We start from the raw sequence: 560000 nt of genomic DNA on the forward strand, positions 1-560000 counted from the left end.
TCTTATAAATCTTAAAAAACCTTACAATAAACACATAATATTGAACAGATCTTATAGTAGAACACTTGATCATTTGGCCAGATAAATAAATGTGTGATCGTCTAGTAATGTAGGACCCGTTGTGTGTAATAACCAAAAGGTTCTTTAATTGGTATATGATAGGAGTTAAATAATAAAGATAATTGATAAAGCTTTAAGGATTAAGAATAATTAATGAATTATACTCATTATTCGTGCAACTAGGAAGTTGTCAATTTAATATTAAATTACAGAATAATTGTAATAAAAAATGGGAGCGGTCGGGCCCCTCACACGCCCGGACCAGTGGAAGACTTTCCAACTATCTATAACTCTTCCTCCTAAAAGGTAGGGAAGGGTATTACTATTTATTAATGCACTCTGATGGTAATAAGGGAATGAGTATTCTCAGTTCCAAAACAAACATAAGTACATTTACTTCAACATTACAGTGGCTCCACCAGCCCCACGATGCTTCCAGTATAAATTAGTGTTTGCCAAGGCAAACGGATCGAACTGAAATCCCAGGATCACTCCGACACGAGAGCTTACTCATGGGCGATGACCCTTTCAGTCCTATATGGCGACATAGAGATCACCCACTAACAGTACGAAACTGTTTCCCAGCGTCACCCTGTTACGAGCTTACTCAATGGGGGTTTCCTTCGGCTCCACAAGAAGATCAGACCAAGGCAGTTGATCACCCAGACACCAGAACTTACTTTGTTGGGACATAACCCTTCGGCCCTATGATGTGACATTAGAGATCACCTGTGAAGACAGTCCGATAGAGATGAAGATTTGTGATAGATACCTTCCACACCTGGAATTGGCCAAGCCATATAATGTTGATAATTGCTATATCATAACATAGCATTGTCAATTTAATATTATTTACTTAATGCCAAGAATACTCAAGGTTCAAGTTAAATCTGTTGATTAGGCCGGAGCCTAAGATCGAGTAGTCCAACCCATAGGTCGAGAGCTACTAAAAGTAATGAGTGCTATTGAATGAACTATAAGTCCAGTCAATTATATATAATATTATTGTTGATTAACCACATTGTGAATTAACCAATTATTTATTCAGAGAGATATATCTAAAGGAACTATAAGTCCTTTAAAAGACACTGATTAATCACAAGTTAACAACGTCTCGTGAAATAACCAGTTGGGTTTTCTATAAGTTTGAGGACACTAAGTCCAACAAGCTATTATTGTGTTGAGAGTAATAGAGATCTTTTTGTAATATTTGTAGAGGTTTGATTAATCACATTGTGAAATAATCAGATTAAATAATTATGTAGCTTTATAGAGAGGACTATAAGTCCTAATTGGTTGTTGTCATAAGTGCTGATAAATTACACATTAAAGTGCCAGGTCAATTATTATATATAGGTATATAGGAAGGACAATAAGTCCTATTTGTGTATGTTGTAGTAGTAGAGGCAATATATTGCATAATTATAATGTGAAAGATATAGATTAAATATATATTTGTATAGAAAGGACAGTAAGTCCCATACAATTATTGTAGCTGTACTATAGTTATACTATATCTACTTCCTTTTAGTGTCTTAGTAAACCTATTTACTAAGAGGATTTCTCAGATAAACAAGTGTTTTAGTGTTTAAATCATCATAATTAAATCCCTAAGAAATTAGGTCTTTAAATAATTATCATATCATTTAAGTGAAATTTCTCATATAAATAATTCCAATATTTCCCTACAGTTATTATAAAATAACAGAAAATTATATATTTTCTATAGACTTAGATATAGAATCATAACGTGTATAATCTCCTTTTGTTTGACATCTGTCACATTAATGACGTATTGAATGACGTATTGATGTATTGAATTGAATTTTGATTATCTATCACAACTGTCAACGTAACAAATACTAGCAAGTTTGTTTATTTGTATTTGTTTAATATAATTAAATATAAAATCATCATATATCAACCGTAATATACAACTAAATTATCAGTGACATAAATAATCATGGTTTACACCAGAAATAATTAATAGTATCCAGTAATGCTGCAGTTTTATATTCATATCAGCAGCCAAGCTTACTTTCAAATTCAAGAATGAACAGAAGATTAGAAGTTTAACATTCTTATTGCAATTGTACTTGCAATAATATATACATACAGTACTAATTATCAAGAACATTCCTCAAATACATGAGTGGTGAAGATTTCCCAATATGCTATCTATTTGATTCCTAACCTCTAATGTAAATTTATTAAAGAAGTGAATAATCAGTGTTAATGTTTGCTTTATTAATATTTAAAGTAATTGTCCTAACTTGATATTAATAGGATAATATCTCCTTGGATACAGTCCGACATAAACATATAACTCAATAATTAAATTTATAAAATACTAATATTATATTTTACTACTTGTATATCTCCATACTCTTCCCATAAAATATTCAAAACATGTATATTAAATATAAATCCAGTAAATATTCACTAATATTAACCCTGTCCGAACTTGTCTAGTCAATATAACATGAACAAACAACATACATACAAACCCCATCGCCAGGACAACTTCCTTTCTAAATATGAGCAAAATACATAGCCTCACAAGTGTCATACAGTACCAATTCCATACTGAACCCCACACCTAGTCAAGAGCAACTATAGTCAGAGAATCTTTCAGTACTTTTATTACCATTAGGAAATAAATCCACACCTATAATATCAGCATAATTAAATATTATTAGTAATCAGTAATACACACAGAATTGTTATTATCAGCTTGCTTACTACAACAAAATCAATATTAAAGTTTATAATAAATCAAGACAAAATATCTATTTAAACAATACAGGCTTGTTTACCATAAACACCCCACAGTCACATGAATTTATCTAGTAACACAATTAATAATGTATTAAAAGTATTACATTCACATAATATCACTTGCAACAGTTAAGCTGTCTCTTTGTACATCTGGTGTAAAACAAATCCCCACATGTAGTCATGGATAATCAAATATAGACTAAGAATCATTAATCTGGTCGACCGAGTAATGGTATAAAAACATTTCACCATGAAGCGTTAAGTATGAACAGATATTCCAACCCAACACTGTAATAGTGTAATAAATACAAATATTTCATCATCATCATCGTCTCAACCATCACCAATCCACGACTGAACACAGGCAATTTCCACCGACTGACACAAGGAACGGCCCCACAATACACATAAAACAGTCACTCCAACCAATGGAGGTAGCCCACACCGCACTTGCACACACAGAGTCGCCACTCAATAACATCTCTGTCTCATCAATGGTTGTTTCCCCAGCAATGAGACCAGACCACAGCCACCTCAGTCTATTTATCCTCAATAAATAAATAATTTATAGTAACTAGATATGAATCTAGTTAGTATTATAATAGTTTAATAGCTGATTTAATAAATATTTTCCAAAACTGGACAATTAGAACATTGAATCAAATTGATGAAGTTCTATCAAACGACCATATAATTGGATTTTGTATATGAGTAGAATAACGTAAGTACGTAAATTATATTGATGTAAACTTTGTTCAAATGTGATTGCATTTAACGATATACGCATTACCTAAAGGTATATAGACTCGACTAAATACGTATTTTAATAGTTGTTGGGAAAAATATTAAGTATAGACTTTGCCTGTGATCACAGTCAAAAATCTAACTACGTAGTAATAAATGGAACAAGCTCACCGGATTCTCCAGTCTTCTATTGATTAATTTCACACACTTACTCCATAGTGATACACTAAGATCTCAAACCCCTTCATCGAACCAGTCCCTCCTAGATCTATATCCTAGTTATTTTTTTTATTTTATTGCGCAGTTCCTTAAAACACGACTCCTGCGCCATTTTTTTCTTTTTTTTCTTTCTGCGCAATTCCTCAAAAGCGACCCCCGCGCGCCCGCCGATCTGCCGTCCCTTTTTTTCTTTTTTTTTTCTATTCTTTCTCTAATAACGTCATAGATTATGTCACCGAAGGGTAGATATTTCAATAATCAGATTTAGCCTATTATTCGAACTGAACTTTTCTTTAAATTCAATTTAATTATATGTTAACGTATTTTGGTATTTTATATTAAATTGATTATCGAATTTATAAAACTTTAAAGGCTCTCATAAACCTTATTAAACTGTGTTGTATGTATCTTTTTTACACCTGATGATAAAAAGGTAAACTATAATTTGGTTAATATAAAATATAATATTTTTTGTTTAATTTATTTAATTTTCTTGTTACGTCCACTACACTCTGGAAACACATCAAAGGAGTTTCCCTTCTGTGTCAATATTTCATATATGGTAACGTCTTCTCTGTATACTATTGTGAACCTTGACTTTAAAGTTTGTTTATATTAAATAGCTCAGCTTTCGCAGCGGTCACCCAGAGGAACCCCTGTTTCTTTTCTATGTACTTATGGTATTAAACCTATTGTACTATAGTCGAACCGTCACATCCGGCCCACTAATTATCAAGGAGTTTACCGGATTGATAATTACAACAAGATAAGTTTATTGTTACAATTTTTTTTCCAACCCTAAAAATGTACTTCACATATGTGTATATAATTTAACTTTACAGAGCTTAAGATCATCATTTAAATTTTTCATTGATTCATCGATACTAGCCTAACACTCTGACATTCTTAAGACTCAAAACAATAAAAGTATTAAAAAGATCTTTAAACCCGAAGTTATGTGTTGTTGAATGTTATGTGTATGAATAGCCTTAAAATTTCTACTCAATATATTAATAATTAAGCATAATATTTATTTATGAATAGATTTGTAAATAATTATTTATAATTAATTTGCATACGCTGTAATGATAGAGTGAATCCATTAAATTTTATAATTAAAATTTTTATACTCGTTTATTTATATGTAATAAATTCAATGCATGTAATTACAATGTCATAAACAGCATAAATGAATACAATCCTAAATGTGTGTAAAGGAGTCTATAAAACCTAAATGTATGAAAAGCCTAAGTATGTGAGGAGTCTAAATGTATAAAACCTAAATATGTGAAGAGCTTCAAGTAAAGAACCTAATAGATACGTTATTTGTATCAGTAAATTTAGATAAAGTATCTATTTAAAAGATACGAGTTAAAACATCTAAATGGAAGTTCATAATTAAAAGCTTAAATGTATGAGTATAACATATCAACAAGCGAAAGAGCCTAAGTAAAAAACCTAAAGCGAAATGAAGTGAAATAATTTAAGCATTAAAATGTAATAAATGCAAAAAGGAATCCTAAAATAATTGTCTAAGTGTAAATAAATGATTAGATAAAATCCCAAGTTAATTAAATATTAAAATGAAGATGTTGAAATAAATTTAAACAATACGAATAAAACTTTATGAAGCGTCTAAGTAACCACAAATACATATTTCATCTAAGAAATAACCTAGTGTTCATTGAATAAAAAAAAATAGTAGTCCCTAACAAAATTCAAATAAATTTAATTTTTATTTATTAATTTTAATCATAGAAGTAAAGCTAATATAAATAATAATTTATCACCACCGGCCCCCCTGTCTGACAAATTTTGCACGGCCCCCCAATTTTAGGACTCCTATAAATATGTTGCATAAAATAATACAAACGGCCCCATAGTTTAAAACTCTTATCTGTCTGACAAATTTTGCACGGCCCCCCAATTTTAAGACTCCTATAAATATGTTGCATAAAATAATACAAACGGCCCCCATAGTTTAAAACTCTTATTATAAGAAATTCCTTTAATATACTTAAATTACCAATGACTATTTCTTAATACTCTCAGAAATAACATGATCAATAAGTTTTATAATAAAATATTATGTAACCACATTAGATAGGTAGATAGACACCCCCCATCGCCTCCCCCAAAAGATCACAATAGCAAACCTAACATAAATACAAACAACTACATTAGATACATCAATTAATTTATTTTGTACAATAAATTATTATTTCAAAAGATACAGATGTCTTGTGTTATGTGCAACTACAAAGAACTAAATAACTAAGTGTGCGCAAAATCTAAGTATGTAAAATACTTAGGCATGTAAAGAGTGTACTTGAATAAATAACCTACAAAATCTCCCTCTGATATAAGTATAAGGGTTTTTTTTTTTTATATAATAAAGTGTCTAAGTCAAAATAAGTAAATAATCAAATAAAATCTGAACTATAATTGTAAAGTGAAATAAAGAAATTATGTGAAGAAAACTAAATAAAATATTTATAATAGCATCCTAATAAATTGTTGGAATTAAATTTAACAATATGAAAATACCTAATTAAATTTTCAAATTTAGGTAATCAAATAAAGTAACTAAAGGCCCTAACTAACCTTAATGATCTTTTATGAAACGTCTAACTTTCAATTTGAAACCCCTATAAAACATTGTATAAGCTATTTAAACATCCTAAATTAAAATCAAATCATAATTATATAATATTTGATTTTTTTTATATATATATAAAATCAATGTCACTGCATCATAAAAGTTTATGAAATAAAAATCAATTGGATATTTCCTCAGAAATAAATAATGTCATTAATTCATCTTAATTTATTTCTTTAATAATAAAATGAGATTAATAAATTTTATGTATAAGTCATTATAGCATAATTATTGTTTATAAAATTAATATAATGTTAAATTAATAGTTCAGTAAGAATTGAGAATTAATGAAGCAAAAGAATAATAAATGTGTCCTATAGCATAAAATTAGATCAGTGTGAACTGAGTATAACGTAGCAAGCTATCTTTGCTGCTATTGTTATGTACCTATTAGTGTAGTTCTTAATATAATTTATTCAATTGATACAGAGTAAATAAGAAAAAAAAACCAAATTATGTAATTTGTTGTACAATTGGTAACGATAGGAACAATAGGTAATCAATAGGTAACGATTGAATGAATTTGATAAATTAAATCCTAATAACATAAAATAACAGTAAAATAGGCTATTTACCTATAGACATAGAGATCATGAAATTAGGTCCAAATCCTAGATCTATATTAAATATAAGAATAAATGAATGGACTCCCGTATACCTAACCTACATATATAATTAAAATAATTCAGAGTAAAAGAATTATTAATATGGGCTTATTTACCATAAGGTAAGCACTATAAAGCTCTGATTTTATAATAATTATGACAGTATAATTATTTAGTCATAATCTTCAAAGTTGGAGTTGAATTATATTATTAACAGATATTACTGTTTAACTTTATAACTCCTTCATATTTTAATGACCAATCCCTAAAGTCACATGCTCCAATTGTGACCAAGTGTTCTTATTGATCTGATATGTAAATAGCCATGAACCAATTATATCCTGGTCACGGCACCAATTGTGATGGTCCCCCCCTTTGCGTGTGTACCCCTTTATAATAACTACCCTCTAAACTAACCTACACGTGGAAAACCTACAAAGCCTAAGAAAAGCCTACGAAGGCTTTACCTAATGAAATCTATGAAAATATAATGAAAATCTACCCTAAAGAAAGGCCTAACACCCTCAATATAGCCCATACCTATATTACCTTATACACCCTAAACATCTTATAAATCTTAAAAAACCTTACAATAAACACATAATATTGAACAGATCTTATAGTAGAACACTTGATCATTTGGCCAGATAAATAAATGTGTGATCGTCTAGTAATGTAGGACCCGTTGTGTGTGTAATAACCAAAAGGTTCTTTAATTGGTATATGATAGGAGTTAAATAATAAAGATAATTGATAAAGCTTTAAGGATTAAGAATAATTAATGAATTATACTCATTATTCGTGCAACTAGGAAGTTGTCAATTTAATATTAAATTACAGAATAATTGTAATAAAAAAATGGGGGAGCGGTCGGGCCCCTCACACGCCCGGACCAGTGGAAGACTTTCCAACTATCTATAACTCTTCCTCCTAAAAGGTAGGGAAGGGTATTACTATTTATTAATGCACTCTGATGGTAATAAGGGAATGAGTATTCTCAGTTCCAAACCAAACATAAGTACATTTACTTCAACATTACAGTGGCTCCACCAGCCCCACGATGCTTCCAGTATAAATTAGTGTTTGCCAGAGGCAAACGGATCGGAACTGAAATCCCAGGATCACTCCGACACGAGAGCTTACTCATGGGCGATGACCCTTTCAGTCCTATATGGCGACATAGAGATCACCCACTAACAGTACGAAACTGTTTCCCAGCGTCACCCTGTTACGAGCTTACTCAATGGGGGTTTCCCTTCGGCTCCACAAGAGATCAGACCAAGAAGCGAGATCACCCAGACACCAGAACTTACTTTGTTGGGACATAACCCTTCGGCCCTATGATGTGACATTAGAGATCACCTGTGAAGACAGTCCGATAGAGATGAAGATTTGTGTGATAGGGGATACCTTCCACACCCTGGAATTGGCCAAGCCATATAATGTTGATAATTGCTATATCATAACATAGCATTGTCAATTTAATATTATTTACTTAATGCCAAGAATACTCAAGGTTCAAGTTAAATCTGTTGATTAGGCCGGAGCCTAAGATCGAGTAGTCCAACCCATAGGTCGAGAGCTACTAAAAGTAATGAGTGCTATTGAATGAACTATAAGTCCAGTCAATTATATATAATATTATTGTTGATTAACCACATTGTGAATTAACCAATTATTTATTCAGAGAGATATATCTAAAGGAACTATAAGTCCTTTAAAAGACACTGATTAATCACAAGTTAACAACGTCTCGTGAAATAACCAGTTGGGTTTTCTATAAGTTTGAGGACACTAAGTCCAACAAGCTATTATTGTGTTGAGAGTAATAGAGATCTTTTGTAATATTTGTAGAGGTTTGATTAATCACATTGTGAAATAATCAGATTAAATAATTATGTAGCTTTATAGAGAGGACTATAAGTCCTAATTGGTTGTTGTCATAAGTGCTGATAAATTACACATTAAAGTGCCAGGTCAATTATTATATATAGGTATATAGGAAGGACAATAAGTCCTATTTGTGTATGTTGTAGTAGTAGAGGCAATATATTGCATAATTATAATGTGAAAGATATAGATTAAATATATATTTGTATAGAAAGGACAGTAAGTCCCATACAATTATTGTAGCTGTACTATAGTTATACTATATCTACTTCCTTTTAGTGTCTTAGTAAACCTATTTACTAAGAGGATTTCTCAGATAAACAAGTGTTTTAGTGTTTAAATCATCATAATTAAATCCCTAAGAAATTAGGTCTTTAAATAATTATCATATCATTTAAGTGAAATTTCTCATATAAATAATTCCAATATTTCCCCTACAGTTATTATAAAATAACAGAAAATTATATAAATTTTCTATAGACTTAGATATAGAATCATAACGTGTATAATCTCCTTTTGTTTGACATCTGTCACATTAATGACGTATTGAATGACGTATTGATGTATTGAATTGAATTTTGATTATCTATCACAACTGTCAACGTAACAAATACTAGCAAGTTTGTTTATTTGTATTTGTTTAATATAATTAAATATAAAATCATCATATATCAACCGTAATATACAACTAAATTATCAGTGACATAAATAATCATGGTTTACACCAGAAATAATTAATAGTATCCAGTAATGCTGCAGTTTTATATTCATATCAGCAGCCAAGCTTACTTTCAAATTCAAGAATGAACAGAAGATTAGAAGTTTAACATTCTTATTGCAATTGTACTTGCAATAATATATACATACAGTACTAATTATCAAGAACATTCCTCAAATACATGAGTGGTGAAGATTTCCCAATATGCTATCTATTTGATTCCTAACCTCTAATGTAAATTTATTAAAGAAGTGAATAATCAGTGTTAATGTTTGCTTTATTAATATTTAAAGTAATTGTCCTAACTTGATATTAATAGGATAATATCTCCTTGGATACAGTCCGACATAAACATATAACTCAATAATTAAATTTATAAAATACTAATATTATATTTTACTACTTGTATATCTCCATACTATTCCCATAAAATATTCAAAACATGTATATTAAATATAAATCCAGTAAATATTCACTAATATTAACCCTGTCCGAACTTGTCTAGTCAATATAACATGAACAAACAACATACATACAAACCCCATCGCCAGGACAACTTCCTTTCTAAATATGAGCAAAATACATAGCCTCACAAGTGTCATACAGTACCAATTCCATACTGAACCCCACACCTAGTCAAGAGCAACTATAGTCAGAGAATCTTTCAGTACTTTTATTACCATTAGGAAATAAATCCACACCTATAATATCAGCATAATTAAATATTATTAGTAATCAGTAATACACACAGAATTGTTATTATCAGCTTGCTTACTACAACAAAATCAATATTAAAGTTTATAATAAATCAAGACAAAATATCTATTTAAACAATACAGGCTTGTTTACCATAAACACCCCACAGTCACATGAATTTATCTAGTAACACAATTAATAATGTATTAAAAGTATTACATTCACATAATATCACTTGCAACAGTTAAGCTGTCTCTTTGTACATCTGGTGTAAAACAAATCCCCACATGTAGTCATGGATAATCAAATATAGACTAAGAATCATTAATCTGGTCGACCGAGTAATGGTATAAAAACATTTCACCATGAAGCGTTAAGTATGAACAGATATTCCAACCCAACACTGTAATAGTGTAATAAATACAAATATTTCATCATCATCATCGTCTCAACCATCACCAATCCACGACTGAACACAGGCAATTTCCACCGACTGACACAAGGAACGGCCCCACAATACACATAAAACAGTCACTCCAACCAATGGAGGTAGCCCACACCGCACTTGCACACACAGAGTCGCCACTCAATAACATCTCTGTCTCATCAATGGTTGTTTCCCCAGCAATGAGACCAGACCACAGCCACCTCAGTCTATTTATCCTCAATAAATAAATAATTTATAGTAACTAGATATGAATCTAGTTAGTATTATAATAGTTTAATAGCTGATTTAATAAATATTTTCCAAAACTGGACAATTAGAACATTGAATCAAATTGATGAAGTTCTATCAAACGACCATATAATTGGATTTTGTATATGAGTAGAATAACGTAAGTACGTAAATTATATTGATGTAAACTTTGTTCAAATGTGATTGCATTTAACGATATACGCATTACCTAAAGGTATATAGACTCGACTAAATACGTATTTTAATAGTTGTTGGGAAAAATATTAAGTATAGACTTTGCCTGTGATCACAGTCAAAAATCTAACTACGTAGTAATAAATGGAACAAGCTCACCGGATTCTCCAGTCTTCTATTGATTAATTTCACACACTTACTCCATAGTGATACACTAAGATCTCAAACCCCTTCATCGAACCAGTCCCTCCTAGATCTATATCCTAGTTATTTTTTTTTTATTTTATTGCGCAGTTCCTTAAAACACGACTCCTGCGCCATTTTTTTCTTTTTTTTCTTTCTGCGCAATTCCTCAAAAGCGACCCCCGCGCGCCCGCCGATCTGCCGTCCCTTTTTTTCTTTTTTTTTTCTATTCTTTCTCTAATAACGTCATAGATTATGTCACCGAAGGGTAGATATTTCAATAATCAGATTTAGCCTATTATTCGAACTGAACTTTTCTTTAAATTCAATTTAATTATATGTTAACGTATTTTGGTATTTTATATTAAATTGATTATCGAATTTATAAAACTTTAAAGGCTCTCATAAACCTTATTAAACTGTGTTGTATGTATCTTTTTTACACCTGATGATAAAAAGGTAAACTATAATTTGGTTAATATAAAATATAATATTTTTTTGTTTAATTTATTTAATTTTCTTGTTACGTCCACTACACTCTGGAAACACATCAAAGGAGTTTCCCTTCTGTGTCAATATTTCATATATGGTAACGTCTTCTCTGTATACTATTGTGAACCTTGACTTTAAAGTTTGTTTATATTAAATAGCTCAGCTTTCGCAGCGGTCACCCAGAGGAACCCCTGTTTCTTTTCTATGTACTTATGGTATTAAACCTATTGTACTATAGTCGAACCGTCACAAGTGGATTGATAAATTGGTAATTATTTCATTGTTGTCGTGTTGGCAAAACTAATGTAACGAGGAATAATTATACCTACAGAGAAAAGATTTGGATTTTTTTGTTTGTCTATACTTTTATACTGATATTATAAAGATGAAAACATCTAATTGTTTGTTTGTTTGTCATGGGTAAACTCAAAAACTACTCAACCGTTTCTAATTTTCTTTCATCTATAGATAGCTAGATTATCAGCAAGTAACATATATAGCTATATACAGGGATGAACAGCAACGTTCCTCTTAAAACATCACTAAAACCTAACTGCAGTTGCCAACCTGCCTGCCAAGCATGGCAACTACTTCCAAACCCTCTCTTTATGGGGAAGACCAAGGTTCAGCAGTGGACAGCTTACTGCTGATAAAAAAGAACTTAAGCTATGTACTATTTTTTATATTTCTATCTACATGCGCAAATCTACTCTTGAATTTAATATATAATATAATCCAATCCCGAGTCACTGCAGTGTCCCCCTTTTCCTTTCCCACCTAAGTCCCTTATTCCTCTTATTTACCAATTTCCTTTACACATTTCTATCGTCTCCTTCCTTTTTTCCTCAATCCTTTCCTCTATACCGTAGGTGACGGAAACCACCAACAAATGCATTCCCAGAGGGTTGACATCAGGCAGGTGGGCGGTCGTAAAACTATATAAGTTAAGTCTTTTTGTAATATGGATAAAAAACATATTGCATCTATCCCAAATAAATTGGGATAAGGGTAGGATGATGATGATGATATGAATCTATAAACAATGACAATTTTGTGTTGCATTCATAAAATATTAATTAGAAATTAGGTTAGAACTGGGATCGGTTTATTAGCAAGTTACACTAATATGCATCTATCAGAACAATGTGGAACCATTATGTCGCTAGAGTTGCAATTTGAAAGTGCGTAATGTCTCAATTTTACTACCAACCTGTTGCAAATTATTTCAATAGTAACCCAAAGATTAAATAATTATTAATTAATTAATTTTATAATTAATTAATTAATAGATAAACTCAAAAAACACTTTACAAATTTTAAACTAATTCATTCACCTGTAAAAAAATTACATTATCATAAAGTTAATTTAACTTAAATTATCAGTACAATAAAGAGTAAATAAATAAATAAATACATACGTATCTGTTACGCCTGTTTCCCATAAGGGTAGGCAGAAACATTGGAACGCTAAATGTTTCAATTAAAACAAATCTTTTTCGCTTTTTCTACATTCATTATTCTTGCATTACAAATCTATTTGTTATTAAAAAAAAATGTAAAACGCGTCGAGTCGCTGATACTACATAATTGGACGAGAACCCAATTATAAAGAAGAATCAAAGCAATCAAGCAATCAATCACACCAATTTTCTTCCGAAATTGTGGTGTCCACGAAACATCCAATTTTATGTCAATCTCAACTTTTAATATAAAAAAATCCATTAAAAACTAAACAAAAGTTATTCCATTTCCTTCAAATACGTAAACGTTGAAAATCACAATATTTTCTTACTCAAATAACCGAATTAATTAGATTTAAATTAAAGTATTAATGAATTTACAGCGTACAGAGGTATGACATCTAAGTCCTCAGGAATGGCAACGCATGGGTGTTATCATGGGCGGAAAAGTATACTCTGTTATGTCCATGATATTGCTCATGTCTATAGGCAACGGTTACCACTTTCTATCAGGTGGGCCGTCAGCTTGTTTGTCATTCTAAGTTGCATAAAAAAATGTACAGGTTAGGAGGCATAGTCCTCAGAAATGGTAACGTGGGCAACACAGGGCAACATTTATTTATTTACGCTTAAATGCACCATTTGCAAAAATAACCATCTTATCAGCGGGCTGTTAACTGTCTATTGCTGAACATAGGCTTCCCCCATAAGGGGGGTTTTGCCAGTAGTCGCTGAGTTTGACAGACGGTTTGGCAACCGCAGTTAATTTTTTGTAATATTTTAAAAGGACACTGCTATCCATGGCCATTTAGTTTCCTTAGTCACCTCTTACAACACCCATGGGAAAAATAATACACACAGAAAATTTTAATGTGAAGCTACACTAAAGGCTTTATCGCCAAGGCTTAACCTTTTCCCGACAACCTTTAGATATAAGACATTAGGAAAAAGATAATCATGTTTTGTCCATGGTGCTGTTCATGTATTTAAGCAATAGTTACTATTTCCCATCAGGTGAGCCGTCAGTTTGTTTGCCATTCTAAATATAAACAAAATTATTATGCGTAGACTATGGTCTTGCACTTAGGATATTTTTGCTCTAATCACCATCATCATATCAGCCTTTAACTGTCCACAGCTGGGGGGAAAGGGATTGTTAGTAATGGAGACTGAGAATCCCATTGCTAGCAATATACCCAACCAGGTCGACCTCCTCGCGGTTACCCCTGGAAACTATCATGGTTAATTCCTAAGGAATTCATCATGATGGGCTAACGGGCCTGTTTACATTCTCATCTATCAATCACCCTTCATTGGTACTCCGTCAGCGTATTCCGTTAGCGCAGGCGGGGTAACCATTCCACTTTCACTCATCAAAAAAAAAAAAAACTGTCCACTGCTGAACATAAGCCATAGGGCTTTGCTAGTAGTTGCCACGTTTGGAATTGGCAACCGCAGTTAGGCTTTGAAGATGTTTTAAGAAGAACGCTGCTGTCCATTCATCGTCTTCACTTAGTCGCCTGTTACTACACCCACGGGAAAGGAAGGGCTGGTCTCTTCTATGCTGGGAATACACGGCTTATATGTTAATGCTTCGTGCAAAACCACGGGATATGACTAATGGTTCACAATACAAATCATAATGATTTGTAAACAAATAATGCCGGTGACAAGTGGCGACGGTGACAGATGATTTATTTGAAAGGTACCCATTTGAATAATGGGTTTGATAAAATATTAAAAGCTAGCATTTGTGTGATTTAGCCTAGCATTTAGTTCGTGAAACCGGGTTAGTTTTTTCTAATACAGGTGGCAAACGAGCATGCGGCTCAGCTGATGGTAAGTGACCACCGCCGCATATGAGCTCCTAAAAAGACGTAATTATGTTCATTGGCTAGATAGAGAATTAGTCTTCCCCCCCCCTCTTTCTCTCTCATGTAGATCAACATTTTATTGATTATTATTGTTATTTTACTTGATTAGTTTGGTAGTTAAAGCGCCAAAGTGTAACAAACAAACAACTAAAAGAGAAATCAAACAAACTCAATAAAAACTCATTTTGTATTCTTGTTTTTTTTTTATAAATATTACGCGTCATCATCAAATCAGCCTTTCCACTGCTGAACATAAGCCTCTTCCTTGGGGAGTTTTGCCAGTAATTGCCACGCTTGGCAGGCGAAATGGCAACTGCAGTTAGGCTTTGGAAATGTTTTAAGAGGGATGCTGCCCTCCACCTCTCGTCCTCTTTTAGTCGCCTTTTTTGGCACCCACGGGAAAGGAAGGGATAACCTATTCTTTGCCGGGATCACACAGCACCTACTGTCTATATTTAGTTAAACAAATTATAGTTTTTAATCGACTTTAAAAATTATAAGGTTATTCTGGTATTTTTTTTTCTACCAACAAATTAACGTATTGCGTTAGTATACATATAAATATTTAAACATTTTAAGATAAGAAACAGTCAGTTAACGTTAATTAGCAGAATTCAACTTCTTTATTGCATTGCCAACAATATATTTAATAAGAAGTCGCGACACAGTCCGTAACAAATTGGCTGTGTCAGCATTAAGGAACACAGCTTGTGGGTCAATATGCACGATCTATATCGGTTTTAATATTTCCGTATTTGAAATAATAATAATTTGTTACTTATAGTTTCATAGTTATAACTGTTGTTTCATATAGGCAAACTTTATTTGCATTTGTAAATTTATTTATATGCTCTTTGTATAACCACTTATATATATATATATATATATATATATATATATATATATATATATATATATATATATATATATATATATATATATATATATATATATAAAGTGGTTATACAAATACCTATTCCTTATATTTATTTTATATATTAATATCATTTGATTTATTACAAATTAAAAAAATAAATTGAAAGTTTGTAAACATGTTTTTATGTTTATTACTCAGACTGAAACGGCTGTATGGATTGGAATGAAATTTGATACATAGATAGATCATATTCTGTATTAATATATAGGATATATTTGATCTTAAACAACAAGAAGTACCGTCGAGTTAGTAACAAAAAAGTATAGGTTCAAATTATTCTAATCAAATCAATAATACTGGGGGAAAAAGGGATTGTTAGTAATGGAGTTTAGCAACCCTAACTAGCAATATACTCAGGTCGACCTCCTCGCGGTTCCCCCTGGAAACAATCGTGATTGATTCATTAGTGAATTTGTTACGATCGGCTAACTGACCTGCTTCATCATCACTTATCATCCCTGACTGGTGCCCCGCCGGTGTATACTGATAGCGCAGGCGGGGTAACCATTCCATGATCATTAATTAATAAAAAAAAAATCGAAATATATTCAAAAATTGAAAAATGCAAATTACAGTATGAATATTATTATTCATAGCAATTTGTATACTGTCTCTTTACGTTTATATAAATATACACTACACTGTATAAATAAATAATGTATTTTTTTTTTAAAGATAAGATAGCTGCTATCTGATTCCCACGGTTTGGTCCCATATCGTCCATTGTGAGAATTTCCAGAGTTTCCGTGTATGTATAGTAAGGAGTCTCTGTACAAAATTATTCCCTTCCATTCCCGTGGGTGTCGTAAGAGGCGACTATGGGAACTTAATACTCGAGGGATGGACAGCAGCGTCCCTCTTACTGATGTAGCAACTACAGCTATTTTTTTTTTTTTATAATACTCTATATAAATGTAGAAGTTTCATTATAAATAACTTCAACTTCTTCTTTTACAGATTATTATTCTTGTCTTTTTTTGTTATTTTATACAAAAATATTTATTAATAAATATAATAAACAATTTGTCATATTTTTTTTATCACAAACATTAGAGAATTTTAAAGAAATCCTAGTGTAGAAGTAAATTAAATGGTAAAATACAATTTTTCGTGTATCGTTAAGTATTGGAGGATATGAGAAAGATAGGACATGTAAATAATATGTGAATTCGGTTAAATAAATGTAAGCTGAACATATTTTATCCTTATTAAGCGACTAACCTAACGTTAAAATTATATATTTGCAAATAACAGAATAAATAAGTAACTTAAGAAATACTCAAAGATGATTCTCAATTCTGACATTGTACTCAATTATTTCTACAATCGATTGTATTTACACTCACGTCGGATCTATAAAAATATAATCACGATTGGAAGCTAAGGTTTTTTGATACATAGAAATCTTATTTATCTAATAGTAATTAAAATAAAATTAGAAAAATTAAGATTGGACTTCATAAATAAAAGAACACTTTAATTTTGGCAAAATCAATTAATTTCATTTAAATAATCTAGTTATAGATATTGGTTTGAAAACTACACCTCTGAACCGATTTTTTTCTATTCTGAACTATTTTTTATCTGATTAGATTGATCTTGCAATAAAGTGAAAAATTTCGAAATTGGTTTATAACTGATAAAATGGGATTATAAGGTGACAAACATAAAAAAAATACCATCGAATTGAGGACGTACTCTTTTTCTTGAAATCGCTTGAAAATACTAGCTGACCTGACAAACGTTACTTGCCTTTTACTGTCCCTTACTGGGGTCACTTTTACTTAACAAATTAAAGTAAATAATACATATTTACAAGATGTCATTAGAATCTGAGGGCCTACCATGAAATGTTTTCCGAAATTTCGGATCCGAACGAAACAATAATTTGATGCTAAAATTACAAGATACGTACCGTTTAAAAATATTGGAAATGCTAAAATATCGTTCCTTTGAACTTTGGTATGGTAGGATTTATGACAAACGAAATGTTAAGCTCCATTTACAGGGTCCATTTCAGTGCGAACAAAAACACTAAATTGAGTCCGAAAATTCGGAATTTAATTTCATAGTAGACCCCCTGTTGTGCAGTTTTGAGAATTAGGACGAGCATGAATTAAACATGAGATTTTTATATATAAAAATGTACTCACCTATGGCAACACCAATGATAACTCCGATCAAAGTGACCACCAGCATAGTATTGTCCACCAACCACTTCCTGACACCAGTGGGCTCCACGGGCGCCATGCGGTCCTCCGTGGTCTTCGGCCCTCCATCTCCTGGGCCCATCTTCGCGAATAGGTATTCTGAAAAGCGTTCACTTTTCTCCATTACAGGTGAAGTTGGACTCGGCAGCCCAGATCTTCGGATCTGGTTTTCTCTTGGGTCTTTTGCTCTTTTTGTTTGACTTTTGACGCAAGATATTAATAGTATACTATTAAATTTGGTTGACACTAAAGGAGATTTATGGTATCATTGTTTTTCCAATAGATTTTTCAAAGAACTCGTCGACTATTTGTAATGGAAACTCTGATCAATATTTTTCGTCTGTTTGATGTTTAATTTAGTTGGTTTCATTTATTAAAAAGATTAATGAATTTATGCACGCATTTTAATTGAATTCAATTCAACACGACCCGCTGCGTTCTTAGCCAGCTAATTGTTACGACTGACTAGCTGGCCCTACAGAGAATTGCGGCGGAATGTATGTACTCTGCGTCATATATATCACGATCGCTTTATCTCGATTGTTGACAAAAGATTCACTATCCATTGCGTTATTTCCTTTACTTTAAAACTTTCCTAAATTACAGTAACACAGCGATGTACGTGCATAACAACGATAATTGATATTGTCGCAGCCGCGTGGTACAGGGACGAAGCCATGCCTGAAGATGCGCGCGCAGCCATCGATTGAGTGCCCATTCACTTAGTTGTATTAAATTTCTATAAATACATAGTTTATTAAATTGTAGGATTTGTGTACTAAGAAGTTTTGCAGTTGCATAAAACGTATTATGTTTCCTTTTTTATTGCAAAATGTTATTTAACCTGTTTGACTAATATTATTTAGGTCGAATTTTGCAAGTTACTTTTGATCCAGTTAGCGATAACGGAACAGAGGTTGTCTTACAGATTGCGTTTACCTATACATTGCTATTTGCATTATACTATCTACCAACTTTGTGATATTTCTATTATGTATTATGGATACGAAATAGTTTTTTTTTTTTTTAAATAACCATCATTAACATTAATGGAATTAAACAAAACAATTCTAATCGACTAACCGATGATATGGAGAGAAAAGGGATTGTTAGCAATGGAGTTTGACAGCCCCATTGCTAGCAATATGCCCTATTAGGTCGATCTCCACGTGGTTCCCCCTGGGAACCATCGTGAACAATTCTCGTTGAATTCGTCACGATGGGCTAACTAACCTATTTCATTCTCACCTATCATCCTTCACTGGTGCCCCGCCGGTGTATACCGATAGTGCGGGTGGGGTTACCATTCCATTATCATCCATTTAAAAAAAACCGGATTGCCACAAAATAACACCTAGTTAAATATAAAATAATCATAAATAAAAAAAGACAAAAATATAATTTTATGACTTTGGAAATAGGGTCGGTTATTATTCTTTGGAAAAAAAGATCGGTCGGTTGGTCGGTTTATCTGATAAAGGATGCTAGTAATTTATATTTATTTATTTATTTATTCATTAGTACAAATATGTGTACATGGCGGACTTAATGCTAAAAGCATTCTCTCCCAGTCAACCATAGGGAAGTGTCACAATACTCGAATGCGGTACTATTAATTATTGATATACATACATACTAAAATTACATATATAAACGAATAAATATATATAAATAACAAATATACTTACACATATATGACATATACTATATTATACACGATTTATATTTTAGTTTTTATTTACAATAGATACTGAAAATAAATACAATATTGTAATTTTAATTGTAAAATTGATTTATAAAAAAACAATCAATTAATACATATAATAAAATCGTAACTGGTCACTTTTTTATACAATTTAGAATGGCAAACAAGCTGACGACCCACCTGATGGAAAGTGGTAACCGTCGCCTATAGACATGAGCAGTACCATGGACATAACAGAGTATACTGTTTCGCCCATGATACCCCCCATGCATTGCCATTTCTGAGGACTCAGGTTTTATTCCTCCGTACCCAGTAAATTCACGCCATATCCTTCCCTTCAAACCGAAACACAGCCATGCAAACACAACTGCTTCATGGTTGATACACGAATGGGACAGAGATACCCAAGCAATCGACTTTTGTACAAAGTCTCCCTCACAGTCTGTACATGGAAGATATATAAGAAAAAATATTATAGGTGGGTTTTATGAACGCAATAGAACGCAAAACAATTATTTTTAGAAATTTTGTCTGATTGTCTGTGCGTTTGTGCACGCAAATCTCAGAAACCGTTTAACCGATTTGAACACGGTATTCACCAATCCGTTGCGGTTTACTTCACTTAATATTCAGTGTTGGTTTCATTTCAATCGGTTCATAAATAAAAAAGTTATATCAATCTAAAGAATCACATATAAAATGCTATAAAATAACCGATCAGTTGAATTGGCTGAACCTTTATGAAGGTATTAGGTACGTAATTATCATTTAAGTATATAATACAATATAAGACCGGATTTGTGAAAGGTTCCAATGGGAATAACATACGGAAACTACATAGAAGCGGGCAACGCCGCGGAAAACGGCTAGTCTATACTTATAATAAATCTGTAGAGGGGTCAATTCTGTACATGAAATATATTTCCAATATAACAATCGGTGATTGGTGATTGGTGATCGATACTGATGCCAAAAATGCAATCAGTAAAATTTTTGTCTGTCTGTCTGTCTGTCTGTCTGTCTGTATGTTCGTTATAGAAACAAAAACTACTCGACGGATTTTAACGAAACTTGGTTAAATTATTCTTCATACTCCTGGGCAGGTTATAGTATACTTTTCATCACGCTACGATTGATAGGAGCAGAGCAGTGAAGGGAAATGTTAAAAATGTCCACCCGTGCGACGCCGGGACGGGCCGCTGGTATTTAATAAAATTATTAGTTGACGTAACATATAAACTCGTGGAGATGCCGTGTATGAAACGAAGTCACGTTTCCGATGCTTGAATATGTCGAACGTTTTATTAGGCATAGATAAAATCGTAGATAAATGCTTTTCTATGATTATAGATAATATTGGTAACTATTACGATAATGATAAATATAACATACGAAAAATATAATAACAAGCTTAAAAATAAAAAAAGCCGGTCAAGTGCGAGTCGGACTCGCGCAACGAGGGTTCCGTACAAAATCATAAAGTTAAAATATTTTTTTGTGATATACCTACAAATTTACAGTTTTCAGACTCACTGGTGCTCCGCCAACGTATCCCGTCAGCGCAGGCGGGGTTACCATACCATTTTCACCCATCAAAAAAAAAAAAAAACTATACGTAGTCTTTAGGGAAAACATCGTCAGGGAGCTCATTCCACAGCCTGAGCGTTTGTGGGAGAAAATTCCTTTGAAACTGCATGGTACGTGACCGTTTAGGTTCAATCTTAATTATTCACGCTACGTTTAAAGGATCCAAGGTTATGTGGGCAGGAGAGAAGGGACACGTCATGGGAAAGGTTATTTACCACAACGTTATAGTGTGGTTCGTAAGAGTAGTGTTGCTAGATTTTATTTATTTATTTATTTATATTTTATTATACACGCTGATAACATATACATTTTTAGAGTGATCGACATATACTACCACAGGGAGACTTTGTACAAAAGTCGATTGCTTGGGTACCTCTGTCCTATTCGTGTTTCTACCGTGAAGCAGTTGTGTTTACATGGCTGTGTTTCGGTTTGAAGGGTGGGATATGGCGTGAATTTACTGGGTACAGAGGAATAACATCCGAGTCCTTAGGAATAACAACGTATAGGGGGTATCATGGGCGAAACAGTATACTTCGTTATGTCCATAGTACTACTTATATTACTTATAGGCGAAAGTTACCACTTTCCATCAAGTAGGCCGTCAGTTTGTTTGCCATTCTAAGTTGTATTTTATTTTGTAAATTCATTAATTATTATGGAAATAAATAGATAATTTAAAAAATATATATAAAATTATTAAATACTAAAATATAATATTTATAACCTAATTTAGATTTATTAATTGATAAATATTTTTTTTAATATATTCAAAATAAACAGTGACGATGCAAAGGAATCACTGACAAAATGGCAGTTCATATTTGACATTAAATTAATATAATCTTCCATAAGAAACATGACAGTGGAATATACAAAGGCGAGCTTAACTCTGCAAGAATTCTCTTCCAGCATACTTGAAATTTATTTCGCTCTTTTGAGTAAAATAAATTCTGTTTGTAAAACTTTTGGAGAAATGAGATTATCGGATAAATATTTGGAGAAAAATAAAATTGGGTCTAAGGAATTTGAATATTTTTTATTACTTTTATCTACTTTAGTAATTATAAACCGATTAACAATATATATTTTTTTTATTACTATATCATCCATTAACTGTTCATAGCTAAACATAGGTCTTCCCCATAAAAGGACTTTTGCTTATAGTTGCCACGCTTGCAGGCGAGTTGGCAACCGCAATTAAACTTGGGCCATGTTTTAAGGGAACACTGCTCATACCTCGACCATTATGATGAAGTTATTTTAATTTTTTGTTCAATAAGTTTTAATATTTGCACGCCTACAGTGTGATAGAATAAGATTGGACAAATTTTCTTGTAAAGTAACACATATAAAAATGTACCTTAATCGAGCAAATAAATTATTTCAATTTCAATTTTATTTTAAAAAATTACGATACCCATGGGAAAAGAAGAGGCGCTTTTATTCTATGCCGGGACCACACGGTATATAAATACAATAAATGTATTAACAGAAGTAGCAAAACAAAAAAATAAGAGAAGTTAAACGTAGAAATATAGGGATGAGATTGAAATGTATCGCCGTTCGCTGTGTGCTTACATGGCAAAACAAATAAAAATCGACACAAGTTTATGATTGGGCGAAATAAAGGAAATATTGTCGGTTTAAAAAAGGTAATATTTGATATTTGATTAAAAATAAAAATTCGCATTTAGCAACCAAGCATAAGAATTCACAAACTTATGAGAATAGGAGCGCGGTCGGTCTATGGTTTAAGAATGCAGTCGCCCATCCTCTTTCGTGATGATGATCTTTCTCTAAGATGTTGCGCCTGACCAAATATATAGGCAATTTAGGTTATAAATAATGCAGCTATAGCTGTGTATAATGTTCTTTTAACGCTTTTTGTTTTAAATCTTTTAAAAAAATCTTTTAATATCGATTCATCTATTTCTCAAAGTTTTAAGGTATCTCTTGTGTTAAATATTTTAAATAATAATAAAATTGATATTGTATACTTAGATATTGTATTAAATATTCATCATCATCATCATCATCATCATCATCATCACCGTATAAGTCTTTAACTGTTTACTGTTGAACCAAACTATCTACGGTAAAAAGTCGTTACGAATTAAGTAAAAAAATTTAAATTGGCATTAATTGCAGCTTATTCAATCTCCATATGGATTTTTTCCGCATATAATATCTAAATAAAAATGTTATGGAAAAACTACACGATAAAAATTCTACGTGTTTTTTTTTAATGGGTGATAATGGAAAGGTAACCCCACCCGCGCTAACGGTATACACCGGCCGGGCACCAGTGAAGGATGATAGGTGAGGATGAAGCAGGTCAGTTAGCCCATCGTGACGAATTCAACAAGCGTTGTTCACGATGGTTTCCAGGGGGAAACCATTGTGAACAATTCTGGACATGGAGGTCAACCTAATAGGGCATATTGCTAGTAATGGCGATGACAAACTCCATTGCTAACAATCCCTTGCCTCCCAATTCTGCATGTTTGCCTTCTTTGGCCGTTACTTTCACAAGTTCGTAAAGCGTCCACAAATTTACATAGATAAAGATAGACACAGCAAAAAGTTTGAATAACAAAAACATTTATTTTCTGCGAGAAAAAAAAATAGTCACTTTACTAGTAAACATAAACCAATCATCAACACATTTGAACAAATCTATTTCATAGTCATAATAAATTGAATTATATTTTGCTTGGCAACAAATATTTTTTGCTCGGCAAAAAAATAAGCTTTTACATCTGACCAATACAGAAATAAGCTATCAACTATAAAAAAATATATCAAAATGGATTAAGAAATGTCCACGTAATCGCTTATATACGTAATTATTATACAAAAAAAGATCTGACTTGTTCAGAGTCTTACTTTTGAAAAGCCTTTATAAATACATATATACTACTTGTCTTTTTTTATGTTTCATTCATTCAGTACCATGGACATAACAGAGTATACTGTTTCGCTCATGATGTCCCCCATGCGTTGCCATTCCTGAGGACTCGGCTGTTATTCCTCTGTACCCGGTAAATTCACTGTCATATGCCAATACAATCAAACCAAAACACAGTCATGCAAACACAACTGTTTCACGGTAGAAATACGAATGGTACAGAGGTGCCCAAGCAAACAACTTTTGTACAAAGTCTCCATCTCTCTAAATAGAAAGTTATTTATAAATAGCAAACATCCTTCCGTGCTAAATTTCAAAAATACCATTTCTAAGCAGTAGCTACTGTAAATTATCTGAAGATTTTTCAATATAAAGTCTGTTTAAGGAAATCCGATTCCAAATTTAGTTGGAGTTAATTAGGCTATATCGAGCGTTATTTAAGATCAAAAATAACATATAGACTAAATTTTAAGACTCATTAAGAGACATTTACTGAGTAAATTTATTACTAACAAAACTATATATTTTTTTATACAACTTAGAATGGCAAACAAGCTGACGGCCCACCTGATGGAAAGTGGTAACCGTCGCCTATAGACATAAGCAGTACCATGGACATAACACATTACTTACTAATAAAACAAAAGTGCTGTTTTATCTGTGATTATAATTATAATACATTCCCTATATTAGACTTACATAAAATAAATATTTTGTTAATAATCAAAAGAAATAAAACAAACAAACACGAACAGTAGAGTTTGTTGCCAGTTATTCTTAGCTCAACCTGCTCAAACTACACAGTGGAAGTAAAAAAATCAAAGTGAATAAGTGACAAAAATTGTCCTAAATACGAGGTTAAATAGAATAGAAAATATTTACCAAAAATATTAATTAAGTTAACAGCAATATTATATGTACAAATAAACAGATCGACTTAATATTTTTTTACATATCTAATATTAATATTTTAAACTACACTCTTTTCTATGTAAATCAAATTTATTGCATGACAAATGTATATACAAACGAATAATTAATTGTAAATATCAATTAACACATCTTACGTTTAAAAATAACATTGATGTATGTAAATAAACTACCTATCTAATTATTTGTACTATAATCCAATACGAGTGCATGTACTTATTCTTCATAGGAACTTTATGAAAATTTAACCTTATGCTATGTACATACATAGATATATTAAATAAATAAATGTTATTGTTCATATATAAAACAATTTAACATGTGTAAACGAAAACAGAGTACGTAATGGAATTGACCAAAGGGCAGTCATAGAATGCTAGCAACAGTACTCGCATACTGCTAATAACTTTGGTATTCGAATGTCCCTTTTTAAATACCAACAAATGATTGTGACTTTATGATTGCATGCAGTAATGATGTATGTGATCACAGGGTCCGTATGTGCCCTATTTTTCTACAAATACAACTTACCTAATATTCCGGGCACGTGCCACTATAAATATAGAAGGGATAGTGTCTCTCTCGTGACGATTCCGATGTGATTTGTATGTGTATTAATAGAACATAGACATATGTACGGGTACACGGCAATAGGAAGACAATAAGGTCGATAATGAGGCGCCATTGTTTTAAAAATTTATAAATAAATAAATTATAATTATTTGTTTAAAAGAATTAATCTTTTTAAATATAAAACTTTGAATTTATACAAATCAAAATTTTAATGAAATAAATGAAATAGGTCGCCCATTGTTTTCTCATTGTGATTATTTCTTGTAATTATTTATATTTATAATTACTATTGTAATCTTTTGGAGGAAACGGTAAAGAGTATCTATCTATCTAAAGAAATTAATACAGTATACTCTGTTATGTGCATGGTACTGCTCATGTCTATAGGTGACGGTTACCACTTTCCATCAGATGGACCGTCAGCTTGTTTGCCATTCTAAGTAAATAAATAATTTCATATTATTTGTCCTCGACTCAAATGTCGTCTAGAAGAGATTGTTTAGCGATAAGGCCACCTTTTTATCACTTCTCATAAATATTTGCTATATTCATAATTTTTATAAATGGTGCAATAAAGTGCAAATAAATAAATAATATTAATCATTTATTTATTTATTTTTGATTATAAATTTTTGATATTTTAACGAAAAATCAGATAAATATTAATCCAACTACAGAAATTTTATGATTTTTATGATATTAATTACTAGTATATAATATAATATTACTATTATTATAACTGGTAATTTATTTTAATTAATAATTTAATTCATAATTTTATTTTTTTCTAGGGAAATAAATATTAAAGTTCATCATATCAGCCTTTAACTGTCCTCTGTTGTACATAAGCCTCCCCTTTGGAGAGTTTTACCAATAGTTGCCAAGCATGGCAGACGGATTGGCAACCGCAGTCAGTAAATATTATTCTGACTTAATTTGTAAAATCGTTCAAATATGAAACATAAGATTACAGTTAATAATTAATAAATAACAACAGAATTACTTAATTTTCAAATAAATACGTGAAAATATGGTAGTAAAATTGAGTATAGAAGTATCATAGTTATTAAAATATTCTGTGAAGTCCATGGTGCTGACCATATCCTATATATCCTAATATCTTACCAGAGGGAGACTTTGTACAAAAGTCGATTGCTTGGGTACCTCTGTCCCATTCGTGTTTCAACCGTGAAGCAGTTGTGTTTGCATGGCTGTGTTTCGGTTGGAAGGGTGGGATATGGCGTGAATTTACTGGGTACAGAGGAATAACACCTGAGTCCTCAGAAATGGCAACGCATGGGGGGTATCATGGGCGAAACAGTATACTCTGTTATGCCCATGGTACTGCTCATGTCTATAGGCGACGGTTACCACTTTCCATCAGGTGGGCCGTCAGCTTGTTTGCCATTCTAAGTTAAATAAAAAAAAATATGCATTATTAGTACTTTACATAAGATAGTCTATTATCTTGTTTGTCATTTTTAGTCCTAATCGTATTAACATGGTATACCATAAAAAAACTAACATCAATTGTCCCGAAACCAGTTATTTCAATTTAAAAACTAAACTATCGAATAAAATTTGATAAAATTTCTACGGGACCCACCTGTGAGTATATCCTTTCAGATAAAAAAAAAATTTCATATCGGTTCAAAACTGACAGAGTTATGAGGTAATAAACATAAAGAAGAAAATAACAATCGAATTGTGAACCTCATTTTTGAAGTCGGTTAAAAAACATAACAATGCAAAACGGATGTTTATGAAACAATATCCAGCACCTTACTGGCTATATCGCGAATTCTGCTGTCATTGAATTACATGTAATGTCAATTTACAGAAGGTAGTTGTAGTACCTATTACTCAGAACCTCGTAATCTGATGACGACATGATTAATACTGATGACCGCGATTTACGAAGAAATAATCTCACTTTTTTTTAATATTTTTTATTATGCAACCATAATCGTTATATTATTTACTAGCTTTTGCCCGTGACTTCGCTCGCGTGCGGTACTCGATATCTGGTAGGTTTAATTTTAAAGTATGATTCTCTAAATCTTAAATTTTACGTGTCTAACTTCTAAATTGAATTTTCAAAATTCTTTTTCTATTATTTACCTATGCTATATGCTATGTTTCGGTTTTTTCGATGTTTCATCCAAAAGTTTACTGTTGTAACCTTTTGGAGGGAACAATAAATAGCACTTATCTATCAGTCTATCTATCTATATCCTATTAAAAAACTATTCATACGACAACTTCATACAATATATATCGAAAATAGAAAAGGAAAATAAATCCATTAAACATCATTTTTAACAAGACCGGACCTACAACAAATCCAGATACAGGGGACACATCTGGGGGCACCACTCAGAACACCCAGACCCGGTCCTATACAAGAAAGATCGTTTCCTGCATTGCCCACCCAGGATTCGAACTCGGAGCCTCCTTATCACAAAGCCAAACAACAATTTAGAGAATTATATAAGAGAGCAAAAGAACAATTAAAAAAAAAAGGGTTATTTTTTTTTATTCAACTTAGAATGGCAAACAAGCTGACGGCCCACCTGATGGAAAGTGGTAACCGTCGCCTATAGACATGAGCAATACCATGGACATAACAGAGTATACTGTTTCACCCATGATACCCCCATGTGTTCCTATTCCTGAGGACTCAGGTGTTATTCCTCCATACCCGTTAAATTCACGCCATATCCCACCCTTCAAACGGAAACACAGCCATGCAAACACAACTGCTTTACGGTTGAAACACGAATGGGACAGAGGTACCCAAGCAATCGACTTTTGTACAAAGTCTCCCTCTGGTATAAATCGAATGATATAAAGTAGTATAGCAAATCTATGACACTATAAAACAGTTAATATCACAATTTTGTATTTTTAACATGTATTTTAGAGTATACCGTTATTGCCGTGTGCTCCCGGCACGGAATAGGCCACCCCTTCCTTTCCCCTGGGTGTCGTAAATGGCGACTAAGCGAGAGCGAGGGATAAGCAGTAGCGTCCCTCTTAAAACAACTCTAAAGCCTAACTGCGGTTGCCAGTCCGCCTCCCAAGCATTGCAACTACTGGCTAAAGGGTGGAAAGGGATTGTTAGTAATGGAGACTGAGAATCCCATTGCTAGCAATATACCCAACCAGGTCGACCTTCTCGCGGTTCTCCCTGGAAACTATTATGGTTAATTGCTAATGAATTCATCATGATGGGCTAACTGGGCTGTTTTCATTCTCATCTATCACCCTTCACTGGTGCTCCGCTAGCGTATCCCGTTAGCACAGGCGGGGTTACCATATCATTTTCACCCATAAAAAAAAAACTGGTTAAACCCCTTAAGGAGGATGCTTATGTTCAATAATGAACAGTTAAAGGCTGATATGATGATGATGATGATGATAGTATATACCGTTATTGCCTTGTGGTTTTGGCAGGAAACAGACCACCCTGTTCTTTCTCATAAGTGGTCGTAAGAGGCGACTAAAGGAAATTAATAGTCGATGCATGGACAGTAGCGTCCCTCTTACAACATCACCAAAGCCGGGGGAAAGGGATTGTTAGTAATGGAGACTGAGAATCCCATTGCTAGCAATATACCCAACCAGGTCGACCTCCTCGCGGTTCCCCCTGGAAACTATCATGGTTAATTCCTGATGAATTCATCATGATGGGCTAACTGGCCTGTTTTCTTTCTCATCTATCACCCTTCACTGGTGCTCCGCCAGCGTATCCCGTTAGCGCAGGCGGAATATCTATAATCTAAACTTTCTACATATAAAAGTACATTACAAACAAACAATCAAATCTTTCCACTTCATAATATTAATTTAGATATAGACAATGTAACAGTATAATTCCATAGTACTAGTAGCTACTAAAAATATCTATTAAGTAGAATTTATTTAAAGATATCCATAGAAGTCGTGACTAGAACATAGTATCTTTCCTATGGCTTCGTTCAGCCGTTTCGGATTATTTTACATCATTCACTTTCTGTTGGAAAGAGGTCAATATAAAAAAAAATATTATTGCTAAATAATTCTTTTTTTTTCAACGGTTAAAAATTTAAAAAAATAACATGTAATTCATACTTGTAAGTTATGCAATGATTTCACGTTTGCAAATGTTTATGTCATTATTAAATTTATATATTCATTGCAAGAAATTAAAATACTTTAAAATTCTTAATTATCTTTAAAATCTACTGTTACGAAAAAATAAATAATTAAATTACTCACCCTTTAGTTGTTTAATTTTGATTACTGTTTAAACTGGAGAAAATAAAATATATTTATTTTTTTAAACAATTTAAGGAATCACCACTAATTCGTTTACTGATATTTTTTTTTTTAAATCACCGTTCAAATTTTTAATTAAATTCACTAGAAAAGATTGAAAGTTGTTTTAAAAATGGAAACGAACCGCGTGTAAAATGTTATGACTAGTGTTATGTTATAATTTTACAAAAAAAAAATAATAATAATAAGACGTAGGAACTACTGTATGCAGCCAATATGTGACTTTCTAATTTAATTTTTTTTTTAATGGCGGCCAGATATCTCCGCCTGTATGTTGTTGGCAACTGTATGCATTTCTTGATGCATCGGCACCACCAAGGTTATTTTAATCACTGTTCACATTCGAATAGATGTCTTCTTTGTTTAATTATCGATTTATAATTTGTTGCATTCCTTTAAAATATTAAGAAATCACAAAAAATAAGATTTCATTGCGGACCCAATGTATTCCTTGTAGATGACAAAAAATATATAAAATAAATGAATTCTGAAAATTACATCAGTATTAACTAAATTAAATGCATATCGATGGAATTATATTGTTATATTTTTACGCCATAATATAAAGTAATATATATAATATAAATGTATATTTTTTTATCTGTAGATATTAAGATTTTAGTAGTTTTCCAAATGTTATTAAAATAAAATATGTACAGCGCCATCTATTCAAAATTTATAAAACTACATGTCCTTTGCACTACTTGCTTTAACATCTACATACGAATTGCTGATTCGCACGATTAGTTACATATAAGTTTAATAGATGCCGCTATTCAGCATAGAGTGATAAAATTTATTTATAGTGAAAAAAAATTATTCATAATGTTGACAACATTATGAATAAAGCAGTTTCAATACTTTGTTGCATAGTACGAATATTTTTAGAATCTAATAGTAAAATTGGCACTCCCATAAAGATGATAATAATATAGTAAAATGTATACATACACACAATATATATAAAGGTGGTTGAAAAAGATTGCTAAATTGAATTATGTCCGCCTTTTGTACTAAACATTTCTTTTGTCAAATGGTCAATAAAAATTAATTAATAAATATTTATTTTCTATAGTAATAGTGTATAGTAATCCTTATAAATTTTCGCATACTATTATTACAAAATGGATTGGAATGGTAACTACACGAATAGGTTGTATCCTTCACGCTAGCGAAACGATCTGACAGCGCTAATTAATTCATATAATAAAATCGTAACTGTTCGCTGTCTGTACATGGAAGATATATAAGAAAAACTATTATAGGTGGGCTTTATGAACACGCAATAAAACCCAATACAATCATTTTTAATTTTTTTTACTTTTCTGTTTTCTGTGTTCGGTTTCATCTCAGAAACAACTTTACTGATTTGAGTACGGTTACCAATAATGTGTTACGATTTGCTCCAATTAGCATTTGGTGTGTGTTTTATTTTAATCGATTCGTAATTAAAAAAAAAATATATCAATCTAAAGAATCACATATAAAATGCTATAAAATTACCAATCAGTTGAATTGGCTGCAACTTTTTAAATTAAAATATTCTTTACTCAAATACACTTGCTTACAAGTTCTTTTAAATCGTCAATTTTTTATAATTGTACTGCTGGGTTCGGAACTTCGTTATCTGCCGAGATGAACCACAAGAAATTCAACAGTTACTCTCTTCAAATTATTATGTACAAGATAATTTTACATTTACATTACAACATTTGCATGGGCACTCTGACTCAAATTAGCATTAAGTTCTATTTATATGTATTAATAGAAAATAAACAAACAAACATGACCAGACCAGTCTCCACAAGCAGCACCCGTTCACGAGTATGACGGATGAGCCAACCATCATTGCGCTCAACCATATTTTAGGGAATCCAACGACCCGGCTCATCACGTCGCCACATAATTATAGTTACACTTTTCACAATGAAATATCTGTTGTCATAAAAACACAGCTGTTTGCGACAGAAACAAGTGTATGAAAAAGGTAAAAGGGCGGATCCAGGGCAGGAAAGGAGGGGGGGGGGCATTGTGGTCATCAATCCCCTTGACTGGGTCTAGATATTATATTATTTTTTCTATACATTATTAGTATTATATTAATAGTTACCAGAGGGAGACTTTGTACAAAAATCGATTGCTTGAGTACCTCTGTTCCATTCGTGTGTCTACCGTAAAGCAGTTGTGTTTGCATGGGTGTGTTTCGGTTTGAAGGGTGGGATATGGCGTGAATTTACAAGGTACAGAGGAATAACATCTGAGTCCTCAGGAATGGCAACGCATGGGGGGTATCATGGGCGAAACAGTATACTCTGTTACGTCCATGGTACTGCTCATGTCTATAGGCGACGGTTACCACTTTCCATCAGGTGGGCCGTCAGCTTGTTTGCCATTCTGAGTTGTATAAAAAAAAATTATGCTGCAATGTGGAAGCTTCACTACCCTCGAGTGGTGATGAACATGATGGTTGAAGTTTACATGCTATCACCACAACAGTCTTTAACTGTCCACTGCTGCCCATCCTTCATCCTCCCTTAGTCGACTCTTACGTCACCCACGGGAAAGGAAGCGGTGGACTATTCTATGCCGGGACCACACTGTGATTACATGCTATATAACTGTATAATTAAGTTATATTTCTGAATACAAACAATTTTTATTGTCGGTAAACCGAATAAGCTTACAAGGGAAACCATCAATTGTGAAGTGAGCAGACGTCGTGGAAATACATTTTGACGTTGAAAAACGAGTCTGACACATTGACGCTGTGATATTATAATTCGTTTGTTCCACAAATAATTCCACAAAAGATCGATCGATCGATCGATTTCAAATGTGGCATAAATGGTTATTTTGATTAAAAAACTAAACTTCTGAATCTATTTGGATATAATTACTATGGGACCAAACTGAAAGTATGTATCCTTTTATATAAAATATAATTTTTCAAATCGGTTTGTAACTGGAAAAAAGGGATTGTTAATAATGGGTTCTAATGGTCCCATTACTAGCAATATATCCTATCAGGCCGACCACCACGCGGTTCCCCCTGGAAACCGTTGTGATTTAAGTCTTAAGAAATTCCTCAAAATGGGCCAACTGACCTTTTATCCTCACCTATCACCCCTCATTGGTACCTCGCCAATGCATACCGATAGCGCAGATGGGGTTATTATGCCGTTTTCACCCATAAAACAAAATATAAAAAAATAAACCAAACCTATTATAACTGTTATACTGTTTTGTCACTTTCTTTCAAACGAGAAATTTAGCAACAGAAAAGAATCAATGGTTAAAATACATAAGTTTATGAAAGATTAGATTAGCCGAGCGAAACCCGACCAGATTGCTTGTATATTATAAATTACATACATACATACATACATATCTGTCACGGCTGTCTCCCATAAAAAATATGTATAAATTAGTGTGATAATAAATTGATTCAGTAGGTATAATGAATTGAAACATCATTTTAAAAATATCCAGTAATTTCCCGTAAAGTAAAATAATAATTAATTATATGTAAATAGGTACTTATTAATTATAAAGTCAGACAAATACAATAAATTTAAGGAAAACGTTTATTATTATGTATTACGTTATGAAATTAAACTATATGATATTTAAAATATATTTTTTATACCATTTTAGGCGATTAGAAAACTTTAAAATTTTGTCTTATTGTGTGGCTTTTTTTGTGTTTTAGATTTGCGAAATGTTATTGTTCTTTTTTTTTATACAACTTAGAATGGCAAACAAGCTGACGGCCCACCTGATGGAAAGTGGTAGAATCGTCCGGTTCCCACCCCAAGACGCAGCTGAAACTTTGCGAAAACTTGTTTGAAAGTACATATACGCCTATTTTAACCGTGTGTGCCCCGGCATAGAATGGACCATCTCTTCCTTTCCCGTGGGTGTCGTAAGAGGCGACTAAGGAAGGGCGAGGGATGGGCAGCAGCGTCCCTCTTTAAACATCTCTAAAACTCTAACTGCGGTTGCCAACCCGCCTGCCTAGCGCGGCAACTACTAGCAAAACATCCCTTATGGGGAAAGCTTATGTCCAACAGTGGACAATTAAATTCTAATAATAATAAAAATTTTGTAAAATTTGAAAAATAATAATAATACGACTATTTTAAGAGCAGACATCACTGCAAATTAGATTCAAATATGCTTGTAAGCAAGCATATATATATATATATATATATATATATATATATATATATATATATATATATATATATATGTATATATGTATATATATGTATATATATATAATATATATATATATATATATATATATATATATATATAGTGTAGAATAAATAAATTTCTGACATTGTTAATAATAATAATTTGCACGCCGACATAGAGTCAGAATGTATATGGGAAATGTAAACCTCTTTCATCGAAAACTACCTACATTCTAGCAAAATAAATTCATTTCATTTCATTTCAAAGATGACTTATGTACAAAGTTCTCTCTGGTAGATTTATCCTGTTAGTCATCAATCTCTAACCGTTATTATCAAATCTACACTCATGGTAGTCACTCGCGTGCTACCGACCCTTTTGACATGGTGAACTTGAGCTATTTATTTCATTGCCCTATGTCACTGTTCAAGCCGGAATCATTTTATATATCTACGTCAGGACATAGGAAGTAACCTAGATGTATGGCAACAGTAATATGGATGGTATAAACAAGGACAATTTTACTCGTGTATAGAAAATTTCTTTATATATTTTTTTTATACAACTTAGAATGGCAAACAAGCTGATAGCCCACCTGATGGAAAGTGGTAACCGTCACCTATAGACATGAGCAGTGCCATGGACATAACAGAGTATACTGTTTCGCCCATGATACCCCCCATGCGTTGCCATTCCTGAGGACTCAGGTGTTATTTCCTTGTACCCTGTAAATTCACGCCATATCCCACCCTTCAAACTGAAACACAGCTATGCAAACACAACTGCTTCACGGTATAAACACGAATGGGACAGAGGTACCCAAGCAATCGACTTTTGTACAAAGTCTCCCTTACTTTTCTGTTCAGGAAATAAACTTGACAATAGGCAAGAGGTAAAAAAATCTAACAAGCAAACTTATTATTTTGTGCAAATAATTAAAATAAATATGATAGGGTTAAAATAAACTCCAAAAAGAAGCACATGACGGCGTATATATTAGTTCGGTTATAAAAACTCAAAATTGCCATGCAAATGCACACGTGGTGTGCAAGTAATGAGTTCCGTATACAAAATAATGCATCTTCTGTACAGGGCTTTAATAAAAGGGTGGCGGTAATCACTCACCATCAGGTGAGCCGCATGCTCGTTTGCCCCCTGTGTTGTAAAAAAATATATATATAGGGATTGGCATACTCTATTTACTAGCGGGTTATAAAGACTAAATTCTTACTCATTCTCCCTTTTTCTTTTCCAAATCCTTGCTTTTTGCTTCTTTTATAGCATTTACTCCCTACCTCTATACGTGCTCAATCTTTATTTCTAAGAGTTTAATCAAATCTCACTACCTATCCTTATAATCGCTTATTTCTCTTTCTTTCCTTCAGAATTATCTCTGTTATATATGTATATTAGTATTATATATGTACATATTTATGTTTGGATAATTGTGCTTATTTACATACGTTTAGCTTTACATTTATTTATCAATGCGACACCTACCTAATCTTCCTTTAATTCCTTCTATTCAAAGATTATCTGGAAAATATTGTTTAGCAATAAGACTGTCTTTTGCATTATACGTATACTTACTGAAAATCCTTCAAACTTCTGTAATATGGGTGCAATAAAGTGTTTAATAAAATTTATAACTACACCAACCGTGTTATACAAACACACCGCCTGTGTGCCTCCAACGTAATGGTTTTTGGATTTTCAGCGGTTTTCAGCGGTTTCAGTTTTGCCCGACTGATTCTCGCTGCTTCAGCAGCCTTTGCTCTTTGATGGTTACCCACGCTACGCCTGAGCACTCCCTGAATATTTCACCTGAAAACTTTGTAACGGCTTCAGGTGTTTTAATAAGAATATTATGGAACACCTGCTTCAGCCGGTACAAGCTTATAAGATCTACCTTAAAATTTAGATTAAATGCACCGACCGGTGAGGCTTAATATTTTTTATTACAGGCAGGTTTGGGACTCCGTGGATTGATGGAGTTACCGCGTGTTATACTGAAAGCTTTTTATGTATTTTTATATTTACTGCGGGACGTAATAAAGATGCTTCGTCAGCTAGACTCAGGACTTAGTAGTAAATGAAAGTGAATTACATAATTATCATAGTTTTATATATGACTATTTATAGTGTGCTCCGATATCGAATGGGCCACCCATTCCTTTCCCGTGGGTGTCGTAAGAGGCGACTAAGAGAACTAAATGGTCAAGTGAGCAGCAGGGTGCAAAAATTAAAAAAATTAAATAATCACTTTTTTTTATCCGACTTAGAATGGCAAACAAGCTGACGGCCCACCTGATGGAAAGTGGTAACCGTCGCCTATAGACATGAGCAGTACCATGAACATAACAGTACACACACATACTGTTTCGCCCATGATACCCCCCATGCGTTGCCATTTGTGAGATCTCAGGTGTTATTCCTCTGTACCCTGTAAATTCACGCCCACCCTTCAAACCGAAACACAGCCATGCAAACACAACTGCTTCACTGTAGAAATACGAATGGGACAGAGGTACCCAAGCAATCGACTTTTGTACAAAGTCTCCCTCTGGTATATATAAGCCTTTAACTGTCACGAGAAAGAAAGGGGAGGCCTATTCTACGCCGGGATCACACAGCTATATAATAATAAATATATAACTGTAAAAATCATCAATTACTATGAAACACTGTTAGTAACGCTTTTTTATGTTGAACGTTGTTTTATTGTACTTGAATGTATACTTACTTGCTATAAGTAAACAGTAATTGGATATCTTCTAAGAGAAGTTTGTTTTCTGCATAACTAGCTCCGATAAAATTTTGCCTTCGCATTTTAGTTTGAATTATAGAAAAAAAGAATTCTTTTTCATTGCCTGCAGACGTTCTATTTTGTAATGACGTCTATAGGCAAGGGTTACTAATTTTCATCAGACGGGCCGTCAGTTTGTTTACTATATATATATATATATATATATATATATATATATATATATATATATATATATATATATATATATATATATATATATTAAGAGATAATTAATCTCTGGATGTACTCTCTTGCAGAATTGCAAGAGTGATAGTTTATTTATTGGTAAATTTTATTATCAAACCTTTCGTAAGCACATAACGATACTAGAAAATTACTTTTTTTTTATACAACTTAGAATGGCAAATAAGCTGACGGCCCACCTGATGGAAAGTGGTAACCGTCGCCTATAGACATGAGTAGTACCATGGACATAACAGAGAATACTGTTTCGCCCATGATACCCCCCATGCGTTGCCATTCCTGAGGACTCAGGTGTTATTCCTCCGTACCCAGTAAATTCACGCCATATCCCCCCACCCTTCAAACCGAAACACAGCCATGCAAACACAACTGCTTCACGGTTGAACCACGAATGGGACAGAGGTACGCAAGCAATCCACTTTTGTAGAAAGTCTCCCTCAGGTAACACCTATCATGAACTCAACTAATATAATAATATATTAATTAAAATAATCACTCACGTATATCGTAGATCGAGGATCCCTTTATAAAATTGTTCTTTATAGAAACATGGATACTGTATGGACGGATAATATGACGAGCAATCGCGCACTGCTACCCGGTTATGTTTAACTGTATACTGATTGGAAATACAACGGTGCAAGAGACCTATTCTGAAACACCTATACCTATATAAAATGAATATTTTATCAAATAAATATACTCATATACAATAATTTACATCTAAACATGCGAACTGGGAATATGAGATTTCTCCTAGGAATCATGGTTTCGCAGTATTCTACTTAGCAAAACAATGAATCTGTAAATTTTGCTGATTAGAGACAACATCGGTATTTATGTATTGGATTTCAATAAATAGATATTGTTAATATATATTTAGGCTACATTTTATACCAGTCAGTATATATATATATATATATATGTGTGTGTGTGTGTGTGTGTGTGATATCGTACTCAATATATAAATAACTAATATATGATAATGGCAGTACAATATCTATATATTAGATATTGGGTATTTAGGTTTTTAGAGTCGTCACTACATAGTATAAAACAAAGTCGCTGTCGTTGTCTGTCCGTCCCTATATATGCTTAAATCTTTAAAATTACGCAACGGATTTTCAAGCGGTTTTTTTTTTTAATAGATATAGTGATTTAAGAGGAAGGTTTATATGTATAATACACGCATAATATTATAGAGAAACACTGATAAATTTAGAGGTTTGTAATGTGATGTCGTAAATAAACACATTTTTGTGCTTACATTGCAAACGCTGGCTGAACCTCACGAGATAAATCAAAATAATGTACTACAGTATTGTACACCTTAAAAAGGTCAACAAAAAAGTCCGCAATGGTGTATGTCTATCTCTTAACCAATAACATTTTTTATCCTTTACATTTTATGGGAAAAAATGGCTTATTTACGAAGTGATTTTAAGCAATACAGCATTAATTTTTATCCAATTAAGTATCTTAAGTGCATTGTCCATTATATGGACCAATATGCCCCTTTACAGCATGTAATTTAAATGAATATTTCCGAAGATATTACAGATTTAAAATGCAGGGACATAGCGGTGCGGCGGTACAGGCCCGGCCGGCGGCGCATGCCAATATAATAGCGTGTCGAAGACCGCACTTCGCCCTATAGCACTTTATCATGTTTATATTGTCTAATGACAAAAAAGCTGTAAACGTTGTTTATAAGGACATTCTGTAGTAGGTAGGTATATTTAGTATCAGCATTGCGCCCGTGCAAAGCCGGGCCGGGTCGCTAGTACATGTATATATAATGTAATGTATATAAATAACAACATTTTATATGTACAAAACCGAGGTAAATAGGTATCTTGTAACAAAAAGGCAGTCGATATTACAGAATACTCACGCCGCACAGGCCCCCTCATGACGTTTATGAAACTTTATGATCGAGCCTGGAATTGATCGTTCGTTTCCTCACGATTGCTTTGTAAATAAACAAAATGTTTCGTCACTTAGCGAAACACTAGCGCTCGCACACGGGTTAGTCTGGATTGTGAATCAATTTTCAACAGACATCAAAAAGAAGGAGGTTGTCAATTCGTTCGTATTTCTCTTTTATACTTGTTACCTCATAACTTCATCAATTGTAAACTGATTTAAAAAAAAAAAAATTTTTTTTCACCTTAAAAGATATATTTACAGGTTGGTTCCATAAAAACTTTAGTAAAAATTTGTTTAGTATTTTATAAATTAAAATAACTGGTTAAATAAAAAAAAAAACAAAAAACCATTTTAATTGAACCAATAATAAATATAGCAACAATGTGGATTGCAATCTTAACCCCTGACGGGTATAGTGGGTCGCAACGGTCCGGCCGGTAGTTCGGCGGATTTCAGGTACACTATGAAGGAACTGTGTACAGCTCTCAGCAGCATCTCCTACCACAATATTTTAGTTTGGACCTTCAAAAGACGAATGGAATTAGTTTCATCTTTATATTCATCTTAGTTTTCAAACTATAAGCATCGAAACATTTTACTTTGGGTCGCAGAGACCCTCAATACCTAGTGCGGTATATTTTATTAATTTGTAAATGTGAATTTGAATTTTTTGTGTATTATAATTAACATTATTGCTAAGTAAAACTTGAATTAATTTCCTCCTTTACCAAATGTAATTGTTTATTAAGCATATTAAAAAAATCAATTCTTGCTAAATTAGTCAGTAAGAAACGGAATTTTCGAGTTTTATGGCTTTTGAACATGACATAAATGATAGTTACGAATAAAAAAACGTTACAGAAATGTCAGCAAACGATTTTAACAATAATTTATTGGACGAGCCTGCCACGATCTGACGAAACCTCATCTCCAAAGACGTTACGAATGTCCTTAACTACATTTGCGGATAAAAAAGAGTATTCAAAGACTGTTAGGTAAAGTTGCGGACGAAGTAGCGTGCGAAGGAGTTATTGATTTAGAAAAAAGACATATTTTCATTCTTCATTAGGAATAAAAACCAAAATACAAGTAGTATGCAGTGAATGCAAAACATCCATGTGTAACCGACATCGAAGTACACGATGTTGTACGTAGTTCGTAAGTTGGTAGCCAAATAACCTTCAATGGGGAGTTACTTGTTATATCAGAAAATAAAAGTTTTTGAAAAAAATAAATTACTTATGTATTTTTTAAACATTCTTAAACCCTTTTTTGTCTATCCATCATTCATCATAATTTTCTACTTTCATTTTGAAAAATAATTATAGTTTTTGAAGAACTCAATAAAATGGCCGATATGTTCTTAAACAACACTCTTTCAGCTTTACAATGATATATAAATTTTTATTTCTAACGTTAAAAGTTAAAGTTATTGAATTTTTAATAAAATCTCGTGAAATACGCGTTTGCTAAGCTTTTTTTTTTATTAAATAGACTGTCATTTTTAACAAACCATACGTCAGAGTGTATTCAATGACAATGTCGAGCGTGCGAGCGTGCAGGAAGGAAATTATATATATATATATATATATATATATATATATATATATATATATATATATATATATATATATATATATATGATAAATAGATAATGGTATCGTCGTATGTTACCGATACATAGTTATTCACGGCGGTCTTCCACCGTGCGTTTTTCAAGGCACTCTCTTCCACGCACAACCATTCTTTGGAATCAACTTCCAGCAGCAGTATTTCCGAACCGATACGACAACATAACCTTCAAGAAAAGAGTATATTCCTTTTTAAAAGGCCGGCAGCACACCTGCAATGCCGCTGGTGTTGTGGGTGATCATGGGCGGCGGTAGTCACTTACCATCAGGTGAGCCGCATGCTCGTTTGCCCCTGTGTTGTAAAATAAAAAAAAAATTATATTATACTATAACTATTTTATTAAGAGTGTTCATACCGTAAAGTTAATTGATAAATTTATCATTCTATATCGGGACATACACTCCCGATATAGAATGGGCCACCCCTTCCATTCCCGTAGGTGTCGTAAGGGTTACTAACGGAGGGCTAGGGATGGGCAGCAGCGTCCCTCTTAAAACATCTCCAAAGCCTAACTGCAGTTGAGAACCACATTGGTTGTTGGTTCTTCAAGCTATGTAACCAGCCCATTGCCATGTTATCTTTTTATGATTTAATTAGTAAGTAAGAGTATGATAAGATTAAAAATGTGATTCTCACAATACTTATCAAAACGGGATATAACATCCGCGCAGTCCCAACAGTGGAATTTCCTTAAAAACAATCCCCGTTATTCTCATAAAAATTTCCAGAATAATGTGTGTTATTAAATGGACGTTGTTTATTTAATATGCAAAACTAAATATATATACAATGATGCATAAAACCTACACACCGAGTAATCAAATTATTAAAAAAATATATATTTATAATAAATTAAAGCAATTAAGTAGGTATTTTCGTAACAATACAATAATTATTATTATAAAGAATAATATTATAAATACTTATTATTATGTATTTTGCATTTTCTTCTTCTTTTCTTTAATAGCAATCGGTCGTTGTTTTTACGACCATTTCTGCCAGTGTCATGTATTGAAGATGTAAATTATATCGAAACGACTGGTCTAATTTTGGGCTTTTTGGTGTAAAACATAAACAAAATAATATAATCTATATTGAGGCCGATTTCATTTCTCTAAGTATATCGTTTGTCAGCTTGATAACAGAACCCTTCCTTTTATTTATTTATTTATTTGACCATTTTGCATTGTCGCGTAATGATAATATTGCATTATTTAAGATTCATCACTCCTTTTATACTGGCGAAACTAGAAAATGAACTATGTAACCATCTAGAAGTATCAACGCAATAAAATAAATGAACCCTTCGTCGTCAAACATGACTACTTCTAAAAATCACATCATATACAGTCTTTAGGAAATTCCTTCACAGTTATATCCATTCGATTATGGAATATTCTACCATTTTACATAAGAGAATCGCCAAGAATAGACTATATATATATATATATATATATATATATATATATATATATATATATATATATATATATATATATATATATATATATATATATATATACAATGTACACAAATCGTATGACTGCCTATTTTTATTGTTTGCTGTAAGAAATCCCTTATTAGTCATGAGCTCGTTTTTGTGCATTACTTTAAAATTAATTGTTTTTAACAGTATATTTTTGTACAATATAGAATAAAGAATATTCATACTGTCGTACAATGATATATAACAAGTTTTTGTCTAAAAATGTGATTATAATCCAAAATAACGACATCGATAGACGTAATGAAAAAATAACTATAATGCAAAATTTTCAAATTCAGTGAACTAGTTGCATAGATTTACATTGAACTTTTTTTTATTCAAAGTGCCTGATATAGTATGATTTAAATGTATAATTGTGTCCGAAAAAAAAACGAATGCTTTAGTCGTGATACTGTTATGCTATTTTTTTTTTATTATAAAATAGTGTGTTATTATTTCAAATCGGCGTTCAAGCGTCGATAGGATGAGAGATATAACAATATAAGTACAGTATCCGATAATATAAGTACAGTTTGCAGCGTTCTTGATAAGCGACAATTATTTTAAACTAATTACTTCCTGAGGTTTTATCTACTTCAACTCTGTTAAACTGCCAAATAGTAAATATAAAAATTCCTGTGGGTGTTCGGATAAATACCTTCTCACTACTCACTTTAAGTAACATATGGAACTCCTATATAAAATTTCATGTCTAGGTCTGGCTGTTCCATCTGCATTTTGAGGTGACAAACAAGCATACCGCCCACCTGATGGTAAGCAGTTACCGAAGCCTACGAACGCCTGCAATATCAGAGGTATTATACGCGCATTGCCGACCCTGAAGAAACCTCTTTACCTTTGAAGAACCCCATGCTGTAGTCTCTTGAGATAACCTCGACAGGGAGCTCAATTCATAACCTCAGTTCGTAGGAAAAAACGTCTTTGAAATCGCATTGTACGCGACCATCTAGGCTGTAGGTTATGAGTGTGGCTTCACTCACTCAGTCATTTGATTTTTGTATTTACTGAGTGAAATTCAAATCCTTTTAAAGTATTATATACCAATAAAACGGAATTTTTTTTTTTATTTCATAATAAATACTTATAATTATTTTTCTTAATTTTGTACACGGGTAACTTTCTTAATTCTACAATATTATCATACCTACTTATACAACAATGAGTCCATTGCCCTAAGGTTGCCTTGAAAAGATTTATTTTAGTCGTCGTTTGCTTGGGCACCTCTGTTCCATTCGTGTTTCTACCGTGAAGCAGTTATGTTTGCAAGGCTGTGTTTCGATTTGAAGGATGGAATATGGCAGTAAATTTTTAGGGTACAGAGGAATAACATCCGAGTCTTCAGGAATGGCAACGCATGGCGGGTATCATGAACGAAACAGTATACTCTGTTATGTCCATGGTAGTAGTTGCCAATAGTGGCAACTACTACCATGGACTATACTTCTACCGACATCTCCATTCATTCTTTCTTGATAAATCTCTTTCGTAATTCTTATTTCATCCATCCTCTCCAAATGACCAAACCAACGCGACATTCCTTTTTCGATTTTTATCACTACATCGTCTTTCAAACAACACTTCTCTCTAATCACACTGTTTCTTACCCTATCTTTTAATGTAATACCACACATACTTCTCAAAGCTCTCATCTCTACAGCATTTATCTTAATTTCATGCTTCTTCTGCCATACCCACGATTCGTTTCCATAATGGAATGAAAAATATTATAATTTACTGGTAGATCCAAAGCTAATGCCTACACAATGTTTTAACAGGAACAGTCTGCTTAATTAATTATTATTTTAACAATATTATAGTTAAAAGCGTTCATAATGTATTTTGCTTTGTCTAATTGCAACTGGGGACCTTTGTTTTTGTGAGTCACCGACAAATTCAAAATTACATACAATATGAATCACTTATCAGTCTGATAGTAGCTACGTACGTCCAGTTAGTTACAAAGTGTGCGTCGGGCATGACTGTTTGTTTTTATTGCTATATAGTTAATTAATTATAATAAAATTTGTTATAATCATTTTATAGGTTAATTGTACGATATTTTTATTTAATAGTATGGCGATATTTGTTATGTTTTTATTGATTTTTTACTGGTTAAATATCGTTTTTTGTGAGACAGTGACGTTTTATGAAGGTATTTTTAATGAAGAACAAAAAATTGTTTTTTATCCTGACAGTCAGTCGGAGTATTTCGGTTACTCGGTGCTTTTGAGTGAGTTAGGGTAAGCATTATTTAACCATATATATTATTTAACCATAGGTTTTTTTTTCTGTTGAGAGTTTTGCCAGTAGTTGCTTGGCAGGTGAGTTGGCAATCGCAGTTAGACTTTCGTGGTGTCTTAAGAGGGATGCTACCACCTTTGGCAGGCGGGTTACCTTAGTTAGGCGTTGGAGATGTTTTAAGACTGACAATCCTGTCTATCCCTCGAGAATAAAGTTCACTTAGTCGCATTCTTACAGCATCCACGGGAAAGGAAGGAGTAGCTAATAGGCTATCCCTTGTTACCACACCCTGGCATAGAACACTATACCAGGACCACACGGCATCATTTAACCATATAAATTTACTTAAATAGTTATTTTTTTTATTATTTATATTTCACAAATTTATACATGTATTAATTCTTGAAAACTTATAGGTAACAGCAGACTTTATAGTGTTATAAACGTAAAACCGTAGTATGTTTATTTATATTATTATTTTTTACTGTTTAACATTTGAACCAATCGTTATTATGAATGCATTATGGTTTGTTTATGGTAACCACTTTGCGCCTTCACGGGTTAGTCAATCATCATAAAGTTATGTGTCTACCTTCACATGGTATTTGAGACGGAAAATAATATATAGGTTACTTTTTATCCCACTCAGAAAGCAGTTTAGAAATGAATTTTCAATGCAAAACTGTTCACACTGTCTTTATAAGAATAAACAATAATAAAAAATAAAAAAAATATATATATATAAACGTAAAATACTAATAATAAAATTAAAAATTTTAACAAAACGCCTGAACAGATATTCATAGATGAATCATAAAAGGTAGCTAGAAACCATCTCGACACGTCAGCTTTCAAACAAAAAAACCGCATCACGATCGGTCCATTCGTTTAGTAGCTTCTATGCCACATACACACACGTAAAACTTTTAACTCCCCTCTTTTAACAAAAACAGGAATATTTAATATGTTATAATTAATTATTTAGACTTTAAATTATACCAGTATTTGGAAACGGTCTACGTCCCTGCTCTGCAAAGTGCGGGCCAGCCCCAACTACCTACATCCTGAAGTTGGGGGAAAGGAATCGTTAGTAATGGGGCCTAACAAACAGCCCCATTTCTAGCAATATACGCAATCAGGTCGATCTCCACGTAGTTCCCCTTGGAAACCATCGTGGTTAATTCTTGTGGAATTCATCACGGTTGGCTAACTGACTTGCTTTCATCCTCACCTATCATCTCTCCCTGTTGACCCGCCAGTGTAAATCGATAGCGTGCGCAGGATTACCATTACACTATCATCCATAAAATAAAAAAATAAAAAAACTGCGCCCTGGCCATGTTGGCAGGTTGGTAGGCTAGATTCTACGCGAACTATTGTGTTGTGTTGCATGTCGTAATCTGCAAAAAAATCTGTAAATACATATAATAATATGTAAAAAAAAAAGTATGGGTCCAAGTAATCCTAATGAAGAATTTATTCATAAGAACTCGATAGAAGAAAACGTGAGTAAAGCTAACATAAATAATTACAATACAGTATGACTCACGATAGTTATTATTCAACGTCAGTAAATAGAATAAATATAATTTAGATGCCACTATATTTATTATACAATTTATTTATTTATTTAGCGATGATCATCACTTACCATTACCTAATTTACCATCTCAAGTTGCATAAAGTTTTTGTTCCACAAAATACCACCGTTCGCTGTTTTAATATTAATATGAAATTAATACGGGAACCCTACAGACTGCAATATGGATCGTCGTAATGATATATTGTGTCCCACAAAAAAAAACGACTTTAATTGTGATAAAACCAGTTATTTTATTAAAAAAAAAACTACTTATCCGATTTTGATGAAATTTCTATGGGACCAAGAAGTTTCCAGATCAGTTAAGAATTGACCGAGTTACAAACAAACATAAAAAAAAACCTTCTTTTTGAAGTTCCTTAAAAATTTACAAGCTTTTTTTTGATAACGATTTTATGATAGGAGACTAGACGAAAATACAAATCAAGAACATCTATCTAGTCCATTATTTGTTATCGGGTTAGAATGTACCCTATTTCTCATAAACAAACAGTAAAATCTTTCCTCTTTACAATATTAATATAGTTACTAGTATAGTATTATATTATCTGTGGCTATAGACAACTTGGATGTATTTAAACTATATTTACAATGAGTCATAAAGCTACTCGACCTTGTTCGTGTAACGATTTGACATAACGCCTTACATTTCAATGGTCGCAGGTTCGATCGCTGTACAATATACAATGTACAATGTACAATACAATACACAAAGTACAATGTACAATATACAATATTATACACATATAAGTTTCTCATTCTCAATTGGTTTTGGTATTTTTTTATATACGATATGTATGTATTTATAAAAACAAGATACTTGTATATAAATCATTTGTCTGATAACTAGAGTACAAGCTCTACTTAGGGATTAACAGCTCCATTGCTAGCAATATTCTCTATCAGGTCGACCTCCACACGGTCCCCTTTGGAAACCATTGTAGTTAATTTCTGGCAAATTTGTCACGATGGGTTAACTGGTCTGACTTTGTCTCTTACCTGTCATCCTTCGTTGGTGCTCCGCCAGTGTATACCGATAGTGTATACTATTCTATCATTATCCATAAGAAATATCTAGTGGCCTTTATTTATTTATTTAATAAATTAATTAAGTAATATAGGTTATTCTAAAACTCATAATTTCCACTAAAGTCAAATTGCCAACGAGGCAATTAAGTATACGGCCTGTCTAAACGGTAGTAAACGGTTTCCGTAACTAATAACAGAACACCACACCGAAGCTTCAACACAACAACACATCGAGCATAATAACAATATACAGAGCATAACAACAACATACGGAGTACATAAAGAACATATATAGCATGACAACAACACGCAAAACTTAATAACAATACACAAAGTATAACAATAAGATACAGAACATAACAACAACATACAGATCATAACAAAGACATACACAGCATATAAGGACATATAGAGCCTGACTACGATACACAGAACGTAACAACAATACACAGAGCATAACAACAACACATAACAACAGTACATAACATAACAACACACGGAGCATAACAACAGCACACAGAGCATAACGATCACACACACACTACCTGCAACACCAGAGATTCTACAGACGCGTTGCCGATCGCTAAGAAATCTTACCAGCTAATACTTTATCGTTTCCAGCCTGCACGTCGGAGCGCCGAAAGCGAAGAATAGAAGTAACTCGTCAATAAGCACTGGATTAGTGTTTGTCTGTCCATTGAACGATTTGGATAGACATAACGTTACCTGCGCACCGTTAATCACAAGTTAGTTTAGACTTACTACTTACTATACTAGTTTTATTTTACTAATCTTACTAACATAATGGATTTTTTTTAATTGGTGATAATGGAATGGCAACCCCACTCGCGCTATCGGTATACACTGGCGGGGCACCAGTGAAGGATAATAGGTCAGGATGAAGCAAGTCAGTTCGCCCATTGTGACGAATTTAACAAGAATTTTTCCCGATGGTTTCTAGAGGTAACCATGTGGAGGTTGACCTAATATTGCTAGCAATGGGGTTGCCAAACTCCATTGCTAGCAATCCCTTTCCCCCCAACATAATAGAATTATAAATAAAAAATGTTTATTTATTTATTTATTTATTTATGCTTTATTGACCACATTACAAAAAAAAATGTCTGGTACAAAAGGCGGACTTAATACTATATAGCATTCTCTCCCAGTCAACCTTTAAAGTCAATAAAAAATCTTTGTACGTAGTAAAGATTTGAGAGAGAAATTGATATGAGGAGATTTAATAAGAGCAATAGGTTAGTGTAGTAAAACAATAAGTTTTAGGATTTTTATCTTCCTATCTGTCAGTCTGTATGTTTGTTCAATTTGAGTGCGGCTTTGACAATTGTATTTCTGAAGATCTAACTTATAATTTGTTGTGTATTTTTTCTTGATAAGTAATACAGTTTTTTTTTAATTTCAAATTTACCTCATGCTATTAAAGAAAGATTATTTTTATATTTGATGATTTTAATTCATATTTTTAAAGTTTTCGACAATTTGCTAACATGTTTTTTTATTTTTATATCATTTTGTTTTTATATACAATATATGTATATATATTATTATGAAGGATTATTATAGTTATGATATTTTTAAATTCTTATTAAAGAAAAAAAAACATAAATCTATTATTAATTATAAATATTTTGCATGTCAGCCTCTGCACTTTAATGGCAACACCAATTTAAAATATTTCCCTGCATATGAAGTTGCAAGCAGAAATGAATCCTTACTTAATATTATAAATGTGAAAGTGAGTTTGTTTATTTGTTTTTTTTTTGGTTACCTTATAGCGTCTTAACGGTATAACCAATAAGGAAGTTAGTAATGGACACTGAGAATCCCATTGCTAGCAACATACCCAATCAGGTCGACATCCTGGCGATTCTCTCTGGAAACTATCATGGTTAATTCCTGATGAATCCATCATGATGGGCTAACTGGCCTGTTTTCATTCTCATCTACTCGTATCACCATTCACTGGTGCTCCGGCAGCGTATTCTGTTAGCGCAGGCGGGGTTACCATACCATTTTTACCCATCAAAAAAAAACCAATAAGGAAGTAATTAACTTACTTTATGAAAATTAGTATGATAAAAATCTCTTTCTATATGTAAATTAATTACTAATTCATAAACTAATTATAATCTAAAAGTTTAACTGATATATATATATATAAGGTCCCGGGTCTGGGTGTTCTGAGCGGTGCCCCCAGATGTGTCCCCTGTATCTGGATTTGTTGTAGGTCCGGTCTTGTTAAAAATGATGTTTAATAGATTTATTTTCCTTTTCTATTTTCGATATATATTGTATGAAGTTGTCGTATGAATAGTTTTTTAATAGGATATAGATAGATAGACTGATATAGTGCTATTTATTGTTCCCTCCAAAAGGTTACAACAGTAAACTTTTGGATATCGAAAAAACCGAAATCGCTAAATCTATATATCTAATATATATATATATATATATATATATATATATATATATATATAATATTATTTATACATATAAAGTGTTGCCTGTTTCAGATATGCGTATTACAAGAAATTTCTATGTAGACGACATGTGGTTTGGCGCGACCATGGGAGTAGTAAAGAAAGGAAAGTTATGGGTAATAAATAATTTATTAATATTATTGATAAAAGAAAAAGTATACGTAAAATTTATTGTACATTTTGTTTATGTGAGAAGTAAACATTTATTGTGACATCGGAATGTTTTTTTTTTTATGCATGATTGGAATTTGATAACCGTCGCCTATAGACATGAACAGCACCATGGACATAATAGAGTATACTGTCTCGCCCATGATATCCTTTATGCGTTGCTATTCCTACGGGACTAAGCTATTATACCTCTGTACTCTGTAACTTCACTGCCATATTCAATCCTTCAAACCGAAACACAGCCATGCAAACAACTGCTTCACGGTAAAAACACGAATGGAACATAGGTACCCAAGCAATCGACTTTTGTACAAAGTCTCCCTCTGGTAATTTAATAGCAATTACCACATGGAGTGACAAACAAATAGATAAACTAGCTTTCATACTTATAATATTAGAAAAGGTTGACTTTATTGAAAGAAATATAACTCACCAATTTTTATATGTTGCCATGTTTGCGATCTTACAGTCACGCAGAAATATGCAGTATCTATAATCTCTAGTAATCTTTTTGTAATATGGATAAACTTAAATTAAATTAAAATTAAACTTAAATGAATTTTTTATACAACTTAGAATGGCAAACAAACTGACGGTCCACCTGATAAAAAGTGGTTACTGTCACCTATAGACATGAGCAGTACCATGAACATAACAGAGTATACTGTTTCGCCCATGATACCCCCGTACGTTGCTATTCCTGAGGACTAAGGTGTTATTTCTCTGTACTCTGTAAATTCACTTTATAAAATTTTGAAAATGCATTCATACCTGTTTATAAAAAAGATAATTTTATAGCCTTTCTGTAAGACATCCCGGAAAACTTATATTAGCAAAAATTTAAAGTTATTCATATTACATAAAAATATATAAGAAACTACCTAATCCAGTTACTTTTCTCTGTTTAAAATGGTTTCAGAGCAAATTATTCAAACGGCTGACTAATAAATGTTAGATTAAAAAAGTTAGACATGAATAGTACCATGTACAATTGACAACACCACGCGCAAAGTCTTGGGCAATAGAAAATATAATTTTCTCAAACATGCTTGGAAATGTGAGCATTATTTTGACAATCTTCTTCGAGATAAATCAAAATTGCCGTACTGGCCAGATACATGCGGGCAGCGGCCGGCAAAAGTTGTATGAAAATCCATATATGTCGTGTTTTGCGGCCAGATAAATTACTATGTAAACTCATATCTGTCCTGTAATTAAAAAATGGAATGATCTTTTACTTCGAAACACGGCTACCAAGGAGGTAACTAATAAAAGGTTTTATTTAAATTTCGATCTGGCTTGCAAATAGAAAGCTGTTTATTGAAAAAAAAACAAAGGAATATTATGGCGCGTGAAAAATTATTATTGTTTGTTATTCGTCATTGAACTTAAAAAGTGTTCTTGATTTCCGCGCATTGTTTGAGAAAAATACTATACAAGCCTTGGCCACAACTAGGCATTGATGGACTCACGTATGTGTGCCTCGGCTATGCCTCGGCCCACATTTGTACGTTCGTCCATCAATGCCTCAGTTGCTGGCCGCTGCAGTAATGTACTAATGATATTAATATAAGTAATTCCCTGCAGTAGCATTAAATACTTTTTAAAATTTTATATACAAATTACAGATTTGTGCGCCACGCTCTGCCAGACCGTATAAGCAGACACATTTGTTGTCAAACGGCGTTTGCTATGTACATTCCAGTACAAGGGAAGTGTTTTATCAACCCCTCAAAGATATGTGTAAGTAATATTTTTTTTAATAATACAGTGAATACTATATATAAGCAACTCATTTGGACTACTTTCAATAAAAAAAAAATATTGGGAAAAGTTATTTATAGGGGTATAAAAAAAGAATATAAAAATACTTTACCGTCTGGAAAATATTTTTACTTATTTACATATACGTACATAGTATAAGAAATAATCGTTAGTAATAAAGTCGCCCATTGTTTTCTTAGTGTAATATTTTCTTGTAATTGTTTGTATTTATAATAAGTTTGCTATTGTAATCTTATGGAAGAAACAATAAACGGTATCTATCTATTCATTAATATATTTTTTCTTCAATATATAGGTACATATTTTTCACTATATTTCAGACAAACAAGCTTTCAGCACACACAACATTAGACCTGAATATGATGCCACAGCGAATTACTATGCGTATGCGCAACTTGGCATGTCTCTGAAGGTGTCGGAGAACAACCATATTATTATGGGTGCGCCGGGTCTTTCACAGTGGACTGGCAAGTATTTATTTTGTTTATGGGGGATTTTTTAATTGGTAAAAATGGAGGGGATTAGGGTAGATTTTTTAATGGGTAAAAATAGAATGGGTGCCCCACCTGCGATGTAAGTATACACTGGTGAGGAATCAGTGATAGATGATAGGTCAAAATGAAAGCAGGTTAGTTAGCCCATCGTGTGGAACTCAACAAGAATTGTTCACAATGGTTTTCAGGGAGAACCACGTGGAGGTTGACCTGATAGGGCATATTGTTAGCAATGGGGCTGTCAAACTCCATTGCTAACAATCCCTTCTCCCCGCCAATATAAAGTTAGTGCCGACTTTTTAATAACGTAATGATTTACTCTATGATTGGCGGGAAAATAGAAACAGCGCCTCTAGCGGATAAAGTCGTAGATATTTTGACACTTATTTTATCTATTTTTTTTTTCAGGTGGAATAGTCGATTATAAAAGTGAAATAGACAATAGTGTGCTGTTTAAAAAACAACAAGTTACGAACCCATTCTACACTTATGACTTACAACCAGACGATTATTTCGGTGAGTATAATTATTTAGCTTTTGTAGATAATTTTAATTTAAGATTAGACTTTTTTATGCAACTTAGAGTGGCAAACAAGCTGTAACAAAAACATAGATATGAACAGTACCATGGACATAACAGAGTATATTGTCCCATGCATTACTAATCCTGAGGACTCAGGTGTTATTCCTCTGTACCCTGTAAATTCACTGCCATATTTCATCCTTCAAATCGAAACACAGTCATGCAAACACAACTGCTTCACGGTATAAACATGAATAGGACTGGTTGTCCAAACGACTTTTTTACAAAGTCTCCATCTGGCAAATTAATATAAAATATATATAAAAAATTATATATATTGAAAATTTTCAGGTTAAATTGAAAAAAAAAACGTCAAAATTTTGCGAATATATTTCAAAGAACAAGATAAACAGTGTATAATGATTCGTAATGATGTTTATCATTACTAGTTTGATTTATATCCAAGCATAGACTTATAATGTGTTTGCGTTTTAAAATGATTGAAAATGATCGCCATTTTAATTAATACATATATATTTCAAACTTAATATGACAATCTTTAATTAAAGATTATATCACAAAAACATAGACTTATAATATGCCAGTTTTTTTTTTTTTAAATTCACTGTAATGAACCAATTTTTTTTTAATTATTAATTAATATTTATTTTTTTATATTTATAAACAACGTGTGTCAAATTGAGTCAGTATGAATGAAAAGGTTTTGAATGTTAGATAGATAGATAGATAGATAATTTTTTCATAATTACTTGCACACAAACAAAAGACACAAAATTATTTAATTTTTAAAAAAGATGTGTACAAAAGATTAAAAAAAAAAAAAAACACGACACGTTTTTGAGATTTGGTACTCTATCTATATTATATATCTATATTATATATATATATATATATATATATATATATATATATACATATTACGCTTTACTACCATTTGGATAATTACAAACAATGGAAAAAAAGAACGTGAAAATGATTCTTTGCCTCCACATTCATAAATCTAATAATACAAGCTCGTTTTTTATAAGTACATGTGATAAATGTATTTTGTAAATACATGGCCAAAAATCAAATATATTTTTACTATTCAATTTAGTTATTCTAAATTAATATAAACGATCGTGAGCCAAGAGAGATTAAAGTACATATTTTTCCTTATAACTCGAGTAAGTACTAAATTCCCTTAAAATATGTTCAGTCGTTTAAGCATTTTCTTTACATACAATCACACTTAATAATAAAAAAATATCGATAGATAGATACTCTTTATTGTTTCCTCCAAAAGATTACAATAGTAAACTTATTATAAATATAAATAATTACAAGAAATAATCACAATGAGAAAACAATGGGCGACCTTATCGCTAAAAGCGATCTCTTTCAGGCAACCTTTGGATGGAGAGGAGTAAACAGTTTGATCGGAGGCACAATGAAATTCTATTATTTCTTAATATAGAGATATGATACATGTAATAATGTGAAATATATAATATTAATAAGATAGGAGAATAACTTACATTATATAGATAGTGGCTCCATACAAATGCTTCTAGAAAAGCGAGTCAACTTTTTTATACAATTTTGCTGAATAAATAGTTATGAGTGATTCCTTTATAACTTCTATATTTGTCTTATGAATTTTGTACCTTTTTAATGCACAAAAATTAATTTTATTTATTAAATAATTAAAAATAGATATATCGTGTGCGTGAGTAATATAGAATATAAATTAAAAAAAAACAAGTCAGCTAATTTGACAATTAGCTGACAAAAAGTTGGCCCGTTTTTTAAACTCGATGCTCTATCTATAAAATCTAAGGAGAATAATTATATATATATTTGTTTAGGATATAGCGTTGAAACAGGCGTATTTGAAGAGAATGATACAGTACTTTATGTGGGGGCGGCGCCGAGGTCCAAAAATGGACTGGGTCAGGTAAATGATTTTGATCAATAAATTCCTATGTAGCATAAATATATAAAAACAAATAATTATACTGTTCTATGCTCGTAATTTAATGTTTAATTAAGTCTTATTAAATTATAGATCAGGAGAGTTTTATTGAAAGCGCCATCTATTGTTAGCTTAAACAATATCTTTTGAAATCTGCTAATAAATGATAATAATGTTCTCATTGTGCATAAATATAGAAATAATATAATATTATGTATGTTATAGATATAATATTAGTAATAATTATTATTAATAATAACATTGATAAATTATAGTTGTATCTTTTAATAATAAACGTAGCGCCATCTAGTTATAATCACTTAATAAGTGGAAGGTGAAATGAAAAACTAAACTACAAGCTTTACCTGTTAAGATAATATTTTCTCATATATTTAAATTAATGAAGATCAATAGGAAGTTCTCGGAAAATTCATATAGACTAAATTTTTTGGTATGAACAATGATTTAAATAGTTACATAAATAAGTCATAAATGATGTTAAAAAGACTGTGATTTGGAATAATGTATATAATCTAAAGTTATCCATTATGTACATAATTGCTATCGTCAAATTTGAATCTTTTTTGATAATCCTCTCTTTTCCACTCTCTTGTTAGTCATTTTGTCAAATTTGAACAACTCAAGTAATTTTCAATATTTTTAACCGCATAATAACATTTCTATTTTTCCAAAGATTAACTAGAAATTAAACATTTCTATGTTTTTTCTTTTTATACAACTTAGATTGGCAAACAAGCTGACGGTCCACCTGATGGAAAGTGGTAAACGTCGCCTATAGACATGAGCAGTACCATGGACATAACAGAGTATACTGTTTCTCCCATGATACCCCCCATGCGTTGCCATTCCTGAGGACTCAGGTGTTATTCCTCTGTATTCAGTAAATTCAAACCGAAACACAGCCATGCAAACACAGCTGCTTCACGGTTGAAACGTATAGAACAGAGGTACCCAAGCAATCGACTTTTGTACAGTCTCCCTGTCTGTATCAATATATGCTATGTTTACCTATACAAATTGTTACAATTATTTCTAAGTATACAATCTTTATGATTGTATAAATACACTATCTTGTAGAAACAATTGTCGGTCAACCTAAATAAATAAAAAAAGAGTAAATTAATAAAAAAAAACACAGCTTTTTTTAGTTTTCTCATTTAATAGGGTTTTCATTCAATAATATGTATTCAACCAGGTTCTAATATTTGACCCTCCATCACAAGAAACACAACCATATAATATAAGACAGAAGATCATTGGACCCCAAATTGGTGCATACTTCGGGGCTTCTCTCTGCTGCGTGGATATTAATAATGATGGCAGACTGGACCTCTTAATAGGAGCTCCTACATTTGTCAAGAAAGATGGCGGATTGAACTTTGACCAGGGCGCAGTTTTCGTCTATTTAAACCATGCCAAGGTTAGTGAAAACTTTTGATATGAAAACAAATAGAAAAAAAAATTAACAAAAAGTGTTTAGTAATAAATGAATAAATGAAATGGTTACAAAAATTACAACTATTTAGTATGTAGTAACATAATAAGAGTATATTAAAAACTAGTTGCCTACCCGGTTTTGGTATCTACTAATTACTTTAGTACAGTTTTTAAAGGGTTTCCCCTTTTAAAATTAAACCAAATTTTTATTTTACAGTATTTACTTACTGCTTTTTTTTTAAGAGATTTTTGAACCCAAATTTTCCATATGATTTTAGAAACATTTTCTATTATACAAATTTTGTTGAATTACAAAAAACAAAAAAAGAATTAGTCAAATAAATGCAGTCGTTCTGAAGTAATCATGCTATTACACTACTAGTTCAGTAGAATAAAAATAAAAAAAAAAATTGAGAACAATTCTTCTAATGTTTTTATTTATTTACAGAATGGTACGTTTTCCTTAGAAGAGTCTGGTTCCGTGTTAGGATCAGAACACAGCGGGTCACGTTTTGGAATGTCCATAGCCAGCCTTGGTGACGTCGATGGAGATGGTTATGATGGTAAGACTTATGGTATCTATGTTAACAAATGATGAATGACATGGGGGCTTTATTTAATGGGTGATAATGGTATGGTAACCCCACCTGCGCTATCGGTATACAATGGCGGAACACCAGTGACAGATGACTAATGAGGATGAAAGCATTTCAGTTGCTTTTGTTTAGTTGAATTCGTCAGGATAGATCAGAGGATAGGCTACATCCTGACGAATTCAACTAGAATTAACCACGATGGTTTCCAGGGGGAGCCACGTGGAGGTCGACCTGACAGGGTATATTGCTAGTAATGAGGCTATTTGATCCTATTACTAACAATTCCTTTCCCCCTGTTATGGGGGTCATAGTGTATCCAGTGATACCCATAATAGTTTAAGTTTATTGGTGACGTTCCTACTTTCTGTCAGGTAGACCATTATCTGTGGGCTATCTCAAGTTACACACAAGACTACGGAAATCATATAATTCTCTCCCATGAGCGGTTATGCCAATAGTTGCCACAGTTGACAGGGGATTTGGCAACCGCAGTTAGGATTTGATGATGTTTTAAGAAGGACTGCTACTCATCCCTTGACTATTAAGTTCCTTTAGTTGCCTCTACAACACCCAAGAGAAAGGGAAGGGTGGCCCATTTTATGCTGGGACCACACAGCAACTGTTTCTATTTGTATATAATTAAATTATAACAATCCATCAGTTCCCCGTCATTTGTCAGTTAGTTCCCTTGGGCACCTTTTATGATATCCCAGAGTTGAAAACGATAAACTGACAGTAATTGTATTGTTACTTTGTTACCATTATTGGAATTAAACAAATAAATGGAGGGCCAAATAATTTGGCTTCCTACCCACCCATAATATTCGTGAATGAGTGCTGTTTTTTTTTGATGGATGAAAAATGGTATGGTAACCCCGCCTGCGCTAACGGGATACGCTGGCGGAGCACCAGTGAAGGGTGATAGATGAGAATGAAAACAGGCCAGTTACCCCATTTTTTTTGAATGGATGAAAAATGGTAGCAATGGATTCTCAGTCTCCATTATTAATAATTTTCCCCCCAAAATGGATGCTGTTCGTAAAGACTGATCAGCTTTACTTGTGACAAGTTTTTTAATTTTTTATAATTTGGTACTTTTTAGTAGTCTAATCAAATTTTATTCTTATTTGTATTTCTAGATATTGCAGTTGGTGCACCTTGGGAAAATGAGGGTTCTGGAGTTGTTTACATATATCAAGGTAGCGTTGAAGGATTGAAAACTCGATATGCACAAAGGATCCTTATGGAAAAAGCTCTTGGTTTTGGCATGTCTATTTCTGTAGGATATGACGTTGATAACAATTTTTGTAATGGTAAGTATTGCTTGTTCTTTTCAGTTTCTTAATTTTTCTGCAAGAGACTGCCGTCTTTTGGACCTTTATATATATTTATATCAATCTGTATTTTATGTTACTGTATTCCACTTGAATTATTCAATTGTCATTGTATATTTTTATGCTTCTTATGCAATAAAGAGATATAAATAAATAAAATCAACAATTAGGTAAAGATTATTTGATAATAAACAAATTCTGTTGTCTTAATATGTGTTTTTCTGATACTATATTATCTTGGGATAAAAGTGACCAGAAGCCGATTTCTATTTCTGTTGTTAATATAACTGTTATTATTATAATGGTAATAATAAAAACGTTAGTTACATCAACAACGGTTGACGTAACAACAACAACAGCAACGGTTCTATGTACTTTATTGTATTTGTGGTTACCATCACTTGTCAATGGATTACAGTTAAAAATTTGCATTGATTCAGCACACGTGTATTCTCTCAATATAAATCGAGCTAAAAACGATTAGAACACAGTTGAAACATTTGTATGTTGCTTATTATTAATTTATATTTATATTAATATATATATAATAAATATAAATTATATTATTAATTTATATTGTTATGATTAATGTATTTTATTTTATAATTTGCTATCGATAGAATACGATAGTTGCTCATCATTTGAGAATCAATTTTTTTTTATTATTTTAACCGTTAACTGTCCATTGTTGAACATAAACCTTCCCCATAAAGGGAGTTTTATTAGTAATTGCCATGCTTGGTAGGCAGATTGGCAACCGCAGTTAGGCTTTTAGAGATGTTTTAAAAGGAATGCTGCTGCCCATTTCTTGCCCTTTAAGGTTTAAATCAAAATTAAATTATTTTATTAGTATTTTTATTTATTCCATTAGATGTGGCTATAGGAGCTCATGCAAGTCAAACAACTTACCTGTTAAAGTGTGTTCCTACAATCAAAGTGGAGGCCTCAATTAAAGTACCCGATTTAATGGATTTGCCCGAAGATGCGACAAATTTTACTGCATATTTCTGCGTGACTGTAAGATCGCAAACGTGGCAACATATTAAAATTGGTGAGTTATGTTTCTTTCAATAAAGTCAATCTTTTCTAATATTATAAGTATGAAAGCTAGTTTATCTATTTGTTTGTCACTCCATGTGGTAATTGCTATTAAATTACCAAAGGAGACTTTGTACAAAAGTCGTTTGCTTAGGTATCTCTATCCCATTCGTATTTTAACCGTAAAGCAGTTGTGTTTGCAAGGCTGTGTTTCGGTTTGAAGGATGGGATATGGCGTGAATTTACAGGATACAGAGGAATAACATTTAAGTCCTCAGGAATGGCAACGCTAGGTGGGTATCATGGGCGAAACAGTATACTGTTATATCCATGTTACTGCTCATGTCTATAGGCGACGGTTACCACTTTCCATCGGGTGGGGCGTCAGGTTGTTTGCCATTCTAAGTTGTATAAAAAAAATTGTTAATGACAATTGTTTTAGTTAACGTTAAACATTATGTAAGTTATTCTAATTTACTCTTCTGTAATTTTTTTCCTAGATTTTAAAGCTACGAAACTGATTGATCCAGAATTGAATAGAGCGTCCATGGAAGATGAAACAGTCTCAGTTATAACAATAAAACCTGGTATAGATATGTGTGATGAACACATTCTAGAAGTTAATGTAAGTAATACATAAATGTAAAATTGTGTAGTAACAGTTAAAGAACGCAAACAAAATAACATCATTTTGTTTGCAGAGATCTGCAGATTTTTCAAAACCAATACTAGTACAGTACCTATTGGAACCTAGTAAAATGGAACGTAAGTTTTATCATTTTTATTATTATTGACAATTTTATAGATAAGAATATATAAAAGAAAATAACTCATTAATTTATAGTGCTGCATATGGTAGTACTTTTGAGGACTGTAATCCTAGAATTCTTAGATATAAGATTCTTTTCCTTCAAACCTAAATAAATTATAATAATAACAGAAATAGACAAGAACTTATTCAGTTTGTATATATTAAAATTAAAATATATCCATAATACTAACATTACCAGTAAAACTAATTTCTATTTTTAATATTTATAGATTTTAATTTAATACACTATCTCAGAATACTACGCCATGAATCTTACCATCTTAATTATAATCATATTTTAACTGTAACAAAAACTGGATCGATTTGTGATATGCATTTTTGACAATGTACGATTAGTTTCGAACCATTCGGGACCGAAATAAATATAAACAAAATTTTCTTAAAACTAATTTATCATTATTTTGTACATTTAGATCTAACGAGATTGTCAGAGGATTCAAAGTTGCAGGCCTCTTTTCTCGCCCAGATGATAGGAGATTGTGGTAAAGATCTGCTTTGTACACCATTATTGAAGATGACACTAGAACCATTAGATAGGTAAGTCTTGTATTCTATAATTATAAAAATTATAAACTTTCTATTATTCGAAAATTATTAATAAACAAATTATTTTTAAAAAATTTTAAGAGACGCTAGAGAGAGTAAAAAGTTAATCCAAAGATAATATTTTCGAATTTCGTTATAAAGAACTTTCATACTTTCCGTAAACAAGAAGAATTTGTAATATGAAATTATTTTCAGTCCATACATTCCTGGTGCAAATATGAAATTGGGAGCAAGAATAACAATTGTAAATATAGAGGAACCAGCATATGGTGGACAGCTACACCTGATGATGCCACTAATTCCAATAAGAGTACCACGTTCTTGTACATTAGAAAAACTGAACATGACATGCAACTTACCAACACCATTGCATAGGAATGAAACAGCAATATACGAAATAGAGTTGCAGTATGAATATGAAGAACAAAAAGAACTGAAATTCGTAGCTGAATTGAAAGAACCTTTATACATGAAAAATGTTACAGAAGGGGGTTTCAAGGAATTGGAATTAGTTGTAACACCAAAAGCCAAGTTCGCTGTCAATGGGTACGTATGAGGACATAATAGTTTTATATTAGCATTTATTTACGAGGAACTTGGACAGCTGACAACTTGAAAGCTACAAAGTTGCGAAAATAGATTGTGTTCTACAGTATAGTATTTTGAGTCAAAAAAAAATAAAACTAGAAAGTAAATATTTTGCTAAACTTGATAGAAGTAAAAGTTGCAGACTACGTTTTTGTGAGGTTTTTGAACAATGTAAAAAATAAATGGAAAAATATTGGCTTGTGGGGTGTGTAAGTCAATTTCGTATGTAAACAATATACTTAGATGATTTAGTAAATGTAAATTTTTTGGTTAAAGGAAAGAATTTATGTATGGATTTTTTTTATGCAAACTGGAATCGCAAATGAGCTGACGACCTACGTGATGCAAAGTAATAACTATATAGACATAAACAGTATCACGAACATAACAGAGTATACTCTGTGTAACCTAATAGATATTATTAATAAATATTTGAAATATAATATTAGAAATTTAAACTTTTCCCTTTTAATTTCAGAAAATCGTATACTAATGCGACAATAATCGTGTCAAGAGAAAAACTAGACGAAGCAAAGGACTTAACATTGATACATTTTTACGAGGTAAAATAATTTGTGATAACAAATTAACCCTTAAACTGTTTACTGTTGGACATAGACCTTCAAAGGCCAGGTCTATGTTCAGCAGTGGACAGTTAACAACTGATATGATAATGATGAAAGTCTTTCACCAGTGCGTGTGCCAGTGATGACTTACGGAACCGAAACATGGTCCATCCTACACGATTGCCTCTATGAAAAAGCTTCAAATTAGTCAATGCGCTATGGAAAGGACTATGCTCGAAGTTTTTTTGCATGATATAATCCAAAACGAAGATATCCGCAAAAGAACTAAAATAACCGACATAGCTCGAAGGATAAGCAAGCTGAAGTGATAATAGGCTAGTCGCATAGCTCGAAGAACCAACAACCGATGGGGAAGAAAGGTTCTTGAATGGCGAATCCGTACATGCAAGCGCAATACAGGACGACTCCCTAGATGGAGTAACGACCAGAAATGCATTGCAGGAAGTCAGTGGATGCAGGTGGCTCAGGACTGTTCCTTATGGTAGTCTATGGTGGAGGCCTATGTTCAGCAGTGGACGGATAATGGCTTATATGATGATGATGATGATGATGAAGATCATCTAGATTGATGTTTTTAAGAAACACTAGAGAATATAATTTTTGAAACTTTACAGGTAACGAATTTTGGACCTTCTGACTGGTACAACTTAAACGTTACGATATCATTATCAGAACAGGTAAGAACATCATCAGCATGTAAATGATAGTCATTAATGTTTATTTTTCTCATATGCAAACGCTTCAAATTACTTAGTAGGACGATGCCCCACTAGATGGAGGGACGACCTCAAATGCATTGCAGGAGTCAGTGGACGCAAGCGGCTTAGGACAGTTCTTCATGGCAGCATATTGGGTAGCCCTATGTTCAGCAGTGAACGAATAATGGCTGAGGTGATGATGATGATGATGAATATTTATTTTATATACTTATGTATACTTAAGTGTAAATGAAAATGTAATATCGTTGTAAAAATCGCCGCGTGGGTATGCTTCGGTAAGCAAAAGTTATGGACACTCGTAACATAATCTATACTTATAATAAATCTGTAGAGAGGTCAATTCTGTACATGAAATATATTTCCAAAATAACTATTCAGCGGGTGAGGGAGACTTTGTATAAAAGTCGATTGCTTGGGTACCTCTGTCCCATTCGTGTTTCAATACACAATACAATTTAACAATTTTAAAGTGTACAATTTAATATTCATACTCCTGGGCAGGTTATAGTATACGTTTCATCACACTACGATCAATAGGAGCAGAGCAGTGAATGGAAATGTGTCTGTCGCATCAAAACCACTGAACCGTGAGGAAGGACATAGGCTACTTGTTTTACAAAAAATGACGGAAACGCGGACAAAGTCGCGGGCAATAGCTAGTTAATTACAAAACACTATTATTTTTCAGATAAACGTAGCAGTTCCAATTGTTGGTTGTACTACAAAATATCACAAACTAAATTGCATTTGGACAATATTCGCTGGAAATACTAAATCACTCTATTTGCCCCTACATTACAATTTGAGTCGGTTTGGTAAGATTTTTTTTTTTATTATTTTCTCTTAATTATTTTTTATAAACTTCTATTTAATTTAGATGTTAGTATCATCGAACCTTAACCTAAGAATATGATAGAAATAAAATGTTTAAAATCCTATGTTTATAAAAAATAAGCTATGGAGGGCGAAAGTGTAAAAAATAATATTCTTTTTGGTAGTTTTCTAATGCTTTTTTTATCATCCAGCTCTACAAAGTCAGCTATAGTTTAAACAAGAACATCCTATTGTCATTCTATGAGTCAATTAAAAAATTACAACATTTCAGGAGAATTGTTACAACCAAATAATACAGTTAACTTGACTTCTCGCCTCGAATTATTAACAAAGGAACAATATGAGTAAGTTACATTTTTTTCAAAATTTTTTACACTAGTTTCCTAAGAAGGGTTGATGTCAGGCAGACGGCCAGTTGTAATACTAATAGCCAAAACCTTGGGTCATATGGATAAAAACATATTATGACGACTTCAAAACTTATATACTTGGGATAAGGGCAGGAAGGTGATGATGAAGATAAAATTACACTGTTTCCCGCAATTTTGCTCACGTGAGTCTGTAGGTACTAGGGCTGTGTTATACTCGTATACAGCAATATCTAAATATAATATATTTTAGTTACAATATCTGGATACCGGTCCAATAAGGAATATGTTAAAAGTCTGTTATTAAAAAAATAATATTAAATAACTGACTTTTAAGACATTCGAAAATAGATATCCGACCGATATGCGTGATATCGAAATGGGTGGTGACCTTTTTTCAGACATCAATGTCCAGAGAAATCCAATATATAAATATTGGATCAGTAACTGTATTACTCATGTCGAGTAGGCACATAAAATATCCTATATATGGAAGTGGAAGAGATGTTAAATTTTATATCTAGTAGCCTAGATCAGGGTAAAAAATGCCTGGGGATCTTCTTGGACATTGCTAAGGCTTTTGACACGGTCTCTGTTACTACACTTTTACATAAACTGGAGAAAAGTGGAATAAGGGGTACTCAGCTTGCACTATTTGAGAGTTATCTTTCAAATAGAACACAAATGGTTGCAATAGGCAAGTATAGGAGTAAACCTCTTCCCATAACCTATGGTGTCCCTCAGGGCAGTATTCTTGGCCCTACTTTATTTTTAATTTATATAAATAATCTATGTAAACTGAAACCCCTCCATGGTAATATCATATGTTATGCCGATGATACGGCTCTCCTTTTCACTGCAGATACTTGGGAGGAGGTATTTCGTGCTGCAAATGAGGGAATTAATGAAGTCACACAATGGCTTACTAATAATACTCTATCTCTAAATACAGAAAAAACTAAATATCTTGCATTTTCCATCCGGGAGTCTACTCAACCGTCTGTTAATTTATGTATTACTGCCCATACTTGTTTACCATTACATCTAAAAAACAATAGAACATGCTCATGTAAATCTTTGGAAAGAACACAGCTAATAAAATATTTAGGTGTATTTATTGATAATAATTTAACATTTAAACAGCATATAAATAAATTAACTTGTAGAATTAGGAAACTTATTTACATTTTCAAACGTCTGAGGCAAGTTGCAGATATGAAAATTCTAAAACTAACTTATACTACATTGTGTCAGTCCCTTTTGACCTACTGTATAGTTGCTTGGGGTGGTGCTCCTAAGACAGTTCTAATAAATCTTGAGATTGCACAGAGAGCTGTTTTAAAGGTTATTAATTTCTATGATTTTCAATATCCCACAAACTTGCTATACCAAAAATGTAATGTTCTTTCTGTCCGTAAATTATATATTCTTAATACTATAAGTAAACAACATTCTATATATCAGTTTGATGCAAATATTTCTGAGCATAAAAGAAGAGTTAATGATGTTCAAGCTTTAAAAAGTTATAATAAATTTCACACATCATTTATTCGGAAGTTTTTATTATTTTTGGGACCATATTTATATAAAAAGGCAAATAAGGAATTATCTATATATTCAAAAACTAAACATATATGCAAAAGAATTGTTAGTAATTGGCTATTAAGTAAGACATATGATGAAACTGAGGATTTGTTATTAGTAGTATGTTAGGTTATGAATGCCATTTTATCATCCATTCCATACATTCACAAATTACACAGTCAAGATTTCATTTACAAAATATTGTTTTGGGCAAATTAAATTATTTATTAGTACCTTAATTTGTATTGTTTATAAATTGTAAATTAAGTATTAGTACCTTAACTTGTATTGTTTCTTTATTTGTGTAATTTTGTGTCATTGTGCCATATAGGGAAGAGCACTGCTTATCCTAAAGTACAGGATTTACCTATTTAGGGAGCAGAGTTTTACCTATATTTAAAATGTAACATTTATTTTTGAAATAAATTATTATTATTATTATTATTATTATATTATATTTAAATACCCACCATCCAACTATTAACCAAATTTAACTCTAACACACATCTTTACAAACTGTATATATTATGTATATTATTTAACTTAATATTAGTAATATTTTGTTTACAATAGCGGTAACAGTTGATAAATACCTCTGACTACCCTATTTACAATTACAGTCATGTTCATACATACATTGTTTATTTTGTTTAGAACTGTGTCTGTGAAAACAACTTTGATACTGGAACCCCCGTCACCAATATGGCCGCTGATCGCAGCCGCAATTGGCGGGTTATTGATCCTGATTATATTGATACTTATTATGTACAAGGTGAGTGTATATACAACATTATAATTTTTAAATGGGTCAGAAGTAAAGTTTAAAACTTTAACAATACGATAATCCTATATTTTGTGTACAAAAAATACCGCGAAAACGATTGAGAGCAAAATATCGATAATAATAATCAATAGCATTCTTCTTCTTCTTTTTCTTTTCGTTAATGGCAATCGATTGCTATTTTTACGACCATTTCTGCCAGCGTCATGTATAAGAGGCTCGTACTGGAGATAGAAATTATAACTTAACCACTGGTCTAACTTTGAACTTTTTGGTATAAAGCTGAAAAAGACAACACAATATGCGTTAGTAATAAATATCAATACAAAAATCTTAAATGTATATTTTCTATGAATATATAAAATAATACATAATATAGAATTTATATTTTGATATTATTGTTTTTGATAAAATTTACTATAATCCATAAAATATACAATAGCGTTTCGATTGTCATCGAACTAATGACAGCTGTCAAAGCTGTCACTTATTTTACTGACATATTAAAAATATGGTTTGGCTTCCTGTTCCACACGTATTAAGTCATTTCAAGACACTAAGATGATCAAACTACTACATATGACATAAATGGAAGTGATGGAAGAGCGATAGGTGGCTCTATGCATCATTTCGAAAAATTTTACGTGTATATAAAAAAATATATATATTCGCCTCTTTATTTTACTGAAGTAAACATTAATGCACATACACTATACATAAACAAAACCACAATAATAAAAATGTTCAAATTACAGTTGGGATTTTTCAAAAGACAACAGAAAGAAGAATTAAAGAGGCTTCTAGAGGAAACAGCCCAAACAGAAGACAATAATGTTTCGGGAAACAAATCAGAAGAAAGTAGCGACTCGGAGAACCAGTCAAAGGAACCTAGCGTTTCAGGACACTCTGCAGCACAAGAAACAAAAAATATACTAGATTTAATTGAATTAGATTCAGATTAAGAGAAAAGATATTTATTGAAAGAACAAGATGATGACAGTGAAGATCAAGTTGACACGATGAACTTTGTATCACCTGCAACGCTATTAATTGAAAGTAGTCTGAAGTAGCCATTTCCATACCTAATTCTAGTTTTAACTTTAGGGTTATTAATTTACTTTTTTTTTTAAACAGGTAACCACATTTTAGACAAACTGAACAAAAAAGAAATATTCAAATCAGTCAAACCGTTATGAAGAAAAGACCATTTAGAAAAAATACGAATAATAATAAATTTTATTTGCTTTGAATACGTGATACCAGATTGTTCTTATTGGATAAGTAAACAGCTCCATATTCAGTTTGAAAAAAAAATGCAAATTATAATTTATACTTCTATAAATGACGAGAAAGAAAATATGAGAGATCCTAATAAAGACAACAAGATGGCAATACAATAATTTTTATTCTGTATGTTTGACCTGGTATCATGCAAAAACTACAGCACCAAATTGAATGCTAACTTACAAACTGGTGTATGTTTTATCATTATACTTCATCTAGTATTATTTTATTTAGTTTTCCTACTTTTAATATTCATGATATGGACATGTGACGCGCAGAAATGTGGAGGATGTATTAGAAAAGGTATTAAGTATGAATGTGGATGACTATAAGGGCAGAGAAATACCTAAAAAGACTTGGATAGAATGTGTGAAAGATGATACGGCCCGAATGGATATAAATACGGAAATTACTGCGAATAGTGAAGCTTTAAATAAAAGAGAAGAACATATTGCGCCGACACCAAATAAGAATTGGGACAAAGGTAGAAAGATAATGATGATGTCTTCTGATATCCACACGTACGAAGTAGCGAGCAAAAAGTTTGTACCTAATTTGAATAGCAAATTTGCATTATTACTTATTGTGTTTATTGAATTGAAATTATTTAGCAACTAAATAACTCGAAACGCATGTACTCGTAGTTTGTATGAAATAACTGATGAATGTGGAGAAAGCGAAAGAGGCTTGTTTGAATCGAAGCATTTGGCGTTCCATTATTTCCGCTAAGAGTACTTATGATAGACAAGCGTGAAAGATATAAGTTATTATATATTAATTTTTAAATACATGTATAGTTATACATTCATCTATTTTTAGCGCCATGTAGATCCCGGCATAGAATAGGCCACCCCTTCCTTTACCGTGGGTGTCGTGAGAGGTAATTAAGGTAACTTAATGGTCAAGGGCTCGTCTCTCGACTATTAAGTTTACTGTGACCTTGTATTTTGTTTTTTTTTCTCTTTTTGTGTTATAAATAGTACAAATGCTTGGTGCTAGTACAATTGCTGTGTGGCGATGGCGCCAGCATCCTGATGGTGGATGTTGTAAGAGACGACTAAGGGAGCTTGTGGTGTAGGGATGGACAGCAGTAGCCCTCTTAAAACATCTCCAAAAGCCAAACTGCGGTTGCCTGCCAAGTGTAGCAACTACTAACTTTATATTAATTTTTAAATAGTCATCTATAAGCCAAATATTTACATAAGCCTATGTAAATTTGAAGTTTAATTTAACTTTATTTAGTTTGAGAAGTTGAAAGGTTGGGTTTCTATTTATGACAATTTTTGGGTTCGTAACAAGCTGGTCGGGTGTGGAACCCAAAAACAGAATAGGAACTTTAATTATAAACATGTATTAGTGATGGAAGGTAGTTTATTAGTTAATTTACTTTACTAGAAATAATTTCCACATTATTTTAAATATTACATTTATTAATTTAAATAACTTTATTGACCAAAAAAAAAAGGATGGTACAAAAGGACTCAATGGTAGTAGCATTCTCTACTAGTCAACCTTTGGGATGAACACTGAGTCACGAACGCGGTACTTTATTATATATATATATATATATATATATATATATATATATATATTACATCGGGTAGATTAAAAAAATATAATTTACAATAACGGATTTATCCCACAGATGGATCTCTTACAGACAACCTTTGAGACGCTGAATAAAAACTTCGTTCGAGGTAAAAACTCTATAGCTAAAGATAAAACTCAAAAATAACTTTTTATTATTAAATTCCATATCTGTATTCCAATAATAAGAAATTATATACACCTTCCTAAATATATATACATATATATGACTGAATATTAGGAATATAAGAGTCTCTTATTTCTGACAATTATTTCAACTCCATACGGAATTCTTCTTCATGCTGAGTACAATTGCTTACGTTACAGCGTTACCTCGCATTGCGATTGCAAATATAGAAGAAATGATAAACATAACAAGTCAATTTAATTCCAATAATACAATTTTGTATAAATAATTGTAATATTTATTGTTAGATTTTTTTTACAAAAGTGCCAAATATTAATTGTTATAAATCTAGTTTAGTGTAAATATATTTAGAAGTTTATTTTAATTATAAAAGAAAGTATACTAAGCTAGAATTAAACATATTTTTATATAATCTCTTTTGTTTCTTTTATGTTCGTTACAAATTGAAAGTTAAACAAGCTGACCGAAAATAAATTGGTAATATTCAACTTAAAGAAACACTGTGTATACTTACTATATTATTAATATAAAAGTGAATGTTTTTTACCTTACCTTACCTTGACGGCTATCAATTTTATTATCATCCATTAAAAAAAAAACCGAGTTTTTTTTTTATACAACTTAATGAGTTCTCAAGAATGGCAACGCATGGGCAAGCATATTATGGGCGAAACAGTATACTCTATTATGTCCATGGTACTGCTTATATCTTTAGGCGACGGTTACCATTTTCCATCAGGTGGGCCGTCAGCTTGTTTGACATTCTAAGTTGTATAAAAAAAAGTCTTATGAATATAGCCAATAACGGATTTTATTTATACAAACGAAAATTACAATTCCAAAGCGAGGGTAGGCAAGTTAGAGTTGGTGTATGCAAGTAATATAAGCACATGTATGAAAGAAACCACATATAATAGTGAGTGTCTATAAAGTCAGGTTAATTGATATATAAAATAATTAAAATCCATGTTGCTAAAGTTCAGATATTGACAGCAATGAATACGTAATACAAATTCATCATTATACAACTAGTATAGACAGAGGGAGACTTTGTACAAAAGTCGATTGCTTAGGTACCTCTGTCACATTCGCGTTTCAACCGTGACGCAATTATGTTTGCATGGCTGTGTTTCGGTTTGAAGGCTGGGATATGGCGTGAATTTACAGGGTACAGAGAAATAAGATCTGAGTCCTCAAGAATGGCAATGCATGGGGGGTATCATGGGCGAAACAGTATACTCTGTTATGTCCATAGTACTGTTCATGTCTATAGGCGACAGTTACTACTTTCCATCAGGTAGGCCATCAGCTTGTTTGCCATTCTAAGTTGTATATAATATAGACATAAATAAAAGTAAATACTGGCATTGAGTTGTATTATTTTTGCGTATCAGAATTAATTGAACCGACCGGATTACATAAACCTACTAATTTAATCTGTTCCGGTCTGATCAAACTGTTTGACGGGGTCTAAATGCGACTAAAGCTTGCAACTTATGGTGAACCATCCATTACAAACTTGGATAAAACAATTGGAATATACACTTTAATGCCACACCTACGTTATTTCTGTTTACGTCTTTACGTCTGCTTGACATGTTTTGTATAATTTAATTGGAAATTCAATTTATTTCAAGGTATTACGATGTAGAAACAATTTAGTTGTAAAATCAAGAAATGGGGATATTATTACAGTATAAGTAATAGTACTAAAACAGAGGGAGACTTTGTACAAAAGTCGTTTGCTTAGGTACCTCTATCCCATTCGTATTTTTACCGTGGAGCAGTTGTGTTTGCATGGCTGTGTTTCGGTTTAAAGGGTGGGATATGGCAGTGAATTAACAGGGTACAGAGGAATAACACCTGAGTCCTCAGGAATGGCAACGCATGAGGAATATCAAGGGCGAAACAGTATACTCTGGTATGTCCATGGTAGTGCTCATATCTATAGGCGACAGTTACCACATTCCATCAGGTGGGCCGTCAGCTTGTTTGCCATTCTGAGTTGTATTAAAAAAAATATTGTAACTAGATGTCTGTACATGGATAATATTATAAAAAAAAATATGAGGGATCTTATTAAGACGAATAGAGTCCAAAACAATATATTTTTTTTAAATTTTTGCTTATCTGTCTGTACGTTTGTTTCAATAAAACACACAAACTTTACACTTATATTTCTGATGGTCTAGCTTAAAATCTAGTGTATGTATGTACTTATTTATAAAATTCTCGCATGCGAAATAGCGTGCAAATAGCTAGTTATCTAAGCTATAGGTACCTTAATTCCGAGAAAATATATAGTTCGCGTTTGGAGTTGCATGTTAATGCTTAAAATAATATACGGATTTAGATAAAAGTGGAGTGGGAGGCGGGCGATTCTTACACTTTCCGTTTTGGCACAAGTGTCATCCAGCGAGCGCTGAGATAAGAACTTGGCATCAGAATATACGACTCGGTACTTATTATTTAGTACAGATTATGAATTTAGATACGTGAAGTTGAAATATTTCTACATACATACTTATCTATTTACCAGAGGGAGACTTTGTACAAAAGTCGATTGCTTGGGTACCTCTGTCCCATTCGTGTTTGAACCGTGAAGCAGTTGTGTTTGCATGGCTGTTTCAGTTTGAAGGATGGGATATGGCGTGAATTTACTGGGTACAGAGGAATAACACCTGAGTCCTCAGGAATGGCAACGCATGGGGATATCAAGAGCGAAACAGTATACTCTGTTATTTCCATGGTACTGCTCATGTCTATAGGCGACGGTTACCACTTTCCATCAGGTGGGCCGTCAGCTTGTTTGCCATTCTATGTTGTATAAAAAAAAACTCAAATACGAGTACTATAATCATAACGATGTCAGCTGTTAATATTCACTGCTGAAAACAGGCTTCCTCCTATTGAATGGGATTTATCAGTAGTTACCACGCTTGGTAGACGTGACACGGTAGAAACACGAATGGGACAGAGGTACCCAAGCAATCGACTTTTGTACAAAGTCTCCTTCTGGTATATGAGATGAGTGGTGTGTATTATTTTTATTTCTGTTAATCAATATTACCTGAGGGTCTACCATGAAATGAAATTTCATTTTTTGGGACCCATTTTTATGTTTCTGTGGCCCAGTAAATGGAGCTTAACACTTGTATTTCGTTCGTCATAAATCCTATCATAAAAGTCCAAGTATTTTAACATTTTTTTTAATATATTTAAACGGTACATATAATTTTAACATCAAATTTGTGTTTCGTTCGCTTCCAAAATTTCAGAAAACGTTTAATGGTAGACCCTCTGACCACGCAGCCACTGTTATGTCTAAAAAATATGCTGTTAAAACAATATCCTGTTTTAATAGCGCTGGCCAGAATTACTAGGTCAACCATTGATGAGATCTGTCGTGCTTCAGTGCTGCATTGGATAGTCTTGTATCGTAACATCTACAAACATTTCCTCTCTCCGGATTTTGAAAAAACGGAAATTTAAAGCCTAGCTCTCGACACAGGGTAGCCAACACTCCATTGGAATCACAGGATAAATAAATTAATTAATTAATCAAATCTAAAAATTTTAAACATAACTGTTAAATGCCACAATCAAACACTTTGTAAGAATGTATGTTAAATAAATTTGTATTGTATTGAAATTAAATTAAAATTAAATATAAAAATTTGGATTATAGATTTAAATATAATGGTATGTCTACCTTTCTGCCCGCTTCTTCGAATGCGTTAATTTAAAATTTAATACATAGATAGATACTCTTTATCGTTTCCTCCAAAAGATTACAATAGTAAACTTATTAAAGATACAAACAATTACAAGAAATAATTACAATGATATTTTAAGCTATTTATTAAGATATATTTATTTAACAAAGTATGTTTGTATTGGCACAGAATTTATCATTGCTTCCTACACTTAGCTGAGCCTGTCCTGCAGGAAGCAGTACTCGTGTTATCTTATACATGCATATAGATATTAAACATAGGCTTTTTAGCAGTATTCACAATTGTGTAACTAATTTGTATAATGCAATTATTTCGTTTAGATCTCACCACCAATACACATGTATAAATAAGTATTATGAATGTGTGTGTGTGCATGCGTGGGTGTGTGGTGTATGTGGTGTGTGTGTGTGTGTGTGTGTGTGTGTGTGTGTGTGTGTGTGTGTGTTGTATGTGTTTTTATATGTACGTGAACAGTATTTTCATTCATATGATTAACAGGAGCATGTTTTCAGTATCGTCATAATTCATAGATTTCAGATGTTCGCTTACTTTTGATTTTGTTTCTTTTAGGGTACAGTTCTTTAGATTGTAAATTTTGCAAATTTTATTATATATGAATGGGATCATACAGGGAGAGAAGCGTCTGGCAAAACTAGTTTTAATAGTAGGTGTAGGGAGAGTGTAAAAACGCTTGTTTGAAGCCTTAGAGTTATTCAGTGACTTTTGGATTATGCTGTGACATGGATGAAACTTTAGTTTATGGCGGGTTGTACGGTGGTGAAAATCAGCAGCAGGTATCAATCCGAACAATTCCTCAGAACACACCCCATGATAAATTCGGTAAAAGATGCACAGAGATGCAACATCTCTGCGCAGTTTCAGTGAGTCAAGTCGGACAGTCGGACCTTCCTCTTGAATTACACTATCTATTAAAAGAAAAAAAACACATCAAAATCCGTTGCATAGTTTTAGAGAACTAAGCAAACATAAGGACAGATAGAGAGGAAGCGACTTTGTTTTATATTACGTAGTGATATAATTGCAAATAGATATTATGTTATAGAAAAGGAAGGAAAGATGAGTTATCAAATCACCATTAATAATAATAATATAATTTATTATTCAGACTACAATTTGGTCCATTTTGTTAGTAACAGTTTTCTTACAAACTATGTTAGTAAAAAAGAAAAGCAAATTAATTATAGCAGTTCATTCAGATGACCCAGCCTAGAACAGCATCTGAATGAAATGCCCAATTATAGGCGAGTTATATTTCTCGCCTATTACTTTTAGAATGCTGTTGGTGTTTGTCCTAATCCTGTGTAGCAGTAGGGAAAGGGATTGTTACCAATGGAGTTTGACAGCCCCATTGCTAGCAATATGCCCTATCAGGTCGACCTCCACGTGGTTCCCCTGGAAACCATCGTGTACAATTCTTGTTGAATTCGTCACGATGGGCCAACTGACCTACTTCATCCTCACCTATCATCTTTCACTGGTGTCCCGCCAGCGTATCCTGATACCGCAGGCGGGGTTACCGTTCCATTATCACCCATTAAAAAAAAACCCTGTGTAGCAATGATGCAGTTCTCTTTCTCCTTATAGCGTAGTAATCATCTACGCGAGATTGAGCAAACATGCTAAAAGCGCTACAAAAGCAAGGTAGCCCCAACAGCACTACATCATTGTGAATATCTTTTTTCTCTGTCAGTTATTGATTCTATACTGAATGATGTCAAAATCATTAGAATACTTTTAAGGAAGTGAACTTTTACCAAGGGATAGTATATCAAAAATTTGCGTCATCGTTAGTGTCTAAAATTTTCGTCGTTTCTTTTAATTAAACGTTCAAAATTATGACAAATATTACACGTATACCAAACATCAAGACAATTTATAGAGTCGTTAAGGCATCAAAATGTAAGAAGCAAATAGTATTTGTATTATATTAATTTTACGTAAATATTGGTCACACTAGTTTCATTGCAACTCAGACGAGGAAAGGTAAATTTCCTGTTAGAACTTTTTATAGCAAAAACTTCTAGACTTCATCTCGACATTCTCTTACTTAGTAATTACATTTAGATCTTTGTAACAATAATTGCCATCTGATTTCTGAGGCAATACAATTTTGTACACAATCAAACTTACCACAAAAATATTAAACTTGCGGTAGACAGGTATTCAATACGTCTCTAGTTTATATATTTTGTTTTTTATGTTTTTTTTTTGTTTCGTGCTTTTTTATTTTTATTCTTTTATCTCTTTTACTGTGTATTATGTGTATGTTTTTTTTTTTATTGTAATTTGTGTGCTGTAAGTAATGTAAATAAATTATCTATCTATCTATCCAGATGTCTTACTAAGAAAGCTTGTCTTACATTTGTTTATATGTAAAACAAATTAAAAAAAATACCGGAAAAGCATGTCTAACATTTTCTTTTTATGCAATTTAGAATGACAAACAAGCTGACGGCCCACTTGATGGAAAGTGGTAATCGTCGCCTATAGACATTAGCAGTACCATGGACATAACAGAGTATATATATATTATAGGTGTTATTCCTCTGTACCCAGTAAATTCACTGCCCTATCCCACCCTTCAAACCGAAACACAGCCATGCAAACACAACCGTTACACGATAGTAACACAAACGGGACAGAGATGCCCAAGCAAACAACTTTTATACAAAGTCTCCTTCTGGTTAACATCTTTTAAAACGAATCTTAAAAAAAAAACTTAAATAAAAGAAAAGGATTATATCTATTTTTGGATGCAATCTTATGACACAAATAGTATATAAATAATCCGGTTTTCCGGATAAGGGAACTGTACTAGCCTGAGTAAAGGAACCGGATGATGATGGCTTAAGTTTATTTAACCAATAACTAGCTTATTGGATATAATACAATCCTATTCAAAACGAAAAACCCTTTGTTATCCATTATACAACTTTATACGTATACATTCTATGTATTTGTATAAGCATTTTGTACGTTATATCTTATATTATTATTCATTTAATATTCCATTTCCTCTTTCCATTATTTTGCATATATCTATTCCATATTCTACTCCGTTACCCAAAGGTTGCTTTGAAAGATTCCTTTCAGCGATAAGACTGCCTTGTTTTATACCGAATTCTCCGTACGTGCGTTATACAGTTATTTTATAACCAAATGCATGTTTGTGGAATTCTCCACTTTTATACTAATATCAAAAATGTATCTTATATATAAAATTCTCGTGTCACAATTGTTTATTACCAAACTCCTCCGAAACGGCTTTACCGATTGTTATGAAATTTTGTGTGCACATCCGGTAGGTCTGAGAATCGGCCACGACTGCGACACGAGAATTTTATATTTAAAATATATTCTTACATTGTTAGAGAGTTACAGCTGTTTACGGATTCGTGGATAAAATCGGCCATAAAACTACTAATTGCTCGTAATACTGGGGAGCTGAACAAAGTCTTTCATTGCATTTTGCAGCATATCCGCTCCGGCTAACTTTCCAGATCGTTAACTGCGTACGTTTTAGTATATAGACAAAATTTGTAGAAACAGTACTTCTTTGTAACGTCAAAATTTGGGTTTGCTCCGCAAAAAACAATTGAAACGTAGCAAAATTAACAATGATCATTAATGTTTATTCGTTTATATATTATCTATACTTATAATAAATCTGTAGAGAGGTCAATTCTGTACATGAAATATATTTCCAAAATAACTATCAGCGGGTGAGGGAGACTTTGTATAAAAGTCGATTGCTTGGGTACCTCTGTCCCATTCGTGTTTCAACCGTGAAGCAGTTGTGTTTGCATGGCTGTGTTTCGGTTTGAAGGGTGAGATATGGCGTGAATTTACTGGGTACAGAGGAATAACACCTGAGTCCTCAGGAATGGCAACGCATGGGAGGTATCATGGACGAAACAGTATACTTTGTTATGTCCATGGTACTGCTCATGTCTATAGGCGACGGTTGTCACTTTCCATCAGGTGGACCGTCAGCTTGTTTGCTATTCTAAGTTGTATAAAATAAAAAAAATAAATACATTAGCCAATTACAGCAACCAAACCAATTTTTATATCAAATATGAGTAACTTATTTTTGAGGATTTTGACGAGGCTTTCTAGAGAACGGTTTAAGTACACTCAGAAGCTCATTACAAATAACAATCGTTTTATTGTAACACATGATATAAATTTAAAAATTCAAAAGTTTATACTGGAAATCTAAGCTATCCCTTCTAAAGCTTCCATTGTTTTTCTGCGAAGCAAAATTTTCTGCTCTAAATTTAAATATTTTCAATATAAATTCAAATCACCTTTATTCAGGCTCGTTTACAAGCATTTAAAGTCGTCAATCTCTACGAATCTACTACAACGTTCATAATATTGTTATCTGTTGAGAAGACCCTTCAAGAAACTCAACAGTTATTCTTTTAAATCTCTGTTAACATTATTTATATTAAAATGTACAATGTCTAAAATTACATTAAAAATCAGTACATAATCGAGTAACACCATAAACGTTTGTCAATCTAATGCGTTTATAAAACATAATATCAATAAAATTAATTCTAACATTTAAATTAAGAACGGTAATTTAAAATAGTACATTACTGCAGCGGCCAGCAACTAAGGCATTGATGGACGAACGTGCAAATGTGGGCCGAGGCGCAGCCGAGGCACACATACGTGAGTCCACAAATGCCTAGTTGCGGCCAAGGCTTGTATTGTACTTTTCTCAAACAATGCGCGAAAATCAAAAACACAATTTTACTTTTTAAGTTCAATGACGAATAACGAACAATAATAATTTTTCACGCGCCATAATGTTCCTTTGTTTTTTTTTCAATAAACAGCTTTCTATTTGCAAGCCAGTTCAAAATTTAAATAAAACCTTTTATTAGTTACCTCCTTGGTAGCCATGTTCCTAAGTAAAAGGTCATTGCATTTTTAAATTACAGGACAGATATGAGTTTACATAGTAATTTATCTGGCCGCAAAACACGACAGATATGGATTTTCATACAACTTTTGCCGGCCGCTGCCCGCATGTATCTGGACAGTACGGCAATTTTGATTTATCTCGACGAAGATTGTCAAAATAATGCTCACATTTCCAAGCATGTTTGAGAAAAGAATATTATAAATAAAACCTATAAGAATCCCAAAATTTAATAGAATCATAAAAAAAAAATACTATTTATAAACGCTTATAATTAAAATTACTCAAATAAAAAATATTCTTGTCCGTATTAAATCTGTAAAATTAAACAAAGGCGCGTGCTACGCCTTAAGGCTTAAGTATATGCCTATTAAAATTGTCTTAAAATCCCCCATTACATGTTCGCATTTTTCAAGAACAATTTGGGGTGAGAAAAAAAAACAACAGCATTTCAAAGAAATTATCCATACTGCCTATTAGAGCCCTCATTATCACGGCCTGGATGCGGGTCGTAAAAAAAAAAGAAAAAGATATTTCGCCAACAACCTTTTTACACGTAACGAGACTTAATTTATTACACTACAGAGAATTTACAAAAATTAGATCAACCTTTTTCTTATAATCTGGTGGGCAATGAAAATAAAATGCTTTATAAAACAAATGGATATGGCAGGGCACGAAAAAATGACTGTAAAATTTGTATATGACAGTTTGTGACAGCCATATTTGTTCAAATATTTTTGTTTGACTTTTTTATACAACTTAGAATGGTAAACAAGCTGTCGGCCCACCTAATGGAAAGTGGTAACCGTCGCCTATAGACATGAGCAGTACCATGGACATAACAAAGTATACTGTTTCGCCCATGATACCCCCCATGCGTTGCTACTCGTATTCCTGAGGATTCAGGTATTATTCCTCTGTACCCTGTAAATTCACGGTATAATTTATCCAGTAAAAATAATGAATGACGTGAATGTAGCTGCTGATTGGTAGGTCGTCGCAATCTGCTACACACTTCACGATCCTTGCGGCAACCATAGATTATGCAGTAACAATATTCGAATCTTGAGTTTTTTTTTTTTTATATATATCTATAAATAAGGATAATTTTTCATAACCTCTGTTTCTAGCGCAATTTAACATCAAAGTTACTTTAATATCCTTAGATCTCGAAATCTGGAATCAGTCGGGCACAAAATTCATGATAAACTAACCGCAGTGTCTGTATTGTCTTAACATCCGTATGCTAACCACTGAGATGATACTGTATACAATTATCTCTAAATTTCATTGACTTGCTAGTGTAGTAAGTAAATGAATTGAATTAAAATATATATAATAATAAAATATAATTTTTATTTTTCCACCACAACCAAATTACACATTAATTACATTGATGTATAAATAACCTAGATATATGATTAGAGATAAGTAAATAAAAACATCTAATCCATCTACTCTCTCTGATTATAGACCTATCTCGATTCTACCCACTTTATCAAAGTTATTAGAGCAAATAGTTCATAAACAATTGTCCGTTTATCTGTTTAGTAATAATCTGCTAAGTCCTTTGCAATCTGGTTTCCGCCCTGGTCACAGTACAGTCAGTGCTCTTGTTAAAGTCACTGACGACATACGTCGGGCTATGGACAACCACTCCCTCACACTCCTTGTTCTCCTTGACTTTAGCAGTGCCTTTAACTCTGTAGATTATGATATTCTTTTAAATATCCTTTCATCTCTTAACATATCTCCACCTGTAATCAATTGGTTTAACTCTTATCTTCGGGGTCGACTGCAGTGTGTTCGCCATGGTGAGGATACCTCGGATTGGTGTGCGGTTACTGCAGGAGTCCCTCAAGGCGGCGTATTATCTGCTCTTCTTTTCTCTACATTTATCAATGCTATAACTCATGTAATTTTTTCTTCCTACCATCTCTACGCAGACGATTTGCAATTATATTTTCATTTTAATCTTTGCGACATATCTGAAGCAATTGACGATATGAATTTTCAGCTCCTTAAAGTATCAGAATGGGCTAGATCCTTTGGGCTTCTAGTTAACCCGCGAAAATCCCAAGCTCTCATTATAGGTGGTCATCGTAATTATAAAATGCTTGATCATGATGCTTTGCCTCCTATTTACTATGAAAATGAGTTAATTGCATATGCCAAGAAAGCAAAAAACCTAGGTGTTATAATTGATTGCAATTTATCCTGGAATGAACATATTAATGGGGTGAGCAAAAAGTTGTGTTTTTCATTTCATTCTTTTAAACGACTGCAAAAATTCCTACCATTTAAGACAAGGCTTACTTTGGCTCAAGCTCTACTGTTACCTATCCATGATTATGCCGACATATCCTACCTTGATGCAACTGAAGAGCTTTTGAACAAATTAGAGAGATTGCAGAATTTGTGCATACGCTTTATATATGGTCTGCGTAAATATGATCATGTCTCCGCCTATAGAACAAAATTGAATTGGCTGCCAATTCGAAGGCGTCGAGACTTTCATATAATGTCGTTTTTGTATTCCATTCTTTGTAACCCTTCTTTTCCCACTTATCTTCGTGAACGTTTCGATTTTCTAGTTCCTCATGACGTGTCCTCCCGGTCGACGAAATCTCTTATCCTCAAACTCCCTTCACACTCATCTACGCGCTATAGTGGATCTTTTACCGTCCATGCTGCTAGATTATGGAATTCTCTTCCCATGTCTATCCGTGAGAGTCAATCCCTTAATATTTTTAAGAGTAGACTTAAAGAGCATCTTCTATCTCTATGAACATATATTTATTTATCTATATATGTAGGTATATTGTATGTATATGTTATTACCAGAGGGAGACTTTGTACAAAAGTCGATTGCTTGGGTACCTCTATCCCATTCGTGTTTCAACCGTGAAGCAGTTGTGTTTGCATGGCTGTGTTTCGGTTTGAAGGGTGGGATATGGCGTGAATTTACTGGGTACAGAGGAATAACACCTGAGTCCTCAGGAATGACAACGCATGGAAGGTATCATGGGCGAAACAGTATATTGTGTTATGTCCATGGTACTGCTCATGTCTATAGGCGACGGTTACCACTTTCCATCAGGTGGGCCGTCAGCTTGTTTGCCATTCTAAGTTGTATATAAAAAAAAAATGTATGTGTATGTATATGCATAGATGTAGGTATATATTTATGTATATGTATATGTGTATTTGTACGATAAAATATAATGTAATTCATTTAATGTAGCCTGTTTATAAATTGTACACTGCTGTATCCGCTGACATTGATGCTCCTTTCTACTTTGGGTTTGCTGGAAGAAAACTCTATCAGAGTTAAGCTCGCCTTTGTACTTTTGTTTACCTCTGTCATATTTATATAACTAATGTGTACAATAAAAAAAAAAATAAAGTCACTATTCGATTGTATCTTTTTTTTTGTTTGAGATCTTAGAACTCCATCATTTACGAAGCAATTTTTTTTTATCTGAAAGGATATACTATCTGATTAGTCCAATAGTAATTTTATCAAAGTCGATTTCGTAGTTTTATTTTTAAATTAAAATACCAGGTTTTTTCAAGATTTAAGTTAGTCTGTTTTATTTGTAGATTAACATCTACCTGTTTCGAGTTACTAGAAAGGTCGCTCTAAAAATACGACTCGGTGGTAACGTTTTATATTCGGTAGGATTTCACTCAAATTTGACTTAGTCAACCTGTTAAGTTCAGAATTAGTTCACGAGTTTGAAATTGGTTTTCACAATACTTGGAAGAGTTGGCATAATTATGCTGATGATATTGAACTGAATATTTTATGATGTAAATTTTAAATTTCCCATTACACGTGTAACAGTTATTTTGTTTAGGAGTTCATAGAATCTATACTTAACATTTACCATGGTAATTTTTTTTATACAACTTAGAATGGCAAACAAGCTGACGGCCCACCTGATGGAAAGTGGTAACCGTCGCCTATAGGCATGAGCAGTACCATGGACATAACAGAGTATACTGTTTCGCCCATGATACCCCTCAGCGTTGCCATTCCTGAGGACTCGGGCGTTATTCCTCCGTACCCAGTAAATTCACGCCATATCCCACCCTTCAAACCGAAACACAGCTATGCAAATACAACTGCTTTACGGTTGAAACACGAATGGGACAGAGGTACCCAAGTAATCGACTTTTGTACAAAGTCTCCCTACATCCACTAACTCCCTGCACTTATATATCTTACTTTAAAATAAGTCCTGTCTATCGCAAATTCAACTTTTTTGAGACAGTTCCTGTTTACCAACTTTCATCTCAGAATACTGATCTTCGGATTTAGATTTCACAGAGTTATATTTGCATTTATTTGAATTACCATAACGGTAATAATAAGTTAATGATCAGATAGGAAGGGTTCAAGCCATAAAACCATGTGGGCCGTGTGATGGAGCAATAATGTCGCATCATGGGACCAGTTTGTACTGCTTAGTATAAGGCCAGATGCCGCGGGCCACAAAAACAAACGAGCAATTTTCTTATCCTTGAAACAGCAACGAGGCGGAAAACTGAGAATTTGTCGGTAGTCAGATCATTTGAGCCTTTTTTGTTGATAAAAATATTTTATAGCTCGTAAGAAAAAAGGAAAATGTTTTCGATTCTTTTTCTAATAAATAAATTAATTCAACGTCATAGGAGGGGAAAGGATTGTTAGCAATGTTGTTTGACAGCCTCATTGCTAGCAATATGCATTATTAGGTCGACCTCCACGTGGTTCCCCCTGGAAACCATCGTGAACAATTCTTGTTGAATTTGTCACAATGGGCTAACTGACCTACTTCATCCTTACCTATCATCCTTCACTGGTGCTCTGCCGGTGTATACCGATAGCGCGGGTGGGGTTGCCATTCTTATCATTCATTAAAAAAAAAATTCGACGTCATCATCGTCACCATCACAGCAGCCATTATCTGTCGGGGAAGAAGGTATTGTTACTAATACGGTATAACTGTCTCATTGCTAACAATATACCCTATTGGGTCGACCTTCACGTAGTTCCCTCTGGAAACCATTGTGATTAAGTCTTTTGGAATTCATGACGATGGGCTAACTGACCTCTTTTCATCCTCACCTATCATCTCTCACTGGTGTCCCGTCAGCGTAAACCGAAAGCGCAGGCGAGGTTACCATTTCATTTTTACCCATTAAAACAAAACCATTATCTGTCCACTGCTTAACATAAGCTTCCCACATAGACTGCCATAAAAACGTTGTAATTTAAATTTTGCTCTTCTTCAGCATTTCACCTATTTGGGTGGCATACGCCCGTCTGGGGTGGCCCCTATCGACATCTTCATTTCTTCTTACTTGATCTCTTTCGCTCTTCTTTATTCTTTCATCCATCCTCTCTAAATGGTCTAAATCAAAGTAACATTCCCTTTTTATTCTTTTTTCCTACATAACATTTTAGTCGACACTTCTCTCTAATCACACTATTTCTTACAATGTTTCTCCATCCACACTATTTCTCTATGAACATCACTCTTATAACCTTGAAGGATAATCATGCTAAAGTGGTAATTGACTTATCACATAACTCGATGAACAGACAACCGCAATAAAAGAGAGATTCTTGAATTTCAACCCCGTACAGACGAACGCAGAATAGAACGACTTCCTAGCAGATGTAGTGACGACCTCTAATCAGATAAGGTGGATGCAGATAGTTCAGGATCGATTCTTATGGCAGTCTATGGGAGAGGCCTACGTTCAGTAGTCATCAGATGACGGCTTATATGATGATTTTGATCACTCATATTGAAATTACCGTGTAGGTCCCGGCATAGAATGGACTACTTTTCCTTTCCCGTGAGAAGCAGCAGCGTCCCTCTTAAAATATCTGTAAAAACCTAACAGCGGTTAAAACCTGCGTATAAAACTCCCATTATAGGGAAGACTTATGTTCAGCAGTGGACAGTTAACGGCTGAAAATAAAAAAAAAATTAAATAAATAATTGAAATTTAGAATACAGAAAGAGTTCCCTCTATTACGTTTCTACTAAAGCTGTACTCCTTGAAATTTCCAAAGCTAAGCCGAATCATGTATAAAATCCCTGTCTCTATTCTTTGTCTATGAAAAAAAAAAACAAAAGCAATGTAGTGCATTACTCAAGTCTATAACAAAAGCTTCTAAAAATACAATGGCCGTCCACAATGGAGGGCACTCCACGATGTTCCGCTCTTTGTTCCGCACATAGCGGAATACGCGGTTGTTCCGGCGGATTACTACAATTTAACAGTTGTGTGTCCAGTTTGGGTATAGTTTGGATGGTGGACATAACCATCCTTGTGTATTTTATTATACTAACATTTTTCCGTTACTTCGTACGGATAGACCATTTGTAGATGTCGTATCAACTAAAGCATGCATCAGATTTTAAGTTAGATCTTCAGAAATACAAAAATATAAACCGCATCCAATTAAATGCAGTAATTTTTGCATGGTATCGGAACAGACATACAGATAGACAAACAGAGGCTGGCAAGCCACCAGTGATAGATGATAGGTGAAGATGAAGGCAGGTCAGTCGGCCCATCGTGAAGAATTCAACAAGAATTAACCGAGATGATTTCCAAGGGTAGCCACGTGGCAGTCGACTTGATAGGGTTTATTGCTAGCAATGAGGCTGTTAGGACCTGTTACTAACAAACCCTTTCCCCCCCAAACAAACAGATACATAGACCGACTATTTTTTTAAACTTGTTTGTACTTAAAATGGTACTATTAAGACTTCTCATATAAATTTTTCTGAATATCTCCCATGTACAGATGTCGTCAAGTTACATTCATATCACATTAGTAAAATAATATTGTAGTAACATATATATATATATATATATATATATATATATATATATATATATATATATATATATATATATTCGCTATCTTAAATAAACATACGGTATATTTTTTTACTATTACTCTTTACCGTGCAATCCCAGCATAGAATAAGCCACCCATTCCTTTCCCGTAGGTGTCGTAAGAACCGACTAATGGAGAGCGAAAAATGGGCAGCAGCGTTTCTCTAAAATATTATAAAATATGTAATATATATAGCTGAACGCTGCTGAACATAGTCCATCCTTGAAGGGGGTTTTGCCAGTAATCGCCAGACTTGGCGAGCGGGTTGGCAAAAGTTAGGCTTTAGTGATGATTTAAGAAGAACGTTGGTGTCCAACCCTCGACAACTTAGTTCCCTTAGACGCCTCTTACAGTACCAAAAGAAGAGGGTGGCCCATTTTATGTCTGGACTACACGACAACAATTTCACATAGCTTGATACAAATTTATTTATTATTATAGTATAAAGTCACTATTACGGAAAGAGCCTTATTTATTTATTTATTTGAAAATTACTCACCACACTTACAGTCTCCCAAATCGCGTAGTGAGCCATAGGTTTATTTTACAAACTTACAAATTTTGTACAACATTTTAAAAATATATCTATTTTGTCATTAAATATATCAATGTCTGGCTGCTGAGCAATCAGAGAATTAAGCAGAAAAATAGCCTGATAAGTGGGAGCAAACTGAGCAGTACAGGTGCGAACCGGCGGTGCCGATAGTAGTCGACAAGCACGCAATCGCATGCAGCGTTGGGGTGCGTACAAGGAACAACGGCTAAGTGTTGTAGGATTGTCTATTCCGCCGTTGAGCAGTCTTGTGCCCATCAGTGAGATCTTCAGTAAATATTTGTATTGTTGTTCTCTCAGTATATATATGTGTCCTCAAGAAGAGAGAATATTCCTTTTTAAAAGGCTGGCAGTACAACCGCAATGCCTCTGGTGTTGCGGGTGCTCATGAGCGGCGGTAGTCACTTACCATCAGGTGAGTCGCATGCTCATTTGCTTCTTATGTTATAAAAAAGTAACAGTGGGAGGTATTACATTTGTGATACTAGGTTAAATCAATATTGTATCTATGTAAATATTTATCCTATGTATATATTTACATAGACAACATTACAATCTGGGCATGTTCATCAAACACATGATTCTGTTACGTCACGCTTAGTCTGTTTACTTCAGATAAATATGTATTGATCTGTTAAATAACATTCTATTATTATAGTATTACATATTACGTATAATTACTTCAGTATGTTATTATAATTATGTCACATATTTTTCACCACATCTGCCCTTCATACGCTTTCTGTTTTTACCCAATAGTTAACTGGTAGAGAATGCCATATGTCATTTTTTTAAATTATTTTAAGGGCTTTTACCTTTTTCAGGTATATCAGTCCTATCGTACTCTGAACTTATTAAATTCACCTTTTGTACAAATTTTTATTGAGATTGCAGATTAGACAGAAGATCGAAGAGTACTCCCAATATGTCTGGCGTTTGCAGACTGTGAGTAAGTCTTTGATTCGATAGAGACCTGGGCGGTACTACAGTCACCCAAATGGTGCCAGATTGATTATAGATATAACGAAGTGTTTTTTTTTATGTGTGAAAATGGTATGGTAACCCCGCCTGCGCTAACGGTATACGCTGGCGGAGCACTAGTGAAGAGTGATAGATGAGAATGAAAACAGGCCAGTTAGCCCATCATGATGAATTTATCAGGAATTAACCATGATAGTTTCCAGGGGGAACCGCGAGGATGCCGACCTGGTTGGGTATATTGCTAGCAATGGGATTCTCAGTCTCCATTTCTAACAATCCCTTTCCCCCCTATAACGAAGTGTTGAAGTGTATGTACAATAAGGCTACGACGTCTACCCGAGTACAGAACCCATCCTAGTGCAGAAAAGTGTAAGACAGGGTGACGTCATACCCCGAAACTCTTCACAGATGTATTGAAAAATGTTTTCCAAAATCTTGGAACGGATAGTCCTTTAATTTTATTATAGGTATCTATATTTTTTGAGAATGTTCAATGCAAATAAATTCATTTCGTTTCGTGCCATATCTGACCTTACGCAACTCCAAAGTTATTACCAGATAAAAATGCGTAGAATATCCATCCATACATTTGTTTATACGAGTGTTTCCAAAACATACACCACCTTAACGGAAAGGGAAGGTCATTGTACATTTCCATATCAGCATCAATGTTTTGTATTAATAATGCTTGTGTCACATTTTATCTTGGTTGCTACATAATATATTTAATAAGTATTTGTTTTTTAGGCTTACCAACGCGTTTCGTGATATTTCGTATACCATATGCCGCTGAAACGACCAGATAAAAGAGAAAGGATTTGTTTTCAAAAGCTTTAGGAAACAATCCTTTTATATGTTTGTGTCATCAGGAGGTTTTATATATTTTTTTATACAACTTAGAATGCCAATATACCAGTGGTTCTCAAATTTTTTCGCCGCAAGATTAATTATTTAAGATTGTATTGCACAAAAAAAACTGACTTCAATTTTAACAAAATCCGTTATTTTGATTTAAAAACTAAACTATTCAACCTTTTTGATAAAATATCAATGGATCTGATTTGTAAGTTATTTTATGCAACTTAGAATGGTAAACAAGCTGATGGCGCATCTGATGGAAAGTTGTAACCGTCGCCTATAGACATGTACAGTACCATGGACATAACAGAGTATATTGTGTCACACATGATACCCTTCATGCGTTGCTATTTCTGAGGACTAAGATGTTATGCCTCTGTACCTGAAATTACCTGTAAATATAAAAGTAAAATCCTACCATATGGAAGGTATCCTTATGTGTTTCCATTTTTTTACAACACAGGGGGCAAACGAGCATGCGGCTCACCTGATGGTAAGTGACTACCGCCGGCCATGATCACCTACAACAGCAACGGCATTGCAGGTGTGCTGCCGGCCTTTTAAAAAGGAATATGCTTTTTCTTGAAGGTTATGATGTCATATGCATTCCTGAGGATTTGTAAGTACACACTTTCAAATAAACAAGGAATTTTAAATGCACTATCGGGACTTAACGCTATGAAAAAATTTGCAGGTAAACAGTACCTATATACGTGTTTTCCTTATTTTTGAAGTCAGTTAAAAAACAAATTGCAGAAACTAAGAAGAAACTTTAATCGAAACAGTTAAGAAAATTCAAAAGTGATAGTAAATAATGGTATTATAATTGGAAATACACAATTTTCACTAGATATTTCAGTTTGTATCAATTACATTTTTGAACTCGCATCAAAGTTGGATATATTTTGCGGACCATATTTTATTTATTGCGGAACACAGTTTGAGAACCACTGATATAGCGTATAGTTATATAAAGATAATCATATTGAAAGCGGAACAACACTTACATGATCAAAGGAAAGTCGTGACACAGCAAACTCTAGCGGCTATATATCTGAAACTAAACGGGAAGTGATCGTAGATAAATCGGTACTCCGACGTTTATCCAACTATTCACGTTCTTTTCAAAATAAGCACATTTTGTTTAAATAATAGAAAGTAGAAAGTGCTAATAGAAAGTGGTAACCGTCACATAGACACGAGCAGTACCATGGACATAACAGAGTATACTGTTTCACCCATGATACTCCCCATACGTTGCCATTCCTCTCGGTGTTATTCCTGTGTACCCTGTAAATTCACGCCATATCCCACTCTTCAAACCGAAACACAGCCATGCAAACAAAACTGCTTCACGGTATAAACACGAATGGGACAGAGATACCCAAGCAATCGACTTTTATACAAAGTCTCCCTCTGGTAGAAGAGGGACTCAGATGTTATTCCTCTGTACCCTGTAAATTCACGTTAAAAATTAAATTAATTTTAATTACGAAGCAAATTTTGTATAATACATATATTAAGCCCAGAATGAAGGCTTTTTTTTCTCTTCCAGACTAATCACGTTCATTTACATTCAGTTCTTAACAGTATTTGACTGATGTATATTTTATGCGCTAAAGTTCATTTTATTAGCACACCTACATCCAAACTATTACGACGTACTTCATCAAACCGTATTCGCTAACTACGCTTTAATGGGGCGGTTTACAGCTGCATTTGACGGATTAGTTTGAAGTACTTAGTACCGTGCTCTAACGAGTTATTATCGGTGTTCAGCTTCTGAATATGTAGTTCTAATAATTGTCATATTAATTGCTTACCTATATTTAGTTATATTATTAACTGTAAAGGTGAGTTTTTTTTATGATCTCAGGTGTTATTCCTCTGTACCCAGTAAATTCACGCCATATCTCACCCTCCAAACCGAAACACAACCATGCAAACACAGCTGCTTCACGGTTGAAACACGAATGGGACAATCAAGCAATCGACTTTTGTACAAAGTCTCCCTCTGGTATGGTTCTACTGTCCTAGTACTTTATAAGAAACCATATGGACATTAAAACAACCAAACAAATGATACACACTACACTCTGCAGAAAATCACGAGCTCTATATAATAATAGTTAACACCTTCTACATAGTTCTATTCTCCTGGTACTTTATGAGAAATCATATGACAATTATATGGCGAACAAGCTGATGGCCCACCTGATCCGTCGCCTATAGGCATGAGCAATACCATGCACATCAATGCACACTTAAAACATCTCCAAAGTCTAACTGCGGTTGCCAATCCACTTGCCAAGAGTAGCAACTTTGAGCAAAACCTCTCAAGGAGAAGGACAGTTAAAGGCTGGTTAATGTTGAGCCTAGTCAAAATGTCGAGATAACCTAGGTACGAATAAATCACTACACGTAGTAAGTTACTTCTTATAAACTACGTAACAGACTTTGACAGAGGTTTCATTATCGTTCAATAAAAAAATGTTTTATAGTAGGAATAATGATTTCACAGGTTACTGATTATTTCTCAATTCATATTACCGACTATTTTTAAAACAAAATTTTCACAAAATTTTTTTTTGTCTTCTATTGTTCTTATTAAAATATCTCACATCAATTTTTCTTATGTATTTCTCATTTACAGATACTGGCTGACATTCATTGGCTGCAATCCTCTTTTTTTATGCTACTTAGAATGGCAAACAAATTGAAGGCCCACCTGATGGAAAGTGGTAACCATCACATATAGACATGAGCAGTACCATGGACATAACATACTGTTTCACCCATGATACCCCCCATGCGTTGCCATTCCTCTCGGTGTTATTCCTCTGTACCCTGTAAATTCACTGCCATATCTCATCTTTCAAACCGAAACCCATTCTTATTTTTATCTTATTGCACAATATTCAAAAAAGGATAAATTCTCAACTACAACAGCATATATATATATATATATATATATATATATATATATATATATATATATATATATATGTATATATATATATATATATATATATATATATATATATATATATATATATATATATATATATATATATATATATATATATATATATATATATATGTATATGATATATATATATATATATGTATTTGTACATATATATATATATATATATATATATATATATATATATATATATATATATATATATATATATATATATATATATATATAGTACCGATAATATATAATAATATATATATTTTTATTTACATATAATATATATATATATATATATATATATATATATACAATATATATATATATACTTAAAATACTCTTCATACAACTTAACTCGCTTACATACGAACGCTCGCGAGAATGAACGTCGAGTAACACAAATTGGGGGTCTACCACGAAATGTAATTCTGACTGTATGGAACGAAATATGCGTAAAATGAAATATATTGATACCGATATCGAGATCCCGCTAAGACATGAGCTAACAAAGAACATCTAGTCCGCGAACAATATTTGTAATTCTTCTATATTCACTCAACGCGTGTACGGTATAGCACACCATTTTATGGATTTTATTTTAATCGAACTAAAATGTAGTTTTGGCTCTCAATAGACTTAAAAATTTAGACAAACAACGTATAGATAAAATAAATAATAAATATAGAAAAAGAAAAATCATTTTGTTCACAAACAAAATGTCCCAGATCTATACAGACCATCACAAAAGAATTTTTCATTCTCATTTATTTCTGTATTTAAATTACCAAATCACACTGTGTCCGATAGTAATATTAGACGTCATATACATGACGTATTACATCATAGCTGTTACAGTATATTTATCTGGCAATATCCATAATTTCATTCATGTTTATAGACGATTACCATATTTTATTCAAATAGCTTACCAATTTGCTTTTTATTCAAGTTTCAATATAAAGAACAACGTGTTTCGTTCGGATTCGAAATAAATTTTCATGGTAGGTACTCTTTTAACGCTCGGCGATTTGATTAAAGTACGTTGAAATTAACTAGCTATAGTCAAAGTAATCCCTTATATTATAACTGTGTGGTTAACTACAATTTTATATAACTGCTACTTACTTCTAACATCTATATTCTTTTTAAGCGACTTAAATAATTAGAGATTGTGTCCTACAAAAACCGACGTCAATTTTAACCAATGTGCAATAATTGTTTATTTTATAAAGAGAAAATTAATAAAAATCGTTCAGAATCGGTTAACGAGGATTAGGTACCAAATTTTATTTATGCGAGTACTATTTATTGTTGGCAAGAAAAAATTTTGTGACTCATTAACAACTTTAAAATTTTGTAATTTGTAAATTTTCACATTTCTAACTCGAAAGGTCGCCGACCTCTGCACTAGCGTATTGTGCATTGTATTGAAATGCTTCGCTGTATTCTATACTGATGATCCTATAAATAAATACATATTCGTAAACTCACAACGTAACGTTTCTCAATCTCAAGCGTCCGGTAATAAAATGACGAGGGATTAAAAAAAAAAAACAGAAAATCGTCATATTGGTAGCAGTAACAGCATTCTGTGAGCATTATGTAATAAATACAATAGCCCAATTCTCTCATTGTGGGTCAAAATTATTATGGGGGCCATATTTATTTTTGTTTTGTATTTTTTTTTCTACTAACATAGTTTAAGTCAATTGTTATTAACAAAAAAGGATCTTAGTTATTTATAATAAAGAAAACATTATATATAATATAATATAATTTAATTATCAATCATTAGATCTCAACAAATACTTGCGTATTCCTACAAGATAGGTTTGAATGTACTCTTTCCAGTTTATATCCGTGGAGTCGCAGCAGAACGTTTTTCTGTCGACGTCCGATAACGAAACGATGAGGGATTTCGTATTATTGCATCGTGCCTGCCAGTAATTCGACGTGAAGTATTCCAACTTTTCCCGGTGATTGTTCATAATGGAATGTAGTTTAACTAATCTATTAAGAATAAGGTAAAATAGTTTTTATTATACAACTTAGAATGGCAAACAAGCTGACAGCCCCCCTGATGGAAAGTGGTAACCGTCGCCTATAGACATGAGCAGTACCATGGACATAACAGAGTATACTGTTTCACCCGTACGTTGCTATTCCTGAGGACTAAGGTGTTATTTTTCTGTACCCTTTAAATTCACTGCCATATCCCATCCCTCAAACCGAAACACAGCCATGTAAACACAACTGCTTCATGGTTGAAACACGAATGAGACAGAGATGTCCAAGCAAACGACTTTCGTACAAAGTCTCCCTCTGGTGATTTTTTCTCTTTTAATTCTTCCTAACACATATTATATTTCTATTTTATTATTTTTTTAATTACTTTTTTTTTGTCTCCACCAATTCACAATTTGTATCAGATATTCAAAAGTTGACTATAAGAAATTCTTTTTATGGGATAAGTCCGCCATTGTACTCATTCTTTTCTTAAGAACTCTATAACTTATAATTTAAAACTTTACTGTACAATGTACACAAACTTTTACAAACAAACAAACGTTTTGGGCCTTACAAATAGCAATATATGAGGTGGGTAGTGTTTTATGTTACCAGAGGGAGACTTTGTACAAAAGCCGATTGCTTGGGTACCTCTGTCCCATTCGTGTTTCAACCGTGAAGCAAACAAACAAACATCTTGATCCTCATAAATAACAATGTATCAGGGATACTATGGCTATCACAGTGTTTTATGTGATATAGGATATGAAATAAATTAATTAACAAACAAACGTTTTGGGCTTTATAAATAGCAATATATGGGGGATACTATGGGATACATTGTTTTATGTGATATCTTATTTATTTATTTTTTGATGGGTGATAATGGAATGGTAACCCCGCCTACGCTAACGGGATACGCTGGCGGAGCACCAGTGAAGGGTGATAGATGAGAATGAAAATAGGCCAATTAGCCCATCATGATGAATTCATCAGGAATTAACCATGATAGTTTCCAGGGGAAACCGTGTGGAGGTCGACCTGGTTGGGTATATTGCTAGCAATGGGATTCTCAGTCTCCATTACTAACAATCCCTTTCCCCCCATGTGATATCTTATTATAAAATATTATTAATTTTGTAACAGATATCACAGAAAACACTGGCATAGAATAACAGTTTCCTTTCCCGTGAGTGTCGTAAGAGCCGGAGGGTGAGGGATGGGCAGCAGCGTCCCTCGAAAGATTTCTAACGCCTGACTGCGTTTGCTAATCTGCCTGCCAAGCGTAGCAACGCAATCTCCCAAGTGGGTAGTTTATGTTCAGCAGTGGTCTGTTAAAGGATGATATGATGATGATGATGAAATGTAAGGTGATGAGATATAAGGGGGTTAATTTAAAAGACTTGTATATATGCTTACCTCATTTTTCGACCAGTTATCCATAACCAAATATCCCCGACATAAGCTGGTATAGTTTCTAGCACAAAACTCAAAAGCATCATCATGTTTTTCGAAGTAGTAAAATGCACTTTAGGATACGTGAAATCTGGAATTATAAATACAAAACACAAATTCAATGAAACAAAGACGACATGATTATTGAATTCGACGCTGACGCCATCTAGTAAGAATAAGAATAATATTTATTTAAGAAAGATACAGTTGCATAAGGTACAATTTAAGTGCGTGCGTGTTTGCGTGCGTGCGTGCATGCGTACGTGCGTACATGCGTGCGTGCGTGCGTGCGTGCGTGCGTGTATGTGTGATTAGATATCAAAATGATCTTTACTTATTAATGATAACATGAGTGGACCTTCCGATGTTATATTTTTTTTATATTATTATTATATAGTATTGCTATGTTGCGGATAAAAAAAATCAGAAAGTATTCTTTGTTTCAGCCGTATTTTCAAAATTACGTAACAAATAGATAAGACCAATTCAAAAATAGTATTTTTTTTTCTTTACTCATTTCTAGCGTCCCTAGCTACTTTTTTTTTAAAAAGTAACCTACTTGTATGTCCTTTACTGTCATAAATACTACATTAATGATAAATTTCATACAAATTTCATATCTGTACGTGTCAATATGCAACAGTTACTGTTTTCCATCAGGTGGGCTGTCAGCTTGAGTGCCATTCTTAATTGCATAAAAACAAATAACGATTGGCGTCAAGAGATAAAAAAAAGCAATACATATTTACAATAATAAATTAGTATACTACACTCTTCAAATAAATATCTGAAATATAACAGTTGTGTAGTTACAAATAATAGCTTACAATTATTGTTTTTTTCCTGCAGTACCAGTTTAGTTAGTTCATTCATAGTTACGGGATTGCATTCACTGGTACACGAATTATACACGTGTAATAATTTCGATCTGAAATAAATTTAGAACACTTTCAATTTTTTAAATTTAGTAAACTCAGGCAACAAATATATATATATATATACACGAAACAGAATTTTACCAGAGGGAGATTTTGTACAAAAGTCGATTGCTTGGGTACCTCTGTCTCATTCGTGTTTCAACCGTGAAGCAGTTGTGTTTGCATGGCTGTGTTTCAGTTTGAATATAGGCGACGGTTACCACTTTCCATCAGGTGGGCCGTCAGCTTGTTTGCCATTCTAAGTTGTATAAAAAAAAAGACAAAAACAATGTTCTGAAATAAAACTTAAGGCAATTATTTTGCAAGTGAAATTGCAAGTATTAACTCATATACTCTCAAATTAAACACCACAACTGTTCTCGAAAAAAATTTCAAAGTATCATTTATAATAATGTAAAATTTCTTATTCATACTTAATATTTCATGCAAATTTGTTTAGGGAACTTAGAAAGTAAAATGGAATGAAGTACCTCATATACAATAAACACTGAAAATATTACACTATTTTGGGGAGTTGTAAATTAAAATTAGAGGCGTGATGATGATAAAGTTGAGTGAAAATATAATTTAAGAGAAGGAAAAAGATTGAAAAACTAAGAGTAATACATAAGTAAGAGAAACGAGACGCTAAGTACCAATAATATTTATTATATATTATAATATATAGAAAAAAAATATATAATAATAGAATATATGGATATATATATATATATATATATATATGTATAAAGAGAGAATTTGAAAGATGGAAAAGATAGTAAAAAGGAACGAAGAGGGTGATTAATGTTGCCATCACCAGAAAAAATATATGATTTATAGTCACGTAAAAAAAACCGTGTATAAATGGTTAGCATACCAAAACGCTTTTAGGGTGCATCCTAGCAGCCACACGAAAATAGTTTTCTATAGAACAACGGCTCGAACAACTCACCTTTGACATTTAACAGCCGCCACTATCATAAGATTGCATACGTAATCCACCGGGATGATATCGACCACGCCGTCGGCACTTCCCGGTAAGATGCGAAGCAAGCCAATCGAAGTGTACCAGAATAGGCTCGTACCACCAAACCAATTGTCCAACCATCCAGGGTATGGATCGTTTTTTATTGGGCCTACTAAAAATTCAACAAGAAAATCCAATTCGTATTATAAATGTGTCAATTTGTAGGGATAGATAGATAGATTATCATCATCATATCAGCCTCTAACCGTCCACAGCTGAACATAAGCCTCCCCTTGGGGAATTTTCCCAGTGGTTTTTTTTTTTACAACATGGGGCACCAGTGAGGGTTATTGGTTAAATATAGAAACATTTTCAACTGATTTCCAATAGAAGCTATTTGTTTGTCACCTCATAACTCCGTTAGTTATGAACCGATTTGGAAAATTCTCTTTTTATCTGAAATGATATACTTACAGATTGGACCCATATAAATTTTGTGAAAATAAATTCAACAGTTTAGTTAAATTAATTTGTTTTGTTACAACTGAAATTCTTTTTTTTTTTTATTTGTGGAACTCAATTTATGTTACTATAGATTACAGATTGTTTTTTTTTAATGTCTTGTACAAGAATCTGTGGAAAAAAATATCGTATTTAATACTCATAATGACTTTGCGCTAACAATAAGACCACCTTCTGCACCTTTATAATGTATATTTTAACCTGTGCTTAATACCAGAGGGAGACTTTGTACAAAAGTCGATTGCTTAAGTACCTCTGTCCCATTCGTGTTTCAACCGTGAAGCAGTTGTGTTTGCATGGCTGTGTTTCGGTTTGAAGGGCGTGAATTTACAGGGTACAGAGGTATTACACCTGAGTTCTCAGGAATGGCAACGCATGGGGGGTATCATGGGCGAAACAGTATACTATGTTATTTCCATGTTACTGCTCATGTCTATAGGCGACGGTTACCACTTTCCATCAGGTGGGCCGTCAGCTTGTTTGCCATTCTAAGTTGTATAAAAAAATGGTACTGTATTTCAGTTGAATTGTTTATATGTCATTGTTTATTTTTATGTTTTTGGTGCAATAAAGAGTTATATAAATAAATATATAATGATGTAAGTGCTCATGAATAAAAATTAAAGTAACAGAATCTACTATTTTTCAATTTCAATTCCTTGCAAATTCAAAACTGTCAAATACACACTCTTACATTGCACGCATACTAGAGTAATTGGTTTTTCATCTCGTAGCTGTGATTGCATTTCTAGTATGTGGATATATCAGTATGTTATAACTATATATTGCCGGGTGGAAAGGGATTGTTAGTAATGGAGACTGAGAATCCCATTGCTAGCAATATACCCAACCAGGTCGACCTCCTCGTGGTTCCCCCTGGAAACTATCATGGTTAATTCCTGATCAATTCATAATATGGTTGTGGTGGAATAATAAAAAAAAAATTATTATTATTATTATTATTATATAATTCATCATGATGGGCTGACTGGCCTGTTTCCATTCTCATCGATCACCCTTCACTGGTGCTCCGCCAGCGTATCCCATTAGCGCAGGCGGGGTTACCATACCATTTTTATCCACAAAAAAAAAAACTATATATTGCCATAGAATCCCGGCATAGAATGGGCTCCTTTTCTGTGAGTGTCATAAGAGGCGACTAAAAGAAATTAATGGACGAGGGATAAACAGCAGTGTCCCTCTTAAAACGTCACCAAAGTCTAACTGAAGTTGCTAACCCCTCATGCCACTGGTAACTACTAGCAAACCCCCCTTAAGTGGGAGGCCAATGTTCAGCAATGGACAGTTAATGGCTGACATAATAATTATAATACAACTATATCTATTGAAGGTTTGAAGGGTGGGATATGGCATAAATTTACTGGGTACATAAGAATAACACCTGAGTCCTAAGGAATGGCAACGCATGGGGGGTATCATGGGCAAAACAGTATACACTGTTATGTCCATGGGACTGCTCATGTCTATAAGCATATTTTTTGTAAAATAAAGTTTCTTTCTTTCTTTCATATGGTGAAAAATGATATTGTTAAGAGCAACAATATATACGTATAGATAGAAAGAAAAGAAAGAAAAATAATTTAATCAAAGAAGCATTCGACTCAAACAGTAGCACACAAAACAAGAGCAAAAGAACAAAAAATAAAAATAAAACAATAGTATGCATACGAGACGAGACAACCATTTGCATAGAAACAAAAAGAAAAAGATATAAAAAATAATATCAACATATTTATGTGGCCAGACTTAAATTTATATTATGGCCACAAGAAAGTTTTTTTGGCCATAATTTATACATTTACCGATGGATGGCCGGATTATGACGGTTGGTATTTTTCCATGTTCCTTCTCTATTAAAGACTCGGCGATCGCTTTCGTGAATGTATATGTATTCGGCTTGTTACCTAATGAGAATAAAAAAAAAATTTATACAACTTAGAATGGCAAACAAGAGTCCACCTGATGGAAAGTGGTAACCGTCGCCTATAGACATGAGCAGTACCATGGACATAACAGAGTATACTCTTCCGCCCATGATACACCCCATGCGTTGCCATTCCTGAGGACTTAGGTGTTATTCCTCTGTACCCAGTAAATTCACGCCATATCCCACTCTTCAAACCGAAACACAGCCATGCAAACACAGCTGCTTCACGGTTGAATCACGAATGGGACAGACTATGTCATGCATTCATTCACCTATAAAATTTTACGAAACCTAGTTCTATTACAATAAACAGAGGACGACTTTTTTATGTCGCCATGCATTTAATGCCGCCAGCATGGGTACTTCTGTTCTACCATCTGTGATTAATCCATATGGCTGTGTTACAGTTCGGAAAGATATGGCAGTAGAATTGCAGGGTACATGTCATGGGTATTACATTATACTCTGCAATGTCATGCAATAGTTGTCTATAGGCGAAGGTTGCAACTTTGTATCAGGCAGGCCGTTAGCTTATGTGCTATTCTAAGTATCTATCATAAAAAATATCATGTTACAACACGTAGAACACCTAAATTAATAGATAGATAGATAGATACTCTTTATTGTTTCCTCCAAAAGATTACAATAGTAAACTTATTATAAATATAAATAATTAATATGTATGAGATTCTTTAAAAAGGGTAAATTAAGGTTCCTTTAGGGTCAGCAACGTGCACGTGACACCCCTAGTGTTGCAGGCGTTTATAGGCTACAGTGACAGTTTACCATCAGACGGGTTATATGTTTGTTTGTCACCATCGTTGAATCAAAAAAAAATAAAAAAGGAAATATTTGTTTTTTTTTTGTAATAGATAAACGCAAAAAAGTACTTAACCGATTTAAAAAATTCTTTCATCTATATAAAACTACATCATCAGTAACATGGACTATATTTTATTAAAAAAAAAAAATATTATATAATTTGTAAAAAAATTAATATATAAATTACTAGATAAACAATTATCAGTACCACTAAAAAGCTTATGTTAATCTCTGTATGATAACACGAATTCTGTTTCCTACAGGACAGGCTCAGCCTAGTGTAGGAATCAGTGATAAATTCTTTGTGTGCTAATTCAAACATACTTTGTTAAATTATATTTATATTTCATTTCACAAATTACAATACTCATAAAACTAATACATTTCACAGTACCACAAAAAAAAAATCAACAATCAGTCCCATTCATGATCCGACCCGACCCAAAGGTCCCCATGACACTCGCGGCATATCCGCGTTGGATTGCCAGAGATATCCTTTGAGCCAGATACGAACCAGAACGGCGATCATGGCCCCTATACGCAATGCGCAGACTCAACTCTTTTATGAAGGATACTTTGTTAAATAAATATGTTTATAAAAAAAAATGTAATCCCTACAATATTAATACATGCAACTACATATTTATCTTGCTCGCTAGTATAATATAAATTCATTACCTAGAATATTTGTCGTTGTTTTCTCGTCACATGAAACTGTCTGTATGTATGTATTCAACTCAGTAAAGTCCACAGGAGGTGGATATACTATTTCTTCAATAATTTTTCTATTACAGTTGGCGTATATTGTTGAAATATGAACAAGCATCTGCGAAATATATAAAAAATAATAAATGTAGGTCCCTGCATAGACTTGCAGCACACCTGCAATGCCGCTGGTGTTGTGGGTGATCATGGGCGGCGGTAGTCACTTACCATCAGGTGAGCCGCATGCTCGTTTACCCCCTGTGTTATTAAAAAAAAAAGAATATAGAAATAGAGAGATGGGCGTATGAACCTGGTATAGAATAAGCCACCCCTTCCTTTCCCGTGGGTGTCGCAATAGGCGACTAAAGAAGGGCGAGGGATGGGCAGCAGCGTCCCTCTTAAAACATATCCAAAGCTTAACATGGCAACTACTGGTAAAACCCCCCAAGGAGAGGCAGTGGACAGTTAAAGACTGATAAGATGATTATGATACACAAAGCAACATTATCTCATTATCTAAAAAAAACACTATTACATTTACAGTAATTTAAAAAAAAACCACTCATCACTTACATCTATATTCTTCAATTTATGACAAAAATCGATGATATTCTTCGTACCTTCCACGTTTACTCTCACAGCTTCTGGTAACGGATCATTAAATTGTACTGTAGCGGCCGAATGAAATACGACGGATACCTCAAATAAAAAAAAAAGAAGTTTAATTTATTTATTTTTTTACCACGGCGATGGCATACTAGCTTACAGCCCATCTGATGGTAAACGGTTACTGTAGCCTATAAACGCCTTTTTTTATACAACTTAGAATGGCAAACAAGCTGACGGCCCACCTGATGGAAAGTGGTAACCGTCGCCTATAGACATGAGCAGTACCATGGACATAACAGAGTATACTGTTTCGCTCATGATATCTCTCATCATGCGTTGCCATTCCTGAGGACTCAGGTGTTATTCCTCTGTATCCAGTAAATTCACGCCATATCTCACCTTTCAAACCGAAACACAGCCATGCAAACACAACTGCTTCACGGTTGAAACACGAATGGGACAGAGGTACCCAAGCAATCGAATTTTGTACAAAGTCTCCCTTTGGTAAACTACAGCACTGCCTGCAGCACTAGGGGTGTCACGTGCGAGTTACCAAACCAGAAGAAACCTTGTTACACCCTTGTTTTAATAACCCCATACTGTAATCTTTAAGGAAAATCTCTTACTTAATTACTTACAAAATATGGACGTTCCTAATTCTTGTCCAATATTTTATGTTATGCGATATTTTACCCAATTTATAATACTTTATTATACAACTGGCTTCATATTTTATCATGTAAATTATTCTAAAGCAAATGCAAGTCGTAATAAATTGCAATACATACAGACTCTTCAAAACTCTTCTATGGTTTCCGTGAATATAATTTCTCTTTATTTAAGCTTGCAAGTGCAAAAGGATTATTATGACCGAAGTAAAATTAGCTCTCGTTTGATTTAACCCCAGCCGGATTAAAATCCGAGAATTTTGTCCAAATACAAACATCTCTCGACTTACCCCTATTCATAAAACCCCTTATTCATAAAAACTAAATCGTCCACAAAACTTTATTAACTATTAGTGTTTTGTTGCTGTCTTTCAAATTGAAACCTTAACCTAAAAGAAAAAGTCAACAATTCATTAATTAAAATAGCTTTATAAGAGTTTCGGTTTTTATATGAATAAAAGGACGTCTGTAGTCTTCAAAAATTCAATCCCAATGTAGCTACCATTAGCGACATAGAATTTTTTTTTATACAACTTAGAATATAATGTGACATCAAAAATATTGTTTTTAGCAATAAGACTGCCTTACTGTATTTATACAACTGTATAGTTTTTTTTTTATGGGTGAAAATGGTATGGTAACCCCGCCTGCGCTAACGGGATACGCTGGCGGAGCACCAGTGAAGTGTGATAGATGACAATGAAAACAGGCCAGTTAGCCCATCATGATGAATTCATCAGGAATTAACCATGATAGTTTCCAAGGAGAACCGCGAGGAGGTCGACCTGGTTGGGTATATTGCTAGCAATGGGATTCTCAGTCTCCATTAGTAACAATCCCTTTCCCCCACAACTGTATAGTTAGGTACGTTTATTAATTATCTTACTTATTTTCTATATTGTATAATGAAAATAAAGTATATTCATTCATTCATATATATAATGAGAAATTAACGAACAGAATGTATTTTGACATTTCTGACAGTTGTTTGGACTTCATCCGGAAGTCTTCTTCAGGGGGCGTAAGGCGCTTTGCGTCAAAGCATCTCTCTAGCTCGTCGTCCACAGCCCGTGATGACGTCAGTGCGTGTGGAGATGGGGGAGGGGATAGCGGTGACCGGAGACAATAGTGCTATTCTATCGGAACAATTGTCGAAAACGACAAAACACAGTGCGTTCATTAATTTCCCGTTGTATACGGTACAACATCGTTAAAAACCAATATATTATTGCTAGTTAGATATTTTTCAACAGGTTTCAGTTAGTCTGTCACTGTATTTGCTACTCTATTAATAAAATATAAGATACCTTTTCGATTAAAAGCCGCTCGTCCGCAGGCGTCATTCCCAAGTTCCGTTCAGTGATATCGCCAACAATCGGAATCAATTTTGTCAAACAATCTGCTTTGTTTTGCTTTAATCTCGTAAAAAGCTAAAAAAGAAATAATATTATTTTATGTTTTGTTGTATTTTTTTTTTAATATTATTATTATCCAATTTCATCATGAGTGCCCGCTTAGTGGCTTAAAATTATTTTGTCTAATTTCACTACAATTACTATCTAGACTGCCAATATTTTATACTTTTTGACTACTTGACATTGTTGTTGGATTGGGTTGGGTTGGGTAGGGTTGACTATGTGTTAGAGGTGTGTCTCGCATTCGCTAGGAAACGCTGTGACCTGGTCGCGGTTGTCGGAAGTGACCTCTCGTTGCCTTCCGTTGTTAAGGAGATGGTGAGCGACGAAAGGTCCTGGACGGCAGTCCTCGATTTTTGTGAGGCCGTCGTAGCTAAAAAAGAGGAGGCAGAAAGAGAGCGAGAGATGGCCTCTTCAGCCAGCGCCACCCGGCGAAGAAGAACGAGACGTCGAAGAAGGGACTCTGACGACCCGTTTCTTCCGACGTTCGGGCCTGGGGCAGCAACCGCGGGGGCGGCTGCTGTCCCACATCGGCCCTGAGGCGGAGGCGTGCGCGCGTTCCCACAATAAGATGTCTATGAATACTGATAAATCATATCCTATCTTACTATCAAATTTTAGTAATTGCAAAAGTCTATATATAGGCTTAGATTATATAGATAGTCTCCATAGAATGCTTCGAGAAAAACGGTCACCATTTTCATACAATTATGCGTGATAAATAGTTATGAGTGATTCCTTTATAACTTCTATATTTATTTTGCCTTATAAATTCTGAATCTTTTTAATGCGTAAACACTCATTTTATTTATTAAATACGTCAATGGTCGCTGTTTGTGCATGAAAGGCATATAAGAAAAACTATTATAGGGGGCTTTATGAACGCAATAGAAACAAAACAATAATTTTTAGAATTTTCGTCTGTCTGTAGGTTTGTGCACGCTAATCTCAGAAACGGCTTAACCGATTTTAATGCGTTTTTCACTAATATATTGCAGTATGCTCCACTTAACATTTAGTGTTTGTTTTCTTTCAGTCGGTTTATAAATAAAAAAGTTATATCAATCTAAAGAATTACATAAAAAATGCTATAAAATAATGGATCAATTGAATTGACTGAAAGTTTATGAAGGTAGGTTATTTATCATATTTTAACTTACAGAATATTTCATATACCGATTCATGCAAGCAGCGAGCAAAAAACAAATTTAAATAAACATTTAGTGCCCCTCATAATTTATGCATTTAATATACATTTACTAGCTGACCCCGTAAACGTCGTTTTACCACTTATTGCGAAATATACAAATCACGATTAAAATACAGGGGTTGATCGCGTAAAACGATGAAAATTTAAAGTTGTGTGTATTTTTCAATGCTAAATCATATTAAAATAAAAATAAAAAAAATGTCAAAAAAATAAAAAATAAATTTTTAGGGGTGGGTCACCCTTATCATTGACGGGTATGAAAAATAGATGTTGGCCGATTCTCAGACCTACCGAATATGCACACAAAATTTCATGAAAATCGGTATAGCCGTTTCGGAGGAGTTTGGTAACAAACACCGTGACACGAGAACTTTATATATTAGATTTATTTAACGTAAATATTAGAAACGCTTTTAATTACCTAGTGCATGGCTAATTAATTTCAAAATACGAGCTAGTACAGAGGTGCAGTCTGCATTTGACAAGACAATGTTACCTGCAGCTCGAATGTTCAATTAAACTTGTTGACAAGTACATATTGTATGCACATTGCATAACAGTAGATTGTATATTGCATACTAGCCGTTTCCCGCGGCTTTGCTCGCTTCTAACTATACACTTCCCGTATATCATTCCCATTGGAGCTCTTCACGAATCCGGTCTTATAATATATTATATACTTAAATGATAATTACGTACCTAATACCTTCATACATGTGCCAATTCAACTGATCGGTTATTTTACAGTATTTTATATGTGATTCTTTAGATTGATATAACTTTTTTATTTATGAACCGATTGAAATAAAACAAACACTAAATGTTAAGTGAAGTAAATCGCAACCGCTTTTGAGATGAGAACACAAACGTACAGACAAACAGAAAAAATAAAATAAAAAACATTGTTTTGTGTTCTATTGCGTTCATAAAGCCTCCCTTTAATAGTTTTTCTTATATATCTTCCATGTACAGACAGCGACCAGTTACGATTTTATTATATGTATTGATTACTTATATATTAACACACACACACACACACACACACACACACACACACACACACATGCACACAACATACACCACACACACACACACATTCATAATACTTATTCATACATGTGTATTGGTGGTGAATGTGAGATCTAAATGAAATAATTGCATTATACAAATTAGTTACACAATTGTCAGTACCGCTAAAAAGCCTATGTTTAATATCTATATGCATGTATAAGATAACACGAGTACTGCTTCCTGCAGGACAGGCTCAGCTTAGTGTAGGAAGCAATGATAAATTCTGTGCTAATACAAACATACTTTGTTAAATAAATATATCTTTATCTTATCTTATAATTTTTAATACTGACTCCGAGTAGGCATAAATAAGCATCGATATGACATTATTCTCTTTCTAGTGTTCCATATAACTACTGGTTTACAGAAATTATGATTTTTTTTAATCTACGTTTAATTTGGGATTTTTGTTTTTTAACATGTTAATCCCATAAAATCTAAACAAGTTATTTACTATTAGAATTATAACTAAACAATACTGCTTACTAAATCACTTAAGCACAAAGCAATTATGATGTATGTCACATTTTTTTTTTATACCACTAAATTCGCAAACAAACATATACCCCGTCTAAGGATTAGCGAAGGACTTCAAAAACAAGGAAATTCTCAATTGGTTTGTATATCTTTTTATTAATATTTATTTCCTCGTAACTTCGTCAGTTTGGAAAACCCGTTTGGAAAATTCTTAGTCTATGTAAAAAAATATACTTTCAGACAGGCCCCATAGAAATTTCATCAAAATCGGTTTAATATTTTGGTTTTTGAATTAAAATTATTTGGCTTAGCTACAATTAAAGTCTTTTTGTGTGTCGCAGTCTTAACGTTATTTTTTTTTATTCATTAAACCTTCTATCCAAAGGTTGTCTGGAAGAGATTGCTTAGCAATAAGACCGCCTTTTGTACTACTCTATGCTTATTAAAAATTCTTCAACAAGTCCTGTAATATTGGTGCAATAAAGTAAATAAATATCTCATTGTATCGAATAGTATACTTACAGGATTATTTAACATTTGATTCATCCTTTTGTTGACCTCTATATTGTTTTTATTGCGTACCAAAATGTAAATTTTGTCTATATCCTTGCAACTGTATAACAGTTTTTCTATTAAAACCTGAAATAATACTTATTAATCAATAATTATAATTAATAATAGCACGAAGAATGGCACCAACCGAGGGAGATAAAGATTTTTGAGTGGCGACCCCGTAGTGGCAAATGCAATATAGAACGACCCCCCACTAGATGGAGTGGCGACTTCGAATGTATCGCAGGGAGTCAGTGGATGCAGGTGGCTCAGGACCGTTACTTGCTGCAGTCTATGGGGAAGGTCTATGTTCAGTGGATAGATAATGGCTGAAATAATGATGATGATGATAATAAATTTAATAATTAACTAATCAATAATCATTGCTGATATGTGTACATGGCGGACTTAATGCTAAAAGCATTCTCTCCCAGTCAACCATAGGGAAGTGTCAGAATACTCGAATGCGGTACTAGTAATTATTGATATACATACATACTAAAACTACATATATAAACGAATAAATATATATAAATAACAAATATACTTACACATATATGACATATACTATATTATACACGAAATTGAGAATAATATAAAGTACTTACTGCTCGGATACTATTACTAGTTTTCGATTTGATATTTAATTATGACTAACCCCGTATCATATATGATTCATATTACCTTTCCAAGAAATCCTGTGCCGCCCGTTATGAATAAAGATTTCCCTGCATAATATTCGGCGACAGGTTTATACGTGCTCGAGATTTTGTTAAAAGCAGCCATGTTTACTAAAAAAAAAAATATTCGTAAATTTCACCACAGTATAACTCGCCAGAAACTAAAATTGCATCCCAATCATCTGGATGGGGGGAAAAGGGATTGTTAGCAATGGAATTTGACAGCCCCATTGCTAGCAATATGCCTTATTAGGTCGACCTCCACGTGGTTCCCCCTGGAAACCATCGTGAACAATTCTTGTTGAATTCATCACAATGGGCTAACTGACCTACTTCATCACCTATCATTCTTCACTGGTGCCCCGCCGGTGTATACCGATAGCGCGGGTAAAACTACCATTTCAATATCATCCATTAAAAAAAACCATCTGGATGAATGGCGGTCCTCCATCGTGCATTTATCAAAGCACTTTCATCTACGCACAACCACTCTTTGGAATCAACTTCCAACAGCAGTATTTCCGAACCGATACGACATCATAACCTTTAAGAAAAGAGCATATTCCTTTCTAAAAGGTTGGCAATATACCTTCAATGCCTCTAGTATTGCACTTGCCATCAGGTGAGCCGCATGTCCATTTGCCATCGTGATATAAAAAAAATTATGAATATATTGACGAATGAAAAAAAAACAAGAAAATTCTTATTCATGATCTGATGGAAAAAATAATCAATGGACTTGACTCTGAAGCAGTACTTCGCTAATTTACTTAAGTTATAAACTTAAGTTTATATATAAAATAAATTTTAATTTCAATTTGTAATTGTACATATTTTTTATGCAATATAGAGTGACAAACAAGCTGACGGCCCACCTGATTGAAAGTGGTAACCGTCGCCTATAGACATGAGCAGTAGCATAGACATAACAGAGTATACTGTTTCGCCCATGATACCCCCATGCGTTGCCATTCCTGAGGACTCAGGTGTTATTCCTCTGTACCCTGTAATTTATTTATTTATTTATTTATTTATTTATAAAAGACACACCAACAATATGCTCACAATAATTAAGCAGACAATGTACAATATTATTAGTAATTAAAAGAGAAAAACTACTATTACAAAATGCTTAAATCTAAGTTTGAACAAAAAAATCTTACTCCTCACTACCAAGCTTAAGGCCATATGAACATATCAATTAAAGGCGTATACAGCTCTCACAGATAAGCGTCAATGTATACTAACTAACAATTATACAACTAGAAAAGACCTAACTACCAATCCATATTATTAATAAGCCTAGTATACTGCACTAAAGAATTACCAAAGATGTCGATATCATGGTCAACGTTTACGGCTTTATTATACGATGATAACATTCTGTTGAGGGGAGAATTGGATCCTAAGTTAGTACGACAAGCGTATGTTGAAAATGTGTTAACTATTTTAGCAGTTCTAATATTGAAATTACGTGGTACTATAAAGCGTATATCCTTAACAACGTCAGGTATCAAAATAAGGCCATTTAAAATCTTGAACAACATTATAAGATCTATAATCTTTCTACGCTGACTCAGTGACTTCATCCCGAAGAATTCCAGACGATCAGTATAAGATGCAGTTATTGGACATAATTTATCTTTGTAAGCCAAGTAACGTGTGAAACTTCTTTGCACTCTCTCAATACGATCGATATGACATTGATATTGGGGATTCCATATCAGAGAAGCATATTCAAGTGTACTTCGGACGTATGCGTTATAGAGAATTTCACGCCATATCCCACCATTCAAACCGAAACACAGACATGCAAACACAACTGATTCACGGTTGAAACACGTATGGGACAGAGGTAGCCAAGCAATCGACTTTTCTACAGTCTTCCTCTGGTATCTGGTATTTTAAGAAAATGTATCTTTACTTTGAATAAAAAATCTTCGTGTTCGAGAACAAAGCAAAAGGTTACAATTTACTAGCGACGTTACTATTTTATCAGAATTAAAAGGTATTTATTATAAGGTTGATTTTATATGCTCTAATTTATAAACAATATATTAAAAAAAATCTTACCTGAATTATGGTAGTATCCTTAGTATCAAGGTACCACAGATGTATCACATTCCATAAAAAAAAACAGTCACTTTAAAAATAATTTAATGATATGATTTTCAAAATAACAGGTATTTATTACTTTTTTCTAATGTTTAATTTTTTTTAATTTAAACATAAATATATATTTATTTATATTAAACACACATTATCAAATTTGCATGCGAATTTACAGATTTATCACAGTCTCGTGAGCTCGCAAGCTTTATAAAAAATACTGCGTCGATCGCAACGTATTTATGGACTATGTTACAAGGACATAATTCTTCTTCTTAGATATATACCCTTTTAATCGCATTTTTGCATTACAATGTATCCATATTTGTTTGTAGTACGAGTAATTATGATTACTAATACATTCAATTTCCTTGGAGGAAAAATTACAATTCAATATCAATCTTTCCATTGTACTAGATGTAGATTTGTAGACAGTTTATATATATATATATATATATATATATATATATATATATATATATATATATATATATATATATATATATATATATATATATATATATATATATATATATATATATATTTAAGAATCCGGGCCATAACGTCTTCCCTACTCTCTTCACAGAGCTCCAAAAACTGGCGAGAACACTTGATACGCTCACTTTTTTGAAGTGACCATCTGATGGAGAGTGGTAACCGTCGCCTATAGACATGAGCAGTACCATGGACATAACAGAGTATACTGTTTCGCCCATGATACCCCCCATGTGTTGCCATTCCTGTGGACTCAGGTGTTATTTTTCTGTACCCTGTAAATTCACGTCATATCCCACCCTTCAAACCGAAACACAGCCATGCAAAAAAATTATAGGTATACCAATGTTTTGTTTATTATAAATTATTATGTAATAACAATAGTGACGTCATGATAAATGACATAAACTTGACAGACAGTACGTACAGATTCTAATTTACGAGTATATGCAATTATTAACCTCTGAACCATCGTATGTCAGTTATTAAATAGTAAAATCATAGTATCCATTGTTTTCAGTAATACTCGTTTGTCCTAGCACATGTACAAACATTAATATGATATTTACATTCCTTTCGATTGTTTTTTTGTATGTTCAACAGCAACAGACGACAAGTGCTTCAGATGGGGAGGTTAGTCCCCATTACTGTCAATATACCTTACCAAGTCGACCTCCACGCGATTCCCCCTGGAAACCATCTTGACTAAATTATCGTTAAATTCGCTACGATAGGCTAACTGACCTGCCTTTTCATCTTCACCAGTCATCCCTCACTGGTGCCCCGCCAGTGTACACCGATAGCACAGGCGGGGGGTTATTATTCCATTACCATCCATTAAAAAAAATACTTAGAAACTAATGTGATTAATTCTTGTTGACCTGCTTCATCCTCACACATCATCTCTCACTGGTACCCTGCTAGCGTATGCCGATGGCGAAAGCGAAGTTACCATTCGATTTTCGTCCAGAAAACGATGAATGCTCTGAGGAATTATTCGGATTGATACCTGCTGCTGATTTTCATCACCGTACAACCCGCCATAAACTAAAGCATCCCAACCATCTAGACAAATAGCGGTCTTCCACCGTGCGTTTTTCAAGGCACTTTCTTCCACGTACAACCATTCTTTGGAATCAACTTCCAGCAGCAGTATTTATAAACCGATATGACAACATAACCTTCAAGAAAAGAGCATATTCCTTTTTAAAAGGCCAGCAGCACACCTGCAATGCCGTTAGTGTTGTGGGTGATCATGGGCGGCGGTAGTCACTTACCATCAGGTGAGCCGCATGCTCGTTTGTCACAAGGGACAAAAAACCTTGTGACTATATCATTATGGTTTATGACTGAAGGAACAATGAAACAGCATATCGCACGCTTAATAATAAAGAGAAATAACTCAAAAATTTGAAATGTTGGGAAATTACGTTTTAAGTTTTGCAAGTTTGACTCGTTGCACTAAATATGAAAAAAAGGTAAAAAATTGTCATATTTCTCAAAATAAAAGAAATTAATCTAAAAGTAGAGATATCGACCTTCAATTTGGTATAGCAATTACCATTTTACAATATTGGAAACTCCGAAAAAAACTGAAAAAAAAAAAAGCCTGCGACTTATTTCAGTTTATTACAAAAACAAAGTAATCAAAAACATATAAGCTATGGCACTTAACTAAATAGTTCTCTTTTATTTTAAAAGAAAAATTAAATCATTGGTAGCTATGAGTGTTATTTCTCTTTTGATCTGTAAGTATACGACTACTGAAATTTATATCAAAATATTTTCTTTTTTTATTTATGCTACTTTTAAAAACATAAATTTAATCTGAAATAAATTCTGTATTCACAGAATTATTTAGTAAAATGTTATAAAAAAAAACAGTGAAAAACAAAACTACGACTTGGCTTGGATACTATTTAATCAACATAAACTTTCAGTCTTGAAGTTTTGCACCTATAGACTTACAAACTAGTAACAAAAAATATGAAAATAACATAAGTAGGAACTTCTAGCATAAACTAAAACAGCCTTGTTTAATACACATTGAGTAAGGTAGAGATCATCACGTTAATCTTAATACTTAAATATAATAATCATCATCATGTTCAATAAATCAAATAAAATGAGCCTTAGTGAAATTAGGACTACACAAATAACGTACTAAGGTACTTTTTATTTAACCTATACTTTGGAATAATTGAGATCTAAAGCTTAAAACAAAATCGACTTCTAAAACAAACAAAAAAATAAAAATCTCTAATAATCAAAAACTTAAAAAAAAATCCCTTTTATATCGTAGTACTTAATAATATAAAATCACTATGAAAAATTAGTATAGGTTTTAACTTAATCAGACAAAGTAGTATTGTTGAAGTTTTGATAATAATATGGAGGAATAAGACCTTTATTGAGAAGTTCCCGTAAGTCTTTCTTCTTATTATCACTTAACTCTTGCTTTTCAGTATATGCTTTTTCAAGAGAGATTAAATTAATGGGTGGCATCTTCTTTCGTTTGTTCCTTATATCGATTTCCTGACAGGTCTTTTGTTCGTAAGATGTTTTGTAGTAAGTTGTAAATGGATTCTCCTTAGAAACTTTTATCTGTTTTATGTCATTCCAGTTTACTGATACTCTTCCTGTATTGACATTAAAATTGTGTCAATATACTGCCTTGAAGAACATAATGCGGCTCAATCCGAGGAATGGAATCTATATGCTTCCTTATATTACTATAATTCCTTATTCAATTGCCTGTGGTTCCCATGCTTTCCTCGAAGGTCTCCTTGCACTATTCCAGTACTATCTTTTTTATGTTGGATTGTACGTATCATGCGGTCAGTCACATCTAGAGTGCTTTTGAAAAATAATTTGCAGACTCTAATCCTGACATTCTTTGAGGTTAAGTAGTAGGCCTTGTTTGGAGCTCTTGGCTTTTCTGCATTTGTGTTTATTCATTTTATGCATTTCTGCATACTTGGGCATCAGGTCAACCATAGACTAATTGATAAAAGCTCTTTGCTCACCTAAATCACCTAATTTCCAGAAATTACGAAATATCTTATATCTTTCCTCAGTGCTAATATTTTGAAAACATTTTAAGTGGCATTTCTCTTCACATGGTATTTTAAGACAACGGCTTGGCATCGTCTTTTTAGTTTTAGAAAGGGATACATATTTTTCTCCAAGATTTCTCAATTGTTTTGCCTTATTTTGTTTCCATTTTTGTAGACACTGGGTTCGTTTACGACCTTTTTGCTCAATCTCAACTTCAGGCTCGGAATCTGAAGAACTAGAGGTTGCCGGGACTAATTTAAACCTCCTTCTACAGCTTTCAGTAAGTTGATCTTCGGAAACAAATGTTGGATCTGCGACATCGTCATATACATCACTCTCATCAGTGTATATTGGAGATATTGTCCCCAAATTGTTATTAAGGCAGCATCTACGCTTATGTAAGGCAGAATTAATTGCAAGTTGTAGCTGCAAAGAAATGAAAGGGCAAATAAATAAAAAAACTTAGAGAAATATAATAAAAGATAAATAAGTCGAAAATAAACTGAAAATTACTTTGTCTCTGCTGTATTTTAACTGATCTGTCATCGGCATATTCTCAATAATGTCGTCTTGGCTCGATTCTACAGAAGAAACATTCGCAATCTGGTTAGGTCTAAGTACTTGGAAATAAACAGAACTTCCTTCTGTTCGTCCAGATTTGTTGGATGACGTTAAACTGTCTGAATTTGAAGAGGATCCAAACAAATTTGAAGAAGAAATCAAACTGGTAGATGAACGACGCGCAGTATTTGCGACTGTCTTCTCGTCTTCTATGCACGACTGATTATCATAATCAGGTACAAGGTTCAAAGGAAAACATTTTTGACTTTTTGTTATAGAAAGAGGCTGGTCATATTTGGTACTAATATTGCTCTTAATTTCAACCGAAATTGGTTTTTGTAAAAAGTAAATAATCATTAAAACGGATCTCCTTTGTTTTCATACAAACTTGTGAAACTAATTAAAATAATAATTGAAAATGTAACATAGTACTCACTTCTAAATAACTTAATATCATATCAAAGTTTTCGTTCGAATGATTAATATTTTCTATGTTTAACGAGGTATTATCTTGATCTTGTGAATTCTGAAACAACCGTTGATTAGGTTTGCGCTTACCTATGTTTGCAAATAGTAATAAGGAATGACACAGTAAGTGCCTTACCAATAAATCTGAATCAATGTCCAACACTTGACACTAATTCTCCCTCATTTTCGATTGCTGGGATATTTAGTAGACCTAAAATCTTTCGGCCTCTTGAAAACATTTTCGCATAGTCGCAGAGCCTAGATAATCAGAAAAAGCAATAACTTACAATAACATCAATTAAATTTATTTTGCTATTAATAATAAACTGAGATAAAAACAAAAATTTAACCCAACTCTTACCACATTTTGATAATAAACTGAAATAGGTTTTAATGTTACAAAAAATGCGATAGAATTTTAAAAATAAACTGAAATAACTCAAGTTACTTCTTAAACCACTGAAACAATTTAAAACTAAACTGAAATAAGTACAGATTATGCATTTGACAATACCACAATTTTAAATATTAAATAGAATTAAATTGAAATATTGCATTTTATTATTAAAAAAATATGAATAATATACTCACGTTTTAATTGTAAACAGCAATATTCTACTTTACGCCACAAAAACGTACGTCTACTTTTTACCAAGATTGATTCATCACTAAATGCATCGCTTTTTGACAGACAACATTGCCAACCCGTTTGGAATGAAAGAGGCGATCGATCTTTTATCTCCGTCTTATTCATGAAAATTGAAAGGCTGTCGAACTCTACCTATTCTTTTCGCATTATTATTATGTTTTATTACAAAAACTAGATTTTCCCGATTTTTGAGTTATTTCTATTTATTATTAAGCGTGCGATATCATGCAAACTGTATACATTTGAACTAACAAATAAAAAGGTGTCAAAAATTAATATATGAGAAAGAATAATATAAAAAAAAATTATATAAAAATGGCCGGCAGGCCAAGTTGCCAGCAACAGAGGTTATATTTATATTATTTATTTATTTATTATTTTTAATAATCATATTAGAAATATTCACGCTAGAAATATTGTTTATATAGGATCTTTTAAATATTATTTTTTCTTAAAATATTAATTCAGAAATATTTTTGCCTAAAACTGTAACAGTTCAGTAAGGCAACGCTTGACTGTCGTTCAAAGGTGCCTGAATGGTAACAAATTTTTCAAGCTCATGTTTTGATCGTTTGTTGACAATAACCAATTGATACGAAGAGTTAAAACGATATCTTTTTTAAAAATATTGTTTGTCTGTCTGCCTGTACGTTTGTTCCGATATCACACAAAAAATTAGCAGACCCAATTGGATGCGCTTTTTACACTTGTATTTCTAAAGTTATAATTTAAAATTAATGTATATTTTATTGAATTTGATTGGACACGCTGCCGCATGCCCATAGATCTTGATATATTATCTAAAAATGGTCCATTTCATTAGTTTTCCTATTTCTAAAAGCCACACCGACCTTCTGTGCTAGGACTTTGGTCATCTTCTCCGTCGTAAGAGGCGAATAAGGGGGCAATAACCTCCTAAAACATCACCAAAGTCTAAATGTGGTTTCCAACCTGCCTGCAATGCATGACAACTACTGGCAAAATCTACAAGTTACAAGTTTTTTTATTAGTTACTTACTTTACAAGTTGTAACTAATCGCTGTATCTTTTGTTCAAGTCCAATAAAGTATTCTAATAAAATCCTATAAAATATATATAAATTCCACACGTACCAAGTAACAATTTATACCAGAGGGAGACTTTGTACAAAAGTCGATTGCTTGGGTACCTCTGTCCTATTCGTGTTTCTACCATGAAGCAGTTGTGTTTGTATGGCTGTGTTTCGGTTTGAAGGGCGTGAATTTACTGGGTACAGAGGAATAACACCTGAGTCCTCCGGAATAGCAACGCATGGGGGGTATCATGGGCAAAACAGTATACTCTGTTATGTCCATGGTACTGCTCATGTCTATAGGCGACGGTTACCACTCTCCATTAGGTGGGCCGACAGCTTGTTTGCCATTCTAAGTTGTATAAAAAAAAGTAACAGGCAAACAGTTCTTAATTTAATTAATTAAGTCACTATAATAATTAAAAGTGTATCACAATTTTTCTTATAAGTATGGAAATATTATTAACTTTGTCCATAAATTGCAATTAATGAGAAAAACAAAGAGGCGTCATTACATAAACTTTTTAGTTATAATTATCATGGTATTTTTGTACGAGCGTGTTAAAAGTTGCCTCATTAAAATTAAATAAGCTATAAACTTGCTTAATTAAAAGGCGACTCGAACATTATACGGCGTAATTTTTTTATAACTGCGCTATTATATCTTGAGGTGAATAATTGTAACATAAAATTTTAATATACCAAGTACAATGAAAGTCCCAGAGGGATACTTTGTACAAAAGTCATTTGCTTGGACACCTTTGTCTCATTGGTGTTTCTACCGTGAAACAGTTGTGTTTGCACGGCTGTATTTCGGTTTGAAGGGCGGGATATGGCAGTGAATTTACAGGGTACAGAGGAATAACACCTGAGTCCTCGGGAATAGCAATGCATGGGAAGTATCATGGGCGAAACAGTATACTCTCTTATGTCCCTAGTACTGCTCATATCTATAGACGACGATTTCCACTTTCCACCAGGTGGACCGTCAGCTTGTTTGCCATTCTAAGTTGTATAAAAAAAAATGGAAGGATGACATTAGGAAAACAGCCGGCCCAATATGGACCCGCAAAGCAAAGTACAAGGCGGAATGGAACTCTTTAGAGGAAGTCTATGTTAAAAGACAAGCTGTTTCGGATTAACGACCGTTTATCGACATTTAATATCAACATAAATTATAAATATTAGTTTTAGAATTTTTATTTTATTTATTTTTACTGGAAAATAATGGTTCTTTCTGAACATCTTTGTAATGGTAGGTTATTTTATACTTTATCCTTTCATTTATGTGAGAAATCTGTGGCTTGACTTATTTAGGTAAGTTAAACATAGTAGAGTTGTCATTATATTTAAATTCAGCGAATAATACAATAAATATTCGTAAAATTATTATACATTATATTACTAACTAGTTCTCAAAGTACAATCTCTTCATGCGGAACTAGATGGCGTTGTTTAAAAAAATATTATCGCCCTGTTTACCGCGATATTTCTCTTCTTTCTTGTAATTGCATTTACATCTATTCTCGCCATTAAATAAATTATTATTTCTAAAAAGTATTATGTCTGTTTGTATTACTATTATTACATATTTAATTTCCATATACGTTCACAGTGAAGTGCTGCGCGGGCGCAACAGTTAGTGTGACGGTTTCCCCTCTACACGCGCCCGCCATCCGTCTGACGATGCCAGCGACATCTGCTCGGACGGTTACACATCGCATATTCGTCAATGCAAGACCAATCTGTAAAGAAATAAATAGCAAAAATCAATATCAATAGATCGTTTCGGTTAGCGACTGCGTAAGAAAAACAAGACACTAGATGTCGCTATATCATTTTATCTCGTGAATTCGCTAATATTTTTGCTGGCAAGCAATTATACTTGCATGGCGGTATTTCAGTTAACGATGTAGTATAAGTATTATGAATACGAATATAAGTATGATTTTTAATATGACATCATGTCAGCCGTTAACTGTCCACTGCTGAACTATAAGCTTCCCCCATAAGGGAGTGTTTGCCAGTAATTGCCACGCTTGGTAGGCGGGTTGGCAACCGCAATTAAGATTTGGTGATTTTTTAAAAGGGACGCTGCTGCGCATCCATCATCATCGACCATTCTTCTTCTACTCTTCTTCTTCTTCTCTATCTCTCAAGATATCTACGGGAAAAGAAGGGGTAGCCCATTCTATATAGGGACCACACGGCGATGTTAAAATATAATTCTTACTGATAGTCCGCATTATTAATATTCCACCTTACAAACAGCAAGAACAGCTACTTCACAGCAGAGATACGAGTGAGAAAATTTAGTAGCAGCAACATTACCTGTATATCCACATTGTCATCTGTCATGCCAGTATCGATATCGTTGCTCTCACTATAGATGAGTTTAGACTCGTCGACGTCCTCACAGTCACCACATTTCCAAATACCTCCAGTCAGGATCGGTGTGTCTTCTAAAAATGAAGTCGCAAAATGCTGGATCATTTTATTTAACATGATGATTTTATAAAGATCATGCTAAAAAGAAAGATAGAGGGCAAAAGAGAAGGAGGGAGAACTAGGAAGAACCGCATAGACCAGATAAAGGAAAGAGTAGGTGTCATGTTACATAAGGAGGTCAAATATTTGATCTGGAATAGAACAACTTCGAAGCTGCTACTTGCATGGCTGTATTTCAATTAAGGGTATAATATAAATATTATGAGCAGGAGTGTAAGTATGATTTTGAAAATAACAACGTGTCACCCGTTAACTGTCCACTGCTGAACATAAACACGCCTTCAACAAGCCTTCTTCATAAAGGGAGTTTTGCCAGTAGTTGCTACGCTTGACAGGCGGGTTGGCAACCGCAGTTAGGCTTTTAGAGATGTTTAAAGTGGGATGCTTCTGCCCATTCCTTGGCCTCCCTTAGTCGCCTCTTACGACACACACGGGAAAGAAGGGGGTGGCTTGTTCTATCCTGAGGTCACACGTCAAATTTACTACAATATCCACCTTTAATGGATTGAAATCTATAAAGTTTACAGTCATAGCAAGTATCTTACAGTTATACCTGATCCAGTCCACCTACATCTCAAGAGAATAGCTTGTAATTGAGTTTAAATGTACAAAGGAAAGCGCTCAGACACGAGCCAATAGAAAAGTTCGTTAAGTTATATAAAGTTATTTACTAGCCTGTTATAGAGAAATATAATGCATCTATCTGGAAAGCACTTATACTTAAGCAATTTTCAAAATTAAATTGAAAAGGTCTTTGTTTATACTACTTTGGTGGCAAATAAGCATATTAAGAAACCTTAAGATGCCTTTTTTAAGAACCCCATGCGGAAGTCTCTTGAGAAATCTTCGGCAGGAAAATCATTCCGGAACCTGAGTGTTCGCAAGAGGAAGCTCCTTTGAAACCGCATTGTGCGTGACCATTCTACTTTTAAGATATGAGAAGAAATTCCAAGGCTATTGATTAACAAGTGGTTATTATAACATTCTTGAATTCCTCAGTGACACATTTTTTATCTCCACCAATTCACAGTTTCTATCAGATATTCAAAGCCATTCTTTTATTAAGAACTCTGTATTTTATTTTAACATTTTACTGTACAATAAAATGTTACAAACAAACAAACAATATCTATATATTTTTGTATATTTTTCACTGTATCTTGTCCAATTTTAAACCGATTATGGTAATTTATGCAATCGCAATCGCTTTTATAGTCACTTGAGATACTTTTCCCCATCGGTTTTCGGATTTGTCAAATGTTTCGAATACTTTTTCGGACATAGCCCTCTCCACAGCTCTCTTAGTAATTTGAAACTTTGTAAGAACGAGTTCATAAGTACTCGTTACCAATACGTATTCTTAAATACATTTATTTATGTATTTATATTTTTTTTTTTATATACTGTATTATATCAATAATACATATACTCGTAATTGTTAGTTGGTGTACATTGACCCTTATCTGTGAGAGCTGTATACACCTTTATATATATATATATATGTGTGTGTGTGTTCATATGGCCTTAAGCTTGGTAAGGAGGAGTAAGACTTTTTTGTTCAAACTTAGATTTAAGCATTTTTGAATAGTAGTTTTTCTCTTTTACTTACTAATAATATTGTATATTGTCTGCTTAATTATTGTGAGCATATTGTTGGTGTGTCTTTTATAAATAAATAAATAAATCAATCGTTAACTGTCCACTGATGAACATAGTCTCCCCCATAAAGGGGGGTTTGCCAGTGGTTTTACACACATGACGGGCGATTTTTTTTATATAATTTACTTTTATTTTTACATTTTTTTTTCGTAAGTAGATTTAGTTATGAATTAGAATTTGTATTTTAAATAGAACGCTACGTTTTACCATCATTGGGCACTTATTAGTAATCATTTTCATGATTTTTATTACTATCGTCATCTTTCTACCCTTATCCCAATTATTATTTGGGGTCGGCGTAATATGTTTTCCTCTTGCATTCTTTTCTATTCCCAGTCATTTCCGCATTCACTCCCATTCTGGCCATATCGTCTTTCACACAATCCATCCATGTCTTTTTAGGTCTTCCTCTGCTCTTATAGCCATCTACATTCATTCTTAATACTTTTTATTACTAATCTTACTAATATAAAAAAATTACAACAAAACAATATCTGTACGTGAAAACTATTTAAGAAAAATTGATATGAAAGGTCGTGGAGTGGGAGTTGGTCCGGATATGTTGCAATGGAACAGATAGTCCATATTACTACCAATCCCTCCCCCTTCCCATATTTGTTTTACACAAAATCAGTGTACAAATATAGAGTATTTTATATATTAAGTTACCAGAGGGAGACTTTGTACAAAAGTCGATTGCTTGGGTACCTCTGTCCCATTCGTGTTTCAACCGTGAAGCAGTTGTGTTTGCATGGCTGTGTTTCGGTTTGAAGGGTGGGATATGGCGTGAATTTACTGGGTACAGAGGAATAACACCTGAGTCCTCAGGAATGGCAACGCATGGGGGGTATCATGGGCGAAACAGTATACTCTGTTATGTCCATGGTGGCCGTCAGCTTGTTTGCCATTCTAAGTTCTATAAAAAAAAAAAAAAAATACTACATAATCTATCGGTGTAAGAGAAAGGGATTGTTGGTGAAGGCATCTAACGACCCTATTGCTAGCAATATACAAGACAACCTCCACGCAAAACCATCATGATTACTTCTTGATGAATTCGTTTCTATGGACCAACTGGCCTGCTTTTCACCTATCATCTCTCACTGGTGCCCCGTCAGAGTATACCGATAGCGCAGGTGGAGTTACCATTTAATTTTTACCCATTAAAAAAAAACGTATCAGTGTAATAAATTTTATATATGGTATATCCGTTCAATAGTTTTTGCATGAAAGAGTAATAAACATCCATCCTTTGGCCCAAACTTTCGAATTAATAATAATAATAGAATTTTTATCACAAAAAAAAAATATATTCACCGTCTTCCTTATCACCGTCTTCAATGAAATCTACATTATCACCGTTCAACAATAAAGCTATAACAGCATCCATATAGTCTTCATCACTGCTCACATCACCGCCCAGAACAATCACAATAATGCATATGTTAATAATTAATAGACACTTTAGAAACATAACTATAAATAGACACTATTAGATATTAATTTAATTGTTAATTTAGTGAGATTTAATTATTAATTTAGTGTGATTTAATCAACTCACTTTGACACCGTTCTCACAATACGACTGTTACATAACATATGATAGCTGACTTACTTAATATCAGTTTCAATGAACTCTAAGTGATAACTTAACTTACCTACAATATTAATGTACATAAATAATTATTACTTACTGCAAACATTATTGTTTACGTCTGTCTAATTCTATTTTGATATGAATTATATATATATATATATATATATATATATATATATATATATATATATATATATATATATATATATATATATATATATATATATATATATATATATATATATCTGTCTAAGAAAAACACAACTGCTTCACGGTAGAAACACGAATGGGACAGAGGTACCCAAGCAAATGACTTTTGTACAGTCTCCCTTTGGAAAGCTTAATTATCTATTAAGCAAATAGCCACATAAGTATATAGATTACGAGATTGAGAACTGGATATTATATATATATATATATATATATATATATATATATATATATATATATATATATCTTATATATAAAATTCTCGTGTCACGGTGTTTGTTACCAAACTCCTCCGAAACGGCTTTACCGATTTTTATGAAATTTTGTGTGCATATTGGGTAGGTCTGAGAATCGGCCAACATCTATTTTTCATACCCCTTAATGGTAAGGGTGACCTTCTCAAAATATTTCTTTTTATTTTTTGAACAAATTTTTCCATTTTTATTTTATTATGATTAAGCATTTTGAAAAATACACACAACTTTAAATTTTCATCGTTTTACGATCAACCCCTGTCTTGTAATCGCGATTTTTATATTTCGCAATAAGTGGTAAAACAACGTTTACGGGGTATATATATATATATATATATATATATATATATATATATATATATATATATATATATATATATATATATATATATATATATATATATATATATGAAATAATATATAAGTTCTTATATACGTACATCAATTTGGATAACCACCATTGCTTTTGTATTTCGTCGGTTAATAAGAAAATTTTCAGATTAGAACTTTGCTAGAGGTAAAAAAAATTCAAAAACGAAATCTTCATAATACATTGTTCACGTTAGTTCGACTTTAACCTTTATCCAACACGAAATAAGGACGAAACTTGCCTAGCTACCTTTTATATTGTTCGCAAGGCAGACATTTTAAGATCCTTTCTATGTCAGATTCAAGGCATAAAATTAAGGATATCATACTTTATTCGAAGCTGCCTCGCCGACCCTAGATTTAAAATTTACCTGAGGTTATGTGAAAAATTTCAACAGGTTAAATATTATGCAGACAATCAACAGATACTCTTTTAATCTTATTTTTCGGGGGAAAAGTGATTCTTTTTTATGCCACTGAGATGATAAACAAGCATACGGTTCACCTGTTGATAGCAGTTTATTATTAAAAAAACAATTAATTATTTATTTACTATTCACCATAAAACTGGGGAATCCGTCATTCTCCCCAAAATGGTCTTTCTCAGGTCGCACTCCACGCGGTTTCTGGAAACTATCGTGATTCATAATTGTCGAATTTGTTACGATGGGCCAACTGATCTGCTTTCATTCTCACCTATCATCTATCACTGGTGCCTCGACAGTACATACTGGTAACGCAGGGGGTTACTATTTCATAGTCACCCTTTAAAGAATCTTAAGAAACCAAAACAATATTTTTAGAAATTTTTGTCTCGTGGATGTTTTAACAGGTGATTAAAAGAATTTTATGGTCGAAGGATGGCAGCAGCATGCTACTTAAAATATCACCAAAGCCTAACTACGATTGCCAACCCGCCTGTAAAGCGTAGTAACTATTAACCCCCCCCCCCCCCCCTCTTATGGGGAAGGCGTATACCCAGTCATGAACAGGTAACAGCTGATTTAATAATAAAAAAAAGTATGGACACTCCCTGGCACCCGCTGCGATCTGACCTCACCCCCTCTCAAACACGCTTCAGCACTCGAAACTATATTTCCCAGCGCTAATTGTAACTACACATGCACTCATTGTTATATGTATGTACATATTATTACTTCTGTAGTTGTGACAGGCACGGATTGTGGCGTTTCTGTATGAAATGTTATATATATATATATATATATATATATATATATATATATATATATATATATATATATATATCATACAGAAACATACATATAACAACAATAATTTAATAACAATGTTAGCAAAGGTGAACTTATCTCTAAAAGAGATTTCTTCCAGTCAACCTAACACAGTGGCATAGGAAGTAGTGGGTGGGCAGTAATAGTGCTAAACAGAAGTTAAAATAAATATTTACATAAATATTCAAGGTATGCTATTAGTAAACTGGTACTTTTTGTTTTAACATGCAGTTGGCTTGCGATATTCAAACGTAATTACAGTATTTTTTTTATTTTTATTTTTTATACAACATAGAATGGCAAAGCAAGCTGACGGCCCTCCTGATGGAAAATGTTAACCGTCGTCTATAGACATGTGCAGTACCATGGACATAACAGAGTATACTGTTTCGCCCATAATACCCCGCATGCGTTGCCATCCTCAACTCGAGGACTCAGGTGTTATTCCTATGCACCCTGTAAATTCACTGCTATATCCCATCCTTCAAACTAAAACACAGTTGTGCAAACACAACTGCTTCACGGTTGAAACACGAATGGGCAAACGACTTTTGTACAAAGTCTCCCTCTGGTGTATATTTCATACTAGCGGCCCGTCCCAGCGTCGCACGGGTGGACATTTTTAACATTTCCCTTCACTTCTCTGCTCCTATTGATCGTAGCGTGATGAAAAGTATACTATAACCTGTCCAGGAGTATGAAGAATAATTGTACCAAGTTTCGTTAAAATCTGTCGAGTAGTTTTTGTTTCTGTAACGAACATACAGACAGACAAACAAAAATTTTATTGATTGCATTTTTGGCATTAGTATCGATCACTAATCACCCCCTGATAATTATTTTGGAAATGTATTTCATGTACAGAATTGACCTCTCGACAGATTTATTATAAGTATAGATTAATGTATACAAGAAAACATTGTGTACACTTACTTCGGTAGCAACCCTGTGAACTTAGGTGCTAAATTCGGATCTCAATGAAAAGTCTCCTTGACACTTCAGTGCGGCCGTAAATTTTGCGAGGGTTTTATTTCGCTTCATCTCCGATGAATAGCGTTCTTGTATTATTTATCGTTTACTTTTTCGACTTTTTGTCACATGACTTCCTCAGCCTATTAAATTCCAAGAGATATATTTTATTTTTTATTGTCAGTCACTTCTAATTGAGTATGTTTTGTTTTTCGAGGAAAATAGCAATTTTGATAGTGGCAAAACATACATTATGATAATTATTAAAAGGTGTTATATATTCAAACCAACTGCCTAATCTTCATGCTAAGATATCGTGTTACGGTTGGTTAAATATAAATCTTACTATTACTATAGGAATTGTGTGTGTGTGTGCCTGCGTGCGTGCATGCGTGCGTGCGTGCGTGCGTGCGTGCGTGCGTGCGTGCGTGCATGCGTGCGTGCGTGTGTTAAGTGCTTGTAAACAAGTCTATTTGAATAAAGACAAATTGAATTAAACGTGAATGGTATGTGGTCAAAATCTCTTCAGGATCATGAAGCACATTTATTCTCAGTGTCATTGTATATCATCTACACTCACCATTGTTTTACATCTGTTTTATTTAAAGCACTGCTTATAATTCTCTCAACGGTCACGCAGTACAAAGAAAGATAAGCCATGATTAATTACTTTATGTCGGATGCCCACCATTATATTAGTCCTGGGGACTGGAGACCTCTTTAAATAATTCAAAATTATTTTATAAGTACAAAAACTTCAAGTGTGACAATTTTATTATTATTTTGAATTAATATGCAAAATATTTTTTTTTTTTTTGTATTTTAAAAGTCGCTGGCATCGCTCGCACATTAATGAAGATATTCCCTAAAATACATACAAAAAAATAAAATCGAACAAAAAATATGGTTAGCTGATAGAGAATGCCATACATTAAGCTCGCCACTTGTACAAAATTTTATTGTGCATTAAAGAAAAAGAAACATAAATATATATTACACTTATGAAGTATAAAATGTGATCTTATCACTAAAGCAATTTCTTCCAGACAACTTTTGTACCGTTGCACCTCTTATAATCCAAACTATGCTGAAACAAAACTGAAGTTATAAAGTCCTTCACCGTGTTAGGATGGTTTTTTTTTTTGATGGGTGAAAATGGTATTGTAACCCCGCCTGCGCTAACGGGATACGCTGGCGGAGCACCAGTAAAGGGTGATAGATGAGAATGAAAACAGGCCAGTTAGCCCATCATGATGAATTCATCAGGAATTAACCACGATAGTTTCCAGGGACAACCGCGAAGAGATCGACCTGGTTGGATATATTGCTAGCAATGGAATTCTCAGTCTCCACTGCTAACAATCCCTTTCCCCCCGTGTTAGGATAGTTAGAAAAGATCTCTTTAGACAAGTCCACCCTTGCTAACAAGTTGTTAACGAATCGCTGTATATCTTTTTTATAAAGATAGTATGTCTGATTGGTTTAACTATTAAAGTCGTCTCATCCCGGCATAGAATAGGCCGCCGCTTCCTTACCCAAGGGTGTAGTTAGAGGCGACTAAGAGAAAACGGGGAGGGATAGGCAGCAACGTCCCTCTTAAAACATCTCTAAAAGCGTAACTGCGGTTGCCAATCCGCTTCCCAAGCGTGACAACTACTGGAAAAACCCTCCAAGAGAGGCTAATGTTCAGTAGAAAACAGTAAAGGCTGATATGATGATGATTACACTATTTATATAAATTTATTTGTTAATTTCCCATAAGGGGAGTTTTGTGAATAGTTGCCACGCCTAGGAGGCGGGTTGGCAACCGCATTCTGGCTTTTAGAGATGTTTTAAAAGGGACACTGCTGCCCATCTCTCGCCCTCCCTTAGTCGCCTCTTACGGCAACCACGAGAAAGAAGGGGTGACCCAACAGAATGATAATTTAACAAAAATCCAATACAAAAAAAATACAGTAACACTTAGTAACAGATTAGTGTAAGAATAGGATACAACTCAACGAGATCGGGGGGAAAGGGATTGTTAGCAGTGAAGACTGAGAATTCCATTGCTAGCAATATATCCAACCAGGTCGACCTCCTCGCGGTTCTCCCTGGAAACTATCATGGTTAATTCCTAATGATGTCATGTCCAGTTAACCCATCATGATGACATGATGGGTTAACTGGCCTGTTTTCATTTTCATCTATCACCCTTCACTGGTGCTCCGCCAGCGTATCCCGTTAGCGCAAGCAGGGCTACCATACCATTTTCACCCATCAAAAAAAAAACTCAACGAGATCAATTGAAATCTCAAAGTTTGATAGAAATATCTGAAATCTAATAATAACATAGCTTCTAGTGACGTAATCGGAATTTTTACACAATATAAAATTGCGGTTGACATTTTCGCCTTCAATAATCAACCGTAGTTGTACACTTTTAACAAAGGCATTCGAAGTTTAATTTCGATTATATTTGCATATAAATTACATTATTATATCAGCCATTGACTGTCCATTGTTGAAAATAGGCCTTCCCAATAAGGAGAGTTTTACCTGTAGTTATTATACTTAGCAGGCAGATTGGCAACCGCAGTTAGCTTTTAATAGGAACGCTGCTGCCCATAACTTGACCATTGAGTTCCCTTAGTAGCCTCTTGTGATACGCACAGTGAAGGAAGGGATGGCCCATTCTATACTGGAACCACACGGCAATCAAATATTTAACTTATAACCCTTCTTTGCATAGTGGTGGCAATTTCCATCATAACGTTGAATGCCCAAAAAATATATAAAAGAACAAGTTTACTTTAAGTTGATCGTATCTGGATACCTTTTTAATGTCCATTGCAGAAAAAAAACATAGCTGTCAAATTTTTTTTTTAACCATTTGTCCTTTAATTTTGAACATGAATTATATCACCTTGATTTATTTCACTAATAAAAAAAATCATGCAAAAACGAGTTAATTTATAAATTAAGTCTCAATCTCCTAAACTATGCCAAGAGGCATCAGAACAGTTTTTGCGATGATAACTCGCAGAGTTTACGACTCTTAATAATCGCATTTCGCGCAATTTCTCAACAAATTGTTAACTACTATAAATCAAACTTATTCAAGTAAATGTAATAACGAAGATACTATAAAGAGCGCTTAGCTTTGTTTATATAGATAATTTATTATGATGTGCTCGTAAACACGGAACGGTGGATCTACCCTGGAAACTAACTCCGAAATTCCAAAATACAAATACAAATTTATCATGGCGCCACTCGACAGTTGACATTTAGGAATAAAAAGATTTTTTTTTTATATCTATGGAAAATTGGATTAAAAATCGAATACAGTCAAATTGAGAGTATTTTCTTTCTTGAAATTGATAGAAAATTCTATAAATATTTCATTTAAAAAAACTATGACTTATAACAATTAATGAAAACAGTATAATGTTTCGACACAATTAAATCAAAATTTAAATAAAGGAATAATTGGCTCGACTATAATACGCAGTAGGGTCTCGGCATAGAATGGGCCACCCCTTCCTTTCCCGTAGGTGTCATAAGAGGTAACTAAGGAAACTGATAGCTCAAGTGATGGACAACAGCGTCTCTTTTAAATCACCAAAGTCTAAATGAGGTTACCAACCCGTATGCCAAGCATGACAATTACTACCCCTTAAGCCTCCCTCTTAGGCCCTCCTTAGGCCTCCCTCTAGCCTATATTCAGCACTGAACAGTTAACGGCTGATATGGTGATGATGATGATGATGATGATAAAACAGTTAGCTGTTATCCAACAGTAATATAAATAAAAATTAATTAACAACAATAACAAAAGTTCTTTATTTCGAATTAAAATTAATTAATTGAACATTTCTATTTTTTACTAATCTGTGATATATGCAACAAAACTTGGTCACCTTTTCATTATGTCTTGTTAACTTTACAATAAACCAGATCCAAACATACTCTTGTTGGGTTTTCTATTATAAACGATTACAAACATAGTAATTATGTCTATATACTACACATATACATATATATCCTATATGTCAGACCTTCGTCTATTTAGACAGCTAATGTTCGGATGGCATACGTATTCTGAGTGATTTACCTTTTACCGTATAATTATTAATTAATTCTGTTTTTTATAGACAGTAGTATAAAAGGTGAATCTTTGAGAAGTTCTGATACAATTTAAAGCAATTTAAAGTAGAAAAAATACATAACAAATAAAGAAAACATTCAATATGTTATATTTTTAAAAGTTTTTGTTTTAGAAATATTAATATAGAGTACTATTTACTGTAATGGTATTATTTATTCTATACAAAGAAGTGAAAAATAGTGAAAAATGTAAATAATAATAATAAATTATTGCGTAAAAAAAGTGATGTATACAAAAAGCATTTATACAAAATTTGCATATAGAAAATGCGGCCTTATAGCTAAAAGCAACCTTTTACAGACAACTTGGCATAAATAGTAAATAAGTACAGAATAAAAAGTGAATGGCATCTGTGACACACACACACACACATAAATACAAAAAAAAGTAACCAATTATAATGCATATTATTCTAAATATCATTTATATAAGAATAAAACTAAATTACATAAATATACATATATAATATAAATAATAGTACATAAACATAAGTATATAAATAAACTAAATAGACCAAAGGAAAACACGTAGTATCCATCAAGGCAAACTAGAAAGGTAAGTAAAATATTAAGTTAAATGTTACATACTAGCTGTTATACTATTTGCTTCGCTCTCGTGAAATAGTCATCACAATCCCACAGGAATTAAACATAATTCTTTAAAACAATTCAAACCAACTAGCAAAATTCCTTTTTAATGTTCAGAAATCTCTGAGCGAAACTTCGTTTCCATTCCCAGGTGTTTCGACTTTGGGTTCAACATTTAATTTCAATATACTAAATCGAAAGCTCGTCTACTGTTCATTCGTCTCATTGTATTAAAAACTTTGTCACATTACGGTACAGAATAGGACTGTCGACTCTCACGGTAGTTATTCGTCCAATGTGCTGTGGAGCACTTGAATAAGCATCCTTACAGAGCTCAAGCTCCATACAAGCGGCTCCATACAAGTCTAATATGATAGGAATAGTAACAATTATTATATATTAGATTAGTATTCACCACAAATTTCTAACCTTGTTCATACAAGTGACTCTCAGTAAATTAAGTTCAATAAAGACATTTACACATACCGTGCATAAATCTCTCGATCGTGCCATTATTGGATCAATCACTTTAAAAATACGATCTTGCATTAAGGTATCCTAAATAACGAAAACCTTAACAAGCGCTATTATTATTTACCTTAATTCATAAGTAACTAAAACAGCATAAACCTATTATAAAAAAGCATTCGTAAAACTGTTGATGTATAAGGGTGGGGGGGCGAGATTGTTGGTAATACGAACCTTAACACCCATTGCTAGCAACATACATTGTCAGGTTAACCTTCATGCGATTCCCCTTGGAAACCATTGTGATTAGTTCTTGTTGAATCATAAATTTAACATTTAATTTTAAATTTGTCATAAGTTAACAGACCTGATTTCATCCTAACTTATCACCACTCATTAGTGTCCAGCCAGCGTATACCGACAGCGCAGGCGGGGTTACCATCCCATTGTCATCTATTAAGAACTATCAATACGATAGGTACGCTGCTCTATGTATGTATATATTCTTGCTGCTCGTATATGTTATGGCTTTTTTTTTATAGGTGATAATGAAATAGTAACCGCGCTATCGGTATACGCTGATAGGGCACCAGTGAAGGATGATAGACAAGGATGAAACAGGTCAGTTAGCCCATCACGACGAATTCAACGAGAATTGCTCACGATGGTTTCCAGGGGGAACCACGTGGAGGTTGACCTGATGGGCATATTGCTAGCAATAGGGCTGTCAAACTCCATTGCTAACAATCCCTTCCCCCCAACTCTCGTATATAGCTTGGGCTCTGTAGACTCACTTACTCATGTGGTGCGGAGCGTGGGTGTGTTCGCATTTTGCCAGATGTTATTAGCGAACATGGATGAACTTAGTGTAGTTTCAAGAATAGTTCAATAGAATGACCTATTTAGTTGGTAAGATAGTGGTATTTACTTTAACTTTAAGAGCGTCGTTCATTTTTGATCGAATACTCATCAAACTTTTACCAGAATGATAAAGGTCAGGCCCACGTACGTGTCATGGCCACTGATTAAGGGTCCCGGATGGTCCCAAAATCGATCGAGCGAAAATAGACGCAAGTCAATTCCTTTTATTCATTAAAAATAAAATACATATTCACGACTACAATCCCTAAAGAGGTAGTCAGAGTCAATTGTTGACTCATTATTATGTTGACCTAGCACTTTAAGTGTTACAAAGTTAAAACCACATTCAGTTAAACATTTTATCTGTCACTGTCTTTCGGATTAATTTGTTTTTTTTTTTGTGCGCGATTTAATTGTCAATTTTTTTACTTTTAATTTTAATAAACTTTTTAAAGCAAGTTTATAAGCATTTTTGAGTCGTTATTTAATTAATAAGTTAGTAAGCCCAGTTCGAAATGCAATTTCAGCTAAGAAGAACAACAAAGAAGAAGAAGAATTCAATTTAAACTGTAAACAATTTAAATTTAACTTATGACCTTTGAGATTTATAGGTCAAGGTAGTATAGGTACCATTAGGTCACGACGCTCCCTAATCTGTAGCATTTAATTGTTTATATAATTTCGGAAAGCCCTTTTTAAGGCTCCCATCTCGATGCGATTACATGGAAGCTTTTACATCTTATTTATAATTTATTGAATGAAAGGGTTCTAATATAAATTAAAGAATAGATTCATCTTATAAGCGACACTCGGACTTAAATAAAAAAACATATGATTTATTATGTACCTTACTCTCAGACTATGATTAACAGCTTTACGAAATTTGTACAAAAATCATCTGATTCGTTTATTTATTTATTTATTTAACCTATTTATATATTTATTTTTATGACACCAATTTTAAAGAACTTCGAAGGATTTTCTATAAGCATATTGTAGTAAAGAAGGAAGTATTATTGCTTATCAATCTCTTTCAGATAAGCTTTGGATGGAGGGAATTAATGTTAGAATGGGTAGGTGGCGTATTGAAAAAAAAATGTAAAGCTTAAAATATGCAAATAAGCAAAGATATCCGAACATAAATACATAAATGCTTCATACATAAATATGTATTTATGTATGAAGCGCCATGTTTTAATTTGCAGCACACGTATCAAATGGATGCCAGTGGCATCTTTGAATACATTATTTTGCGTAAATGAGGTTCTGAGTTCGATTCCCAGTCAAGTATATTTTGGAAATTAACATTTCTGACTTGACTGGGATCTGGAGGTAAATAGGTGGGCCGTGGATGTTCATTGCCTGATTTTTAACACTAGGTATCCTAGCTTGAGGATAAGACGACTGGGAGCTTTGTAGCATATATTATTATTTAATTCCTTTATATATATATATATATATATATATATATATATATATATATATATATATATATATATATATATATATATACCCAAAGAGGGTTGATGTCAGGCAGGTGGCCGGTCGTAAAACTGAAAACCAAACCATTTTGTAATATGGATAAAATCATATTACGTCAACCCAATGATTGGGATAAGGGTAGGAGGATATATATATATATATATATATATATATATATATATATATATATATATATATATATATCAATGTACCTTAACACTGTCAAATATTTTTTTCATTTCCAGCTGTATAAAATAGTTATTATTAGGCCAATATTGTTATAACAATATTAATATATGAATAATATTAATAAATGTCAAACAAAGCAAAACAAATGAATACGTCTTCATTTGCGGGCTGTTTGTATAAGATATTTGAGGATGTAAACAATGCATACATACATCCGCCTTGGGTACATTTCAGTACATATCTAATAAAATTATTCAAATCAACGTTTGGTCTGCCATTTGATGCTAACAAAGGTTGAGTATTCATTAAAGCGAGGCACTGTGTATGTCATTCTAATGAGAGTCGAATTTGGAATCCTTCTATCTGTTCACATTTCCAATTCATATCTCACAGGACTTTAAAGATATAATATTCTTATTATTTATTTATTTATTTGGAAGACTAATAGCATTTCCAAATTTAATGTTATAGTAAATATAAATTATAGGGGGAAAGGGGTTGTTAGTAATGGAGTCTCGACTTCCACGCGGTTCCTCCTGGAAACCATTATGGTTAATTTTTGTCAAATTCGTTATACTGCGCCAACTGACCTGCATTCATTCTCACCTATCATCTTCCACTAATGCCTCGTCGGTGTATACCGATAATGCGAGCGGGGTTTTTTTTTATGTATGAAAATGGTATAGTAACCCCGCCTGCGCTTACGGAATATACTGGCGGAACACCAGTGAAGGGTGATAGATGAGAATGAAAACAGGCCAGTTAGCCCATCATGATGAATTCATCAGGAATTAACCATGATAGTTTTCAGGGAGAACCGTGAGGAGGTCCACCTGGTTGGGTATATTGCTAGCAATGGGATTCTCAGTCTCCATTACTAAAAATCTCTTTCCCCCCACGCGAGCGGGGTTACCATTCTATTATCACCCATTAAAAAATATACTTATAAATTATAACAAGAATCAGATAGCCAATAACAGTTCTCTACGCAAAGTTACGGAGTATAAATCAAAGTGTGAAATGATGGGGAACAGTAAAGATGTAACGAAAAATTATATTTTAAATACACAATTGAGACTTAACGCGATTTAAAAGCTTTCACAGGTAAATAGTACGTACATACCTACTTCTTTATTGCGGACGTTTCGACGTGGATTGTACCACGTCGTGGTCATGACAGGTTTTTCATCGTGTTCCAATCCCAATTGTGTATTTTTATTTTAATGGATGATAATGGAATAGTAACCCCACCCACGGTATCGGTATACACCGGCGGGGCACCAGTGAAGGATGATAGGTGAGGATGAAGTAGGTCAGTTAGCCCATCGTGACGAATTCAACAAGAATTGTTCACGATGGTTTCTAGGGGGAACCACGTGGATGTCGACCTAATAAGGTATACTCGTATTGCTTGCAATGGGGCTGTCAAACTCCATTGCTAACAATCCTTTCCCCCCCCCCCAATTATGTATTTAATATAAGTATAAATTATATTATAATGTTATATTAAGAATTCGATTCATTTGTAATATAAAATGCAATAAATGCAAATTGGATAATGTTTTACATATCCTCTAGTTTACTAATCATTCTAAGTTTTTTCTCATGCAACTACATGCTCGCTGTAATGCATTTGAGGTCATCACTCCATCTAATGGGAGCGTTGTCCTACATTGCTTTTGCTTGTTTGGGGACGCCACTCGAAAATTTTCTTCTCTATCGGTTGTCAGTTTTTCGAGCTATGTAGCCAACCAATTGGCACTTCAGCTAGCTCCTTTATGCCTTGTTACTCACTAATTTTATTGCTGTTTCTCATCCTTCAAACTGTAATAGCTGAAGGAAATATATTTTAGTACCTAATGTGACCTAATACCCTCCTTGCTAGCATCGTACCCTGTCAGGTCAACTTCCATACTGTTCCTCTTAGAAATCATCATGTTTAGTTCCTAGTGAAATCGACACGATGGGCTAACTGACCCGTTTAAATTCTCACCTATTATCTTTCACTGGTGCCCTGCCTGTATATACGGATCCCGCAGATAAAGCTACCATTCAATTATCAAACATTAAAAAAACTATAGCAACTACTTGGTGACAGAACTATGAACAGGACAGAGATACCCATGTAGATCAGTGTTTTGCTCTTTTTAGGGCAAAGCAAAAAGCTGAGTTGTGGCCATTTTGTATTACTGTGGTACACGCATAAAGAAAAAAATTTTACTAATTTTATGCATTCTGATTTTGTTTTTGATTTTTGTTTTAAAATTTTTTGTACATGTATCTTTTTTTATCTTTTTTCATTTTGCATTTGTGTCTTTTGCTGTTTGTGTGCTGTAAGTAATGGAAATAAATTATCTATCTATCTAGATGCCATCAAAGACAAAAGTACGTAAGTCGTCTGATTTTTATACTAAGTCTCAAATTACTTTTAAAAACATACTTTGGTCGCATTTTTATTTCCATTGCAATATCTCAGTCAGCCATTTCCTTTATACTCGTAATAAAAGCTAGGTAATCCTTCTTCCAAATCTGCCAGAGCTCGCTCTGTTGTGAGATTTGCGGTTATTGTTGTGAAAAACGCAGTTAATACCTCATTACTTGTGTAAATTAATACCTATTCTCTGATAGTTTACAGTTTATGAATATAATATTATATATTTAGCTCAGAAACGCGTGAAAAACAATATAAAATGTTAAAAAAAGAACTTATAGATCGTATTAAATGACTTAAAGAACCAGAACATATCCTAGGCTGCTATCAGTTTGTTTAAAGTTATATTTATAAGTTCAGAGTAATTTCTTCATATACTGTGCATATAAAAAAAACTATTCTGCATAATTAATTATAAAATCTGAAAGGCAAAGAATTAGTAGGTTGTACAGGCAATGAGTTGATATTATAGCATGACGTAATTGGTGGAAAAAAATAGAGCGCTGACATTGTACTGGCAATCGTACTGTAAAGATGATGCACTTGATGGAGAGATAACATCAAATGTATTTCAGGGAGTTGGCCTCGGCCAACATTTGCACGTTCGTCCATCAACGCCTCAGTTGTTGGCCACTGCAGTAATGTACTATAAAATATTAATCTTCGAATTTTACTCTCTAATATTTGAAAATTTGGTGTCATGTTACAAGTACAATATATTAATTTACAACAATGTTTTAATTAAAATTTTCAAATGATGTATTTTAATTAAATTTGTGTGGATTGAGTCTGGTTGATTCCACGTTAAATTCAATATTCCATTTGCACCCTTCAGTGACTAGCATGACAACGTCTTTTCAAATATATAAAAGTTGGCTATATTTTTGTATGTATCCATAATATCAAATACGTTTATTGATGGAATGATGAAACTTTATTTAAATGTGTAATTTATAATCAAATTATTATCTCTTTGCATCTTTTCATCATCGTCATCATATCAGACGTTATCTGTCCACTGCTGAACACAGGCCTTTTCCATAAACTGCCATATCAAATCCTAAGCCATGTGCATTTTTATTTATTTATTTATTTATTTTTATTTCCTCCACAAATTTTACAGAAAGTTACATGAAAAAAATACAACTATATATGTACGTATAATTACAATGGTCTGTAAAACTTGTGGGAGACTGGACCCTAAACTAGATCAGAGATCTGTATCTCAGGAATTCAGGCCCCCAACTCGGACACCATGAACAATTTTTTATATTTAAACACCTCTTTTACTGCTTGTACAACGCATTGTGTTCTAAAGATCTTTTCGATATGACGCCTACAGCCAGTTATTACCATCGCACCGTTCGCTATCGGCAGAGAATCTATCCTTAACCCATAAAACTAAAATGGTCACGTACAATGCAATTTAAAAGAATTTTTTTCCAGATATAATCTCGCTCAGGTTGTAGAATTAACTTCCTTCCGAGATTTTTCCTACAGACTATAGCATGAGGGTTTTTTTAAAGGGCATAATAAGATAGATAGATAGGTAGATACTCTTTATTGTTTCCTCCAAAAGATTACAACAGTAAACTTATTATAAATATAAATAATTACAAGAAATAATCACAGTGAGAAAACAATGGGCGACCTTATCGCTATGAGCGATCTCTTCCAGGCAACCTTTGGATGGAGAGGAATAATTATAAACAGTTTGGTGGGAGGCACGATGAAAAATTCTGTTAGTTCTAAATATGGGAGATGTGATAAATTAAATAAGATTTCTTAAGAGATGGCAATGCACGCGTGACATCCCTGGTGTTACAGGTATCCAGTGGTTTGACGTTTTTATGAATAAGGCGGTATATGTTCAAACCGAATGGTTAAATTGTTAAAGTTAATTACATCCTCTTCTTATGGGTAGAGACCTGTGTCCATCAATGGACTGTTAATAAACTATTATGGATCGAGGGGGGAGAAGGGACTAGTAACAGGAACTAGTAACCTCATTACTTGCAATAGAGTCTATCAACCCAACCTTCTCGTAGTCTTCTCTGTTCCATTCGTGTTTCAACCGTGAAGCAGTTGTGTTTGCATGGCTGTGTTTCGGTTTGAAGGGTGGGATATGGCGTGAATTTACAGGGTACAGAGGAATAACACCTGAGTCCTCGGGAATAGCAACACTTGTGGGGTATCATGGGCGAAACAGTATACTCTGTTATGTCCATGGTACTGCTCATGTCTATAAGCGACGGTTACCACTTTCTATCAGGTGGGCCGTCAGCTTGTTTGCCATTCTAAGTATTATAGTATAAAAAAAATAAAAACTCAACCTCCTCGTTGTCCCTTTTGCAAACTATCACAGTAAATTATTGTCGAATTTATCACGACGAGCTAACTCACTTATGATCTCTCAGTAATGTGGTTACCATTCCATTACCATCCATTATAAAAAATAAATTGTTGTAGGAAGGCAAACTTTTTTTACCACTGAGGTAACTACTTATCAGCAGGCGTTCCGTATGCTTGTTTACCAGTTACCGTAGCCTATGAACATCTGCAATACCAGAGGTATTACGCGCGCGTTGCCGACCCTAAATTAACCTCTTTACCCCCCTTTTAAAGAAGCCCATGCTGTAGTCTCTTGGGAAAATCTCGGCGGGGAGCTCATTCCATAATCTGAGTGTTTATTTCTGACAATTTTGCTAACAAACTATTATAAGGCGCATTTTTTTTTACAACAGGGGGCTACGAGCATGCGGCTCACCTGATGGTAAGTGACTACCGCCGCCCATGGTAACCCACAACACCTACGGCATTGCAGGTGTGCTGCCGGCCTTTTAAAAAGAAATATGCTCTTTTCTTGAAGGTTATGTTCGGTTCGGAAATACTGCTGCTGGACGTTGATTCCAAAGAGTGGTTGTGATGATTTATCTTAAAATAATTCCTGTATATTCAAACACAACACCGCACCGCTTTGTTATCTACGTGAATGGATTAATTCAAATCGGTAATAGGATTTCTTGGTAATCATGTTGCTGCTGATGATACTGTACATTCATATAACATCGTGTTACGAATATAATGTATTACTATACATTTAATCCTCGAGATGTATTTTTTTTTAATGGGTGATAATGGAATGGTAACTCCACCCGCGCTATCGGTATACACCGGCGGGGCACCAGTGAAGGATGATAGGTGAGGATGAAATGGGTCAGTTAGCCCATTGTGACGAGTTCAACAAGAATTGTTCACGATGGTTTCCAGGGGGAACCACGTGGAAGTCGACCTAATAGGGCATATTGCTAGCAATGGGGCTGTCAAACTCCATTGCTAACAATTACTTCCACTCCCCAACCCCTAAGGGAACAAAACATACTTATTTTTATTTATTCATTAGTACATATATGTATGTGTACATGGCGGACTTAATGCTAAAAGCATTGTCTCCCAGTCAACCATAGGGAAGAATCAGAATACTCGAATGCGGTACTAGTAATTATTGATATACATACATACTTTACATTGTTTAGCAACTATTTATTAAGTTAGTGAAATTTTAAGGAAGTTAAAATGGAATGGTGATGTCGTCTGAATTCTCGGTATTATGCCAGGTCATAGTCAGCGAATATGAATCATTAGATTTCATTTTTGTTTTAAAAAAAATATGTCCTCTTTATTCCTTTACAAGCAGGGTTAGTAAAGCCTACAAATAAGTAAGTTTTGATGGCCTTCCTAATGTACATTTCATTCAAACTCAGCAATTTAGTTATAATTACAAAAACTTTTCACACAGAGTTGTAAATAGTCTGTTTTTGATAAAGAACCCAAATTCAAGCGTCTAATTTAAAACGTGATTATAAATTAAAAAACATGTAAATTGTTTAGCAGGACGACTTTTAACGTGATTGAAATGAGATTTAAATAAAGTCACGTGGAAAAGATGTCGAACGAACGTTATTATTGTATCATTACTTGACCATATTCAAACAAGAAGATTCAATAAACTATTAGGTATTTATTTCGTATGAGAAAATCAGTAAAGGTAATTTTTTTATACAACTTAGAATGGCAAACAAGCTAACGGCCCTTCTGATGGAAAGTGGTAACCGTCGCCTATAGACATGAGCAGTACCAGAGTATACTGTTTCGCCCATGATACCCCCCATACGTTGCCATTCCTGAGGACTCAGGTGTTATTCATCTGTAACCAGTAAATTCACGCCATATGCCCACTCTTCAAACCGAAACACAGCCAAGCAAACACAACTGCTTCACGGTAGAAACACGAATAGGACAGAGGTACCCAAGCAATCGACTTTTATACAAAGACTCCCTCTGGATTATTTATTATCTATTTATGTGTGGAACTTTTAGCGTGTAAGTTCGACTTACAGTTGACCGGTGTTCTTATGATACTTACAATAAACTCCTCAGCATGTTTGCAATAAATAATGAGATTTCTACCTATATGTCTGTATGTTAATGTCGACCTTGTTGCACAATAAGCGCCATAGACATCACTCTATGCTGAGGCGGCTTTAACGTTGAAGTATGGGCTGCCAACGTAATCCTGGAATGCGTAGCCGTAGTCTCTCAATATGCATATACGAGTATTCCCGAAATAGTGAAGTCACTACAAAGCCTCTACGGTATATGTGGTACAATGGAAGATTTGCATCGTATATTAATGGGATGTATCCATGGCGTACCTAAAACGGTCAATGCCAGCTTATATCATTTTCTATTAGTTAAAACAGTATCATTTTGTACAAAGATTTTTATTTTTAATTATATTTTAATACCAAAACTAAAACACTACAATACTTGCCGTGTGTGCCCCGGCATAGAATGGGCCACCCCTTCCTTTCCCGTGGGTGTCGTAAGGCGACTAAGAGAAGGCGAGGGATGGACAACAGCGTCCCTCTTAAAACATTCTCAAAGGCCTACGGTTGCCAACCCGCCTGCCAAACGTGGCAACTATTGGCAAACCTCCCCTTATGGGAAAGGCTTATGTCCAGCAGTGGACAGTTAATAGATGAAATAATAATACTTACGTTGTCATTTTATGGTAAAACTACTTATTATAAATGTGAAAGTGAGTGTGTTCATTTGTATGTTACTTTATAACGCCTTGACCAAACACTATGAAATTTAGTATGCACATACTTTATGGGATGGGATAGTGGGAGGAGATATATTATCCCAGTCACTCGGACGAAGTCCCATAAAATAAAATAGCCTGTACTATTACTACTACTTGTTTGACGGTGACGCCCTCTGGTGTCAAAAGTTACTAACCTTCGTTCACTGCCATTGACGTATATATATATATATATATATATATATATATATATATATATATATATATATATATATATATATATCCGCCTTCATTTGATTTTTTGTTTTCTATTCTGTATTATATACTATATATATATACTGCTTATATATATATATATATATATATATATATATATATATATATATATATATATATATATATATATATATATATATATATATAATATACACGGCTACACAGTAGTATATTGTGGAATGCTCTCGCTCGGCTGTAAGCAGAAGTAGATGGAGACGTATTGCAAGGACCTTAATCGCGAAGGAGAGCTTCATCGACGATCCACTATCGTCATAGAACCACGGAGACTCTGTTAAGATTAGTCGTGGTTTTATAGTCGATTTAAAAGAGAGAATAAATGAGTTTGTTGTTTATTTGTTACTTATTGGTGCTAACCAAGTATTATATGAGATGGAGAAGAATATGTAGGTAGATTAATTTTTATCTCTATTAATAAGTGTACCTCAGTCACGCAGACGAAGACGCGGTTAAAAAATAGTTATTACACGAATGACTAGCGGAAACGTAACAACAAAAAATCAATTCTCATGACTGACTGCGAACCCTAAAAAGAGACGTTGAAATAAAATACATTTTGTTGTTGGTATAATATATTTAAATTTCATTCCGTCACTGCGGTCGGTAGTACTCTGTTTCACATTAGAATTCGCTTGTAAATTTACACTGAAACATTTTGACGAGAAAGGATTTCGGCTTTCTTTTTACACGGCCATGTTTGTAAATTTATGATTGGATATTATACACGTATATTTGAATAATGAATTAATTCCGCATACTCGAATAAGAGACAGGCGTAAGGTATGTATATGCAGGTGGACATTTTTTTTTTAAATATAAGGACAAACGAACTTGCAGCTTACCTGATGGTAAGTGGATACTGTCGTTCACAGGCGTCCGCAATATCAAAGAAGTTGTAGGTGAGTTGCCGACTTTTTAAGAAGGAATATGCTCTTTTCTTATATATATATATATATATATATATATATATATATGCATATTCATATATATATATATGTATATATACATATATATATATATATATATATATATATATATATATATATATATATATATATATATATATATATATATATATATATTTTACATATTTACGTAATAATCCAAAAATCCGTCCAAAGATAGGCAACATCAGTAAGACCATGCCATATAGGTCCTAGCACAGAATAGGTCACCCCTTCCTTTCCCGTGGGTGTCGTAAGAGGCAATTAAGGGAGCTTATAGTGAAGGGATGAGCAGCAGCGTCCCTTTAAAAACATCACCAATGCCTAACTATGGTTGCACACCCGTGCATCAAACATGGGAACTACTGGCAACCCCTCCTCCCCCCTCCACCCTCTCATAGAAAATTGCCTATCTTCAGCAATGAAAGTTATTAGCTCCTGTGATGTTAATAATACACATAATAGCTTTTATCAACAATTCTTTTTACTTGAGAACAAGTTACCAAAAAAAACAAACATATATCTAGCTTTCACATTTATAATATAGAATTATAAATTTATAATTAGAGTCAGTGAATGCAGGTTAATAGTTCAGAACCATTCTTTATAGCAGTCTATGGGGGAGGCCTATGTTTAGCAGTGAACGAATAATAGCTAAGGTGATGAATGATGATGATGATGAAGTCTGCCCGTTAACCTTCATCAAGAGCATGCAGCTCTTAGAAGGGATTACCAATTATTTTTACGTTTCACGTTTTCTATATTTTCTTTATATTATTAGGTTTAATAAGTATTGTAATTTTATACGGAATCCTCATGGCGTACTTATAATTCGTACTGGCCCTATATTTTAACTAAAGCCATTAATGCACCATGATTTTAATCTTTCCCGTTAAGAAGATAAAATACTTAAAAGACATTTCATGCATTGCGTTTATACCATGATTTCTAAATTATACAAAATACTAGCTTTTACCTGCGACTTCGCGTGACCAGGATGTTTTTACTGACCAGGATAAAAAAGTAGCCTATATCCTTCCCTGTTCCATACAGTACGTGTACATTAAATTTCATAGTGATTAGTTAAACCGTTAAGATCCTATAAGGTGACAAACAAACAAACTCACTTTCACATTTTAAATATTTAGTTAGGATTATGTCAATCGTGACAACTTTGTTCTTTAACACTCATAGGCGGCAGTAGTCACTTACCATCAGGTGAGATGTATGCTCGTTTGCCCCCTGTGTTTTTGTACAAAAGTCGATTGCTTGGATACCTCTGTCCCATTCGTGTTTCAACCATAAAGCAGTTGTGTTTGCATGGTTGTGTTTCGGTTTGAAGGGTGGGATATGGCGTGAATTTACAGGGTACAGAGGGATAACATATACCCTAATTATATTGGCATTCTACATGTCAAACGATAATATTTTTTTATTGTTTTCGATCTATGTTTATTTAAGACAAATGTTCAGCTATTAAACCTTTCGCTTAAAAGGGTGTTATTAATTTCAATATCACACTATAAATTATTTCATTTTATACTACGACCTAATTCCCAATAAAGCCTTATAAATGTTCTAGTACACGAAACATAAAGCCTTAGATAAAACCTTAGATCAACGCATCGGAGCCTTAAATAGTCTCCAATACTCACTACCTGTCTACAATAAGGCAGTTTCGCATTTGCTACGGCGTAGAGCGGCCGCTACGCCTGCTACGCGGAGCGCGCTACGTTTCAAAGTTTCTACGACTGACCGTCATAACAAAATACGAAATATATGGGTAATTAAGTCCCCAAACATAGTATGATACTCGAATATGTAAATAGTGTGTAATAATTAATTATGCCCTGTGTTTTTTATACATTATAAAATTTATGTATTATAAGTAAAATCGAATATTAATTTTTTACACTTAAATTTATGTAATGAATAATTTATTTATATTTCTGTTTTATTAGTTCATTATTTATTTATTTTTTAATGTAAATTTAGTTAATTTTAATAATTTTTAGATTTTTTATTGTTTCTTATTTGCTGGTTTTATGTTTAAAATAACAATCATTAGTTTTATTAATTTAATAAGTTTATAATTAGTTCATTATAGTATTACAAATAAATATATTTTCTTATAAGTCGCATGAAGTTGGATAATTAAAAGCCACAATTAATCTATGTCTCTGTCTAATTGTGAAGACTCAGTGCTATCACATTACATTTTTAATTGCATTAATTTATCGCAAATCTTAATAAAACGCTACATAAAATATTAGCATTCATATTTTTAAAATAATTGCTCTATTAATAGCAATAACATTCATAATATAATTTATTGTTTTAATTAAACATAAATTAATATTAATAATTTTATATAATATTCTGATTCTATTTTTAATTTGTATCATTTTTCAAAAGTGTATTTCATAAAAATATTCTTTAAAGCCATATTCATTATTTTATACAAACATAAGTCTGTCTGTGATTTAATTATCGTTAATGATTATTAATCGAAATTAATATGTTATTGTGATTGTTTGGCATAATACAAAATTAATTTTATATGAGATAAGATAAAATATAAAAGATATATACATTCTACTATATCTACAATCTTATTAAAACTGATTTAATTAATATTTATTTAACTTTTACTAAATTTCTTTTGTACTAGTTTTCGTTTATTTATTTCTAAAATACAAATAATAATCAAATAAATTTAAAATATAATTGAATAACTTACAATTTAAATAGGTCAATAAAAATTATATATTAAAATACATCTTATATTTTGAATGTAACAAATATAAATAAATGAGATAATAAAAGTATAAATATTATAAGTAATATAAATAAACAAATTTTTAAATTACAGTAGTGTATTTATTTAGTTAGAATTTATGTGAACAAAAATGTGTATAACATTTAAATATGATATAGAACATGTGAAATAATACCAATGATGTGGTCAAGTGTGATTGCTCAAGTTCTGAACTACTATGAAGGTAAGTCTATTTACGAAGGTAGTACTATTTTTTTTTAATAAATATATAATAGATTATATTATTTACTTTTATATAAAAAAAGCCGTCTGGGAAAATATGCGTCTTTGAATACGAAATAACTAAGTACTTTATTTCACACATTACAGTTTTAAGTACTATTTTGTATGAATGAATGAAAAAACCTATTGTATTTTGTTGTAAACCTATATTATTGGAATCCAACCCAAGAAATATGCTCTATTCATAAAATCGTCAATTTTCTCATAACCCTATTTAACGGTATTTAACTGTTTTGCCTCTTTCTTTTGTTCATTTATTTATTGTTTAGAAAACCAACAGCTTTTAAATTATAGATTAAAATAACAACAATTTATCCATATAAAAAGTCAGTAACAGGTTTTTACTGACTTAGTACTTAGCAGTATAAATTTGTCGTGGCAGAAGTAAAAAATTTGTACTTTTATTTGTACTAAATTTTAATGTGATAAAACAGTGTAATAGTTAAAATTTGTTTATGAGAGAATTGACGCATTTATGATTTTTTTTTAATAAAAGGATGTACATAAATATATATTTTAATAAATATAATTATACAACTTTTACTAAATGTTATATCAAAAAAAAAATAAAGCACCTTATTGGAAAATATTACTTTATAAAAAAAGGTATTTCTATTTTACGTATAGTTTTGTTTTTTAAAAGTTATAAAATACTAAATTCTGCCCACAATTTCGACCAATTAACCAGAATATATACACTGACTGGAATAAAAACTGGCCTATGTCCTTTTCCATGACATATAGTACGCGTATACCAAGATTCTTAGTGGTTAGTTAAGCAACTATAATAATAATAATAAGTTTTATTTGGGACTTTTTGGTCCATTAAATATTTATTAGTAACAATATTCTTAAAACTAATGTTAGTAAATTTACATACACAATACACACACACATAATATATTAAATAATATACAGCTAATCACCGCTGCACAATTGCATTGGAAATTGCGCAGCAGCGATTAACGTACACACAGTGCAGCCTGCTTGCTACCATACTCAGGATTTTGTTGGCGCTGGCACGTACTCTGCGCACCAGGGATGCACACCTTTTTCGCATCGTGGCATAAAAACAATCTACACGATGCTCGGCGAACATCTCTGACGCGCTACAGAATCGTGGCAGCCCCATCAACACCCTGAACGCGTTATTCTATTACATACGGAGGTCGCTGTAGGATTTTTGAGTATATACAGCCCACAGGTTGCATGCATAGAAAGATGTGCAATATGATCTAAATAACATAGCTTCAACTTGTCTAGAGTACTGCGCAAACATGCGTGCTATCATATTCGCCCTCACCGCCAGCCTCCGCCCTCCACTCCCGTTCAATGTCATCATCACCTTTGAGATCTGAGGCCAATTACCTATGATGATAAAATTTAGCTCCATATCATCTTTAGTGACCACATTACAAATAATGATTGATACAAAAAGCGGACATAATGCTATATAGCATTCTCTCCCAGTAAACCTTAAGCGAAACACTATTTTTTATGCGACTTAGATGGCAAACAAATTGATGGAAAGTGGTGACCGCCATCTATAGACATGAGCAGTATCATGGACATAACAGAGTATACCGTTTCGCCCATGATAACCCCCATGCGTTGCCATTCCTGAGGACTAAGGTGTTATTCCTCTGTACCCTGTAAATTCACTGCCATATCCCACCCTTCAAACCGAAACAGCCATGCAAACATAACTGCTTCACGATAGAAACACGAACGGGACACAGGCACGCAAAACGACGACGTCTTTTTTTTTCAGTCTTCCTCGGGTGTAATTGTGCGGTGAAAAATTAAAAATTGTTTTAGATAAATAGAAACAAACGTATCCATATTGATTTACATTATTAGTGAAGGATCGCTTATTATTAGTGAAGGCTAAAAAGTGAAACAAGAAGTAAATAAGGTTTTGATATTGTAACATTCTCCAGAGTGTTTATAATACTCTTTTTATGTACAATATCCATTAATCGACTTTGTTTATTTGAGGTAAAGTGTTTTTTTTTACGCCTTCATAATATTTCTTAAGTGCTCTAAATATTAAAATAACCCATTATCTTGTGAAACACTAGACAGCGTAATCATTATTCTTCTTGATCCAATATACGAGTAATATTGGTAACTCGCTTTAAAAAATAACATCACAACTAGATATGGGTAATATCTATACTGCTTCAATATCTATTTATTGGGTTTGTCTGGATACTGATAGTTGAAAAAAGGTCAAGTCCATTCAGATATCGCCCTGTATGTACCTGTCGGATATCTATTCAGGTATTAATTTCGACCGGATTCTTCATTTCGACATTAAATATTGGATAGCAGACATAATTCCTTCTACCCAAAGGTTGTCTGGAAGAGATTGCTTAGCAATAAGACCGCCTTTTGTACTACACTATACGTATTGAAAATTGTTTAACAAATCATGTTATGTTGGTACAATAAAGTGTTAAATAAATAAATAAATAAATAATAATGTAATGTTATGTAAATTGGATTATCTTTTCCGCACTTAGCCTTTACCACCTCTATCTCATTACCCATTATCTCAGTACCTCTGTCTCATTCGTGTTTTAACCGTGAAGCAGTTGTGTTTGCATGGCTGTGTTTCGGTTTGAAGGGTGGGATATGGCGTGAATAGTACATTACTGTAGCGGCCAGCAACTGAGGCAGTGATGGACGAAAGTGCAAATACATACGTGAGTCCATCAATGCCTAGTTGTGGCCAAGACTTGTATAGTACTTTTCTCAAACAATGCGCGGAAATAAAAAACACAATTTTACTTTTTAAGTTCAATGACGAATAACGAACAATAATAATTTTTCACGCGCCATAATGTTCCTTTGTTTTTTTTTTCAATAAACAGCTTTCTTTTTGCAAGCCAGTTCGAAATTTAAAATAAAACCTTTAATTAGTTACCTCCATGTTTTGAAGTAAAAGGTCATTCCATTTTTAAATTACAGGACAGATATGAGTTTATATAGTAATTTATGTGGACACAAAACACGACAGATATGGATTTTCATACAACTTTTGCCGGCCGCTGCCCACATGTATCTGGTCAGTACGGCAATTTTCATTTATATATAATACTCACATTTCCAAGCAAGTTTGAGAAATATATATATATATATATATATATATATATATATATATATATACGATATACACACATGTCATAACATGATGATGATAATTAACAACGTTCTCATCTCCTGACGAATCGTCATCAAAAATGTAATCATTGATAATATTAAACCTTCAACACTCACCATTATTCAGATAGATTTTCTTTATAAATTTATCTATGAATTATCTGATGATGCCTTAAATTTATTGCTATAATATTTCAAATATCTTTTCGTGTTCTATGTTCGATATTCTTGAATTATTATGTGACTCGATTCCAAAATGAGAACGGTAAATTTTAACAAGTAAATTTTGATCTGTAAAATATAGTCGGCTTCATAAATCGTAATAGAACTATTTTTTTTATTTTATATATTTTATTTTATACAAAAATCCACAGCTCTTAAAAATAACTAATATGCCAAGTCTCTTGTGAATACAGCCAATAACTGATTTTATTTATACAAACAAAAATTTTGATTCCTAAGCGAGTTAGAGTGGGTGTATGCAAGTAATATAAGTGTATGTATGAAAGAAACCATGTATAATAGTGTGTGTCCATAAAGTTAAGTTAGTTGATATATCAACTGTCTACTCTCCACTTCTGAATATTGGCCTTTGCTTTTGTCAGTAGCTGCCAGGCTTGGCAGCAGTTAGCCTTTGAAAATGTTTTAAGAGGGACGCTGATGTCAATCACTCGACCATTAAATGCCCTTAGTCGTTTTAATAAAATTATAAAATTAATTATAAAACCAAAGAATAGCGAGACATCACACAAATACATTTGCTCATTTAAATTAAATTTTAGTTTAATTTTGTTTCTTTTATAATTTTTACTTGAAAGGAAAGAAAGAAAGAAATATTTATTTAGTTCTTAATTTCACATTAAAAACACGCAATAATAATATACTTATGTCATTATAAAATAATTAATATATAATTAACGCATGAGTAAATCATATAGACTGTGGTAATAATTATTAAAATCATTTCAAAATTAGCAATGAAATCATGACCAAAATAAATGAGGACTAGTGAAAAGATTCTCCTTAAAATACATCGTCGTTCGCTTTATTTACTACCAAGATAGGATTTGACTCAGCATTATTTCAGGTCAATACTTTTGTATTGACCTGAAATCAAATCCTATTAATATAATTAATGGATGGATGGATGTTTGTTTGTCTTTCATACGAAAACTACTGAAGAAATTTGAATGAAATTAAGTATTTAGATAGATTATATCCTAACTTAGCACGTCGTGTACTTTATATACTGATTTCCTAAAGCAAAGCCGCGAAACACAACTAATCCTACTTATAGTAACTTAATCTTAGATCTGGGCCCATTCGTGTTTCAACCGTGAAGTAGTTGTGTTTGCATAGCTGTGTTTCGGTTTGAAGAGTGGAGTATGGCAGTGAATTTACAGGATACAGAGGAATAACACCTGAGTCCTCAGGAATGGCAACGCATGGGGGATATCATGGGCGAAACAGTATACACTTTTATGTCCATGGTACTGCCCATGTCTATAGGCGACGGTTACCACTTTCCATCAGGTGGGCCGTCAGCTTGTTTGCCATTCTAAGTTGGATAAAAATATAAATAAAAAACAAAATAGTATAACGTACAGATATCGAATATTTATCCCTATTGTTTATCTAAACAATATTATATCAAAGCGAACAAACAGTGCATCAAATTGTTGTACAAACTTCGACTCTTGTTCGTAATACTATTTTTGCTCTGAATATAGAAGAGAAGTGCCACCAAATGGAAACACAAACAAACTTGTACAGCGCAGACTTCGGGCTAGTTTGATGAATGGCTTCATTTAATACGGGATAGTTAATCATATTACGCGTTTCCTGTCTCCGTTGTACTGTTCATTATACGTCTAGCTGTATGATGACGTAAGATATTTCTCTTGTGTACTTAATCGTAATTAGATATGAGTTTTTTTATGATATATTTATGTATATATACGTACGATTTTTAATAAAGTAATAACAGTTCATTTTTTTAATTAAATTAAAAATTTACAATTAAATGATACAAAATGATACAATTAAATGATAAAAAAAAATTGTGGAGGGTCACCCTTATCATTGAAGGGTATGAAAAATAGATGTTGGCCGATTCTCAGACCTACCCAACATGCACACAAAATTTCATAAAAATCGGTAAAGCCGTTTCGGAGGAGTTTGGTAACAAACATCGTGACACGAGAATTATATATATATATATATATATATATATATATATATATATATATATATATATATATAACTACGACTATGACATATATATAAACATACTTAATAGAACACATACAACAAGAGAGAATGAAAGTGAAAGATGAATAGAGAAGACGAGAGAAAATAGCATTTAAAGGGATATAATAGTAGGACTTAACAGAGGTTTTTAAGCTAACGAGAGAATGAGTGCACCGTTAACTGTGATACGATGAGATGATACCAAATTTCATAATGATTTGTTAAGCCAATAAAGTAACGAGAGGTAACAAACAAACTCACTTTCACATTTCTAATATTAGTAAGGACATATGCCCTATTTTCTAATTACATTATACTTTTGTTACTTACACAAGAGCTATCTCTGCTTCCTTTTCCTGTAGACACGAACTAAAAGCATTCTGAGAGCATTTCGTAGAATCCATTCGCGAACAATTTTTTACTAGTTTTTTTTAATTTACCCGGTGTTGAGTTTTAGCTTTTTTTTTTTATAATATATGTTCTTTTATTCCAAATCACATAAGATATATACATTGTAATAACCAGGTAACACAATGACGTCGAAGGGAAAGAGATTGTTAGTAAAGGCTCCATTCCTTATAATATACCTTAGGGTCGACCTCCACGCTGTCCCCCCTGGAAACCATCTAGATTGATTTTTTTTTATGAAATTATCACGATGGGCTAACTGACCTGCTGCTTTCATCCGCACCTATCATCCCTCACTGGTGTCCTGCCATTAGCGCAGGCGTTTTTACTATTCCATTATTATCTATTAAAAAAACACAATGACGTCGATATGTATGCTATTGAAGTTGGTAAATATTCACAGAATATGTACCAGAGGGGACTTTGTACAGACCTCTGAAATAAGTTGTTTTTGCATGGCCTGGGAGTCCTCAGGGAGTCAGGAGTGACAATACATGGGGGGTATCATGGGTGAAACAGTATACTCTGTTATGTCCATGCTACTGCATATGTCTATAGGCGACGGTTACCACTCTCCATCAGGTGGGCCGTCAGCTTGTTTGCCATTCTAAGTTGTATAAAAAAGTCAGGTATTGTTGTAGTTTCTGCAATTAATTATATAGTTTTAATAATAGACTAAGAATAATAGTAAGTACTGTTTCTACGGCTACGAATGGTAAAAATATGGGACCCTATTCTTTTTTCTACGAGTATAAATGGTAAGAAATATTATAACAAGCTGGCAACCGTAGATAAAGAATCTACAGTGATCAGGGCACAAGTTTTAGTAGTTATGGGAATAAAAGATTATAAATGTTTAGAGCCAGTAGTATTAAAATGTAAATATAATATATAGTATATAAAATTAAGAAACACTCACTATGTATTTCTTAATATTTCAGAGAAAATGTAAAAATGAATACAAACCTATGGCATTGACAGAATGTTTGTTATGTATATTTCGCAATATTAAAACTTGGCGCGCATCCGAAGACCAACGTCAAAACTTGTTCGTGCATGTTTTTTTTTTTATTCAGAAGAAAAAAATACTATCTAAAACTTTGCCCATTAATTCTTACTCTAAAAGTTACTGGTAACAGTTTATGTTAGACTAAAAAAAAACTTATATTGGAATACACACATAAAAATTGATATTTCAGAGTAACTTAATATCTTAGATATATAATCTATAGATAGAGCATCGAGCCTGATAAAAACGGGTTAACTTTTTGTCAGTTAATTGTCATATTAGCCGACATGTTTTTTTTTATTAACGTTCTACATATATACTTACGTACACAATGTACCTTGACGTATCTATATTTCATTATTTAATAAATAAAATGAGTTATTGCGCATTAAAATAGCGCAGAGTTTATAAGACAAAATAAATATAGAAGTTGTTAAAGCCTGACATATTAAATTTACATGTCATCTTTTTTTATTTTATTTTTTTCTTCTACCCGATGTATTTTTATATAACAAAATTTGTAGTTGCACAAATGATCTCTCTCTGTAAAAATATTTTCTTTAATAATTATAAAGCTACTTCTAATCTAACTGCTTTCGAGTTTTTATTTGCTTTACATGTCTTAAAAGACAGAAGTTATAAAGGAATTACTCATAACTATTTATCACGCAAAATGATATGAAAATTTTTGATCCGCTTCTCTTGAAGCATTTGTATGGGGTCACTGTATCTATGTATACGACGCTGCTATATATATATATATATATATATATATATATATATATATATATATACACACACATATATATATACACACACACACACATATATATATATATATATATATAATTATTTCTAATCAACTTCGGAAAGAATAAGATGCACATTTTACTTTTTTAACATAGCTATTTCCCACGGCTTTTCCTACGTAAATCAATACATAAATTATCCTTCGTGTCAAGTTTACATATAATCCACCTGTCAATTTAATTTAAATTTTCTAAATCAGTAAGTATAAGAATCAATAAGGATTACAAACTTCAATAAAAGAAATAAACTACTTTTGTCGAAGATGCTCTACTAGTTTCGGGACTATCGCGCCATAGTCACTCATGAATAAGGATCTTGAATGATCCTTATTCATGAATAGCTATGACTCGATAGATCGAATCGAAGATGATGTCGAGAATACTCGACTGGTAATAATACATAAATGCATGTAAGCAAATAAAAAGTAATGCAAAAATTTACAAGTACTATACTTGTAATTTTTTGCAGATCTAAATTCACTAATTTGTTTAAGTATATGTACAAAGGAAGAGTCAACAGACAAACATACGATCCACTTGATGGTAAAGACCACAGTCTATGATCAGGAATGGGAACGCATGGGGGGTATCGTGGGCGAAATAGTATACTCTGTTTTGTCCATGGTACTGCTCATGTCTATAGGCGACGGTTACCACTTTCCATCAGGTGGGCCGTCAGCTTGTTTGCCATTCTAAGTTGAATAAAAAAAAAGCACTCGCGTGACTTAATGATACACACAAGACAAACAACTCCCGATTTATTAGGCCTTATTTTCAACTACAGTTGCAGTATTTTTTTTGTTAACAGTTTATTAGATATTTCTAGAATAGCAAGAATTGTATGTGAAAATTTTAGTTGTATTGCAACTCGAAACCTTCAAATGCTCAGTATCTTCACATTTATATTCATGAACATCACCATCATCATCATCACCAGAGGGAGACTTTGTACAAAAGTCGATTGCTTGGGTACCTCTATCCCATTCGTGTTTCAACCGTGAAGCAGTTGTGTTTGCATGGCTGTGTTTTGGTTTGAAGGGTGGGATATGGCGTGAATTTACTGGACTGTACTGAGGAATAACACCTCAGTCCTCAGGAATGGCAACGCATAGGGGTTATCATGGGCGAAACAGTATACTCTGTTATGTCCATGGTACTGCTCATGTCTATAGGCGACGGTTACCACTTTCCATCCAGTGGGCCGTCAGCTTGTTTGCCATTCTATGTTGTATAAAAAAAAATATCAGCTGTCAACTGTCCATTGCTGAACATAGGCCTCCTCCTATTCAGGGGGTTTCCTAGTAGTGACCACGCTTAGCAAGTGAGTTGGCGACCGCAGTTAGGCTTTGGTGATGTTTTAAAAGGGACGCTGTTGCCCATTTTTCGACCATTACGTTCCTTTAGTCGCCTCTTATGACACCCACGGGAAAGAAAAGGGTGACCAATCCTATTCCGAGACCGCACAGCTGTTTTACTCACTTTTATATTACTTCAAAATCTAGTTTGAGAATACAACTCAACATGTAAAAAATAATAGACATATACATACTAACTAGTGGTCGCCAGTGGTCAAAATTCGACCATAACATATATTGTCAAGAATGTAAAAGTACTGTCTGAAATGAATTTATTATAGTTATGTTTGACATTCAGTAAGACTATAGACAAATCGTCATAGTCGTAGAATACTGACGGATCTTTATATGTAATCTTTGTCAGATCCATCAGTATTCTACGACTATGACGAAATAATATTAAAGACAAACAATATTAATCTCTTGTCAATTTGACCACAGACTTTAATAATAAACAAAAGAGTATATACGTGTGTTTGTGTGTGTGTGTCAAGTACATGGTAGCGTAATTTTTTTTATTGATTTAATCTGTTTTATGCATAATGTAAAAAATAGTATTCTAACTCCTTATCTATATAAACTGTACGAAATTTTATACTCTGACGGATGTCCGCGCAATTTTCGTAAAAAGGAGTACAAATTTTTTCTTCACGTATTAATACAATGATGACTTTATACTGTATCATTTAGTAACACACCATGAAAACAGCTTGATACCAATCAGATCAGAATTTGATACACAAGTTTTAGAAAATGAGCAGAATCTGACAAGAGCCAAGACGTCAATACGCTAGATTGTAGAAACACTCAGTTGAACTATTAAAATACTATTTTCATATTTACAATATATGTAATAAAATGTACCTAATATTGAAAATACATAAATATATAAAACAATATTTAATTTAAATAAAATACTTTTACAAATGCTTTCACTTTTATTTTATATTTCATTATTTGTAATACAGTGCTCCTTATCGTTTATCACTTTGTTCACCTTACATTCATCCATCACCTCCCAATATGATCGTCGTGTTTCAAATAGTTCTGTTAAATTTTCATCACCGACTTCGATTGGAATATAAAGTGCAAAATTCTGGCGAAACAATGGCAATAGTACACGTATTTTAACAAAGTAATCTCTGCTTACTATTTTGGAATGTTGCAATGTTTTCTTATCAAATGGCACAATGATTTCGAAATGCTTTTTTTGAATATCGCCACCCTTTATTGAAGCTGTCCTAGATTTTGTTTCTTTAACTTTATTATACCTTTTTACAGGTTGCAATCCAGTTGCATTAAATGTGTGTACTTCCACTAGTTTCACTTCAACACTGTTTATTGCAACATTTGTATCATTTATAACTTTATAATGAAATTTTAACATTTCACAATTGTTGATCACTGACTTGTCAATACCAGCCTTTATAGTTATCGTGTTATTTCCGGAGAACAATTGTACTATTTCCTTCTGTTTACTATATACAGTTGGTTCTTTTAGTAGACTTGAAGTAAGCACTGTTCCCACTTTTATCTCTTTCTTGAATAATTCTGGTGATCGTAATACATCAGGACTATTAAATTTAATTTGAATAAAATAAAATATTTTGCATTTTATACAATAACCATTTTTGTTATTATGATACACAAAAGAAGGTGGTATATTTTCTGGGAGTTTGAAACTAAATTTTGTTTCATATTCACCGATAGGTAACACAATTTCACTATCAACTATAACATTATCATTATTAACATATTCTTCTTTGTTATAGTATTTAGGATCTTCTTTATGGTGTCTGTTTACAATACGTAAATATCCATATCCTTTTAAAGAAACAGTTATTTTATTAAATACAGTCTTCTCATCGACTTCATACCCAATTAGTCCCGACACGGCATCCCCAGGCTTGAATTCTTCACTAGCAGGTCTAGAAATATTTATTTCACAAAAAATACTCATTTGACTATTAATATAAATTAAAATAATTATTATTAATATCACAAATCGATAATTGTAACGTCATTGAAACGATGAATACGTGCGTTATCTATTATTCGTTGTGATGTACTGACATTTATTACGATAAAATTAAAAAAATGCAATCTAGATATCTATACATACCTACCATATCATCATATCAAAGGCCAAAATACTATTAAAAATAAATATTGATCCCAAAAATGGAATCGTAAATCAGTGTCTAATAATAAACAATCAATAAAAGTGGACATTTAACGATTGCAAAGATCTCGACGTTTCGATCAGACTACACCGGCCATAGTCACGAGAAGACTGCTGTAACATTGTCATGTCTCCGCTTACGAAGCAGAAATATTTTCTTCTACCCACTCAATGTCTCACATCGCACTAACTGTGTCACTATACTGAGGAACTCCGCATACAATACTGTACCGTGTCTTTATTCGATACCTTTATCGACTGTACTCTAAAGCAAGGTAAATCAAAGGCAATGAATGGCGTCATTGATGATAATCAAATAGTTACAACAGAGGATAATGTTTTATCATAAATCTATTCTGTTAGTGGCATATTGACACTAATCATTCTAAAAAATATTATTTTATTAATTTTTTTTTAAAAGCATAACGATGTAAAATTAAATTACAGCGGCAGGTTTATAATTGATTTCATAATAATTTAAGGAATCTATATTTATCCCTGATTGGAGTTTGTATACTGATAGAGATAAATATAGACAAATAGATAATTGCAAAATTGGCCGTTTGGTCTCAGCAAAGAATGGGCCACCCCTTCCTTTCCCTTGGATCTCGTAAGAGGTGACTAAAGAAGTTTCATAAACAAGGGTATAACGTCAGAACCCGTCTTAAAACATCATTAAATCTTAACTGCGGTTGCCAACCCGCTTGCCAAGCGTGGCAACTACTGGCAAACCCCTCAAGGAAGAGACCTACGTTCAGCAGTGGACAGTTACTGGCTAATATGATCAAAGTTTACTTATTTGTTCAAGTTAAACGTCTGCATTGTTGAACTGGTATTAATATGTGATAAAGGAATAAACATATAAACTGCACTGAAGCAATCTAAAAATACACGCTTGATGAGCGGATATGAGTCACTGTATTAAAAAAAAAAATTCTGTGTAATCAAATCAAGAAATAATGCTTTAAAATTATAGTTTGTTTCCTTAACCGCTTCTCACTATAACCTGGAGTTGAAAGTAGGTTTCTCATTAGTTTTTTTTTTTTTTTTTTATTGTAGAGATGATATAGCTATATGGCGATATTGTATATTTATAATACCAGTTTTTTTTTTTACAATACGGAGCAAACGAGCATGCGGATACCTGATGGTAAGTGACTACCGCCGCCCATGATCACCCACAACACCAAAGGCATTGCAGGTGTGCTGCCGGCTATACCATACCAGTAATTTGATCTAGAGGCAACTTTCTATGTGCTAAAAAGCTATAGGTACGAATTAATTAATCAACATCCTATTGGCACAGAAAAATGAAAATAATATCCGGCAGCATACCTGTAATGCCTATGGTGTTGCGGGTAATTAAGGGCGGCGGTAGTCATTTACCATCAGGGGAGCCGCATGCTCGTTTTAATAAAAAAAAAATGTTTTAAATCTTTAGGATTAGCGTTTGTTTAAAATTTAAAACAAATATTTTCGTGACTCATGTAATTTAATATTTTGATGTTACAAATTATATATTAATTATATAAAATATGTATAAAATTACTATGACTAAAAAGAAAATAGTGATTACACACACTCAAATTTGAAAAGTGATACTTAAGCTAGATAGGAATAAACCTATGTAACAGGTTATCAAGGTACTTTCAATATGATTAGTGATAAATGTTTTTATATTTAGTATTTTGAACTGTTAAAATACTGAATATTAGAAGAATTATTACTAAACATATAATTAATTCACATGTCTTCGTCCGTTGACCAGCTATTATCATTAAAAGCTTTATCCTTAATACATTCACCCATCACCTCCCAATAAGATGGTGGCGACTTAGAATGTACACCTGCTTCTCCATTTTTATCACCAACTTCGATTGGAATATGAAGTGCAAAATTACGTCGAAAAGATGGTAAGAGCACTTTTATTTTGACAAAATAATCTCGAAATGCTATATTAGAGTATTGCAGTGTTCTCAAATCAAATGGTATAGTAATAGCAAAATCGGCTTTTTGGGTGTCACCACCTTTTATTCCAGCTGTTCTATGTTGTGCTCCAATATTTTTATACCTCTTCACATCATACAATCCACTGGCTTTAAATTTGTGTACTTCTACTAATTTCACTTCAACGCCTGTTATTTCTACATTTATGTCATTGAATATTTCATAATTAAATCTCACTGTTTCACCACCATTAATCACTGAATTTTCGATATTAGCTTTTACGCTCATTATTTTGTTGGCAGCGAATAATTTTATTACCTTTTTCTGTTTCGCGTATATTATTGGATCTCTCGGTAGCGTTGGAATCAAATCTGTTCGCACTGCAATTACTTTTTTGAACCTCACAGGTAATTGTAACATACCAGGTCTATCAAATTTAATTCGAATGTAGTATGAAATCTTACATTTTATGTAGTAATCATATTCATTACTACGATATGCAAATGATGGAGGTATATTCTCTGGAAGTGCAAAACTAAATTGTGTCTCGTATTGTCCTGTGGGTAGCAAAACTTCTTCATGTTCTATAATACTATCAATGTCCACGTATTCCTCTTTATTAAAGTAATCAGAACTTTTGTTATTTTGTGTATCTCTTATGTATAAGTTTCCAACTCCTTTCAAAGAAACAGTTATATTTTTAAATACAGTATTCACGTCAACTGCATACTTGATCGAACCAGATACAACATCCCCGGCCCTGAATTCTCCATTGCCAGCTTTAGCTATATTAATTTCACAAAATATACCCATTTGAAAGGAAACTTCGATACAAAACAACTATAGAGTTATGACTAATCAAACACACACTCACGTTATATATTATCACTTGTGAAGGACTGATATTCATATTCACTATGATAAGACTTTAAAGGAAAACTAATATCTATTGATTTTATCATTATAGAATTAAAATTATAAAAAAGGGACAGATTTTGTACTATTAGTTTGCCACTCATCACAAATTTATTATATTTATTTTATTATTTGCATAATTTTTACACAATATACTTTAAGTACATCACTGTATTAGTTCAAATTTATTGTTATTATTAGCACTCCGTGGGTTGATTTTGAATAAAACTGTTATAACATGCATTTTTTTTTTATTTTATTTTTTATTTATTTATATTAACTATAACGATGAGTGTCCATGAAGTCGATTGATTAATATATAAATTAAATAAAATCTATGTTGCTGCAGTTCAGACACGATTAACATTTTAAATCACTACCAAAGAACTTTTTATATAATCAATCAAAAATATTTATAATTGTTTGTTCTTGAATATTTATAGAAAATTGCTACACTTTAATAAGCTTTAATCAAACATACATACATACGTCTGTCCCCTATTAGAGTAGGCACAAACATATATATACATATTGATTAAAACAGTGTATGTATTATTACTTAGGTAAATGTGAAAAAATCGATGGATTAAAAATGAATAGATATTTGTTACTCTTTCAGGTATTTACCTATTTAGACCTATTTAGGTTTAAATGGATTTAAATGAAATTTGGTACATATATGATAGGTTATGATATATATGATACTTTATATACCGATTCAGGTAGACGAAATTGCAGAATACAGCTATATAATATATATATATAATATAAATTTTAGTGATTAATAAAAAAAAATAGAAAGTCAAGTAATTTTATTCAATACACATATACATATTTTTATATATCACATATTTCATACACCTAAAATAAATATTTATCTATGTTACATTACAATATTGAAAATATTTTTTTTCACTCTGAATTTACATAACTGGTTTACACAAGTTAAATGGAGTCGTAGATAAATACCTTGATTTATCAATAGTGATATCTGACAAAAACAATTTATAAAATTTTTACTAGAAATCAATCAAGTTTCTTTATTATCTCTTAGCGTCGTAATATTTTGACTAACTATCATGAAATTTAGTATTTGGGATGGAGAAGGATAAACACTATTTTTATCTCATTCACGTGAACAAAGTCACGTGCACAAGCTAATTGTTTAATAATTAAAATTATTTATATTTCCTCATCCGTTATAAATTTATCATCATCACCAAACAGTTTACTCTTTTCACACTCACCCATCACCTCCCAATATGACGGTGGTGGTGGCAAACTCATATATTCCGCCCCAATTTCATTACCAACCTCAATTGGTATATCGAGTGTTAAATTCTGTCGAAATATCGGGAATAATACCTTTATTCTGAGAAAATAATTTCTAGACACTATTTTAGAATATTGTATTGTCTTCTTATCGAATGGCAGAATAATCGCAAAATCCAACTTCTGATTACCACCGCCTGTTATTGCTGCGGTTCTTGATAAGAATCCTTCAATGTTACTGAACTTTTTAACGCTATGTAATCCTTTCGCTTTAAACGAATATACTTCCATTAATTTCACTTTAACACCTTTCAATTTAACGTGTTTATTATTTAGTATTTCGTAACCAAATGTAACTATTTCACCAACTTTAATCACAGAATTTTCAATATCAGCTTTTATATTTATTGTATTATTTCCAGAGAACAATTTCACTATTTTCTTCTGTTTACCATAAATTATTGGACTCCTTGTTAATGTTGGTGTAAATGCCCCTCCCACTATAATCTCTTTCTTGAATCTCTTCGGCACCGATAATACACCACACCTACTAAATTTGATTCGAATGTAGTAAAAAATCTTGCATTTTATCAAATAACCACCTTTATTACCGCAATGTACAAATGAAGGTGGTATGTTTTCTGGAAGTCTGAAACTGAATTTTGTTTTATAATTTCCCTTAGGCAGATTTAATTCATTATTACTATTAACGATAACACTGTCAATATCTACATACTCTTCCCTATTAGTATATTCACGATTGTTTTTTCTATCCTTAGTTATTATACGTAAACGTCCATGCCCTTTTAAAGAGACTGTTATTTTATGGAACACGATCTTCTCATTAATTGCATATCTAATTAATCCAAACACTTCCTCTCCTGGTTTAAATTCTTCGTTGTCAAGTTTATATACATCTATTTCGCAAAAAATTCTCATTTCAACTAACGTTCAACACGAAAATAATACTATTAGTAAGAATGAAAAACACATGAGTTATCTACTATTACTTGTTAAGTACTGGTATTTATGATAAAACTAATAAACACGACACTATCTGGAAATATTTTATATTTTACGATACAAAGACCGATACAAATATTTTTATAATTTAAATCAGTTGTTTTTACGTCTTTATCCATATATTGAGAAAATTTGAATAAATTTTGATTATGCCTATTCTAATATTTTTATGAAAGGAATTAACACTTTATCATATAATTTTATCCATCTAGATATCTATATCAATGATCTGTAATTCTGGAATGTGTTAGAATCATATTTTCTGGATTAATCCAGTGTTTATCTTTCGTAAAATTTTTAAGAAGGTCAATACGTGAAACTTTTTGAAAACATAAACAACAGTAACCTAGACAATAAAGTAGTATAAGGAAACAAGATTATAAATCTCCAAATATTTCATCGAATAAAAAGGTGTCGAAGTTGATGATCGAAAATTTATAATACTTTCTCGAAATATTATGAAAAACTTTATTAATACGAGTAATTTATAACTAGATATTAATACTACTGAAAAAAATCTGACCTTAGACAGACTAACATTGAAAGTCTAAAAAAATATGATTCTTATTTTATTAACATGGGTATATAATAATTTTTTGGCATCATGCCAATACCTATTATGAACAATTCATGGATCCGAGATATATAGGATAAAGTATATATAGTCTTCTTCATCCCAAACAGCATTTCTTTATTAAATTTCATGACGATTGGTTGCATTGTTAAGTTGCCTAGAGGTAATAAACCAACAAATAAAAAAAAAACAAACTTCCACACTTTCACATTCATAATATTAGTAAGGACTATTCTTATATTTATGAGATCTACATGAACTAAGTTCACATGTTAATTACATAATTAATAACTTTGACATTTAGAGTGTTTGAGTTAATTATATAAATGATAAGACTGGGTATCTAATATATTTCTATTGCTTCGTGATATGCTGGTGGATTCTCATTTCCATTATTATTTACAATTTCATTTCCAATTTGCACTGGTATTTTAAGCACCAAATTTCTATATGGAATAGGAAGTACTACTATAATATGAACGAAATAATTTCTCGATACCAATTTAGAAAATTCAATTGTAGTCTTCTCTGGAGGCAAATCGATGTCTATTTCCATACACTGAGTATCACCACTTTTAATTGTTCTAGTCTTTGATTCAGTATCTTTCACATCATTATATTTTAATAATTTACTAGATATTTTATCAGAAAATGTGTATAATTCTACAAGTTTTATCTGAACAGTCTTTATAGTTATGTTTGTGTCATTAAATATAATGTAAGACAATTTTATTTTTCCACTTGGTTCAATAACAGATGTCTCTATATCAGCTTTTATGTTCACTAGTCCAGTCCATCTACAGAAGAATTGTAATATGAGTATTTTCTTTTGATGACCATAAGTTACTGGTTTTCTAGGTAGCCTAGGAACAATGCCTGATATAACTTGAATAGGTTTACTAAGAGTCTTGTCGAATTTAAATCCACTTCTTTTAAATGTAACAGTTACTTCATAGGCAATAGTGCAATTAATTCTATAATTACCAATAGTCGTGTTATATTTCAATGAAGACGGAATATTAGTTGCTAGTTTAAAATGAATTGGAATCTCATAAACGCCAACTGGTGTAACGTTGTCATTATTAACAATTGTATTGTTCAATTTGATATAGTCTTCCGTATATCTAAATATGTGCTCAGTTTGTCTATCGCCTGATTTTACACTTTCTATTACAATTAACGTGCCACGTCCAGTTAGTGAGATATCTATTTCATTAAATACAGTTTCCTCATCAATTGAATATTTAACAAAGCCAAATATATCACTTCCCGCTTCGTGGATTGCATCGGGCGATGGAAAAATATTTATTTCACTTAAAACACCCATATCACACCGCAGTGCTTTCGCGAATGTGTGATGCTCTTATATTCTGATAATAATTATGAAAATGACATTCTGTGTCTATTTGTAATATTATCACACTTTGTGTGTAATCTTATCTACTAGATAAAATGATACAGTCTCTATAGAATGGATTTGACTGTTGATAAATCTATTTTCAGCCTAAGTAAATACCTGATCCACTTTGCGTTCAAAATGGATGATATTATCATTCTTTGGAGATTACTATATTTCATTTCTTGTTGAGACAGTAACAGTAAACCAAACAATGTAATGTTCTAACATACATAATTATAAAACGTGAGCAATCACCGTGTGATTAAATGGAGTTGAATAGAAAAATTAAAAATCAAATTGGAATATAGAAAATTATGTTTTTTAATTTATTCAAAAATAGCTTGTGACCAAACAGTTAACAAAACAAAACCGACCAAATGCGAGTCAGGTTCGCACTTCGAGGGTTTCGTTTAAATTACTGGAAAAAAATATTCAGCAACTTTTTTTATGTAAGTACAAATGTGCAGTTTAGAAGACTTAGAAATTTGTTTGCTTTACAATTTCAAGGGGTTGCAAATGCCTCCACACGTTTTGGAGAAAATGGTCTTAAGAGACAGATCTTATAAATGTTCTGTTTTTTTTTCTTTTAAGACACTAAACACACACTACACTAAACATAAAACCACATTACAGTGTAAGTATTTCTAATACAACTTTCAACTCATCTGAACAAAAAAATAATAAACATTGCCTATAAACAGCACCACAGACAAAATATACCATGATACTAATGGTGCCCTACACTACATCGCCATTCATAAGTTTAATGCTATTATACCACAATATCTACATTAACAAAAATCAAATATAACCTATCCAAACCACAATCGCCGATTTAATGGTAGCGAAACCAGTTATTTTGATTTAAAAACTTTATTTACTAAACCGTTTTTGATAAAAATGTTATATTCCCAAACTGAAATTATTCAAATAAATAATCACAATCAGTTTATAAATGACAGAGTTTTGAGGTAATAACCATAAAAAATAAATACATCAACTGATTTCAGAGTCTCTTCCATTTTTAAAACAGTTAAAAATACTCGTAAGTTCTGTTACAAATTAAAATGTATTTTTTTTTTATGAAGTAATGTAATATTAGTAAAATAATTAATTAATATACTTACATATTTATTAAAGTCTCAGCAAAAAATAAGAAAATATTGTAACAGAAATAGCCACCTCTGGCTTTTATACAGGCCTTTAATCTGTCTTGCCACGAATCTATGGATTTACACAATTTCCAAGGGAAATTTCGCCACTGCTTGCTCTAAAGATTTTTTAAGAGACTCATTGTCGCCGTGTCGTTTAGAGCAAAGTTATGTCCTCTAAAAGTGGCCATAATTTAAAGTCTAAAAGTTTAAGGTTTGGGGTAGATGAGGGATAATTGGCGAGGATGAAAAGACAAGTCAGTTAGCCCATCGTGACGAATTCAATGATACATTAGTCACGATAGTTTCCAGGAGGAACCGCATGTAGGTCGACCTGATAGGGTATATTGATAGCAATGAGTTCTAACTTCCCTATTACTAACAATCCCAGTCCCCCCCCCCCTCCCGAGTTATGGGAATTATCTAATATACTTCTATATAATTTTTCGTATATTATATAAATAATATTCATTGAATAATATTATCATCTAATGTTATTCATAGAGTTGAAATTTCAAGCTACATTATGATAAGAAATACTAGACATGTTTCACGTCGATACAGCCTAAGATTCATAGAGCGAATGACTATTTACCAGAGGAAATTTGTACAAAAGTCGTTTGCTTGGCCACCTCTGTTCCATTCGTGTTTCTACCGTGAAGCAGTTGTGTTTGCATGGCTGTGTTTCGGTTTGAAGGGTGGGATATGGCAGTAAATTTACAGGATACAGAGGAATAATATCTGAGTCATCAGGAATGACAACTCATAGGAGGTATCATGGGCGAAACAGTGTACTCTGTTCTGTCCATGGTACTGCTTATGTCTATAGGCGACGGTTACCGCTTTCCATCAGGTGGGCCGTCAGCTTGTTTGTCATTCTAAGTTGTAATAAAAAAACTGTCCACTGTTAAACATAGGCCTCCCCTATAAGGGGAGTTTGCCAGTAGTTGCCACGATTGGCAGGCGGGTCGACAACAGCATTTAGGCTTTAGAGATGTTTTAAAAGGGACGCTGCTGCCCATCCTTCGGTCTTTAAGTTACCTTAGTCGCCTCTTACAACACCCATATGAAAGGAAGGCGTGGCCTATCCTATGCCGGGATCACACAGCCACATTAAAACGTAATGTGTAGGTATTTATGAAATTTTTAATAATAAATAAGATACAGACTGCACGTCAGTATAAATATCTCACCTTGTCTCACCTTCCTTTACCTTGTTTCACCTTAATATTGCCACTTTGTTTAATACAATATTGTCAGGAGGATTTACATGTCTATGATGACATTGGTTTTTGCGTGGGAAATTTATTCTGCGAAATATGAAACAATTACATTCGCGGTATAGTCTTGTATAGTTTGACATTTTTGTCTACAACATAATTATGTAAATGATGCTATTTTTTATTTTTTGATGGGTGAAAATAGTATGGTAACTCCGCCTGCGCTAACGGGATACGCTGGCGGCGCACCAGTGAAGGGTGATAGATGAGAATGAAAACAGGCCAGTTAGCCCATCATGAAGAATTCATCAGGAATTAACCATGATAGTTTTCAGGCAGAACTGCATGGAGGTCGACCTGGTTGGGTATATTGCTAGCAATGGGATTCTCAGTCGCCATTAATAACAATCCCTTTCCCCCCTGAATAATGCTATTAAGAACGAAATATTTCATTGATATACATACCATATATTTTAATGGGTGACGATAAAATAGTAACCCCGCTTGTGCGGTGGGAGGAGGGGGGGGGGAAGGATTATTAATAATGCGATCTACAAATCTCATTGCTAGCAATATAGGGTATATTGCCAGCAATGAGACTGGTAGTTCCCCTTAAGGTAGTAGGTATGTCTATATATCCTGTAACGAATAATACCTAACTACCGTGAGTCAGGGGAAATGGGATTGTTAGTAATGCCGATACCATTGTCATTACTAGCAATATACTTTGACAGGTCGACTTCCACATGGTCCTCCCTAGAAACCATCGTGTTGAATTCCAGCTGTATTTATCACGATGGGCTAACTGAGCTGCTCTTTCAATTTCACTTATCATCCCTCACTGGTGCCCCGCCGGTGTATATCGATTCCATTATCATCATGGCAAGTCAGATATGTGGCGATTGTGGCCTACTTTCTGCGCTGTTTTTTTTTCAAAAGTTAACGCATATATATCGTAGGACATACAATTTTCAAAGGCAGAGAGGAAAACTGTTTCCCTCTCTACTACCCACTTTCCTCTGGGCACGACAATAATGATATTAGTATGAAAGTATGACTTTATCGTGAACTCGTAGCGCCTAATCAAAAATTCTGAGCAATCATTAACAAAACTACAACACGATTTTATAACCTTTTTTTTCGTGGGGAAATGCATCATGCAGACCCAAACGCCCCGGGGGAGGCGTATGGGTACTGCCGAACTCCTACCGGCTAAAACCAGTTTTTTTAAAGGATGGTAATGGAATGAATAGTAACCCCGCCAGCATTAAAGGTATGCGCTGGTAGGCCACCAGTGAGTAATGAAAAGTGAGAAAGAAAAAGCAGGACAGGTAGCTCATAGTGAAATTCATGACGTTGGCTTCCAGAGGATACCACGTAGAGGTCGACCTGACAGGGTATATTGTTAACAATGGGACTGGTAGTGCGCATCTATTAAGAATCCCTTTCCCCTCTACTTGCCGGCAGTTAGCCGCAATCAGGTTTCCAGGTGGCAACCTTTGCTTGCGCTAATTTCTTATACGCAACCCTGTGTTATAGAAAAAAGAATACACTTCTATTCAATATAGGTCTTATCAAAAAGTACCATTTCCCTGTTACTGCAAAACAATCATCTAGAACAAAATTTTAGATGATGGCAACCCTTGCGGCCATTTTTAATATGCGAACATATGTTACCGCGTATAGAAAAGAATGTACTTCCGTTTGGTATAAATCTTGTCAAAACATTCATTTAAACTAGTTTCATTAAAAAGTTTTATACATGCAGAATATTTTATACCAAAGGGAGACTGTACAAAAGTCAATTGCTTGGGTACCCCTGTCCCATTCGTGTTTCAACCGTGAAGCAGTTGTGTTTGCATGGCAGTGTTTCGGTTTGAAGGGTGGGATATGGCGTGAATTTACTGGGTACAGAGGAATAACACCTGAGTCCTCAGGAATGGCAACGCATGGGAAGTATCATGGGCGAAACAGTATACTCTGTTATGTCCACGGTACTACTCATGTCTATAGGCGACGGTTACCACTTTCCATCAGGTGGGCCGTCAGCTTGTTTACCATTCTAAGTTGTATAATCTGGTGCTCGTATGAGTGTCATTCCCTAGTGTTAAGAATTCCAAAATGGCCACTTATTATCCATTATACAAAGTAAACGTATCCAGCAATGGCTGGACACGTTTACTTTATCTTAGTCACCTTATACTAGGAAAACTAATATAAACTCGAGAGGGGAAAGTGATTGTTAGTGATGGAGACTAAGAATCCCCAGCCAGGTCGACCGCCTTGCGGTTCTCCCTGGAAACTGTCATGGTTAATTCCTTGTGAATTCGTCATAATGTGCTAACTGGTCTGTTTATTATTATATATATATATATATTGTATATTATTATATATATATATATTGTTCTTATTGGTCCAAGTAATACATAATTAAAAATATCAATTTATCTTCGTATTTGACTACCCATGCGAAGCCGGAACGGGTCACTAGTGTTTAATAAAACTGCAATATTACAATAATATAAAAGTTTATAATTAAAAAAAGAAATTAAACACACATACAGTCATACATCTTATACATAAACGCTTAAGTTTGTACTGTAATTCATTTCCTTGTACTTTTCGATGATTTTAATACAAATATTGATATTGTACCATTTATATTAACTATTTAATATACAAAATTATAATTACTTTGTACTAATGGTGGGTAAAGTATAGCAATATCTATATACTGTAGTTACAATATCTATACATATATATTGGCCCAAAAATAGGTATTTTCACTATCGATTAACCAATATATACAATAATATCGAAAACAAATACCCGCTCGTAATTAATATAGATATTGGACTGGTATAGAAGATATCGTAATGGGCGGTCATCACTATCCAGAGTAACTCAATATATATATATATATTGGATATTACCTATCTCTACTTTGTACTTCATCAGATCAAATCAACAGATTCTTGTGGGTAAGAAACTACTATGAATATTAATATATATTTGCTTTCTCTATTATAAACAAATTACATATTTTAGATTATCATACGGACATATCTTGTTTCTAAGTTGCATAAATTTTTTTTTTATACAACTTAGAATTGCAAACAAGCTGACGGCCCACCTGATGGAAAGTGGTAACCGTCGCCTATAGACATAAGCAGTACCATGGACATAACAGAGTATACTGTTTCGCTCATGATACCCCCCATGCGTTGCCATTCCTGAGGACTCAGGTGTTATTCCTCTGTACCCAGCAAATTCACGCCATATCCCACCCTTCAAACCGAAACACAGCCATGCAAACACAACTGCTTCACGCTTGAAACACGAATGGGACAGAGGTACCCAAACAATCGACTTTTGTACAGTCTCCCTCTGGTAATCTGGTAATAAACAAATTAAGTGCATGTGAACAACATACAAAAATTATAATAAATAATGGCAGTATTATTTCTATTTAAATTAACCTTAATTACTTATATATTACATTTATAATTTAATAATAAATTTGTTTTTAAGAATTACAAGTACAATACTTTTAAAATTAATTAAAATTACAAGTTATTTATTTTCGTATGGAATTATGAAGAAACAAGTGATTATTTCGTATCTTATTCATGATGTTACCTACTCTTTGGTAGTTATTAATTATTAGCTGCATTATAAAACATTTCTATTATAAATTTTATGCTTTTAACACTTATATGCATCGATAGATCACTTTTAAACTACTACTTTGTCAACTAGGAATATATAGTGTTTTTAAATAAGTGTACATTATAAGACATATTTTAAATTAATTTTATACAATAATAAGCATGGCAACTACTGGGAAAACCCTCTAAAAGGGAGACTTGTCTTCAGCAGTGGACAGTTAAAGGCTGATATGAGAATAATGATATTTTAAATGAACATTTGTTAACTTGAATTACAATTAAAATGACAGTTAAAAATCTATTAAAATAACAAACGCGAGACAGAGATAACATTCACATTGTAAAATGACAATTTACAAAAATATATGTGCTATCTTCAAGCACAATGGTTGATATTATAAATCGTCTATTTAAGATTCATCTTCATAGTCATCGACGTCATCGATTTCTTCACCTTTCTCTTTCTCATCACCCATCATCACTTCCCAATACGATGGTGGTGCATCACTATTCTCTGATTCATGAATATTACCCATAACATCACCGATCTGAACTGGAAACTTTAGTACAGCATTCCAGTGAGGGAACGGTATGATTGCTTCTATGTGAACAAAATACTCTCTAGACACAATTTTGGAATGTTCTAACGACGTTCTCTCTGAAGGTACATTAATCACGACATCTATAGTCTTCTTTTCACCACTTGCTATAGATCCAGTTTTGGAATCTGTATCTTTTATATCTTTGGACATTTCCACTTCTTTTGATCCGTGAGACTTAAACGTGTGCAGTTCTACCAATTTCGCCTCCACACCTTTAATCGTAAGATTTGTATCGTTAAATATTTCATAACTGAATTCTATCTTACCACCCGTACTGATCACTGATTTTGGAACATTCACTTTTATGTCGACTGTGTTATTCTTGGAGAATAACGAAAGAAGCTTCTTTACTTCTCCATATATAACTGGATCTGTAGGTAACCTAGGTTTGATGCCAGACACTACTGTTATTTCTTTCTTGAACTTCTTATTTAAATTAAATAAGCCTATCGTTTCAAATTTTATTCGTACGTAGTATTCGATATAGCATCTTACTCTGTATCTCGCTGCACGTTTTTGGTATTTAAATGATGCTGGCACTTCTTCGGGCAATTTGAAGCTGAATTGAGTCTCATACATGCCTATTGGTAATGGATTATCTTTTTTCTCGTTAGTATAAATAACATTATCAATATCAACATAATCTTCGCTGTTTCTATAACTGTCTACAGCACGTCCTTTGTTTTTGGCTTGCCGATCATGTATTATCAGAAACCCATTGCCTTTTAACGAAACAGTTATCTTCTTAAACTCCGTTGGGACGTCGACACCATACTTTATAGTACCAGACACCACACTTCCAGGTACAAAAGCACCGTCAGCTCTTTTATGTAAATTAATTTCACAATGTATACCCATTTTGTGTTACAACTGTAGTATGATTCCAATTTACCATGTGATACTAGAACGTTATCAATCGACAACGCCTATTTGTAATAACTGTTTATCACCTTAATCTATTTCACAATAAAATTGTAAAAAACCTCACTACTTATCTGTCTCACATTCATGAATTCCAAAGCCGTAAACATATCACAAAAAAAAAATACGATATAGAAGTAGGTGCGTTACACTCAATACGCACGTACACACGCCTTACTATGTATTTTCGTCCAGTCAACAACACAAAAACAATCGTGTTCGTTAAAAATAACAGTTAATTAACCCAAAAACAACACAAACGATAACTGCTAAAACTTCTAATATGCACTAACTATATTTATTAACACGTTTTTCTTGAAATTAATAAAAATATGGTGATCGAGAAACGCACGTGACCTCACCGTAGCGTTAAGAGAGCAACTAAACCGCTACACACACGCAAAACAGCCCGGCTATTGGGCGTTGGGCATGATAAACAAAGTACAACGATGCAGTCGTTGAATACATTCCTTGTGACTCACGGTTATTGTTGTTAGTACAAATAAAAATGCACCTTATCAATTCTATACGATAGAATACGTAATAGATTGACATTGATATTTTAGACCAGTTATTATTACAATGTCAGTTGCACTCCATAGAGTTGAGTGCATTTTTTTTTTAATAATAATAAATAATTTGAACAGGACAATTTGTATCGGGTGAATAATAGAAAAATTATGTGTACTTGTTTAAAAATAATTGTATATTATATATGTATGTATATGTTTATCGACGTCACAAGGTTCCACTGTTGGAAACGGATTTTTTTCCATAATAATCCTTCAATTAGGTCTTATTTGCCCACTATGATTACACTGGCCAGATAGTTCGGTATAGGTTTTTATTTCGAATTTTCCTTCTCTCTTACTTGTATCTATAATCAAATTCACAGATAAGATAGTAGTAAAATTATTAGTCATAGAATGAGTAATGTTGAATAATACCTAACTATCGTGAGTCAGGGGGGAAAGGGATTGTTAGTAATGCGAACGACCAGTCCTATTGCTAGCAATATACCCTGTTAGGTCGACCTCCACGTGGCCCCCCATGGGAAGCATCGTGCCGAATTCCAGGTGTATTCACTACGAAGGGCTAACTGACATGCCTTACTCATCTCTCATCCCTCACTGGTGCCTCACCAGCAAGTATTGTTAGCGCAGGCAGGGCTACCATTTCATTTTCATCCATTAAAAAAACTACCATGAGTCATGCAGTTTTACAGTCATTTAAATACTAGCTTTTTTCATAAATTAAAATTAATTATTAATTAATTAGGCTTGAATATACAGGGTACAGAGGAATAACGCCTGAGTCCTCAGGAATGGCAACACATGGCGGGTATCATGGGCGAAACAGTATATTCTGTTATGTCCATGGTACTGCTCATGTCTATAGGCGACGGTAACCGCTTTCCATCAGGTGGGCCGTCAGCTTGTTTGCCTTTCTTGGTTGCCAAGTTGCATAAAAAAAAGTAAACATACATTATATTTTAACTCAAACCTTTAGGAACAAATCTGTGAAAATTGCAAATTCATCCAATTTAGTTCATTATTTTTTGCATGATGCCAAAATAAACATACAGACAAATATACAGCAAAAATTATTATTTTGGGCTCTGTTGCTTCTATACCATTTTTAGGGTTCCGTACAAACAGGTACAAAGGAACCAAATTTATCTTTTTTATTTCTATTCTATTCTATTTTAGAGACTTTGATTCCGTAGATAAAGTACGGAACCCTCGGTCAGTGAGTTCAACTCACACCTAGCCAGATGTTTCAATGTATCCCATGCACAGACATCGGACAGTTTCAATTTTATTATATTAGTATAGTCATTGTGTTCCGAAAAAAAAAAACAGCCATCAATTCAGGCAAAACTGTTTATTTAGATTTAAAAACAGAAGGTTTATCCTTTCAGATTCAGAAATAGTCCAAATCGGTTTATAAATGACGAAGTTGTGAGACAACAAACATATAATAATATTACCTCCTTTTTTAAAGTCGGTTGAACAGTATTTGTCTCCCTCTCATACATACCAACTTTCATTTTCATTCACCCTGTATACCAACTTTCATTTTCATTCGCCCTGTATACCGACATTCATAAGGACTGGCAGGGCCGTTGGGAGCAGAGGTGTGACAAATAAAGTCACTTTGTCACTTGTAGTATTAGTAAGGATAAGAGCCTAAGCTAATATATATTACACTAATAATCCGGCGTGGCTTCGCACGGATAAATGGAATTTTCGAGAATAATATAATATATACATATGTATATATGTACATAACCTTTGTTGGCCGCTGATAATATAGTTTTGTAGGGATGGAAGAATTTTTAAAATCGATTGAGTAGTTTTTGAGTTTAGCGAGTGAGTATATATATCTCTCTCTCTCTCTCTCTCTATATATATATATATATTATATATATATATTTATATATATATATATATATATATATATATATATATTACAATCATTATTATCATTTCAGTCATTAATTGTCAATTGGAAATAAACATGATTATTGTATTTTAACTGATACAATTATTTATGTTATTAATATTCTATTATTTATATATATGAAAATATTTTGCAGTTAATTTGTCTCGTTAAACTACAAAAACGACTTGACCGATTTGATTATATATTTTTTTGTTTCATTCGTTAAAATACAGGGATAGTTTAAAAGAAAAAAAAAATGTTTGAAAAACCTTACAGTTCAGTTTAAAAATAGAATAACTAAAAATAAGTAATTTTGTACGGAAAGCATTACTTCGGATTACTTTTAACAGATGGCGTTGTAGGTAGTATTAAATTCATCGGTAATTTAATCTAGTAATTATATATATCGTCATAGTCGTAGAATACTGACGGATCTGACAAATATTACATATAAAGATCCGTCAGTATTCTACGATTATGACGATATATTCTTCCTATCCAAATTCGAATACAGTAACATTATGGGTTTATGAATAAATAAATTAAATTGATTGTACCGTCAAGGATGGTCAAAATTACCATAAGGGACACAAATTCAATTTTATGTAGTTATGCTCTCTGAATACCAAAATGTTGTATCAGAGAACAACATATTTTCCTATTTAAAGTAAGTTGTCATTGGGACGAAAATGGAATAGTAAACCCGTCTGTGCTACCACTATATGTTGGTATACCACTATCATAGACAGGTGAGGATGAAGTTCATTGACTCATCGTGATGAATTCACCAATAATTAACCAAGATTTATTATATATATATATATATATATATATATATATATATATGTACATTTTACGTGCAACACTGAAATAAAAGTGCGCTTTGATTAAAAAACCACTTTTACGATCTTCACATTAGGCTACTCAACACATCTGACATGTTTTTGATACTCGACATTCTATCTATAAGTCTAAATATGCCTCAATATTAATATTTATATATTTTTTTCTTTAATACTGCCAGTAAAGAGGATTTTGCCAGTAGTTGCCACGCTTGGCAGGCGGGTTGGCACAGTTTATTAATTAGTGTAAAGTTTACACAGATAAACCAATAAATATATATAAATAACAAATATACTCACACATACTCGTATATTTAGTCCAACCATAATTTCTGTTACAAATGAAAATGCATTTTTTTATGAACAAATGTAATATTACTAAAATTTATAGCTACATATTTATTAAGTTTCAGCAAAAAATAAAAAAAAATATTCTATTCGAAATGGCCACCTTTGGCTTTTATACAGGCCTTTAATCTGTCTGGCCACGAATCTAATGAACACGAAAAAATATATGAAATGGCGCGAAATCGAAAGAAGTTTTAAAATAATAAACTTGTTCCAAATTCAAAATAATTAAAAAGTTAAAAAAAAATTAACGTAACAATATTTATGGCCAGACTAGTTAAATATAAGATATATTATATTATACACATAGAAGAGAATAGTAAAAAACTTATATTATTTACTTATTTAATTTCTTTATTCTTTATTGCACAATAAAACTTTGTACAAATGGCGAGCTTAATGCCATGTTGCATCCTTTACCAGCTAACCATTAAGTAAAAACAGAAAGCGTATAAAGGGCAGATATTATGTGACATAATTATTTATACTAACACATTGAAATTATTAGCAATGGAGATATTTTATTTGAACTAAAATAAATACTTTTTAACTAATAATTTTTATTAGAACCTTCAGAAAATATTACGATTTACGAAGGGTTAAGTAAACGTGCAAGAAGGCTCCCCCGTAAAATAACACGGCTTAGTAAACCTTGTAATATGAGTCGAGTGGCCGCCATTTTGTTTGTCAAGATGGCGACACAATAAAATTCGTGCCAATACAAACACTGTGTTCTTTTCGTTTAGTAAAGGCGAGTGTAAGATTATTTCACCATCGATCACGTAATGTGGACAAACTGTTGGACTTAACGTGATGTACCAAGTATTATATTACATTCTTCATTTTTACACAGATATTATAAACAGATGCCATTTTTTTTGTCTATGTTTATTTATTATATCAGCCGTTAACTGTGGAGAGAAAGAGATTGTTAGTAATGAGGTCAAATAGCTCCATAACTAGCAATATATGCTGTCAGGTCGACCTGCACGTGGTTCCCCCTGGAAACCGTCGTGGTTAATTCTAGTTGAATTCGTCAGGATAGGCTAACTGACCTGCTTGCCTCCTCATTTATCATCCCCCACTGGTGCCCCGCCAGTGTCATACACTAAAGAAAACAAAAAACCGTTAACTGTCCACTGCTGGACATAGGCCTCTCTTTATTGGAGTGTTTAGCCAGTAGTTGTCACGTTTAGCAGGCGGGTTGATAACCACAATTAGGTTTTGATGTTTTAAGAGGGACGTTACTGCCCATCCCTCGCCCTTTCTTAGTTTTTGTCTGTTTCGAAAATTTTATTCGTTCTTAAAGGTCTAACTTAAAATCTGATGTATATTTTGCCTTGATCTAGAAGTATATTTAATTAGTTTTTCTACTTCTGAAATCCATATGTACGAAGTAGCGGAAAATGATAGTTCAATCGTAAATTTAGTTTACAACTTTTAATGTATTGTCTTGTAAATTAAGTGTTTACTCTTCATATTAAATTTCAGATTTTCATATTTCATGGTTTATGATTTGTAAGGGACGGGAATCAACGGGATCGTTTAGGTAAATTATGACAATTCACTTGGGTTATATTCACGTTTCAACAAGACGAATCGTCATGGTTTACATAAATGATGGCGTTATTTCCATCTCTTATAAACGGATTAATTTCATATTCAAATAAATATTTCATAACCGTTTAGCTTGTTGTCAGATTAGTACAGAAATATGTGTGCCGATTCGGTTTGCCACGACTTCTAAAACCATAAAACCGCGGCAATCCTCGTGAAACAAAATACGACCCAGAAAATCCCTTTTCCTAATAAAATATAGCACCTCATTGAAAATTAATGTCAAGAAACATCTCATCAAAAATTAATACCATGTAATATAATAGAGTAGGTATTATACCTGATACTCCATCTCAGATGTTTGTATATTAAAAATCTTTTTACCGCATCTTCAATATCCAATTTATTGTAAAAAAAAAATATTACGTTTTTCAAAGTACTTTAATTTTTTTTTTTTATCAAACATGCTTGGAAATGTGAGCATTATTTTGACAATCTTCTTAGAGATAAATCAAAATTGCCATACTGGCCAGATACATGCGGGCAGCGGCCGGCAAAAGTTGTATGAAAATCCATATCTGTCGTGTTTTGCGGTCAGATAAATTACTATATAAACTCATATCTGTCCTGTAATTTAAAAATGGAATGACCTTTTACTTCGAAACATGGCTACCATGGAGGTAACTAATAAAAGGTTTTATTTAAATTTCAAACTGGCTTGCAAATAGAAAGCTGTTTATTAAAAAAAAAATAAAAGAACATTATGGCGCGTGAAAAATTATTATTGTCCGTTATTCGTCATTAAACTTAAAAAGTAAAATTGTGTTTTTGATTTCCGCGCACTGTTTGAGAAAAGTACTATACATGCCTTGGCCACAACTAGGCATTGATGGACTCACGTATATCCCATATACCTCTATATCGGCTACGCCTCGGCGCACATTTGCACGTTCTTCCATCATGCCTCAGTTACTAGCCGCCGCAGTAATGTACTATATTTTAAATTATACAGACCTATTATGGTTACAGATCCCCATTGTCAGCAATTTATCCTGTCAGATTGACCTCTACGCAGTTTGCCCTGAATACCTATCGTCGTGGCTAATAAATAAATTCGTCACGTTGGACCAACTGACCTGTGTTCGTTCCATCTATCATCATTCACAGGGATCCACAAGGATCCTGACAGCGAAAATTATAATGCAAGTAGTGTTAACACTCCAGTTTCATCCAATAAAAAATATAATTCCAACTGTTAGTCAGTTATTTTATTTTTGATATTAAAAAAAAAAAAAAAACAAAATAAACAATAAATGACCTTTTTTAATGGCGATTATTTATTTTTTTTACAACACAGGGGGCAAACAAGCATACGGCTCACCTGATGGTAAGTGACTACCGCCACCCATGGTCACCCACAACACCAACGATAATGGAATGATAACCCCGCCTGCGCTATAAATTAGTCACAATGATTTCCAGGGGGAACCGCGTGGTGGTCGACCTGATAGTATAGATTGATAGCAATAGGGACTAACCTCTCCATTGATACTAAACCCTTTCCCCCAAAAATGTCCTAGCCGTGTAGGTCCTGGCATAAAATAGACCAACCCTTCCTTTGTTGTGGGTGTTGTAAGAGGCTACTAAGGGAACTTACGGTCGAGGGATGTGCAGCAGCATCTCTCTTAAAACAATACCAAAAACCAAACTATGGTTACCAACCTATCTGCCAAGCGTGGCAACTATGAATGCACGAAAAATTAGTGTTATTATACTAAACTCTTTATGACTATACTTGTACATTGACAGTAACATTTTGTACAAAAGTCGTTTGCTTGGGTACCTCTATCGAGAGATATGTGAAGATTGACATTATTAAGTTCAGTTTTGTTTTTTTTTTTATTCTTTCATGAAACGTAGTTCAGGCTGTTCTCAATATTTTTTTTGATGGGTGAAAATGGTATGGTTACCCCGCCTGCGCTAACGCGATACGCTGGCGGAGCACCAGTGAAGGGTGATAGATGAGAATGAAAACAGGCCAGTTAGCCCATCATGATGAATTCATCAGGAATTAACCACGATAGCTTCCAGGGAGAACTGCGAGGAGGTCGACCTGGTTGGGTATATTGCTAGCAATAGCATTCTTAGTCTCCGTTACTAACAATCCCTCTCCTTCATGTTCTCAATGTTAGGAAAATAATAAAAGACATTATTTTTTCAAAGTTAACAAAATTGCATTCAATTCCCCCGTTTTACTTAGGTTTAATTTAAAACGTCATTGTTATTCTCGAGTGTTTTTCGCCTTTCTAAATTCTGTAACGTTAACAGAAAATTTTGTTGATATTTAAAATTTGACTCTTATTTGTTATTCCAATAAAGTCGAAATTCCTTTTTTAAAGTTAAAGATTTTCCTCAGAAAACGCCGTTTGATTTATATGTCAAATGAAGCAGGAAATGCAACAGGATGTGAACAAATAGCATCTAATTATAGATGCTTCTAATATCCGTTTGCAACGAGGTCTCTGTTATTTAGGCGTAGTAATAGAGATAAGTTCGCTTAAATCAGGTCCCGCGTTCGATTACGTGTCACGAAATAATATTTTTCTTAGAATGTTTTCTGTGTTTAAAAAAAGACTCGTTGTGCTTAATAAAGCGAAGCGTTACTTCATGCCGGATCAGCGATTAATGCTCTACAAATCGCAAATCCGGCCCCATATGGAATATTGCTGTCACTTATGGATGTCACTTATGGCACCTATATACCAGCTTGAACTTATCGACTCAGTGCAACGACGAACTATGAAAGTCGTCGGTGATCCCAGGCTTAGAAGCGGTATCGAACCCTTAAGTCTCAGGAGAAATTTTGCCTCACTCTGCGTGTTCTACCGCTTGTACAACAGATTGTGCTCAGAGAAATTGTTCAATATGATGCCCACGGCCACTTTCTACCATCGTACGGCTCGTCATCAACAGGAAGTTCATCCTTATAACTTACAGTCTAAATTGCCGCGTACAACGCGGTTTCAGAGATGTTTTCTCCTGCTAACACTCAGGTTAAAGAGTGCCATAAAAAGGTTTTGCCACCTCAGTAGTATAAAAAAAATTTGATAAAGGATATGTTAAAAATATATTATTTATATCTATACTAATATTATATTGAGGAAACATTTGATCGTTTGTTTGTATTTGGATAAATTCAAAAAGGTCAGGTCGATCTCCACGTGGCCCCCCTTGGATATCATTGTGTTGAATTCCAGATGTATTCATTAAGATTTTTTTTTACAACACAGGGGACAAACGAGCATGCGGCTCACCTGATGATAAGTGACTACCGCCGCCCATGGTCACCCACAGCACCTATGGCATTGCAGGTGTGCTGCCGGCCTTTTAAAAAGGAATATGATCTTTTCTTTAACAATGGACTAACTGACCTGCCTTTTCATTCTTACCTATCATCCTTCACTGGTGCCCCGCCAGCGTATACCGTTAGCGTAGACGGGGTTACCATTTTATTATCATCCATTAAACAAAACGACACTTAATTTTACGCGTAGGCCTAGTATAAATGTAAGCACCGAATAAATATTGATTTTTCTTCCTAAGTTTCAGAATTATAATAAAATCAGCTGCAGTTGACAGAATGATGGACAGACCGACATGTAGCAATATTATAAAGTTCCCCTTTTTCCTTTCGCTTCGTAGCCTTAACTTCTGTACGGTTTGATATATATAAATAAACTGTCTTCCAAAATAGTGATTAATAGTTCAGGAGACAAGATCCTATTATTATATTAACCTATTTAAGAGCCCAATTCTAAAACCACAACTACTGTATCCATTTAAAATTATAATAGTAATATTGATAAACTTAAAACTACAGTTATGTTTTTACGAATAAATCTCATTTCATTTAAATTTTAATCTATCCACTCGTGTTTCAACCGTGATGCAGTTGTGTTTGCATAGCTGTGTTTCGATTTGATGGGTGGTACATGGCAGTGAATTTACAGGGTACAGAGAAATAACACCAGAGTCTTCAGGAATGGCAACGCATGGGGGGTATCATGGGGGAAAGAGTATACTCTGTTATATCCACGGCACTGCTCATGTCTATCGGCGCCGGTTACCACTTTTCATCAGGTGGGCCGTGATCTTGTTTGCCATTTTAAGTTGTATAAAAAAAATCTTTTATTCAAATTAATTCAATAGTTTTTGCGTGAAAGAGGTCCACAAAATCTTTCGCATTTCGAATAATGGAATTAATAAGAGTGTCTGTTTACGCCTAGCATCTAAAGCACAATGAGGTCACAATAACACTTACCACAGTTTGAGCTTCCATTCTCCGTAGCCGTTCATTGTAATGAAATGAGCAAGTCTGCGAGCGAAACTTGTGCCGCCTCTTATGACATGTGTAAACATGGCTGTGCAAAATTCATCTCTGAGGGGAAGGGATTGTTAGTAACGGGGACGTTAGTTCCCATTGCTATCAATATACCCTACCAGGTCGACCTTGACGCGGTTCCCCCTGGAAACTATCGTGACTAATTTATCATTGAATTTGTGACGATGGGCTAACTGACCTGCCTTTTTTCATCTTGGCCAATCGTCCCTCACTAGTGCCCCGCCAGTGTATACCGATAGCACAGGCGGGGTCATCATTCCATTATCATCCATAATTTTTTTTTTTTCACCTTTTTCACTACACGTATTTCTTAGTATTTGTCTATTTTGTATTTATACAGGGTAAAAATATATTAAGTGTAATTTTAAGGGTTATTTTTAATGATAATGATAATGGAATGCTAACCCCGCCCGCGCGGGGGGAAAGGGAATGTTAGTAATGGAGACTGAGAATCCTTATTGCTAGCAATATACCCAACCAGGTCGACCTCCTCGCGGTTCTCCCTGGAAACTATCATGGTTAATTCCTGATGAATTCATCATGATGGGCTAACTGGCCTGTTTTCATTCTCATCTATCACCCTTCACTGGTGCTCCGCCACGCATGGGGAGTATCATGGGCGAAACAGTATACTCTGTTATTTCCATGGTACTGCTCATGTCTATAGGCGACGGTTATCACTTTCCATCAGGTGGTCCGTCAGCTTGTTTACCATTCTAAGTTGTATAAAAAAAATTAAATCTTTTAATGTATTGAGTATGAATTATGTACAATAAAGATTTTACAATACAATACAATAATTTTTTTCAAATATTACGTAACGCGATTTTTGGATCTTATACATTACGATGTATTACTAAAGCGTAAAGGAGGTTCAAAGAACGCGTTAATTTACATTTATTTTTTTATATAAAAAAAAAACTAAGGAATTAAAATCTCCAAAGTTGGCAACCCTATTCCTTTATGTTTTTCGAGGCACACCTCAACTGTATAGTTAAGTATGTAATTTTTATTTCGTTGTCAGTATTCGTTAGTGTTGTGACTTTTAGATAAAAAATGGTCACTTGGGTGTTACATAACTTTTAGGGAGGGGAGAGGATACAGAAAAATGTTACGGCGCCTTCCAAGGGGAAAATGAATGACGAGTGTGCATGGCAATAGTTGTTCATGCACTGAATTTTCATTTAATGTTAGACATAGACACCTATATAAATATACATTGTAAATAAACTCTTTAAAAAAAAAAACCCCATCAATTGATCTATATTTTTTTTTTGTGACGTTCATAAGCGGCTAAAATGTCCTACATGAATAAATGATTTTTGAATTTTAAATTTTGAAAAAAAATCAACTCAAAAACCCCATATTGTTTTTTTTTTTTTTGTATTTCCTTGCCCATTAAATTACATCGTGAATTATATTTTTTGTTATTCCTATTTACAGTCGACTGGTAGATAACGCCATATGTTGTTAAGTCCGCCATTTATACTGCATGTATTAATATTTAATAAATAAATAAATATACTAAGTAAAAATAACATAAAACCATCTTAATTTACATTAACCAGCTCATAAGTTATTCATCGATAATACAAAAACTTACAAAATAAAAATCCGCTCAAAATCTTTGATCAGATGCCAAGTCACCCATTTTTCGCGTCTTTACATTTCAAACTGGGAATTAACAAGCCTCGACCAAATTTCATCCTAGAAAGATTCTTATTGCTTTACAATAGAGTCCAGTTTTTATTGAACTCAATTCGACTCTAACAAAATAGGCCAGGAGCTGAAGAACACTCGTGGAGTTATAAGTGAGCCCTAGCGTCATTTAAAGAGGTTCGGAGTACTCCTTATAATTGCTTACCCATGCGGGTTTTTTTAGCTTCGCTGTCACTTTATCTTTGAAGTGTCACATCAAAGCTGAAATGAATTTAATTCTAAAACGCCGAAAAATCTCAAAATCTCAAAATTTAATAAACTTGGTATAACGTATAATTTAAAGGCATACTAAACCTGAAAATTAGACTTCTTACTAATATTATAAATGTGAATAAGCAGCCTTAGCTAAAAGTAGTTGCCGTCCGAAAAATCCTTAGAAATTTCTTCTTTTTATATATTTTTTTTATACAACTTAGAATGGCAAACAAGCTGACGGCCCACCTCATGGAAAGTGGTAACCGTTGCCTATAAACATGAGCAGTACCATGGATATAACAGAGTATACTGTTTCGCCCATGATACTCCCCATGCGTTGTCATTCCTGAGGACTTAGGTGTTATTCCTCTATACCCAGTAAATTCACGTCATATCCCACCCTGCAAACCGAAACACAGCCATGCAAACACAACTGTTTCACGGTTGAAACACGAATGCAACGTAGAATAGAAAAATAGTTGGCAGGCCACTTGATGGAAAGTGATAACCGTCACCTACAGAAATAAATAGTACCATGGACATGACAAAGTATACTGTGTTGCCCATGATATCCTTCATACGTTGCCATTCCTAACGACTATCTCTATTTAAAGATACTCTATATCTATGAGTTTATATACATCTGTATATAAATTAGATATACGTCACAGTGTAGGTAAAACAAACAGTGCAGTAAACATTGCGAGTGCTCCGTATTTAGACACCTGACTGTTGATAGCGTATAATATTATTCTGTCGCTCTCAATTCACTGAACATATTTTGTTATTTTCGTTTCGAGAGTAATACAAAATAGAGAGGAGAAAAGGGATTGGTAGTAATGTGAACTATTAGTCCTATTGCTAGCAATATACGCTGTCAGGCCGACCTCCACGTGGACCACCCTGGAAATCATCGTGCTGAATTCCAGGCATATTCATCACGATGGGCTAGCTGACCTGCTTTTTTGATACTCGCCTATCATCCCTCTCCGGTGCCCCGCCAGCGTATACCATTAGCACAGACGAGGTTACCATTCCCGTGTTTTAATAAAGGCTTTTTTTATAAGTATCATATCGAATGAAAAGGCTGGTCAAAAACAAAATAATAATTAAGTACTCGCGTACACGTGTCACAAAACATGCGTGAACAAAATGGCAATCGGAAATTGATAGTTTTAATATGGAAAATTGTGGACCTTCTGAAAATAAAATAAAATGAAATATTTATTTGCTTTAAATAGACATTTAACGTAATAAAGGTCATGTGACAGATTTGTAATGAATCAACAAGAATTGTTCACGATGGCTTCCAGGAGGAACCACGTGGAAGTCGACCTAATAGGGCATATTGCTAGCAATGGGGCTGTCAAACTCCATTGCTAACAATCCCTTTCCCCCTAGTGCTTCGTATTAGATACCCCAGGGTCTACTATGAAATGAAATGCCGAATTTTCGGACTTAATTTCGTGTTTTCGTTTATACTGAAATAAATGGAGCTTAACATTCCATTCATCATAAATCCTATCATAAACGTCCAAAGGAACGATATTTTAACATTTTTAAACGATATATATAATGTAATTTTAACATGAAGTCTGTGTCTCGTTCGACCCCGAAATTTCGGAAAACACTTCATGGTAAACCCTCAGAGATTTGACAGCGTATAATATAATTCTGTCGCTCTCAGTTCACTGAACATATTCTGTTATCGTATTGATTGTAACCTCGACACGGTAACGAAGACTGTGGGTTTGTTGAAGAGATTTTGTATTGTATGCTTGAAGTCTCACCACTAGGCGTGGATAGTACTAGTACCGCGGGGGGAAAGGGATTGTTAGTAACGGAGACTGAAAATCCCATTGCTAGCAATATACCCAACCAGGTCGACCTCCTCGCCGTTCCCCCTGGAAACTATCATGGTTAATTTCTGATGAATTCATAATGATGGGCTTACTGGCCTGTTTTCATTCTCATCTATCACCCTTCACTGGTGCTCAGCCAACGTATCCCATTAGCGCAGGCGGAGTTACCGTTACCATAGCATTTTCACCCATAAAAAAATATTAGTACCGCGGTGGAAAGGGATTGTTAGTTATGAAGTGTGAGAATCTCATTGCTAGCAATATACCCAACCAGGTCGACCTCCTCGCGGTTCTCCCTGGAAACTATCATGGTTAATTTCTGAGGAATTCATCATGATGGGCTAACTGGTCTGTTTTCATTCTCATCTATCACCCTTCACTGGTGCTCCGCCAGCGTATCCGTTAGCGCAGGCGGGGTTACCATATCATTTTCACCCATAAAAAAAAATAGTAGTACCGCGTGGGGAAGGGACTGTTAGTAATGGGGATAAGTAACCCCATTACTAGCAATATACCCTGTCAGGTCGACTTTCTCATGGCTCCCCCTGGAAACCATCGTGATAGATTTATTGTTAGATTCGTCACGGTGGGCTAACTGACCTGCCTTTTCATCCTCACCTGTCATCTCTCACTGGTGCCCCGTCAGCGTATCCCGATAGTGCAGGCGTGGATATCATTCCATTAATAACCATTGAAAAACACTTAGCTGAGTGGTGACCATTTTGGTCGCATAATTTCTAATTAGGTATAAGTTTGTTTTTGTATTCCCTTTTTTTTTTTTTGTTTATAATTGTTTATGTTTTAGTTATATTTGTTATTTATATACGCCAAATAAATATTTTTCTTTCTTTAATTAAGGAGACTATGTATTTGTGAAGAAAGTAATAATCTTTCAAATATAATCTATTTATTACATGTTTTTTAGAAGATTAGAAGGAAAGAAGACACCCCTATTCACTACGTAGGGGTGTCTAATATACAGCAATAAACTATATATTTTAGTTACAATATCTATATACAATATGTCTTACATATGTGTGTCAAACATGGCCATTAACTGAAAGAAATCTTAAAAAATTAAAAGTATATCAAAACAGCATAGAAAGAAGTGTCTTGGGCATAAAAATAAAGAATAAGGTTAAATTAGTAGACATTAAAGAGAAAACAAAATTAAAAAATGTTATCTATACAATAAAAAAATTAAAATGGAGATGGGCAGGACATAGTATGCGAGAAAAAACACAAAAATGGACAACAACTGTAACAGACTGGTGCCCTAGAATAGGCCAAAGAAGACAGGGAAGACCATTGACATGATGGGTTACGATATAAAAGCAGTAGCAGGTACACCTTGGACAGGGATAGCCAAAGACAGAATAGAATGGAAGTCTCTGGAGGAGGCCTTTGTCTTTATTCATTCATTCATTCATTTATTTATTGCTATTACATGTTGTAACAAAATTGGTCTTAATTTACTAAAAGTAGCAAACATGAACCCTGAAAGGGCACAGCAATCACATTAATAAATCTTATATAAACTACATAATTAAATTTTTACATTATATATATGTATCGTCGATTAGTATAAAAAATAAAAAAAAAAACAAAAAATCATCATTAAATTAAAACAAACAGGCACAAACACAACTAACTTTTTTCCTTGAAAAATTCCTGTAGCGCATAATAACTCTGTGCGATTAAATATTTTTTTAGAGCTATTTTAAACTTTTTAGAATCATCCTCACCTTTTAAGTTAATTGGTATTTTATTGTAAATTTTTATTGACATTGCGAAAGGGCCAGAATGGAATAACTGTAGCTTCGAGAATGGTCTTGCTAATCTACATTGCGGTCGCAATGCCTGAGGGCGGGTATATTGTGGAAATAGGTGCATATTACATTTAACAAAATGACACGCTTCTAATATGTACATTGACGGTAAAGTCAAAATTTTATATTTAATAAAGTATGGTTTGCAAGTTTCCCTGTTATCTATGTTAGCAATTATTCTGAGACATCGTTTTTGCAATTTAAAAAGATCAATCACGTTTGTACTATTACCCCACATCAATATGCCGTACTGGAGCAAAGAGTGGGCATATGCATAATAGGCGCACATGGCTGTCTTGGTATCAGAAGATATCTTTAGTTGGTGTAGTGCATAAGTGAATCTAGACAGCTTGGTAGCCACACTCTGCACATGCGCTTTCCAATTAATATTCGAATCTACATTTACACCTAATAGTGAATATTTCTCTACGCAATCTATTTTAATATTATTGAAAGAGTAGTTAATTTGCAGCGGGTTCTTTTGGAATGGACTGAAAACCATTAATTTAGTTTTATTAAAATTTACTTTTAAATTATGTGAGTGTAACCAGCTCACTATTTTTAACATACTACCATCCAGTGTACTTTGTAGGTTTAGGTTATTTTTACAGGAGACAACAACAGAAACGTCATCTGCAAACAATGTGCAGGGGCTGTCCATCACTTCAGGCAAATCATTTATGAATATTAAAAATAATATACATCCGAGGACGCTTCCTTGAGGTATTGAATTTATTAATTTTGAATGTTGAGATTTTACTGTTTTTATTTTTCCAGTTTGATTATTTACATGGTCTATTTGTACATATTGGGATCGATTTGTGAGATAAGAGGTAAACCATTTATAAGCGGGACCTCTTACTCCTATGTTGTATAATTTTTTCAATAACGTTTTGTATTGGACGCAGTCATAAGCCTTACTCATATCGAGCAAAATGCCTACGGCATATTCTTTGTTGTTTATGATATTAATTATTTCGTTAATATACTTGAAGACTACTAATGAAGTTGACCGATTTTTCCTAAAACCATACTGATGCTCGCTGAAGATATTGTATTTTTCGCAAAATGAATATAGACGGTCACACATTGCAGTTTCAAATATTTTTGAAAACGTTGGTAACAAAGAAATGGGACGATAATTATTTATATCTAATTTTTCACCTTTTTTATAAATTGGTTTGATTAGGGAGATTTTCAGAGGGTCTGGGACTATACCTTCTGTAAATGACTGGTTAATAAGTAAGGTTAAAATAGGCGTCAATTCTTCAGCACATTTTTTAATTAAGACAGGTGGAAACTCATCGTAGCCATAGCTACGCTTATTTTTTAGTTTTTTTATAATAGTTTGAATTTCTTTTAAGTCCACCGGTTTGAGATACATAGAGTTTTCGATGGTGCTACTCATACATTTATTTAATTGTAATGGCTGACTTTGGTTTACATTATCATTTCCAATAGAAGCAAAAAACTGATTAAATGAGTTTGCTATTTTTGTGGGATTGTCTGTGATATTATTTTCAATTTTTAATTTTATATTTTTTTTAATATTTCGAATACTTTTATTTGTATTTTCCTTAACTATAGACCACATTGTTTTAATTTTATTTTCAGATTTCTTTATTCTTTGAATATTTTGAAACTTTTTTGATAATTTAACTGATTTTTTCAAAATTTTTTCATATTGTTTGTAATTTTGATTTAAAATAGGACTATCAATTTTACAAATAAATTTTTTTAACAAACGTTTATTTTTACATGATGTTTTTATTCCTTTCGTTAACCAAGATTTATTTTTCTTATTTTTAATTGCTATTGTAATTTTAGGTATACATTTATTTAATATTTCCTGTAATGTTTCTATAAATATACTATAATTTTGATGTATATTTTTATTTATATCGATTATTTTGTTCCATTTAACATTACTTAGTTCAAATTTAAATTTTTGTATATTTTTTTCATTGAATATCCTTTTATCTAAGTACCAACATTTTTTTATTTTATTTTTATCTGTCGGTATAGTCATTAATATACCTTTATGATCTGAGAAACCATATTCATGAATTTTTAACTGGAAATTACTTTTATGGAAATTTGCAAAAATGAGGTCTATACATGTAGAACTTTTGTTCGTTATTCTGGTAGGCTCATTCACATATTGATGGAAGTCCGAACACCTCATAAGATCTAATAGATAATTAGATGAAGATGATTCTAAAATATTTATATTGAAATCTCCTCCTATAACTACATTCCTTTTATTATATTTTATTTGTAACAACTGTAAGAGATCTTCCAGTGATTTATAGAATATCTCTGGCATTCTGTTTTTATTTGGCCAATATAAATTAATTAATATTAAGTTCATTTTAGGTATCTCTATTCCACTTAACTCAATAATTGACTCAATAGACAAATCCACAACATCCTTAAGCTCCTTACACTCTATATCTTCTTTCAGTAAGATACATACTCCTCCTCCTTCTTGGTTACTCCGACAGTATGCTGAAACCAACTTAAAACCATCCATATGTAGTAAGTCCAATTTTCTTTCCGTGATCCAAGTTTCTGATAGGCAGAGAGCTTGTAAATTTCCATCTTCCTCGATTGCGGCTTCCAGTAAATGTTTTTTATTTTTTATGCTTCTTATATTTTGGTATAATATATTGAATTTATTTTCGAAATGTTTTTTGCATAGAAGATGTTTCAGGATTCCTTGCAGATAAGGAGAGTCTGGCGGTTGCTTCATTGTTTAATTTCTGATTATTTTTTTGTTTTAGGTCAATTGAACTAGTATTAAGTGTATTAAGTGTATTATATTCTCTACCATCGATTATTAGCTTATTATTTATAATATTTGCTCGATGACCATTACGTCGAGCATCAATAAGGATTTCTATATATTTTTTCCTATTTTGTAGCATCTCGTCATCTAAAAATTCAGATATAGACAGACCAGTGTGCTTGAAAAGACGTCTATTTTGAAGTATATGTTTGGTTATATTTTTACTTAACAATTCGATTACTACTGGTCTTGCATGGTTTTTTCTTCCGATTCTCTTTATGTCTTCAATATAGGTAGTTACATTTATATTCAATATTTCGTGAAATATATATACAATTCGGTCAAATAATTCATTATAGTTTTCCCATTCTTGTTCACTAAGACCATAAAGGACTACTTTCTTTTTTATATCGGTTATATTACTTTCAGATTGCGAGAAATTTAAATTACACTTTGCAATTTGTTCCTGTATTTCTTGTAGTTGTTTACAAAGTTTTGTATTTTCTGCTTCCAGTTTAATTATCGTTTTGTTCATTTTATTAATATCTTTTTTGAGGCTATCCTGTTCGCTTGATAAAAGACTTGTAGTTTTTGTTAACTCTAATTTCAATTTTGAGATTTCACAGGTAGTTACTGAGATTATTGTTGACCTTATATCACTCAATAAAGATTGTTTTATTTTTTCTAACTTCGTATCCAGAAGTACACTCAAGTCTGTCGAATTCACTGTAAGATTGGTAGATTCGGCTGGATTTTTCGTATGGTATGATGCTAAGTTACTTTGTTTTTGAATATTTTCAGCTTCCAGTGTATCTCCTAATATACTAAGATCCACATCCGAGCATGATGATACATTTATACGATTACATTTCTTCCTTGTTGTGACGAAATCCTCACCAAACTCAGAGGTTTCCTTCAAGGATACGTTGGAATGCAATGATCGAATAGGAGTATTTGTGTTGTCTGTTTTTGGCTTTTGACAACGGCATATTTGACAACTCCAAGATGCCTTGTGTTCCTTAGTCATTGTATTTAGGAATCTTTGAATAGAAACATTGGAACATTCGAGGTCATAATTCTTTTTGCATAAAATACATGTAAGATATTCTTTGGTTTTGATTTTTTGAAAACATCCTGCACATTGAAGCGTCATCTTATGGTTAATAGTTGGCACCGTTTCGATTATGTAAGTAATTGATTCAACTTACGTAATTTGATTGTTTAATTGCACTATATAATCTAGGTATCGCTGTAAAATAATACGTCTTCTTTTTTTTTTTTTAATGTGGGTAGTTTTAAAAGGTATACCTTTTAAAACTACCTACTTATCGAATTACTTTTATCATCGAAGAACTTTATCTCGAAAAACACAACACAAATAACTTCACAACTTTTATGCACTGTAACCATCGATGAGTTAGTTCTGGTATTGTTTTGATTTTTTACTAAATATACACTATAAACTTCTGTTTACGTACGCTGTCACTGGCAATTTCGTTAATTTTGCAAAATTCTTGTGTTATTAATCGCTGCTAACACTGTCACATGTAGTCTACACTTTTAACTTTTGTTTTTAGTCGTTTTTTTTATGGATTAATAGGAGAAAATATTTTTAATATATTTTAACATAGGACAGTATTGTTTACGTGAGAGCAGCGCCCTCTCTCTCTCTCTCTCTTTAGACAAGAGAGAGGTGACAGAACAGTTACTGATTGAATATTAATTACATTGAATTGTTTATTATGTTACTTCTTTAATAAAATTATATCACGAGGAGACCGAAATGTGGAGGTGACATCCACCGAAATCATTCCAATCGTTATGTCGGTAAACGGTCTTATCCCAACCAGTCTGGCACAACATCTCAGATCGGTTGGGATTCCGAGGCGGTTCACTCCCGGGAAAAATGCAGAAAGCGGTGCTCTTAGATTCTGCCCGCATTGTACGCCGGTTTCTCTCCCTGGGGCCCTGAACCTCGATCGACTGTGCTTCTGCCGGGGGTTAGTTGCCATCTCCTCTCCTTAAGAGGGGAGATGAGAATTTTTGTAAAGGCTTATATTATTATTATCTATACGAGTATATTGCCCCTACAACCAATATATTTAGACATTCATACGTAACACCTAAATGCTGGTTATCAGTGAAACCAACGGATGTGGTAGATGACGCTATTATAACTTTGTAGTTAATGGGTTATGAAAACAGAAATTATTTCTTCTATATCTGTAAACTAACGATTCGGCCTAGCTTCGAACGGGTAGATAGAATTTAAAAATAATATAAGTATAGTTAAGATTAGACACTGAAAATGTAGACTTCCATAGGTAAAGAAATAAAAATCGGTTTACCATTGATTTGTATAAAAGTTGTTTGCTTGGGTACCTCTGTCCCATTCATGTTTCTACCGTGAAACAGTTGTGTTTGCATAGCTATGTTTTGGTTTGAAAGGTGGGATATGGCAGTGAACTTACAATTTATTGAAAGTTATTCCAAAGTCAATAAACATTATTTTTTTTTTTGAACCAAGACCTTGAATCTAACATTTCACGTGTCTAACTTTTAAACTGATGAATTTTCCTGCCTTTATTCCTTTAGGAATTGAATTTCAAAAATTTCTTTCTTTATGTTCACCTACAGCGCAAATAAAGAGGCAATTTGCAAAGTTTGAAGGTTTTACATTCAGCGGGCTCAACTTTGGGTTGATATATGGGCCAGTCAGTCAATCAGCATCCTCTTATATATATATATATATATATATATATATATATATATATATATATATATATATATATATATTCGTGTATATAACTGTCCATTGCTGAACATAGGCCTTCCCCTAGATGGGCACGCGATAATCGACACGCTTGGCAGTCAGATTGACAACTATAGTCAAGCTTCAGTGATATTCGAAGAAGGACGCTGCTGCTCATCCTTCGACCATTAAATTCCTTTAGTCACCTCATACGACACCCACGGAAAAGGAAGGGGTGGCATTCTATGCCGGGACCACACAGCCATATATTTACATAATATTATTAATTAATTAAGACTTCACCGGAACACAAAGCCAATAAACGTTAAATTTTGCATAGATAAATATGTAGTCGGTAGGCCTTCTGGGAATCACTACTATAGTGGGAGAGTTAACTCTATGTAAACAAAATCTCGTATTATTTTATCACAAAGTACTTGCATAACATTGGCATAACAACTTATAAACACCCCCACTGTTGGGCATAGACCCATCCACTTGGGAAATATATTAGTTTACCAGGCGACTTGGAAAAGGGTTTTATTTTGAAATAGATGAATCCGTGACTTGTTTTGTATGCACATATTAATAAATAAAATTTATACCACAAAGGTGGTAGTTTTTATACATGTTGCCTTCTGCAGGGCAAGGTTTATTCGAATTGCCGTATTTCAATTTGAAATATGTTGTATGATAGTAAAATTACAGAGTATGGATGGATGCATAACATCACATAACATGTCAACAGCTACTAAAAAAACCTCAATCTTCAGTTACTACGACGCATAAGAAGAACCAATAGTATTAAACGGGGAAAACCATAAATTGCAAATCACGTTACTATAAATAGAATTGTGTGCGATAAAATACCGACTTCATCATTCATCATCATCATTTCAGCCGGATAATGTCCACTGCTGAACATAAACTTTCAGTTGTGGTAAAATCATTTATTTATTTTTAAAGACTTTCGAGAGAGATTTTCTAGTTTAGAACACCTAACTTCTTTGGGACCAATCTATAATATATTTCAGATAAAAAAAAGAATTATCTAAATCGAAATTGTAACCGAATTGTGAACCTCCTTTTTTTGAAGTCGGTTAAAAAATACAACCGAATTGAGAAGCTCCTTCTTTTTGAAGCCGGCTAAAACCACGGCTTCTACTAGTATTAAAACGAATTTTGAAGCACTTGGTAATGTTGGGTGTAAAAATTGTCAAAATCATTAAGTGCTTCAAAAGTCGTTTAATCACATAAAAAACACACAATTTAAAACAAACAATTTAAAACACTTCAACTAAGACAAGGAATTTTCAATAGCCAAAAGTTTATAACTACAGTCCGTCACTTTTAGACTTTTTACGATTAAAAAAAAAAAAGAACACGAGTCGTAAAAGGTCCGGAAAAAAGAAACTGTTTCTTTGTTACGAACTCCAATATAATCCAATTACTTCACGTATAACAACCTAAAATGAAATAACTAGGACTGCCGACTCCTCCGGATTTCAAATTAAAACTTTTATTTCAATTTAAAATGTGAAATTATAATATAAAATAACTGATTTACTGTTAATTTTTCCTTAATTTACCCTTAATTTTTCGATGATAATAGAATGGTTGCTCCGCCTGTGCTATCAGCATTCACTGACGGAGTACCAGTAGGGGTAAAAGAAGCTGATTTTTTTTATACAACTTAGAATGGCAAACAAGCTGGCGGCCCACCTGATGGAAAATGGTAACCGTCGCCTATAGACATGAGCAGTACCATGGACATAACAGAGTATACTGTTTCGCCCATGATACCCCCCATGCGTTGCCATTCTTTAGGACTCAGGTGTTATTCCTCTGTACCCTGTAAATTCACGTCATAGCCCACCTTTCAAACCGAAACACAGCCGCAAACACATCTGCTTCACGGTAGAAACACGAATGGTACAGAGGTACCCAAGCAATCGACTTTTGTACGAAGTCTCCCTCTGGTGATGAAGCAGGTCAGTTGGCCCACCATGGCGAATTCAACAATAAATAAATCATAATGGTTTCCAGGTGGGACGGTATGGAGGTCGACCTGATAGGGTATATTGCTAGCAATGGGATTTCTAATCTCCATTAGTAAGAATCCCTTCTCCTCCCTGTTCCTATAGTTATCAGTGCTGTAATCAGAAGAAGACTTTGTACAAAAGTCGTCTACTTGGGTATTTCTGTCCCATTCGTGTTTCTGCAGTGTAGCAGTTGTGTTTGCATGGTTGTGTTTCAGTTTGAAGGCTAGGATATAAGGATATCACCATATCAGCCTTTAACTGTCCACTATTGAACATAAGCCTTCCCTTTGGGGGGTTTTGCCCATAGTTACCACGCTTGGCAGGCGGATTCGCAACCGCAGTTACACTTTAGAAATGTTTTAAGAGGGACACTGCTGGCCATTCCTCTCCCTACCTTAGTCGCCTTTTACGACATACACGGTGAAGAAAAGGATAGCCTATGCCATTCTACGCCACCGCAAATTAATAATAAGTCATATTAATTTACGCAGTAAAGGTCGTATTATGTAATTTATATGAGTTTATTTAAAATCACATTGTTTTTCTATCAGCGTGAAGTGCAGGCCACACACATCATTTGCAGTTTTTATATTATTATTTACCAAATTCGAAATTGGTATATCATTCATCTTCTAAATTCCTTATTATACATATACATTTCCAATTTGAATTCCTGATTTTCATTATCGGCCATAGTTAATAATAATATTTGGTTTTGTCAGATACTTAACTCATAGAGGTACAATTATATTGCAGCGACATTTACGCTTACGTTTAAGGCATTCTCGGATTACATATAAAATATAATAATTGAAACATAAAAATTAAAATATGTAGAACCAGAGGGAGATTTTGTACAAAGGTCGATTGCTTGGATACCTCTGTCCCATTCGTGTTTCAACCGTGAAGCAGTTGTGTTTGCATAGCTGTGTTACGGTTTGAAGTTGTTTCAGAGGAATAACATGAGTCCTCAGGAATTGGCTGGTATATATGGGCGAAAATATAATGTCCGTGGTATTTATATTGCGATGTACCACTTTCCATCAAGTGGACCGTCAGCTTGTTTGCCATTCTAAGTTGTATAAAAAAAAAATAGAAAATATATATAATAAAGTAAAACAAAATAATGTAGAGTATAACACAGTTATTAGAAAAAAAAAACAAAAGAATATTATTTAATGTTATTTCTCTATGCACGAATAACCAGTACATTTGAATGGAACTGTTCAGACACTGGAGCAGTATGCTGAGGATTTCATTTTTTGAATTCCGAATGTGTGAGCCCAGAAATTCTTTTTTTTTTCTAACTGTGTTTACTGTTGGCCGCTACACGATATAGTTAATAACAAATCCTTATATTCCAATTGTGGCTATTATAAATTTTATATTTTTTTAATCACTCTTGCTACAATTCATTGGTTTCCATAGCCGATTACTGTTACATTCTATTACACTATTAGATCGTTATTCTAAAATAGTATTAAACACATTTATTAATTAATTACTCTAACAAGCCCGTATAAATTTTTAAACTTGTTTAACAACCCGACTGGCGACCCTATATTCACACAATTAAACTTAAAAATGTAAAGTAATAATAAAATTATTTAAAAGAGCAACACGCAAGTACGGTAGATTAAAAAAAATGTAATGACTTTTCATGTAAGTTTATTTGGTTAATTGCTCTATAATTGCTGTTTAAGAGTTTTAATATACACCTTCGCTTGTGTATATAGGTTAGTAAAATCAAATGCAGGTATTACAGCTTCTATTAATAGAGAAAATGCTAACAAATGGCTTGCACAAAAAAATATACATATTATATTAATTGCAGACTTGTCCATTGCTAAACATGGGTTTCCTTCATATTACGTGTACTTTTTTTACAACACAGGGGCTAAACGAGCATACGGCTCACCTGATGGTTAGTGATTACCTTTTTTCTCCATCGGTTATTGGCTATATGGTCGGCCCATTGCCACTTCAGCATAAAAATTCCGCGGACTATGTCAGTGACATTAGTTCTTTATAGAAGATTTCCACGTTCTGGATTCTATCATGCAGTAAAACTTCGAGCTAAATAATTATATATACAATATATATATATATATATATATATATATATATATATATATATATATATATATATATATATTATATTATGGTTATATTATAAAATGCATCCTTAATAAAAGGCCACCACGTACGGTATATACGTATATATTCATTACCTCCTATGCCTCTATGTTGGATTGACTGGAAGAGATCTCTTTTAGAGATAAGTTCACATTTGCTTACTTTGGTATTAATTTATAATTATTATTATATGTTTTAATATAAACAATATATAGATGTACATTTTTCGAAGTAATAGATAAGTATATCTAATACTTATAATTTAATTGCATTTATAATACATATATATCAATAAAAAATATTGCAAATAGAGAGATAATAAAACATGTATGTATTTGTGATATAAAATAATGAGTTTAGTGAAAAAAATACGAGACATGTTCTAAAAAACCTCAGTGTCAACAGCCAGTATTAAAACTTCAACAGAAAATACATAAAAGAAGAAACATATATTTTTTACTTTCGTGTGTGTGTGTGTGTGCTACTATGAACACAAACAATAGACGTTTTCGAAAAGTTTATAACAAGCTAGCCCTGTCTCTGGCCAGCGACAATTATTCTGAATCTGACGGATGATAAATTGTCAGCCATGTTTTACTTTGTATTTCTTGTACCGAAATAGTTTTATCATCAATTATAAGTTGTAATTGGTATAAATATGTTTCGTGAGTCACACATACAGTCATACCATTTATATGAAATACAATAAAGGGTTTATAAATACGTAAATTTTGCACATAAAACCATTGATAAACATAAAATGCAAGATGCACAATCGAAGGTTACAAAACGAGACAAAATAGTAGAGCGCAGTCTACCAAAATACGCACTCATTTCTAGCCATTCTCAGGAGATAAACGAGGCAAAATAATCATCAAATCGACATATCAGACTTAAACTGTCTGCTGCTGAACATAAGCCTTTCCTATAAGGGGACATTTTCTAAGTTGCCATTTTTGTTAAGGTGATTAGGTATAATAGGCTTTTAGTGTTTTTTAACAAGGACGCTTTCTACACATTAAGTTACCATCGTTCATAAGTTGGCTCTTACGATTCCCGCAGGAAAGGAAGGGGTGGCCTATTCTATGCCGGGACCACACGGCGAAAATGACCATACTTTTGTAAAAATATGTCCACCACAAATACAAGTTAAATTTGCATTAGACAAGTATTCAATACATGTTTAGACGACTTACTACTAAAGCATTTCCAATATTTATTTATGTCTAAAAAAGTTTATATTACGAAAAAAAAATGTTCAGATAAACAGTATTTTAATTATTTTTGTAGTAAACCCGTTGATCTCTAGGATACAAAGATTCACATTTCGTCATCGTCATCACTTTTTTTTTTTTTTTTACAACACAGGGGGCAAACGAGCATGCGGCTCACCTGATGGTAAGTGACTACCGCCGCCCATGATCACCAGCGGCATTGCAGGTGTGCTGCCGGCCTTTTAAAAAGGAATATACTATTTTCTTGAAGGTTATGTTGTCGTATCGGTTCGGAAATACTTTTGCTGGAAGTTGATTCCAAAGAATGGTTTTGGAAGAAATGCCTTGAAAAACGCACGGTGGCACACACTCGTCCAGATGATTGGGATGAAACTTTAGTTTGTGGCGGGTTAACGGTGGTGAAAATAGGTATCAATCCGAACAATTCCTCAGAACACCCCCATGATAAACATAGAAGATGCACAGAGATGCAACATCTCTGCGCAGTTTCACAAAACGGACAGTAAGGCGTTGACTATCGATAATTCGAGCCGCCCGACTTTGAATGCGGTCTAACTCATTTTGGTATTGTGGCGCTCATGCCCACAGGTGAGAAATAATTCCAAATCGACCTGACTTGGGCTTTATATAATTTCAGGCGGTGTTCTGGCATGAAATATCGTCTCACCCTATTGAGCACATTTTTGGAAGCTATCTTAGCCTTCTCCTCCAGATGACCGCAAAACTGGACGTCGCAAGATATATCAACGCCCAGAATTCCTAGACTCGACTTTTTATCAAGGGAAGTGCCCTGAAAGTGAGGAGATACGACAAACGGCGTTTTTTTCCATAAACGCGCAGACTTGTGTCTTTTTGGGGTTAAATTGGACAAGATTTTGTTCACCCCAGATCGAAACTTGATGGAGTGAAGTTTCGATTTGACACAAGTCTATTCCGGTACTCATCGGTATGTGCTCGCGAGATCTTTGCATGACCGGTATATAATGTAAAAATGTCGTCTGCATAGCAATGAATATTACTTATCTGTAACATATCATTGATATGCATTAGACGGAGATTCAATACATATTGCGGGACACCAGCATTCAAAGGTTTTAAATCAGAGAATGCTCCGTCGACTACGACCTTAATGCTACGTTCCTTGAGAAAACTGGCGAAAAAATTTACATTCGCAAAAAAAATGTTTGAAAGCAGTATTTTAATTACACCCGATCAAACCCGTTGATCTCTAGGATACAAAGATTCACATTTCGTCATCGTCATCACTTCAGCCATTATTTGTCCATTGCCGGACATAGGCCTCCTATAAACTGTAATAAAGAACAGTCCTGAGTCACTTACATCTACTGACTTCTTGCAATGCATTTGAGGTCGTCACTCCATCTAGTGGGGGTCTTCCTACACTGCGTTTAACCGTCAGGGTCGCCACTAAAGGACCTTTCTTCCCCATCGATTCTTAGTTCTTCGAGCTATGTAACAAGCCCATTGCTACTTCAACTTGCTTATCCACTATTATCACGATTCATATTTACGGTAAATAAATTATTTCTATCAATTTTAATTCCGACTTTTTTATTTATTATTTATATATGTTATTTCTTAGACTTTATTATCTAATTTATTTATTTATTTATTACCTTACTATTAACGTACTTAATTTTATATTAATACTAGCTGACCCCGTAAACGTTGTTTTACCACTTATTGCGAAATATAAAAATCGCGATTAAAAGACAGGAGTTGATCGTAAAATGATGAAAATTTAAAGATGTCTGTATTTTTCAATGCTAAATCATAATAAAATAAAAAAAGAAAAATTTGTTAAAAAAATAAAAAAAAAATTTTTGGGGAGGGTACCCCTTATCATTGAGGGGTATGAAAAATAGATGTTGGCCGATTCTCAGACCTACCAAATATGCACACGAAATTTCATAAAAATCGGTAAAGCCGTTTCGGAGGAGTTTGGTAACAAACACCGTGACACGAGAATTTTATATATAAAATTTCAATGCAATATATGAATATATCAATAAATATCTATATATAATAAAAACGATACAGTTTTATCAAAAAAATATATTATTTAATTATATTTTGCATTCTCTTTTAAGAGAAGATAGACTGTGATACATTTTAAAAATGTATACATTTGTACAGGAACGTGCATCTAGAATTGTTTTATATCAAAACAAACTCATTTATTGCCCCGTGAAAGGGAAATGATAGCAAAGATTTCACAAAATTGATATTCAAAGCCATTATTACTGAAGCAATTGTAAATTGAAAGGGTTCTACAGCGAAATAATCGAGTTAAGACTTTTTGTATTACTCTTTTGATATTTTAAAATGAGAATAATTTAAATGCATTATAGCTTCGTAATAAAGTAATTCGACGATTTCGTTCATAAATTTTGTTATTAGCATTAATGGTGTAGTGGTTTAACAAATTGCCTAACCTTTTGAGGGTTCTGGATTCGAGACCCGCATAATACAAATATTATGTACCAACTTTTACCCGCGACTTTGTCCACGTTACCGGGATATGTTTACTTACCGAGATATGAAGTAGCCTATATACTTGTCCATACCAAATAAATACATAGATAGATACTATTTACTGTTTCTTCCAAAAGATTACAATAGTAAACTAATTATAAAAATAAATAATTACAAGAAATAATCACAGTGAGAAAACAATGGGCGACCTTATCGCTAAAAGCGATCTCTTCCAGGCAACCTTTGAATGGAGAGAAGTAATTATGAACAGTTTAAACGGAGGCACGATAGAAATTCTATCCTTTCTAAATGTGGTGATGTAATAAAGTATATATATATAGATATCATTATTATATGTATATGAGTATTGTCTAGCACATAGTACGAACCATAGCTATCCAACTAACTCGTGATAGTTATTATTCAAGAAGATTATATATTTTATATAATATATCATCGTATCGACCTTGAATTTTCCTCTGCTGATCATAAGCCTCCCCTATAAGGTTTAGCCAATAGTTGCCATGCTTGGCAAGCAGATTAGCAAACGCAGTTGGGCTTTTGAAATGTTTTAAAAAGGACTCTGCTCTCCATTCTCGCCTTTGTATTATATATTATATTAATTTTACCTCAATTCATGCAGTTATTATTTTGCCGAGTAAAAACTTAAATAATTTCAAATAAGACTGGCAAATCAATTGTTCTATTCGCGACCGTTTCATAGATACCACATAAAATTAATATATTGCAGTTCTTACCAAAGAAAAAACCGCTCCTCTGTCTTGAATAGACGCAAAAATTATGACCATTAACGAATTAAGATATACCTGGACACGCAACTTGATCACTGCGGCGTAGTATTCTGTAAAATTTCGTTCTACTTTTCGCATTACATTTCACTCTTAATGTCACTACACCTACATTTTCATCTCATTTGATTTTGTTAGCGTGAAAAATGAAGTGAATTGACTTTTATAAACTATGTATGTAATACAATCAAATTTCTATTTAAGTACTTACCTTTTTATGAAATTTATTTAATAACTACTTTTTTTTCAAATTACGCTTATATATATAATACTTGCTTAATTAAACAGTTATTTTCATTTAACATTTTATTAAATATTAACTTAACATATATTTTTTTTTTTAATGGGTGATAATGGAATGGTAATCCCATCCGCGCTATCGGTGTACACCGGCGAGGCACCAGTGAAGGATGATAGGTGAGGATGAAGCAGGTCAGTTAGCCCATCGTGACGAATTCAACAAGAATTGTTCACGATGATTTCAGAGGAAACCACGTGGAGGTCGACTTAAAGGGCATATTGCTAGCAATGGGGCTATCAAAATCCATTGCTTACAATCCCCTTCCCCCCAACTTAACATGTGTTATGAGGCAGAACAAGTACCTAACATACGGAATGGGAATTAATTCAGAGAAATTAAAAACGTAGGCACAAGTAAGGTCACAGCATAATAATCCAAATGCCAAGCGATCGAAGTCGTAGGCAGTGGCTTGTTTAAATATTTACACGCGTTAAGAGCCGATCGGACGCAGGGAAATTCTCGAAATTCTCACTTCTTGTATAGAACGTGACGATGGCATATCAATTTTTGCTTTAGGAAAATAACACTTGATACCTACCTATAGATGAATGAATGAATTAATGAAAACTCTTTGTTAATCCCTTCTAAGAACGACTCAGATTATAAATATAAACAATATGTATACAAACAAAAGGAGTAATTAATTACATAAACTTAATTACATAAAATCAAGATAAAGAGGCGACAATGGACGGCCTTATTGCTAACTACCGACCTCTTCCAGGTAAACTTTTTTTATTTTTTTATACAACTTAGAAAGGTTAGCGTTGCCATTCCTGAGGACTCAGGTGCCTTCCACCCTGTAAATTCATGGTATTGATCATGGTAGAAACAAATTGGCTATTTAAAATGTCAACATGTCTATTCGAATCATGCCGTATTTCAATTTGAAATATGGTGTATGATAATAAGTAGTATGGATGTATAACAACTTCAGTTACTGCATGGCATAAGAAGAGACAAGAATATATTCTTTATTGCACTTAAATAATACATGCGACGTATAATTTAACAACTTGTTAGCAAGAGAGGACTTATCTCTGAAAGAGATCTCTTCCAGCCAACCCAGTGTAGTTAGAGAGAAAATAATTTAATTTGGATAATCCAGTGCAGGAAAGGTACCGGTGAAAATAATGAAGAATTTTATACTAGAAAAAAAAATACCATTAATTCTAATTTACGAAATTATAATTAAAATTGTGTTCTACAAAAAATAACCAACTTTAGTTGTGGCAAAACAAATTATATTAATTTAAAAACTTATTTATTTATTTATTTATTCTTTATTGCACAATAAAAACACGCTTAAAAGATTTTTTTTAACCAACTTAGAATGGCAGAAAAAATATATGACCAACATGATTGAAATAATTTATTTATTTTTTTATTCATTTTTTTACTATTCTTGACGGAAGCTTACAGCTGTACTAGTTTAATAATTAACTATACTAATATTAATTTAACTATTAAACCTAATATCCATTGGACCAATCCGTAAGTATACCCTTATAGATAAAAATATAATTATCCAAGTTAGTTTACAACTGACAGAGTTTTAAGGTAACAAACATACAAAAGATATTTAACCGAATGTAAACCTTTTTTTTGAAGTAGGTTGAAAAAAAACAGATTTACAGTTAACATTTCAGTTATTTCGACATTATTGTACTTTTCATTAAATGTTAACAAAATAAAATGTTGATAGTCACAATACTATTTCGTTATAAGCATTTCTTTCCGATCACATTCGGGGCATTTAACTCGCGTGGAATTCGTTTTCTTTGTTCGTATTCCGTACATCTTTATTTTTTTTTTATTTTCTTCGTTTATTTATTTATTTCGAATTAGGCACACCAACAGTATATATATATATTATACATAAATTAAATAACATTTTTGTGTAGAATGCTGATATGCATACCTATAGCAGGCGTACACAACATTGACTACAGATTACATGCATATAAATGTCATAATATAATTAATAAAATAAATTAAATTTATTATTACATATTCTTTATTACATAATTCAATTAAATATAAAACAAGACTGGGCAATACCATCAAATCTACATGGTCTTCAGTATCTTACCGCGGAACACCGCCAACGAGTCATGGCTTACGTCTATATCCGGATCTAAACCGCATATATGATTATAGTTATTGCAGAAGAAGCATGAAAGTACGATAAATGCTGTAGAGATGAGAGCTTTGAGAAGTATGTGTGGTATTACATTAAAAGATAGAGTAAGAAACAGTGTGATTAGAGAGAAGTGTGGTCTGAAAGACGATGTAGTGACAAAAATCGAAAAAGGAATGTTGCGCTGGTTTGGTCATTTGGAGAGGATGGATGAAAGAAGAATTACGAAAGAGATTTATCGAGCAAGAATGAATGGAGATGTCGGTAGAGGCTGCCCTAGACGGACGTGTGTTGACCAAATAGGCGACGTGCTGAAGAAGGGCCAAATTAAAAGTACCGAGCGTAAGTGGCGAGCGTGTATGAAAAGATTGATGAATGTGGAAGAAGCGAAAGAGGTTTGTTTGAATCGAAGCATTTGGCGTTCCATTGTTTCTGCCTACCCTAATGGGAGACAGGCGTGACAGATATGTATGTATGTATGTATGTAGTTATTGCATATTCTTGCAAGCGGAGCACTCAATCCTAAATTATTTTTGCACAGTGGCACATAAAATATCTTATTGATGGGATACCTAGGGATACTGTGAGGAACTACATATTTAATTTCACTCAAAAGCACGTTAACATCAATGATTGGTATTCTATTGTAAAGGTAAAAATTTTTGAAACAATAATTTATTTATTTATTACATCAACTGGATGAGCTTTACAGTCTTCTAATACGTTCACCCAGGAAAACATGGAACAGTTACCCCACCTGTGCAATCGATATACGCTGGCGAAGCACTAGTGAGAGATGATAAGCTATTAAGAGCCGTATGGTCCCGGCATAGAATAGGCCTCTCCTTCCTTTCCCATGGGTGTCGTAAGCATCGAACTTAGAAATATTCCTTTTTTAAATTAGTTGAATAGAGTTTTTACGCCATTATTATTATTATTCTTTTATACAACTTAGAATGGCAAACAAGCTGACGGTCCACTTGATGGAAAGTGGTAACCGTCACCTATAGACATGAGCAGTATCACGGACATAACAGAGTATACTGTTTCGCCCATGATATCCCCCATGCATTGCCATTCCTAACGACTGAAAATATTCCTCTGTACCCGTTATAATATAATCAAACCGAAACACAGTTGCAAAACAACTGCTTCACGGTTGAAACACGAATGGGACAAAAATATTCAACTTTTTACAAAGATTAATAGTTTACAGTTACATTATATTATTTATATTATATATTGTTATTTATTTTATACTAATAAAAAATCTGCTATTTTAAAACAATAATAGTACGATATTGAACGAGCAGGCCGCCTACGCGGTTGCACCTCGCAATTGTGCATGACGGACATTGAAAAAAGGAAAAAGTACAGTGAAAATATCAAAATGTCACTCACAGCAGCTTTAAAAGCGAACATGTAATTTTTAGAACACGGATCGTTTGAATATGTTAACTCCTCTCAGCTGAAAATTGAAGGGAATTTTGCAAAATTTGCAGCGAATGGGATTAATGTGCAATATTCATGCGAATATGTGTATTGTACATGGATATTACTATAGAAATGTTACAGAGTAAGTGTGTGTAAGTGCATGCGTTTAACAGTGTATGTGCGGATTTATTTATTTTTTAGATATTATTATGTATTTCCACGTACACGCACACACGCAAACATACACGAACACACGCACGCACGCGCATGCACGTACGCGCACATAGACGCACATCAGACACACACACGCACTCACGCGCCCAGGCACACACACGCACAGACACACACACACACACACACACACACAAATGATATAAGTAAAAAAATAAATAATTTTAACATTGAATTAAGCAAAACTGATATTTCTAATGTTTGCACATAATCATAGATTGCTTTTTTTTTTTTATCCAGTATGAAATGGTAAAAAATCTAATGGCCCCTGGATATCACATCCATCACTTACAGACACAAACACAACTATGTGATGGAATTATGTATTCACTACATTATATTCAGACAGACAGATAGGTAATCCTACGAGGTTTTATTTTTAACATATCCAAAAAAATATGGAGAGTCTGGCTCTTTAAGTGAAATGGTAACAAATCGACACGTTCGCGTAATAAATACAACGTTACGCTTTTTAGACAAATGGAAAACTGATGTTTCAGAATACAGCGGATAACAAATTAATCATTGTGTTAAATAATATAAATGACTTTTAGATAATTATAATAAAAATCGCTTTATTCTCTTTGCATTTAGGTGGAATTTCAAATAAATTTAATTATAGTATTCACGTTATTTTACTAGTATAAATTGAATATATATATATATATATAAATAAATAATAATAATAAATAAATAAATAAATCTTTATTTTCAGGTATATACCCATAGTTTACAGTTATATTATTAATTATACACACTATTATAATTATTATTAAAATACACATTAATTACAAAATACGAATTTAAATTTAATTATTATTAATTAAAATTTATCTATATAACATGTTTGTTCAATAAAAAATAATTAAAAATAATTCTTTATTTGAAACTTTAAACATTGATTAGAATATTATTGAAAATGGGTGATATAGTATAAAACTGTGACGCAAATATTTTTTTTTTTTAAGACAAATATTTGTCTCTAGACTACAATAATTAAATTTATTTACAAAATTAATAGTAAATGATAAATTAGTTACTTTTAAACTTTCGCTTTGTTTACCCTTAAATTTTAAATACACAATTGAGACTTAAGGCGATGAAAAAGCTTTTATAAATAAATAGTACTTACATACCTGCTTTTTTATGGAAAGTGGTATCCGTCGAAACGCCTATATGGAAACATATAGACATAAGAATACCATGGACATAACAGAGTATACTGTTTCGCCCATGATACCCCCATGCGTTGCCATTCCTGAAGACTCAGATGTTATTCTTCTGTACTCAGTAAATTCACGCCATATCTCACCCTTCAAACCGAAACACAGCCATGCAAACACAACTGCTTCACGGTTGAAACACGAATCGGACAGAGGTACCCAAGCAATCGACTTTTGTACAAAGTCTCCCTCTGGTAAGCCATTTCTGAGAATAAAGTGCACAAACGTACAGAAATACAAACAAAAATTCTAAAGATTATTGTTTTAGGTTTCATTGCGTTCATAAAGCCCCTCTATAATTACATATATCGACTCAATAGAACAAGAACACTACACAAAGAATACGAGAAATCTATGTAAAACGACACTCGAATGTATTACCTACAAAGAAATTGCTAACCAAGAATAAATGGGTTAAGTTTTCCAACCTCAAACGGATAACTGGGAAATCTAAGAAAGAACGTTCGAATGCCTTTGATCTGGGCCCCACACTTGTTAGCGAACGCGAGCTCAATTGGGCCCCGAGATGTGCTTTGTGTAAGACGTTTATGTGTCTGATCTGCTAGAGTCCAATCAGATTGGTTTGCTTTTGACGTGGTACATTTTGTTTTTTGTGCTTTGACGAGAATCCAATAAGTGCGAATAGAACACATACTGTACGATCCGTAGGAAGCTGTAATTATGCAATAGATTCTTTTATTTCTTCTTTGCAATTCTCTATTTTCAATCAATCTTATTGATAATCGTGGACTAGTGGCTTAACGCACAGTTGGTGTTGCGAGTAATGGTCGCAGGGTCGTCTATTGAACCTACAATTATATATCTATCTATTAGATATATAATCTATTTGCATCACTAACAGCACACAAATATACAACTTAGGATGGCAAAAAGTTGTCGCCCACCTGATGGAAAGTGGTAACTGTAGCCTATAGACATGAGCAGTACCATGGACATAACAGAGTATACTGTTTCGCCCATGATATCCTCCATGCGTTGCCATTCCTAAGGACTCAGGTGTTATTCCTCTGTACCCTGTAAATTCACTGCCATATCCCATCTTTTAAACCGAAACACAGCCATGCAAACACAACTGCTTCACGGTAGAAACACGAATGGGACAGAGGTGACCAAGCAAACGACTTTTGTACAAAGTCTCCCTCTGATAATATATATTACCTAGGTAATGTATATATAATTTATATATATAATACCTAGAGATTGTATAAAGTATCTTCTACTTCACCTATAATGTGTAAATTAAATAGATTTTAAGAATTACTGCACTCAAAAAATATTTGCTCACTCTTACTTTACGTTAATTATTATTTTTTTTATATTTAATTACTATTTTCAAATACAACATTTTTTTATATATTTAAGGGCTTTGACCTTCTTCAATAAGTTGATATTTTCTTTAAATACTGAAGTCATCATCATCATCATCATCGTACCAGTCGTTAACTGTCCATCGCTGATCATAGACGTACCTCTGCTTGGGTACCTCTGTCCCATTCGTGTTTCAACCGTGAAGCAGTTGTGTTTGCATGGCTGCGTTTCATGAAAACAGAGGAATAACACCTGATCAGGAATGGCAACATGGGGGGTATCATGGGCGAAACAGTATACTCTGTTATGTCCATGGTACTGCTCATGTCTATAGGCGACGGTTACCACTTTCCATCAGGTGGGCCGTCAGCTTGTTTGCCATTCTAAGTTCTAAAAAAAAAAAAAAAAAAAAAAAAAAAAAAAAAAAAAAGTCCTTCATAAACTCCATAAGGAACTGTCCTACGCCACCTGCATTCACTGACCCCCTGTACTGTATTTGAGGTCGTCTCTCCATCTAGTTGAGGGGTGGGGTGGGTGTCTTACACTTTGTTTGCATATGCAAGGTCGCCACTCAAGAATCATCTCCGTCAGTTGTCAGTAATTAAATCTATATGACCAGCTGGCTTATCCTTCTTTGTTAATTTTTTGGCCAACGTGTCTAAAACCGTTGATAATTATAATACCTAGATATTTTATAAAATACCGGGTTATACATATTGTCGGTAACATATGTATATATATTTGCGATATTATTATACCAACATCAACTGTTCCAGAATAGCGAACGTTTCAAAAGAAATATAATTTCCCACAGGTAAAATCCCTAGTGTGTATTATTGATTTGTATGAATAAAAACTCCGCATTGTTCCCCTTTTTTCGTTTCAGATTATGATATAAATATGTTTTCATGGCCGTGCATGCGTATATTTCGTCAGATACTCACTCGAATTAGCTCCGCTTGCGTGATTCACGCATCGTAATGTTTCGTACAAACATACAATTTTTTTTTACAATACAGGGGGCAAACGAGTATGCTGCTCACCTGATGGTAAGTGACTACCGCCACCCATGGTCACCCACAACACCTACGGCATTGCAGGTGTGCTGCCGGCCTTTTAAAAAGGAATATGCTCTTTTCTTGAAGGTTATGTTGTCGTATCGATTCGGAAATACTGCTGCTAATATTTCAGTATTAATGCAATGGTGCCTGATATTTTCTAAAATCAAACTAGAATTCACTAGCGGATTCGCGTGCGATTTACATATGGTATTCTATAAGCCAGAAATATAGTATAATCTGTTATGTTCATGGTATCACACCCCGGATACTTCCTATAAAAACACCACAATTCGTGATTTTCACAACTACAAAAACAAGTAATGTTACTAATTATTACTAATAAATAAATGTAATACATGTGGCAATGTGTGCGTGTAATTGTTAGGATTGGCGTGTGAAAAGCACGAGCTTCCATGTATTGTATAATAATAATAATAAATCTTTTTATTTCAGAGATATACCTATAGTTTACCTTCATTGCTATCTATCTATCCTATTTAAGAGCTGCGCTCTTGTCGGTGGAGCTCTTGCCACTCACTACGATTTTCAGCGAATATCTTCACCTCTTGATACGACACGACACCAACTCCTTCCTTGATCTGCCTGATGTAACTATGTCTCGGTCTCCCTCTTCCCCTCCTTCCTTCTATCTTACCTTCTATTATAATGGTCTTAAGTTCGTCGTGTCGTATCAAGTGTCCCAACATTTTTCCCCTTCTGTCCTCAATAGTTCTAATAATTTGTCTTTTTTCCTTAACCCTAAGCAGGACCTCCTCATTGCTAATTCGATCCCTCCAGCTAATTTTCTCCATCCTTCTCCAGCACCTTCATTGCTATAATAATTTAATTTAAATTAATTTCAATTTTTACATTACATAATATAAATATTAATTAATAAAATACCAATTAAAATAATTTTATTATAAATTCCTTGGCCACATAAAGGTACGTAGTGTGGAAAACTATCTTAACAATAGGATTACTTATTTTTATTAATCTTTTATGAAATTTTGCTTTACATTTTTTCTTTAATGGATGATAATGGATTGGTAACCACGTCTGCGTCACTGGCACACACTGGCGGGGCACCAGTGAGCGATGACAGATAAGTATGAAAGCAGATCAGTTAGCCCATCGTGACGAATGCAACAAGTCTTAATCACAATGGTCGATCCCTGAGAACCGCGTGGAGGTCGACCTGACAGGGCTTGCTAGCAATTGAACCATTAGTCCCCATTCCTAACAATCCCTTTCCCCCCTCATTAACCCTGTTCTCTGCGAACATGCCATACGAGTCAGCATAGCTCAGGCCAATTCTATCCACTGACTCCACTGTCATCCATAAAAAAAAACACCATCTCATTTGTGAAATGACAGCGTAGCTAACTAGATAAGTATATAACAATTATTAGGAGTCCACTTTAGTTAATAAAACTTGATCTTTTTTCATATGTCATTCACAAAGATTACAGAATTAGACGAAGTGAAAATTTAGGTGAAGCGAAAGTGAAGTGAGCAGCGAAATTAGGGGCTGAATACTGAACGTGGGGCGCGTAAAAATCTATGCAAGCTTTCTTCTTTTGCTATTTGACCGGTGAATTGTGAAGCTTCTCTTAAATAAATATGATTCAGTAATGATCCGTATTGCGTATCATTTTCTGAGTAATGAACTTGTACATATGTAAGGGGGAAGGGATTGTTAGTAATGAGATTTAACAACCTTATTGCTAGCAATACACCCTATCAGGTCGACCTCCACGCGGTTTCCTCTAAAAAGCATAGTGGTTAATGCTTGTTCAATTAGTTACTATGGGCCAACTGTCCTGCCATCATCCTCACTTGTCACCCTTCACTGGTGCCCCGTCAACGTATACCGATAGCGTAAGCGGGGTCCATTCTATGTTCACCCATAAAAAAACATATGGAGGAGAGGGAAGGGGGTTGTTAGCAAGTGGAGACACCATTGGATATAAATATACATTATTAATGCCATGCAGCATAATCATACGCCATCTTGTCCTAGCATAGAATGCGCCACCCTTTCCTTTCCCGTGGTTGTCGTAAGCGGCGACTAAGAGGACTTAATGGTCGAGGGATGAGCAGCAGCGATCCTTTTAAAACATCACCAAGAACCTAACTGTAGTTATCAATCCGCCTGTCAAGGGTAGCTACTTGGGGGGAAAGGGATTGTTAGTAATGGAGACTAAAAATCCCATTGCTAGCAATATACCTAACCAGGTCGATCTCCACGCGGTTCTCCCTGGAAACTATCATGGTTAATTCCTGATGAATTCATCATGATAGGCTAACTGGCCTGTTTTCGTTGTCATCGATCACCCTTCACCGGTGCTCCGCCAGCGTATCCCGTTAGCGCAGGCGGAGTTACCATTTCATTTTCATCTAATAAAAAGGGTAATTACTACAAGCAAAACTTCCCTTATGGGGGCTCCTATATTCAACAATGGCTGATGTGAATAAATACACCATCAGATTGACCTCCAAGCAGTCTTACTGAAAACCATTGTAGTTAATTCTTGAAAAATTCATCACGGCTAACTTATCTAACTTAATCCTCACCTATCATCCTTCACGGGTGCCTCACTAGGATATAACGATATAGTACATTTAGAGTTACCAGTCTGTATTCATCTATAAAAAAAATCACGGGAGAAAAAATGTTCTTAGTAATGACAAAGAACACTCTTTCTCTTGTGATTTTTTATTGCCTACTACCCTTGCCTACCCCATTGGGTAGCTATCTGAGTTATGGATTTTTTTTATACAACTTAGAATGGCAAACAAGCAGACGGCCCACCTGATGGAAAGTGGTAACCATCGCCTATAGGCATGAGCAGTACCATGGACATAACAGAGTATACTGTATCGCCCATGATAACCCCCATGCGTTGCCATTCCTGAGGACTCAGATGTTATTCCTCTGTACCCTATAAAATCTGTAAATTCACGCCATATCCCATCCTTCAAACCGAAACACAGCCATGCAAACACAACTGCTTCACGGTAGAAACACGAATGGGACAGAGGTACCCAAGAAATCGAATTTTGTACAAAGTCTCCCTCTGGTGATGGATGGATATATTTACAAAGTAACAAACATAAAAAAAAAACCAAAGAATGGAGAACTTCCCCGTTTTTATGAAGTCACTTACAAAGTTATTCTCATTCATAAAGACTACCGAATACGGAATACAAGCAGAGGGCCTACCATGAAATGTTTTCCGAAATTGCGAAGCCGAACGAAACACAAATATGATGTTAAAATTACATAATACTTACCGTTTAAAACATTAAAAATATTATTCCTTTGGACTTTTATGGTAGGCATTATTACGAACGAAATGTTAAGCTCCATTTACTGGGCCGATTTAGGTATGAAAGAAAACACGAAATTGAGTCGGAAACATCGGAACTTCATGGTAGGCCCCCTGATTGCTGCATAAATATAAGCACATACACTCGCGTAATAAACCGTTGTACGTTTTAGTAAAACAAGCCCTTTTCACCCGAGCAATAGAGGCAGGCTTTATGGTGGAGGATAAAGATTCACAAATACGTGTACAAGTCATTCAGTGTACGACCATCAGGTAAGTGGCGTGCAGTTGTACAAATGTAATGCGGTATAAAACAAAAAGCCTTGATTTTAACTGCTTCGTAAAATACTCGTGGTACTCTAGCAAGTAAGTCTAAGATGCTTCTTAAACTAGATTGACTATAGTCTGAACAGCAATCTACGAGTGTTAGTATACTCCATTAGTTTTTATTCTATTGATTTTTGTCTCTTTTTTTTACAACACAGGGGGCAAACGAGCATGCGGCTCAACTGGTTGTAAGTGACTACCGCCGTCCATGATCACCCACAACACTAAAGGCATTGCAGGTGTGCTGCCGCCCTTTGCATATGAATATGCTATTTTCTTGAAGGTTATGTTGTCGTATCGGTTCGAAAATACTGCTGCTGGAGTTGATTCCAAAAAGTGGTTGTGCGTGGGAGAAAGTGCCTTGAAAAACGCACAGTGGAAGACCGCCACTCGTCCAGATGGTTGGGATGAAATTTTAGTTTACGGCGGGTAGTACGGTGGTGAAAATTTTTATTCGGAACACGACGAATACGGAAGAAATCTTTAAAATGTTATCAGTACAACTCATAATATAAATAAGTTGCATAGCTACTTTATCGCCGATTCTTATTTTTTTAATATACACCGGCGGGGCACCAGTGGAAGATGATAGGTGAGAATGAATGCAAGTCAGTTGGCCCGCCATGATGAATTCGACAAAAATTAACCATGATGGTTTCCAGGGGCAACCGTGTGGAGATCGACCTTACAGAGTATATTTATAGCAATGAGGCTATTTGACCTTGTTACTAATAATCCCTTTCCCCCCGCCAGTTCTTTATTGTGCACAGCAGAACACGTTATGATTCTACACGCAGAATTAATAATTGGATAAATTAATTATTATAGGTATTGGTATTAAGGAATAAAACCAAGTGCCGCAATCAAAATGTTTTTATTTTAATTTATTGTATTTATTATAAAACATTAATAACAATTTATTTAGCAATGTCACGTACAAAGGTAAATTTATCTCAATAAAGCATTTTTTTTATACAACTTACAATGATAAACAAGCCAGCCCACCTGATAGAAAGTGATAACCGTTGCCTATAGACATGACCAGTACCATGGACATAACAGAATATACTTTTGTACCCCATGCGATGCCATTTCACACATTTCATTGCAAACACAATTGTTTCACGGTAGATACACGAATAGGACAGAGGTACTTAAGCAAACGACTTTTGTACATAATCTCCCTCTGGTATCTTCGCTAGTTATTATATGAAAAATAGAAATTTAGTTTATCTATAATCAAGTTTCTTGCTTTAGTTTTTGCAAATGTATCAATGATTTGGATTAAATTTAAACTTTATGTGGATTCGTTTTCGATTGATATTAGTAATAAATGTCGGAGTTGAGCTTGACCCTCATTCCTCAAATCATCATCATCATCATTTCAGGAATTACCCGTCCACTGCTGGACATAAGTCTCCCCCATAGACTGCCATAAAGAACAGTCCTGAGCCACCTGCATCTACTGACTCCCTGCAATGCATTTCAGGTTGTCACTCCTAGTAGGGGATCGTCCTACACTGCGTTTACCCATACACGGTCGCCACTCAAGAACCTTTCTTCCCCATCGATTGTCGGTTCTTCGAGCTACGTCGGTTCTGCCAGCCCATTGCCACTCCTCAAATACATTCATTCCTCAAATAGTTTTTATAACTTTAAATTTGGTAAATGATCTTTTAGCTTCTTCAATCACTTTATATAATTCAATTTATACTTTATAAGTGAGATTCCGAGAGGCCCCCTCAGATTGGGGGCCCCGTTTAGCCCTCCGGTAGCTACGCCACTGGGTATGACAATAAATATCAAATTTATAATTAGATATCGCGTTCTGTAACTTTACAATCGACTTCAAAAAGGGGATTCTCAAATCGACGATTGTAACCTCATAACTCCATTAATTGTAAAATCGACTTGGAAAATTCTGTTTTTTATCTGAAAGCAAACAGAATGTCAGAATACTGATTGATTCTATAGATAGATAGATAGATAGATAATTTATTTGCATAATTTACAGCACACAAATTACAACATATATAGATATATATAAAAATAGGATACATAAAAACGATATATATATATATATATATATATATATATATATATATATATATATATATATATATATAATCAGTTCAATAGTTTTAGTTTTTTAAATTTATTTATTTAAAAAAAAACATGATACTTGTATAGATGTTAATAACAGGTATAAGTCCTCATATTTCGCCATAATTAGGCATGTAAAAAAGACGCCGTTTGTCGTATTTCCTCACTTTCAGGGCACTTCCCTTGATAAAAAGTCGAGTCTAGGAGTTCTGGGCGTTGATATATCTTGCGACGTCCAGTTTTGCGGTCATCTGGAGGAGAAGGCTAAGATAGCTTCCAAAAAGTTAGGAGCGCTCAATAGGGTGAGACGATATTTCATGCCAGAACACCGCCTGAAATTATATAAAGCCCAAGTCAGGCCGCATATGGAATACTGTTCTCACCTGTGGGCAGGAGCGCCACAGTACCAACTCCTTCCGTTAGACCGCATTCAAAGTCGGGCGGCTCGAATTATCGATAGTCAACGCCTTACTGTCCGACTTGATCCACTGAAACTGCGCAGAGATGTTGCATCTCTGTGCATCTTCTACCGAATTTATCATGGGGAGTGTTCTGAGGAATTGTTCGGATTGATACCTGTTGCTGATTTTCACCACCGTACAACCCGCCACAAACTAAAGTTTCATCCCAATCATCTGGACGAGTGGCGGTCTTCCACCGTGCGTTTTTCAAGACACTTTCTTACACGCACAACCATTCTTTGGAATCAACTTCCAGCAGCAGTATTTCCGAACCGATACGACAACATAACCTTCAAGAAAAGAGTAAATTCCTTTTTAAAAGGCCGGCAGCACACCTGCAATGCCGCTGGTGTTGTGGGTGATCATGGGCGGCGGTAGTCACTTACCATCAGGTGAGCCGCATGCTCGTTTGCCCCCTGTGTTGTAAAAAAAAAATATGTAAAATTTAAAACTTAAAAAGAATAAATGCTAATTAAATGAGTCAATAAAATTCGTAATGTTATAAAAAAAACTCACGAATATATCAAATACGTCGAGCACTTGTCAACAATAAAAAAAAGAAATGTCACTGTCGAATCGTGGACCATTGATAACAGCTGTATTGTGGTGAGAAAGGGACTGTTAGTTATGGAGACAGAACCCCATTGCTAGCAATATACCCAACCAGGTCGACCTTCTCGCGGTTCCTTCTGGAATCTATCATGGTTAATTCCTGATGAATCTATCATGATGGGCTAACTGGCCTGTTTTCATTCTCATCGATCACCCTTCACTGGTACTCCGCCAGCGTATCCCATTAGCGCAGGCGGAGTTACCATCTCATTTTCACCCATAAAAAAAAAACAGCTGTATTGTAACACGATAGTTAATTCAAGTAGATAAGCATTTTTGTATCAAAAACTCACTGTAAAAGGACTCCTCAACAAGTCAATGTTTCAATGAATTTTAAATTTTCAAAATGGAAGTTCTCGTAAAATCAAAATATCTAGTTTTATCATAAACAAAGTAGGTTTTTTAGTGGAACATTTAGCTGATCTCCATCAGATGGGATCTCCATCATTTGGGCCGTCAGCTTGTTTGCCATTCTAAGTTGTATAAATCTTTCGATCGTGGAACATTGATTTTGTATGTGCAGTTTTCTGGATGAAGAGCTTACTATAGAAATGATCCTATGAAGTAAGGTCTTGAGTTACCCAATAGTCTAAGATTACACAACACTTTTATATATTGACGCTGGGTGGCGGTACACGTATACAGAAGTACATGGACTAATATTGGGTTACACGCAGCGATATTAGTTCGTACAGACAGACAGAAGGAGTTTTATTTGTTTGTAGACACGTGAGTGTAGGGACGTGTAAGTGGCGACCTTGGCTGCGTGTTATTTGGACGACATATGGCAAAGAAAGAACGCATTGTATGAAAGAGCCGGAGAATTACAATGTAGTCGTACGTATGGCGATCAGAGCCGAATTTAACCTTCTCATAACGTTAAATAATAAAATTGTAAACATATCTGTTATGCTGTCATCGTTTTGTTTAATACATGACAATGGAATGGTTACCCTGCTTGCGTGGGCGAAAGGGATTGTTAGTAATGGGATCAAATAGCCCCATTACTAGCAATTTATATGAGGGGAACCACGTGGTTCTCCCTGGAAACCATCGTTGTTAATTCTAGTTAAATTCGTCAGGATGGGCTAACTGACCCGCTTGCATCCTCATCAGTTATCTAACACTGATGCCCCGCTAGTGTATACCGATATCGCAGACGGGTTTACCACACTATTATCACCCACTAACAAAAAGCCGACCTGCGCTAACGGTATGTACTGGCGGGGCACCACTGAAGGATGATAGGCGAGGATGAATCAGGTCAGTGTTCTATCGTGACTAATTCAACAATAAATCAATAACAATAGTTTCCAGGGGGGACCGCGTGGATATCAGCCTGATATGGTGTATTTTTTGTTTTTGATGGGTGAAAATGGAATGGTAACCCCGCCTGCGCTAACGGGATACACTGGCGGAGCACCAGTGAAGGGTGATCGATGAGAATGAATACAGGCCAGTACAGTTAGCCCATCATGATGAATTCATCAGGAATTAACCATGATAGTTTCCAGGGGGAACCGCGAGGAGGTCGACCTGGTTGGGTATATTACTAGCAATGGGATTCTGTCTCCATTACTAACAAAATAGAGTGTATTGCTAGTAATGGCAGTATTAATTCCCATTACTACCAATCCCTTCTCCCCTTTTGTACATTCACTTATAATATAGATATTAGGTTATAAGAAAAATGTACACAGATGAACTTAAAGGGATTTCTTCTAGTCAACCTTGAGAGCATGATAAGAGAGTGTTTGTAGGGTTTGCATATAAAACATAACATATATAATGCAAAAATATTATAATAAATATAAAATTTATATTAGGCAGTCGACATAAATTATCGTGTTAATTATATAATTCTTGAGTTTAAAATTGTATAAGAGACGTGAATTAAGCCGATTACTTGTTACTTTGTTAAAGTTAAATATCTCGCAATAACATCACGAATTGATTTTAATACACTTACTAGAATTTCTTAACCTAATTAGGTATTATATTAACGTACGTCTTAATAGGGGATAACTAATGTAAATGTAGATAAAATTAGACTTCTCAAGCGCTTTAAACTTTATCCATTTTGGAAACTCAGCAGAAATGAAAGTAATTTAAAACTCGGATTTCGGATTATTCGTACGTATGTATCCCAAGAGAAATTTGAAGATTCTGCGGATTTACAATGACTATTTACTAACAATATCTCGTAACTTTCGTATATGTATGTATGTATGTGTATATGTATGTGTGTATGTACTGGCCGTACCTACGTTGAATCAACGACTATCAAAACGTTTATTACATCTAGATAGAAAAAACCTCAAAATAATGATAGGGACAATAACGAGCCATTGTCCATTAAACAAACATTTATACACAATAGGAGCCACAGACAGCCCTCTTTGAGAGCCCCAAATGAGAGGCTAAGCGCGGAAAATAGAGTCTTTCTCACATTCACATTCACACATGTATGTGTGTATGTGTATATGTATGCGTATATTTGTGTATTGGTGCATATGTATATATTTATTATTGAATGTATATATCTGTTGCGTATGTGTAAAAATATTATTGTGACTTCAACGATTGCCTACCTATTTGATTTTTTTTTTTGCTTTTCCTTTAACAATTGTCAACTACATAACCTACGAAATTGGTGAGAAAGGTATTGTTAGTAATGGAGACTGAGAATCCTATTGCTAGCAATATACCCAACCAGGTCGACCTCCTCGCGGTTCTCCTTGGAAACTATTATGGTTTATTCCTGATGAATTCATCATGATGGGCTAACTGGCCTGTTTTCATTCTCATCTATCACCCTTCACTGGTGCTCCGCCAGCGTATCCCGTTAGCGTAGGCGGGGTTACCATACCATTTTCACCCATCAAAAAAAACCTACGAAATTAATTTAAAAACACTTGTTATTGGCCATACTACTTTGTTATAAAATGTTTGTTAATTTTATTTGTAAACGCTGTTGGTTTTTTTTTTTAATAAATAAACTTTCCTCGCGTGATAAAAGTATCTTGCCTGTTTAACAAAATGATCCATCTGTATACTAAATATTCAAATTTGTTCAGACGTTTACACGTGGTTGTATAATCCTATTAATGTACTCATAATAAAAGCGAAAGTCCGTAACGATGAATAGATGGACGAATGGATGGATAGATATTTGTTACTCTTTCACACAAATACTTCTTAACGGATTTGTATGAAATTTGGTACACGTGTAGTTTATATTCTATCTTAACACGTAAGATACTTTATATATTCATTGGAATGGGCAAAGCTACGGGATACAGCTAGTAAATATCTAAACATAAAAACATCTTTGAGAACACTTGCACCAATTCCACTGGCGTTTGTATAGCAAAATAAAACTACCAAATTTGCTTACTTCTTAAAATGAATTTCGAATGTTCCAGGTTTTCCCTAGAGCCTACAAAATGGGATATAGCTGCACTATAGTATATATACTATTTATTTTTGTAGTATAACTTCTAAAGGGCTCTATTAAAGTTTTTGCAGGGTCAACAACGCGCACATGGCACCCCTGTTGTTACCGACGTCCATGGACTACATTAACCGTTTACCGTCAGACGGGCTGTTTGCTTATTTTCCACCTTTGTGGTGTAAAAAAAATCTCAAATCCGCCAAAAAATTTTTAATAATAATGAAAATAATGAGCGTCAATAAGTTTTACATTTTTTAATGTTATAATGAATCTTGCCAGGCGCTATGGTATGTATAGTAGAATGTACATATGGTATATATATATATATATATATATATATATATATATATATATATATATATATGGTGGTGTATATATATATATGGTGTATATATATATATATATATAATAAATGTTCTTTGTAACCCTAATATTATTTCTATGTACAGGGTGAAAATCAAACTCAGATAGATCTAAAACTTTAAAGATCATAGGTTAAATTCCCTTTTAAAACCCTAATATCAGAGAGATGTTTCATTAGGAGTTCTCTGTAGGTGTGTTTTGACAAAGTTTATCAATTAACATTATGGACCCAAACGTCGACTTCCACCGTATCATTTGAATGCCAGTGGGCGTTCTTAAAATTGATATTTTAAGCATTTGTAATGTTGCTGTATGCTCATATGCGTTTAAGTTATTCGCTACCCATAAGTATATATTAGTAGATAGACAAGAATTGTTCGCACTATTACTGTCGTATTAATATCTATACTTCATTAACATTAAATTAACTTTACTATCAGAACTTGATCTTCGAATCGAGTCCAGAGGGAGACTTTGTACAAAAGTCGATTGCTTGGGTACCTCTGTCCTATTCGTGTTTCTACCGTGAAGCAGTTGTGTTTGCATGGCTGTGTTTCGGTTTGAAGGGTGGGATATGGCGTGAATTTACAGGGTACAGAGGAATAACACCTGAATCCACAGGATTGGCAACGCATGGGGGGTATCATGGGCGAAACAGTATACTCTGTTATGTCCATGGTACTGCTCATGTCTATAGGCGATTGTTACCACTTTCCATCAGATGGACCGTCAGCTTGTTTGCCATTCTAAGTTGTATAAAAAAAATTCAATTATCATTTTTATAATAACCTATCGACAATTTTAATCCTTGATTAATTCAGCACAATGGACCTACTTTACTTCATTCTTCCTTGTCATTGATTTTCTTCTAACGTAAATCAACAATACAGGGAGTTACCATTCTAATATCGTCTTATAAAAAATATCGTTTTATTTTTTTATTTTTAATCTACATCTGTCCACGTAATTGATTTATATGAAATTTAATCATCATCATTGCCTTCCTTTGAAATTTAATAGTCCTCAAAAATAATTTTAGCTCCATATTATACTTCGATATTTGATATCAAGTTGCTAACATTATAACGAAAAAATATATATATACTAATATATTCATAGTATAAACCGCTTCTGTGCTTCGCCCTTACGCGTACCTACCCTTCTGCGAATTTATTATTTCAATTATATTAACTTGACCGGTCGCGCCCTTGAGGCAACAAGGGTTGATTTATAAAGTCCTATATTATGGATATTGCTAACAATATAAACCTAAGTTCAATATTTAAAAAAATCTTCACGGTTGATTGTAAAGCCAATTTGGATGATATTATACCTATATGTGGCAATACGTGTAATACCTATATGGAATGGCAACGAATTTTTTTTTTTTGATACCACAAAGGTGGCGAACAAGCATACAGCCCGTCTGATGGTCAGCGGTTACCATGGCCTATGAACACCTGCAATACCAGGGATATTACGTGCGCCTTGCTGACCCTGCAAAAACCTCTTTGGGGTTCTTCAAAAAGGGGTTTTTGAAGAAAACGTTTATGAAGAAAAAAGTTTTTGGGAAAACCTCTTAAATTTGTTTAAACACTATTTTGTACATGATTCAAGAATGTAACACATGTTATGGTTAAAGATACATGTGAAAGGTCTACTTTAATATATTAGAATGTAATTTAGTCAATAGACTTATTGTAAATTAATACATGGATTTTATTAATTTATTTCTTTCTACTCAGTTATTCGAATTTTTGTAAGTTTGCTTTAATTTTTAATAGTATAATTTCTTCTTGTGTTTCCTTTATTTGTACTACATATGTGTATAAACTTTATCGACTAGTTAATTATTTAATAGTGTAATTGTCATATGTTTTAAAACTGTGTGTTTTTATATGCAATTTACAATGGCAAATAGAGTGACTACTCACAAAATGGAAAATGGTAACCGTCGCGTATAGACATGAACATTACCGATGAACATAACATGCGTCGCCATTCCTGTGGACTAAAATGTTATGTCTTTGTACCACGTAATTGTATGAAATGAATAAATTAATAAAAAAAGAAATAACTAATTAACCTTTACAAAATCGCGGTATAGATTTAGTTATTAATAATCTAGTGATTGGATTAATACTTTAATTGTTTTAATTCGTGAGACAACGACGTCACTTTAAAACCACCGTTCTCAATCATTAGCCTTAAAATTAAAATTTTTTATTACATTTTACTGAGAAATTATTCTTCTAAAGACAATTATAAAATATTTTTTATTAGAATATAGTCGTTAGCATGTAAGTATATATAAACACATGCGTGCGTGCGTGCGTGCGTGCGTGCGAGCGTGCATGCGTGCGTGCGTACGTACGTCTATGCGTGCGTGTGCGTACGCGCGTGCGCGCTTGTGTGTGTGTGTGTGTGTGTGTGTGTGTATGTGTGTCACCAAAACCTAACTGCGGTTACCAACCCGCCTGCCAAGCGTGGCAACTACTGGGAAAATTATAAGGAAGGTCTATGTTCAGCAGTGGACAGTTAACTGCTGATATGGAAATAAATATGAAGATTAATTAAAAACAGCAGCTAGTAGTAGTTGTTCCATAAAAATGTCATTCCCAAATTCGTCCCTGTGCTAGCATGCTACATAACCATTATATTATATGACCTCCCGCAATACGGTTTACGATTTGGTGCTTTAATGAAACAAGAGTCTATAGCAAGGACTTGTAGAAAACATATACATATAATAACTATAATATATATTTAGTTACCATTATATATGTATATTAAAGTATGTAAAAATATATATGAGAGTTAAAGGCTGATATGATGATGAAGATATATATGTATGTTAAGTTTTTTTTTTTTAATTTTCATTAAATATCTTACTTTTACCTAATGTTATAAAATTATTACTAGAAGATATTTTTTTATACAACGTAGAATGGCAAACAAGTTTAAACATAAACAGTACCATGAATATAACAGAGTCTATGTCAGAGTCTGTGTCCCCCCATGATACCCCTCATGTATTGCCATTCCTAAGAAATATATTTATTATTTGGTATTAGTGAGGATTTATTTTATATACAGTATGAAATATAAATAATAATATATAACTCAAAATGCGTAAATCTTAATACTGAAGATTATCCCTTAAACTCTGAATACATGGAAATGATATAATCTCGAGGAGTTTTCGACAAATCTTTAACTAGTAAAGGTATTTAGGAAAAATACGAAATTTATTATTAAACATTATTAAGGTTTCGCCGTGTGGTCCTTTTATAGAATAGATCACCCTTTCCTTTACCGTAAATGTCGCAAGAGTTGACTAAGGAAGGGCGAGGGATGACCAGCAGCGTCCCTCTTAAAACATCTCTAAAAGCCTAACTGCGGTTGTTAGCAACCTGATGGAATGTTAGTAATGAGGAGGCTACACCCCAAGGTCAATCTCCACGCTGTTTCCCTGATGATTGTGATGAATTTTTCGTTGAATTCGTCACGATGGGCTAACTGACTTGCTTTATCACCCTTCACTGGTGGCCCGCCAGTGTATACCGATACGCAGTCGAGGCTACCATTCCATTATCATTCATAAAAAAAAATATCCACACCACTATTTGTTTCTACTATCTGTGTAGGCGACGGCTATAATTTTTCATTAGATGTAGTATATTATTATCTTGTTTTCCACTCCAAGTCGTATAAAAACCAGTACACCGAAACCGAACTTCACAATGCGAAATGAAAATTAGCAAAGTTTCAATGGCCTCTGTCCTAAAAGTCACGATATATCCAAACCCAAATTAGGCACTCATGTTTAGTCGACCTTTAAAAAGAGACTTTAAAAAGGAGACGATATTCAATTCATTTGTATTTTGGAGCTATGTACGTTTTTTTTTGATGGGTGAAAACGGTATGGTAACCCCGCCTGCGCTAACGGGATACGCTGGCGGAGCACCAGTGAAGGGTGAAAGATGAGAATGAAAACAGGCCAGTTAGCCCATCATGATGAATTCATCAGGAATTAACCATGATAGTTTCCAAGGAGAACCGCGAGGAGATCGACCTGGTTGGGTATATTGCTAGCTATGGGATTCTCAGTCTCCATTACTAACAATCCCTTTCTCCCGAGCTACAGGGTGGCCCAAAAGTCCTTAGAAAAGTAAAATTTGAATTAAACGAAAACGGCGCGCGTGAGCGGTGCAGGGGAAGCGGGGGCAGTAACTTCGGTTTCTGGGAATTTAGTCGCGATGGAGCGTTTCACCGGAGCGGACCGTGCGTTTTGTGTGCGCGAGTTTTATCAAAACAACAATTCGGCAACCGTTGCGAGGCGTAAATTTCGAGAACACAAAGGTATACACAACTTTGATGACACCCCAGCTCTCCAAACGATTAAGAATTGGGTTGCTAAGTTCGAGGAGACCGGTTCGACGTTAGATAAACCGCGGTTGGGTCGCCCAAGGACATCACGTACGGAACAAAACATCGACACAGTGGCACAATCTATTCGTGAAAATCCTACACAGTCAACTCGTAAGCGTTCCAGTGCATTAAACGTAAACATCGTTACAACGGATTTTGAAGAAAGATTTACTTATGTACCCTTACAAAATTCAGTTGGTGCAAGAATTAAAAGAAACTGATGCTATTCAGAGAGTGAATTATGCTAATGAAATGTTTAATCGGTTTACTTCGTTCAATAACATAATGTTCTCTGATGGAGCACACTTCCACATTAACGGACATGTTAGTCAACAAAATTGCCGCTATTGGAGCCCGATTAATCCAAAACTTAAGCACCAGAAGCCCTTACATAGCCCTAAAGTTACAGTTTGGGCCGCTATGTCAGCCCATGGCATCATAGGGCCTTACTTTTTTGAGGACGGCAGAGGGCGTGCTGTTACTGTTACTTCGGAGCGATATGTGGCCATGATCGAGGAGTTTTTCACACAAAAATTGCAAAACTTTCCAGGCTTTAATGCCCGAACATGGTTTCAACAGGATAAAGCAACTTCCCACACCTCCAATACTGCTATGCCCGTTATCCGTCAACTTTTTCCAAACAAAGTTATCTCTAAGAGAGGAGACATTTCCTGGCCATCACGTAGCCCGGATCTGACTCCAATGGATTTTTTTTGTGGGGCTACCTTAAGGCTAAAGTGTACGACTCTAACCCGCGGTCAATTAATGACCTAAAAGAAAACATCCGCAGAGAAATGGCAAGCATTTCAGCAGTGACGTGCCGCGCAGTCATCGACAATTTCAGAAGGCTTTTGCAAGAGTGCCGTGACTGTAACGGATTACATTTGGACGACGTTATTTACAAAAAATAATTCCCGTTTTTCTAGCTATATTTACAAATAAAAATATTATTCATAGTGTAATTAGTTTTATTTTAATTAATTTTTTTCATTACTAAGGACTTATGGGCCACCCCGTATGTATGTTATATAATTATGTCACCTTATACAGTTAACAACCAGTTATCTTTGCATGGCTGTGTTTCGGTTTGAAGGATGGGATATGGCGTGAATTTACAGGGTAGGTACAGAGGAATAACACCTGAGTCCTCAGGAATAACAACGCATGGGGGGTATCATGGGCGAAACAGTTATGTTTCTGGTACTGCTCATGTCTATAGGCAACGGTTACCACTTTCTATCAAGTGGGCCGTCAGCTTGTTTGTCATTCTAAGTTGTATAAAAAAATAAAAGATGGAAACCAATTTTTAGTGCACTTTGCAATCTATAAAGCTTATAAACATGTTATTCCAATACTGATTCTGTTGCAGTTGAAACTACCTTTTATTTGGTGAACAAAAAACTTCTCGTTGCAGAACAAAAATTTTTTATATACACACAATTCCATGTTCTAAATTCAAATATTTTTAAAGTAATTCATATTAAACCCTAATATTACAAAACTAAATTATAAATAATATAATAAATTTTGTATCGCATCTCATTTATTATTTACTGTATTTATTATTTTTTTTATTTAGGTGCAATAAAATGTAAAATAAATAAATAAAAGAAACTGAAACTAGGTTTGTTTCTTTGTTACCTCAGTGAGTTATATATTTACATAATTTATTTAATAAATAAATTAAACAAAATCACTATGATATTTGGCATACACATACTATACGAGATGTGAATGTGAGTTGTTACCTCATGGCACCTTAACGGCCTATCGTCACGAAATTTTGTCTACTTATTACACTTACACTATGGGGTGGCGATGGGCATAGGCTATTATTTATGTCGGTCAATCAACATATGCGGTCGAAGTCGCCGTTAAAAATGTATATGAAACATTTTATTGTCCGTCGTTGTGTTACATTTTTAACTAATTATTTGCTAACTGGCCTGTTTTCATTCTCATCTAGCACCCTTCACTGGTGCTCCGCCAGCGTATCCCGTTAGCGCAGGCGAGGTTACCATACCATTTTCACCCATAAAAAAAAACCCACCTACTCAACGTAACAACTACTGGTAACCCCCTTCCCTCCTCCCTCCCGTTATGAGGGAGGCCTATGTTCAACAGTGAATGGTTGTCGGCTAATATTATCACAATAATGACTTATCTATAAAAAATACTATGTGTTTATTTAAAACAAGAGTTAACAAACAAACGGACTCACTTTCGCATTTATAATACAATTTTTTTCCGCAACTTTGTCTGCGTGATCGAAATGTATTGATTGATCGGAATAAAAAGTAACTCATGGCCTGCTGCATCTGAAATAGTACATGTATACTAAATTTAACTATTAAAGCACCAAGTTAGAACAAACAAACTCATTTCCACATTATATATATATATTCCCTATTCGCAAACTTTACCGCAACACACTTGGTGATCCCATATTCAAAAGTATTTAAAAGCAAGTTTCGCCACAATACCAAGTAACTGTAGAGCCCACAGACATGGATAGAAATAGATGTAGCAAGCATAAAGTAATTAATTAAACAAATAAGCGTGTCACCGCGCGCAGAGTAAGAGTACATTTTAACATCACTCCTTTTTACCTCAAATTAAAAAAAAAGCGTTTGGGAGAATAAAACACGATACAAGACTATTAAAGTGCAAGAAAAAAATTGTGGTGAATTCTTATTTACTCGTATTTGTCAAGATGGACCAACTAACCTGCTTTCATCTTGATCTGTTATTCTTCACTGATGGATTACCAGCGTATGTCAATAGTACAAGTGGAGTTACCATTTGATTATCATATATAAAAAAATTATGATAGAAAAAACATGTCTCTTAAAATCTTCGTTAAATATTATTTTTGATATCTCATAATAATAATTTTTTTATACTACAAAAGTGGCAAACAAGTATATAGCTCGTCTGATAGTAAACGATTATGGACGCCTACATAACTAGGGTTGTCACATGTGGGTTGTCGACCTTGAATATACCTTTTTCGATGAACCCCATACTGTAGTGTCTAGCGAAAACCTCAGCAGAGAGCTCATTCTACAGCCTGAGCGTCCTCGGGAAAAAATCCTTTAAAACCGCACTGTACATGACCATTTAGGTTCAAGCGTGTGAAAATAAATTCTTTGTCGATGGCGAGCGGTGTAACGATAAAACGTAACTGTAAGCATCATTTCAAAATTATGAAAAACTTCCGTAAAAGTTGAAGTCAATTGCACCTCAGTAGTCCTAACTTTGAGCGAGAAATTATAAGAGACATACGATTGCGTCATCTATACACATTCATATCTGTGGTCGAGGCAATAAATTAGCAGCATTTTGCAAAGTTATCTGATAGGACCATTATCTTAAGAGGGTTTATGGGGTAAGGATAGAAGCGTCTGCGGCATAATAAGGGCACTTTGCTTATTCGTAATAGGACCCTAAAATAATTGCAAACTCATTTAATTGACAGTTTTCTGTGTGAATCAGCTATATGTGCTTAATGGGAGTTCATTTGTTAACGGATTTCTACAAATAATGCCTTTATATATTAGTATATTATTTAATAACTAGCGGCCCGTCCCGGCTTCGCACGGGTGGACATTTTTACATTTTAAAAAGTGACCATTAAGGCTGCACACACGACGGAAGCTTAATAATGGAGTAACTTCTCCCGTTTTCCCAACATTACCCTTCACTACTCTGCTCCTATTGATCGTAGCGTGATGAAAAGTATAATATAACCTGCTCAGGAGTATGAAGAATAATTGTACCAAGTTTCGTTAAAATCCGTCGAGTAGTTTTTGTTTCTATAACGAACATACAGACAGACAGACAAAAATTTTACTGATTGCATTTTTGGCATCAGTATCGATCACTAATCACCCCCTGATAGTCATTTTGGAAATATATTTCATGTACAGAATTGACCTCTCTACAGATTTATTATAAGTATAGATTAAAGATTGTGTCCCATAAAAAAAACCCAACTGGATTATGACAAAATAAGTATATTTTGATCTAAAAATTAAAGTGCAGAACAGGTTTTGAAATCTTCTAAGAGACTAATTTGTAAGTATATTCTTTCAGGTAAAAGAAGAGTTTCCCAAATCAGGTGGTCTACCATGAAATTAAGTTCCGAATTTTCAGGCTCAATTTCGTGTTTTTGTTCGTACGAAAATCGACCCAGTAAATGGAGCTTAACATTTCGTTTATCATAAATCTTATTCTAATAGTCTAAAGGAACGATATCTTAACGTTTTTAATAACTTTAAACAGCATGTATTATGTAATTTTAACATCAAATTTCTGTTTCGTTCGTCCCCGAAATTTCGGAAAATACTTCATGGTAGGCCCTCAGTTCATAATTGACGGAGTTACGAGGTAATAGACATAAAAAAACATAAAAAGGTCGTGTAGTCCCTGCATAAAATAACCCACCCCTTACTATGCCGTGGGTGTCGTAAGAGCCGACTAAGGGAAGGCGAGAGCTGGGCAGCAGCGTCCCTCTTAAAACATCTCTAAAACCTGACTGCGATTGCCAACCCGCCTGCCAAGCGTAGCAACTACTAGCGAAACCCCCCAGGGGGATGCTTATGTTTAGCAGTGGACAGTTAAAGGCTGGTATGATGAAACATAAAAAAGAAAAAAAAATACAACCGATTTGAAAACTTTTTTCTTCTTAAAGTTGGTTGAAAAGCCGTTACACATTTTGTTGATATAAAATACTTCCTTTTTGAATCGCAAATATCGATCGTTTTAGTGTTCTTTTCTTTTTTTTTTTTATTTTATTTCAAATTATGGATTAATATATGGATTAAATGGAATGGATGCCAGCCTGCGGTCTGGCGCTTACAGGTCACCGATGAGAAACGACAAGTGAGGATGAAAGCAGGTCAGTTGGCCCATCATGTTTTTTTTTTCAATTTAACGAGAATAAACTAACACAGTTTTCAGGGCAAACCGCGTGGAGGTCGACCTGATAGCGTATGTTGCTAGCAATAAAAGCTGTTGCCATATATAAATAATTTTAATAATTATATATATATATATATATTTAGCATTACGATTTACTACCCTAATATTTACCAGAGGTAGAATTTGTACAAAAGTCGAATGCATGGCTCTGTTCCATTCATATTTCTACTGAGTCCTCAGGAATGGCAACGCATAGGGGGTATCATGGGCAAAACAGTATACTCTGTTATGTCCATGGTACTGCTCATGTCTCTAGGCGACGGTTACCACTTTCCAGCAGGTGGGCCGTCAGCTTGTTTGCCATTCTAAGTTGTAAAAAAAAAAACAATTTTAAGGTTAATTAATAAATGAATCGATGAAATTTATTGACAAAACGTATAAAAAATATATATTTTGAAAACTTATTTCTTCTATTGATATTTTAAACGAAATGTACCTATTGTATGAACATCATATGGCTGAACATTGAAGCCAAAATTTATTTCTCACCATAACATGAATAGAAGTCCCAAGGGTCCACTGAGGGTCTGCCATGCGGAAAATAATTGACAACGAGACAGATTTCAACTCCCTTTGGACCTTTGTCAGCGTTAAATAATACCTTTGATGTTGAAAAGTTGTTGGATAACAATATTATCGGATAGGTATCCATTATTGGACTTGTATTACATGCTCAGGTGCTTACAGCTTAATTGCAGTCCTTGATTACTCTTTGAAATAGGTTCAAGTCTTAAATTATATAGATAGAGCATCGAATCTCAAAAACGGGACAACTTTTTGTCAGCTAATTGTCAAATTAGACGACTCGTTTTTTCTTTGTCAGTGTTCTTTATACTTACGCATACAATACGTATTTTGACGTGTTATTTAATAAATCAAATAAGTATTTATGTATTAAAAAGATGCAGAAATTATAAGACAAAATAAATATAGAAGTTGTAAAGGAATCACTCAGAACTATTTATCACGCAAAATTGTATGAAAGTTGACCCACTTTTCTTGAAGCATTTGTATGAAGACATTCTATTCATATATATGTAAAAATTAGCATTTAGTCGTTTATAACTGCTTAGTTCTAATGTACCAGGGGGAAAGGGATTGTTAGCGATGGGGTCTAACAGCCCCATTGCTAGCAATCTTACTAATCAGATCGACCGCCACGCGGTTCTCCCTGGAAACCATAATGGTTACTTCTCGTAGAATTCTTCACAATGGGCTAACTGGCCTGCTTTCATCCTGATCCATCATCTCCCACTAGTGTCCCGCCAGCGTATACCGTTAGCGCAGGCGGGGTTACTATTTCATTATAACCGATTAAAGAAAACTATAATGTACTAGTATTCTTGGATTTTTTTAAAATAACATATAGTCTATGTAACTCGTTGACTATGTAGGTTACTACGATTGAAAGAATTTTTAAAATCGATTGAGTAGTTTTTGAGTTTCCCCTTTACATACAAACAATCAAATCTCTCTTTCTAAAATTAGTGTAAATGAGACAATTTACAGTTAACTAAATTTGCTTTTTTTTTCGTGTTATATGATAAATTTGTTAATAAACTAGCTTTCGACCATGTGGATTTTGAAAGTAGACAACCGCTTCTATACAGCTTATCAAGATAAAACACACACCAGATTTTAAGTTACAACTTCAAGCATACAATTGTGAACCGCATACAATTGGGTACAATAGTTTTTACGTGATACCGGAACAAACATACAGACAGCAAAAAGTTCTAAAATTGGACTTTGTTTGGACTTTTATTGCTCTTACGAAACTCTTCACATCGTCTTTTATTAAATATCTTCTATGTACATACAGACATTGTCAAGTTACAATTTTATTATATTAGTAAGGTAAGAAGTGTACATATTCAATTGTGTATGAATAGAAACTGAGTTTTTTTATACAACTTAGAATGGCAAACAAGCTAACGGCCCACCTGATGGAAAGTGGTAACCGTCGCCTATAGACCTGAGCAGTACCATGGACATAACAGAGTATACTGTTTCGCCCATGATACCCCCCATGCGTTGCCATTCCTGAGGACTCAGGTGTTATTCCTCTGTACCCAGTAAATTTACGCCATATCCCACCCTTTAAACCGAAACACAGTCATGCAAACACAACTGCTTCATGGTTGAAACACGAATAGGACAGAGGTACCCAAGCAATCGACTTTTGTACAAAGTCTCCCTCTGGTAAACGAATGCATGAAATAGTTATAATGTTTACCCTGCACTGCTTACCCACTGATAAACAAAAAGTTTCACCTATTTTATTATTCATTTTCCAGTATAGATTCGAGTACGTTAGACCGCAACCTCATTTGATATTTAGATGATAAAACGGCCTCAGATTTCCCGACGATTTTCGAAAGACATCGGGGAGCAAATTAATGCAGTGGACCTCATAATTTTTTAAGAGCTGAAATTGAAATTCTCCACTTGAGCCTACCCTCCCCCTGCCCCTTTATTCTTTTCACTCTGACGCAGTTTCAGTAAAGAATGTAAAACATGGTGAGGATACAGTCAGGACAGTTGACCTAAACTCTCGCGTTGTTTACACAAATTTTAAATATACAATCGGGACTTAACGCGATGAAATAGCCTTTACAGGACTGTCCTGTCGTGACGTAAACGTGCTGACTGATACGCTTTTTTTCTTTTTTTTTTACAATACAGGGGAGCAAACGAGCATGCGGCTCACCTGATGGTAAGTGACTACCGCCGCCCATGATCACTCACAACACCAATGGCTCTTTTCCGGTAGGTAGGTAGAATGTCGTATCGGTTCAGTACGTTTGCTGAAACAACAGTCTAATTATTCTTTTTCGCAACTAAGTCTTTGTAACCTTCTGTAAAACACAAGCTGTATCAGAAAAGCTGGATGGGATCAAACGAAACATCACGAGTTGCGTGCGCAGTGAAAAAGAAAATCACGACCGTTACATCTAAAGATCCATATAAATTAATTCTAATCTTATACATTTAAAAGGTTATAGAAACTTTGAAGAATTCTTTTGTAGTGAAGAAAAGGAAAAATGATTGTTATTACAAAGGGTTAATGTTCAAATTACATCATGTTCAATTAATCAAAGACGAAATCATTCCGCGGAGGTGCTCAAGATAATTCAATCGATTTCACAGACGAATAACGTTTCCCTATAGATTACTGGTGGCAGGTGTTATTTTACGCGTTCAGAAGTACAAAATCTTTTCACATTTTATTTTTCAATTATTCAATCTGTTGCGTTAGGCGATATAATAAAAGGCTGAAACTGAAGAAAATTCTATGAAATACATATTATTTAATTCAAAAATCCAATCCAATTAAAAAAATTCATTATATGTTATACATTTTAAAACTACGTGCAAGTGTACATAGTTCTTTTCTTTCATTCTCTTGCCTAAGGTTACTACTACTACACACTAATGTGAGTGTGGCGCCCTCTGGTGACAAAAGTTTATTGAATTATATAGACACCGCGCCGGCATACACAGACCAACAGTGTATGCCGGCTGCAAATCCAGCGATCCGGAGGTTGTCGCCTCCGGAGTAGAAGCCGGGGTAATAGGGTACGCCCCGAGGCCCCTACCTCGCCCGCCCACACATCATCTGGCGGGCAAAGAGAAGCCCCTGTTGTTGTTAATTATGTTATTCGAAGGTCTTGAATGTGGGTGATTGCGGTGTGTAGTGTGGATCTAAATAATAATAATGATAGTTGAGGGTACCAGGAGAGATAGCGAGGGTTGCCAGACGAAGACGCCGCTCACTTCAGTCCTGTCGTAACCACGACGTGGTGCAATCCACGTCGAAACATCGCCAATACAGAATTAGGTATGTAGGTACTATTTACCTGTAAAGGTTTTTCATCGCTGTAAGTCCCGATTGTGTATCTAAAATATGTGTAAACAACGCAAAAGAAAAAATTTACTATTGTTCTATTAATTTGTTTATCACCGAGCCGTCACAAACAGAATAACAAGGTATATACCATAAGGTACAGATAATAAAATAGCTGTATACAATTTATCAGTGTCACTATTCCTCTGACATGTCATTACAGTTCTGACTTACATCCTGTGACCGTCCATTAAATATAATCCATTGAATTTACGCTACTGCAATAATTTTTGGTTAATCCCACTATATTACTAATGGTATAAACTAGCATTCACCCGCGACTCCGTCCGTTTGACCGAGCAAATTCGATGCCGAGATCATACATCCAGGAGGTAGGAGGATATGCAGATACATATATTAATTACTAAATAAATTAGTGCATAGATAATTACACGACTACCCAGTAAAATTGCATTGTTTTTTATGATATGTACGTGAGTTTCTTTATTCCACCATACCTTCTAAACTTTTTGTTTTTTACTATTAAAAGGGTTCCGTGATTGATCACGATCTCGCCTGTTCAAAAAAAGTGATGATGTGGTTTAAGCTGGGGCTCGCGGGTCCACGATTAGTCTATTTGCATTTGCCTTAAATTGGTTTAAATTATTTGGATGGAAAAACATAAGCAGGGATGAAGGAAGAAACGCCTAAATTGATTTTTGATATTTTTTTTAAACAACTTAGAATGGCAAACAAGCTGACGGTCCACCTGATAGAAAGTGGTAACCGTCGCCTATAGACATGAACAGTGCCATGGACATAACAGAGTATACTGTTTCGCCCATGATACCCCCCATGCGTTGCCATTCCTGAGGACTCAGGTGTTATTCCTCTGTACCCTGTAAATTCACGCCATATCCCATCCTTCAAACCAAAACACAGCCATGCAAACACAACTGCTTGACGGTACATATATATATATATATATATATATATATATATATATATATATATATATATATATATATATATATATATATATATATATATATATATATATATATATATATATATATATATATATATATATATATATATATATCTCTTCAAACCCACATCTGCAAACAGAATAAACATAGAAACACAAGTTATCTGTAAAATAAATCCTACTGGGGTGATTTAAAGGTTAATATAATTCAGCAATTTTATGTATTATTATATCAAGTTACTCGAATAATTTACTAAATATACAATAATATAATTTCAAATAACTGAGATAATATTTCGCAACTCAGTATTTTAGAAATAACAATTTAATATTTGTCAATATCAAACAAGCTTAGAAAATTTAATACAGAAAGATTAGAGAAAGGGAAAGGGATTGTTAATAATGGGATCTAATTGACCCATTGTTAGCAATATACTCTATCAGGTCGACCTCCACGCGGTTCCTCCTGGAAACCATCGTGGTTAATTCTAGTGAAATTCGTCATGATGGGCTAACTGACCAGCCTTTTCATCCTCACCTGTCATGCCTCACTAGTGCCCCGCCAGCGTATCCTGATAGCGTAGGTGGGGTTACCATTTTATTGTCATAAATAAAAAAAAAATACAGAAAGATTCTGTGATTCATTTTGTAATACCTTAAACGACTTGTAGTATAGTGGTCGTATTGCTTGACATAATTAAGAATGCAAGATTAAAATAATAAAAAAAAAAACTTTTTCTATAAAACAAAAACTTTAATCTATGAGTATATTAATATTAAAATAGGGAAAATCTTGTTGTTTGTTTATTTATAGTAGATAAACTCAAAATCTTACTTCATCAACTTTAAAAATTCTTTCACCCATAGAAAGCTACATTATAAGTGTGTAACATGTTATTTAAAAAAAATCTATCTACCTGTGCAAAGCCGGGTCAAAGTCACTAAGCTAACTAATAAAATATTTAGTTATTCAAATAAACATTTTTGAGTAGTCATTTTTTATGAATCCAATTCAATTTTAACTGAGAAGAATAACTCAAGAAACTCAGCTATTTCTTTATTCAATCAAAAGCTGAGTTTACAAAAAAATAACTATTATAAAAATTATATAGAAAAAACTGTCAATACAACAAATAGCCGTTCACGAGTATGACGGATGAGCCAGTCATTGTTGTGGGCAACTATGTTATAGCGAGGTCAACGAACCAAACCAAATCGATGACATAAATAGTCGTTAAAATCGGTACAGTATTTACAAACATAAAATGTAACTAGCTATATCCCGCAGCTCCATCCGTATGAACCATTATATATACAAAGTATGTTATCTGCCAAATTAAGACATAATACACCAGTGTGCCAAATTACATTCAGTTCTGTTCAATAGTTTTTGACAAAAAGTGTATCAAAACATCCTTCCATCCGTCCATCCACCGTTACAAACTTTCGCATTTATTTTACTAATAGGATATATACACATTCCGATTTGAGAACATTCTTTCAATGAAAACGCTCTCTCCCCATAAGAAGTAGACTCTATTATTACCATACGTACCGGGAGGCTTGGTATAGTATTTTATTTCTTGTTTTCCTTATACTCTGGTATATTACGCTTTGTCCCATCTTACGACATCATGGAAATGACCGGATGAGACGGAATAGTGATACGTTGCATTCTAGCTTCTATTTGATCCAAAAAATTCACGAACCCCCATATAACTAGAGGGAGACTTTGTACAAAAGTCGATTGCTTGGGTACCTCTGTCCCATTCGTGTTTCAACCGTGAAGCAGTTGTATTTGCAAAGCTGTGTTTCAGTTTGAAGGGTGGGATATGGCGTGAATTTACTGGGTACAGTAAATAACACCTGAGTCCTCAGGAATGGCAACGCATGGGGGAGTATCATGGACGAAACAGTATACTCTGTTATGTCCATGGTACTGCTCATGTCTATAGGCGACGGTTACCACTTTCCATCAGGTGGGCCGTCAGCTTGTTTGCCATTCTAAGTTGTATAAAAAAAAATTACGCTTTGCACCTTCTTACGACATCATGAGAATAACCGGATGAGACGGAATAATGATCCGTTGCTATCCAGCTTCTTTTTCATTCCAAAAAATTCACGAACCCCCATATAATTACAATAAACAACAAAAATTTCTAAACAACAAAGTTTTATTAAGGCGTTCTATCAAGAAAATTGGGTCACGGAAATGGTCAGATAAGCTGTTATCCTTTAAGGAGGGATACATAAGTATAATACAATTCCTTCCTTGTTCCCGACTCGACCGACCAATTTAATGGCTAATAAAATTTCCGAAGCAATTTCGCATATTCCACTTTTCTCACACACTCATTTTGGAAAGTTCAAAATAGAAAATTGCGTATGAAAAAAATAGGTTTTGTTTCACATAAATATAAGATTTCAATTGTGACCAAGTATTATATATTGACTAGCTATCGTTCATTCAAGTACAAGTACTTCATCATCATATTATACTTTAACCGTTCATTGCTGAACATAACTCCCTCTTGGAGGGGGTTTGCTAGTAGTTACCATACTTGGCAGGCGAATTGTCATCCGCAAATAGGCTTTATAGATGTTAAGTTTGTTGCGGCGTCACACAAAAATTACTGCACCAAATTGAATGTAATTTTTTTTTTATACAACTTAGAACGGCAAACAAGTTGACGGCCCACCTGATGGATAGTGGTAACCGTCGCCTATAGACATGAGCAGTACCATGGTTATAACAAAGTATACTGTTTCGCCCATGATACCCCCCATGCGTTGCCATTCCTGAAGACTCAGCTGTTATTCCTCCGTACCCAGTAAATTCACGCCATATTCCACCCTTCAAACCGAAACACAGCCATGCAAACACAACTGCTTTACGGTTGAAACAATTATAGTTTATGTTATAGTATTAATTTTATAGGTTATGTTCTATGAAGATCTAACTCAAAATCCAGAGAGAGACCTTGTACAAAAGTCGTTTGCTTGGGTACCTCTGTCCAATTCGTGTTTCAACCGTGAAGCAGTTGTGTTTGCATGGCTGTGTTTCGTTTTGAAGGGTGGGATATGGCGTGAATTTACAGGGTACAGAGGAATAACACCTGAGTCCTCAGAAATAGCAACGCATGGGGGGTATCACGGGCGAAACAGTATACTTTATTATGTCCATGGTACTGATCATGTTCGATTGCATAAGATGAGCAAAAAAAACATGTTTCCTCTTGATGCGCTATCTAGAAATGATCTACTTCATCTACTTATGAAATCCACGTATACGAAGTAATGCGTAGAAAATTAGTGAATTAATAATTAAGATGAGACATCGAAAGGGAACATAAAGTACTATTATGTCCTGTCTATAACAAAATAACCAATTAACATAATCTTAAACTACAAGTAGGCAGACCTTTTTGTAAACATCAAAGCCTCCGCGTCTCTAATTTGAAATTCAAAACACTCTACTATCAGCAATCGAAGGTCAATCCTGGGAGACCGATCTCCAGTAATTGATCAAATTGAGTTTTACCAAAGGCAATGGTCTGTGGCGCTGGGAATTGAAGGTCACTTATGATAATTGATAAACAGTACTGTTGTCGTTTGTTGTTTTTTATAACCTAAGGGTAAACGAGCATGCGGCTTACCTGATGGTAAGTGACTACCGCTGTTCAAGACACCCGTAACATCGAGGAATTGCAGGTGTTTTATTATGGTTACATCGGCCGTAACTGTTCACCGCTCAACATAGGACTCTGCCAATTGGGGTGTTCTGCCATTAGTTGCCACGTTTGGCAGACAGGTGGTTGTGGTTTCTAACCACAGTTAGGTTTTAGTGGTGTCTTAAAAGGAACGCTGCTGCCCATCTTCCGGCCATTAAGTTTCCTTAGCCATCAAGCTTCTATATATATATATATATATATATATATGTTGTGTGTGTGTGTAGGTGTATGTATATAAATATATCACATCTCCCATATTTAGAACTAACAAAATTTTTCATCGTTCCTCCCACCAAATTGTTTATAATTACTCCTCTCCATCCAAAGGTTGCCTGGAAGAGATCGCTCTTAGCGATAAGGTTGTTGTCATGAGAAAACAATTATTCTCATTGTGATTATTTCTTGTAATTATTTATATTTATAATAAGTTTACTATTGTAATCTTTTGGAGGAAACAATAAAGAGTATCTATCTATCTATCTAAATTCTTTTTTTAAAAGAAAGTTCGATATTTATCTGTCTATCACGAACATATATATTTGGAATACCATTTCACACAGATGTTTGAAATTTGTTAACAATAGTTTAAGTAAACAGTTACCCAAGCACGAACGGAAGGTTCAAACAATGAATTTTCAACTCTGACAATTAGTTTTGGTTTAATAGTTTCGGGTTAACGTTTAAACGCAAATTAAAAGCTCGATAAATCACTATTTTAACAATATAACTCGGTATTGCGTGTTAATTTTTAGGGCTCCCGTATAATGTACCCTTATTTCTGTCTGTCTGTCCATCTATACCAAAACTATAACAAAACCAGAGGGAGACTTTGTACAAAAGTGGATTGCTTGGGTACCTCTGTCCTATTCGTGTTTCTACCGTGAAGCAGTTGTGTTTTCATGGCTGTGTTTCGGTTTGAAGGGTGGGGTATGGCGTAAATTTACTGGGTACAGAGGAATAACACCTGAGTCCTCAGGAATGGCAACGCACGGGGGGTATCATGGGCGAAACTGTATACTCTGTTATGTCCATGGTACTACTCATGTCTATAGGCAACGGTTATCACTTTCCATTAGGTAGACCGTCAGCTTGTTTGCCATTCTAAGTTGTATAAATATATATATATATATATATATATATATATATATATATATATATATATATATATATATATATATATATATATATATATATATATATATATATATATATATATATATATATATATATATACATGCAGCCTATACATATCGTCATAGTCGTAGAATACTGACGGATCTTTATATGTAATATTTGTCAGATCCGTCAGTATTCTACGACTATAACGATATTATATAAAAAATAATTAAAAACATAAATATTTCTTCTACTATAAGGTCCAAATTAAGTACTTGAAATTTCAAAACGATCCTGCGATTTTCTTTACATCGACTATATGATGATTGACATAAAAAAACCCTATAGATAAATGCTGTAAAAAAAAAAAAAACAAAATATAATTTATCCCAAGATAATGTATTAAATGTACAATAGATAACGTATGAAAGTTTCGGTGAAATAATTTGATACACGCTTGACGAAAATCCTTCATAGTTCTTCATATTCTTTGACAAAGGTTTTATCATAAGAATAAGGGTTTTATCCCATTTGGACAGCCCTGACGAACAAGAAATTTCACTATGTTTTACCATTCTTAATCTGCGCCAACCCTAACTGAAAGGGCAAGGCCGTGATAAATATTCATTGTGCATGTTACGGTTAATGTATGACGAATTTTATATTATGTTTATTTAAATTACTAATATAATATAAAAAATATTAAAGTGTATAAAAATATTTATTTTATATATATGAAACGTAAAGAACAAACAAGCTGAATTAGTAATGGACTGGTCACATAGCTTGAAGAGCCGATAATAGATGGGAAGAAAGGTGCTTGAGTACCGACCCCGTATGGGCAAACACAGTGTGTGTGTGTGTGTGTGCGTGTGCGTGTGCCTGTGCGTGTGCGTGTGCGTGTGCGTGTGTGTGTGTATGTATATATACATACTCGTACATATTACTTTTAGTTATAAAGTTGTTACGAGTTACGTATACCTTGGTTCCACGATCACAAATACTGGAGGATGTGAGGACGAAATAAAAAGGAGATGTGCTATCACAAAAACAGCTGTGAGTAAACTGCATAAAATCTGGAAGAACCGCAATATTACAAAGAACACCAAAATGCATATAATGAGGAGTTTGGTTTTTCCAATTTTTCTGTATAGTGCAGAAACTTGGACGATCAGGCAACAAGAACGCCGAAAAATTGATGCTCTAGAGATGTGGTGCTGGCGACAACTGCTGCAAATACCTTGGACTGCCTTTCGAACTAACGTTTCCATTCTGAACGAACTGAAAATCAGAGAGAGATTGTCGTCAACTGTTCGTATACGAATTCTCAAATACTTCGGCCATAACATCCGGAATGAAGATTGTATGGAACGTTTAATTGTCCAAGGAGCGGTACAAGGCAAACGTTCTCGGGGTAGATCGCCAACGCGATGGACTGACCTCATCAAAACGGCCACACAGAAATCTATTGTGGAATGCTCTCGCTCGGCGGCGAACAGAAGTAGATGAAGACATATTGCGAGGACCTCAATCGCGAAGGAGAGCCTCACCGACGATCCACCGTCATTGTGAAAACCACGACCACTCTGCCAAGAGTGTACGACTGAAGAGAGAGATAAATTTTGTTATCTGTACTGTATTTGCAATACATGTATTATGTGTTAAAGTAATAAATGTCTATCTATTTATCTATCTTAAATAATAAGGTACTTTGAGTGCAGATACATTTTGTCGGTTATTGTATTGCAGTGGTAGGTAGCTACATTGCTTTTGAGTAAATGAGATTCCGAGTTCGATTTTTATTTTACTGAATTTAGGGGATCGGCTTTTCTAAATTGAGTCCGGTGTGGGTGTTCTGCGTCGCGTTCTCAGTTATTCGTTGGCCGACTTCTCACAAGGTCTCTTATTGTGATTGAACATTTGAATTGGACGTTTCATATTTTTTTTATATATATATAAACTGGACAGTCTGTAATTTGTTTATGTTACGCATATTAGCTGTCACATAAAAACTAATTGGGTTGCCTCTACCCAGCTCTCATAAACCTTGTGGAGATATAATTTATCTAAACTTATATTACATTTTCCATAGTATTCATTACTAACTGTAACATGTCACTTTGCTCACATAAATTAGGATTTAAATAACTTCATGTTTCAATTCAGAATAGTGTGCGAATCCGAATGATTTTGTTATTCGAATAATTAGTAATTACTAGTTACTAATTTTATCATTCGACTACTAAATTAGTAGTATACTAATTTTTGTATTTGAATTATTTTACTAATTATCAATATATTTAAATTCAAATCGTTTATTGCACGTAAGTAATTTAAGGCCGGCAGCACACCTGCAATGCCGCTGGTGTTGTGGGTGATCATGGGCGGCGGTAGTCACTTACCATCAGGTGAGCCGCATGCTCGTTTGCCCCCTGCGTTGTAAAAAAAAAACGTATATGGGTACATACATTAGATGAAAATATTTTTTACATTCAACATTTATATAGTTTTATTACATTTATAAATACAAATATATATTAATTAAAAACAAAGAAAATAAATCTATTATATACACACCTTACATCCAAGTACTATAAATGTTTATAACAGGGTCTACCATGAAATGAAATTCCGAATTTTCGGACTCAATTTCGTGTTTTTGTTAGTACCAAAATCGACCCTATAAATGGAGCCTAACATTTCATTTGTCATAAATCCTACCATAAAAGTAAAAAGGAACGATACTTTAGCATGTTTAATATTTTTAAACGGTATGTATCAAGTAATTTTAACATCAAATTTTTGTTTCGTTCGGATCCGAAATTTCGGAAAACATTTCATGGTAGGCCCTCTGGGCCTTACAATATTATTATTATATATATTATTAAGATATAAAATCTCTTTGTAGTCAATTAGTAATTAAATAAAGAACGACCAAAAAAAAAATAGTCGAATGAAACTTATCGTCGAATGTCGTAATATGAAATGAAATGAATTTATTTTTCTAGAAAGTAGGTAATTTTAGATAATAGAACGTTTCCCATATACATTCTGCCTCTATGTCGGCGTGTAAATTTTTACCAATATAAGAAATTTACATTTATTCTACATTGTATTTCCCTTCATTAGTCATACGATACAATAAAATTAGTATTCGAACGATTAAAAATCAATCGAATAATTCGAATTAATTGCTCAGTCGAATAATTAGTAGTCGTATTGCTAATGTGTGTACTAATTTTTATTTAAACCAGTTTAACATTTATATTACAAATTTTAACATTTATAATAAACTAGTTGTATAGCGCGTATTTTGCTGTAGGTCCTGGCACAAAACAGGCCCCACCTTCCTTTCCCATGGATGTCGTAAGAGATGACTAAGAGAATTTAAGGTCGAATGATGGGCAGCAGCTCTCGCATAAAACATACCAAGGCCTAACTGCATTTGCTACCCTGCTTGCCAAGCATAGTAACTACTAGCAAAGCCACCAAAGGGGAGGCCTATGTTCGACAGTGGACCGATAACGGGTGATGAATTGATGATGATTATAATAGTGATGATGATGATGATGATTATAGTGTACTGTTACCTTATTAACCAGGTTTGGTTTGAGTTTACCTTCACTGCAACTGATGTCTTAGTCCTTTATTATAACGTTCTGGTTGTAAAAAAAAAAATATAATACTTTTAGTGGCAAACAAACTGACGATTCACTGATGAAGAGTAGCAACCGACACCTGTAGACATGTTCTACATCATGGGCATCATAGAATACACTGTGATACCCATGGTATCGCTCATGCATTGTCATTCCTGAGAACTATAATATTATAGCTCTGTACTATGTAATTCCTTTGACATATCCATTGTCTTACAAATTAAATACAGCAATAAAAGCACATCTGCTATTTGAGTGGGACAGAGATACCCAAACGACTTTTCAACAAATCCTTCATCACCAAGTAAAATGCTTACTCGGTTGTGTCACATAAAATTCTACAATCTAAAATACTTATTCGTATTCTCGGTTCAAAAATACTAGACCTAGAATCTATATAAAGAATAAAGCCTATAATAAATTCATATTTCTCAATACATCTCGACAATATTGGGCATAACTCGTGCCTATAGAGCATCGAAAATAACTTCAAGAGAACCGAATTTACACATGTGTAAGAATTTCTGCCAGTAAAATAATATTACCTACTTTGAATTCAAAGTCTTTTATGCTTAAGTAACTTTCCAAATATTATGTTAAGTTTTTTGTTGTAAACTTTTTTTTTTATGCGATTTAGAATGGCAAACAAGCTGACGGCTCACCTGATGGAAAGTGGTAACCGGCGCCTATAGACATGAACAGTACCATGGACATGACAGAGTATACAGTTTCATTCATGATACCCCATATGCGTTGATAAAAAGAATTAAAATAAAGATGGTATAAAGAAATGACGTCTCAAAATGGGCCTTACTATTTATGTTTTGTTCCTTTATTTGACGTTCTAAGTTTTATAAAAAAAATCGATACATATAACATGTACTTACGTTTTGCATTAACAGCGTTTTCAGCAAGCGACGCGAGCACATTTTATGTGATCCCGTGATTGATTCTCCCTCTTATAAACCATAAATCATAGAACGCGGAAATCTTACATTTTTTATTTTTAATATTAATTCAAAGGGGATGAAAACACGAGGAGAGATTCTGCTAATATTTTAAATATTAAATATTTCGGTTTGAAGGGTGGATTATGGCAGTGAATTTACAGGGTATAGAGGAATAACATCTTAAAATTTTTAAAAGTGACAATTCATGAAGAGAACTATGGGCGTCACAGTGTATTCAATACAGTTTGTGACGCTGTCCCTGTGTATAGTGTATAGGTGATGGTTACCATTTTTTATCCTATTTGCTATTTCCAATTACATGGAAAAAAAATAAGATATTAGTAGCAAAGCGAAGCAATGACATAAACTGAATCATTTCACGAACGGTTTAAAATAAACGATTTTTTGGAAAACGAGATCCAATTTGTCCCGATCTTGTTAACAGAATGTCATTATTTTTTTTATATATATATATATATATATATATATATATATATATATATATATATATATATATATATATGCCTTTTGTGTTTTTTTTAATGGGTGATAATGGAATGGTAGCCCCGCTTGCGCTATCGATATACGCTAGCGGGGCACCAATGAGAGATGATAGGTGACGATGAAGCAGGTCAGTTATCCTATCGTAACGAATTCCATTAGAATTAACCACGATTGTTTCCAGGAGGAACCGCGTGGAGGTCTACCTGATAGGGTGTATTACTAGCAATGGGTCAGTTAGACCCCATTACAAACAATCCCTTTCCCCTCATGCCTTTTGTGTTGTGGGTGATCATGGGCGGCAGTGGTCACTTGCCATCAGGTAAGCCACATGCTCGTTTTCCACGATCGAAACCCGGTTTTTTTTTAGTGCAACACATTATTTTCAAATCTATTATTAAATAGAGTATTGATTCTGTTTATTAATAGATTAATCGATAGATGAATCGATAGATCAATCAGCATCATCTTCCTGCCCTTATCCCAATTATTATTTGGGGTCGTCGTAATATGTTTTTTATCTATATTACAAAAAGATTTGGTTTTTAGTTTTACGACCAGCCGCCTGCCTGACGTCAACCCTTTTTGGGTATTTGACTCTGTTCGACAAGAAAGGACATAAAAAATAAACGAGTGAAAAATACTTTCGTCATAACTTTTATTGAAAGTTTGTGATTGTACACGCAAACGAAGTCGCGCGCTCAGCTAGTGCCTTTCTTACTCTATTATCTTGATCTCTATTACTATAAGCTGCGATAGCAACCAAGCAGTAAGTACCTAAACTTCGATTACGCGGATCCAATTGATCCATCTCTGAAATGTATTTCTCTAACGGTCCCGTGGGAGTCATTTTATTCTTAGATATAAAATGTTTCTCACTGTAAACTTTACTAGTGTTAAGAATATATTACCTTTTTATATATATATAAATAGTTGTGCAACAAACTACAGGAAGAAATTCATCAAAAATGGGGCAAAGAGGTTTTTTCAAGGTCAGCAATGCGCGCGTAATGCCCGGTGGTGGTAAACACACGCACGCACGCACGCACTGTTGCCTGTATGCCTAGTGTGGGGTCATAGTTATATAATTTCTGGCAAATATCAATACGCTATTCGTGGGCCTGTGAGCCCTATCTTAGACCACGTAATGACTTTCTATCAGAAGAGATCGTGATCAATCGCGGGACCCTTTAAATAGTAAAAAAAAATTATCAATCTTATACATTGCCATTCCTAAGCCTAAATGTATTTAAGTTAAGCCATGCCCACCCCCAGAATTGTATGATGCCCATTCCAAGATCAAGAGCGTACTGTTTACGAGTAGTTATAGACAAAGACTAATTTAAAAACTAATGTAATAACGTCTTAATACAATACATATGTTGGAGTTTTATTACTGGCTGTTGACACTGAGATTTTTTAGAACAATATATTATTTTTAAATTGGTTCTGTGTCAGATTTTTATAAGACATGTCTCGTATTTTTTTCACTAAACTTATTATTTTATATCACAAATACATATATGTTTTATTACTGCATCCTGCTATTTACAACAACATATAAATATCGTATTAAGGCCTTCTTTCCATAATAATATACTTAAGTACGCCAATGTTTCTGAGTATAAAGATCTCATTTCTCCGTACCATGTAATTGTACCGTCATATCTCATACTGTAGTCTGAAACAAGCAGCAGAATGTTTCTGCAATAGCATCCAAATAAACTATTTCTATTTAACGTCTCCCTATTCTAAAATAATTAAACACACAAATTGTTCAACCTCATTCATGTTCACATAAACTTATTATATTCTTTCTAAAACGACATCTCCATTCATTCTTTGCTCGATAAATCTCTTTCGTAATTCTTCTTTCATCCATCCTCTCAACGCAACATTCCTTTTTCGATTTTGGTCACTACCTCTCAGTCCACACTTCTCTCTAATCTTTTGTTTCTTACTCTACACACTTTATATCCTCGTAAACGCTTTATATCGTAAACGCATCGCCTTCGATTTAATTTTATTCGCTCTATATAAATCGAATAATCCTTCGATCCTCGTTGACTGTCCCGGCCGTAATCCATCGAGAGATAGATACAATAAAAGGTTTATAGCTGAGGAAATTGGGGCTGTGGTCTCAGTTCGAGCGGGCGTTGGATTTATTGTTGAAAACATAGCAATAAGGAGGTATCCATTAATTGCGTGAAGTTTTTTACTACGACATCCCCTCCCTCGTCCCTACTCTCCCTACTCTTATTCTTCGTGGTAAGACATAGAGAGTATAGTGAATGTAATGAAACTACAAACTACTTTATGACTGTAGTACCCACATATATATTTACTTTATAATCCACGACATCTCCCCCCAAATTATATAAAACAAACAATGTAATCAAATTCTAAAGAATATAATAAAAGGGTACGATCCATCTCCTTAAATATACTGTATTATATATGAATTGTACAATACTTCTTATATACTATATTAAGTAACCCATCACCTTATTTACTCGTTATAAAAAAACAAAAAACAATGAAAAAGAAATAAAGAATAGAAATATTTATGTATATACTAGCTGACCCGTAAACGTTGCTTTACCACTTATTGCGAAATATAAAAATCGCAATTAAAATACAGGGATTGATCGTAAAACGATGAAAATTTAAAGTTGTATGTATTTTTCAATGCTCAATTCTAATAAAATAAAAATAAAAAAAATTTTTGGGGTGGATCACCCTTATCATTGAGGGGTATGAAAAATAGATGTTGGCCGATTCTCAGACCTACCCGATATGCATACAAAATTTCATAAAAATCGGTAAAGCCATTTTGGAGGAGTTTGGTAACAAACACCGTGATACGAGATTTTTATATATTAGATATAATATAAAAAGTATTTTATAATTATGAGTATTTTATTTTTACATTTTTTTCTGTAGGCGTTGAATAGCCACTGCTTTGGCACTATTCACTATTACCCACGACAGAGAGAACCAGTCTTTTTATGAATGAATGAACAAAAACTCTTTATTGTTTCCTTCAAAGAATTATATAGATTATAAAGGTTAACAATATGTACGCAAACAAAATGAATATTTATTTTATTTATTTATTTATTTATTTATTCTTTATTGTACACAAAAAAAATATTACATATAATATATATAAAATAAAGGTGTACAATAGGCGAGCTTAACTCTGTAAGAGTTCTCTTCCAGCAAACCCTGAGTGGAAAGGAGCATTAATTATTTATTAGCGGGCAGTATGCGTACAATAATAGAAGGAAACATTATTGATGTTTCTATTAAAACATATGAAATATGTTGACTACATAAATAACTCATACAATTAAAATCAAAATAAATACATATCTGTATACATATACATATATACATAGACATAAAATATCTCTTTACATACAAAAAAATAGGTACATATACATACATAGACATAATAAGTTTATGAGGACAGAAGATGCTCTTTTAATCTGCTCTTGAATATATTCAGCGATTGACTTTCACGAATATGCAGTGGAAGAGAGTTCCATAGTCTAGCCGCATGAACCGTAAATGATCCACTATAGCATGAGGAGGTATGAGGAGGGATTTTAAGAATAAGGGATTTACTCGACCTACTGGACATGCCAGTGGGGTCAAGGAAAGTGAAACGTTCACAAAGATAAGATGGAGAGGAAGAATTATACAGTACAGAATACAGGAAAGATAAAAGATGAAAATCACGACGTTGACGAATTGGGAGCCATTTTAATATGCTTCTGTAAGAGGAGACATGATCGTATTTTCTAAGTCCATAAATAAAACGTATGCATAAATTCTGTAGCCGCTCCAACCTATTTAATTGTTCCTCTGTGACATCTAGATAACATACGTCAGCATAATCTAGAAGAGGTAGTAATAAAGCTTGGGCGAGTGTGATTTTCGTTTCAATGGGCAAAAATTTCTGAAAACGTTTGAGCGAGTGAAAAGAAAAGTATAGTTTCCTACTTACTCCATTGATATGCTCACCCCAGGATAAATTACTGTCGAACATGATTCCAAGATTTTTGGCACTTCTAGCATACGGAATTGGAGATTGCTCATAGAAAATAGAAGGTAAAACATCAATATCAAGAGCACTATATCTCCGATGCCCCCCGATTATTAATGCCTGAGATTTACGGGGGTTGACTAGAAGTCCGTAGGATTTTGCCCAATGGGATATTTTATTTAAATCATGGTTTATATGATCAATAGCCTCAGAGATGTCACAGAGTTCAAAGTGTTGGTATAGTTGCAAATCGTCTGCATAGAGATGGTAGGGAGAAGAAATTACTTGAGTAATAGCATTAATAAATACTGAGAAAAGAAGCGGGGAGAGAACGCCGCCTTGTGGGACTCCAGATGCAACCTCACACCAATCTGAGTATACCTCATCATAGCGTACGCATTGCAATCGGCCCCGAAGATATGAATCTAACCAATTGATTACAGGTGGAGATATGTTAAGAGATGAAAGGATACTTAAAAGAATGTCATAGTCAACAGAATTAAAGGCACTGCTGAAGTCCAATAGAACAAGGAGTGTCAGGGAGTGGTTGTCCATAGCCCAGCGTATATCATCAGTTACTTTGACAAGTGCACTAACTGTGCTGTGACCAGGACGGAAACCAGATTGATAAGGACTCAGCAAGTTATGGCCAGACAAATAAACGGATAGTTGCTTGTGCACAATGTGCTCCAATACTTTAGATAAGGTGGGAAGTATTGAGATAGGTCTCAGGTCAGAAATAGATATGGGATTGGATGTTTTAGGGATAGGAATAATGTGTGCTTTCTTCCATAGCTCGGGAAAAGAGCATGTGTCTAAAGAAAAATTAATTATATGAGTAATTATTGACAATAGTTCATCAACAATGGGTCGTATCATTAGAATGCTCACACCGTCTGCACCCGAAGCTTTGGAAGAGATATTGAGGAGACATTTCTTAACATCACACTCTGTAACCATGCTGAAAGAAAAGGGATTACACTCGGGTCTAGGCATTTTCAGAAGGTGATCAATAGTAGTATTTTTGACATTATTGTCTAGATATATGGGTGATTTAGAGAAATATTTGTTGATGTCATTGGGATTAAAATTGTTAGAGATCTCTCCAGTAGACTTACCAATGCCGAGTGATTTAAGAAATTTCCACAAATTTTCCGGGTTGTGGTCAATTACTGAATTATGTATATAGCGACGTTTAGAATCCCTACACATTCTAGTGCAGCGATTGCGTAATCTCCTATAAGTAGTCAGGTTATCCTCCGTTGGTGATATGCGATAGCGTCTCTTGGCTTTATCTCGTTTAGACATTAAACACTTGATACGTTTGTCAAGCCAAGGTGCAGGAAGATGTTTAATCTTGACTCTTTTAAGGGGAGCATGAGAATCATATAGTCTGTTTAAGACACTATTAAATTTACTGACTTTGTCATTTATGTCAGAATATTCTAAAATTGGATTCCAGTCAACTTTATTAGCATCTGAACGCAGTTGTTCCAAGTCAATCTTGTTGTAGCTTCTAAGAAGTACATATTTGGAAGAAGGTTTAGGTGTACGCACACGATACGATACATAGATTAAATCATGATAAGAAAAAGGAGCAGTTATTTGTCCAGAGGTATTAACATTATCAGGATTGTTTACAATAATTAGGTCGAGAAGTGATGGGGAGCTGTGAGGGGCGTGATGTGTGGCTAAAGATGGAAGGATATGCATATCAATGGACGAGACCAAACTACGGAGCTTCTGGGAACGGTAATCATTTTTTAATAAACAAGTGTTAAAGTCTCCAAGAATAATAGTATGGTCGTATAAAGTTGATATGTTTTCTAAGTAACTTTCAAAAGAAGAGAAGTAGTCTATATGACATGACGGACTATAAAAAACACCAAGTAGTAATTTGGAGTGTAGGAGGTTTAATTCTATAAAAAGATATTCCGCAGACTGAGAATAAATACTAGGAGAATGGTCAACAATCGTATACGATAAACCTGTTCGTAGGTAAATAGCCACACCACCTCCCCCAGCCCCGGTTCTATCATTCCGAATTAGTGTATAACCTGGTAGGGAAAATTGAGTAGATAGGAGAGAAGGTTTGAGAAAGGTTTCGGAAATAAGGACAGCATCCACTGTGTTGGGATCGAAACTAGACAAAAGATCATCATAGTGAGCAGGGACACTTTGAGCATTGATATGGACTATATTTATAGATTTGCTTTTATTGTATGGTAACATTATTTGATTCAAACGGCGTAACAGTAATGTAGACTCATCTTCAGTGAAAGCACTAACATAACTGTCGTCAGAATTGGCATTTTAAGAGCAAGAAAAAAAATCGTCATTAAAATTTAATGACATTATAGTTATAAGATAAATAAATAATATATTAATAATAATTATATTTAATTCTAAAGGAAGCTTTAAGTTTCAAACAATAAATGCACCTTTGCACTCATCATTAGTTACCTATATTATACAAAACAACATAAGCCGTAATCAAGTATTACGAATAAAAACATTTAAACAAAGACCATCTAAAGTGAAGGAAACTCACAGATATAGAATATTCCCCTGAAGAATATCCCTAATCCATAAACATGTATAACCATAGATTAAGGGTTAGCATGCAGATACAATATTTATGATACTGGCAACTCAATGTAATGTTTGACTTTGACATTTAAATATCTGAGAGGTGTAAATGACTGCAGTAACTAAGAGCGTTGACAATTTGTTTTGAAATATGTTATGTTTTACTACCCACATAACACTACAAGTACTTTAATGAGGCAGTATAATTTGATTCAAAGCACATTATCAAGCAAACAAAACACAGTGCACACTACACAGAAAGATGCGATCTCAAAAATTGTGATAATTAAATTAAACAAAAGTCATAGTAAAGCAACAGCAGAGTAATATTTACTTATTACCGCGTCTGGATCTACCCGCTTTTATGTTTTTTGTAGGAGTTGAATCACTCATGTTATCAAGCTGCTTCTCTCGAGCCCCCCGTTCTGGGACATGCGATGGGAATTTCTTTAATAGGAAATTGAGCTCAGACATAGTTTCGATCTTATGTCGACTTTTGTCAGGAAACAATAATATAATCTTACCCTCTGAGGTCCAACTACTCTTCACGCCGAACCGGGCACGGGCAGCATTGAATACATCATGTCGAGGCTTTGTAAGAAATTCCGATATAGTCAATCCAGTACCCTTGAGCAACGTCTTAGCCTTCCAAACAAGATCACGATGCTTATACTGCTGGAAACGTACTAATAAGGGTCGCTTCCTACCTGTGTCCGAGCCAAGGTGATGACATGTAACAAGGTCATCTGATGAGATATCCGCCAGTTTTAACTGTTCAGAAATAACTTTAAGAACAGCAGATTTCACATTATCCTTTGGGTCTTGTACACCATGGAAGAGAAGGACTTTCCTGCGGGAAGCCATTTCATGCCTGTCAAGTCCAAGATATAATAGCTCCATTTGCTCCTTGATAGTCTTCAGTGTACTCCACATTAATTTCTTGAAGTCACTATAGTCTTTGGACAATGCCGATTGAACGCTCTGGGTACTTCCATCAGGCTGCGAGAAACTCTTCAAGTTTTCTTCATATTGTGTCATACGGCTCTGGAATGTATGACTAAGTTCCTCCATATTACTCGACAACTTGTTGTATAGATCCATTGCTGACACTTATGTTATCCAGAGGTTGTGAAATGTGAGAGGATTAGGTGCAGAGGTGACTATTGTACAATATTAGCACGTATGTACCATATACATTTAATTTCTATAATTTTAAATTAAATAAAATGAGGAGCCACAAATTTTTACTGTGCGTATACCAACTACCCGCTTAATTAATTTAATTTAATTATATAAAAGCAACATAAAGAGGCAACAATGGCCAGCATTATCGCTAAATAGCGATCTCTTCCAGGTAATCTTGAGATCAAAAGGAAATTAAAATTGTATTTGGTTAAGGTATAAACAACAGAAAAATAATAAATACCAAAAAAAGGGAGCAGAAATGAGCTAAAGATAATTTAAACGCAGTGTAAACAATGTAAGTAAAAATATATTTATAATACGCTTACATAAATAAATGCAAATAAAACAATACAGACATAAACATGAATGCACATATATAAAGTTATATAAAGACAAATATACTAATATTTATTAGGTTTTATGACGGAGATTTTTTTTTACAACACAGGGGGCAAACGAGCTTGCGACTCACCTGATGGTAAGTGACTACCGCCGCCCATGCTCACCCACAACACCAAAAGCATTGCAAGTGTGCTGCCGGCCTTTTAAAAAAGAATTTGCAACTTAAAATTCGGCAATATTGATTTTATGTGAAATTTATTGCAAATACCTGCGATTTCATCTGCATAAATGAAGTATATTGAACAATAAAAAGTCTTTGGGATGGAATTCAATTAACGTTATTTCATAAATACATATAGAACCTTTTAATTCGGATAAAGATACCAGAGGGAGACTTTGTACAAAAGTCATTGCTGTGTTTCGGTTTGAAGGGTGGGATATGGCGTGAATTTACAGAGTACAGAGGAATAACATCTGAGTCCTCAGGAATGGCAACTTCTTCTTTTCTATTATTATTATTCCTTATTTAAATATTGATGTGTATCTATTCTGTTGTAATTGTAATTAGTATTATATAGTTATTTAATATATTCTGTAGTTTATTTATAATTATTAATATTTTACTTTGATATTTCAGAGAAAAATCTTATATTTTGAAACAACCTGTGACAACCCTAGCGTTGCAGAGACCCATGATCTACAATAACCGCAATCCATTAAATGGACCGTTTGAATAATTAATTGATAGACAAAGTGTTCAACTTGCACCATACCCCAATATGGGAACGTAAGACGTCATCATCTTGAGATACATACTGCGAAAAACTTGTTCCATTATATCTGATATTCAAACAATATCAAAGTGCGATTCTCTGAAGGTTATCCAAGTTATCTTCTTTCATATAAGGCAATAAAGGAAAGAATTGTTGCAAAGATGTCCCATTGCAAGATTACCAATCATATACCTGTAAGGTAGAGACTACGTTCGATACGCGAAGCGATTTTATATTTGTTTATTCATGATATCTAAAAGATACACATTGTAAAAATAGAAATCAGAATTTTTAGTTTAAGCATAGAATTTATCTACTTTCCATACTCACAAATAGGAATTAATGGGCATCACAAATTATAGTCAGTGTGTGAAATGACGTCCTTCTTAAGAAAGATGTCGTCATACTAAACAAATGAATAATATTATCATCATCATTTCAGCTATTATCCGTCCACTGCTGGACATAGTCCTCCCCCATAGACTGCCATAAGAAACCAGTCCTGAGCCATCTGCATCCACTGACTCCCTGCAATGCATTTGAGGTCGTCACTCCATTTAGTGGAGGGTCATCGCGCACTGTGTTTGCCCGTACAAAGTCCCCACTCAAGAACCTTTCTTCCAAATTAGTTGTCAGTTCTTCGAACTATGTGACCAGTTCATTGCCACTTCAGCTTTCTTATCCTTCGGGCTATGTCGGTTACTTTATAAATAATATATCACATGTTATTTTTTATTCTGTGTTTATGTGTGTGTGTCAGTTTTACCTTTTTCAAACGCTATCTCTAGCGTAATGAAGTCACAGTCTAAAAATGAATATAAGTTAATACTTTCCTGCTATATTTCGGGAAGCACATTATACAATTTGCTATGAAATCTAAATTTAATAAGCATTACACGTGTAGTAAGATGTATTCTATATTTTAGATAACAGGTTTACATGAAGAGAGACGTACTTAGTGAAATAGGATTATTACAGTCTTAAACTAGGGTTTTAGATATCGCAAGCCCTTTAAGACGCCTATTACGAGATAGATTTTGCTCTTCATTTTAACATATTGAATTACGAATGTGTGATGTTATCAGAATATACACTATTCCAAATATGAAATGCTGTTTGAGAGCTAACAAAATTCAACTTAATGACGTTTAACCTAAGAACTCCTTTACTCTACAAACATCACGACTCTGGAACTCATTGCTCAAAAGCATACATGCCCTGTCTAATAAATTCGCCTTTAGTAAGAGTGTTCGGTCTCATCTATTGAATTCTGTAAATCAGAACAAGTAATCAAGAAAGCAATCATTCACCATTTGTATGTATACAGGTATGTATATATATGTATATTTTTATATATTTACCAGAGGGAAACTTTGTACAAAATCGTTTGCAAAGGTACCTCTGTCCCATTCGTGTTTCAACCGTGAACCAGTTGTGTTTGCATGGCTGTATTTCAGTTTGAAGGGTGAGATATGGCAGTGGATTACAGGGTATATAGGAATAACACTGTAGTTCTCAGAAATGGCAACGCATAGGGGGTATCATGGGCGAAACAGTATACTCTGTTATGTCCATTGTACTGCTCATATCTATAGGCGACGGTTAGCACTTTGCACCAGGTGGGTCGTCAGCTTGTTTGCCATTCTAAGTTGCATAAAAATATAAAAATATTATATTAATATGTATGTTTATTTAATGAATTTTTGTATGTATGTAATCACTATTTTATACTAAAATATAAATAATTTTATTTTTTAAACCGCCATCAAGTATCTCAGCACATCCTAAAGGTTGAATGATAGAGAATGCCTTAAATCCGCCTTTTGTACTACATTTAATTGGTCAAGAAAGTTTAAATAAATAAATAAACTAATAGCGATGAATGGCAATGGCACAATTAATAGTCAAATTAAAAAAAAAAACAGATGAATATTTTTTAAAGTTTCTAATTGATTATTTTAAACTCTCTTAGCGAACTAAAACATTAATCATACAATAATGCTCTTCTTATTCCTGACAATTTAGATTTAAATGGAAAAAAGGTATTTGAAAATTTCCGAATAAAATTTTTTTTTATACAACACAGGGGGCATACGAGCATGCGGCTCACCTGGTGGTAAGTGACTACCGCCGCCCATGATCACCCACAACACTAGCGGCATTGCAGGTGTACTGCCGGCCTTTTAAAAAGGAATATACTCTTTTCTTGAAGGTTATGTTGTCGTATCGGATCGGAAATACTGCTGCTGGAAGTTGATTCCAAAGAATGGTTGTGCGTGGAAAAAAGTGCCTTGAAAAAGGTACGGTGGAAGACCTCCACTCGTCCAGATGATTGGGATGAAACTTTAGTTTGTGGCGAGTTGTACGGTAGTGAATATCAGCAGCAGGCATCAATATATACAAACTCTACAGATACTTTCTCCTTTCGGGTTCTCAATGGAATTGGTGCTGTTGAGATGGTTGGATGGAAAAATAGACGAGAACTTTTAATATTTCTTATATTTTATTTTTATTATATATTCTAGACATGCGACGCAAGTGACAGAGGAAATCAGAGAGCGAAATACAATATGGCGTGCGTCGAGTTATTCTCAGAGCGATAACAGATGGCGCTACGTGTCCCCTTTACATAAATATTAATAAATTTAACATAATTACAACAGGTGCAAAGTTTTTAGTGGTGGTAATCGTATAGAATATTACTAGTAAATAAATCTACCAGTTATGCAATGTACTACATGTTAGTTTTAGTTCACTAACAGAGCGCTTTTTAAATAATCAGTCACGATAATTAGACATTGCACATTTTTTTTTTTGTAAATTGACAGATAATTAAGCAATGTTGCCACACTTTGGTAAGCAATAGCAAAGATTTCGGAATAGAGCAATAGTTATAAACGCCCTTAAGAAGGTTAATACTAGAGGGGGGAGAAGGGTAAGGGAGGACAAGAAATAAGGAGCTTTGGAATCACATCAAGCGTTCACTAGTAAGCCCGTTACATGCTAGATTTTCTCATAATCGCACCTCGCAGCCGTGACTGTGGCAAAACAGATAGCAAAATTTATTTTATAATAGCCTAACTTTAGGGTACTAATGGCGTGTTGCGAATCAGTTTATTGCAATATAAAACATGCTATCAACATATTAACATTATAATTTAACTATCTGCATCGCGTGAAACCGTTTTTTATTATATTTAGGCGTTGTTACACGCCACAAGGATATAATTTGGTATTGTATTTTTATTTTTAGCGCAGGAATATTAGATAGTCAATGGATATGTTAATTCCACCAAATGTACATAGAATTTTACTATGCATTAAAGTTTAAATAAATAAATATGCAGAGAATTTATACCATTATCAAAAGCACTCATGTTATGATGTTTTTAGCGTAAATTCAATATAAATAACCTCGCACACTTATCCACGCATTATCTTCATCACCATATCAGCCTTTAACTGTCCACTGCTAAACATAAGCCTTCTCTTGGGAGTTTTGCCAATAGTTGCCGACTTAACAGACGGATTGTCAACCGCAGTTTGGCTTTGGAGATGTTTCAAGAGAGACGCAGACTGCCTATCCCTCGCCCTGCCTTAGTTGTCTCTTGCGATACACGCGGGAAAGAAAGGGGTAGCCTATTCTATGCCGGAACCACACGGCAATATCCTCGTATATTGGGACGAATCGACGTAAAATTTGTAAAGGTAGCTAGATCTCAGACGAATTCGAAAGACGACAGCAGATTCCCCGCGTACAATTCAAGCGATGCGCTTGCATTTCATACCATTTAGCAGTGTTACTCCCTTAGAGTGTTTTTTTCTGAAAAATTCTCTGAATTTAAGATATTTACGTTTAGAATTATTTATTTAAAAAAATGATAGCCCCGTAAAAATTGACATTGAATAACAAAATTGTTATAACTAGATATAAAATAAAATTAATATGAAAAATCAAATCATTCCGTATTATATAGGAAGCGATATGTTATATTCTGTAAAACATTGTCATTTTGCTTTGATATTATGAACCCGATTTATTTTCCGTCGATGCGCTTTACTTCCCTTTTGACGTATTATACTTTCTTCGTCTTCTTTCAATAATAAACTGTCAATAAAAGTCTTGTCTTTTTCATCACAAAGTTCAGTGAATTATATTATTCGATTTGATGACACTTTGAATAATGTAACATAGGAAATTCTTTCGACACAGAGGAGTATGCGCGGCCTATCAAAACAATAGTTTCGGTATGGATTAGTGTGCATTCACCATAAGTGCATATCAGCAATAGAATATCAGTTGAATCGATTCTGAAGCGTAATTTGTCTAAAACTATTTCTTAAAATCAATATTTTAATATATTTCACAAATTACATTAAATTACTGTTTTACGAACTGTCGTAAATTAAATTTAACTTAAATCTGTTAGAAGCTATCTCACAGGGCGAACTTTGCACCGCCTAACACAATTTTTTTTATATATTTATACGTGAATCTTTCCAATGTTTTAATAGTTATTCTAATTTTCGGAGCGGAGACAAATCCAATAAATCATAGATCACCAAAATCTGTCTAGCCGTTACGGAGTTATAAATGGTTGAACTAACCCAACTTTGTTTTATTTATATAAGATTTTAAACATATTGGTCCTTGAAATAAAAAAATTGTTGCAGTATCTAATTGAAATTTTAATTTTAAAGATACGTTTTTTACGCAACTTAGAATGGCAAACAAGTTGACGGCCCACTTGATGAAAAAGGGTAACTGTCGCCTATAGACATGAGCAGTACCATGGACATAACAGAATATACTGTTTCGCCCATGATACCCCCCATGCGTTGCCACTCCTGCGGACTCAGGTGTTATTCCTCTGTACCCTGTAAATTAACTGCCATATCCCATCCTTCAAACCGAAATACTGTCATGCCAACACAACTGCTTCACTGTAAAAAATCAAATGGGACAGAGGTGCCCAAGCAAACGACTTTTGTACAAAGTCTTCCTCTGGTAAAGAGTTTTTAAAAGGGTTTAGAGAAATATCGTCTTAAAATCGACCACATTATCACATGAATATGACAAATATAAAATATACTCGTATAAATTTTATTTTTCAGTCAAAGTTTGGGAGTTTTGCATGACTCGCTTGTCATTGTCACTTTTTCATATGTATGAAAAAGTGACAATATCTACATGTAACCACTAGAACGGAATCAGTGATTGCTGTAATAAATTACTCTAATTTACCCCTAACAAAAACCCTACAACGTCGTTTATTTTTATTACCTATCTCCACTGGTCATTCATCAAAGTCCAAAATTTCAAATGGCCTTTTTTATTTGCATACAATATACGCGTAATTTACATACAAAAAGGCAACGAATATGACGCCTCGATTTCATTGAAATTTCTTTTTCAATTTTAACGTAATTGTTTTTTTTTTTTTTGTTGCTATTTTATTCGTCTGCTTATGACAAATCATTAGGCGTTCACATAATTCAATGACTGTATTTTTTTTTCTTAATATCATCAAGAAGCATTATAATTTCTTTTTTCTGTTAAGAAGTGCTTCTACAATTTTTTTAACTTGTTGATTTTGTAGCAATTGGCGTACATTTGGCGCCTAATTCAAATCAACAATATTTACTACCTATTTGTATTTTTTTTTAATATTTCTGACTATGAAAAGTAATTTTTAATATATTATAATCTTTTTTTTTTCATATTTTGTCTAATAAAATAGAAATAACAAATATGAGAACACAGGTTCTTCGTGAGATAAATATTACTGAGGTATATGGTAGATGTCTACGTTAAAAGGCGCGCCTATCCAACTATGTATTTACTTCAATGTGTGCGACTATATACAGACGTGGTGCTCTGTTTAAGTTTGTAATAAAACGTCTTCAGTAACGGTCTAGCCAGAGGAGTATTATATTCCGTGATTGAAACCTTGTAAATATTTTCACTAGCACATTTTTAATTCTTTGGATTTTGGAGGGCGTACCAGGTTATGTGTTAGACAATCTATAGTTAAAATTTAAATCCTTATCATGACGTACTTTTTATCCTTATTCGTACGGACTTCTCTACAGCTAACTATAAATCATATTATAGAATATTTTAATTCCACTACCATTAGTATACACGCGAATTCTGAATACAAATTGGACGTCGAACGGTCAACACTAGGCTTCGAGTAATGATCCGAGTTTATTTCACAAATTTACCTTAAGAAGCCTTATCTAAAAGTGAAACATGTTTAGCAACATGTGCATGGACTGAACAACGGTCGGAGGTTAATGATTAATAGGGAAAATCGTATAACTTCTACTGACAATAATAGTAGTCAATCTTCTAATTGTCTAATTGTCCAAGGATCGGTACAAAGCAAACGTTCTCGGGGTAGATCACCAACGCAATGGACTGACCTCATCAAAACGGCCACACAGCAGTCTATTGTGGAATACTCTCTCTCGGCTGTGAGTAGAAGAATGTAAATAGAGACGCATTGCGATGACCTCATCGACGATCCACTATCATCGTAAAAACCACGACCGCTCTGTCAATAGTGTACGACTGAAGAGAGAAGGGGAGAGTCAATCTTCAATTTCTGTTGGCAGTCGCACGCATACTAATGGTAAAATTATACAAAAAAATTATTTGACTATCCAGTGATATGGACTTCCGCTAAAATGACACCTAGTACAATAAGCTATTTATTTTAATTGTAATTTCTGGTTTTTTATTTCTATATAGGAACATATCTGTTCTCAGATTCATCAATATGGATATCACATCCAAGCTTACCCGATTCTTGCTCACAGCGATTTAGAATACAATTACTTATTATACACGCACGTAGTAGATCAACGACATAAGCCTGTTATGGAGAGGTTCGTTTAATTTAATTTTGTAGCCAAATTGAATTGGATCCTACGTTCTTAATATTTGCATCTTTAACTGAATTGTTTTCGAGACTTCAAAATAACATAATTGTAAATATATACCGTAACTATGTAATATAATACTATTTGATATAATTATAAAATAATTACGATTCATCGAGAGAAGATAAACATCCAAAATTAACTAATTGAGGGTAATTTTTGATAGGGGAGGGAAAACAATACTTGGCTCACGAGGTGACCGAAATGTGCGGGGCGACGTCCATCGAAATCATTCTAATCGTTTTGTCGGTGACCGGTCTTCTCCCAACTAGTCTGGAACAACATCTCAGACGGTTGGAATTCCGAGGCGGCTCATTCCCGGGAAAGATACTGAAAGCGGTGCTCTTAGATTCTCTCGCGTTGTACGCCAGTTTCACTGAACCCTGGCCGACTGTGCTTCTGCCGGAAGTTAGTTGCCATCTCCTCTACTTAAGAGGGGAGATGTAAATTTTCTAAAAATTTAAATAATAATAAATATATTTTTATTATGAATTATTATTTAAAAATTTTCTATGATATTAGTTCTCCAAAGAACATTTTAATGTCTAATTAAAAATTAAACTACATTTTCCATTACATTGTTTAAATGAAAGTTTTCAAAGTGTAATGGACGCTAAGTAAATTTATTACTTCTCTTAATTCATAGAGAAATTTTATACCTATTTTTTCCTTTCTTTTTTTTTGTAAAATTAATTTTCTTTTTACATTTTTAACTTAATCCAAATAGGAGGAGATTGTTTGAATGCATTTTAATTATTAAATGCAACGATATGCTTATAATCATTTCTTCTAAATTAAGTCTTTCATAATATATTTAGAATAATTAATTTTCTTTAATTTAATTAATTTACCAGAGGGAGACTTTGTACAAAAGTCGTTTGCTTAGGTACCTCTGTCTCATTCGTGTTTCAACCGTGAAGCAGTTGTGTTTGCATGGCTGTCTTTTGGTTTGAAGGGTGGGCTTTAGGAAGGGTTATGGCGTGAATTTACAGGATACAGAGGAATAATACCTGAGTCCTCAGGAATGGCAACGCATGGGGGATATCAAATGCGAAACAGTATACTCTATTATGTCCATAGCACTGCTCATGTCTATAGGCGACGGTTACCACTTTCCTTGTATAAAAAAAAATCAATCACCCAGACGGATGAGTTTTTTCAATTATGCTTACTACCAAAGGATATATACCAAATATCATGGGGAGTGCTCTGAAGGATTATTCGGATTGATACCTGCTGCTGATTATTATCGCCATGTACGATATAATCCGCCATAAACTAAAGTTTCATCCCAATCATATGGACGAGTGGCGGTGACCGTGCGTTTTTCAAGGCATTTTCTTCCACGCACAATCACTCTTTGGAATCAACATCCAGTAGCAGTATTTCCGAACCGATACGACAACATAACTTTCAATAAAAGAGTATATTCATTTTTAAAACGACAGCAGTACATCTGCAATGCCTTTGGTGTTCTGGGTGATCATGGGCGACACATGCTCGTTCATCAGGTGAGACGCATGCTCGTTTGCCCCCCGAAGGGGGGGGGGCTGTATTGTAAAAAAAAAAACAAACAAAACATAACAAATAATGTAAAAAGATACTTAAAAATATCAAACAGAAAACAATCATACGAAACCTCAACTCCTTAATAAATTTATACAAAAATCGGAACTAAAATTATGAATTTAACTGTACATGGAACTTTTGATGAGAATTAGAATTATAAATATTTTATTAAAAATACTTCATGGAAAACTTATTAAAGGCAAATCACGTTACGAGTAATTTTATTACATTCTAAGATAAGTATGAAAAATATTTGTTAGAATAGCTACGGATCTTATTATGTAGGACAACGATACGCCTGACTTGTTAAATTTTCAGCTAAAAATACATTCAAAATTGAACTTTCATGTACACACACTTAAAGACTCTTTTGGCGATATCTACGTTTCTTTAAAAAAAAAAGTACACTTGTTTACTCATAATTCTGTACAGCACCTTCCACAATGGGCCAATCATAAAACCTTTCAGACTCCTCTTGAATACCTCATTCATCGGATAGTCTATTAATCTAATCAGATCTTTGGATCGCCGGACAAAAGGCAGAAAATCGAATGGCAACAAAGGGAAGTTCGAAAATCCGTTCTTGATTGTGACTTTTGTAAGCAGTTTCTAAGAGATTCAGTTAATTGGTTGAGTTATACAATGAAGTTACTTGCTTAAGTAAAGTGTCTTATCAATCATCATCATCATCATTTCCGTCAATCATTCTCCACTATTTATTATATAGACTATTTTATGTAATATAAGTTATGCATATAAGTTAAAAAAAAATTATGCAACTTAAAATGGGAAACAAGCTGACGGCCGACCTGATGGAAAGCAATAACCGTCGCTTATAGACATGGACATAACAGAATATACTGTGTCGCTCATGACACCCCTCATGCGTTACCATTTCTGAAAGCTAAGGTGTTATTCCTCTATACCCTGTAATTTCACTGCCATATCCACCCTTTAAACCAAAATACTGCAATTCAAACACACCTGCTTCAATCATAAAAAAAATTAACAACAATATAAACAAACATTTTTAAGCTCATCTTTAGTTGGCTAATATTCATGTCACGGGGGGAAAGGGATTGTTAGTAATGAGGTCTAATAGCCCCATTGCTAGCAATATACCCTCTCAGGTCGACCTCCACGCGGTTCCACCTGGAAACCATCATTTTTCATTCATTTCATTCATCGTTAATTTTTATCGAATTCATCATGGTGGGCCAACTAACCTGCATTCATTCTCACCTATCATCTTCCACTGATGCTCGATTTCACTGTGCCGGCCACCCTAATTTATCATGGCGTCACCATGTTTTTACCTTTCTGACAAAATTAACAAAATAGTATGATCAAATTAGAATTATAATTGGTTTTAAAACACTATTCGCAACATAAATATACGTACATAGAAGTATTTTATTTTATTGAAGTACAAACAGTAATCTACACATGTACTTTGTACAAAAGCTGTTTGCTTGGATACCTCTATTCCATTCGTTTTTCAACCGTAAAGCAGTTGTGTTAGCATGGCTGTGTTTCGGTTTGAAGGTTGGGATATGGCGTGAATTTACAGGGTACAGAGGAATAACACTTGAGTCCTCAGGAATGGCAATGCATTGGGGGTATCATGGGCGAAACAGTACTCTATTTTAAAAATTTTAATAACTTTATTAGTAATAAACCGAATAAGATTTTTTTATCAAAAAGGACATATTTACAGATTGCTCTCACAGAAATTTTATCAAAATCTGTTCAATAGTTTAGTTTTTATAACAAAACAATAGAAATCAGTATTTTTTGTGGAAAATAACTATTAAAATATATATATATATATATATATATATATATATATATATATATATATATATAAACTGCATTATATAAAAGTTATGTGTCTATATGTTATTGATGTCAAATTATGATGTTATTATTTATATTTAATTACAAGCTCATTATTAATAACCGCATTGTATGCAAAATAATAAATTTAAGTCAATTGTTTTTGACGTAATATGGAATATCCGTAACCACATGCATACGTATATTTATAAATTTAATATAAAACAAGCTTCTATATTTTACATAATCCCGGTATAATAATACATTATGATAAAAAACCAGAGAGAGACTTGGTACAAAAGTCGATTGCTTGGGTACCTCTGTCCCATTCGTGTTTCAACCGTAAAGCAGTTGTATTTGCATGGCTGTGTTTTGTTTTGAAAGGAGGGATATGGCGTGAATTAACAGGGTAGAGAGGAATAACATCTGAGTCCTCAGAATTGGCAACGCATGGGGGGTATCATGGGCGAAACAGTATACTCTGTTATGTCCATGGTGCTGCTCATGTCTATGGGCGACGGTTACCATTTTCCATCAGGTGGGCCGTCAGCTTGTTTGCCAGTTGTATATAAAAAAAAAACTATAAACTCATGTTTAATAATTCATTTAACAATATTGGTTCAATGCAGATATATTAAATCTTGATAACAACATTATCATTTATCTTCTTTTATTTTTATTTATTTGACATTACTAAATACTATTAATTTACCGTGTGTGCCAGCATAGAATAGGCTATCCCTTCCCTTCCCGTGAGTGTCATAAGAGACAAATAAAGAAATGGGATAGGCAGCAGCGTCCCTTTTAAAACATCAACAAAGTCTAATTGCGGTTGCCAACACATCTGCTAAGCGTGGCAACTACTGGAAAAATCCCCCAACAAGGAGAGGCCTATGTTCACCAGTGAAAAGTTAACGGCTGATATGATGATGACAAGGATATTTATTTAAATAATATACATACATATAGTATAAAACTTATGAAAATTACACATGTAAATCTATTAAAATAAATTAAATTGCCTGAATTTACTGTTTTGCCAAAAAATGTGTCGTCTGGAAGAGTTAAAGTTCTTAAGTTATTGTTTTCTCATTTTCAGAATAGTCGGCGCTAAAGTGCCGGCCTGGCATGAGACGGCCGTCGCGACCCACTTCGTCCCTTAACTTCCACTGCTCACCCCTCTACGGAAAATCCTTTCAGATCCCCTCTATCCTCTCCCTTACCTCCATATTCCTCCTACTGCCATTAATCAACACACAAATGAACTCAACTATTCTAACATTTCAACATAATCAAGTAAACACAACATATAAAAATTCAATAAAATATTTAAGCTCCAATTACGCCAATGAATCTAATAATATTGGCAATAATAAAACAATTGTAAGTAGTAAAAAATATCAAACACTATTAGATAGGTTCAGAAGAAAAAACGTAGCAGATAACACGACAGCTCACAATGAAAGCAATATTTTTAATAATTCATCACAGGTTAATATAAATACTCTAATTAATAGCAAAAAATTAATAAATGATAATGAGGTATTAGATTTTCAACTGCTAAATAATTCTATAGATGTAGAAGCAAATAGAACTTATAGAGAAATAGAAACAAAACCAAGAAAAGTAGATGGTAACTCGATGGAGAAGTTAAGAGTAGACGATGCGACTAGAACTAAAATATTCCATGACTTTTCCACTACTGTAAATAAAAATGTTAAATCTAAAACTACAATTCGTGATAATGATTTTTCTGTAGATTTAATGAATTTTAATGAAAGTATTATAGATGATTATTTAATTGGAAATGAAACAGGAAATAATTCAGATGAAGATATAGTTACAAGGAAGTACATAAATGAGTCGTTAGGATATCCTACTGATTATCCATCTTCCTCCCATATTCCTACAATTGCAAATATGAAAACGCCACGACCCAGCTTTTTTGATGGTAAGTTGTACTTAATATTATACACTATATAAATAAACATAGAATTTATATTTAAGATACGAAAAATACGGTATGTTTTATTGGGATTAAGTTCTTTCAAATTTGTTTCTTATGAATTTACTTTTTCCAAGTAATATTTTAATTCATACAGATTCCAGCCATCTTAATGCATAACTTAAACAAATAAAACTATGTGCACTTTTTTCTATTTTGTAAATAAATGCCAAAGACTTAAAGTTTTAATTCGAAATATCAGTGTATTCTAGACATAATAATCATGATAAGCTATTAATTATGCACTTACAGACTTTTAAATCTTCATCACTTCAATCGATTTTTTAGACATAATAAGTATAGAAAACCAGTCTAATAATTGATTAGTTCCCATAAGGAAACTTTAACTACGTCCACCATTTATCGACCGCCTAATCAAATGAATGGTCAGCTCACTGAGATGTAAATGCGGCCGCTTCATTGGGCACACACGACGGAGCTTTGTTGACGAGCCGGTTTCTGACTAACGCAATTTGCAGCAAACGCTAGGTGTAGGAAATTGACAAAGTTTACTACGTGAATTCTATTCAACTTTGAACGAAATTTCTCGCTAAATTATTGTTGATTAAAATCTAGTTATTACTTCTATGGACGTTAAATAGATGTGTTATTATTTTTCATTACGACTTTAACAAATACTTTTTAATCCACACTACCTTTTTGCCTTCTTAGTATTAGTGGATTTCAAAAGTAGAAAAACTAATGAATAAACTGCTTCTAGATATCGGATCAAGCTCAAACATACACCTTATTTTAATTTCGACCTTCAGGAATACATGTAAAAACTGTATCTAATTTAGTGTAGTAGTTTTTGCTTAATATCGGAACAAACATACGACAGACAGACAAAATTTCTAACAACTATTGTTTTGGCATGGTCTTATGAAGACACCGCATATCAACCGACTTAACTAGACCCAAGAACTTGGGCCAAGATCTACTGTTTCCTGAGGAAACCCTGTGCGACTTACCAATTACATACTTCTTGAAATCTCAAAAGAAACAACATAACTCAGTACACAAAATATGTAGATAGTATTGTAGTATTTTTTAGTTTATTAAGAGAAAAAAATATAAAACTAAAAACTGTCTTTCTTAGTAACTACTTATTTATATTAGTAGGAGCATTAGGTGTGAGCATCTTCTGCTTGATTAACAAAATATTATATTTTTTGCCTTGCCACGATCAATTGGACTAACACTCGCGATCGACCGGTTAGCCACCCCTGCCCTAGAGACTACAGTATGGCGATTTTAAAAAAAGTGTAATATGAAGGTATCTTCAAAGTCAGCAACGCGTACGTGATACTCCTAGTGTTGTGTTGCAGGCGTCCATAAGTTACAGAAACCGTTTACCGTTACACGGGCTGTAAGTTTGTTTGCCACCTTCATGGTATAAAAAAAGCTCTGTACATAGTCACACACATTGAAGTAAAAAGTTCAAGGGGCGTGCCATGTCAAAGTAAACAATCTATTGACAGAATGATTAACAGTGGGAGACTTTGTACAAAAGTCGATTGCTTGGGTACCTCTGCCCCATTCGTGTATCAACCGTAAAGCAATTGTGTTTGCATGGCTGTTTCGGTTTGAAGGGTAGGATATGGCGTGAATTTACTGGGTACAGAGGAATAACACCTGAGTCCTCAGGAATGGCAACGCATGGGGGGTATCATGGACGAAACAGTATGTGTGTGTACTGTTATGCCCATGGTACTGCTCATGTCTATAGGCGACGGTTACCACTTTCCATCAGGTGGGTCGTCAGCTTGTTTGCCATTCTAAGTTGTATAAAAAAAAAGTTGACTGCTAACAATGGTAACGGTCGTGACTGTTGAACTTCGATTTTCTATAACTTGTCACTTTCCACAAAGCGGCCACGTTTGCCATTCCAAGTTTCGTAAAAAATAATACGAAAAAATACAGGCAAAAATTATACCTCCTACTTTTGGGAGTCACTTAAAAATTATCAAACGTTGTTTCGTGTTCATTTTTCTCGGAATTGAAGAATAAATATTTTTCCAGATACGTTAAATTGCGTTACAAAATTATATACAACACGATCAGAGGCCCGAATAAATTTAAAGCATGAAATAAATTAATTTTCCCCTACTGAACAATCATGCCTTGACCTTTAGCGGAGCTAAAACAAATTGACAGGTAGTTGTACCTCCTGAGAAAGATATAATACATACTGAAATACCTCAATACTTAATTTATTTGTAGTACTACAAGTAACTTACCAGAGGGAGACTTTGTACAAAAGTCATTTGCTTGGGCACCTCTGTCCCATTCGTGTTTCTGCCGTGAAACAGTTGTGTTTGCATAGCTGTGTTTCGGTTTGAAGGGTGGAGACAGGGCAGTAAATTTACAGGGTACAGAGGAATAGCATGGAGAGTATCATGGGCGAACCAGTATACTCTGTTATGTCCATGGTACTGCTCTCGTCTATAGAAGACAGTACCACTTTCCATCAAGTGGACCGTCGGTTTATTTGCTATTCTAAATTGCATAAAAAAACAAGCTTACTGTTAAATGATAAAGTATACAATAACAATTTTGTTTTTTAATAATCAATAATAATTTGTTCAGCAAACACTGTTACACTAACTAAAGATAATTAACACAAAATAATCTAAGATTTTGTTTCACAGAAATCTTAACATAAATCAGTTATTTTAATTTAAAAACTAAATTACTGAGACAATTTAGATATAATTTCTATAAGACTAACTTGAAAGTATAACCTTTCAAATAAAAAAAGAATTTTTCAAATCGATTTACATACGACGGAGTTAATAAACATTAAAAAAATATCAAAACCAAATTTAATGAAGTAAACCGTTGTCTTAATACGATGAGGCTATTAGTTCCCACTACTAACAATTCCTTCCCTCCAAATATACTAATAGAGGTACAATAGATTACCAGGCAACATTAGGCATTATCTTAAAATATCCTTGATGAAACAGTAGCATAAGAAAAGGGGTAATCGAGAATGAATAGGCGGGGTTAACGAAGTGAGACGTTAATCGGGTACGGCACGGCGGTTTCGGGGTAAATTTATTGAACCCATTCGAGGGTTATTGAATTTACCTATGTGGCGTAACGACGTATGTCCCTTGCTTTAAATGTGTCCATTACAATAATAGCATGTGATTACGCCTTTTTATTACATTGAGTTTACAAATGATTTTAATTCTACATTAAAGTATTTTAAAATTTCTGTAATTTGATGGATGAATGTGTAATTTTAGGTACAATACAGTTTTCACTGATTATCTCTAATGTTTAACACTATACAAAAGTTTTGTTAACTAAATTCTAGTTAACAAAACCATATATTTTCAGATGATTTCAAAAAAGGAAATATGTAGTTTGATTAACTGTATTTGTCTTTATTACTAAATACAGTTTTGATAATTTTATTTAATTTAAAGGATGGAAATGACGTAGTCTAAATATTTGCTAATATTAATGTTAATGTTGTTTGCCATTCTAAGTTGTATAAAAAAAATTGAGCTGTCAGTCCTCATTACCAACAATCTCTTTGAAGATAGTGAAACTATTGTTTTTTTTTCAATCAACTTCAAAAAACTTTATTTGTTATCTCACAACTCCGTCAATTCTAAACCTAATTGGAAAATTATTTATCTGAAAGGATATGCTTACAGATTGGCCCCATACAATTTTATCAAAATCGGTTCAGTCTTTAATTTTTTGATCAAAATAACTGGTTTTATCACAATTGAGATCGTTTTTTTTATGTCCCGCCATCGTTAATTATCTACAGATACAATATCTTTCATAAAATGGTTAAATAGATATAAAAAGTAACCTTATACCCAAAAAATAACCTTTACAAGTACATCATATATGAATAGAGAGAGCATAACGCTTACGTCAAATTACTAGCAAAAACCGGGCCACCGCACCGTGCAATTTACTGAAAGAAAATAAATGCATTTAACTTTTCACTTTTGCGTTAAAAGCACTCGACGAAAGAAAAATAAACTAAATAATTAACGCTGGCTGTATGTACAAGCGTTCCTTTTCCTCTTCCCGGCAAAAAACAAATTGAATGGATATAAAATTAATGGGAAATGACTTAAACAGAATCCAGGTTTTTATTATGAACAAATATTGTGCGGTTACTACTTCTCAATTTCGATAAAGGAGTTTTTTTTTTTTATGGGTGAAAATGGAATGGTAGCCCCGTCCGCGCTATCGGTATACACAGACCAGGCACCAGTGGACGATGACAGGTGAGAATGATTGCAGGTCAGTTAGCCCACCATGATTAATTGGTCAAGAATTAACCATGATGGTTTTTAAGAGGAACTGCGTGAAGTCCGACCTGAGGGTATATTGCTAGCAATGAGGCTATTAGACCTCATTACTAACAATCCCTTCCCCCCCACCAGCCAATAAAGGAGGTTCGGTTGTATTTGTTTGTGTTACCAAAAATGTGGGCGACATTATGGACTGTATGTTGATGTATTTAGAGTAATTAAGTAATGGGTTTTAAGGAAAATGTCCACAATAAAGTAAACCACAGAAGACAGACTACAACAGAAGAGCAAAGTGACAATTATAAAAACAAAAAAGTATTAAAATATTATAAAAGTAAAACCTATAAAAGAAATAAGGAGTTTGTAACATTACCACGTTAACTTTCAGAACCGTGATCCCGGCGTAGAATAGGCCATCCCTTCCTTTTCCATGGGTGTCGTAAGAGGCGACTAAGGGAGGGCCAGGGATGGATAGCAGCGTTTCTCTTAAAACATCTCTAAAGCTTAACTGTAGTTGCCAATCCGCCTGCCAAGCGTGACAACTATTGGTAAAACTCCCCCAAGGGAGAGGCTTATGTTCAGCAGTGGACAGTTAAAGGCTGATATAATAATGATGATGACTTCAGAACTACGTCGTTTGTAAACAAATTTGGATAATTCTTTTTTTTATTTATTTAAAAGAATATATATAACATACATTTACATTGAAATTGATGGAAATTTAATCAAATTCGAATGTATAGTTTAATTTTAAACGATAATAACAAATTTTTTAATGGACTAGATTTTCCACGAGGAAAGTCAATTTTTTTTATTTTGTGGAAAATCGTTTTAAACTGTAGAAAAACAGAATGTTGCGATAAATTTCATGAAATGATCAGCTACATTATGATATGGTCAAAACTACGATCTAGCCACGACATATATAATTTTATAAACATACATATATATTAAATAAAGGGTAAAACCTAAAACAAACCCGAATCAATTTAGAAAAATTCCTCTCCGAAAATAAACAAACGAGAACTGAAATAGAATAGAATCAAATTAATGAAATTAAATCTAAAATACCTTTTACTCACTTAGATTACTAAGTTCCATCAGTTTATTTAGAATTGAAAGTCATTTAAAAAACATTTCGCTCGAGACGTATATCTACTACGTTCCACGCAGACTTATGTAAATTAAAAAAATAGAAGAAAACTTTAGTTAGATAATAGAAAAAGTTCGATAAAACTAAAAGGTCTGCATAATGTAATGTCGTTAGATATTGAATGATTATTTTTGCGAGGAAAGAAAAAATATAATGCTTTTGGGAAACTTTCTAAGTATACACTTATAAGTTTCAAGATCTAGAATAAATTTTAAAAGCTAAGTCATTCATAGCGAGTGATACTGTGAGTACGTAACTATTAATATTTTATTTTTTAAAAGATAATTATGGTATGTTAACCCCGCCTGCGCTAACGGTATACTCTGGCGGGGACCAGTAAGGCATGATAAGTGAGAATAAAAAGGCAAGTCAATTAGCCCATGGTGATGTATACACCTGGAATTCAGCATGATGGTTTCCAGGGGACACCACGTGGAGGTCGACCTGACAGTCCGCATTACTAACCATCCCCTTTCCCCCAAGTTATAATATTTAATTCTCTCGGAATTTTTTGGAAAATTATCTTTTATATTTGTTTAGTATAACTTTTTACGAGTCATGTTACCGCACACATGTTGTACAAGCAAACGACTTACATAAAAAGAAAGGGACATGATTATGACTGACCTCCATACGGTAGAAACCATCGTGGTTAATTCCTAACGCATTCGCCACGATGACCCTAGATAGATAGATAGATAGATAAACTTTTTATTTGCGCCATTTATGACACACGTAAATTTACAAATGAGTTTATACAATTAAATTATTATATTTACACTTTTTAAAATATACAACAAAAGATAAAATATGAAAATATGGTTTCGCCATGTGTATCGCAGTGACCCAAATAGGCTACAGTTCAATGATGGTTTTGCTTAAAAGCAAAGCACTAATTTTCAGCTGCAATCTGAAGTTAGGCTACACGGACGCGTACAACAAACCCAGAGTGTAACCTGTGTAACCAATTTAACAGCCAAAGGTAAAATTGTATTATATAGATACATACTTACATAAATGCTGCATAAATAATGTATTTCATTAATTAATTAGACATACAATATAAATAATTCACCGCAATAATTATTACGTTGAAAGCAGTCGCTAGCAGGCGACCAACCCAAGTTTCTGTTTAGTTAATAAATGATGTTTTAATAACTTTTTAATAATTGATGATTAATAAAGTATTTGAACCCTACTGACCTAACTTTATCTTTGCTTATCATCTCCTATTGGTACCTCGTCAGCCTATATGTTACCTATATAAACCTGATAGGATACTGCAGTTCAGAATGTTGAGAGCGTGGAGGATATTCGTTGAATTTAAAGACTGTTTTATACAAAATTGTTGTATTATTTGTTGGATTTTTAATACTGGCTGTTGACACTGAGGTCTTTTAGAACAATATATTATTTTTAAATTGGTTCTATGTCAGATTTTTATAAGACATGTCTCGTATTTTTTTCACTAAACTTATTATTTTATATCACAAATACATACATGTTTTATTACTGCATCCTGCTATTTACAACATTATTTATTTATTTATTTAACTGTTTATTGCACCATAAACAAAAATATACAATGACAAGTGAATAACTCAAGTGAAATACAATAACATAAATACAGATTGAAATATACACATAAAGGTACAAAAGGCGGTTTTATCGCTAGGGTAATCTCTTACAGACAACCTTTGGTTAAAGGAGAATAGTTAGAAGTGGGTAGGTGGCGCAAGAGTGAATTAATTATTTTTCGTGCATAAAATACAAAAACCTATAATGCACAAAAACATCATGTATTTGCTCATATCTATTAGCAAACAATTATTTACGAACACAGAGCGTTCGACCAGTTTAGAGTACAGACACCATCATAACAATAATTCTATATTAGTTGTTGCTAACAACACGGAAATCATCCCAGAGCCCGAAAGCCATTGTGATTAATTTATAGTGAATTGGCCACTATAGACCAACTGGCCCGACTTCTTCATCACCTATCATTTCTCCTTGGTACTTTACCAGTAAATACAGCAGTGGTATTTGCATGGCAGTGTTTCGGTTTGAAGGGTGGGATATGACAGTTAATTTACAGGGTACAGAGGAATAACACCTGAGTCCTCAGGAATGGCAACGCATGGGGGATATCATGGGCGAAGCAGTATACTCTGTTATGTCCATGGTACTGTTCATGTCTATAGGCGACAGTTACCTTCCAGGTGGCCCAACAGCTTGTGTGACATTCTATGTTGCATAAAAAAAAGTATACCGATAGTACAGACAGGGTTGCCATTCATTTTCGTCTTATTAATATATAATTATAAAGAAAAAAAAAATATTGTTCTCAAATAAAGTGTCCATCCTGTATGCACGCCTTAAATAATATCGGTGAAAAAAACCGAGCAGATAAGAAAAGTTACAAAAAAGCCGTTTGCATTTTTTAAGTTAGAGATTTTTGCATGTTTATTACAATTTATGGCTGCCATATTAATTCATATTTAAGCGACTTTTAAGAGATTTTTAGTTCACAAGTTTCTTTTTATTATTTTTTTTTACACCACAGAGATGGTAAACAAGCGTACAGCCCGTCTGATAAAAAGCTTACTGCTACGTCTAAAGAAGTCACTTACTGCACTTCTGCACACATACTGGGGTATCACGTGCGCATTGCCGACTCTAAAGAAATCTTAATATCTTTTTAGAAAAACGTCATACTATAGTTTAAGGAAAATGTCGGCAGGGAGCTTATTCCACAGCTTGAACGTTCGCAGAAGATAAAAGATGCGTCACAGCCGCTCATGATTAAAGATCACGAATTGATTCCGGAACTAGTCGATTTTTCTCGATCTATGTTAATTAAACATAGTTAAACCGATAGTTATTATATTGGTATTTTTTTATATTAATTAAATGATATTTGTTTACCACACTCACACAAACTTACATACACTCTCTTTGAATCCCACAACTGGGATTTTTACCAGATTAATGAAACATAAACGAGAAAAGCAAAATCAAAAGGAAAAATATGAGGGTCTGAAACAAAGTCTGTGTAACGATCCGTCAATGCCAGACGCGTGTGTTTGTAAATAACGCACATATTTCTGTAATGGCTTATACTTTTGTACCCACCATTTTATAAAATTACTAGCTTTCAACCGCGACTTCGCTTGTAGTATTCGATTTCTCCTTCGCACTAAGTTAATCTAACTGCAGCGAGGAAAAGGGATTGTTAGTAATGAGAATCTGACAACCCCATTGCTAGCATTATACCCTATCAGGTCGAGCTCCACGCTGGTCCCCCTGGAAGCCGTCTTAGTTAATTCTTTTTGAATTCATTCAGGCTAACTGACCTGCTCTCATCCTCACCTATCATCACTCACTGGTGCCCCGCCAATGTATACCGATAGCACAGACGAGGTTACCATACCATCACCGGCCATTGAAAAAAATTTAACTGCAGTTGTCAATTCCCCTACCAAGCGTGGTAACTATTAGCAAACCTAGCAATAGGGGGAGGCTTGTGTTCACCAGTGGTCATTTAATGGCTGAGATGGTGATGATGAAGATAGAAACAGCACTATATATGTATATCATATAATAAAATGGGAATGGTATGTATCTACCACACAGGCGTTGCCATTCCTGAAAACAACCCTATAATTCATTTCTACATGCCGTGATTCGAATCGAAACCTTAATAATAATTCTTTTACGACCTCAAATACGCAGGAAGTCAATGGATGCAGGTCGCTCAGGACTATTCCTTACGGCAGGGGATGACTAATTATTTATTTATTTATTTACACTTTATTGCACCAAGTAAAAAGAGAAATAACAAATACAGTAAATAATAATGAGAAGTGATACAAAAGGCGGCCTTATCGCTAAGCAATCTCTTCCAGACAACCTTTGGGTAGAGGACATTGAGAAAAAGACAAAGGGTAGGTGGCGCACTATTATATAAATATTATCATATACAAACATATATACATACATACATACACATACATATATAATATATACACAATTAAGTATATACATAACATACACATACTTAACAGCACACATACAACAGAAAAAAAATTATGAAATAATTAATTATAGTATAATTAATTAAAGATTATTTTCCACAAAAAAAACCGACTTCATTTGTGGCAAAAGCAGTTTTTCAATTAAAAAACCAGACTACTAAACTCATTTTGATAAGATTTATATAGAACCAATCTTTATAAGTAAATCCTTTCAGATAAAGAAAAAGGAATTTTCCAAATCGGTTTACAATTGACGGGTTAAGTGGTAACAAACATAAAAATAATTCAACCAAATCGAGGAACTCTTTCTTTCTGAAGATGAGTAATAAAAAGTAAACGAAGCGACTCTTTTGAAAAAAAAAAATAAATCTATCTATTCATGAATTGCGAAGGTCCAATTCATTTTTTATATTTCAATTGCCTTTTCCCGGAGCGTTTATTATTCTACCAACAATGGTTATACGGCGCTCCTTTTTTCGTTTCAAACTTTTGAGATTGCATTGAAATAGCCCTACCATTTTATATGAAGGCACTGAAAGGTTTTGGATACTTATAGATACCTCCTTATTCATAAAACATTAAACATTTATTATCGATCGATATCAAATAAGAAATTCTGAATTCGTAGGTATTTTATTATACACTTTCTTTAGTATTTATCTATACTCATAATATCATTGCCCTAACTATTAATACGCATTCAAAATTAATGAATCTAAAAAGATGCCATAAACTAAAATTTCATCCCAACCATCTGGACGAGTAGCGGTCCTCCACCGTGCGTTTTTCAAGGCACTTTCTTCCACGCACAACCACTCTTTGGAATCAACTTCCAGCAGCAATATTTCCGAACCGATACAACATAACCTTCAAGAAAAGAACATATTCCCTTTTAAAAGGCCGCCAGCGCCTGCAATGCCGTTAGTGTTGTGCGTGATCATGGGCGGCGGTAGTCACTTACCACCAGGTGAGCTGTATGCAGCCGCATGCTCGTTTGCCCCCTGTGTTGTAAAAACAAAAAATTAATTTGAAATTTTATAAGAAAATATTTTCCAAAATTTAAGACGTGAAAAGTCGTGAGCAACAGTTAGTTACTTATGGTGATAAGTGGTAACCGTCGCATATAGACATGAGCAGTACCATGAACATAACAAAGTATACTGTTTCGCCCATGATACCCTCCATGCGTTGCCATTCCTGAGGACTCAGGTGTTATTCCTCTGTACCCAGTAAATTCACGCCATATCCCACCCTTCAAACCGAAACACAGCTGTGCAAACACAACTACTTTACGGTTGAAACACGAATAAGACAGAAGTAAAAACAAATGTTAAAAAAAGTGAAAATGGCATGGTAACCCCGCCTGCGCTATCGATATACACTGTCGGGGTACCAGTGGGAGGTGATAGGTGAAGATGAAAAGGCAGGTCAATTAGCCCATCGTGATGAATTCAACGATAAATTAGTCACGATAGTTTCCAGGGGGAACCACGTGGAGGTCGACCTAATAGGATCTATTAATAGCAATGGGATCGAACTTCCCCATTACTAACAATCCCTTTCCCCCTATATCGACCAATTACGTACACACGAACGACGTTGCGGGTTAAGTCTAGTATTCAAATATAACTCTACAAGAAGTCACTGAGGAATGTTTTGCAAATAGTTTGCGTCGTAAAACTAGTTCCCTAATAGGTAACTATAACATTATCCACTGCGATCTCAAATTAATTGCACTCCCCCCCCCCCCTCCAACCCTCCCGGCCATACCCCTCGCTTCCTATATTATATATTATGTAGATATTATGTAATTAATACCTCCACATACATTGTAACATTAACTATGCAAACCTATTACCTGTAATTGTATTGTCTGTCTGTCAATTCTTGTGAAATTCAGTACTGTTAATGGCACTTAATGTAAATCGTAAAAGTAAATTTTGAATAAAAATACATACAGAGGGAAACATTGTACAAAAGTCATTTTTATAATATTTAGTCGTTCGTCGGTATACACCGGCGGGGCACCAGTGAGAGATGATAGGTGAGGATGAAGCAGGTCAGTTAGCCCATCGTGACGAATTCAACAAGATTTGTTCACGATGGTTTCCAGGGGGAACCACGCGGAGGTCGACCTAATAGGGCATATTGCTAGCAATGGGGCTGTCAAACTCCACTATTAACAATCCCTTTCCCTCCTACAAAAGTCGTTTGCTTGGGCCTCTGTCCCATTCGTGTTTTTACCGTGAAACAGTTGTGTTTACATGGTTATGTTTTTTGTTTATTATGTTTGAAGGGTGGGATATGACAGTGAATTTACAGGGTACAGAGGAATAACACCTGAGTCCTCATGGATGGAATGGAAACGCATGGAGGGTGTCATGAACGAAAGAGTATACTCTGTTATGTCCATGGTACTGCTCATGTCTATAGGCGACGGTTACCACTTTCCATCAGGTGGGCCGTCAGCTTGTTTGCCATTCTAAGTTGCATAAAAAAATACATATAATCATTACCTATATTATATATGTGAAAGTGAGTTTGTTTGTTACCTTATAGCGCCTTAACGGCTTAACCAATTGCTATGAAATTTGGTATATTATATGGGATGGAAAGGATTTGAGGCTATTTTTTATCTCGGTCAGTAAACATATCCCGGTCACAAGGGCGAAGTCGCGAGTAAAAGTCAAAATAAATATTTAGGATTTTTTTTCAAGCATGAAAATAGAATGATAACCTGCCTGAATTATTATTTGAATAACTTCTTTTTTTCTTACTTTCTTTCTTCTTTCTTTCTTTTTTTCTTTTTTTTTCTTCCTTCTTTTCTTCCTTTCCACCTTTCTTTCTATTTACTATTTTTTATTATTATTATATACTTATTTAATAAGATTTACCTTCGGCAGGATACCGGCCAGTTTTTTTTCTTTAATGGATAGATAGATAATTAATTTGCATTACTTACAGCACACAGTAACAACGCAAAAAAAAAAAGAAAATAAAAGAATAAAAAGGAAAATACGTAAAAGAAGTAACACAATTTTTCATTTCGTGAGTGTGCTACAGTAATACAAAATGGTCGCATCTCAGTTTATTGCTTTGCACTCAAAAGAGTAAAACACAGATATTCTGTTGTGATCAAAATGGAATAAAAATGGAGTGATATCTCTGCCTACGCTATCGGTGAACCCTGGCGGGGTACCATTGATGGATGATAAATGAGAATGAAGTCAGATCAGTCAGCCTTCCGTGATTATTTTACCAGGGATTAACCACAATGGCTTTCAGAGAAGATAGTGTGAATCAACAGATTTTTTTTAAATGGGTGATAATGGAATGGTAACCCCGCCCGCGCTATCGGTATACACCGGCGGGGCACCAGTGAAGGATGATAGATGAGGATGAAGCAGGTCAGTTAGGCGATCGTGACGAATTCAACAAGAATTGTTCACGATGGTTTCCAGGAGGAACCACGTGGAGGTCGACCGGATAGTGTATTGCTAACAAAGGGTTCATTAGACCCCATTACTAACAATCCCTTCACCCCGAATTAACTGATTAGGTATGCTACTAGCAATGGGATCATTAATCCCCATTACTAATAATCCCTGGGTATCAAAGGTAGAAAAGGGTCACACACGCATCACATCAAACGTTAACTATCCTCTGCTGAACTTAGGCCTCCCCTTAGGGAGTTTTTTTTTATGATGAGTAAAAATGGTATGGTAACCCCGCCTGCGGTAACGGGATACGCTAGCGAAGCTCCAGTGAAGGGTGATAGATGAGAATGAAAACAGGCCAGTTAGCCCATCATGATGAATTCATCAGGAATTAACTATGATAGGTTCTAGGGAGAACTGCGAGGAGGTCGACCTAATTGTGTATATTGCAATGGGATTCTCAGTCACCATTATTAATAATCCCCCTTAGGGAGTTAAGCTTTGGTGATATTTTAATAGCTGCTACCCATCCCATGACCTGTAAGTTCCCTTGGGGGGAAAGGGATTGTTGGGAATGGACTTTGACAGCTCCATTGCTAGCAATATGCCCTATTAGGTCAACCTCCACGTGATTCTTCCATGGTGAACAATTCTTGTTGAATTCGTCACCTATCATCCTTCACTGGTGCATACCGGTGTATACCGATAGCGCGGGTGGGGTTACTATTCCATTATCATCCACAAAAAAAAATAAGTTCCCTTAGTCGCCTCTTACAAAACCCACGAGAAAGAAAGGGATGGCCCATTCTATACCGGGATTACGCGGCAATGAAGGACGATATGTATGAATCTGTAGATCCATCGTGACAAATTCACCAAGACTCAACCACGATGTTTGCAAAAAGGTGTGGAGGCATACTTAATAAGGTATTGCTGGTAATTGGGCTGCTAGGTCCATTATTAGAAATATCCTTTTCTTAACCTACATTAAGTTAGGAGCAGCTAAATTTTGTATAGAGAGGAGTGCACATTTCCCTTAGGGAATGGATGAAACCCCTTTTTAATACAATTTATAATGGCAAACAAGCTAACGGCCCATCTGATGTAAAATGATAACTGTCACAAAAAGACATGAACAGTACCATGGAAATAACAGAATATATTGTATCGCCCATGATACCCTTTATGCGTTGCTATTCTTAAGAACAAAGGCGGTGTTTCCCAATGTGGGGCCCAAGCCCCACATGGAAGTTATTTGATAGTTAAGGGAGGGGGGGGGGCCTTTAAAAAATGGACTCGAAACGATTTTAACCCTCTTGCTCCGAGCCATTAAAATGCAACACTACGAGTAGATATCGGAGCCAAATTTAACAAAAAAAGTAAATTAAAAATTATTCTGTAAATATTAATTAGGGTATAATTTCGTTTGACGTTACCAAAATATCAACTGGGCGATTAGAGTCGTCAAGTAAATTTTGTTGGGAAAAATTATGTATGGGGGCATAAAAATTTTCGAAATGTTCAAACGGGACATGGCACAAAAAAGGTTGGGAAACACTGGACTAAGGTATTTTGCCTCGGTATCTTACAATTTCATTGTCACATCTCAACCTTCAAACCAAAACACAGCCATGCAAACAGAGCTGCTTCACGGCAGTACCACGAATCTCTCTTCTAAATAAATTCAATTCGCTTGGTTGTTTATTATAAAGACAAGTTAATGGTTATTGCTAATATGTTATTATTATGTTACTTGTATACTTTTTTTTATACAACTTAGAATGGCAAACAAGCTGACGGTCCACCTGATAGAAAATCGTAACCGTCGCCTATAGACATGAGCAGTACTATGGACATAACAGAGTATACTGTTTCGCCCATGATACCCCCCATGCGTTGCCATTCCTGAGGACTCAGGTGTTATTCCTCTGTACCCAGTAAATTCACGCCATATCCCACCCTTCAAACCGAAATACTACTTGTATACTCCAATAGTAAGGTTCTGTAAAATTATAAATAGCCACAGTGACCAGGTCGATATTAATTTTGATACTCCAATTGTTTTTGTACGAAATATCTATAAATATATAAAATGAGTCGTGCTGCTGGATCTGCTTATGGATATGGTGGCTTTAGTTGTTAGTTGTTAAGCATTTAATAATAGTTGTAAGCTATATATATATATATATATATATATATATATATATATATATATTTCTCCGTACTTATTGTTATACATGTATCAATATATGCTGTGTTTGCCTATAAAAAATTGTTACAGTTAGTTCTAAGCTCCATAATTGTATATATATTTACATTAATTTGTGGAAACAATTGTTGGTAAACCTAAATAAATAAATAAATTGTACTTAAAATTTTTCATAGTGCCTCCTACCAAATTGTTTATAATTACTCCTCTCCATCCAAAGGTTGCCTGGAAGAGATCGCTCTTAGCGATAAGGTCGCCCACTGTTTTCTCATTGTGATTATTTCTTGTAATTATTTATATTTATAATAAGTTTACTATTGTAATCTTTTGGAGGAAACAATAAAGAGTATCTATCTATCTATCTATATCTACCTGTCTTAAGTGGGCAATTTCCCCTGTTGTATGTTTTCTCCATGTGGTGGGTAAATATTAATGGACATCGTATCTACCTAATAATTGATGGAGTGCAATGTGCACTTCAATGAACCGAACGTAATAAATACACTGATAGTGTATCGAATCGTATCGATCCACGCGCAAATGGATTGACTGAAAAATTTCACCGAGATACAAGTTAGATATTCATTTTCAAGCCACTTTGAAATGGAACAGAAAAAAAACATGTTTTCCTGAATGTTATTCAATATTTTCACCAATTACGTGACTGCAAAAGTAGAGAAGTACTTAAAATTTTTCAATTATACTCGAATGTAGGTAGTCAATTAAAAGTAAACCTAATGCCCAATAGAGGGGGAAAGGAATTGTTAGGGATGGAGTTTGACAGCACCATTGCTAGCAATAAATATGCTCTATTAGGTAGACCTCCACGTGGTTCCCGCTGGAAACCATCGTGAACGATTCTTGTTGAATTCGTCACGATGGGCTAACTTGCTTACTTCATCCTCACCTATCATCCTTCACTGGTGCCCCGCCGGTGTATAACAATAGCGCGGGTGGGGTTACCATTCCATTATTACTCATTAAAAAAATGCCCAATAGTAGTATAAATCTTTAAAATTAATTTCTATTTGTTACTAGTTTCATTTAGAGTTCATTAAGCTATAGAGGTAGAGGTTTTGATTGTCTTTTTTTTTATACCACTGAGGTGGCAAACAAGCATACGGCCCAACTGATGGTAAGTGGTTACCGTAGCCTATGAACGCCTGCAATACCAGAGCTATTACATGTGCATTGCCGACCCTGAAGAAACCTCTTTACCCCGCTTTTGAAGAACCCCATGCTGTAGTCTCTTGGGAAAACCTCGGCAGGGAGCTCATTCCACAACCTGAGTGTTCGTGGGAGGAAACATCTCTGAAACCGTACAGTTTTTTAATGGGTGATGATGAAATGCTAACCCTGCCTGCACTATCGGTATACACTGACGGGGCACCAATAAAAGAGGATATGTGAAGATGAAGTAGGTCAGTTTAGCCCATCGTGATGAATTCAACAAGAATTATTCACGATGGTTTCCAAGGGGAACCACGTGGAGGTAGACCTGATAGGATGTATTGCTAGCAACGAAGCTGCTAAAACTCTATTGCTAACAATCCCTTTCTCCCCTATTGATGGAGGTTATATGCATATAAATATTCATAATATACTATGAATTTCCTGCAACTTCATTCCCGTGAAACGTATTGATTGACCGAAATAAAAGGGAGCCTATGTGTATGTGTATGCAAAATTTTGATTAAACCAAAAAATGCCAAGATATGACAGGCAAACATTTAAACAAACAAATTCACATTGCCATTTATGATTTTAGTAAGGATATCCAGATCTCTGTAGCAATGTGTAATCTAAACGACTTGATGGATTGTAATAAATGGGATGCCGTTAGATTCGTATTACGTATGAGAGTGCTATAGACTACATGATGGAAAAAGGAAATATGGCGACCATAAACTTTGAAAAGATAAGGAAATTGTTTTAGTGCATAAAAATAGTTGAGTTTGTGTGTTTTTATCACATTGTTATATCCATTTATTCTTTTTAATATATCTGTCTACATAAAAATTAATTTATCTATACTAATGTTATTGTACATGGAGAAAACATTAATTTTTTTATACGTTTGTTAATTTATAATGGATAAACTCAAAAACTAGTCAACTGATTTTTTTAAAGCTACATTATCGGCGAGCAACATAAGCTATATATTATTAAAAAAAAAATAGAGATCTCTAAGAAAGTTATTATTTAAATACTATACTATAGTTAATTATGAATTTACTGGGTACAGAGGAATAACATCTGTGTATCATGGGCGAAACAGTATACTCTGTTATGTCCATGCTACTGCTCATGTCTATAGGCGACGGTTACCACTTTCCATCAGGTGGGCCGTCAGCTTGTTTGCCATTCTAAGTTGTATAAAAAAAATACTATAGTTAAAATACTATAAGGTACCAAAAATTTGCCTATTAAAAATAATATAAAAAAATAAAACTAATTTAATAATAATGCAGTGACGCACTCAAACGCTTTCCGTTTATTACACAAAAACAATAAATTTACTCCTTAATATAAATTAACATAATAATAAATATCTTACCGAATAATATTATAAATATATACAAAATACTTATATACAATATTATTTCAGCAAAATAGTCGACTTTCTATCATTTTATCACATATATTTATTTACATAAAAATCAAATCAAATAATAAGACAAAAGATAAAAATTAGAAAAAAAATACTTTAAAGAAACAGGTTTTAATCACTTTGTCATATCCACTTTAGGTACCTGATTACATTAAACTGAAATAATTTAATAAAAGAAAATTCACAATCTCAAGAACAACTCACGCCTTAAAACGGCAGCCTATTAGAATCATTTATATGCATACCCAACCCATGGCTGAAGTGAATAATGAGTTACTCGCCAATTTAATATTTAATGACAGCTAAGAGCCTCCATTGCCTCGCAAAATTTAATTTGTTCCCCATAGTGGTAAGACGTGAGGAGGTACGCTATATAGTAATTTGTCGTCTAGATATGTCAAAATTCATGAGCACTTTTCAAATATCTAAGTTAGGCAACTTGGATATAGAATATAGTGTAATAAATTTATGGTTTTCGTCGTCGATTGATTAAGGGTCCCGGATGGTCTTCAAACTAGTCGAGTTTACTCGACAAAAAAAAACATAAGTCAATCCGGTCCAATCTTACAGTTAAAATACACGTACTTACCGACTCAAAATACATTAAGTCAGTCCAAGAACACGATTTTTTCAAAAAGTGTCTTAAAAACGAATAAGTAACCTTGCACCAGAAAAAGAACTCAATACCAAGCTTGTTCTTTTACCCTCTGTTCACTCTAAATGTAATAATTGCATGGCAACACTCTCGATAATTAATTATAACATTTTCATTCTCGTATATGGCAATAAATCATTTTTATTGGAGGTAGAAATAAAAAAAAGGTTGGCTAATGTCTGCTCTTAAAACAGAAATATACCAGTTTTCTCGTTTTTGTTCTTAAAATATTTAATAGGTGATAAATTTCATTCCACAATCGTGAGAGTTTAATTTTAGAATTTAAAATTATTGTTATTATCAAATAAACTACGCAAAAGGTCATTCCTTGTGTCGCTAAAAGGACATTTCAAGATTAAAACGTATATCGGAGGATTCAAGATCGAAACCCTTAGTACTTATAACATTTACGAGGTAATCTCAGGTATCTTTAGCAATGCTTTAGGAACTGAGTGATCTGAATATGTTATAAAAGGAATTTTCCCAAATCAAAAGGTAAGGCATTTGAACTTATTGTTAGTTTGAATCTAAGTAGTTTAGTAGTACTTTTATGACAATTTATCGTTTTCTCATTCTCGGTTCTATTTTTAAAACTTGTCATAATATATATGTTATAATATATAATATATGTCATATATATACATACATACATATCTGTCACGCCTGTCTCCCATTAGGGTAGGCAGAAACAATGGAACGTCAAATGCTTCGATTCAAACAAACCTCTTTCGCTTCTTCCACATTCATCAATCTTTTCATACACGCTCGCCGGTTACGGGTACTTTTAATTTGGCCCTTCTTCAGCACGTCGCCTATTTGGTCGACATACGTCCGTCTAGGGCGGCCCCTACCGACATCTCCATTCATTCTTGCTCGATAAATCTCTTATATGTCATATATAATATAATATATAATATATTGTACTATGTAATGGCTAGTAATAATAATTAATTTATGTTTCTATATTATAAGAAGAGATCTGAATTCAGCAGTGGAACGTTAATAGGTTAATCATCATGATAAAGAGCTAACATTGATTAGCGAAATATAATTTATTGCCCACAATAATAATTATTTATGTAGTAATTAGTTGTAAGTAGCGATGTCAACATTCAGGAATACTTTTCCAGTATCTATGTACTTACATATATATTGTAAATATGAATGGCAACTTAAATATTGTTTACATACATACATATTAAATATAGTAAAAAAATATAGTATACATGTAGTGAATGAATGAGAATAATTTACCATACTTTTTTGCCTCTAAAATTTTAATATTAATTCTCTTACTCGATTCAATAATACACCACATACTTATTTCACGGTTTGCCCGATGGTTCACTGGTAGAGAATACAGTGCAGTGTTAAGTCCGCCATATGTACATAGAATTTCACTGTGCATTAAAGTTTAAATAAATAAATAAATATTAATAAAAGCACATTGGCATGAGGCAAGGAACCCTGTCCCAAGTCGACTAGCCAATAATAATAGTAACCTTATATCTTTCCTTTATAACGTATCCAACAGTAATACATTCAAGTTCCTAGCGATGATGAAGAGTCTTCACTGGCGAAATTTAGTTTTTACCTACGTAGAAAATTAAAGATAGGTTGCTTGTGGAATTGGCCATATAGTCCCAGCATAGAATAGGCCACCCTTTTATTTCCCGTGGGTGTCTTAAAAGACGACTAAAGAAGTGCGAGTGAGGGAAACAGCGTCCCTCTTAAAACATCTCTAAAGCCTGACTGCGGTTCCAACCTGCCTGCTAAGCGTGACAACTACTAGCAAACCCCCGAAGAGAGAAGCTTCTCTTTAATAATGTACAATTAAAGGCTGATATGGTGAAGATGCTTATGGAATAAATTTTCAATAGATATATGTATTATAATATCAACGTTCATAAGTACTTTTCAACTATCCAAGTATAACAACTTTAACATAAAAAAAATATGAAAGAACTTTCTAAGTATTGTCAGTGACAATGGTACGTACTAATCGCTTAACTTTACGACAAATAGTAAAACTTCCAAAAATCCGTGATGTGAACATTAACGTGAATGAATCTACGAAGGAGACAAAAAAATTTTTTTTGAAAAACTTTATCCAAAAGGAGATCCAACGCTTTACTTTACAACTGACTTCAAAAAGGGCATTCTGAATTCGGTTGTTCGGTTATTTTCAGAGAATAAAGACAAAAATAAGACCTAACTTCGGAAAAATTAGGGGAAAGCTGGATTTCTGCATGAACCTTCCTTTTGTGGTTCTAAACAGAATTCCATAAGTCCCCATTGATCCGAGTGCCGCTAAAAATGTTACTCAGGCTCAAAGGTCACGAAAAACAGGTTTTCGCGAATAGTACGTCTTTATTCTCTGTACTATAACTCCGTTAGTTGTAAACCGATATGAAAAGTTCTTTTTTTATTTGAAAGGATATACTTACAGTATGGTCCCATAAATTTTTTATCGAAATCGCTTCAGTAGTTCAATTTTTAAAACAAAATAACTGATTTTGACACAATTGCAGTCGGTTTTTTTAAAGTTTGAAGTATGTATATGTTATATTGATTTCTTGATCAATCAATGAATCAATTTTCCTATTTGTTTTTCAATATATAGGAATGTCTCAAAGGTAGATGTTATATCAATTTTGTTATGATTGATGCCACTGTTTTTTTTTACGGACCAAAATCCTATTTCTATTTTATGCTACGTCTTAGATTATATATAGATAGAGTCGAACAAACGAGTCAATTTTTTGTCAGCAAATTGTCAAATTAGCTGACTCGTTATTTTTTTTTATACAACTTAGAATGGCAAACCAGCTGACGGCCCACCTGGTGGAAAGTGGTAACCGTCGCCTATAGACATGAGCAGTACCATGGACACAACAGAGTATACTGTTTCGCCCATGATACCCCCATCCGTTGCCATTTCTGAGGACTCAGGTTTTATTCCTCTGTACCCAGTAAATTCACGCCATGTCCCACCCCTCAAACCGAAACACAGCTATGCAAACACAACTGCTTCATGGTTGAAACACGAATGTTACAGAGATACCCAAGCAATCGACTTTTGTACAAAGTCTTCCTCTGGTAGTTATTTTTATCAGTGTTCCATATGGTACTTACACACATAATGTATCTTGACGTATCTATATTTAATAAAAAACCTGTCTGTTTGAACGCCCTCATCTCTGGTACATCAGTCGGTTTTGAAAAAAAAACTTCTTGCATTTGATAGCTAATTTCATGATGAACGTTGTAGGTTATACATAACTATACAAACTCAGGCAAAGCCGCGGGTTACAACTAGGAATATTGTAGTGACAATGACATTTTCATAGAACGACTCATCATAAAAAAAATAAAGTTTCAAATTTGGAATAACTTGTTCAATTAATGTCACAGCTCGACTTGCGTTCCGAAGTGGAACGAAAAGTTTCCATTATGAAGTTGGTTTTTTTTTAATTCCGCGACCTATAAAAACTTTTTAAATCTCCGACTTAATAAGAAAATTATGGATTCGATGTCTTTTTACTCAGTTGCCGAAGAAATGATGGTTATTATTTTGGGGTGAAAAAAAAATTATTGTACTGTTGCCGTGTGGTCGTATGGTCCTAGCATAGAATAGGCCACCCCTTCCTTTCCCTTGGGTATCGTAAGAGATGACTAAGGGAGAGCGAAGCATGGACAGCAGCGTCCCTCTTAAAACACCACCAAAGCCTAACTACAGTTGCCAAGCATAACGATTGCAGCAAAATCCCCCTTATGAGGGAGGTCTATCTTCAACAGTGGACAGATTACGGCCGATATGAATGAAAAACAAATAATAAAAATGTACAACCGAACTGAAAACCTTATTCTTTTTGAAGTCGGTTGAGAAGTCAAGTTCATGAAGAGCTGACATTCAAACAAACGATATCGAACCCTTATGTCTTAGGATTTTGCCTCAATCTGCGTGTTCTACCGCTTGTACAACGGATTGTGTTCAGAGGAATTATTCAATATGATGCCCACGGCCACTTTCTACCATCGTACAGCTCACCATCGACAAGGAGTTCACCGCCATACTTTAGAGTCTAGATAGTCGTGTACGGTGTAGTTTCAGAGATTTTTTCTCCCACAAACGCTCAGGTTATGGAATGTGCTCCCTGTCGAGTTTTTGCCAAGACATTGCAGGAGTCAAAAAAGGCATAAAGAGGTTTATTCAGGTTCGGCAACGGACGTGCAAGGTCCCTGGTATTGCAGGCGTGTATCAGGCGTATACTTGTTTGCTACTTCAGTGATAAAAAAAACCAAATGAATTATGAAAGGCAGTTATGTGCTGACAGTATTAAGCTAACGTGGCTGACCTAAATAGTAAATGTCAAATACCGCAGGCTATGTAGCTTTGATGAGAATCAGAGTGGCCGGATATACAAACTGATCTGACTATATTGCTTGGGGACTGGAGCCAATGTATTGCTGTAATCAAATCTTGTAGCTACATCTGTTTCTACATAAAGTGTCTCCGGAACTCGGTAGTTGATGTATTGCGTTTAGTAAATACAATCCCAACAAAATCATAAATGTGAAATAAGAGCCAAGTTCAATATTATGATTTATGCCTTGGTTCTTGACTTTAATGACAAAAGAAGACTAATTGGGTGCCAAGTTCAATGATCAGTCCTGAAATTTATTTATAACAACATAAAATGTCATTTTTTCTTATAACTTAGGATAATATATTGTAGTCTAAAGTCCGACTGGGCTAGTTCTCATATACAAATTACGAGTATTATGTCCGATGGCTAGTTTCTACCAGCAAGCCAAATTTTCAGAATAGTAAAATAAAAACCGACAAGTAACAGGTTTAGAACTTGCGAAGACTCATATATATATATATATATATATATATATATATATATATATATATATATATATATATATATATATATATATATATATATATATATATATATAAAAGCTTTCTGACTTAAGATATGGTAGGAACGATGATAGTACATGATACTTCACACAAACCTGGGGGAGGGGTCCTTCCTCAATTCCTCAAAAAAAAAAACAGCCCTAAATCCCTATCAATTTGAAAAAAAATATCTGAGTAATTTTTTTCTTAATGGGTGTTGATGGAATGGTATCGGTATACACTGGCGGAGCACTAGTGAAACATGATAGATGAGGATGAAAGTAAGATAGTTAGCCCACATTGAGAAATTCAAGGCCTAATAGCACTAGTTTCTAGGGGAAACCGCGTGAAAGTCAACCTGATAAGGCATTATCAAAGTCGATTGAGAATTGCAAAACGTATTACCGCGCACTCAAAATACCTTTTTTATATCTTTCATTTTTTATGTCATAACAATACTACATTTTACCGACGACTTACCATACTATATAGAGCAAGTATTAAATTAAGGTAACAAACAAACTCACTGGTAACTTGATTAGATTGATTATCCTCATCACATCAGCTTTTGATTCGATTGTTCTCTGTTGATCATAAGCCTTCTCCTAGGAGGGTTTTGCTAGTAGTTGCCACGCTTAGTAGACAGGCAGTTAGTCATTGGAGATGTTTTAAGAGGGATGCTGCTGCCCATACCTCGTCCTTTCTTAGCCGCCTCTTACGACAAACATGGAAAGAAACAAGTGGCCTATTCTATGCCTGGACCACATGAGAATTGATTAGATTATTTTGTTTAACTCCGCTACCATTAGTATGTATGTTACTGCCAACAATCGAAAATTGACTACCACTATTACTACCAGAGTTCCACAACCTTCCATATAAGACAATTCGCAAGATAACAACTAGTTCAGTAAAACAAACAAACTCACATTCACATTTATAATATTAATGAGGATATATAGTGAAAATTAAAAATAAGTTTATGTTAATTTTAATCGAATTGAAAACTGCACAAAATACATAAAGGGAGGTTCGTGAAATAAACTTTTTAGAGGCACCTTTTATAACTCATTAAAAACAATGAAACAGTTTTATTAGATTTTGCTTAAAAATAGTCTGGCAAATGAGTTTTACGATTGCGAAGCAGGTACACAATAAAACTGGTGTTACAGATTAAAGTATTTCTTTTAAAATAAAAAATAATAATTAATGGAAGGAACCGTCTGTAATATTTGAATCTTGATACAATAAGAAAGACATTAATGATGATTACTATTTGCTCTTCTATTGCAGTTGTTTTATTTGTTTGTTTTATGTAGTATTATTTTATGTATATATTTATTGTATGTATTTATATATTTATTTATTTAATATATTATGTGTATGTTTATATTATATAAATTAATCAAGTATTGCTTAATTGTAACTGATAGAGAACACCGTCCAGTGTTAAATCCGCCAAATGTATATATAATTTTAGTGCGCATTAAAGTTTAAATAAAAAATAAAAAAATATCGCGTAACATAAGCGTTCTACATTTTTTCCACTGCTCTCTATTATGACAAGCATAAATATATCGAGCAAAGTTCTCCTTGTCATAATTCAGGGAGTACTGAGACTAACATTCATGTATGGAAGCGCATCTTAAGTATGGCAATAGAAACTGTAGAGATGAGAGCTCTAAGAAGTGTGTATGGTATAATATTAAAAGATAGAGTAAGAAGTAATGTGATTAGAGAGGAGAAGTATGGACTGAAAATCGACATAGTGATAAAAATTCAAAAGGGAATGTTAAGTCGGTTTGGCCATTTGAAGAGCATGAATGAAATAAGGATTACGAAAGAGATTTATCGAATAAATGGAAATATCGGTAGGGGCCACCCTAGATGGACATATATTAACCAAATATGCGACGCGCTAAAGAAGGCCCATATTAAAAGTATCCGTAACCAGCGAGCGTTTATGAAAAGATTGGTGAATGTAGAGAAAGCCAAAGAAATCTGTTTAGGTCAATACATATATTTATATATGTACTTTAAATTTCATTAACAATTTATTGAGCTGTTGAGGCGCCAAGAGGTACCTAGGAACATACAAACTCACTTTCACATTTGTAATAGTAGTAGAAATAATAACTTGAAATAAAATTATATATATTTTGTACATCATCATCATCATATCAGCTTTTAACTGTTCACTGCTGAACATAATTCTCTCCCCAGGGGGGTTTTGCCAATAGTTACCACGTTTGGCAGGTGGATTGGCAACCGCAGTTAGGCTTTGGAAATGTTTTAAGATGCTGTTGCCCATCCCTTCACGATCTCTTACTCTTACGACACTCACGAGAAAAGCAGGAATGCTCCATTCTATGCCAGAACCACACGGGATTTTTTTTTAATGGGTGATAATGGAATGTAACCCCGCCTACGCTATCAGGATACGCTGGCGGGGCACCAGTGAAGGATGATAAGTGAGGATGAAGCAGGTCATTTGGCCCATCGTGACGAATTCAATAAGAATTGTACACGATGGTTTCCAGGGGAAACCACGTGAAGGTTGACCTAATAGGGCATATTGCTAGCAATGGGGCTGTCAAACTCCATTGCTAAAAACCCCTTTCCTCCCACACGGGAATTTGTACATAATAATATTCTTAAATTATTTATTTGGTATCAAAGCATATTTACCATCCATTAGTGCGTATAAAAAAGCTTTTCAATTAAATAAAAAATAAACTGTTGCAACGGAAAATTTTACTTTTAAAAGAGTTTAATTGGAGAGCTCTAGAATTAATTGTAGCGGAACGGAAAAATAGTAACATGTCGATAAATACCAGTGTTCATTGCAACAGTTTAAATTTTCAATTGTTCCTGAAACGATAATTTGTTGCGGGAATACATACATTTTGTTTGTGAACAAGAGTTTATAAATTTGTTCAGTGAATACGTAACTTTGACGATTATTAACAATAATTATTTAGTTGTTGGTATTTTTTATATATTTTATATTATTTATTTTTATATTATTTTATATTTCAGCCATTAACTGTCCAATGCTGAACATAAGCCTTTCCCGTAAGAGGAGTTTTACTAGTAGTTGGCAACCGCAGTTAGGCTTTTAGATATTTTAAGAGAGACACTGCTGCCCATCCCTCGCCTTCCTTTATACAAATTCTTTTTTACAATAAAGAGTGGCGAGTTTAATACCATATGGCATTCTCTATCAGCTAACCATTAGGTAAAAACACAAAGCGTATGAAGGGCAGATGTGGTGAAATATATGTGACATAATCATAACAACATACTGAAATGATTACATACATAATAGTAAAAATTCACATAAAATACATAAATAGTACTTATAATATATATATATATATATATATATACATACATATACATACACACATAAAAACCTGTAACTAGAGCTGGTTTTGTTGACTCCACATAACCAGCTCTAGTTACAGTACATATTATAAACACAAAAATGTACACATACATTTTTGTATTTATAATTGTTGGAGAGGACAGTAATGAATAGACTGGCTGTCATTCATTACTGCTTTAATTTTTGCCGAGGGAACACATATTAAACACACATATTCAAGATTAAAAATATCTTTCATTTCTGATAATAGCCGGTAAATAATTTTCCAGCTATTAATAGTACATATATTATATTTGGTATTTGGCAAATGGTTAACGCCACAAAACGTGCCTTTGTATGATCGTAAACTAATTTAATCAAGGCAAAGCACCCGAAGCTGTGAAAATATAAGTCCATAACAAACTACAGTATTTTAAATGTACGTACTCGAAACAGTATGTACTGTACACAACTTAATGGATAGTGTTGAATTAATTAACTATATTACACCAATATCTATATAATAACTGTAAAATGAGTACGTAAAACAAATAAATTCATTTTATAATATTAAATAATAATTCAGTGTGATCTTGAGAATAAGCCACCCTTTCCTTTCCCGTGGGTGTCGTAAGAGACAACTAAGGAAATTTAATTGTTGAGAGATTAGCAGCAGCGTCTCTCTGAAAATATCACCAATACGTAACTGCGGTTGCCAATACACCTGGGTTCGCATTGCCAAGCATGACAATTGCTGGCAACTAATTTTCTAAATCAGTTTATAACTGGCAGTTATTGTTTAACAAACATTAAAATAAATGTTGTACAACTGAATTTCGACCACCTTCTTTTTGAAGTCGGTTGAAATTAAGGAGTCTCTCAATTCGGTTATATTTTTTACGTTTGTTATCTCGTAACTCGGTCATTTGTTAATCGATTTGGAAAAATCTATTCATATTAAAAAAAAAATATCAAAATCAGTTTAGTAGTTTAGTTTTTAAATCACAATAACTTGTTCTTACACGATTGAAATTGATATTTCTTTTTGTGTACATGGATTACCAGTGGGAGACTTTGTAAAAAATCGATTTCTTGGGTACCTTTGTCCCATTCGTGTTTCAACCGTGAAGCAGTTGTGTTTGCATGGCTGTGTTTCGGTTTGAAGTGTGGGATATGGCGTGAATTTACAAGGTACAGAGGAATAACACCTGAGTCCTCAGGAATGGCAACGCATGCGGGGTATCATAGGCGAAACAGTATACTCTGTTATGTCCATGGTACTGCTCATGTCTAAAGGCGACGGTTACTACTTTCCATCAGGTGGACCGTCAGCTTGTTTGCCATTCTAAGTTGTATAAAAAAAAATACGTTCTTGTTACCTTAATACCTAATTGGCAATAAAATTTATGAAGTCCTTTCTGTTACTGATTCAATATGATAAAAAGAATCCTCCATTTTTTGTTTTTAAAGTATATACTACGAGAATTTAATTGAATAAAATTTGTAAGGATTGTAGTTTTAACCCAAAGGTTGTTGAAAGGGTATCTCCGGTTGTAATAAATCTCTCGCGGTTTGAGAGCCCGGTTGTAAATCACGTGACATCAAGATGTTTAACTTTTACGTCGCAAACTGACAAAGGGTTGTGTATGTATAAGGGTTTGGTATGTATGTACTAGTCTATAGGATACCAGTTGTACCTCGCGGCTTTACCCGTGTAAATAAGTTTATAAAGTTGAATAAAGAAAATATGAGGACTGTGGTAGTGCAGTGCTTTGACGCAACTTCGCCTTCCAGTCGTCCCGGGTTGGAATCCCACACAATACAAGTATTTGTATTTATGAGTATATCTATACTGGCCATATGGTCCCGGCATAGAATGACCTACCCGTTCCTTTCCCGTGGATGTCGTAAGAGGCGATTAAGGAGGGCAAAGGATGGGCAGCAGTGTCCCTGTTAAAACATCTCCAAAGCCTAACTGCGGTTGCTAATTCTCCTGCCAAATATGGCAACTACTGGCAAAACCCCCTAAGGCTTATGTTCAGCAGTGAACAGTTAAGGGCTAATATGATAATAATGAAATAAATGTGACGCTATGGTTCTTGCTGAAAAACAGCGCTGTAGCGCTTCAAGCGCTGCAGCAATATGCTGAGCACGGACCTACATCACAGAACATTGCGACACACACGCGCGCACGCGTACATTATAATTTAATTGCTATCTATTTGTATATAATTATTATTTTCTTTTGTTTGTTTTGTTTTGATTTCTTTTGTTTTTGTTTTGTGCGCTACTGTGTGGGCCGCATGTTTCTTTTGATTAAATTATTTCTTTCTTTCTTTCTTCTTTTCAAATGAGTTTATAATCAAAAATAATAATTTTATATCTAATATCTTTTATCAAAATTTTCTCGTAAATTCAAATTCAAATCGTGTTTATTCAAATAGACTTGTTTACAAGCATTTTTAAAAGGTCATTTTTTATTAATTCAGAGTTCGGAAATTTTTGTTACAACACAGGGGGCAAACGAGCATGCGGCTCACCTGGTGGTAAGTGACTACCGCCGCCCATAATCACCCACAGCACTAAAGGCATTGCAGGTGTGCTGGCGGCCTTTTAAAAAGGAATATGCTCTTTTCTTGAAGGTTATGTTGTCGTATCGGTTCGAAAATACTGCTGCTGGAAGTTGATTCCAAAGAGTGGTTGTGCGTGAAAGAAAGTGCCTTACAAAACGCACGGTGGAGGACCGCCACTCGTCCAGATGGTTGAGATTAAATTTTAGTTTATGGCGGGTAGTATGTTATGTGTTGAGAAGAGCCCGCAAGAAACTCGACAGTTACTCTTTTAAATCTCTGTTGGCATTATGTATATTTATTTAAATGTACTATATCTAAAATTACAAGGTCGTTTAAAAGCCCGTACATGATCGACTAACGTCATCTAACACTCACTGTACAAGTTTTGCTTAGTTTGAGACTAGACGACGCTGCATAATTATAACCAATTGTGTTATTTTATAATAACAATCTAAGTCACGATCTATCTAGGTAAATTTCAATCAAATCCGCTCAACCTATTAAATGTAATTAAGTAACAAAGTTTGAGTTTCACTTCTAACGGAAATTAGAGAGCTCATCTTTTTGACTTTGCTTTAAAAAGCGGAATTTCATTGCTGCAAAACATAAATGCCTATCATGAACTTGAATAATGTCGCAAAGAACAGCGTGTATTTTGACTGTGAATATGTATCCTTTATAATATAATAAATTCAAAAGAATGTACTCCAAGTAAATACTGAAATCCTAATATAAGAAAAAACAGAGGGGGCTCTGGGAAAATAATTACTTATTTAAGATTAAAATTAAGATTTCTTTATTTATTTGCGAGAACATTGTTTTTTATAGATATTGATCTATTAGGTGTAGTACAAATGTTCGCCTTATATTCTAAAGCATGCAAAATTATTAATAGGTACAAGATACATCACATTTAATACATACATATATGTGCTAATTAATAATAGAGTACAAATTATGTCATTCTGTAAATCATTCTCCCAAAAAACGATATCGTTTATCGACATTAAGTAATAATAATTCGTCAACTGTTACAATTATTTAACAAATAATTTATGATCTTTTTATAAATATCCAAAATGATATTACGTAGTACAATTGCTTCTGCTAGGTGAGTTAGATATGAGTACTATTCAATGTTTCCAAAGAGAACCGCGTGGAGGTCGACCTGATGGGGTATTTCGATAGCAATAGGGACTAACCTCCCCATTACTAGCAATCCCTTAATTGCAGGCGGATTGGCAATCGCAGTTAGGCCTTTGGTGATGTTTTAAGAGGGACACTGCTGCGCATCTAGTCCATCGGCTGTAAGTTTTCATAGTCGCTTCTTACGACAATCACAGGGAAGGAAGGGGTGACCCATTCTATGCCAAGATCTACACAGCTCGAAGTCAATACCGGTCACTAATAGGTAATACAAAAATATAAATAATTAAGTTTAACATCAAATACCGTGCAATTTTCTGCTATCGACACAACAGAATATCAGTGTTTTGCTCTTTTGAGGACAAAGCAATAAACTGAGTTGTGACCATTTTGTATTACTATGACACACGCATGAAAAAAAGGAATTCGTTGTTTTATATATTTTGCTTTTTGGTTTTTTTTGTTGCTTTTTTTCTTTTTCATTCTTTTATCTCTTTTACTGTGTATTATGTATATGTTTGTATTGTAATTTGTGTGCTGTAAGTAATGCAAATAAATTATCTATCTATCTATCGCTATATTCGAAAGATAATCTAGAGGCGTGTTTGCTATCAATAAATAGTTTACACGCAAAAATCTCACCTACCTATTTTCGGATAAGAAACAAAAAAAAAACCATTACAAACCTAATGGATACAAGAAGCACGCGCGATATTAAAAAGGCCGTTACAGTTGATGGATGTGGGTATCGCTTTGTGTTTGTAAATCTCTACTCGAATCATATTTTACGACTGGCGTACGTTGGAAACATTTTTTTTGGGGGAATACCTACTCTTAAATAAGCGACTTGAATGATTTACTTGCGGCCATTTTGTTGACGGTTTGCGTAATGTATAATTTATTAAAAATTAAAAAGCAACGCGGTCACGGAATAACTCGAAAAATGTCGGTGATAGGGAGTAGATTGGCTTCTGACCAGCACTAAAATTTGTAGATTTATTTACCGACTAGCGATCCGAAGTGGCTTTGCGCCGCTTTTTTTTTTCAATTAAATATAACCCATATTTACCAGGGGGAAAGGGATTGTTAGTAATGGAGACTAAGAACTCCTCGCGGTTCCCCCTGGAAACTATCATGGTTAATTCTTGACGAATTCATCATGATGGGCTAACTGGCCTGTTTTCATTCTCATCAATCACCCTTCACTGGTGCTCCGCCAGCGTATCCCGTTAGCGCAGACGGGGTTACCATCCCATTTTCACTCATCAAAAAAAAACCCATATTTACCAGAGGGAGACTTTGTACAAAAGTCGATTGCTTGGGTACCTCTGTCCCATTCGTGTTTCAACCGTGAAGCAGCTGTGTTTCGATTTGTAGGGTGGGACAGAAACTTAAAAAATGGAGTAATTTCTTCCGTTTTCCCAACATTTCCCTTCACTGCTCTGCTCCTATTGCTCGTATCGTGATGAAAAGTATACTATAACCTGCCTAGGAGTATGAAGAATAATTATACCGAGTTTCGTTAAAATCCGTCTAGTAGTTTTTGTTTCTATAACGAACATACAGACAGATAGACAAAAATTTTACTGATTGCATTTTTGGCATCAGTATCGATCACTAATCACCCCCCGATAGTTATTTTGGAAATATATTTCATGTATAGAATTGACCTCTCTACAGATTTATTATAAGTATAGATTATAAATGCAACCAATGCAACAGGAATGGCAACGCATGGAGGGTATCATGGGCGAAACAGTATAATCTGTTATATTCATGATAATGCTCATGTCTATAGGCGACGGTTACCACTTTCCATCAGGTGGGCCGTCAGCTTGTTTGCCATTCTAAGTTGTATAAAAAAAAACCATACAAACACTCATGCAATCCATATTTGTACGAAGTCTCCGTTTATATTCGACTGTAGAACCAGAAAAATATACTCCACAATATAAAGACATTCAAATGATTATTGTATTACGTACGAATGTAAACATATTCCTTGCGAATTGGGAACGACATATAGTTTGCATGAAATTTACCCATTCGCGGGACCCCTTTACGATTTGTATCAAATAAAAGGAAGTCGTAACGCACCAGCCCTGGGGCGCGCAGTAACTTTGTTACCCTCTATGAATAAAACGCGCATTTACGGGTGCCACTGTCAAAGTCATCTGCCAACATAATACTTCCAGATTAACTTTAAAGTCTTTCACAGACGAGACAAAATTCCAGGTGTATACTTCTGTTCATTATGATGAAGCACATTTACATCATCATATCTGCCGTTAACTGCTAAATATAGGCCTCCTATTAGGAGGGGGGGGGGGTGTCAATAGTTGCCACGCTTGGCAGTCAGGTTGGTAACCGCAGTTATGCTTTTACGATACAGACAGTCCACCTGATGGAAAGTGGTAAACGTCGCCTATAGACATGAGCAGTATGGACATAACAGAGTATACTGTATCGCCCATGATACCCCCCATGCGTTGCCACTCCTGAGGACTCAAATGTTATTCCTCCGTACCCAGTAAATTCACGCCATATCCCACCCTTCAAACCGAAACACAGCTATGCAAACACAACTGCTTTACGGTTGAAACACGAAAGGGACAGAGGTACACAAGCAATCGACTTTTGTACAAAGTCTCCCTCTGCCCATCCTTCGATCACAAGTTCCCTTAGTCGCCTCTTACGATACGTACACTGTAAAAAAAAAAAACAAAATCTAAAGAGCCTTTCAATAAGTATACCGATAACGCTGGTTCTTTTTTTTTAATAGATGGTAATGGGATAGTAACCCCGTCTGCGCTATCGGTATACGGCGAGGTACCAGTGAGCGATGATAGATGATGATAAAGCAGGTCAGGTAGCTCAGCATGACGAATTCACAATACATAAATCACGATGGTTTCCATGGAGAACCACGAGAAAGTCGACCTGATAGGGTATATTGTTAGCAGTGAAGTTTCTAATCTCCATTACCAATTGTTTCTTCTCCCCTTGCACTAGCAGGGTTGCCATCTATCATCCAACGAAAAGAAAACTACAACTTATATACAGCGGGTCTACCATGAAATGTAATTCCGAAATTTCGGACTCAATTTCGTATTTTTGTTTATACCAAAATCGGATCAATAAATGAAGTTCAACATTTCGTTCGTCATACATCCTATCATAAAAGTCCAAAGGAACAATATTTTAACATTTTTAATATTACCAAACGGCATGTATCATGTAATTTTAACATCAAATTTGTGTTTTGTTTGGCTCCGAAATTTCGAAAAACATTTCATGGTAGGCATCTGCATATAAATTTTTGACATTAATTTAGCAAACAGCAAACACTTAATCAGTTTATTTTATAATTTGTTCGTTTTCAAATAAAGAAAACGAAATGAAAACATGAATGATGAATACGATGTCATCCTCAAAATCATCATGGTTAATTCCTGATGAAATCGTCAGGATAAGTTAATTAATGAAACCTCATCCTCGCCTGTCATCCTTCACTGACACGCCAGCGTAAATCAATAGCGTAGTCGAGGTTACCATTTCATAATTTTAGCTCGTGCTCCACAAAAATAAAACCGACTTCAGTCGAGGGAAAAGTATTTATTTTAATTTAAAAACGAAACTGCTAAATCGATTTTCATACAATTTCTATAACACTAATCTGAAAGTATATATATCCTATCAGATAAAAAATAATTTTCCTATTAATTAAAAAATTATATATATATATATATATATATATATATATATATATATATATATATATATATATATATATATATATATATCATGTGGCAGATCTAATGTCAAAGGTTATCCTTTGATATTGAATCTGCCCTAAGCAAATTAGCATTTAAGCATAAACTACGTTTTTTTTTATTTCCAGTCCATAAAATCCATTGTAATTATGTATAATTTAGATAATATAAATATTACATGTACGTTGTTTTTGAATTGTTGTTTAAATTTAATATTGTTTATTACGTTGCACCGTTAATTATATTTTCTGTTATTCTCGTCTACGGTCGATTGGCAGATAACGCTCTATGGTATCAAGTCCGCCATTGTGTATCGTAACTCCGTAATTGTATCTAATTACGAAATTATAAGGTAATAAACGTAAAAAAATACCACCGAATTGAACACTTCGTGCTTTTTTAAGTCGGTTTTTTATATATACAACTTAGAATGACAAACAAGCTGACGGTCCACCTGATGGAAAGTGGTAACCGTCGCCTATAGACATGAGCAATACCATAGACATAACAGAGTATACTGTTTCGCTCATGATACCCCCCATGCGTTGCCATTCCTGAGGACTCAGGTGTTATTCCTCTGTACCCAGTAAATTCACGTCATATCCCATCCTTTAAACCGAAACACAGCTATGGAAACACAACTGCTTCACGGTTGAAACACGAACGGGACAGAGGTACCCAAGCAATCGACTTTTGTACAAAGTCTCCCTCTGGTTGATGGAAGGGTGAAAATACAATTAAGAACTCAAATGAAATTGCGCTAATGACTACAATCACAAAAAGTGTTATAAAGTCAAAATTAGAATAGACGCTTTTGTTTCAAACACTGTGTAAAAGTTGTTTGCTTGGGCACCTCTATCCTACTCATGTTTCTACCGTGAAGCAATTGTGTTTTTTTGTGCTCCCCCTTTAGGAGGTGCACCCTGACCGAATATTAAGTTCCAGTTTGAAATTCTAGTGTACTTGTTAATACAAAAAAAATTGATTTTTCCTCTCCATCCATTTCCTTCTATCTTCGTATTCTTCTATAATAGTTTCGGTTTGAAGGGTGGGATATGGCAGTGAATTTACAGGGTACAGAGGAATAACATCTGAGTCCTAAGGAATGGCAACACATGGGGGGTATCATGGGCGAAACAGTATACTCTGTTATGTCCATGGTACTGCTCGTGTCTGTAAGCGACGGATATCACTTTCCATCAGGTGGGCCGTCAAATTGTTTGCCATTTTGTTGCATAAAAAAAATATAAAATTAAATGAAAATCTTTTAAAAAGGCATAAAAACCGTTGCAAGAATGTCTTCATTTGTTGAACTGCTAAGTCTTTAGAAAAAGGACACGGTTTAACCTTTTTAAGATACATAATTATATAAAAAGTAAAGCTTCGACGTCTTGGCGCGATTTAATTAAATCTCTTTCCATTATGCAGCTGGAATTTCTTTTTCTACTAAAGAGAACAATGCACGATTCATTGACGTCGCTCGTTTATTTATTTGTGATTAAAAAAAAATATAATTCTATTCTGTTCATAATATCTATAGATAACAACTATTACTTTTAATCCCCTTTATTATCGAGTTGGCAATAGTTTATCATTTTAAATTGTATAAAAAAATCGTCTCATAAAAATAGGACCTTTTCGGATGCTAGTATAATATCTTTTAACTTCACAGTATATTTTGATATTTCTATATAATATGAATAATAACGGCGACCCCGTACGGTCAAGCGCAGTGTAGGACGACCCCCCACTAGATGGTGTGACGACCTCAAATGCATTGCAAGGAGTCTATGGATGCAGGTGGCTCAGGACCGTTCCTTATGGCAGTCTATGGGGGAGACCTATGTTCCGCAGTGGACGGATAATGGCCGAAATAATGATGATGACGATGATGATGAATAATAATATAATCCACCTCATAAATGTCAATATCATGCATTGCCATGTATGAGGTGGATTATATTTATTTATTACATTGTTAGCACTATCCATGGGCGAAACAGTATACTCTGTTATGTTCATGATACTGCTCATGTCTATAGGCGACGGTTACCACTTTCCATCAGGTGGGCCGTCAGCTTGTTTGACATTCTATGTTGTATATCAGATAAATAAATAGTGCGCCACCTACCCTATGCCTACCCTTTGTTTTTCTTTCTTTTCTCAATGTCCTCTAAACAAAGGTTGTCTGATTACGATTAGCGATAAGGCTTTTTGTATCTTTTCTCATTACAGTTAAATGTGTTTACTATTCTATAAATGGTGCAATAAAGTGTAAAATAAATAAATAAATAAATGTTAAAAACAGAATCTCTGTATTCAACCGTGTGGCGTGCAAAAGTGGGTATAAATAAGGATAAGCAATTTATTATGTTATATCTTTCACAGATCTCCCAAAATCAACGTCGAACCGTATCGTTTCCATACTGGGCCTATTCGAGCTGTCCGTGGGCGATGCTCCGCGCGCAGATGGTGCCTCAGAGCTGGCGGCCGCCAGGCTGGCAGTGGCGCATGTCAACGATCGAGCCCTGCTGCCTGGCTATAAAATGCATCTTATCACCAACGATACTAAGGTACTGTGATGATGATGTCTCCTTTTGGACTTTGGATGTCTCCTTTTGATGGCGTGTAATACGCCTACTTAGAAAATCAGTGTAATGTTTTCATAGTTCATATAAAAAAATGTATTTTTTATACAACTTAGAATGGCAAACAAACTGACGGCCCACCTGATGGAAAGTGGTAACCGTCGCCTATAAACATGAGCAGTACCATGGACATAATAGAGTATACTGTTTCACCCATGATACCTCTCATGCGTTGCCATTCCTGAGGACTCGGATGTTATTCCTCTGTACCCAGTAAATTCACGCCATATCCCACCCTTCAAACCGAAACATAGCCATGCAAACACAACTGCTTTACGGTTGAAACACGAATGGGACAGAGGTGAACAGTCATCCTTACTTATGGACGCCTGCAACACTAGGGGTGTTACGTGCATATTGCCGACTCTGAAGGAACATTAATACGCCCTTTTTGAAGAACCTCGTATTGTAGTCTCTAAGGGAAGTCAAATGACTTCCCTTAAATGGTCTCAAAAGTTTAGTGTTTTTAGTTTTACCGTGTTGTTGTAATAGTCAATAAATAATGCGCTAAGTAAAAAAATATGGAATACCAACGCAAAAGAATGAAGATTTGTAAAAAAAATAATAAACGAAGTTGATTTATTAGCAGGATGTGAGAAAAATCCGTCTCTCCCTATAATCATGATCATCATCTCAGCCATTACCTGTCCACTGCTGAACAAAAGCCTCTCCCATAGACTGCCATACGGCACGGTTCTAAGCCACCTGCATCCACTGACTCCGTGCAACGTATTTGAGGTCGTCACTCCATTTAGCGTATAATCCTACACTGCGTTTACCCTAACGGGGTCCCCACTCAAAAATGTTTCTTCCACATCGGTTGTCGGTTCTTCGAGCTATGTGATCAGACCATTTCCTACGTCAGCTTGCTTATCCTCTCTCTCAATACAAAACGGAATTTTAGCTATCACCCGGTACGTAGTTATGTGAACGCTTCAAACTTCTTCACAGGAAACAAATGTGTTTCTCTGATGAATTTTCCCACGTTAAAAAATGTTTCTAAACTCAGGAATACCTTTTTCGACTTTATGACGCCACTCTGACCTTTGAGTAGGTAGCGAGCGTTTCCAAACTTTTACTTAATATTCTAGTAGCGAACAGCTCAGTTAGTACAGAAACTGGCTTTTGCCCGCTACTTCGTTCGCGCGGATTTCAGAACAAGAAAATCCAATGAAACATACTCTAAATATATCATGTTGCTTGTCGTAACCATGTCCATCAGGGGGGAAAGGGATTGTTAGTAATGGAGACTGAGAATCCCATTGCTAGCAATATACCCAACCAGGTCGACCATCTCGCGGTTCTCCCTGGAAACTATCATGGCTAATTGACCTGTTTTCATGCCTAGTAGTATAAAAAAAATAGGGATAAAATTAAAATAAGAAATCAAAAAGAAGCACAAAAAATTGGAGCAAAACCCGAAAAGATATTGCATAGAATCTCATTTTTAAAGTCAGTTCAGAACTATGTTGAAATTTCTACAGAATATAGATTTATTTTCATTTCAGTAGTAAGGTTGGTATTTGCCTGCAAGTAAAGTTCGACTCGAACAAACTTGCCGAGTAATGTTAGCTCTTCTTGTCTGAGCCATATAAATTGCAGTTGCTTGATGTTCATAACGAATTTACTTGGAAAATATTTATTTTATTTAACTATGTATACTTTGTTATATGATAATATGCTTTAACAATGATTTCTGCACTAAATTCAAGACTTATATCGTAAGAATCTTGTATCGTTAAATACAAATAATTACAGATCGATAGATTCAATAAAAAGTAATAAAGTAATAGTTATATTGTATGCGTGCTCACGCGCACATGTACACATGTGTACGCGTATTTATGCTCGTGTATATTGGTATGTCAGTGTGCATGTGTGTGTATGTGTGTGTGTGTGTGCATACGTGCGTGCGTGCGTGCGTGCGTGCGTGCGTGCGTGCGTGCGTGCTTGCGTGCGTGCGTGCGTGCATCTGTCTATTGAACATAAGCCTCCCCCTTAGGGGATTTTGCCAGTAGTGGCTATTCTTGGCAGTCGAATTAGCAACCGCAGTTAGGCTTTGAAGATGTTTAAAGGGGAACGCTGCTGCCCGTTCCTCGCCCTCCCCTAGTCACCTCTTACAACACCCACGGAAAAAGGAAGGGGTGACCTATTCTATGCCACGACCACGCGGTATATCTGTGTATTCAGATATAATTAGATAGGAGCAGCTCAGTGTCGTCATACTTTAATGTCATTAGCCAATTTTTACACTGCTTACTTTAGTGAAGAGCGTTTTATATCCGCATGGAATTAATTTTTTTTTTTCAAAATATACATATACGTAAAGTACTTAAGGAGCTATAGAATAGATAAGTAGTGATAGAAAAGAATAGATGTCAAAAATTGATATGTATACATTATTATACCATGCTAGGCGAAGGCAGTCTGTGTGAGAGGCCTATATTCAGTAGTAATAATTGTCATGTTTGGCACACAAGTTGGTGACCACAGTTGGGATTCAGTAATATTTTAAGAGGGACGCTACTGCCGATCCCTCCATCATAAGCTCCCTTAGTCGCCTCATACGACACCCACGGAAAAGGAAGTGGTGGCCTATTCTATGCGGGGACTTACACGGCTCTTAGACTGTTTGGTTCCTATGATTTCAATGTATCACCACATTATTTTTGATTCCCAGGAGGTAAGAAAGAGGCGATTATAAAATAAGTTATAATACCTAATTATTTTTGCCCATAGTGCGATCCAGGCGTGGGAGTGGACCGATTTTTCCACGCTCTATACACGGAAAGGGACTCCCGTATGGTGATGTTGCTTGGCACTGCGTGCTCCGAGGTCACTGAGAGCATCGCGAAGATTGTACCCTATTGGAATATCGTCCAGGTAATTTTTCTTTATACCACTGAGGTGGCAAACAAGCATACGGCCCACCTGATGGTAAGCGGTTACCGTAGCCTATGAATGCCTGCAATACCAGAGATACTACGTGCACGTTGCCGACCCTGAAGGAACCTCTTTACCACCCTTTTGAAGAACCCCATACTGTAGTATTTTAGGAAAACCTCAGCAGGGAGCTCATTCTATAACCTGAGTGTGTAAATTATCTCCATGCATTTTTTATACAACACTAGCGACCCGACCCGGTTTTGCACAGGTTTTTATAAAACACAGTCAATGTTACTTCTTAATGTGATATAGTTTTCAATAGGCAATAGAATTTTTAAAGTCGATTATATATTTTCATTAATTTATCTATTACAACCATAAAATCAAATCTTGCTTCTTTATAATACATTAAATAGAATGCTAAACAGGGACAATATAATCATCATCATACCAGCCATCATATTAACTGTCCACTGCTGGAAATAGACCTCCAGCGTAAAGAATAGCCAGTAGTTAGTAGTAGTAAGTTGCCAGTAGTTGCCACGCTTGGCAAGAGGATTAACAACCACAGTTAGGCTTTGGTGATGTTTTAAAAGGGACGCTGTTGCGCATCCCTCGACCCTTGGCCAAAAAAAAATTTTTTTATACAACTTAGAATGGCAAACAAGCTGACGGCCCACCTAATGGAAAATGGTAACCGTCGCCTATAGACATGAGCATTACCATGGACATAACAGAGTATACTGTTGCGCCCATGATACCCCTTATGCGTTGCCATTCCTAAGGACTCAACTGAAACTCAACCGAAACACAGCCATGTAAACACAACTGCTTTACGGTTGAAACACGAATGGGACAGAGGTACCCAAGCAATCGACTTTTGTACAAAGTCTCCCTCTGGTTTTACTAAGGGTTAATTAATTACTAAGGGCCCCTAACGACCCCGAAACTAGTCGAGCTTTCTTGACTAAAATATATGTAAGTTGAACCGGTAATTACATTAAAAAGAAAACTAATTATACATCGTTGTTTGCAGGTGTCTTTTGGATCAACATCACCAGCCCTCAGCGACCGGTCAGAGTTTCCACTGTTCTGCCGTACTGTAGCACCGGACTCCTCCCACAATCCGGCGAGAATAGCATTCATCAGGTATAATTATATTTATAAATAATATTATAAATATCATTGGTATTTTAGTAGTAGCCTGCCAAAGATATTAGAAGCGGCTCAGACATATCTAGAGTCGGGTTAAATACTTTTATTATAATTTTGTACGTTAGCACACTGGGTTTATAACATTGATTTGGCTTTTGCTGTCATAATGTTGTAATTATTTTTAATGAATAAATAAATAAATTTTGTAGCTTAATAGCTGTACAAATGGATTTATTTAACCCTAGAAAGATACTCTACGTCCGCGAGACGTACGCAGTTGTTAAATATTGTTATTTCTTTTTATCTACAATACGCAGCGCACTGTCCATCTCAGTCAACTCAGTCGGTTGTCGGAGCTAATGTTGGATGGTGGTTCAGCAGCGGTAAGTGATATGGGTACCTAGATACAGCTATGTCGTACGTCTACGAGACGTATGATTATCTTTTGTGTGACTTTCGCGAGATTGATATTTTTTTTGTTTGTATGTTTGAATGTATATTTTTTTTATATTTAAGGTACATGTAATATAGCCATAAAATGATTAGTCAGAGAGTATTAATGAGGAGGAAATTGTGCAATTTTTGATGGGAAATGATGATGATTCTGCCCAAGAAAGTGGTAGCGAAGTGGAAAATCAACTCTTCGAAGATGATGTACAAAGTTATACAGAAGACGAGTTGAGCGATGAAGCTGTCGAAGCTACAGATAACCCTTCTGACCAAGTGGAGTCAGTTCAATCGACGGAGTCTACTGTCAATATAATTCCCTTGCTGAACACTCGCATAGTTACCCCGCCTAAGCAAACGCTTCGAGGGAAAAATAGGTACTGTTGGTCCACTGTCAAAGGTAAAAGTCACGGAAGGACATTTTTTAAGTGGATAATAATGGAATGGTAACCCCGCCTGCGCTAACAGTATACGCTGGCGGGGTACCAGTGAAGGGTGATAGATGAGAATGAAAAAAAAGGCAGGTCAGTTAGCCCATCGTGATGAATACACTTGGAATTCTGCACGATGGTTTCCAGAGGGAACCACGTGGAGGTCGACCTGCTTGGGTATATTGCCAGCTATAGGGCCTTTAGTTTCCATTACTAACAATCCCTTCCCCCCTACGGAAGGACGTTAGCAATAAATATTATTCGATCAGCTAGGGGACGCCTAATAGATGGCCAATGACGATATTTTATAGCATGCTAAATATATCGTTTGTTAACTTATATATCATATATTGTCATAATGTACTCATCAAGAATGAAAAGCCATTGAACAGGAAAGACTTCATGAAGAAATTGAGCACTGAGCTAACTTCAGCTTGGATGGGAAAAGATTGGAAGTTCCGACCTTGAAAAGGTACTTACGCCACAATATTAAAGAACTGCTACCAGAAAATAGAGTGGATGATAACCCGGAAAGAGAGAAAGAGCCTGCAGCAAAAAAGAAAAGAAATTGTTTGCACTGTCCTTCAAAGATAAAAAGAATGTCCAAAATGGAATGTGTTCTTTGCCAAAAGCCTGTTTGTAATAATCACAAAAAAGATGTGTGTTATAAATGTACTTAAATTATAAGAGATGATTGTTTCTGTTATATTAAAGACTATTTAGCATTTATACCCTCAAAAAGTGTCATTATATTTATAATTGAAGACTGATAGCCACATAGAAACTTCCTATTAAAAAAGTTGAATTATATTTTGTGTACTTTTAAGAGAGTTTTATGTTTATTGTTTTTTCTTTTAATTAATGAATATAACAACTTAATATATGTTTTATTACTTAGTACAATACTTAAACTAATATGCAAGACCCTATAAACAATTAGTAAATGCATATATATTAAAATATTAATTAATAACTAGGCGTACGTCTCTGAGACGTATGATTATCTTTACCGCCATACCAAATATGATTATCTTTCTAGGGTTAAATATGTATCAGTAAGTTAAAATTTACATTTATATATTTACATTATTGTACATATTACAATATATATATAACAGTTTTGTGCCCCCAGTCAAACTGTTTATAATTACTCTTCTCCATCCAAATGTTGCCTGGAAGAGATTGCTTTTAGTAGGCCGCTTATTGTTTTCTCAATGTAATCTTGTAATTGTTTTAAATTATTTTTTTAATAAATTTACTAATGTAATTTTTTGGAGGAAACAATAAAGAGTATTTATTTATCAAAATTAGTTAATTTAGCAGTTCCTAAAGATGGTTAATTAGCTAATTAAAAGAAAACAAATATGAAATTTTTTTATACAACTTAGAATAACAAACAATCTATTGGCCCACCTGATGGAAAATAGTAACCGTCGCCTATAGACATGTGCAGTACCATGGACATAACAGAGTATACTGTCTCGCCCATGATACTCCCCATGCGTTGCCATTCTTGAGGACTCAGGTGTTATTCCTCTGTATCCAGTAAATTCACTCTAGATCCCACCCTTCAAATCGAAATACAGCCATGCAAACACAACTGCTTCACGGTTGAAACACGAATGGGACAGAGGTACCCAAGCAATTGACTTTTGTACAAAGTCTCCCTCTGGTAAAGATAACCAATTTCGTCGTGAATACAAAATTTTTGCATAATTTCTCAGTATCTTTGGTATAGCCATGAATGAGCGAAGGAATAAATGTGAATACTGCAGATATTTCTTTACATTATCCTTTAATTGTGACAAGTATTCCTGACTCGCTGAAAATGCTCGCTTTTGAAGACAAAACGACGAATTTACTCAACAATACTCATATTATTAACTAGCTTTATCCCGCAGCTTCATCTACGTTAATCAGCATACATCATCATCATCATATCAGCCCTTAATCGTCCACTGCTGAACATAAGCCCCCCTTGGGGAGTTTTGCCAGTAGTTGCCACGCTTGACAGGCGTATTGGCAACCGCAGTCAGGCTTTAGAGATGTTTTCATCAGCACATATAGTTGTTGCTATATATATATATATAATAGTTTGCACTAATATATGTAATTGTTATTCTGATACAATACTTTTTTGTATACAATAAATAACACTATTTTACGTGTTAGAATTCAAACCATCCGTGTACCATATTTCACTGAAATTCATTCAGTAGTTTTTGTGTAAAAGAATAACAAACATTCGTCCATCCATCACTCCAACCATTGTTACAAACTTTCCCATTTATTATCTATCTATCTATCCTATTTAAGAGCTGTGCTCTTGTCGGTGGAGCTCTTGCCACCGACTACGATTTTCAGCGAGTCTCTTCACCTCTTGATACGACACGACACCAACTCCTTCCTTAATCTGCCTGATGTAACTATGTCTCGGTCTCCTTTTTCCCCTCCTTCCTTCTATCTTACCTTCTATTATAATATTCATAAGTTCGCCGTGTCGTATCAAGTGTCCCAACATTTTTCCCATTCTGTCCTCAATAGTTCTGATAATTTGTATTTTTTCCTTAACCCTAAGCAGGACCTCCTCATTGCTAATTCGATCCCTCCAGCTAATTTTATCCATCCTTCTCCAGCACTACATTTCAAAGGCTCTAAGTTTATCCATTTCTTTCTGAGTTAATGTCTACGTCTCACATCCATACAATACATATATATATATATATATATATATATATATATATATATTAATATTATTATATTAATAGAAATATTAATAATATATAATTACGTTAAAGTAAATGCTGTGTAAATACCTTTAATAGACATGTGCATTAATATTGTATTGTATTTAATGTTTGTTATATATGTATGTTATAATACAATATGCTGTTGGTGTTCCTTTAAATAAATAAATAAGTAAATAGAAGATGAATTTTTTCATAAGGAAAATTCAACTCTATTCTTTCTTTACTATTGAAGATTATTTTTAAGCCAAAATTAACTGAAGTGTCCCAAATCCTCAATTTATTTTGACAGATGTCTAATGCCGAAATCTCTGCCTCTTTGTCTTCGGCAAATTCTTATTTGCCCTTGAAATTTCAACAGAAATACTATTCTGTTCAGCTGAAATATTAATTCGTGGTAATATTCAATTATGAATAGGTACTTCATAGCTAAGATTTATGGTTTTTCTAAAAATAAAGCTGTACTTTGTACTTTCTGAACTACTAACTATAAACTAGTCATATCCCGTGGAAGCTAGCGCCTAAATTGAAATAAAAAGTATCCTATACTCGTATGTAAGTACAAATTTCTTTTAATACGTCGTCCATTTATCGTGTGGTTGAATAAAAAATATCTTACCAGAGGGAGACTTTGTACAAAAGTCTTTTGCTTGGGTACCTCTGTCCCATTCGTGTTTCTACCGTGAAGCAGTTGTGTTTGCATGGCTGTGTTTCGGTTTGAAGGGTGGGATATGACGTAAATTTACAAGGTACAGAGAAATAACCTGAGTCCTCATAAATGGCAACGCATGGGGGTATCATGTGCGAAACAGTATACTCTGTTATGTCCATGGTACTGCTCATGTCTCTGAGCGACGGTTAGCACTGGCCATCAGGTGGGCCGTCAGCTATTTGCTATTCTAAGTTGCATAAAAATAATATATACATAAAAGACGGTCTTATCGCTAGGGCAATCGCTTACAGACAACCTTTGGGTAAAGATGAAAAGGCAGATAAATACACGGGTAACGCCGCATGTAACACACTAGTACTTATATGTTTTACTTCTTTCAAAGCACAATTTATTTATTTATTTATACTTTATTATACACAAAAATTACAAACATATAAAATATATTAAATAAAGATGTACAATAGGAGAGCTTAAGTTTGTAAGACTTTTTTATTTACTTTGCAAACGTCGAAAAAGAACTCTTTTTAAAATTTGTTGAAGAGTGCTCAATTTATATTTTACTTTAGTTGAAAGGAATAGCTAAATTTACCTTTCGTATATTATGCATGCAATAAAAGCTACATCTCTTTTGAAAGACGCTTTCTTTAAAACGTTGCAACAAGTAGCTTAATTTATGTACAAACTCGCCTGTTACATTTGTCATAATAGTGAATGGGAACTGCTTGTTGAGACCTGTCTGCTCTAGTTACAACGATAAAACACTTTTACTTTGATTTAATTTCTTGTTTTATTATCTTGATTTTCAATTGACTTCAAAAAAGTATAGAGTTCTCAAATTGGTGGTATTTTTTATGTTTGTTGTTACTTCATAACTCCGTCAGTTATAAACCTATTTGGAAAATTCTTCCTTTATTTGAAAGAATATATTTTTAGAGTGGTACCATAGAAATTTTATTAAAGTCGCTTCAATAGTTTAGTTTTTTATTTAAACTAATTAATTTTGTCACAATTGAAGTCGGTTTTTTATGTGGAACAATATCTTTAATTATTTTATGATACTTAAAATGAAAGGCGAGCTGCCAAGACACCTTTTTTTTTTTTACAACACAGGGTGCAAACGAGCATGCGGCTCACCTGATGGTAAGTGACTACCGCCGCCCATGATCACCCACAACACCAGCGGCATTGCAGGTGTGCTGCCGGCCTTTTAAAAAGGAATATACTCTTTTCTTGAAGGTTATGTTGTCGTATCGGTTCGGAAATACTGCTGCTGGAAGTTGATTCCAAAGAATGGTTGTGCGTGGAAGAAAGTGCCTTGAAAAACGCACGGTGGAAGACCGCCACTCGTCCAGATGATTGGGATGAAACTTTAGTTTGTGGCGGGTTGTACGGTGGTGAAAATCAGCAGCAGGTATCAATCCGAACAATTCCTCAGAACACTCCCCATGATAAATTCGGTAGAAGATGCACAGAGATGCAACATCTCTGCGCAGTTTCAGTGGGTCAAGTCGGACAGTAAGGCGTTGACTATCGATAATTCTAGCCGCCCGACTCTGAATGCGGTCTAACGGAAGGAGATAGAAAATACCTGATAGAAAATAATAACCGTGCCCTATAGACGTAATTATGGTTATGTCTTCCCTAAGGACTATGGTATTATGCCTCCGCGCCCTGTAATTTCACTGCTATATCCTAACCTTGCCATGTAGTCCTGGCACAAAATGGACTACACCTTTCTTTCCTGTAGCTATCGTAAAGGAAGGGGTGCCCCATTCTAAGTCGAGACCACATAGGGTAACGCCCTACCTATTTCGTGGCAACTAAAACATTTTATAAAAACCCTTGTTAGTCTTAAAAAGACAAAACTTATAAAATAACGTTTAATTTTGTCGCAATTACGAAGATTGTCTCGGCTTACGACAAGTTCTATTCTCATTATAAAATTCATTAATTTCTCTGTTCCCTCAGCAGGGCACCGTCGTTAAGACCTTTCTAAGTCTGTTATGAAAGTTCAACGGAAACCGTCAGAAGTTTTTGCCCCCGAATATTATTTTTGGACTACGAAATTTGTAAATTAAGCCAAAAATAAGCAATTTAAACCAAAAAGCGCAGTTGGTTATATAAACAATACAGTTATCCCAACTCTGTTATAATTGCGGCAGCGAGGGACAGCTATATAATCAGACTACAGTATAGAGTTGTTCAAAAAGGGTGTATTAAGATTTATTCAGGGTTAGCAACAGGCTCGTAACACTCCTAGTATTGCAGGCGTCTATAGGCTTCAGTGACCGTTTACTGTTAGACTAGCTATACGCTTGCTTGGCACCTTCGTGATATAAAAAAATGGGGATAAAACCGACAATGGTATCGAATGGAATCTAAAAAGTTTTTAAAATTTAAAACTATATTATAATTTCTATACAATTTAAGGAGATAAAATAATAATTTATAATCGAAACAAAAAATTTGTAGGTTTTATGTGCCTCTGCAGTAAAAAGGCAACCACCTTAGCAGTTAGTTGTAGAGTAAGTACTCGTAGCGCTGATTTTCTACTAGTGCCTTATAAAAAGAATGAAAACTTAGATTTCTTTTCATTTTAGTAGTAATTTTTTTTTAATTGCTTGTAAGTAAAGTCCGACTCGCACAAACTTGCCGCCCAAAAACTACAGTGACTGTTTACCATCAGACAAGCTCTATGCTTGTTTTAAAAATAATAAATAATGTTATAAAAAAATATATATATATATTAAATGCGGTCGATCATTCCATTAAATCTACGGAGTTAGACATTGTTAATCTAGAAATGTAGGGTTTCCTGTAGTCGTTTCTTAAGAAATAAAAATAAAATTGTTACCCTGGTATACGTTGGTGGCATCAGCGAATGGTGGTAGTTGAGGATAAATTCAAACTAGTTGGTTCATTGTAACGAATCCATTTTTTGTCTGTCTGTTTTGATGCTTCGGCATCACACAAAAACTACTGCACCGAGGTTGATGCGGTTACTACTGTTCTAATTCTAAAATTGTTCTAATTTTAAAAAATTGTATATGTTTCTTCATTTTTATATAACACAGGGTGCTAACGAGCATGCGGTTCACTTAATGGTAAGTGACTACCGCCGCCCATGAGCACCCATAATACTTGGTCATTGCAGGTTAGAAAAAAATATGCCCCTACCTTTGAAATCCTACATGGATTTAAAAAAGAGGTTCCATCTCATTTTCTACTTTCTTGCAGACAATTCGGCTGGGACACTGTGACGGCGTTCTCGCAGAACGAAGAAGTATACTCGTTAGCAGTGAACGAGTTGGTGACGCAGCTGGAAGCGGCCAACATCACGTGCGCGGCTTCCATCACCTTCGCCGAGTCCGACTTTAAGGAGCAACTGCAGCAACTAAAGGTTCGCCACAACAATGTATACTTTTTACGTTACTTATTTTCGAAAAATTTATTATACTGCTTTACGATAATTGTAATGTAAAAAATCCTGAACGATATTTGGTTGAATAGCTATATATATATATAATAAATAGCCAGACATATTATGGTTTATTGCATCATTTCTAAAAATAATAAATACAGTAAATGTTAATGTGAAGTGATACAAAAGGTGGCCTTATCTTTAAGCAATTTCTTATTGAAAATTTGCAAATAGAAAATTGAGAAGTTGCTTAAAGATAAGGCCACCCTTTGTTTCTACAAAGGGTCATATTTATCCTCACTAATACAAGACCATTAAAATTTTTAATATTTAAATTATCTTTATTAAAAAAAAAACTTGTTTACAAGCTCTTTTAAATTGTCATCTTTGATGAACCTACTGCTGAAGAAACCTGCAAGAAACTCAACTTACTCTTTTATATAAATTTACCATATCTAAAATAACATGGTCGTTTAAAAACCCATGCATTTTCTACAAACACCATGCACGTTTGTCATTCAAATTAACATTTAGTGTATACTCGTATAGGACTCGCTCAATAATTGTTTTTCAATAACAGTTTTAAATTTATAAATAGACAAATCCATTATATCCATCGGTATGTAAATATATATTATAAATCATAAATATTATATTGGCCCTAACTAAAGTAATTTGAAAGTTTTATATCATTTAATTAGAAATTGGCCGCCGAATCGCATTAATGAGGATTCAGACCGGTGCGGAAATATCTTAAGAACATTTATTTTGAAGAATTTAAATATTAATACATTTTAATTAAATGGAATCGATTTCAATTTAGGGATATTCTTGTCTTGTGCTTTACTTGTTCTGTGGTATTACTGAACGAGAAATGAAAGTACCGACAAAATAAGAAAGTATTTTATTAAAATAAGTGTAATCTTACGGAAGTCCATATCACTTATGATTTAATTAGAAATATTTTGTTTAATTCCACTACTATTAAAATAAGAAAGTAAATAAAATATATAACAAATATACTCATGACTCTAATCTTAGATTTTTTTATACAACTTAGAATGGCAAACAAGCAGACGGCCCTCCTGATGTAAAGTGATAACCGTCGCCTATAGACATGAGCAGTACATGAGAGTATTAGCAATGGAGTCTAACAGTCTTATTATTAGCAATAGTCTATCAGGTCGACCCCCACGTGGTTCCTCCTGGAAACTGTCATGGTCAATTCTTATGGAATTCATCACGATACGCTGAATGACCTGCTTCATGCAAAAAAAAAGACAAATTTGAAGAGACTCACTTTTTAAATATTATTAAACAATAATAAGATTACAGTTGTTCCTGAAAGATTTGTGTAAACATGACGAGTGATGTATGTTTAGACAGTGCATGGCACTTTTATTATCTTTAATAATTAGTTGAATCTACAGAGTAACTACATAAAGCATCAGCAGAATTGTATGTTCTCGAGTATTGTGTCTCAAGTTATCCAGAACAAAGAAAATGTTCGCCTTTGTCGAGTGGGGAACTTTTGTTTGTTTTCTTTACCTCAAACAGTAACAAGCTTTGTTTTTTGTTTGTGTTACCCCAATGTATTATCATTATTAAGAAATTAATATGCCATTTTAAATAAGTTTATACGATATATTACGTTAGACATGATTTTGGAGATTGTTTTGGACATATCAAGCAGTCGGCACTGTGTGTGTACTTGATGATTATGATTTTTTTTAAAAACATCCTTATATAAGTACTAGAAAATTGACAGACTCACAACACACAGACAGACAAAAAAACTCTCCACCCCCCCCCCTTCAAAATTGGTTAGGTACTTATGGAGCAATAAAATAAGTTAATAAATTTATACGGACATTTGTATGAATTACTTTATTTATACAAGTAAATAGTTATCGAATACTTATCAAATGAGTTGGTTTTTGTCAAAATATTTGACATGAAAATTAAAAAACAAGCTTGAAAACTTTATTTAAAAAAATAGGGGAAACAATATAGAATAATAAGCTGTATAGTTTAGAAACATTGCCTGTTTGTGAGGCGAATTGAAAAATAACAACATTAGATTCGGAATTTAAATAGGTGTGACCAGGAACACGTTTCAAATAAAAAAAAAGTTTATTGATATCTATGCATTGAATAATCATTGAATTTGAAAATATTGCATTTTAAAATAACACATCCTTTTGTACCAAATAACTATCGATACTTTGTACAAAAAATAATAAATACAATTAATACAATATTATATAAATAGTTTTACAGTTGAATATTATTATGTTCATACTTCTGTACTACTGGCCGTGTGGTCCCGGCATAGAATAGGCTACCCCTTCCTTTTCCTTGGGTGTCATAAAAGATGATTAAGGGATGGCAGCAATATCCCTCTTAAACATCTCTAAACCCTGACTGCAGTTTTTTTATGGATGATAATGGAATGGTAACCCCGCCCACGCTATCGGTATACACCGGCGGGGCACCAGTGAGGGATGATAGGTGTAAATGAAAGGTCAGTTAGCCCATCGTGATAAATACACTTAGAATTTGGCACGATGGTTTCCAGGAGGGACCACATGGAGGTCAACCTGACGGGGTACATTGTTAACAATGGAACTGGTAGTCGGCATTACTAATAACCCTCCCCCCCTAACTACGGTTGTCAATCCGCCTGTAAATCATGGCCACTACTGGCAAAAACCCCCAAGGGGGAGTCTTGGACTCAGCAATGGACGGTTGAGGGCTAATATGATAATGATACTTCTAAATAGTTGCATAAATTCTTTTACCAGTTTCGTGAATACAGTAGCTGTGCCGACTCTTAAATAACGTAGTCATTATTTTCTCAGTACAAATTACAATCATAAGAATTAGGATGAGGTTATTTTATAGTTACGATGTAATCCTTGATCTATGGCTCAGTAGGTATCCATGGGCGTATCAAGTGTCATCATACAAATGCTTCGCCAAAAATAGGTCAAGGATTTTCTCCATGTGTGCGTGAATAGGGTTGCCATAATGTATATTTATTACTCAATATGTAGGAGGAAACAATGCGTGAAGATTTGTAATGATGCTTATCTTTACTGATCCCTTTAATTTATATCCAAGCGTAAAATAAGTTTTTACCTTATAATTTCGTTTTAAATATATCAAAATAGCTCATATGTATATGTATTTATATTTCACCAGAAAAAAAAATAGATAATATAAAACCCTGTTCTTATATGGGAATTTTTTTAATCCAATTACTAGCAATACTAAAAAAAGCGTTTACTATTTTTATTTAAAAAAAATTGTCAGCAGAGCGTTAAATTAGCAGACTAAATATTAATACGTTTTTAATATTTGATGCTCTATCTATATCAAATATGGCTATTTCCAACTGAATGTAATAATGCAGTGATTGCCTGTAATTTTATTACGGAGTGTTTACTACGTTCTAAAAGTCTAATTGTTTCCGAGAAAAAGCAAATCAGGTTCCTTGTTTTGATAAAATATTTGTTGAGTAAAAAGAATGTTTATTTCTTACTTTTACAATATCTTATTCATGGTTCATCGTTCAAAAATATTAGACAAAGGAAATGGCGCCTACACAGCTTTTGTCTGACATTATTCTTTTTTTATAAATCAATAGGCATTTATAGATTCTACGTTCGCCTTTGATAACAAAATCGAAATATGTATGTACATATACATATATACATACATATTTATTAATCATATTTAGTTAAGCATATATATATATAGTATGTGTTTAACTAAATATTTTCCTTTGAGTGAGATCTATTATTAGTTATTATATTTTCGGTAGATTCTTTTCTCAGGCCGTAAAATTAACACGCACGACATACAAGCTGATGACCCACTTGATGATTGATGACGAGTGACCATTACCTTTAGATATAAACAATGACACATTATAGAATATACTAATGTGCCTATGGTAGCCATCAAGTGTTTTCATTCCTAAAAACTATGATATTATGCATCCATACCCTATAATTTCACTGAAATATAAACCAAAACATAGTCCTGCATTCATAGCTGCTTCGCGACAGGAATACGAATGGGACAGAGGTACCCATGCAGATAAATTTTGTAAAATGTCTTCCTTTAGTAAAATTATACTCAATAATCGCTTATTTGAATAAAGGAATGACAAAAGGCAATTAAATATTATTTTTTTTAATAAATAACAGTTCCTGGCCAATACTAATGACAAAGTCTCATGAATGTAAATTGAAACGCATTACACAGGAATTGAACCTGCAACAATAAGAAGATTGAAACAGTACTTTAAACCGTTACACAATGATTTTTTTTTTACGCAACCTAGAATGGCAAACAAGCTGACAGCCCTCCTAATGGAAAGTAGTCACTTATACCTTATTATTTTTTAATTTATTTATTTATTCATTAGTACAAATATGTGTACATGGCGGACTTAATGCTAAAAGTATTCTCTCCCAGTCAATCATCAACCAACATAATTACTTTTTTATTTAATAAAATGTAGATCAATTAATTAATCAATCGATTTGATAATCAATATCATAAATCAATAAATATCATAATCAATAAATCAATCGGTAGATCAATCGACTATTCAGTGAATCTATCAACCGATCAATCGGGTAATCAGTCGATCGAACATTTGTTCAATTGTTAAAACCTTGTCTCTCTTTTGTAAACATTTCACTGTTAGCTATGCTTTTATTTTTATTTTTTGTTAACTAGGAACTGGACACCCGCATCATTATAGGCAGTTTTTCACAAGAAATGATACCGAAGATCTTCTGTGAGGTGAGCAAATATCAACATCATCATCATCACCGTTTAAGCCTGGAGGCTTAAACCTCCATAGACTATATTTTTACAATTTGAAATAGCAAATCTAGCTAACGATAGTCGCCTATAGATATAAATAGGACTTCATACTTTCTACAATGCACTAAGAAGGTTCTAGTTTAGATTTTATTTTTACGTTTGTTACCTCATCGTCTTTTATAAACCGATTTAAAAATTCTTATTTTATCTGAAAGAATAAACTTACAAATTACTCCCATAGTGATTTTATCAAAATTGGTTCAGCAGTTTAATTTTTTACTGGTTTTGCCATAACTGAAGTTTTCTTTTGCGGAATTTTAAATGAATTTTAAAAATATTTTATAATAAATCAAAAATGACAAACAAACATTCAGCCCATCTGACAGTAAATGATACTACTAACCTAGCAACACCAATCACCTACTCCTAATTTATTACTATTTATTACTTTAGTAATTACCTATTTAAAACGGAAAATTAGTTTACGTTTGTTTCGTTTCTGCTAGACCTCTATAATCTTACTAATCAATCAAACAATCAATATAATAAAATCGTAACTGGTCGCTGTCTGTACATGTAAGATATATAAGAAAAACTACTATAAAGGAGCTTTATGAACGCAATAGAGTCCAAACCAATGTGTTTTTAGAATTTTTTACTGTTTGTCTGTACATTTGTGCACGCTAATCTCAGAAACGGCTTAAGCTATTGCGTTACGGTTTTATTTCAATCGGTTCATAAATAAAAAAGTTATACCAATCTAAAGAATCCCATATAAAATACTGTAAAATAACCGATCAGTTGCATTGGCTGAACATGTATGAAGGTATTGGGTACGTAATTATCATTTAAGTATATAATACAATACAAGACTGGATTCATGGAGAAATTCAATGAGAATAATATACGGGAACTACATAAAAGCGGGCAACGCCGCGAGAAACGGCTAGTGTGTATAATAAAATTGTAACTAAACGATGTCTATACTTAGAATATATTTAAAAAAATTATATTTCTGGTAATACGGGCAATAGAAGGCAAGACAATATTTTTTAGAAATTCTATCTATCTATCTCTCTGTCTGTTTATATCTTTGTTCCCACGTTACGTAAAAATTACTACACCAAATTAGATGCAGCTTTCCGTTGTGTTACTGAAGCTCTAACTTAAAAACTAATATATAGTTTATCTTTTTACACTATATAACGGTGGTCTTTTTTATCTCATTATCCTGCTTTTGAAATCCACACATATTTTAAAATATCTTAATAATTAATTAAACGCTTGTGCACGTGGAAATGTTTAGTAAAATAAAATACAATATATGAGAGCGCAGGCATTCAAGCTGGGCATGTTCGGGGCGGAGTACGCGTGGCTAGTAGCGGGCGCGCCGCCACGCGTGCGCGGCGCCGCGCCGTGTGCGCGTGCGCACCTCGCCCGCGCCCTCGAGGGACTCGTCACCGTCACCGCGCACAGGGGGCTAGTGGGCGACGTCATCTCTTACTCTGGACTGGTGAGTAATTTATTTATTTATTTATACTTTCTCACACATTAGAAAAAGTCTACAGGCCTGACTTAATGCCTGATAGCGTAACGGTTGACTTAACAGTCAACAGAGAGTAAACAGAGAAAGTAAATAGCGGTGCATAAATATTGGTAATGCAAGTATACTTTTATCAGTGTGGAGTCTTTCAAAAAGCGTGTATTAAGGCATCTTCAGGGTAAGCAACGTGATACCCCTGATGTTACAGTGACTGTTTACCATCAAACAGATGACATGCTTGTTTGCCACCATTATGGTTTTAGAAAAATCAGCAAATTAAAAAATAAAACTACCTTGCCAGAAATAGAACTTATATTATTTTTATGCAACTTAGAATGGCAAACGAGCTGACGGCCTAATGGAAAATCATTTCATCTCTTTTTTCCTCAGACGAAAGTATATTATGCTGAGGTCCCTAATAGACTCTTCGACATCCTGAAGCCAAAAATATATGGTGACATATTGTATTTTTACTCCATCACCACTCGAATAAATTTGGAACAGCCTTTCTAAAATTAACAAGCTCGCATATTTATACCACTCACCTTTTATATTCATTATAACGCAGCCTAATATATCATTCCATTCATGTTATCTGAAGTATTGTTTAGAACAGTGTTTTCCAAACTTTTTCATCGCGTGACCCCCTTAATATGAAAAGATATTTTGAAACCCCTACCTTCCGCCGTTTCTAATCTATATGTATTCTATTAGTTAACAAATATCAAATCCGTAGATTTTTCTTTTCATAATTAGGTATCGGTTAAATACAATAAACAAGTATTAAAAAATTAAGTACCTAAAACAGTAAAATTGACTTTATTAAATTGCGAAACTTGTCGTTTTTTACGGCTTGGCTTCGCAACATTCCGCGCCCCTTAGTAAAAGCTTCGAGACCCCCAGGGGGTCGCGACCCAAACTTTGAGAAACACTGATTTATAGAAAGAAGGCCTACATTTTCATTTATAATTGTTTCAAACATTTTTGCTTTATCATTGTGTTCATAAATTACAATTAAAAATAACCTAACGCTTCAGTTCTGAACTGTTAAACATTTTACCATAATAAATTCTCGTTTTAACATGACTAATAATCCTGATAACAATACAGTAATGGCTTGAGACGAGGGAATTTTCGGGGACGAACAAAATTAAGTTACTGAACATTTAATATCTTCATAAAGTTAAATTTCAGAAATCAATTTATATTTCAGGTAAGATAAAACTAATACATTTCACAGTATGACAAAAATCCGTACCCGACCCAAAGGTCCCCATGACACTTGCGGCATTTCCGCGTTGGATTGCCAGAGATATCCTTTGAGCCAGATACGAACCAGAACGGCGATCATGGCCCCTATCCGCAATGCGCAGACTCAACTCTCTTATGAAGGATTTTACTTCCTCTTTTGATTGATTTGAAATCAATTAAAAAAATACTCGAGTAAAATAAAATACTAGAATAAACGTGCAAATAGTAAATTGTTATTAGTCCGAGTTCTCAGTCTAATCAGGTTTCGATATTTTTTTTGTTTTGAAATTATACATATATACATATATGTTTGTGTATTTACCTTTATAATTAGAAATTTGTATTTCAATATTATTATTGAAAGACAGTTTTTTTTTTTAAGCCAAAAAAACCTGTGATGCTGCAACCTTTCCATGATCTTTTGTTCTCGCTTTTTTTTTAAAGTTCGCTGCTAATTCGGATCAATGTTAGGAATTTTTTGTAGAGACGTTTTTTATCTCCTCTGGGTACAAAGTATATTCTCCAAAAGAGATATGTCGTATATGTATGAGTGGGCTATAATCACACATTAAGTACTGCGGCGTTTCGTCCTCACTGTGACAAAATCTGCAAACACTTTTTGGGCATAAGCCTAGTTGGACCTTGCTTGTTTAGTTTGCAGTGAGAGCCCTTGTTATTTTTTTTATACTACTTAGAATGGCAAACAAGCTGAAGGTCCACCTGATGGAGAGTGGTAACCGTCGCCTATAGAGATGAGCAGTACCATGGACATAACAGAGTATACTGTTTTGCCCATGGTTCTCCCCCATGCGTTGCCATTCCTGAGGACTCAGGTGTTATTCCTCTGTACCCAGTAAATTCACGTCATATTCCACCCTTCAAACCGAAATACAGCCATGCAAACACAACAGCTTTCAGGGGGGGAGGGGTTTCATGGGCGAAACTGTATACTCTGTTATGTCCATGGTACTACTCATGTCTATAGAGCGACGGTTACCGCTTTCCATCAGGTGGGCAGTCAGCTTGTTTGCCATTCTAAGTTGTATAAAAAATATATATACCTAGTGAAATAAAATAATATAAATAAATACGAAAATTCTCGAATACCTACAAAGGTTAACTCGACACAGAGCAATAAGACCTTAACACTCTAGAAGCGTCTCATACATTATGGGGTACCATGCACGTAATAGTATATTCCACAATGTCCATGACACTATTACACCATCATCTCTGCATATAATCTAGCCACTGACTACCACTTGTTTATGCTTGTTTGTCACCATAGTAATATAAACAAAAAAAACTTTCGTAGCCCATCAGCTTGTACGCCAATTCAAATTGTATAAAAAAAAACTAGATCGTTTACTTTGTAAAATCCAGAAAAATTCTAGACAACTCAAAGCAGGGATAATAAACTTTTATCTGGTATATAGTAGCGTCAGCTGGCGAAAATACTAACAAGACACGGAATTAATATCAATAGAACGGATTCGTATGTTCGACATTAAATTCAACATTTGTACAAAATGTATCAAGCAGCTTTTACAATGTTTTTATTATTATCACTTAGGCTAGAGAGCTATAATATTATTGAATATACATATTTTTTTTTGATGGATGATAATGAAATGGCAACCCAGCCTGCACTAACGATATACGCTGGCGGGACACCAGTCAGTGAGGATGTAACCATCTGGAATTCAGCACGATGGTTTCCAGAGGTGCCCCCTGTCTACGAGGAAGTCGACCTGACGGGGTATATTGCTAGCAATTAGACTGGTAGCCCGCATTACTAATAATCAGAATAAAATCAAAACAGGGAAAAATTTTGATTAATATAGATATTATTCACATATAATAATCACAAATTTTTACCCGCAGCTTGATCTATGTGGCGGGAATATATTGATTGATGCGAATTAATACTAGCCTATGTCCATCCCAAATAGATCTACGTATATAACAAATTTTATTACTATTGGTTGAGCCGTTAAGGCGCCAAGAAGTAAACTGACTTATATTCACATTTGCAATAACAGAAAAGATAATTTAATCATTCGATATATGTGGAGAAGGTCGAAAGAAAAAATTAAAATAAAAAAAATATTATTTATTAACTTTTTCGTAACAATACCATCCTTTCATTCGTCGAACGATGGTGTAAAAGAGATACCTATCTCGCTAATATACAAAGATTTCGGAAAAGAATAGATGGAATGCATAATTCATATTGATAGAGAGGGATAGATAAAAATGCATCTGCTTTTTGACTAGTCCGTAGCTAAGAACAAGAAATTACATAGAAGGAATGATTAAATAAAGACTGTAAATCATATTGTTGCCTCCTTTCTTCTTATGCAAATATAATTACTAAAAAAAGACGAAAGATGCACCATCAGTTGCTATTTTTCTCAATTCATAGCAGGCTTGTGTATAAGATAGTGTATAAGTGATATAATAACAGCATGATTGACATCTCTTTCAGTTATGTCTCCCATTTCTATTCCTTTCGTTCGTCTTCTAGAATCATTCACCCTCACATACACATATCGACTATTACTAAGTTTATTTAATCTGACTCTTCCAGGTTTTTTTTTTTATTTTTTTTAATGGATGATAATGGAATGGTAACCCCACCCGCGCTATCGGTATACACCGGCGGGGCACCAGTGAAGGATGATAGGTGACAATGAAGTAGGTCAGTTAGCCCATCGTGACAAATTCAACAAGAATTGTTCACGATTGTTTCCAGGGGGAACCACGTGGAGGTCGACCTAATAAGGCATATTGCTAGCAATGGGGCTGTCAAACTCCATTACTAACAATCCCTTTCCCCCCGACACTTCCAGGTTTTACTAACTGTACTCGTATTATAAGTTAACAACCTACACAAATGAACATGGCAAATCTGTGCAAACAGTCGGTACCTGCTTGAGCCTGTTCATCTTTTATTCATTGGCATCCTAATTCAGTTTCAAGAATAAACGTGGGTAGCTCCGGCTGTAGGATTATTGCTTATGTGTGTGATAAATCGAGACATATCTTGGCGGTTCGACTTAGATTTTTCTGAACAACTTAGGTAAATATCAAACGTGAAAAGTCAACAAGTAAAATTAAAGGTTTTTTTTTTTTAATTGAATTAATTATAATCCGCTTGTACAATGACTTGGGATTTGAGGAATTATTTGAAATGATGCCCGCAGCCACCTTTCATCATTTTACTGCTCGCCATCGACAGACATTTTCCCTTAGACGCCTATATCTAAATGGCCGCATACAGTTCGGTTTCAGAGGAGAATGTAATGTAATGTAAATTGGACTCTCTTTTTTGCGCTTAGCTTCTCATTTGGGCCGTTGTGCGTATGAGTCGTGGCTAGTACAGCACAACCTAGCTTCGTGATGAATACACCTGGATTTTTAAACGTTGATGGGCTACAGCTTCACGATGGTTTCAGCCGTTTCTTCGGCGGAGAACAGCGTGGAGGTCGACCTCCTATTGTGTATAAATGTTTGTTTAATGGACAATGGGTATTTTACATTATTTTAGCAATGGTTTTGATAATCTGGTAGCCCGCATTACTAACGATCCCTTCCCCTCTGGAATACGTACTAGGACAGACGTTTTTAATTTTTGAAAATGGAAAAGAACACTCACCCATGTTAATTGTATACAATATCAAATCACCTAAAGGAAAATAAAACGCTGAGAATGAAGTCAGTTAAATTCGCCTACCGTGGAAAATTATCTAGTAATTAATCATAATTGATTCTAGAGAAATCATCTATTTCTTTAACAGATTTTTTTATACCACCGAGGTGGCATATAAGCATATTGCCCATCTAATGGAAAACTATTACCGAAGCCTACGAACACCTGCAATACCAAAGGCACTAGGCACGCGTTGCCGACCCTGAAGAAACCTCTTTACCTCTTTTTTTAACAACCAAATGCTGTAGTCTCTTGGAAAAACCACGACATGGAGCTCATTCTATAACTTGAGCAGTCGTGGGAGAAAACATCTCTGAAACCGCGTTGTACGCGATTATCTAGGCTCTAAGGTACGGGGTGGAACTCCTTGTCGATGACAAGTCAATGGTAGAAAGTGGCCGTGGGCATCATATTGAACAATGATTTGACTAACCCTTCGAGTATTATAGTCGTGAGCATGTTTTATTTATTTTGTTTATTGTAACCAAATTATTCTGCAACAGGTTTGCAATTCGTTTACAAATATACTACTTTATAAACAAAAATGAATTATCACTTATATCCGTGTGCAAACTAAAGGAACGAAAAAAATTTAACTTTGTTATTTTATTATTGAATAATGACTATCGTGAGTCATACTGTCTTTATTGTAATTGTTTAACTGAGTTTATTACTCTATTTTGTTATCACAGCTAACCCTCGTCTCTTGGGAGTAGGTAATATGACTTCAAATGAAATAGGGAGACAAGTATAAGTGAGTCGTAATATCCTCTATATTATTTCCTCTCGCGGAATAGGTCATAAAAATATGCCGTTTCTGCCTTAGCAAACATTGTAGTTATATGTCGAAACATATTACAATAGTAGTTAGTAACAGTTAACATGCAACAATAAAATCTGAATGACTACTTCGTTTTGTAATCATAAAATTTATTACAGTGAATTTTTTTTTATATGGCAAATAAATCAATGAATATTAAATAACCCCGCCTTTATTAATTTTCATACGCTGGCGGGGCACCAGTGAATCGGTGATCAGAGATGACAATGAAAACAGGCCATCTCTCCATCAATTAATCCATCAAGAATTAACCATGATAATATCAAAGAACCGGTGGCCGACCTGGTTGAAATAGCAATGGGATTTTTTGTTTATAAATATTGAATACCCCACAGTGTATTATTAATATGTATAAACGCAAATAAATCAGAGAATATTAAATAAAAAATTTATTAATTTTCATTGTGGCTTCCTAGAATCGTTCGGCTCAGAGATGAGCCAGTTAATCAGGGCATCTCTCCATAATTTATTCATATGTAAATGGAAATATCAAATAATCCGGTGGCCCACCTTATGGAAAATCGTATTTGTTGTTTATAAATATTGAATATACCCTGTATATTACAGAATAAACTATACTTAATACCCTCGATGCCCCTCGTACGTTGCTATTTCTGAGAAGAACTAAGGTCTTTGGCTATGCCTATCCCAGTCTAGGATTTGAACCCTTGATGGTAATTAATGGAATGGTAACCCCGCCTGCGCTAACAGTATACGCTGGCAAAGGTTTCGGAAATTATCGAGAACAAACATCATAACGTAGTATTTTTATATCTATATTAAGGTTGCTGACAACCCCATTAATTAATATAGTCGTGTGTATGTTTTTTTTTATTTTATTTATAGTGTATTTTGGGCAAATAACTACATAAATATCCCTAAATAGGGAACATAACCAAAGCTTACTCTATAAATTATGTGCATATAACATACTCATAGATGTATTTAATCCAATAAATTAGCAGTCAATTATCTTAATAAACTATGTTTAATCAATCAATCAAATCTATCATAATCAATCAAAATCAAAATTTGATCAATCCATATCTCGGATCATATCAATAATCCTCACATATTTACTTATATCCATTCCATTCCTTAACGTAAATTAGAATCTCCAGGTGCTTACAGAATTAGTAAGGTATATTTGATGCCAAATAATATACGAAGATATATAGCAAATACTATCAAATTGAACTAACTATCTCCGTTGGGGGATTGTTAGTAATGGATTCTAACAGCCCTATTGCTACCTATATACCCTATCATGTCGATCTCCAAATGGTTCCCTCTGGAAACCATAGTGGTCAATTGTCAATTATCTTGTTAAATTGGTCACTATAAACTAACTGATCTACCTTCGTCCTCATCTGTCATTTATCATTAGTGCCTAGACAGTGTATAAAGATAGCGCAGGCGGGATTACCATTCCATTTTCCATTCCAAAAAAATCATTTAAAATCTTTTAAAAAAAATTGAGGTGATGATCAATCATTCCTTTCCTCGACACGAAATTATCAATTAAAATATATGTTTTTTCGTAAAAACGCTGTATCTAGAGTTATTTATCCTGACTTCACCCTCGCCTATCATCCCGCCCTAATACTCCATTAGCGCAGACCTACTCATTGTAAGACAATGTCACACAAACCGCAATTTAGAAAAATCTTTTTCCTAAACTGGGTCTAAAAATGAACCTAAGACCTTCTAAACCTATCATAGAGGTTGAATCAAATCAAATTAAAACTTATTTTCATATTAATTATTTTCCCACAAAAAACGACATTAATTGTGGCAAAATCAGTTATTTTAAAATTAAAATAACTGATTTTGCCACAATTTAAATAAAAACAAAACTACTTAACCAATTTGGATAAAATTTCTATGATACCAATTTGTAAGTATGTCTTTTCAGGTAAAAAAATCTTTCAAATCAGTTTATACAGACAGACAGAGTTATGAGATAACAAACATAATAGAAATTGCTGCTAAGTTTAGAATCTTATTCTTTTTGAAATCGATTGAAAAACACTTTTAATTCATAATTTCTTATAATTCTACTAAAAGTTGATTGAAAAGTACAAGAAACTCAATAGTCATTTATTATTTTTAAACCTCTGTTAACGTATTTTTACTTGTCAAAATTACATAATATTCATAAACATATTTTTACTCGCCAACTCTCGACATCACACAACAAGCATATAAGAAATTCAGCGGCATTATTTATGTAAACACAAGTTACTCAGCTTAATTACATGGGAGACATAAAATGTTAATGAGATTTCCATTGATTGCAGACAAACGAGATGTTCTATCGGGAAATGGAGAGTGCCGGCGTCCCAGTGTCCCCATATGCCCCGCAGACTTACGACGCTGTTTGGGCAATAGCGCTCGCACTGAGCAAAGCCGAAAATCTCTGGCGAAACTTGGCAATGACGGACAATAACGGAACATCGCACAAACGAGGGTGGAAGTTGGGACTTGGACACTTTGATTACGACAGAAAAGACATGGCCGAAGAGTTTTTGAATCAGCTAGCCAATTTGAGCTTCCTCGGTGTTTCGGTGAATATATTTATTTATATTTTATATTAAACTTTAAATAAAATGAAAATATTAAGCTGGGCTTTGTTGGAAGCCTTTGAAAGGCGGCCCCTACAAGTTATTCAATACCGCGCTTGTTAAATAAAATATCTATAAGCATTTCCTTTTAAAATGAAAGATAATAGGTATAATTTTTTTACAATATTGGAGGCTTTGAAATTATATATATCTTCACGCTATCTTCATTAGATAGGCACAGAGCTCTTCTTAATACGTGTACATAATCAGTATTTTGTAATGACTAAGTTTATTATAGTCAACTAATTTTTTATCTCAAATTATCGACTCCAAAAATCGTAAGTGCAAGTCTGGTCAACACAAAAAATAGAAAGAAAACACCGTTAACAAATTAAATAAATCACATGGACAGTGGCAGGCGTAACCCCTGTCACGTTGGATTCAAATGTGCTCGACGTATTATGGACATATCGAAAGTTACGTTCACCGCAATAGAATCATTTGACCTCATTGGTTCCGATTGTAGTTGTGAGCATATTTTTATAGTTTAAATATGTCTAACATATTTAATTTCGAATAGTCATAATTCTTTCGCTTTTACCTACTTCAGTGTAAATTTATTCCTTGAAAATAGTTGATATAATTACTAATTGTGCATTTTATAAAATTCATTGTCATAGTAATGCTATGATTGTATGTATATATGTTGTATTAGCAATATTGTGTATAAAATGTCATTTTCTAATGTAAAATATAAATACATATAAAATATAAATAAGACATGCAAAATGTAATTTTTAATCTTATTTGACTATATTAGGCATGTACCTATTGAAATTTATTAGTTTAATTCAATTTTTTCTTTGACATTAACTTTATACAATATAAATAATCACCAACATTATTGCTACATACAAAGTTAGTTATTAATACATTAAATTTGCTTACAACTACCTGTCTACAACTTTAAGGCAATTAAACAGATGTCAAAAAGTTCTGTCATATGGTCTTTATTACGTTAAATGTCTGTTTAAAGTAAAAAAAATAGAGGGTACAGAGGACACTATTATGTTCATGGTACTGCTCATATCTATAGGCAATGGTCCCACTTTCCATCAGGTGAGTCGTCAACTTGTTTGCCATTCTCAGCTGCGTAAAATAAAAAAAATAAATATTTTATTTCCTTCCATTTTGAATAACCAATACTTATTCTATTACTTAACATTAAAAAAATACTCGTTTTTTACGTATTTAGATACCATATATTGTTAGAGCAATTGCCATTGCTAGTAATAATATACGGAGATACAGATGTTTTGAGTGATTAATATTTTCTGAAACCCAACACACTCTATATTTAATAGAGTCCTAAGTAAATAAATTAGATATTTAAAGGAGTGTTTAACAAAATTATAATAGGTATTATTTAGTTGTTCTCACATTACCTAATAATTGAATGGAGTTATTGCTTCCAGGGTCCAGTTTCGTTTAATGGAGCTGATAGAATAGGGACTTCTGCCTTTTATCAAATACAAGGTAATTTTGATTATCTACAATAGTAAAGTAATTATTACAATTAATGTAATACGACTATGTATTTTATGCTTATATATTTAGCTACCTCTGTTTTTTTTTTATTATATTCATATTTCATATTATTTCCTGTATCATGCTAATTTATTACTTTTTGCCTCTTCCAAAAGAGCTATATTATTTTATATATTATATTATTTTGTATATAGATCTCTTTTATTAATATGCACTCACACACACACACACACATATCTGTATATATGTATCTGAGCGTATGTATCTAACGTTTCCCATCCCAAAATGTTCCCAGACATACTAAAAAGATTTCACTTTAAAAAAAAAGATTTTAACACCTTGCAATTTTCAATGTTTTTTAAGAGACTTTAAAAAGAGCTAATAATTCACCCGACCATACCATAATTTGCTAATATTCAATAACATGAATCCACCATCAATTAGTTAGTTAAACGTTTAGATTTTTTACAAATTTAATTTAGAGAGTGTTCTTGTAATAATATTAACAAAACTTGGTCTCTATTAAAACAGTTTATATGAATCTATATTAATTTTGTCGTGAGAAAATATACATATTTTCTGTATCTACACTGAGTCCATAAATATTATATATTATATTACAAAGCAATTTATTGTCCTGGATATTTAGTTTCGTTCTTCAACCATTCGTATTTTACCAAATCGGCTTACTTCAAGCCCTCACTCTCTCACAATTTACCTGAATAGATTGTGATGTAAGCGACATAGTTTTCGTGACCTTTAACATGTACTTTTATTATTTTGTATATCTGTTTAGACTTTTGTTGAAAGATTTGGGTATTTTTCGTATATATTATGTATCATCATCATCATACCAGCTGTTTTTTTGATGGGTGAAAATGGTGTGGTAACCCCGCCTGCGTTAACGGGATACGCTAACGGAGCACCAGTGAAGGGTGATCGATGAGAATGAAAACAGGCCAGTTAGCCCATCAATCATGAATTCATCAAAATTCATCAGGAATTAACCATGATAGTTTCCAGGGAGAATCACGAGGAGATCGATCTGGTTGGGTATATTGCTAGCAATGGGATTCTCAGTCTCCATCCTTTTCCCTCCTCATACCAGCTGTAATCTGTTCACTGCTGAACATAAACTTCCCCCATAGACTTCCATAAAGAACGGGGCCGTTCCTTATGGCAGTTTACCATTGGGGAATTTTGTCAATAGTTGTTACGCTTGGCAAAAGGGTTGGCTTTTGAATATATTTTAAGAGGGACGCTGCTGCCCATTCCTCGACCATTAAGTTCTCTTAGTCATCGCTTAAGACATCTATGGGAAAGGAATGTTTGGCCCATTTTATATTGGGACCATATTTATCAGAATCACCCTTTATTATGTAATTCTATCCTCTAATATAATTTTATTTTTCAGGGGGCCGACCAAAAACAGTAGCTCTGTACACCCACGGCAGAGAATTGCGGTGTAAAGACTGCGCGAGACCGCAGTGGGCTGGTGGTATACCAGCCGCAAGGAGAGTCCTCGTACTCAGGGTGGACTCTGTGTGGGCACCAGCGAGGCTCGCCGTAGCTACTTTAGCTGCCGCCGGTGTGGCACTAGCATTAGCGTTCTTAGTGTTCAATTTACATTATAGTAAGCGACGGTAAGTAAATATAAGTAAATATCGTATTTAAAAAGGGGGTTTACATCAAAGCAGTTCAAAAAATTTTACTTCAACTTTATAAAATAATCAACAAAAACCACAATTCTCGATTCTAGCGCCATCTAGTATGTCGTGTGCAACCTTAAATATGCATATTGTAAAGAACAGATTGGCAAAAACTGAAACAGTGAATTCAGAGCATTATTCTGATTTGAAAACCAGTGGAAATTCTTTCTGGAAAATCTAAAAAATTTTCTTTCCTACTTTTTTTCATTTAAAATCATGTAATCTATGATATTGTCACAATATGAAGAAATGATATTATTTTATAGTGAAATACTATGAAATATCAAAAAACAGCATTGTACTAAATTCCTACCGCGACGCGTGGAATCAGCTGTGTAAGGTCAACGTCACAAGCGTACGAAAACTACCTACGAAGAAGCGTCATTGACCTGTATTGTACGCGCTGTAGGTAAGTAGGTATCTCGCGTTGTATGCACCGTAAAATTTTAAATACATTGCGCGGCGTCGAAAATAATAATCATTAATTATATGTGTATGCATTTCCGGTGAAAAAGTAATCTGCCATCTGATTCAAACCACTCATCTGAACCAACTGTTTTCGTTTTGACCAACCTGTCTCTTGCACCCTGTATATTTCTTTTCAGGTCTATAAAGCTGTCATCACCGCGCCTCAACAACATGACCCTAATCGGCTGTGTGTTAGTGTACACCGCAGTGGCCTTGCTGGGGGTGGATAACGCCACGCTGCCTTCTTACGTACCCTTCTCTGCTATGTGTACTGTACGTAAATATTTATTATTTTATTTTGGTATATAAAAAAAAGACAATGAGTACCGAAACATAGATACAATAGTACAAGTTTATGTAGTTAATTGAATGAAATGAACCATACACGTATATACATGTATGTAAAAAGAGAAAGAAAACCCAAAAACAATAAAGTAATATACTAAAAACGTATACAAATATACAAGGTGATATTTAAATAGTTAGCATCCTTTGAAGGCAGTGTTTTAGAACACTTTTTAATTTTCTGAAATTTAAATTTAAAATAAAAAACTGAAAATTAAAAAATTGTACCTCCTATCAGCATTGCCGGATGCAATTTTTTATTTTTCCTAAATTTCAGTAAATCAGTGTTTTTCAAAGTGTGGGTCGCGACCCCTTGGGGGGCCCCGAGCCTCTACAAGGGGGTCGCGGAAGGTCGCGAAGCAGTGAAAAATCAACAGTTCCGTAAATATAATATATAATTAATATATATAAATAATATAAGTATATATATATATATATATATAATTTATATCTAACTGTGAATATAAATGCAACTGTACGGATTTCATAATTGTACTATAATAAAATTCAAACACATTCGAAACTGTGGAGAGTAGGGGGTTGCAAGATATTTTTACTTAATAAGGGGGTCGCGTCATGAATAAGATTGAAAAACACTGCTCTAAATGCTGCCTACTCCAAACCTATATTCGCACCATTCTATCAAACTAATCCGCCTGCTCCTTTCAGGGTAGAGTCTACATCCTCTCGGCCGGATTCTCCCTCGCTTTTGGTTCGATGTTCGCAAAAACATATCGAGTTCATCGTATATTTATAAGGTACGTATTTACGATAAATGTGCCCTGCACGGTAATAAATCTTGAAGCAATATTATCCGTATTGTTTATACGGCGATTGCCACTCGAACGACAGTTCAAATAAATCGTTTTGCTCGTAAAAGCGATTGTAGGTAATAAACTATGTTCTTAAAACATTGATACATAAAAAAAATAAAGTTTAGATACACAATCTAAATGAATAAACAGTTAAGTACAAATATTACGTCTTGTCTAAACATATATTTTCTCATTTTTACAAGTTTTTATTTTACTTGCTTTGCTTTGTACGTGTTTTCGTTCAAAACTTTCATTTTTTGTAAGTATTCGAATCGAAAAGTGCCTTATTTTATGATAACTATATATATTTTTTTTTTATTTAAATTTGGAACATTTTTTTTTAACGTTGTAACATTCTCAAATCTGGGTTTTAAATTAAAGAAAAATAATTAAATATTTAAAATTCGAAAACTAGAATGAATAGACATTATTTGGTTTTGGAAGCTTCATTCTATGTGCGTATCGATACGTCATCATGTAACATCAGATGAGACGGTTTTTAAAAGCGCTCAAATTTTAATAAAAAAAAAAAACAAAGAAAACTGTATAAAATATGAATGATGAACTTCTTTCAGGACCGGTTTACATTGTCGTAGCACTCACTTCAAGTGCTTTAATAACACTTGAACGCATGCATAGGTACTACGTGTAAAATCCTACCAAAGCTGCCGTTTACACACTTCTGATAAGAGTGACTGGTATGAGTGTTTTGATAATATAAATCGGACCTTAGAGAAATAGTCTGCTAGCAGGTTACTTGGTATAATTATAAATAATTATATTTCCATACATAATTATAATAATAATAAATATCCAGTGAATCACAATCGACCCGATCTTATCTATATAGATAAAACACATAATAAAACATACCTATTAGACATCAGTGTTCCGTCAGATTATAATATTGGAGCTAAAGAAATGGAAAAACTTAATAAATATTATAAATTAAAGACCGAAATTACTAGATTATAGAAAACACAAGCGATAGTATTGCCAATAATAGTGGGAGCGACAGGTGTAATAGCGAATAGCTTGAGTAGGTATTGCGAACAACTACATGCGAACATCAATATAGGTATATTACAAAAACAAGCAGCCATGCATTCCTCGGCCATAATATGTAAAGTACTAGGAAATACAATAATTACTCTAAACTTACAAGATGCACCACATCACACCACTACAGACACGCACACACACGTATAGAGCTATGAAGCATAAAAATAATATATATGTAGTAATATATATGTGTATGCATATTTGCATACACACACGCAATAAAAGGGGTTGGGATCTCAGCTTTCTTTTTTCCAAAAGTTTTTGGGACGGGTTGTCTGAGAAAACCGGCTAATTAGCCGAGAATGAAGTAAATAAATATAAAAATTATTACAACATAAATATATTATATTTCCAGTAATCGCAGTGGCGTTTGCAAGACAAAACTGCTACAGGATACGCCCCTCATTTCCCTAGTCTGCGCATTGCTAGTGATCGATGGTCTCATAGTAACCCTATGGGCGATGCTCGATCCTATGGAGAGACACCTGAAGAACCTTACTATAGAAATCAGCGCCACGGACCGCAGTGTCGTGTACCAGCCACAGGTTCGAGTCTCGCTTAATAAATTACTAAAATTTCATTAAAATTTACACATCTATTTTTTTTTATGTACAGACATGAGCAGTAACATGGGCATACCAGAGTATATTGTTTCGCTCATAATACCCCCCATGGGTTGTCATTCCTGAGGACTCGGGTGTTATTCCTCTGAAACCTGTAAATTTACTGTCATATCCCTTCCTACCCTATCTCTTACATATCCCTTCAAACCGAAACACAGTCATGTAAACACAACTGCTTCACGGTAGAAACACAAATGGGACAGAGGTGCCGAAGCAAACGACTTTTGTACAAAATCTCTCTCTGGTATTTAAAAGGCTGATTGAATAAAAATAATTAAAGAATGCGTCTCACAAAAAAACCGACTTCAATTGTAACAAAACCAGTCATTTGAATTTAAAAACTAAACAACTGAACCGATTTTGATAATTTTTTTATAATTATCGTATAAAGTTCATTTTCCAAATCGTTTTGAAACTAACGGAGTCATGAGGTAACAAACATAAAAATCAACTTTCGAATTGAGATATTTTTGAAGCCGGTTGACAATCCGAATATTTTCAAAAATTTCTCATTTTAAGACCAATTTGATTATTTTACTTATTCAGTACAACTTTAGGGCGAAACTTATTTTTCATATTGTTTAAGTATTACATACGAAAAACGATTTTTTAACGACATTTTTAAATAATTATTACATCAACCTTCAAGAAAAGAGCATATTCCTTTTTAAAAGGCCGGCAGCACACCTGCAATGCCTTTAGTGTTGTGGGTGATCATGGGCGGCGGTAGTCACTTACCATCAGGTGAGCCGCATGCTCATTTACCCCCTGTGTTATAAAAAAAATCTATACCAAATCTCATTGTCTTCTAGATAGAAGTCTGCAAATCTCAGAACACGGCCGGATGGCTGTGCGCCCTCTATGCTTACAAGGGATTGCTCCTGATTGTCGGAGTGTACATGGCCTGGGAGACCAGAAACGTCAAGATATCAGCGCTCAATGACTCCAAATACATCGGCATCAGCGTCTATTCTGTGGTCATCACGAGCACTATCGTGGTCGTGATTGGAACTATCATTTCTGAACGGGCAACGTTAGCGTACATCACAATAACTAGTCTCATTTTGATCACTACGACCTCAACGCTATGTTTGCTGTTCCTACCCAAAATTGTGGCTATAATGCGAAATGGTAAGTAGCTGATAAATTGCCAGGTAGAGTCAGCTCCAAAATCTATTAAATATATTAAAAATAATTAATGATGGAGCAGAAAAATTGTACTTGTTTAATAAAAAAATACACAATATTTTATGCACAATATACCCCCCCCCCCCTCATTTTTATTGAAATTAATTGACTTCAATAATTAAATGATATTGCACGTTTCATTTTAATTTAATAACTACCGGTTTAACTTACGTGTAATTAGAATGAAAAAGCTTGACTAGTTTCGGAATCAATTCGTGATCCTTAGTCATGAGTGATTGTGACATGAGCACGAGTTTCGAATTCCGAACGCCGTATTTTTTATCTGTGACGATGCTGCAAGCGCCTACAACTCGCGCTCAGCGAGCCGAGACATACGGTCAGGTTCGTGCTCACTTCACAGTCGCCCATTAATAAAAATCACGAATTGATTCCGAAACTAGTCGAGCTTTTTCGATCTAATTACACGTAAGTGAAATATAATGTATGCTCACGAAACTTTTTACAATAAAATTGTACGCATCATTAAATTAAACAGAAAAAAACTAAATAAGTAACATTAAGTCAATAAATCACTCAACAAGATTTGAGTTGGAATTGAATAAACATCGTGTAATAATTTGGTAAATGGGAGTAACGAAATTATGCGTGCAACGGTGCATAGGCATTATAGAAATACAAATTTTTGCGCTCACTGTACCTACGTAGTATAATTAAAATTAAAAAAAATGTACACAATTAAAATGTATGATTATTCTTCTAGCTGAAGAAGATCCCGTTATACAAAGCATGGGACTCAGATTAGAATGTAAAACTAGAAGATTCATCACAGATGAGACACAAGAATTGCATTTTAGAATCGAAATACAAAACAAAGTGTATAAAAGAGAAGTGGCCGCTCTAGACAAGGAGATTGGGAGATTGGAGAAATTGCTAGCGGAACCACTATCTGCTAGCAGTTCTAATGCGTCTATTCCGTTACATAGAAGAGTAAGTACCGGATCCAAATGTTATTGTCATAGCCACGTTTTTTAATGAACAAATTTTCAAAAAGGAAAGATTAAACTTTTTTCTTGTGATTATTTTCTCAAAAAATACCTACGTAATCGATTTTAAAAATTTACTTCCCATCAGGCGAGGAATCAGCTTGTTTATCATTCCAAATTATATAAAAAGAAATTACTAGTTGCTAAAATAAAAAGTAGTTTTAGCAACAAATATTACTACTTTATAGTTTGCCTTTACTATTAATAAGCCAGATGAAATCTATTCGATGCAGATTTATGCAGCTTAGAACGGTAAACAAGCTGACGACCTACCTTATGGAAAGTGATAACCATTACCTATAGACATAAACAGTACCATGGACATAACAAAACACACTGTGTCGCCATAATACTCTTCATGTGTTGCCATTCCTAAGAATTAAATTATTATGCTTTTGTACTCTATAATTTCATAGCCATATCCCACCCTTCAAACCAAAGCACAACCATGCAAACATAACTGCTTCACAGTAGAAACACTAATGGTACAAAAGTACCCAAGCAGATGACTTTTGTATAAAGTCTCCCTCTAATATGTTCATCTCATTGAATATTCATTTAAGGAGATAATAGAGAGCTAAGCACCTTGTCTTAAATACTAAAATAAAAATACCTTCCTTCCAGACTGAACTAAACACAGTGGAAGAAGAAGGTCGAACTCGATCAGACTCTGATAGACGCACTCCGAGTATCAGTGGCGGTCTACCAATGCTCCTGCTCTCGGTTCTTCCACCAGTCATCCCTAGAGCCAGCTGGCCTTCAGCAGAGGCCTGCAGAGGTCGAAACTCTGTCAGTTTCAGCTCCCAACCCAAACTGTACCACAGAAAGTCGCAACCAGCTATAGACTTATACAGTCTCTGTTTAAGTAAGCGAGAAGAAAACCCTGGTCTTCTCAGTAGACTAAAGAGCTTCTTTGGAAGCCGACCGTCCAGTAGGAAAGCTTCAACGATGTCTATAGCAGATCCCACTGGACAGAGTATAGCGGCTGCATTGAAGATGCATGTAGGTATGATAGCTGGTCTTGTCCCAGGGAACAGGAAACATTCTATGGTACTATCTTGTAATACATTACATGTTCCACATCCTGAAATAAGATTGCGCAGGGAATCGTATGCTAAAAGTGGGCCTATTATAAGAATAACTGACGACGAGCCGTCCTGTTCCTATCAGTCAGAGAAGAGCATATCTTCGGGAACGCAAAAGTACATCGCGGAACCAGAGACCAAAGTCAACTTTGTACTCCCAAGCACCCATAACAAGCCAATGTCCCATCAGAACTCTACTGAAAAGATCAGAGGATCCCCAAGGTTTCCTCATAGAATATCACCGACTGCAGTCAGTTTAACAACCTTAGATACCAGAAGGAAGACAAGTGCAGACAGTGTGTTCAGTATAGCGGGGAAAGTTTACGATGAACAGAGAAGATATAGTCATCAGAACGTCAGTGATCAAGAATCTAAAGGCAAAGCAGTTTTAGAGAACAGATGGAAGTCTACGGAAGATGCCCGGCCCGGTCCCTCGTCGAGGAATTGAAACGCAACTTCTAGCTCATTGTTTAAACATAAAGACGAAACAATTAAGAGAGACAGTTGATAATAGACTGTCTGTCTTAAATAAGGGTTTTATGAAATCTATTTTATATAAAAATAATTATCAACAATATATTTTTTTGCCACAGAATAGACCAATAGAAAAAACAGCGTCAAATTTATAAACTCAAATTGTAAAGAAGTTGCTATCTTTGAAACGTTAACAATAATTCTGACAAGAAAATATCTACGCTTTTTTTATACAACTTAGAATGGCAAACAAGCTGACGGCCCACCTGATGGAAAGGGGTAACCGTCGCCTATAGACATGAGCAGTACCATGGACATAACAGAGTATACTGTTTCGACCATGATACACCCCATGCGTTGCCATTCCTGACGACTCAGGTGTTATTCCTCTGTATCCAGTAAATTCACGCCATATCCCACCCTTCAAACCGAAACACCATGCAAACACAACTGCTTCACGGTTGAAACACGAATGGGACAGAGGTACCCAAGCAAACGACTTTTGTACAAAGTCTCCCTCTGGTGACTTTACGTAGCATGTGATTATATCAATGTTAATTATTAAAAATGTAAATAATATATAGAAAAGGTAACGCAGACTGTTATAAGTCGTAAAGTAAAAGGAAATTTAACACCAAAGAGTAGATTTTAGATCTGTGTGATTACTGCTCTTTATTTTTTCTTTGGGATACCTATAAGGTACCTATTAGCGTTTTTACCAAAATCTCTTCAAAAAACACTCGTGTCGCTTAAAGGTATACAATGATATTCTCTCTAAATCTGTCCATAAAAACTGTTCCTTATGGCAATCTACAGGAGAAGCCTATGTTCGACAGTGGACATAAAATGGCTGCAGAGCCGTAGCTAGACCTAAATTTTGGGGTAGGACAAAAGAACTTTTTGGTAGGGCAGAAGCCATAATTACGTGATATCAAAAAAGCGAATCTAATTTTGTTGGGCCTTTAATTTAAAGTAAGGTGGGGCATTGCCTCTCAATGCCCCCCCCCCTACCTAGCTACGGCCATGATGAACGGCTGATATGATGATGATGATGATGATAATTATGTTACATAATTTCCGGAAAATAAATCTTTACTTTTCTTTTTAAAGTCGATTAAAAATCATAAACTACATATAGTTCTTATTCTAATTATTAGAATTCCTTTTTCTCTCTTATTATAAAAATTTCTTTAATTTCGTATAAAATCTATTTTACTGGCAATTAAATAAAAAAAAAATGAAGCTTAATAGCATTTAATTAGTATTATAGGTAAATAGAATATCTAAGGTGTGCCAAACTGTGTTAATATTATATTTCTAAAATAAGTCGTAATGAGATTTACTATTCTTATGGTTAAGTATACATGAATGTGCAATAGTTTTGTTAAATATAATGTTTAATCTAAAATAATATTAGTAAGTTCATGTAAAATCATATTACGTGTAAAAAAAATTTTTTTCGTCGACTATTAATTTGTTAAAAAAAAAACATTTTTTATCAAAAGGGCCCACATACAGATTGAATTTTAAATCCTTAGCAATTATAAAAAAAAAATAGCATTCCTTTTGAAGAAGTTTTCTACCTGTTAAAGTAATATTTTTATGATATTGCTTGTGCCCTGATTAAAAATTGTGTCCCACAAAAAAATCTACTTCAATCGTGACAAAATCAGTTATTTTGATCGAAAAATTAGACTACTGTACCGATTTCGATATTATTCTACCTATGGGACCAGTCTGTAAGTATATATTTTCAGATAAAAAAAAGGATTTTCCAAATCGGTTTACAACTGACTAGAGTTATGACATAACAAACATAAAAAAAATCCAACCCAATTGAGAACCTCTTTCTCTTTAAAGTCGGTTGAAAAAGGTTAATTTTGTATACTTTAAATATCATTTTTACATATTCAACATATTTCTATTAGAATTTATTACAGAATAATTGAATTTTTACAACGCTTCTTTTCTATATTTTTAAACCATGATATTGCGAACAATTGGCAATTATAATTATGTATAATAGATATAATAGATATGAAAAAAAAGGTATAAATACCTAAAAAAATAAATTTGCCTGTTATAATATAAATAAATAAAAAAAATAATACTATTTATCACATAGTGAAGGTGTTTAATTTAACGAACTTATATAAAAAATATTAGGCCATAATTATATTAAACATAATAGGTGTGGAATCACTATACGCTCTATAAAATATACAATATTGACTTTATCAAGCAATATCGTAGTATTATATTAGTATATTATCACTATGTAAGTGTCACTATACTGTGCCTACACTGGGGCATAGAGGGCACTTTATTTTTAGAAAAAAAATTATATTCTAGCGTATACTTGCCCTTATATTTTAAGAGCGGTCCTAGAGAAGTGTTCAAATTTTATATGTATAAAAAGGAGTTCTTAAACTAATCAGATTCCTTTAGATTTTCTTCTGTGTGAAATATGCAATTAAATTTATTAATTAATTACTCATGTTTTTTAATTACCTCTTTACACTTTTCTAATTATTTTATATTAGATTTTACATCCGACTTCATTCACGAGCCCTGGATAAAAATGCCCTATGTCCTTCTCCATCCCCAGTAGTGTATTTATACCAAATTTTTTAATTTGATATAAATATACTCCATTTTGGTTTCAACATACCATTTTCAACCATCAAAAAGAAAATCCCTCTACCATTGTTTCTTTAGTCGCATCTTATGACACCCACGGAAAAGAAAGAGATAGTCTATTCTACGCCGGGAGCACACAGCCAACCATCACTGTTAGTTCGCCATTATATAATGACACCTTAAACGTAAACACATTGAGAAATGAAACAAAATGTGTTTGTAAAAATTTATTTTCACTCTTTCATAAGTATTATATTTATATTTATTTTATTTACAATATAAATTTTCTGACGTTTACTGATTTACATAATAATAACCGATCATGAGGCTTATTCATAAAAACTAAAATCATTTACAAACCTACTTTAACTATTATAATGTTTTATCATTTTTTATTCATTTATTTTATTCAACTAGAATGGCAAACTGGCAAACAAGCTGACGGTCCACCTGATGAAAAGTGGTAACCGTCACTTATAGACATGAGCAGTACCATGGACATAACAGAATATACTCTTTTGTCTATGATGCACCCCATGCATTGCCATTCCTGACGACTAAGGTGTTATTCCTCTGTGCCCTGTAAAATCACTGCCTAATCCTACCCTTCAAACCGAAACACAGCCATGCAAACACAACTGCTTCAGAATAGAAACACGAATGGAACAGAGGTACGCAAGCAGACGACTTTCGTACAAAGTCTCCCTCTAAATTTATTTCAAATAAAAAAGACAGAACATTTTAGTAGCTACAACTCCGTCCGTTATAGCATGAGAGAGATTACAAATCGCTAAATTGATTCCTCCATCAACGACCATGGGCGGCGGTAGTCACTTACCATCAGGTAAGCCGCATGCTCGTTTGCCCCCTGTTGTAAAAAAAAAATCACTGCAAAATTAATTAAAAAAATCATTAAAAAAATTATTGTGACTTGCTTCGTATTTCGGAGTCCGATAAGACTTTGTTACAGACCTTCCAGATCGTAAAAAAATCATTAATTAAGATTCCAAAAACTTCGTTACGGTTTTGTTATTCAATAAAACTACTAGAATACTATCTACTAACTACATTATGTAATGCAATGAGAAATAAATAAAAAAAAAATAATGGCAGCACAATTTCAATTGCACCATACTATAACGTACGGACTATAAAATAAGTTTAAAAGATGATTATTTTTTTTATGAATAAGGTTAGACTTCATCATGCCTACTAATATTCACGTTTTCACCTCATATGGACATACCACGTCCCAGTTTAGACGTACATAAAAGGGGACTGGGTGGACCGTGCCCACCTCAGGTTGTCTGATGCCCACCCCAGGCTACGAACGGAGCTTACAGATATTCGAAAATATTTGAAAGTATATAAAGATAGTCTACATTGACATAGCACGTAAGTTCAACCTTTTACTTTAATATAAGTGACTATATACAGACGTGGTACTGTGTTTGTGAGGAAACGTCTTCAGTAGGGGTCCAACCAGAGTATTATATTCCTTGGTCGAAACCTTATAATTATTTTTACTTGCACATTTTAAATTATTTAAATTTTGGAGGGACGTGCCATGTTATCATAGACAATCGACAAATATGAACCTTTTATAAAGGTCTCTCCCCTGGAGAATAATCTTAAATAGGCCAATATCGTACACTTAGGCCACACTACTCACTATCCCCCTGTCCACCATCCTCGCTATTCTATCGTCAATGAGCCTCTTAATATTAGCGTTCACGTTTGGCAGCTCGCTATGCTTCCTCACGGCCGTTTCAATTTTCTGCACCATCTGTATTTCCCTCGGCCAGGCTATGAAATTTGTAACAGTACAGTTCTCTGGTGAGCCAATCCTGCCAGTTCGTCCGCATCGATGGATGTAATCAGCGGTGTAGAGGGGAAAATCATAGTTGATTATATGTTGGGTCTGTAAAAAAAATATTATTATTTAATTAAATTATTTATTTATTTATAGCAAATTAAAAAACTACAAATTAATATGAGAGGCAAAATTTTTTATTATTGTTCCAACCTTAATTATTTTATAAAAATATTTAGTTTTGCTGGTAGAATATACCACCAAAGAACGTTAACTTTTCTACAGATTATATGATATTACATAAAATGTTTACATTTCATTTTATTATTTTTTTGCTAAATATTTATTTATAAAAAATCATTTTACCAGAGGGAGAGACTTTGTCCCATTCGTGTTTCAACCGTGAAGCAGTTGTGTTTGCATGGCTGTGTTTCGGTTTAAAGAATGGAATATGGCGTGAATTTACTGGGTACAGAGAAATAACACCTGAGTCCTCAGGAATGGCAACGCATGGTGGGTATCATGGGCGAAACAGTATACTCTGTTGTATCCATACTGCTCATGTCTATAGGCGACGGTTACCACTTTACATCAGGTGGGTCGTCAGTTTGTTTGCCATTCTGAGTTGTATAAAAAAAAAAAAAAATTAGAACATGATTTATATACTTATATATGCTTATTCATAAAAACTAAAATCTTGTATAAGTCTATTTTAAATATTACACTTTTTTGTCACTTTCTTTCGAGATAGGAAAACAAAAGAAAGAGTTAAAACAGTTCAATAGCATTTCATAAATTTGAGAGATTTGATGTTTTTATGAATAAGGGAGATAGTCTTTACTGTATGCCAAGTCTGTAATTTATTAGTCTACACTATACTCACCCGTAATGTATCCAAACCTCGAGAAGCAATATCGGTGCATGATAGGACATTAACTTTCCCACTTCTAAACATATCAAACTTCCCCAATTTCAATGGCACCGCCATCTGTCCATTTATATTGATGCACTCAATGTTGTTCTCGTTGAGAAACATGGAAACAAAATCACATGTGGACGTCTGGTTGGAGAATACCATCACAGGACGATTTTGGTTCACATCTGCTTGGACTAGTTTCAATAGTTCACCTGGTTTTTGCGCTTTGCCTAGCCGGAGAAATCTGAAAACATATTGCAATAAGATTTTTAATTTACCATGTGGACCTGACATACAATGGACCACCTTTTCCCGTGGGTGTTGTTGGAGGCGACTAAGGGAACTTTATTTTATAACACAGGGGGCAAACGAGCATGTGGATCACCTGATGGTAAGTGACTACCGCCGCCCGTGAGCACAAGTGGAATTGCAAGTGTGTGTGTATGCATTAATGTTCGAGGAGCAGGCAGCAGCGTCCCTCTTAACACATTACCAAAATCGAACTGCTGTTGCCAATCCACCTGCCCAGCGTGACAACTACTGGCAAAATTCCCCAGGGGGGTGGGCTATGGTCAGCGGTGATCAGTAAATGGCTAATATCATCGCAATAAGGCTAGACTACAGGATACCCAAATGCGGGCGAGATATTACAAAACCTTATTAATTTGTTGATAACAATCCCGAAAATACCAAAGGTCGTTCTATCAATCTTATAAACTTTTTTCAATATAAATTTTATGCAAGAACTTTGAATTGAAATATATGATAATGAAGCAGGAATAAAGAAGAATAGGAAATGATGATCTCTTTTGGGAAATGCGTGGAGGTTGACCTAATGAGATCACTAGACTCCATTACTATCAAGCCTTTCCCCTCAAGACTGTGGTAAGTGTGTAGTTTTGCGTAAAAAGGTTTCCGGTTCAATTATTGGATGGGTCAATTGTAACTCGTTGTGTGGCGTTTATTAATGTTACAAATCAATTTGCTTACTTTTGGGGTACATGAGGCATTATTCTGTGGATGTTGGAAGTGGTAACAGTCTTCAGCGAGTCAGGAGATACAAATGAGCTGACACTCTCAGGTAGCTCATGTGGCATCGTGGCACTAACGAGGGTCACCTGACACCCATGTGGCGGTGTAGTTATTTCCACTTTGTATTGAATCTGAAAGAACAAAGTAAAAAAATTAAAAGGATTCATTAAAAAAAACTTAAAGAAGTCATTGTAAATATTTTAAACTGAAAACAAAGGTTCTCAAGGTTGAGGGGAAGAAATCCCTTTAAGGGATAAATTTATCTATTACCACCTTACTGTACTTATACAATTGTATCGTTGTGTTTGTAAATTGTCTTGCTTATTTCCTATATTGTATAATGCAAATAAAGTATACTCATTCATTCATTCATCTATATAGAAGAATAAGCAAGCTGAAGTGGTGATGGGCTGGTCACATAGCTTGAAGAACTGATTGTTTGTCAGTTGTTTGTTTGTCAGAGAAGGAAAGGTTCTTGATTGGCGACCCCATACTAGCAAATACAGAATAGAACAACCCCTAGATGGAGTAACGACGTCAAATGCATTGCAAGGAGTCTGTGGATGCAGGTGGCTCAGAACTGTTCCTTATGGCAGTCTATGGGGGAGTCCTATGTTCAACAGTGGACGGAACTGAAATGATGATGATGATGATCACATATTCAAGTTCTTAAGTTGATTAAAGATATTTATCAATATATCATAAAAAGTACTCACAGAAAATTTCTTCAGCAGATTCGATAACTTTCCAATAAAACTGTCATCCAATAATGTGTCAGCTTCATCCAAAACCACATGATGTACATTATGCACCTTGTAGATGCCAGTTGTAACCAGTTTGCTGTAGGCTCCTAGCGTTGTGATGAGCATATCACAATACTCTATCGGAGGGTCCAGCATCTTCTGCTTGGTGCGTCCTCCAATGAGCCCAGTGACATTCACATTTAATTGCTCAGCTATAGACTGTGCTACTTCAGTTATTTGATTAGCTGTGGAATTATTGATTTTGTTAAACAACATAATTATTAATTTGGTCATAAATAATTAAAATGGTTATGTCTATATATAATTCTAATGGGCATAACTCAAAGGACTAACCAACATAAATGATCAGAAAAAAAATTGATAACCAACTGCCACTATTAAATGATTTAGCAGTAACAGATCTGGACAACTTACAAACCACATAAAGTCTTTCTTAACCTCCAGATATGGACAGTTCTATGCCCTAACTACACCATGGTATCGAGTGAGACAACACTGGTGGTGTCCGAAATTAGAAAGGTATCATTAGAAATCAAGGAAATTATTTAATATAGCTATGAACAAACAAACACAAGAAGACTGGGATATGTACACAACCACCAAAAAACAAATACGCCACAGAAAGCAAGAATGCTGCAGTTATTTCTATACAAATATAGAAAACAACAGCCAGGCGATCAATGTTTTACCGTGATCATGTCTCGCAAAGAAGAAAGATCATATAATAGGTTGCCTCAAGAAACCTGATAATAACTACATGGAGAATGTGAAACAACCGAATTGCTAATAACCTCTCACTTTTTAAGTTTTATAGTTATGGGAACCATACAAAGAAAGAGAAACCAGCAGCTTGGACTGTGAATTAACAAAGAGTCATCATCGAGAACATGCAATCAGCACCTTTCTAGCATTCAAAGCTACAGGCCTAGATGGAGTACTGACATGTAACCCTAAAATGTGTAGTAGTGGTCACCCAACATTCAGAAATCCTTGAAACAATGAAGTCACTCCGTGAGGACTCTGAAGATCCTAGGAAGCTTCTATGCTTATGGGTGGAGTTTGGCCGACTATAACAGCCACATCACAGATGCACTACAGCCCAAATTAGAGGCTTAGTGCAGAAAAAGAGTCCAATTGACATTTACAATCATAATGGTGTAATCAAAAGTATTAGGGGAGGAAAGAGATTATAAATAACTGCACCATTGCTAGCCATAAACTCTACCAAGTTGACTTCCACATGGTTCCTTTGAAACCATCATAGTTAATTATTGACGGGATGTCAGTTTATCAAATAAAAAATCTACTATATTAACATTACTACTTCATAATTTTAAAATATTTGATCTAAAAACTCACCAAGTTCTCTACTGGGTGTAATCACAACAGCCAACGGACTATTGAACTCCTCTGGAATATGCTGTTTCCATTCCAAAATGTGTTGAAAAATGGGCAACAAATATGCCAACGTCTTACCGCAACCAGTTTCAGCAGTCACAACAGTATTATGACCGTTTAAAATAGAGGGTATTGCCTTCGCTTGAATAGCAGTCGGCAAAGTTATACCTTGATCAGACATAACCTGTATCAAGTCATCTTTTACGCCGATTTCTTCAAAACTCTTTTTATAAACATTTTCTACTTCTTTTTTGTTAGCATTTCCATGGATTATAAAGTAATCGCCTTTAGATTTACGATGTAACCAGCCCTGGGAGGCAAGTTTCACGCCTTCAAACTTGCTATATGTTTGGCCTTCGAAATGGTTAAATTCCGGACGTTTACAAGATATTATAGGTAACTTTTTTTTCAGTTGTTGAGCAGAGTAAAAACGACAATAGGATGTAAATATTGATCTAACTTTCGAAATTTTCCTTAAGGAATTATAATCCATTTTTATTTAGTCTCCTTTAAATAACTTTCATAATTCTGAAAATTAATACCAAACCAAATATGTCAAAGTCAAACATTGACATATGACATACTCGCAAATCAAACATTGTACATTCACAAAATCAGACATATTTCAGGCCTGCTACAGTTGGAACATCTTTTATGGAATGACATTTTTCTATAATCTGTGTTACCAATCTGTAAAAAAAAAAAACTCCCTCATGGCGGATTATCTTCAAAGTTATGACGCCATTTCAACAGACCTTCACTTATATATTTTTTTTTAAATAACGAATATGTGTTTTGGCAAATTACGTAATAAATAAATTTGTATTCAGTATGGTAAGTATGCAGAAGAACGACGTTTTTAATTCAATTTTCAATATTTATTTTCAGTGAGTTTACAATAATTATAATTATTATAGTTAAATACAATTAAAGTTTACCTATATTCTCTAATTTATTTATTTGTTCATATAGGAGCAGAGTTAATAATTTTAACAACCTTTGCTGAACTTGTAAAATCTATTAGTGGTGTTCCCACCATGGTTCCTACTATATATCGATGTACTGATATATATCGAAGTGAAATTGAAATATAAGTAACAATATATTAAGAAGATAAATAGTACTAAATATTTTGTTCGTATAATTAATTTGCTATATTTGTACTATAAATTAAAATGTCACCTTTTGAAATAATAATAACTTTATTCGTATTATATGTAATTGTAATAATATGATAACTACAAATAGGGTTATTTCTCTTATATGCATATAATACAGTGTGTATATATTCTTTAGAATTGAATACACATGTGTCTTTATGTAGGTTTATATAGTCATATTCATATATAGGTATAAATTATTTATTTGTGTTTATTTGTTCCTTTTTTAGTCTTATTATTTTTCTGTTATTCCTTGGCTAAACATAATCTTAATTATTCCTCGCCATCCTAAGTTTATTTCTAAGAAATCCCTATTTTGCAATAACACTGCACATTGTTGTCTCTTTATTTTGCTTTTTTGTAATTGAGTATTCATTTTGTTTGTGTACGTATTGTTAATCTTTATAATCTATATCATTCTTTAAATTCTCATTAATTCATTCATACTTTTTTTTAGAAGTTATTCGACTCGGTATTATATTTTCAACTTTTGTTTAATATACTAAAAAAAATTGCATTATTCATCTGTCATAAAAATGAAATTTTAAATTATAGTAGATAAAAATAATGTAACTAAATAACAACGCACTTGTTTCATTGTTTAAATTTTTTGTAAAGTTAGGAAAAAAAGGAATAATTAGGTTTTTTTATGGCAACCATCGATATTGATAGTATAACATTATGGATATTAATTCATTATACTTTTTTTAAATTGTTATTGTGTTGTTACTTTAAAAAGGTAACATGTGTTTTACTAGAGGGAGACTTTGTACGAAAGTCGATTGCGTAGGTACCTCTGTCTCATTCGTGTTTCAACCGTGAAGCAGTTGTGTTTGCATGGCTGTGTTTCGGTTTGAAGGGTGGGATATGGCGTGAATTTACTGGGTACAGAGGAATAACACCTGAGTCCTCAGGAATGGCAACGCATGGGGGGTATCATGGGCGAAACAGTATACTCTGTTATGTCCATGGTACTGCTCATGTCTATAGGCGACGGTTACCACTTTCCATCAGGTGGGCCGTCAGCTTGTTTGCCATTCTAAGTTGTATAAAAAAAAAATGTGTTATAACTTTTTCTTCAAATTTCGTTGAGAAGATCAGTGCCAACTCTTATAACGTAGTGAATAGTTGCTCTGTGGGATCTAGTAAATGCAGCGTAATGTTATATCATTGTATAAAAATCAAAGTCAGATTGAAGCTTAATTCTGCATTATTTAGAGTCGCCATTAGCTATAGATTGACAAAACTGGAAAAAACTATGTTACTACTAACAACCCAGAATTTGCAACACAGTAAACTAAATGAATATCCATATTAATGCGTAACTATTTACATTAATAGACATATTAAAATATATTGCTACTTTATAGAGTATTTTTTTCATTTAGGAAACTGATTACACAGTTTTCATATAATTGTCATTGCAAATAGTGCGTGCCTGCTGTTATGTTTGTTTGTGTCACTGTCAGTGTTGTCTTTTGGGGTTTGTTTTTTGCGTGGTGTTATTAAATTGTTGTTTTATGTTATTAAATCTTAATTAAATCGTATAAATGAAATCGTTACGTGTCAGTTAAATTAAAATCTTTGAAAATAAAAGCCACATCTTTGATCGCAGCACAAACAGTTGTAATAATTCAGCATAATGACATATTTGGATGTGAGTTTACGTTTTTAACCAACTACACCTTAGTTGTGTTACTTTTGATCTTCATCGTTCTTTTTGAAATTTAAAAGTGAAACAACGCATCATTTTATTTGCCCATTTCGCCATATGTCTAATCGGGGTGAGCAGTAACGTAAAAATGTATATCAATCAATGTTGATTATGTTTTCTCAATACTATCTACAAGTGCTACAAATCGTGAATATTGAACCAATTAAAAAGTATTCTATGTGTTAATTCCTTAGAATATAATGTTTATGATTGCCGATGGAAAATAGATAAAAATATAATAACATATATATCCGAGTGAGATAGAAAAATAAGACTTTACCAACCTAATATAAGCTTGCAGCTGATTTGCGGGAGTGTTAGCAAAATATTTTTTTTTAGTTTTACAGTGTATTTAATTTTAGAAAAATGTAGTTGGTTTGAATGTGCTGTTCCTGCATGTAACATAAATAAAAAAAAATCTGAATGCCACATTCTTCACATAATTACACCGTAAACATATATATCTAGTTAAATATAATGTTATAAAACCATCAGAAATATTTTATAAAAAAATTGGTAGAGAACAATATTTAATTTAATACAAATGAAGTTCTGAATATCTACAAATTGAAATAAAGATTATAATAAATATGTCGAGTTTAGTTTTTTTTTTTCAACTCAATTCCATATAAAACAGCAAACACTGAGTGTGGTTGAACAACTAGTAAATTAACTTATAATAAATTACAATAGCAGACTTATTATAACTACAAATAATTATAAGAAAATATCACACTAAGAAATGGGTGGCCTTATCACTAAGAGTGATCTCTTCCAGGCAATGTATGGATGGAGAAGAGTAATTTAAGCAGTTATATTTACTTTTCAAAACAATAACATTGATAATTACTTTAAAATTCTTGTTCATCTTAATATAATTACATAAATATGATAAGTGTCTAATTATGTTATATTATTATGATTTCAGGTGAGTAATAGCAGTACAGACAGTAGTTCTGAGTCTTCATCAGACTCGAGCAGCAGCCTCAGCTCATCTACAAGCTCAGATTCGGACTCATCGAGCTCAGATTCTGATTCATCCACCTCTGGCACTCCAGCGGCGACCACTACAACAGCACCGAAATCACCAGCCACACCACCCTCGGAAGAAACTAAAAAGAAGGAGGAACCCAAACAAAGACGGCCTTCAAAAGCTAATGTCTCGTCATCAAGTGATGATGAAGCACCGAAAACAAGCAGCCCAAAGTCCTTACCACCAAGAAGACGCTCAACAAAATTAAAATCGGCAGCTTTGGTTCTTGCTAAAGGCAAGTCCGCATCTAGAGTATCCGCTGGGGCAAAGACATCTAAACCAGCATCTAGATCGACATCAAAATCGTCAAAATCAGATACCACAGTAAAAAAGAAAAGTATATTCTCACCAGATAATAGTTCCGAGTCCGAATCGGACAGTAAGTCGTCAAAGAGTGCCAAAGACTCACCGGCATCTAAGCACAGCTCCAGGAAGTCTGTAGACGAAAAGGATTCTTCACCATTGACCGCAGCAGAAAATGAAGATTCAAATTCAAAAGATAGTGTAAAAACTAGGAATAGTAATCGGTCAAACGAGGCCCCGCCAAAGAAGGTGGAAGAGAAGAGCACATCCTCCTGCTCTTCAAGTCAATCATCAGTGGAGTCTGTGTCTTCAGATAGCAACAGTGAACCGACTCCTAAAAAAGAGCCCACAAAGACTGGAAAAACAAAACCACCTAGCAGCACTAATAAAGTTAGTATTTTATTATAATTATATTTACAGCTGCTTTTTAATTTTAAATAAATGTTATTAAGTGGTGACCCCATACATGCAAACAGTATCTGACGACTCTCCATTAGATGGAATGAGGACCCCAAATGCATTGCAGGAAGTCTGTGAATGCAGATGACTCGGGACTGTTCCTTATGGCAATCTATGGATAAGGCCATACACCTTTTTTATGCTTTGAATGGTTAATGGCTGATATGATGAGGATTTATTATTTTATTTTCTACTAAAACTACTATTTACTATAAATTAATTACCATGACTGTTATTACATTTATGAAACAATATTTTTGAAATGTGTGATGATAAAAGATCTAACTAGCAAATTACAAACTTTTATTTTTTAACTTTATAAGTTTATTATTTTTCTTTTGTATTATCCTTTAAGTGAGGCAATAAAGAGTTAATAAATGAATAACAGATACAACAAAGTTCTGCTATGTAGAGTAAAATTTAAAATTTGCTTTACATTAAATAGGTATGCATATTACCTTTCTTATTTCTTTTTACAATGTAATATATATGTATAATGCGATTGCTATTAAATATTTTAAATTGAAACATATGTAGGTTTTCCCAAGAGGCTACAGCATGGGGTTCTTCAAAAGGGGGGGGGGGGGGGGGGGGTAAAGAGGTTTCTTCAGGGTCGGCAACGCACGCGTAATGCCTCTGGTATTGCAGGTGTTCATAGGCTACGGTAACCACTTACCATCAGGTGGACCGTATGCTTGTTTGCCACCTCAGTGGTATAAAAAAAATATACCTAATCGGACTCTAAAGTAGAGGTATTCTAATTTCAAAAATTCAAACCCTAACAAATAACTAACTTTTTAATCGTTAAATATTTTTTATAGGCATAACATCTTTTTTTATGTATCTAGCAAGACACAGCCGCTAAAAGCGGCGACTCAGGTGAATCTGCAACGATCACGTTGCCCCGAAAACTAACCCGGTCGCTGTCCGCACGGGTGTCCAGACTCGCTACTGTATCGAGACCCACGCACACTGACACTGATTCGGATGCAGATGAGAAGAGTAATGATAAAAGGTAATTTATTGAACAACACATTTCTCTTCCATTTACATGGAATTACATTACATTTATATGTAGAGAGATAGACAGCAGCGTCCTTTTTAAAATATCTCTAAAAGTCTAACTGTGGTTGCCAACCCGCCTGCCAAACGTGGCAACTACTAGCAAAGCTCCCATTATGGGGATGACTTATGTTCAGCAGTGGACAGTTAACGGCTGAATGGTATATTATAAATAATATATATAAATGTGAAAATGTATCACAGTGATGTCGGGCAACGGCTAGCACTGAGCCGGCTGCTTGTTTACCATTCTAAGTTGCGTAAAAAAACAAGAATAATAATAAATAAATAATAGATGAACATAATATACTAATTTCCAACTCATACTTGCAAATGACAAAAATCTTGTAATGTACTCGCTAATGTAATGGCCACCCCTTCCTTTCCCGTGGGTGTCGTAAGAGACGACTAAGGGAGGGCGAGGAATGGGTAGTAGTGTCCCTCTTAAAACATCTTCAAAGCCTAACTGCGGTTGCCAATCTGCCAACCAATTGTGGCAACTACTTGCAAAACCCACTAAGGGGAGGCTTATGTTCAGCAGTGGACAATGAAAGGCCGATATGATGATATATGTTCATAATGATCTAGTAAATAATAGACATATCTCTTCATCTCTCATCCTTCCAATCTCGCTCGACTATCAATTTGTTTCCACACTTGACAATGTATTATATTTAAATTCAAATTTAACATGTCACTTCAGATGCGACAATCATAAATTAGCAACCACTCTCTATAAATATAAAAATTGTATGTTTACAGCAGAGAAACAAAGAAGCCTCAGAAAGGTCGTGGGGTGCGGTCGACTCCCCCGCGGCTCGCTCGGCCTCTGTTGCCTAGTATCGCGGGAACGTCACAGCCCACCGAGCGACGCTGCCCTGTTAGCGGCTGCGACTCGAGCGGGCATCTAGGTGGTATAGCGGAGAAACACTTCACATGGGACGCGTGTCCCCTGTACCACAACGTGACGCCGGCCTGGTGCATCGCGGCCAGCGAGGAGCGGGCCGCTGCTGCGTCCGCGCGGCGCCGCGCCGCCGCCCTGCTGCAGCAGCGGCAGCGGGCCATGCCCACCATCGACCAGCGCGCTTACCAGCTCAAGGTCAAGGTGAGCTTCTGTGCACTAATTTTTCCTTTTATGATACAAAGAATGAAAAACAAATTGACAGCTGACCTGATAGTAAATAGTAATTGCCACCTATAAATATGCATGTTTGATAACTCAAGTTTAAAGTAAGCTCTTCTACGCTAGTTAAACAGAATAAGCTGGGGGAAAGGGATTGTTAGTAATGGTGTCTAATAGCCCCATTGCTAGCAATATACCCACCCTATCAGATCGACCTTTCTGTGTTTGCCCTCTGGAAACTATTGTGGTTTATTCTTGTGGAATTTGTTACAAAGGGCCAACTGATCGGCTTTTGTCCTCACTTATCCTCTATCACTGATGCCCCGCCAGCGTATACCGATAGCGTGGGTGGAATTACCATTCCATTATCATCCATAAAAAAAAACATCACTATATGCTAACTGTACCCTCAAATATATATACACAATGTGGCCAATATAGCAGGCAACCCGCCAGCCGTATCAAATAGTAAGAACGGGATGTCTGAACGAATGCTCTCCATCTAAGCTCATCAGAGACTCTGATTGACAAAGCTATGTAAGGCTCCCAGTTAAGAAGTTGATATAATTTCGTAAGCTGTTTCTTCAGTTGACATTTGTATGTATAAATGTTTGTATTTATTTAGTTAAAATGTTTCAATTGAAATTTATACTTAAATAAACTGACATAGAATATAGATGAGGTAAATGGAGGCGTTTGGAGGTCCCCAGGACCAGAAGGTCGAAGCGAGCCGCCCAGTTTTGTCCCTCTGTTAGTCCGCCACTGGTTTGATTTTCACAATGACTGTTTATCATTAACTAGGCTCAAAAGGAAGGGATTGTTAGTAATGCGAACTACCAGTCTCATTGCTAGTAATATACCCAGACAAGTCGACCTCCACATGGTCTCCCCTGGAAACCATCGTGCTGAATCCCAGGTGTATTTATCACGATGGGCTAACTGACCTGCCTTTTCATTTTCACCTATAATCCCTCACTGGTGCTCCGCCAGCGTATACTGTTAGCGCAGACGGGGTTACCATTCCATTATCATCTATTAACCGTGCTCACACATAGTTTAGTATTCTTGTTAACATTGTAATCATTGTTCCAGGATATGCGGTCAAAATGGAAAGGCAGTCAGGAACTTCGCGAGAAATTAGCTGCCGCTGGCAACGAAGAGACCGGCGAGGAGCGCGAGCCCATACTAGAGGGTTTCGCGCCTGACTATGACCTCAGATTATTCCGAGAAGCCCAGGCGTTAGCTGCTATTAAAATTGAAGAAGAATTGGGCGATATGCCTTCCGATAGAGGGACTAGGTATTTGTGAAGTACAAAACTTTAATATACATTATAAAGGTTTAGTTGAGCAATTTGTAAATTTACCAGAGGGAGACTTTGTACAAAAGTCGATTGCTTGGGTACCTCTGTCCCATTCGTGTTTCTACCGTGAAGCAGTTGTGTTTACATGACTGTGTTTCGGTTTGAAGGATGGGATATGGCGTGAATTTACATGGTACAGAGGAATAACACCTAAGCCCTCAGGAATGGCAACGCATAGGTGGTATTATGGACGAAACAGTATGTGTGTGTGTACTGTTATGTCCATGGTACTGCTCATATCTATAGGCGACGGTTACCACATTCCAGCAGGTAGGCCGTCAGCTTGTTTGCCATTCTAAGTCGTATAAAAAAATAAAATTAAATAGTATTTTTGGATTAGGCATGTAATCAATCGACTTCCACATGGTCCCCTGGAGACAATTGTGGTTAATTCTTGATAAATTACTTTAATGAGTGATATAATGGAATGGTAATCCTGCCTACGCTATCGATTTACGCTACCAGGGCACCAGGGAGGTATGATAGGTGAGGATGAAAGCAAGTCAGTTAATCTACTGTGACAATATCTATAAAAATTAATCACGAAAGTTTCCAGGGAGAGCCATTTAGAGATCGACCTAATAGGATATATTGCTAGCAATGGGGCTGTTAGATCCCTTTGCTAACAATCTTTTTTTCACCCGCCACAGGGGGTTTGGTTGATAGGCAGTACTTAATGTGACATCCAGTTTAATATTGTTAATTTTAACTGATGTTATAAACACAATTTCTAATATTTAACAATTTTTTGTGTCTACCTAGATTATACATACAAGTGCTTCACCAAAAACAGCTCTACTTTTTATCTGTGCGTGGAAATAGGGTTACCATAATATAAATTTATTATTCAGTATATGGGAGAAATTATATTGTAAGGGTAAGTCGAAAAATAAAAACGATACAAAACACGAGTATAGTTGAAAGACGAAGAAAATAAAAAAATAAATAAAACAAAGGATATGCAGTTTATAACGATTCATATTGATGCTTAGACTTATTGATTACAGTGATTTATATCAAATTGTAGACTTACAATATGCTTTCGTTTTTAAATAAATGAAAATAACCGCCATTAAATTAATACATGTATATTAATTTGTCACTAATACATAAATATGTACATTTAAATATCAGAAGTTTCCAATTGAATTTAAAAAAAAAATTTGGTTCGGAAAATTTGTAATCTAATTACTTGCAACAACAACAACCTTTTCCTGAAAGGGCGTGTTCTGTTTCTATAAAAAAATAATCTAAGGTTAGGGTGTACTCGTGTGGCGGCAGGTACGTGGTGATGGGCAAGTACACGATGGAGGTGTGGTACCAGTCGCCGTACCCGGGCGAGGCGGCGCGCGTGCCGCGGCTGTTCGTGTGCGAGTACTGCCTCGGACACCAGCGCTGCGCCGCCGGCGCCGCGCGCCACCGCGCCAAGTGCGTCTGGCGGCACCCGCCCGGCGACGAGGTACCACTGTCCACCATACATCACCCACTACGCATCACCCAATATATACCGCTCACTATTCATCACCCACCATACGCATCACCCATACACCACCCACTATGCACCACCCAATATATACCGCTCACTGTTCATCACCCACCATACACCACCCACTATGCACCACCCAATATATACCACTAATCATCACCCACTGTTCATCACCCACCATCCTCGCAGTTTCCCTGGAAACTACCACCCATCATGATGCACTATTTTCATTCTCATCTAATATATACGCAGGCGGAGTTACCATTCCATTATCACCCATAAAAAATATCCACTGTACCCTATTCGTCATTTACAATGCTTTTTTCATTTACAATGGCAATCCCGCATATTATAATTTGTTGCAAAAAATAATAAAATTGATGTAGACGAACGTGCAAATGTGACCTTTTTCTACCATCAATATCCAGAGAAACCCAATATTTAAATATCGGATCGGCATCCTTATTACTATGCCTAATATATTTAAATGCATTAATGTACATAATCGATGGACGCACACATACGTGAGTCCATCAATGCCTAGTTGTGGCCAAGGCTTGTATAGTACTTTTTCAAACAATGCGCGGAAATCAAAAACACATTTTTACTTTTTAAGTTCAATGACGAATAACGAACAATAATAATTTTTCACACGCCATAATGTTCCTTTGTTTTTTTTTTTTCAATAAACAGCTTTCTATTTGCAAGCCAGTTCGAAATTTAAATAAAACCTTTTATTAGTTACCTCCTTGGTAGCCGTGTTTCGAAGTAAAAGGTCATTCCATTTTTAAATTACAGGACAGATATGAGTTTACATAGTAATTTATCTGGCCGCAAAACACGACAGATATGGATTTTCATACAACTTTTGCCGGCCGCTGCCCGCATGTATCTGGCCAGTACGGCAATTTTGATTTATCTCTAAGATGATTGTCAAAATAATGCTCACATTTCCAAGCATGTTTGAGAAAAAAATATTAATGTCTAAAACTTTTTATTACCAGGTGTATAGAAAAGACAATTTAAGCGTATGGCAAGTTGACGGCCGGAAGCACAAGCAGTATTGCCAGCACTTGTGTCTCCTTGCCAAGTTCTTCCTCGATCACAAGACGTTATACTACGATGTGGAGCCATTTCTCTTTTACGTGATGACGTGTGCCGACAACGAGGGATGCCATATCGTCGGTTACTTCAGCAAGGTAAGCCTGAAACGTGCTAATGATGTTTTCACTTCGAGCTATAAATACTGAAATGTCCAGTGCAATGTTGCCAGATTAGGTATTTTTTCGCTAATTTGGGGAAAAAAATCTGTTTAGGAATTTTTTTAAAAATAAATTTGTTGGAGGAAAATGAAATGAGCTTGGAGAAATTTGGATAATTTTTGGCAGTTTTTACTTGTACATGGAGTAAAATAGAAAATGGAAAAATACAAAGTAGCTTTTTTCTTCGTTGTTCGCTTTGTTATTCATGGTAAAACGTAGTAAAAGTCGATACAAGTCAGATTGGATAAAAGTAAGGAAATCATATTGATTTAAAAAAAAATGTCTTTTTTTATACAATTAGAATGGCAAATTATAAATTAATTTACAGGGTACAGAGGAATAACACCTGAGTCCTTCAGGAATGGCAACGCATGGGGGGTATCATAGGCGAAACAGTATACTCTGTTATGTCCATGGTACTGCTCATGTCTGTAGGCGACGGTTACCAGTTTCCATCAGGTGGACCGTCAGCTTGTTTGCCATTCTAAGTTATATAAAAAAAATAGACCACTTATACATGGCGTATCAATATAAGACAGACAGCAGTTTTTTAAGATAGACCTACAGGGATATAACAATGAAAACTCCATTCAATTTGGTGCAGTATTTTTGCGTGATTCCGTAACAAATAACAGTCCAGTACGCGCCCCTAGTATTACAGGCGTCCGTGGGCTACAGAGATTGTTTGCCATCAGACTGTATGTTTTTTTGCCACCTTTGTGGTAAAAAAATATTGTTATCGCTTTTTTTACTACTATAAAAACCATTTACATTTTTTTTTTTTATTAATATCTTCCGTTTACAAATATCGTAAATTTACAATTTTATTATAGAACCGATATTATCTGTCTACTTTTTTTTTTTATTTAAAATTTGGGACACTTGATACGACACGACGAACTTATGAACATTATAATGGAAGGTAAGATAGAAGGAAGGAGGGGGAGAGGGAGACCGAGACATAGTTACATCAGGCAGATCAAGGAAGGAGTTGGTGTCGTGTCGTATCAAGAGGTGAAGAGACTCGCTGAATATCGTAGTGAGTGGCAAGAGCTCCACCGACAAGAGCGCAGCTCTTAAATAGGATAGATAGATAGATGAAAGATTCTATTTATGGATTGGTCCCATAGACATTTTATCAAAATCGCTTCACTAGTTTAGTTTTTAAATCAAAATAACTGGTGTTGCCATAATTGAAGTCGGTTTATTTTAGAACACAGTTTAATACTATTAGCTTTTAACAGCGACTTCGTCCACGTGACCGGGATATGTTTACTTACTGGGCTAAAAAGAAGCCTATATCCCTCTCCATCCGATAACAAATCAATATATAACTTTCACATTTATAATATAGTATTAATAAGAGTGTTATTCGCTGATAATGTTTACCAAAGGGAGACTTTGTAAAAAAATCGTTTGCTTGGGTACCTCTGCTTTATTCGTGTTTCAACCGTGAAACAGTTGTGTTTTTAGTTTCGGTTTGAAGGGTGGGATACCTATGGCATATGCTTGCAGTGAATTCACAGGGTACGGAGGAATAACACCTAAGTCCTCAGGAATGGCAACGCATAGGGGGTATCATGGGCGAAACAGTATACTCTGTTATGTCCATGGTACTGCTCATGTCTATAGGCGACGGTTACCACTTTCCATCAGGTGGGCCGTCAGCTTGTTTGCCATTCTAAGTTGTTATAAAAAAAAATAAGTAGATATATAAAATATAATTAATATATGAATAAATAAAATATAAAAGATAATGATTAGCTCCTACTATTGTAATAAATTCATAAAGTGAGCATGGACCGTTCTCTTGAACATAAATATATATACATTATAAACAAACAAACAAAAATTCTAATATTTCCTCTTTACTAGTATTAGTTTTTATAATGGAGTTACGATTAAATTTCTATAATTACATGCCAAGTTTACACACTACGCTTTACTACATTACCGTACTACGGTGCTGAATGGCGTCGCGTCAGCTGTGGGGTCAGTGACCGGGGCGGGGCACGCCCCCTATGCACCCTACTCACCCCCCGCGCCCCGTCTGCGGTGCGTTCAATACAGACATTTTCCAAAATTTCATTGCTACTTTTAGACTTTCAAGTAGACGCCGAATTATTTATTAAAATTAGTCTCTTTTTAATGTACGTTTTTAATTTTATTTTTTTACAATACACTATAATATGGGTTGTTACAAAACTATTTTGTCATGTCCATAACCTAGGTCAACACGTACTGACCGCACCCCTTTCACGAGAAATCCCCGAGTTGCCTGATTGGTAAACATTAAAAATTCCTTTAACGTATTGAATCTATAAATGGGTGGTCGTTTTTTTCTAATAGTCGGTCGTAATATTTTATTAGTCACTGTCTATCGTTTGTCATTTTAAATGCGTAAACATGTGCTATAACAATATTAGTTTATTTATTTCTTATAAAATATTAATTTATTGAACATATTTACTTACATAATCTATATATATATATATATATATATATATATATATATATATATATATATATATATATATATATATATATATATATAATTAATGATCAGTCCTATTCCTAATCCGTACCCGACCCAAAAATCCCCATGACACTTGCGGCATTTCCGCGTTGGATATTTTTTTATACAACTTAGAATGGCAAACAAGCTGACGGCCCACCTTTTCGCCCATGATACTCCCCACGCATTGCCATTCCTGAGTACTCAGGTGTTATTCCTCTGTACCCAGTAAATTCACTGCCATATTCCACCCTTCAAACCGAAACACAGCCATGTAAACAACTGCTTCACGGTTAAAACATAAATGGGACAGAGGTAACCAAGCAAACGACTTTCGTACAATGTCTCCCTCTGGTGAATGTAGTGTGATGGTGGTGTTGCAGGCGTTTATAGGCTACAGTGACATTTTACAATCAGACGGGCTGTATGCCTATTTGTCACTTTCGTGGTATAAAAAAAAATATTTAAATTTATAACAATAATTAAAATTCATTTAATAAGTTTACTATTGTAATCTTTTGGAGGAAACAATAAAGAGTATCTGTCTATCTATCTATATTTTTTATCTCTATTTATTTTCGTCGTTGTCAATCATTATACTAGGCCGTTTATGTTGTTATCCGGTAGCTCGGGAATAAATAAACGTTATCTCGTTTGATTTGTAGCAGCCATTTCAATTACACGGTCGACGAGCCGCGATATTATCGCACGCGCTGGTTTATGCGGACACCGGACGGTCCGTTTGTACAGAGGATCCAGCACTGCGCACTGTAAAATTGTATAAATTATACTTAAACATAATTTAAGCGTCGTGTGTTCCCCGGCATAGAATGGGCCACCCCTTCCTTTCCCGTGGGTGTCGTAAGAGACGATTAAGGGAGGGCGAGGGATGGGCAGCAGCGTCCCTCTTAAAAAATCTAAAAGCCTAACTGCGTTTGCCAACCTGCCTGCCAAGCGTGGCAACTACTGGCAAAACTCCCTTTATGGGGAAGGCTTATGTCCAGCAGTGGACAGTTAAAGGTTGAAATAATAAATAATTTAAGCAAAATAATAATTATCTTACTAATATAATAAAGTTGTAACTAAGCAATGTTTCTACATGTTATTGTCCAGTGCTGGACTTATGTCCAGCATTGGACAACTGGCAAAACTAAAGGCATAAGCCTTCCTCATAAAGGGAATTTTGCCAGTAAATGGCGTAGCTACCAGAAAGCTAGACGGTCGGACGGACGGACGGAGCACGGACGATTTTAAACATTGTCCATGGTACTGCTCATGTCTATAGGCGACGGTTACCACTTTCCATAAGGTGGGCCGTCAGCTTATTTGCTATTCTAAGTTGCATAAAAAAATTTTGTTGTGGCTCTAATTTAGTTTTTGCCCAGGGCCTTTGATTACCTAGCTACGCCATTCTGAGGCATCTTAATAAAGGCAATTATAGAAGCTGTAAAAAAAATAGCGTAATTACCGTGAGGAGGTCGACCTGACAGGGTATATTGCTAGCAATAGGGTTGCTAGTCCCCATTGCTAACAATCCCTTCTCCCCCCAGTGGATAGCAATTAACATTTTTACGAAATAGGTAACTAATTCATCACAACGAAACTTCAGTTCATTACAACTTTTACATAGAACAATCGAAATCCGTCCTTATGAGTGTTACGTTTAGAACTCACATTATAACTATTGGGATTGCTACGCTAATTGTCTACGGCGAGCGTAGCCGTGAAACCGTAACGTAGACGCGCTACGACGTAGTAGACGCGAACACTCGAGTGCTTCACAAGAACTTTTTGCTTTTACTACTGACTGGTGTAAAAATGCTTATTAATAGTTTAATTTAACTAGCGCTTATACCCATTAGCGTGAGTTAAATTAAACCATCCGGTTTAACACTTTGACTGGTACCATTTATTTATTTATATACTTCATTATAACTTAGTCCTCAGGAATGGCAACGCACGAGGGGTATCATGGACGAAACAGTATACACTGTAATGTTCATAGTATTTTTCATGTCTATAGACGACGGTTGCCACTTTCCACCAGGTAGACAGTCAGCTTGTTTGCCATTCTAAATTGCATAAAAAAAAGTACAGTAAATATAAATATAGACTCTTAGTACTAAGAAAAAAAAATGGAGTCACTTTTGTTAGAATTTAATGAAAATGTAAATAAATTATTAATCTGACCAAAAGACATTATACTATACCATTTCAGCCGTTAAGTGTCATTGCTGAATATAGGTCTCCCACATAAGGTGTTTTAAGGAGAGACGCTGCTGCCCATCCTTCAATCATTAAGTTCCCTTAGTCGTCTCTTACGATACCCACGGAAAGGAAGGGGTTGCTTATTCTATGCTGGGATTACACGGGAAAACACATTATATTATTATGCAATAGTGATACAAATATAAAGTTAATTATTAAATTTATATATATATATATATATATATATATTTTTATACAACTTAGAATATACCGTTAGCGCGGGTGGGATTGCCATTATCACCCATTAAAAAAAAAGCCTAACTGCGGTTGCAAACTCGTCTGCCAAGCGTGATAACTATTGGTAACGCCCCTTATGGGGTAGGTCTACTGTTCAGCAAATGACAGCAGATGTAAAATGTTAGCAGCTGAAATAATATTAGGAAATCTAGTCTCCATTGTTACATAATTATGTATTTCTATGATTTAGTATATAACAATCTCTGTATTAGTACTCAACTGAACCGTCGACCGTAAAACGTGGTGTCCCTCCATTGATCTTAAACTCGAGACAGTGATACATTCGTTATACGTAGAAGTGTAGAAGACGTCTACGGCGGGACTCGAGACACTGAGGTCAGTGACCCGTCACACCCGGGCATATCCGGGTACAGTGTGCAACTTCAACCGTATTTGCCAGTTACCGGGAGAATCACGGATTTGCAATAAAGATTTTCATCTTAAATAAAAATGTTTATTACTTCAGTCTCTTGACACAATAGGATGGACTTCAAAAAAGTAGGTAGAATATGGCAGTGAATTTACAGGGTACAGAGGAATAACACCTGAGCCCTCAGGAATGGCAACGCATGGGGGGTATCATGGGCGAAACAGTATACTCTGTTATGTACATGGTACTGCTCATGTTTATAGGCGACAGTTACCACTTTCCATCAAGTGGGCCGTCAGCTTGTTTGCCATTGTAAGTTGTATAAAAAAAAATGTCCGAACATATCTCCTATATTTAAGAAAAATTAGTATGAGGGGTAACAATCCCGTAGATGCCAAAACAGTAATTATTAGAAATTTTGTCTGTCTGTTTCTCTGTCGGTCTATGTCTGTCTGTATGTTTGTTCCGGCATCACGCAAAAATTGATGCACCAAATATGTTGTACCTAATATGATTTATTTCGTACTAGCTTTTACCCACGACTTTGTCTGCGTAACCGGGTTAAATTGTAGCCTAAAACCTTCTATCTTTCCATATAGTACATGTATATCAAATTTAATGTTAATTGGTTAACGCGTTTTTTTTTAAATGATGATAATGGAATGGTTATCCTACCTGCACTAACGGTATACGCTGGCGGGGCACCAGTGAGGGGTGATAGGTGAGAATGAAAAGGCAGGTCAGTTAGCTCATCGTGATGAATACACCAAGAATTTAGCATGATGGTTTCCAGGGGAGACCACGTGGAGGTTAACCTTATGGGTAATCTACTAACAATCCCTTCCCCCCTGGGTAAGGCGTTAATAGGTAACAAATAAACGAAGAAACTCACTTTCACACTTATAATATTAATAAGGATTAATCTTAGATTGTCTTAAGCCAACTCGTCTTCAAACCTGACACTTCCCACAAAATAAACATACCAGAAAATAAACCCAATATCAATACAACATGTATCCAACACACAGACAGCTCTACATAAATAATAGGCAAGTTCACCTAAACTTTACTACGCCTGTAGCCGACTGGGCTGCACCGTCTGCAGCATCAGGTCGATGAACTGCTGGGGGCGGGACCCCCCCACTTCCCGAATCGTTAAAAACCCCTAGTCTGACCCTAAAGTAAATATAAGCTCCTTAACAAACAATTCTAGAAAGTGTTTGTAAGTGATTAGATTTTTTATTCGTGACTTATAGTAATTTCGGGGTAGTTTGCATCAAATATTTAATAATTTATTGAAGTCTGTTATTTATTTCAGTGTTTTTGTTTGTAGCTATTATTTATTTATTGATTGATTTATTTATTGTATTATTGATTTATTTATTTATTGATTGATTGATTTATTTATTGTATTATTGATTGTTTTATTTATTTATTGTATTATTGATTGATTGATTTATTTATTTATAAAAGACACACCAACAATAATTAAATAAACTAGGTACAATGCTATAAGTAAGATTAAGCCTAGATGATATCAATTATATCATCTAGCCTTAATGATGATGATGATATCAATTAGAGGCGTATATAATTCTTACAGATTAGTGATTGATGATAAAAGAATAGTAATTCCATCTGCTTTTTGTTTACGCTAGCGAGATATTTTATTAAATTTGATGAGACTATTAGTCATCAATACTCTCATCAAATTTGATAAAATGTAGAATAGAATAGAAATAATCCTGATTCACATATAGTTGTTTACAAGCTATTTTAAATCGTAAATTTTTTATGATTCTATTGCTGCGTGCAGAAAGTTATCTGCTGAGAAGAACCCGCAAGAAACTATTTCTCTCTTCCTTCATCTTTCTCTTTCATTCTCTCCCGTTGTATGTGCTATTAAATATATGTTTGTCACATATATTATAGCCACTACCTTAGCGATAATGTTTCCTTTTGTATCATGCATATTATATATTTGAAAATAAATAAATAAAACAATTTTACATGTGTACTCTACTTAAAACATCTCCAAAGCCTAACTGCGGTTGTTAACACGTTTGCCAAACGTGACAACTACCGGCGTAACCCCCCTAGGGGAGGCTTATGTTTACCAGTGGAAAGTTAAAAGTTGATATGATGATGGGTACAGTGACTATAATTATTGTACTAATTATAGTCACTGTATATATACTATACTTTTTTATATATAATATATTTTATATATATAATATACTTTTTTAATAAAGAAAATTACATCTCCAAATGTATTATACAACGTGTACACGATCAGCTGTCGCCGAAAGATGTAGCCCTCCCGCGGCCCGAGTGACAATTTATCGATGTGAACACACTCTATCCGTCTACAGTCTAGACGGCAGTGCACACACCTAACTGAATAAATCTCAATGCAGTGCAGTGTGCGTCTCATTTCGCGGGGATGCTTAGTTTAAAAATAAACGGTCGTCGTCAGCTATTGTCGAACAAATTGTGTTAGCTTGCTCGGTACGCTGCTAGGAAATGCCCTTGTAATAAGCACGATTCGAAATTCGAATTGTGATTCGTTCGACTCTATTTTTTTTTTCTCCGTTCTATTGTTTTTTTTTCTTTAATTCCATTTAATGTTCGAAATTGAAAAAATAATTTGCGAATTCATATAAGAATCTAAATTATTGTTATATTGTCTGAAATTAAACAATTTTAAATAAGTATCATTAGTAAAATGATATGAGAAAACTTTATTAAAGTAAATTTTTAATTGAAATAATAATTATAACAAATAAATTTGGCTTCAAATAAAATAAAGCTAGATTAACAGAACAGTAAACTTTTAAGACTTTTTTTATTTATAATTAGACACTTGACAATTTACTACATAATTGCAATTTAATATACAAATATTATTAAAATGTAAAAATCATATTTCACTAATTTTAAGTCGATTGAAAAATTTCAAACGCGTGTCCAATGAAACGATAGCTTAACCGGTCAGGGCATTGACCCCGGCATGGCGTAGAAGGTACGAGTTCAAATCCTATCCTTTTTATTTTTCAATCACCAAATAATTATAGGAATCATTATCATAATCATCACAATTTGCCTAATGCAGTCCACTGCTGGACATAGGCCTCTCCAAATACAAGTCACTAAGCACGGTATTTACAAAATCAATCAATTACATTAAGATATTTGTAATATTCACACACAACGACCCGATTGTTATTAAAAATAGTTAGTTTGTAGTTAAAAATCGTAAAAAAAAATGTTTTTATTTATTTATATGTTTTTTTTTTTATGCAGGAGAAGAATTCTTTCCTGAACTACAACGTGTCGTGCATATTGACTCTGCCCCCCTACCAGAGACAGGGTTATGGGAGATTGCTCATCGACTTCAGTGAGTGTGCCAATAATTTTGTTCTATTTATCCATTTTTTCCGGGGTGTTGCAGCCTCTTTGACCGGTTTTCTCGCTGGCCGCTAAGACATTCTACAATTAAAACTGACAGCTTGGGACAAAACAAATGGACTTAGACAAAAGACCGATAAGAAGACGGACATAATTTTTACGGCAAATTTGCCTTTTATTTTTTAATGCATTTTGACAAATTCGGACCCTTCGACCTTACAAGCGGTCTATCGACCTTTCACAGGGAAAGGGGTAATTAGTGACGGGGGCGTTAGTCCCCGTTGCTACTAATGCCAGGTCGTTCTCCACGCCGTCAGGGTATGAAAGCGTATCACCAGACTCAGAAATAGTAATATGTGAGATCTATTATGGGCATCACAGTATATTCTGTGATGTCTATGGCGAGTTTATGTCAATAGGCGACATTTTTTTTATACCACTAAGGTGGTAAACAAGAATAACAACATTTACTTATAACTCTCTCTCTCTCTTTTCTTTTAAGAGTTTCTTTTTGTCGCTGCTTGTTGCAGCGGTTTCATCAGCGATTCATGCATTTTCTTCCAGTCAGCTCTATTCCAGACCATATCTTTACCTGTAACTAGGATAATAAAATTAAAAAAAGTATTTTGTATAATTATTATGGATTCATAATTATAGTAAACTTATGACTAAAAAAAAAATAATTATTAAAATTCTTTACGAATTCGTAACACGAATTATATTTAACTAAGATCCAAAGTTGGGTTTCACGTTTGGATCCAAATAAAAACTTATTTGTTAAAAAAAGTCAAGGAACTTAATGTAATAGTTATGTCTTCAAATGTCTATAATAACGTATTGGTTGAATATTTAAAAGCCTGTGCATATTGTATACTGTGTTGATGGTTGCTGCCACGATTGTGTAGCGCGTCAGAGATGTTCGCCGAGCATCGTGTAAATTGTTTTTATGCCACGATGCGAAAAAGGTGTGCATCCCCGGTGCACAGAGTACGTGCCAGCGCCAACAGCATCCTGAGTATGATGGCAAGCAGGCTGGACTGTGTGTACGTTAATCGCTGCTGGGCAATGTCCAATGGAATTGTGCAGCGGTGATTGTCTGTATACTATTTAATATATTATGTGTGTGTGTGTGTGTGTGTGTGTGTGTGTGTGTGTGTGTGTGTGTGTGTGTGTGTGTGTGTGTGTGTGTGTGTGTGTGTGTGTGTGTGTGTTTGTATTGTGTATGTAAATTTACTAACATTAGATTTAAGAGTATTGTTACTAATAAATATTTAATGGACCAAAAAAGTCCGTAATAAAAATTATTATTATTATTATATTGACTAACACCAAACACGTTCAGCCATTCAATTAATTTTTTTCCAAAACCAATATTGTTATGTTGTGTTGAATATGATATTCATTATATAAGTATAAAATTACAAACATACAACAATTTAACAATATTATATATAAATAAGTCAATAATAATTTATCTGAATTTTATTTTACTTAATTTATATTATAAATAACAATTGCAATTAAAATTAAGTAAATAATAACTCGTTTCTTTTTATTTATATAATTTACTTAGAATATTTAATTTTTATTGATAATTATATAATAAGTATATACGTATTCAAATAGTTATTTAAAATTCAAAATTCAAAAATCATTTATTCATGTAGGACATTTTAGCCGCTTATGAACGTCAAATTTTTACATTATAATTTTATATTTTCCCTACCGTCCAGTTCGGTATATAGATCCAATTTATTAATTTGTCATATCATATTGGTTATTTTTCATAATGCCCGAGCATTTTGTATAATCACTTAGTTCATAACATATAAATAAAAGTGACAATTAATTAATTACTAAAATTCGTTTATTGCTATATGCATTTTTCTAACATCGTTTTATTGGAAAAAATACATTTACTCAATAAAAAATTTTACTATTATATTATTATTATTATATTTATTATTTATTAAATAAAATCATACTGTGATTCGTTACTCAGAGTATGATTTTTGGTATTCTCCAATTTTGGCGCAATTGAGTAATGAACGTCCAAACATTTACAAACATTCACATTTGTATTTGTAGTATAGAATAGAATAGCTGATTAAGCGAAACAGTTGACACGCGGAATCACTGGCGGCCACAAACGCAAGAATCCATAACCCCGATTTTTACGGCAACACACCTGAGCGGTCAACATCGTAAACGGGGGTTTGTTTTGTCCCCCACAGGGGTGGCGTCGCGGCGGGGCCGTCGACCCCCGATCGATGCACTGCAGTATAGATCGGTCTGCCGTCTAGACTCACGCCGACCCCCCTCAGGGGCCCGGAGCACCGGTGGTGGGGCGAGACGGATTGTAGATGCCACGAATTTTGATGTTCGTTTAATTACCTATTGTTTTCGTCGGTGACAACACTAATTAACATTTTTAATAACGCACGTATCTTATTTTTTAATTAACAAAATGTTACGGTTCGTTTTGTGGTTTCTGCTTACTCCAAAAGGAGATAGCGTGAGCTTATTCCACTAATATTATAAATCGGAATGTTTGTAATTGTGAATCAATCACGTCCAAACGATTGCTGTACGGTTTTTTTTTTTAATTTGGTACACTAATACACCATCATTTTAATAAATAATTATTCGAGCCAATTTAGAAAAGTTTCCAAAATTGGTCCGATCGATAATTGAATTCAGGGCCTCATTTACGTAAAGCAACTTGCCTCCCGCTGTACTTCGGACGGCATCTTATACGAGTAGTCATCCAAGCAGCAGTAAAATGCCAGTTTTCTAAAACGTATTTGATAAAATTGGTTATATCATTTTTAATACTTTTTTGCCTTTTAAGAAATATAAGTATAATAATTTATTAAATAATAATAATTAATAATAATTGATAGTTATAGATTAATTATAAATATTTTTTTCTTGGTCCCTCGCGCCGGATTTTCTTTCTAGTTTCAAACTTAGTGTGTAATTTAAAAAGGGATAATTTTGCCAAAATCAGTAATCGTAGATTAAAAAAATATCTGGACTAGAATTTGTAATCGCGTGCGCTTAGAATTTGATTCTTGCATTAGCGGCCGTAGATCTGCCTAACTGAACAAATGAGAACCTGTTGCTGTGAAGAAAATAAAACGATAGGACGCTTTACCTATATATAAAAAATTGCCCATTTGTATAAGAATATTCTTACATTCTACAATTTTTTTTAATATATTGAGAAAGTAAAGGCATTGAATCCGTCTGATGATATTCAGTTACGTTAATCAATGAACGCTTGCAATACCAGGAGAATTGCGTGCATGTTGTTGACCCTAATGGCCTGCGTAGACGAAGGGCATATTGGGCGCAAATATTTTTCCTTTTATGTTTGCCTCATCTTCCCGGACTTTTAATATAAAAAAAAAACCTTAATCTTCACAAATTTTAAGATATGCAAGAGTGAGAGAGTTCTCATCACAATTTTTTATACGATCATAAAAAAAAAGAACTAAAAGTACACGTGTTATGCTCACACATTGTAAAATTTTTGCTTGCAAATAAAATATCCATCGTCTGCTCAGAGTTTTAAGACTTTCCCGCCTTTTATGAAATCTCCACGCTATCCCGCAGATATACGTATAATTTCCCTTATTATTTTCCTCGTCTTCCTGGACTTTTAAGACAACGAAAGACACTCCTCATATTTTATTTAGTCCAACCATAAATATCACTACGATTGCGTTAACACACGTTGTACAAGTTCACAATCATCTTCATCATCATCATCATCATCATCATATCAGCCGATAACTGTCCACTGATGAACATAAGCTACGCTAAGCAGGTGGATATCAGCCATTGATAACCGCCGTTCGTCAGATAACTAGTGTTTATATGTTTTTTTTTTTTCTTTTTATTTAATTGCCTACGACATTAAACAGTAATAAAATAGAGACAAAAGTTTTTTTTTTTTCCTCCGTCGCACAGTGGGAACTTTGACTCCTTTTCATCTCATAAATCTATAACTTCCGTATTAATAAAGATATGTACATGAGTTTTTTTTTCCTGATAATCTTAAATATATATGCTTTTAAATTATGTATGCGTTGTGAGTAAAAATTTATTTCTAATAGTTATAAATAATATAGGAATTCAAGAAATATAAAATTTGTAGGCTTACATTTATGTCCTAAGAAATTTATACAGGAATAAGTAAAAGTATCTGCGTAAAAAACAAAAACTCTTATAAAGATAACTTAGAAGTCACTCAAGAGCTCCTTTACTTCATCAAAAAGTTCTAAATATTTTTTATTGGAAGGTTTTCTTAAACTTGTTATGTATGGGTCAGAGGTATATAAAAGTGCGTGTAGAACATCTTCGTTAGTGGCTACCCTCGAACATTGTCTTGCATGATGAAGCCTGAACTGCTTATAGTCTTTGTTCCGTGACTCTTGATCATCTTCTGAAAGTTGCCCAAGAGGCAAGACAGAAAAGTAACGTATCACAAAAGTGTGAAAGCACAATGAATCAACACCTTGTGATTTTGCGGATAGCAAGATTCTGTAACTTCACGAATCAATTTGTATGATGGAAACAATAAGCAATTCTTTGCTATCAAACAACTCATCATATTTTCTTACTGTGCCTTGTTCAGATCTAATTCTACAAAAATGCTAAGATCTTCATCTTTTAAATATGCTGTTATATGTGTCGGTTCATTAAAAAAATTACTGCGTATTTCACTCTTTTTTTCTGACGGCCATGCTCGTAAAATATCAACGATGAATGCTTCATCTACTTTACCACGTGACCTTAAACCCTGTACATATGAGTTCAGTATGAAATCAAGTCCATAGGTATCAAGCAGTCCCTTGTTTTTCCGTTTCTTTGTACTCTCTGAACTGTCATCGTATCTTTTAGAAGGTCTTCCTCTTTTCTCTGTCGAAGTAGAAGGTTCAGGTTCGCATGTTGTTTTTTCTAGATTTACAGTGAAAATTACATTAAACCAATTGCTATTTTGATTTAAAAACTGTTCTTTCTTTCGACCACATTTCGTATAGCGTTGACGAAACTGAGTTATGAAGAACTTCTAAATACTTGCGATAATTTTTGCTATATTCGCATCTGAAGATTCGGTAATATTATTTCGTACATAGTTTGAGATATAATCAATATAATTTGTATCACTTTCAACCGGTACACGAGACTTCACTCATTGCGGAGAGATAAGTAATTAACAATTGTTTAGAAATGACAAATGCTTATAAAGAACTGTAATATTTCATATGTAAATGCACTATTTTATACTTAATAATGATCATAGACGTGTGCAAAATTACTTGATTTAAAAAATTCATCATTATGCGGTTATGCGGTAAAGAATAGGTCTGTATGGAAATGGGAACTAAATACTATGTGAAATACTTGTTAAAAGTAACGCAAAAGATAAAATATAAAGTAATAATTGAGACAAAAGTATTTTTTTGAGTGTCCAGACAGAGAATCTCAAATAAAGAAAAAAATCTTAATATACGTACTTAGAAAAAAACATTCTCACCATGATATTATACTAGATTTAAATATATTACGCAGTAAAACTGCAAAAAAAAGATCTTTTGCCCTCAAATTACATTATATTTCCTAATAAATTAAACCAAAATCATAACTTCGGCAAGCTTCGGCAACTGTCAAATCTCCAACTGAAAGTTTGAGAAAAGAAAATAATACATATAACGATATATGGTTCTTTGGTTAAGTAATATTGTACTAAACTAAATATATTTTTATTTTATAGTAAAGTACACATTCTAAGCATTTTAAAATGGTATCACACTATATGACTTCTATTGTTTTGATACTATAAAATTATACCAAACGAAATTTAAGTTTCATTATTTTTGTATTTTTTTCATTCCTTGACTTTAGATGCTCTGTTCTGTGAAGTATGAACAGTGACAGATTTTAATCATACTTATAATGATAGAGTAACTCTTTAGCTACATTTGAGGTATTATACATGCATATCCACAGAGTTTTAGAAAAAGTATTTATGAGATGGCTTTCTTAGGAGAGTTCCCACTATGCGTCGCCTATAGACATGAGCAGTACCATGGACATAACAGAGTATACTGTTTCGCCCATGATACCCTCCATGTATTGCCATTCCTGAGGACTCAGGTGTTATTCCTCTGTACCCAGTAAATTCATGCCATATCCCACCCTTCAAACCGACACACAGCCATGCAAACACAACTGCTTCACGATTGAAACACGAATGGGACAGAGGTACTCAAGCAAACGACTTTTGTACAAAGTTAACAATATGTTATAATTACTTGTCATAGTTTGTAAAGTTGCCATTTTAAGTCAGGCCCTTGGGGTTCAGCGACCGTTACAAAGTCACATTGCCATGTATATATTAAAAATAAAGGCAATAATTATAGAATTATGTAATCATTATATAATTATTATAATAAAGTTTTCTCAAAATATTTGCCATTAACTGTGCACTGTTAAACAAAGGCATTCCCTTTGGAAGGTTTTGCCAACAGGTGGCACTCTTGGCAGGTGGATTGATAACCGCAGTTAGGTCTTGGTGATGTTTTTTTTTTGATGGGTAAAAATGGTATGGTAACTCCGCCTGCGCTAAGGGGATACGCTGGCGGAGCACCAGTGAAGGGTGATAGATGACAATGAAAACAGGCCAGTTAGCCCATCATGATGAATTCATAAGGAATTAACCATGATAGTTTCCAGGGAGAACCGCGAGGAGATCGACCTGGTTTGGTATATTGCTAGCAATGGGATTCTCAGTCTCTATTACTAACAATCCCTTTCCCCCCAAAAAATAACCGCAGTTAAGTCTTGGTGATCTTTTAAGAGGGACACTGCTGCCCATCCTTCGACTATTAAGTGGCTTTAATCGCCTCTTACGACACCCACGGGAAAGGAAGGGGTGGTCTAATCTATTCCGGGATCATTTGCGTAGCAACTCATACAAAGTTATAATTTTGTCTGCAAATAAAATGACCGTCGTCTGCGCAGCCCTTAAAGATTTTTTGACGCCATTTTTTAAACACATCTTTCTAGGAGAACTGTGATAGGAGCTTAATGACAATTGTGTAATTAGCACGTTTATGAAACAAGCCATCGATTTTATTGTAATTAAATTTGCAAACGACGTCGCTAGCCTTAATGTTACGGTTGTGTTCCAACGTGTTCACGGCCAGTTGGTTTATTCCATGTGGTGTGAGCATGCGAGCTGTACTATCTAGATAGGATTCCGTAGTAATGTTGTTTTCAATCGACTTAAAAAGAAAAAGTCTTTCAATTCGATCGTATTTATAAATCGTCAGTTGTAAATCGATTTAGATTTTTTTTTTCGTCTGAAAGAATATACTTTTAAATTGGTCTATAGAAATTTTATCAAAATCGATTCAGTCGTTTAGATTTTATATCAAAAGAAGTCGTTTTATTTGTGGAACACAAGCAAGAGAAAAAAAAATATTCAAATATACTTTTTTAATAATATAAAATATATTCAAGTACACAATAATCAAGATATTCAAATATATTTTGAAAAAAGTATTGAAATAGGCTTTTGGTTTTTGACCACAACATAATATCAGTGTAATGCTCATTTAAGGGCAAAGTAATAAACTGAGCTGTGGCCATTTTGTATTACTCTAGCACATTCACGAAAAATTTAATATTTTCTTTCTGTTTTCTTTTTTTTTGTCGAGTATTCTTTTATTTCTTTTTTTGAATATGTGCGTATATATCTGTTGTTATTTGTGTGCTGTGAGTAATGTAAGTCTATCTATTTATCTATACACTCTCTACTCTGAACTTCCAGTGATGCGACGTTTCAAATAAATATCTCCATAGATTTTATTTTTATATATATATATATATATATATATATATATATATATATATATATATATATATATATATATATATATATATATATATTTCTATTTAATTTAACCTACCCTTCAAAAATAAACGTAATATTGTCTGGTATACAAATTGGGAATCCGTTATTGATTAATGTACGGTGTAAATATAATATATTTAATTATTCTAGATATACGCTGTTGATTCCAGATGTTTAATATTTAAAATAAATAAATAAAAATACACGTAAATTTTTCTAGTACCCATAATACAAGTTCAGTTTAGTTTATGACTAGGCGGCGTTGTGTGATATGACCGATCTTTACTAAAATTACATGCATAAATACCTTCCCGCCAATTATTGACTCGTCACAAAAAACCAGGCTACATATCATACGGAACCCAATAAATGTTCAACGAGCGGCAACGTCACAGCACACTGGTTTCTAGCACAACGGCGTTCAATATATCGATTGATTTATTGGTCTTCTCGATGCCGGAACAATAACTGTTTACCTACCGATCCATAATGTATTTCATGGTATTTTTTTTTTTTTTCAATGGATTATAATGGAATGGTAGCCCCGCCTGCGCGAAAAAGGATGGCAAGTAATGGGGGTCTAACAGCCCTATTGCTAGCAATATACCCAAGCATGGAGCTCGACCTGAACACCACGCGGTTGCCCCTGGAAACTGTCATTGTTACTACTTGAGGAATTTGTCACGATGGGTATAAGATGGGTCGCCAATTCCTTTCTCGCGAGTATCATAAGAGACGACTAAGGGAATTTAAAGGTCGATGGATCGGCAGTAGCGTCTCTCTTAAAACATCACCAAAGCGTAACTGCGGTTGCTAATCCACCTACCAAGGGTGCCAATTGTTGGCAAAACTCTCCAAAGCGGAGGCCTATGTTCAGCAGTGGACAGTTAATGACTTATATGATAATGATGAGCCTTCCAACTAAAACAAAGCAGCCAGACAAGCACAGCTGCTTCACAGCACGAATAAGAGTGGGACAGAAGTAAACAAGCAGTCTACCCTCTAGTATTGCTAGCGAGCTTATATATATATATATATATATATATATATATATATATATATATATATATATATATTGCGAAATATAAAAATCGCGATTAAAATACATGTTGGCTTGATTGTAAAACGATGAAAATTTGAAGTTGTATGTATTTTTCAATGCTAAATTATAATAAAATAAAAATAAAAAACATTGTCAAAAAATAAAAAAAAATAAAAAATTTAGGGTGGGTCATCCTTTTCATTGATGGGTATGAAAAATAAATGTTGGCCGATTCTCAGACCTACCCAATATGCACACAAAATTTCATAAATATCGGTAAAGCCGTTTCGGAGGAGTTTGGTAACAAACACCGTGACACAAGAATTTTATATATTAGATGTAGTTTTATGAACTTATTGTGTTTATCGTTTTTGCTTCGACTTCGAGTTCGACGGTTTTTGCCACAGCATCTCGTCTCGTACTGCAGCTGCAGCTGCAGCCCGGCTGCTCATAGAGCCCTTTAGTAGAGAGATAAAGATGTCGATGTGGATAAATTCTTAAAATTCCCGTTATACATATATACAGAAATCGTTCAAAAAGGTCACTGTATACTGTCGCTGTTTTGGCTTGCTTTACTGGTCGCCACTTGAGAAGCTTTCCATTATCTTATATTTGTACTCTATGGACATATAATTCATGTCTATAGGCGACGGTTACCACTTTCCATCAGTTGGGTCGTCAGCTTGTTTGTCATTCTAAATTGAATAAAAAAAATTCTATAATGTAAATTAAACATAATTCTGTTTCCCCACCAGGCTATCTTCTGACTAAAGTGGAAGGAAAAGTTGGCTCTCCCGAGACGCCTCTCTCAGATTTGGGGCTGATCTCGTACAGATCCTATTGGAAGGAGGCGCTACTCCGGCGGCTATGTTCTGCCTCCGGTCCCACACTCTGCATCAGAGACCTGAGCAAGGATCTGGCCATTGCGTCCTCCGATATAGTGTCCACACTCCAAGAACGTGGACTGATGAAGTATTGGAAAGGAAAGCATATCGTTTTAAAGAAACAGGTACGCGTTTTTGTATATTTTATTGTTTAGATCATATACGTATAGATGTAGCGTTGAGTGTTAAATGCCCTAAAAATAACCGCGCGATTATTTGCTCACGCGTTTTTTTTTCGTACTATTTAAATGTTGACAGTGTGTATGAAAAAGCAATATAATATTGATAATATGGTAAATATAAATAAGTAAAATAAAGACAGAAAATTTATCATTGAATGTTTTTTTTTTTTTATTTAACTGCCTACTATGTTAAAACTGCTCATGTCAATAGGCGACAGTTACCACTTTCCATAAGGTGGGCCGTCAACTTATTTGCCACTCTAAGTTGTATAAAAAAAAAAGAATTAACCACGATGGTTCTTAGGGAAACCGCGTGGAGGACGACTTGATAGGGTGTGTTGCTAGCAATGGGGTCTATGAGTGTATAGTATGTATGGTATGCAAGATGTGTACGGTGGCGATGGTTGCCGCAGGAGGTGCTGGAGGAGGTGTCCCGTCGCGCGGAGCGAGCCCGCTGCGTGGACGCGGCGTGCCTGCGCTGGGCGCCGCCCGCCGCCGCCGCGCCGCCGCGCTGACGCCGCGCCCCGCGCGCCCGCCGCCGCCACCGCCACCGGCCCAGCAGCAGCGCCGCCAGGGCCCTGCTCTAGGCCGCCGCCAGCGCCGCCACCGCCCTCTACGACTACTACAAGGTCAAGGTCAAGGTCAAGGTCACTGTCAACTTACCCCCAAATTACATGAAATATAGCAAGAATGTTGTCTACGATGTGTATTCTGATGGAAACGGATGTGTGATTTACTCTCAATCATGAAGGTCAAGGTCACTGTCAAAGTACCCCATTGTAAATATGTCGCAATTTTTTTTGTTTGCGATGTGTATTTGGTGTGTGTGTGTGTGATATGGTTGTAATATTTACACCATTAAAAAATGTTTTGTATGTGTATAATTACGGTACAAGTTATGTACAGTGATTAAAGACACATCCACACTGGTCAGCGTCGATACGTGACGATCAGCGTGTCGTGCTATCTGGCACGCATCAGCATCAACGTGCTCCGTGACTTTAATAGACATATTTGAGGTTTTTATTGCATATAAATATAATGACGAACAAGGAATATTTGTTACTTTCATTTATAAAAAACGAACCAATTTTAACAATATTTCGTCATATATTATATCACTCGCGTATAATACAGTCGTCGAAAATATTCTCAACTAGAAACTCATCTCGGATCACAGAGTCAACCCAACAATGACGTCATTGAATGTTACTAATGTGACAAGCATAGGTTGTCATACAAAATGAATATAGTAATACGAAGGGAGGTCAAAAAGTTCGCGTAATGAGGAGAAAGGGGGTTGAAATTAAACATGAAACTATTTTTGCTTTCCAATATATTCTCCCCTAACCTTAATACATTTTTCATATCTCTCAAATAATTTGTTTATACCATCGAAAAAAAAAAAGGTTTATCTTTGCTGCCATAACACTTCAAAATCGCAGACTTGACTTTTTCATCGTCGCCAATTTTTTTTCCACGCAGCTTCTTTTTCATTTTTGGAAATAAATAATGGTCCCTGGGAGCCAAGTCTGAACTATAAGGTAGGTGGTCTAATTTTTCAAACCCGCATCGGTGGATGGCAGCCGTCGCAACATGGCACATATGGACCGGAGCGTTGTCCTGCAAAAGGAGCACACCTTTTGACAGCTTTTCCCTTCTTTTTTCCTTGATAGCTTCCTTCAATCTGTCCAGTAAAGAAACGTAGTACTGTCCTGTTATAGTTACACCACGATCTTTATAATTGATCAGCAAAATACCTTCTGTATCCTAAAAGGTAGTCGCCATGATATTTCCGGCCGATTGTCACACTTTAAACTTCGTCGGAGGAGTTGTACCTTTTTTATGCCACTGCATCGACTCTTGCTTCGACTCAGGTGGTGAATTCAGGTTTCATCTCCAGTAACAATTCGGGCCATAACTTCTTCCCTATTATACTGTTAATGAAGTGCTTAATAAGTGACTACCTGGACGAGTAAACCAACCCCCCCCCCCCACCAACCCCTCTATTTCGCAAACTTTTTGACCTCCCCTCGTGTAATGTTTTACTGGTTAGTATTATTCGTCACGTATCAGCACTGATCGGTGTGGATGGGGCTTAATTGATTTTATAATGTGCGTGTGTGAGTTGAAACAATGTTTACTTATTGATGACTCAAGTGAATGTGTATTAAAAACAAAATAATGAAATAGGTTAAGATGAGGAAAAATTTATAATTTTTATGAATTTGACACATTTATATTTTCAATTTTATACTTTGGTGTTAGTTAGGTACTTGGCGTAACATCGCAAATAGGATTCCACTAAAATAATACGAATTTTATAATGATGTAATTAAATAAAATTATTATAAATTTTAATTCAATTTTAGTTTTAAGTAAGTGTTCAATATATTGATTATTGTAATGTATCATTTTATTGATAGATTTGATAAAATTTCCCATTAGAATAGAATAAATTATTTTTTATTCAAATAAAAGCTGTGTATAGTTTTATTGTTGTTGTCTGCTGAGAAGGACCCGTAAGAAACTCAACAGTTACTTTTATCAATCGACTTATATACAAGATAATTTTACATTTGTATGAGTTAGTACCCATACAAATGTAAAATTGACCACCCAAAAACAAATTGACCCATGACTATAATTAAGAATTGAATTCTATTTGTATGTATTATTCAATGTAAAATGTCACAATCAATTATAAACAATAGATAACTAGATCAGTCTCTACAAGCAGTACCCGTTCACGAGTATGACGGATGAACCATCATTTTGTATAAGACTGTCTTGTTAAAGTTCAAAACTTGCTTGCTTCCCTTTATTTGGATGCTTATTAATTATCTATTTTGATTTTGAATACTGTTGAATATTGGCCTCCAAAGGGAGGGTTTTACCAGTAGTTGCCACGTTTGGCAAGCGGCTTGGCAACTGTAGTTACTTATTTGAATATGTATATATTATATATAAATCTTCTCGTGACATACAAATGTTGTATTAAACATAGCAATAAGGAATACAAATAGAAAAAAAAAACAACAATTTAACGACAATACTATGAATTTTTTAATGTAAATAAATTCAATTTTTATAATGTTTTAATTTATTAGTTTTAAACAATTTTCAATGTATTCGTATTTTTATTGTAATGATATAATTATTTTTAATGAAGAGTTTTTTTTTTTTTAATTTTCTTTAAAGTTAAGAGCTCCAAAGACGGTCTTGTGACAAATAACGCATGGAATATTAAATTATTAATTTTTAAAAGGAAACGGCAAGCTTTTCATACCAACACGAATATGGTTATATGAATGAGTTATATAACCATTTTAATCCATAATTGACTCACAACCAAAATTACCTAACACACACAAAAAAATAATTTAAAACATTGCTTATCTAAACAGAGTTTAACAAAACTCTAAGTGACTAAATATTCTGCAGTCTGTGATAATATTTATTTTCAGTTTTATATGCCAAAATCTATTATTATAATAAAGGTTATTAGTTTAAATGCCTATTATTTTTTAATAACGTATTTCTTTTATTTAGACATAAACATCTGTCAGACAGGCTTTTGCGGTAAGACGTCTAAACAGTTATTGAACACCTGTCTTTCGCAAGTTTAACTTTTCTGTCGTAAGACATTACACGTTTGAATCACTTTGAGCGTCTCCGGAGTTCTTTACAAATATTGTAAAGATTAAAAGAAAGAAAAGAAAAGAAAGAAAGATTAAAGATTCTGATTTTATTAAAGATTCTGTAACGATGCTCGTTTTTAATAAAATTTATTTGTAGTTTCTAATAAGCGGTTTAAATTTAAAAGAAAAACATTGTGATCGTCTAATATTGTTAATAAGTGTACAAAATTAATTAAAAATAAATTAGAATATTAATTATTATACGTATATGACTCATATAGTAATGTACGAATACGAATTGAATAAAGAATATTTTTTTAATTAAAAAAATTAAAAAAAAAAACTTATTTTTACTTACATATTTCCCTCGAAAATATGCAATATTTACAGCATTTTATAAACAAGCTCTTAGCAGCTTTATTGATGACAAAACTGACCCCGGCATGGCGAAGGTACGGGTTCAAATCTCGTCCGCTTCGAAATTTTAGCAACTACAGTATTTCCTAACAGACACGACATTGGAACCTTCAAGAATAGAGCACATTCCTTACTAAATGGCCAGCAATACAATTACGCTGGTCTTGCAGGTGCCTATGGGCAATGGTAGTCACTTACCATCAGTTTTTTTTTTTCAATGAAAGAGAATCTGGACGAGTGGCGGTCTTCCACGGTGCGTTTTTCAAGGCACTTTCTTCCACGCACAACCACTCTTTGGAATCAACTTCCAGCAGCAGTATTTCTGAACCGATACCACATCATAATATTCAAGAAAAGAGCATATTCCTTTTTAAAAGGCCGGCAGCACACCTGCAATGCCGTTGGTGTTGTGGGTGATCATGGGCGGCGGTAGTCACTTACCATCAGGTGAGCCGCATGCTCGTTTGCCCCTGTGTTGTAAAAAAAAATGGAATGGTAACCCCGTCCTCGCTATCGGTTAACGCTGACGGCACACCGGTGAGGGATGATAGGGGAGAATGAAAGGGCAGGTCAGTTAGCCCATCGTGACGAATATATCTGGAATTCAACATGATGGTTTCCAAGGGGACTTCCTTGACAAGGGGTTATATTGCTAGCAATAGGACTGGTGGTCTATTACTAACAATCCCCCCACTTACCCTCAGTTGAGCCGCATACTCGTTTGCCCTCTACATCAAATAAAATTCAATCACTCAATATATATTGAAATATAATTTATATATTTTAATTATTCTTTTTATTATTATTTCTTAGAGACTACAGTATGGAATTCTGGGGGGGAAAGGTATACACCAATGGTGGGGCACCAGTGAGGGGTGTTAAGTGAGAATGAAAAGCAGGTCCGTTAGCCCATCGTGATGAATGAATCCCCCAGGGAGGAGCACGTGGAGGTCGTCTTGACTGGGTATATTGCTAGCAATGTGACTAATATTCAACATTATTTACAATCCTATCCGTTTTTTTTTATGGGTGATAATGGAATGGTAACCCCACCCGCGCTATTGGTTTACACTGACGGGCCACCAGTGAAGGATGATAGGTGAGAATGAAGCAGGTCAGTTAGCCCATCGTCACGAGTTCAATAAGAATTGTTCACGATGGTTTCCAGGGGGAACCACGTGGAGGTCGACCTAATAGGGCACATTGCTAGCAATGGGGCTCCCAAACTCCATTGCTAACAATCTCTTTCCCCCCAGGCAGACGGGTTGGCTACAGTTAGCCTTTGGTGATTTTTTTTATACTACTTTGGTAACAAACAAGCATACGGCCCAGATGGTAAACGGGGTTACCGTAGCCTATGATATTTTAAAAATGACTCTGTTACCCACCCCTCGATCATTACGGTCCCATAGTCGCACCTTACGACACACGCGGAAAAGGAAGGGCTGTTTGTTTATTACTTATATTAAATTCGGTCACGCGAACAAAGTAACGGATAGAAACTAGTCATAAATATAAAAAAAAAAACAGCTAATCACTTTATTTTTAAACAATTTGAATTTAGAATATGGCGGAGTGTGACAGGGAGAAGTCGACTTGAATCTAATTAGTTTTAATATAATTAGGTACTAATTAATTTAAATAGATAACGAGCTCTGTGCATAATTAGACAATTCACGTGCGGCCATATTGCGTAAGACAAACTACTTATTTATATTTATACAATAGTAGCTAATCATAATTTTTTATATTTTATTTATATATTTTTTATATTTTATATATCTATTTAGTTGTAGATATACATATATATGTATATTCCATTATATTTAGGTATGTATTATTTATTTGGTATACTCGTATACTATTAATTCTTATATTTTCTTTATCTATCCCTATAATGAAGTACCGCGTTCGTGATTCACTGTTCCCAAAGGTTGACTGATAGAGAATGCTACTAGCATTTAGTCCGCCTTTTGTAGAATAAAAAATAAATAATATATTTTTCTGTTGTTTTATTATATTCGTATCTTTATATAATATAAAATAAAGTCACTACCCGCCGTCTGTTTTTATCAATAGATAATTTTTTTAAACTACTATGCTGACAAACAGACATACGGCCAGTCTGATAGCAAAAGAATCACCGTAGCCTTTGGATGTAGTCTGTACTGCCAACGATGCCACGCGCCCGTTGCAGACCCTTAATACATCCTTTTTGAAGAACCCCACTGTAATTTAGAGAAAGCCTCGTCAGGAAGATCATTCCACAACCTGAGTGTTAGTGGAAGGAAGCTCTTCTGAAATCACACTGTGCGTGACCATTCTCATTCTAAGGTGTCAGGATGAATTCCCTTTTTTTTTTAACTAGGGTGAAAATCTTCCAAAGAGACCCATCCACCGGCGGGACGACGAATGGGTACTGTGGGATTTTTACCCACTAAAAACACCCCGGTATTCCTCACAGCGCCTACCCACCGGTGACTGAAGCTCGCAACTAGCAATCTTCCCAGTCAGAGTGGATTCCCTGCCGATGGTGAGCGATGCAATGGTGAAAGGTAGCTCTAAGCATTATATTGAAGAGTTCCTCGGAATACAATCCGTTATACAGAGTAATTCAAGAGGAAAGTTTATATTGGTAATTTTATATAATAATTTAATATTGTTTTGTGTTAATTTGATGAAATATAACTATAATTGTTCAAGATGTCGGAAGAAATCAAGTCGGTTTTCATCGAAAATTATTATTAGGACTACAAAAAAGTCAAGAGTTGGTATTTCATATTATATAGACCGCTTTTTATAATCATTTTAATATTAAAAAAAAATGTATACAAATTATGTGGAGCTATTTAGACGGTTACAATAGTAATATTTATTAATCACTCCATACTGACACCATATTGTTACTATATTGCACTCGTGCGAAGCTAATGTGGGTAGCTACAGATTCGGACTGGGCCGGAAGGGCCCGGGTGGCTAACCATAAGTCCGGGGCCCGAGACTAGATGATGCTAGTTGCACCAGTTGGTAGCGACACCGCAAGCCCCACAAGCCAGACCTGTGGAGAGCCTACGCAGTCTGGGACCCGGCTGGTAAATGCCACCTCAACTATATTGCCAGTCCAACGCTGGGTCGTTAGTAGGTAATAATATGAATAGTATAAATAAATATAAAAACCAATTATTGGACATAATTGGCAGTTAACTTTTTGTGATGTTTTAGAAGGACGCTACTGTCCATTTCACGACCATTAAGACTCTAATCACCTCTTACAACACCCACGGGTACAAAAAGGGTTATTTTATACGGAACGTGCACGTTATATTATATTGTTTATTTGTTTAATTAACTCGCTAATGCCCTAAAAGTAACCGCAGATCGTATCTATACAAATAAACAGACAAGGTCATCTTGAACTGCCTCCTGACATTTCAAAGGTCGTGACGTCCAAAAACGGTCTAAATCTCCTATTGGGCTAACATTCAAACTAACTATGGTATACCCAGAGACATTTATACAGTAATTTATCTAAGTTTGTACCACTATGGAATTTATTTTACCTTTATTTTAATATTCAAGTAGATTTTCTATTCTGATAGCTTTTCAAATGAATTACTAGTAATATTACAGTAATTTATATGAACTAATTAGTTAGGTAATTACCTAAATATGGAATTGGTTTGAAATTGAAAAGAAAAGCAATTTAAGTCAACATTTAGCAAAATTTTTTACCATTTTTTTTATATATAACTTAGAATGGCAAACAAGCTGACGGCCCACCTGATGGAAAGTGGTAACCGTCGCTTATAGACGAGCAGTACCATGGACACAACAGAGTATACTGTTTCGCCCATGATACCCCCCATGCGTTACCATTCCTAAGGAGTCAGGTGTTATTCCTCCGTACCCAGTAAATTCACGCCATATCCCACCCTTCAAACCGAAACACAGCCATGCAAACACAACTGCTTTACGATTGAAACACGAATGTGACAGAGGTACCCAAGTAATCGACTTTTGTACAAAGTCTCCCTCTGGTGACTCGTTTATTTTTTTATACCACAAAGGTGGCAAATAAGCATATAGTGTCTGATGGTAAACGGTTACTGTAGCCTATGAACGCTTGCAACATTAGGGGTGTCACATACACGTCGCCGACCCTGAAGGAGCTATGCAAAGCAATTTAATTGCCGACATAACTCCGCCAGTTGTAAACCTAATTGAAAAACTCTTTTTTATCTGAAAAAATTCTCATAGTTTGGTCTCTATATAATAGTAATTTTGTCAAAGCGATTCGATAGTTTAGTTTTTAAATCAAAATATTGGTTTTCGCCACAACAAAATTTTTTTTTGTTGAAGATAACCCTATGTCATTGTAAACCACAAAGGTGTCAAGCGAGCATATAGATAATCAGATGGCAAACGGTCACTGTAGCTTATGGACGCTTGCAACGCCATCTAGTATGAATCACAGAATACTATTATCGACGTTTAATCACCAATACCTGACTGATATTTATAAAATAGTTATAGAATTTTATACTTACATATTTTCTATGGTACATGGAAAAATAAATTTTACCTTAATATGTATATTGAAAACTTAAATTAAAATACTTCATTGTATTTGAAATTGATACACATTTAGAATATTTTCGGTGCCTTCAGTACAGGCCCATTAGCCCATCATGATGAATTCATTAGGAATTGACCATGATAGTTTCCAGGGGGAACCGCGAGGAGGTCGACCTGGTTAAGTATATTGCTAGCAATGGGATTTTCAGTCTCCATTACTAACCTTCCACCCCCCCCCCCCCATTTTGTCCATATTAGTTTGGAGTTATTGACATTTCAATGTCGATTTGTGAACAATCTCATACGAGTACACCCTAATGAATAACTATGACACGGCTCGATCGTAAAATCACGACAGCATGACACGAAACCAGCACTGTTTTCGCAAAAAAAAAGACACGTGCCGGCGTCCAGGCTTTGCGCGTGTGTATATCATTTTATCATTCCTTATTAACTATTAATGGTTACGTAAATTATCACTGTAATTGCCACTGACGTCACCGCTGACTGGTCGTGTGAATGAACTCGCATGTATCAAGGTCCGACGTCCTTCTATCTTTACTTAGATGCGCCTGCGCACGTATACTTACATAGTGGTTTTGACGTGATTACAGATTTACCATTTTAAAATGAATAATAAAATCGATATGTTCATAATTTTATAACAAAAAAACAAAGAGAAAATTCGTAATTTTATACCTCTGGGGATGGTATATGAGCTAACGACTCACTCGATGGAAAGTGGTAACCATCGCCTATAGACATGAACATCAATTTACATATATACAATAGAGATATTCATCATCATCATCATTTTTTTTAATGGATGATAATGGAATGGTAACCCCACCCGCGCTATCGGTATACAACGGCGGAGCACCAGTGAAGGATGATAAATGAGGGTGAAGTAGGTCAGTCAGCCCATCGTGACGAATTCAATAAGAATTGTTCACGATGGTTTCCAGGGGGAACCACGTGGAAGTTGACCTAATAAGGCATATTGCTAGCAATGGGGCTGTCAAAGTTCATTGCTAACAATTCCTTTCCCCCTTCATCATCATTTATCAGTTGTTATCTGTCCAATGCTGAACATAGGCCTCCCCCATTGACTATCATAAGGAGACCGTTCCTTATAGCAGTTTGCAATTGGGGGAATTTTATGATGTACTTGCGGCCCGTCCTGGCGTCGCACGGGTGAACATTTTTAACATTTCTCTTCACTGCTCTGCTCCTATTGATCGTAGCATGATGAAAAGTATACTATAACCTGCCCAGGAGTATGAAGAATAATTGTACCAAGTTTCGTTAAAATCCGTCAAGTAGTTTTGTTTCTACAACGAACATACAGACAACAATTTTACTGATTGCATTTTTGGCATCAGTATCTATCACTAATCACCTCCTGATAGTTATTTTGGTAATATATTTCATGTACAGAATTGACCTCTCTACAGATTTATTATAAGTATAGATAAACAAAGACACTGATTGTTCAAAATATTTACGTACTTTTTTCTGGCTATACATACGTGTGATAAATTTATATGCTTTTCCTATTTACAAAGTGGTGTAAAAATTGTGTACTAAAAATTATTGTTTTGACTTCATTTGCTCCCTCTCTCATCCTGAACTTCAAGATCCCTCATAATAGTTTTTCTTAAATGTCTCTCATGTACAGATATGACAAAGATCATGCTAACATTTTAGTTTTAAAATCCTGTTTTTTATTGAATGCGCTTAATTAATTATTATTACATTACAAGTATCAGAAATAAATGCATTTTCGTTACTTTGCATTTTCATACATGAGAGTTCCTAGGTATTGAGTATACAACAGCAAATCTACGAAAGTGTCAGTTTCGTAAGTTGCCAAAGAAAATCATTTATTTTAATATCTAGCAACCTAACGAAAGTGCCACTTTAGTAAATATACCAAGGTATAAATCACGTCTTTTGGAGAGAACTTCAGTTTAAATAACAACGTTATAGCAATCATTCATGTAAAATAACTAAATTAGGATTGAAAAATTGATAAAATAATTATTGAATTTTACAAATTAAAGTGTTTATTATAGAAAATACTATAAAAATATGCTAAGTGAGTTTACTTTGGGTATATCAAAAAAATATGGAGATTCGAGCTACTCGATTTCTTTAACCGTTAGAGATAGAAATTTGAAGCCACAATAAGTAGTATGGCGTAAAATGTAGATTTTTAATGAAATGTCAAATTTGAAAAAAACTGCAGATTCGTAAATTTGTCATAGAGGTGACGATATAGTCTATTTAGGATTTTATGGTAATTGTAAAGTAATGATGAATATAGAGGTGCGATTTAGTACCTTATTTATGTTTGTATTGTAATTTGTGTGCTGTAAGTAATGCAAATAAATTATCTATCTATCTAATTAAAAAGTCCATTGTAATCGATTATTTTCATTATAAATACTGAATTTTCAATGTCAAGTTTTCTATTATTCATTTTTACGGCCAGTTTACAGAGACAACAAGAAATAACTGCGGGTTCTATGTCCTTTAACCTCAGGGTTAGAAAAACCCGCCGAGGTCATCATAACGGCGTAGGTCGCGAAGGCATTGTCTCCTCAATGTGATCCCTAGTACCTCTCAATGAACTCGGGACCTTCACCTCTCGGGTTACTCGTTTAGAGGTCTTTGTGGTATTTCATATTGGAGATTAGCCGCGCTGAATTCAATCTTGCTAGTTTACCAAGTATATCTTTTCCGTATGTATGTGACAATTTTTCGTAATATAAATCTTATTTTATTTTCTACAAGCTTTTATTAAACTTGGTATAATACATAAGCTTTTCCTTTAAAAATTTGCAATCCACTTTTAAAACAATTTCTGTGGTTTGATTAGCCACGTGATCCCAGCATAGAATAGGCTTCCTCTTTGGGGGTTTTCGCCAGTAGTTGCTACGCTTGGCAAATGGTTTAGCAACTGTAGTTCGGCTTTAGAGTTGTTTTAAGTGGAACGCTGCCGCCTATTTCTCGCCATCCCTTAGTCGCCTCTTACGACACCCATGGAAAAGGAAGCGTTGGCCTATTCTATGCCGGGACCATACAGCTATAATGATATGGCCTTATTTTTTTATTTGTCTAACGTTTAAATGTAAACTTATTAAATATTAATGAATTAAAATGTATCTAATCCTAATAATGAATCACCGTGTTCGTGATTCACTGTTCATCCCAAAGATTGACTAGTAGAGAAAGATATTTCGTGTATAATATAGTATATGTCATATATATGTAAATATATTTGTTATTTATATATATTTATTCGTTTTTATATACATAATTTTAGTATGTATGTATATCAATAATTACTAGTACCGCATTCGAGTATTCTGACGCTTCCCTATGGTTGACTGGGAGAGAATGCTTTTAGCATTAAGTCCGCCATGTACACATATATGTACTTATAAATAAAATATGGATATATCGGAAATACATACTTTTTTTTATTTTATTCTCTGCCTACCTCGTGAAGCACTTAGCATTTAGATAGATAGATACTATATCTATGTTTACACTTTTATTAAATGTAAAATATGTCCAGCTTTTATGAGATTGTTATCTGTGACCGCGTCGCGTCAGCTCAATTTAATGGGCGTAATTTTGTAAATTGCCTTGGCTTACGATATTAGTATTCTGAGTTCTGTATCACCATGCATGGGGGGTATCATGGGCGAAACAGTATACTCTGTTATGTCCATGCTACTGCTTCTGTCTATAGGCGACGGTTACCACTTTCCATCAGGTGGGCCGTCAGCTTGTTTGCCATTCTACGTTGTATAAAAAAAGCTATATCAGCCTTTAACTGTCCACTGCTTAACATAAGCCTCCCTTGGGGGGGGGGGGGGGGTGTATTGTCAGTAGATGCTAATATCAGTTATATTGATTTAAAAACTAAACTACTTAAACGATTTTAATAAAATTTCTGTAAGTATATCCTTTCAGATAAAAAAGGAGTTTTCTAAATCAGTTTTGTAGCTAGCGGAGTTATGAAGTAATAAACATAGAAAAATATATAAAAAGTAAATTGATAAACTTCTTTTTAAAGTATAAAAGGAATTGAATTATGTTTTACTTTTATGTTTCTTTTGAAAAAAATAAAAATGTAATTGTGTTGCAGCTTCGACTGAACAGAGACCGCGGTGCAGATAGACGAGCGACAAAAATTGTTGTCTGGTGGAAAACACCGTTCGGTGTTAAGTCCGCGAAATGTGTACAGAATTTCACTGTGCATTAAAGTTTAATTAATTAAAAAAAAAAAGGTAAAATAAAAAAGGACGTACTGTCTAAGTATCTAACAAGTATATCGCGTATATGCATTAAAATTTTATTGTGCATTAAAATTTATACATAATGTCAATGTCTGTACTCAATTGACGAATTCTTATTATAGTAAATTTGAATATATATGTTGTTTGTGTTAAGAGATGACTCTAAGTGACTGTAATATTTGTTTTGTGCTTAATTTAATTTATTTCTCATGTACTGTATGAATTTTATTGTACCTACTATGACATTCAATTACAAACGATTGTTTATGAATAAATAAAATGAAAAAAAAAAAAATATCGATCTCTTTAGATAATAGTACCACTATTTACATAAATGTATTTATGTATTTATAGAGTAGTATGTATCACAATGTGATTGTATAATAATATTTTATTTTGTTGTAATCATACATACGACTGTATCAACAGTCGACTATTTTCTATCTTGTAGTTTTAGATTATATAGATAGAGTGTCTCCATACAAAAGCTTCGAGAAAAGCGGGTCAACTTTTTCATACAATTTTTCGTGATAAATAGTTATGAATATTACCTTTATAACTTCTATATTCATTTTGTTTTATAATTTTTGCATCTTTTTAATGCTTGAAAATTTGCTTTATTTAATAAATAATTAAATATAAATACGTCAAGATACATTATCTACGTAAGTATATAGAACATTGATAAAAAAACGAGTCGTCTAATTTAATAATTAGCTGATAAAAAGTTGACCCGTTTTCGAGACTCGATGCTCTGTCTATATAATCTATACTTGTAATATTAATTACATGGTTGGCAGAGTCAGGTCGACTTCCATATAGTCTCTAGTAGGAAAAGAGATATAAAAGTCTAATTGCTAACCCTATCGACCTCCGCGTGGTTTCCTCTGGAAACCATTGTGGTTAATTTATTGTTAAATCCGTCGCCATGGACCAATGGCTCAGCTTGATCTTCAATTAGCATCACTCACTGGTGCCCTGTCAGTATATATTTTTTTCAATGGATGATAATGGAATATTGACCCCGCCTGCCAATGAGGGGTGATAGGTGAGGATGAAAGGGCAGATCAGTTAGCCCATCGTAATGAATACACCTAGAATTTAGCACAATGTTTTCCAGAGGACACCACGCGGAGGTCGACCTGATAGGGTATATTGCATGCAATGGGACTAATAGTCCGCATTACTTACAATCCATTGCCCCCTCTTGATAGTGTATACCAACAGCGCAGACCGAGTTACTATTTTATTTTCACCTATTTAAAAAATACTATTTATAATACTCAGGAATTAAAACGCATGAGGGGTATCGTGAGCATCAAATTGTGTTCTGTGGTGCACCTGGTGCTGGTCATGTCTATAGGCGGCGGCTACTGCCAGCTTGTTTATCATTCTATGTATATTAGAAAAACAAAAGAAACTAGAAATCAATTTATTAATATCGCTCGTCTATGCAGTTTCTCAGTGAGTCACCTTGCGTGTGCGCGCGTGAAATAAAGATTTGCCGAATAATAATTGTGTGCTATTTCCTCGCTAATTTATTGACATTTTTATCACCATCTGGTAAATTTTATTAGATCTTTTTGACAGTTTAAATAAAAATAAACAAGACAAATGAGATGACGTGTCACCACTTCTTCTAAGATGTGTTAGGCTGTTAGATCCCATTACAACCCCTTATCAGGAACCTCCTTTTTGAAATTGGTTGAAAAGTAACGGTTGCGGGTTTATGTGTGTGTGTGTGTGTGTGTGTGTGCGTGCTTCCGTGCGTGCGTGCGTGGGTGCATGCGTGCGTGCGTGATTAAAAACAAGATATTATTTTTATTTTTTTGCGATTAAATTTGTTTACTAATTAATGTTATGGGACTTCTTTAACGACTCAGTCGATTATTTCGTCATGTCATTTAGCATGTACGTATTATTAACGACGGAGAAGGACATAAGCTACTTCTATATCCCGATCAATCGACATATCCCGTTCGAGTGGACGAAAGTCGCGATTAAAAGCTAGTTAAAAATAAATGAAATCAGTATTATTTTATTCAGTAATCAATTAAAAGGAACTGCCAACGGTTTCACGACGCCATGTAACTAATATTACTATCCACGTGTCAAGTCGAGTGATTCGATCGATTGATCGGACACGAGACACGTGTATATGATTCGAATTACATTTATCCTATTTTTATTTATAGTTATTGTCCCACAAAAAAAAAATCATTTCAATTGTGATAAAACCAGTTATTTTGGTCTAGAAATTAAACTACTATCCCGATTTTGATAAAATTTCTGTGGCACTTTACTGTAAGTATATCCTTTGCGATAAAAAAAAAGAATTTTCCAATTCGATTTACTATTGACGGATTTATGGAGTAACAAACATAAAAAAAAACACAACCGAATTTAGAACTTCATTCTTTTTGAAATCAGTTTAAAATTATTAAAATATATTTTTTTATTTTTTATTTATGAATAAAAATTTAATAATGATTTTCTTTATTATTCGAGAGACTTATTTTTCATAAATTCATTGAGATTCTCTAATATTATTATTTTTATTAGTATTTTTTATGTAATTTAAAAAAATATATAATGACGTCTATGGTGTACAAGACATTTTTAAAATCTTAAATTTTTGAAATCTACAAAATTTTAAACTTTGATATAAGTACATATATATATATTTAGATATACATGATAATATAGTGATAAATTGCTAAGTTATTCCATTTACAATATCCTATTTAATCCGATAAGATGTTGACTGATTTTTGTTTCGCAAAATATCCATCTTCCTACCCTTGTCCCAATCATTTGGGGTCGCCGTAATATGTTTTTATCCATATTACAAAAAGATTTGGTTTATAGTTTTACAACCGGCCACCTGCCTGACGTCAACCCTCTTTGGGAATGCATTTATTGGTGGTCTCCGCCACCTACGGTATGGAGAAAAGGATTGAGGAAAATAGGAAGGGAACGTTGGAAATGCGTAAAGGAAATTAGTAAATGAGAGGAATAAGGGACTTATGTGGGAAAGGAAATGGGGGGACACTGTAGTTGCGGAAAGGACTGGGACACTGTAGCGGCTCGGGAGGCTGGGGTCGCATACCCGTATGCCTTTATTCTAGAATCGGACAGATTTGTAGAGAAGAACACCCCTGACGCAAAATATTAATAAACATAATACCCCTTTGATTACTCTACTGGTTAAACAATGTGGATTTAAGAGCAGTCAGTGGTTCTAAATTATAACTAAAGTGCTATCTATACTTGCTGTTGAAATTTATATACAAAGCAAGGATTCTCAAACTTTTTAATTTTACAATGCACTTACAAGTTTGTATGTGGTCAAGGCGTTCCAATTGATTGACTACAGACAATACATTTTTTCTTTTGAGAATACACAAGTATTTTTTTTTAATTCTATGATTATATATGTTGCAGTCAAAACTCTTAACCAGTCAAAAGTACTATTGACTAGCAAAATCAATCAAAAGTACTTTTGTATGTATGTATGTATAGATGAGAATGAAAACAGGTCAGTTAGCCCATCATGATGAATTCAGCAGGAATTAACCATGATAGTTTCCAGGGGAACCGCGAGGAGGTCGACCTGGTTGTGTATATTGCTAGCAATGGGACTCTCAATCTCCATTACTAACAATCCCTTTCCCCCCAATGAACTATGTTAGGGTTTAGTGGTGTTTCAAGAAGGACACTGCTGCCCATTTCTTGACTATTAAGTTCCCTTAGTCGCCTGTTACGACACTCACAGGAAAGGAAAGGGTGGCCCATTGTACGTCGTAATCACATGGCAGTAATAAAGGTTACTTAGTAACTATTATTAAGGTCTGTCGTTCTAGGTACCATGTTGTGGTTTTTAAAAGATAAGATAAGAAATAATCTTTATTTAAATATACTTGTTTACAAGTACTTTTAAGCGGTTAAAACGGTCGAATTGACGAGTTACAATATTGTTAGGCAATTATTCATTATTATACCAATTACATCAGTGAATTTATTTAGTTATTAAACTAGCGGCCCGTCTCGGCTTTGCACGGGTGGACATTTTTACATTTTAAAAAGTGGCCATTAAGGCTGCACACGCGACGGTAGTTTAAAAATGGAGTAACTTCTCCCATTTTTCCAACATTTCCCTTCACTGCTCTGCTCCTATTGATCGTAGCGTGATGAAAAGTATACTATAACCTGCCCAGGAGTATGAAGAATAATTGTACTAAGTTTTCGTTAAAATCAGTCGAGTAGTTTTTGTTTCTATAACGAACATACAGACAGACATACAAAAGTTTTACTGTGGTTTTCATATTATTTGTAATTGTAAAGCAATATAGCAATCACAATTTTTTGGATGCAACTTAGAATGGCAAACAAGCTGACGGCCCACCTGATGGAAAGTGGTAACCGTCGCCTATAGACATGAGCAGTACCATGGACATAACAGAGTATACTGCTTCGCCCATGATACCCCCCATGCGTTGCCATTCCTGAGGACTCAGGTGTTATTCCTCTATACCTTGTAAATTTACTGCCATATCCCACCCTTCAAGCCGAAACATAGCGACGCAACTGCTTCACGGTAGAAACAAATTATATTTAAAATTTATTATAAAATTTAAATTATATTTTACATGTAAAAGAGTAAAGATAAGAAATCGTAACCTTCAAGTAAAGAGGATGTTCCTTTTTAAGAGGCCAGCAGCACACCTGCTATGCCGCGTTGGTGTTGTGGGTGATCATGGGCGGCGGTAGTCACTTACCATCAGGTGAGCCGCATGCTCATTTGCCCCTTGTGTTAATCTATTATATATAAATATATATGTGTATATATATTTTATATTTTTTTTTATTTTTATTTGTTTATATATTTATTTTTTTGAATTTTTTTGAAGTTTCGCATTTTGGGTGCCGTACGGGTAATATTGCCCCCTCTTGCGTAGCCATTCCTGAGGACTTAGGTGTTATTCCTCTGTACCCTGTAAATTTATTACCATATCCCACTCTTCAAGCCGAAACATAGCTATGCAAACACAACTGCTTGTTAACTGTTTAAGATGACATAATTACATAACGTACATAGCTCAGGGAAAGGGGATTGTTAGTAATGGAGACTGAGAATCCCATTGCTAGCAATATACCCAACCAGGTCGACCTCCTCGCGTAGAAACACGAAGGAGATAGAGGCACCCAAGCAAACGACTTTTGTATCTTCCCCTGTTAAGACCTTATGGTGGAGACCTATATTCCGCAATGGTCAGTTAATGCAAACTCATGTAACACATTTGTACTTCGTGCAGTATTGAATACAATGTGTTATCATTCCCTTTCGTTGTCAAAATATCGTAAAAGCCACCCAGGGGAGAAAGTACAATGCGATAAGGAAAAGTTGATATAAAGTGCCAACCAAGAGGTTGGTAAACGTGATAAAAGCAAGCTTACATCTTACTGTGACGGGAAGAAACTCGTGCTTACCAATGGGATGTTATATATCTTTGATAATAATGTAAATTAATAACTTTTAGAAGAACAATAGATATAGTATTAAAATATATACATTTAATAATCAACCTTATTGTCTGCGCGTTTAAGTTCCATATAACATATCAATTATTCGCAGCTATCAATCCACGAGGTCACAATACAATTCTATTAACCAATACGGTACAAATCATTATTAGTACGAGCCTCACGTTCACAAAGTTTTGAGTGAGAGTTCTAGATGTTATCATTGTAAGACAGGTGCCTATGTGTATTGTTTCATTTCCTAATTTAGAACCGTGCGTGGAATAATGGTATGACACAGGATGACGGCAGCTTTATAACCGCTGTACACGGATTGGTTCAGAACCCCGTGAAGTCATTCTGATAGCGAGTCACAACAGTGATAATGAGATTGATTATATTATGTGTAAGTTGCTATTGACCCAGGCCTCGTGTCGCTGTACGTCGTTCACGGCGCCGGCTTTAGATAAACTTCAATGCAAATACTAAGCGCAAACCGGTGAAGTGACTCATAGACAATATGTTGTATAAAACGACAAGGAACGATGCGGCGAGCCGACGCTGGGTTCACTCTGCCACCACTGGATCTGGCATCGCGGTGCTGACTTGAGGACAAAATAAAAAAAAAAAATACACAACGGGCGAACTTAGTGAATGTCACAGTACGATGAGTGACGGGAGACGGGGCGTGCGGCGCCGCGGAGAGGGGCAACGCGCGACGTCCGCGGCGGGGGCGTCATATTCGCGAGGAGGCTTCCGCGGGCGGGGTCAGCGACCTCGCCCCCCGCGCGGCGGCGGGCGCGCCAATGTCAGGGCCGGTGCAGCCGCGGTCAGCTGACGTCTGGGGACGCGCGGGGGACGTGGCCACAGCTTCGAGGTGCAGTCGAGCTCCGATCGTCGTCGGAGATGTACGCTTCAGCGTTCCGCGGCACGCGCTATAAATAGGAGCAGGCGGCGGCGCCGCGCGCTACTCCGGCGCCAGGGCTGTCCTCACCGAGTCAGGTACCTGAAGTAGCGCGCGGCGCCTCCTCCACCACCGGCCGGAGACCACACCGATCCATGTCCGTAACCGCCGCACGCCCATTGTACTTCATCAGGTGCTCTGGTGTTGATGGTTCCAGGCGCTTGTTGGAGTACACTTACCGTGTCGGCGGTTATCGTCCCGTCGTGTTACTACAAAGTGCTCCAGACGGTAGAACACGTGGTTTTGTGCGAACACGTGGCGACGGCGTCGAGTCGAGCTCCAGGCGCCGCAGCGGGATGAGTTACCAGGGTGTCAGAAGGTACGTAGAAAGCACGAAGGAGGACGTGGGCGTGGAGACAAAGAGTTGCGGTGAGTCACGCGTTAATCACGGCGGCGGTTGACGACCGCTGCAGGCTGCAACCTCACCCCCTCCCTTGTTACCACACCCTCGCACCTAAATTCGCACACACGCACAACTACCCATATCACATTTGCATTGGTCATCGAACTCCCCACCGAATCACTGAACAAAAGCAACTCAAACTGGTTTTTGAATATTTTTCGACATCAGACGTCTGCCGGCGCCGTTTTCCTGTGCGATTCTTATGAACCTATAAATTTGTCTGGGCATAATGACGAGCATTTTCAGGCGAATCAACATAAAAAACCCGTTAATAATTATAAACGAAACTACCGTAAAAAATGCGGCGGTGTCGTCTCGTTTCTAGGCATTTTCTACAGGCGGCAAGACGTTGATTGAAGTACAAAGAATTATCTATCTTATTCATTTATTATTACAATTGAATTTTGTTTTTAGTATGCGAATTTTATATGACGTCACGTCGATGGTTACCATCGCTACGTTTCTTCGTCATTACCAAGGTGATTTCGAAACGTTATTGCCTCACTTTCGAGTAAGAAACCACTTTGTATTTAGAATTTTGCAAAATAGGCATAAAGCAACAATATGAACTTTATACCGTTGCGATAAAGATACATTTGCCTCGTATTTGCATGAAAAATATATCTTTGTTGAGATATTTAATGCAAACAGCCAATAAAAATACAAGTCTCAGGTGGATGACTCAGAGGAATGCATCTAATTGACCGAAGTGAAGGCAAAGAATCTTCGTGTTAGATTTCAAATTAAAGTGAGGCGAAATCGAGTGGCTTTCGTATTAATAATTTCTTTGTCTAACTACATTTTTTTTATAATGATAATGAAATGCTAAAAATACAATTGAACCTTTCAAAATGACTCGCGATCCTCTATCTCTGCTTAATTCGCGATGTGAAACAGAGAAAGAGATATGTACTTACTTATACGTTTTAATTAGACACATAATAAAACACGAAACGAATTGCCTACAATTTTGCGTCTATTTATATTCTACACTTTAGCAAACCACGGTAGCTCGCTATTTTATGGCCTATTTAATTTAAATATTATACATAAAAGAGACATTACTTTTGCATCGGCCATGGATTCTATTTTGAAATAAATTTTTCAATTGAATTTTTATAGTTGTTTCTATAATCTTATTCATTGCATACAATTAATACTGAGTTTAGTTTACCCCAGAAAAATCATGGCGTGAAGATACTCAATTTCATATATAATATGGTAGAAATTTTTGTTTTTGCTTTGTGTCGGTACAGTTAATATATAATTTAATTATTCAGACAAAACGTACCTACAGTATGTACGTATCTAACTTCAAAATTTTTTAATACAAAAAATCCCTTCAATATTTATTTACTATCAACTGGTTGTATAATAATTTAACACAGGTATTCTTATACCTATCTCAGGCACCGGTCTCTCACAATTATATTTATAATTTGATTACTTTAGTATAAGCATGTCTCATTGAATCTCACTGTATCCTGCGGCTTTGCCCGCGTGAATCTGTAATAAAGTATCCTATCTGCTAAGTTAGGATATAACCTATCCGTGTACCATAATTTCATTCAAATCAATTCAGTATTATTTGCGTGAAAGAGTAACAAACACCAATAGGAGTCAATATATTTTATTCAATATCTACTTAAAACAATAAATATTATATTAGGAAAAATTTCAAATAGTTTTTAAAATAATTAGGAAAGTACTCAGTACTATTTTATTGTCGTACAATCTTAGTAATATTTTTCTTTTGTTGATTAAAAAAAAAATGAACGCCATTCAATACTTGTACACTTGTACAATTATATCGTCACACTTATTGCTTTTTTTTTATTCTCAATATTGTATAATGCAAAAAAAAGAAAATACAAATGTACTCATCCATTCACTCATTCCTGTCACGCGACTGTTATTTTTTTTTAGGAGTGTATTTCGGTTTTATGGTTCGATAAGATCCTATTGTCATTTCAACAATGCTTGTCTTTCAAATTTGCTCTTAAACAAAATAATATTTAAAAACAACAATTATCATGTAATTATAACACAGGCAATATAATAAAGTTCATAATTATAAATGTCGTAGAAAAAAAAAGTAAACTTTCAAAGCTTTTAAAGCTCACACACATGGGGGCACCGTGCCAATACTATACAGTACGGAACCCTTGATGAAAATTTGATTTAATTGCAATCAAGCAGTTTTTGTAAATTATAATCCAACTAGCTGTGTCCCATGGTTTTGTCTATATTAGTATTATAGTTTTAGTGTAATAAATATCATATAAGCTAATTTAGGATTCATTTATATCCATTCAGTACCAGCTCAAAATACATTCAGTTTAAAAAATAAACATCTACTCTAATCATGGCAAAATTAATAACTAATGGAACTAAATAAACATGGGAACGAACCGTAAATTGTTTGTAAAATTACTTTAAAAAAAACGGTTTTGAATTAGCAAAAATATCGCATACAAAATAAATAAGCGAATTTACAACTCTCTCCTCCTTTGTGAACTTATATTAATACAAATAAACGGTGGAACACAGAACCTCATTTTTTTTGAAGTCGGTTAATAAATCAGTCCTCACGACTGTAATCAGTGATGGGGCAGTCAGCGGCACAATAGATATTAACTAGCAATCTAAACATCCAAATAAACATCTTCATAGAAACTGTAGGCTCTATAATTATTCTAAGTAGGTGTTCACATCTATCTATTATGAATCATTTACTGAGAAAATACCTACTTGTTGATAACGCTGAGTCATTGTTGAAGTATTCTAGAAAGCAGGAAGGCATTAAAATCTAGATATTTTAGCTCTATTTAAAAATAGAATAGACCGATATTGTATATCATAGATCTAAAATAATATATAATTATTTTTTTTAATGGACAATAATGGAATGGTAACCGCGCCTGCACTGTTGATATACAGTGGCGGGATGATAGGTGAGGATACAGCAGGTCAGTGACCTATCGTGATTGAATTTAACAATAAATCTTGTTATTATTTATATTATACTTATAATAAGTTTACTATTGTAATCTTTTGGACGAAACAATACAGAGTACGAGTATCTTTTTTTTTCTTTTTATACAACTTAGAATGGCAAACAAGCTGACGGCCCTCCTGATGGAAAGTGGTAACCGTCGCCTATATACATGAGCAGTACCATGGACATAACAGAGTATACTGTTTCGCCCACGATAGCACCCATGCGTTGCTATTCCTGAGGACTCAGGTGTTATTACTCTGTACCCAGTAAATTCAGGCCATATTCCACCCTTCAAACCGAAACACAGCCATGCAAATACAACTGCTTCACGGTAGAAACACGAATGGGACAGAGGTACCCAAGCAATCGACTTTTTTACAAAGTCTCCCTCTGGTATATCTCCTCCATTTGCTAGCGATACATCCTGATTTGTCAATCTCCTTACGGTTGCCCCTGAAAACCATTGTGATGTATTCTTGAAGTTTTTGTTGCATTGAGCTAACTGACCTGCCTTTTCATTCTCACTTATCATCTCTCACTGGTATCCTGCCAGCGTATACCGATAGCGCAGGCAGGGTTACTATTCCATTATCAATCATTAAAAAAAAGTAAGCTGGCATAGGGCGGCCAACCGTAGAGACTGGAACGCTCTCTTTTCGGTTGGTCGTATTCATAGACCATGTCATCACTGTGTTCTTTCAGGATGGTCACATGTCATACTATAATAAAAAAAGCCGGTCAAATGTGAGTCGGACTCGGGCAATGAGGGTTCCGTATAAAATTATATTTTTTTTTGTGAAATAACTATCCATTTACAGATTTCGGACTTTTTCCTTTACTTGTGCTAAATGGCATTGCTTCTAGCAAAATTTCATGATTTTAGGTCAACGGAAAGTACTCGTATCGTACAGGTATTGATTCCCTATACGAATGTTAAAATATGCGACATAAATAGAACATAAATGGCTGTATCTTTTACTCTGCATCGATTTAGAAGTTTGATTTATTCACTGTTTTAGAGATTGCAGGTCTGATATTAATTTCAACTTAATAACGCGTTCCTAAGAAAAAGGGTCTTGACGGACGGACGGACAACGAAGTGATCTTATAAGGATTCCGTTTTTTCCTTTGGAGGTACGGAACCCTAATAGAACTCATCGATATATTAGAATATGCTAAAACGGTTCACCCATTATAATCATTTCAAAGTTTTTGTGTTTTTTTTTTTTTGTTGGTGTTATTAAACGAACCAAAGCGAATCTCGCATCACAACGGCTACCAACAGCTATAACTGAGCGTTGACTATATAAAATGTCCGGAAAGTAACCGCTGTGCTGTTACATTTATAAATTTGTTACGCCGCTCAATTGCTCGTTATAATATACTAGGTGTATCCCGTGGTTTTGCTCACGTGACTTCATACGTATAATACTCGTAGATCGAAAGAAAGAAAGAAATACATTTATTCAAATAATAGTAGATTTAAGCATTTTTGAATAGTCATTTCTTTATTACAGCCCATTCGGAACGCAATTTCAGCCAAGAAGAACGGGCAAGAAACTCATCTGTTGCTTTTTTCAAAAGATTTTTACTATATAAATAATTAATTTGTGTGAATACAAACTACTAAGCAGCATCAGATCATAAAATTTAAAAGATAGATAAATATATAAGATATACACATAAAAAAAATAAAAGAATACATTAAAAAAAAAAAAGAAAAATACATAAAAGAAGTAACATAAATTTTTCCTACCATAGCATAGCAACACAAAAAAGTTACAACTCAGTTTATTGGTTTATCGTACTATGTGTTAACTTAGGATATAATCGATTTGTTTACTAAATTTTTTTAACGGTTTTAAAAAAAAATATGGTAGTTTTTGCATGAAAGTGTAACAAACATCTATCTATACATACATACTTACAAACTTCCGTATTTATAATAGTAGTTTATATATATTTTTTTACCTTGCAATACTAAACTAGACCATTTAGTAGAGGATTTGATAGGGAATAAAGAATAGCGATATTTGAATAATAGAATCTTTTACGGTCTTAGCTCAAAAAGTTAAACTTGTTATAAACAAGTGTTAAATATGTGTATGTTTAGATTTACTAAAAGAAGTGTGTCTAACATTTGTTTGTATATAAACAAAAGAAATTCTGTGTTATTTAAAATAAAATGTGTTTATTATTTTAATTAATTTTATTGTAATGATTATTTTGACATATTTTTGAGTTGGACTTATTACAAATAAATATTATTACCTTTAGATAATGTTTAATCGTTTAAAGTTTTGTTAAACCGATGTTTAACAAAACTAACTAATTAATTAACTAAGTTTTGTTTAACCGATTGCCTACACGAACAATTTCGGGTAGGCAATGTTTTTAATTATTTCTTTGTAAGTTTGTTATATTTTCTAAAAAAAGAAAACAGATTAATGTGAATATCTTTTGATTGTATTGACTTAGAAGTTTGATGTTTACATAGCTTCAAGGAATTGCAAAATTGAATATTTGATATTAATTTCAGCTTGATACCTCCACGAGTTCCTGGGAAAAAGAGCTTTGAAAAACGGTCACTGTCTGTCCGGATAATAAAGTGTCCTTATAAGGGTTTTATTATTTCTTTTGAGGTACGCAACCCTAAAAAAACATACGAAGTATTTTTGTTTTATCAATGGCAACACTCGCTCATATTTGTTTACACAGTTTAAATAAATTTTTTGCAAAACTCTCACCGTTCTCCGAGCATAATATCTATGATTTTATAAATATATATTAAACATATAAAATTTTCATCTCAATATTGAAAAACACCGAATATTCATAATGATATTTTTCTTCTTCAATTATTATAATCGATATGTAAAAGACCAAAACCATGCATTCTTCATTAAATTAAAATTCAAATTATGATAAGTAGTCGCCATTTTTACTAATAGTTATTTATATACACTGTACAATAAGTAACATATATTAATGTACAATATTATAAAAGAAAGAAAATAGTTATGAGTTTATATAAAAAAAAAAAACGATGACACGGCAAATTATTCATCTATATTTACTAGCAACACTGAAAAATGGCGCGTTGTATTTTATTTAAAAAAAAAATTGTGACAGCCTATAGTACTTGTGGGTTAACTTTTTTTGGGTGGTTTTTTGATATTAAATCGGTAAAGGTATATATGATCTTAGTCTAATTCCAACGAGCAAAACTTCAAGCGACAGTAAGTTTAGAATAAATACAATAACGCTATTATCGAATTAATAAAACAACGTGCTTGCCGTAATGTAGCGAGCGCGCGCCGCTATCTACCTACTCGCTCGCTGCAAAAAAATAATATAATTAAATCAAGATGGCCGCAGTTCAAGCGCCATACCACTCTATGGATTCGGAGAACTCGTTTTAAGGGCGTCTCGAGGTTAGAAATAATAGAAAAATTCCCTTTGCGTAGTACGTCACCCTCCGACTAAGGTATGTCGGGAGGACACCCTCAGACTGGGGAGGCCGACCTTCCTCAACGTCCTTGCTCGGTAGAGGTCGAGTCTAGTACAAATAACAAGTGACAAGATTAAAATTTATTTAGGAACGTTGTGATAATAATATCGCTATTAGTTTACCAATTTATAGGGTATTCAAGACGGTTTATTGGCTATATTGACGTTCAATTTTAATATAGGTATTTTTTTTATGGGTGAAAATGGTATGGTAACCCCGCCTGCGCTAACGGGATACGCTGGCGGAGTCCCAGTGAAGAGTGATAGATGAGACTGAAAACAGGCCAGTTAGCCCATCATGATGAATTCATTAGGAATTAACCACGATAGTTTTCAGGGGGAACCGCGAGGAGGTCGACCTGGTTGGCTAACAATGGGATTCTCAGTCTCCATTACTAACAATCCCTTTCCCTCCTAATATAGGTATTGTATTTGGTATCTAAATGTAATATTTTTTAGATCCATCTATAAATGGACAGGTATTTTAAGTATGAAGCCTTTATTCGTAGGTTAGTAGCACCAAACGGATAGACCAATTTCAGTACACTTTCTTTATTAGAATGATGGTAGAATCGAGACGATTACTAGCTATTTTGATGGAAATCAGACATCATAATATTGGATTTGATTAGATTCCAAATCTATCCATCCATATCTATTTTCCTTCATCGCGCGTACAATCAAGGAGTGGAACTCTCTCACTGCTGATATATTTCCATCCAAATATAATCTGCACCAATTTAAGGAAAATGCGAATAGGTTATTCGTGGGCATGCGAACTCTATCTATCTATACGTGCTCTAAGCACGTCATCGCTTTCTATCAAATGAGATAGTGATCAATCACGGAACCCTTAAATATAAAAAAAAAATACAATACGTCTATGGTTATGTGAAAAAAAAATATTAATTTAGTCGTTGAATCGACCTATATATGTACCTATTAAACATTTGTGTTTAAAATAATATTAATAATAACAAAGTAGAGACAAAAATTTGTACGATCTTTATTAGAATACCTGAAGTTCATTAAATAAAACATTTTTTCACATTTTCTGAAAAGGATATCGATTAGTTCATAATAAATTAACATGTAAAAACTAAGAATTGGCTTCAAATTCCATCCATTTCAACATATCACCGTTGAAATGATGCAAATCGATATTGTGGGTATTCGATACATTAACAACCCGAGAGAGAAAATGATACGAAGTTTGCCAGCTACCACTTTGGAATTCTAGACTGATTGTAACGGCGGCGAATTCGTCTTACAATAGGGTTGTACATTTATATATGTGATACATTCATTTATTAGTGTATGTATTTGTCGCGTCACGGCTGACCTCGCGACGCCGCTGTGCCGTACGAGTATTAGCGTCAATTCGTCCGCGCGTTGTGAATAAATTTTCCGTCGAAATTCATAATATAGGTAAATTATTGTCTATGTACATTATATATTACAAAACTGTATGGAAATCATGTCTGTACTCTAGATAGATAGATAAAAAAAAAATTCCATATCAGTTAATAGCTGACGGAGGTATGAAGTAACAAACAATCGAAATGAGAACCGGCGGGAGATTTTGTACAAGAGTCGTTTGCTTGTCCTATTCGTGTTTCTACCGTGAAGCAGTTGTATTTGCATAGCGGTGTTTCGGTTTGAAGGGTGGGATATGGCAATGAATTTACAAGGTACAGATGAGTAATACCTGAGTCATCAGGAATGGCAACGCATGGGGGGTATCATGGGCGAAACAGTATACTCTGTTATGTGCATGGTACTGCTCATGTCTGTAGGCGACCGTTACCACTTTCCATCAAGTGGGCCGTCAGCTTGTTTGCCATTCTAAGTAGTATACAAAAACCGTACAACTTTGATAGTTGATATTCATAATGATTGATTCCGTGACATAATACAGGTGTAATCACAATATAAACAAGCGAAGTATTTGAATCAATGTCGTTAAAAATAAAACCTTTAAATGGACTTATATTAGTCCAACTCCAAGTCCTGAAGGAAAGGGATTGTTAGTAATTGCTAGACCCATTGCTAGCAATACACCCTATCAGGTCGACCTCCACGCAGTTCCCCCTCGATGCCATCGTAGTTAATTCTAGTGGAATTCGTCACGATAACTGACCTGTATTCATCCGTCGCCTATCATCACTTACTGGTGCCCCGCCAGCGTATACCGATAGCGCAGGCGGAGTCACCATTCTATTATTACCCATTAAAAAACCCAAAAGCCCTCATTAAAGGGTTTTTACAAAATTACTCTAAGAAATTAATTCTTTTGAGTAAAAATAATAAGGCTCTCATTGGACAATGTTGACTATACAAGCATATAATAGCCCGAATAGGCTTATACCCAAAGAGTGTTTTGCAAATTTTGTCACAATGGGGAAAAACGCTGCAGCACTTAATTTGTGACTGTAGCCCACTCATACATAAGTGATATATCTCCTTTGTTGTTTAGCTCCTGAGGAATTAAATAACATCGCTACAAAAAACATTTTATAATTCCTTTTATTGATAGGAATTAGTAGCGAACTTTAAAAAAGGGGCGAACGCAAAAGATCATGGAAAGGTCGCAGTGTCACAAGTTTTTTTTATTACGATAATGGAATGTTAACCCCGCCTGCGCTATTAATATACACCGGCGGGGCACCAGTGAGGGATGATAAGTGAAAATGAAAGAGCAGGTCAGCTCGTCGTGATAAATACACCTGGAATTCAGCACGATGGTTTCTAGGGAGGAGCACGTGGAGGTCGACCTAACGGGGTATATTGGAGGGGAAAAGGGATTGTTAGTAATGAGGATTAGTAGTCCCATTGCTAGCAATATACCCTGTCAGGTCGACCTCCTCGTGGTTTCATCGTAATTGATTTATTGTTAGATTCGTCACGATGTAATAACTGATCTGCTTTCATCCTCACCTATCATCTCTCACTGGTGCTCCGCCAGTGTATATCGATAGCGCAGACGGGTTTCCATTTCATTTCCATTTATATTAAAAAAAGGGGTATATTGCTAGCAATGGGGCTGGTAATTCGCATTACTACGCGTTTGAAAAACCCTATCTTTTTATTATATTTTTTATTTTATTTTTAAAAGGTACATCAACAGTATAAATACAGAGATTGATTTTAATTGATATACAAGGCTTGCATTTTGCATTTACACCAATTACAGATGTACACAACATTTTCTTAAGTCACCGATTACATATTAACAGAACTGACACCAACAAAACAATAAAAAAAAAAACATACAGGTGATAACATAAGAATACTTAAAATATATAACTATTAAAATTATTAGGACAGTGCACACAGAATTAAAATTATATATTATTTTTAAATTATCTTTTAATTTAATTTTTTAATCTTTAAATGACAAGAATACATTGTCACTATAATTAGACAGAACAATATTTGTATGTTTACAATAATGCGTAATATGTAAATACACAATTATAATAATTGACATTTCTTACCGTAACTCTGACGCGGGCGGTGACGTAAATATGAACTAGAAAAACTAACTCGGAACAATAACCGCACGTATAGTATTTCATTATCTGTGACCGTACTGTTCTCAGGCACTGAATGGTCTACATGGTCGTGAAGCAGTTGTGTTTGCATCGCTGTGTTTCGATTTGAAGGGTGGGATATGGCGTGAATTTATTGGGTACAGGGGAATAACACCTGAGTCCTCAGGAATGGCAACGCATGGGGGGGTATCATGGGTGAAACAGTATACTCTGTTATGTCCATGGTACTGCTCATGTCTATAGGCGACGGTTACCACTGTCTATCAGGTGGGCCGTCAGCTTGTTTGCCATTGTAAGTTGTATAAAAAAAAATGGGAATTTTTGATGGCATACTCGTAATTTTTTTTTTTTAATAATAATGGAATAGTAACCTCACCCGCGCTAACGGTATACGCTAGTAGGGTAACAGTGAGGGATGATAGGTGAGAATGAAAAAGCAGGTCAGTTAGACCATCGTGATGAATAAACCTGGAACTCAGCACAACGGTTTCCAGGGAGGACCACGTGGAGGTCGGCCTGACAGGGTATATTGCTAGCAATGGTACTGGTGGTCCGTATTACTAACTATCCCTTCCCCCCGGCATACGCGTAATTAGTCGCAAAACTGCAAGTGGATATTATTTACTCAATAATCAATTTGGCCACAACTGAATATGTGTTTTGCTCTTTTGAGGGCAGAGTGATAAACTGAGTTGTGACCATTTTGTGTTATTATGGCACACGCACGAAAGGAAAAAATTATGTTGCTTGTTTTATGTTTTATGATTTTTTGTATGTGTGTCCTTTTTATTATTTTTATTTTATTTATTTAAATAAATTATTTTTGTATTTTATATTTATTTTATTTTATACATTTTTTTTATATGTCTATTTATATCTTTGTTATTTGTGTGCTGTGAGTAATGCAAATAAAATATTTAACTATGATATCTAATTTACGAGTATAAATACGAAAATGAGTTTGTTTGTCACACTTTCATGTCTAAACTGCTGAATCGATTAAGATGAATTTTGGTATAAAGATAGATTTGACCCTGTAGACGGTTATATACTACTTTTTCTTGCAAAAAACTTATAGGTAGGTAGGTAGGATGAGGGAGGAAATATTTTTGTATGAAACTTTTTATTGCGCCTTCCAATTTGCTTCAAACTTTGTAGAATTATTATTTGTTTTAAAGTGATCATATTTATATTTTCAAATTACTTCTAAAGTGGGATGGGTTTCTTTTTGTTATTTTTATTATATTAGCTGGTAACTATCAACTAAACATGAGCCTCTCCCAGAAGGGGGGTTTTGCCAGTAGTTGCCACATTTGGCAGTTGGGATAGCAAACGCAATTAGACTGATGATGTTTTAAGAGGGACTCTGTTGTCCATTTCTCGATTATTAAGTTCCCTTATTCGGCTCTAACGACACCCACGGGAAAGGAAGGTGTGGCCTATTCTATACCGGGACCACACAGCATTTTACTTATACAAGATGAAAATTCCTCGACTGGCAACCCCGTCCGTGTAAATACAGCTCCTGGCAATATGGAGTGATTATCAAATGTGTTGCAAGAAGTCAATAAATTCGGGTAGCTCTGGATAATTTTTTGTGATTTTTTAGAGGGGCAGATTTGTGATCATTAGTAGATAGAAAATTTTTAAAATGAAGATATCGGATGATGATACAATATTTTCTAGAGCTTTTGTTTATACCACTGAGGTGGCAAACAAGCATATGGCCCACCCGATGGCAAGTGGTTACCGTAGCCTATGAACACCTGCAATACCAGAGGTACTACGCGCGCGTTGCCGTCCTTGAAGAAACCTCTTAACCCCTCTTTTGAAGGACCCAATACTGTAGTCTCTTGGGAAAACTTCGGCAGGGAGCTCATTCCACAACCTGAGTGTTCGTGGGAGGAAACATTTCTGAAACGGCTTTACAATTTTTTTTATAAAGTAACCTTAGATGTTGCACTTATAAATTACATTTTATATTAATTACATTTATAAATATTGTGAGCAAGGGTGGACTTATCTCTGAAAGAGATCTCTTCCAGTCAACCCGATATACTAGTAGTTGGAAAGCATGTTGTTAGCGGGCAGCTAAAGTGCACGAATGCTGTACGAACAATTATTAAATTAACTACTTATTAAGGCTTAAAAAAATATAATTTCATATCTAATAACATAGATAAAAGAGAGTATTTTTTTACATTAATATTGATAACAAAATATAATGGAATTGTACAATATTTATCTACAAAAGCTTTGGAGAAACAAAAATGTAGTTCGCGTTGTACCAGAGCTTGTTATATTATTCATAGTGATCTTATTTATTAATGTAATAAAATTGTATCTGGACTGTATCTGTACATGAAAGATATTAAAAAATATATAAAGGGTTCTGACAGAGCCGAGCCAGCTTAGAATGGGCCACCCCTTTCTTTCTCGTGGGTATCGCAAGAGCCGACTAAAGGAGGGCGAAGGATGGGCAGCAGCGTCCCTCTTAAAACATCTCCAAAGCCTAACTGCAGTTACCAATCCGCCTGCCAAACGTGGCAACTACTGGCAAAACTCGTCTTATAAGGGAGACCTATATGCTACTGTGGACAGTTAGCGGTTGGCATAATAAATATAGGTATTGCTTTGCGGAAAAAGCTACTGCAATTTGTATATACCCTGCATACGATTGCAAATATGTAAATTTTGTTGTTAAATAATGTTTAATCCAGTATTTATATATTATATGTATGTATATGTGTATATATGTATGTTATGTTTCGAAACAATCAATTTTTTGTTCCGCAAAGGCATTTGAAATTGTCACAAAAAAATCAAATAAGCACGGAAGCGAAATTATTGTACAAAAAATTGTGATAAACGGTCGAAAATTGACAACGTAATCGTATGGTTAATGTAGTTGTAAAAAAATTTCATACGAATTTAGACCCTCCCTATTCTAACACTGAATTATTCAAAATTCAAAATTCAAAAATCATTTATTCATGTAGGACATTTTAGCTGCTTATGAACGTCAAATTTTTACATTATAATTTTATTTTTTTCCCTACCGTAATTACAATAATACATGTGCACATATTTTTGTTTGACAACAGAAACAGGAGAAACTCTTTGTAATTCTACCAGATTTCGGCTACATAGGCTGTATCAATAGAATTTAATGAAAAAGTAACCAAGTATTTTTTAACCATGCGTTTTTAAATGCACTTTCTTCCACGCACAACCACACTTTCCTATCTACGACGACACGACATCATAACCTTCAAGAAAGAAGCATATTCGTTTTTTAAAAGACACCAGCAGACCTATTATGCTTCCAGTGTTCCGGGTGCTCATAGGCGGCGGTAGCCACTTACCATCAGGTGAGCTGCATGCTCGTCTGCTCCCTGTATTGTAAACAAAAAAAAAGTTTTGTTGAAATAATAACAGAAACACTGTCTAAATAAAATAAATTAGGAACAAATGTAAATATTTAAACAATTCTATAAATTTTTTTGTTTGTACTGTTATTGTATGCACAAGACAGTATGCTGATGACCATCAGTACACTGTCTTGTGATCAGGTCAATAATTAGTTTGTTTATATTTTAATTAATTTTTATTATAACAGACTACACAACTCTATCAATAGTATACATTCTAAGTCTGCCATAGATTTTTCCGCTTCATTAATATTATACATTTTGTAATTTCTTTTACTACTACAAAAGAACAAGGACATGTTTTTAATTAAACTTTTTGTTTACTTATAAATTTTCTTAAGTTAATAAAAGTATTAATGGATATAAATAATAAAAAGATTTTCTTTTTTTTAGATATAGATTATTTTTTAAACTAACTAGGTTTTTAAATGGATGATAATGGAATGGTAACACCACCCGCGCTATCGGTATACACCGGCGGGGCACCAGTGAAGAATGATAGGTGAGGATGAAGCAGGTCAGTTAGCGCATCGTGACGAATTCAACAAGAATTGTTCACGATGGTTTCCAGGGGGAACCTACGGGGAGGTCGACCTAAGCAATATACCTTATATTGCTAGCAATGGGGCTGTCAAACTCCATTGCTAACAATCCTTTTCGCCCCAACTAATTAGGTTGCGGATGATCATGAACGGCAGTAGTCACTTACGATCAGGTGAGCTGCATGCTTGTATGCTCTCGGTCTTATAAAAAAAAAAAAACTAAGTGCTATTTTTATTCAATATTAACAGCACCCGCCGTTATATTCGCATGACTGGAGTAAAAAGTGCCCTATGACAGTTCATATGTTAATACATGCGTTACAATTTTCATAACAATTACAGTGAAGCCGTTGAAACGCTAAGAAGCGATAAATAAATCCTTTTTTATTCCCTTTAAAACAGGTGTGCTTGTACGAGTGTTTCGGTTTGAAGGGTGGAATACGGCGATGAATTTACCTATGAAGCCATAACATTCTAATCCTCAGAAATGCCAACAATAAGGAGTACCATGATCGTCATATTCTATTCAATGGTTTCCATAGCGTTATTCATGTTTATAGATGATGGTTACCCTTCCTATTATGTAGACCATTAGTTTGTTTGTTATCTCCAAGTCTCATTTTACTATATGATAAATTAATGTGATAAAATTGTAACTAAGCAATGTCTCTACAGAAGGAGACTTTGTACAAAAGTCGATTACTTGGGTACCTCTGTCCTATTCGTGTTTCAACTGTGAAGCAGTTGTGTTTGCATGGTTGTGTTTCGGTTTGAAGTTTGGGATATGGCGTAAATTTACTGGGTACAGAGGAATAACACCTGAGTCCTCAGGAATGGCAACGCATTGGGGGTATCATGGGCGAAACAGTATACTCTGTTATGTCCATGGTACTGCTCATGTCTATAGGCGACGGTTACCACTGTTAATCAGGTGGGCCGTCAGCTTGTTTGCCATTCTAAGTTGTATAAAATATGGGGGGGGGGGAGTTCTCAATAAGACCAATTGATGTCAAAACAATATTTTTTAGAAATTTTGTCTGATTGTCTGTATGTTAATATTTGTGCAGATACAAATTTGATTTTCGTAATTATGTACCTAATAATCTAAATTGAAATCTAGTGTATGTTTCATCTTGATATATATATGGTGGTTTATTTTTTTTAGTTTATCAACTTCTGTATGTCAAGCGTACATAGTAGCGGGCGAATAGTAAAAAAATTGGTAGTAAAAAAGTAAGTTAATAATAAGATTGTCTAATAATATATTAGAGAAGATATTTTTTTTTTATATAAAAACTTAACGACAGAGTAGCAAAGTCAAATATACAAAAAAAAAACAGATTGCCAGCCCTACAAACGTAATGTAAGCGACCTTCAGGCCTCAGAGCACAGTGCGCGACATAGCAACAATCTCTAAGGTCACTGTGGATGTTAGAAATCTTTAGCTTTCAATGGTACATAGAAATCGGGAATGACTTACAAAATAATAAACTAAATCGGTCTTATCTCAATGTCACAACCGTGAAGCAGTTGTGTTTGCATGGCTGTGTTTCGATTTGAAGGGTGGGATATGGTGTGAATTTACAGGGTACAGAGGGATAACACCCGAGTCCTCAGGAATGGCAACGCATGGGGGGTACCATGGGCGAAACAGTATACTCTGTTATGTCTATAGGCGACGGTTACCACTTTCCATCAAGTGGGCCGTCAGCTTGTTTGCCATTCTAAGTTGTATAAAAAATTATCAATGCACTTGTAATATGAATACTGACACAAAGTTTCCTTATGTGACATAGTCATGCATCGACTAAGGAAGGGTTTCTGGAAATTTCCACGGAAATGGAAGATAACAGTACAGAGTGGGTTTAACAGCGTTTCCTTCTAGTGTGGTAAGTATAAAAATCTTAATAATATAATAAAATTGTAACGACGTCTGTACGTAAAAGATGTTTAAGAAAGATATGAAGATAGAAAGAAAAACTACCTTTAATTTTTTTCATTTTTTAATGCAACTTATAGTGGCAAACAATGACGACCCACCTGATGGAAAGTGGTAACCGTTGCCTATAGACATGAGCAGTACCATGGACATAACAGAATGTACGGTTTCACCCATGATACCTCCCATGCATTGCCATTCCAGAGTACTCAGGCGTTATTCCTCTGTACCCTGTTATTTTGCTGCCATATCCCACCCTTCAAACCGAAACACAGTCATGTAAAATACAACTGCTTCAGGGTAGAAACGAATAGGACGGAGGTACCCAAGTAACCGACTTTTGTACAAGGTCTCTCTCTGGTTTGTTCTATTTGTTCGTTTGTTACGTTATCACTCATAAACTACTACATCAAATTGGATGCCATTTTCACAATTCAGTCTTGAAGCCTTTTAAATTGTATCCCTCGGTTTCGCCCGCGTTAATTAGCAAATAAAGTATCCTTTGTAATACATTAAGATATAACCTATTCATGTACCAAATATCATTCAAATCTGTTCAGCAGTTTTTAGGTGAAAGACTAACAAACATCCATTCCTTGTTACAAACTTAGGCAGCTGTAATATTAATAGAATTTACCTTTAACTATTTAAGGCGAGAAATGGGCAACAGCGTCTCTCTTAAAACATCTCTAAACTGCAGTTGCCAATCCATCTGCCAAACGTGGCAACTACAAACAAAAGGGGGGCTTATGTTCAGCAGTGGACAGTTAAAGGCTGATATAACGACCTTTAACTCTATCCATCAATATCCGTCCGCCTTACTATAAAATAAAGTTAAACTCGCGATAGATATGTATTCAATACACGTTTAGATGTCTTACTTCAAACGCATGTTTAACATTTATGTTTCTTGTTTATGTAATAAAAGAAAGTCTATCGTATTAAAAAACAAAAGGTGTTTAATGTAATATATTTTATTATAATAATTTATGGACTTTTGCGTATAAAATTACAAATAAACATTATACACCGACAAAAAAAATTTCAAAATAAAATGTAATCATTTAAACAAAGTTTTGTTAAACATTGTCTAGATAAGCGACGTTTTGAATTGTTTTTATGGTAATATTGTATAAGTCTACGTAGACAATGTTAAGGGTAAAGGTAAAAGGACTAAGGTACAATTTATTTATTTATTTATTTATTTACTAGTTGACTCGGCAAACGTTGTTTTACCATATACATCATTTCGAGAACTATATATGAAAATTTAGCCTACTACAATTATTATATTCGATTGCCGTCATGCAACCCTATTGCGGTATATAAAAATCGCGATTAAAAAACATAGGTTGATCGTGAAAGCGTGAAAATTTGAATTGTATGTATTTTTCAATGCTAAATCATAATAAAATGAAAATAAAAAATATTTAAAAAAAATTAAGGGGTAGGTCACCCTTATCATTGAGGGGTATGAAAAATAGATGTTGGCCGATTCTCAGACCTACCGAATATGCACACAAAATATTATAAAAATCGATAAAGCGGTTTCGGAGGAGTTTGGTAACAAACACCGTGACACGAGAATTTTATATATAAGATTTCATCAACAGGATGAGCTTTGTAGTCACTCAATACGCTCACCCAGGAAAGCAACAGTACTGTAACACATATGTATAATTAAATGTAATATGATATAATGTTCGCTGTCAGTCGTGAACCACATGAAACACTCCTCAACTCAACTCAGTACAAAATATAGTCCTCGAAGTATTTATGTATTATTGTAATTCATATAAACACATATATCCTTATATATTTCCTTGTAATTTTTCTTTATTAGTCATGTACATTAGTATGTACATAAATGTTACTTTATGTTTTTTGTTTTACTTTTTTTTGTTACTACCCCGTCTGGAGGAATTATTGAATGTACAGATAGTGGTTTTTTGTCTACCAAATTAAAACCTACTGAAAAATCGACTTAAAAATAAAACTCGTTATTTGAAAATTTTTAACTTATTACACTGAAACCATTATTTCGTAAAGTATCGATTATAAAGTAAGTAAGAATGGCAAACAAGCTGACGGCCCACCTGATGGAAAGCGGTAACCGTCGCCCACAGACATGAACAGCACCATGGACACAACAGAGTATACTGTTTCGCCCATAATATCCCCATGCGTTGCCATTCCTAAGGACTCAGGTGTTATACTTCTGTACCCAGTAAATTCACGCCATATCCCACCCTTCAAACCGAAACACAGTCATGCAAACACAACTGCTTCACGGTTGAAACACGAATGGGACAGAAGTACCCAAGCAATCGACTTTTGTACAAAGTCTCCTATTATAGATGTTTTGAGAGGAACGCTGCTGCCCATTCCTCCACCATAAGGTTCCTTAGTCGCTTCTTCCGACACTCATAGGGAAAAAAGGGGTGGCCTATTCTATGCCGAGACCTACAGGGCTTTAACATTTATAATATTTGTAGGATAAATACTTGTACTGTACCATTTTTCGACATAGTATTAATATTTCGAATAACCTTGTATAAATTTTTCGATTAGCAAAGAAATCCATAGGGATCAACCCTATAGATTTACACATATTTTTAGCTGACCCATTGACATCGAACCTTTCTACTATTTAAGATTACTAATACTGTGACTCTAGGCATGGAGATCTGAGATAGATTGATCAAAGAATCAACTGTTTGTCTTTAGTAATCGATTTTTAATCGATATACAGCACTAAATCGATACAGTAATCGATTTCTCATTTTAGAATATCGAGGTTCTATTTTTTTTCTGTGTTGATAAGAACCGTAAAATTTACAAGTATATAAATGTATCTAAACACATGCAAATTTACGACAATTAATAAATTTGTAAAAAGAATATAAACAAATAAATGATATAGTTGTAAAAAAAGCTTAATAGAAACTACAAATTATCAGTTTTTTTCGTAATTGGATTTAAATTCACATTAAAAATATAATCTCGAAAAAATCTACTTTAGAGAAATCGATTGTAGATCCAAATATGTTGTGATTTAATTTATCAGGTTTCGTCATTCTAATCGATTCAAAAATCGCTTTTATTCGTAAAGTATTGCCAACCCTAAGTCTGTCTGGATAAGTACTAACAGCCCGTCTCCACTGAAATTTTCTGTATTGTTTTGTTTGCTACAATAATAAAGAAAATTCCAGTGAGATATTATTGTCTGAGTTGTTTTCGAATGGCAGGCACGCATTATTCCTAATTGTTGTTTTGGCTTCTACGCATCGAACATATATATATATATATATACAATATATTATATATATATATATATATATATATATATATATATATATATAAGTTAAGTTTACCAATGTACGGATGTGTATATATATATATATATATATATATATATATATATATATATATTCTTTATTGCACTTAAAAAAAAGAAACAGCGACTAGTTTTTGCAGTAATAATCATAATATTTATCATTAACATTATCATAACATTTTTTAATTAAGTTTTTTTGGCTGCTGCCCTTTTCTCGACTAGTAAACTTTCTTAGTAATAGTAGTTCCCTTAGGAACGGAAGGTGCGCCCCATTTTATTTAGTTCACAAAGCAAGAATACTTTGCATCACTAAAAATTGACTTGAACAAACATACACATTATAAATAACAATATGTTTCATAGATAAGTTACACTAGCTGATGCCCGCGACTTTGTGTGCGTTGAATTTGTTACTCTTGTTTAGCATATGACGATGTATGTACCTACCTATCTATTATGTCTGGGAATACTCTGGAAATCTTTGCCTTAGGTCAAAATAACTTTACTTAAGTATGTTGTGTACTAAGATAGAGAAAAGATAGAAGAAGTGTACCACCATGCAAAATTTCATTTAAATCGGTCCAACAGTTTCAGAGATTAGCCCGTACAAACAGACAAATAGACAAACAGACAGAGAAACAAAAAATTTGAAAAATTCTGGATGAGTTCTATTTCACATCTAACATCCTCCTGACTCGGTTTTTAGCGTTTTTTTTTTTCTATGTATACACATTGGACCTTTACAGTTTTATTATATGTACCTATACATTGTAAATACATTTTTGAAGTTAAAATAAGGAATAACGTGTTCACATACAAATACTATTTAGCAACAGTTTTTTTGCCCTGCAAAGAGAAACAGTTAGTTCAATCGTCACAAAATTAATATGAGACCAATACGAGAATGAGTCCAACCAAAGTTGCAAAAAGAATTATTAAAATCGGTCCAATATTGACGATATAATCGAGTAACAAAGAGTTGCTAAAAGTCAGACGAATCGAGAAACTCCTTTTGAAATTGGCTCAGTAAATAAAAACAAGATAAGCTTTCGGAGCTACTATATAACAAGATTTATTCAAGTTTAGTGACATAGCAACCCCGTATTCAAAGGACATCTTTACCTGAAAACGGCTAGTCGGCCAAGCGGTCGCCCGTCCGTTCACCTACGACCTTGTACGTCCCGCTGTTGACCGCCTGAGAAGTCGTATGTGTCGATATTTTTTAGTATATCTCTTATTCGATGTAAATGTTTAATTTCATTGCCAATATGAGACAATTTTAACCGCTAGTGTTTTGTTTTACAGACGTAAGAGAAACTGGTAATGGAAGACACAATTTTTATATTATATATATATAATTAAATAAATGAATGAATGAAAACTATTGTTCCATTCAACGAATAAAACAGGTTATAACGGTTAACAATATATATATATATATATATATATATATATATATATATATATATATATATATATATATATATATATATATATATAAAAATCCTTACATTTACCAACTAATGCTAGTAAACCTAAGTTAAGTTTACCAATGTACGGGTGTGTATATATTTATATATTCTTTATTACATTTGTTTATATATATATATATATATATATATATATATATATATATATATATATATATATATATATATATATATATATATATATATATATATATAAACAAAATTAATACTTAATTACACAAAAGCAAGATAAAGAGGCAACAATGGCCGCCTTTATCGCTAAACAGCAATTCTTTACAGGGAATTCCAAGTTCGTACAGTCCTACTAATCTAAATATACTACGTGTATATTTAAAGCGACTACATAAAGGAAGAGTTCTATGTGTGTATTCAAGCGATATATTCGCCAATATTGAATCCATTTTAATAATATTTTTTGCCGTTAAATTAGTTTTTTTTTCTACACTAATATTATAAAGAGGAAAACTTTGTATGTTTGTTTGGTTGTAATGAATAGGCTCAAAAACTACTGGACCGCTTTTAAAAATTTTTTCACCGTTCGAAAGCTATATTATCCACGAGTAACATAGGCTAAATTTTATTTTGAAAAAAATAGGGTTCCGAAGGGTTAAAAATCAACCAGAAAAGTTACTTATTTTGCGTCCGCGACACACTATACCTATCTATGTCGAGTGAAGCACAACAACCATTTTTTTATTTAAAAATTTTGAATTTTTTTGGACTACATTTAAACGCATTTATTTTACTCATGCTATTAATTCTTATCAAAATAAATTATTTCATCACTAAGTACAGTTTATGTAAATAATATTTGGTCTTTGAATGATTAAAATTGGACGTTTTGTTTTGAAGTTATGGCGAAATTGAAATATTACTATTTCCAAAAATTGCATATTGCGATAACCAAGATCCATGCGGGTGTTAGAAAAAGGGCAATTTATTCTTTATAATATAGATAAAATTATATGTGGGGTACTATGTAAAACTAACTTTACATATATGTATATAATATATTATTTAGCAATATAAAGGTCTCATGGTAATAAATAGAAATAAAGCACAAGTTCCCTTAGGTCATTTATTTTAGATATCGTACAATTAAATCATATATTTACTTATTTTACTTTACATTTGATATATAACAAATAATATAACATAAATACCCAACTTCTGTTACTCCATTGACACTTATTTGAATATAACTTCTTTAGGACTTCCATCAACAATAATTGTGATATATTTTATAAAATGACCACGTGGTTCACTATACTTGTTCACTATTGATATGTCAGGGAGCTCTGTTCTGTTCAACGGTTGGACAAGAAGTGTCTCCCCACCCAAATAACAATCTTTTATATCTACAGGGCCGAATTCGAGTGAACAAGTCAGCGAGACCACGTGTTCTTACAATTTCATTACTTTTTATACAAGTATCATGACAATAAATAATTATATAATTAATTAAAATATAAATTAGTGTTCTATATACTGAAATAAAAGAATATACTGGAATGTTAACTGTATTGATTTATTGTACAAACTAAACGACAACTAAATATTGCAAAATAGCCAAAACTATTAGTGATTAGTGATTATTGACAGATAAATACCTGTGTCTCAGCTATATCTGCTACGAAGTAATTTTTTTTACAAAATTGTAATGGAATGCTTCTTTGCTTCCGCTATCGGTACACTAGTGAGGGTTTATAAATGAGGATGCAATTATGATTACGGATTAGCTGCCACATCAAGAAGAAGCGATGAGGAATTATTTAAGCACGAAAACTGACTGCTTCTATGGCTATATTCAAGGTGGTATGTCAAGATATCACCGTGTGGTCCCGGCATAGAATGGACCGCGCCTTCTTTTCCCGTGGGTCTCGTTAGAAGCGACTGAGTGAGGGTGAGAAATGGGCAGCAGCGTTCTTCTTAAAACATCTGTAAAAGCCTAACCGCGGTTGCCAACCCGCCTGCCAAGCGTGGCAACTACTGGCAAAACTCCCCTTATATAGATAGGGGATAGCTTATGTCCAGCAGTGGACAGTTAACGGCTGAAATAATAATAAAAAAAATGCCAAGATGAAATGCTACCCTATGACCGAGACATAAGGTACATAATTTTGGAATACCTAGAATTTTAGGTTACGCGATATATTGAAAACGTGTGCGACTTTTCTAGACTAGATACCGAGGGATCTGAGCACGTGGGCGGCTTGCCGAACTGACTTCTCCCATAAAACATTAACAAATTATTTAGCGTTTTGCGGCATTTGGCTTCTGTTCAAAATACTGTATAACTAGGCAATAGTTACATTTACACGAATCGATTCAAGTGACGACGGTAAGCTCGCCACGTTGGATTCTAATATGCTCAACGGGGGAAAAGGGATTGTTAGTCATGGAGACTGAAAATCCCATTGCTAGCAATATATCCAACCAGGTCGACCTCCTCGCGGTTCCCCCTGGAAACTATCATGGTTAATTCCTGGTGAATTCATCATGATAAGCTAACTAGCCTGTTTTCATTCTCATCAATCACTCTTCACTGGTGCCCCGCCAGCGTATCCTGTTAGCGCTGGCAGAGTTACCATACCATTTTCACCCAACAAAAAAAAAAAAAAAGTATGCTCAGCGATATATGGGCATATAGTGTTATCTTTCAAGGCAATGGTCGATAAATTATTTGACTATCCCATTTGGCATTATAACCTTGAGCATAATTTATTCTATTCTTAATAATACAAATTTTTACTAATCCAACTCTAACTATGAATACGAACATTGAATAAATTCACTCAAAAAACTACTGGGTGGATTTCAATGAAATTTGGTACACAGGTTATATTCGAATTTAACAAATATAATATTTATACACTGATTCACGTGGGTGAAGCCGCGAGATGCTACTAGTAATATAAATACGAAACTTTCTTTGATTGTTACCTTTTAGTATTCTAATGGCTGAACCATTTTTTTTTAATGAATGATAATGGAATGGTAACCCCGCCTGCGCTAACAGTATACGCTGGCGGGGCACCAGTGAGGGGTGACAGATGAGGATGAAAAGGCAGGTCAGTTAGCCCATCGCGATGAATACACTTGGAATTCAGCACAATGGTTTCCAGGGGGACCACTGTTAGGGTATATTGTCAGCTATGGGACTGATAATTCGCATTACTAACAATCCCTTCCCCCCACTACTGGCTGAACCAATTGTCAGCCACGTAGTTTAAGAATGGGGAAGAAAATGCACTACTTTTTATTTTGCTCAACGAGCATCGTGTAGATTCAAGAATGGACAATATCAAGAATGAGTATACAAGACGAAGTTAAAAAGTAGCATCAATAATGGAGAAGATGAGAAATAGTCGTTTGTCATGGTATAAACATGTGATGCGTAGGGAAGAAGAGAATATGGGAGGAAAGGTATTACGTATGAATATAGAATGAAATGAAATTTATTTGCCAGAAACATTGTAGATAAGATGTAGCTTGTGTCAAGTTTACAAGATGTCCATTACGTTTCGCCTCATCAAATGGCATGCAAATGTTAACCATTGAATTTACATAGGTTTATTTAATTACCAATTACTGACTACATTAGACAATACACAAAAATCACTATTGGTACCAAGTGCACACTTGGTAACTGGATGGTTATAAATGCAAAAGATCCAAAAAGAGATGGATGGATTGTGTAAAAGATGACATGGCCAGAAAGAGAGTGACTAGAGAGTTGACTGTAAACAGAGATGAATGGCAGAAAAAAACATTACGCCAACCTGAAAAAGATATTTTTTGATGGGTGTAAATGGTACGATAACTCCGCCAGCGCTAACGGGATACGCTGGCGGAGCAACATTGAAGGGTGATAGATGAGAATGAAAACAGGCCAGTTAGCCTATCATGATGAATTCATCAGGAATTAACCATAATAGTTTCCAGAGAGAACCGCGAGGAGGTCGACCTGGTTGGGTATATTGCTAGCAATGGGATTCTCAGTCTCCATTACTAACAATCCATTTCCCCCCTCAAATAGATATTAGAAAACAACAAGATAAAGAAGCAGACACAATAATGGTTGAAAACTAGTATGATAAAAATTACCAATATGTCACATACAGCGTATATCTACAGCTATGTGGAATAACAATATACATAAAGTGGAAATAAATGGAAGCAAAGACCTGAAGGCCGTACCCAGTGGGGTGCCTTGAGAGAGGCCTATGTACAGGTGTAATACAAGTAAGTAAGCAGCTTGACGGCGGAATTAAATACCTATATACACAAACCATTTAGTACGCATTTATTGATTATATCCATATAGTTCTACAATTTAATTTTATCACACTACAGGGAGTAGAACAAAACGGCCTTTTTTCTCCGTTTAGTTCAACCATTTTCAGTATAATTTTAATAGAATTAAATTAACTAATTAATATTAAGGGAATTTAAAGCTTATTTTTTGTTGGTTTAGTTCTATTTTATTATATCACCAAAACGATAAGATCCAAAACAGACATAAAAGAGAGCAGAACGGATTTTTCAGTTCTACTAGTGGAAGTAAATCGTAGAACAATACAAATACGAGGTTTGTGGAAAGTACGTATAAAAGTTTTTTAAAAATTTTATCCCCCTGTGACATAATGCACTTGTGCCAACGCCGTTTCCACTGTGAGAAGGCTCCTTGAAAGTCCTCTGGTTGTAGGTTTCTCATCTGCCACGTCGTAGCTTTTTTTATCTCATTTATGTCCACCAAATGCCGCCCCCGAAGTACCAATTTGGTTTTTGGGAACAAGAAGAAGTCACACGGGGCCAAATCCGAGGGGGTGTTTCGTAATGGAATTTTTACTCAAAAACTCACGGACAACAAGAGAGGTGTGGGCAGGGGCGTGAAGAATCCAACGCCCCTTCGCGCCAATTCTGGACGAACTCGTGCCACACGAGCTTTGAGGCGTCTGAGCACATCGACGTAGAATTTTCCATCAACTGTCTGGCCTGGAGGGACGATTCTTGATGGACAATCCCCGAACATCGAAAAAAACAATCAACATTGTCTTGACATTTGAGCGGGATTTTCTTGATTTTTTTGTTCGTGGTTCCCCGGATGTCTTATCGAATTAGATCGGCAAAAATTTCACGGCCATTCTTGCCGAGTTTCGAGAGAAACTTGTTTACGACGCGCTGCTCTTCAACGGAAGCGGGCTCCATGCCGATCGTTAAGAGGTAACTTCACAGATGGCGTGAGCACAGCGGTCAGACCAGAACTGAAGCATTGTTAGGGACATAAGGAAGGGGTTACCTGGCCTCCCCACTCCTCTTTCTCGCATTCCAGAACACTTTTATACGAACTTTCCGGACAGACCTCGTATAATTCACTTGTTCGAGATGAAATCGATTCGTAGAGTAGTTTAGCGTAGTACTTTAGTTAAGATCGAAAATATGAGCAAAACACCCCTCTCCCCCCCACAATCACTTTCCAGCCTTCCATCACCGCAGTTCAGAAGCGAAAAATGTAAAAAAAAATATAGTTTATATGCCTGTATGTGAATTTTACAGGATAAATAAAAAGGTATTTCTAACTAGTATACCGTTTTCAAGAAATTATCGATAAATCTCCAAAAAATAAATTTAATTATGTGATTATGGTTTCAAATAAGAAATTACGAATTGTCGTGCCAACAATAAAAACTATTTCGTAATAGAAATGCAATGAAGGTAATTTTTTCTCATATTTATATATTTATGTACGGAGTGTAAGTACTACTCATACTTGACTGGTTTTTTAATAGACTTCCATTTGTTAAGATCTACGTTATAATTTATGTACCGTGTGTTATGATAGAATAATAATACAATACTATTATTTTTCATTTCCAGGCCGTCAAAATTGGCGATAGAACAAATCGTAATACACCAGCGCAAGAGAAGGAAGTTTCCAAAATCTATGCTAAAGCACCAAGCTAGCGTAAAACGGCGTATTAAGGTTTCTCCAGGGTCAGCAACGTGCACGTGACACATTTAGTGTTACAGGCGTTTATAGGTTACAGTGACCGTTTACTATCAGACGGGCTGTATGTTTGCCACCTTCGTGATATAAAAAAATAATAAAAAGAAAGTACACACTTAAACTCCAGTAGATAATCTGGATAGACGATACAGTAGTGATAATAATTAAAATGAAAAATAAATATCAATCGAATCAATCTCACCTTTTATAATTTTAAACTGTTTAATGCAAATAAACTCATTTCATTTCATTTCAAAAAATTCCAAATCGCTTTACAACTAACTGAGTTAATATTTTTTTTAATAGGTGATAATGGAATGGTAACCCCGCCTGCGTTATCAGGATACACTGGCGGGGCACCAGTGAAAGATGATAGGCGAGGATGAAGCAGACCAGTTAGCCCATCGTGATGAATTCAACATGAATTGTTCACGATGGTTTCCAGGGGGAACCACGTGGAGGTCGACCTAATAGGGCATATTGCTAGCAATGGGGCTGTCAAACTCCATTGCTAACAATCCCTTTCCCCCCGACTGACTTAGTTATGAGATAACAAACATAAAAAAAAAATCGAATTGAGAAGAAAATTTTGAAGTCGATTGAAAAAGTACAACTCCTTCCGTTAGACCGCATTCAAAGTCGGGCAGCTCGAATTGTTGACGATCGGCGTCTTACTGTCCGGCTCGACCCACTGAAACTGCGTAGAGATGTTGCATCTCTGTGTATCTTCTACCGAATTTATCATGGGGAGTGCTCTGAAGAATTGTTCGGATTGATACCTGCTGCAGATTTTCACCATCGTACAACCCGCCATAAACTAAAATTTCATCCCAACCATCTGGACGAGTGGCGGTCCTCCACCGTGCGTTTTTCAAGGCACTTTCTTCCACGCACAACCACTCTTTGGAATCAACTTCCAGCAGCAGTATTTCCGAACCGATACGACAACATAACCTTCAAGAAAAGAGCATATTCCTTTTTAAAAGGCCGGCAGCACACCTGCAATGCCGTAGGTGTTGTGGGTGACCATGGGCGGCGGTAGTCACTTACCATCAGGTGAGCCGCATGCTCGTTTGCCCCCTGAGTTGTAAAAAAAAAAAAAAAACGAGCAAAAAATATATTGCTTCATAAAAACATTATTAACATTTGCCGTTTATTTATTTATATCTTTATTGAGCACAAAACCAGCGGCACAATAGGTATAACGTACTCTTTTATCTTTTATGTCTGTTTGTATACACATTACGCCGTTACCAATAATTGCTCGATTTCAATGGAATCAGTCTTTTATTTGCTTATACTAGGTCAATATATGATAGAATTTTTATCACAGGAAAATGTATAGCTCTTATTAGGGCTGCCATCCATCCGGAATTTCCCGGATTTGTCCGGAGTTTGAAGAGCGTCCGGGGGCCGGAGGCAGGAGTTTTTGAAAAGTGTCCGGGTTACACTCTTTTGTTGTCGGGGGGAAAGGGATTGTTGGTAATGGAGATTGAGAATCCCATTGCTAGCAATATATCCAACCAGGTCAACCTCCTCGCAGTTCCCCCTGGAAACTATCATGGTTAATTCCTGATGAACCATCATGATGGGCTAACTGGGCTGTTTTCATTCTCATCTATCACCCTTCACTGGTGCTCCGCCAGCGTATCCCGTTAGCGCAGGCGGAGTTACCACACCATTTTCACCCATCAGAAAAAAATCAATTTTTTTATAGATAGGCAATCAATTGAAATATATATTAGTATATATATTCATATATATATATATATATATATATATATATATATATATATATATATATATATTATGTTAAAAAATATTTTTTCTCTCTCTCTCTGGGGAAAAATCCATATTTCGCCGAAATGTCCGGGATTTTTGCCGTGTTTATTCGGTGTCGGCAATTTAGGTGATGGCAGCCCTAGTTCTTATTAATACTTAGTTATATCTATTTGTATTGTCATTTTAAATTCATATGTAAATAATTTTACAGACTTACATGTAAAATCGTTCACATAATTATTATGAGACATACTTGTTATATATATTTTTTTATACAACTTAGAATGGCAAACAAGCTGACGGCCCACCTAATGGAAAGTGGTTTTCCTAAAAGTAAATAAATAAATATTTCTACTATTACCTATATATATGTAACTTTGTAAAGATAGAAATCTGGTGTTCTTTCACGCAAACACGACTGAACCGATCTGAATGAAATTTAGAACATAGATAGATTGATTTTAACTTAAAACATAGGATACTTTAGAATGTACTACGTGAGCGAAGATTCAGGATAAGGCTAGGATTAAATCAATCGTTTTATGATTAATATAAAACTGTTGCTTGAACCCACTACATCACAGAGTAGGAAGGGCATTAAAAAATCTACGTTTAGGTATAGATTTATTTTAAAAGAGTTTTTAATTATAATTATTTATACCTTCATTAGATAAAAAACCCGAGTAAATTTTATAACCTTCCCTACGAGCCTAGGACTCATTTAGGTTTTCTTTTTTAATCAAAGTCCTAAGTAAATCTTAGTACATAGGTAGGTAGAGCTTTTTTCTAAATTTCACTGGTACTTTTTTAGTAATAAAATATTGACAGAATCATAAGGAGTTCAGAAGAAAAACTAAATATTATTCTTTGAGTAGAACATTTTAACTTTTGAGGTAGTCGAGATGAAAAAACCACCGTTTATTTATTTTTCGCTAATTGTAATCTGTGGTTGCGCTGTCAAGAGGCACAGCAGTGCTCTCGCCAAGACGAGCACGGCCGTATCTTTCTTTTCTCGAAATGCCTCACGGCATTTATAACATATTGGGTAAAAAATTCCATAAGTCACTATGAGAACACTTCAATGTGGATAAAGCCTGAAATTTGAATTTCTAGTGATCAAAAGCACATATTCGTATTATAACTAGCTAAATTTCCAATATACGAGTACCTGATAATTATACCTATAGTTTATGAAGTATCGTAGTCAAAGTTCATAATAATATTGTCATTGACACTCACCGATAATCAAAATTCTAAGTTGTTCCAACAATCTCACTAACTTCAAATTTAGAATTTTAGTTTACGTATAACCTTTATAGGAAGGAAAAAATGAAAAATAATTTCATTATTAATTTTTATTAAATGAAAAATAATGAATTTTTTTATTAATTACTTAAAATATCAAAATTTTAAAAAACTTCTAGCAATCTCAGATACTTCAAATTTTTATTTTTAGTTACCGTTTGGTCTGTAAAAGAAGGAAAAATGTTGCCGTGCTATTGCCAATCATTATAATTATTATAGAAATAAAGATGTTTGATATTAAAATCATAATTATCATAAATATTGACAGTTATCTGTTTAGATAATAATTTATAACAGAGTTTTTAAATAAGTACTTCCATAGACACTGAAATAACGGACTTGGTTTTATATGAGACTGAAAATTTTTATAGAACTGCGTGGCGAGACTTGGCATTTTTTTTACAATTTATCTTTTTGATAGAATTAATTTTAATAAAATAGCATTATGTGGCTATAGATATAACTAGTGCTAAAATAATATACATTTTTACAGTTATAGTATTCAAAATTAATTGTCAAAATTGATATAACATTGAAACAAAACGTATAAATGAAAATTTCCAGACAAATTTAACTTTCTTCTTTTTGGAAATAGTTTAAAAAGGACGTTTTGTTTTTCATACCAATTTGGTATATAGGTAAATATGTATTTATATAAATTTGTGTGCGTAAAAGGTCTAGCTTTTACTGGCGACTTCGTTCGCTTGACCAGGATATGTTTACTAGTTAGCAAACTAATAAAAAAAAAACGAATATAATATATATATATATATATATATATATATATATATATATTCTTTCTTTTTGGTTGGTGAAAATAGTATGGTAACCCCGCCTGCGCTGATGGGATACGTTGGCGGAGCACCAGTGAAGGGTGATAAATGAGAATGAAAACAGGTCAGTTAGCCCATCATGATGAATTCATCAGGAATTAACACTTAATAGTTTCCAGGGAGAACCGCGAGTAGGTCGACGTGGTTGGGTATATTGCTAGCAATGGGATTCTCAGTCTCCATTACTAACAATCCCTTTCCTTCCAATATAATATATATTAAATTTCATAGTGATTGGTTAAGCCGTTCACGCACTATAAACAAACAAACAAATACTTTCACATTTCTAATATTAGGAACGATAACAGCCATGAATCATGTTGATTTTACATAAAGTATGTGAAATGCGCTGGAACTATTTAAATGGCTTTTTTTCATCATCATCACTATGAGCTCAGATCTATCCATCACTGATTAATTATGAGCCTTCTTTTCACTGCACTATATCGTACTTATTCTAAGACTAAGGGAACTTTATAGTCAAGGAGTGGGCAGCAACATACTTCTTAAAACATCACCACAAGCTGCTGTTGTCAACCCGCCTGCTAAGCGTGGCAACTACTTAACAGCTAATATGATGATAAAAATATGATAAAATAAGTACAAAATATGATGCAAAAATGTACCATCGTTTTTTTTTTATTATAAATATAAATAAAAATATGTACTGAAAATGGAGGTCATATTCACAAAGGACGTGGCATACAGCTGAGTGGCACCGTTTTAGTAATTTATTCCTACTTTTTGTTTATTTTTTATATATAAACAAATTTTGTTAGTATTAAATACTTTGTTTTCGTTAATATTTAAAAGAAACATTGAATAAATATTTGTTTTTTTTTTTAAATAAAAATTAGGCAGAAATTCTAGGTACCAGAGTTACTGCCGGTAAATTATTGAAACTGTTCTACTTTACTGTTTCTATGCCATCTGTTCGACTCGAGTCGGGAGGGGGGGGGGGGATATGAAATCTCTACAAATACGATTGCAAACGGCGATGTGTCCATGTAAATCGCTAAGGAATGAATCAAATAAACATACGTAGATACAACTGCCGCACATATTAGGGCACATAAATGTTTATGTACCGCATTTTTGCATGTCTGCGTATATTTATAGCGGTGGGCGTCGGGCCGCGCGACCTTGTGCCCGAGACGCTCGTCGATAGACGTCTACTAAAAACCATGGTTTCACTTTTAACACCCATTATTGCACTGACTAATGTTTGTACATCGCTGCTCTTGTCAGTTGTGACTCTGTTCGATCACGTTTTAGCTCATCGATGGACAGTAAATTGCGTATTGAGGAACGAGAGTCGTCACGTGGTACAGTGGTGGCGGACAGCGCGCGCCACAGGCTCGCTCGCCAATTTCGCACACGATAAGTTCATCGACTCCTACAAGGATGCGTGAATGAACGGAAATTAACTGATGCGGCATTTGGCGGTTACAACAACCGACTTCCGATGTTTTTGCCTGTTCATTCCTAAAGCTAATAATTCATTATTATCTATGTGAAACGATTCGCAACGGATTTTTATACATAATTAAAAACAGTATTTATTGAAATCAGTTTTTTTGGCATTTTTATATAAATTTATTTTATTAATATTTGCCACGTAATTGTTGTTTTACCAGTATATTAATGAAGTAATGGTCTGTCTGTGCAATACAGATAAATATTTTACATATTAAGTACCTTTACATGTTTCATATGTACATGTACTATACTACTTTACATAAGTTATAAAATTACATAAATTATTCATTTATTCGAAAGTAAATTGATGCAATTTTATACTACTATGGTAGAAAACAAGTACATGATCCGTCTAATGGTAAACGGGGTTACCGTAACCTGTAGATGCCTGTAATATCTGGGATGCCTGTAAACCGCATGCGTTGTCACCCTTAAGAAACCTTAATACATCCTTTTTGAAAAACTCCTGCTGTAATCTTTAGGGAAGACCACAGCAGGAAAATCTTTCACAACCATTATATTCGTGAAAGGAAACTTCTCTGAAACTGTAGTGTATATGACTATTCTGTTTCTAGGGTGTGAAGATGGATTCTCTGCCGATGGCGAGCGGTGCGATAGTGAAAAGTGGTTGACAATTCGTTATACAGGCGGTAGAAAATGCAGACAGAAGTAGTCTCTCCTTAAATCAAGCAGCTGGATACATAACATATACAGATAATAAAGTTGAAATTTATCCGTATATTTTTTAATGTTATGTCTGTAATTCAAAAATTTACTTTGAGTTGAGTTAACTATGATGATAATGTTATTTCCTACTTTTTAATAAATCATGATTTGTTGAGAAAAAAATATTGACAATAATTTCATATTAGAACAACAATTATATATATATATATATAGCATATATATATATATATTCGTTAAGTATAATTGCTTTATGCAAATTTTTAATGAGAACTAATATTTATTAGTTTTTATATTTATTAGTCTACCCCACATCTCCATTCCCATATCTGGAAATATGTATTTTCTTATCGCTCTCTCACGTTTTGAACACAACGTGAATAAAGTCACGTTGTATTTGAAACGTCAAAGTTTTATGGTGTACTGTAATTATGTTAATAACTTCCTTAACTCATTAGGTAGAAAATATGCATATATCTACTATGAGATACTTAAGTAAAATAGTATTAATGATGTTTTATAATAATAAAATGGATATAAAACATGGGACCATTCACTAATAATAGAGTAATAATAAAGAACAAGGGAGGCAATGATAGTACATTTAAGTTTAAAAATGATTACATACACATTTGCAGGTTTTTTTTTATACAACGTAGAATGGCAAACAAGCCATCTGATGGAAAGTGGTAACCGTCGCCTATAGACATGAGCGGTGCCATGGACATAACAGAGTATACTGTTTTGCCCATGATACCCCCCGTGCGTTGCCATTCCTGAGGACTCAGATATTATTCCTCTGTATCCTGTAAATATAAGAAAATACCAATCTCTGTTAGAAAAGTGTTCAGAATATAATAACTAACATCAAATAACCATTGTCAATTACAATGATGATTACTTGGATATTCAATCTCGCATAACATCCAGACAAGAATATTTGTTTTAAAAAAATATTTTTCCAACATAAACACAAATGACAAATGAAATCAAGCCTACGTACAAACGCTACGTTCCACATTCCGAAGATTGTAAAATATTTTCAAGACATTAATTGAACGTATACGACATCATTAATTTACGTTGATCAACACAAATTTTAAGCGTAGTATCTACTTATTTTTTACTTTATTTCTCTCGCACTATAAATGAAAATAGAAAACGTTTATCTTAACAAGTATTATTTCGTAGCTATCAGAATTAAATTATAGATTTTGAGAAGATTAATTTAATCATTGCATTTATTTAAAAATAAACTTTATATGGATTTAAATTTCTTTTATTCACACAGCTTAAAAAACTCTTATGTGGAAAAAGTAATTAAAAATAGATTTTTTCTTATTATTACGACAATAACACCATATATCACCCCTTATTTTTTGCATAAAAATGTAGTAGGAAGCAACTAACTAACAAATTTTAAACATACATCAGTTATGTTTAAAATGCACATTATCTGCATTATAATAAAATATAACGTTAAGTTATAAGTATTATATTACATACAACAATTAAATTCTGTATCTGGTTTTACTTTTACAGTAAAGTAAGTACAGTTTTTGTATTGATTGGTAGCTCCAATACTTCTTTAAGGCTTCCTTCATTTTGTTCTGCTTCAAACATTTCTTCATCTGTCATAATTTGTAATTGAGTGTGTTGGATTATTGGACGTATCGATCTATTGAAGTGCCGGATTAGTAAGATTCTACTGTATACATATACAGTACGACAAGTGACCATACCGCCCTAAGCGCACACAGAGATAACATGGTTTGTGAATGCAATAAACATTAACTGGAAACATAATATTGTACTCTCAACGGGTGACTGCATTATGTCGGCTCACTAAGTCCTTTAAACACTAATTTACATTTTAACGTAGATTTTTTTATATAATCAAGAATTTCTTTGCAGTTATGTTACACACTAATGCTTTCAATGAATCCTTAGTTATACTTTTTTTTGACATTTTTTTTACAACACAGGGGGCAAACGAGCATGCGGCTCACCTGATGGTAAGTGACTACCGCCCATGATCACCCACAACACCAGTGGCATTGCAGGTATGCTGCCGGCCTTTTGAAAAGGAATATACTCTTTTCTTGAAGGTTATGTTGTCGTATCGGTTCGGAAATACTGCTGCTGGAAGTTGATTCCAAAGAATGGTTGTGCGTGGAAGAAAGTGCCTTGAAAAACGCACGGTGGAAGACCGCCACTCGTCAAGATGATTGGGATGAAACTTTAGTTTGTGGCGGGTTGTACGGTGGTAAAAATCAGTACGCATGTACGAGTATTACTATAAATTTATATTTGTATTTGATCTCATGCTTTGTGCACAAAAACAATTGTCCAACTATACCTATTTCATTTCCATTCCCCCGTCAATACGCATCCAAGTCTAACTTGCCACATCCAAATGTAACTTAAGTGAATTTACACGTCCACGGCGGTTTGTCACCCTCACATATAAAATCAATTGTGTTGTCGCTTTTGTGCACACATACGCAGAACCGCTGTGTACAGAAAAACCGCGTACAACAGTACGCGGCTGAATTTATTAGAAATAATGTATAAATAAAAACATGACTACGTACAGCGTTGATTCGTGCAAATTAAAGTACAGGTTCGATTCTGAATCGGGTGAATTTAGGAAATAAAAAAAAAAAATTGATTATTTTTTCTCTGTTACAGTTACAGATTCGTAACTTGTGATTTCTCCGCGCAATACTAAAGGGAGGCTTTTTAGTGTATCTGTGTCATCTATTCTTTATTCACCTTACTTGCTCACTCGCTATTGAAGCTGGAACAGTTTCGCTTCAATAACTTAAGATTGCGTTCAACAAAAAAAGCCGGCTTCAATCTTTTCAAAACCAGTTATTTCAATTTAAAAAGTATATTACTGAACAGATTTTGATAAATATCTAATAGAACTAATTTGTAAGCATATATTTTCAGATAAAGAAAAAAATTCCTAGATCGGTTTATAAATAACGGAGTTATGAGGTAATATAAAAAATAGTAATAAAAAAACAATTCTCATAAAGAAAGCAATAAAAAATATATATATATATAAAAAAAATACAACCGAACCTTCATCTTTTTGAAGTCCGTCGAAAAAGAAAAAGTTATCAATTTGACTGTATTTTATATCTTTTTCAATCCCCCACCAATTGACATGATTCATTTTGCAATCCACAAATATATTTTATTTACGCGTTTATTTCGTACCAATTTTGTACTTATTAGATTTTGTTGTGAAACAAAATCTTGAACAATACATATTAAATATAATATCTATTTACACACACACTCATTTTGGATGAAACTGTTACGTATACGTATTTTTTTTATTTATATATATATATATATATTTTTTGTGAAGTTTCTTTATTATAATTCTTAATCATTTATTTGACCCCTGTGTGGGTGTAATGTAGATATTTTTGCAAAATATAGCTTCTTTCTTACTTTCTTTCTATTTACATTTGTCAGGTATGACAACAGAAACAGTGTTTTTCGTATTAATAATATAATTCGGTTATTGTGGATTACAGAGATAAACGCCACTTATTATTTAGCTGTATCTGTTGTTTCTGTATCTTGTTACTCTGGACGTGTGCGTTTGAATAATTAATACACTCTTTGTATAGAATAATTAATATTTTTATAAAAATAAAAAAAAAAAAAACTAACGTTAACTACAAGACAACGCTTCCCGCGTTCGTTTTTAGAAATCTTGGGATTTATTACTCTGTGAACTCGCCATGTTGGGCTGACTGATCAGATTTTATCTTTATAGTATCATCCCCCATTGACACCCCGCCATTATATGCTCTGTCCCATTCGTGTTTCAACCGTGAAGCAGTTTTGTTTGCATGGCTGTGTTTCGGTTTGAAGGTTGGGATATGGCGTGAATTTACTGGGTACAGAGGAATAACACCTGAGTCCTCAGGAATGGCAACGCATGGGGGGTATCATGGGCAAAAAAGTATACTCTGTTATGTCTATGGTACTGCTCATGTCTATAGGCGACGGTTACCACTTTCCATCAGGTGGACCGTCAGCTTGTTTGCCATTCTAAGTTGTATAAAAAAAAAAGTGTTTAAAAAATATTTTTGTACAAAAAAGTCGGTTGTTAATACTACATCACCTATATTAAGAGGCCTTTTGTTTCGCGAACGATAAATCCAAATAAGAGTCCCACCAGATAAGAATGGCAAGGTCACAATCTCTTATCAAGTTTGCAGTTATTTTAAAATCTAATCAACGGACATACCAAAATATTATGAATATACTAAACTTTTAGCAATAAATTCTTTATATTTAAACCTTAGATTATGTAGATTGAATGTCTCCATACAAATGCTTCGAGAAAAGCGGGTCAAATTTTTCATATAATTTTACGCGATAAATAGTTATAAGTTGATTCCTTTATAATTTCTATGTTTATTATTATCTTTTGAATGCGTAATAACTATATTTATTTATTAAATAATTAATTATAGATACGTCAAGATAAATTGGGTGCGTAAGTATATAGAACACTGATAAAAAAGGAGTCAGCTAATTTGACAATTAGCTGACAAAAACTTGACCCGTTTTTGAGACTCGATGCTCTATCTATATAATCTAAGTAAATTGTAAATTGTCTTGTTTATTTCCTATATTGTATAATGCAAATAAAGTATACTCATTCATTCATTCATTCATTCTAAGATTTTACCCTATTTCAAAAAGGAAGTCTCTTTTTTTTGTATGTATCATACCATATCATCCATTTACTGTCCACTGTTGAACATAGAGCTCCCCCATAAGGGGAGTAGACCTTGGAAATGTTTTAAGGAACTCTGCTCCCTATCCTTCGCCCTCCCTTAGTCACCTCCTACGACAAACACGGAAGAGTAAGGGTTCTTTATTGAATGATAATGGATTAGTAACTCCGCCTGTGCTAACGGTATACCCTGACGGGGCACCAGTGAGGGATGATAGGTGAGGATGAGAAGGCAGGATGAAAATAGAAGGAAAGATAAACAGTGAGTTTAAAATTTGTAATTGTAAATAGTAAAACACTTTGTAATTTAATTAAACTTGACATAAATTATTATGATTGTAACGAAACGAGTAGAATTCAAAGAAATAGAGCCGGTTCGGTGTGAAATTATGATACCGTTAAAACTAAATATAGAACATCTATAAAGATTATGTTATCTGGCCCGTTGGCGCCAAGGGGCATAGATTTTTATTTATTTACTACTAGACTAGCTTTTACCCGCGATTGCGTTCATATAAAGGAGATTTGATCAAGAAAAACTAGCCTATGCCCTTCTCTATCTCTTCTCTATCTCAAGGGTGGGACATGGCAGTGAATTTACAGGGTACAGTGGAATAACACCTGAGTCCTCTGTTATGTCCATGGTACTGCTTATGTCTATAGGCGACGGTTACCACTTTCCATCAGGTGGGCCGTCAGCTTGTTTGCCATTCAAAGTTGTATAAAAAAAAATAGTAATTCAAAACGGTTTTTTTTTTGTAGAACATAAATTTAATTTTTTTTTAGATATCAACGTGCACATGAAAGAAAGAAACAGACGTCTGGATAATGACTGTTGTTTTAATAGTTATAAGTTGCCTCAACATCTATTTTTTTTTTAAATTCATTTATTTATAAATTACTCACCACAATTACAGTCTCCCAAAACGTGTAGTGATCCATAGGTTTATTTTACAAACTTAAAAAATTTGTACAACATTTTAAAAATATATCTATTTTGTTATTAATATAATCATATCTAAATAAAACAAAACACGGCGAGTATTCGAATACATATAAACTCGTGCAATATAATATGTTCTAATGTGTTTTACTGCCGATGACTCCGCAAGATAAGCGGAGATGTCATGAGAATCTTCTCCGAAACTGTTCCTGTTTTTTGTCTACACGTAGGCACTTTTTTTTTTAATGGGTGAAAATGGATTGGTAACCCCGCCCACGCTATTGGTATACACCGATGAGGCACCAGTGGAAGATGATAGGTGACAATGAATGCAGGTTAGTTGGCCCACCATGATGAATTCGACAAGAATTAAACATGATGGTTTCCAGGGGGAACCGCGTGGAGGTCAACCTGAGAGACCCCATTACTAACAATCCCTTTCCCTCCACATGTAGGCACTATAGGGGATCAAGTTTATATGTAAAACATAAGGTAAGAAGCTTATAATATCGTCTCAGTTAATTAGGATTTACAGGGGGGAAGGGATTGTTAGTAATGGAAATCTAACCGCCCTATTTCTAGCAATATACATAATTGCCAATATAGGTTATATTCAGGTAGACGTCTATGCGGTACTACTAGCAACCGTATTTTTTATTAATGGACGATAATGGAATGGTAGCCTCGCCTGCTCTAACGGTATACGCTGGCGGAGCACCAGTGTGGTAAACCATCTTGGTTAATTCTTGGTGAATTCATCACAAAGGGATAACTGACCTGCTTTCACCTTCACTTATCATCTCTCTCTGGTGCCCCGTCAGCGTACACCGACAGAGCACGCGGGTTTACCATTCTATTATCAACCAATAAAAAGAAGCGATCAAGTGCGAGTTTTTTTTTTTTATAGAACGGGTACAGGGATAACAGGAGATAAATAGGAATAGTGGAAGCCAGAAACAGCTATAATAATAATAATATAAGCCTTTATTAAAGAAGTAACATAATAAACAATTCAATGTAATTAATATTTAATCGGTAACTGTTCTGTCACCTCTCTCTTGTCCGAAGACAAAGGCCTCTTCCAGAGTCTTCCATTCTATTCTGTCTTTGGCTATCCTTGTCCAAGGTGTACCTGCTACTGCTTTTATATCGTAACCCATCATGTCAATGGTCTTCCCTGTCTTCTTTGGCCTATTCTAGGGTACCAGTCTGTTACAGCTGTTGTCCATTTTTGTGTTTATTCTCGCATAATATGTCCTGCCCATCTCCATTTTAATTTTTTTATTATATAGATAACATTTTTGAATTTTTCAAGTGCGAGTTTTTTTTTTTTTATAGAACGGGAACAGGAATAACAGGAGATAAAGAGGAATAGTGGAAGCCAGAAACAGCTATAGTGAATAATATTTATTTGTAGGCACAGTTCATCAACTGTCCTTCTATTTCAGTTCGACACAGATTCGCTTTATGGCGGGAAGTGGCTGGAACGTAATGATTGTCCTGAATAACTACTCGTAGCTGTATTCAATATTTACTGGCACTGAACGCTACTGTGTCCGGGATAAAAAGTAACCTATCTATGGTTTTTTTAATGGGTGAAAATGGAATGGTAACCCCGCCCGCGCTATCAGTATACACCGACGAGGCACCAGTGGAAGATGATAGGTGAGAAAGAATGCAAGTCAATTGGCCCACCGTGATGACTTCGACAAGAATTAACCATGATGGTTTCCAGGGGGAACCGCGTGGAGGTCGACCTGAAAGAGCATATATTGTTAGCAATGGGGCTATTTGACCACAATACTAACAATTACTTTCCCCCTCCGCAATCAACATCTAACTAACACGGTCAAAAGTTTAAGGAAGACGAAGAGATTTTTTTTTACATTATTATATTTCAATCTGTTATTACTTTAAACGTCTTTTATTCAATTAATGGATGAACGAGTATACTTTATTTGCATTATACAATATAGGGAATAAGCAAGACAATTAATAAATATAACGATACAGTTGTATAAGTACAGTAAGGCGGTCTTATTGCTGAGAACAATCTTTTCGAGACAACCTTAGGGCAATGGACTAATTGTTGTACAAGTAGGTATGATAATAGTGTATAATTAAGAAAGTAAAACATTAAGGAAAATAATTACTAAAACCTATTATCAATTTTATATAAAATTATTAATTATATACGATAGATAAGAACGAAAACAGGTCAGTTAGCCCATCACGATGAATTCATCGGGAATTAACCATGATAGGTTCCAGGGAGAACCGCGAGGAGGTCGACCTGGTTGGGTATATCGCTAGCAATGGGATTCTCAGTCTCCATTACTAATAATCCCTTTCCCCCCATAATCAGATGTTAGAAACTCTTCTATAGTGAGCCGCCAATACATATATTTAACACCTGACTATCACAAGTTTAACTTTTTTGCGGTAATAAGGTATTGACTGCATATTGTATGACAGTTAAGGCGTCAAGTGGTAATAAAGTCACTTTCACATTTATAATATTTGTAAGAAAGTGAGGGCCAGTTGTATCCGCAATATCATCCGCATGATCAGAATAAAAAGTAGTCCATGTCCTTCTACATGTCAGATTCTAGGCGTATACCAGATTTTATGACGATTGCATGAAAGTAACAAACAAACAAAATTCACTTTCACGTTCGTAATATCAGTTCGTAATATAAGTACCTGGGGGTCTACCATTAAATGAAATTCAGACTCAATTCGTTTGTCATAGCGGCCCAGTAAATAGAGCTAAACATTTTGTTCGTCATAAAACCTATTATAAAAGTCCAAAGGAACGATATTTTAATATTTTTAATTATAGATAGATAGATAATTTATTTGCATTACTTACAGCACACAAAAAGCGAATAACATAAATGATTAAAAAAATAAATAAATAAAGCTAAGTACAATTTTTCATTTGTGCGTGTGCCATAACAATACAAAATGGTCACAACTCAGTTTATTGCTTCGCCCTCAAAAGAGCAAAGCACTGATATTCTGTTGCGGCCAAAGGGAATAGGGTAACAATAAAACAATACTACCAGATTATCTATACAGTAAACAGATAGATACTCTTTATTGTTTCCTCCAGAAGATTACAATAGTAAACTTATTACAAATAGATGTATCTATTCAACAATTTCAAGAAATATTCACACTGAGAAAACAATGGGCAGCAAAACTTACTGTACTACTTCTATACGTAATAACCTCAGCTTGATAATGCTTGATAATACAGAGGGTTCCAAGATGGAATCCTAGTTTAAACCTCTGAATTTCTCTGAAGTCTATCTATCGATAGTTTGTTACGGTGTCACGTAAAGACTACGTCAAACTTAAAACATGGTGTATGCTTTATCATAATACCTTAGATTATATAGATAGAGTGTCTCCATACAAATGCTTCTAGAAAAGCAGGTTAACTTTTTCATACAATTTTACGTGATAAATAGTTCTGAGTGACTCCTTTATAACTTCTATATTTACTGTGTCTTATAACTTCCGCATCTTTTTAATGCGAATTTTTAAAATAATCATTTTTTTTTATAAATAATACATCAAGATACATTGTATGCGTAAGTATATAGAGCACTGATAAAAAAAAACGAGTCAACTAATTTAACAATTAGCTGACAAAAAGTCGACCCGTTTTTGAAACTCGATGCTCTATCTATCTATATTATATATAATCTAAGCATGATACAAAACAACGTAAATTACGTAGAGGAATATTATAATTGTATATAAATCCACTTCCAAAATCCACGCGAACGATGTCACTGGCAAGAGGTAGTTTATAAATGCAATTGGATCGCCTTACCCTAGCACTGTACAGTGTCTTTGTGCGTTTTAAACGCAAGTGTATGAAAGTACAGAGCTACCGTATGTTCCGCCGTCTTTAAATATAGAAGTTGAATGGACGGCGAACGCATCCCAGAGACCTATAGAACTTACGGTATCCAGTCAACGGCGTAAATGATCTACATAATAAGTCTGGACTCGAGCCAAAATCAGTACAATTTTAATGACACGAATGGTCTAGAGATAACAGAAATCTAGATTTTTTTAAAGAAAAAGTTAATAAAAATACTGATATTTAAAATGACGATATCCGCAAAAGAACCAGAGTAACTGATATAGCCCGAGGGATAAGCAAGCTGAAGTGGCAATGGGCTGGTCACATAACTTGAAGAACCGACAACCGACGGGGAAGAATGATTCTTGACTGATGACCCCGTAAAAGCTAACACAGTGGAAGACGACTCCCACTATATAGAGTGAAGTTTAGAACGAAGATTTTATCTTCTATATTTTTCTTATTTTATTTTATCTATTTCAATTGAATATAAACATAATGCAGTTATTATTAAAGTTCAAGTTCCATCCATCCATATCAGCCGTCAACTGTCCATTGAACATAGGCTTTCCCCATAAGGAGGATTTTGGCAAGCAAGTTGGCTATCGCAGTTAGGTTTTGGTGATCTTTTAAGAGGGACGCTGATGCCCATCTCTCGACCATTATGTTCCCTTAGTCGCCTCTTACGACACCCAAGGAAAAGGAAAGTGTGGCCATGTCGGGGCCACACGGCACAAAATGGGAATAAACATACAAATTATATATTAAATATTAAAAAATACATAATCAGTGTGTGGAGACCCCAATCTCAAAATACATACATACATACATACATATCTGTCACGCCTGTCTCCCATTAGGGTAGGCAGAAACAATTGATCGCCAAATGCTTCGATTCAAACAAACCTCTTTCGCTTCTTCCACATTCATCAATCTTTTCATACATGCTCAAAATATATTAGTAAATAAACAATCTTACTTAACACATTTATTTGAAAAGGATAACTCCAGAATTTCTTCGAGTTTTTAATACGAGTTGATAATAATATTCCGAATTCAACGGTACATTCGTAATAAAGTGGCGAATTAAATAAGATTGTAAACAAGCCCATTTAAATAAAGACGACTTCTTGTATTTTACTACAATCGATTTAAAAATAACTGCTTACTATATATATATATATTTTTTTATACTAATTGCTGATGAAAACAAACCTAATGAGAAATAACGACCATTGTCTACAGCAGAGGTGGCCAACCGGTCGATCGTAGCCTAAGAATAAAAGAAACATAATAAAATCAAAGAAATAACCGTATGTATGAATGATAAATGAAATGAAAGATGTAAGAAATGAAGGAATGGATGGGAAGGAAAATTGGAAATACTGGTTGGAACAATTAAAAGAATTAGGTATACAACCTGGAGCTTAATATCCGGGAAAAAGTTTGCTCCTTAGGGGGAGCTATTAAAAAAAAAACCGGTCGATCGCGACTATTAGACCAGTTGATCGTGGCAAGGCAAAAAATATAATATTTTGCTAATTTTGAGCAGAAGATGCTCAGACGCAATGTTTACACTAATATCAATAAGAAGTTACTAAGAATAATTTTTCAGTTTTATGTTTTCCCTATTAATAAAATAAAAAATACTACAATATTACATAATTGTGTACTGAACTATGTTGTTTCATTTGAGATTTCAAGAAGTATGTAGTTGGTAGATCGCACAGGGTTTCGTCAATAAACAGTAGATCTTGGGTCTAGTCAAGTTAGCCACCCCTGGTTTAGGTATGATCAGCGTCTAGAACATTATATAGAGGAATAACACCTAAGTCATCAGGAAAGGCAACGCATGGGAAGTACTATGGGTGAAACAGTATACTCTGTTATGTCCATGTTACTGCTCATGTCTATAGGCGACGGTTACCACTTTCCATGAGGTGCGCCGTCAGCTTGTTTGCCATTCTAAGTTGCATTAAAAAAAATTTCTTGTTCCGAGTCATCTGATCTAGTTTACAGACTTGCTGCAGTACATTTGACGTCATCGCTCCATCTACTGTCAAAAATACGAGATTAGGCAAAATAATATATCTAATCTAATTAAATTCCATTAATACTTACTAATTTTATAAATTTGAAAGTGAGTTTGTTTCCCTTGTTACTTGTTAACGTCTTAATGGCTTAACCAATTCCTATGAAATTTGGTATTTATACATGTACTATATGGGATGATGAAGGTTGTAGACTACTTTTTATCCTGGTAGGTGAACATATCCCGGTCGGGGGGAAAGGGATTGTTAGTAATGGAGACTGAGAATCCCATTGTTAGCAATAAACCCAACCAGGTCGACCACCTCGCGGTTCTCGCTGGAAACTACCATGGTTAATTCCTGATGAATTCATCATGATGGGCTAACTGGCCTGTTTTCGTTCTCATCAATCACCTTTCACTGGTGCTCCGCCAGCGTATCCCGTTAGCGCAGGCGGGGTTACCATAACCATTTTCACCCATCAAAAAAAAAAACATATCCCGGTCATGCGAGCAAAGCCGCGGCTAAGTGCTAGTTTTATGTACAATGGCACGATAACATCGTAAATTTTTAGTCAATTTTCATAACTTTTTTATTTATTACTTATAATGGCAAACAAGCTTGCGGCCCACCTGATGGAAAGTGGTTACCGTCGCCTATAGACATGAGCAGTACCATGGACATAACAGAGTATACTGTTTCTGAGTATACTGAGGACTCAGGTGTTATTCCTGTGTACCCTGTTATTTTACTGCCATATCTCACCCTTCAAACCGAAACACAGTCATGTAAACACAACTGCTTCACGGTTGAAACACAAATGAGCAAAGGTATAAGCAAGCGACTTTTGTACAAAGTCTCCCTCTGGTAATCTTTGTCTGGTTGTCTTATATTAATTCTACAACTATTGAACTTTATGTTTAAAGAGCAAAATATTAATTACGAAGCAAAATTAACTTGTCGTCACACGATTCCGCGTTCCGAATAATGGAAGATCTCTTCATTCATCATGTTTTATTACTATTGAGGTTGACTTTTTTTTTTGCGGACCAAAATGTACTATTGTAAAGTATTTACTTGCAAAATGGTATCTACGTCGGTCGCCCAGAGTCGGTAGTTTATGACCGCCATGACAATCTATCAATTTGTCAAACATTATGGCTGAATTGATGTGCCACTGTACTGGCTACTGAGTGTGCCAATGGAAAACTGTATGTAAGTATTGAGCAAAGTTCATTGCCCTAAATTGCTAAAATTAACTCTCAGTTGCGTCACTTCAAACCCGTTGGTAGCCGGATAAAAAATGGCGGATAAGACCACTGGCAAGTCGGTCTCATTTTTCAATATTGATATTGAAATTTATTTAAGATTAATGCCTACTATACCAGGTGACAGTAAAACTATTAGCGTCCTATTAAAATGTGTTTAATAAAATAAAAAAATATTTTTTTTTTGATGGGTGAAAATGGTATGGTAACCGCGCCTGAGCTAACGGGATACGCTGGCGAAGCACCAGTGAAGGGTGATAGATGAGAATGAAAACAGGTCAGTTAGCCCATCATCGGGAATTAACCATGATAGTTTCCAGGGGGAACCGCGAGGAGGTCGACCTGGTTGGGAATATTGCTAGCAATGGGATTCTCAGTCTCCATTACTAACAATCCCTTTCCCCCCAAAAAATAATATTGTAATTACATAATAGTACTCGTATAATTATAACCTCCATGTGGTCCCGCCATAGAATAAGCCACCACTTTCTTTCCCGTAGGTGTCATAAGAGGCGATTAATAATAGACAGAAAAATTGAAAACTTAATAGTCGAGGTTTAGGCAACAGCCAGCAGCGTCCCTCTGTAAATATGACCAAAACCTACTGCGGTTGCCAATTGCGGTTGCGGTTCCAAAACCCTCTAATAGAGGAAGGTCTATGTTCAATAGTGAGTAGATAACGGATGATATAATGATGGTGATGATGACGATGATGATGATGATGATGATAATATTTAAATCAAACTTTATTCCAAAATAAATAGTCATGTTATATCAACCGTTAACTACTTACTGCTGAACTCTATTGGGGGGTTTTGCCAGTGGTTGCCAAATTTGACAGACATATTGGCAACCGCAGTATGGCTTTGATGGTCTTTCAAGAGGAACGCTGCTGTCCAACCTTCGACTATTAAATTCTCTTAGTCGCCTCTTACGACACCCACGAGATAAGAAGTTGTGGCTCATTCTATACTGGGACCACACTGCACAGCAAAATAAATAGTATGTATTTGAAAAACCACAACAAATTCCTATTCGTGTTTCAACCGTGAAGCAGTTGTGTTTGCATGGCTGTGTTTCAGTTTGAAGGGTGGGATATGGCGTGAATTTACTGGGTACAGAGGAATAACAAGTGAGTCCTCAGGAATGGCAATGCATGGTGGGTATCATGGGCGAAACAGTATACTTTGTTATGCCCATGGTACTGCTCATGTCTATAGGTGACGGTTACGACTTTCCATGAGGTGGGCCGTCAGCTTGTTTGCCATTCTAAGTTGTATAAAAAAAATGTTAGCCTATATTTATTTGAAAATATATTTAGACGCACTAATAACACTCTTAAAAGATAAATCAGTCAAGTAGGTGGGTACCTAGATATTATAAATTCAATACGAAACGCAAAGGAATTGATACGAAAGCCTACACGCTCTAAAAATCACATGGAATCTAACAAAAAACAACCCTGTACATGCGTCCGTCACAACACGTACCAAGTATCCAATTAATTACTATTATTGTTCCATTTATTAGATCCATTTTAATGGCGTTAAATTTTTTGTCAAAAGTTCTTTTTTAGGCAACTTAGAATGGCAAATAAGTTGACGGCCTGCCTAATGGAAAGTGATGACCGTCGCCTAAAGACATGAGCAGTACCATGGACATAACAAAGCATACTCTTTCGTCCATGATACCCCCATGCGTTGCCACTTATAGGGACTAACGTGTTATTCCTCTGTACCCTGTAAATTCACTATCTATCTCACTCTTTAAACCGAAACACAGTCATGCAAACGCAATTGCTTCACGGTAGAAACACGAATGGGACAGAGGTACCCAAGCAATGGACTTTTGTACAAAGTCTCCCACTGGTGTACCGTATGATCTTTTGACCACATTTTCCTTTCCTGTGGGTGTTGTAAGAGACGATTAAGGGAACTTAATGGCCGAGGGGTGAGCAGCAGCGTCCCTTTTAAAACGTCACCAAAGCCTAAATGTGTTTGCCAATCTACCTGCTAAACGTGGCAACTATTGGAAAAACTTCCTTTATGAGGGAGGCCTATAAACAGCAATGGACAAACAACTGGTACGATGATGTTATATTACATTATCTACCTACTCTTATTAATCTTTTTAATACCTTACTAATATTAAAAATGTGGAAGGGAGTCTGATTGCTACCTCATAGCCCTAACTATGAAATTTACTTGACAAATGCTATAAGTACAAGATGGAGAATGACTTAGGTTACTTTTTATTTCGGTCAGTGAATATATCCCAGCAACGCGGACGAAGTTGTGGGTAAAAGCTATATATGTTATAAACGTATGTACACAAATTATATAATAAATAATAATAGATAATACATCTATCTTATAAAACAGTCAACTCGCAATTCGCATGATTTATAAACGTGCCAACGATTTCGTTTTAAATTGTCACAATCGCGTACACTGTAATACGTCCAAGTATCTATTAAAAAAAAACAGGATATATATATATATATATATATATATATATATATATATATATATATATATATATATATATATATATATATATATATATATATACACACACTGTGTTTCGGTTTGAAGGGTGGGATATGTCGTGAATTTACAGGGTACAGAGGAATAACACCTGAGTCCTAGAATGACAACGCATGGGGAGTATCATGGGCGAAACAGTATACTCTGTTATGTCCATGGTACTTTTCATGTCTATAGGCGACGGTTACCACTTTCCATCAATTGGGCCGTCAGCTTGTTTGCCATTCTAAATTGTATAAAAAAATAATATATTATATATATATATATATATTAGAATTGTTTGATTTAGTGAGAAAATTCGAGTATAGTAATACACTTGTTTGGTTGGCAAACCTATATGGTTTTTGGTACGCTGGATTATAGTTTTTGTTTTTAGAATGAAAATAAATAAATATATAAATAAAATATATATTATTTATATACATATAAGCATCATATAGATACATGTTAATATTTTATTTTCTTTCTATTTAGTATAAGTATTAATATTAATTGATCTATATATAAATTAATACATATATTTCCATTGCTATTCAGCGTGGAAATGCAGCAAGTCTCCTAGGTACCCTACCAGCTGGCAGATCTTAAGGAAATTTTTTATCTTTAACTATTTAAATTTTATTCCATTAGAATTATTTATCTCATATTATTTGTTAATTACATAAAATACATATTTATACATATATTGAGGGCGATTCTCCTGGGGTTAGGTATAGCATTTTACTTGCAGTTTCAATTCGTACTACATGTATGCTAATAAAAATCCGAAATTAATAATTAGGTAGGTACTAAAATAATTTTAACACTAGTCTTTCGTTACTCACAAGTCACAAGTTCTAAAATGCTTTCTCTCATTATTGTAGTTTCCATTTTAGAATCATATCTTACTGATATAATAAAATTGTAAGTAAACGAGATTTGTATAATATATAAGAGATGCATAAAAAAATATGGGAGTCTTAAACCAACAAACAATTTTTTTTAACTTTTGTCTATCTGTTTATATGTTTGTACCGGCATCACGTAAAAACGACTGCACCGAATTGGATGCGGTTTACACAGTTGTGTTTCTGAAGTTCTGACTTGAAAATCCAGTGTATGACTTATCTTGATAGCCCATCTAGAAGTAATCAATTTCTTTAACTTCTCTACTTCTGAAATTCATCTGTACAAAGTAGCGGGTGAAATGCTACTAAAAAAAATATTATAAAATGTAATGTACGAAAATTAACAGAAAGCGTGGTCCGCCCAGCGAAGCAGGTCATACAGGCTGCTATGACGCCACAGAAGCTCGTGTAACCTACATGACGAGAGTTCACAATAGCCTAGATACCCTGGAATTGTACGAAATGACATCAGGTCGTTAGCAGGTAGCCGGCCGTCAGTTCAAGGCCTCCCCTGACGATGCTGATGACGTTTTTGTCATTGTGACGTAAGTACGTACGATTTTTGGTAAAGACTTATAAAGACTTTGTTGTTATGATAAAAATTCATAATAGTTTCTTACTTACGAAGTCGATTAACTCTTCTGTCTATTCCTAACTTTAACTGGCCACTTTCTTTCAAATTAAAAACTGGTTATACAGCAATAGAGTACAGAGGCATAACATCTGTGTCCTCAGGAATGGTAACGCCCCATGCGTTATATGGTATCATGGACGAAACAGTATACTCTGTTATGCCTATTGTACTGCTCATGTCTATAGGCGACGGTTACCATTTTCCATCAAGTGGACCGTCAGTTTGTTTACCATTCTAAGTTAATTAAAAAACAAATGTACAGCTCAAATGAATTTAGGCTATACGTAAACATTTGGCCGTGTGGTCCTGGCATTGAATAAGTCACCCTTTCCTATCCCGTGAGTGTCGTAAGAGGCGACTAAGGGAAGGCGAGAGATGGGCAGCAACGTCCCTTTTAAAACACCTGTAAAGCCTAACTGCAGTTGTCAATCCACTTGCCAAGCGTGGCAACTACTGGCAAAACTCGCCAAGGTGGAGATTCATATTCAGCAGTGGACAGTTAAAAGCTGATATGATGATGATATAATGAATTTAGACAATGTATTATTTTCAAAAATTGTATGTACCCGTGCGAAGCTGAACCGGATTACTAGTATAACATTAACATATATAAGTAAAGATATTTAGCTTCGTCCTCTTTAATAATTTGTCTCATTGAAGCAAATTATAATAGAAAAAGATTTCATGAAACTGACTTCTCTTCAAGAAAACCAGAGGGCTCACCATGAAATGTTTTTCGAAATTTCGGAGCCGAACGAAACACGAATTTGATGTTAAAATTACATAATCCTTCCGTTAAATATTAAAAATATGAAAATATTATTCCTTTGGACTTTTATGATAGGATTTATGACGAACGAAATGTTAAGCTCCATTTACTGGGCCGATTTACGTATGAACGAAAACACGACAATGAGTCCGAAACTTCGGAATTTCATTTCATGGTAGGCCCTCTGATCATATTTGCGTTATTTATTGATATAGTCAATTATTTTTTGTGTTTTTATTCTAATATCGTTAGGCAATCGCATACTCATACAGTTCAAATTTTATTTTAAATTTTTGAACCATTTTCCTTGGGGAAAAATATCCAGTTTCATAATCGTTGTTCTCTGTTAGGTCTTGCATATAAATATGTAATAACATGATTATAATTGTAATTAAATCCGAGTGCAGTCAGCCCCATAAAGTACGAGCGTTAACGTACAATGGAGCCATTTATTTGTCTGGTATCTTTACAAACGATGCACGCCAGTGCAGTGTTCCAGTATACAACACCTACGTTCAGTCGTTCCACATCATTGGCCTTGTGTCAACGATCTCGGAACAGTTCTCTATGTGGGTAAGCACTGTGACGTCATCCTGAATTGCTCCTCACACAGATTGCTTTTTTTTCTGTACTGCAATCAACGACTACAGTAGATTTTTTTTATAGCTGGATAGATAATGAATATAATATTTTTTATTTGAATAAACTTTATCACATGCATTTTTTTTAAATCTACCATGTTTCCAGCCCAGTTCGAAATTTTGGCTGAGAAGAACGGGCTAGAAACTCAATGTCAAAAGTTTGTGCCGCCATGCTTACACGCCACCACCAGTCTGGAAATTATAGTGACTTGCTTCAAAATACAAAACTACTTCAAAAATATCGAACATTACTTGTGAGAACCAGTATTGGCTACTCAATACTTTCGAATGTCATAAATAAGTTGATAATTTTTGTCAATTTTCAAATAATGGAATGGTAACCCCTGCGTTATTGGTACACGCTGGAGGATTACTAGGCGGTATAAAAATGAGGATAAAAACAGGTCAGGTGGCCCATCAATATGTCATAAAATAATTTTCAGGTTAAATCGTGTAGAAGTCTGACATATTGTTGGTTATATACCCATGTAGCCAACAATAATGTCTCAAGTTCCCTTTACTAACATTCCCTTTCCCCCTAAACTACCAGAAGTGAATAATAAGCTTTACCTTAAATGTTGGCGATAACTATTAGGACCGTAGCCTCGGACTTCTGACACATGTACTCTGTGGTCCGCAACACCTAAACTTATAATGTCCCTTTTAACAAAAATCTAGTAGATTCATCGTCGTCATGATATCAGCTTTGGACTGTCCACTGCTGGTCATAAGCCTCTACTTAAAGGATTTTGCCAATAGTTAATTTGCCAATTAGCCAGAGGGAGACTTTGTACAAAAGTCGATTGCTTGGGTAACTCTGTCCTACTCGTGTTTCAACCGTGAAGCAGTTGTTTGCATGGCTGTGTTTCGGTTCGAAGGGTGGGATATGGCGTGAATTTACAGGGTACAGAGGAATAACACCTGAGTCCTCAGGAATGGCAACGCATGGGGGGTATCATGGGCGAAACAGTATACTCTGTTTTGTCCATGGTACTGCTGATGTCTATAGGCGACAGTTACCACTTTACATCAGGTGGGCCGTCAACTTGTTTGCCATTCTAAGTTGTATAAAAAAAAAAGTTGCCACGCTTGATAGGCAGATTGGCAACTGTAGTTAGCTTCGGAGTTGGTTTTGCGAGGGACGCTACTGCCCATCCTTAGCCCTCTCTTAGTCGCCTCTTACGATACCCACGAGAACGGAACCGCACTGCATGTAAATCCTTCGATTCCATGGTATGGAGGTAAGCATTGTGTTAAACAATTCATTGAAGATTTGTCGTCGTTTAAGTAACATTAATGCCAAATTGGCTTCCTTTCTGTGTGTTGAGCCAAAAATCTTAGATGAATAATGGACTATGATAAGGTACAGAGTTATTGAAACACTATCAGTGATTACTTTTGTTTCTAAATGTTATTAATCAAATTCTGAAGAAGATATGTATTTCTAAGAATCAATTGATTAGTTAATAGCTGCAGGTATATTAAGAATTCATGTTACAATATGGTCATCCATGGCATTGCTTTGATATTGGAACCTATAAACCGCATTCCCTATGACTCAGTGTCGAGTGAGTGACTCGTGAGTCATTTCCGAGTCGGATTCCTGCTGACGTCACGGGGTAGTGTGCGCAGGCGAAGCGACACATCGCTATTTTAAACCACATTCCATATTTGAATTGCGCGCTGTAATTGGTCAGCGTGACATGCCGAGAAAGGAGGGGAAAATGCGCTTAGAGATAGGAATTTAGTTGGCGTTAGAATTATCTTGTTAACTGTTTTATACTCAGATCGATGCCTCACTAGAAAATTCATCAATAAAAAGAACTATGCTTTTACGTGAGTAGATTAAGTACAGTGCACCTCAGGAACACTATAAATCCTTGACTACTTGGGTGCCTCTATTACACTCACGTTTTTGTCATCAGGAATTTATTTAAATGACGATAATGGATTATTTATCACGTCAACGCTACCTATCCATCAGGACTAATTTACCAAGAGTTAACCACGATAGTTTTCAGAGGAGACTGCGTAAAAGTCAACCTGATATATCCTATATTGCAAGCTATGAATTTTTTTTTTTTAATGGATAATAATGAAATGGTAACCCTGCCCGCGCTATCGGTATACACTAGCACCAGTGAGAGATGATTGGTGAGGATGGAAAGGCAGGTCAGTTAGTGACGAATTCAACGATAAATTAGTCATAAAGTTTCCCGGGGGAACCGCGTGGAGGTCAATCTGATAAGTTATATTGGTAGCAATGAGGACTAATCTCCCCATTACTAACAATCCCTTCTCCCCAAGCAATGAGGTTTTTTTTTAATAAATGATAATGGAATGGTAACCATTGACGGGGCACCAGTGAATGATGATAGATGAGGATGAAAAACAGGTCAGTCAGCCCATCGTGACGAATTCATTAGGAATTAAAAACGATGGTTTCCAGGGGGAACCACGTGGAGGTCGACTAATTAAGGCATATTGCTAGCAATGGGGCTGTTAAACTCCATTGTTAACAATCCCTTTCCCACCCAAGCAATGAGGTTATTAAACGCTGTTAATTAATAATTCTTAAAATTAAAGTGAATTTAACAATGCTCTATTTATTAAAATCCATCAATAGTTTAGGCTACGCAAAAATTGTATCAAAAATAGTTTCATATAATACACTATGTACACTGAAAACAGCACGTCTTTTTTAGTTTTGGTCCTTTTGGTAGCCGGATAGAAAGTTTATATTAGAATAGTTTTTTTTTTATACAACTTAAGATGGCAAACAAGCTGACGGCCCATCTGATGGAAAGTGGTAACTGTCGCCTATAGACATGAGCAGTACCATGGACATAACAGAGTATACTGTTTCGCCCATGATACCCCCATGCGTTGCCATTCCTGAGAACTCAGGTGTTATTTATCTGTACCCAGTAAATTCACGCCATATCCCACCCATCAAACCAAAATACAGCCATGCAAACACAACTGTTTCACGGTTGAAACACGAATGGGACAGAGGTACCCAAGCAATCGACTTTTGTACAAAGTCTCCCTCTGGTAATAGGAAATGAGGATGCTTTAGTTACGTCAACGTGATTCAAATTGATGATAAAAAATTGTAGAGTATTTTTTTAATATGCAACCCGTTTGATGGTGAATGGTCTATAGACGCCTGCAACGCCAGGGAGATCGCATGCGCGTTGCCGACCCTCAAGAAACCTTAATATACTCTTTTTAATGAGCCTATATTGTAGTCTCTAAGAAAACATGGACAGGGAGCTTATTCCTCACCTAAGCATTCGAGAAAACTCCTGTGAAACCGTACTGTTTGCGAGCATTTAAGTTTTAGCGTGTGTGTATGAATTCCCTGCCGTCATGATTAAAAATCAGCAACGACATTGTTTAATGTCAACAAACGCTTCCCCCTCGCACGGCAATCGCAATACGAGTACATGCGAATTACAAGTATCGCGTCGCGTGCTCACACCACCAAGCTGAGCTAATTAAACAGAAAAACGCGTCACGGCCCGCGCTCGGCGCGCGCGCACTTTTTCCAACCGCATACTCGCCCGGAAACGCGTATATATCTCCTTTTTTTTCCACAAATGCATTAATTTTAATGCGATTGAGAGCAATGGCCGTATTGCACATCGATCTAAATAATGGCGTAAACTTGCATTTTTTTTAAGACTGCGAAGATTAGATATCTGCCCAAAGATTTGCCCTGTTATTAGATTTATAGCACAAGTAAATAAACAGGTTTAAAAAAAGCAAATAAATTTAAGTTAACCCTATAACTTGACAACTACTGGATGTTGGGGGCAAAGGGATTGTTAGTAATGGGGTCTAACTGACCCATTGCCAGCAATACACCCTATCAGGTCGACCTCCACACGGTTCCCTCTGGAAACCATTGTGTTTAATACTAGTGGAATTTGTTACGATGGGCTAACTTACCTGCTTTCATCGTTACCTATCATCCCTCACTGGTGCTCCGCCAGCGTATACTGATAACGCAGGCAGGGTTACCATTCCATTATCACCCATTAAAAAAAAACTACTGGATATTAGTGGGCTAAAATTTTTTTCATGCAACTTAGAATGGCAAACAAGCTGACGGCCCACCTGATGGAAAGTGGTAACCGTCGCCTATAGACATATATAGTTATATAAAGTTAATAAGTCAAAATTGTTTGTCGTTTTTCTAATCACTGGGAAATGAAACAAGTATGTTCAGTTATCAGAAATTATATGCCAAACGATATAAATATGGAAAGTGCAATACAAGTAAACTATACACTTATTTTTCTTATTAAAAAAGTGGTTTAATTAGAGAAAAAATAGAGCAAATGAAAATGTATTCCATTACTTTAAAAACATATCGAATTCTAAATGGAAATTATTAATATAATAATTAAATAATTCAAGTAATAATTCACTGTTCGTGTTATGACTTCATAATTTGTGTAATTTGTAAATGTGAATTTATGTAAAGTTAGTAGATTTTTCTGTATTAAACAATTATAAATATTGATCCGCAATTGATACACAGAATTTTATTCTATATATTCGAATCCAAGGGAGTGCTCTGGTCTAAAAGGAATCCATAGAGATTACAGATTCCGGATGAATGTTTTTTTTTATCTTTAGGGGCGTAGTGAAAATCTTAGTCCTGGGCACCAGGTAGGCAAAGGGCAGCTCTAGTGTCGCATAATTTTGTTATTTCTTTTTAAATACATATTATATTAAATATCTAGCTAATTACAGAATCGTAAGTAGTTAAAACTTTAGTGAAAGTGCTCATCAAAGTAACCAATCTTTGTTGCTAACAAAATAGAATTACACAATATATTTACTTTGTTGTTAGCTTATCTTGCCGTGGGACAGGGGTCACATCGCCAGGTGTCGATGAACCCACTGACATTGCACAAGGTGACCTACCCTCTATCTGAGGCATACATTAACTGCTAAACGATCATGTTCCAATTTTATTCCAGACTTATTTTTTTTTTAATTTCAAAATTAGGTTCGTAGTAATACAGATAACTTCACGAATTTATGGTAATAATGTTGATGAGAAATTACGAAAGTACGACAACTGGGGATAGATACCACCTACGTATTCCAGCCGTTGATGTTGATATAAAACCTAGATATACAGAAACTATAAGAAAACAATACTGAATATTTTTAGTGAAACTTGAAATTGCAAAAAAAAATAACCGTTCACCTATTGGAATATGGTATCATAGACATCACAGAGTATACTGCCGTGTCTATGGTACATGTGATGCCCTAAATGCACTTTCTGAGGACAAAGCAAGTAATCACGTTTCTGAGGATTAAAATGAAGAAGAGGGCGAATCCGAATGATTTTATTATTCGAATAATTTAAGGGAAGAATCAAGAGTTTTTGAATTAGCAGTTATGAACTTGGATGAGACAAGAAATATAACTAAGTATTTAAAGACTCCACTAGGGCATGTCGTGAAGTCAAATAATTAGAAAAAAAACTACCTATATTTCTAATATTTTCACATTAAAACCTTATATCTCCCATGAAATGTTCATAAATAAAATAGTTCATCGTATATTTCATTTGCTGAAAAATATAGAATAGGGAATTGTTAGTATTCTGGGCTTTAACGGTTTCATTGCAACGACTTTAGGGTAATCTCCACGCGGCCCCTTCTGGAAATCCTCGTGGTTAATTCCTGGTGAACAGGGACCCAACTGACCTGTGGTTAGCTTCATCTATCATACCTCAGGATACCCCGCGAGCATGTACAGCGGGAGACTTTGTACAAAAGTCGATTATACCTCTGTCCCATTCGTGCGTGAAGCAGTTGTGTTTGCATGGCTGTGTTTCGGTTTGAAGACGTAAATTTATTGTACAAAAGTCGATGGCAACGCATGGGGGGTATCATGGGTGAAACAGTATACTCTGTTATGTACATGGTTACCATATCTATCCACTTTCCATCAGGTACGCCGTCAGCTTGTTTGCCATTCTAAGTTGTGTAAAAAAAAATCTATTGAAAAATTGTAGAAACTTCTCACTATTATGCTCATCTATCAGAGAACAATTAATTTGAACGTTGTATTTGTTTTGCAAGTGACTCGTTTTAATTTACAGTTCACGTCATATCGCACACGAACACACCTAGCCGAAACAAATGCGTCCCGAATCGTGATATCGTTGTAGGCATGCCAAAGGCATTAGACTACTGGTTATTTTTTATACTGTGGTATTAGTAAAGTACTTAACACACGCTACTGTAAATACATATTACACGCACAGATTATACTTAGCGCAAGTTTTTTTTTTTTTTTATAAAAAGAAACAGCCTAAGGTACTTACTCACAGGCGCTAATTACGGTCATATAGAAAGGTCCATAATGCATCTGCAAAGCAATTGTGGATACTTGAGCGGTTGATCATAGTTTCGTGATGCACGCGATTGTCTTTTTTCATTGATGCACCGGAGCGAGTGACGGCTGAGGAAAAACGCGGAATGAGGTTACCCGCGAACGGTTTACATGTCTGGAAAAAAACTTGGGTCAGCGTCCGCTTTATTGTAATATTACAATATGTATAACAATTAACACGTAAACCGTCGGGAGTTTGTTCTCCACTACACTGAACAAAATAGACAAATTCAATATTTAACAAAACAAATAATTCGCTGAAAAAAATATGTTAAAAATAATTAAAATCATAAAAAAAAATTCCCGCTAAATATCTATTTACTGGAACTGGATTGGTCCCATTCAATTTTGTACCTGCAATGCCGCTGGTGTTGTGGGTGATCACGGGCGGCGGTAGTCACTTACCATCAGGTGAGCCGCATGCTCGTTTGTCCCCTGTGTTGTAAAAAAAAATCCATAATAAATACAATTATGAATGCAATATCAGCAAAAATACTGTCTAAACTTTCATTGGAGGGGGTGTAGTAATAGGGTCTAACTGCTCCATTGCTAGCAATATATCCTATCAGGTCTCATCGTGGTTCCCCCTGTAAACCATCGTGGATAATTCTTGAAGAATTCGTCACGAAGGGCCAACTGACCTGCTTTCATCCTCACCTACCATCTATCACTGGTGTCGCGTTAGTGTATACCGATAGCACGAACGGTGTTACCATTTCATTATCAACCATAATTAAAAAACCTTTCATTTGTCCTTTAATGAATTATTTTTTTAACTGACTTCAGAAAGAAAGAGTTTTTCAATTCGAAATTTTTTTTTTTTATGTTTACTGATAGCGTAAACTGATATCGCAGGCGGGGTTACCATTCGATTCTCATCCATTAAAAAAAGCAATTAGCGAGGAAACAACAATTAATATTGGTGTTATTTCTACAGAGTAATTTAGGAACTAAAATTATTGTCTATTATGAATATTGTCCATGATTACTTAATCATTGGTGGTGGTAGTAATTGGTAACCCTCAGATAAATTGCTATGTTTATCTAATCGCATCGATTCCGTAGCGCTATTCTAAACCTATCTGTAAACCTAATATTTTAATTTGATAGTTTCGCGAAATTATTGTATCATGGATATTCGTAAACTAAATTTATTTGGCTTGACTTAAATCTATTATAAATTTAGTTCATATTCAGGTAAATTATTTATATATATTATATATATTTCTTCCACGCACAATTTGGAATCAATTTCCATACGATACGATGCGACATCGTAATCTTAAAAAAATAGCATAATCTTTTTTAAAAGGTCGGCAGCACACTTGAAATACCTCTGGTGATGTAAGTGCTCATGGGCAGCGGTAGTCACTTACCATCTAGTAAGCAGCATGCTCGTTTGCCCCTGTTGTATAAAAAAATATATAATATGATTAAAATTGGTATAAAAACACCGTAAATAAATTTTACAATTTTATTCCACATTTTTTTTTTAACTACACAGATGTTATCAAAACCAGACACACTCTTCTGCAACTCATATACTTCTGATTCTATGATCCACGCATCATCACATTCTGTTGACTTTGACTCTTGATTATTTAAAGTCAATACTTTTGTCATATCAATCTTCAATCTTGGATTACACGGACAGTCGCATGCAAACATGTCTTCTTTTCAATTACTTGTATTTGCTCTGGATATTTTTTATTTTTTTTTAATTTAATTTAATATTTTTAAACTGTTATTGCTATCTCTTACGGGAAGCACTCGTGCTAAAAACTTAATAAAATATCTATGGGATCAATCTAAAAGTATATTCTTTTAGAAATCGGTGATGGAGTTATGAGGTAACAAACATAAAAAATACAATCGAATCGAAAATCTCCTCCTTTTATTCAAGCCGTTAGAAAAACACCTAGCATTAAAAATGAATCAGGTACCCTTTAAAATATCATAATTAAGTAGGTAGGCAATTTTGATCTACGTGAAAAACAATTCTAAAGTACAGTCTAAAACGCGTTCAAATACTCGTAATAATAGAATAACTAGAGATTTAAATCTAATAATCAGAAAGTTATTTGTATAGGTTGCATTTCGCCAATAGGAGTTAAGGAGAAAGGGTGGGGCAGTGGGGCACCCCAGAATTGTCTATTGTTATGGTCAGGCGTTGCCGTGTGGTCCTGACATAAAATAGGCCACCCCTTCCTTTCCCGTGGGTGTCGTAAGAAGCAACTAAGGAGGGCGAGGGATAGGCAGCAACGTCCCTCTTGAAACAATTTCAAAGCCTAACTGCGGTTGCCAATCCGCCTGCCAAAAATGGCAATTGCTGGCAAAACTCCCAAGGAGGAGGCTTATATTCAGCAGTGGACAGTTAAAGGCTTAAAAGTTAAGTTAATAATGATTAATGATCAGTAGTGGAACTTTTAGCTATGGACAGAGAAATATTTGATAGTAGATACGATGAAGTTTAGGAGCATGCACTATAATACAAAATTTAAAACATACGTACATGGTATTTCTGCTTTACAGCAGAACAAGAAGTGAATAACGCGGTAACGCCTTATGTTCACAAATTTATAATTTGTTAACATAAAGATTTAAGATAGTACCTGCAAAAGATTATATTTGGCATACTGTGATAAGTGCTCACAAGTACCAACATTTAAAGTATGGTATTTAATAGACTTGAATTAGGAATGCGTAAATCTTATAAATATGTTTAAAGGACGGAACATCTTTTTCTTAAGGTGTCATCTCCTACTAAAGTTTCGCGACCATCATGATGATCTTTATTTTATTTACTGCCATCCTGAAAAAGGATTTAATGCTCATTCCGAACCACTGCTCTACATTTTTTAACTACAACTTTGGTTATGGAACTGGTTGGAATTATATAAAAAATATTTTTAATAGAGACCATGGATTAAAGTACAAGTATTCTGAATAATATTAAATGGTTGATTAAAATGGTTTTGTTTGTAATTCCTGTACAATATATTTGAAACGAATTTATTTCTGTCTAATATATACTATATATTTTACTTTATTTTTTCACACTGATCCATAGGTTTTTTTATCTATATGTAGCAGATACTATCCTTAATCTATGATATGCATAAATCATAGATTAAGAATAGCACCGACGGATACAGCTGGAACTTGGTTGACTGAATGACAGTATGACTTCTAAACTGACGTCTTGAATGACATTTACTCGTTTGACATTCATTTTAGACATTTCATTTCTTATAGTTATTTCACTCTTAAATCTTGCATTGTATACATTTTATTTATGGTTTTTATTTTATATAACAAAATTATTTATTATTAATTTCACCCAACTTACTTCTAGTCAACATGCCTCTATACAATGCATATCTGATTTTACTATTACTTTACTTCAGGTAATATTTATTCGAATTTAAATGTACTCTGTTTGTATACCATATGTGAAAGTAACGATTTGTTGTTATCTAGTGTGGATTATGTGCAACCGTCGACTGTGAAGGATGAGCATCAATTTGATTTGCTTATATTTACACAATTCTGGCCGGCGACAGTGTGTACAGAATGGAAGGAGAAGAGTCCTGCCCACTCGTGTGCAATGCCCACCAGGCCGGATTCATGGTCTATTCACGGCATTTGGCCAACACGGCTCGGCACTAGAGAACCTTCATTCTGTAATAGAACATGGCATTTTGACCCTGAACAAATTCAACCTATTGAGCCTGTAATGTTGCAAGTATGGCCTAATATTGAGGCTGGTAAGTATATATTCATATATTTAATTGTTGTGACATTTTTTGACAAACTTTACTCTTGACCAAACTACGAGATCATTATTGAAGCAAGTGCTTTCAATTAAAACAATGGGTTTAGAGTGAGTCATACACATAGAAATTATAATTGAATATTCCCCTTGTGGGGAAAGGGATTGTTAGTAATGGAGACTGAGAATCCCATTGCTAGCAATATACCCAACCAGGTCGACCTTGCGGTTCTCCCTGGAAACTATCATGATTAATTCCTGTTGAATTCATCATGATGGGCTAACTGACCTGTTTTCATTCTCATCTATCACCCTTCACTGGTGCTCCGCTAGCGCATCCCGTTAGCACTGGCGGAGTTACCATACCATTTTCACCCATAAAAAAAAATTGAATATCACCTTTTTTTGAAGTTGAATCTCCAACCATTTTAATGTCATCTGGTCACTATGTGTATTTTGAATACAAAATTAGAATGTTATTGATTGATTAAACATTATCAGTGTTTAATGTTTGATTATATTTATAATCTTAAGATTTATCATCTTTTTTATATAAATATTTTTGATAAAAATATATAAGTATCTTTATATTTATTTTATGTACTGTTATTTTGACAAAAGACATGCTATAATTATTTAATAATATATCAAATATAAAAACACTACTTAATGCTAACTTTTGTAAGTCGTAAATATTCATTAATATGAGGAACAACCTATCTGATTGTAACATAAATGCTGATATTGAAATGAAATTATATTTATAAATATTTCAGAAACTTCAACATATGCTTTGTGGTCACATGAATGGACTAAACATGGCACCTGTGCCGCTGTGCTAGAACCTCTTAATTCTGAATTAAAATACTTCTCACAAGGTATCGACTGGTTAGAAAAATACAACATGTTAGATATACTGAAAATTGCTAACATTGTCCCCACAAAAGAAAAGGAATATCCTATTATAGATATCAATAATGCAATTGTTAAAGAGTTGGGTGTCAGACCGCAAATAGAGTGCAATAAAGTTGACGGTAAGAATCAGATATTTGAGATACGTCTATGCTTCAACAAGAGTTTGGAATTGACAGATTGCGATGGCGTCAAATATTTTGGTGAGTATAATTCAGTTTTGACTAATTGTGACCCGTCCCAGGATATATACTATCCTCACAATGAAGGGGAACCAAAACGATTATATGTACAACTGTACAAACTTATATCTTGGCTGCAGTGGTTTACGCTGTGAGATTTATTACCTGTTACCATATAAGACATGATATCATTTTTACTTTAATTTTAAATAATTAATAGAGGAAAAAATAACATGAAATTACATTCTCTTCTTTATTTGCGTTTTTAAAATTGTGATGTAACATTTAGAATTTCAAATGTAATGTCTCTTAATTTGGGATCCCAGTTTCATCAAGATTAATAAAAATGTAGGAAAAAATCAATATGAAATTATTTCCACTGCTAAAATGTCTATGTAAATTTAGATACACTTTTACCAATTTGCAACAATTTGGGATCCTGATATTTTTTTTTATGAAAAATATATTGAATCATCAATATACAATAACTATCTCCATTAAAATGCAATAGGGCCAGATTATTTTTGTTTTTTTTTTTTTTTTTATTTACAATATATTGCAATGTAATTAGGGATTAATAATTTGTAATCAAATATTTTATTTTAATAATTTTCTTTCAATGAAATTTGGTTTATTTGAGAAAAAATAGACAAAAAGCAATATGCATTTTTTTATATACATTTTTTATATATGCAAATTTAAAATAATAAATAATGTATTTTTTTATTTATTCTATGTGTCTAAATATCATTGACATTAATTTATTAATTTACTATTAAATCATAATTAACATAAGCATAAAATCTTTTGTACACTATTAATAATAATCTAGACTTGCATTAAGGTTTGAATTTATTATTTTATTAGAAAATCCTAAAAAATACTGTATTAAAGGAAAACCATGTCCAAATTACATAAGGAAAGTAAGAATTAATAATAACATGAACGTAATAATATATTGTTAGGTATTCATATTAATAATAATTGCTTGTGTATTGTGCCTCACAGTACCTATAGCAGACAGGGTTTTAGGGGTATGCATGACAATTCTAACAGAATCATTAATTTTATTAAAAAAAAAATGTGTTAACATTGAAATGTACATTATGTAATAATTCTTTTTATAAGTAGATATAATTATCCATTTGTGTTACAAGTCAATATTATGTTATTATTTTTGTAATTTATATGTATAGCTCTTCGAGATGACATCTTTCAAAATGAGTTTTGCTTAAAATGCATAATGATTTTTTAGTAATTTTTTTTAATAACTACCCATAGACATATTTACTATATATACACTAATGTTCTTAATTTAATAACTAATTATCACAAGTCAAGTTATGAATTATTTACCATTTAGATGAATTTTTTTTTGTCATATTTTTACACTTTGTAAAAACATTTCAACATGTTTGGCTGTCAATAGTTAATGGTTAAAAATAAATGTGTAATTTAATATCTTTTTTACAAGTGCAATAAACATATACACTGCTATAATATAATTTAATCATTTTTACTGTTTTTAGTACGATTTTTAGTCGACGTTTATCTATCTTGTTTTTATATCATTGAAGACCATATGAATTTAGATATTTTTTTATACATTTTTCTTTTAATACCTGTGTATATTTTTATTATGTTTTTACAGGCATGTACTTAATTGAACTTTGAAATAATAATTGATGAAATTTAGCATAATAATATACATACTTAAATTTTATATCAAATTTTAATTTATTCTTTATTTAAATTTGAATTAACTCTGTATGTATTTATAAATTCTCGGTAGTTCCTATCATTTGATAGGTTCTCGGTTCTCGTTTAAATTATGTCTATTACTCTATAATTTCTGACAGATTTGATTCAGCTATAGAGCCGGTAATTTTATTTAAATAAATAATAACGAATAATTGAATTAACTACTTTTGGTGGTAATTTATTATTGTTTGTTGCATTTTTACAATAACACATTCTCGAAACCTGGCTATAAAATAAAATACAATATAATAAAATGTATTTCTGTTATTTGAAAGAATTCACTTGTGTTTATGGGTTGTATTTTAATTGTACCTATAGTATTTATAGGGTAATAAATATTTTTATACTAATAATTAGCGATAAGCCATATGAGTTTACCTATTGTGATGTTATAATAAAATTAATGGACTGGAATCATTTTTTTCTTAATTTTTTTTTATACAACTTAGAATGGCAAACAAGCTGACGGCCCACCTGATGGAAAGTGGTAACCGTCGACTATAGACATGAGCAGTTTCACCCATGATACACCCCATGCGTTGCCATTCCTGAGGATTCAGGTGTTATTCCTGTAAATTCACGCCATATCCCACCCTTAAAACTTTTGTACAAAAGTCTCCCTCTGGTGATAATCCTAATAAAATTATACCTAATGTACAATAGAAATAGGGAAAGCAATAAAACATACCATTTCTAGATGGCGTATTCAAATTAAACATACACCAAATTTCAGAAACACATCTGTAAAAACAAGTTCAGTGGTATAAAAAAAAACAAATGTAAACAACCCTGTTCAATTTGGTGCAATTCTTTTTGTGTGATACCGGAAGAGATTTTTTTTAAAAATATTGGTATAGGATAGGATTCACCTCCTATACACGTTATTTTACTCTGTATGTACCTTTTTTGTAAGTGTACCAATGTTTATTGAATGAACTATTATTATTATTATTAAGACCCTGGAATGTAAAGCTGTGGCTCATCAACGTTTAGAAATCCTTGGAACGGTGAGGTCGCTCCGTGAGACCTTTGAAGATTCCTGGTAAGCTTTTCTGCTTCTAGACGGAGTTGGGTTGGCTGTACTAGCCACGATTCATACGCACAACAACCCAAATTAGAAGCTAAGCGCGGAGATTCCAATCTACATTACATTACAACCCCTTATATTTTTTTTCTTAAATATCTCCTATGTACAGATATCGTCTACTTACAGTTTTATTATATTAGTGAGACATGTCTGACGGTTGTCTAATGGAGGAACGGGATTGTTAGTAATAAGGTCTAAGAGCCCCATTGCTAGGAATATGCACTCTCAGATCGACCTCCACGCGGTTCCCCCTGGAAACCCTCATGGTTAATTTTTGTCGAATTCATCATGGTGGGCCAACTGACCTCCATTCATTGTTACCTATCTTCCATTGGTGCCTCGTTGGTGTTTACCGATAGCGCGGGCGGAGTAACCATTCCTTTTTCACCCATTAAAAAAAATGTCTAATAGCCATAATACAAGCTTTGCTTAGTTTGAGACTTGATATATAATTCAAATTCATTTTAATTATATAATTTACTCAAGTAAGTAAGTAATTGTAATAAACCGCCTTGTGGTCCCGGCATAGAATGGGCCACCCCTTCCTTTCCCGTGGGCGTCGTAATAGGCGACTAAGAAAACGTAATGCTCGAAGCAGTTTCTCTTAAAATAACACCAAAATTCTAACTGCGGCTACCAACCCGCCTGGCAAGCGTGGCAACTATTGGCAAAATCCACCTAATAGGGGACGCCTATGTTCAGCAGTGGACTGCAACAGCTGATAGGATGATGATGATGAATTGTAATGAAACTTCATGTGCATACACAAACTTTATTGTTACTGTTTATGTTAATACCTGTCGCACCCATATAAACCCATACTGCTCAAATTGATAAACAGGTAACTGTAGCAAGATTATTTTTTTACTTATTGGCCTCTTGACACTATGATCACAGCCGATGGTACCAAACCTAAAAAAAAATTGACTCTCATAAAAATAAAAAAAAAAAAAAATATAAATTTTAAAAATATAAATAGCAATAAATCATAATTCTCTTACAACACAGAGACTATATAGAATATTAGCGATACTTTACATCCCTATCTTTATCTTTTTTGTTTGTTACCTTATAGTGCCTTAACAGCTCAACCAATCTCTATGAAATTTGGTATAAATGTATTTTTGTTTTCTTTTATACAACTTAGAATGGCAAACAAACTGACGGCCCACCTGATGGAAAGTGGTAACCGTCGCCTATAGACATGAGTAGTACCATGGACATAACAGAGTATACTGTTTCGCCAATGATATCACCCTATGCGTTGCCATTCCTGAGGACTCAGGTGTTATTCCTCCGTACGCAGTAAATTCACGACATATCCCACCCTTCAAACCGAAACACAACCGTGCAAACACAACTGCTTTATGGTTAAAACATGAATGGGACAGAGGTACCCAAGCAATCTACTTTTGTACAAAGTCTCCCTCTGGTGAATTGTAAATTTATATGGGAGGAAGAAGGATATAGGCTATTCTATCTCGGTGAGTAAACATATCAACAAAGTCGCGGAAAAAAGTTAGCTAGTTTTTTATAACTGTATCCTACTGCTTTGCCCTAGTGAATTATAATAAAAATATATAAGATACATAAATACGACCAAATGTCAAACAATCACATTAATAGTTTGGTCCTGTAACTACAGAACTAACTAGGATACAGTGTGTTAAAACCAGAAACGGGTCAATTAAAAAAAAAATGTCCTCAATTAGACGGACAATGGAATCCACCACTTTATTTACGCAATCTTACAATTCTTATTAACAACAAGGTGAAACATTATTTCTATAAATTATCGAAACCGCAGGTTTGAGAGTTGGACAGGATAAGCGTAAGTATTAGTATAGTATAGTATCTCACCTAATAATTCCAAAGGTTTCTCGTAATCTTCGCTAGTAAAGATTTTCTTTGGGAATGTTGTCATAAGTTTGAAACTGTCATCTTGTGCGAATTCCCGAGCATTCATTTGCAGGTACAATCTGAAGACAGTGCAATTTTAAAATTATAGTTAAATTAGTACTATTCAATAGAAATAGCAATTTAGTAGAACTTATTTAGCCATTAAGGTATATTAAAAAAACATTGCTTACATTATATTTAATAAACATGATAATTAATTAAATGTATCTGCAAATTCCTATGTTCTAAAATACAATAATAGGGGGGGAAAGGAATTGTTAGTAATGGAGACCGAGAATCCCATTGCTGGCAATATATCCAACCAGGTCGATCTCTTCGCGGTTCCCCCTGGAAACTATCATGATTAATTCCTGATGAATTCATCATGATGGCCTGTTTTTATCCTCATCACCCCTTCACTGGTGCCCCGCCAGCATGTCCCGTTAGCGCAGGCGAGGTTAGCACTCCATTTTCATCCAATAAAAAAAAACATACAATAATATGATATAAAAAGTAGCTTATATCACAGCACTGTGTAGTGTTCAGGTTTATTATTATTATCATGCTAAATACTACATGTAGGTCAAATTCTTTTGTATATCAGGGAATGACAAACATGCTGACAAATGAAACTGGTCAGCATATATACATCATGGACTTCACATGATGGTCCACATAAATTATCAATCCTAAAGATTAAATACTGGCAGCCCTGGGCAAATTTCTTATGACACCCTCTGATGACGAAAAAGTAACCCTATAATGCCTCTCTTATACCTCAGCGCTCTTTGTGGATTTGTGCCCCCAGATGTCGCCTAGTACCCTCCTTAAGGCCAGTACTGAGTACTCTACTGTAGCTATAATAAATAACTTGTTATACGATTTTAGTGATATGAAATAACTCTTTAGATTACCTAACAGCAGCGAGTTGTTCCTTGGCTCCAAATGTGTGAGCTAAAGCTTTTCCATCAGGTAGTCGGAGCTGGATCCTTGCCTGGTCATATGAGACCTTGGGTGCTGGTGCAGCAGCAGGCGCCGGTGGGGGCGTAGCAACTGGCGGTGGAGCTGTCTGACCTGATGCAGCCAGTCTGTAATATATGAAGGGGAAACTTTTCAACATGTCTCTTTCCAATATAAAGACTTTGAAAAAGAAGAAAGTAACTAAAAAGGATTGTCAAATTTGATCTAAGATATAAGTAATTAAATAGAGCTATTTCTTTTATTTTGTTACAGTTTGATTTGCCTTTTTTGACATCTTTAATGTAAAACATACAACAATATCATTTTCATATTTCAATTAGCATAGTATATAATTCATATTTTAAAAAACTGTGTTCTAGTCTTTTTATTTATTCCTGATTCAGTCTAAATTGCCTTAATTATTACAGGAAACTTAAACAAGTAATTTTATTAAATGAATTAAAAAATATCAATTCTTTTTTTAATACATAAAAATAATTCTTAGCTCCAACAACCATCATTTTCATAAAGATACAATCGTTGACATAGAAATATAGTATGTATTACTAACTTCCTAGCCTGTTTATCAGCTTCAATTTGTGCTCGAACACGTTCTCTTGCTTTCTGGTCTTCAATTTTCTCCCGACGACGCTGCTCAACAAGTTTCTGCATCTCCTGCTCTTGTAACCTCAGCCGTGCATCCTGGAGGTCTTTACCAGATTTAATGCGAAGACGTTCCCTTTCCAATGCTTCTGCCTATTGTAATAAATGGATATTATAGTTTGTGAGGCTTGAATTCTTTTTTCAATATAGATACATAACTTTTTTAAATAAACTACAAGGATACAATAATGTTGAAATATATACCTAGTGAAGTTTTTTTATTAAATTATACACAGCTTAAAGCAAAAATAACTGTCAATATACTCATACTTAATTTTTCAACTTAATAGATAAATTACATTTTTTAAATGCAATTTGTATAATATCTGTTTTTTTCATCTTAGTTTTAAATAACTTAAGCTTTAAATTTAAATAACTTTATGGAATTATAGTAGAATCATAAAAAATATCCATTTAAAAGTGCCTTTTTACAAGGCTACTTGAAGTTATATTTCATTTTTAATAAATATTCTATGTAAATCAGAATTCATGTGAATTTTAATATTTATATTAATTTGAATAAAAATTATTCCCATTGAATAAATACCTTTTCTTTTTCCTCTCGTTCTTTCCTTTTCTGTTTCATTCTCTCTTCAAGTAGTGCTAATTGCGCTTTCTTTTCTTCCTCTGTCAATGGTTTCTTCTCCTCTGTAGACTCTGAGAAACTACTGTGATTTGTTTTCGCCGCATGAAACTCCATTTCATCCTGATTTTTAAACAATTTCCCGCACTCATCACACTTAAAGGATTTGGCTTCTTCCGGCTTGCTCTCTGTTGTTGATTCAGTAACTGATGTCGAAGCGGAGTTTGTATTACTGGCAAGTGTTTGCCCACCAACAGTTTGGCCACTCTCCATTCCAGGATCATCAGCATGTGCCAACAGCCATTCCATGGCAGGTTCAACACCCTTATAATTTGTGATCGCTAGAGCTTTTTCCCTGGAAACGAAAAATAAATACAAATTATAACCTAACCGTAAAAGATAAAATATAAATAATTATTGTTAACACTTACGCTCTCTCTTTAGAGAAACCCATCTCTACAAGAGTTTGTATTTCCGCCATCCTTAGAATTCACACTTATAGCAATATCTTTATTAAAAATCCAATTCCTAAATTAACTCATTCATCATCAACCATCAGCTGTTTTCAAATAAAGCTTATCACAGATTAAACTTATCTTTCTCGCAGGCACAGATAATAAAATATTTTCAATCCACGACTATCATTCTCAATCTATTGTTTTTAATACTCGGAGCATTTCGATGTAACTGGCCAATGAGAAATGATCGTCAATAACGACTATTTTATTTACGTATATAGCGTATGGCGGTAAATATTAAAAATACGAAGTGTTTGTTGGGCGTATAAATAAAAAACCAACGTTTATTATTGCAATAGAAAATAAACATATCACGTTATTAAATCTATGGCTACACAAAAAAGACATAAACGAAAAAGTATTCAAAACAGTGATCCTGGAAAAATTTTAGATTTAATAATAAGTTTGAATGAAGAGACATGTGCACAGTTGCAAATAAAAATAAACACTTATGTAAGATTAATTATTATGATTTATTTGTTAGTTTTATTTTATTCAATTACGTATGGTATTTTGCTTTCATCTCTGCTGGAGCAGACTGACTTTTTCTTCTTCACTTTAAATTACCTGATATTGCTTGACTAACAATATAACATTCTAAAGTAACAATTATAAAAAAATATAACGATAATAAAAAATAAAAGACGAACAAATAGAGAATATGTAAATGAAAAGGTTTTTTATATTTTTAATTATTGTTTAGCTATGTGAAGAATGCGAAGCAGAATTAGTGCTGCAAATCGTGGTGAACGGAGAACGCATGGAGGCATCAATAGAAGCAGTGGGTGCATCAACATTGCCCCGGAAAGTAAAAATTTGCGTATGTAAACATTTATTTAAATTACTGGCTAACTCGCCGCTGATAGAGAACTCCGTTAACATATTAATATGATCTGAGAAATGGCATTCAAATATGTTTGATGAGCAAATTGAGTATCACATTCATTACAATGGTAAAAGACGAAATGATAGATGTGTCAGGATGTAATTAAAAAAACAAAAAAAAAAATGTCGGAACGAAAGTCTCTAGTGAAATAACTGGGGTTGCCCGTTCATTTATTTCTGTCTGGACCCTACTGATCTAGATATAAAAATCTTTATTCAATTAATAATTTATGTACATTATTTATAGATGTCCCAGAAATTATCTGACGTTCTAAAGACACCTACAGAACAAACAGATCTCTTGACTAATTTTGAGGCGGACTTTCAAGCAATTGTTACGCCTGTGAGTAATAATTTAGATTATAATAAACTCATTGAAATTTAACACATACATACTGCAATAATATTTTGTCACTTTTTGTATACTATACCTGATATCTCTGTTCTGAGCCGTTCCTCCTGGAAACCATCGTGGTTAATTCTTGTGAATGTTCACCACGATGCCGATAAGTTAATTGACGTGATTGCATACTCACCCATCATCCCTTACTAAATCCCCTTGATCATAAAACAATAGTGCAGGCGGCGTTACCATTCCATTATTTATTTATCCTTTATTTCGTGTTTCTACCGTGACACAGTTGTATTAGCATGACTGTGTTTCAGTTTGAGAGATGGTATATGGTAGTAAATTTACAGGGTACAGAGACATAACATCTTAGTCCTTAGGAATGGTAAATCATGGAGGATACCATGGGCGAAACAGTATATTTTATTCATGTTTATAGGCGACGGTTACCACTTCCCATCAGGTGGGCCGTCAGCTTTTTTGCCACTTTAAGTTGCATAAAGAAAATTACCATTACGAAAAAACCACAATATAATAATTATTTGTTTAATTCCAGTTTGTCGTGAAGGATAATGAGAAAAAACGGATTGTAATGTTCCCCATAGTGGACAAGCCGTTTTCAATTATAGTATGCGTGGTCGCGCCGAAAATTGTCGAAGAGAACGTAGCTACACTCATATACGAGTGTTTTTTGTATGTTTCCATGACATATTTTTTTACCATTATAAATGGTTGTCGTGTGATCCCGGTATAGAATGGGCCATCCCTTCCTTTCCCGTGGATATCTTAAGAGGCGACTAAGGGAACTTAATGGTTTAGAGATGGGCAGCAGCGTCCCTCTTAAAACATCATCAAATCCTAACTGCGGTTACTAACCAAGCTTGCCAAGTGTGGCAACTGCTGGCAAAATCCTCCCAATAGTAAACTGCAATAAGGAACGCTTCTGTTCTTTATGACATTCTATGGGAGAGGTCTATGTTTAGCAGTAGACAGATAAGGGGGAAAGCGATTGTTAGTGATAAGATCTGATTTCCCCATAACTAGCAAGACACCCTATCAGGTAGAACTCCACGCGGTGCCCCCTGGAGACTATCGTGATTAATTCTAGTGGAATTCGTCACGTGACTAATTTACCTATTTACTCCGTTTTCTTCATTACCTATTACCCCTCACTGGTGGCCCGCCAACGTATACCAGTAGCGCAGACGCAGTTATCATTTCATTATCACCCATTTAAAAAAATGGCTGAAATAATGATGATGAATAAATGATAGTTTTTCCAGAGTCTAGAATGTTCTAGGTTTTCATGGCCGACATTGAAGAAAAGTATATGCTATGAATACGAGTGTAGCCTCAAGCAGAAGTGCCAGCAGCTCCTAAAAGTAGCCAGACGACTGTTCACTAGAGTGAGTTGCATGAAATGTATGACGTCATCGATCCTCAATACATACAATCAAATCGTAACTGGTCACTCTCTGTACATGGAATATATATAAAAAAAATATTACAAGAGGGCGTTACGGACGCAATAGAACCCAAAACAATTATTTTAGTAGTAGCCTGCCAAAGATATTGGAAGCGGCTCAGAAATATCTAGAGTCGGGTTAAATACATTTATTATAACTTTGTATGTTAGCACACTAGATTTATAACATTGATTTGGCTTTTGCTGTTATAATGTTTTAATTATTTTTAATGAATAAATAAAAAATAAATAAAATAGATAAATAGATAAATACTCTTTATTGTATAACAATAAATAATTTTTTAAATTTTTGTCCGTTTGTCTGTACGTTTTTGCACGATAATCTCAAAAACAGTTTAACCGATTTAAACGTGGTTTTCACCAATGCGTTGAGGTTTGCTCCACTTAACATTTAGCGTTGTTTTATTACAATCGGTTCATAAATAAAAAAGTTATATCAATCTAAAGAATCACATATAAAATGCTATAAAATAACCGATCAGTTGAATTGGCTGAGACTTTATAAAGGTATCAGGTACTTAATTATCATTTATAGTATATAATACAAAACGTGACAACTATTGGCAAACCCCTCTTTTTGGGGGAGGCTTATATTCAGCAATAAACACTAGACGGCTGATATGATATCTTATTTATTTATTTATTTATATATATTCATATTTTTGGTGAGCTTTACAGGTTTACCAATGCATTCACCAAAAACAAAAAAAAAATCAAACATTATAATGATACAATATTTGAAAATAATAATAATAATAAATCTAATTATGCTATACAAAATAAATATAAAAAATGCATTTCTACGTAATTTGTTACCGCTCTGCAAAATTCTGTGGCAGTAAAGTGAATAAAGTCCAGATCGGAACTCGTTACTACCTCATTGAGCAGACGTAGTGCCCTCGTGAGTGGCGCCTTTTTTTTATACAACTTAGAATGACAAACAAGCTGATAGCCCACCTGATGGAAAGTGGTAACCGTTGCCTATAAACATGAGCAGTACCATGGACATAACAGAGTATACTGTTTCGCCCATGATACCCCCCATGCGTTGCTATTCCTGAGGACTCAGGTGTTATTCCTCTGTACCCTGTAAATTCACGCCGTATCCCACCCTTCAAACGGAAACACAGCCATGCAAACACAACTGCTTCACGGTTGAAACACGAATGAGACAGAGGTACCCAAGCAATCGACTTTTGTACAAAGTCTTCCTCTGGCCTGATCAGCATGAAATGTCCTGTTCCGTGATAGGGCAAATGTTCCGTGATAGGGCAAATGTTCCGTGATTACGGTCACGCTTACTAATGTCTGGGACAGACATGCTTATTTCAAGGTCGTCGCATGTTTCTTACAAGGTAGGTATAGACTTGTAAAGGTTTGTGAAAATCTACAGGTGGCATCGTTAGACACACTTCTCCAAATAGCGATGGAACAAGCGAAGAAGCTCATCAAAGCGGAGTATTGCTCGGTGATGTTGGTCGACGTGGAGCGGATGGAATTAGTTGAATCTTGTTATAAGGTATGTTTATTCTTTATTGAGCATATTATAAAAATGTTGAAGTATATAATGCGGACATATATATATTTATATTTTATAAATACAGGAACATTTTTGTATCTATCACCAAATCAAATCTAACCTAACCTACCTTTCTGACCACGAACATCACACACTGAACATGTCTTAAATTTTGAATAAATAAATTTGTTATAATTTATTTGTTTTTTTATTTATTCTTTATTGCACTAGCTCGCCACTTGTACAAAATTTTGTACAAGTGGCGAGCTTAACTCTACCAGCTAACTATTAAGTAAAAACAGAAAGCGTATGTAGTATAATTATAAATCTTTATTAGATTCAATTTTATTGATTTATTCATTAGTACATATATGTGTACATGGCGGACTTAATGCTAAAATTATTATCTCTCAGTCAACCATAGGGAAGTGTCAGAATACTCGAATGTGGTACTAGTAATTATTGATATATATACATACTAAAATTATATAACATCGTAAAAAAATTACAAAATTTTTATTCCTAGCTCGACAAAGAGGTGATTGAACGCCGATTCCCACTAAACGTGGGTATCGCGGGATATGTGATACAGAGTGGGTCGGTGGTCAATGCAAAATCAGCTAAAGAACATCCAGCTTTTGACCCGACTATCGACGGTTTTCCTGGCATCGATTGCAAGTTAGTTTTTTTTTTTTGTTTTTTGGTGGATGAAAATGGAATGGTAACCCCGCCTGCGCCAACGGGATACGCTGGCGGAGCACCAGTGAAGGGTGATAGATGAGAATGAAAACAGGCCAGTTAGCCCATCATGATGAATTCATCAGCAATTAATCATGATAGTTTCCAGGGGGAACCACGAGGAGGTCGACCTGGTTGGGGATATTGCTAGCAATGGGATTTTAGTCTCCATTACTAACAATCCCTTTCCTCCCATTGCAAATTAGTTACATCATCATTCTAATCCTTTCAGCTGTTATCTGTTCACTGCTGAACATAAATTTCCCCATAGATTGAATACTTTTACCGCCATAAGGAACGAGAACGTTTTTTATGGCAGCTTACCATTGGGTGGATTTTGACAGTAGTTGCCATAGCAGGCGGATTGGCAACCGCAACTTTGGCTTTTTGTTAGTTGTATAGAAAAAAAATATCAGTTGGTACGAATTTAACTTAGGCACGAATTAATAATATTATCTACTTTGATTTATTATCAAATGATATTTTTTTAAGATTGAGAAATCCATAATGGAGACCTATTCATATTTTTTATTTCTTAGCCATAGTCACAGCGTTTCTTAGCCACAGATTTGCTTTGGCATTCTACTGTAACTCAAGTATTTTTTAGTAGAGGCATATGCAGTAAAAATTGCATTCTCAGCCTTAAAACTACAAATAGTACAGTGCAACAATTCGTTGGAAATTTGAAAGGTCAAATATTTTCCACAATCGTAACAGTTGCCCTCTGGCTATCTCACGTGGGATAATAGTCGTGATTATTTTTTAACAAGCGTAGTAATGTGGCTATACTCGTAATTCGTACATTTACACAATATTCAAAGGCAATACGATCTTCCAGAACAATCCTCTGCTTCCCAATTCGAGAACAAACAGGCATAATAGGTGTCGGTCAACTGATAAACAAAATTGGCGATCCATACTTCGATGGAATGGACGAGGAAATGGCGCTCGCTTTCAGCATCTACTGCGGAGTATGCATTATGCATTCGGTCGTCTACCAGAAGATACAGGAGGCCCACATCAGGAACACGCTTGCTAACGAACTCGTCATGTATCATATGAAGGTAAATTTTGGATTTATCATCATCAGCCATTAACAGTCCACTGCTGAACATAAGTCTCCTCCTTAGGGATTGCTGGTAGGTGCCACGCTTAACAGGTGGATTGGCAACAGCAGTTAGGCTTTGGAGATGTTTTAAGAGGAACGCTGCTGCCCATCCTTCGCCCTCTTTTAGTCGCCTCTTACGATGCCCACGGAAAGGAAGGGGTGGCCTATTCTATGCCGGAACAATATGGACGAATTAGATAATATTGATTTATCTTAACTCCCTTCCTTGTCTATATTATGTCCCTGTCTTTATTGGGTAGAATATAAGAACAAATATTGGCGTCATAAATGAAAACTACTTTCTGTAGGTTAGTGATGGTGAGGTGAGCCGTATATTGGAGTGTACCGGTTTCCACAATCATCCTCACCTGTCCAGCTTGCACTTCAACCCCCGCGCGTTGCCCATGCGTGAACTGCCCTGCTACGCCGTCAAGATGTTCAAAGACATCGGCTTCGATACGAAGTAATTTATTAATTGTGACAAAACTAGTTATTATGATCACAAAATTAAAGTAATGAACGCATTTTGATGTAATAAACTTAAAAAATACAACCGAATTGAGAACTGTTTACCATTTAAACCGAATTGAGAATTGTTTGCCGTTTAAAGTTGCATAAAAAATCTGTCTATGTATATTCCTCTGGTGTCTGATCTGGTATCTGAGAGAGAGAGAGAGAAAGAATACAGTGTAAGATCCTATCTACCTAAAGCAAGTTATTTTTGATGCACTGGAGCTAGTTTTTTTTTAATGGATGATGATGGAATGGTAAGCCCATCTGCGCTATTGGTATACGCTGGCGGGATACCAGTGAAGGATGATAGGTGAGGATGAAGCAGCTCAGTTACCCCATCGTGAGGAATTCAACAAGAATTGTTCACGATGGTTTCCAGGGGGAACCATGTGGAGGTCGACCTGATATTGCTAGCAATGGGGCTATCAAACTCCATTGCTAACAATTCCTTTCCCCCACTGGAGCTAGTTAGAACATTAATTTTATTTGATGAATATATTTTTAAATTCGAACTCGCCATTCTCTGCAGCAATAAAGCGATGTGCTTTCTGCATATCATTCTGATAAATTATTTATTTTAATACTTGATACAGCAGCAGTCAACTCTATTCGGGAAGGAATTCTGGAAAATTGATACTCTTACTCGTTTAAACATATCAGGTTTAATATAAATCAACACAAGCTGATTCGGTTCGTGCTGCACGTGAAGAAGGGCTACCGCGACGTGCCCTACCACAGCTGGTTGCACGCATTCAACGTCGCCCAGTGGGCGTATGCAGCCATTATCAACTATAAACTAGTGCAGCATGGATACTTCAGGTTAGTAATGGAGTCGAAAGGACCCATTGAAAAGGGAGGGGGCAAGGTATTATTAGTAATATAAACTATCAGCTCCATTGCTAGCAATATTCCCTGTTAGGTCAACTTTCATATGGTCCTCCCAAGAAATCATGGTGCTGAATTCCATGTGTATTCGTCACGATGGACTATCTGACTTGCCTTTTCAGTCCACTGCTGAAAATAAGCCTCCTCCTTAGGGTTTGCCGGTAGGTGTCACGCTTGGCAACCGCAGTTAGGCTTTGGAGATGTTTTGCCTTGTGCTTCCCCAGCGTACATCGTTAGAACAAACAGGTTTAATTATCATTCATTCATACACACCATGAATGTACTGGGTACATTGTTAGCAATGGGATTGGTAGTCCGTATTATAAACAAACCCTTCCCCCCCCCCTCCCCACGGGTCTAGTATTACTGGGATTTTATTTCGCAATATAGCCAACATACTATATAATTCATAGTTTAAATTATTTACGTTAACATGGCATGCCCCTCAAACCTTTTACTTCAATGTGTGACCATATACAGGCGTAGTCCTCTGTTCGTATTTGTGAGGAAACGCCTTCAGTAGCGATCTGGTCATAGGAGTATTACTCGTATATTCTTTGGTTGAAAACTTATATTCTTTCTCACATAAGTTTTAATTCTTTGGATTTTTGAAGGCTCGTGCCATGTTATCGTAGTCTATGCCTACTTATTCAATCGGTCTATTATTTATATGCTCAGTGACCTCCAAGCGCTGATGTACCTTATTGCTGGGTTAGTACACGATCTTGATCATCGCGGGACCACCAACAGCTTTCATATTCAGGGCCGTAAGTCACATATTTTTTAATGCTGATATCTAGTTTTGTTAAAAAATATATGCAACGTTTTGGTCGAAAACGAGAATAAGAATGAAAGAAATTTTATATTTGTCTTCATATTTTTCGATTATAGACCCAAACAGAAATTATACTTATTACCATATCATACCATGTTAGCCGTTAAATGTCCACTGCTGGACCTAGGCCTCTCCATTGGGGGGTCTTGCCATGCTATTTGATTGCTGGTTATTTGATTACAATCATTTTGTTTAATTCCGCCACCATTAGTATGAGAGTGATTGTCAATACTTCAAGATTGACCACCACTATTACTACCAGAAGTTCCACAACCTTCCATATTAACTATCAATCTCCGACTGCCATTATGTTCACGCATATTTTGCGGCACGTATTTCACCTCTAATCTATGGGATTGTTGCTCGGAGACTAGTGTTAACCGCTCGGCAGTTTGGGTACCAAGCGGATAACCCTCCAGGCTGGCAAATTTTCCCTTATGTGGGACGCCTATGGTTAACGACTGATATGGTAATTTTCAAATATTTATTCCAACATTTCATGTTCATGTTCGTACAACATTTTAAACCATTAGTTTTTTACACTTTATCATTAATTTAGTGAATTTACAGGGTACAGAGGTATAACAACTTAGTGCTCAGGAATGGCAACGTATGAGAGTATCATGGCCGAAACAGTACTCTGTTATGTCCATAGTGTTTCCATGTCTATATGCGACGACCATTTTCCATCAGGTGGACCGTCAGCTTGTTTGCTATTCAAAGTTGTATAAAAAATCACTTTCAAACAGTCTATATGTCCTTTGGCATTAGAAACAACCCTGGCTGCTTTGTACTCGAGCGAGGGTAGCGTGATGGAACGTCACCATCTAGCACAAGCAATGTGCATACTCAACACAGAGGGTTGCGACATACTGCAAGCATTGCCGCGTAGAGACTATGACAGGGCCATCATGCTGCTCAGGGACTATATACTGGCAACAGATTTAGCCAATTATTTCAAGTGAGATTATATATTTAATAATTTGTTTATTATTCTCGGTACCCAATAGAAATAAACAGGATGTTGTCTTCAAGAAGCCATTTTGCACTTTGTTTGCGCCTCCCGAACGAATTTCAGTTTGATCTTTCTGTCATGGAGAATTAAGTAAAACATCAAAAAATTATGAATTAAATTGACTATGTGATCCCGGTATAGAATAGGCCACCCCTTTCTTTCCCGTGGGTGTCGTAAGCGGCGACTAAGTGGGGGCGAGGGATGGGTAGCAGTGTCCCTCTTAAAACATCTCCAAAGCCCAGTGGTCAGTCACGGTGATCATGATTTAAACTGTATATATATATATATATATATATATATATATATATATATATATATATATATATATATATATATATATATATATATATATATATATATATATATATATATATGCTGGCGGGGCACCGGTGAGATGATATGTGAAGATGAAAAAAAACATTACTACAACATTACTACTACAACAATCCCTTCCCCTCTCCCCCTATTATTGAATTACGCCGGCAAATTCGTGGGAAACTGCTAATTATACTTAAAAAATTCGGTTCAAAAATAAAATATTGCAGGAATCTGAATGACTACAAAGGGATCTCCATGGATTATCAGAAAGGCAACAGAGTGCATACTGCAGCGCTGCAGTCGCTTCTCATGAACGCAGCCGACCTCAGCGACCAGCTGAAGGACTGGGGCAGTGTTAAAAAAACCGCTGTTCGTTCATATCTACTTGTTCTCTTATTTGTATAATTATTATTAGCCGCAATAGTCCACTATTGGACTTATATAATAACATAATTTCGATAAAATTATGCAATAAATAAAGGTTGCCTTGCTACCAAGAAACCTCAAATTGGAAGGAATCGTAGCGGTTTACGTATCCAATCATTCTTAGCATTTTTGTGCAAATCGTCGCATAGTTTAACTGTGACCGGCGGGGGGGGAGGGGCAGGGAAGATACGACCTCGTCATTTACTTGTTAGCGTTACGCCTGATAGATAATCTTATTGATGTAATGATTAAGAAAGTTTGTAACGATAGATATTTGTTACTCTTTTACGTAAAAACTATTGAACGGATTTTGATGAAATTTGTTATAAGGGTAGGTCATTTTCTAAATTAGCACGTATCCTACGTGCTAAGCTAGGAATAATTTACCAAAGGGAGACTTGTATAAAACTCGTTTGCTTGGGCACCTTTGCCCCATTCGTGTTTCTACCGTAAAGCAGTTGTGTTTGCATGGCTGTGTTTCGGTTTGAAGGGTGGGATATGGCAGTGAATTTACAGGGTACAAAGGAATAACACCCGAGTCCTCAGGAATTGCAACGCATGGGGGTATCATGAGTGAAACAGTGTACTCTATTATGTTTACGGTACTGCTCATGTCTATAGGCGACAGTTACCACTTTTTATTAGGTGGGCCGTCAGCTTGTTTGCCATTCTTAGTTGCATAAAAAATAGTTGATATATTGATTCACTCGAGCGAAGTCGCAGGAAACAGTTGGTAAGTAAAAAAACAACGCCACTGACCGCAGGCAGCGGTGCTGACGGAGTTCTTCAAGCAGGGAGACGTCGAGAAAAGTCGCGGCGACCTGCCACCAACCACCATGGACCGGGACAAGTGCTTCATACCGGCCCTCGAGGTGCAGTTCCTGCAGGGCACGTGCATACCGCTGTTCGAGTTAGTACAACGCTAATTCGGTTAACATTTTCATATTAGCATTTTGGGGAATATGACCAGTTACCACAGGGAGATTTTATATTAAAGGCATCTGCAGGGATACCTCTGATCTATTCGTTTTTTGCTGTGAAGCAACTATGGTTACGTTTCGACGTAGAGAGTGGGATATGACGTTGAAATTCCAGGGTACGCAGGCATCATCACCATAGTTCTCAGAAATGGAACCACTCTGGAATGCGATACACAAGTGTCTAATAAATTTACTTGTAAAAAAGTCTACGAATCTCTTTGAAGAAACTGTGAAAGCAGTTCATCATTATTACCTTTGATCTCTATCATAGCTTTATTGGTATTATAGTATATTGTCGAGTATGAACGTATATTTATATTTGTAAGTTTTTATGCCAATCCCCCCCCCCCCCCCCCCAGGGGAGGCCTATGTTCAGCAGTGGTAACGGCTGTTAACGGCTGATATGGTGTGGTATTAACTACTTTGTGATGAGCAGTATAATGCAAAGTGTGTGGGGGAAAGGATTGTTAGTAATGGAGTTTGACAGCCCCATTGCTAGCAATATTAGGCCCTATTAGGTCCACCACCACGTACTTCCCTCTGGAAACCATCGTGAACAATTCTTAATGAATTCATGAATTCGTCACGATGGGCTAACTAAACTGCTTCATCCTCACCTATCATCCTTCACTGGTGCCCCGCCGGTGTATAACGATAGCGCGGGTTTTTTTTTTTAATGGGTGATGATGGAATAGTAACTCCACCTGCGCTATCGGTATACGCTGGCGAGGCACCAGTGAGTGATGATAGGTGAGGATGAAAAGACAGGTCAGTTAGCCCATCGTGATGAATACACTTGGAATTCAGCACGATAGTTTCCAGGATGGACCACGTGGAGGTCGACCTGATAGGGTAGATTGATAGCAATGGGGCCCTTAGTCTCCATTATTATCAATCCCCCCCTCCGCGCGGATGGAGTTACCATTCCATTATCACCCATTAAAAAAAATGCAAAGTATGTATCAATTAGGTTACTTCTATTTACGTACTAATCTAATAGATGACTCAATTTCTTTTATGTGTTTTTGTTTAGCATATTGGGACGTATAATACCTAAAGCGGCGGTGTGCACGAAAATAATCGAAAACCACATAGAGAGGTGGGAAGCGGCTAAGCCTATATTCGCAGAGGTAATTTGAAAAGAATGAATTTCCAAGCATATTTAATTCCCAATGAATAACTTAAGATATACAAAGATAGTAATTTCGAATGTGACAAATTAAGAGACTAGAATAGAAATTATCTTTGTTATGGACTTATTTACAAGCTCTTTTAAATCATCTTTTTTTTTATACAACTTATAATGGCAAACAAGCTGACGGCCCACCTGATGGAAAGTGGAACCGTCGCCTATAGACATGAGCAGTACCATTTACATAACAAGTAAGTATAATTATCTTTTTTTTATGGTGAAAATGCGTTGCCATTCCTGAGGACGCAGGTGTTATTCCTCTGTACCCAGTAAATTCACACCATATCCCACCCTTCAAACCGAAACACAGCCATGCAAACACAACTGCTTTACGGTTGAAACACGAATGAGACAGAGGTACCCAAGCAATCAACTTATGTACAAAGTCTCCCTCTGGTATAATGTGGGTTAAATCTTCTTAAGACTGGCAAAAATATTGAGTAAAGTATAAAAATACAGACGAATTGAAAACCCTTCCTCATATAGAACGGTAGTATTGCTATGGTATGCTGGTATGGTATTATTATTATTTTGCAGGTGCCAACGACAGCCGGGCTGTCTGTACTCCTCAGTCCAGAACTAGACAACTTGATTGAGCTGAATTTGAAAGAAAAAGACAGATTAAGACTCGAAGCTGAAGTAGCCGCCGGCGAGCAACCTGCTGAGCAATCATAGCTTAGTAACAATTTCATTGCTTTCACTTAATAAGTATGTACTCATTAAAAATGTACTGCAAACGATACAAGGGAATAAAAATATATTTAATTTAACATCAAAACAACTCTTCGCTAGATTATTTACAAGTAAATTTCTTGTAAATGCCTACTTTTTGTTTATTCATGTTTTTTTCCCACTTAGTTTACGAACGTTTTTTTTTTAGTACATTATATTTTCTTTTTTATACAAATATTTTAAATACTGCGTAATTTCCTAATGTATTTGTAGTACATTTTTATACACCATTTTAACAATATATTTCAATCTTACGTCGTGTTTTTTCTTTTTACAAATTATGAAATTACTGTAGAATTAATAGTTAATTAATTAATGAGCAATAATTAAATGAATTGCTCATTAATTTATTAATTATTAGCTGTTTATTTGATATAAATTAGCGACTCGTTTGCCTATAAAAATGTCAAAATATATAATGTAAAAACACGTTCATACTTTATATTTGTTTATTAAATTTATTGTGTTACAATATTTTTTTTTTCTATATTAGCACAATATGTAATAACATATTCCTAGTTAGGTAATTTTTGTATAATTCTTAAAATATAGGCGAATGACAGGACCCGTCCTAACCAGAAATATACAGAAAAATAAGCTAAAGCAATAGGTACGTCAGTATGATCACATAATTTTAATAATTTGTTAGCCACGTCGCCTATAATTTACCAATGTACGAGCTTCTACAGTAACATATAAAAACAAGTTAGTCACTAGTTCAGTACAAAGTCGTCGTTGTGACCTGAACACCCCCTACGTATAAAGTTATACAGGAATGTAGTTTAACACTGAAAAAAATATGTTTAACCCTGTTATTTTTTTAATGTGCTTAAGTCAGTAACGATCTAGATAAGTTAGTAAGCTAAGTAATAAGATATATATATATATATATATATATATATATATATATATATATATATATATATATATATATATATATATATATATATATATATATATATATATATATATATATATATACAATTCTGAATCAAAATCTAGCGGTAGTGATAACTTCTGTTAGTTACAATATTATGACATTCTGATGACACATCTAAGATTACCATACACTGTCTATACATTCTAATGACACATCTAAGATTACCACACATTGTGCAAACATTCTGATGACACATCTAAGATTATCACACATTGTTCGAACATTTTGATGACACGTTTTTAAAGTACCACCACACATAATTTAGTCGTTTTGATCATACATCTATAAATGATCATATGTACATAATGCACCATTGATTAAGTACTACACATTGACAGACATTCTGACCCAAATGTAGATCACACACATGATTCAAACATTCTGATGACACATTTTTGGATTAAGAGTTTTCATAACTTTAGCTCATCGAAATGTGGTAATGTCGCAATTATGTGTTTTAAAAAACAATTTAAAACTTTTTAATGTCTAACTAAATATTTAAAAAGTACTGTGCTAGCGTGCCAAAACGTTAATTATACAATTTTCATGGCAAAAATCTATTTAAAAAATTCTAATGCATAATATGAAGTAGGTGCAAAGTTTTGAAATTCATCAGATTTGTTGATATGTTAATCATAGAATACGTTATATATGCATACTAATGTAATATTTTTGTTATCAGCTTTTGTCCACAAGACAATATCAGTGTTTTGCTCATTTGAAGGCAAAGCAATAAACTGAGTTATGACAATTTTGTGTAACTGTGGCACACACACGAAATGAAAAATTATGTAACTTCCTTTGTGTATTTTCTTTTTTTATTTCTTATTTTTATGTATCAATATGTATTGTTATTTGTGTGCTGTAAGTAATGCAAATAAAACATACATAAGTCTATTTATAGTAAAGTTAAATTATATTGAAAATTGACTGACGTTGTCACACTTTAGTAAGGTAAAGTTTGAACGTTCTTAAGTACTAAACACATAGTTCAGACATTCTGATTAACGCAGTTGTTGTGTTCAGAATATACAGTTATGGCTTATTACATAGTATGGTCTAGACATTGACAATGCATTTGAGGATTACCATACACGTGGTGCAGACTTTCTGATGACACATATCTGGCCTATCATACATTACATATCTATCACAGACTGAAATACCTTATACATACATTTCTTTGGTCTTTAAAATCTTAGTACTATAAACAAGGCATCTGTTTTCATTTATTCTTTTTTGTATACATATTATGGTAACTCTAGGGCTATTATTATGTTAAATAATAAAAAATAAATAAAGCATTTGTGTGGTTTAGTTGTACCTTTAAAGATTTCATTGCTTTTAAAAGGTTTCGAGTACTATTATTTAAATTCTCATACATTCACTAATTATTAAATTTACTGACTCACTTAATTCCTATTGAACTTATATAGTACAAGGTGATTTCTTGTTAATTTTCTCAAATCAACATTACATGAGAAATTTATATTACCAAAGTAACATTATGTATTCAACGTAGTTACAGGGAGGATATTTAAATTTTCCATTGTTCTAAATCACAAAATTTCTGTTGCAAATGGAATGTAATTTGTTTTCTTCTCTTATAAAGTGTATTTGAATTAGTTTAAATGTTTTCTTAAATTATTACTAATGAAGTGTCCAGAAGATTTTCTATTATTTTTTTTTATACCACTGAGGTGGCAAACAAGCATATGGCCCACCTGATGGTAAGTGGTTACCGTAGCCTATGAACACTTGCAATACCAGAGGTATTAACGTGTGCGTTGCGGACCCTATCTATCTATATTAAATTGTTTTATATAATAATTATTTTATATTGCGACAATTTGCCTGTGATAATGCAGTTACCCTATTAACCCATTTTCTTTGGGTTGGAGTAGTTCCTCTACAAATTGTTGTACCATTTCTCGCATTTTAACATCCATCTCTTCTTGTTCACTGCAACAAAAACCAACAAAATTATTATTCTAGTCTATTGCAAATATAAAGTAAGGGTTAATTTTAAATTTTGGCCGTGTGGTCCTGGCATAGAATAGGCCACTCCTTGCTATCCTGTGGGTGTCCTAACAGGCGACTGAATTAACTAAGGGAACTTCATGGTAGAGGGATGTGTAACTACCTACTACCTACTAACTACGGTTGCCAATCCGCTTACCAAGCGTGACAACTACTGGCAAAACTCTCCTTATGGGGAAAGCTTATGTCTAGCAGTGGGCAGTTAACGGCTGAAATGAACAAAATGTAAAATATCGGGTTGTTGATACGGTATTTTAAATACACTATCGAGACTTAAACCGACACGGTTGCAATAAATACCACCTATATAGATAACTGATTTTTATTGCCGACGTTTCGACGTGTATTTCTAATTATGTATAGTCATTATATGCATTTCAAATTGTCGTCATATTTTAATGCAATTTAATGACAAACAAGGTAAGAGCCCACCTGATGGAAAGTTGTAACCGTCGCCTACAGACATGAATAAAAAAATTAACAGAAGAGATATCCTATCTACTGTTATTTTTGTGAGATGAGATGCGATAAAAGTGGACGAGTAAGAGTTGTTTGTGAGAATTGAAGCCTTGAGGCGTAAAGGCGATAATAATGGTATAGATAGATATATAATTTATTTACATCACTTACAGGATAATATAATAATATAGGGATACATTATTGATTCTGATTATGGATCTAAATTGATTATGTAGCTAAAAGTTTATATATTAGTCAATAAAATTTATTTATTTATTTCTGTGGTACATCAATAGATTACAAACAATTTTTTTTTTCCAATAGGATACAACAATAGCATTATAAGTTTAAATTTAGTTGTACTCAACATTCACAGAGATGAAACAGCATACGTTGATTTCTAAGCAGAAGATATTACCAGACTAAGACTTTGTACAAAAGTCGATTGCTTGGGTACTTCTGTCCCATTCGTGTTTCAACCGTAAAGCAGTTGTGTTTGCACGGCTGTGTTTCGGTTTGAAAGGTGGGATATGGCGTGAATTTACAGGGTACAGAGGAACAACACCTAAGTCCTTGGGAATGGCACCGCATGGGGGGTATCATGAGCGAAATAGTATACTCTGTTATGTTCACGATACTGCTCATGTCTATAGACGACGGTTACCACTTTCCATCAGGTGGCCCGTCAGCTTGTTTGCCATTCCAAGTTGAAAAAAGAGGGCACATGACTTTACGACACAGGGAATCCTAGTGCGAAGTCTTGAACAAAATGTATAATGGTAACATGTCTTTTTGGATTCAATATATATATATATATATATATATATATATATATATATATATATATATATATATATATATATATATATATATATATATATATAAAGTAGGACTGACGTGCGTGTGTGGGCGCGGCAGACGAGCTCGGCATAGTACTTGAGCTTGGGCTCGGTGCCGCTGGTGCGCACGGTGACCGTGAGTCCGTCCGCGCACGCGAACATCACCATCTCGCCGCTCGTGTAGTCCTGGTCCAGGCCCGTGCCTACCACCTCTGTGTAATATTACATAAAAATACATACATACAAATCCAAATATACATATACAAATACACATGCATTCATGTATGTACATTTATATAATCATAATGTGCAGTAGTACTCCATTGTACGTGTTGTAATTTATTTCACCGCATAATAAAATTTCTGTTTAGCCAAAGGTTGACTGGGAGAGAATGCTATATAAATATTAAATCCGTCTTGTGTACCAGACATTTTTTTGTAATGTCAATAAAAAATAAATAAATAAAAAAAAATAATTCTAGGTAAATTCATCACAATGGGCCAATCAACCTGACTTTATCCTCACTTACCATCACCCAGTTACCACTGAGGGATGTTGTATGTTAGTAGCGAACCCCATGCCAACATATACCGATATTGAGGGAAAAGGATTATTAGTAATGCAAAGTAACAGTCCCAGTGCTAGAAATATACCCTTGTCAGGCCGACCTTCACGCGGTTCTCCCTGGAAACCGCCGCGTTTAATTTATTGTTAAATTCGTCATGATAGGCTAATTGACTTGCTTTATCATCTATCTAACCTATCATACCTCCCTGTTGCCCCGTTCCCGTCAGTATATACTTATAGTACAGTCGGGATTGCTAATTCATTATCGGATATAAAAAAAAAAAAAAAACATATATCGATAGCGCACGTATTTACATTCCATTATCATTAATAAAAAAAGACAATGTCTCACATTCCGGTGGTTGCGAGTCAATTTTTGCATAATATAAACATTTGTATTCATTAGTATATTTATTTATATCCATCTAGATATTTAATATAAAAATATAAAGTGCTTTTATCAATTCCTTTACTAATCAAAAAACGAAGTAAATAATAGCCGATTTAGTGGAAAAAAAAGGAAAACTCATACTTATATGGAAACCTCAAGAGACAAGTTCAAATAGTGAACTTGAACTCCCATATTTAGAACTAACAAAATTTTTCATCGTGCCTCCCACCAAATTGTTTATAATTACTCCTCTCCAAATAAAAGGTTGCCTGGAAGAGATCGCTTTTAACGATAAGGTCGCCCACTGTTTTCTCATTGTGATTATTTCTTGTAATTATTTATATTTATAATAAGTTTACTATTGTAATCTTTTGGAGGAAACGATAAAGAGTATCTATCTATCGAACTTCCTGTTTTTTTTTTTTCTTTATATACAGGACATAATCATTTATCGAATCATAAACTAAAATCAAAACAAACTCACTTAAACGACAATTCCCATTGACGTGCTCAGGCATTCTGTGTCCAGTTTTAAAGTCGTTGATTTGCACTATTTCACTGGAGCCAACTTTTCTGGGATACTGCAAAGAAAAACAATTATTATTTATTGTAAATTAGATAAGTCAAGGAGGCAGGGAGTCAGTAGACGCAGATGACTTAGGACCGTTCCTTATCACCATCTAAGGGGGAGGTCCACGTCCAGCAGTGGAGGGATAGTGGCTAGAAAGATGATGAATTTATTTGCCAACTACATTATTTTTCTGAAAGCAACCCAAGTAGATATTTTTTTTTATTAAAACTTAATACAATAAGACACACCTCTCCAGGACCGTGGTAATTCCTGATCCTTCTAAATATTCTCTCAATTGTGGCCGGCTCGTGGCAGATATAGTACGAATTGTGTGTAACGTGATATCCGTACTCTGCGTACAAATTTACCAGCTGTTCGGCGAGTGACGACCCTTTGGAATAGAGTTGCGATGCTAGAGACGCCACCTGGAATTAAACAGTTACATTAACTGACATTAACAATTGACTATCGCACTTGTGAGCCTGTAGTAGTAGTGTGTAGATTGTTATAATGTCTGTTTGTCTGTAAGTTTGTGCACATTAATCTCAGAAACGGCTTAACCGATTTGAATGCGGTTTTCACTAATATGTCACGGTTTGCTCCACTTAACATTTAGTTCATAAATAAAAAAAGTTATATCAATCTAAAGAATCACATATAAAATGCTATAAAATAACCGATCAGTTGAATTGGCTGAGACTTTATGAAGGTGTTAGATACGTAATTATCATTTAAGTATGTAATACAGTATAAGACCGAATTCATGAAGAGTTCCAATGGGAATATACGGGAACTACATAGTTAGAAGCTGGCAACGCCGCGGGAAACGGATAGTTAAACATACAATTTTTCCAAATGGCCAGTACCCTCCTGTCGTCTCTGCCCCCGGAATATAATTATGGACATGCTAATGCTGTTTTGATTGAAAATACAGAATACGGAGGCTTAACACTAGTTTTCGGGAATGGCAAAGCAATCCTTCAGAGTATTATGTATGCCACAATGTTTTCTGTAATTTCCATAGTTCTTGTAACATAAATAGGTAAATATATAATATAAATATGAATTGTTAGGCAATTAAAAAAAAAACGAATGTAAGGCTGGCCTCATCTAATACAATTTTATACAAGTACATTAATATTAGACATTTAATATGAAAATTACTGGAGTTTTTACTCCATTGCAGGTTACCTGCACAGCGGCCGATACTCCGTCCTTATCAGGCACGCGATGGTTGCACATATATCCGATCGCTTCTTCGAACGCGAATAGCGGTAACTTGCCTTGCTGTGCCAACAGTAACGTTGTATTACCTGTAACATATTTAGAAATTTATGAGTTTGTTGTAATCATATTGTATTGTAAAATCTTTATTGTACATTAAAAGATTCAACCTTTTTTTTTATACAACTTAGAATGGCAAACAAGCTGACGGCCCACCTGATGGCAAGTGGTAACCGTCGCCTATAGACATGAGCAGTAGCATGGACATAACAGAGTATACTGTTTCACACATGATACCCCCCATACGTTGAGATTGTTGATAATTCATTGTAAATTCCACATTTGCAAATTAAATAAATTACAAGCAAGAATTTTTTTTTTAAATAAATTACGACAGTTTTAAGAAGTAAATGCTGTCTTTTGATAAAATTATCATTTGAACATGGTTGGGTTGAATAAATTTTTTTTAAATGTTCGTATTAATTGCATACCTACCAAGTGTTTGTGTGTGTGAGAGTGCGTGTTTGCGTGTGTACATATAACGCATACTTACACGTATATATGTTACTAGTGAAGTTATTTACTATCTAATTATAATAAAATTAATAGTATTCACATAGATAGTATATTATTTATATTATTATTAATAAGTTTAGAGGAAATAATAAAGAGTATTTACTAAAGAGACTACAGTATGGAGTTCTTTAAAAGGGGGGTTTCTTCAGGGTCGGCAACGCGCGCGTAATAGTATTAAAGCGTTCATACGCTACGGTAACCGCTTACCATCAGGTAGGCCGTGTGATTTTTTTTTTAAGATAAAGATTTAAAAGATTTTTGTAGTATAAAAAAATCTTTTTAATAGAAATTTATCTATCAATTTGTACACTTAAAAAATATAAAAAATACTAGTGAACGAATGCTCACCCATCCATTTAAACCCAGTGAGCGTTTCAACGAACTCTCCCTTGCCGCGTACTAGTGCTCGCAGCATCTTTGAGCTGACTATGCTGGCGATCACGTACACCTCGGCTGCAGCACCGCGCGCCTCCTGCTGCCGCAGCAGCCACCAGCCGAGCAACGCGCCCATCTCGTTACCCGTGAATATCTTCCATGAGTTCGAGCTAAATATATAACAATTATAATATTAAAATCGCATTCTTGATTGAATGGACGGTGGAATCAAAAAAATCTTAAGTTTATTTGTTTTCAAAAGTTCTTTATTTATCATAAGTGATTACAAATATAATAAATTCCAGTCTACGTAAGCCTAGAATTTACAATCAGCCATAAATCGTTTGGCGAGTAATATACACTCCTTCAAACATTTAAAATAGAGATACAAGTATCTATAATTCTACACAACATAAAGAAACTTACATTACATGATGTAACTTATTAATTATAATCATAAAATAAACACAAAATGCACATATTTATATACACACACACGCACACGCACACACACACACACACTACTGCCCACTCACTACTTCCTATGTCACTGTGTTAGGTTGACTGGAAGAGATCTCATTTAGAGATAAGTTCACCTTTGCTAACATTGTTATTAACTTATTGTTGTTACTGTATGTTTTAGTGCAACAAAGAATATATATTTGTAAATTATGCATTATAACAAAAATCATACAATTATTTTGGGAGGGAGGGTACTTAAGTTTATTTGATTTTAACTAAATTAAATGACATTCCTATGGTGCCTTCCTATATTAATTTAATTTAGAATTAATATAGTATATAGTTAACGACTGACTTTTTATGCAACTTAGAATGGTAAACAAGCTGACGGCCCACCTGATGGAACCTTGTAACCGTCGCCTATAGACATAGGCTGAATATGATATGGTGAATTGCCGTGTGGTCCCGGCATAGAATAGGCCACCCCTTCCTTTCCCGTGGGTATCGTAAAAGCCAGCTAAGGGAGGGCAAGGGATGGGCAGCAGCATCCCTCTTAAAACATCACCAAAAGTCAAACTGCAGTTGCCAACTCATTTGTCAAATGTGGAAACTATTGGCAAAACCTCCCTTATGGCGGACGCTATGTTAAGCAATGGATGGCTGATACAATATACAAACGGACTTGCACTAATGAATACAAATGTGTTTGCTACCCGGGGATGGAACCCGTGACCTTCGGGATGATGTCTTAAACCACTAACTACCAAGGTCGTATAGAGGTTTAAGCAAGCTGAAACACAGCCATGCAAACACAACTGCATCACTGTTGAAACACGAATGGGACAGAGGTTCCCAAGCAAACGACTTTTGTACATTTTCCCTTTGGTGTACAAAGTCTCCCTCTGGTTAAGCAATAGCGCTAAGAGGTAATAAACTCAGTTTCAAATTTATCTCTAAGGATTTCATGCACATTTTGTTTGCAAGTTTTGGAAGACTGCTTTGGTGCATCCGATCCCTAAAAAAGGAGACCGCTCAGATCCAGCTAACTATAGGCCCATAGCTATCATTTCCTTATTCTCGAAAGTCATGGAATCAGTTATTAACCATCAACTGCTCCGGTACCTAGAGGATCGCCAGCTGATCTCAGACCGCCAGTACGGCTTTCGACGGGGACGCTCGGCTGGTGATCTTTTAGTTTATTTAACACACCGATGGGCAGTGGCAATCGAGAATAAGGGAGAGGCCTTAGCTGTTAGTCTGGATATTGCGAAAGCCTTTGATCGGGTGTGGCATAGGGCACTAATCTCAAAACTACCTTCGTTTGGGTTGCCTGCGAGATTGTGCAGTTGGGTCGCCAGCTTTCTTAAGGAACGTAGCATTAAGGTCGTAGTACGGATATGCTCTGACTTAAAACCTGTGAATGCTGGTGTCCCGCAAGGCTGTGTACTATCTCCAACACTGTTTCTTCTGCATATCAATGATATACAGATATATATATATATATAGGAGATATATATATATATATATATATATATATCGATATCGATCTGGGGTGAACGCAATCTTGTTCACTTTAACCCTAAGAAGACACAAGTCTGCGCGTTCACCGCAAAAAAGACACCGTTTGTCGTATCACCTCACTTTCAGGGCACTTCCCTTGATAATAAGTCGAGTCTGGGGATTCTTGGCGTCGATATATCTAGCGACGTCCATCATAAAGCTAAGATAGCTTCCAAAAAGTTGGGGGTGCTCAATAGGGTGAGACGGTATTTCACGCCAGAAAACCGCCTGAAACTGTATAAAGCTCAAGTGAGGCCACACATGGAATACTGTTCTCACCTGTGGGCAGGAGCGCCACAGTACCAACTCCTTCCGTTAGACCGCATTCAAAGTCGGGCAGCTCGAATTGTTGACGATCGGCGTCTTACTGTATGAAACTGCGTAGAGATGTTGCATCTCTGTGCATCTTCTACCGAATTTATCATGGCGAGTGCTCTGAAGAATTGTTCGGATTGATACCTGCTGCAGATTTTCACCATCGTACAACCCGCCATAAACTAAAATTTCATCCCAACCATCTGGACGAGTGGCGGTCCTCCACCGTGCGTTTTTCAAGGCACTTTCTTCCTCGCACAACCACTCTTTGGAATCAACTTCCAGCAGCAGTATTTCCGAACCGATACGACAACATAACCTTCAAGAAAAGAGCATATTCCTTTTTAAAAGGCCGGCAGCACACCTGCAATGCCGTAGGTGTTGTGGGTGACCATGGGTGACCATGCCCCCTGTGTTGTAAAAAAAAAAAAAAAAACATTGGTTGCGGAGACTCTTAACTTATTTCCCAGATGGTATACAGATAGATAGATACTCTTTATTGTTTCCTCCAAAAGATTACAATAGTAAACTATAAATATAAATAATTACAAGAATATATATATATATATATATATATATATATATATATATATATATATATATATACGCATAATTACCACATTTACGATATAAACTGATTAGGCATCAATATATAATTGTTGTTAGAACGTTTATCTAGAGACCACAATCTCGCCACTTGGTTTATGCATGATTGACGGCAATATATCAGCCGACAATTTATTAAACTATGTTTCTTTAAGTCGTAATTAGGACTGATTTTAGCACTCTGTTTCTTCTGCCAACCCCTTAGCGACATTGGACTTAAGCATTAATATTAATATTTAATTTATTTTCTATCGTCTTTTTTGTTTTAATCCTATTTTATTAATATTATATTATTATTATTTTTATGTAAACTTTATTACTCAGCTATAGCTGGTATATACGCTACTTTGCGTATACTGCACTTACGGGCCGAGACCAAGTAAGTGCAGTGTGTGAGTTTCTGTGTGTGTGCGTGTGCGCGCCCAAGCATGTGCATGTGCATGTGCATCCTCACGTACCTATGGCTATGTGTATGCAACTATTACATTTTATGTCTCTGTGGTATTATGAAATGTTATTATTATTAAAGATGTCGAATTCAAAAGCTATTTTGTCAATTTCGTTAAAATTGAGAATTTAGTGTAAAAGAAAAAGACAAAACACATCCACAGTTAAAATAGATTTATACAACTTTTTTTTTATGAATAAGGATGTTAGTTTGTAATACTAAAATATTTCAATATATATAATACTAACATGTCACTGATCCTCCTTTAAATATAAATAAATCGATAAATATTTATAAATAAATTTGAATAATTCAAGCAACACTTGTATTGAATAAATCAACAGATAACAATCAATATGATATTAATAAGCATTGCAAGAGAAACTTACTCAACGTCATACTCGGCGACAGCGAGCCTGTCTGCGTCTGGATCGTTGACTAGCACTAGTTTGGCGCGCCTCTCTTCCGCTAACCGTTGGCTCAGCTCTAAACACTCCAACTCCTCAGGGTTGGGAAACTTCACAGTGGGGAAGTCCGGGTTTGGGTCTTGTTGTTGTACGACACTTATTGGTGCCTAGAACATACGCGCTAATATTAACATATATGTATATATACTAAAAATTCTTTTATTTTTTACTAAAAATAAAATACAGCCCTTGTTACTCGTTGATAATGTAGGTTTTTGTAGATGAAACAATTTAAGTATTTTTTGAGATTATCTAATTAAAAAAAAAAACAAAATTTTCCTCTTTATTAGTTTTTTTTTATGCAACTTAGAAAGGCAAACAAGCTGACGGCCCACCTGATGGAAAGTGGTAACCGTCGCCTATAGACATAAGCAGTACCATGGACATAACAGAGTATACTGTTTCGCCCATGATACCCCCCATGCGTTGCCATTCCTGAGGACTCAGGTGTTATTCCTCTGTATCCTGTAAATTCATTGCCATATCCCAGCCTTCAAGCCGAAACTCAGCCGTGCAAACACAACTGCTTTACGGTAGAAACACGAATGGGACAAAGGTGCCCAAGCAAACGACTTTTGTACAAAGTCTCCCTCTGTTTAAGACGATATTAATATATATTAACCAAACCATGTTTGCAACAAAGCTGGATTCTTTCTACATAAACCATTGTGTTGCGTTGCACGTCGAAAGAACCCAACTATAACTGTAATTGTAATAAATTGTAAAATAAAAAAAAGTATGGGTCACCAAACCTTAATAAAGAATTTAGTATAATATTAGACATATATACATAATTCATTTACAATTTTATGTATACAGATACCTTTAAATTAACAGCTTCAAACGCCTTAACCACAAACTCATATCCGACGCCATGCATCGCGCTGTACACCACATCTATTGCCGCCGTCTTGTTCTGTTCTAGAATGTTCTCGTTCAAACTATTCTGTATATACTTCAAGTATTCAGTGGTCACTTCTTCCAGGCAATCGGTAACGAGAGGGTGCGATCTTATATTTTGAATGTCCCAATGGTCTTCTGGAATGCTGCGATGAAAAATAATTTTAATTAGATTAAATTAGAGATTGAAAAATCGTGTGTGTGTGAGAGAGAGAGAGAGAATATATATATATATATATATATATATATATATATATATATATATATATATATATATATATATATATATATATATATATATATAGAGAGAGAGAGAGAGAGAGAGAGAGAGATAGATATAGAGAGAAGTAAAAATAGAGGCCTTTAGCACTCGGTTCACTCTGCCTACCCCGTTGATTTGGCGTGAAGATAGATAAAATCCTACTCGTGTTTCTGCTGTAAAGTAGTTGCTCTTGCATGGCTATGTCTCATTTTTAAATGTGGAATATGGCGAGTGAATTTATAAGACATATGTAAGACATTTATAAGACGTGATGAAAAGTATAAACTAAATGAAAAAAAAATATGAAAAACATAAACTAGAATAGTACTAGAAATCATTTAAATGTATTTATAACTAGCGGCCCGTCCCGGCTTCGCACAGGTGAACATTTTTACATTTTAAAAAGTGGCCATTAAGGCTGCACACGCGACGGAAGCTTAAAAATGGAGTAACTTTTCCCGTTTCCTCAACATTTCCCTTCACTGCTTTGCTCGTATTGATCGTAGCGTGATGAAAAGTATACTATAACCTGTCCAGGAGTATGAAGAATAATTGTACCAAGTTTCGTTAAAATCCGTCGAGTAGTTTTTGTTTCTATAACGAACATACAGACAGACAGACAAAAATTTTACTGATTGCATTTTTGGCATCAGTATCGATCACTAATCACCCCCTGATAGTTATTTTGAAAATATATTTCATGTACAGAATTGACCTCTCTACATATTTATTATAAGTATAGATAGAAGATTATTTATAAATAATAGTATTTTAAAAAATAAACCAGTATTATTATTTTATTAAATCATGCAATATTTTTACTGTTTCTAGTCAATGCACTATATTTTTTTTTTGATGGGTGAAAATGGTATGGTAACCCCGCTTGCGCTAACGATATACGCTGGCGGAGCACCAGTGAAGAGTGATAGATGAGAATGAAAACAAGCCAGTTAGCCCATCGTGATGAATTCATAAGGAATTAACCATGATAGTTTCCAGGGGGAACCGCGAGGAGGTCGACCTGGTTGGGTATATTGCTAGCAATGGGATTCGCAGTCTCCATTACTAACAATCCCTTTCCCCCCAATGCACTATATTAAGATTATAACATAATATTGCAAATCCTCCAATAAACCTATTTTACATAAAAATTACTTACAGGTTGTTTAAGAATAATATGCGATTTTATACAGTTAATAATGTTATTTGATATTTAAGCTAAGTTCTATAAATACACATAGAGAAGAACAACAAGTCGGTTAGACCACAACTAATTTGAGAATTTGTCCATGAAAAATATACGCTTATTTAAACCTTTATTTAGACGGTAATAAATATTTATAAGTTTCAGACATACATTATTCACTACTAAATTTATTATGAACAAATAATTCCAAATCTTTACAAAATATCTAATATATAAAATTCTCGTGTCACGGTGTTTGTTACCAAACTCCTCCGAAACGGTTTTACCGATTTTTATGAAATTTTGTGTGCATATTCGGTAGGTCTGAGAATTGGCCAACATCTATTTTTTAAACCCCTCAATGATGACCCACTACTAAAAATTTTTTTTTTTTTATTTTTTTGACAATTTTTTTTATTTTTATTTATATATGATTTAGGATTGAAAAATACATACAACTTTAAATTTTCATCGTTTTACGATCAATCCTTGTATTTTAATCGCGATTTTTATATTTTGCAATAAGTGGTAAAACAACATTTACGGGGTCAGCTAGTAATTTATTAAATTACTTGTTTATATCTGCAACGTGTATAAAACACGTGGCATATTAATTGATTAAGAAAAATTATCGGCTTCAAGTGTGACAAACCTAATTATTTTAAACTAAAACCTAACTTACTGAACCGATTTTGATAAAATATCTATGGGATTAATCTGAAAGTATACCTTTTTAGATAAAAAAAAAAGTTTTCCAAATAATGTTTTGTTTCCACGAACACTAAGGTTATGGAATGAGCTCCCTGCCAAGGTTTTCCCAAGAGACTACAGCATGGGGTTCTTCAAAAGGGGGTAAAGAGGTTTCTTCAGGGTCGGCAACGCGCGCGTAATACCTCTGATATTGCAGGCGTTCATAGGCTACGGTAACCGCTTACCATCAGGTGGGTCGTATGCTTGTTTGCCACTTCAGTGGTATAAAAAAAACTATAGTTATGAAGTAATAAACAAAAAAAAAGATATAACCGAATTAAGAACTTTCTTTTTTTAAGTCGGTAAACCACCAAGAGTGAGATCTTTAAGTGTGTTAACAAACATTTGCAAATTTATAACATTAGTAAGGATTCTTATTAAAGGGTTTTTTAATCCTACTTCTTGATGCCTTGATGACTCAATCATCATAAATTATTGTAGTATATAGAGGCATAGAGAAGGACACAGGTTTTTTTATCCTACTTAATCAAAAACGTCTAAGACATCCATTGTTTTTTTTTATGCAACTTAGAAAGGCAAACAAACTGACGGCCCACCTGATGGAAAGTGGTAACAGTCGCCTATAGACATGAGCAGTACCATAGACATAACAGAGTATACTGTTTCGCCCATGATACTCCCCATGCGTTGCCATTCCTGAGGACTCAGGTGTTATTCCTCTGTACCCTATATATTGGTGTTGCATATTTCATTGCCTGCGGTATAACGGATTTATTATGTAAGATAAAAATATACCAAAAATAGATAGGACCTTTGATATAAACCGTGCTGATTTCTTTTTTATTTCAAAACAAAATCTTTTTTTGTAGTTTTCCTTTTTTTGGACGTCAAAATGTACATAAAAAGATAGTGATCAACTTTCGTGAGAACAATCTTTTGAACATCGATTATCTCACAGATCAATCTCAGAATTTCCGATTCGAATCGATTGAATAGATCGATATTTTTGTTCAAGATCGGAAACCAGTACCATAAGGCGAGCCATACGTATTGTTGTTAAGAAAAAGTTGTTGAATAATAACTATCGTGAGTCATACTGTATTGTGATTATTAAAACTTGAGTAAACCCGACATAATTGCAATATTGTTTTATAATAATTAAAGATTGTGTCCTATAAAAACGAATCGACTTCAAAACAAAACCAGTTATTTTTTATCTAAAAATTTAACTGAATTAATTTTGATAAAATTTCTAAAGTATAACAATCTGTAAGTATATTCTTTCAGTAAAAAAAAAAAAGATTTTCCAAATTGGTTTACAATTGACAGAGTTATGACATAACAAATATTATATTGTATTTTTTACAACCGAATTAAGGACCTTCTTTTTGAAGTCGGGTAATCGAGATCAATTTTCGTGTAATGAATCTTTCGAACATCGATTTTCTTATGGATCAACCTCAGACTTCCCGATTCAAATCGAAAGATCGTTATTATTGTCCAAAATCGGAAAACATTTATGTTATACTACAAAGGTGGCAAGCACTCATACGGCTCGTCTGATGGTAAATTATCACTGTAGCCTATGGACGCCTGCAACACTAGAGGTGTCACGTGCGTGTTGTTGATCCTAAAGAATCGTTAATATAGGGTATATTAAAGTTGTCTGGAATAACCGCATGTAGTAGTCTAAGAAAAACCTCGGCAGGGATCTCATTCTACAGCCTGAGCCTTCGCGAGAGAAAATTCCATTGGTTGTGGGCATTATTTCATACAATTCCTCAGAACACAATCTGTTGTAATCCGTAAGATGGGGGGAATTTCTAACAATCCCTTTCCCCTCAGCAGATAAAAGATGGTTGTAATTATTTCATATGATTCCTCAGAACACAATCTGTTGTAATCCGTAAGATGGGGGGAAAGGGAATGTTAGTAATCTAACTGCCCCGTTGCTAGCAATATACCCTATCAGGTCGACCTCCACGCGGTTCCCCCTGGAAACCATCATGATTAATTCTAGTGGAATTCGTCATGATGGGCTAACTGACCTGCCTTTTCATATTCACTGGTGACCCGCCAGCGTATACCGTTAGCGCAGGCGGCGTTGCCATACCATTGTCATCAATTAAAAAATCCATAAGATTTATTTATTTATTCATTAAAAATAATTATAACATTATAACAGCAAAAGCCAAATCAATGTTATAAATCTAGTGTGCTAACATACAAAGTTATAATAAATGTATTTAACCCGACTCTAGATATTTGTGAGCCGCTTCTAATATCTTTGGCAGGCTACTACTAAATATATGGTATGTGTATGGTTATGGTGATGTTTATAATATTATTTAATAACCATTATGCGTGAGTTAAGGGAGCGTGCTGAAGTAGGCCCATAATAGCTATTACGTATCATTTGTATTGTTTTATAAAAAGCAACAAATTGAGTTACTCACTCCAAACAATGTCGTATCTCGTCCAATATATTATCATCGTGTGGTGTGATGATCTGCGAACCGTTCCCCCAATATACCTTGTACCCATTATCATCTTTCGGGTTATGGGAGGCGGTGACCATCACGCCTGCCGCGGCGCCATATAAAATGGTAGCGAATGACACATAGGGCGTTGGGCACACTGCGCTGAACAGGTGTACGGGAATAGAGGCTGACACGAACACTTTGGCTGTTAATTCTGCAAACCTGTAGATAAGTAAACAAGATGTTAACATAGATAGATAGATAGATACTCTTTATTGTTTCCTCCAAAAAGATTACAATAGGAACATTATTATAAATATAAACAATTACAAGAAATAATCACAATGAGGAAACAATGGGCGACCTTATTGCTAAAAACGATCTCTTCCAGGCAACCTTTGGATGGAGAGGAGTAATTATAAATAGTTTGATCGGAGGCACGAAGATGAAATTCTATTATTTCTAAAGTATATAGATGTGATACATGTAATATATACATATACATACATATACATTTTAAGTTTTTAATTTATATAGATTTAAAATCTCTATATAGATATAAAATAATCTGATTCTGCCATAGAATTTTTATTAAAATCGGTACAATAGTTCAGTTTTTACAGTAAAATAACTGATTCTGCCACAATTGAAATTTTCTTTTCTGTGGAACACAATTTAATCATGTATTTATTTCAGTGTGATGTAAGAAATAACGTCGTAGTCTATAAATAACATTGGTATTTACGCGTCAAATATCCACTATGTATTTAAAGTACATACACGGTACACAGACAAGCGTTTATTGCAACGATAATAAATGCAATACAGTACTTTTTAAAACCATGTCAACCGCTAAATAGTAAAATCTAAATAATCTAATAAATTAATTTTTAAATAGAAAAAAAAGTTACTGATGTCATTTGTCTGTCTTCCTCTTATTTCTTCTAAACTTTATTGTAATTTTTTTTTAATATTTGTAGTACTTATACATCTTAATTAACTTTTTGTATAAGTAGATTACAATGTTTTGTAATAAATAGCACACGTGCGAAGCCAGGACGGGTTGCTAGTAGTTAAAAGTAACTGTTACCGACGGTTAACTGCCAAAAACTTTAGTTGCAGAAAACATCTTAACGAATTTATTTCAAATATGATAAAATTAAAAAGTTAATTGATTTTAAGATACATTCTGAACGTCTCAAATAAAAAATTTATTATCTACGTAGCATAGAAAAGGAAAAATATAAGTTGGAAAAAATATTTTCAACTATTTTATGTTAGTTAAGAGGTATCGACGGTTAAACGTGGATATTCAAAAAGAGTGGTGATTTAATAATCTATATTTCATTTACATAATCAACATTTTCTTTATTTTGCTTAAGAATATAGCAGTGATCCGGCTCGAAGGACCAAAAATGGGGATGAGCAGAATTAGCGATTTCGTGATATTGCTAATTGATAATACTAACAGGGGTTTACGTAAATAAAATCGGCCGAATTAAATACACTCGTACACTAATTTATTGTTAGATATTAAAATTATGTTTGCTGAAATAAAGTGCACGTGTATGTGCCCATACATTTAATAATTACAAAATTAATGTTTACATATCATTTACAATCACGGGAATAAACCTTATCGATTGTAGAACGAATTATCAAAATCGATTCAGAATTGGAGTATCGACTTTCCGTTTTAACGCTAAATTAGGATGGAAATAACAAAACACTAATGACTAAAAACTAATTGTTTTAGTTTGTAGAAGGTTTTGATTTTTATAAATTATGACAATAAAATAGACTGCTCTATTAATAATCATTGTTATATTTTGTCTCTGTGTAGCCAATTGATTAGGTATACACAGCGAAATGTAACATGACAAGATATTGAATCATTTACGTCTATAACTTTATTATCTGAAATTTGTGACTGGCGTTATAAAGAAATCAGTTTGTTTTTATGAATTAGAAAACTATATGTACCTAATATTTATTTATGTATATGAACACCAATAGCTTATTGCATTATCTATATACTTATAAAAAATCTGTAGAGAGGTCAATTCTGTACATGAAATATATTTCCAAAATAACTATCAGGGGACGATTAGTGATTGATACTGATGCCAAAAATGCAATCCGTAAAAATTTTGTCTGTCTGTATGTATGTTCGTTATAGAAACAAAAACTACTCGACGGATTTTAATGAAACTTGGTACAATTATTCTTCATACTCCTGGGCAGGTTATAGTATACATTTCATCACGCTACCGTCAATAGGAGCAGAGCAGTGAAGGGAAATGTGTCTGTTACATCAAAACCACTAAACCGTGAGGAAGGACATAGGCTTATACTTATTTTACGAAAAACGACGGAAACACGGACAAAGTCGCGGTCAACAGCTAGTAACATATATAACAAACGTTACATATAATATAATATTAACACACATGCCTTTTATCGGTTCAATTCGCGAAATTTGGCATACACGTACTAAGTATATGGGATGGATAGATATCCATCAATCAATCTTTCAATCAATATATCTAGGTAACGCAGACGAAGTCGCAGGTAAAGACTAGTACTCTCTAAGAATCTTTAAAAGCGCCTATTAATGTGACTATTAAAAACTCATTATTTCTAATATGGGTCTTAAAAAAAATGGGCAATCTCATTAGGTATAATATATTGTAAGTCACAATTTCCCTTATCAATAAATTTAGTTGTATTATTAAATAATATGTTGTTGAGTTACAGTGACCCCCGGCGGCTAAAATATTATGATAACGATTGATAAAATAGAATTCAAGATTCGTTAGTACCTACTCCTTTTTATTACAGAGCTATATATAGTGAGCGTGAACAAATAAGACATTGGTCCGCAAAAAATGTTGACAATGTTAATAGAGACAAAAAAGAAATCAGAACTATAATTACTATTTTTATTAAAAAAAAAAAAAATATATGGATGAAGATTTTATTTAATATATTTTAATGTAGAACGAATATCCAAATGGTAATGAAGGGTAGCAAATTTTGAGAATGACAAAATAATGGGTGGCAAATGTTCATAGCAGAACAATTTAAATTCAGGATGTCATGTAAATAAATAGTCCGTGTGGTCCCAGCATAGAATAGGCCATCCTTTTCTTTCCCGTGGGAGTTCGTAAGAGGAGACTACGACAGGGCGAGGGATGGGCAGCAGCGTCCTTCTTAAAACATTTTCAAAACGAAATTGCGGTTGCTAATCCGCCTGCCAAGCAGGGCAACTATTGGCAAAGTCTCAGAGGCTTATATTCAGCAGTGACAGTTAAAAGCTGATATGATGATGATGATGTAAATAAATGTGAGCACGTCGTCTACCATATACTATGAGCACTCGATTCATAAGTTACATTTTTTTACATACCATTTATATACTAAGTACAATATCTGTCATATAGGGGTCATTGTCAAGGGCGGAAATACCTACGTTTGATCGATGTAACGAAATGTCAAGATCGAGCCCTTTATGTAAATATAACATATATATAGAATGGTTTGCCAAGCTGACGCTCCACCTGATAGAAAGTGGTAACCGTTGCCTATAGGCATGAGCAGTATCATGGACATAACAGAGTATACTGTTTCGCCCATGATACCCCCCATGCGTTGCCATTCATGAGGACACAGGTGATATGCCTCTGTACCCTGTAAATTCACTGCCATATTCCACTCTTCAAACCGAAACACAACCATGCAAACACAACCATGCTTTACGGTAGAAATACGAATGGGACAGAGGTACCCAAGCAAACGACTTTTGAACAGTTTCCTTCTGGTAATAATAATATATAACAAAATATACCTTTTGCTGTTGTAACGCCCATCATATCCAACCACAATGCCATTGCGTAGTTGGCTCTGATTGCACTGCTTCTGTACATATGAACATAGACCCTAAAACAAAAAAAAAAAGAATTAAAAATCGTATAGTGCCTCTAGCTCATTACAATAGAGATCTTAAGATACAAATACACATAGTACAAATCTTGTAGGACTGGGGGGAGAAGTGATTGTTAGTTATTGGGTTTAAGAACCCCAAAGCTAACAATATACTCTATCAGGTCGACCTCCACGCGGTTCTCCATGGAAATAATGATGTTGGATTCATCACGAAGGCTAACTGACCTATTTAATTCTCACTTGTCAACCCTCACTGGTGCCCCGCCGGTGTATACCGTTAGCACGGGCGGGGCTGCCATTCTATTATCATCCATTAAAAAAATCTAGTAGAACTTACAACGCAAAAAAAAAATGTTTAACTTTGGAATACAAAAATGCCAAGTAAAAAAGAAACAATCTTGGTAATTACCTAGTATATTTGAAACACAAGAAAAAACTTTTACAAAAGTCATTTGGGTAGTAATAGCCACTCAGCTATTATTACCTAAACAAATGACTTTTGTTACCTTGTATATTTGCCATAAAAGGGAGTACTTCTACGAAAGTCATTTTTAGGATTCCGTACCTCCAAAAGAAAAAGGAGAAGAAAAAGGGACCATTCCCGTTGACCTAGAATCATGAAATTTGGCAAGAAGCAATGTGATGTAACACAAATATAGGAAAAAATCAGAAAATCGTAAATTTGTAGTTATTTCACAAAAACATAAAACTTGATGGAAACCCTCATTACACGAGTCCGACTCGTAATATAGCCATTCCGTTATTATTAATAATAAACTCTAAAAGGTGATTATTTTTTTTTTAAACTTTTGCATGAAACGTTTTCAAGAACAAGTCTAACTGATGTCGCGATATAAGTAAACGATTATTTTTTAATCTACATTATCAGGCTTTGCGAATGTATGCCATCACTTGGCTGAACTCGAACACAATTCCTACTATTGTTGATAAATTATCACACGTCACTTCAAAGGGTTTTATTCTGACAAAGTTCATGCAAGCACCTGCACTTTGTACTGTACAATTGAAAGTACTTTCAATTTATATACATATCATCATATCAGCCGTTAACTGTCCGGTTTTGAATATAGGCCTCCCTTTGACCAGGGTTTTGCTAGTAGTTACCATGCTTGGCAGGCGCGATGGCAACCACAGTTAGGTTTTGGCGATTTTTTAGGAGACACTGGCTAGACCATTAAGTTCCCTTAGTTGCTTCTTAGGATATCCACGGAAAAGTTTTTTGATTTACTTTTTAGCATTTTTAGCAGTTATTGATCGTTTCTATAATTGACTGTAGTAGTGTGGTATTGTATATGCTTTACAATAGATATACAAAATATTAAAAAAATATGTCATAATATCATCAATACTGTAAATGATTTTTTTTCTTTTTATGCAATTTACAATGGCAAATAAGCTGAGGGCCCACCTGATGGAAAGTGATAACAGTTGCCTATAGACATGAGCAGTATCATAGACATAACAGGGTATAATGTTTCACCCATAATTCCCCCCATGCATTCCATTCTTAAGGACTCAGCTGTTATTTCTCTGTACCCTGTAAATTCACTGCCATATCCAACCTTTCAAACGGAAACACAACCACAACTTCTTTGCAGTAGAAACAAGAATGGGACCAAAGCAAACGACTTTTGTACAAAGTCTGCCTCTGATATTGATAGAAATTTATTATTATTGTATAGAAATTAAATGTCCTCAAAAAATGAGTATTGTGACAGTAGGATTGTATGATACTGTGCCATATTATAGTAAATTATATGGTAAAATAGTCCACAGATATAGATATTGGTTTAAGAACTAATTTATTAGCATTTGTTTCAGATGTTTGTGACAACTACTGAATTAGCCACATCTAGGTGGACTAGCCATAATCACAATTAATATATGAATTACAAAGGGAAGTTTGGGAGTATGCACATAAATTATCAACTTAAGCACCAATTTAAAAAAAAATCAAGAACATTTTTGATTCTAATTTTTGTTGAGGCAACATTAGAAATAAGTATGCCAGAATTATAAGGTACTGAAGCATAATAACATATTTCTCAGGAATTGCAATGCTTATGGTCTATATTACCATAGTTGTCACCATAGCTTGTTTGATATAATTAGTTGAACAAACAAAATATATCTCCTAGAATTTTCTATCTAAGGTTGTATTCCAACCACATTCCAGCAGACATAAAAGACTTACTTGGGCAGTCTGCAATATGACTACATCATTCATGCACATATAGCCAGCGCCCATGCGCCCACGCAGGCCCGCCGTGCCGAATTTCTGTCTACGCAGCATTGTCTTCCTTAGCTTGTCCCATCTTGCATGGGCTATATCATCCTCTACTTCTTGGATGGTCTTTGGGTTCTGTATACAATAATTATAATACTTATACACTGTATTACAGAATGAGTATGTGTAACAACTAGAAACATTAAAAATATTTATTAAAGTAACAATTATAATCACAAACAAATTATACTCTTGTCATACACAGTAACTAGTCATTTATATTACTATGTCTTACATTTCAAGAGGACCGGTTGGGGAGAAGGGATTGTTAGTAATAGGGAAATTAGTCTCCATTGCTATCATTATACTCTATGAGATCAATCTCCATGTGGTTCCCACTGAAAACATGACTATTTATAGTTGAATTCGTCCCGATAGGCTAACTGACCTGCCTTTTCATCCTCACCAATCATCCCTCACTGGTGCCCCGCCAGTGTATACCGATAACGCAGACGAGGCTACCATTCCATTATCATTCATTAAAAAAAAGACTGAGTAAGACGTTAAAACACCATGAGCTAATAAACACAAAATCACTTTTAGTCAGGGGATACTCTTTTATAAATGACAATAAAATTGTGTATATTTGGTAATTATAAAAATTGCTGAGTAGAATTTATAGAAATTTTAATTCAAATGTAAAATATTATAATTAGAAATTATGTTTAATTGATTACTTACTTTGTCGTGCTTTAGCCAATTATTAACAGCTACATCCAATTTATGGTCTCCACTTTGGCATGTGACCATTTTGACGAGATTTCCAGCAATAAGTTCGATATTAACAATGTGCACTTAAAAGTTTCATTAAAATATCGAACTCGTATTATATAGAATTAAAGTTTAACGATAAATTTAGTGTAAATAAAAAACAGGAGAAAGAAAAAATATTCCGATCAATAAATAAATTAATTATCAGAGTTTTGGTGAAGCAATCAATGAAAACACAAAATGACAACAACTCGTCGCAAACACAAACAATAAAATATACTAAGAAAAAGTTTAGAAGATGAATGTCAATCGAGTCAGTCACTCGATTGACATTTCTTTAAAAATAATTGACATTGACATACATAGATTAACTTACGCGTTGACATATTATATAAAATTGTAAAACTACAGAGTAAATAGGCACTTAGATTTGTCACAGACATAATAATGAATTCTTCTGATTGTTATATTTTTGTGAGAAAGGCTTATATATACTTTGATAATAAACTTGAAGGTACGATAATATGTATGAAGAAAGTAAAGAGAAAAAAAACTTTGGTGGTGCCATTAAAGAAGAAAAAATTCTTAAATTTTATATCTGAATTTGTATTAAGTTCTTCACTTGCAGACAGCGGGTTTGATTCTTTAGCACTATTTTCTAAACATATCACTAAAATTAAAACTAGAAGTCGTAATTCACTATTATAATGTCGAATTTTGATTATAAAGATAGAGTATCGAATGTCAAAAATGGGTCAGTATTTAAAATAAAATTCAGTTTCCTACATTTACAATTTCTAAATTCACGTTTGTTTGATTCAATTTGACTATATTATACGACCGTATATCACTACCAAATTCAGATACAACCTGCTTGCATACTTTCTACATAAACTGTGTCGAATACCTATATAATCTAGTAATGTGAAGATTGTTATTGACAAATAATTGACATATCGAACATTTTCTATACACTGACCTGCTATGAATTGAGAAAAATGACGACTGACGGTGTATCTTTTGTCCTTTTTTACTAATTATATTTGCATAAGAAAAAGGAAGCAACCATATAATTCACAGCTTTTATTTCATTATTCCTTCTATTTAATTCCTTGTTCTTAGATTTGAACAACGTTCAAAAAAAAAAAAAAAAAAAAAACAACTTTTTTAATCTTGCAAGTTGCAAGCACAGACTTATTATATTTATACCGTACTAAGTTTAAAATCTGAAGTTGCAAGTAATTGAATTAAAAGTTTCTTAGATTATTAAATAGTTGATTTCTAAAATTTGTATTGGAATGGAGACTATATTTTCTAATACATTATAAATGTATATGTGTGTGTTGCTTACCAATTCATGTAGATTTATTTATTAAAATAGTGACCATTTTTAATGATTTTAAAAAGAGAGCATGTTTTAAGTCTATAATTGGAAATAAATCAAAGTAATCAATATAGATAAGCATCTTTACAAATCTTGATCCACCGTTTATCTTGTTTTTTATATACCTACTAGCTGACTCGGCAAACGTTGTTTTACCATATACATTATTTCGAGAACTGTACATGAAAATGTATCCGACTATAATTATTATGTTCGGTATATCTTGTAACTCTATTGCGACATATAAAAATCGCGATTAAAATACAGGGGTTGATCGTAAAACGATGAAAATTTAAAGTAGTATGTATTTTTCAATGCTAAATTATAATAAAATAAAAATAAAAAAAATAAAATATATTTTGGGGTGGGTCACCCTTATCATTGAGGGGTATGAAAAATAGATGTTGGCCGATTCTCAGACCTACCCGATATGCACACAAAATTTCATAAAAATCGGTAGAGCCGTTTCGGAGGAGTTTGGTAACAAACACCGCGACACGAGAATTTTATGTTAGATATATTTTAAAAGTTTTATATTATTTTTAATTTTTTAATTCATCATAATGTCAACTCGGCCATATACTGAATAATAAATGTGCATTATAGTAATGTAAGTATCATATATTCGATACCTTAAAACTAAACGCCTGATTAAAATTTCCGCAGTATATTTTTTGTATAAGAAAAAGAGCAGGCGCTTTGCCTAATAATAATAATGTCATTAGGTAAACGTTGAAGTTGATACTTAAATTTATTTAAAGTTAACTATTGCTTTAGATTTTTATTTACATTATATAGAGAAACTAAATTCATCCACTGATGGACATAAAACTTTTCCGTACGAAAGGTTTTGTTACTAGTTGTTATGCTTGGCAGGCGGGTTGGCAACCGCAAAGTTAGCAACCCCACTGCTACCAAATCCTGCCAGGTCGACCTTCTCGTGATCTCCCCCCTTAAAACCATCATGTTTAATTCCAGGTGAATTTATCATGATGCGCCAACTGACCTGTCTTTTCAGCCTCAACTTATTGTCCTACACCGGTACCCGTCATCGTATACCGTTAGCGCAGACGGTTATTTTTAATGGATGACAATGGAATGGTAATCTCGGTTACGCTATAGTTATACAGTGGCGGAGCACCAGTGAGAAGCGAGCGAGTGAGTATGATAGATGAGATGAAAAGCCAGGTCGGTTAGTCCACTGAAAAGAATACACCAGGAATTTAGCACTATGGTTTCCAGAAGGAACCACGTGAAGGTCGATCTGACAGGATATATTGCTAGCAGTGGAACTGATAATCTGCATTACTTAGTATTAGTGTTAGTATATGCATATGTGTCTGTATGTATATGTATATATGTATATATACATGTCTGTGTATATGTATGTATAAAGATATAAGTTTAGTATATAGGTATAGGATATAAGTTTATAATTGTTTAAAAAGCTGTATGTACAAGAGCGCAAAACTGCATACAAACTGCAATGCAGTTTCGCAGCACTAAGAATATATACTGTCTATGTAACTTGAAATAAATAAACTAACAATCCATTCCCCCCACCCCTCCCCCCAGTTTTATTTCGAAGATTACTGTGTTACGTAGTTACGGTACAAAACAGGCTACTTCTTACTTTTCCGTGCGTGTCGTATGAGGCGACTAATCGAGTTTTTATACAAACTTACCAAATAAATGTAAAAAGTGATAAATCTTTGTACAACCGACACTAGGCACTACGTCCTTTTCGAAAAGTATCGAATGTGTGATATAAATATATACGTTTCAACAACATGTCACGTCTGTCTTAATTTCCAAGTGAGTTAAAATTCATTAATAACTAAAGATTATGTTTCACAGTAAAAATTACTTTAATTATGGTGAAACAAGTTATTTTGATTGCCTTTTCATCCTCACCAATCATCCCTCACTGGTGTCCCACCAGTGTTTACTGATAACGCAGGCTGGGTTATCAATTCGTTATCATTATTTAAAAAAAAAACAGCACCCATGAAAGGTAAATATTGTAACAGCACACGTGACACACACTAGACATCATAACATAACTAAAATAATCCTCGTCATATTATCTGTTGTTTAGGTCGCGTTTGCTTGCCGTGTCCGTCTTTCAGCTGAACAATTAATGATGTACCTAGTTATCAAAAGAGCGTGAGCACCCACGAGGTTTTTTAAAAGCCGAATCCCCTGCTCTATAGTAATAAATATAACGTATATCGATTTTACAAATTATATCAACAGTGACGGGTTTGCAGTCTTGGCCACTTTAGGCCCTAGGCCATGTACTAAGTACCAGCCATCCCTTTCTCAGCACCCATCATACTGAGTGCTTTTTTGCCAACTTTTATCGAAATCGATTCATAAATTTAGTTAATTATAATATCTGCTAGTTTATAATATGTTCCGAGGTTTCTTTTAGTTATTTTAGTTATTTCTTGTTATCATTAGTGAATTTTTTGTCACGATTGGCCGCCCCTAATATCTGGCCGCCCTACGCCCGGCCCTCCTGGGCCTTAAGGAAAATCCATCACTGTATATGAGTAAGATAATAATAATATATAAAAAATATAATCTATCTATTAATCGATTAATATCTGTTAATTAGTTATATTACAACTTTTATCCATATGTATTTATTACAATTGATATTGATGTATTTAGTGCGAAATATATTTTAAGTCCTCTAAATACGATAATTTTTTTCCAAATAAATTTAATTCTTCATTAATTCTAAATTTAATTTAAACCTATGCGATAATATGGATTTTTTTAATCCGCTTATTGTTAATTACCTTTTACTCGAAACTTGGCCCGTGTGGTCTGAGTTTAGGATGGGTTTATTTACCAGGATAAAAAAGTCGTATTCCTATGTCCTTTTATTGAGGAGGTGATGGATCCTATAGTATGTGTATAATAAATTTCATAGCAATTAACAGGAAAATGAAAGTTTTTTTTTTATTTATACTACTTAGAATGGCAAACAAGCTGACGGCCCACCTGATGGAAAGTGGTAACCGTCGCCTATAGACATGAGCAGTACCATAGACATAACAGAGTATACTGTTTCGCCCATGATACCCCCCATGCGTTGCCATTTCTGAGGACTCAGGTGTTATTCCTCTGTACCCAGTAGATTCATGCCATATCCCACCCTTCAAACCGAAACACAGCTATGCAAACACAACTGCTTCACGGTTGAAACACGAATGGGACAGAGGTACCCAAGCAATCGACTTTTGTACAAAGTGTCCCTCTGGTAATAGGTATATAGCATATACTTATCTAAAAGGGCATATAATATACCTGCGAGTATAAATTGAGCACTGTATTATTATAATGTATACTTGATTTTATAAAAAGGAAATATTTGTTTGTCTGTAATGGATAAGCTTAATAACTATTTCATTGCATATACAAATAGTAACATAATTCAAATAGTAGAGGAGACCGATGAGTGTTGAACTAGTTTTTATATTGAGACTCATTACTTTTTAATTAAGCGATAGAAATGAACTTGTATTATACTAAATGAAACCTTATTTAACTAACTAACAAATGTTTAGGGCAAAAACTGTTACTATTTATTTTTAACCCATAAAAAGTCGACTTAAATATAACTAAGAGCTCTTCGCGTAGGATTCGGATTCGACTTCTTCCTCACGTATCATTTCTTACTGCTACACCGCCAGTGAATACCAATAACGCTAAGGGAAATACCATTAATGCCATTCCATTTTCAAAAAGTATTACTATTTTTTTTAACATTATCTATGGTGAAATTGAACAATTTTTCAACATTCAGATTCTCCAAAAAGGTACCTGTTAGTGATCATTTTGCTCTGTGGTGCCTATTATATATATATAAACTGTATAAAAATGTTTCAATGTTTGTTATTCAAACGTTTTAAAACTTAAATGAATGTGAATGCATTTTAAAACTAATAGACTATATAACTATTTAAAGCCAGTATGTAATAAAAGGCCCACAAATTATACGGATGTTGCAGAAGGAAGGTCCCCCAGCAGACCAGCGTGGAGTGGCTGATTCCTGTGCAGCAATTACAATTATATGATTGACCACTGATTGAACGACTGTTTCCTAATCAACCGCTCGTAACGTCACCACAAATGTAGGTGAAGTTGTTTGTATATCTGAAGTCGACGATATATATGTATATAATTTTATATAACCTTAACCGTTAAGGCTTAGGTATACACATACGAGTACTATATGGGCTGGAGAAGGATATAGGTTACGTTTTATCCCGGTCAATAAACATATCCCGGTCACGTTGATAAATTCGCTGGTAAACGAAAGTATATTAATTTTTATAGACAAACTACAATATCTGTTAGTAATATAAAAAATAAATAAGAAAGGATCTACTTTTCAAAGCAATTTAAAAAAGGAAGAGGTTCTCAAGTTGCCAGTATTTTTTTTTATAATATAAAGCCAACAATCATAAACGAGATCAAACTTACAACAAATGCCGGTAAAGGAGATACGTCTAAGAGCACCATTTATTACTAGTTATTATTTTACGAGTTAGTCATACGTTTACTAAGTCAATTATTCATCAACAGGTTTCTGAAATGCTTTTTGCAATCAATTGAGTTGAGTTCCATGTTTGCTCAATGTACATATTTTGTTGAAGAAACAATTACCTACATATGACAACTGAAACTTCATTCTCTTTTCGAAAATTTAGCAGTTAAATTTTATCATAAATACTATCTAAATTTCGAACGCTGTCCATTTTAAAATGTATCTATATGGCATTGCAAAACAAACGTTACTATATTAGATTAGAAGATATGTTATTGCAATCGTAAATTTTATATATGTACATAGTAGATACATAAATAAATCGGGACGGCGTACGTAACATTGGCATTTTGGCGGGGCACTTTTCCAACAGTGATCTTCTTGGTCGCGTTAGGCGATAGCCGCCCGAAAAAACGTTTGGTAAACGGTCAAGTGTGAGTGACGATGGGCACGGAAGACCCGAATACTCTTTCGTCTGTTGAGTTTGAGGTCTATGGGCAAGTTCAAGGTTGGTATATACACGACTCTATTATTGTCCTCACGGGTTCAAATGATTGAAGGTCAACTTGATTGATTGGCGAATTGTATCTATTAATTGAGGGAAAACGTTTTTTGGATATAAATGGAATTGTGATTGTACGGTATCGGTTTCCGATGGCTGGGAACTAGAAAGGGATGATAGGTGAGGATGAAGTCACGTCAGCTACTCAATCATGGCGAATTCACTAGCATATAATCATGGTTTCGAGATAATAAAAGTGATATCAAAATGATTACGTCCCCGTTGTTAGCAATAAACCTTATTGGGTATTAACAGAGTCCCTAATTTTAATTCCTTACCATTCCTTCTCTCTTAGTGAAAGAATAATTGCAAAATTAGTTAAGTACCTGATGAGTTTTATCATAAGCAATAACCACATGAACTGTCATCCCCTATTAAATTTCCTTACATGATAAATTTTTAAAAAATTCTAATGCTCTCTTATGTCCTTATTTGTGAACGCAATATTTACACTTCACCGTCACTCTAGACCAGTGATTCTCAACCTTTTTTTTGTTGCGGCACATATTTAGCGATTTCAAAATTTGGCGGCACTCAAAGAAAAAGATAAAAATTATTTACTCACTACAACACACTGCATAAATAGTTTATGAAAAAAAATTTTAAAGTATTTGCAAAATTTGGCGGCACACTTAAAATTTGGCGGCACACAAAAGTGCCGCGGCACAGTGGTTGAGAATCACTGCTCTAGACTCACCGGATTAAGCTCTGAATTGTTTATATATTGGTTAAACAAACAATTAATTAAATACCTGGAAGATTTTTTTTATGTAGTATAGTTATTTAGTAGTGTACTTTACGTACTCATGTCTTTAAGAAGTGTTATAGGTATCTATTATTTTAGACAAAAAACTAGAGTACCAGAGGGAGACTTTGTATAAAAGTCGTTTGATTGGGTATCTCTGTCCCATTAGTGTTTCTACCGTTTCGGTTTGAAGTGTGCGATATGATAGTGAATTTACAGGGTACAGAGGAATAACACCTGAGTCCTCAGGAATGGCAACGCATGGGGGGTATGTCCATGGTACTGCTCATGTCTATAGGCGACGGTTACCACTTTCCATCAGGTGGGCCGTCAGCTTGTATGCCATTCTAAGTTGTATAAAAAAAAGAAAATTAATACATTTAAAGCCTGGATTTTTAATAATATTTTCTACTTAAAATTCTATAGGGATCCTAGTTAGTTGCGTGACTGAATTTTATTATAATGAAGCGATTTTGTGTAAGTAGGTTATGCTTACACAAGGAACAACAAAAAAACATAATTGTAAATTAGACAAAAAAAAATCAAATACTTTTCTAATTTTGATTTTTCTTTTCAAGAACTCTTTTTAGTGTTATGAAAGTTATTCATTTTTATACTTAGAAATAATTTTAGGCCTCTACGGATCATAACTGTAAAGTCGTTTTCTTAACTTCTTTTGATAAACTTACTTACCAGAGGGAGACTTTGTACAAAAGTCGATTGCTTGGGTACCTCTGTCCCATTCGTGTTTCAACCATGAAACAGTTGTGTTTGCATGGTTGTGTTTCGGTTTGGAGGGTGGGATATGGCAGTGAATTTACAGGCTACAGAGGAATAACCCCTAAGTTCTCAGGAATAGCAATGCGTGGGGGGTATCATGGGCGAAACAGTATACTCCGTTATGTCCATAGTACTGCTCATGTCTATAGGCAACGGTTACCACTTTCCATCAGGTGGGCCGTCAGCTTGTTTGCCATTCTAAGTTGTATAAAAAAAAATTGAATTGGTTATTTAGTATCAACTATCTATAATTAATAATAATAGTGTGGCTGTTATCATACACTATCCTACTTTTGTAATTTATAACAAAGTTTTTATGATTTCAATATATAAATAAATTAAATAAAAAAAAAAAATTGACAGATTGTGAATTGTTAATCTTTGTCGGGTGCCCACGATGCAGGTTCGCCTAGTGTGAGACCCGTTGTATCTTGTTTGTAACTTTATGTTTTTGTCAAATAATACATTTCTATTCTATTCTATTCTATTCTATAAGTGTCAGACAATCACACCAAAAGTCTGGTCCTCAAACTAAGGATAATTACTGAAAATAATTGTTTTTTTTTTTACTTATTTTTACATTTATTAGAACTTTAATTCTTTGAAAGAAATATACTTACTTAATAAGGACTTATTGATATTGAAACGATTCGGTGAAAATACTAGACGTAAATATTATAAGCTGAGAATCGAGTAGGTACCTACGTATTCATCCTATAACCGACCGTATCGTATGTTGCTTAACCTTGAGATTATTATTAATATCGAAGCCAATTCCCAGTAGATACATACCTATACAACCACATAATATATTATATTTCGTTAGTGTAATAGATATTTTGTTCTGGATATAGGTAGAAAATAACGTTGGCATAAATTTCTCGAACGTCAATCATCGTTCGTCTTGTGACAAATTAAGATGATTTAGGTACGACATACCGCTTTTGTTAGACATATTTAGAATAGGTACGTATAGGGGGGGGGGGGATTGTTAATGATAAAAGCTAAAGGCCCCATTGCTATTTTTTTATTGAATGATACTGGAATGGTGACCCCATCCGCGCTATCGGTATATACCGGCGGGGCACCAGTGAAAGATGGTAGGTGAGGTTGAAGCAGGTCAGTTAGCTCATCGTGACGAATTCAACAAGAATTGTTCACGATAGTTTCCAGGGGGTGCTAGCAATAGGGCTGTCAGTCTCCATTGCCAACAATCTTTCCCTCCCCCTCCCATTGCTATTAATATATCCTATCAGGTTGACCTCCACGTGGTCTCCTCTGGAAACCATCGTGCTGAATTCCAAGTGTATCCATCACGATGGGCTAACTGACCTGTCTTTTCATCCTCACCTATCATCCCCCACTGGTGTCCCGCCAGTGTATACCGTTAGCGCAGGCGGGGTTACCGTTCCATCATCAACCATTAAAAAAAATAGATATATATCTGTTATGTATAATAGTAAAGTATAAATAATATTTACTGATTTACTTTTATTTCTTTATACTTTTTTGTACATAAAAAATACATTCTTATAATTTTTAGTACCATGGACATAACAGAGTATACTGTTTCGCCCATGATATCCCCCATGCGTTGCCATTCCTGAGGACTTAGGTGTTATTCCTCTGTACCCAGTAAATTCACGCCATATCCCACCCTTCAAACCGAAACACAGTTATGCAAACACAACTGCTTACAAAAAATGTGATAAATGAAGAACCGCTCGACCGATTTTGTGCAGACTTCACATAAACCATCTACTAATATTAATAATTAATTTATTAATTATTATTATAATTGATATTTATTTCAGTTGATAAACAAAACAACTTAGTCTATTTGCTACGATGAAACACAGGTGAAAAGTTAATGATAGAAAAAACATACGTACTGTTAAAATATAAATATTTTGACATATTCATAGTCGGGCAAAAATTTAAGCTACCAAAATAGATCTAGATTAAACTGGACTGGATTTGAATTTCAAATAAAGAATAAAAAAAAAAAACAGAAAACCGATTTATCTATTTGCGAGTGAACGATGCTACAAACAAATAAAATTTTGATATTTTTTTATCAATATGAGATACCACCTCCTTTTTGAAAATGTTTGCAAATTATCTATCGATGGATTTTTATTCGTATACCTATCTAGTTTCGACCCGGTGATCATCACTTGCGTTATATTTAGCCGCGCCGGTCGCATCTGGGTCGATGTCAATAGGCAATTTGGATTGATCAATCAGCGCTTCTCAAACTTTTCATATCACATCAAAATTTTTTTTTTGTGTGTGACACACATTTTTCATAAAGGCTGTTGACCTTTTTATAGATATTGATATGATACAATGTTAGCGAACTTTTTTTATAATGATTTTTTTTAATATTAACCTGTTCAGTGATTTGGACGATAAAAACAGTACCACCAATTATATAAATTAGGTAAATAAGACCAAAATGGAAATTAATTATATCAATTTATAAATTTCTATTTATAATTTACGAAAATGTTGCTTAACATAGCCATAAAGCAATAAGCATTAATATGCTAATTGCTTTATGGCTGTGGATGTACATACATCCTACTTTTTAAAACAGTTTAAAACATTACCAGAGGGAGACTGTACAAAAGTCGATTGCTTGGGTACCTCTGTCACATTCGTGTTTCAACAGTGAGACAGTTGTGTTTCGGTTTGAAAGGTGGGATATGGCGTGAATTTACAAGGTACAGAGGAATAACACCTGAGTCCTCAGGAATGGCAGCGCATGGGGGTATCATGGGCGAAACAGTATACTCTGTTATGTCCATGGTACTGCTCATGTCTATAGGCGACGGTTACCACTTTCCATCAGGTGGGCCGTCAGCTTGTTTGCCATTCTAAGTTGTATAAAAAAAAATATTGCAAATTTATTTATTAGAACCAAGTCGGTAGATATTGATTGCATTCAATTTTGTACAAAAATTACACAGAAGCATTATCATTTGATGTGTAGGTTCCGGCATAGAACAGGCCAGCCCTTCCTTTCCCGTGGGTGTTGTAAGAGGCGACTAAGAGGGATGGGCAGCAGTGTCCCTCTTAGATAGATAAATTTTAAAACATCGTTAAAGCTTAACTGCGGTTGCCAATCCGCCTGCCAAGCGTGGTAACTACTGGCAAACCCCCTCAAGGGGAAGGCTTACATATGTTCAACAGTGAACAGTTAAAAGTTGATATGATGATGATGACCGCTATTATAAGAATGAATAATTTGGGTATTATTTTATACCTCAACCTCACTTGTGATTTTGCACAAATATCTTCAGTTTGAGTGCCACTGTCCCACTCATATTTCTGCCGCCAAGCAGCTGTGCTTATGTCTATGTTTCGTTTTAAAATGACAGTAAAATTACAAAGTACAGTGTCATAAAGTAAAAAAATGTTTTAAATAGTATTTTTTTTATTGATCTACCTCCCAGTTCAATTAAAAAAATGGAGAAGAAACTCAGCTGTTTTCAAATAAAATTTTAGTTTATAAAAAATGTAAATGGATAAAATGACTATCGTAAACTTGATATTGATAAAAAGCCACAACCAATTACAGTACTCTTTAATAGACAAATCAAGACTAGAGGCATTCGTTCACGAGTATGACGGATGAACCAGTCATCGTTGTGTTCATATTATAGGTAGCCCAACGATCCGGTTTACTACATCGCCACCAGTCTACGAGTAAACATTATAGCGAGCATGACTTATTTCAAATTAAGAGATAACATTAAAAATATTGATACTAAATTGAATGTAACAATCTTTATACAAACTCAATTATAATTAAAATGTTATTTATATTTATTTAATTAATTTAATAAATTTGTGTCAATAATAAAGAATTTCTCATTATTGAAATAATAAAAATAAAAATGTCAACATTTTAATAAATAAATAATGTCAGTAACTTCTCTGTGCTTATAGAAATTTAGTTTAATTTGCGTTTACTTCATCCATGCATTTTTGTCATTAATATATTCGTATATCCTGTAATGAGCGAAGATTTTATTTAGGACAGTTTCTAAATATTTTTCGGGTAGATCTAGGACGTATTTTGGCAGTTTATTATACAATATTATACAATTTCCTAAGAAGGAATTACCGATTTAACCACCTTAGTTTTGGGGGACAAGGGATTGTTAGCAATGCGGATTATCAGTTCCATTGCTAATAATATACCGTAACAGGTCGACCTCCCCGTGGTCTCCCCTGGAAACTATCGTGCTGAATTCTAAGTGTATTCATCACGATGGGCTAACTGACCTGCCTTTTCATCCTCACCTATCATCTATCACTGGTGCCCCGCCAGCGTATACCGTTAGTGCAGGCGGGGTTACCATTCCATTATCATACATAAAAAAAAAAAACACCTTAGTTTTCGGGAATGGCAACACATCAGGGGTACCAATTAAAAGCGGGTAATATATAGTAATATCTATAAATTATAGTTTCAATATCTATATATTGTATATATATACATTATACATTGGTTCAATAACAGACATATTAACTATCGGTTATCCAATATAAAATATCGAAAAGATATTTAAAATATCCGACGAGGCGAAATCGCAATGGATGATCATCAATATCCAGAAGACCTCAATATATATATATCGGATATTACTCATCTCTAATACCAATGGTCTCTCAATGTATTCTGTGACTTCTGTAAAAGTAACGAGACACTAATGGTCAAAGTATATTTATCGGATATTTTTGATACATTTTTATTAATAATTCAAATAATCTATTTATAGATATTGAGTATTCATCAATCAATATTATCGCGGATTTGATGCTTAGTTTGTTGTCATCCGATGATTTTAAATTATTGTTAATTAATCATTATCATATATTAACTGATTGTGTGACGCGCCTGGGTAGTACCACTGACTTACCTGAATATTTCTGTCGCCAAGCAAGCTATCATAGGTTCTAGTGAAAGTTGAGAGTTCCGTTTCCGTACTGGCATTATAGAAACTCAGTAGTTGAAATAACGGAAAAATGATAAAGCCATACCCAGTTTACAAATTAATAAGTAGACATTACTTTCCGCGTTCCGATTAAGTATTTTTTGGCGAAAAAAAAAATCTTTTTTAACCTCTAAATTATATAACATTTTATATTATTTTTTTTATTTGAATATATATATTTTATATTCTGTAGTCTTCTCAGTATTTTTCGTTGTTGTTTGCAGGCTGCTACTTCACGAAATACTGCAAGGAACTAGCTGAGCAGCTAAATATCGGTGGATGGGTGAAAAACACCAAGAAAGGAACGATTGTTGGCAAAATACAGGGCACTAAAGTATCCATGGATCACATGTTAGTATTTTTAGGGTTAAAATATTTTGTTATATTTCCAGAATATAATAGAAAAACGCAGATATCTGCTTGAACACGTTTATTATCGCGTACCTCAAATAGTCTCCGTTTAAAAACCCCAGCACATACCTCCGTGTACTACACCAAATCCTTTTCCGTTCAGGCAGTGCGCCTATGGAACTCGCTGCCACCGTCTATACAGAGTGCGCAATCCTTGGCTTCGTTTAAAGGACAAGTCAAATCACATTTTCTTTCACTGTAGTTACTCTTTTCCACTCCTTTGTAATTTTTGGACTAGATTTGTCATATTTCCTTGTGTGTGCTATGTATGTATTTATATGTGTATGTTTATGTATTTTGTATGTATGTTATATGTGTATATGTATGTATATATATATGTATGTGTATGTGTATGTATGTATGTATATATATTGTTATAGTAAGTAGTTTAATAAATTATATGTATTTGATATTTTTGTGCATTACATGTTTTTGTATTTTGTGCACGAAAATTGTTGATTCACTCTTGCGCCACCTGCCCTTTTCTATCTGTTCTCCCTTAACTAAAGGTTGTCTGTAAGAGATTGCCCTAGCGATAAGACCGCCTTTTGTACCTTTATGTGTATATTTAAATCTGTATTTATGTTACTGTATTTCATTTGAATTATTCACTTGTCATTGTATATTTTTATTTATGGTGCAATAAAGAGTTAAATAAATAAATAAATAAATAAATATTAATATAACACACGTTTAAAATATATATATGTGTATAGTGCCATCTACCATTCCCATTGGTTACACAGAAAATCAGCGTTTATGCATTACGTATGAATGCCCAAACACTTAGCTGAGTCACAGATAATATAATACTATACTAGGCTGAGTGATAGCCATTTTGGTCGCATAATTTCTAATTAGGTATAAGTTTTTTTTGTATTTCCTTTTTCTTTAAGTTTATAATTGTTAACGATTTAGTTGTAATTGTAATTGATATGCGTCAAATAAATATTTTTCTTTTTCTTTTTTAATATTATATTATTTAATGTGTGCAAAAGTGTAAATAAATAAATAAATTAATGCAAACATAAGTCAAGATTTGTGTTCAATAAAAAAGAATTTTGATAAAATTTCTACGAAACCAATCAGAAAGTATTTTTAGATAAAAAATAAATTTTTCAAATCGGTATATAACTGACAGAGTATATAACTCAAATAACAAACATAAAAAAAGTATAATATAGAACCTTCTCCTTTTTTGGAGTCAGTTCATAACGGAGATTAAAAAATATGCTGTGCCACCTCTCAGGCATTGGCAACTTAAGAACTAGGGTATAATTACTTTCGTTACAGAGATGACACATTACCCTTATGTTACTCATTATACTAAAATATAACAAAGCGCGTATCGTTACTTAGCGGAAAAAATACTTAAAATAGAGAATTCACGCTCAATACTTAAATTACTGCATATATTGCGGTTTTAGAGGAAAAGACCTACAATACATAGATATAGAAATTTCACCGCTGACCAGCATGACCGTCCAAAGGAAACTACGGCTTTTCAAGTGCTTGTGATACTTTCGCCTAGCTTATCAGACTGCCCACAGGCACTGATAACGTAATACTAATCATCTTTATTAGCATAAACAAAAGATACATTTAGATTAAATAGATAGAGCATCGATATTTAAAACGTGTCAAGATTTAGTCAGCTTATTTTCGTTTAAATCAAAACAAAACGCGCTTTTAACAGTTGCTAGTAATAGAATAGAATAGAATAGAATAGAAAATCATTTATTCAAATAAACTTACATTGAAGCACTTTTGAAAAGTCATTACATTTTTTTTAATCTACCGCTCGTTCGGAAAGCTGTCTCATCACAAGAAGAACGAGCAAGAAACTTGCGTGTTGCTCTTTTAAATAATTTTATTATTTAATAAGATTCAAAATTGAATTTGGATCTTTTTTTTTATATAATTTAATTATACCTATATTTGTACATATATTCTAAATGGATGATAATAGAATCGTAACCCCTCACTAGTGCCCCGCCGTATACGTTGGCGGGGCATATAAAATTCCGCGGTTTCTTTTTTTAATGGGTGATAATGGAACAGTAATCTCGCCTGCGCTATTGATATACGCTGGTGGGGCACCAGTGAGGAATGATAGGTGACGATGAAAGCAGGCCAGTTAGCCCCTTGTGACGAATTCCACTAGAATTAACCACTATGTTTTCCAAGAGAAACCGTGTGGAGGTCGACCTGATAGAGTGTGTTGCTAGCAATGGGTCAGTTAGACCCCATTACTAATAATTCCTTTCCCTCCGAAACTCCGCGGTTAGATTGACCGCGTGGAGATCGACCTTACGAGTTATATCTAGCGATGGGAATTAACGTTTTCCTTACTAACAATCCCTCTCACCCAAATTCGTAGGTATAATGTAGGTAATCAAATCAATTCACAGATATTCTCTCAATATCTTATATATAAAATTCTCGTGTCACGGTGTTTGTTACCAAACTCCTCCGAAACGGCTCTACCGATTTTTATGAAATTTTGTGTGCATATTGAGTAGGTCTGAGAATCGGCTAACATCTATTTTTCACACCCCTAAATAATAAGGGTGACCCTCCACAAATTTTTATTTTTTTGACAAACTTTTCCATTTTTATTTTATTATGATTAAGCATTGAAAAATACATACAACTTTAAATTTTCGTCGTTTCACGATCAACCCCTGTATTTTGCGATTTTTATATTTCGCAATAAGTGGTAAAACAACGTTTATGGGGTCAGCTAGTTATATATATATATATATATATATATATATATATTTATATATATATTTTAATGACAAATTAGATATATTTTTTGGATATTGTTTAAAATGTTTAAGTTTGTAAAATAAACCGAGCCATAGGTCACTAAACGTTGGGATACTGTGTGGTGAGTAATTTATAAATATATAAATAAATATTACACGTGACAATTATAGTTTATCATAATTCTATATCGGTTTGCGATTCCAAATTTTGATATAACAATGCAACTGCTATGTTTTATACTTTGGTTGTGACAAATCAATGATGGATAGTTCTTATATTTCCATAGAAATACATATATGATTCATTCAAATGTATTGTGATATTGACTGTATTCTTTTTGATTGATTAAATCATTTCCAGATAATCATCGTTTTTAATCGATGTATTTATTATCCGTGTCGCGTATTCTTCATATATCTATTCAGACAGACTAATTAACTAATGTATTTAATCCTTAGACTAGTAACATTTTAAGGTGTTTATTGTGAAATATTATTTATATATTTAAATGCATATGTACGTTCACTTATAGTAGAGATTTTTTTTTATGGATGATAATGGAATGGTAACCCCACCCGCGCTATCGGTATACACCGGCGGTGCACCAGTGAAGGATGATAGGTGAGGATGAAGCAGGTTAGTTAGCCCATAGTGACGAATTCAACAAGAATTGTTCACGATGGTTTCCAGGAGGAAACACGTGGAAGTCGACCTAATAGGGTATATTGCTAGCAATGGGGCTGTCAAACTCCATTGCTAACAATCCCTTTCCCCCCAGTAGAGATATTAGGTTATAACAAAAATATACATAGGCGGACTTATCCCTTAAAAGGATATCCTTGAGAGAACCCCAAAGGAGAAAGTGTCTATAGGGTTTGTATATAAAACATCACATATATGGTGCAAAAATAATACGAAATTTATTTAAAATTATTTTTTTGGGAAAATTTTATGTAATATTTTGAAACACAATAGATTATATGGTGATAGCATTTTTTTTGTTAGAAATAGGCTCGTCTCAATATAGTCTATATTTAACACATTTAATATTTCACTAGTATATGGCTTGGCTTTAGCGCCATTACTATGTTGGCTTGGCATGTGATGGTGGCTGTGGATGCAGGCGCGCTTGGCTTCCCACACTTGACTGGTTAGTGGCGACATCTCGTAGCGTGACGTTGCATTACATTTTTTTTAATTTTTTAATCTGTTTTCTATTTTAAGTGGTTGATACCCATATTAGAATACACAGTCTTTTAGAATATTTGTCTTAATTGAAATATACACAAAAATTGTATAAGATTAACAAAGTGTGTTAAAATTATAAAACTACCAACAAATTAGACAGTAGTAACATTCTAGAGCTTATTCGAAATGATATACCTATTTTTTATTATAATAAAATCGCAAAATTTCGATATTACTTACATATTTACTCATTTATGACAACGATGCCATTAGAGGTTTTATCTAATGCGACAACGTTTAACACTTAGGAAATATCGATTTATTTTGTACAGTATACAGTATATATATATATATATATATATATATATATATATATATATATATATATATATATATATATATATATATATATATATATATATATATATATATATATATATATATATATATATATATATATATATATACATATATACATATATTGTTAAAGTTTAATTACGGTTGATCTCGTATTTCGTAACAGGAAATAAACAATTCGATACAAAATTGTATAATGTTGCGGAATTTTTTATTATATTATGAAATAAGTTCACAAACATGCAATAAGGAACAGTTTTAGAATTTGAGAAAATATTTCCATTGTTTATTAGTAATAGATTAAAATTCTACGCAAATTCATCTAGATTACATAATCTTGAAAAATTTGCGTACAAATTTATACTTAAACAAATATTTTTGCAACCATATGTATATAGTTGCTATTTATTAACAATAACTTTAATACCATTTATCTTTTGTACTTTGATATACATTATATGGATATTAACGTGGGTGTTCATAGATAATTAGTTTGAAGTCCAATATTTTCTTACTTATTTTTAAATAGTTAATTAAACAGGAAAAATTTACTAATCTCTTTAAGCTTTGCCATTAGTTTCCACGGACTGGTTAATATTTATTTATTAAATATAAATTTATTTAGTCTTTATTAACCATATTACAAAAACATGTATGATACAAAAGACAGACTTAATGAAAAAAAGAAATAAGGAAAGAAAAAGAAAGAAAGAAAATATTTATTGCCAACAACAAAAAGAGTTACACTTATTAACAATAGTAAAAGAAAGCAGCAAATTATTTGCAACACCATTGATATTTCTCAGCATGATATTACGAACTATGATAGTAAGAAACAAAAAATAAATAATGAATACTGAAATGGGACATTACTACATAGTATAAAACAAAGTTGCTTTCCGTCTGTCCGTCCCTATTATGCTTAAATCTTTAAAACTACGCAATGGATTTTGATGCGTTTTTTTAATAGATAGAGTAATTCAAGAGAAAGGTTTATATGTATAATACATGCATAATATTTTAGAGAAACACTGATAATTTTAGAGGTTTCTGTGATGTGATGTAATGTGAACCCGTGCGAAGCAAGGGTGGGTCGCTAGTAAATAATAAAGAAGAATGTTGCTTACACAATTATGTATATTCATGTATATGCATACATACATATATATACACAGCACACAAAACATACATAAATAGACACAGACAATAATAGTATTGAGAATCTTAGCCGTGTGATCCTTGCAATTATCAATCCGCCTGCCAAACGTAGCAACTAATGTTTTTCAGTGGGCACTTTCGGGTACACTTATAAATTTAAATACTTTTACTGAACTATTTTGCACTTCTCTGGTTATTTCTTACAGGGTCGACTGGCTCAGCACCACGGGCTCGCCGGGTTGCAAAATTGAGAAATGCGACCTCACCAACTGGGAGTACCTCGTAAGACCTGACTATAGGGATTTTAGCATACGTTTCTAAACATATATATTACGATAAGTAAAAGGTATATATTATTTTCTATACCCGAAATTTTAAAAACAAAATCTGTATCATTGCTTGTCTAACAAGTTTTCTCTCCAAAGTTAGAGCTCCAGAGGCTAGAGCGATCAAAGTGAAATTTCTAATTATCCTGTGAGCTAAAATTTAGCAAATTAATCAAATTGAATTCGCATCGAATATATTTGAATGAATGAATGACAATTTATTTCAATAATCCATAACTTTAGAATATATAGATAGAATGTCTCCATACAAATGCTTCGAGAACAGCGGGTCAACTTTTTCGTACAATTTTGCGTGATAAATAGTTATCAGTGATTCCTTTATAACTTCTATATTTATTTTGTCTTATAAATTCTGCACCTTTTTAATGTGTAAAAACTCATTTATTAAATAATTAAAAATAGATACGTCAAGGTACATTGTGTACGTAAGTATATAGAACACTGATAAAATACGAGTCAGCTAATTTGAAAATTAGCTGACAAAAAGTTGACCTATTTTTGAGGCTTGATGCTCTATCTATATAATCTAAGTCCATAATCTATACACCAACAGCATTCAGAAAGTAATAGGCGAGAAATATAAGTCGCTTATAATTAGGCATTTCATTCAGATGTTGATCTAGTCGGCTAGGTCACATTTGAGTGAATTGCTTTAGTTTAATGTATACTTTTTTGTTTTTACTAACATATTTTATAAGGAAATTGTTGTCAACAAAATGAACTAAAATTGTAGTCTGAAAATAAAAAAAAAATATTATTATTATTTTTACTTCTTTATTCTCGAAATATACGTTTCAGTTTTAACAACTTAAACTTACGGGTTTGTTACACCAAGTCTAAGAGATTCTGTAAATTAATAATTGGGAGTATCTTCTTGTAGGAATTTGCGCACGATACGACTTTTTGCATTGTGATGTATGTATTTTGTGGTATTATTATTATTATACATATACTTAGGGTACAAGTAGTAACAACTTTATATAACAAAGTAAAACGTTTACAAAAATATCATAACAATGACTAGTTGAATTTCAATCACACTAACCGAAATGCAACTAGTCTTTGAAACTAAAATGAAAAAGAATGCCAATTCAGCTTAAAATTTCTGCAGAAGCAGCAACACTGATTTTCAAATAGCATCTTATCACCTTGCCTAGTCCATCAAGATCAAAAAGTTACATTTTGGGTACCATAATACAGTAAGGTCAAATAAATATATGCAAAAGAATGAAAATAGAAAAAAATAACGAGAAACGAGACTTTACCTTATATTTGTCGTTTATTTGTCGTGATTTCTATTTAATCCTAATTTGATTATGTCACATTTCGCCTTGCTAGTATTTTCCCTCTAAATTTCAACGTTCTGGAAAAAATGCCGTTACCTAAACTAATTTCTAGTTCTAGAATCTTAAAATTTAGTGTAAAGAAATTGCTAAGTTGGGTAAAAAGGATTCTACAGTATTTGTACTATAGAATTTATATTTATATTTTATATTTATATTACATTTTTATAAAAATATTATTATTATGGCACAAGTAAAAGAAACAATACGTATAATAAAATAAAAAAACAAATCATAAATAATCATAAATTTGCAATTATATTTTTGTTATTTATTGTTCTTAAAGATATACTCGTGTTAAATATTTTTATACTTAGGATTTTACTATCATTAAGTCAATAATCTTGTATTTAATTATATCATTGGCAAAAACACGTAGATTGGTAAATAGTCGTTACTTATATACATCAACAACTAAATGATGACTAGTATAATTATTTATTTATATATTAGTTTACTTGAGTGTTTAATGAATTTACTTTATTATAATATGTATTATGTTTCTATTGCCATTAATCAATTATGTATAAATATAAAAATGAATTTTTTTTTAAATAAATATTTTTATAATAAAGCTATAAATTTATTTCTTTTTTATTTATCCCCTTGTTTGCCATTCCAAGTTGCATAAAAAAAACCTTGTTTCAACATGAATTTTAAGTAAGAACTGGAAATAAAAATTTTGCCAGAGTCAATTACCTAGATTTGTTTATTCAAACAATACCCTAGAAATACCATTAGCTACTTTACTGAAGGGCACGGGTTTCTTCTAATAATACGAGTATTATGATCCTATTATAGCCAAAGCGCCTTGGTGTAGAAACAGTAGGTAAATTCTAAATCAAGCCTATTTCTGATTACCTTACTGTTTTACTGGTATATCGTGCCTGGTTCTAGTAATTTTACCAGAGAAAGACTTTGTACATAAGTTGTTTGCTTGGCCACCTCTGTCCCATTCGTATTTCTACCGTGAAGCAGTTGTGTTTGCATGGCTATGTTTCGGTTTGAACAGTGGAATAAGGCAGTGAATTTACAGGGTACAGAGGAATAACAAAAAGCCAAGGCTATGATGATGACTCAAATCGTTTTAGTATTAAACCATCATAAACATGGTGATAAATAGTTGGGGCAAAAAAAAATTTAATAATAGGGTAGGACAGCCCCATTGCTAACAATATATCCTATCAGGTCGACCTCCACACAGTTCCTCCTGGAAACCATCGCGGCTAATTCTTGTTGAATTTGTCACGATGGTTTTTTTTTTCTTATACCACTGAGGTGACAAACAAGCATACGGCCTACCTGATGGTAAGTGGTTACCGTAGCCTATGAACACCTATGGTCTAACTGACCTGCTTCATCCTCACCTATTATCCCTCACTGATGTCTTTCCAGTGTATACCGATAGCGCAGGCGGGGTTATCATTCCACTATCACAAATAAAAAAAAATAGCTAGCGTAAACTATGTAACTTTTTTGTTGTTGGCAATAAATGTTTTCTTTCATTATTTCTTTCTTCTTTCTAAACAGATAGTGTACTGCTTGTCATTGAGCACGTCATATGTTAAATAAAAAAAAAAAAAACTTTACCTGCACGTAGCACTAGCAGAGCACCAGTGTGTAATGAAAGATGAGGATGAAGTCAATTAGCTTAGCCCATCGTAACGGATCTATCAGCAGTTAATCGAAGTTATCTTCAAACTAAAACATCTCTAAAACCTAATTGCGGTTATCCACCCACCTGCCAAGCGTGGTAACTACTGGCAAAACTCTTTTTATGGGGAAAGCTTATGTCCAGCAGTGGACAGTTAACTGCTGACGGCTGAAATAATAATAAATATAATATTCAACCATACACAGATCGACTTAAAATATTGTATATAATAAAAAAGGCTGTTGAAATAAGTCGTCGCGTTCTAATAGAGACCAAGGATAGATACTTCCGAGTGCTTGGCCGCCGCTTCTCCATGCTTTACCCATGCTCAATGTTGAATATACATACATACATACATACATATCTGTCATGCCTGTCTCCCATTAGGGTAGGCAAAAACAATGGAACGCCAAATGCTTCGATTCAAACAAACCTCTTTCGCTTCTTTCACATTCATCATGTTTTATATGTCGAATTGAAAGATGATACTGTGAGTACTGTATGTACACGACGGAGTACCAACACGGTTAAAAACAATTACAGGGCAGGCGAATAATAGACCACGGAGCCCAGCCGTTTATACCCGAAGACCTCCGAACTCCATCTTTTTTATGTTAAGGTGCCGCGAATGACAACAACTCGTGTTCGGCGGCTCGAGATGCGCAGTCAGGCTCGCACGTCACAGCCGTTTAAGACTAAGGGTCTCGAATGATCCTTAAACTAATCGAGCTTACTCTTACTTACGACACTTTTATTAATAAAGCATTTTCTCTGCCTATTATGTATTTGATTGTACAATAAAAATAAGATTTTATCTCAGCCATTAGTAAATTTTTTACGTAATTATTACTAGTGAATTTAATCTACATCGTGTAGATTTCCGTATGGTCCCGGCGTAGAATGGACCACCCCTTTTGTTTCCGTGGATGTCGTAAGAGATGGCTATGGGAACTTAATAGTCAAGGGATGGGCAGCAGCGTCCCTTTTAAAACGTCACCAAAGACTAACTGCGGTTGTCTGCCTACTTGCCAAGCGTGGCGACTACATATATTATATTAATGTATTTTATTATCTCTGTGTGGCATATGTGAGAATAATTTTTATATATTTCTTTTGACAACCTCAGAAGGAGTATTGTATCAATTTTTTTTATGGGTGAAAATGTTAACTCCGGTAATGGTAACTCCGCCTGCGCTAATAGGATACGCTGGCGGAGCACCAGTGAAGGGTGATAGATGAGAATGAAACCAGGCCAGTTACCATGATAAATTCATCAGGAATTAACCATGATAGTTTCCAGGGGGAACCGCGAGGAGGTCAACCTGGTTGGATATATTGCTATCAATGGGATTATCAGTCTCCATTACTAATAATCCCTTTCCCCCCAGTATTGTATTACTACAAATACCAGAAGGAAATGGCCGCCGGTTCTTAAACTGAGGAGTTATGTCTCTTGTGTGCTATAATTACACTGTAGTTGGCTTTATTAATCTGTAATTGTATTTTTGTCTTTACTTTTTTTTTATTGTGAAATTTTCTAGCTGTTGGTTTTTCTTTAATAAAAAAAAAAAACTCTGAAATGGCTTTCCGTGGGCTCTGAGACATAATGCTAGTGATAATCGTCAGTTATTTATTAGATGCAAAATATATAGCACATTTAAGCAGCAGTAAGGATATCTAGTTAATGTATTATTTAATTTCACGATAAGGCACGCGTAATTCACACGATAGTATTATCTCTCTGCGTTGTCTCAATGAAGTAACAAACTTTCCTACCATCACTAGACATTCGAATCCAAACCTTAACGCAATGTAATAAAGATGTAAACTTGTAAAGAATAATTAATGTAATATATTATCCAGGGCAAGGAACTCTGGTTTTATTCCAGATAATTGTAAATATATTCTATTATTGGTGCCATGTCTGTAATTGTTTTGTTTAATTAAGTGTATTGTTTTTAAACTTAAGTCGCGTCTGGTTATTTCATTGTAGTTAATTGATTCAGTGTACTTATATCGCACTTGAGTGTCATGTTCTAACAAAATGAATCTTATCGTCTCTGTCCGACCTATTTATAGATTTGGATTTAAATATACCACATCTGCATTTAATTTGCATCTCAATTTTTACTTTAAATTAAGCTGAATAAAGTCTACATTTATTACAATACGATTCAGAATTCTTACCTAGCATTTGTTTATTTATTTAATACTTTATTGTACACATTAGTTATAAAAATATGACAGAGGTAAACAAAAGTACAAAGGCGAGCTTAACTCTGATAGAGTTTTCTTCCAGCAAACCCAAAGTGGAAAGGAGCATCAATGTCAGCGGAATTTTTAAACAATTTTTAAACAGCCAAAATTAAATTAATTACATTGTATTTTATCGTACAAATACATATATAGCATTGTAGATGGATTTTCGATTATATTCAGTGTAGAATGAAGTTTTCTATAAATACATAACTTTTTAAAAATTAAACATGGTATTGACATGAAACCAGGTGGTTTATAATGCCATGCTTACTTTTAATATAAATTTATGTAAGATAAAGGAATAAATAATTTATATACTTAACATTTAACTTTATAATGATAAGGACTAAATTATCTATGATTATTTGACAGTCTGTATTTATTATCTGATGTTTGATTGGACCAATAGTTTCGAAGAAGAAGTCTGAGATATAATACAATGAAATTAAGTAGGTACAACTGATAATAGTGAGATTTGGTTCAATTTATTGTTTAATTATTGTATTTATAGTATGATTTTTTTTTAGTTTTTCATTTCAGATTGATTCTTAAGAAAATAAAATAAAATTGAAAGATCAGTCCCCTAAAAATTAATTTACAAATAGATAGATACTCTTTATTGTTTCCTCCAAAAGATTACAACTATATCATGTATATGTTGACGTCTAATAAAAGGAAAATAATGCAGAGAAATTATATTAAAAATAAAAGGTCACACAGTTCTATAATGGATGACAATATTCTATAAAAACTGCAAATTAGGCAAGTAATATTCATTTTCTAAAAAGGAAAATACAAAGAGAATGACGCATAATTATATAGAGTGGAATAGATAGATCTCGATCCTTATTAACTTGTCTTTCTTACAAATCTTACCTATTTTAAAAAGATCGTCTCAAAAATCAAAATCATAATACAAAAATCGATATTAGAATAAATCGAATCCAAATAAGAAATTCTAGCAGTACCTAAGATTGTTACAGGGAAATTTTCAAGTATGTTTTTAATGCACTTTAGAATGGCAAACAATGTGACGGCCCACTTGATGGAAAGCGGTAACCGTCATGAGCAGTACATGAGCAGTACTATGGACATAACAGATTATACTGTTTTGCCCCAGTGTTATTCTTCTGTACCATGTAAATTCACTGCCATATCCCACCCTTCGAACCGAAACTAAGCCATGCAAACACAACTGCTTCACGGTAGAGACACGAATAGGACAGAGGTGTCCAAGCAAACAACTTTTGTACAAAGTCTACTTATGTACTTACCTTAAGATTATTAGAATAATAGTTCGTGAATGAAAAACAGTAGAATATGTAAGATCAATTTATTATGTACTTCCGTGACGAGATAGTATTATACAATAATGTAGGCACTTACATATAATATATTTACATTAACTTAATTATTGTAATTTAATACATTTATGGAAGTTTGACTTAGAACGAATACTTATAGGCTAATTTTATACAATTTTTATTTTGACAAATTTAACAAATTGTTGTCTTTCAAATACTTCAAGTTGTAATAAAGTTATTAGCAAAACTAAACACCTCTAAATTTTTATCACTTCTGTCCCGATCACACTCATATCTGCCATTTAACCCTTCTTTGCATGATTTTTTTTATTGGTGAAATAAATCAAGGTGATATAATGCATGTTCAAAATTAAAGGACAAAAAAATAAATTACACAGCTATGTTTTTTTTTCTGCAATGGACATTAAAAAGGTATCTAGACACGATCAACTTAAAGTGAACTTGGTCTTTAATATAATTTTTGGGCATTCAATGTTATGATAGAAATTTCCACCATTATGCAAAGAAGGGTTAAGATTTATTATAATAATATATTTATTAATATAAGAATAAGCATTCGTAATGATATGTAATCGATTTCATCTCACTAGCACCTGAATTAGTAGCCGTTCTGATTTTGAAATAAAATTTACTTTGTATTTGTATTTTTTTTTAAATATGTAATGATTACTGTTTCCTAAATATTTTAGTTGAGAATTATTACAAATATGAGAACTGTATTGGTCTGAATTTATTTTATATGCATATTCCGGCTCCTATAAAAATGTGTGTGTATCAAATGTACGTATACTATAAACAAAATAAAACAACGCCACTAGTCGATAAGTAGTATAAAAATTAATAAAAAGATGTCTACACATAATTATTTAATAGTCACAATGATTCGTCCTAGTCGATTTGTACATTTGGAGGAATTTGTTATTTTTCAGAAATTATAGGCCACTGCAAAAATAATAACGATTCGTATTAGCTCAAAAATACTTGACGTATGAATTTGAATTCATTTATTTGCTGGAATAAGGTATATTGTTATAAATGTTACATTAGAATAAAATTAATACAATCTTATTGTGCCATAATGTAGACGTACAAATATTAAAATTTATTATACAAAAAATAAAAATAATTTCATCATAATAACATATACATATTGAAATAAAATTTTGTCACTTTTTGTACATTTATATACTACTTATCTAGCCATGTCAATTCATTATAATATAAATTCATTAAAAATATACACAATTAATTATAAAGGCTGTAACAAAGTGAAGACATATCTAATTATCATTTATAATTTTTTTTGTCATTTAAGAACTCATTTACTGAGTAATAACATTTATCCAGAAATAGCTTGAAGAGCATTTTTTTTAAATGAAAGCAAGGAAGCTAGACAGAGAAATAATTAGTGATCGAATAATTCAATTTCTCGCAACACTCCTTCATGAATATTATTTCACTGACAACTCTGTAAAAACATTTAAAAAATCAGAGAGACAATGTTAGTTGAACCTAAATTTTTAGTGTCCATTAAATATTATATCAATGCTAAAGAATTATTAACATTTAAATAAGTAAAAAAGTAACAAAAGTAAAGTCTCACATGTTAAAGAGTGTCATTAAATAAATATAATGTGGATTAACTGTATGTACTGTATTTTTATTAACCATGTTAATATTACAATATTTACATAAATTTTATGTATTTAGTTCAATGGCGTAGCTTGGTAACCAATGGTTTTGGAACAAAAAAACTAGGGCCCCAACTAAACTATTTAAAAACGTTTGTTCCGTATTCGTCGTGTTCCAAATTCGACGTATTCCAGATTTGTCGTAATCTAGATTCGTCGTAGTCCAGATTTGTAGTAATACAGTCGACTCCATAATAAAATTAAAAACCAAATACAAATTGTAACTTATCTTATTAAACAAATTAAAATTATTGTATGAAAATATAATAATATACCAAAAAATACAGTCCTGTAACAGACACACTGACAGCGGAGACACGTTAATAGGGCCCGTTGAGCACCCCTTGGAAACGGAATTATAATTAAGTAGAGATTTTTAAACCAATAACACTACTTTCTTGTCCGACTATACGTTTTACGACCAATCTAGAGTACGACGATTCTGGGTTACGACAAATCTGGAGTATGTCAAGTTCGGTACACGACGAACACGGAACAAATCTTTAAAATTGTATTAATACAAATGAAAATATAAATATGTAGTTACATTTAAACAAATCTGATTTATTTATATTTAGAATGTGAGAGAAATTTTAATTCAATTTATAGTTTGTAAAGAGTCTGAGGGGCCCCCTGAGCTTGGGAGCACCGGGGCACTGCACAGTGGGAACTTTGACTCCTTTTCATCTCATAAATCTATAACTTCCGTATTAATAAAGATATGTACATGATTTTTTTTTTCTGATAATCTTAAATATATATGCTTTTAAATTATGTATGCTTTGTGAGTAAAAATTTATTTCTAATAGTTATAAATAATATAGGAATACAAGAAATATAAATTTTGTAGACTTACACGACGAACTGTTTATAGTCTTTGTTCCGTGACTCTTGAGCATTTTTCTGAAAGTTGCCCAAGAGGCAAGACAGAAAAAAGACTTTCACAATGAATCAACATGATTTTTTTTTTTCACGAATCTTGTATAATGGATAATCTTTGTTATCAAACAAAATATATATGCAATTTTTAAATTATGTATGCTTTGTGTATTTTACTCTTTTTCTGGAATCATCAAAAAGTTCAATTTTTTATTGGAAGGTTTTCTTAAACTTGTTATGTATGGGTCAGAGGTATATAAAAGCGTGTAGAATATCTTCGTTAGTGGCTACCCTCGAACATTTTTTTCTTTTGAATATGCTGTTATAAGTGTCGGTTCATTACGAAGATTACTGCGTATTTTACTCTTTTTTTCTGACGGCCATGGTCGTAAAATATCAACGATGAATGCTTCATCTACTTCACCACGTGACCTTAAACCCTGTACATATACATCAAGACAGGAACACGGTCATCGTACAAATCTGTTAAAATTGTATTAATACAGTAAAAATGACATTAAACCAAATATAAATATGTAGTTACATTTAAACAAATCTGATTTATTTATATTTAGAATGTGAGAGAAATTGTTTAATTCAATTTATAGTTTGTAAAGAGTCGGTTATGAGTAAAGAATAGGTCTGTATGGAAATGGGAACTAAATACCGCAAAAAATAAAATATAAAATAATAATTGAGACAAAAGCTTGACAGAGAATCTCAAATAAAGAAAAAAATCTTAATATACGTACTTAGAAAAAAACATTCTCACCATGGGCACTGCACTGCCCCGCTAGCCCTCCGGTAGCTACGCTAATGGCTTAGTTCCATAGTATTTAGTATAAATCTCATTTCTGGTGAGTGTAGACAGAATAATATTGTTAGAAATTAAAATTACCATTTAATATATTTGGTTCGTCTAGCTCGGGCTATAAGTCTGACAAGAGCAATCCCTGACCTAAATTGTTATTTGGCCATAATTATGTCCCTAAAATTTCCATAGTGTAAACCTTATATTTCTAAAATACACACGTGTTTTCGATATATATCTATAAATCACTCAAAGGAACATTTGCTTCGCTTATAAAATGTATGTCTCTATTAATATTTTTCGACAAATCGGTCGCTTATCTAAACAGTATTTAAATTTATATTTTAAATTGTTTGTTTTACAATAAATAATGTGAACATGAAGCTAACAGCAAAAAGTTTACATAAATATTATCATATTAACAAAATGTTGCCAATTTTTCATTGTACATAATTACAGACATATCATTAAGTACATACAGTAATTATTATTGTATGTACCTGATAATATTACTGTGTTGAAAGTGAGTTTCGTGTTTAAATAATTTAGAAGATTGAGTTTGCGTGATGACAAAGAAAGACAATCGAAATTAGGACTTAATAATACCAAATATCACTGGGAGATTTTATACAACTAAACGATATGCTACAAAAGTCTACAGTGTATCACTAGCAAATAATTCGAGGCTAAACCTTCTCTTCCGGCAGCTGTAGGGGCAAGCTAGCATCCTCTGGTCTCTTAGCAGATGCAGCGGCTGCAGCAGCGAGCGCCCTGCGATGTCTTTTTTTCGTTCGCTCTTTATGGAAGTAGAGTCTAAGGTAATGGCAGGGGAAGACTACGCATTCACCAGCAGGCTCCTCCGCATCTATGTATACTCCCCTCACGAGAATCGAGTTGGAGCAGTTGAGGAGGATCAGTAAAGTGAGACTGATGATGTGGGAACACCAATTGCTGAGTTTTGGCGTTTCTGCGTTAGAAAATGTTATAACATGTTATAGTTAAATGGTCAAATAATAGTTGGGTATGTGATGACTCTATTTCTTTTTCTCTTTTTATAAAGTTTTTAAGAGAAATGTTTTTGCCTACTATTTCTATATTGGCAAAAGGTTAGTGTTAGGATTTCAGTTTTGGTTACGAAAAGAAGTTACGTTTGGTTATAAAAAAAATTAATAACCCATTTTATAAAGTTAATGTAACAAGAATAATTAAAGATAAAATCGACATTAATTTTAACAAAACCAGTTATTTTGATCTAAAAACTAAACTACTTAACCGATTTTAAGAATTCAGATTAAGAAATAAAAAATTTACAAGTCGGTTTAAAACTTACAAGGTAACAGACATAACAATACTACAGAATTAAGACCTCCTTTTTTCAAGTCTATTGAAAATATGGTCTTCTTTTATAGGTTTTAAAAGTAAATAATAAGAAATCTTTAGTAATCTGTTCTGTTTAACTAGAACTAAATTACTGATCATTTTAACATAAAAAAATTGCTTTATTTAAACATAATTTTAAAGAAATAACTTACCAGGAAAGAAATATACATCGAGCAGGCCCCAAACGCCACGCCATACGTTGACAGTAGCGATGAAGGAGACGAGGTGGTATACGTCAGCCAGCAGCAGCCTGGGGGCACCGTGGAGCCTCGCAGCCGCCCAACGAATGGGGGCTTGTAGAGCAAACGTGATCACCACCATCGCATAACCGACTATCTGTTGGAGAAGAGACATTTTCTGGTTTCATTTCTGCCATGCTTTCAACCAGTGATCTGTTGGAAAAGTTGGAACATTTAGGCAACTACTGAGGGGTTTAATAGTAGGAGAATGACTAGTGAGTATTTAAATATATTGGTCTTCACGTCAGGTCTCGATAGAAAGAATCAAGCGCCAAAGAATTTAAGATCCTAAGGGTCAGTATCGACCATAAACATGGTCACATAAGGTTACAAATAATATTACATGAGCGTGCTATAATGTTATGTATTAAAGTGTAAAGATTAACGTATTCAGATATGAATGATTAGATACTGAATGATCGAATTTGAGTTGTTGACTGGAAGTTTGACTAAAAGAAATAAATTGTGTTCCCCAAAAAAAACCAACTTCAATTGTGGCAAACCCAGTTATTTTAATTAGGAAACTAAACTACTGAGCCGATTTTAATAAAATTCCTATGGAACTAATCTGTAAGCATATCCTTTCAGATAAAGAAAGAATTGTCTAAGTCGGTTTACAACTGACGGTGTTATGAGGTAACAAACAAAAAAATACAATCGATTTGAGAACCGCATTCTTTTTGAGGTCGATTGAAAACTGAACAAGAACAAAGAATTAAGTAGATTTACATGAATTTGAGTAAAATAAATTGTTTTTAATGTAGATTTACACTAAATAAACAAAGAGCATACAACGAAAGTTAAACCAACAAGTAAGTAGTAAGTAATCAAAAATATTCCTAAAGAACTAGTTACTATTCGATCTTTTTTTCTATATGCACATTACTTACACTTAATAATCCAACTTTTGTTGTATAATTTCTAAACATATAATGTAAGGAACTACATCATCATCATCATCATATCAGCCATTATCTGTCCATTGCTGAACACAAGCCTACCCCATAGACTGGTAACGTCATATAAGGAACGGTCCTGAGCCACCTGCATCCACTGATTTCCTGCAATCGACTTGAGGTCGGTTAGAGGGGGCACTACATTGTTTGCAAGTACTTGTGTTCCTTTGATGAAATACTGGAATGGACGTGGCCAACCCAGCCCATCTTTAAATAATACACCTACACCAAAGATAAAATTTGATCCTTTGTAACAAATCGACACGGAAAAACCGAGTCGAACGTTCACCGACTACTTTATCTATATTGTTTATTCTATGGCGACAGGGATGATCATTAAAAGATTTACAAATTAAAACCTTAATTGCATAGATTTAAAGATAGTATTTATTTACCAACGCAGCAAAATGTAACATATTTGTATAGCCGTGGAAACGACCGCTCGAGATACCAAATAAAGATTGCGTTTATGTGAACGTATAATAATATGTTAATCTATTTAAATACTGACTGCATAGTTTTACTTTCTAAATTAGAATAATATCTATTAATTGTCTAATTGTTCGCCGTGTGGTCCAAGCATAGAGTATAAGGCATAGAGAAAGAAAGGATTGGCTCCCTTTCTTTTCCGTAGGTGTCGTAAGAGATAACTAAGGGAAGTTAATATTCGAGGGATGGGCAGCAGCGTCCCTCTTAGAATATCACCAAAAACCTAACTACCCTAGTAACTAACTAGTTGCCAACCCGCCTGCCAAACGTGGCAACTCAGTAATTACCACCTTAGGCAGGCGAGGCAAGCAGTGCAAAAACCCCGTTATAGGGGAGGCCTATATTTTGGCAGAGGACAATTAATAGCTTATATCGTCATAGTCGTAGAATACTGACGGATCTTTATATGTAACATTCGTCAGATCCGTCAGTATTCTACGACTATGACGATATGATGATGATCTAGTTGTTGTTATACAAGTGATAGGTACCTCTGTTTATCCCACCTAGTATTAAGTCGTGGACATTTACATAATATACAGTATTTTGTTAATTTTTTTTTATCTTACAATATAAAGAAAAACAATAGAAAAAACAATGTAAGTCTGTAAATAAAAATATGTGCCTTCATTCCAGTTTGACTTTACAATAACTCAACATTGGCATGCTTATCTTTATAAACTAAAATAGCTCAGGAAATAGTTTAGGAACTATTTCGTTAATAATGAAAATGTAAAATACATAACATACTAAATTATAATACAATGTAAGTAGGGGGAAAGGGATTGTTAGTAATGGAGACTGAGAATCCCTTTGCTAGCAATATACCCAACCAGGTCGACCTCCTCGCAGTTCTCCCTGGAAACTATCATGGTAATTCCTGATGAATTCATCATGATGGGCTAACTGGCCTGTTTTCATTCTCATCTATCACCTTTCACTGGTGCTCCGCCAGCGTATCCCATTAGCGCAGGCGGGGTTACCATACCATTTTCACCCATCAAAAACAAAATACAATGTAAGTATAAACTATATAAGTCGGTCTTTATAATCACTTCTTAAAATACCAGTCTGGTAGGTAAATTTATTACTTACTCGTTTATGATTATTACGCATATATGTACATTGCTATATACAAGTATACATAAGTACCTAATGCATAATTATATTATAATCTGAGAATAAACCGAAATAACATATATGTATTTATACGCCACCAAATTAAAAAGATAAAGATCCGCTGTCTGAGTCTAGACAAAATTTGAATAGGTCAAACAATGTAATCCTGTCATAAAATATCAACCATACTTTGATATTACGATTCGGTTATTGTAGTCAAAGTGGATATATTGTGGAGGAAATCCGGACTATTGTACGATTCATGTACCTGTCCGTTAAATATAGTTACACGTGTTTTAATTAGATATGACAATTATAAACATTGATAATGTTCATTAAATAATTGTTCATGACGTCTATCACAGTATAGGTATTTTTTTTTCATGAGTGAGAATAAAATGGTAACATCGCTTGCGCTATCGATGTACGCTGGTCGGGCAGCAGTGAATGATGATAGGTGAGGATGGAAACAGCGGGTCTACCATGAAATGAAATTCCGAATATTCGGACTCGATTTCGTGTTTTTATTTATACCAAAATCGGACCAATAAATAGAGTTTAACGTTTTCTTCGTTATACATCCTATCATAAAAGTACAAAGTAACAATATTTTAACATTTTTAATATATCCAATCGGCATGTATTATGTAATTTTAACAACAAATTTGTGTTTCGTTTGGCTCCGAAATTTCGGAAAACATTTCATGGTAGGCCCTCTGTTCAGTTGATTCCTTGTAATGAATTTAATTATATATATTCTTTATTGCACTTGTAAATTACATTGTTAATGCATTTATAAATATTGTGAGCAAGGGTGGACTTATCTCTGACAGAGATCTCTTCCAGTGAACTCTATGCAGTTAGAAAGCATGTTGTTAGCGGGCAGCTAAAGTGCTACAACTATTAATATTTAGAGTACATAAACAAATATACATATTTCCCACGATATACATAATAATACATAATTAACCACAATGGTTTCTATGGGAATCGCATGGAGGTCGATCTGATAGGTATATTGCTAGCAATGGGACTATCAGACTTCATTATTAACAATCCCTTTCCCCACAGTATCGGTATATTACCTATATACCCACCACTTTCCATCAGGCGGGCCCTCAGATTCTTTATGCAACTTGGAATGGCAAGCAAGACTGTTTGCCATTATAATTTGCATAAAAATCCACTAATATAGTATTTTTTTAGTGGGTGATAATGTAATGGTAACACCACCCGCGCTATCGGTGTACACCGGCGGGACATCAGTGAAGGATGTTAGGTGAAGATGAAGCAGGTCAGTTAGCCCATAGTGACGAATTCAACAAGAATTGTTCACGATGGTTTCCAGGGGGAACCACGTGGAGGTCGACCTAATAGGGTATATTGCTAGTAATGGGGCTGTCAAACTCCATTGCTAACAATCCCTTTCTCCCCTCCAAGATGTATTTATTCATTACGATGGGTTAACTGACCTGTCTTTCTCATCTATCATCTCTCACTGGTTCCCCGCCAGCGTATACCATTAGCACAGCATTACCATTCCATTATCATCCACAAAAAAAAAAATACAAATGAAATGAGTACCTCCTATAAATTAAATCGATCGAAAGCGTCAAAATCACTGCAAAAATGAACTCTAATACATTTGCTGTAAGGAAAAAACAGTTGTCACTTCATAGCTAGAACTACAAGAATGTTTTGGTGAAACGTTCATAGACGCTGTTTCAGTATTCAAAAATAGTTTGCAAATGATCTAATAGATCCTGCGACCGTCCACCGTTTAGGAACTACGGCAATGAGATAATCAGTACGCTTCATACCACAGTATTTACTAATAGTGCCGCATGTTTGTCTGTCCGTAAATGCGTCCCACGTGCACTTTCAATGTCATTATATGATACTGAATGTGTGAATATTTAGTATTGTGAGATTTTTTTTATACAACTTAGAATGGCAAACAAGCTGACGGCCTACCTGATGGAAAGTGGTAACCGTCGCTTATAGACATGAGCAGTATCATGGACATAACAGAGTATACTGTTTCGCCCATGATATCCCCATGCGTTACTATTGAGGACTCAGGTGTTATTCCTCTGTACCCTATAAATTCACGTCATATCCCACCTTTCAAACCGAAACACAGCCATGCAAACAACTGCTTCACGGTAGAAACACGAATGCGACAGAGGTACCCAAGCAATCGACTTTTGTACAAAATATGCCTCTAGTTAAATGAAATCTGTTGTTTTTTTTCTCTTTAATGATATTATACCAGCCGTTAACTACCGAGTTGTCAGTAAGGCTTTGGTGCTGTTTTAATACGTACATTACTGCCTTTTCCTCGACCATTAAGTTAAATTATTAGCCTCTTACGACACCCACGGAAAAGGAAGGGGTGGCCCATTCTATAGCAGGACTACACGACACAAAGTTGCCATTGCTAATATCTAATAATAAATATTAAACACTATAATATTTACTTAAAAAAAAGTATATGTACTTCTAGACTAATTTGTAATAATTAAACAAAATCATTCTTTAATCTGACGTCTGATTAAAGATATATACATACATATATACTAGTACAATTGATTATAAATGCCCCAGAGTGTTCAAATTTAGATAATATTATTTGATGGTAATCAAAATAAAAACATATTTTTATATCATCATTAATCAAAAATAGATAATATTTACGAAATTATATTAATAATTGCATCATATATAATTTGTAATAATCAGGAAAATCCGTGTAGTAATTTATTGTTTGTAATGTTATGTTATATAAATTATATAAATGTAAACAGTAGTGGACCAAAGGGTTATGGGGGGTAGTGAGACCTATTGTCTAACAAAAACACTAAAATTTATAGTCCTAGGTCTTGTAGTTATTAAGTTATGCTTTGTTTTCAAAATGTAGTGAAAATATCATCCAATTGTACCTTTTTGGAATTAGTATGAGATGTAAGATGTATTTAAAATAAAGTTTCAAAACGTTACGATATATTTTTTTACATCAGCTTCGTTAAAAATATCTTCTTTTAGATATGAATATAGCAAGATACTTATGCAAATAATCAATAACTAGGTAAAATTACAGCTAATGTGATTTATTAATAAGTTAAAAAAAAAAAACACCAAATGATGGCTTACGAATATAAAATATAGTTAATGATATTATTTATAGGTAAGTATGCGTATGAGTCTACTGAGAATGGGTTATCCAGAGCCAAGCGGGATATCGTTAAGGTAACACATAGGATCTATGAAATGATGGTATAAGGCAGGGGGAAGCACAAAAGATCCCGATGGGTCGACATGCAACGGCTTAGCTGACCCCATATGCGAATATAAGATAATGATAATGTAAATTAATTTTATTAATATTATAATCAATAATTCTCTTCTCTATATCAAAGGAACTGCTATTTTATGTCTATTAAAATTTATAATAAAATTCCCCAGCACTTCAAAAAATTACCACTTAATTATTTTAAATCCTTTGCTATTTGATAGTTATTTATCGCCTCTAAGTATTCAATTACAAAAATGACTAATTGACCATTGTTTCTATTCAATTAATGAATTTTTGAAAATAAAAGTGAAATGAGTAAATTAATTAATATTATAATAATATTGTTGACACTAATCACAGACCTACTAATACGTAGTACCTAATATCAAATGAGATGAAGTAAGTTAATTGACATGAAATTGTAATTGACATATTGTTTTGTTATAAGAATTGTTAATTTAATATTTAAGTATTTAAAATTTTGCATGCCTAATTGTGGCGAAATATGTAGACTTAATATTATTTTATCTATCTGTATATTTACCATATTACTTGCAAATAAATATTCATTCATTCATTCATTCATAAGTAAGTATTTTTTTAATATATTTTTTTACCTTTTGACTCCATAATGACTTCAATAATAACCGTTAAAAGCGTATTCAAAAGATTTAAGGTCATATTAGTATATGATTAATATTTGTCTCAATTAATTACGTCTCGATTACACGATGAAGTGATGAACTCAGTTTTGTATCACCCATAATATAATATAACTTGTTCTAATAGTTTATATTAAATATATAAAAGGAAGTGTAAAATGTAAACAGTGGTCTAATTTTACTCTTCATTTATATTTATACATGATAAGGTGACATCTTGTTCAACCGTAGATAAACTTTATAATTTAATTTATAAATTACAACTATTTATCCATAATTTAGTATGCGATGTTGTATTACTGTATACCTTGGGGGATAAAGACGAACGAGAGGAAGTACCAATTGCGGCAAATATAAATGGTCACTGACTCAATGCGCGGTACATATGACCTACATATATGCGGAAAGATTATGTTTCACAATAAAACACCGCAGTGCACGGGTTAGATTTTTAATTCACTTTTTTTGCACAATTTGAAACAATCATCATCATTTCAGCCATTATCCGTCCACTGCTGGACATAAGCCTCCCCCTTAGACTGCCATAAAGAACAGTCCTCAGCCACCTGCAGTCACTGACTTCCTGCAATACATTTCAGGTCGTCACTCCATCTAGTGGGGGGTCGTCCTACACTGCGTTTGCCCGTACGCGGTCTCCAGTCAAGAACCTTTCATCCCCATCGGTTGTCGGTCCTTCGAGCTATGTGACCAGCTCATTGCCACTTCACCTTTGTTTTATATATATATATACGAGTATAAGAAATACGATCTCTGTATGCCTATTCAATGTTCATAAAAGAATTATTCATGAAAACTGAAGCGAAACCGTTGTGAACACGAAAGTTGGCACATTATTATTATTATTTTTGCAATGATTTTGGCATGATTGAATGAATTGATGATGAACGATTTGGGTATAAAACATTTGATCTTATAAATTCAAAAGCTTACAATATCTATTTAGATCAAGCGTGCAAATATTACAATAATTTAGTTTTAAATTTTTTTGTAATATTTAAACATTACGAAATAATATAATAATAAAATAACATTAATTAAAATATTAAGAATAATACAATTAAATTTATTCGGTCGACTAGTTTAAATAGTAAAAATAAATAACAATTGGATATCAGATGGTCAACAATAAAAATGAGATGTACTAATAAAAATAAAGAAGTCAATAAGTAGAATATGTCACAAATATAACGATAATACGTACAAATCTCCACCCTTTCAATCCGATATAAAATCCCTAACAGAGTAAAAACACGATTCAACTAGCCATTCATGCAATTTTATTTTTTATTTTTTATATTCATTATATTGATTTTTTATATGAATTATATTTATTATACTCATCATGATACTTTATGTAACTATCTTTAACATTTGCCTTTATGTAACTATCCACCGCTAAATATAAGTCTCCCCCTTGAGAGGTTTTGCCAGTAGTTGCCACGCTTTGTAGGCGGGTTGGCAACCGCAGTTAGGCTTTGGAGATATTTAAAGAGGAAGGCTGCTGCCCATCCTTCGGCCTCCCTTAGTTGTTTCTTACGACAGCCTATTCTATGCCGGGACTATATGGCAAGAATAGACCACCATATTTTATTGTAACGTAATTTGATATTATCACAACGCGTAACTGAACTAAGGCAATTCTATGTTTATCGAAGATTTTACGTTTTAAAAACGGCCAAGAAGAAACTCAGCTGTTGTTTTTTTTTTTTCAAAAACTTGAATTTAAATAATTATGATTTTTTTTGCAAATCCAAACCACTACGATATGGTTTGTTTATAAAAAAATTTATTTTGTCAAAGAGGTCAAGGAAACTCACCAGTGATGTACAGCACGACGTGACCTTATCGTCAGGGTAGAGGAAGATGTCGAGCAACGCCCAGGAGCCTCTCCAGACGAACACCACCAGAGAGCCCACCACGGTGACTGAGAAGATGCAGTCCAGAACGTACAACATCGTCTCTCTGCTGCTCTGTAAATAATAACAGCCATGTTACATACCTGCTGTTACTAGCAACATGGCCATCCTACAAACTATCTTTTCTACATTTTGTACTAACTGTTCCCTGCAGCTTTGCCTGCGTGAATCTATATAATAAGTATGTTAAGTTAGTATGTAACCTACTCATGTACCAAACTTTATCCAAACGAATAAACAGCATTCGTTTAAAAACCCCAGCACATACCTCCGAGTACTACACCAAATCCTTTTCCGTTCAGGCAGTGCGCCTATGGAACTCGCTGCCACCGTCTATACGGAGTGCTCAATCCTTGGCTTCGTTTAAAGGACAAGTCATATTAAATTTTCTTTCACTGTAGTTACTCTTTTCCATTCCTTTGTAATTTTTGGACTAGATTTGTCATATTTCCTTGTGTGTACCCTAGCGATAAGGCCGCCTTTTGTACCTTTATGTGTATATTTTAATCTGTATTTATATTACTGTATTTCACTTGAATTATTCACTTGTCATTGTATATTTTTATTTATGGTGCAATAAAGAGTTAAATAAATAAATAAATAATAATTCGTTTAAGTATAACTGACTAATAAACATATAAACATACGTATAAATATTCAAACACCTTTATAAACTTTCACATTTATTATTACACACACACACACACACACACATATGGTATATATATACACATATTGTGAAGGAATTGAACCCACGACCAGCTGCAAAATATCAATGTAATCAACAAGTGAAAATAGAAATGGTAATGTAACAAAGACGGACGTTTTTTAGTGGTAAAGGAATTTTTACCCCACCTGCGTTATCGGTATACTCGTATGTTGACGGGGCACAAGTACCAGTTTATACATGAAAATAAAAGCAGATCGGTTGATCCATAGAGACGAATCCATAAAAAATATCTAGATGGTTTACAGAGGGAAACACTCATAACTATCTGCAAAACAATACTGATACTGTTGAAGAAGAGATAAGGAAATATAAATATAAATCATACAAATGTCCTGGCTGGAGCCTGGCTATTACTCACAACACAACAAAAGGGGTAACATGGACGAAACAGTATACTCTGTTATGTCCACGGTACTGCTCATGTCTATAGGCAACGGTTACCACTTTCCATCAGGTGGGGCATCATGTTTGCTATTCTAAGTTGCATAATAAAAGCAATCTACAAGGCTGACATGATAGCTTGTATTAAATCTTGACACTATAGCTTGAACAGCTTTACAAAGTCATTCAGAGACAGCTGTCAGTGGACCTCTCCTTAAAACGCAAATTTTCATACAAGATACTATCTGATTATGGCTGATATGGAAGAACCAATTGCAGATAATGAAATGAGAAAAACAAAAAAATATTACACTAGGTTTCACCCGCGATTTCGAGCACGTGACCGGGATATATTAATTGACGGGGGAAAAGCAGTTTATGTCCTTCTCTTTCCAATAGTTCTATACTAAATTTCATTGCGATTTTTTAAGCCAATATAGAACAAAAACAAAATATGATTTGAAGTGCCAAACATGCTAATAAGTACATATATACGTGTAAAAGAGCCCTCAGTTAAATTGAAAGTTCACCTTCTGGATAGGAACTTAAAATTTTTTTAGGCAACTTAGAATGGCAAACAAGCTGACAGTCCACCTGATTGAAAGTAGTAATCGTCGCTAAATACATGAGCAGTACCATAGACATAACAGAGTATAATGTTTCGCCCATGATACTCCCCATGCGTTGCATTTCCTGAGGACTAAGGTGTCATTCCTCTGTACTATCTGTACATAAAATAATTTTTTGTCTAGTCAGTTTTGCCTATTTTCAGACATTTTAGGGCAAGGTCAAATTGCACCTATGTTAAATAGGTCAAGGTCATTAAATTAATCAGTGCAGTACCTTCCACCGTGATTTGTGAAAATCTCAATAATAATGTTTATTTTTTTATACAACTTAGAATGGCAAACAAGCTGACGGCCCACCTGATGGAAAGTGGTAAGCGTCGCCTATAGATATGAGCAGTACCACGGACATAACAGAGTATACTGTTTCGCCGATGATACTCCACATGCATTGCCATTCCTGAGGACTCAGAATTCCTCTGTACTCTATAAATTCACTATAAATTCTACGTCTTGACTCCCTATTCCTGAGGACTCAGGTGTTATTCCTCTGTACCCAGTAAATTCACGCCAATAATAATTTTTTTGCCAAAATCATAGATAATATGATGTTTTGTTTTTTAATATTCAGTATGTTTTGCCATATTTACTCTTAATAAAATGCAAATGTTTATAGGTAGTATCCATCAAACATAATGAATCCGTTACATTATAATTTTAATATAATTAACATTGATTAACATTCTAATTTTAAATTATTTTAAATTAATATTTATACAAATACTTGTGTCAATATATTAAACCCAGAACAATGTTCTGTGTAATAGAATTGTTAAGGTATTTTTTTTTTAAGTTTAAACAGTATCTTCATCATCATATCAGCTGTTAACTTTCCATTGAGGAACATAGGCTATCCCCATAAGGGGAGTTTTGACTGTAAGTTCTCTTAGTTCCCTCTTATGACACCTACAGGACAGGAAGGAGTGGGCCACTCCTCCATTCTATACCGGAACCTACACGACGCAACGCAATGTATTAGAGCCAAATTAAAATTGATAAATAAGGTCTTAAACTTCACGCTGCACTCTCATAAGTAAATCAATGAAGCAGCATCAAAATCATTTACATTAAACTGGGATTTGACTGGAAGGAAGAAGTTGCATACCAAGCGACGGGTACGCCAAAATCTTTACTATGTTTTTTTATGTAACTTAGAATGGCAAACAAGTTGACGGCCTACCTGATGGAAAGTGGTAACCGTCGCCTATAGACATGAGCAGTACCATGGACATAACAGAGTATACTGTTTCGCCCATGATACCCCCCATGCGTTGCCATTCCTGAAGACTCAGAATTCCTCTGTACTCTATAAATTCACTATAAATTCTACGTCTTGACTCCCTACAAGTCTAAAAAGAGATAACAGCAGACCTCATATATGTTGTACACACACAAATACATACATAATTATATATACACAAACGCACACATACACACAGGCCTACTTGTTCGACCCCTTTAATAAAATCTGTTCCGACTAAAGATTGGATAAAATATAATAATTATCATACTGACAATCATTACTATAAATCCCGACGTGCGTAATAAGATACGCACTTATCAACAGCAATCATAATAGCAAAATATTATCAGGAAATACTATTGACTGGTTAAATTGGGCTAATCCATTGATAACCGACAGTACAGCATGACTCATCATTTCAGCCATTACCTGTCCACTGCTCAACATAGGTCTCCCACATAGACAGCTATAAGGAACAGTTCTGAGCCACCTACATTCTCCGACTCCCTGCAATATATTTAAGTGGGAGGTCGTCTTATACTGCGTTCGCTCGTACGGAATCGCCACTCAAGAATTTTTCTTTCCCATCGGTTGTCAATTCTTCGAGCAATCTGACCAACTGCTTATCCTTCGGGCTATGTCGGTTACTTTGGATTTTTTGCTGATCTTAGTTTCGGATTGTATCACGTAAAGAGACTCCAAGCATAGCCCTCTCCATAGCCCGCTGAGCAATTAGAAGCTTTTGCATACAGGCAGCGTGCCTGTATGCAAAAGCTTCGTTTTGCGTGTAGGACTATGTATCGGTTCCATAAGTCATCACAGAATGACTAATCCTTATTAATATTCAAAAATATATGAAAGTCAATTTATTTGTTACTTTATTACCGTATATCAACGGTTTAACAAATCACTAGGAAATTTCGTTTACGCTTAGTACATGAAGGATATAGGCTATTTGTTATTACGTCAGTAAACATATCCTGGTCACGCGGATTAACTCGCGGGTAAAAGTTAGTATATAAATAAAGATAAACGTTAGCTAAAATACTTTTATCGAACATTTATTGCTATAAATCGACATTTTTAGCCGACTTCAAAAAGAAGGAGGTTCTCAATCTGATTGAATTTTAAATCGATTTGGATTTTTCTTTTAGTGGAAAAACTATAGTAAGTATAGGATAGCCTCATAGAAATTTTATCAAAATGTATTCATTAGTATATAAAACAATGTAATTGATTTTTCCCACAACTGAAGTCGGCTTCTTCTTTGGAATACAATCTTAATTACATTTAAGCGTAATTTTCTTATACCGTAAAAATGTATAAAAAATATTCTTTCTCTTTAAAGGATATTTAAAAGGAGGTCCTCATATCAGTTTGAATAAGAATTTGTTTGTGCGTGCAGCGTGTGTATGCGTGTGTGCGTGTGTGCGTGTTGGGGTTGTTGCGTGTGTGCGTGTGTGCGTGTGCGCGTGCGTGTGTGCGTGTATGCATGTGTGCGTGCGTGCGTGCGTGCGTGTGTGTGTGTGTGCGTGCGTGCGTGCGCGCGCACGTGTGTGTGTGTGTGTGTTGTTTATTTGTGTATGTGTGTATGCGATTGAATTTTATTTTTTGCAAAAATAAATGTATTCGTTCTGCGTATAAGTTTAAAAATCTTTTGCTTGGTGTTTTTTATCCTTATGAATGAAATGAAATTAGTATCAAAGAGAAATTATGGTCCATAAAAGCGCTGAGACTGTGGTTTCAATATATTTAATCAACGTCAAAAAAGAAAGTTCTCAAATCAAGTTGCATTTTTTATGTTCGTTACCTTAGAACACCATCAGTTATAAATCGATTTAGAAAAACTTTTTTCATTTGAAAGAGTACGACATGATACTTTCAGATTGGTCCTATAGAAATTTCATCAGAACTGGTTTAGTAATTTGGTTTTTAAATTAAAATAACCGATTTTGGTACAGTTGACGTAGGTTTTTTTTTTCTGTAAGACCAAATCTACCTGTCATTCTGTAGAGTTGGTAGTTTGTCGACCGTGTATTACCGCAATCTACCGCGGGTGCTGCATTTCAATAATTATAAATGCAAAATTCGCATTTACATTATAATATAATATATATTCTTTATTGCAATTGTAAGTTACATATAAAATAATGTATTTATAAATATTGTGAGCAAGGGTGGACTTATCTCTGACAGAGATCTCTTCCATTCAACCCGGTACAGTAAGAAAGCATTTCGTTAGCGGGCAGCTGAAGTGCTACAACTATTAATACATAAACAAATATACAGTTAAATAAAATATTACCTTATCAATAAATCATGTAAATACATTTTTACTAATGTCTTCAATTAGTTTTGCATGACATCGATTAGTTTGTATGACATCATTTAGCATGATAGATGATTATTATCAATATTCAAGATATCACTTTGTCATCGTTAAATCGTAGGTATTTACTATAAATGTGAAAGTTTGTTTGGATTTTTGTTACTCAGCCACGCATAAACAGTTTTTCTTTATAAAACAGGGAGCAAACGAACATTTAGTTCATCTGATGGTAAGTGATTACCGCCGCCTTTGAGCACCCGCAACGCCGTAGACATTGCAAGTGTACTTGCCTTTTGAAAGGAATATTTTTTTTTTGAAGATTACGATGTCGTATCAGTTCGGAAAATTGATTCCGAAATGTGCACCGTGGAAGACCGCTACTCAGTCAGATGGTTGAGATGGAACTTTAGTTTGTGGCGGTTGTACGATGGTGAAATTCAATCTAAACACTTCTTTAGAACACTGCCATGATTTCATGATCCCCTAATGATGACTTTTTAATCATTTAAAATATTTCTACATCCAAATTTGACAAACTTGAATATGAAATTGTCAGTATGCATACAGCAGGAAATTACGAGATTTGTCGTCGACACAGTAGACTGAAAATACTTGAATTAATAAGGACTTTAAGTAGATTTTGCTATTAAATTATTATTTGTTCTATAAAATTATTATTATTGTTTTAGTTGTGTAAATTATTAGTTGTTTAAGTATTGTTGTGATCGTAAAAAATAACTGAATAGATTTCAATATTTTATAAATCAGGATATTACTAACTAAAATTAATATTATATTAGAGTCTTCCACTTTCTTTCCCATGGGTGTCGTAAGAGGCGACTAAGGGAATTTATTGGTTGAGGGATAGGCGGAAACGTCTCTCTTAAGACATCACTGAAGGCTAACTATGGTTACCGGAGGGAAAGGGATTATTAGTAATGGAGACTGAGAATCTCATTGCTAGCAATATACCCAACCAGGTCGACCTCCTCGCGGTTCTCCCTGGAAACTATCATGGTTAATTCCCGATGAATTCATCATGATGGGCTAACTTGCCTGTTTTCATTCTCATCTATCACCCTTCACTGGTGCTCTGCCAGCGTATCCTGTTAGCGCAGGCGGAGTTACCATACCATTTTCACCCATCAAAAAAAAACTATGGATACCAATCAGTCTACCAAGCGTTGCAACTATTGGCAAAACCCACCAAAGGATAGGCCTATGTTCAGCAGTGAAAAGGTATGTTAAAGTGATATTAAAATCTGCGAATTACGTAATATATATTTGTAAACAGAACAATAACTGAGCATTTAAAATATTAATTTTCTATAGTTGAATATTTTTCCCCGCCCTGTCTAGTTTACTTATGTAAGTACAAACAAATATTCAGAACTTTTTTGAATTAATATACATTACTTTTAATATTATGTCACATGAACAAAGCAATCCAAATTATGGTACTAGCTGTAATCCGTAGATTACAGCTAGTACCATAATTTGGATTTTTTTTTATTAAAAATGCAGATTAATTAGAATAACGTAGATTAATATTAGAAAATTTACAGTTGATGTAAGAGCCTACCGTTCTTACAGTAAACTTTATCTATGGCAAAAGAAATTAATTGATATTGGCTGCAGAATTGATAAAATATTTGAATTGAGAAACATTTTTTTAATCAGTTAAAACTAAAAAGGTCTAAATACATATTATATATCTTTGATTGTGTAATTCTATAATTCTTTCATATTTAATAAAATATCTATTTAAATTTAGAAATAACCCCATGAAATTGAGTTTCTCCTGGTTATCTTCATCTTCCTACCCTTATCCCAATTATTATTTGGACTCAACGTAATATGTTTTTCTCTTCCATTCTTCTCCATTCGCAGTCACTTTTACCTTCACTCCCATTCTGGCCATATTCTCTTTCACACCCTTAGTATAGATAAACTAGCTGACTCGGCAAACGTTGTTTTACCATTTACATTATTTTTAGAACTATACGTGAAAATTTATCCTACTACAATTATATTGGATTGCCATCTTGCAACATTATTGCAGCATATAAAAATCGCGATTAAAAAACAGGGGTTGATCGTAAAACGGTAAAAATTTGAGAATGTATGTATTTTTAAATAATTTATAAAATAAAAATTGAAAATTTTGTCAAAATAATAAAAAATAATTTTTGGGGAGGGTCACCCTTATCATTGAGGGGTATGAAAAATAGATGTTGGCCGATTCTCAGACCTACCCAATATGCACACAAAATTTCATAAAAATCGATAAAGCCGTTTCGGAGGAGTTTGGTAACAAACACCGTGACACGAGAATTTTATATATTAGATATTTCTTTATAACATTTTAAAATTTTTAGTTTCTTCAAATTTCCTACACTTAAAATTATATTGAAATCGTTTGCAAACATTACATTCGAGATCCGTACACTTTGAGTATTTAATAATAACTAGTGTAATATACTCACGTCCTGTTGGTACCTGTAGATGAATGAATGGATAAAGTAAGTTATATCATCATCTACTCTAAACTGAATATACTTGACATTGACTTGATAAACATGAGTTCATCAGTCGTTTAAACCTTTTTACCGGCAACAAGCAAAAGATGCCATTACCACTAATAGGATAAACGACCACAAGAATAACTCGGACAGGATGGATACAATACGAGATAGGAGAAATAACTGCGCGGAATGTATTGAAGTCACACTGTATACTAACCGTGCGAAACATTGTGGTTCGGAACATTGTGGGAACGTCGAAGTAATCCTGGGGAGAGTCGACGGCGACAGCGAACGGCGCTGCGCATATGTTCCTCAGGGCCCTCAGTGCGGCCAAAGACAACGTCGCAGCCGCCGTCGTGGAAAGCAGCGTCCTCGCACTGTTTCCTGTGCACTCATTGAGAAGATTCCAAACTCCCCTCCAAGCTCCCACACACGCGACAGCCGCCAAACACGTGTACAATCTCGAGAATACATAATAAGTCAGTCTCCCCGTATCTGGATTGAGGAATTTGTGTAACTGCGATTGAAAAACACACACGAATATGTCATAGAACAATCCGAAGGCTGCGCAAGCGGCTGCGCTCATCACAGGGTTGTCGGGCAACACGTAAAGGTCCATTAGGGTCCATGTCGACTGCCAGTACGTGACGACCGCTGGCGCGACCACGACACTCGCGAAGAGGGCATCGGCGGTCTCTAGGAGGACGGCGTGAGCTCTGGAACCACTCGCGAGAGTGTCGGCCAGTCCAGCTGTGCTTCCACGCATGGCTGTTGTTAGAGTGCGACCAGACGGTACAGTACGCGAGTAGAGATTACTACATGTAATTGCATTATCACTGCCTCCCGCGCCGTGACGTCGCACACTGACGGAACGATGTTTCTGCGCGTGTTCCCTTTGCGATTTGAACGCGCTCATGCCGACTATACACTGGTGTCTGTGTTTATATACACTATTGTATCGATACTCATTATGTACAGATAATAAGGTCTTTTACTATTTTTCTACGTAATACTGATAACGCTGTTTTACGCGTCGACGATTCGAACTAAGCTGAGGTTTTTGATATGACACTGGGAAATATATGCTATAAGTATAAACAAACTGATTCCTCACACAAACCGCGCAATTAATTCAATATGAAAAATACAATATGAGTCTGTATCCGTAAGGTGAAGGAGTAAAAATATATTTTTAGTAATGACACAGAATACAGTGTGAGGCCCTCGACGTCCTTCATACGTTCCTTTTCTTGAAAACTATAATGTTATGTTTTTGTATCTTATAATTTCACCGCTATATTCCGCCCTTCAAATTAAAACACAGCCATGCCAGTGTCGCTGCGTCATTACAGAAACATGAATGGCCCGGGTGGGGGGAGGGGGTAGAGGTAACAAAGCAAATAATTTTTTGTACAAATCTTTCTCCAATTATACTGGATTTTTGCTCACTACATCCTATGCGCGGATTTCAGAAGTAAAAAAATCAAATAGACCTATATCAGATTATTAGATGGCACATTAAAATAAAACATATAGCAGTTTTTAAGTTGAACCTACAGAAATACAACAGTGAAAACCGCATTCAATTTCGTACAGTAGTTTTCGTGTGATACAAGAACAACAAGCAGACAGACAAAATTTCTATAAATATTTTTTTTACATGTATTTGTCTTATCTTTCGTGTTTATTTGTAAAATAAACACATACAACTTCTACAATCACAATAGTTTAAATTTTATTACATTAGTAAGATTTTTTAATGAGTAAGAATAATATGCTTTGTCAGTTTTGGTACAAATGCTTACCATAAACAATTTTAAATTTTTTCTCCCCAAGTATGATATAAATAATCACACTTAGGGAAAAAAATTTCATACAAAGAAAAGAGAAAACAGAGAAAAATATCTCATAAGTTAATAATGTACCTATCTACCATATAAATAGCTCACAAATTAAGGTATCTATTGTTAAGCAATACGATAACTGTACGTTGACATAATAATCCACCGGCACATCACTTACATGACATAAGTAAACATATTTTGAAATCTAAATAAGACGGTTTAGAATTGATATCGAAGTAATTAAAGAGGATACAATATTTTTGTTACCTACAGTGTAGTTACTATGATATTATAAAAATTTAATTTGGCAGATAAGTGAAGTACATAACGGTAGGTATATGTTTAATTAAATTAAAAAGCTACAGTATTATCTAAGTATATTTATTCGACGATCGCTCATATCGTCATAGTCGTAGAATACTGACGGATCTGACGAATATTACATATATAGATCCGTCAGTATTCTACGACTATGACGATATGTCTTGAACAAAGTAACATGTTGTAACTGAATGATAATTATTTGATAATCACTGTTAATGATAAGGTTAGGGTTCTGTAGTCAAATAGTAATTAATAAAATAAGTTTTCATACAAAAGAATTGCTTTAATTTTAATAAAATTACCCAAAAAGTTATCCTCCAAATATTTTTAACTGCATAAAAAATAAAGTTATGGAATGAACTTCCTGCCGAGGTTTTTCCCAAGAGATTACAGCATGGAGTTCTTCAAAAGGGGCGTAGGTTTCTTCAGGGACGACAACGCGCGCGAAATCCCCCTGGTATTGCAGGCGTTTATAGGATACGGTAACCACTTACCATCAGGTGGTCCGTATGCTTGTTTGCCACTTCAGTGGTATACAAAAGGTATTATCTAAATATACTTTATCAACGATCGCTCATATGTCTTGAACAAAGTAACATGTTGTTACCGAGTGATTATTTGACCATCGCTGTTAATGATATGATCGGTTTATTAGGGTTCTGTAGTCAAATAGTAATAGTGTGTATATATATATATATATATATATATATATATATATATATATATATATATATATATATATATATATATATATATATATATATATATATATATATATATATATATATATATATGTATATTATCTTATTATAAATTGCAGACAAATACATTATTGATTAGCATTATTAAACCACTATAGTGTATAATACTCAAATAAGTCAAATATTTAGAAACAACAATTTACATAACAATAATGATATCATATATGGACATATATATACATTAATTACATTACTACTATCTACATTAAACAATACAAAATTGAGCAAGTTGTCTGGAATGAGAGAATCAGAATAACAAGTGAAAATTACATGTTACTCAGTTTGGAACATATTATATTATATTTTTATTTATACCACAGATAATAATATGTGATATATTCTTGTTGGTGTAAATTTCTGAATTGAATTTAGAACGACGTCGCGTGACCTTGAAAATATTTTTTTTGTGTATTTTTGAATTAACGACGGATCAAGTGTGATATTACACGGCTATTTATATTATAAATTCCTTTATGTACATGGCCCTGAAACCAATGTATATAATGCCCAGCATGTCAACACAAAGAACACATGTAGGTATCTGTTACTTAAATTGCCCGCTTGGACCCAAGTGGATAATTTGGGGACCGTGACCCTTTGACTATTTATTTACGAATGATTACAATACTTCTGTGACATAGTTTTCTACATATTGCGGACTCCAAACTATAGTAGAAAAGAAAATAGTAACTGTATTTAAAATTAAAAGAAAATTTGTATGTAACTATAAAAGTACTATAATTAATTAAATTATGTAAAATGCATATTATTAGCTAAATTTGTAAAAAAAAATAGTTACTGTATATTTATGTCTATGATCGCGTTTTTATATGTGCATCCCTTTGAAGCTTCCGACATTGGTAAATAATAATTTAATATCACGCCCCGCAAAAAATTTGCGGCATCAGTCGTCTTATATATAATATGGAAGTAAATCATACCGACTACAAAAAGAATAATGAATAAATATAAGAAAAAATAGATTCAAAATTAGTTATAATATCGCGTAATATACAAACATTTAGATTAACAAAGGACCTTCTTTTTAAATTTCTTAAAAAATGTCTGTACAATTTTCAATAGAGGAAAATGCTATGTACTGACATTCCATTTACAATATAAATTCTGTTCAATACGAACAAGAATATTGTCATCATCATCATCATCATTTCAGCCATTATCCGTTAACCGCTGGACATAGGCCTCCCCCATAGACTGCCATAAAGAACGGTCCTGAACCACCTGCCTCCACTGACGCCCTGCAAAGCATTTGAGGTCATAAATATAAAAGAATATTGTAATATAAACTACTTCATAATTACTTGTTTTTACAAGTAAAATACTTGTTTTTCTTTTGTTTTCATGGAATCTATTGTTTTTCTCATTACATCACAATACATGCACGTCTATACACGGCATTTTTATTTTTATCTAATTTTATTCTTCTCACTCAAATTTCCTGCCAAATTTACCTATAGCAAAACCAGCGACCAGCAAGGAGCTTAACAAATTCAAGAAAGTTCTTTATTTATAGTAAGGCTTAGTGGGAAAAATAAAATAAAAAGGATCGGGATTCAGTGTTAGAGAATTCTTTAAAGGTTTATTATATTAAACTACCACAACTATTTCCGAACCGATACAACAACATAACCTTCAAGAAAAGAGTATATTCCTTTTTAAAAGGCCGGCAGCACACCTGCAATGCCGCTGGTGTTGTGGGTGATCATGGGCGGCGGTAGTCACTTACCATCAGGTGAGCCGCATGCTCGTTTGCCCCCTGCGTTGTAAAAAAAAACTACCACAATCTATATTGGATCTATATACGAAAATATAGAGTTAAAGCTTAGAACTGAAATAACTATTCTTTATAAAAAATCGCCTATTACATGATAGAAGAATTAGTGTTATCAATGTATATTTGTAGGAAAATAAAAAAAAAAAATGTTATTCAGGAATATCGATAGCCCCTGAAATTCCCTTTTCTCCTGTGTTCAACCTTTAGGGGATATCTATATAAGAATATAAAAATAGTGTCTCTACTGTTGCCATAAATTTATAATCCAATTAATTTTAAATAAATAAATTTCAAGTTCATAACTTAAAATATCTTCTATCTATACTTATAATAAATCTGTAGAGAGATCAATTCTGTACATGAAATATATTTCGAAAATAACTATCGGGGGTGTTTAGTGATCGATACTGATGCCAAAAATGCAATCATTAAAATTTTTGTCTGTCTTTCTGTCTGTATGTTCGTTATAGAAACAAAACCTAGTCGACGGATTTTAACGAAACTTGGCACAATTATTCTTCATACTCCTGGGCAGGTTGTAGTATACTTTTCATCACGCTACTATCAATAGGAGCAGAGCAGTGAAGGGAAATGTTTGGAAAACGGGAGAAGTTACTCCATTTTTAAGCTTCGGTCGCGTGTACAGCCTTAATGGCCACTTTTTAAAATGTAAAAATGTCCACCCGTGCGACGCCGGGACGGGCCGCTAGTCTTTTATAAATTTTTTACCTCAAAACAGAAATATGAGTACTAGGTGTCTAAACCAACGTAAATTTTATCTTTTTCTTTTGGCAGTTTGAATACGACGGGTTTGAATAAGTAATGAAATAAAGTGAAAGAAAGTAGTTCAAGTAATAAGCTTGACCTCTTTATTTTGTATAATGATTTAATATTGTTAAAGATAGCATTGATATATTATAAACACGATGCGACCTTCACTTTAATTTCTTTGATAATCGTAACGGAAAATCATTGTTTATCAAAGTTCAATGACTGAAATTGATATGTTTACAATTGTTATAAATACCTACAGTAATTTTATTTCAAAGATTTTCCAGTATAAATTATATTATTATTATATTTTTTTCCAAATTTCCTATGAAGGAGAGATGGCAAACATACCGTCGATAGAAGCACAATTGGGTGGAGTTCAGGAACCTAGGGAGGAAACCGGGGCACTATATTAACAGTATCGAAGAGCACCGTTTTCTGCATCTTTCCCGGACCAGGACTGCCTCGGAATTCCATCCATCTGAGATATTGTTCCAGACTGGTTGGGATAAGACCGTTCACCAACAGAATGATTGGGATGATTTCAGTGAATACCACCCCCACTTTCGGTCAACTCGTGAGTCAAGTCGGTTAATATTATAATATATAATATAAATAATGTGATAATATTATCATTATAATAATATATTAATCATTGTTACTTTAGCAAAAATGATATACTTATCAGACATAAGCACAGATAGACAACATGAGTACTCCAATTTGTGTGAAAACTAAAGCGTACCATAAGTAGGAGACAAGGGCGAAAGATAGAAAGATAACTGGATAAAGCTGGAAGAAACTTGTACAAGTAATGTATTGAATCAGACTGTTTCGAAGGCCTAATGGTTAGCCAGTTATTAGCGTACTCAATACACAGAATTCGGATACGCGATATTCGAGTAAAACTGTACTTGTAGGTGGCAAGAAGCGTATAGAATATAAATAAATAAATAATTATCACTGGATATTACTGATAAGGATAGAGTCCTTCAATACGTGTCTATTTACCTATTTCACAAGGAACTAAAATAAAAAGATATATATTAACATGTTCTTAAATAATACTCAAATGTCAAAAAGAGCCACTCGCCACTTTATTAATCTTGGCCAATTTTGACCGATTTGTTAATTTTTTTTACAATAAACAACGAATGTTTCGTTATACTTTTTTTTGCTTTATCACAGTACCATGTATGTATGTTGTAGTAAGTAGGTAACCTTTGAAGACTTATTAGTACTTAGGTACTACTACCTAAGGTCGCGTTAGGTCGGCAACGCGCGCGTAATTACCCTAGCATTGCATTATATTATATTAGTATTGCAAGCGTTTATAAGCTAAGGTAACCGCTTACCATCAGGTGTACCATTAGTAGTATAAAAAAAGGTATTTATAATAATGCATTTTTCTTATATTAATTCACACAAGCAAAGCTGGATTTAAAACAAGACAACGTCAGGAAAGACTTGTGGCCAGCAGTGGGATGTAAATAGATTGTTACAAATGCGATGATGTATAATTATTTTAGATTCGTGTATGGGGTCAGCTAAGTAGTTCCATATCGACCCATCGGGATCTTTTGTGCTTCCCCCCGCTTTATACCATCATTTTATAGATCCTATATATATGTTACCTTAACGATATCCCGCAGTTTAAGATATCTGTAGTCCCTTGACTCTGAATAAGACGTTCCCAATATACTCATACGCGTAGTTGAGAACGAATCGCAGTTGCACATCAAGTGTAACATGGATTCCGATTTCTCACCGCACAATCTGCACAGTGTATCCAAGGATAGACCCATCTTGTATACTATATGCCTTACTAGCATATGTCCAGTTAAGGCATCTATTTCGAGTCCTGCCTGTTATTTGCTAACTCTCTAGATAAGTTTATCCCATCCCTCAGCATTGTCGTTTAAGAACTTTTTAGTATGCTTACCTAAGACATTTAATGTGATGAAGTCTAGAAATTTTTAAAAATAATAATGACTAAACGACTAAAAGTAAACATACAACTGAAAATTATGTTCACATCATTCGACTTAATCTTGACTTTGACACACTATATACTTAGCTATTTGTTAATTTAAATACTGTCATAAAACCAAACATTTCCCCGAAATCGTGCAGTGTTTTCCTATTTGTTTATCAACGTAGTAGGTACGATAAGATCACAGTGTTTTATATCAAATAATTAGCTTAAATTTTAACTCGCGTTTGATATATTCTACATGTAGTTTAGGAACTATACTACTATGTTTCCTAATTACTTAATATATAAAAATCTCGGTTTACGAGATCCGTCCATGCTAATGTCCAAAACTGATCAAACGGTTTCAATGAATTTCGACAAATGCATATTGATTGCTATCAATCAATATGCATTACAGATTTACTAGTTCCTACTAAATGGGATCCTTAGTTTAATTTTAAATAAATTAATTCATTTATCGTCCCTTCCCTTCAATCCCAAATGACAACATTTCTCAGAATTCACGAAATGTACTCAAATAATATAAATAAAAATATAAATAGCAATCTGGCTATTATTTATTCGATATTTTATATATGGTTTGGTCATTTGGAGAGGATGGATGAAAGAAGAATTACGAAAGAGATTTATCGAGCAAGAATGAATGGAGATGTCGGTGGGGCCGCCCTAGACGGACGTATGTCGACCAAATAGGCGACGTGCTGAAGAAGGGCCAAATTAAAAGTACCCGTAACCGACGAGCGTGTATGACAAGATTGATGAATGTGGAAGAAGCGAAAGAGGTTTGTTTGAATCGAAGCATTTGGCGTTCCATTGTTTCTGCCTACCCTAATGGGAGACAGGCGTGACAGATATGTATGTATGTATTTTATATATATATATATATATTTTATATATATATATATATATATATATATATATATATATAATATAAAAAACATTAAAGGCTCCACCTATTTGACTAATTGTTTTAATAATAAATAAATAGTTCATACTAATGAAGAAAAAGTTTGAAAAATTATACGGAAAAGTGAAAAAATTGGTTTAAAAAACATAGAGATTTGGTCTTATTTTTTTTTTCATCTACTAGAAACCGGAGCAGTTAGTATATAATATATTGCATATATTGCAGTTTTCTGCATTCTATAAAGACGGGTTCTTATCTGAACACGAGCACAATAGTATTGATAAGGAATGCGGTAGCCGATTTATCAATTTGGAAATAAATTGTTGTAAGAAAAGATTTTTCCTATCTATTCTATGTATTATAAAATAAGTAAATCCCCAATAGTAATACATAGATTATTTGACAGATTTCTTTTGTACCTACATATTCTCTTATTATCTTATTAAAACAGTAAGAGATTACAAGTAATGGAAATAACAGGACACATTGCTAGCAACATGTCATATCAACCTTCACGCGGTTTCCCTTGGAAACATGAAATTTTTGGTGAAATTATCATGACGTGCCTACTAGCTTTGATACGAGCAAGTTAATTCTATGTTCCATTTGTCTGCTAGATAAACTGTCATATCTGTCTGTTTACTGTATAGATAATCTAGTAGTATTGTTTTATTGTTACACTATTCCCTTTGGCCGCAACAGAATATCAGTGCTTTGCTCTTTTGAGGGCGAAGCAATAAACTGAGTTGTGACCATTTTGTATTGTTATGGCACACGCACAAATGAAAATTTGTACTTTGCTTTATGTATTTTTTAATCATTTATGTTATCTCACTTTTTGTGTATATCTATATATGTTGTAATTTGTGCGCTGTAAGTAATGCAAATAAATTATCAATCTATCTATCTTTATACACCTATCACCCCTCACTTACCAGCTAGAGTATACCGATAGCATGAGGAGGGTTACCATTTTATGTTATCTCTTTGAAATAGAAAACATTCTACCCATAACTTTTTACAACATTTAAGTTAAATAATTATTATTCAAAGTACTATTCGGTTCCAGTATAGAATGGATCGCTCATTCCTTTCCCGTGGGTGTCGTAAAAGGCGACTAAAGGAAAGCGAGAGATGAGCATGTTGCTGAGTGTTCTACCGCCTATACAATGGAATTTGCTCAGAAGAATTGTTCAATATGATGCCCACAGCCACTTTCTACCATCATTATTTTTATTATATACACCAGTATTTTTTACATTTGTGTTGTCCTGATATCCGGTCGGTATCTGACACTGATAACTTATCGGATAATAGAGAAACAATCTCAGCCGAATATAATCTGACTGACAGACGGAAATTTTCTGTAATAATAGATAAGAATTAGTATAGAAATTAGCTTTTTTTTAAAATAATCTTTATAATACTCTAATTGCCTCCTAATTAAAAGAGATTGTTTAAATAAATTGACGTAACCATAATAATAAAAATGCTAGTAGTCAAGTATCTATTATTATCTTAAATACATATATACATTGCATATCTATATTTTAGATATTATTTTTAATGTATATTCATAGTACATTACTACAGCGGCCAGCAACTGAGGCATTGATGGACGAAGGTGCAAATGTGGGCCGAGGCATAGCCGAGGCACACATATGTGAGTCCATCAATGCCTAGTTGTGGCCAAGGCTTGTATAATACTTTTCTCAAACAATGCGCGAAAATCAAAAACACAATTTTACTTTTTAGGTTCAATGACGAATAACGAACAATAATAATTTTTCACGCGCTATAATGTTCCTGTGTTTTTCTTTTCAATAAACAGCTTTCTATTTGCAAACCAGTTCGAAATTTAAATAAAACCTTTTATTAGTTACCTCCTTGGTAGCCATGTTTCGATGTAAAAGGTCACTCTATTTTTAAATTACAGGACAGATATAAGTTTACATAGTAATTTATCTGGCCGCAAAACACGACAGATATGGATTTTCATACAACTTTTGCCGGCCGCTGTCCGCATGTATATGGCCAGTACGGCAATTTTGATTTATTTCGAAGAAGATTGTCAAAATAATGCTCACATTTCCAAGCATGTTTGAGAAAATAATGATTTAATACTCCAAAGTAGGCATGGGTTATATAGATACCAATCCGATATCTATATATTGGGTATTACTGGACATTGATGTCGGAAAAAAGGTCATTACATTATTTTTACATGAAACAGTTTCCTATCGCGTTGTTCTTCAATTAATTAAAAATTAAAATCGACGATTTTATTGGACAAAATCCTTAAATTATTTTTATTAGTCTTAATAATATATTTTTTTATTATTCTTTTCTCGCGTTAATCGTTAACTCGTTAACAAGTGAAATAGTCATAAGTAGTTAAATATTTATGTAACGTTAACTAACCATTTGATTATCTTCAACTACCTCACCAGAGGGAGACTTTGTACAAAAGTCAATTGCTTGGGTACCTCTGTCCCATTCGTGTTTCAACCGTGAAGCAGTTGTGTTTGCATGGCTGTGTTTCTGTTTGAAGGGTGGGATATGGCGTGAATTTACTGGGTACAGAGGATAACACCTGAATCCTCAGAAATAGCAATGCATGGGGGGGTATCATGGGCGAAACAGGTTATGTCCATGGTACTGCTCATGACTATAGGCGACGGTCACCACTTTCCATCAGGTGGGCCGTCAGCTTGTTTGCCATTCTAAGCTGTATAAAAAAAAAACCTTTACAGTATTTTTAGAGATGACGTCTTTAACAGTTTATCTAACTGATTACTCAAAAATAACTCATGCTCTACGTAATTTCTTAGTAAGTAATGTATATATAAAAATTATGACTGTCATAAAAAGACTTATTGTAATGTAAATTTATACAAATATGTAGAATAGAATAGAAATAAAAAAAAAATACCAAAAAATATTACAAATACACACAAGCCTTATATTTCTAATACTAAACAACAGGGG

General features: G+C 34.1%; 18 protein-coding genes, 1 long non-coding RNA gene and 1 other non-coding gene across 29 annotated transcripts; 7 read left to right on the forward strand and 13 right to left on the reverse strand.

Moving 5' to 3' along the window:
- The first annotated feature begins 44646 nt into the window (after positions 1 to 44646).
- On the forward strand, positions 44647 to 69712 carry LOC113522309 (integrin alpha-PS3-like). 2 transcript variants are annotated; one of them, XR_008252598.1, is made up of 22 exons: positions 44647 to 44937; positions 48189 to 48313; positions 50102 to 50184; positions 51868 to 51982; positions 52345 to 52491; positions 52927 to 53034; positions 54910 to 54998; positions 56233 to 56457; positions 56923 to 57037; positions 58210 to 58383; positions 59276 to 59455; positions 59943 to 60067; positions 60144 to 60207; positions 60688 to 60811; positions 61016 to 61366; positions 61887 to 61971; positions 62610 to 62672; positions 63403 to 63529; positions 63820 to 63892; positions 66155 to 66272; positions 67037 to 68454; positions 68494 to 69712. XR_008252598.1 is itself a non-coding variant. In XM_052892809.1 (21 exons), the coding sequence occupies exons 1-21, from the start codon at positions 44771 to 44773 to the stop codon at positions 67241 to 67243; spliced, it is 2865 nt and encodes a 954-aa protein (XP_052748769.1). In that variant the 5' UTR covers positions 44647 to 44770; the 3' UTR covers positions 67244 to 69712. The 2 variants fall into 2 exon arrangements, 1 of the variants encoding a protein (XP_052748769.1); XM_052892809.1 differs by having other exon boundaries at positions 67037 to 69712.
- Positions 69713 to 92035: 22323 nt separating this feature from the next.
- Positions 92036 to 108793, reverse strand: LOC113510255 (putative fatty acyl-CoA reductase CG5065). Of its 4 annotated transcripts, XM_052892811.1 has the most exons (12): positions 108561 to 108790; positions 108375 to 108392; positions 106306 to 106412; positions 105592 to 105708; positions 102204 to 102326; positions 100193 to 100318; positions 99593 to 99740; positions 97968 to 98069; positions 95608 to 95794; positions 94566 to 94666; positions 93703 to 93829; positions 92036 to 92286 (listed from the first exon to the last, which is right to left on the reverse strand). In XM_052892811.1, exons 3-12 carry the CDS (start codon positions 106405 to 106407, stop codon positions 92061 to 92063), a joined length of 1359 nt encoding a protein of 452 aa, XP_052748771.1. In that variant the 5' UTR covers positions 106408 to 106412; positions 108375 to 108392; positions 108561 to 108790; the 3' UTR covers positions 92036 to 92060. The 4 variants fall into 4 exon arrangements, with proteins under 4 accessions (XP_052748771.1, XP_026749510.2, XP_052748774.1 ...); XM_026893709.3 differs by having other exon boundaries at positions 108375 to 108789; XM_052892814.1 differs by lacking the exon at positions 102204 to 102326 and having other exon boundaries at positions 108375 to 108793.
- A 1722-nt stretch (positions 108794 to 110515) lies between these two features.
- LOC128200199 (uncharacterized) lies at positions 110516 to 113816 on the reverse strand. 3 transcript variants are annotated; one of them, XM_052892815.1, is made up of 3 exons: positions 113583 to 113816; positions 112476 to 113249; positions 110516 to 112388 (listed from the first exon to the last, which is right to left on the reverse strand). In XM_052892815.1, the coding sequence occupies exons 2-3, from the start codon at positions 112878 to 112880 to the stop codon at positions 111906 to 111908; spliced, it is 888 nt and encodes a 295-aa protein (XP_052748775.1). In that variant the 5' UTR covers positions 112881 to 113249; positions 113583 to 113816; the 3' UTR covers positions 110516 to 111905. The 3 variants fall into 3 exon arrangements, with proteins under 3 accessions (XP_052748775.1, XP_052748777.1, XP_052748776.1); XM_052892817.1 differs by having other exon boundaries at positions 112476 to 113049; positions 113128 to 113816; XM_052892816.1 differs by having other exon boundaries at positions 112476 to 113816.
- Positions 113817 to 115107: 1291 nt separating this feature from the next.
- On the reverse strand, positions 115108 to 120468 carry LOC113510244 (uncharacterized). Of its 2 annotated transcripts, XM_026893698.3 has the most exons (4): positions 120420 to 120468; positions 120176 to 120261; positions 117023 to 117153; positions 115108 to 116436 (listed from the first exon to the last, which is right to left on the reverse strand). In XM_026893698.3, exons 1-4 carry the CDS (start codon positions 120455 to 120457, stop codon positions 116284 to 116286), a joined length of 408 nt encoding a protein of 135 aa, XP_026749499.3. In that variant the 5' UTR covers positions 120458 to 120468; the 3' UTR covers positions 115108 to 116283. The 2 variants fall into 2 exon arrangements, with proteins under 2 accessions (XP_026749499.3, XP_052748778.1); XM_052892818.1 differs by having other exon boundaries at positions 115112 to 116436; positions 120176 to 120443.
- Positions 120469 to 141613: 21145 nt separating this feature from the next.
- Positions 141614 to 338420, forward strand: LOC113514753 (gamma-aminobutyric acid type B receptor subunit 2). The gene is made up of 18 exons (XM_052892801.1): positions 141614 to 141803; positions 142893 to 143022; positions 261378 to 262229; positions 298834 to 299018; positions 301833 to 301976; positions 303016 to 303128; positions 310670 to 310832; positions 315606 to 315671; positions 317032 to 317208; positions 325343 to 325609; positions 327082 to 327142; positions 328569 to 328797; positions 329469 to 329604; positions 330346 to 330434; positions 331909 to 332098; positions 332989 to 333307; positions 334086 to 334312; positions 334993 to 338420. The coding sequence occupies exons 3-18, from the start codon at positions 261407 to 261409 to the stop codon at positions 335899 to 335901; spliced, it is 4098 nt and encodes a 1365-aa protein (XP_052748761.1). The 5' UTR covers positions 141614 to 141803; positions 142893 to 143022; positions 261378 to 261406; the 3' UTR covers positions 335902 to 338420.
- On the reverse strand, positions 152963 to 154154 carry LOC113515311 (arrestin domain-containing protein 5-like). The gene has a single exon (XM_026899477.3). The coding sequence runs from the start codon at positions 154035 to 154037 to the stop codon at positions 153021 to 153023; it is 1017 nt and encodes a 338-aa protein (XP_026755278.3). The 5' UTR covers positions 154038 to 154154; the 3' UTR covers positions 152963 to 153020.
- On the reverse strand, positions 155733 to 157665 carry LOC113515308 (uncharacterized). The gene has a single exon (XM_026899473.2). The coding sequence runs from the start codon at positions 157017 to 157019 to the stop codon at positions 156003 to 156005; it is 1017 nt and encodes a 338-aa protein (XP_026755274.2). The 5' UTR covers positions 157020 to 157665; the 3' UTR covers positions 155733 to 156002.
- On the reverse strand, positions 157917 to 161316 carry LOC113515310 (uncharacterized). Its single transcript, XM_026899476.3, has 2 exons — positions 159130 to 161316; positions 157917 to 159048 (listed from the first exon to the last, which is right to left on the reverse strand). The coding sequence occupies exons 1-2, from the start codon at positions 159330 to 159332 to the stop codon at positions 158304 to 158306; spliced, it is 948 nt and encodes a 315-aa protein (XP_026755277.2). The 5' UTR covers positions 159333 to 161316; the 3' UTR covers positions 157917 to 158303.
- Positions 160334 to 161317, reverse strand: LOC113515309 (uncharacterized). The gene has a single exon (XM_026899474.1). The coding sequence runs from the start codon at positions 161315 to 161317 to the stop codon at positions 160334 to 160336; it is 984 nt and encodes a 327-aa protein (XP_026755275.1).
- LOC113519170 (uncharacterized) lies at positions 166272 to 169343 on the reverse strand. Its single transcript, XM_026904225.3, has one exon. It carries the CDS (start codon positions 168886 to 168888, stop codon positions 167839 to 167841), a length of 1050 nt encoding a protein of 349 aa, XP_026760026.2. The 5' UTR covers positions 168889 to 169343; the 3' UTR covers positions 166272 to 167838.
- Positions 213454 to 213536, reverse strand: LOC113519314 (small nucleolar RNA U3). Its single transcript, XR_003402314.2, has one exon. It is a non-coding gene; the product is annotated as a small nucleolar RNA U3 (small nucleolar RNA).
- A 361-nt stretch (positions 338421 to 338781) lies between the features above and the next one.
- Positions 338782 to 345055, reverse strand: LOC113509961 (probable ATP-dependent RNA helicase DDX28). The gene is made up of 5 exons (XM_052892807.1): positions 344452 to 345055; positions 343045 to 343316; positions 342287 to 342459; positions 341264 to 341540; positions 338782 to 340488 (listed from the first exon to the last, which is right to left on the reverse strand). The coding sequence occupies exons 1-5, from the start codon at positions 344981 to 344983 to the stop codon at positions 340222 to 340224; spliced, it is 1521 nt and encodes a 506-aa protein (XP_052748767.1). The 5' UTR covers positions 344984 to 345055; the 3' UTR covers positions 338782 to 340221.
- Positions 345056 to 347098: 2043 nt separating this feature from the next.
- LOC113513691 (histone acetyltransferase KAT7) lies at positions 347099 to 377829 on the forward strand. Of its 2 annotated transcripts, none has more exons than XM_052892802.1 (10): positions 347099 to 347307; positions 348293 to 349090; positions 350008 to 350174; positions 350984 to 351326; positions 352437 to 352642; positions 353966 to 354164; positions 355196 to 355390; positions 364147 to 364240; positions 373976 to 374229; positions 374700 to 377829. In XM_052892802.1, exons 1-10 carry the CDS (start codon positions 347293 to 347295, stop codon positions 374799 to 374801), a joined length of 2373 nt encoding a protein of 790 aa, XP_052748762.1. In that variant the 5' UTR covers positions 347099 to 347292; the 3' UTR covers positions 374802 to 377829. The 2 variants fall into 2 exon arrangements, with proteins under 2 accessions (XP_052748762.1, XP_052748763.1); XM_052892803.1 differs by having other exon boundaries at positions 353987 to 354164.
- A 15791-nt stretch (positions 377830 to 393620) lies between these two features.
- LOC128200197 (uncharacterized) lies at positions 393621 to 427165 on the forward strand. The gene is made up of 3 exons (XR_008252597.1): positions 393621 to 393751; positions 393871 to 394032; positions 426905 to 427165. It is a non-coding gene; the product is annotated as an uncharacterized LOC128200197 (long non-coding RNA).
- Positions 427166 to 455054: 27889 nt separating this feature from the next.
- On the forward strand, positions 455055 to 458849 carry LOC113513745 (ribonuclease Oy). Its single transcript, XM_026897727.3, has 3 exons — positions 455055 to 455215; positions 455289 to 455575; positions 456357 to 458849. Exons 1-3 carry the CDS (start codon positions 455169 to 455171, stop codon positions 456827 to 456829), a joined length of 807 nt encoding a protein of 268 aa, XP_026753528.1. The 5' UTR covers positions 455055 to 455168; the 3' UTR covers positions 456830 to 458849.
- A 1431-nt stretch (positions 458850 to 460280) lies between these two features.
- On the reverse strand, positions 460281 to 464223 carry LOC113513978 (UBX domain-containing protein 1). Its single transcript, XM_026897962.3, has 6 exons — positions 464059 to 464223; positions 463592 to 463982; positions 462953 to 463137; positions 462336 to 462509; positions 461383 to 461501; positions 460281 to 460434 (listed from the first exon to the last, which is right to left on the reverse strand). Exons 1-6 carry the CDS (start codon positions 464106 to 464108, stop codon positions 460391 to 460393), a joined length of 963 nt encoding a protein of 320 aa, XP_026753763.3. The 5' UTR covers positions 464109 to 464223; the 3' UTR covers positions 460281 to 460390.
- Positions 464224 to 464367: 144 nt separating this feature from the next.
- Positions 464368 to 477219, forward strand: LOC113523507 (cGMP-dependent 3',5'-cyclic phosphodiesterase-like). 2 transcript variants are annotated; one of them, XM_052892804.1, is made up of 16 exons: positions 464368 to 464598; positions 464849 to 464965; positions 465278 to 465373; positions 465936 to 466072; positions 466680 to 466785; positions 468259 to 468384; positions 468911 to 469062; positions 469961 to 470186; positions 470539 to 470693; positions 471404 to 471562; positions 472307 to 472395; positions 473235 to 473424; positions 474024 to 474165; positions 474987 to 475132; positions 476236 to 476332; positions 476932 to 477219. In XM_052892804.1, the coding sequence occupies exons 1-16, from the start codon at positions 464473 to 464475 to the stop codon at positions 477067 to 477069; spliced, it is 2202 nt and encodes a 733-aa protein (XP_052748764.1). In that variant the 5' UTR covers positions 464368 to 464472; the 3' UTR covers positions 477070 to 477219. The 2 variants fall into 2 exon arrangements, with proteins under 2 accessions (XP_052748764.1, XP_052748765.1); XM_052892805.1 differs by lacking the exon at positions 476236 to 476332.
- A 1497-nt stretch (positions 477220 to 478716) lies between these two features.
- Positions 478717 to 501750, reverse strand: LOC113523497 (phosphopentomutase). Its single transcript, XM_052892806.1, has 12 exons — positions 501441 to 501750; positions 500667 to 500834; positions 498354 to 498445; positions 494483 to 494728; positions 489791 to 490013; positions 488890 to 489074; positions 485083 to 485279; positions 484126 to 484247; positions 483183 to 483359; positions 482848 to 482944; positions 481463 to 481616; positions 478717 to 480028 (listed from the first exon to the last, which is right to left on the reverse strand). The coding sequence occupies exons 1-12, from the start codon at positions 501507 to 501509 to the stop codon at positions 479935 to 479937; spliced, it is 1824 nt and encodes a 607-aa protein (XP_052748766.1). The 5' UTR covers positions 501510 to 501750; the 3' UTR covers positions 478717 to 479934.
- A 6013-nt stretch (positions 501751 to 507763) lies between these two features.
- Positions 507764 to 522116, forward strand: LOC113511357 (acylphosphatase-2). The gene is made up of 3 exons (XM_031906947.2): positions 507764 to 507923; positions 514733 to 514859; positions 520601 to 522116. The coding sequence occupies exons 1-3, from the start codon at positions 507860 to 507862 to the stop codon at positions 520713 to 520715; spliced, it is 306 nt and encodes a 101-aa protein (XP_031762807.1). The 5' UTR covers positions 507764 to 507859; the 3' UTR covers positions 520716 to 522116.
- An 8557-nt stretch (positions 522117 to 530673) lies between these two features.
- LOC113511356 (uncharacterized) lies at positions 530674 to 549545 on the reverse strand. The gene is made up of 4 exons (XM_026894981.3): positions 548832 to 549545; positions 540682 to 540834; positions 532236 to 532419; positions 530674 to 531670 (listed from the first exon to the last, which is right to left on the reverse strand). Exons 1-4 carry the CDS (start codon positions 549528 to 549530, stop codon positions 531390 to 531392), a joined length of 1317 nt encoding a protein of 438 aa, XP_026750782.2. The 5' UTR covers positions 549531 to 549545; the 3' UTR covers positions 530674 to 531389.
- Positions 549546 to 560000: the final 10455 nt, after the last annotated feature.

Source organism: Galleria mellonella, unplaced genomic scaffold (genome assembly GCF_026898425.1).
Source record: "Galleria mellonella isolate WM207_F2 unplaced genomic scaffold, CSIRO_AGI_GalMel_v1 utg1674, whole genome shotgun sequence".
In the NCBI taxonomy this organism is placed as follows: domain Eukaryota; kingdom Metazoa; phylum Arthropoda; class Insecta; order Lepidoptera; family Pyralidae; genus Galleria; species Galleria mellonella.

Coding starts and splice junctions, on each gene's coding strand:
- LOC113513978 (XM_026897962.3), bottom strand. CDS start 464,108: ATGGCGGAAATACAAACTCTTGTAGAGATGGGTTTCTCTAAAGAGAGA. Junction 463,983..464,058: donor GGTTTCTCTAAAGAGAGAGC/GTAAGTGTTAAC, acceptor TTTCGTTTCCAG/GGAAAAAGCTCTAGCGATCA. Junction 463,138..463,591: donor AACGAGAGGAAAAAGAAAAG/GTATTTATTCAA, acceptor TTATTACAATAG/GCAGAAGCATTGGAAAGGGA.
- LOC113514753 (XM_052892801.1), top strand. CDS start 261,407: ATGAGACGGCCGTCGCGACCCACTTCGTCCCTTAACTTCCACTGCTCA. Junction 315,672..317,031: donor TACCGAAGATCTTCTGTGAG/GTGAGCAAATAT, acceptor ATGAGAGCGCAG/GCATTCAAGCTGGGCATGTT. Junction 334,313..334,992: donor CTATTCCGTTACATAGAAGA/GTAAGTACCGGA, acceptor CCTTCCTTCCAG/ACTGAACTAAACACAGTGGA.
- LOC113515311 (XM_026899477.3), bottom strand. CDS start 154,037: ATGAGTATTTTTTGTGAAATAAATATTTCTAGACCTGCTAGTGAAGAA.
- LOC113519170 (XM_026904225.3), bottom strand. CDS start 168,888: ATGGGTATACATTGTGAAATTAATTTACATAAAAGAGCTGACGGTGCT.
- LOC113522309 (XM_052892809.1), top strand. CDS start 44,771: ATGGCGATATTTGTTATGTTTTTATTGATTTTTTACTGGTTAAATATC. Junction 60,068..60,143: donor AACACATTCTAGAAGTTAAT/GTAAGTAATACA, acceptor TTTTGTTTGCAG/AGATCTGCAGATTTTTCAAA. Junction 61,367..61,886: donor GCCAAGTTCGCTGTCAATGG/GTACGTATGAGG, acceptor TTTTAATTTCAG/AAAATCGTATACTAATGCGA.
- LOC113509961 (XM_052892807.1), bottom strand. CDS start 344,983: ATGGATTATAATTCCTTAAGGAAAATTTCGAAAGTTAGATCAATATTT. Junction 341,541..342,286: donor ATGCCTCATGTACCCCAAAA/GTAAGCAAATTG, acceptor ATATGTTTTCAG/ATTTCTCCGGCTAGGCAAAG. Junction 340,489..341,263: donor GAGGTTTGGATACATTACGG/GTGAGTATAGTG, acceptor TTTTTTTTACAG/ACCCAACATATAATCAACTA.
- LOC113523507 (XM_052892804.1), top strand. CDS start 464,473: ATGGCTACACAAAAAAGACATAAACGAAAAAGTATTCAAAACAGTGAT. Junction 472,396..473,234: donor CAGCTTTCATATTCAGGGCC/GTAAGTCACATA, acceptor CTTTGGCATTAG/AAACAACCCTGGCTGCTTTG. Junction 476,333..476,931: donor CTAAGCCTATATTCGCAGAG/GTAATTTGAAAA, acceptor ATTATTTTGCAG/GTGCCAACGACAGCCGGGCT.
- LOC113513691 (XM_052892802.1), top strand. Junction 350,175..350,983: donor GAGAAGAGTAATGATAAAAG/GTAATTTATTGA, acceptor GTATGTTTACAG/CAGAGAAACAAAGAAGCCTC. Junction 351,327..352,436: donor CTTACCAGCTCAAGGTCAAG/GTGAGCTTCTGT, acceptor TCATTGTTCCAG/GATATGCGGTCAAAATGGAA.
- LOC113510255 (XM_052892811.1), bottom strand. CDS start 106,407: ATGGCTGCTTTTAACAAAATCTCGAGCACGTATAAACCTGTCGCCGAA. Junction 105,709..106,305: donor GCACAGGATTTCTTGGAAAG/GTAATATGAATC, acceptor GTATTATTTCAG/GTTTTAATAGAAAAACTGTT. Junction 102,327..105,591: donor ATCAAATGTTAAATAATCCT/GTAAGTATACTA, acceptor TTTCTTTTTTAG/CTTTTTACGAGATTAAAGCA.
- LOC113515309 (XM_026899474.1), bottom strand. CDS start 161,317: ATGGGTGTTTTAAGTGAAATAAATATTTTTCCATCGCCCGATGCAATC.
- LOC113515308 (XM_026899473.2), bottom strand. CDS start 157,019: ATGGGTATATTTTGTGAAATTAATATAGCTAAAGCTGGCAATGGAGAA.
- LOC113511356 (XM_026894981.3), bottom strand. CDS start 549,530: ATGAGCGCGTTCAAATCGCAAAGGGAACACGCGCAGAAACATCGTTCC. Junction 540,835..548,831: donor GAACCACAATGTTTCGCACG/GTTAGTATACAG, acceptor TATTATTTACAG/AGCAGCAGAGAGACGATGTT. Junction 532,420..540,681: donor CGTCGTGCTGTACATCACTG/GTGAGTTTCCTT, acceptor CTTCTCCAACAG/ATAGTCGGTTATGCGATGGT.
- LOC128200199 (XM_052892815.1), bottom strand. CDS start 112,880: ATGATTATTTACTTTTTACAAAAACCAATTTCGGTTGAAATTAAGAGC. Junction 112,389..112,475: donor TAAAATACAGCAGAGACAAA/GTAATTTTCAGT, acceptor ATTTCTTTGCAG/CTACAACTTGCAATTAATTC.
- LOC113523497 (XM_052892806.1), bottom strand. CDS start 501,509: ATGGTCACATGCCAAAGTGGAGACCATAAATTGGATGTAGCTGTTAAT. Junction 490,014..494,482: donor GAGATACGACATTGTTTGGA/GTGAGTAACTCA, acceptor TTTTCATCGCAG/CATTCCAGAAGACCATTGGG. Junction 481,617..482,847: donor CAATGGGAATTGTCGTTTAA/GTGAGTTTGTTT, acceptor AATATTACACAG/AGGTGGTAGGCACGGGCCTG.
- LOC113513745 (XM_026897727.3), top strand. CDS start 455,169: ATGCCTCTATACAATGCATATCTGATTTTACTATTACTTTACTTCAG. Junction 455,216..455,288: donor TTACTATTACTTTACTTCAG/GTAATATTTATT, acceptor GTTGTTATCTAG/TGTGGATTATGTGCAACCGT. Junction 455,576..456,356: donor ATGGCCTAATATTGAGGCTG/GTAAGTATATAT, acceptor TAAATATTTCAG/AAACTTCAACATATGCTTTG.
- LOC113511357 (XM_031906947.2), top strand. CDS start 507,860: ATGGGCACGGAAGACCCGAATACTCTTTCGTCTGTTGAGTTTGAGGTC. Junction 507,924..514,732: donor GGTCTATGGGCAAGTTCAAG/GTTGGTATATAC, acceptor TGTTGTTTGCAG/GCTGCTACTTCACGAAATAC. Junction 514,860..520,600: donor AAAGTATCCATGGATCACAT/GTTAGTATTTTT, acceptor TATTTCTTACAG/GGTCGACTGGCTCAGCACCA.
- LOC113515310 (XM_026899476.3), bottom strand. CDS start 159,332: ATGAGAATTTTTTGCGAAATAGATGTATATAAACTTGACAACGAAGAA. Junction 159,049..159,129: donor GAATATACTAATAGGGAAGA/GTATGTAGATAT, acceptor AACAAAATTCAG/TTTCAGACTTCCAGAAAACA.
- LOC113510244 (XM_052892818.1), bottom strand. CDS start 120,332: ATGTTTCTAAAGTGTCTATTAATTATTAACATATGCATTATTGTGATT. Junction 117,154..120,175: donor AGACGGTGATAAGGAAGACG/GTGAATATATTT, acceptor CTTCATTTTTAG/AAGACACACCGATCCTGACT. Junction 116,437..117,022: donor ATGACAATGTGGATATACAG/GTAATGTTGCTG, acceptor ATTTCTTTACAG/ATTGGTCTTGCATTGACGAA.